The sequence below is a fragment of the Capricornis sumatraensis genome, chromosome 17, assembly GCF_032405125.1.
Source record: "Capricornis sumatraensis isolate serow.1 chromosome 17, serow.2, whole genome shotgun sequence".
Classification (NCBI taxonomy): Eukaryota; Metazoa; Chordata; class Mammalia; order Artiodactyla; family Bovidae; genus Capricornis; species Capricornis sumatraensis.
This window is the reverse complement of record NC_091085.1, coordinates 78,097,356-78,624,113: the sequence shown is the minus strand read 5'-3', so window position 1 is coordinate 78,624,113 and position 526,758 is coordinate 78,097,356. Positions and strand designations below refer to the sequence as shown.

Sequence of the window (526,758 nt, the reverse complement as noted above, 5' to 3'; positions counted from 1 at the left end):
CCGGCGCCGGCCAATGGGCGCGGCGCTATGCTAAGGAGCCGGGGGCCGGGCCGCCGCCTGTCAGCGGGTTAAAGATGGAGCCGGCGGCCGGAGGGCGCCACGAGGTGCGGGGTGGTCCTGGGGGGCGGCTCGGGCAGACGGCCGCCCGGACCTCTCGCCGCCACCTCTCGAGACCTGCCGTGGTCCGGGGGGAGGAAGGGGCGTCCGCCGCGTGAGTAGCCGGGTCCGAGGTGGGGGCGCGGGACAGGGAGGCCCACTCCCGCCGGAGGGGTTGGTGTGGAGGGGCGCAGCCCAACACCCAGGGCGCCCCCCCTCCGAGCAGGGGACCACAGAGAGCCGGGAAGCCCCCCTCGTCCCTCTTCTCTCTGCGCCGCCGAGCAGAGAGTCTCCCAGGACAGAATGAGGGGCCCAAGTTGGGGGCCAGGAGCCAGGGGCCGGGCCGGGGGCCTGAGTTGGCGGGGGCGCGCCGGACCGGAGTTGGGGGGCGGTCACCCTTCTTTTCTCCGAGGCGCGGGCCGGGCAAGGGCTCAGGGTCGTCAGGCTGTATCCACCCCAGCCTCAGGCGCCAGTGGGCTTCTGACCGCACTGGAGCGCGGGCCCCTCTCCTTTGTGTGTGCGCCCTATCCACGGTCCGCTCCCGCTCAGGTGCTGGAGCCGCCCCTCTGTCTGGGGTGGCATACCCACGGCTCTCCGGAGGGTGCCGGGGAAGGTCTGGCTCCCCTGGGGTTCTCCCCCAGGGACGGCAGCCCCCGCGGTGAGATCCCCTCCGGCCCTGCTGTCTAGGAATGGGCCCCTAGCCCCACCCACTTGTGCTTGCTTCCTGCCCTGCGTGTACCGGGGGCGGTGGGAGTCCCTCCTGCTGGCCGCAGGTGCTCTGACGAGGTTGCACTACTGTGCTTTGAGGAGCAGTGCAATGATATTGTCAAAGCATCCGGGACCAGCCTTGGAGACCCCTTCCCCCACACTGCCACTTCCCTTCCCCAGCGGCCCCGGACCTGCACGCCCTCCCCTCCCCCCTGCCCAGCGAGCTCCCTTCTCCATGGAAACTTGAGATCCTGGCCAGGCCTGGGCCTCTGGGGTCAGAGGGCACCCTTCCCCCAGGCGGAGGCCCCGCCCCAGTGGGCCTGCATTCCGGGTCTCAGATCCAGGCCGCCCCCCGGAGAGGCGCTGGCAGGCCTGCCTGACACTCTTTCCCTGTTGCACTACTGTGCGCCCCTGGCAAGCAGTGCAATGATGAAAGGGCATCGGTCGGGCCCCGCCCGCCACCCACCGCGCCTGGGCAAGGGAGTCTGGCCGCCTCACCCCACTGACCAGCAAGGAGACACAGGTGCGGAGCTGGGCTGGCGGCCCCTCCATCGGAGGATTGGAACCGCAGAGCGGGGAGGTTCTTTCCCAACTTCTCCATCTAGGTTGTGGCTGGACAGGGGCTGGGGCAGACTCAGAAAACCTATGGCTTGAAAAGGATCTTTGCAACCAACTCCCAGGTCGGACGGGGGGCTCGAGGTTTGATCAGGACCCTGTGGACAAAGAGGCCCACTGCTTTGCCTGGAGGGTCGGCCTGGGCCTGGTTCAAACCGAGCTTCCCCTGCCTTGACCTCCTGGGGGCGCCCTGCGCCGGGCCCTCCTGGCACACCTGGGAAGAACGTTCTGGGTCCTCTGCAGGAGCAGTGCTAGCTGGGGTGGACGGTGGGCTCAGGAGATGGAGCCCTCTGCCCGCCACCCACGCCCACTTGTTCTCTTACAGGGATGTGTGCTGCCCTGATCCTGCAGGAGGGATGGTGAAGTGTCCAGCATCCCACCACACAGCTGGAATCGGGGGGGACTGGAGCCGACCTGCCAAGGAGATCGGCCCCAGGCGTGCCTGCAGGGGCCCCTTAGCATCAGGACCAGACACAAAGGATTTTCATGTGCCCAGTGGCAGCCATCCAAGCCTGCCTCCTTGAGAGGGGGCCCATTCGTGTCTGAAGGGGCATTTGGGAGTACCCTTCATCAATAGCTGTGCCCAGAGGGACAGTGACTACACCCCCTGCCCTGGGGTAGACACCCTGGCACCCAGGGTAGGATGAGGGGCAATGACGCATGCTTGTCTACCTCCTAGGCCTGACCCCTTGCTCCTGTGCAGACTCTGTGCCCCATGGCCAAACATGCCATGCAGCTGTTTCCTGCCTTTGCTGGGAACTCAAGGCTCTGCTCGAATGTCCCCTCCTAAGGAAAGCCTTCCCTGGGCTCCAGGGCGCCCAGTGTTCCTCCACCAGGGCCTGTTAGATCACATTTTCCACCTGTGGCTGAAGCCCTCTTTAGGAGCCCCTGAAAGAAGCAAACACTTCATTTTTGGCCGTGCTTGACATGGCATGCTTTAAAAAACCCAAAGAAACATATAAAGCATTATAAGCATAAGCATGAAGAGGATGTTAATCAAGGGCCTGCCTGACCTCTCAGAGGATGCTTGTCCTGGTTTTAAAAAGCACATACTATGTATTTGAGAGTCAAGTCCGTAAGTCACAGGTGGCCGGCTAGGCAACAGGATGGAGATTTGGAGGCAGATGTATCTGAGTCTGCCTGCAGCCGTAGGCAAGATACACAGGCCAGACCTTCTCCTTCCTTGCAGGAGGGAGGCCTCAAAGTGGGAGGAAGTGAAGGCCACCTCCTGTGTTGGGGACAGCTGGGGCTGGTGGTTTGGTGGTAGGAGGTGAAAAAAAATCTCAAGATCTCAGGGCTGATAGAAGGGGGTAGGGGGAGGGGACAGGAACCAGCAGTCCAGGGAGCCCCCCCCCCCCCCCACGCCAAGAGGCTGGAACGGATGGCAGTGTTGGTCCCTGGCCATTAGGAGAGGGGGAGTGAGGAGCAGGTTTTGGAGAGGGTGGAAGGGGAAAGAAGCTGCCAGATTCTGCTCTGCTGAGTGTGAGACACCCAGGAAACATCCCCCCCGGGGACACGTACGTGTGGGTCTGGAACCCAGGGAACTTGGGGTTCAGGCAGTTCTGGGTTGGGACTAAGAAGCGGGTAAGATGTCCAAGAAGGAATGGGGAAGACCCTAACGTGGAGAGGACAGAGGCTGGAGAGTAAATCCAAAGCAAAGGTGGAAACTCCAGGCTATAGGATTTGTGGGCCGAGAGAAGTCTCCAGGGCATTGATGTCCCTCAGGTCCTACAGACCCTGAGGAGGGGAGCGGCCGGCATGTGGGGGGCCTGGAGGTAGCCTGGGGTCCGAGAGTTGGCCGGCCAGGAACGAGGGTGGGCCTGGTCTGGGTGCAGGGGTGCGCGCCCCGTCGAAGCCTGAGGGCGCATGCGCGAAGCGGCGGGCATTGTCACGTGCTGCCGTCCGGCCCGCGGTCTCCCGGGAGTGGCCCGAGCGGTCTGGGCGGCGGCGCGTGCGGGGGTGGGGTACAGCGGTGCGTCCCGGACCGAGCCCCGACGGGCACTCGAGCCCCTGCCCTCGGGGCGGGGTGGGGGGCTGGGCGCGCCCGGACCCCGGGGGTCCCGCCGGGATGGTGGCGGAGCTGCGACCCTCGGGGGGCTTCCCGGTCTCCCGGGGCGAGTGGGGTGGGCGCGCGCAGCCCCGGGGGACTCCGCCCCGAACGCCGCTCGGTCCCTAGGCAGCCGAGCCGCCGAAGCCCTCGAGGATGGAGATCCTGGACGAGTTCGACCGCGAGTTCCCCCAGACTGTGACCTTCTGCCAGCTCATCTCCGAGGACGACTTCGAGAGGCAGGCGGCGGCCTGCACGGAGCGCGCGCTGCGCCGCCTCTTCCGCAGTCTCGACCGCAACCCGGCGCTGGCCGAGCGCGTGGTGCGCAAGGGCAAGCAAGCCGAGTGCGAGCGGCGCGGGCTCCTCTCCTTCCTCTGGGTGCGGCCGGCCGGGCGAGATCGGGGGGCCCGGGGTGGGGGGCGGCCGGGGGCGCCGGCGTGGGGGCTTCCCGGAGGCGGCGGCTCAGGCGTCTGGCTTCCTCCGCGCCGCCTTGCCCGCGGCCCTCGCAGGCCAAGGCGTCGCGTGCGGTCCAGGGGGAGCTGAACTGCTGTAACAGCATGAGCGCCCTGGAGATGCACCAGCGCTTGGAACAGCTGAAGAGACGCATCCACCGCGTGCACCTCTACTCCCAGGGTGAGCCCACCGTGCGCTGCGCTGGCCCACCCGACTCAGACCTCCCCGCGGCGCCATAGCGGCCTTTCCTCGCCGGCTCTGTCAGTCAGGACCCCCGGAGGCCCGCACACTGGGTGGGAGGCGAATTTGTGTTCACATGGGGACAGGTGAGGGTAGAGCTGGAACGGGGCCGCGTTCACTGCCACACTGGGAAGGCAACCGGGGAAGAGGCCACGCTGTTGGAATCCCCTGTGAGGTGGCGTGATCTCGCTTCCCCCGCTGATGCCCTGGACTGAAGAACTGTGTTGTCCTCTGGGGAACCCACTCGATCTGTGTCCCTCGTCAGGGTCCCCTGGTACGTTTGCTTGCTCCCCTCTGCCTGTGTGTCTTGGACGGTTGCTCTGAAGTTGTGATGAGGTTTGGATTCGGCCCTAGGGTGTGTCCATGTTCAGGGTCATACGATGGCGGTGGACGCCTGGGCAGGGGTGGGGGCAGTCCCACAGCACCCTTTCATCCCGCAGCTGACCCCCACAGCGCGTGTAGCCCTCACCACAGCCTCCCGGGGCATTGGCCTGGCCTTATTTATTCCTGTTTTACAGAAGAGGAAACGGAGGCCCAGGGAGGTTGCCCAGCACACGTGGGCCATACATGGTGCTGAATGGGGGCTCAGGCTGGGGTTGCTCCAGGTGCAGGCCCTCAGCCTCTCATCAGCGCCCCCGGCAGTGGTCTTTTTCTCCAGAGGGCCTTGCTGACCCCTACTATGCTGATGGGCTCCAGATTTGAACAGTGGAAAGACCCAAATTCATGAGGACAGGGGCGCGGGGGGGGGAAGGCCCCGGCTGTCTCCCTGAGCTCACTTCTGCAGGACTCCCTCCCCGTGGGCTCTCTGCCCACCCCCAGGATGACCCAGGGCTGGGTGGCGTTGGTGGGCTCACTGGCAGACTCCACCGTGGGTGACTCCAGGGTGAGTGGCAGGCTAACCTAGGTGGTGACACTCTCGGTTCCCACGGAATTCTGTCTTGGCACACAGCCTGGCGGGGCTCTGGCCTGTGCCTTGGGTGGTTCGGACTTACCTGTGGGGCAGCCGAGGGGCCAGGGAGATGGCGCGTGTGGGTGGCCATCAACGGTGGCCTTCGGCGTGGTCGACTAGTGCCCTGTGTGGGCCTGGCTCCCCTGCCCGTGGGCAGGCCTTTGTCTGCCCTCCCACACCTGTCCAGGCCTGGGGCAGATGCTCACGGACGCCTCCTGTCCCAGATGCCAAGAAGAGGGGGAGGAAGCGGAAACCGAAGAAACCAGAACGTGTCGTCTGGCAGGACTGCTCGACCTCCCCGTGCCTGCCCCCAGCCCTGCTGCCGCCTGTACCACCGCTGCCGCCGACGGCCTCCACAGCGGCCCCGCCACCTGCTGTCTACACTATGCCCAGGGTCTTTGGCCCCTTCCCTCCGCTGCCCAGCACATCGGTCAGTGGCCTGTGGAGGGGCAGCCTCTGCGCCCTGCTCAGAAGCACTCCAGCGATTCCCTGGCCCCACGGTAGAGGCTCCCAGAATGTTCTCTGCAGGCAGCATGATAAGGGCCGCTCAGCTGGCAGTGTTGGGTGGGGAACACATGGGACCCCACTTGCCTGACCTCAGGGCACTCGGCCGGACCCCGCGGCTCCCAGGGGATGCCCGCTGCCCACCTCTCCTCACGGGGGCCATTGTCCAGGCTGCCCTCGGAGTGCCTCTGCAGCGCCCTTCCTCCTGGGCCGCCCCTCCCGACTCCCGCTTACCTGTCACCTGCCCCCAGGCAGCAGTGGGACCTCCTCCGCAAGCTCCCAGGCCCCGTCCCCCAACACCAAGCCCCGGCTGGCCCCCAGCACAACCTGACCTGTTTGCCAGTTGGCGAAAAGGCACAGCCTTCCCCTAGTTCTTGGAGAAGGTGCTTCTCTTCCCAAGCAGAACCCCATGCTTGTCCTGTTTCCTTTGTTTCCTGCAGCTGGAGAAAGTGGAAGTTTCGAGGTCTGAAGTGAAATTAAACTGGACTGGCTTGTCATCAAACCCAAAGAGGTGGGAGGATTTATTCGGGGCCCCAGGTAGACGGCAGCCAGAGGGCTTAGGGGAGCACGCTCTTTGGCCTGTCCGGAATCCCGGCCTCCCTCTCAGATGTCCCTCCTACATCCTGAGCGCTCCCTTCCCCTCCTCATCGGCTCGTGCCCGGCCTGTGCCCCCCCCACCCCCGCACCGAGGCTGAGCCCCCTGCCTCCCCTTGTCTTGCAGCCACATGGTCGACCTGACCCCCCTGGTCCTCAATCCTGGGGGCTTCCACTTCTCGTACCTGACCAGGAACAACGTGCACAAGCTCCACTTCCCCTGGTGAGTGTGCCCTGGAAGGATGTGCAGGGGGATGGTCCCTCCCACTTCCAGGAAGGACCCTCATGTCGTCGGGGACCCTAATGCTGGAGAGCGGCTGCCCCTTCCCACTGCTTGTAATGGTGGGAAAGCTTTTGGCCCCCGGGGGCCAACATAAAGGCGGCAACTCCAGCTGGGGCAGCTCTGGGATCTTCCATACGTGGTTCTGCAAATCAGGTGTTTACTGAATGTGTGGTTTTCTTTAAATTACCTTTTTTTGTCAAGCATTTCCCATGTCATTGAGTGTTGAGATTGCAGCTTCATTGCATTAGAGGACTTTTTTGTTTTTAAACAGCTTTATTGAGGTATTATTCACATGGCATGTAATTCACCCGTTGAAAATAATACCAGTGCTGGGAATTCCCTGGTGGTCCAGATGGGCCCAGGGTCAATGCCTGGTTCAGGGAACTAAGACCCCACAAGCTCCACAGTGTGGCAAAAAAAACCAAACCCAAGACCCCCAAAAGCCTAGAAACTCACCAGTAGTGAATGCGGAATACCCCCGCCTTGTGTGGCTGGAGCGTCATTGGCCCGCTGCCCTCGTGCGCTGGCAGAGCCCCTTGGTGGGGCCAGCTCTTGGCGTCCTGCTGCATGGGCTCTCTGAGCGAGCTGTGCTGCCTCTTGGTGCCGTCACCAAAAATGGGTTCTTTTTGTTTTTTAAGTTTACAGAAGCAGAACACATTCCATGGGAAAAAATTCACAATACGGAAATGAATACGTAAAACACGAGAGTGCCGATACATCCGTTGATTTCGTAAATCAAGGCAGGCTCACACTGCAGCTTGTTTCTCCCGCTCCCATACCACTGGCCGTCTTGCCTCTCTGGGCTGTAAAGACCAGCTTCCTGCCTTGAACAGCTGCTGAATAGTCCACTGCTGGGCCGTGCCCTGGTTCCTTTGGGCGTTCCCTGACGGGTATTTGGGTCGTCTCCACGTTTACACAGTCACAAGCATTGCTGCAGTGCACAGCTTTGAGCAGACATCCCACGCGAGGGGTTTCTGGCAGCAGGAAGGCAGCGAGACCGTCACACAGCCTGGGTTTCGTGGTGTGTTCCTGACGGCCCTGTGTGGTGTCTGCTCCTCCTGAATCCAAACCCATGTCTTCTGTGTCTCCTGCACAGGACCTCAGTCTGTAGCAGCCCCGCCACCCCCGAGGAGACACCGTCCTCGTCTGTGAAGGCTTCCATCTTCACCCCGCCTGTCCTGCTCAAGTTCCAGCCTGTGCCCAGACCCAAAGGTGACTCAGAGACTGACCCTGGCAGCGCAGAGTCCGCGCCCCACCAGAGGGACCGGTCGCCGCCTCTGTACCGACCACGGCCGGAGGGTGAATAAAGTCCCTGCTGCTGTCTCCTTAGTGCCGTGCTCTCCCCTGCGCCTGACCCAGGATCTCAGCCCTGGGCCCTCGCAAAGAGCAGCGCGCGAGGGGAGCTGCCTGTGCAGTACTGACTCTGCGACCCCTGTGGGCCTCACTGGATCCCACTGTTACAAGACTACCAGTTTTTGCCATGCCTGGCCCCCAGACACAAGCCTTAGAAACAGTGGTCTGTGCCCCCCATGGGATGACAATGAGCCAGTGAGTCGGTTTCCAACTTGGCGCCTCCCTAAAGAGTTTCAAAGACATGTGACTCTGATCGCCTTGTGTGCTGACCTTAAAATCAACCTGCATGTGAGATGTGAGTCCTCACAAAGTGTCCGATGATGCTGGCCGGTAGAGTAGATGTTGCTTGAGCCCTTAGGTATGCCGTGCACCTTGCTTGGGGCTTCCCAGGTGGCAAAGAACCTGCCTGTCCGTGCAGGAGACGCAAGGGACACCGGTTTCATCCCTGGATTGGGAAGATGCCCTAGATGAGGGCATGGCAACCCACTCCAGTATTCTTGCCTGGAGAACCCCACAGACAGAGAAGCCTGGCGGGCTACAGTCCAGAAGGTTGAAAAAGAGTCAGTCGCAACTGAAGGGACAGCATGCAGCTTGCACTCACCTTGCTTGTGACTGGAGATAGCAGACGAGCAGTTGGGGTCCTGGCTCTTGGGGAAGCCATGTCTCACCCTGAAGAGAGAGAGAGAGAGAGAGAGAGAGAGAGAGAGAGAGAGAGTGTGTGTGTGTGTGTGTGTGTGCGTGCGTGTGTGCGTGCGTGCGTGTGTGCGTGCGCGTGCGTGCATGTGTGTGGCTAGACAGTACACAGATGGATTAGTACAGGATTACAAGTGGTAACAAGCCCTTGTGGGAGTTGAGATGAAGCTGTATGGGGTGACTGGCTGGATAGTGGTACTCTGAGGAGAGTGGACCCTAGAGGGGGAGGAGGAGAATTCTGCTTTAGCAGACATATTGAATTCGAGTTCGCTGGGTTGCCCGAGTAGAGGGCAGGAGTCTTGAGTGCTGGCCATTTAGCGCTGGGAGTCAAGCGATACAGGCGTTTAAAGCCGCGAGCCCGGGCAAGATCACCCAGTGCTTGAGTGTAGGGGGAGGTCTGAGGCTTGGCCTGGGGCACCCCAACGTGGTGGTCCGGCCGAGGGAAGAGGCCGAAGGGATCACGAGGGCTTTGGACCTTTGGGCTTGATGGCCACCTGCCCCTGGGTCGCCCAGGAGAGGGGGCTGCAGGCAGTGCGGTCCGGGTGAGCGGTGAGAAGGCGGATAGCGAATGTGGGTGTCCATCTGGAGGTGTCGGCCTGGGGCAGAGATGGGGCCAAGGCCGGGGGGAACTTAGGGGCTCCAAGCGGAAGACCTGAGAAGCCAGGTCAGACCAGGGCGGGTTTGGGATGGGATGGCGTTGAGCTGCGGCCAGGCAGGCAGGCTAGGTAGGCGGTGCACAGAAAGCTGCAGAGACGGGGAGGCTTCGACGCCGAGACTGCTCAGCCTCAGAGCGCAGGAAGCCTCAGGGCGCAGGAAGCCTCCGCGCCCGGCGGGCGTGCACTCGGGGTGGGGGTGGGGGTGGGGGCGGGGGCGGGGGCGGGGCGGGGCGGGGCAGCCAGGGACCACAGTTCCCGGCGTGCTCAGCGCTTGCTTCCGGGGCGGTTCGGCGAGACCCGGAAGTAGTTACGGAGTTCGTCCGAGACGCCGCGGTCTGAGGTGTGCTTTTCCCCCGTTTTCTGCGCTCGCTGACCCTGCCGTCGCCATGGGGAAGCGACAGCACCAGAAGGACAAGATGTGAGTTGAGCCGCCACCGCCGGGAGCGGGCTTGTCCGCCCGGCGTCCCGCCCCCGAGCTCCCGAGACGCCGCTTCCCCGGAAGCCTCCGCCGCTCCCCCGCGGGTTTCCGGGGCCCCGCGCTCTCCGCCCCTTCGACGCCGCTTCGCCGGAAGCCTCCGCGGGCTCCCCCCTCCGGCGCGGGTCCCGGGGGTCCAGTCCCCTCGGCTCCTCAGGCTCGCCAGCTCTTCCCTGGGGGCGTCTCCTCGGGCGCGGTGGTCGTCCCTCGTCCCCCAGTCCGCTCCCGAGCTCCAGCATCTTCCAGTTAAACCCACTTGGGCCCCCGAGCTACCGTCGAATTTCTTTGATTTTCTTAACCGCCAGACGATATTCAGGACCGCTTTGCTTTAGGATGGACTGGTTGGATCTCCTTTCTGTCCAGGGGACTCTCAAGAGTCTTTTCCGATGGTTTTTCTAGTGGTCATGTATGGATGTAAAAGTTCGACTAAAAAGAAAGCTGAGTGCCGAAGAATCAATGCTTCTGAACTGTGGTGCTGGAGAAGACTCTTGAGAGTCCCCTGGACTGCAAGGAGATCAGCCCTGGGTGTTCATTGGAAGGATTGATGCTGAAGCTCCAATACTTTGGCCGCCTGATGCGAAGGGCTCACTCATTGGAAAAGACCCTGAAAGATTGAAGGCGGGAGGAGAAGGGGACGACAGAGGATGAGATGGCTGGAGGGCATGGGACCTCCCTCAGTGGACAGTTCAGTTCAGTCGCTCAGTCGTGTCCAACTCCTTGCGACCCCATGACTCGCAGCACGCCAGACCTCCCTGTCCATCACCATCTCCCGGAGTTCACTCAGACTCACGTCCATCGAGTCCGTGATGCCATCCAGCCATCTCATCCTTGGTCGTCCCCTTCTCCTCCTGCCCCGAATCCCTCCCAGCATCAGAGTCTTTTCCAATGAGTCAACTCTTCACATGAGGTGGCCAAAGTATTGGAGTTTCAGCTTCAGCATCAGTCCTTCCAATGAACACCCAGGACTGATCTCCTTTAGGATGGACTGGTTGGAAATCCTTGCAGTCCAAGGGACCCTCAAGAGTCTTCTCCAACACCACAGTTCAAAAGCATCAATTCTTCGGCGCTAAGCCTTCTTCACAGTCCAACTCTCACATCCATACATGACCACTGGAAAAACCACAGCCTTGACTAGACGGACCTCAGTCAGCAAAGTAATGTCTCTGCTTTTGAATATGCTGTCTAGGTTGGTCATAACTTTTCTTCCAAGGAGTAAGCCTCTTTTAATTTCATGCCTGCAGTCACCATCTGCAGTAATTTTGGAGCCCCAAAAAATAAAGTCTGACACTATTTTCCACTGTTTCCCCATCTATTTCCCGTGAAGTGATGGGACCGGATGCCATGATCTTCGTTTTCTGAATGTTGAGCTTAAAGCCAACTTTTTCACTCTCTTCTTTGACTTTCATCAAGAGGCTTTTGAGTTCCTCTTCACTTTCTGCCATAAGGGTGGTGTCATCTGCATATCTGAGGTTATTGATATCTCTCCCAGCAATCTTGATTCCAGCTTGTGTTTCTTCCAGTCCAGTGCTTCTCATGATGTACTCTGCATATAAGTTCAATAAGCAGGGTGACAATATACCGCCTTGACATACTCCTTTTCCTATTTGGAACCAGTCTGTTGTTCCATGTCCAGTTCTAACTGTTGCTTCTTGACCTGCATACAGATTTCTCAAGAGGCAGGTCAGGTGGTCTGGTATTCCCATCTCTTTCAGAATTTTCCACAGTTTATTGTGATCCACACAGTCAAAGGCTTTGGCATAGTCAGTCAAGCAGAAATAGATGTTTTTCTGGAACTCCTGCTTTTTCCATGATCCAGTGGATGTTGGCAATTTTATCTCTGGTTCCTCTGCCTTTTCTAAAACCAGCTTGAACATCAGGGAGTTCACGGTTCACGTATTGCTGAAGCCTGGCTTGGAGAATTTTGAGCATTACTTTACTAGCATGTGAGATGAGTGCAATTGTGCAGTAGTTTGAGCATTCTTTGGCATTGCCTTTCTTTGGGATTGGAATGAAAACTGACCTTTTCCAGTCCTGTGGCCACTGCTGAGTTTTCCAAATTTGCTGGCATATTGAGTGCAGCACTTTCTCAGCATCATCTTTCAGGATTTGAAACAGCTCAACTGGACTTCCATCACCTCCACTAGCTTTGTTCGTAATGATGCTTTCTAAGGCCCCCTTGACTTCACATCCAGGGTGTCTGGGAGTCGGTGATGGACAGGGAGGCCTGGCATGCTGCGATCCATGGGGTCGCAGGGTCAGACGCGGCTAAGCTGAGCTGTCTGAATGGCGAGATGAGGACTATCTCCTGTGGTTTTCTGCTTTCCCCTTGACCCCGCTTCAGTCAGCGTCTGCCCGCGTTGCTCCTGTCGGGATCCTTCAACTCCGGGGGGGGGGGGCTCCATCTGGGGGTCAGCTCTCTGTCCTCGCTTCCTGGGGCGTGCCGGACCACCGCTCTCCCTCTGAAGCCCTTCCTCGGTGTCTGGGACACCACTCTCTGTTTTCGGGTTTCTTCAGAGAGGGTGCTCTCTGGGTTCCCTCTCCTGGGTCCTCCCCTCCCCGGACCTCCTAGGTCTCCTCCCACCGTTTCCTCTATTTCACATCCTCCTCGGGTGATGGCCCCAGCCTGGCTTACAACACCGCCCCTGGAAGATCTGACGGGCTTGTGGAGTTCAGTGAGGGAGCCCCGCTGTGGAAGGGACTGTTTTTTGTACATTTTTATTGAATTTGTACCAGTATTGCTTCTGTTTGGTGTTTTGGTTTTTTGCAGCAAGGCCTGTAGGTATTAGCTCCTCCACCAGGCATGGAACCTGCACCCCCTGCATTGAAAAGCAAAGAGGAGCTCATTCCCTGTCAGCACTTGAGCCTGCTCTTCCCCTAGTTTCCCCTCTCAGTGGTCACACCCTGGCTCCTTTGCTGGGGTCAGAAGCCTGGGAGTTTCCCTCTGGCCCCTGTCCCTCAGTGAGCCATGCTGGCGCGTGCAGGAGCTGGCCGCGTCTTGCTGGTCCCCCTGGTGAGCTGGCCGTGTCTTGCTGGTCCCCCTGGTGAGCTGGCCGCGTCTTGCTGGCCCCCCGTCCTCTCCACCTTGGACCTTTGTAGTTGCTCTTCGATCGGTTTCTGCTGCCTCTTGCTCGGCCCTCTGCACACCGCAGCCAGAGTGGCGCGGTGAGGACTCAGGGCCCTGTCAGAATCCCCCCGGTGCCTTTCCGTCCCCGTTGAATCCAGTCCAGAGTTCTCCCATGGCCTGCGAGGACCCCCAAGTCTCTGTCCTCAGCAGCCCCCACTGCCGGGCGGGCGCGGTCCCTCTACCTGGAAAGCTCCCCCCCAGGTCTTCATGTGACCAGCCACTTCTCACCATTAATCGACTGTTTTGTTTTGTTTTTTTCTTTTTTTTTTTTTACACTTTATCTTACTTTACAATGCTGTATTGGTTTTGTCATACATTGACATGAATCTGTCACAGGTGTACATGAGTTCCCAATCATGAACCCCACTCCCACCTCCCACCCCTCATCTCCTGTTGAATTGAGTTCCTCTGTGCAGGAAGACTGTTTGGGTTTGCTCACGGGTTTGTGTATCGCCCATATCTGTGTTCTGTTGTGTTTATCACCGTGTGTCTGACACACAGTAGGTAAACACCTACGCATTTGCCAAATGAGCCAAGTGACTCTGCCGTCAGTTTCTTTCCGAGACTCTGTCTTCACGAAAGGGGAAGTAGTAAGGCTCTCTCTCTCTCTCCAGGTACATCACGTGTGCTGAATACACTCACTTCTATGGCGGCAAGAAACCGGGTAAGATGGGAAATCCTTCTGCTCCCTCTGGGCGTGTGGCGTAGAGGGTGGCGTCTTCGCTGTAGAGTGAGCCTGTGAATGTGAACAGTTAGCAAGAAGGTGGAAGCCGCGGTGGACAGACGGGCTGAGGACACAGCTCGCAGCAGGCGGCACACTCGGCGTGGAGAAGGCGTTTGACCTGGGGGTGGTGCTCCCTCTTGCGGGCTGTGACGGGGCTGTGCTGCTGCGAGTGGGGGCCGCTCTTCCTGTGGAGCTGGGCTCAGTGGTTGTGGCGCGTGTGTTTAGCAGCCCCGCGACGGGGCAGACCTTCCCAAACCTGGGACTGGACCTGTGTGTCCTGCGTCGGCACGTGGGTTCCTAACCACTGGACCACAGGGGAAGTGCCTTTTTTCTTTTAAATGTCGGTGATTTTTTTTTTTCTTTTAAACATAGGTTAAAATAATGTCTGGTCTATCCAGTCAGTAATACAAAGAGTGACAGTGCCCGAAGCCGCCGTGGCTGCGGTCAGGAGAGCAGCCTCCCACTCGCCACCGGCCCAGAACTGGCGCGCCCGCGGGGAAAGCGGAGCCGGGAGCGGCCCACGGCCGGGGCAGCTAGCGCTGTGCCCTGGGAGGAGCGCACCCGCGCCGAGCGCTTTTTCCGCCAGGCTCTTTCTTGGTGTATTTTGGTTCTGTTTTAGACCACAGCAATTTTCGCGCTACGTAGCTTAGATCAACGTTTTCTTTTCTTTCTTTCTCTTGTTTTTTAAGCAGGCTTTACTATTCTTATTAAAGTATAATGGAGCTACAATACTATATTTCTTCCAGGTGTACAACACAGTAATCTGATACTTCTCTGCTTTGCAAAGAAAAACCCAAAATAGGCCCAGTAGCCATCTGTCACCACGCAGTTACTAGGATGTTACTGACTGTAACCCCATGCCGTTACGTTTCGTTCTTATGACTTACACGCACTTTCAATTTTTGTTTCTGTATTTGTGTAAAATTTGCTTATTCATGTGGCTGTGCTGGGTCTTAGTTGTGGAACATGGGGTCTAGCTTCCTGGCCAGAGCGGGAACGTGGATCCCCCCGCATCGGGAGCACGGAGTCTTAGCAGCTGCGCCACTGTGGAAGCCCCGGCATGCGCTTTTCCTTAAAATGTACTCGACTTGTTGGAACACATTTGTGAAACTCTTTACGGAGTAATTATTCTTCCCGACCTTTGTTTTCATCTCACACAGATGTCCCACAAACAAACTTTCGCCGTCTGCCTTTCGACCACTGCAGGTGAGAGTTGGGAGAGCTTCCCCCCTTGCGCGAGTATTCTGGGGTGCTCCCCGCGAGTATTCTGGGGTGCTCCCCTGCGTCTGATCCCCAGAGATGCCGGGGTGGCTTCTGTCTGCGTCCGCTGCTCGGCTCTTCCCTGCGGCCAGAGGAAGGACCCGGCAGTGGAGAGAGCTGGGTGCCTTCTGACCAGGTCGTGTCATACCGGGTGCTCACGTCCCAGGGCGGTGTGCTCTGTCCTCAGGCCACCCACGCAGCCCAGAGAATCCGTGCTGGGCAGGCTGAGCTCCCCGGCCCAGGCGTCCCATCCAGGAAGGGGTTTGGCTCTGAGCTCTGGGCTGTCGTGCTTTCCTTTTGGTCCTGAGTCGGAGCAGCAGCAGCAGCAACATTCGTGCTGCTCGGGCCTCCCTGCCCCTTTCCTGGGAATGTAGGTCACGGGGGGGCAGGGAGGGACACTGCTAGAGCCGATCGCAGGCCTTCCCCCCATGAGGCTGGGGGAGCGGGCAGGGCTGCTGGTCCCCTTGGGCCCGAGTTTCCCCAAGTCTGAGCCGTGGTCAGCTCTGTCTGCACAGGTGTGTCTACACAGCATGCCACGCGCCCCCGCCCCCGGGTTCTGAATCAGTAGGTCAGGGTGAGCCTCGAGAGCTGGCCAACGTCTCCAGATGACCCCAGCACCGCAGGGAGGCTGGTCAGCCGTGGCACGGGGCAGGGAGGGCCCCCGTGGAGAGTGAGGGCTTCGCCTGTCTCGCTTGCTGAGGGAGCCGGGGAGGCCCCGGCGCGGGCGGCCGAGGTTCTGTCCGCTGCCAGCAGCCTTGTCATCTGCCTCCTGGGAGTGTGGTCTTGTGAATGGTTTTGTGGAGGTCTCTGGTTCCCAGAGCCTCCCAGAGGCTCGTGTCTTGCCCGTTCTGTAACTCCTGGGGTGCTGGGGGAGGTCGTGCCCTCGAGGCCCCACGGGGAGAGCGTGCGTGTTCACACTCTTGCTGTTGAGCTCGCCTCGTCGCCTCCTGCTCTGGTCAGTCCCAAGCGGTGCCCGGGGCTGGAGGAGAGCGGTGGGCCACAGGGGGCAGCTCCCCGGGATGGTGTCCGGGGAGGCAAGCCCGGTGCTGCCGGATTCTCCAGGTCGCAGGGCCTGACCCCCACTGCCCGACACGTGGGAAAGTGAGGCACAAACAAGCCAGGTCAGAAAAGCCCTCGAGGGCTCGCGATGGGAACCTCAGGCTAGAGAAAAGGCAGCCCCCCCAGGCACCAGGCGCCTCCACCTGTGGGCGCCGCTGCTCCTGAGCAGACTCTCCACAAGGCGGCAGGTGCCCTGAGACCCCACCTCCCTGCATTGGAGCTTCCCGGTCGTCAGACCTGGCCTGCGTCATGTGCCCGTCCCCTGGGAGTATGCAGGAGCGGGCCCACTGCGCAGCGAGGAGCGGGCCCACTGCGCAGCGAGGAGCGGGCCCACTGCGCAGCGAGGAGCGGGCGGGGCCCCCGACCTCGGCCGCCCGCCAGCGTCTCCGGGTCGGGAGAGGGGGGCGCTCAGGAGTGACTCTGCTGCCCCTCAGTCTCTCTCTGCAGCCCTTCGCCTACCCGGTGTGCACTCCTGAAGGTGTCGTCTTTGACTTGCTGTGAGTTTCCCCTTGACGTCTAAGCTGACGGATGTGGTGAGGTTGCTGGCACCCACCTGAGACAGGGCAGCGGGAGGGTGTGGCCTGCAGGCAGGGCCACGCTGCGGTCCCGCAGCCTCCAGAGCCCTGGGTGGGCCTCTTGGGGACGGGAGGGGCAGCACTGCTCTGACCTCTGCCTGGGGGCCCCCAGCGTTCTGATCCGCACCCCCTAGCTGTTGGAACATTGGAGAGTGTGTAGCTTTCACGTCACGAAGGCAGAGCCGTAGTCGAGGTGCCTGCCTTTCCGGTGCTGCCCTCGGAAGCCTCGTGCCCTGTCTGTGTTCCAAGGAAGCAGGCTTCTGTCGTTCCTCGTGACAGTCTCATTTCAGAAAACATGGAAAGCATTTCAGTGTGAAGGGAAGACGGGCGCTGTCAGGCTGGGCCCCTTTTGCCTGGGAGGTGTTTGTGGGAACCTTGTAGAGATCACACTGCGAGGGTGGTTCCAGACCCACTCTCCACAGTCACAGCGAGAGCGTTTCGCCCCCGTCGTCCAGAACTGTGCGGAGTGTGGTTCTGAGGCTGGCCCGGTACCCCCAGCAACACGTGTGGAGGTCTTGCCATTAGTGGTGTTTATCCACGCTTGTGCACAACGGCAGGAGAAACCCCAAGCGGCCAGTGATGCCTGCGCAGCCAGAAACACTCCTTCCCGTGATGAGGCGGAGAGTGAGGGCGGAGCGGCCCCCAGCCCCCGGGCAGCCGCTCCCCGTCCCAGCCCCCGGCTCTGGCCCGTCGCCGTCTGACACGCTTTGTCTCTTCCTCCAGGAACATCGTCCCTTGGCTTAAGAAGTACGGGACCAACCCCAGCAACGGAGAGGTAGGTGGCCTTGCGGGAGCTTCGGTGAGGCCGGCGAACGCTCTAGTGTCACACGCGCCCCTCCCTTCCCCACGCCTGTCCTCCGTGGAGCATGTCCCCCGCGTGCCCACATGTGGATCACACGGGCAGCCTCCTGCGGCAGCACCGCAGGCTTTGGCATCCCCTGCTGTTACCAACGCTGGCCAGGCGCACGTGCCTGCCCGCCCGGGGCTGCGTTTTCGGCCTGGTCACTCCTGGCACGTTGCCCTGGAGGAGTCGAAGCATTCTAGGGCCCTGCTGGTGGGTGTGAAGGGGATTCGGGTCCTAGACCCTCGGAGGCGCTGGGCTTCCCACCCCTCTGGGCGATGCTCCTTACGGGCTGTGTGGAAGCTAGCTTCCTGCTGCTGACGTGCTGGGTGTGCCGTGCTGGAGAGAACGCGGGATCGGTCCCTCCCGCCGCAGCCCTGCACACCTGCCACAGGCCTGGGCCCGGTTCCGCTGCACAGGCTGCTCTCCGTTCCCTCGTGGCGTGTCTGCAGTTCACTCTCGGGGGGGTGTTAGCGCTGCGGTGCGGGGCCGGCTCTGTAGCGGAGCAGGACCAGGGACCAGGGTGCTACCTCAGAGGAGGACGGGGGCCTGGGGGTGTCAGGGAGCAGCGCCAGTGCTGCGGAGACCCAGGGGCGGGCGAGGCGGGGCGGACGGGCTGGGTCACACCTGCCCCGAGGGGGCCTTGGCCCTGTTCTGGGCGGGAGTTAAGCCAGGGAGAGCTGCTGCCTGCCGCACCGGCCTGGTGGCCTCAGCACCTCCGCACGCTAGTTGCTTGCTTATTTTTATTAATTCCGTTTCTTCCAGAAGCTGGATGGGAGGTCCCTGATCAAGTTGAACTTCGCGAAGAACAGTGAAGGTGAGTAATCCTTTCCAGCCGGCTGGAGTTACCCGAGCCCCACCTCTCACCAGGTTCTTACCTTCTCAGCAGGCCAGACGCTTGCTTTCAATTTATCAAAAATGTGATACTGTCTTCCTAGAGGCACCGGTAGTTTAAAACTGGGAACAGGTAAACTCAGACGCCCGACAGCGGCCAGAGGGAAGCTGGGGCTGGAGGTGGGTGGCCCACAAACTCGGCTCTCTCGACCCTGCAATCATCAATTAAGACACAAGGCCAAGAGGGCGCTCTAGATCAAGGGTGGTAAAAAATTTAAAAAGGCACAGTTGAGGGGATGAGCCCTCACTGTGGGGCACTTGGGCCGTGTGGGCTGAACTGGGCCCCCGGGGGCACAGGCCCTGCCCGGCTGTGGTCCAGGTGTCACTGGACACGGAGCTGCTCAGGCTGAGGCCCAGGTGAGCGGCTGGGCGTGGGGCCTGGGGCTCTTGGGCTCTTTCCGCTCAGCTCAGCATTGGTTGTGCGCCCCGGCCCAGTCCCGGGGCCCCGCGCTGCACCCCCGTGTGCCCTCCACTGCTCTTGCTGGCCGGACGCCTGTGTGGAGGCAGCCTCCGCGAGCACTGGCCGGACGCCTGGCCTTGTTCTCAGTTTCTTATGGGCCTGGGTGTGTGCAGGTGCCCTGGGGGAGGGCTGGGTCAGGGTTTGCTGGCGGGTGCTTTCCGGGAATGCCTGGAGGCCGGCCAGCCCCCAGCAGGTGCAGACGGCAGTGAGGAGCCAGCCGGCCTTGGCGGCCCGGACAGTCTGGGCGCTGGGGAGCTCCTTGCTCCGAGAGCGGCTCCTTCACCAGCGTTCACTGAGTGCCTGCCTGCCGCGTGCAGATAGCACGGGCCAAGCCTCTCCTGAGATGGGGGGCGCTTTGGAAATGAGGTCACTGCGGTGGGTCAGACGCGGCCTGTCCTGGGGTCAGAGGTGAAGTGGGCCAAGGGAAAGGGGCCGGGGGCCGGCTGATGGAGTTCGAGGGGGGGCCGGCTGATGGAGTTCGAGGGCGGCTCTGCAGACAGATGGGGCGTGCCCTGTGGGGAGAGCGCTCCAGGCAGAGGCCCAGCCGTGACAGGCCCTGCGGCGTGGGGCCCACTCTTACTTGCCCGGTGTGAGTGGAGCAGGGGCACGGGCTGTGGTCCGGGGCACGCTGAGGCAGGGAGCCCAGCAGTGTCTCGGGCTCAGATTCGAGCAAGGAAGATGTGACCCAACTTGGTTTCTTTTAATTACTTACTTGGCTGTGCCGTGTCTTGGTTGGAGCATGTGGCGTCTAGCTCCCAGACCAGGGATTGAACTTGCATTGGGAGCACGGAGTCTTAGCCACTGGACCCCCAGGAACTCCCCCTCAACTGTGCCTTTTTACAATTTTTACCACCCTTCATCTAGAGAGCGCCCTCTTGTGTCTTAGCTGATATTTCAGGGTCGAGAGAGTCTAGTTTGCGTGCCGCCTGTCTCCAGCCCTAGCTTCCCTCCAGCCGCCGTTGGGCGTCTGAGTTTATCTGTGGCCCCTCCGCTGTGTTGGTGCCTTCGTGCCGGTTCACGCTTAGGTATTTGAGTGTGTCTCTAAAAGCTAAGGCCTTAAGAAACGAGACACTGTCATCGTACCTAGAAAGTTAGCATGATTCGTTAGTGTCGAATATCCAGCCGGTGGTCCAGCTTCCAGAATGCTCTTGTAATTATTTTTTGCAGTTTTGAGATCAGGGTGCTTAGAGTTCATACAACCCCAGGTCTCTCATCTCTACGTGTCCCCCTTGCTGCAGCGTCCCTGTGGGGACTGACTTGCACGGGCTCCCCGGCTGCCCTGGGGGGTGGGTGGGGTGCAGTGGGGCAGGGAGGGGCGCAGCTGTCGGGCCAGGGTGGGGTCTGAGAGAGGGGCTGCGGTGTGGTGTGCGGGGCTGACTCATCGGAGGGGCAGCAGGCTGGTGGGGAGACAGGCTGGTCCCCGAGGCAGAGGGTGGCAGCGTGGGCTGGGGCTGACTCTGGGGGCGGTCCTGCAGGGGGCGGAGTTCCTGCTCTCGGAGGCGGAGCCTGGACGGGCCCCTGGGTGGGGGGCGCCCAGGCCTGGTGCCACAGGGTTCCTGCTCCCTTTCTCTGACCCCACACCCCCAACCTGCCCACCCCTGCGCCCTCCCTGAACCAACCCCCCGCCACACCCCGCCCCTGCGCCCTCCCTGACCCCGCCCCACCCGCCCCTGCACCCTCCCTGACCCCCTGCCCCGCCCCACCCCTGCACCCTCTCTGAACCCCCCCCGCCACACCCCACCCCTTCGCCCTCTCTGACCCCGCCCCACCCGCCCCTGCACCCTCCCTGACCCCGCCCCACCCGCCCCTGCGCCCTCCCTGACCCCCTGCCCCGCCCCACCCCTGCACCCTCCCTGACCCCGCCCCACCCGCCCCTGCGCCCTCCCTGACCCCGCCCCACCCGCCCCTGCGCCCTCCCTGACCCCGCCCCACCCGCCCCTGCGCCCTCCCTGACCCCGCCCCACCCGCCCCTGCGCCCTCCCTGACCCCGCCCCACCCAGCCCCTGCACCCTCTCTGAACCCCCCCCCCGCCACACCCCACCCCTTCGCCCTCTCTGACCCCACCCCACCCCGCCCCTGCACCTCCCTGACGCCTCCCCACCCCGCCCCTGCACCCTCCCTACCCCGCCCCTGCACCCTCCCTGATCCCCTGCCCCGCCCCACCCCTGCACCCTCTCTGAACCTCCCCCCACCACACCCCACCCCTTCGCCCTCTCTGACCCCGCCCTGCCCCACCCCTGCACCCTCTCTGAACCCCCCCCGCCACACCCCACCCCTTCACCCTCTCTGACCCCACCCCACCCTGCCCCTGCACCCTCTCTGACCCTGCCCTGCCCCACCCCTGCACCCTCTGACCCCCCGCCACACCCCACCCCTTTGCCCTCCCTGACCCCTCCCCACCCCGCCCCTGCACCCTCCCTGACCCCCGCCCCACCCCACCCCTGCACCCTCTCTGAACCTCCCCCCACCACACCCCACCCCTTCGCCCTCTCTGACCCCGCCCCACCCCGCCCCTGCGCCCTCTCACCAGGGAAGTACCACTGCCCAGTGCTCTTCACCGTGTTCACCAACAGCAGCCACATCGTGGCCATCAAGACCACTGGCAACGTCTACGCCCACGAGGTGGGTGGTCATGAGTCCTGGTGGGGACACTGGGGGGGAGGGGTGGTGGGCCTGGGTCCCTGGAGGTCACAGGCTAAGAGCCACTGCTCTAGCCAAAGGATGGTGGCCTGCCTGTGGCCTCCAGGCCTGGACCAGGCAGCTCTACTTGCTGAGCGGGTCCTAGTTCCCGGGCCCCGCAGGCCCGCAAAGACCCTTGAGGGAGCCCAGCTCCAGGCCCTGCCCGGGGAGCGTAGGGCTGGGGTTCCTGCTCTGGGCCAGGCCGCCTGTGGCAGGCTGTGGGTTTTCACGCCCACCCCTGGAGCTTGGCCGCTTGGGCTCTGGGGTCATGGGTTGGGATTGGGTGGAGGTGGGCGGCAGGTTGGGAGCAAGATATCAGGGACCCGCCTGGGGCCTAGGATGGGTCCACCCCCTTGGGGGCGTACTCTGGTCCCCTCCTTTGCCCTTCCCCCCTCCCGGGTGGGCTCTGGGCTGTGGGCTGCAGGGAGGCACCGTGACTGTGGCCCTCCTCCTGGCTGTAGGCGGTGGAGCAGCTGAACATCAAGGCCAAGAACTTCCGAGACCTGCTGACGGACGAGCCCTTCTGCCGACAGGACATCATCACCCTGCAGGTGATCACCCTCCCGGCTCCCTGCCTGCGCAGCCTGGCAGGGCCCCTCCCAGCCATGGCTCACCCCGGGCCTCCGCACAGGCCGCCGCCGCAGTCGGGGGCTCCTGGCTCCCCGACTCGTCTCTGCCCCCAGAGCGCCTCCAAGTCGAGGCCACCCCGTTTCAAGCCTGAGGGCCGGGGCAGGTGCCCAGGACCCGGGGCGAGCCTAGAGCACGGCTGTAGTGTCCCGAGAGCCCTGAGCGGGCTCGTCTGAGTCACGGCCGCAGAAAGTCAGGGGCCCTGGTTCTCCTGTGGCTCGTCCCGCTACGATCTGAGGCCAGTGCATGGCCCTCCGCCAGGGTGGACTCTCTGACCCTAGGTGAACTGGGTCCGCCTGGCAGCTGACTGCAGGGGTTGGCGGTGGGAGGGGGTCGATCGGCATCGTGTTCTGTGCTGACAGCTGAGGGCGCTGTTGGCTGTGAGCGGGGAGGTGTGCAGCTGGGGATCGGGTTTGCAGCCCCGTCTCCACCCGCCCCGGCCGACCCCCGGGCTCTCCCCAAGCCCGGGCCCCTGCCCGTCGCCTGTCGCCTTCTGCCCAGCAGCTGCGTGGCCCAGGACGTGCCAGGCTCACTGCCACACGTGTTCTTTGTGCCGTAGGATCCCACCAACTTGGACAAATTCAACGTTTCCAATTTTTTTCATGTTAAGAATAACATGAAAATAATCGACCCAGGTACGTACAGCCCAGCTGCCCGGGGGCGAGGGGCTTGGGTAGCAGAGCCAGCGCCCCTGGGGGACGCTCCCTGCCCCTCGCCAGAGTCCGGGGGTCCCAGCCTGCTCTGCACAGGCCTTGCATGTCTTGAGCTGCCATGCCGTCTGGGGTGGTCAGCAGGACCCTGGGGCCTGGGCGTGTGGGGGCCAGCTGGGCCATCAGGACGTGGCCACAGGCCCCACAGGGCTGCTTTCTCTCCTGGGGCCCTGGGGCCTGGGTCGCCCTCTCTGCGCTCGTCAGAGATGGTCTGTTTCTCACCACAGGACTGGGCCAGGCTGGGTGTGATGGCCACCGGGGGGCAGGCGGGCCCCGGGCCGGGTGGGAGCGTGACCTGGGGCTGTGACCCTGGGGTCGGGCCGGGGCAGTGACCTCGTCCCTCCTCTCTCCACGGGCTGCCCCGGGGCTGTCATGACCCGGAGGCTGTGACGGACAGAGGCTCTGGTTGCCCTGGCCTCATGCCCGGCCAGGCTCTCCGTGGCTCTGGCCCTCACCTGGGACGGCACTCGGCCTCAGCCGCTCAGGACCACCGTACCGTCTCTAGACGAGGAGAAGGCCAAGCAGGACCCGTCTTATTATTTGAAAAACACAAACACGGAGACGCGAGAGACGCTGCAGGAGCTCTACCGGGAGTTCAGAGGGGACGAGGTGCTGGCGGCCACCATGAGGGCCCCCGCAAAGGCGAAGGCAGACAAGCTGAACGCCGTAAGTGGGGCCCGCTGCCCTGCCCTGGCGGCACTCCTGGAGCGCGGTGCTGGGTGGGGCGCTGCCAGCAGCCTCCGTGGTTCCTCGCCACAGAGCAGCCTGAGGTGTGCTCAGGCATGGCCCTGCGGAGCTGGCCACCCGGAGCCGGAGTGACTCGGGTGCCGAGCTGCCGGGGGAGGAGGGCAGGTGGTTCCGGGGTGCCTCTGCCTGGCCCTCACCTGCACGTCCCACCCCCGTCCTTGTGCTTGGCCCTGGGTCCCAGTCGGCCGTGAGGGCTCTGGGACTCGTGCCCTGGCTTGTCGGGCCCTCAGCTGCCCCTGCCCCTACCAGGCAGGGCCTGGGTGCCTGGGGCTGGGAGACCCCCTTTGAACAGTTGTGCAGGAAGGTAGGTGTGCTGAAGACAAAACTGTGGTGTTCACTGCTCTCCCTAACACAGCAGCTCTTAGCGTTTTGATGCATTTTCTTTTGATAGGAAGAAATCTCTTTTCTGTGTGTTTAGAAGGAAAAAGACATTTTATCGTGGATGATTTTTTCCTGTAGGACCTTGAAACCTTTAAAAGGGCCCTCAAGTGCCTGGTGCTCTGAACCTCAGAGGTGCCCACACTCTGCCTGGCACACTTTTCCAGGTTTCACTTAACACCAGGCTTGGCAGCCAGGCCTTTGGCGTGGTTGAAGCCGAGGGTCGCGGCTCTCGCTGGGCCCTGCAGGAGAGGCCAGCGTGGGCTGGGCATACTGTCTGCCCAGGAGGGCCCCCAGTGCCCAGGCGTGGTGGAGAAAGGTGAAGGGCAGGCCCGGGGCAGAGGGGCGGCCCCCGTGCTGAGCGCTGGTGCGGTTTCCCCGCAGGCCCATTACTCCACCGGGAGGGTCAGTGCCTCCTTCACGTCCACCGCCATGGTTCCCGAGACCACGCACGAAGCAGGTAGTATCTAGCCCCACTCCCTGTCTGCGGTGGCTGAGCACAGGCGTCCCCCCTGCCCGCCTCGGCTCTGTGGGCTTGCCGGCAGCTCACTAGTGGTCAGGCGGGGACGGGTCCTTTTGAAAGTGGGCTTGTGTCTGGGTGGGGGGCTGCCCCGCCCAGGCCCCAGCGCCCTTCTTTGCTGGTCTTGACTGGTCAGGGCCCACCGTCCCCCAGCCCCTTCCTCCTCTCCCCGTGTTGGCCCCCGGTGCCCGCCCTCCCCCTGGGTCCCCAGCCCCGGACAGGCAGGCAGCTCAGGCGTCTCCTCGTAGCGGCCATTGACGAGGACGAGCTGCGCTACCGGTTCGTGAAGAAGAAGGGCTACGTGCGGCTGCACACCAACCTGGGTGACCTCAACCTGGAGCTGCACTGCGATCTGGTGCGTGGGTGCCCCCCCCCCCCCCCACCGGGAGCCCAGTGCAGCCGCAGGGTGGCCAGGCTCACCAAGTCCACCGGCTGAGACCCCGCTCCGGGCCCTGGGAGCCCCTCCCACCGTCGAGGCCACCGTGTGGCTCACGGGAGCCTTTGGCCTGTTGCAGACCCCGAAAACCTGTGAGAACTTCATCAGGCTCTGCAAGAAACAGTACTACGACGGCACCGTCTTCCACCGGTCCATCCGCAACTTCGTGGTGAGCGCCGACGCCGGCTGCCCCCCGCCCGGGTGTGGAGTCCTCCCCGTGGGGGTGCTGAGCCCCTGGTCCCCAGGGGCCTTGGGCCCCAGCCCAGTTGTCCACATCGAGTTGGTGGGGGAGATCCCATTGTCCCCAGCAGAAGCTGGGGGCTCATGGCGGGGCTCCTCACTGGCGTGCTCTTCCCACAGATCCAGGGAGGCGACCCAACGGGCACTGGCACAGGTGGGTCCTGGCGCTGGGCCCCTGGGGTGCCAGCTGTGCCGCGGGCCCAGAGCCACAGCCTGCGGCCTCCAGCCCCGTTTCCTCGCTCGCCTCTGTGGCGAGGCCTCAGGCCCCCAGGGGCCCCCGTCTGGCTGCCGACCTAGGGTCCCAGCGGCGGGGTCGAGCTCTGCCCCGGGGGCTGCTTCTCCAAAGCTCCCCAGCCTGCCGGCCGCTTGGGACAGCCCACCCTCCCTCGTGTGGAGTTCACTCTGAGGGCCTGGGGCTGGGGCTCCTGGGCAGCTGGGGGTGGGGGCCCTGAGGCGGCGAGGTTTCTGGGCTGCCCGGGTCGCGGTCATCCTGCTGCCCCGGCCTCTCTTCCAGGCGGAGAGTCGTGCTGGGGGAAGCCCTTCAGAGATGAGTTCCGGCCCAACCTCTCGCACACGGGCCGCGGAGTGCTCAGCATGGCCAACTCGGGGCCCAACACTAACAAGTCTCAATTGTGAGTTGATGGGGGCAGGGGCCGGACTCCGCGGGCTCTCAGCCTTGCCCTCAAGGTCGTGCCCACCTGTGTCCGTCAAGCCAGGAGGCCGTCCGGCCCGGAGGCGTTGCCTGTCGAAGGCCGGCATTGTTAGCAGGAGGCAGGGGACGCCCAGGTCTGCTGCACTGCAGCCTCGCCGCTGCCTCCCCACGGCAGTCCTCGGGGAGGGGGAGTGTTCAAAACACTGAGCTGCTTAGCTATGTTTCAGATGCTTTCCCAGATGTTACAGTCCACGGGAAGGTGGGGGGTGTGTGCTTGGGCCTGCGCTGGAGTCCGTCTCTTGTGCGGGGTCCCAGCTGTGCCTTCGTGCGTGTCTGGGAGGCTGTGGGGGCACAGAGCGTGTCTCTGAGTGGTCTCGGTGCCTCTGGGAGCTGCCCCTCAATGGGTGGACAGGGCTTTGCTGCTGCCGGATGGTGAGGGTGCCCGTCGGCCTGGCGTGGCTTGTTGGCCCCTGGCTGTCTTAGGCACCAGTGGAGCAGGACGGGCCCCGTCCAGTGGCCTGGGGGGCTTGTTCCCAGTGGTTTTCTTTGTACCTCCTTCAGCGGGGCCCCTGGGGAGCGGCCCACAGAAGAGGGACCTCCCGCCGACCACGAGGAGGGGCTTCGGGCTGCCCTCCCGCGCCAGCGTCCCTGAGGGCGGTCCCTGCACTGTCTCCTATCTGCTTTGCTAAGTTGTTTATCCTCCGACGTGGACATGATTCCATTCGGAGCCGTGTGACGTGTATTTTAGAGGATCAGGCAGCGTGAGAGCCTCCATGTGGGGGTGTGCCTCGGCTTTCCAAGGACGTCTTCTATCTTTTCAATGTGACTTCACAGTTCCTGCTCACGGGTGCCCTGCCTTCCTGCAGACAGCTGCTCTTGGAGGGTTTTGTAGTTTGTGACAGCTCGAAGTGGCACTTCTCTTGGCTCATTCTGGAGGGGTGGTCGCTCCGTTGCTGAGGGGCGTGTATTCGGGCCCTCACCTGAGAGCCGAGGCTTTGTGGACGCTTGTGTTCTCAGCTCAAGGGGTGGTGGACTCAGGCCCCTCCAGGCCAGGCTGTGCAGGCCGGTGAGCAGCGCTGTCAGCTGGCCCGGCTCACGAGCCTGCCCCTCCAGGCGAGGTTTCGGGGTTCGCGTGCTCCTGGGGCATCTGCCACGGGTCATGTGTTTTCCTCCCGTAGGCTGTGGGTGCAGCCCCGGGGGCTCAGCCTCCTGGTCGTGTCCGTGTGTCTGTCCTGGCTGAGACTGTTGACAGTGCACCGTCCCATGTGGGAGCTTGGCCTGGGGGTGCTGAGGCAGGCGGGTAGGGAGGTGTGGGCTCTCCCTGACCACCCCGTCCTTCCCCAGCTTCATCACCTTCCGTTCCTGCGCCTACCTGGACAAGAAGCACACCATCTTCGGGCGGTAAGACGCTGGGCAGGGTCTGTGTTGGGGGTGGGTGGCCGCCTCCCCCAGGCCAGGCCTGTGCCCCCCTGTCCAGTCTGTGCACAAGTTGGAGGGGTGACCCTTAGACCCGAGACCTGCCCCCCGCAGGCTCTCCCTTCGCAGTCCCGAAGCTCAGAGCTGGGCCATGTCCTGTCTCTCCACCTTTTGTCCAGGACTTGGTGTTTACCCTTAGCACCAAGTTCTCTGCAGACGTGTGTGTGTGTGGACGGGTCCCGTCAGTCATTGCTGGCACCCGGCCCACCTGCTCACAGTCTGTGCCCCAGTCTGCAGGGGTGCCTGCGCCGGGCACATATATTCTCAGGTGCCCCATTGCTCTGCTGCAGGGTTGTTGGGGGCTTTGACACACTGACGGCCATGGAGAATGTGGAGAGTGACCCCAAAACTGACCGTCCTAAGGTACGGGCCCCAGAGTAGAGGGCCCTCTCCTTGGGCTCGGAGCTGGGTGGGCGGCAGGCAGCTGGGGGGCCTGCTCATGCCCACCTACCCTGCCAGGAGGAGATCCGCGTCGACTCCACCATTGTGTTTGTGGACCCCTATGAAGAGGCTGATGCTCAGGTGAGGAGGGGCCGGGGGGACGGCTGTGCCCGCGGCCGGCCCAGTTCTGTCCCCGGAGCCCTGCCTGGGCCAGCGCTTGAGCCCGCCTCCGCCCACCTCCCACAGATCGCTGAGGAGCGCAAGAAGACTCGGCTGGAGGCAGCGGCCCCCGAGAGCACGGCCAAGAGCAGCCAGCCCCCACAGGGGAGCCAGGGCCCCCAGACGTACCGCCAGGGGGTGGGCAAGTACATCAGCCCAGCAGTCACGTGAGTTTCCGCGGTGCCCACGCCCCGTGTCCCAGGATCAGAGCCTGTCAGTGGGGGTCAGACTCCGGGAGGCTCCGGGACTGTGCCGTCAACGGGGAGGGAGCTGGGGAGTCAGGGCCCATGCGGCCCTGTGACGTGTGGGGGCTCCTCGCTGGGGGCCCACGGGCACGTGGCAGCTCATGTCCGCTGTGCCCCCCAGGAAGCGGGTAGCAGAGGAGGAGCCGTCCACCAGCGCAGCTGTCCCCGTGGCCAAGAAGAAGCCCGGCCGCGGCTTCGAGGACTTCAGCTCGTGGTAGCAGCCGCTGCTGCGCCGGATCCAGTAGGGACTCGGGGCTGGGTGCACGGGGCCGACCGCCCGCCCTTCAATAAAGTTCTGGCTGCCGCCAGAGTCCTTTCCTGGCTCCCTCCCTGGGCGGGTGGCTTGGCCCGGCCCTGTCTTCACATCTCGGGCTTCCAGGGAGGAAGGGCTGTCTTCTGACCCCCACACCGCCCGCCGGTCACCTCAGGGTGGCCGATCCACTTGGCGTGGTCCTCCAGCCAGTGGTCACCTGGGACCTCAGACCAGACCTTCTGACTCGGGGGGCAGAGCTCAATGTTCCGTCCAAAAACCTTTTCTGCCTCTTGCTTGGGTTCACTGGCCGCTCCCTCTGCCATCAGGACAGGGAGCTCCCGCTGTCCTGTCCGGGGCTGAGCAGGGGCCCTTCCCTGGGGACCCACCCGGTCTTGTGCTCACACTGACGGGTGCCCTGCGCAGGGTGCCCTCTTCCCCCGAGGAGCCACAGAGCCCGTCCTTCCCACGTCACCCCTGCAGCCCTCCCCTTGGACACACCCCCTCGGCTTCCAGAAGCACCACAGACGCTCAGGACAGCCGCCTCCCAGGACCACCTCCGCTCTTGCTGGGAGGCCCACAGCCTCCCTGCTGCCCTCGCCCACTCTCAGCACTGAGCTCCTGGGTCAGCACGGCTGCCCCCCCCGCCAGGCTCCGTGCCCACTTCTGTCCAGTCTCTCTCCTCACCCGAAGCCTCACGGCAGCGAGTGCAGCCGGCTCTTGCTTCCAGAAGGTACTGTGGCTCTTCCCGTCTCTGCTGCTGGGCCCCGGGCCCACAGGTCCACACACACGGTGGTGCTTCCCCCGCTCGAGGCCCACTGGGACTCCTCTGGGGCCTGCGACTGTCTGCGGGACCTGGGCTCCACAGGGACTGTCCTGCCCCACGCCTGCGGCCAGGCCGCCCTCCCCCATGTCTTCAGGACCCGGCGCCAGCTCCTCCTTGGCTGGGAACCGCTGGGCGGCTCACTTAGTCCTTGGGAGCCGGGGTCACGGGTAGGTGGTGTGCGGGGCGCCCCGCCCGCAGCAGCTCTCGAGGAGGCCACCGTGGGCCCCTCGCTGCCCTGCCAGACCACCAGACTGTCAATGCTACTGACCAGGACGCAGTGAACATTGCAAGCTTTATTTTGGAAGCTCAGACAGCATGGAGGGCCAGACACGGGCGGTCCTGCTTGGGGAGCACGCCTTGGGGCTGGCCTGGGCTTCTGTCCATCCATCCGTCCATCCAGCGGCCGGGCCCACCTGCCCTGACGGAAGACCAGCCACCCCAGGCTGAAGACCCACAGCTCCACAGAGGGGACGCCCGCCCAGAGCCTCTGACGAGGGAGGGTTTATGTCTAAGCTGAAATTGTACTTCTCTAGATATTAAAAACATTCAGATTGTGTGAGTCCCTGCTGAGGGCATCAGGTAAAGTAAAGGACTTATGAAACAATTCCCATTTCTGATCCCTCCTAATAGCTGACGGATGCCATCAAGAGTAAGCATTAAGGTACAAAAATACTATATATATATACTTATATACATGTAGGTGCAAAACAGCCAGAGCTAAACCTCGTTTCTAAAGTAACCGTGCAGAGAGCACTGCATGGCGGGCTTAAGCGCATGTACAGTCCTCGCATCACCTCCCACTCTTCCAAGGGAAAAAATATCTTAAATAATTTAAATAAAAGGCGCGGGGTAATAGCCGTGTAGGAACTTAAAGGGGACGCCCAGCATTCTGCCCACACGTCTGGCTGTGGCCTCAGGAGCATTTGTCCTTGAAGCCACTCACGGTCAGTTCGTTTGGTTTCAAAAGGAGCTCGGGTTTTGCAGAAGACCCAAAAGGAAAGCGGCTGAGAGCCGTGGCGTCAGCTTCAGAGCCGTCCCACACCGCGGAGAAGAAGGCTGCCGCACCCCCAGAGATGGCCCAGACCTAAGTGCCCAGTACACATGGCCCACGTGTGAGTGCGGTGGACATGGGAACCACAGGAGGCTTCTTGGTGTCCAGAAGCATCTGCTGGAGAAGTGCCTGGCTGCCGGCTGAGGCTGGCTCTTGGGGGTTCAGACTCAGCCCTCAGGGCAGGCCCCCACTAAACCTTCAAGGGGTTCTGCCGGGAGGCGGCCTGCTGGGCACCCTCATGGATGACCCAGCACCCGGGGGCGGTCCCGGGTGTGGGTCAGAGAGTGCCCACGGGAAGCTCACCTGATCTGGAGCACCAGCTGGGGCTCTGGCTCAGGGGAAAGCCCCCCTGTCTCCAGTTTGTGGCCGTGGGATTGTGGAGCCAGGGTCCTGGGTGTCTCAGGGCCCAGCGAGCACACTGAAGGCCTCTGGATGCGTCGAGGGGCAGGCCGGGCTCACTGGCCAGAGGGCCTTTTGGCCTCCACTCTCTGCAGACTGGCCAGAAGCCACACGCAGCCCAGCCCTGCAGAGGCCCAGTGCGTGGGAACTCGAGCAGAAGCAGGGTGGGCTGGGGCCCCTGAGCGACCAGAGTTTACACCTGTCTTGCAGCTGGAACCTTCTGTGGAAAACGCGAAAACAGTGGCAGATCTTAATTTGGAAGTTTATCCTGTTCTGGCCTCTTCCAAATATAGTAAAAATAATTCTTTTTCTTCAAGTACATCAGAGTAGAAAAGGAAGTCCGCTTTCCCTCGGTCCAGTGTGATCAGCTCGAACTCTGCGGGCCAGCCGCCCAGGGCCTGCGCATAGGCCCGGGGCCATGTCTGCTGACCACTCGCTCACCTGCCTTCTAGATAAAGAAGCTACTGGCTTCAAATAGGGTGTTCCGTTAGACACGTTTCTCTCTCTCTCGCTCATCTATACCAGTGGCGCCTTCTGCTCTTGAACAAGGCTAGAAAGCACCCTGGTGCAGAGGTGCACAGCCTTCAGAGCACTGCCCTCAGCGGTCTGCGTGCAGAACCACCACAGTGTGGGTCCAAGAGTCGGGGCGAAGTGGTCCCCTCCCTTCACTCCAGACATGAGCAGGGCTGGCTCTCCAGAGAGGCCGCCCTGGGGTCCATGGCACTCAGTCTGGTTTTCCATCAAAACAGAACACAGCCAAACTCGGCCTTAAAAGCATTGGTGACAGAAGGCAGGGGCTAGATGGACACGTCATCAGTCAAGTCTTTCTCTGGATCTTGAGAAATTAGAAACAGGTCATCGAAACATTTCAGAAACAACCATGTGCGTGAAGAGGACATAGCTGGCAGGGGCTGCCTCACCCAGGGGCCGGCCAGGGGGGTCGCCCGCCCTCGGACACGCCCCAGCTCCTTGACGGTGACCGTCTCGGTCACGCTCAGGGGGAACGGGAAGCCCACTTTACTCCCAGCCATTGTCTTTGACCATGTGAGCGAGCTCGATGATGAACTTCCCTTCCTTATACTTCTGACTGCTTTCAAAGGCGTGCTCCTTGAAGAGAGAGAGAGGTTTCAGAATAGAACCTGTTTCGTTTTTCAACTTCTTTCTACACGTGGCAAAGGAAGGAAGGACAGGGTCACGTCTCCCTGACACAGCCTGCACGGGGCGGCCTGGGGCCGAGGAGGGGCCACTGTGCCGGGGATCAGGCGTTGGGGGCGGGAGCTACGGCGGCAGCCGTGCAGCCGAGCATGGGCTCAGCAGGGCAGTGCAGCAGGGACGGTGAGCAGGAGCCTCCTTCCTGAGGCTCGGGGTCACGAGTGGGGGAAAGGAGCTGGGGGCGGGGTGGGGCGCACTGGGGAAGGGAGCACGTCTTCCATGCACTTCCCCCACCCTCCCGCGACGGGCCCAGGAGGGTCCTGGGGTGCGGGCTGAGCACGCCAGATGAGTTGGCTGTGAGCATGACCGCACCCAGCCAGTGATCACCCGCACGGCGGGCACAGCCTCCCCGACCACTCAGCCTGCAGCCCCTCCTTGATGGTCGGCACCCGGCCTGTTTCCGGCCCACTGTCTCCACGTGATGCGGACCCCAGTGACTCACGTATTTCCACCCGAGCGTGGTCTTGCAATTCTCGCAGTAGATGTCGGCCACGGCGTGCAGGCCGGTGAGCAGGACTCGCTCCTCCGCAGGGCCGCAGCCCACGTTCACCCTGCGGGGAGGAGGTGCTGGCACCCTCGCAGGGTGCTTTTCCACCTGCCGGCTGCTCCCGGAACCCAGGGGTGTCCTCCCTGACTCCCCAGCTGTCCCCTGCCCCTTGGAAGAGAAGGGACAATTTCTGGCTTCCCCCACCAAGAACCCAGGACGCTGCAGGCAGCGAGGAGGCACCCAGAGTTTGCTGTCTCCACGGAAACCAAGATGGACCCCAGCTGGGGGCACCCCATGCCCCTGGCCTCTGAGGAGCTGGCGCTGCCCCAGCCCTGGTACTCACACTGAGTTGAAGAGGTAGGCTCGTCCCTGACTTCCCTGAAAGGACTGCAGAGAAGGAAAAGCCGTCAGAGGGCCAGCCGCGGTCAGGGCTGAGTGATGGGAGCCCTGCCCTGGGGGAGTGGAGGCGCCCCCGTAGACCCAGACGGGCGTGGAGGGGCCACCGGGCAGAGCGCCCGTGAGCCTGTGCCCGGGGCAACATGTGCCAGCGTCCAGCAGACGTGGGGAGCACGGGGCGGTTGCCGTGCCTTTCCACGGGAACTATGAGAAAGCCACGGCCCCAGGCAGCCCCTTTCAGGGAGGGAAGCTTGTAGCTCGCTCATTCCAGGACGACCGAGGCAGAAGAGGGCATCTGTGTGTCTCCAGCCTCCAGCCAGTCCCGACTGCACGGCCACAGGGCCTGCAGGGGACACTGGATGGGGACTTGCCACCCCAGGTGCCAGGCTCAAGGGACCAAGTGGCACGGACAGGCCTCAAAAATAACCAGAAATGCGAACGGATCAGAACCTTCTTTGGGTTCTTGCTTATCACCCAGGAACAAGCTCCTGGCCCTGGAAGCCAAGTGGCCCACAGCCCAGGCCTCGGTTTGCACAGGTAGACGGTGTGTGTGCAAACCCAGCCACCAGCCCCCGGGACCCACCACTGGGCAGTACCACAGCCAAGACCCCAGCACCGCCCATGAGGCTGCAGACACTCAAGGTCAGCGCACCTGGGAGGGTCCATACTCCTCTCCTCACAGGCCCCTGATTTCGCGAGCAGACACTTGCCTTAGAGATCAGCTCGTCGTGATTCGCCAGGTGGGCCCTGCAGTGGACACAGCTGTAGGTCCGGTGGCAGTCTGGCAGATACGCTTGGAAAGTTTTGGACTTGGTCGCCCTCACCATCGCGGGGCCCTCCTGGCTCAGCTCAGGGCCGGCGCGGGAGGAGCTGCAGCTCTGCTGGGCTCTCCAGCAGAAGAAACACCGGCACATGCACGCCGCAGCCGTTGTTGTTCGGAGGGCGCGTGGCTCCGTCCACACAGCTCGGGTGAGAGGAACGCCGTCACCTGTCAACACACACCGCCGAGGGTCACGGAGAGGAGGAGCCGCAAAGGACGCGCCTGGTTGAGGACGCCTGTTGTGAAGACGCGGGAACCTGCGGGCCTAGGCGTTCGAGACCTGCTCCTTCTCTAGTGACTGCACACGGAAGGAGGCCGCCCCACCGTGGCTCAGCCGCTCGCCATTTAGTTGGGAGTGGCCGGCGAACTACTCTCACACACACATAATTTGAGAAAACAGTAGCTCAAAAACGTCTTTTGTCCTCTGGCTTCAGGACATGTGGACGAGACAGCACCCAACAAACTTCCCACCTGAGAGACGCCAGGAGCGCTGGGCCCATGCTGCCCCGAGTAACGGGGCTCGGCAGTGGCCCCGAGCACCATGATGTCTATGCGTGCGTGGTGGCTCCAGTACTGGTCTCTAGGAAATTACCTATCAATCCAGAAATACACCCTCACGCACAGTCACCTGATTTTCAACAAGGGTGCCAAGACCACTCTACGTGGAAAGGGCAGAGCCCTTCCAACAAATGTGCCAGGAAAATAAAGAGACGGGCCTGTGAAAGAACGCCACGCAACGGCGCGCTCGGGAAGCAGGGCCCCGAACGCGGACCAGAGCCGTGCAACTCCCAGAAGAAAGCGCAGGGACGGTCTGCGCGACGCTGGACTTGGCAGGGACACCAGGAGCGCAGACGCGTCTGAGGACCCCGGAAGGAGACGCGAGAAGAGTTGCCAGCACTCAAGGACACAGTGCAGACTGATCGCCAGCAGACCCCAGGAGGGCAGAGGGAGGGACAGCCGCAGCGCATCACCCAGCAGCGAGGCTGCACGGCGCTGAAGAAAAGCGGGGACGTCTGAGAAGCCTCCCGAAGGGAAGGGGAGGCCACCTGTCAACAGAGCAGCTTCCCAGTCAGTCAGCAGAAGGCGGAGGCGGTGGGGAGGCACCCCTAAGGCCCTGAAGGGGAACCCCGTTCTCCCGGGACTCTGCAGCGGAATGTCACCACAGACCTCGGGACCCGTCATCTGCAGACGAGCAGCTTGACTTCAGGGAAGTATCAATGGAGGAGATTCAAGGATCGCTTCAGACAGAAATGAAAGAAAAAAACAAAGCCCACTCGGGTCTCAACTTCAGACCACAAGGGGGCAGGATGCGGAGTAAAGCAGAGGCTGAGGGTGCAGGCGGGCGGGCAGCCCACCTCCGGAGCGCTGGGACTTGCTCGGGATGGGTGAGCAAGAGAGCACGGCGGAGGCGCGGTCAGAGCAGCGTCCAAAAGCGGCTTCGCGTGCGGACTCGGGCCGCTCTGCTAAATGAAGGGTAAAGGCACTTCTGATGAGACATCTGTCCCAACGAAGAGTAGCTGTGCCACTTCCAAACGTGAAGGGAGGTGAGGAAGGGAGGGAGCGTGCCAGGGGAAGGGCAAGAAGGGTAGCGAAGGAAGACTGAAGCCCAGGCATTTCAGTGCGTAGGTGAAGCGTAAGCGGACTCACGTTAGAGCTGAAGGTTTCAGGCTAGACAGAAAACAGACTTTACCTCGATGCTGCTTCCAAGACACACCCCTTAAATTGAGGCACAGGAAGGACGAAAGGAGAAGCGAAGGCGGCAGCCAGACCTGTGGCCACAGTCACTCGCTGACGCGCGTGATTCCCACAGAGAAGTTAGTAGAGAAACGCAAGTCAGAGCCGCAGCGACAGCACCTCACACGGGCCGGAAGGGCCGTCACCCAAAGGCCACAGCTGACAAAGCCTGCAGAGGGTGCGGAGCCCGCGACGCTGCTGCTCGGAGCGCAAGCTGGTGCGGCCACTGTGGAGAAGCGTGGGGGCTTCCTAACAAAAAGCTGACAATAGTCACCATACAACCTGGCGACCCCACTCATCCGGAGAAAACATTCAGAAGGATACACGCAGCCCAGCCTTCACATCAGCACTGTTCACAACAGCCGAGAATGGAAGCAGCCGAGTGTCCACTGACGGGTGGATGAAGGTACCGCGGGGCGTCTGTGTACACGTTTCATAATAATGCCTTTGGCAGCGGCGTGGATTGACCTGGAGATGATCACGTTAAGCGAAGTTAGGCAAATAGCGTAAGGAGCCACTTACAGGGGGATCTGAAGACCCAAGCGAACTGATGCACAAAACAAACCAACGCAGGAGAAGCGCTGAGGGCTCCAAAGGGGAGAGGCAGGCAGGGCAGGGACAAGCTGGAGCTCGGGGCTCACACACACACGCTACTACATACGAAGCCGTCAACTAGGCCCTCGGCTGTGCAGCACAGAGAGCCCCCCAGGCGCTAAGAGCCTGCATGGGAAGAGAGGCAGGGGCAGCGCACGCACCGCAGGTCCCCGCCGTGCGCCGGGCGCGACACTCAGTCAGCCACACCTCAGGAGGATGAGCGAGCTAGAGCAGCAGGCGGAGAGAAGAGGGCGTTACAGGAATGAAGCACCGTTCATGCGTTTGCATTTCCCTTAAATAACATTTAATGGAAAAAGGTCCATTAGATGAAACAGCAGGGAGGTAAGTAGCAAGTGTAAAGCTTGTCACTTCCTAACAGTCTCAAACTACGTAAGTCAAAAGTTGGAAAACCCTGAGATAAACTGATAATCAGAATAGGACTGGTGGTTGGAGCATATAAATGTAGTATACGTGATAGCTTCTATATTTTAGCATACTACACGTAGTTACATAGTACATAAGTATACAATTTGTATTCCACTGGATTTTTCACCAACTGATAGAGCAAACACAGATGAGGGCAGATACACTTCATTTTGATGAAGAAACCGGAGCTAAAACACACACAGAAAACCGTCTGAGAACCAGAGGCTCCAGCGCATCACTGCGCGCAGACATCCAGTGAGCGCGGCCGCACAGCGCGCCCAGCACACCGAGGGCGGGACTCGCCGCGGGCGCTCAGACCGCAGCACCAACGAGGCGTCAGTGATGAAGCTAACTAGAGAAATGCTCATACGCTTCTTACTTAGGAAATATGCTGCTATATGGAAATCAGGACATGTTCTGAACAGTAACAGGGGCTCCCCTTGTGGCTCAGCTGGTAAAGAATCCGCCTGCAAGGCGAGAGACCTGAGTGTGATCCCTGGGTGGGGAAGATCCCCTGGAGAAGGGAAAGGCTACCCACTCCAGTATTCTGGCCTGGAGAATTCCATGGACTGTATAGTCCAAGAGGTCACAAAGAGTCAGGCACGGCTGAGCGACTTTCACTTCCAAACAAATAATTATCAGAACTTAAAGGGGACCGTAGGCTCTTACAGGATGGATATTAGAAGACAGGCGGGATTACTGAGCTAAACACCCATCTTTAAAAACGTTGAGAAGTCACAGGAAAACAACCCCAAGAAAATACAAGAAAAGGAAAAATAGGGGAGAACATAAGGAAAGAGAAAGCGGAGCATGGACCCTCTGGAGAGAATCAACAGGCAGAGGCGTGCCCGTCAGCTCAGCCAGCCTCGGAAACGCAAACGGGTGGCGTCTTCTGCGGGCAAGACTTGGGGAGAGGCGCTGCAGCCGGCTCAAGCCAACACAGTTGCAAGGCGTAAGCCGCACAGAATAATTCCTGGAAAATTAAAAATATGACTCAAGAAGAACTAGAAAAGCTGAATAATCCTGTCAACACAAATCAAGTCACTGGTAAAAATTCTCCAATACACACCCTGATAGCAAAGAACTTCCTGGAGAAGTTGACTGCACCTCCAGAGAGGACGCGTCCCAACCTGGTGAGAGCGCTTCCAGAGGAGAGAGAGAGGAAGCACCGTCCCACCGTTTCATGTGGCTTAACCTCACCTCAAACCCCTGTCTGGGGGTCAGCACTTTCACTGCTGGGGCTCAGGTTCAATCCGTGGTTGGGGAACAGACCTCGCAAGTCCTGCGGCAGAGCCAGAAAAGGAAAGCAAGAATGGAATTCATCAAGTTTCTTCAAAGAAACCACGATGCAAACATCTATGTAATATTGACCAGGCGGGGCCCAGCTCTGTGTTACAGGACTGTACAGTTGAGGCAGTTTTATCACAAGAATGCAAGATGATTTAACATTAGAAAAATTACCACCAGTTGTTCCATTTCTTGAATGGATGGAAAAAAGTTCGGAAAAATTTAACATGCATTCACAATTTAAAAAACATTCCATGCAAACTAAGATTGTAAAGAGAACTGTTTTGAGGCATGTACCAAAGAAACAAAGAAGAAACCACTCTTGGGAAACATCATACACAACGTTACAAGCTGGAAAGTTCCCTTTGAGATGGGCACTAAACCAGGATGCCTCTACAGCCTCATTCAGCGCTCCCAGGAGCCCCAGCCAGCTCCACAAGCAAGGCCACCTAACTGAAACCCAGCTGGCACACAGCACGGTCACGACAGAGCATCTGGGAACACCGGATCCAAGACCCGAAACCCCTTGGACACGACTCTGAGGGGTAAACACAGCTCTATATCCATAGGGCAGGCTGAGCGCCGAAGAACTGATGCTTTTGAACTGTGGTGTTGGAGAAGACTCTTGAGAGTCCCTTGGACTGCCAGGAGGTCAAATCAGTCCTGAATATTCATTGGAAGGACTGATGCTGAAGCTGAAACTGCAATACTTTGGCCACCTGATGCGAAGAGCTGACTCATTTGAAAAGACCCTGATGACTTCCTGGTGGCTCAGACGGTTAAGCATCTGTCTACAATGTGGGAGACAATGTGGGTTCAATCCCTGGGTCAGGAAGGTCCCCGGAGAAGGAAATGGCAATCCACTCCAGTACTATTGCCTGGAGAATCCCATGGACAGAGGAGCCTGGTAGGCTACAGTCCATGGGGTCGCAAAGAGTCGGACATGACCGAGCGCCCTCACTTTCTATCTTTGATGCTGGGAAAGACTGAGTGCGGGAGGAGAAGGGGACGACCGAGGATGAGATGGCTGGATGGCATCACCGACTCGATGGGCATGAGTCTGAGTGAGCTCCGGGAGTTGGTGATGGACAGAGAGGCCTGGCGTGCTGCAGCCCGTGGGGTCACAGTCAGACACGACTGCGCGGCTGAGCTGGGCATCCATGGGGAGCCACACCGTGACCAGGACTGGAGATACCGTGGGTATGAGTCTTCCCCAAAGTCACTGCGGAACACAGTTCCAGCCACAGCATAGGAGCCCTGCACACACGGCACAGCGCGAACGGGCAGGGAGCCAGCGGGGCAGAGGCTGGGCCCGGGAGGGTCTGCGGGGCACCGAGGCTCTCCTCGACCCTCTCAGCGTCCCTGGCGGGGTCTGCAAAGGAAGCAGTGACCGGAGTGGGAAGCATTTACACCTTTCAGACCAGGACTCGGTCGGTTTGAGAAGAACTAACAGGGCGGGAAGGGTTTGGGCTGGGGTGGTCCAGGAGGACGGCCCCCAGCGGCCCCCCGCTCGGGCTCGGGCTCTCCACACCTCCTGCTGTCTCTCAGACTCCTCCAGCTCGCGGTGCCCAGGAAGCCGCGGGCTGCAGCGGGCGGTGTGTCCTGGGGGCGGGGAGGCCGGCTGGTGGCGGGGCACACCAGCCTCAACCAGGAAGAACGTCCTCCCTGCCTGCAGGCTCTGAATCCGTCTGCGTGTCTTCACTTGAGTCTTCTCTCTAAGAGCCTTCAATGTGGTGCCTTCGCTTTTAGCCCTGGTGCCTCAACTTCAGAGCCCTGGGCCCCTTTCAAGGCAGAGGCACTGGTGACCTGTGGCGGCCCGCCTTTAACAGGTGACTGCACGGCAGCCCACCCGTCTCCTTGCCTGGAGAATCCCAAGGACAGAGGGGCCCGGCAGGCGGCAGTCCATGGGGTCGCAAAGAGTCGGACATGACTGAGTGATTTTCACTTTTCACTTAGAACGGGGACAGCCCTCATTTCCAACTCCAAGGGACCTCTAACGGGGCAGGGCCGTTTAAGTGGCATCCTGGGGATTTCCCGGGTGTCCCAGGGGTTAGGACTCGGCGCCTCCACTGCAGGGGCGGGGGCTCCGTCCCTGGAGGGGTAATGGAGCCGCTACACGCAGCACAGCCAAGCAGACAGGGCGAAGGCTCGCCCAGGCTTTTCTGTTTCTTTGAATTCCTCCGGGTGTAGATTGCCTCCCGCAAACTGCCAGCCACCTGGAGGCCCCCTCCCCTGGAGCGCCAGGCCCCGTCCATCCTCAGTGCCCACGGTCACCCTTCAAAGGCCGGTGAGCCTCCAGCCCGCGCGTTCTGCCCTCTGCCCTGCCCTCCCCCCTCGCTGACCCCTGGGGGGCCCAGCAGAGCAGGGGCCCTGCCTGGATCTTGGTCACAGAGAAGCGTGTTGTGATTTAACTGGGCTTTCGGGCTGTGCGTCCGCGAGGCCAACGTCTCCAGCCACCAGTACCGTGCGCTCTCCCAGGACCTGCTGACAGGTCAGGGCCCATCTTGGCACCCGAAGGGCAAGCGCACCTCACTGCTCTGGCCACCGTGTCCCTGGGTTTGGGGAGCAGCCACCATCCTCCCAAGATGCTAGTGTGGGTAAGTTTTTAGAGCAAAAGCAACATTCTGGATTCCAGAAGTTTTCCTCCTAAAACAAGCATGGATATTTATTTTGAGAACATGAATCAGGCCCATGTCCACATGGTGCTTCACCATTTGGAAGACAAACCTGAGAACCAGAGCCCCAAGCAAGCAGCTGACTCCCGGGAGGGCGTGGGCTCCGGCCCCTCCTGCCGCGGGTCTGTGAGTCCTCCCGGGTTCCTGAGTCCTCCCGGGTTCCTGAGTCCTCCCGGCCCTGTCCCGCCCACCTGCCTGCTGAGCAGTGCTCTGGCACTGAGCCTTTCTTTTCTAAGAGCCTCTGATACACTGTTTTAATTTCTCCCCCTAGTAGCTAAGAGTCCTTGGGTGCCTCCTAGCAGAAGTCGCCCGCCCACTTCCTGCTCAGAAGGGAAGAAGCAGGCAGGGCTGCCTCTCTTCAGTTCCAAGAGGAAGGAAAGACGCTGGGACCCTTGGCCATTTTAGGAACCTCATGCTCATTGAAACATCAAGCACCCCTGTTGCCGAGGAAGGGATGGGAAAAACCAGAGACGCGGAGAGGAGCCAGAACGGGGCTGGTGCTCAGCAGAGGGTGTGCAGCTGAGGTCTGGGGGTGGGGGGACTCGGACGGACCAAGACGGAACAAAGCCACGTGAGGGGAGGCTGGGGGCCTCAAGCCAAATTGCTACCTGACCTGTAAAATGGGCCCAGGCGCCCCGAGAATTGCTCTGGGCATCAGGCAGGCTGCACGGTGGCCAAGGGCTGTGTCCATGCCTAACAGCGCCCATGGGGAACCCTGGTCCCGAGGCCTCCTGGGTGTGGACACGGCCTGACTCCAGGGCCAGCGACAGGCCCTCAGAAGAGCCAGTGCTGCAGTCACCGCAGGGTGTCACCCAGCGCCCAACCGGACCAAACCCTCCCCACTGTCCCCCCTGGAGCCTCAGCCTCCAGGGACCCCGCGTCCAGAGCTTGCTCCGTCCCCCCTCTCTCCACGCTCTCCCCACTCCTGCAGGTTTGGCTGATCAGCCAATCCAACCCCTTTCTAAAAAGTTAAAACCAAACGATGCTGGAGTAAAGCGTCAGAGATGAGGAGGACTTCGCTGCTTCTTCACATTTGAATCTACCTCCCACTCATCACCTTTCCAGGGAGGAAGAGACACTCCCACTCGACTTGCCGGCATCCACCTCGCCTCCCCACCCGGAGGATCCAGGCGGGCCCTGACGAAGGCGGGGAGAGATCAAAGGCTCTCCACATAAAGAGCTTTATAAAGGCACGCACTTTTACCAGTTTGTAATTTTGGCAGGCACACCACGCCACACTGGGTGATGGTGTGGGCACACTGGGCAGAGTGCAGGTGGGACGGATGGGACCACCTTTCCAACTCTTGTGTAAACACATAGTTGTTCCAAAGTGAGCCGATTTCAACTCAAAAAGACCCAAACAGATGGGTAATCAAGATCACTCAGTGCCCAGTGCTAGGTTGTTACAGCCCTGCTAAGACGGGGCTACCCTGGGCCTGGCCAAGGCTCCCCCCACGGAGAAGACACCTGGCCCCTAAGATACAAGGGGGAGGCGGCGGGAGGGGCCCAAGCTGGCCTACGTCTGACTAGAGGCCGGGGCAGGGTCGCAAAGCTCAACACCGGGAATGAGCCAGCTGCTGCCCGGGGCGCGGCTCGGCCGGCGTGACCACCTCCGGGGAGCAGAGGCCGCGGGGGACCGGACAGCGGAGGAGCCGCCTGCTCGGGGCCGCACCTGAGAGCCATCCCCGGAGGGGGAAACAACATTCTCGGCGCAGAACCACAGGTTGAGGTGTGTGTACGCTTCCACAGAAAGAAGGCACGCAGCGGCTCAGAAAAAGCCGGGGCTGGGGCCGTGGTCCACCTACCACGGACCCGGGCCCAGTCCCACCCAAAACGGGCCAGACTTGGACTCGGCGCCGCCCGGGGATCGGGGGTCGGGGCTCGGGCAGTGAGCCCCGAAGCCCGGCGGGCGCCGCACGGGCGCGATTCCTTTCGGCCTCGACCTGCACAAGGGCCCTTCGCTGCAAACGCGGGGCCCTCTTTTGTCCCCACTGCCCCCCGCCCCAGCCGCGACCCTGCCTCGGGGGAAGAAGCCTGTTTACCCTCGGGCGGGCGGCTGCGCCCGCACCTTCTCCGCGGCGGGGCGGGGTCGGAGGCGGCGCGCCCGCCCCGAGTCCCGGGCCGCGCCGAGCCCGGCGGCCCCCGCCCGCGGCCGACGCCGCTGGTCCCCCGGGCCCGCCCTACTCACGGCCGCCCACCGCTCCGCGCCCCGGCCCGCAGCGCCCATCGGCCCGGCCTCGCTCAGCGCGGGCGCGGGTCTCCGGCGGCCCCGGCGCGGCCCGGGACGCGCTGCGGCCGTTGGCGCCCCAGCCGCGCGCGAGGCATCCCCGCCGCCGCCCTCGGGCCGCCTGCCCTTTGTTTTGGAGCCGCGGCCCCGCCGCGCCGCCGTTAACGGCCTCGGAGCGCGGCGCCCGCCAATCAGCGTGCGCCCCCGCCCCGGGCCCGCCCCTCGCCCCGCCCCGCGCGCCCCGCCCAGAGCACCGCCCGCTCCCCATCGGTCGGGCAGGGCGGGGCGCACGTGCCGCGGCGCGCGCCGCACGCCTATTGGCCGGCCCAGCCAGCTCGGTCTCGGAGCCAGCCAGTGAGGACCGAGGAGCGCGGGGCGGGGGCGGGGGCGGGGCGGGGCGGGGGCGGGGCGGGGCGGGGGCGGGGCGGGGCGGGGCGGGGCGGGGCGGGGCCGGGCCGGCTCCAGGAGGAGCGCGGCGCGCAGGCGCGGGTTCTTCGGGGCTGGGCGCTGGCCCCCGAAGGGTCTCTGCTCCGGCCGCTGGGCGTGCTGCGTCCTCCCTTTCTCCCCGGGATGCACGCGCAGGTCGGCCCAGGGCACATCGGCTCACAGGGCAGGGGGCCGGCGGACGGGGCGCGAGCCGGGCGACCTGCCCGGACCTCCTCGGAGACCTGGTCCCCCGGTGGGTCCTCAGCGTCGCCTTCCTGCCCCTCTCCAGGCATCCTGGGAACTGCTGACCTGAGCGCCTCTGATGCAGACGTGACCCGAAGGGGAGCCCCGCAGCCGCACTCCGTCCTCCAAGCTTGCCCAGAGGTGACTGTGTGGATCACAGGGCCCTTCTTCCAAGACTGGTGTTGAAATCCCATCAGCACCACCCTCATGGTTGAGCTCACAGCATAGAATCCCTTTCTATACAAAGTATTATGAAATCAACTGGGCCTTAAAAATCATCACTACGAACAAAGCTAGTGGAGGTGATGGAAGTCCAGTTGAGCTATTTTAAATCCTGAAAGATGATGCTGTGAAAGTGCTGCACTCAATATGCCAGCAAATTTGGAAAACTCAGCAGTGGCCACAGGACTGGAAAAGGTCAATTTTCATTCCAATCCCAAAGAAAGGCAAGGCCAAAGAACGCTGAAACTACCGCACAATTGCAATCATCTCACATGCTAGTAAAGTAATGCTCAAAATTCTCCAAGCCAGGCTTCAGCAGTAGATGAACCAAGAACTTCCAGATGTTTAAGCTGGACTTAGAAGAGGCAGAGGAACCAGAGATCAAATTGCCAACATCTGCTGGATCATCAAAAAAGTAAGGCAATTCCAGAAAAACATCTATTTCTGCTTTATTGACTATGCCAAAGCCTTTGACTGTGTGGATCACAATAAACTGTGGACAGTTCTTCAAGAAAAAGGAATACCAGACTACCTGACCTGTCTCCTCAGAAATCTGTATGCAGGTCAGGAAGCAACAGTTAGAACTGGACATGGAACAACAGACTGGTTCCAAATCAGGAATGGGGTAAGTCAAGGCTGTATATTGTCACCCTGCTTATTTAACTTATATGCAGAGTACATCATGTGAAATGCTAGGCTGGATAAAGCACAAGCTGGAATCAAGATTGCCGGGAGAAGTATCAATAACCTCAGACATCCAGATGACACCACCCTTATGGCAGAAAGTGAAGAGGAACTCAAAAGCCTGTTGATGAAAGTGAAAGAGGAGAGTGAAAAAGCTGACTTTAAACTCAACATAAAAAAAACCCCCAAGGATCCTGGCATCCGGTCCCATCACTTCATGGCAAATAGATGAGGAAACAGCAGAGACAGTGTCAGACTATTTTCTTGGGCTCCCAAATTGCTGCAGATGGTAGCTGCAGCCATGAAATCTAAAGATGCTTGCTTTTTGGAAGAAAAACTATGACAAATCTAAACAGCATATTAAAACACACAGATATTACTTTGCTGACAAAGGTTCATATAGTCAAAGCTCTGGTCTTTCCAGTAGTCGTGTACGGATGTGAGAGCTGGACCTTAAAGAAGGCTGAGTGCCGAAGAATTGATGCTTTCCAGTTGTGCTGGAGAAGGCTCTTGAGAGGCCTTTGGACAGCAAAGAGATCAAACCAGTCCATCCTAAAGGAAATCAACCCTGAATATCCATTGGAAGGACTGATGCTGAAGCTGAAGCTCCAGTACTTTGTGAAGAGGTTGATCAAAGGAATCTTGAAAATTCACAAGAAACCCCGTTGGAAATGGAAGGAGACCTGAAAAGCTTCAGTTCAGTTCAGTTCAGTTCAGTTCAGTCGCTCAGTCGTGTCCGACTCTTTGCGACCCCATGAATCGCAGCACGCCAGGCCTCCCTGTCCATCACCAACTCTCGGAGTTCACTCAGACTCACGTCCATCGAGTCCGTGATGCCATCCAGCCATCTCATCCTCAGTCGTCCCCTTCTCCTCCTGCCCCCAATCCCTCCCAGCATCAGAGTCTTTTCAAATGAGTCAGCTGTTCGTATGAGGTGGCCTAAGTACTGGAGTTTCAGCTTTAGCATCATTCCTTCCAAAGAAATCCCAGGGCTGATCTGCTTCAGAATGGACTGGTTGGATCTCCTTGCAGTCCAAGGGACTCTCAAGAGTCTTCTCCAAAACCAGTGTTCAAAAGCATCAATTCTTTGGCGCTCAGCCTTCTTCACAGTCCAACTCTCACATCCATACACGACTACTGGAAAAACCACAGCCTTGGCTAGACAGACCTAAGTCGGCAAAGTAATGTCTCTGCTTTTGAATATGCTGTCTAGGTTGGTCATAGGTTTCCTTCCAAGGAGTAAGCGTCTTTTAATTTCATGGCTGCAGTCACCATCTGCAGTGATTTTGGAGCCCCCAAAATAAAGTCTGACACTGTTTTCACTGTTTCCCCATCTATTTCCCATGAAGTGATGGGACCAGATGCCATGATCTTAGTTTTCTGAATGTTGAGCTTTAGGCCAACTTTTTCACTCTCCTCTTTCACTTTCATCAAGAGGCTTTTGTGTTCCTCTTCACTTTCTGCCATAAGGGTGGTGTCATCTGGATGTCTGAGGTTATTGATATTTCTCCCGGCAATCTTGATTCTAGCTTGTGCTTCCAGCCCAGCGTTTCTCATGATGTACTCTGCATAGAAGTTAAATAAGTAGGGTGACAATATACAGCCTTGACATACTCCTTTTCCTATTTGGAACCAGTCTGTTGTTCCATGTCCAGTTCTAACTGTTTCTTCCTGACCTGCATATAGGTTTCACAAGAGGCAGGTTAGGTGGTCTGGTATTCCCATCTCTTTCAGAATTTTCTGAAAGTTTGTGATCCACACAGTCAAAGGCTTTGGCATAGTCAATAAAGCAGAAATAGATGTTTATCTGGAACTCTCTTGCTTTTTCGATCATCCAGCGGATGTTGGCAATTTGATCTCTGGTTCCTCTGACTTTTCTAAAACCAGCTTGAACATCAGGGAGTTCACGGTTCACGTATTGCTGAAGCCTGGCTTGGAGAATTTTGAGCATTACTTTACTAGCGTGCGAGATGAGTGCAATTGTGCGGTAGTTTGAGCATTCTTTGGCATTGTCTTTCTTTGGGATTGGAATGACCTTTTCCAGTCCTGTGACCACTGCTGAGTTTTCCAAATTTGCTGGCATATTGAGTGCAGCACTTTCACAGCATCATCTTTCAGGATTTGAAATAGCTCCACTGGAATTCCATCACCTCCACTAGCTTTGTTCGTAGTGATTCTTTCTAAGGCCCCCTTGACTTCACATTCCAGGATGTCTGGGTCTAGGTGAGTGATCACATCATCATGATTATCTGGGTCGTGAAGATCTTTTTTGTACAGTTCTTCTGTGTATTCTTGCCACCTCTTCTTAATATCTTCTGCTTCTGTTAGGTCCATACCATTTCTGTCCTTTATCGAGCCCATCTTTGCATGAAATGTTCCCTTGGTGCCTCTAATTTTCTTGAAGAGATCTCTAGTCTTTCCCATTCTGTTGTTTTCCTCTATTTCTTTGCATTGATTGCTGAAGAAGGCTTTCTTATCTCTTCTTGCTCTTCTCTGGAACTCTGCATTCATATGCTTGTATCTTTCCTTTTCTCCTTTGCTTTTTGCTTCTCTTCTTCTCACAGCTATTTGTGAGGCCTCCCCAGACAGCCATTTTGCTTTTTTGTGTTTCTTTTCCATGGGGATGGTCTTGATCCCTGTCTCCTGTACAATATCACAAACCTCCGTCCATAGTTCATCAGGCACTCTATCTATCAATCAGATCTGGTCCCTTAAATCTATTTCTCACTTCCACTGTATAATCATAAGGGATTTAATGAAAAGCTTACTATCTCACAAAAAGATGCAAGAACTGTCTTCAGAACACTTCGCGCTGGGGTCTGTGAAAAGCCGGGGGCAGGGCTTCCTGATGAGAAGAGCCGACACGGTGGAAAAGACCCTGATGCGGGAAGGATTGGGGGCGGGAGGAGGAGGGGACGACAGGCAGAGGAGGTGGTGGCTGGATGCATCACCGACTCGAAGGACATGAGTGTGAGTGAACTCTGGGAGTTGGTGATGGACAGGGAGGCCTGGCGTGCTGCAGTCCCTGGGGTTGCAAAGAGTCGGCCACTGAGCAACTGAAGGGCAGCATAGCGCGCCTGGCTGTACAGCTGGGGGCGGCCTGGCTCTTGTTTCCTCGCTGAGATACAATGTGTCCACTGCCGTGCTCCGTGCTTCCACAGACCCCAGTGCAGAAGTGTCCTGAAGACAGTTCTCGCATCTTTTCGTGAGCTCTTAGATGTTTGAGGTTTCTTGTGAATTTTCAAGATTCTGTGTCTTCAGTATTAAGCTATGGGCGTTTTCACCATTGCCAGTCCTCTGTTGAAACAAAAAATCCTAATTTTGATCTGAGCCAAAGTTAATATAATTTCGTGTCCTTTTTATTTTAGGTCACTGCAGTTGTTTGTTTTTTCCCATTGCAGGTTTTTTTAAATAGGTATTTTCACTGGCTTCTCCATGTTAAGCTTCACAGACATGCAGCTGTGCGTGGGGGTTGGGCCCCTCGAGTTGCTCTGCTGTTTCTTCAGCCCTTTCCATCCCTTGGAAAATTTTGGCACCAGATCCGGTGTTGGTCTCTGCACTTTACTTCCTGGCTTCCTCCGTGAGACACACCTTTTCCTTAGAATGGAAGTGAGAGCTGCGTGCACCTGAATCACGGCAGGTCCACGGCGCCCTGGCCCTTCTCCTGCAAGGTCTTGCCCTCTGTGTAACCCGAGACACGGACCCCCTTGCGCCACGGACCCAGCGGCTTTCCCGTGCTTTTACCTAGGACCACAGGACAGTTCGCACTTTATGGCGCAGAGTTCTGCTCGGATGAAAGCCAAGGGGAGAGTGCACAGCCCAGAACCACAACACCGACGCGTCGTGAATGGCAGGTCCTGCCTCACCGTCGCTGCGATAGAGAAGCTGGCGAGACAGGGTCCGCCGCGGCCCAGCGCCCCCACCCCGGCGGCTCTCGGGGCGCAGTCTGCACTGCTGTGCAAGGCCCTGGTATTTTCCACCCGCATTTCCCGTAACCACAGCGCCCACGTGACCACGTGGGTTCCTGAGCCTGCCGTCTGCCACAGCCTGCGGACCGCACCCCTGCCGGGACGGTGGGCAGCCGCCCCCACCCCCGCCTTTTGTCCCCACCACGCCCGCTGCCACCGCCCCTGTGGTCCCCGCACCTACCCGCCCTCAGGCCCCTCCTCACGCCGCACCGTGGGTGGACGGGCCGCGGGGCCCCGGGGCAGTGGAGCCTCCTGGTGCCCTGGCCCTGCCGCGCCACCGCCTGTGCCCGTGCAGGCCCCCTTCCCGACGGCGCTCCTCCTCGCCCCTGTCCCGCCCTGCTCTCAGCCCACTCCCCGTCCGCCCCCACCGCCCGCCCACGTGCGCCTGCTGCGTCTTCGCCTCGTCGCTGGGTGGGCCCACGGTTATCCCCCTATTACTACCGGCACGCGTCCCCCCAACCCTGCAGAGCGAGCGGCCCCTCCCATTCCGAGGCTCCCATCGCCCCGCGCCCCTCACCACACCTGGCTCGGGGCTCAGCCTTGTCTGAATGGACGGTCACCTTCCTGGACACGTTCTCACTTGGTCCCAGGCTCCAGCCTCCCCATCTCTGGCCCCGTGTCCCGGCTCCCCTACCCTCCTGAGGCTGAGACGACTTCCGCCCCCCACAGCCTTGCGGTCCAGGCTCACGTCCAGCTGCTCCCCTGGCCACGTGTCCTGCCCCCGGGAAGTTCATGAGGCCTCCAGCTCCACAGCCCCTCCATCGAGCCTCTCCCCACCTCAACAGAAGGTGCCGTCTGTCCCAGCGCCGCCGCGGGCCCCTGAGCCCCACACCTCCTCGCTCCCTGCCACACGGGCCCAGGGCTCCCCTCTCGCCTGCATCACCGCCCCGACCCCCGTGGCCTCGGGCTCAGGCTCTGCCTCCTCAGTACTGTTCTCTGCAGACCGATGCTCTGAGACCCTCCCCCAGATCAGCCGCCTCTGGAAGCCGCCAGGAGCGTTCTGCCTCGCGCCGGCCGAAAGCCAGAGTCTCTGCAGTGGCTGACCCCTGGCTCCCCAAACTTCCTGCTTCCGCCCCCGAGAGCTCGGAACCAGCCGGGCCTCGGGTCAGGATTCCTGACGCTGACTGCAGGCTTGGGGTCTGCAGGACGGATGACCCTCAGGTTTGCCAGTCTCCTGGGAGTGGTCGCGGTGCGACCAGGGGCTCCATCAGGCAGGTGTTTACAGGCTGAGCTCTGTCCCAAATGTGGGTGCGTGGAGGGGGTTCTTTAGCAGAGAGTAGGTTAAAAGGGGACTTTAGTGGGTGGTTCTCACGCAGGCTGACCAGCGTCCTTCACAAGGACATGAAGACACAGAGGTGATCACAGGGACACGGAGGACGGTGGCCACCCACAAGCCAAGGAGAGGCCTCAGGAGCAACCGAACCAGCTGACACCTTGACTTTGCACTCCCAGCCTCCAGACTGAGGCTGGCCTCCGGGCCTCCACACAGGAACCTACTGCTGAAGCCGCCTGGTCTGCAGGGCTTTGTTTGGCGAGCGTGGCAAGCAAACAGCTTGGGCTTTAGGGACAGAGACCAAGAGCTGTCCTCCAAAAGGCCCCCCTGGTGCCTAAGACCCCTGGCTGGCCTGAGCCAGCAGCCTGCAGGGGTCTTGGAGGCTGGCTCTCTCGGCCAGGCGAGGGATGAAGGCCCACTGTGGTGCCTTGAGGCCTATCATCTGAGCGGCTGATGGCTTCCTGGGTGACAGTCAAGCCCGTTAGAAGTAGCTGCTGTTGGCACAGCAACCAGGAGCCATCTTGCGTGCTTTCCAGATTGAAAAAGCTCCCTGCTTCAGAACTGAGGGGAGAAAGAGGCAAAAGCAGAGATGAAATTGAGTTACCGACGGGAGCGGTTGCCATGGCGCCCCGCTGGCCTTGGAGCGTGCCAGCTGCTCCGGGGGTCCCTCCCTTCTCCGGGCAGATGAGGGTTTGAGAGGTGGTGAAGACCAGCCCGCCACAGTGCGGGAGGGAAAGAGAAGCCGTGCTTTAGCTAGAGAGGGGAGTGAGTAATGGGAATAACTGTACGGCCAATAGACAGAGCTGCTCAAAATCTAAACTCTCAGGCTGAGAACTTGTTTGAAATGTTTGCTGACATGCAGTGTGTCTGCGGTCCTGCACCTGAATGTTGGACTGTGGGGAAAGATGCCACCCCGCCTGCCATCTCATCCCGGAGACGCCGCGTTTGAACCGGCCCCGGGGGACGGCGGTGCGGCTGTTCCAGGGTCTGTATGCTGTGCCTCAGGCCTTATCAGAGCCTTTCTTTGTGCCAGAGTCTGAGAGGGGAGGCAGCTGGGCCTGAATGAGCAAGGCATGCCGCTGCAGTGCGGGAACATCCTGGCAAGGGGCCGAGAGAAGAGGCGGCGTGGCCCCAGGGCACTGGACAGGGCCTCCCGGAGTCCCAAGTGCAGCTGGGCGTCACCTGTCCCGGGGGTGGGGGCCTGGGGGCGGGCAGGGTGCTCAGAGCGTGGGGGAGGTGGGTGAGGGCATGCCACCACTTGCTGAGTTGCTGAGGTCATTCCCTACTGACCGTCTGTTCTTACAGATTGTGCCGACAGGGGACGCCCCTGGTGGTCCCGTGGTTAGCAGTCTGCGCTGCAATGGGGCGGGTTCGACCCCTGGTCAGGGGACTAAGATCCCATGTGCCGTGCACTACGTTCGCCCAGACATTAACAAAGGTAAACGAACCGACAAACCGTAACGCTGGGCAGATGCCTCTGTCCACGCGGCTCTTCTCCCAGAATTACTGTCCGGAGCGAGAAACCCAGTCATGGAATTCCGGAGTTAAAACCCAGCTTCTGACTGGCCCTGTCTCCCTGCCAGGGGTGTTCACCGACAGCCCACCAGCACGGCCTCACAGCTTCGCACATTTGGCGTTTATCACTGCTTTTGCTAAAACGAACCAAACCCAAACAACAAAAGCCCTAGGAAGTAGGGCTTGCGCACAGCAGCCCTCCATCTTCGCTTTAATTCGCGTCTCCCTAACGGCACGGGGTACTTCCCCTCGTTTAGCAAAGTTCTTGGACAGCCTGTTGGTCGAGAGGCAAGGCGTTTGTGTTTGTGAGGGTCTTTTGATGCGCTGGAAGTTTTCTTCTTGGGCCCTTATGGCAGTTGTGCCCCGAGCTCCTGTGAGGTCACCTGCACGGTGGTCCTTACGAGTCGGTGTTCACATCGGATGTGGAGATGTTTCTCTCTAACCTGCTACTCTATCCAAAGTACTGGACTGATTGGTTTTTTGCAGTCATTTTTCGAGTAGTCATGTACAGATGTGAGAGTTGGATCATAAAAATGGCTGAGCGCCAAAGAATTTTGACACTTTTGAACTGTGGTGTTGGAGGAGACTCTTTAGAGTCCCTTGGACTGCAAGGAGATCCAACCAGTCCATTCTAAAGGAGATCAGTCCGGGGTGTTCAGTGGATGCCGATACTTTGGCCACCTGATGCGAAGAGCTGACTAACTGGAAAAAACCCTGATGCTGGGAGGGACTGGGGGCAGAAGGGGACGACAGCGGGTGAAATGGCTGGATGGCATCACCGACGCAACGGATGTGTTTGAGTGAACGACACAGCAGGGGGGCGTGTGTGTCCCCAAGGGCCTGAGCGCCTCTGCCCCAGGGACAGGGGCTCAGACCTCATCTCTCTCCCCCACCTCACTGCCCGCAGACCCTGCTCGCTGGCTTCGGCCAGGCGGGCTCCCACCCTCCAGGAAGCAGTTCTTAAACCAGGCCGGGCTGGGGGTGGGCAGAACCCGTCCTGCATGGCAAGCCAGGGAAGGTGGGGAACCCACGCGCCACCACCTGCAGGCCACCCCGAGGGATGGGGCCCGTGACATCACCCAGCAGGTGTCTCCGCCCTATGGGGGTCTGCTCGACTCCCCCCAGGCTCAGGGACGTTTCAGGACCTCACCTTCCTTTGCAGCAGCTGTGCGGCCCCCAGCAGGCAGGGAGTCCTGGAAGGGGCCCGGCCCCATCTAGAGGGGCAGACGGGGGGGCCCTCACAGCATCAGCCGCCTTGTCCTCACCTCACCCCGTGCCGTGTGCGCTGCAGTCATCAGCTGCTTGTTGCAGGGAGTGAACCGGGACCCGTCCGGAGCCCTCTGCGCCTCCTGGCCAGGGCGGGCCAGCACCGATGGGTCACTTGCTCCCCTCAGACACCTGCCTGGCCCAGTGCATAACTGCAGACACACGTCCACGGATGAGGCAGCTGCCCCCGCAGGCCTTCACCAGCCGCGGACCCTCACCAGCCGGCGCCAAGGCTGGATGCTCCGTTCTCCTTCCTGATGAGCTCATCCCAGCCGCCTCCAGACCTCCCCGAGGTCTCGACGACATTCCTGGGACAGGAGGGTGACCGCAGTGAACCCACCCGGGGGCCATTTCTTCGCTCTTTCTGCGGCATCTGCTCTTCCCCTGGCCCCGAGGACCATCTCGGTTCCTCTGGGGAAGGAGCGGCAGGCTCTGCAGGAGGGAGACGGCTGGCATCCCGGGCTGCCCACCCACTCTCCTCTGCGGGCGAGCCGAGCTCAGTGCACCGGAGGAAGGGCGCTGGTGACAGACGCCTGAAAACCCCCGCAGCGTGGGCGCGTGCGTGCGTGTGCAGCGCAGGCTTTCACAAGAACCGAGCCCCCAGCTCTTCAGCGAAGGTCAACACGGCCTCCCCGGCCCGCGACCAGGAGTCCCCGTGGCGGGTGCCCCCTGTGGTTGTCACCTGAGTCCTCCTGCTCCCTGGGGACCCCTCGTGGCCCGGCCCCCAGCCAGCCAGCCCCCCATGCTCACGGTCCGGGAACACTCCAGCGGGGAGGTTAAGTGTTCTCTGCTTTGAGAAAGTAATGAACCTCGCTGAGGGTGGGCGGCCAGCTTGCGTGTGCCTGAGCAGCCGGTCAGCCGGTCTGCAGACTGCCCCCACCCCCAGCTCGGTCCACACAGACCCCCACCTGCCCCCAGCACCGGGGCCTGAAAGCTGTGCCCTGGGCCACGCCCCAGCCCAGCGTGTGCCCTCTGCGGTCCCCTAGCGTTTCCGCGGCTCACACATGGCTGGCCACCCTTGGGCTCAGTGGAAAGGGGGTGCTGGCTCTTTCCAAGCCAGCGGTCACAGCAGGGAAGGGCGGGAAGCCATCCTCAGATGCAGCCCAGCCCCAGCTGAGTTGGGACAAAGCCCCCGCTTCTGGCCGGTCGGTGGGAAAGCGCCTCAACGCTGGCCGTGAGAACAGTGCTATGTTCAGAGCTCCTCAAGCCTGCGCGTTAAAAGAAATCAGAAAACGAGGTGGAGAGGAGGAGAAAACAGAAATCACTCACCCAGAAGTCAGTGACTGAAGATGCTTTCATGTTTAAAAACTATTTGGCTACGCTGGGTTTTCGTTGCGGCACGCGGGATCCAGTTTCCTGACCTAGGCGCCTCCACTGGGAGCGCAGTCTTAGCCGCTGGACCACAGGGGTGCCCCCCGACGCCTTCACTCCCGCAGCGAGGGGCTCCTGCCTATTTCCTGCATCCACAGCACAGGGTGGCTCTCCCCATCCGTCGAGAGACAGAGACCTGCTCTCAGGGGAGACAATTTTCTCACCGGTCGGCTCTTACATCCACGAGTTTGTGGCCCCACGCAGACTCGGAAAGCACCACGGAGCTGCCGGACGCAGGTCCTCTTCGCTTTTTCCACCTGGAAGCCCCCTCCCTCTGTAGCCAGCAGGGTCTGGCTCTGACCAGGCCCTCGGCCTCTGCGAGCAGACGCGCCCATCAGCTTCAGGGCTGGGAGCTGGAGGGCCGCTGGCCCAGACTCTTCCAGGGCGGTCTGTGCTCAGGGGACGGGCCTCCCCGGCTACCGCGGGTGAGCCAGCCGGGCCCCAGACCGCACGTGCCTCCCCGCACCCCACACCCTGCTGGCTCGGCCGCGGTTGCACCTGGCTGCCTTGGGGGCCGTCAGCCGGCCATCCCTCCCGGCCCCGACCTGCCCGGGTCAGGGGCGCCCACTGATGGCCCGGCCCTGCAGGCCGGCTCCGGCACAGGCCCCCGGGACTGCCCCTCCTCAGCAGGCGGGCGCCTCAGTGGGACAGACATTGCGGAAGCCACCACCCCGTCCAGAAGATGACAGTGTCCTCAGCCGCCCCTGGTGCTGAGCTCCGCCCCCATGGCGCCGGTCTGGACACGGCCCCCATGACTGGCCCTGATTGCCCCTCCACCCGAGACCCTCCGTGGTCACGGTCAGCCCTGGACGCGCCAGTTCTGACTCAACAGAGGGGCCTGGGCCGGCCAAGCAGCCGCGCACACTGCTGGCCAGACGGGCCGTGATGCTGCTGACACGGGGGCTCGTTGGGACACTGGTGGGGAGGGGAGAGTGGTCAGGCTCCCGTGTCCACTCAGAGCAGGGCCACCTGACCGCCTTCTGAAGGACGAGGACGACAGCCAAGCGCGCCCACCTCTGCAGGCATGGTGGTGCCTCGCATGCCCGCCAGACACGCCCCACCGGGGCGGAGTCCGCTCGCTTCCTCAGGCCGTGGCTTCCTCCCAGACGGTCGAAAGGCAGGTCTGCTCAGCAGACACCACGGTGAGGTTCACAGCAGAACCGAGGCGCCGTCCTAGGCCCCCTGGCCCACCGCTGTCCACAGGCCGCTGCGCGACACCCTGCAGGGCCCAGAGCCGCACGGCCCACAGTCCCGCCCGGGCTCTGCTCTGGTCTGGAGAGAGGCAGCCGCTGACGCTGAAGCAGACGCGGGGAGAGGCGGGGCCGGGCGACGTCCCCCACGGCCAGAGGTCCGCAGGACGCTAAGCCCCGGGGCCTTCGGGGCTCCAGCCGGAGCTCCACCGCCGCCACCAGGAGCAGCCGGATGGGCAGGGGCCGGGCGGCGCCCCAGCTTCCCGTGGGGATTCCAGGAACCAAACGTGCGAGTGCTACTGCTGCTAACACGGACACGGTTTAATGATTCTGATTTGTTTGTTTTGTTTTTAAAGTCGGGTGCCACAGACATTCAAATAATCCATCTTTTAGAAAGTACGTTTACAGCATCAAAAGAATTAAGATGAAGTATAAACCTTTCTACTTACAATTTTTATACAGATTAACCAAATCACAAATACCACAAATAAAGGTTAAGTTGTAACAATATAATGAATAAACACTCAGATTCTTAATAAAATCTTCCTTTAACATTTGTTTTTAACTTACCATTATACTAAGTAATCTATGCAGAATTTTGGGGTACAATACCAAGAAGGCACCAACAGTACGAAGCAGGTAGGAAGCAGGCTTGGACCTTTCTTGACTGCTCTACGCGGAGAATGCGCTCCAGGGGGGCCGGTGCAGGCCCGGAGCAGCCCTGGTTTCCCGTCTCTGACCTGCGATGCCACGCGGCCGCCGTGCGGGAGGCCCTGGGTTCCCGCTGCTGGACACGCCTCTCGTCTGCGGTAAGAGGGTCACTTCAAACACCAGCACAGTTTTAAAGCACAAATGCTTTAAAACGTATAAGCAGAAGGACTGCTCAGATTTTCAAAACCACCACATCTACAAAAATATTTCCCTTAAAAACTTGGGATTGTCCAAAACATTGACTTACAAATATAAAAGTTATCATGGAAGGGCCTAAAGCATGTGTGCATCCGTACGTGTGTTAACATACCATCACGTACTGTAGGAAAGTTACCAATTTAAAACCATATTAACACGCAAGCAACCCAAGGTCAGTCTCCGCCGCACCGTCTGCACGTCACTGGCGCACACGCGTCGCAGGCCATGCCCCCGCCTGGCTCGGGGACAGACCGACCCCGGGGCCCCCACACGTGGTCGCAGTAGCAATCACGTGGACACGCCGCCCTCGCCCTCACCCACGCGGCCGTCTCGAGCCCTGGCAGGACCCCCGGCTGCCTCCTTCGGTGTTTTCTCTCGTGCTCACTGAAGGGACTGGAATGTTTCAACAGGAAGTTTTTGCTTACGTTTTAGACACCGAGAAAGCCATCGGCCCCAAGCTGATGTGCAGGGAGCAGTCATGGCGGCAGTTGGGGTCACCGGCGTGAATCCATGCGACCTGACGCGCACGCTTTGAGAGACGCAGGCAGACCCACAGGGGGAACCTCGCGCACCACAGCCAGCGCTCTTCGAGGGCGCCTTATGTAGAAAGCTGCCTGGCCCGCTGAGCCAAGCTTGCGTGAGTGAAAAGGCTACAGGGACTCCGGCACAGGGTTAGTCCTGCCCACCAGACCCGCAGACGGCAAGGGGCGGGGATGCCTCAAGCCCCCAGGGGTTAGTGACCAAGGCTGCGGCTTTCTGTCTGGTTAGCGAACTGCAGGTCCTCCTAACACTACTTTGGAATGTTAGTAGTAAGCACAGAGAAGTAAGCGCGATAACCCGCCAGCGCTCCTTTTAAAATGTACCCGGGACAGCAACGCTCCACCTCTCGCCACCCCGTAGGCCTCCACCGGACAGCTCTGTGCACGGCGGCGAAGCCACGACCCTCAGGGACGACACCCAGATGTGGTTCTGGTCTGAGGGGGGAGTCCAGCACCCGCTCTGGCCTGAGGGGGCGAGCCCTTCCTGGCGCTTGACTGGGACACAGGCCAACCTCTAGAAAGAACCAGAGAACCCAACTCGCGACTTCTGGGCGTCGTCGGGGTCTGAGAGGACTCCGCAGGCCTGTGGTCTGGGGAGAGGAGCATGTCGGAACTGATGCGCTGCTCTGTGGAGGGAAAACCCCTGCACAACGCTGCCTACATGGCCTTACACAAACCCAGGTGTTCGGGCAGCGCCCAGCAGGGAGGGGGCCCGCCGGGCTCCCTGGTCTAAGCACAGCCTGAACCTGACTGTTGGTTCGGACCCCATGATCCAGAGGAAATCAACACTGAATCTGAACGTGAGCACAGAGATAGAGGACGCCCGTTTATTTTCAGGACTGTTCGTGTCAGCAGGCAGTCTTTATATAACCCACTCTCCAGTGCTGTCAAAAACCAAACGAGAAGGAAAGGACCGCTGAGAAATGGGAAGCTGAGAACTGAGGGACTTCTCCTAAGTGATCTGTGGAGAGCATTTTCCGTGGAGCACAACTCAGAGGTAACAACAGAGTTTCGTTTCAACCACAGGCGCGTGGCACTTGGACTCATCTCCGCACAGAAGCTGTAACAGTCATGCGAGGGGACAGTGACGGCTGGACAGGCAGAGTGCTGTGCACAGAGCTCGGGGGCAGCCGGCGCGAGGGCCGGGGGCGCGGGCGGGCTTCTGCGGGCGCCCCACGCGTGAGCGGGCGCTGGCACAGGGCAGCGCTCGGCCAAGGTGCGCCAGGCTTTAGCACACACTGTCACACCGGAGGTGGAGGGCGGACTTGAGATGCTGGCATGCTGCAGGAGGGAAGGAAGTGCGCGGCAGCTGCTCCCGAGACGCGGTGTGCCCCGGCCCGGCCCTCGGGCGTCGGGCAGGCACCCCACGGCCTGTGCCCTTTACCTGATCCCGGGGAGCCGCCTCTGCTGGCGGGAGTCCCGCAAGCAGGCAGGGCCGCGTGTGACGCGTCCCCCAAGTGCTGTGCCCCCGACGGGGCAGGTGAGCTGCCCGACGCGGGCCTCCTCCTCCCATTTAGAGAAGAGGCGGTGCCCTACACGCCAGGCACGCAGCGCACACCTGGCGCCCGCGAAGGACCAGCGTGGCGTGAGGCGGCGGGAGTGCAAAGGGGGCTGTGGCCGCCGTGCCGCGCCCAGGAGGCGTGATCGGCAGGGCAGCGGGGCGGGACTCGGGAGGGGAGGGGCCGCTGCTTCTGTCGGAGCAGAAGGCGGCTAGTGACTGAAGCAAGGTGGGCGGGAGGGGCCCTGAGGGACGCACAGCCGCAGGTCGCCGGAGGCGGCGCACACGGGGCCAGGACACGCCCTGGCCGGGGGAGTTCTTTGAAAGCACAGAAGCCACAACTACCAGGAGCCGCCCCTCCGACGGCTCAGAGGAGTCAGGTGGACACGCAGACGGGCTGGGGACAGGCGGGTCAGGAGCTGCAGGAGAGCCGCGGGGTCTGCGTGCCGTCCTCGGGCCCATGTCCTGTGGGGAGACAGACAGACAGATCCTCCGTGAGCCACGGATGCGCTGCGGGGAAACGGCAGTGGCGGGAGGACTGAAAAGCGGGAAAGCAGAGAAACTGCTGCAGCGAAGGCCACCTTCCCAGAACCGCCCACGGGACAGGGCTCACCTCCAGCCCCGGGGCACTCGCCCTCAGCCGCCCCAGAGACCTGCCCAGGACCCCACCCCACGGCCGGGCCAGCACCACGCTCCCGGACGCCCTTCTTTGGCCACAACTGACAGTACGTGGTGGGATCTGCTTCGCAGCAGCGGTCAAAGCGGCGCCCCTGCCTCTGAGGTGTGGCCCACAGGGAAGCCTCCCAGAGGCCTCTCGCTTCTCCCTGTGGTCTCTGTCTGTTTCTGGCCGTGCCGGTCTCTGCTGTGCACACAGGCTTCTGCAGCTGCGGTGTGCCGTTTGCTAACCGGCGGTCCACCCTGGGACGCACGCGTCTTGTAAACGCCCGTTCAAGTGGACGCTGTTGCCCCTCCTCTCAGCACGCCCGCCCCCACTCTGGACGGGCAGGTGGGCCAGAATCACCACCCAGAATCATCACCTCCCAACCAGCGCTGCCTTAAATGCCCCAGTTTTCTCTGCCCAAGCGTGATCAGCACAGCCATGGGCTGGCCGGAAGGTGAGGCTGGCAGGCTGGACTGGGAAGGGCAGGAAGGGACCCCTGCCACCCCGAGCCCTGAGAGGCGGCCCTGAGAGCTCACCAGGCCTCTGGGAGGCCCCAGCACCCCTCTAACGTCCTGTCTCACTTGAGGAAATCACATTCCAGGTCAAACCCGCGATCCCTGCCGACAGACCCACAGTCTCACTGGGAGCAGAAGGGCCTGCGGTTCACCACCCTCCCCCAGGACCATCCTAGGGGAGGGGCATGAAGAAGCTGTGCCGAAGTCCCTGCCCGGCCCTCTGACGTCCAAGCTGGCCTGTCCCAGGCCTGTCCCAGGAGAGGCCTCAACCTAGTCCTAATCCTCCGCGACACATTCACTTCTAGAGTTCTGAGAGAAGCCGCATGCTCTCCCCTTCCACAGATTCTCTAAAATTGAGATCAGTTTCCTCTTTTGAGCGCTTTAAAAAACCCAACCATCACTGCTTACGGCTCCCCACACCTCGGGCTGCAAAGCTTCCATACGAAACCCCCCTTTAATGACATCTGATAACACCCTGTCTTCTTCGCCAGGACTTATTTATGGTTAAAGCTCCAGGTACCTGACAAATTTAAGATCGGTATCCCGGCTGGAATCTAGCAGTCTCTTCAAAAATGAGTTCTTTGAGCTTTTCCTTGGGCAAGTCATCCAATTCCATGTCAAACTTGAAGGGTGCTTCGGCGACGGGCTTGAAGATAAAGCGGAACTTTGAGATGAGGGTGCCCATGGCGGGGCCGCTGCCCAGGCTCTGGGCTCCCGCCCGCAGCACCAGCCCCCCAGGGTGGGAGGTGTGTCCCGCACGCCCAGGACCGACAGCAGGCAGCACCCCTGCACTGCGCTGTGTGGGGAGGGCTGCGGCTGGCTGCCCGATGCGTCCACAGCCAAAGTCCGGAAGCTCACACGCTAGCTCAGCACATCCCAGGGACGGGGGAGCCTGGTGGGCTGCCGTCTATGGGGTCGCACAGAGTCGGACACGACTGAAGTGACTTAGCTTAGCTCAGCACACGCCAGCGCCTGTCTGTGAAGAAGCCTCACAGTGAACAGAAGCCTCACGGCCAATGAAAACTGTGGCGAACGGCCATATTTACGTTAAACAGAACGAACCCTGCTTCTTCTAAATTTAGATACAAAAACCTAAGAATGAGATGGAAAATACTCCAAAATTTTAATAACAGTATCTGTGTAACCAGACTACAAAGTGATGTTTCTTGTATTTTCTGGTGTTTTTTAAGTATCCCCTCTCTATATAAATAACCAGAAAGTCAGCACTGTCTCTGTGCGTCAGAGATTCTCCTCACACGCTCAGTGCTATTGTTACCAGGCACCCCAGACCTCATCCCTGCCATCCTCACACCAGGTCTTAAGGGGTAGGAAAACACACACCCCAAACTCAGCTCTGGCCCCCGAAAAGGGGGAAAGGAGGAAACTCGTGGTTGCTCTCCCTGCGGGAGGGCTCGCCGTGTGGGGCCCTAGGCGCGCCGCCCTTCTGACGCCCTGGCGCCCCGCGCAGTGAGAGCCTGGGTCTCTCCTTCCCCGCGGCCGCCCTGTCACCACAGGGAGCCGGCCGCCACTGCGCCTGGGGCAGCTGCGGATCCGGGCGTGCTCCCCCTCCGCCCAGGCAGGCAGCCCCTGCCGGACTCTCACCTCGTCACTTGGATCGTAGTACTGCTCCAGGTACGGGTGGGCCAGAGCCTGCTCCACCTCGATCCTCCTGTGAGGGTTGAACGTCAGCATTTTGTCCAGCAGATCCAGAGCTACAGAGAGAAAGGTTTTGCAGAGATGAGAAGCCAAAGGGGCAGTCACCGCACCGACCAGGCACTTCCTGTTTAAGTCACGACCCATGAGACAGGGGCGCTGAGGGGGCCGGGCGCGCAGGGGGCCTGCTCCACCTGAGCGTCTGACGGCAGAGACCACAGTCAGGAAGGCGGTGCGCTCTGCAAAGGCTCCGCAGGGAGCCAGGATCCAGGCCCAAGGCTGCCCACGAAACCCGGCCTGGCCCGAAAGCACGGCCCTGCCCTGCAGGGTCGCGAGCAGAGGCTATGCGCATTACTGCGCTCAGGTCAGCTCCAAGGTCACTTTGGCTGTGGTCACTTCCTGCCCCGTGGCTTCAGCCCCCTCCTTCCAGTTCCGGCTGACAGGCCTGTGTGAAGCGCAGGCCGCTGGAAACACGTTCCCTGCTGGAGACAGCGGGTATGCAGTGTGCCCATGTGCGCTGGGCTCTGCCCCCATGAGTCGCCTCTGAGGCCTGCCACCCCTACCCACCTTCAATGAGGAGTCCATCCAAGTAGTAAACCGCGCTGGATGAGATGAGAAACTCCACACGACACAGGACGGTTTTCACGTCCATAAAGAAGTGTGAGAAACAGCAGGATCTTTTGAAAGTCCACATAATGAATTTCTACCTACAGCACATTTTCCAACTAGCGACAGGGAAACACGGGACGCCTGCTGGGCCCCAGCGGCCCCAGGGCCTGCCCCCCGCCCCTGCCCAGAGTGGCCGTCTGCCTCAGGACTCGCGACCCTTGTCTGCAGTGGTCAGAGCCATCAGCACTGCCTTTAACCCCCACCTCCTGCTGTTGCTAAGAGGGACGCACCCCAGGCGACGGGCATTCCTAAATCAGACCTTGCATTCCTTCAAGTTCAATCCTAGGCAACAACTTCAAAGGAAAAGAGCTCTTCTCTTTTCTGTGCTACTGGAGAAAGGCCTGGCCTCCAGCCTGCTCCACCTGAGCCACGCGCAGGGACAGGAGGCTGGGGGAGGCGAGCCGCGGGCAGGTGCAGGCCGGGCGCCACGCCGCAGCGAGTCATGCTGTCTGCGCACACGCGTCGCTGGGTGCAGAGGCCACCAGCCCTCAAAGGCCGGATGGCATCCCGCCGCGACCCTGCCTCTCCAGGATCCCACGCTGTCCCCTAACTCTGGGGAGCGCAGCTCTGTGGCTCCACCGTCTGCCCCATGGGTCACTCCCCTGCCAGGCCCCAGGGCAGCGTGCCCGGCTGGTGCTCACTCTGAGCCTCCTTACCCACCAGGCGGGACTCTGACTCAGAACAGGCCTGCCGCCTGTCCCGTCCACCTTCCACCCTCAGCTCCAAGTCCCGAGCGGGGCCAGAGGAGGAGGCCGCCTGTGCAGGCTGCGCCACCACAGCCGCGCTTCTCAGACTCTGGGCTCAGAGCCCTGCTGCCAAGGCCCCCAGGAGTCAGCTGCCACCAAGGGCTTCACCCCGCAGGCCCCGGGAAGGGTCGTGGGGCCTCAGGGCTGAGGAGCACACGGCTGAGACCTGCGGGGCCCCGGCCAGTCCTGCTCTGCCCCGAGCACGCCGCCTCCCGCTCACGAAGGCAGGTCAGGCCCTCCCCGCAGCTGGCACACATGCCTCAGCATATCCTACAGGGAAACCGGGTTCCCCAGGTGGCCTCCCTGGACATCCCTCCAGCGGGCCCACACGCATCCTTCTGGGAAAAGGGGACCCTCTTCCCTTCCAAGGCTGACCCTGCCTGCTGTGTCCTGGCCCCCACTCCCCGGGGTCCTTTCTGAATCCCTCAGCCCTCTGAGCGGCCACCGGGACCTGAACTGGAGGCCTCCTCTTCCACAGGCTCCAAGGCCCTGCCCCCCGTGCTGCCCAGGGAGGACTCCCATCCACCCCCCGAGAGTCCCCGTCTTCACCCCCTGGCCTCCTCCAGGACCTCAGCTGCCGTCTGCTGAACTCTCCTGACCCCAGAGTCAGCTCAGCACCCACCGCACAAGAGACAGGACGCTGCTTACGGCCCCACTGAGAATGTGCGTGCACGCGTGTTTACAGGGCAGCGAGGAAGTCTGCATGCTGTTTAAACAGCAGGCTATCCGACAAAAGGAGATAGATTCCTCACAAGAACTGCGATTTTTTAAAGTTCAAAAAACAGGGGACTTCGCTGCTGGTGAAGACTTTGAGCTTCCACTGCAGGAGCGTGTCTGACTCCCAGCTGGGGGACAAAGATCCCGTGGGCAACTCTTGCCCGGGGAAGCAGGGACAGAGGCTTGGCCGCAGCGGCCGCCAGGGGTGGGCGCTCTCAGGACACAGGCCAGTGTGAGCTTGGAGCTGCTGGAGGCCACCGTGTCACGATGAGAAACGAGGCTGGCCAACAGGAGGCGCGGGAGGAGAAGGCACTGCTCATCGCAAGGCCAGACTTGGTCACAGCGGCTGTGCCCGGAGTCCATGGCCTGCTGGTCCCCGGGCTGGTGAAGCCCTCTGGGCTGAGGCCGGTCAGGGGCTCCCGTGAAGGGCAAAGGAGGCCTCAGAGCCGGCCCTCCAGTCTGAGGACTCCCCGCACCCACAGGCCGTCCCACCGCTCGTCCCTGACACGTCTGTAGAACCTTCCTGTGCGTCTTCGTCCAAGCGGCTGAGGCCACGCTATGCGTGGCAAACGCTGTTACCTCCTCAGTGAGCGCCGCTCATTCATGTTTCCCCTTGCTACGAACACTCTGTAAAAATCACGCTTAGGGGCTGTATTCCCGACTCTCCCGTGAGGTGGGTGAAACGTGCCCCATTCTGAGTTAAGGAAAACGCGCAATGGTGAGGTCAGTGACTGCCCCAAGGCACAGGCCTGGGCGCCCAGCCTGCCCCCGGAGCCAGCCCCAGAGTGCAGGGCCGAGCAGGAGGGGGCAGCTGTCAGCCCAGAGCGCAGGGGCACTGGAAACGCCACTCGGCCTGGCGCAGTCTATACACCGGCCACGCCGGGCCCTCTACACTCTTCTGTGATCAAACCTGCCGGCCTTTCCTTTACTTTTGTCTTCTTGATGTGTTTGTTTTGGAAGCTCAGGAAGATATTTCTCCCCCACGTAGACACCAGGAAAGTACTGAGTACTCTAAATAACTTTTAGAAAAGTGCTTGATCATCAGTTGTTTTACAATTCACTCTGATGTGTGAACAGTGATTTAATCTGATTTTCTTTCAGACAGCTATTCGACCAGCCCCGTACCATCTGCTGAAGAATCATCTCTTCCCCTTCACCACAGCAGCTCTGGAGAGAATCCCAAGCTAGGTTCCTCTGACGGAAAATCTAACTACTACTGGTTCAAGGCACTCAGCAGCCAGAAATTGTTGACAAATGTGAAAAAAAATTCAACCTCACCCTTAATTAAAGAAAAACAAATTAAAATGCCATTTTCTTATTTGGTTGGCGAACCCACAAGTTCAATATCCAGAGCTGCTGGAACAAGTGTGACAAAGCTGCCGACCTGCCCCTCAGCCTCCCGGGCGTCCCCCGCGCCAGCCGTGCTGACTCCAGAGTGTCAGCTGTGTGGAGAGGATGACCCTCCCACGGCAGTGGCCACACAGGCATCACCAAATTGTGATGACCTTTCAAGGTCCACACCTCATATAAAAAATCACATCAAAGTCGGTTTCCTGTATTTAAGAGGCTTTACCTTCCCTTCTCTGTGAACCACTATTAACGAGACAAACCCAGACGACGAGCTCCCTGCGAGCAGGCTCTTGCTCTGTCTTACCGCTGCTGCACGCCCAGCGCCTTAGAACAGACGCCCGTCTGCTTCCTAAGCGGACACACTCATCTCCGCATGCCGCAGTGGGAGAGCAGACGCGAGCTGCCGGCAGGTCAACCGGCCCCCGACCCCTGCAGCTTCTCCGACTGCAGGGAGCAGGGCTGACCGGGAGCCGCGCTCTGACCAGCAGGCTGTGGCAGAGGCGCCCTGCTCTCAGCCCCTGCAGCCCCTGCTCTGGTGCTTTCGGGGCTCTGCTGCAGGTACGGAGCGCCCCGTCTGGCCCACTGCAGGACGAGGGCCAGCAGACCCGCCCGACCCGTGGGCTCAGCAGCCCCCGGCTGTCAGGCCTGGGCGGGGCGGCGGGGGTGGGGGCGGGGGGTGACTGGCCACGCACAGGCATGGTGCAGCTTTGGGGACGATGGAAACGCTCTGCACCCTGACTGGCGGTGAAGCTACAGGACTGCACACATTCGTTAAAAGTCAAAGGCTTGCACAACTGAAAAGGGGGAGTTTTATTCTATGTAAATAATTCTATGATAAACCTGACTTTAAAAATTATCCAATGACAAGATGGTTCTAAAGACATGAACTTAATCCAAGTTAAGAAGTACCAAAAAAACCAACACGTGGAAAGCTAGACATCACCTCCAGACCCCTCAGCCCACGGCCGCGCGGCTCCGTAAGAGGGGAGGGCAGTGGAGAGCGAGCACCCACCAGGGCCGTGTTAGAGCGCAGCAGCCGCAGCCCCCGGACCCAGAGCGCTCAGGACACAGGCGGAAGCCCACCTACCTTTGGAGTCAGCATTCGGGAACAGCCTGTTCCACGGCACCTTATTTTTGTGTGGAAGAGAGAGCAGATAGTTTCTAGCTTTTAAATTTATTATACAATTCAGGTCTTCCTGCGACGGGGATCCAAGAATACCTATTGGATAAAATAATCTGCTGTCAGTTATCAAGAGCAAGGAAACCCAACCACGTGGCCAGCAGTCAGGGAATGGGCCCTGGCGCTCACCGTCTTCTCACCACCTCCCAGCGCTGGACTTTCTTACCGAGTTTTCAATCAAGGACGAATAGGAACAGCTCATGCCTACGGCAGGTCCCAGAGCTGCAGGAACTCGTCTCCACCCCACCTCATGAAGGCCTCTGATGTGAACATGGGCCCCAGACACTGAGGACCTTACCCAGAATGTGGTTCAGCTGGTCGAGGTAATGCTTCCCGGGGAAGATGGGCCTGTTGGAGAGCATCTCTGCTAGGATGCAGCCCACGGACCAGATGTCGATGGACTTGGTGTAGCCCTGCAGTGGAGGAAGGGCAGAGTGACCCCTGCCGCCCCAGGACGGCGAGCGCGGCCCGCTCTGTAACTCAGAGGCGAGTGGCAGCAGCGGGCAGAGACAGACACAGCCGGCTTTCTTATAAGACACCAAAACCGAGACGGCTTGATTTCATTCCCCTCTTCAAAGCAGATTCACTTATTAAGTTAGAATTCCTATAGTAGACCTCATTTCTTTTATCAAACGATTTGTGAGAAAGAATTAGAATCCCTACAAGCTGAAGCCGGGAAAACGAGAAAGCAGTGAGCGGCCACTGACTACTCTCAGTGTGGGCCAATCACTCATTTTGGAAACTTGGCAGTCACTCAAAAGGGGGGTTGCTCCATTTCCAGAATATCTTTCTTCATTCTGAAAATCATTAAAACAAAACAGTAACCACCCATGATCTCAGGAAACAACCACCAGTGTGCTGGCCCCACCCCGCTTCTCGCCTTCTTTTCCTATTCATTTTTCAGGAATAGCTTTTCTTTTAAAGGAATCTGATGAAAAGACATGGGAAAATTACCATACAACAGTGACAAAAAGATGTTACTGTACTAAGCAGAGTTCTATGAAGAAGGCTTAAGTGTCGTGATAAGTAAAAGAAGAAATGTGCAAACAGATACAGGGAAAGAAGATTCAGTCAAATATTAAAGGCCACGGAAATATAGCCAAGTATTTTTTGAAAATCAAAGACTTAATGATCAGAGCTATACCTCTGATAAAGTGGGCTGAATTTCAAAATAAATCTTTCCAATAAGAACTGGAGGCTTAGGAGTATCTCCCTAGAATGTCCTAGTAGTTATTAACATGCTGCCTACCGATACTGCTACTCTAACTAACAGCACTATACCCACAATTAGGTGGAGACCAACTGCCCTCAGGCAGCGCCTGAACCGCTGCTAGGGACGTGCAGACTGAAGCAGTCAGTGGCGGCTCATCCTCCAGTGACTCACAGAGAAACTCGCACACCGAGAGAGAACGAGGAAGCAGAGGCCAAGGGCGCAAGCGGCGAGGGGGCGCCCACGGAGACGTGGGGGGCCCTGTGGGCTGCCCGCCTCTCACACGGCCGCGGCATCCTGTCCCCTTGCCACTCACTCTCGCATGCGCAGGAGGCTCTCCCGGCATGCCACACATGCAATGAGACAGGAGTGAGCCCTGCTCTCCCGATGTTGGGCGTTACAGACCTCACACGGCTGTGGGTGTCAGCAAGAGCCACCAGGCCGTGGTTTCATGTTGACGGGGCAGACCCCCGTCCCCCGCCGGGTTCCCAGCTTCAGGCCAAGACTCTTCTTCACTAACTCAAACCAAAACCGCAGAGTTGAGACTGAAGGCAGCGCCAGGTGAGGAGCCAGCATGCTCAAATTGAGCCAAATGCTGGAGAGGCTGGCAAAAACGAGGCCACCACTCTCCTCACTAAGATGCCTTTGTGGTGGTAGACAGCAGTTAAAAACGAGAAATACCTAATTCACGTTAACTTTTATTTTTAAATACGTTTAAAAATTCACACACTAAAAATTTCTCCGTTCTAACTTTCGTATAGTAAATACTGTCGGATAAAACCCACGTAAACAAAACCCACTTAGGCTGTTGGATAAACACTTAAAGACGCTGAAGGGGTCTGGGGCACAGGGCGTTTGAGAACCCTTGCCTTTCCCATCCCTGCCCTATTTCCGCGAGTTAAAAATGCTATCAGGTGAAATGTCACAAATACACAGAGCACTCGAGGTGGCCAACGCTGGGACGGTGAGTACTTAAAAAAAACGAGGAAGATAATGGACAGCAAACAAACAGCAACCCCACGGCCGTCACGAGTCCACAAAAATGTTTCAAAACGCAGATGGGGTCAGAGGAGGAGAAAGAGAAAAACCGACGATCGCTCCTTCACGGACGGATGCCAGCTCATCACTGTGATTTAGAGAACCGGGCGCTGCAACCCCAGCAGGACCGCTGACAGACACAGCGGTGTTCACGGGCACCCTGGGGAGAGGCTTCCGGGAAGAGGGGCCCCAGATCCCGCCTCTGAGGGGCCTGTGCAGCCGAGACTGACCCGGGGCCTTCAGGAGGAGCCCGCCCCGAGAAGCAGGGAGAGCTCGGGCGGGCGTGAGGCCACCTCTGCGGCCCACAACCGACCCGGGCCACGGAGGAGCGGGAGGCGGCCCTACACGGGCACAGCACAGAAGCCGCACACACCGCTGTGAAGACACGACGAGGCCGCCGTCCAGGCACGCGGAGGGCTCAGGATGCCTGCAGGGAGAGGGCTCCAGGAAGGCCGGGAGAGGCACAGCTCCTTAAGTCAGTCTGATAGGGGTCCCAGAGCTTGGCGCGGGGAAGTGAGAGCAGAGCGGGGAGCCCGCAGGCAGAAGACGCCACGCCGGTGAGGCCAGGAGTGCACAGGGCTTCCCCCGACCCAACCTCCCGTGGGTGCACTGGAGAAGAGGACGCCAGACACACTGCTGGGAGGGGCCTCTCGGGCTGGAGGAGCCACGACTAAGAGGGCCCAAACACAGTTTCTGCGACAATCAACTCGCGAGAGCGGAGGCCGCCCTCCTGGGGGGCCCCTGGAGACGGTGAGGGGCCCCGCCGAGCCTGCGGGCGCCCCGGCACGGAGCGACTCTCACGTGGCCATCCACAGGAGCCTGCCCTGTGGCGCCGTCTGCCGCCTGGAATTATCAGAGAATCAACACAGCGTTTTCTTCTGCGAGACATGCGTTATGCCGAATTCTTCTTTACGACGGAATTTACTCGAATGGAATTTTACTTCTACAGCTGACTAGACACACGTATGACACCAAGAGTATCTACCTGCTTTAAACAAATTCCATTTCCTCCCCAAAGCAACCGAAAGCGAGGCCCTAGCCCTTCATGTGTCAAGGCTGGAGGGAGAGAACCTGGCCCACGGGCCGTGCACTTCACTCACTGCCCCCGAGCCTCTCGGGACGACTTCTGGCTCCGACACCTGAACGTGGCCCAGCGACCACTCTCCAGCTGTCCTCACACACGTCACGTCACGGCAGACGGGACGGAGCTCTGGACTCGAGGCCTTGGGACGCGAGACTCAGGATGAGTGAGAGGTTTCAGGCGCGCCGGCCGCAGGCCAGACACCGTCTGCGCGGGCCGTGCTGAGACTCGAGAGGCCCCACGGCCGCCCCCGCTGCAGCCGCCGCGCGCACCCGGCCACTCTCGGCTCTGCCCCGCTCCACAGGCTCTCTGGTGGTTTCCTGCGAGCAAAGGCCCTGCTGGCAGTGCGCTTTCCACCTGGATGCAGGACCACCATGTCATTTTGAAAGAGTTACAGCAGCTCCTATTTTTTCCTCACCAATGTTTTCTTCCAATTTTATTGCAATTTTGCTGAAGAGGCTTCTTCATTACCAGGTAGGTCTGACTTTTACAGGAGAGCCCCGGTCCGCGTTCACAGACGACAGTGCGAGCACAGAGCCCAGCGGACAGGAGGAAGCTGCCCGGGTCGAGGAGGGCTGCCCGGGGGGCGGGACGCAGGCGGCTGATGGCGGGAGCACGCCCCGCAGCTCTGTAAGCCAGCACGAGCCCAGCCGAGGGCCGGGACGTCAGTGCTGAAGGGAGACGAGACGGTACCTTGGGGCTGGCCAGACAGGCCCAGCCTCAGCCCACGCTGACTGCCACTCACGCCCTAAGTCCTCTGGTCTCCTGGATTTCTTCTGATGCAAACCTGGCCCTTACCTTGGAGTTCAGCATGATCTCTGGAGCCCGGTACCAGCGCGTGGCCACGTACTCGGTCAGGAACCCTGTGTGGTCGTGGTCCGGATCTGCAACACGGGCCAGGCCAAAGTCACAGATCTAGGGGAAAGCAGACAGGACAGCTTCTGAGTCAGGGTCGCCAGCAGCAGAGCCGCAGACACTGGCGGGACACCAGCAGTGACGGCGGCAGCAAGTGCCACCATCCTCGGGCGGCAGAGCCGCGAGGCAACGGCACACACCCACCCTTACCTACTCCTCACAACAACGGGAAGGCAGCCACCTCGTGTCAGGAAGGAGCAGGCTGGAGGGTCTTGCCCAGAACACATTGTCAGCGGTATGCAGCCTCTACTTATCTGCTTACCCACAGCAATCCTGCTTAGGCCACTTGATAAACAGTTCTGCACGGAGAATAAGGTCACTCAAACCAGCCCCCAGTGAGCGCTGGAACGGTCACCGCTGGGACCAACTTCTCTGGCAGGGCCTCTCTCCACACGTGACCTCCCCCACCTGTTCTGCCCACCTCCTTCCCCTCCTGCAGTCAAACCCACTCCCAAAGCTGTACAAGACGTTCCACATACTGAAGATGGATCCTTACCAAAAAAAAAATCCAGCTTCTAATTTCTCCTGACTCACGCAAGCTGGCCTTGACCACGCAATGGTCGGGGCTACTCCAGATTACAACGTGCAAGGAGAGTAACTGGAACCTATTTGGTCCCCAACAACTGCAGGCCCTTTAATTCCTAGCTCCTGGGGAACTAATCCGAGAGACAGAGAGGAAGAAAGAGGGAGAGAGATGCTAACACAGACTGGAATCCAGCAGAAGGCAGCCTGGAAGACAGAGGTCACTTTGGAGGCTGACTGCTTTAATTCGGTTGAAAAGTGACAAGGGTCTGAGCTCAGTCCATAAAAACAGAGATACGGAGGCAGGGATATTCAGAAGACTTAATGGACACCAGCCTCTGCAGAGACCCCACAGCTGGAGGTCGCGACAACTTGAAATGACTCTGAAGGCTCCGCTCCCCTCCTCAGGGCTCGTGGCTGTGGAGCTGGCACCCGCCACGGCACCTCTGACCCCCGGCCCTGCCGCTTCCTCGATGCAGCCCTCCGAAGTTCTGCATCCATGCTGCCCAGTTCCGTCCTCTGAGCCCGTCAGCACGTCTTCAGGAGGAGCAAACGCCACGCCTGCTCCGCAGCTCTTCCAGGGCCGTGCTCTGGGCACTCCGGACAGGGCTGCACAGTCGCTGCGGCGTCTTGAGGCCCCCTTGGCCTCCAGCACCAGCCTCACCTCCACAGCCAGACGGCTTGCTGAGGCCACCACACCCTGGACAGCCGCAGGCTGACGGACTGTCTGAATGTCTGCAACGCGCCTGCGCCACACACCACCCCTTGGGCACCCGCGGCTCACGCGGTGTGGCCGGGTCCAGACATGAGTCACAGCTCTCTGTGGTCAGCAGAACCCCAGGTGAAAAGCCTGCATACAGGCCCCCAGATCAGCGGGCTCAGTCCTGGGGCTGACGTCTCCACCTTCTCCGGGAGCGGAACGGAAGCAGGAGCCGTACTCGGGAGGCGGACAGGACCTCCTGCCTCTACAGAGACGGCCCACGTGGTGAGAGCAAGCTAAAGACAGCCGCAGCAGAGGGCTCCGCAGAAGAAAGCCACGCCAACGTAACCCTGACCCCCATGCTGGCCACAGCTCTGGGGCCGAGCTTGTATCAAGAAGGCAGGATTTATCTTCCCTCCTCTGGAAGCTGGGCAAGCCTTTCTAACTGCCTGAACCAAGAGAACATACTGGAAGTGATGCCGTGTGACTTCTGAGGTGAGATCATAAAAAGCAACGTGGCTTCCACCTGGGGAACTGGGAGCCTCTGGCCGTGTCGTGGAGACACCAGGTCACGTGGGTGGCGTGTGGCCATGCCGTGGCACTAACCACCAGGCCTGTGGGCGATGGTCTGAGCCTCCAGGGCGTCTCTCAGCTGCGGTCCAGAGGCTGAGCCCAGAGCAGTCACCCCCCTTGACCCCCCCCCCCCGCTGCCTGACCAAACTTCTGACCTCAGAAACTACGCATTCAAACATGACTACTGCTGTTTCAGGCCATGACATCTTGGGGGGCTTGAGAGAGGCTCCAGCCTGGGTGGAGGGGGGAGGTAAACAGGCATCCACGTGGGGAGGCGGCAAGAGCCCCCAAGGGAGCAGGAGTCTTGAGTAGAGGGCCCAGGAACGCACTGCACCAACCAGCTACGTGGCTGGGAGCTGCGAAACGGTGGCTTCTCTTACTCCATCATCCCTTGTGCGTCTATCAGCTGGCATTTACTTTCACCGTCATTCATCACCGGGGCTTTGTGCCTACCTTGAAGTCCAGACCCTACTGGGAAGACAAGGGAAGTGCTTCCTCCTTCCCTGTGAGTTACCAGTTTTCACAAGAGTGAGCTGGCTTAAGGAGGACCATGTTTCTCTATTGGTATCCTGCACTCGTAGTTGATAAAAATTATTGGCTATAATTCAACGAATCAAGAGGTACGCGTAGGGAAACTCTGTTCACAATCATCCACAGGAACTCATGTGCCGCTCACTGCAACACTGAAAGCTAATACAGCATTGACCCAAAACCTGCCAAGGCTACAAAAAACTGACTACAGTTCTATACAGAGGAAGGCAGACAACCAGGATACGGTACGAGAAATAGAAAATGACTTGGTCAAATGTCCTACCCCTCCTACCTGGCGACCTTTGGGCTGAGTAAATTCAGATTCTCCTAGAACAAAAGCCCCAAAGATATTTCATTTCGTATCTTTTGAACCCTCCTTTCTAGGCCCACCCAGAAGCATACACGCTGCGACCCCAGCAGCCGGGGCTCCCCTGGGGCTGCTGGATGGAGGCTCAGCAAGCACATACCCGGGACAAACACTGCTGGAGACGACATACCCCTGGAAGTTTCACTAAAAACACGCTGCCAGCACAGTCTCCAGATAGGGTCCACAACCCTCGCTTTTCTGTGGCCCTGAGAAATAAACAGGGTGCCCGCAGGAAGAGGGCCCGGGAGGGCCGGGAGAGGCCAGTGTGTATTGGGTCTCAAGGCTGGGTACCAAGCACGAAGCATGTTATGGAAGCCAAAACCGGAAGCTGACTGCTGTTGGCCTTGACTGTACAGAGTCAAAAGCTAAAGGTCTAAGACACTTGAAAGAGCTGACACCCTGGGGGCTCAAAAGTGAAAAATACTAACATGGAAGTCAATGGAAACAGGGAGAAGTGACCTAATTACCTGCTTGAAAATTCAAAAAAAAAACCTAAATAACAAGACATCAGTAAGGCCACCGGTTACAAACTTTCTAGGCCTGGGGCTGTGGGATGGCATCAGGGCCATCCCAAGGTCTGAGGAGGGGACAGGCGTCGATGAGCTCAGAGCCCGCCCCACTCCCCAGGTCCCTGCCTTGCCTGTGGGACACGCTCCCATGGCAAGCCCGTGACTGGGTGACATGCACGCCACACTGCTAACTGGAGTGAGACTCTGCGTACACGTGCCCATGAGGATGGTGCATACCCCATACGGACATTTTCCAACAGGGATCGACTGCACTGCTCTAAGCGTCTGAAACATCCTACTGTGTTTCTGAGTCTGTGTTAAATTGGGCTTCGAAAACAAAGCCTGGACGGTGCAGATGGCCGATAACACAGATCAGCATGGGCGCACATCCCGGGGAGCAGGGAACGAAATTGCCTGAGGCAGAGACAAGCCCACCAGCAGGGACAAGAGCAGCGTGCTTCTGTGCTTCCTCTTCTCAAGGGTGGGCATTTTCAAGCAAAAGTCAACTGCTCCCAGAAATATTACATACTCAAAATATTAAGAATAGCCCTCCAAAACCAAACAAAAGCAATCTGCCGTAACAGGACTGCGGTGGTAAGAAAGAGAAAGAAAACAAAGAAAGCAGTAGGAGACGTCAGAACAATCACTGTAATTTCCAAGAAAACCACTGAGAGCTGGCCAGGTCTGCTGCTCCTGAGAGCACCCTCACCCTTCAGGCCACCCTGGCTCACGTGCCCAGACCCACGGACAGTGACCTGGTGGGAAGGGCGTGAGGTTGACTGAGAAGGGCGTTAAGAGGTGACAGAGTCCACCCCAGCCGTGTCTGATGCAGGAAGCTGTCCCCGCCACGTCTCACAGGCTGTCTGCTACACAGCTGTAAACACCCGAGACGGCAGATAAGCTACCCATCTGAAGACAAGGCCACTGGCAGTTCCAGAAGATCCTCCAGGCAGGGCAGGCCTCGGAGCTGGTGCACTGGCCCCTCACTCCTTCGTCTGCTGCCCCTCCTGTCTGCAGCCCCCTGTGCCCGGCACGGCCACTCACCCACTGCAGGGCTGGCATGCTGGGAGGGACGGCACGAGGCCACCTCCTTCCTGGCATGTTGTGGCCCCGGCCAGAGCTGGCGGCCTCCTCCTCTGGGCCTGGAAGAGCCCCTTTCAGAGCCTCCGCCACCGCGGATGGCGCCACAAACACCCACTCGACCTCTGTGGTGTGCGAGCAACCCGCCTCTCCTGCCAGGGCCACCCCGTCCCGGCAAGAACAGCTCGGCAGTGGGTCTGGAACCCGGGAAGAGTGAGGCCTCTAGAGCAGCTCCTTCTTAACACCGTTCTGGGTCTCCTGAATTCCTACACGCATTTCAGGATCAGCCTGTCTGTTTCTGCAAAAACAGGCGCCTGGGGCTTTGACAGGGACTGCATGGAGTCTGCGGATCACACTGGGAACACTGCCATCTTACGGACACGGAGTCTTCCGACCCGTGAACATGAGGTGTCCTCTCAGGCTCACGCGCGTTCCCACTGGACTCTGCGTTCCCGCCATCGTACCTGAGCCACCTGCGGACCTCCCTGTTTACTTCTGCCACATATTAAAAGCCTAGCCTCTTTACATGCATTTCTTTTTGCCATAAAAATGCTTCCAAGTATTTCTGGTGTTAATGCGAATAACAATAGATACAAACATGCCCCAGGAAAGCGAGTTTTTTCAACTGCTACACCCTAAGTGAGAGTAACCACGGGCTGACCTTGAGATCGCAGGTGGTGTTGAGCAGCAGGTTGGAAGGCTTGAGGTCCCGGTGCAGCACGTTGGCTGAATGGATATACTTTAACCCTCTGAGGATCTGGTAAAGAAAGTAGCAGATGTGGTCGTTGCTGAGGTGTTGCGTCTTCAAGAGCTTGTAGAGATCTGTTTCCATGAGGTCCTGTACTATGTATCTGTTTGGAAACGTTAAGGTAACTCCCAAATAGCTGCTTACACTCAGCAAAGCACTGGAAACAAAAGGAACGCAGACAGCCTACTATTCACCCCGAGGCCCAGGAGGGGCAGGAGAAGCTGATGGAGGGCCGGCGCCCTCAGTGGAGCAGGGCCTGGATCTGCGGCCTCCTCTTCAGCTCCTGTGAGACGGCAGGTCACACACCCGCCTGGTGCGCACACTGATGCCCCAGCGGAGACCTGGCCTCAGGGAGGCCGTGGGCATGAGTCTGCTCCGAGCGGCCCACCACCAACAGGAGCCTCTGGCGTCGCTGAGGGGCGGGCGGCATCGGGCACCTTCTCCTCTGGCCCGGCACCAACTCCTCCTTGCATCAGTCTCTGACCTGCCTTCCCGTGCCTCTCCTTCCCCACAACAAGCAACCGTGAAACTTCCGGAAGCACAGGCTGAGAACACACTCGCTCCTAAATTCAGCCCTCAGCCTACCTGTCTGGCTCTGCAGCTCAGGCTGAGACTGAATAAGTCAGACAGGTGAAGCTGCGCCCTCCGGCTGTCCGGACCACCCGCCGCCCTCAGTTCCCACGGAAAATAAACCATAAAAGCTGCCCGCGTCTAACCTCGCCACTGCGTGCTTTCATTAGTGTTTGCGGTTTTTTTAAACTCATGTCTCTGCACATATTACACACCTTCTACAGACTCACACCAGCGGGGACAGAGTTTGGGATGTAAAGGAAACGCGACTGGAAAACGTGTCATCTGAGAGAGACGTGATTTTTGAGGCAACAGGTAGAGCAGGACAGCAGGCAGCTGGGGGGCACTGCACTGAGAGGGTCAGCAGAGCAGCAGGCGGCGGCAGGGGCGGGGCGTAGGGCGGGGCGCCAGGAGGCAGGGGCGGGCCCCTCGGCACAGCCACGCCTCCAGTCCTGGGGCCTCGTCCAGAGTTCTAAACGCCAGCCACAGTCCCCACACAGCCTGAGCTCAGCTGGCCCTGAAGATCAGAAGGGCTAGCCGCTCAGTTTTAACGATGAGATAACTGGACCCAGATGTAAAATGCTGCTCAGATCAGGACAGTTTGGACCTGAGCAGTGCCGGGCCGGGCCCCCTCTTCCACAGTCCACGGCTCTTTCCTTTTCACCATCATAACCAACCATACCTTAAGCGGGAAAAACATGACTGGAAAAGGTGTTCACCAAAATTCTCCACAATTGCACTTACTGAAAGGAAATCTTTACTGAAAGTGACAGAGAAAAATTGGATTTGCCAAAGATACTGAGAGTAGCTACCGACCACTGGAAAACTGAAGTGGAGAAATGTCGACGATGCACGCGATAGAGTGACTGGCAAGCAGAGCACAGCTTCCCCTTCCACGAGCTGCACCCCCCTCCCTCCCCATCAGCAGGGCGCGGCTCCAGCAGGGGACGGAGCAGCTGCCTAGGAAGGATACACGTCTTTCATCTGCTCGATGGTCGGCGCCCGAATAATGTCGTTGATTCCAATGATGTTCTCGTGTCTGAAGCGCAGCAAGATCTTTATCTCTCTCAGTGTCCTCTGGCAGTACGTCTGGTGCTCAAAAGGGCTGATTTTCTTGATGGCGACTCGGACTTTGTTGACATTATCATAAGCAGAGCTAAGAAAAGAAAGAGGGGATGAGGGGAGACAGCATTAACAACAGGCCCCAGGACACTCTGGCAGAAAAAATGAGGTGGTAAAGGAGTAAAGCGCCCGTCACTCTGGGCAGAGGCCTGCTCCGCACACAGGAGGACAGCATGCTGTCCACAGAGAGGCCCTCACGGGGGCAAGTGCGCGCGAGGCCTCAGGACGAGCAGAGGGCCCGGCCTGCCAACTGTGCGGATGCCCGCCCATGTGACGGCCCAGGAGCACGGGCACGCCTGACCCCACCGTCCCTGACAGCAACTGCACCTGGGGAGAGCCATCACGGCTGCCTCCGAAACAGCTTCCCACAGTCGCACCAGACTCCACCGACTCAGCAGCAACGCTCCAATGACCCTCAACCACATCTTCATCCCAAGCAAAATGGACCCAAGAGGGCGACACGGATACACTGCAGGGCACGGGGACTGCAGTCACGCTCTTGCAGTAACTTGTGATGGAGCTTAATCTGAGCAAACGCCGAGTCACTCTCCTCTACACCCCAAACTACAGCTGTGCTCCAATGGGGGGCGGGGGGCAGGAGGGTGCAGTGACTGGGAGCAACAGCAGCATCTTACTTGCAAAACGACACTATTGCCTTCTCCCCACCCCCCAAGAAACTTGATCAAGACGCTTGGCTGTGCTGAGCTCAGTCGTGTCTGACTCTCTGCGACCCCACGGACTGTAGCCCACCAGGCTCCGCTGTCCATGGGATTCTCCAGGCAGGAAGACGAGTGGGTCGCCATGCCCTCCTCCAGGGGATCTTCCTGACCCAGGGGTCAAACCCAGGTCTCCCATGTCGCAGACAGATTCCATACCGTTTGGGTCATCTTATAACAAAACCTAAAAAGTATTGTTCAAAACATACTCTCACATACACAAAGAGGCAAAAAAAGAAAAAAAAAGAAAAAGAAAAACACCTCTCACAGTCTTAACACAGGGCCCAGTTCTTTCCAAGGTGTCCTGAATGACTCAGCAGAATTCCAAGCAGAAGCAGCAATGACCACACCTTCAAGCCCCTTGCTGCACGCCTTTCACATTGTTTTGACTGAAGAACCATGTGAAACTTTTAAAAATATATTTCAAAAATTATTCTTAAGTGGGAAAAAAAATCACAGGAGAAATCCTAGAAAACTGCTAGCATATCCTTTAAAGAAAAAAGCACAATTATTTTGGAATTCCTAACCAATACAAAAATATTTGAGAAATAAAGAGTACTTCTTAGAAAGAGGTGCAAAAATACCTTTAACCTCACGCCCACCTGAGAGAACAGCCCTAAAACTGGAACCAGGTATGCTACTTAAAACAGACACACGCTCCCCCGAATAACAGAGGACGCCTTTCTCCAGCATTCGTTACACTAACAGGGCATGCAGAGACCACAACCACTCCTGTGCCCTGAGGAGCTCAAGCCCCTGTGAGCACCCAGGCATCTTACACGAACGTGGCCTCAGGCCCCAGATGAATTCTCTCCTGAGATCCACAGTGGTGGGGAGGCGGAGGTCACAGCCAGAGGTGAGCACATTCAATTGCTAAAACGGTAGCTTCCTACTACTCAGCAGTAAAAAGGAAACCACTGGTAATAGAATGCAGAGGAAGCGCAAAATAATTATGATGAGTGAAGCCAGACCAAAAGAAAAGCGCCCCCCTCACATAAAATGCAAACTCATCAGAGGACAGAGAGCGGGGCTGCTGGAGGAGGAGGGATGACACGACGGGCATGGAAGCCAGGTAACTCTCGGAGGTCCTCAATATTCATGATCGAAATGTTCTGATAGCTTAAGGGGAGCACAGTATGTCAAAACTTAAAGTGTACACTTTAAAAGTACACACTGACACACTGATTACCAACGACTTCTTAAAGACACTAATTTAAAAAAAGAGCCAGGGGTCCCCGAATGCAGGACCAACCCCAGGGCCAGGGTGCAATTCCAGAGCTGTGTCTGGCAGTGAATGCGGAAGTAGAAGCCCACAGGACTCGAGAGGAGACTGTTCACCAGACGGGAGAAACGGGAACCAGCGTGAGTCAAGGACGAGCAAGGCACGCTGCAGCAACCTCATCTCCGGTTGTGACGGGGCCACAACCGCAACAGGAGGCGCCCCAGAGTGCGGTGGGGCCCAGCCACACTCGCCAAGCACTCCCCACTTCTGAGGCTCCAAGTCAGCACCGGGGCAGAGCCAAACAGTGGTCCTTCTCTTGAGACGGTGGCAGATCTGGGAGGGAAGAGACAGGGACAGACGGCACGCACACCTTCATCAATTCTCAAGCCCGAGAAGCCGCCGCGTAGATGACACCCAAACTGAGGGCGCCGAAGGGAGGGCAAAGACGAGGCCTGTAGCGACCATGCGCTGAAGGGTGAGCAGGCGTTCTAAGGGGAGCAAGGCCCAGAGAAGGCGAGGGACACTACATGGAGGGGAAGCATGCAGGCTGCCCGTGGGAAGGCCGGCCCTCACCCACCCGGCCCCTCAGCTGGCGGTGCGCACAAAGTGCAGGGAACACGCAGCCAGGAGCCCCCAGAACCCCCGGGGCCCCTGAAGCAGGGAGCGGACGCCCTCTGGGGCGTTTGCCACAAGGGCGGGCAGCAGCAGCAGCAGCTCACAGCAGGGGCTGGGCGCAGAGCTCTAGCCGGGAGAGAAGAGGGCTCCACGGGCCCGTTCTCAGGGGCTGCTGATGCCCAACTCGGAAAAGCCCGAGAGTCGGCAATTTGACTCTGGTCTAGGTCTTCATGAAGGCCTACCTGTCTCAGGAAGAAGGGACAGTGTGTTTCATGTTTCGTGCGTGCCAAGTCGCTTAAGTTGTGTCCAGCTCTGCGACCCTGTGGACCAGAGCCCGCCAGGTTCCTCCAGGCAAGAATACTGGAGTGGGCTGCCATGCTCTGTTTTCTTGACCCAGGCCTTGGAAAGAAAGCAAGAGGATGGGTGGGGGAGACAGTAGCCTTGTACTTTCTGACGTAAGGTCTGGGGAGGCCTGCAGGGGATTCGGATGGAGGAAAGAGAGGCTCTGCTCCCAGCAGCAGTGAGGAGGTGGAGGCTGGGAGTAAGATACGGGAGCGTTTAACAAGCCTCAGAGGGGAGCACTGCTGGAGAGAACTGAGGTCTGAGGACAAAGCTCAAGAGCAGACAGAGCACCAGGAACTGGCCAGAGCGTGAGGGAGCACCTGTGAGCACCAGCAGAGAGCGCCATGTCGGAAGCCCGGAGTCCCAAACAGAAGTGCGTGAGGAAGATGAGAACTGGAAGCCATCTGCCGACTCTGCGATCGGGGGACGGGTGGGCCCTGGGTGGCGGCTGGTGGGTGGGAGTGGGGACAGCATGCAAACATGCAGGTGACCATCTTTAAAGAAGGCGAGGAGGAGCAGAGTGGCCAGCAAATCAAGGCAACAGCCAGAAGGCTCGGGCGGTCAGGGAGCAGTGGAGGGTCAGAGGCTGGGGGGCCCGGCAAGGTGGAGAGGAGGCTCCCCAAACGAGGCAGGGCTGAGGAGGCAGCGTGCATTCAGGCAAAGCTGCAGGGCCCTCCCTGCAGGAACCTGGGGCTACAGAGTGGGGCGCGTGTGCGACTTCCACCGCAGGAAGTCACAGGGATTTTAAGGGAGGCAACACTGATGTCTGCTGTGAAGCTCCCTCAGGAGGCAGACTGCTGAAAGGCCAGATGCGCGGGCAGGGCAGCGGGCAGTAGCCCTCTCCGCCACCCTGAACCGTGATGAGGCCACCGCTCTGCAGAAAGCAGGGCCTATGCCACCAACCCCATGTCACCTAGCTTGGTGAAGCGTCAGTCGCACCTGACTCTGTGACCCCGTGGCTGCGGCCCGCCAGGCCCCTCTGTCCACGGGATTCTCCAGGGAGAACCGGGGTGGCCACTCCCTCCTCCAGCGGATCTTCCCGACCCAGGGATCTAACCGGGGGCTCCCCCACTCAGGTGGGGCTGTACTCCGAGTCCCTGGGAAGCCCTAGCTTGGTTCTGGTTCAAATGCTCTCCATTTAAGCAGACTCAACTCCTCAAGGGCAGAAGCACGCGTCCTAAATTGCTTACGCCGTCTTCCAAGGAGCTAGAACCAAATTCTAGAAACCAACAGTGGAGGAGCAGAGACGAAGCTCCCCAACACGAGAACCTGGAGCGTATGTCCACACCCTGTCCCCGCCCCCGCACCTGCGGGCGGGCAGGCTGCACCTAGTGACTCGCTCCAAAGCACAGATGGTGGCACGGGAGGGGCAGTCACCCTGCAGTGGAGCAGCCTGGCAGATCCCACCCCCACCGAGTGGGCAGTGACTCCACCAGTGACACCCCGTGGACGCCTCCGGTAGGATGAGAAAGGTGGCTCATCTCTGTGGTGCTCTTTCCCAAGCCTGTCACCCCAGTCTAACAGTGAGAAAAACGTCCGCAAACCCAACGTGAGGGCTAGTCCACAAAATGACTCGACAAGTTCTCCCAAGTCGTTAAAAAAAAAAAAAAAGTCACAGAGACAGGAGGCAGACATACAACCAAATCCATGTCGTATCCTGGATTGCATCTTGGAACAGAACAAGGAAATCAGTGGAAAAGCAAATTCCAAATAAAACCCGGAATTCCACTATACCAGCGTTGGCTTTGATAAGCACATTACAGTCACATACGACGCTGATATGAGCGGAAACTGAGCAGGGGCTTGCAGGAGCCCCCAGCACTATCTGCAACTTTTCTGTAAAGCTAAAATTATCCCCACATAAAAGTTTGTCTGAAAAAGGTCTTCCACTTAATAATACTTCCAAAATTGATGAAACAATTAGCATATAGAAAATAAGGACTTTATTTAATAAGTAGAAGGAAACAATCATTTCACAGTTAGCTACTTTAACCTCTCATAAAAATAAATGCCCAATGGAACAAAAATATTCCTAAAAAGGTAACTGAAAATTTTACCTAATTGAACTGTAAGTTATATTCTAACTTCAGTCACTGGACACACATTTACTAAATACCCCAAGTAGCCTAATTATTCATGCAGGTTGAAATAACAGAACATCATCCCTCCTGCCTTCCTCCTTTTTGCGCATCCTTAACAATAGGGATGATATCTGAAGACATTCACTGCAAAACTGCCGAAAAGAACAAACTGTATTGCCAAACATTAGGGTTAATACACTGTGGAATATTAATAGGTCCCTGTGCAGCCACTAAACTAAGTATGAAGACTGTACTAACTATAAGTGAGATTCAAAATAAAACCAGACTGCAGCTTAAAAATATTTATCTAGAAGAGCCGAATTGCAGAACAAGCTCGGATGGTGGCCCGTGAGTGACTTAAGACGTGACTTGAACTGTCTCTTGTCTTACTGCCTCTGTCTATTCTACGGGGAGGAGAAGAACAATCGCTGTGGTGTAGGTAACGTCAGATGAGGCAGCCTGACGGGAAAGCCGAGTTCATTCAGATGCGTCCCAACATTCCAGACACGGTCACAGGGCTTGCTTCTAGCCCCGATCAAAGAACAGAGGCTGACCTGCTCTCTTAACTAAAAGGGAGAAGAGACAGGGCTCATGGAACAACGGTCTGCAGACACCCAGCAGCAGGCGGCACAGGGCAGCGAGGCGGGCGCTGCGACGGCCCCACTTTACAGCCCGGAGCGTCCAGGCTGCAGCACAGAGAAGGGCCGTCTCCTCAAGAGGAAACGGGACTCGAGACCTGGAGCGCCCGCACTGGCCAGAATTTGTGAACCAGAGCACAGGGGAGGAGGACGTCAGAAGGCTGAGGAGGCTTCCCCCGACCGTCCAGCTCAGGACCAATCCGAGCTCACGCGCACTCCAATTCCAAGGCCAGGGAAGGAGCCACCAAAAGGGGCAGATGGGCTAAGCCACACGGAACGAGAGTGGGAACAGCTCCCGTCCTACCGCCGCGCAACAAGCCCAGTCCTCAGAGAGGTGGTGACTCAGTCCAGGGGCTAGATTAGCCTTTGACTGAGGGCTATTCTGGACCTGCCGTTAAAAACACTGAAAAGAGAGCTCTGAAAGGAACAAACTGTTCCAGGAACTTAACTGCATCCCAGGGAAAAAACTCCCAAATATTCAAAGGAATAAAAAAAAAACAGAAAAAAAATCTAGCACTCAGTATAAAACCCACAATGCCGTGCATCCAGCCAACACTACCAAGGACCAAAACGTGGGGCTTCCCTGGGTGTCTCGGGCTAGGATCCACCTTCCAAGGCAGGGCACATGTGTTCAAACCTGGTCCAGGAACTAAAATCCCACATGCCGTGGGGCAACTGAGTCCATCCACTTCAACAAAGACCCAGTACAACCTAAAACTCCCCCCAAACCCAAACAAACCGAAAAAGAAACCAGGAAATGTATTCAATATCTTGTGATAACCTATAATAGAAAAGAATCTGAAATACATATATTGAATCTACTGAATGACTTCACTGTCCATCTGAAATATTACAAATCAATTAAAACAACAACAAAAAGGCAAGGAAATACCATAATGAAGAGAAAAGAAAAGAAAAAAGACCCAGAAAACAGAGATGATAGAATCAGTAGACAATAATGTTAGCGGCTATCATAAACATACTCCACACACTCGTGAAGGTAGGACATGACATCAAGGAGAAACGTGCAAGATGCAAGAAATACTCGAGGGGAACTTCTAGAGATGCAGAGAGTACAGTGCCTGGAACCAGCGGCAGAGCACACACTCTGAAGGAAACCTGGTGGCTTGGAGGACGGAGTGGACGCCAGCCAGAACGCCACGCGACGGGGAAAGGTCTGGGCGCAGGGGCAGACCTTCAGGGAGCTGTGGGACAAGGCCAAGGGGCTTAGCATATACTTAACTGGAATCTAACAACTTCACAGGTACAGAATCCGAGGGAAAGTGAGTATTTCTAGAAATGCGCTAAATGCCAAGGAGAGATGCATACAGATGCTCTTGCTACACTGGTTTCAACTCAGCAATAGGCTCCACTTAGCTGAGACTGTCCTTAAACAGAGGGAAACCTTATTCTGATGCCCACGTACTAGCTGAGAGATGCTGCATAAGATACTTCTGGTATCAAACTGAGATTATAGAATTATTTCTGGATTCCCACTTAGACATATAAGGATAATCTGGTATATTCCAGATTCTGAGTCATTTCAGATCTGTGTTTGCCAGCTAGGCCTGACAGCAGCAGTCTTGCTTGGGGAAAAAGTATGTAAAGGAAAAAAACAGCCTGCTTCAAATTGCTCCAAGAAAACTGCACCCTCATTCTTCAAAAAAGCATTATTTCAAAATTTCAGTGTTTCTCTCTTGTGGTGGCGAAGAAGGCAATGGCACCCCACTCCAGTACTCTTGCCTAGAAAATCCCATGGACGGAGGAGCCTGGAAGGCTGCAGTCCACGGGGTCGCAAAGAGTCGGACATGACTGAGCGACTTCACTTTCACGCACTGGAGAAGGAAATGGCAACCCACTCCAGTGTTCTTGCCTGGAGAATCCCAGGGACGGGGAGCCTGGTGGGCTGCCGCCTGTGGGGTCGCACAGGGTCGGACGCGACTGAGGCGACGCAGCAGCAGCGGCTCCTGGGGTGGAGCTCCTCTCACTGCCAGTGTCCCTTTGATCGCATCCCATGACATTGATCTTGAACTTTCCTGCTGTTTTCCAGGTACATCTGGGTCTGTCTGGGGCCCTGAGGGCAGAGCGCTCAGCACAGTCACTGCTCTCCAGGGCTGGAAGTGCCCACAGCAGTTCCACTTTCAACGTGGATACTGCCTTCTCACACACACTCTGGGGCTGCAGACGTGAGGAGCCGCCCACGGGGCTGGCTTGCCAGCTCTCCACACTCCAGAGCCTCCTCCTCTCAAGGTCATGTTTACTACAGGGCAAAAGGGGCTCAGCGAACGCTCTTCCACCTTGAGGTAGTGGCCTTTAAAATAGACGCCCGAGGACAGGCTGGAAGCAGCCAGGGGAGGGGTAGCTGAGAAGGCAAGTGTGGTGCTGAGCAGGGATGGGGTAGACCGGTGAGTCAGCAGACCCCAAAGAACGCCACAGGGGGCTGGACCATACCACACCAAGAGCTGCACTATTCCAAACGGGCAGAAGGTAAGAACAGGTGCTCGGCGTGACAATACACACGTGGAAAAATGACGGATAAGCCATAAGGGAAATGCAGATCAAAGCCCCCCAGCACGCCCGCTAGAATGGCTGAAATGGAAAAGCGGCCATACCCAGTGCTGATGGTGATGTGGGAAAGCTGGGACTCTCACAGCCTGCAGGTGGAGCTACAAAACGGCACAACTGCCACGCTAAGGCTCAGTGGCTGCTGAAAAAGTCAAACGCACGTTTAGCACACAACCCAGAAGTTCCATTCCTCGTCATTTACTCAAGAGACATGAAATCAGATGCCTGTGACAATCGCCGAGATACAGACACAACCCAAGTGTCCACTGTGGGGGGGTGGGCAAGGGAGAGGCCGTCTGCAGCTCACGATGGAGCCCCAGTTGGCCACGAGGGAAAAAGAAGCCGTGTTCTCTGGCACAGAGCAGATGGGCCGCGAGGGGCTCTGCTAAGCGAGGCAGGCCAGACAAAGACAGACAGCACGGGACGCCACTTATACGTGGACTCTGAAACACAGAAACGAAACCACCCAGACTCACAGATACAGAGAACAGGCCGGTGGCTGGCGGAGGGCAGCGGGGAGGAACCAGGGACGGCGGCCACGAGGCGCACACGTAGAGGCTGACGTGAACCAGCCCCGGGCGCGACACACAGCACAGGGGAGATGGCCAGCGCCGCCGCCTGACCCCGCGTGGCGCCAGACACACACGCGCTCTGCTGGCCACGCTGCAGCAACGGTGCATGCCGAATGTACTTCAGTTACAAAAGAAAGGAAATATATGCCCGTGGAGACCTGCCTGCAGGAGCTCTGTTCATAACACTCACGACCTCGGAGGATGCCAGAGTTGCCAGCAAGGAAAGGGTAAACGACGTGTCACCACGCAACGGGGGAGCGCTGAGCAGCAAAAAGGGAAAGACAAGGACGGGCCGGGAAATCCACGCCAAGGGAGAAGCCAGGTAGCGAGCACCCACCCACAGCTCTAGGCAGGCTGAGGCTGGCACGCACGACAGACAGCTGGACCGCGGGTGCCTGAGCGCAACACTAACCGCACAGGGCACAGAGGCCTTTCACGGGGACACAGCGTGCCCTGCGTCCTCTGCGGCGGGGGTTACACAGTGCGGGCACTTGCCAGGGCTCACTCAACTGCACAAAGGAAAGGTGCATTGTGCTACGTGTAAATCATTCCCCCAAAGGTGATTTTTAAAAATTGAGCCATGCTACAAAATGGTGGGGCTAATTTTCTTTCACGGTTCATATTGAAGACAATTTCAAGACAAACGTTCAAGACAGGCTCTGAGCAACGGCAGCACCCTTAGAATAAACACCCAGGCTTCCAGTCATCCCCAAGGCTCTGGCGGACACACAACCTTTCTGGGCCACTCAGACCCTCCCCATCCTCCCTGGCCCCCTGCCATTTCAGTTGCTTCACAGCAGAGGGCCAGTTACCGCTTGTGGATAATAGAGTCTGTCTGATAAAGGAGGTAACTCGTCATGCATTAGGCTCTCCTACTGTACACGTTGTTAAGCGACTAAAATGCTACGTATCAGCTGTGAATGGGTTATTTTTAGAGAAAGCTATTAAGCTGTTCTCTAAGCTGCCCATTTTGGTGAACTTTAATTATTTGAACACAAAACTACAGCGCTTTGTTTCACAGATAAAAATTAACTTGTCTTCAGATGCTAAGTTAGACTGATCCAAATTAATATTCCAAAAATAAGTAGGTAGATAATACAAATGGCTGCTCTGAAAGAAAACGCATTACTTTAGCCTGACTCTCTCCTAATTTACTAACCAAGAATGCCAGTGCAAAGGTTTCTCTAGAGGGTGCGAACCATTAAGTGAGCAAATAAAAGCTAAAGTCATTTTAGGTGTAAAACCACCATAATGTTACACATGACTCAGTGCTCCGTAAACTACAGATGCGGCAGCTTAGAATCCGATGTCGTGAACACGTGTGCAGCCTCTCTAGGAAAGGTGCTCTGGACAACCCAGAGCTTGAGCACACCTGGCTGTCTACATACACATGTTTAAACCTCTCCAGCAACAGTCAGATGAGTCCCAAGTCTACCTTTCCCCTTACTAGCCCAGACGCCACTGAAGTACTCAACACCTCTGAACAACCATTTGCTTGACTCAAAAATGAAGACAGTCTCCCTGGAGACGGTAATGACACCCACTGAAGTGCTCTCGCCCGGAAAACCCCATGGACGGAGCAGCCAGCAGTTCATCGGATTGCAAAGAGAAAAGAAGAAAGTCTAAGGGCTACAAAGATCGCAAGAGCAGCAGATGAAAAGCCCTAAGATAGCTGACCCCTCCCCAAAGTGGAACAGGGAAGCCTGGCATGCTGCAGTCCATGGGGTCACACAGAGTCGGACACGACTGAGCGACTGAACTGAACTGATGCCCTGTACGTCTGCCCTGACAGTGTTGACCAAGTCACAAAAGATTTCATTAATCTGTGTTTAGGCTTCTTTCAAACATACCTACAAAATTTCTTTAAAAAAATTTTATATGTATACAAGAGAATGGGAAAAACTCCACACCCAGTTACGTGGCTGAATGGATTAGCGCACACGTACACACAGATATAACCAGAGAGGTGCAGAGCTGCAGTGACTTACACTTAGTGAAGGGTCCACGAATTTTGGTGAACTCAGCCAAGTACACAAATTACTGAAGAGAAAAGTATGAAAAACATTTCTCTCCACAGGAATAGCTAACCTGAGAAACCCCACCAGGATTTAGCACAATCGTCATCCTACAAGCCCACAGCCGTGAACTGGTACCTGGAGCACGCTTGCAGTCAGCAGTGCAGCCAGCACTCTCTGCACCGGATCTTCTGCGCACTCTGACCCGAGCAGTACTCTGGAGAAACGGCCTCTGGAGCTCACTGATGCTCTGAACTTGTCATGAGGCCTTAAGAAAGCAGAGGGGCTCCTCACGGGTGGAGCATCCCCTACACGCCCTTCCTCCTCAGCGCTCCCCTCCCACCTTCACTGGGCAAGAATCCAAGGACAGTCCAGGTGGGTCTGGCTCGCAATGAGCTCTGAACACCTTGAAGTGGTGAACCAAGGGCATCACGTCTACCCCAGATCTCCGCACTCTGGGTAGCCACCCGGGCAGACTGAACAGAACTGGGATTCAAACCAAGGGACCTCCAAAACCCATGTTCTCAGCCACGACACCACACGAGGGCAAGTAGCCCCCACTGGCCATGCCCTCTTGCTGGTGATGAACCAAGGTTTGGTTCTTAACTGGACCAGAGTCTCACAGGTCAACTGAAAAGAAGCTGAGGACAAACATTTAAACCATCATATTGACCATGATACAGAAAGCATTCTGCTTCCCAAAGTAGCCTGTGAGTTCTGAAGGTCTTGGCTATTCACATCATCTTCCTCAGGATGCGCAAAATCCTCCGAAACAAGCGGCAAACACGGACTGTAGATGAGCAGAGCTGAAGGCCGGAGACACACCAGCGAATCAAACACGAGAGGCGGGGCATGGACAAGAGGGGAGAAGTCCGCAGACAGACCCAGGCCCAGGCCGGCCAGGCCCGCAGACCAGAAACTCATGCAGGTGAGGGTCTTCAGCGGGGGCACAGGGGAGACAGGGCAGGAGGACCGGGAGCTGCACTCCAAAGAGAGGACGGTCCACTTCAAACGGCCACCCCTGCTCGCCATCTAACATGTGCCCCAGGGAGTCCGCAGGGACAAACAGAGGCTTGGAGGACCATCCCCAGCACAGCCAGTTTAGAGGAAAAACCCAAATTTCTCATGAACTGAACAATGTCAGAAATATTAACACCCACCCAGACACGAGAAGGACTAACAGAGAAAAATGTTGAAACTGGAAGCTCACAGCATTTTTATCTAAACTGAAAAGAGCTGCCTGCACAACGAAGCAGGTGGCGAGAGGTTACGTAACAGATGCTAAACTAGGTGAAGAAGAGAACTGTAACGTGTAATTATAACTCTGAAATGCCAGTAAGGAGCGCTCCAGTCAGAGCTGCAGAACTAATTTTACTTCTTTCCATTAAAAACTTTCTGCAGCTGAAGCTGGTGTTCTTTCTTTCCCCAACCCATCACGGCAGAAGCAGCAGGCAAGGAGAGGAAGGCCCTGAACGAAGTCTGCGATCGCTCACGCTTGCGTTACACAACAGGAGCCCATCGACTCTCATACACTCCTGGAGGGGAGGTAAGTTAGAGACCCTCCTGAACGGGCTGGTAGGACAATCCCTACCAAAATCATACATCTGCACCCAAAACGGAACACCAATGGTAACAAATGGACCTAGCTGTATCTCAAATGGCTGACTTAAGCACAGTGAAGGGCGTGAGGGACTAGAAACCAGCCTGAGTGGCGTCAGGAAACGGCATCTTTTCTTTTTTGGCCCATGGCATGCCCCCTGCAGTGAAAGGGTGGCCGAGCCTCAACCACGGGGCCAGGGCAGGCCCAGGGGACAGGGTCGTAACTGGGCGCTGAGAGGCTAAAGCAGCGAAGGGCTGGACACGAGCCCCGTGACCTAGTCAGTGACCCTGTCTCTCACGAGGATACGGGTGAGCAATTCTGAATCTGCTTCATGTGTGAATAGAGCGGGACTGGACAAATAAGCAAACGAACGGAAGAGAACAACAGCCAAGCCGGGCGGAAGAACCGCAGACCAGAGGGAAGGCTAAAACCGGCCACGGGGTGCTCGCTGCAGGAGAAGCTGAGACACCAGGAAGAGCTCACAGATGCGTGCGCGCGCAGTGGGCTGCTGCACACACATCCGATTCCCAGCTCTGTTCGCGGAGAAGACCTAGAAGCCACAACACCCCAGCAGCAAGGAGCACACTTTTAACAGCTAAGAATGTACTCAAACAAGGGTGGGGTTGTTGAAAGGGTCAATCTGAAGGAACACACACAGGTCAAAAGCGAAACAAAAGTGAAAAGCGAACGGGCTTCCCTGGTGGCTCAAGCGGTAAAGCATCTGCCTGCAATGTGGGAGACCTGGGTTTGATCCCTGGAGGAGGAAATGGCAACCCACCCCAGTACTCTTGCCTGGGAAATTCCATGGACGGAGGAGCCTGGTGGGCTACAGTCCATGGGGTCGCAAAGAGGCAGACATGACTGGGCGACTTCTCTTTCAATTTGAATTTTGAAATGACAATATTGGGTTATAATCCACAAAATAAGACCAACACCCATGAGCTGATACCGATACAAATAAATAAGTGGATGGGGAGAAGGAACGGCTCTTTCTCACAGAGGCAAACCTGTGTGGAGCGCCCAGAAGGAGCAGGAGAGGCAGGAAGACCATCTTTAGGGAAATACCACAATGATCTTCCAGACAGGCCCCGCGGATGGGCCTCAGCCCAGTGAGTAGGAGCCTGAGAAGAGACAGAGCACCTGGTTAGTCTCCAGGAACATCCGCAAGACACTGATTAGTTCCAAAGGGCTAAATAGACGGACATTATCTTAACCAGGTGATTAAAGTTAACGTCTCTAGGGATGAGCTATTCCGACAACAGAAGCCTGACCCTCTGTAGTGAGGAAGGCACATCGTCATTCCTGTTAGAACTGCACCATCTCATTGCACCACGAAAACACAAGCAGACACACGGAGGGGCAGTCTACAAGAGCAGTCCAGTACTCGCCACAAGTGGTATCACCCTGCAAGTCAGGAGAAAACAAGAAGTGTCACAGCTGGAAGAGACTGCGGAGACACCACAGCCTGGAGGGAAAGCAACGGTGGCGGGAAAGCAGGGGCCTGCACCACTTGTGACTTCCTGCTTTCGGAGGTATTACTACAGACGTACATGGTGTCAACACCGAGGGTTCCAGAGAACCCCCTGGATTCTCTGCGTAACTTTTCTCGAAAACTACCTCAAAACAAAAAGTTAAAAAGTAATATTCTTTTGTGAAACTTGTGTGCATATATGAATATTTGTGTGTGCATATGTGTAACATCTTTTTAAAGAGCAGAGAATGAGAAGAAACTTTTCTGAAAAGAGGGACACAGACTAAGCCTAAAAGAAACGGTTACTGGTGTGATAAAAGGTGAGGAAATACGGGGGAATCAATTAAATAAGGAACACATTGACACTCAGAAGGGTTGCTGACATCGATGTTCCATAAATGGTTTTAATTCATACACCAGAATGCTAAAAGAATGAACAAGGCCAACGGTTAAAGCCATGATGGTGCTGGGATCCTGGCTACTCCCGCCTGGCAGCTCTCCAGCATGGCCACACGAGGAACAACCCACAGAGCTTTAAAAGCCACCGTGTCTCACAGTCAGAAATCGGCTCAACTGGTCTAGGGTGCAGTCTGGGCAATGCTGGGGATTGTTTCTCAAAGAGCCCCAGGGAGTTCTAACGGGTAACTGAGACTGAGCCTCACTGCTGCAGGTCTCTCCTCTGTCCACCTTGGCCTGGACGGGCAGCCCTCTCCTCCTCCGTCCACCTTGGCCTGGACGGGGACCTCTCGGGGGCAGGTCTGCTGCGGACGAGGCCTCCCTGCAGAGTCAGATGGAAGGCGAGCGAGCCCTTCCCTTCAGGGTCCCCTGCTTTTCCTCTTTCACCTGGGGGAGCACCTAGGAGATCATACTGATGAGGAAAAACGGAAGCACATTTAAATGAGTAATACCAAACACTGGAATTACTCTGGAGACAGAAACTCTGGTCCCCAGTATCTTCAACTGTTTAAAATGAGATTTGGGGGCTTTCTGTTTTCTCTTTAGGCTACAGCATTTCTTTCAACTTGAAAGTTAAAAAAGAGAGAAAGATGACATCCTGCTCCCAACACTGTCTCACTCCACCCTCACCCCACAGGCATTTCATTAGTTTCTTCATTCTTCCATTATTTCCTTATGCAAACACATACTGACTTTATTTATATGTTTTGGAGCGGAATGATTTCCAAATCCAAGTAGGCATCAGAATCATCTGGGAGCCTTAAAGACTGCGGGCACGGGGCTTCCCTGGTGGCTCAGGGGCCAAGAGTCCGCCTGCCGACACAGGCCACACGGATTCCATCCCTGACCCAGGAAGGTGCCACACGCCGTGGAGGAGCGAGGGCTGCGGGCCACAGCTGCTGAGCCTGTGCTCGGCCACAGGAGAAGCACCGAAACGGGGAGCCCGAGCTCCCCAGCTAGAGCTGAGCCTCCGCTCACTGCACCTAGAGCAAAGCCTGGGCTGCAGTGAAGACTCAGCAGCCCCAATAAAGAAAAGAGTTTTAAAAACGTGTGGGTACTGTTCATCCCTACAAACCTCCAACGAGCAGAGTCTGAAACTCTTTTTACAAAGTCCCCTCAAGTGATTTCCTGTGACAGACAGCTCTGAATGCACCTCCACAGCGCTTATCCACAGATCTGCCCCTCCACCCTGCCTGGTGCCTCGGGAGCATGGCTCCTTCCTGGCCACGGCAGGCCAGGCAACACACGCATCCACAGGCTGAGCTGGGACAGCTAACTTCTCTCCTCAGAGCAGCTGGGGCTGCGACACAGAGACTTTAGGACACCCCAGGGCCAGGCTGGATCAGGAATGTCCGTCTGGAGGGCCGCGCACACCCAGACTCCATCCTGCAGGCCTGCTGCTCCAGGGGCGCCACTGCCCTGACCCCTGACCCTTCCCAATTCCTCCCCTCAGGCCCTAGTTCAAGTCCCCGCGCTTCAGTACCAGAGAGTGCACACGAAGGATCCCCGAGACTCCAGAGACCCACAAGAATTCCGTAGGATACTGGTCAGCACACCGAGAAATTTCTGCAGAATTACTCAAATGTTTCATTGCTCAAGTTACTGTGGAAATCTTTCTGAAACCAGTTTCTTTTCTTTTCTCCCCATATTATCTCTTCACTCACCTTCAAACAATAAGTACATCTGCCATCAACCACCAAAACCCAGACAGAAAGAAGCACAGCCAGAGGCAGGGGCTGCCCCCAGACACCTCCCAACACTGACCCTCCACACATTCCGAGGAGCAGCTGATCTGCAGGACAACTGCTGGAACTCAGGCCTTGACGCCAGAAAATCTGCCCAAGGGACAGACTGGTATGGATCTGAAGAAACGGCCTTAAACCCACTCAAGTTTTATTTTGGGTTAAGTTACAAAGCCCTAGTCTTGGAAGTCCTGAAGCTCCTGTGCCATCACAGTTCTGTGCTCGGAACCATGGGCAATTCTAAGCACGCTGAACCTCAGTATCTCCCCATAAAGTGGAAAGAGTACTTCCCTCTCACGTGCAGGGTCATTTGGAAGAATAAGCATCTGCGAAATCACGCCATACACTCAATACAAATGCAGACAGGACCAGCGCCACCGAAACAACAACAATTTTATCAGTTTCAGCCCAACAATCAGCCCCAAATTTTATATTATCTTTTTAAAAAATATTACTTAATAATTACATCAATTTCCAGCTGATCACTGTATATTATTTTAATTTTCCTTATATTACCGTCAGATATAAAAACTATGCTGATGTTTAAGAATACAACAGCTCTATAGAATTTCAAAAGCACCAAGTCCTACCATAGAGGCCAAGGTCTCAGTCAAAGCCGCCCAGTGGGAGGGCCAGGATTCACACTCGGAATTCTGTGTTCTTTCCATTATGCAAGAACGTGCCCAGAAAGTTTACACAACAGAACTTTGGGAAGGGAAGCATTAACTGAGAAATGGTACAGAATTCCTCCTCCTCTAAAACCCAACAAAATAAACATATTATAAACAAAGAACAAAGATAAGACTCAGCTGAAGCAACACAGCAAGCAAATTTTAAAGGGCAATGCAGGAGTTGGGAGTGGCCACTGAGTACAAACCATAAAGGCCCAGGAGACAAGGCGCAGGCCTGGGGGAGTCAGGCCTCTAGCGAGAGATGAATTAGGACAAGATGGGGCTTGTTAACAGCATTTAAAGGGTCACATAGGAGAACGCTGAACGAAGAGAGACTAGAATCTATTCTGCAGAACCGGACATAGTACCAAAGAATTTTAAACAAAAAAGAAGTCTCAATTAGCAGAAACAAGATCTGAGAAGAAAAGAATGTTAAGCAGCATGTAAATTTTAAGATAATAACTTATAAGACAGCAACAACAGAAATCGGTTAAACAGGGAAACTGCAGGTGAAACCGTCACAGCTGGGAAAGACTGAAAGAGAAACCAAGGGCTCTGCTGGCAGCCAGTGGCTGGGGCTCTGCACTCCACCACAGGGGCGCAGGCTCCACTCCTGGTCAGAGAACTAAGATCCTGCGAGTCTCACAGTGCAGCCAAAAAATGAAAATGAAGGAGTTAAGCTGCAGTAACCGAGGCCCACAAAGACTTAAGATTAACTGTTTAAATCAAACCCTACAATAAAACTTAAAAATAGAAATTAAATCAGAGAAAATAATCACGTAATGTTTTTTGAATTGAAAATAAAAAGGGTATCATTGGCAAGAAAAAATGGACACAGTGTGCCTACCAATCAGGGTTAAATCTAAGGGGAAGAGATTCAAAGAAGGAGCAGCAACAAAGCAGCAGGGAGGGAACCAGCTCCAAGAACGCGGAAACAGAGGAGAAAGCCACGCCGCCTGGCCGCCGGTGCACAGGAATGTGGATGAGGCCACTCAGGGTCCAGTGAGGAACACGAAACATTCGAGGCAACTATTCGCCAGATTGGTTTTACGGAATCAATGCCAAATAGTAACTAAAGCCTCCGAAAGGTAAATTCTGACAACACAACAGTGAAATAGTGAAATGCACATGAAGAGAAGCCAGAATGCAAAGGGCACCGCGCCCTCAGCTCCACACAGGCAGCAGGCTTCCACACAGGGGCTGGCAACTGCCGGGCACAGGAGGGACTCGCAGGCGGCGGCTTTTTTGGGGGGTGATAAAGACGTTCTGAGACTAAGTGTCCACCCCATCTCAGAAGCGCGGCCTCATTTTTCTTTTTCTAGGTCTCTTATCAGCTGTTGACACTTACAAGAGTCCAACTGGAGGGGGTCTGCTGGTGGTCCAGGGGTTCACTGCCAAGGGTGTGGGTTCATCCCTATTGCACAAGGCTCGTGGTTAAGAGTTCAACCTGAGAGGTATTCCTCACTCTGGAGAGCTACCAGAACCAAGGCCAGGCACGAGAGCCTGGAGCAGGAAGCCAGACGGCCTCCGAGTCCTGCGAGCGGGGACAAGGGGAGAGAAGCCATCCTGATGATACGCAAACTTCAGCCTGGCCAACCCACTCCACCCGAACAGGAAAACAGACAAGGATTCGAGGCAGGGCCCTATAGGAAGTTAGAAGCAAACATCTGGGCACAGCAAGAGTAAAAAGCCTTATGATACCAAGGTACAGGTAAAGACAGTAAAGCAGGTCAATGCAACAAGTAGAGCCCAGCAAGACTCAGGTGAGCACCTCTAAATTTAATATGAGGAGTCATGTGAAATTAGACCAAGTGGCAAGCAATAAAGACTGAGAAAACCTACACTATCAACATGGGATAAAATTTATAAAACAGACAAGCCTAGCATTCTTCTCCACAGTAATTTCCACGCAGTTTAAAAGACTACATTAAAGTGTTAGAGGGCTTTGTGTATTTCACCAACTCTAAAGCAATATGAGAACACACCAAAGAATTAGTTGATGAGTGTGACTACATAAGTATTTTTAAAGCTTTCAGAAAAAATTAAAAGGTTTTCAGAACATTAATACTCAGCTTCTAGTGTATAAATGGTCTTATAATTTGAATACAGTTTCCCTGATAGCTCAGTTGGTAAAGAATCTGCCTGCAATGCAGGAGACTGGTTCGATTCCTGGGTTGGGAAGATCCCCTGGAGAAGGGAAAGGCTACCCACTCCAGTATTCTGGCCTGGAGAATTCCATGGACTGTACAGGACACAGGGTCGCAAAGAGTTGGACACGACTGAGCGACTTTCACTTTTCAAACACCAGCTAAGTGAATAAAACTTAGAAAAAAGTTTGGCCTCACAAATATCCAAAAAACAAGGCACCTATAAGGTTCACCTCACTTCTATTCAATTACATGTAAATTAAAGAATAAGACCACGTTGTCACAGCAAGAGGGTACTGGGGCTGGGCTGGGGCACACAGAGCAAAGGGCTTTTAAAGATTAACAAGGACAGGTTGGGGAGGGGTATGGGTGGGGAAAAGACAGACAGAGACCAGCGAGAATCAAAGGCCGTTTCTGACCCGGTCATCCGTTTTTGAGAAGTAGGCTCTAAGAAAGTCACTCCGAGAGGGTAGGGTCCTGTTTGCGATAAAAATGTTTACAGCGGCATCAGTTAAAAATAGTGAAAACCTGAAGCAATTAAATGTCCAACAAATGAGGAACAGTTACATAAACTATCTGTTTTTAATAACATTAAATGCTGACAATCCATGTCAGAGTCACAGGTACATGAAAGGGCGGTGGGATTAGGGCCCCCAAGAGTGTTGCATAAGCGTTCGGCAGGTTAGATGACGGCAACCTTGCTGAGGGCAGGCCCAGCAGAGCAGAGGGAAGTGAGGCCCAGCGTGAGGGAGAGGGCAGAACCAGGGACAGGCCCCGGGGAGGGGAGAGAGAGGCCTGACAGCGCCCGCAAGGGACTGAGGGTTCCGCCCTCCTTCCTTCTGAGGAGGGAGAGTCACTGATACACAGGAATGCGGGTGAGGTCACCCAGACAGCGTGCACGCAAGAGCAGAGTCCACGGGCTAGGAACAAAGGCCAGAGGCTCGGAAACCTGGGTGTGCTTGAGCAAAGTGGGGGTAGCCTGTGAAAGAGGAGATGCTTTATAACATCACATTTCAGAAAGGCCAAAGTCTCTGGGGCACAATCACACGGCTGGGGCAGAACCTCAGGCTACAGTCCCGAAGGGCTGAGGCAGCAAGGCTGAGCAGCCGAGTCCCGCGTGACGCACACGAGCCCAGCGCGGGAGGGCGAGAGCAGCGGGGCGCCACAGCCCACTCAGGGAATCCCACCGGAAGGGCAGGGGCAAGTGGCTCTCCCCTTCAGATGCTGGGGACAGTGCGAGCGAGCTCTCCGCTGACAGACAAGAGCCCAGCGCGGGAGGGCGAGAGCAGCAGGGCGGCACAGCCCACTCAGGAGACCTCACCGGAAGGGCAGGGGCAAGCGGCTCCCCCGCTTCAGACGCTGCGGACACTGCGAGCGAGCTCAAGGCTGACCAACAGCGGAGCGGCGTTGGACACATTAGCAAAAGCTGATGTTTCCAGTTAAGAGACTGAAACCCAGCTTGTCGAGCTTTAAAAAATCTTTCGCCACAAGGACTTCTGGTGCTCCAGTGGACAAATCCGCCTTTCAGGACCGAGGAGGCAGGTCAGACCCTGGGTCCGGGCACGCCCCAGGGCAACCAAGCCTGCAGGCAGCAGCTGGAGCCCGTGAATGACCCAACTGAGACCTGATGTGGCCGGAAACATTGATCTTTTCCAAAAACTTAGGCAGTGTGTATACATAAAAAATATCTTTCACCATAGAACTGGCCAATACACCTTCAGAAAAATAAGAATGTGACTTTTAAATGATGATTATTATTTTAAATAAAAAAGAAACATTGTACAAAATCCCTATTCACTTAGCAGGCCTCTAATATCAGGAAGAAAACAAGAGCCTCTGGCTCACCCCTTCTCTTCAACACTGTATTTGAGGTTCCGGCTGGGGAAGGTAGGCAAGAAAATTAAATAAAAGGCACACAGCAGCAAAGAAGTAAAATTCTATCTGCAGATGACACAATATTCTATACAGAAAATCCTAAGGAATCCAATCTAAAAAACCACTAGAATTAATTAACAAGGTCAGAAAGTAGAAGAATACAAGCTTAACTTATAAAATATACAATAAAACCAATTGTATGTATTTCCAATGAACATTCCAAAAAAGAAATTAAGAAACCAACTCCAGGGCTTCCCTGGTGGTGCAGTGGTTAAAGACGCCACCCGCCAATGCAGGAGACAGGAGTTCGACCCCTGTTCCGGGAAGATCCCACACACCGCAGGACAACTAAGTCGCACCTACTGAGCCTGCGCTTTAGAACCCGGGATCCGCAAATACTGAAGCCCACGGGCCAGAAAGTCCGCGCCCGGCAACGAGAGGCCACCGCGGCGAGGAGCCTGCGCACCCCAGCTGGAGGGCAGCCTCCACTCGCCGCAGCTACAGGAAAGCCCTCGCAGCAAGGGAGACCCGGCACGGCCAGAAGAAAGAAAAAACCAAAACCAACACTTCCACTCACAGTACCGTCAACATAAAACACTTAGCAATAAACTTAACAAACGAGAGGCAAAACTTACACTCTAAAAAAACTTTGCTGAAAGTTTTTTTTTTTTTTTAATTCAAACAGACAGGAAAATATCACATGTTCGTGGATCAGGAGACAAGATACTGTTAAGATGGCAATACACTCAGAGTTGATGTAAAGATTCAACACCATCTCTGTCAGAAACCCAGACTTTTCTTTGTAGGAACTGACAAGCTGATCCTAAAATTCACATAGAAATGCAAGGGAATCAGGAACCAGGAAAATCTTGCAAAAGGAGGACAGAGTGACAGGAACCACGGTGCCCGTCTGAGACACTTAGCGCAGAGCAAGCGACCGAGTCGGTGCGGGGCGTGGCGCGGGCACAAAGAGGCGTGGGCCGATGAAGCAGAGCCGAGCGGAGTCGGGAAACACCCCCCCTTTCTACGCAAACTGGTACTCCACGAGAGGGGCAAGGCCACCAAGCGGGGAAAGGACAGCCTTCTCGAGGACGGCTGCTGGGACAGCCGGACAGCCACACGCAGCCGGATGGAGCTGGACCCTCACCTCACACCACAGGCAGAAACCAACGCTGAATGGAGCGGAGACCTAGATGCGAGAGGGAAAGCTAAAAAACCTTTCAAGAAAGCAGAGGGGCGGTCTTACACGTGGGCTGCTAGAACCAGCAAACACACTGCTTCACAGACTGGGCAGCTCACAGGCCTCAGACACCTGTTCCTCACAGCTCTGGAGGCTGCAAGTCTGAGACGAGGGCGCCAGCACGGTCGAGTGAGGACTCTGCTCTTGATCTGCAGAGGTCTCACCATACTCTCACACTGTATTAGGCTGACCAAGAAGTTCTCTGCGTTTTCAATATGATGTTAAGGAAAAACTCAAATGAGCCTTTTGGCCAACCCAACCGAAGGGGCCAGAAGCTCCGTGCAGTGTCCTTTACAAAGAGCACTGATCCCGCCCGTAAGTGGACTGTGGACCGTGGACCTGCACGTGTGCCACTGAGGGACGAGTTCCAACCCTGAGAACCAGTTCCAGTGGCCACGGCCCCTCCCTTCAGGCTCTGCTGAGTGAAGCGCTCAGGGCTTGTGGGCGTGAGGCGTGCAGACTGCTATCTGGAGATGAGACAGCGAAGACAGAAGGCGCAAAGGAAACCCATGCTGCAAAGGACAAAGCAGAGCCCTCCTGCCAGCGGGGGCGCGCAGGCCACCAGGCAGCCCTCTGAGCATCATCGTACTCACTCAGCCCACGAGTCCGCACTGCTGGTAGTTTACTTGAGTTGTGTCATTTTATAGCTCTGCTGAGCCTTGGAGATCTAGTCAGCAGGCATTAAAATGTGGTACACGTCACATAAAATGTACTATAGCTTTAAAGCTTAGCCATATAAATTCACACAAGGAAGAGTCAGAACCCTAAGAATCATCAGCACATTTTAAGGCAAGTGACGACGACGGAGGACGAGATGGGTGGACGGTGTCACCGACTCGATGCACACGGGGCCGGCAAGCTGTGGGAGCTGGTGATGGACAGGGAGGTCGGCACACCACAGTCCGTGGGGTCGCAAAGAGTCGGGCACAACGGAGTGGCTGCACTGAACTGAAGGCAAGTGACATTATGTCAAACAGACACTGCGACGAAATAGCTAGAGGAGACAGCAGCACTGAGCGTTACAGCTCCATCAGGTTAGTCCACAATGCCGGCGTTTATAAACAGACAGCAGATATAGTGAAAGTCGCTCAGTCGTGTTCAACTCTTTGTTCAACGATACAGTCCATGGAATTCTCTAGGCCAGGATACTGGAATGGGTAGCCTTTCCTTTCTCCAGGGGATCGTCCCAACCCAGGGATCGAAACCAGGTCTCCCACACTGCAGGCGGACTCTTTACCAGCTGAGCCACAGGGAAGCCCATGTGGTACCCACTCAAGGCAGCAGATGCTAAGTCTCCAGCATCTCACTGACACCTCTGTTCTGTTTTAGAGCTTAAAAAGTCAAAGACAGCGCTGTCAGCTACAGTTCCATTAGGTGAGTCCATGTAACAGACGACTTCCCTAGCCTCCAAGTGACTGGTTCTCCTCCCGGGGAATACAGTGACTTGCTTGCCAAGTGAAATAGGGTGGAAGCGGCGCTGAATGTCTTCCAAGGAGAGATCACAGAAAGGTGCTCTCTGGGGAGAGCTGACCAGCCATGATGCGGGGAGGACAGAGAGGCCTCCACAGGGGAACTGAGCCCGCGACCCTCAGCTCTCCCCACCATGCACAGCAGCACCAAGGTGTCAGCTGGGTGTGGCTGGAAGCAGATACCCCAGCCCAACTGAAATCCTGGCTGCAACCCTGGGAGGCCCTGAGCCAGAACTGCCCACCAGGCCCACTCCTCCATTCCGAACTCACAGGAAGTGTAAGATAAATATTTACTGATTTGCTGACAGAAAGCGAAGAGGAACTAAAGAGCCTCTTGATGAGAGTGAGAAAGCAGAGTGGAAAAACTGGCTTAAAATCCAGCATTCAAAAATGAAGACCATGGCATCCGGTCCCATCACTTCACGGCAAACAGATGGGGAAGCAGCGGAAACAGCGGCAGATTGTATCTTTATGGGCTCCAAAATCATTATGGATGGTGACTGCAGCCACGAAATTAAAAAACACTTGCTCCTTGAAAGGAGCGCTATGATGAACCCAGAGAGTGTTAAAAAGCAGAGACATCAATTGCTGACAAAGGTCCGTGTAGCCAAAGCTATGGTTTTTCTAACAGTCATGCACACATGTGACAGTTGGGCCATAAAGAAGGGTGAGGCCTTAAGAACTGATGCTTTCAAACTGTGGTGTTGGAGAAGACTCCTGAAGGTACCCTGGGACTGCAAGGAGATCAAACCAGTCCACCCTAAAGGATAAGGAGATCAATCCTGAGTGTTCACTGGAAGGACTGATGCTGAATATTTTGGCCACCTGATGTGAAGAGCCGACTCACTGGAAAAGACCCTGATGCTGGGAAAGATTGAGAGCAGGAGAAGAGGGCAGCCAAGGATGAGATGGATGGCACTGCCAACTGAATAAATATGAATTTAAGCAAACTCTAGGAGATAGCAAAGGACAGAGAAGCCTGGTGTGCTGCAGTCCATGGGGTCGCAGAGTCGGACATGACTTAGTGACTGAGTAACAGTTAGTGTTTTAAGTCACGAAGCTGTAGGGCATTTATTACACAGCAATAGATGAATACCACAGCAACGGAATGAAGAAACACATGGTAACAGAAAACTCTGTAGGGGTCATTTAGCAAAGGAATGAAGGGAATGCGAAGACCACCTAAGAACATCTTCCTTCCAGAACTGGAGCTTCCAGGGCACAGCCAAGCCACAGGGCAAGTCCTCCCCTGGGCTGTCAGTGGGACACTTTAACAATCAACTGTAAACCACAGACACACACAATATGATGCTCACAACCGTTAAGTAAAACAAACCGAAGTATAAAACCAGGCAAACATGTTACGTCAGGGAGGTGAAGGCTTAAGTAGGGGCTGAAAGGAAGAACGCAGCAGGCTTCTGGAGGGCCATCACTTCAGTTTCTTGATCTGGGCACTAATTACCCAGTTAGGGAAGACGCATTGGACTAAAAAGTTTTTATGTGCACCTGGCTAAATGTATATTTCAGTAAAACATTTTGAAAGATAAAATACTATTTATTATTGCTATTATGAATAATAACCCATAATTAGTGCTTTTCTTCAACTACAGGCCTCTCATTAAAAAAAAATCTGACCACCATAAAACAATTAGGCAGTTTCACTATATGCATTAAAACAATTTTTAAAAAGTCCAGGGCTTCCCAGGCGGCTCAGTGGTAAAGAACCGCCTGCCAACGCGGAGACACAGGTCCAACCCCTGGCCCAGGGATATCCCGCATGCTGCAGAGGCGCCCAGAGCCCGTGCTCCGCAAGGAGAGGCGCTGCCGCAGTGAGCAGTCAGTGCGCCGCCAGCAGGGAAAGCCTGAGCAGCAGCGGGGACCCCGCGCGGCCAGAAACAGCTACACAGGGAAAAGAGCCAGTTCCCGCTCACTCCAGAAGCACGCTTTCCAGAGACAATCCCAACACCCCTCGGGGGAGGAAATGTCCGTGTCCCCACCGCCACCCCTCACAGAGGAGGGCTGGCCGCTCCCGCCCTCTCGGCACACGCCTCCCTCTGGCGACTCACTCTGCCCCGCTGAGTGGCAGTGGGACCTGAGGGCAGTGCCCACCTCCTCCCTTCAGGAGGCCGTGAGCCTCACCTGCAAGGCCACCCCAGGGAAGTGCAACTGAGAGACAGAGGCTGGAGGCCCCGTTGTGGAGTTGAGGGGAGTGGAAAGCCTCCCAAAGCTGCCTGTTGCGTTACGAGGGTCAGAGTGCACACGCACGCTTGTCGCTGCTGGTTTAGCCGCTCAGTGGTGTCCGACTCTTCGTGGCCCCATGACTGTAGCCCACCAGGCTCCTCTGTCCATGGGATTTCCCAGGCAAGAATACTGGAGTGGGCTGCCATTCCCTTCTCCAGGAGATCGTTGCAACCAGGGATGGAACCCCCATCTCCTGCTCTGGCAAGTGGGTGCTTTACCACTGACCCACCAGGGAAGCCCAGCTTCTATACTGAGCCTTAAAAACAAAAAGAAATACGGAAGACACCAAACCACGTCTCCCAGTGCCACCCCACGTGGGCCACAGCCCGGCAGCGTATCGACCCCAGCCTGACTGACTGGGGAATGCATCGCGAAGACTTCTAGAATCCCACTGACAACCTGCAGAATAAAAACAGAACATTCCTGTGACGCTAACGCAACGCCGCAGATGAGCTGAACTTCAGCTGCGACAGTGAGCAAAGCGCTCTCTGACTGTCGGTGTCCGATGCCACTAACCAGCAACAGCGACACCAGACCACCACTGAGGCACTGTTACTGCTGTCTCTGCACAAAGGGAAAGTACACATACGTGCATACACACTGACTTCCAACTGTGAGCTCCCTACAGTGTTTATTACAGGTTCCTCTGAGGCAACGGTGTTGTTTCATTCATATTTCCATCCCAGCAACTGCTTAAGGCACTCTTTATTGAGTCGCATCCATTTCAGCCCCCGAGTATTTAGTGCTGACGGACAGCACACCAGACACCAGAGCACAAAACTCACGGATACAAGCTCCCCACTTCACGCACGTTAGAAGGGCAACTGTCAAAACCCAGAAAGTCAGCACCGAGAGGACGGGGAGAAACCGGACCGCCTGGGCACTGCTGGGAGGAAGGCGCAACAGCGCAGCCGCCTTAAGAAAACCGGCAGGACAACGCCCCTGTGCCTCAGTGGGTAAGACTCCTGCTCCCAGCGCGGGGGGCCCAGGTTCAGTCCTCGGCCAGGTCACTAGATCCCGCAGGCCACAGCCAAGAGTTCATGGGCCGCACCACTGAAGATTCTGCACAGCCAAACACACAAGCACTAAGGAAGAAGAAAAAAGGACCCACAGCCGGCCCCACAGCTGCGCATCCGAGAAACACCTCAGCCAATGTCTATCCTACTGGCTTTCCGATGATGGGACCTCCAAGAAATGAACGAGGAGAGAGACACAAAGGGGAGAAAGGGCATCTCAGCGTCGGGCAGGCGGGCAGGCGGAGCAGGCTGGGTGCCTGGGAGGCAGCTCTAGATGCCTGCTGCGGAGTCGGTTGCTTCTTACTCAGTAGGAGTGTCGATATAAGAGGAGGAATACGTTACAGATGGTTCCTTGGAAAATGCGACCTGGACGCTCTACATGAGAATCTTTTTATAAATACGTGAAAATTGAGAGCATACAAATTAAATTCACGGGAATGGCTTATCAGTTATAGCTAACCACCAGCAGCACATTGTCAGGGATATTCTTAATATCAAACTTTGCTGTTTTTGCACTGAAAACCGTTCAGAAACTGTGGCTTTTCTGTTGCTTATCTAAGCTGGTCTTCTCACACCTTTGAGCTTCAAAAAGCATGAAAGAGACACCGTCATGAGAAGTTAAACTGCAGCTGAGGAAAGCCAGGAGTCTGCACCCAGATGTGCTTCAGGTCTTGCTCTCTACAGCTGACACACACTCCCGCCGGCCCTGCCTCTCCAGCAGGCGGCACTGATACCAGCAAGTTCCAGGGAGGGCAGGAGGGAGCGCTCCTCCAAGCGCTCTTGGAGGCAGAGGCAACCAGTGCAGGTGTGTGGAGGAGATGCGCCTGAGAGGAAGGAGGCCTCGAACAGGGCCCAGGGCTTCTCGGGGAAACGCGGCCGGAGTCTCACCAGGATGCTCCTCCGGGGCAAGCCGTCCAGCACTCCTGCCTCCACCACATACACACCCAAGGTCAGCAACGCCCCCAGCCAACCCAACAGCCAGAACCAAAGCAAAGCCCACATGCAATTAAAGCGCTGTTGGAGAAAGGGTGAGAACCACAGGCACCGGATACCCTGGCCAGGCAGACAGGCGAGGAGAAAGCACAGCGGGCAGAGAAAGCATGAGGGACAAGGGGACCCAAATGTGACGGGGACTGGCAGGAAAGGGCATCCTCTAGTGACTTTCACCTGCAGAACCAAGTCTGAGCTCAGGAAGCAGCATCCTGCAGACTGTGTCTCAACTCCAAGCTTTCTCCCGATGGCGCCCAACCGACATGCCGCCTTCCGAGACAACTCCAGGCGTTCCTGACCTGAGGCACTGATCTCACACCTCCCTGTCTTTGGCGTGTGCGTCTACCTGGACTTAGAATGCACTCCTCAAAGCAGACTCCCAGCCAGCCATGAACACCCAGCCAGGCTTGTGAAGCCACACCAGGCCCCGCACCACTCGGGCCATCCTTCCTCCCCAGAGCGCTGCACGCACTCCTGCACGGCCCCGGCACGTTCTCTGCATCATGCCCAACTCCACCCACTACCTGAACGAAGAGCTACTACGGGGCTGGGATCACGTTAATCTGGGTACGTAACAGTGCTCAGGAGGAGTTTTCTAATGAATGACCTTGCAAGAAAGGGTTTTTTAAAGGCTAAAACATGACACAAGCAAAAAGCAGACAGCAGATATTCTGTTACTGTCAGAATGCTGTCTGATTCTGTCAACTCGAATCTCTGGTTGAGCATCACAGGAACAGACAGATGGGGAGGCCCTGTCACTTGCAAGCTGGGTGTCCATGGTCCTGTTCACTAGCCTCTGCCTCAAATTTCCACTGATTCACGGTAACCACCTCTGCACTGTGGTTGTGAGGATTTATTAGCGTGTGCTAAAAAAAAAGCAAAATGCACCAAAGTGTTGGCTAAACGGGAGATCTGCTAGTCTGCCTTCATCACAAAAGCCACAGGACAGGGCACCACACAGTCAGGAGTGTGGTCACAACGGGGTTTCGGTTGGAAGCGCCTGGGGGTTTTTGTTTGTTAAGGTCTCACATATTACTAAGCCAAAGGACTAGCGCAGAAAGACACAAAGAAAATCATTTTCCCAATAAAACAGGTCCAGCTGTTCAGATAGCAGTGATGTTCAGAGCGACATACTAGGAGGCAAGCGACCTTGGCACAGCATAAACAGGCGTGCCACCTGACACGCGAGGCTCCCTACAGACCCAGCTCGGCGGTTCTCCAGCGTCTTCTCTTGGAGTTGTGCCTGATTTTATCATCACTTTTCACTCGAATTCGTTGGGGAATGGGACAACTCTGCTTTTGTTTCTTGGCCTGGAATCACTTGATTCTGAAAGTCTTATGAGAAGACATAGCGGAGAGCAAACTCAACCACACACAGGATGGCGGGGAAGACGAGTGAGCCCATCTGTCAGGGCAGCTGAAAGCCAACAAATCCAACAGCTTCTCTTCCAGCTGCACAGCGTTCCCTATCGTATTCAAAGCAGTCCCTAGTGACCCCGACCTCCGCGGTCCCCTCTGACAGGGCACACTACGGTCGTCTGGTCTCTGACCACACTCCCTCTGTCCTTTTCTGAAACTTGCCCTCTAAAGACACCTAAAGTCAGGCATTTCTTCGGCTCAGCTCTCACTTTTTTCTCATCTTGTCCACTCTCGAGGCTTCAATTCGTATCTCTATGGAGATGATTCCATGATCTCTCAGTCACATTCAACAAGTGTTTCAAATTGAACTTACCCGAAACACTTATCTTACTCAGACGATTAAGCAAAGAGCTTCAATTTTCCTCTTTGATACCATTTTTTCCTGTTTCCCGATCCTTATGCCCCTCACCTCCTCAGCCTCCTCTTCTGCTCATCTCTTAAAAGGACTCGCTTGCTCCCTTGTCGGTCTTTCTATCTCACTGCTTCTTAACCTTCCTGGGACAATGGAGCTTTTGAGAATCTAGTCAATGTTCTGCGCTGTTTACTAAAAAGATAAAGATGCAGAACATATGCGTGCCCCCTGACCCCTCACCGTGACCTCCCATGAGAATCCGTCATTCACTTGGGACTGTCACTAACACACATCTTCACCTCCGGATTCTCCTTCCCTCTTATTTTCAAGACGCCTTCTGGATACAGCTTATATGGCCCAGTGCATCACAAACGTTAACAATTCCAAACCAGGAGTCACTGTTTCTCCTTAAGAAGCCTCCTCTGCTGATGGCACTCCTTCTCTCGTAAGGGCATCCCCATCCCCCCGGGCTCCCACGCCAGAAGACTTGAAATAGCAACTATGGCCATGCTGTATTACCAAGTCTGCTCTCAGAAACCACTCTCAACTCCAATCCCACCCCTCTCAGCCTCTCACCCTTCAAGACCTCGTAATCCTTTGCTTCATCCCACACCTGCCATGAGCAGAAGCCCACCACTCTTCTGACGAGAGCCCCATTACCGACTGTCTCTGTAAAGGCCCTCATCGCCATCTGCCACAGCCCTCGCCTGCTGTGTCACTTCACCTCCAGAAGGTCACAACAGCCTCGCTGATTCCCCACCCATTTTCCCCCGTAATTTCCGCCAGTGTTGACCTATCCCCCTCCACGCTCCGAAACTGACCATGCGCCTGCCTCTTTTTATTCATTTTTCTCGCCTGCCTCTTTTTAAAGACACTGATGCATCTTCAATGTGCAGATACAACCAACTCAGGTCCGCCTCTAGCTTCTTCCACAGTCTGCCGCCTGAACGCTTCGCCAGGACTGATTCCACGGCTCAGACTGTCAGTCTCAGCTGTTATCTTTCTTTCTTTCTTTTAAATACGGAGCACTTCACGAATCTGCGTGTCATCCTTGAGCAGGGGCCATGCTAATCTCTGCATCGTTCCAGTTTTAGCATATGTGCTGCCAAGGCGAGCACTCAGCTATTATCTATCAAAATCACACTCTCCCCTAAAGGCCCAATTCAAACTCCACTCTTCATCTTTGTATCTTCTACAGGAGGATTAGGAAAAGGACGCACAGAAAAGGCAAATTCCAAAGGAACTGATTCAGGAAATGAAAGGAAAAAAACTTTTCCCTGAAAATCCTTCAATCTTTCTGGAAGCTGGGTGGTTTTTTTAAAAATTACTATTCAAATACTAACATTTCAAACAAGAAACCCTCCTTAAACCCAGCATTGTTAACCAACATTAAAGGCTAATAATGTACAATGTAGCTTAAATTATTAAGTAAATATTAACCTCAAAATAAAAAAGTATAATCTAGACCCAGGATTCTAATTCCAGTAGTATCTGTACTTTGATCTTAAGAAAGGAACATCACAGTAAGAAGACTTAATGCTTCACCTGATAAGAAACTGAGGTCAAATAAGTCTACAGCAGTGACAGAAAGCTACCAGACCTAAATCAGCTTCAGATTAGTAAGAATTCTTATCAGATTAAAAAAAGAAACTTTCAACTGAAATGTCATAAAACTATTTTTAGTAGTTATATTAAAGGGCTGGAAGATGTCTGAACCTCTCACAGAAGAACGTGTTCACGAGCATACTTCCCAACAAGTGAAACAGCAATGAGATGTATCACAGAAGCAATGCTGCGGGCAGTATATTCTGCTACAATCTCGGATCTTATTTCCTTTAAGCCTGACCTAATTCAAATTTTCTCTTCACTCCTAAGCCTTTTGAGTTCGTGTTAATTTTCAGTTGGACACAGTGAAGCATTTTGCTTCCAAAAAGAATGAACATACTCAAGATTAATTAGAAGACTTTAATCGAAAATCTTTTTTGAAAACATGTTAACACTTGGCAAAAATTGCCCTCTATGGTATTTATAAAACTATGATCATTCAAATTTGAATACATTTTTGAAATAGAAATGTCTATAACAGCAGAACAAGCTAAAATCCTAAAATTAGTCATTACATTAAGGAAAGCAAGGGCTCAGACGGCCAAGAATCCACCTGCAATGCAGGAGACCCACGTTCGATCCCTGGGCCGGGCAGATCCCTGGAAAACGGAATGGCAACCCACTCCACTGTTCTTGCCTGGAGAATCTCAGGGACAGAGGAGCCTGGCGGGCTGCAGAGCCCATGGACTCGCAGAGTCGGACACGACTGAGCAACGCGCGCACACACACACACACAAGCACAGTGTAACGGAAAGCGCTGCAGCAACTGCAACAGGGCCTCAGTCTAGGGTCTCAGGTCTGACTCTGGTTGCACGGCTGCAGGAATTGGCTTCACCGGGAAATGTTTTCTCATTTGAAGGGTATCATCACCTTTCTCTCCCTCCAGATGGCTGTTCAAATAAAATGAGGTAATGGACCTGACACAGTACCTACCACGAAGCGCTCAACAAATACTAGCTTCCTTCGTTCAACAGAAAAGACACGCTCTCAAGAAGATTTAGGCGTGAGGGTGTCTACACTCGTACAAGTCTTCACCAGCACAAAACACGGCAGCTGGTTGGTTCTAATGAAAAGCCAGACCCCCATTTCACGAAACGTTTCTGAGGACACACTGGATGGGGACGAGAGCCTGCATGTGACTCTGGAGGACGCCGTTAGAGCAGGGCTGCACACACACACGAAGACCACTAAAATGCCCAGGAACTGGGGTTCAAACGTCTGCAGCCTTTAACGCTGGTAGGAGAGCTCACGCTGCGCGAAGAAAAAGCAAGTCAGATTGGGCCCAGCTCCGGATGACTACTCTAATGAACCAGGAGAGCGACGCGGGCTCATCCTCCTGAGGCGCTAGCAGCGCGGCACTAAAACCCGTTTCGAGCCTGAAAAGAATGCACCACGAACGCCCGCTCGCAAGCTTGCGCAGGAGAGCCCCCGGCGTCGCGGAGGGCACCTCACGGAGGCCGCAGGCGACGGGAGGAAAAGACCACGGGCTAAGGTCGGGGCTGTGCACACCCGCCGCGGCGAGCGTCCGAAGGAATTCGCGGCCGCGCTGCGCGCCCCAGGGCGGAGGGGGCGCCTCGGGGGCCTGGCCCCAGCCGCCCGCCCGCGCCCAGCGACGCCCAGGCCCCAGGCCTCCGCCCCCCGCCCGAGGCCCCCTCGGCGCGCAGACGGCAGCGCAGCCCGGGGGGCCGGGGCCGGCGTCCGGCCGCGGCGCGGGCGAGGCCGCGGCGGCTCCCCCGCCAGGCCCGGGCGGGCGCGGCGGGCTGCGGGTCGCGGGCACACTCACCACACCATGCCGTAGGCGCCCTCGCCGATGTACGAGAGATTGGTGTAGCGCGGCCCCACGTCGAACACCTGCCCGCGGACCATCTCCGGGCCCGCGCCCGCCGCCGCCGCCGCCGCCATGTTGGCTGCCGGGCCGCCGCCGCCGCCGCGCTGCGCTCGACGCTCCGCGGCCGCCGCTCGGCCCACGCCGCGCCTCCCGGGGGACCGGGCCGCCGCAGCTGCCGCCGCTGGCCGGAAAGGAGCGGGGACGCCGCCGCTCGGGAGAGGCGGGGAGGCACCCGCCGCTCGGACCGACTGCCTAACTGACTGACTGACTGACTGACGGGCGGGCCGGCGGGCGGGCGGAGGGAGGGGCGCGCGCCGAGGACGGCGTCGGGGCGGGCCCGGGCGGCGTGCGCGCGGATTGGCTCCCCGCGTGCAGGGGGCGGGGCACGCGGCCGGCGGACGAGGCGCGCTGGGGGCGGGGCATGGCGGCCGGCGCGGCGGGGCGCGGCCACAGGCGCTCGAGGAGTTGGGGGCGGGGCGCCCCCCACCCCGCCCCCGCCCCGCTCGCCGACAGCCGGGCGCTGGGGACCCGGGCGTCAGACCCGAAGGCCGCGCCGACCCCGCCGCATCCAGCCGTGCGCCCGGACCTGGCCTTTGCGCGTGCGCGGTCCACACGAACTGGAGGCCTCGACGCCCGGATAGAAACCGGAAGAGGGACGGAGACCGAGAAAGATATCTGCATCCTGAGACAGGGCGAAAACCCAGGGGTGGAGGCCGAGGGGAGAGTCCGGGACGGGCGGGGCCCCTGCTCGGACAGAGGCTCATTCAGCGGGTGTTCCTTACCGTGATCCTGCCGGTCCAGGCTCCCCGGAGTTACCTTCCAGCGGAGACAGACGTGGAAGAAGCGATGAGTCGCAAGGAAGACTGGGCGGGAGACGCCAGTCGCGATGGTGCTATGAAAAGATATGAAGCAGAGCAGGAGGTTCGGGCAACCTAGGCGGCATATTCAAAAGCAGAGACATCACTTTGTCAACAAAGGTCCGTCTAGTCAAAGCTACAGTTTTTCCAGTAGTCATGTATGGGTGTGACAGTTGGACTACAAAGAAAGCTGAGCGCCGAAGAATTGATGCTTTTGAACTGTGGTGTTGGAGAAGACTCTTGAGAGTCCCTGGGACTCCAAGGAGATCCAACCAGTCCATCCTAAAGGAGATCAGTCCTGGGTGTTCATTGGAAGGACTGATGCTGAAACTCCAGTACTTTGGCCACCTGATGCGAAGGACTGACTCGTTTGAAAAGACCCTGATGGTGGGAAGGATTGAGAGCAAGAGGAGAAGGGGATGGCGGAGGATGAGATGGTTAGATGGCCTCACGGACTCAATGGACATGAGTTTGAGTAGACTCTGGGAGTTGGTGATGGGCAGGGAGGCCTGGTGTGCTGCAGTCCGTGGGGTCGCAAAGAGTCGGACACGACTGAGTAACTGAACTGAACTGAAAGAGGTTCGGGAGTAGGGCGTTGAAACACTGATAAAGACATTAGATTCACAGACTTGAGACCCAGATCGGTAGACATGAAAAGAACCTCAGACATAGGACGTGCTGAAATAAAAACGCAAAGATAGAATCACTGAAAACCAGAGCAGCAAGATCTAGAGAGAAGGAGACAAACACACTGAGGCTCAGAAATAGTCACAGACACCACAAGCTCAAAAATAAGAGTTGGACTCTTGAAGCAAGTGAACGCCGAGAATAGCTGAGACGAAGAGGGAAAAGCCATCTCCCCGCTGCTTCTGGGCCCCCGCCCACGCCCTCTTTGGAGGGGAATCGGAGTGGGAGACCCTGCATCCTGATTGTCCGGCACTGTGGTCCTGAAAGCCGGGACTTCCAGGCATCATCAAAGATCAGCTAGACAATCTCCAAGCAAAAAGAATAAATGGGCCCTCTAGGAGAAGAACGTGTGGCACGTGAGAAAAGGGAGTGCTGGAACCAAAAGCACTCCTTTGCGGTAAATACATTTAGCCTGTGAAGCAGAACCCAGGTTTAGAAAGCACCTAATTCTTATTCTCGATTAAAAAGAGGACATTGGTTTTAAAGAACAGGCTGAGAAAATGGAGCGTATCCTGAAATTAAAACCACGATAGCCAAAGTAAAAGCGGTGGTCAGAGCAGTAAAAAGCATATGGAATGACGCAGAAGGGCCAATCAGCAACATAGAAGACAACTATGAGGAAAAGTAAGTGATGAAGCTCCTGGAGAAGAAAACGCACAGGAGAACGCCACAGGGAGTCGAGCTATAGGCACCCCCGAAGAAGACAGCAAATCCATTAGACGTGATCAAGTATACCGAAAGAAGTTTTGCCTTCGGTCTAAAAAGATCTGGGGTGGAGGGGGAGAATTGAGTGAGTTCTCTGAATCCAGAAAAATAAACAGAAACCAACTTCAAGAAATAATCTGGAGGGGCCTCCCTGGTGGCTCAGTAATAAAAAAAACAAAAAACAAAAAATGCCCAATGCAGAAGACACTCCCTCTGTCCCAGGTCCAGGAAGATCCCACACGCTGTGGAGCAGCTGAGCCTACATGCAGCAACTGCTGAAGCCCGTAGAGCCTGCTCTGCAACAAGAGAAGCCGCTGCAATGAGAAGCCTGCACATGGCAAGGAAGAGTAACCCCCACTCTCAGCACCTGGAGAAAACCCGCACAGCAGGAAGACCCAGCACAACCGAAAGTTAATGAATGAATTAAAAAAATAATAATCTGGAAGAGTCCTGAATTTTCAGAGATAGAAAAACACAGTATTTGATCATTTAAGAGAGAGAAAAAAAAGGACTATTTGAAAAGCTGAAAGCTGGGCCTTCCCTAGTGGTCCAGTGGTTAAGAATCCACCGTCTAATGCAGGGGACGCAGATTTGATCCCTGGCTGGGAAACTTAAGATCCTGTATGTTTCAAAGCACAGCCAAAAACTAAAAAGCTGAAAGCTGATTTTCTGCAGATGTCTCCTCTGTAATAATAAAATGCCAGATAAAAATGGGAACAAGTTGGCAGGAGTCTGAGAGGGTAGGTTATCCATTAGACAACCTACAAGGGCTTCAGCTCCACGTTTTCCAAACTGCCGACGGTTACCCGCAGGAGCCCTGCACTTAGACCGCAAGGTAGAGCTTGAACCTTGGCTTTCCTGCTTACTACCTGTACGACTTTGGCCTCAGTTTCCCCACTCTTAAAACAGAGATCACAACAGCACTTACCTCCCTATTGCACAGAATAAGACAACAGATGCAAAGCTCCTGGCACCTAATCAGTTCAGTACAGTTCAGTTCAGTCGCTCAGTCGTGTCCGACTCTGCGACCCCATGAATCGCAGCACGCCAGGCCTCCCTGTTCATCACCAACTCCCGGAGCTCACTCAGACTCACGTCCATCGAGTCCGTGATGCCATCCAGCCATCTCATCCTCTGTCGTCCCCTTCTCCTCCTGCCCCCAATCCCTCCCAGCATCAGAGTCTTTTCCAATGAGTCAAGTCTTCGCATGAGGTGGCCAAAGTACTGGAGTTTCAGCTTCAGCATCATTCCTTCCAAAGAAATCCCAGGGTTGATCTCCTTCAGAATGGACTGGCTGGATCTCCTTGCAGTCCAAGGGACTCTCAAGAGTCTTCTCCAACACCACAGTTCAAAAGCATCAATTCTTCGGCGCTCAGCTTTCTTCACAGTCCAGCTCTCACATCATCCATACATGACCACAGGAAAAACCATAGCCTTGACTAGACGGACCTTAGTCAGCAAAGTAATGTCTCTGCTTTTGAATATACTATCTAGGTTGGTCATAACTTTTCTTCCAAGGAGTAAGCATCTTTTAATTTCATGGCTGCAGTCACCATCGGCAGTGATTTTGGAGCCCCCCAAAATAAAGTCTGACACTGTTTCCACTGTTTCCCCACCTATTTCCCATGAAGTGATGGGACCGGATGCCATGATCTTCGTTTTCTGAATGTTGAGCTTGAAGCCAACTTTTCCACTCTCCTCTTTCACTTTCATCAAGAGGCTTTTGAGTTCCTCTTCACTTTCTGCCATAAGGGTGGTGTCATCTGCATATCTGAGGTTATTGATATTTCTCCCGGCAATCTTGATTCCAGCTTGTACTTCTTCCAGTCCAGCATTTCTCATGATGTACTCTGCATAGAAGTTCAATAAGCAGGGTGACAATATACAGCCTTGACATACTCCTTTTCCTATTTGGAACCAGTCTGTTGTTCCATGTCCAGTTCTAACTGTTGCTTCCTGACCTGCATACAGATTTCTCAAGAGGCAGGTTAGGTGGTCTGGTATTCCCATCTCTTTCAGAATTTCCCACAGTTTGTTGTGATCCACACAGTCAAAGGCTTTGGCATAGTCAATAAAGCAGAAATAGATGTTTTTCTGGAACTCTCTTGCTTTTTCGATCACCCAGCGGATGTTGGCAATTTGATCTCTGGTTCCTCTGCCTTTTCTAAAACCAGCTTGAACATCAGTGAGTTCATGGTTCACGTATTGCTGAAGACTGGCTAGGAGAATTTTGAGCATTACTTTACTAGCATGTGAGATGCGTGCAATTGTGCCATAGTTTGAGCATTCTTGGGCATTGCCTTTCTTTGGGATTGGAATGAAAACTGACCATTTCCAGTCCTGTGGCCACTGCTGAGTTTTCCAGATTTGCTGGCATATTGAGTGCAGCATTTTCACAGCATCATCTTTCAGGATCTGAAACAGCTCCACTGGAATTCCATCACCTCCACTAGCTTTGTTCTAGTGATGCTTTCCAAGGCCCACTCGACTACTCGGTAAATGTCATCTCTGATCACTATCGACCCCACCCAGACCTGTCTCTCTTCTCAGGCTTCTGGGTCCTATCACCACCCAGGTCCTCCAGCTGAGGTCTGGGGATGATCCTCGCAGTGCATTTCACCTTACTCCCAACCCCTCCCTGCATCTGACCCATTGCAAACTCCTACACATTCTATTTTTTCAGTATTTTGGAAATCACTGCTACTCAAAGTGTGGCCTCCAGACCAGCATCAGGTGGGGGTCTATTCGGAACACGGTATCCTGGGCCCCACCCCAGACCTACTGACTCAGGGCCTGCATTTTAGCAAGATCCCTAGTGGTTTCATATGCATCTGACACTTTGGGAAAGCGCTGTTTTATTTTCTTTTTAGTTGAGATATAAGTGATATATGACAGCGCCTGCCCTCCGCCCTGCTTTTGCCCGCTCCCCATGCTCCAGACAGACCAGACAGCTCTCAGCTCTTTTCTGCCCTCCAACCTCGCCACGTACCTGTCTCTCTGCGGGTAACGTGTCGTCTCCTCATTCTTCTAGCATCTGTGGGCGTTTTAAAGTCACTGACTTTCTCCGGAGAACTTCTCTTGCCTGGTTCTGTGGTCGCTAAGCAACCCTGTGAGGAGAGTCTGGCTTCCCTTGTGGTCTTCGACAGGGAAAGTGCACTGACCAGGAGCCAGCCCTGCTCAGGTCCTTTGGCAATTGCTGTTCCCTCCGAGATGGGGTTTAGATACACATCAGCCTCTGCTGAGTCAGGCTGGCGCGAGCCAGGCCCGGCGGGGAGAACCATCTAGCTAGACTGACAGCAACGAATTTCCAGAAGCAGGGAGCTGAGAACCTGAGAACACGGCTCTGGAGCGCCAGGAGACCACGGAAGCCGCTATCCAAGCCTAAGGGAAAGTTGCTCAGTCACGTCAGACTCTTTGCAACCCCATGGACTATACATACAGTCCATGGACTTCTCCAGGCCAGAATACTTGAGTGGATAGCTGTTCCCTTCTTCCGGAGATCTTCCCAACCCAGGGATCAAACGCAGGTCTCCCACATTGCAGGCGGATTCTTTACCAGCTGAGCCAGCAGGGAAGCCCAAGACCTAAGCCCCTGCTTAGAGGGCTTGCTGGATGTCTTCCTGAGTGTCCCTCTAGAGGCGACAGTGTGCAGATCCGTGGTCTTGGAAGACACGTGGACATCTGTTGTTCTCTGCCAACATTGACCCCTTCTCCTTCTGGTAGCAACAATCCAGTTTTCTTTCTGCGGGGGTGAACTCTCCCTTCTACACACTTAGAGCATTTGGCCCCACCCACCCCCCAAGTCAGGAATAAGCTTGTGACCCAGGGATCCCCAGTCAGAGTCACAGATGTTGGTTCAAAAGATGAGCGTGAGACCTGATCCAGGCCAATGGCACTCAGCCCAGCCTTCTGCAGAAGCAACTAGAAAGGGGCACTTCCCTTCCACCAAGGTTGCCAGAGCAGGGGGTATGGGACTGGGGCCAAACACGCCACAGCCTGAGAACCGCCCTCTAGGGTAAAGCTGGGACAGGGAAGCGGGGTCCAGGGACGGAGCCAATTTCCTGACGACACGGTCTGACGATTCAGCCGAGGCTGGACTTCACAAGTGCGTGAGACAATATATATTCTCCTTTTTAACTGAAGTCAGTTTGAGGTAGGGTTTTGTCACTCGCAACCACAAGAGTCTGTGACTAATACACGACCCAACTAACTCCCTTTTCTGCAAAAATTGCTCAGAATCATACAATAAATCACTGGGACATGAATCAGAAGCTCATGAATGATGAAATGAGAGAAAAGAACTGGCAGTGAGCCTTGAAACCAGCTAAAGATGGAGAGATAACTGAATAAAAACACCACTCAGTAGAGACTGAGGCTGATGAGCTGAAGTAATTTTTGTTGCTATGGTAACAAACAAACGGCAAAAGGGAAAAATTGAGAAAGAGGATTTTTTTTAAACCGGGGTTTTAACCTCAGATTAATGCAATGGAAACCAGAGAGGAAGAAAGAGGGAAAAGCAAGGTACTAAGCCTTCGTTTTGCATAAAACGGAGAAAAGAGTTCTTGTAAAAGATCGCGTAATTTCTTTTTTTCTCAGTGTAAAAAGTTTTACGTCTGCCTGACCAACTATTTGCCGTTTTTGTTGTGGTCCAGTCGCTGCGTCCTGACTCCTCCGTCCTCCACTATCTCCCGGAGTTTGCTCAAGCTCGTGCTTACTGAGTCAGTGATGCTATCTGACCATCTCATCTTCTGCCACCCCCTTCTCCTTTTGCCTTCAATCTTCCCCAGCATCTGGGTCTTTTTCAGTAAGGTAGCTCTTCGTGTCAAGTTACAAGAGATAAAGGGAAGAAGGTAATTCATACAACAAAAATCGAGACCCGTAACCAGAGGTGTAATAGACACTTTCCTCACATTGTAATCAGAAAAGAAATGGCAAGGAATCATTAAAAAAAAAATAAAGTCAAAATACTAGAAAATTAGATGACGGAAGGTTAAAGTAGGTCTAACAAATAAGGGAAATGTTAAAAAAAAAAAAAAACACATAAGTAGCTAAAATCCCTGCATAAAAATATGAAAATCTCAGCTCAAAGGACAAACTCTGAGTATTTACTGTTGTTAGCAAAGATGTGCCAAAAGAGCAGACAGACATTGTATATTAACACATGCATTTGGAATCTAGAAAGACTGATAAACGTGCTTGCAGGGCAGCGATGGTGACCCAGGACAGACTGTGGACACGGTGGGAGAAGGGGGCGACGAACAGAGACGGTAGCCTGGAAACATGTTCATTACCATGTGCAAACCAGGCAGCAGGTGGGCATTTGCCTTGCGACACCCTGGATGGGCGGGGTGGGGAGGGAGAAGGGGGGTGGCTCACGTGGGAGGGACATACGTCTACCTGTGGCTGACTCATGCTGAGCTATGGCAGAAACACAATATTGTAAAGTGCTTATCCCCCAATAAAAAAAGAAAAGACGCGCCAAAAAATACACACAGAATAAAAAGTCATTGCGAAACCAACTTCACCATATTACACAGCAGCAGAAAACAGGAGACGAATAATCTTTGGAAATACAACGAATAGAGAAGCCCAGCTAGAGTAAAGTTTATCACAGTGAAACCCATGACCCAGACGGGGGCACGTACAGCCAGGATAGAGATAAGGGGAACAGGACCACAATAAGGCTTAAAAGCACAGACAGAGTCCCACACCTACATATAATGCAGAAGATATCTTGCCACAAATAGGTCTTTTGTTCGATTGCTGACTTCTTTGGCCATGAGGCATGTGGGATCTCAGTTCCCAGATCAGGGACCTCACTGGTAGCCCTGCAGCAGAAGCCCGGAGTCTCAACCATGAGGGAAGTCCTGACTGGCAAAACGTTATGCTATGCATATCTCACCACCAAAAGATCAACTGGCTACATTTCTGATAGCTGATTTCTGGAGTCTCTCTAGTTCCATCGAACTGTGGGTCTACCCTTGTGGCAGTATCAGAGTATTAATTCAAAATTTGTCTTTTGGCTGTGCCATGCGGCATGTAGTTCCCCAATCAGGGGATCGAACTTGCTCCCCCTGCACAGGAAGCTCGGAGTGTCAGCCGCTGGACCACTGGGGAAGTCCCCGGACTATCTCAATCACTGCAGCAGTAGAGGAAGTCTTAACGTCAGATGCTGGGAGTCCTCTAACTTCATTCACGTTTTTCTAAACTGTTTGAAATACTATATTTCTTTCGACTCCCAATATCAATTTCGGTCATGGCTTTCCCTCCAAGGAGCAAGGGTCTTTTAATTTCACGGCTGCAGTCACCATCTGCAGTGATTCTGGAACTATGACCAACCTAGACAGCACATTAAAAAGCAGAGACATCGATTTGCCAACAAAGGTCCATCTTGCCAAAGCCATATGGTTTTCCCAGTGGTCATGTATGGATGTGAGAGTTGGACTGTAAAGAAAGCTGAGCGCCGAAGAATTGATGCTTTTGAACTGTGGTGTTGGAGAAGACTCTTGAGAGTCCCTTGGACTGCAAGGAGATCCAACCAGTCCATCCTAAAGGAGATCAGTCCGGGGTGTTCAGTGGAGGGACTGATGCCGAAGCTGAAACTCCAATACTTTGGCCACCGGATGCAAACAACTGACTCATTGGAAAAGACCCTAATGCTGGGAAAGATTGAAGGCGGGAGGAGAAGGGGACGACAGAGGATGAGATGGTTGGACGGCATCACCAACTCAATGAACATGAGTTTGAGTAAACTCTGGGAATTGATGATGGACAGGGGGGCTTGGCATGTTGCAGTCCATGGGGTCGCAAAGAGTGGGACATGACTGAGTGACTGAACTGAACTGGTCAATTTTGGACTGTGGCGCTGGAGAAGACTCTTGAGGGTCCCTCGGACTGCAAGGAGATCAAACCAGTCCATCCTAAAGGAAATCAGTCCTGAATATTCATTGGAGAGACTGGTGCCGAAGCTTCCAAACAGTTTCTTTCAATTTTTATTCTTTTTAGCCTTGCCATGTAGCCTGACCCCTGAGCAGAAGGGGTTATGATCAGATGGCAGAACTTCCAAATAGGAGGGGAGTGACCGCCCACATGGTCATTTAGGGCCAAGAACAGGAGTCCAACTCCGTCCCCTGTTTCTTCAGAAAAAGTCGCTCAGTGGTCCATACACAAATCATCTGCCCATTCTCTCTGGTAACCAAGGAGATGCGGTGAAAACTACTCGAGTTCAACCCCTGCGCTGGGAGGAGGGCATGGCAACCCACTCCAGCACTCCTGCCTGGAGGATCCCACGGACAGACGACCCGGGCGGGCTATACGTAGTCCACGGGGGTTGCTAAGAGTCGGACACGCCTGCAGTGCCTTAGCACGCACGCAACCAAGGAAACGCAGCAAAGCCACAAGCAGTGCTGTTGCACACGCCATGCTGGCTGCGCTCAGCCGCGTCCCACTCTCTGACCCATGGACTGTAGCCTGCCAGGGGCCCCTGTCCGTGGGATTCCCCAGGCAAGGAGGCTGGGGTGGGCAGACATCGCCCACACCCGGGGTTTATACCCCTTACATCGATGGAATTAGAGTCCGATGGAGGTGAGGATGGGGAGCGTGGACACGCCCTGTGTGCCAGGGGCCGCCGCACGGCACAGGCCCTTTGCATAGCCCTCGGCGGGGGTGAAGATGCGTCCTGCACCCAAGTGGTCGCCCAGCCCGCCCCCGGTACCGGGCTCAGCAACTGCCTTGTTGAAACTCCTGACAATTTATCCCAGGGCCCCATGTTTTGCTCTGTATCGGGCCCTGCAAATTCTGTGGCCAGTCCCAGCTGGAGGTTCCACTCCTCGGTACGTGGGCACCCGGACCCTGACCGAGGATGTTCACAGCAGCTGTTTCTGCAAGAAGCCAGAGCCCCCCCTGCCCCCAACACGGATGAATCCCAGAAGGACACCATGAATAACAAGGACAGGGAGCAGAACGCAGCCAGCAGGGGCCCGGTCAGAATAAGCAGGATGAACAGGCAGTGTCAGGAGACGCACAGGCGTGCAAGTCCACACAGAAACCCTTTACAGCACGAGGCAGAGGCTGGGCAAGTTTGCTCCCAGGTTGGCTGATGGGCCCATAGTTACGATCAGTTACGTCTCATCTGTGACTTTGCTTCTCATGCGTTTGTGTCAAACGCTTGATGGAAGAACCGGCCCAGGCTGGATGAGGGGGCCGTGACAGGCGGCCGTCCTTGGCAGGGACACGCAGGCTGGAAACAAGCGGCAGCTGCCTAGAACCAGCTTCCCCCCGAGGCCCCGGTCACACAGAAGGCCGAACTACACAACGGACCTCAAGAGGACCAAACTGCAGCCTGTTTCCATTAGGTGTGTCCACGCGGTCCCGACTCCAAAATCTGTACCTCGTACATGAAATCTGTTTTATTTCGGCAACTTTCTGTTGCTTGCCTTTCTGGGCAAAACGGTGAATTTCATTTTCAGAGGTGGGTTGTTTTTTTTTTGTTTCATTTCTAAACAGCTACCTTGGTTGTTCTGTTGCACACCCGAAGTCTTGCTTTCCTTCTCCTTTCCAAGTTCTGTCCTGTCATTTCACTTTCATAATTTAGCAATGGAGGGGGGAGGGGAGGGGGGAGGGGAGGGGAGGGGAGGGGAGGGGGAGGGGGGAGGGGGGAGGGGGGAGGGGAGGGGGGACGGGAGGGGGGAGGGGAGGGGAGGGGGGAGGGGAGGGGAGGGGGGGAGGGGAGGGGGGGAGGGGAGGGGAGGGGGGGAGGGGAGGGGGGAGGGGAGGAGGCAGGTGCCCGACGAGCTGTGAGGAGCGGTGGGAAGTGGTCTCAGGAGCGGCCTCCTGGGCCCCAGCCTGGCACCGGCCAGGACCCCCGCCGGGCCTGGGTTGGCCCTCAGGAGTCTGCACACACCCCTTGGCCCTGGGCACCCACGTATCCAGGCCCGAGTCCCCCAGAAGCAGAGCTGGGATGAAGTGCAGCTCTATGGGTGGGGCTGGCTGAGGGTCTGTCCTGACTGGTCCAGAACCAGGGCGGGCATGGGGCTCCTGCATCCTCTGCAGGGACTTGGGGGGGCAGCGCTCACCGGCTCTCCCCACAGGTTCCCTGCCTGTCTCCCCGCCTCTGGGGGCTGCCAGCAGCTCTCTCGGGCTGGAACCCTGACCTGGTGGGTACAAGACCCAGTGTCTGGTCCCTGCTGGCTCCCAGCTCTGTGTGTGTGTCTCTGCGTGCACGTGTGCACACGTCCCCCATCTGCCCGCAGCCCAGCTTCAGACACGTGAGGCCGCTCAAGAGGGAACCGTCAAGACAGCCTATGCTTAAGGAGGAGGCTGCCGGCACTTTCTGCTGGGAGCCAGGAGGCGGAGGGGGCGGGCAGGGCAAGACAGATGGCTGAGTGGGTGGGCTGCTTGGGAGCCCCAGCCTCCCTTGGTGGCGGGGGGTAGACAGATCAAGCTGCCTCTCTTGCTGGGGGGAGGGTTGGTTCAGAAGGTGGGAGACCACTGCCCCGGGCCATGGAGCCGGGGGCAGGCACGGGGAGCTCAGGGCTGATCCGGGAGTGCCTGGCAAGGCCCACGGTGACGGCTGGCAAAGGCATGGCATGGGGGCGGCCGGGCTCCCTGCAAAGCACCAGCACCACCTCCCACTCCATCTTGAGACACTTGGGCGGCACTGGCTCTGAGTGCCCCACACGTGATCGACTTGCATGCTCCCCACGTTCGAGAGCTGAGCTCAGCCGGAGCACAGAGGACCTCCCGTCTGAGTGCGAGGGCGGAGGGTCTCCAGCCTTGGCCTCCCCAGGGAACAGGCCCCCAGTGAACGGCTCTCCTGCTGCTGCGGCCCGTGGGCTGAGGGACGGGAAGCAGGCTGGCTGGTGTCTTGGGCGCTGTGGGCCGGCAGGGCTCTCCCAAATGGCCCGCTCACTGCAGGACTGCTGGATGGCCCCTCTCGAGTGTGTGCTCTTTGTGGCCCCGTGTGGTCTGCCAGGCTCCACCATCCACGGGATTCTCCAGGCAAGAATACTGGGGTGGGTTGCCATTTTCTCCTCCAGGGGATCTTCCCGACCCAGGGATGGAACCTGCGTCCATCAGCAGCTTCCAAAACCACATCCTGATGGCTGGGGGACAAGGAGGTAAGGAAGCTGAAGAAGGCAGGACTCCGGACTTGGTGGAGGGGTTCAGAGCTTGTGGTTTATTGACATGAGCATGGGGGCCCTGGGACTTGTCCCTCAGATGGGGAAACCGCCACCCCGTCTGGGAACCCTTCACATGGAACACCACTTCCAGGAAGCCCGCCGAGATGCCCACAAATAAACCCCTGGCAAGGCTGCAGGCACATGTGGAGCCTTGGAGAAGAGTGCAGGCCTCCGGGGATGCCCCCAAGGCTGCAGCCAAAAGCAAAGCCAACAGCTCATCCCACCCAGGCCTGCCTGATCCATTTGGCTTGGGGCCGGGAGCAGTAGAGCCGTCCACCCTCCCTGGGAATACTGCAGAAGTGGCCAGGACACCCGAGTCCACGGTGGAGCTCCAGCTGCGGGGCATGGGTGACGGGGAGGGAGGGCCTGAAAGCTGGCCTGGGGAGGGCAGGGGTCACCGGTAGTCGACTCAGGACCCCAGACTGACAATCTGCGCGTCTCCCTTGGGGCCTGGCCCCTGCCACTCTCCCAGGCCTGGACACTGAGGGTGGGCTGCGTCGAGGGGCCCCGCCTGCCCGCTCCTGCTGGCTGCAGAGTGGCCCCACTGGCAGAAGCAGGGCTCAAGGGCTCCAGCTGCCGTCTTCCACACAAGGAAGGCGCCGGCATCCATAGCTCGATTCTTCCCCAACCTACTTAATGTTAAGAATAGACACTAATAATACTTAATCACCCCTCCCTGCGGGCAGGGAGGGCTACTAGCCCTGGCACCATCGCCCCTGAAGCCCCGGGCAGCCCCATGCCCTACCGAGGGGGCTCGGAGGCCCAGGGCCGCATAGTGACCAAGGAACAGAGCGGGGATTGAGGGGGGACCGTGGACCCTAGACCGGCGCCCCTGCTGGGGGCCCTCTTAAGACCGTGGCCTCAAGGGGCAGTGGGCCAGGACTCGAGGAGCCGACGGCGCCCAGTCCAGGTTGCGGGGGAGGGGGACAGCCCTGCGACCAGGAGCTGCAGGAGGCCAGCCCCTCTCAGCCCTCGACGCCCCCCTCCCCAACCTGAGGGCCAGCTGACCCGTGCCAGGAGGGCCTGACGAGGGGCTTCTGGCTCCCGGAAGGTGAGACCTTCGGGTTAGATGGAGTGACACCTGCTCACTTGGCCACCAAAGCTCTGAGCTGCAATGACCAGCTTAAGAGGCTTCTAGAGCGAGCCCGGGACCCCGCTCAGCTGCTTCATTCCTGCTGCTGGGGCTGGGGGCTGGGGGCTGGGGGCGGCAACACTGAGCCTGGGAACCGGCCTCACGAGGGGCTCTCAGCGCCCTCCCTGGGTGAGGAGGGCCTGGGCTCCCTTAGTGCAGCCTGTCCTGGGCCCTGCTGCTGGGGGGACTCTGGCCGCCTCCTCCACGCACCCCGCAGCTTGGGGATCCCCACCCTAAGCCCCTCCCGCGGCCCAGTCCCCAGTGGCCTTCTCTGAAGCCTCACCTAAGTCACCCACCACACTTGCCCACCCACCATGAAGATCCTTCGTCCTCCGGCCAGAGGACCCCCCCAGCCCCACTTCCAGCTCCACGCCAACTCGGGGGGAGCACTTCCTGAAGCCTTGGAGCTGCAGGGGCCAGTGGGTGACGGGCAGAGGAGGGCAGCGAAGGCTGGGACCGGAGCACAGACTGCCCTCTGCTCTCCCGCTGCCTCCAAACGCGGCCAGGGCCCCTCGGGGGTGCGTCCTGATGAAACCAACTCAACCAGGCCCTCCGGAACATCCCAGACAGCAGCACAGACCTGCCATCAGGTGGAGCTCGGGCCCTTGGCCTGGGGTCCAGAGACTGGGGGACGGGACCAGGAGGGTGGGGAGGCAGCTGGGGCCATGGTCACCCCAACTCTGGAGCCCTGAGGTCTGGCCCAGGCCGTGCAAAGGCAGAAAGAACTCTGCTGGGGAGAATTCTGCTCAAAATCACGCCGCTCTGACAAAACAAATCCTGCTTTTGTTAAAAAAACAAAAAACTGAAGCGTGCTCCGGGCATCCATCCCAGCCCAGCGGCCCCAGCCTTGCCCATAGCTGTTTAAGGCACTTGAATGGCTTATTTACACCACCTGGAAAAGGATGTTTCTCAATCCTGATTGAGAGGAAAAAAAATTTCAGTAATACTGCAAAAGGAGCGTCTCACAAAAAAAGAAAATCAATACTTAAAAGTTTCCTAGGGAATAAAATAACGTGTAACTGCTGAAGTTGCATGACCCACGGAACCTCTCGGCACTGACAGGACGTGGACCCAGCCTGAAACACTGCTTCTGAAGGAAACGTTTCCCGGGGAGAAGACGAGCAGAGACGGGACAGGCGTCCTTGTCTGGGCGTCCCCTCCTTGGAGCGCGAGCTGCGTGTGGGCACCAGGGGGCCATGGGTGGGCACCCCGCCTTTTTCCCACGAGGCCCACCCTTCGCACTCAGGTGCCGGGAGCCCCGGGCACCCCCCAAATCCTCGGTCACGGGCAGTCGGGGGGAACAAGAAACCTCTGCGCGGCGCCCAGGGCACTGGACAACGCCCGCGGCCCCAGCGCCCGGCCACCCCGAGCACACGCCCGGTGTCTTTGGTGTGGCTGCGGCCGCCACCCGCAGCCTGGGCCCCGCCCCCGGCCCCTCCAGGGCCGCCTTCCTCCAGGAGGGTGCTCTCTCGAGGCGGTGGGGGGCATCGCCTGCCCGCCTCCTGCCGGGTCCTAAGGCATCTGTGGGGGAGGATCACGGGGTGGGGGGCGGGGGCCCGCGCCTCCTAGCTGCTCCGCGGAGTGTCAGGCTCTGGTTCCAGCAGGTCCTGGGGGGCCCGCAGGAAGACCACCACGACCGTGATGTTGTCGCGCGAGCCCCTCTCGCGGGCGGCGGCCACCAGCTCCTCAGCCACGCGCAGCCCGCTGCACCTCGGCCCCGCAAGGTGGCTGCGCACGAGGCCGGCCACCTCCTGGTGGGGGACCACGTCGAAGAAGCCGTCACAGGCCAGCAGCAGGTAGTCCTCGGAGCCCGTCAGCTCCCACGAGGCCGCGTCCGCCTCCCCAGACACGTAGGGCTTCTGGAAGACGTCCCCTGGGCCAGGGGAGGGTGGTGGGGAGGGTAGTGAGGGCCAGGCGCCCTGCTGCTGCCTTGGCCAGCCTGTGGCCACCCCACCTCCAAGGCACGGCGGCTCACGGGGCACACGGCTGCCGAAAGGTAGCTTCGTGCCGCACCAAGTGCTCCGGGCAGAAGACAGAGCAGGCTGGTGAGAGGAGGGGCTGGGAGGGGCTGGGAGGGGCTGGGCCCCTGGCGGGGGGGTAGAGAGCCAGGAGGCATTTCTTCAGCCCTGGGGAGAGACGGAAGCCCCACAGTCGCTGGAGGCCGAGGGGAGGAGAGGGAATGCTACTTTGTTTTTAAGCTAGAAAAGGTAAGGTGGCCAGCCTCCTTTACAGACCGCCCCAGGGTCACCTTCAGCCCTCACGGGCTCAGCCAAGGGCCTCCCCTGGGCCCTCCAGAGAGACTGTCTTAAGGTGACTGAAACTGCCGTTACGTAGCTGGGAGGCAAGCTGCTAAGGTGTCTGCATGTGTGCCCCGGGTTCACCCGAGCCCCTCCACAGGTGACCCTGCCGTGCCGGGCCCCCTCCCAGCCCCTGGCCTCCTTACCAATGGCTCTGGACACAGCCAGGGTCCCGTTGACCCTCCAGCAGTCCATGTGTGACACGAAGCCGCCCAGTGCCTCAATGCGGTCCTTCTCGTCCTGTGGAGACAGCCAGGGTGTGCCCACGCTGCCCGAGGGGAAGCCAGCTGGCATCCAGGGCAGCGCTGGGAACCGTGCAGCGGGGAGGCAAGCCAAACCACCTGAACTGCCCCGCTGACGCTGGCTGAAGGTGCCAGTGCCAAGGCGGATGCCCCGCTGACGCTGGCTGAAGGTGCCAGTGCCAAGGCGGATGCGTGCCCTGTCCCTGAGCAGCTTTTCAGGCTTGGGGAACATGCTTGCGGCAGTGGAGAGAGCCAGGGCCCAGGTCGCTGCGGGGCCCTCCGCTGTCGTCTCTCAGGGACGCTGTGCCTCCCCTGGGCAGGGCTGAGTGACGCTGAACAGGTCCTGGACGAGCCCTGGGCCCCTCTACCCGCCATACCCCCGTCTGGCTCCCTGGAGCTCCACCATGGGGCTCCAGGCCTGAGAGGACCGCACAGGCCCGGCCCAGCCTCGGGCCCTGAAACTGTCTCCAATCTCTGGAAGCTCCCCGAGCAGAGGCGTCTCCAACGCGGCTGCAGTCACCCCCATGCCTGCCCTGCAGCTCCCGTCTCTGCCCCTGCCCGGTCCAGGCGGGGTATCCTGGGGCACGGGCCCCCCACCAGCCCGGCCACCTTCTCACCCCAGCCTCCCCAAGGCCCAATCCAGAGCTGCTGGCTGGGGGTGGGTTCCCACGGCTCCGCTCATCCAGGGCCCTGGCCACTGCGTCCTCCCATGGACCCCACCCTCCCAGCCCGCTCACCTGTGCCCCCCACTTCTGAGGAGGCTCACCCATCGCCTGCCACCTCCCCCGTGCAGAGCCCGGAGCTCCACGACCCCAGCCCTGCTCAACTCACAGGTGGGCGTGTGTGTCCTGCAGCCCCTCCAGGCCCCACACCCCCAGGGAACATCCCACCAACAGCTCCAGGGCCTCAGGCCAAAGGCACGGCCGCCCTCCTGGGTGCCAAGGTCTCCCGGACTCTGCATCCCTGAAGCCCATACCCTTCCTGTTCGCCCCCCTCGCCTTCACGGGCAGGCCCTCCCCAGAGCTGCCCGACAGCCTCCCCGCGACCCGGCCCCCAGCTCGTCCTCTGCTGGCCCCGCTGTTCTGGGAGCTGCCAGGCTCCCTGCCAAGTGCGTCCTAGAGTCTCAGCGGCAGCTCCTGCTCACGCACCCTCCCCGGCCTCCGGCAGCCTGCTGGGCCGCACCTGCCGCGGGGTCTGCGTGTGTTCGCATCCCTAGCGCCTCCTCGCAGCCCGCTGCCCCAGGCTTGGCCCCGCCCAGCTCCGACCACGCGCCACCCCGACCTGAGGCCTCCCCACTGCCCGGTGCGCCCCGCCTGCGTGTCAACCCTGCCTCCTGGGCCACCTGCCAGCAGATGCCAAGCTCCGTCCTGCAGCTCTGGGCTCCGTGTCGCTGAGACAGGAAGGGCTCTGTGGGATTCCTGGCAGCCAGCGCGCCCAGCTTTAGGGGACCCGCTGGGGCGGGGTGGGGCGCCTCCCTCTGGAGGAGTGCCTGGAGCCCCCGGGAGGATGGGGTCCCTTACCTGCCGCTCGGGTCTGTGCGGCTCCATCAGCTTCACTGCCTGCCCCTGCTGCACCAGAAGAACCTGGGAGTCCCCGAGCCAGGCCACGTGCAGGGTGTTGCCCGCGATGAGCGCGCACACGCCCGTAGTGCCACTCTGCAGCCGCTGCAGGGAGAGGGCGCACGCGGGTGAGGGGAGCGAGGAGGCCGCAGGCATGTGCCCACCCCGGCCAGATGCCCCCCCCCCGGAACGGCGCTCAGTGGCAAACACGAATGGACCCACGCACGCAGGGACCCCACAGCGTGAAAGGGGCGTCTGCATCAAGTTGGCATGCACAGACGCTGCCATCTGCAACATCAGAAAGCAGACGGCTGGGGGGGGGTCCATGGAGCAGGGACCACAAAGGCTGGAAGGAACTTCGGGGGTGACGGGGATGTCTGTTACCGCAGTGAGGGGCACACGGGCACAGAAACACGTGCCAACATCCCCCCAGCCGGTACTCTGGACACATGGAGCTTGTCACGTGTCAATTACACCTCAGCAAAGGTGAGTCGGGATCGTCACAGCCTGAGCTAAGCACCTGCTGCAGGGAACTCTTTCTCACTCCTGGGTGCCTGGGCGCCTACCCCAGGGTCTCGGACCTGGAAGCTTTTCTGTTCAGATGCAAAGTCCAGCCTTGCTGAGGGTCTGTGCTCAGACTGTGTCCCCTTCCCCACACCCCCTCCGGAGACACCTGGCTGTTTCCAGGTCTCTAAAACCATCTTAGCATCCACCCTGCGGGGCTGGAGGACCCTGAGGTGCGAGGGGAGGCGAGGTGGGCAGTCAGGTCAGGAGCCAGATGCCCCCTTTCTTCTTTCAGAAACAAACGGTGGGTCCGCGTAGCTGCCAACACCGGCAGTCCGGGCGGGCCTGCCTAGGGCCCCGGGGGCGGTGGCTATAATGCTGGGACAGTAACACCTTGACTCTGTCTCAGCGATCTGCGGTCGGTCCCCTCACGTCTCCACGGCAGAAAGCGCACGCGCTGCAATGGAGGCTCCAACAACGGGGTTTTTAGCAACTAGCTGTTGTTTCAGGAGCCTGCTGCGTTCAGACATGACGCAGCCGCCTGCTTGCAGATGAGGGCAGAGCGCAAACCCAGCCTTTATCTGCACCGGGAACCTGACAAGTCACGAGACTTGCCTCCTCACTACGTGCACGTCGCGGAGGTGGTCCGGAACCAAACCCTTGAGGCCTCTGAGGTCTGCCTGCCCTGATCCTGTGCTTCGTTTTCTGCATTTTACGATGTGGAGACAAACCGAGGGCCTTCTGAACCCTGAAGCGGGCCCTCACTCCCAGAGCTAACTCCAAGAGAGCGCTAGTGTCTTCCCAGACGTGCTCTGTGACCTGCTTGAGCCGGCCGCTCTGGGCCCAGGTCCTCAGCACTTCCGTGGTTCCTGGCCCGGGCCATCTTCCCTGCCCTGATGGCTGGGGACCGCCCTGTGGGCCAGAGCCCCTAGGCCTAGTCAAACCATCCGATTCTCAGCTTGCCGCGGTGCCTGCCCACGGGAGCCAAGCCGTCCTTTGTCCCCTGGCCGACCCTGCAGGCTTCCCGCATGGCCCTGGCGTGGGGTGGCGTATCCTCTTGGGAACCACAAGGAAGAGCCCCGCACCTGTCATCCTGCCGCCCCTGATTACGAGACAGTCTCGCTGCCCGCCCCGTGAGGCCTGCACACCCTCTGCTGGAGAGAGCCCCACGCGGGTTCCAGCCACAGGCCCGTCGAGGCAGGAGCGAGGGGACGCGCTGGCCAGTGGGCTCCGGCGGGGGCCCTTCCGCCGCCTTCCTCGCTGAGGCCCGTCCCGGCACCCCCACTCCGCGCTCACCTCTCGCCGGGCCTTCCGGAGGAACATCTCGTCGGTGCAGCGGAAGGCCGCGCGGAGGGCCTCTGCGGGGTCCGTGGCCAGCTCTGGCCGGCGGGCGGCAACCGCGTGCACGTGCACGGACGCGTACCTCGCGGCGTCCGCTCCTCCGTGCCCGTCGAACACTGCGAAGTAGGCGCGCTCCACCGAGTCCTGGCGGGGAGTGCGGGGCGGGATCACGGCCTGGCCGACCCGGGCACTGGGGGACCGCACAGCCTTGCCACCAGACAGGCCGAGCTGGGGGTGGGGGGTCCTGGGGAGGACGACCCTCGGGAGCCTCAGCTTCTGCTCTGGCCTGGCTGCGGGGGCGCGTGGACAGGGGCAGAGGCCCCAGGCGGCTCTGGGGGGTGGGTGGGGTGCAGCTCAGCAAGCAGGGGGCTGAGTGGGCGGGTCCCGGGCCTCCCCAGCCCAGCTGGGCGGGGACGATGAGCCCGGCCACCCAGTCCCCGGCAGGTGCTTATGGCAGCGGTGGGCATCCCACTTGCTTGGGGCTCCAGCCGGCGGCCCCGCTGGGCACCAGGGTCCCCTCCCACCCCGGGCCCCACTCACCTCCAGGCCGAAGAGCAGGTTGAAGGCGGGGAGGCATACGTGCCGGTCCTCCATCCTGCGGCGGGCGTTGCGGATGGCGTGTGTGGAGACCAGCCACTGCCGCTGTGGAGCCCGGGCCGCCGGCGGCACCTGTTGCTGCCACTGGCCACACGCCTGCCAGAGGTGGTCGAAGAGGCTCCGCGCCAGGCCCGCCGCGTCCAGCACTGAGGGGCAGGACAGGGCCTGTTAAGGAGGCACCCCTGCGGACCCCGGGGCTCCCTGATCCCACCCCCCTGCTTCCCAAGACCCCTGGAGTCCATCAGCCTGACTGCCCGGGCCCCTGGGCACAGCAGCCTAAAGACCTCCGCTCACAGCCTGTGTCACCAGCTACGACATGCCTGGTTTGGAAACACACACGCACACAGGAGCCCCTGCCCGACTGCACGGCTGCACCCCCAAGGAAAGAGCCAGAGACGCAAAGGTAACTTAAGAACAAGTACAAGGCCGCCGCTGCTGCTGCTGAGTCGCCTCAGTGGAGTCCAACTACTAACTGTGCACCAATGAAAAACAATATACATCCAAAAACAGAGTAAATTACGGTCTGTTTTCCCAATGAAGAATTAAGAATTAAGCTGTTATTCTCGTACACAGCACCCCGGACAGCGGCCAGCGGAAGGGAGGAAGGAAGGCGCTCCTGACACACAGGGGCCTGGTGACTCTCCAGGGAGCCCCGCTCAGCGGAAAAAGCCATCGTGCATGACATCACCTATCTGCGTCCTCGAATGATAAGAACATAGGGATGGGGGCTGTCGGGGCTTAGGGCGGGGGCAGGCGGGTGTCAGGGTGGCCGTAGCGGTAAGGCGCCGTCTGTGTGGGATGAAACTACGTCAAGACCCTAGTCTTGCTATTTCACCGGTCTCCAAGACGTTACCACTGGGGACAAAGATGAGAGGGTCCTCACTGCCACTTCTCACAACTGAGGCCACAGCTACCCGAGTGTCAAGTTTAATTTTAAAAAGTTCAAGGATGGAACGGAAATCGACCTTGCAAGCATATGAAGTGCTTACGTCACAATCTTTTTGAAAAATCAACACTAAGGGAAAAAACCCGTCAAAATAAGAGAGAGGGGAAACTCCACATTTGATCATGAGAATGTGAACGCCTCTGACCCATGTGGGCCCAGAAGATTTCAGAGGCAGGACAGTCACAGACCCCACAGGGTCAGCAGAGGATGTCTGCAGGGCAGGGTCCCGGGCCAGGCTTTTCCTTAAGGATACTGTTTGGTGTTTTCCCCATCTCCCACTGCAACCAGAGGCTGGTTTTTGTTTTTGGGGCTGTGTGGGGTCTCAGTTACTGCACGTGGGATCCAGTTCCCTGACCAGGAAATCTACCCAGGTCCTCTGCATGGGGACCCTGGGGGTCTCAGCCACCACCGGGAATCCCAGGAGCTGGTTTTCAAACAGGTCCATAAACGCTGACACTTTTCCTTGCGGAGTGGGGCCCAGCTCTCTGGGACGGGGCGGGCAGAGGCTCCCCCTGCTCTGCCACACTGGGCCTCAGTCATACCTTTGCCCACAGCAGGGGTTCTTAGAACTCCTGAGCGATGCCAGTTTTGCAAGAATGGCGTCAAGGGACAGACTTGCCTGCGCTCCACTCCCATGACGGGGGTGAGCTGATGAGCGTCGCGGGCCCAGGCCTGCTTGGAGGGCAGGGCGGGGTGAGCTGGTCCCCCGGCCCTGGCGCTCAGAGCCCGCAGGCCTGGCTCTGGGCTGTGAGCCGCGCCTCCTTTGCGCCAGCAGGTGGTGCTGGCTTCCCGCCGAGGGGCCAGGGGCATTTGTGGGCTGGCGGGCAGGCCTGGCAGGGGACAAAGGCGGTCTATCATCGCCTGCCCGCCAGCCTTGGGGCAGGAATGCGTGGTGGGGCTGGGCTGGAATGCGGCTGGGCGGGGAGCAGGGAAAAGGCCATGTGTGTGTCCCTCTGACCTGCATGTGGCACTGATGCTGGGGGATAGTAATCATGTCAGGCGGTAGAGGTGCCAGGTAACCCCCTGTAACATATATGGAGCAAACCGATGCACTGTGCGCTCACGTTACACGGCAAACATCAGTTGTGTCTCAGTTAAAAATAAGGACAAAGCAGCCGTGGGTCAGGAAGGGGCATGAATGGAGAGACCTGAGGAGGCTCTGGCCGCCTCCTCCCCGGGGCTGGACCCTGGGACCCACCCTGTCTCCCGGCAGGCATCCCACCCGACCCCCGCACCCTCGCCAGCCCGGCAAGCATGCAGGAACCCAGGCCCTGCTGACGGCGGGCCCAACGGACGCATCCCACGGCCTGGCCCGAGGCTGCAGTCCCGGTGCAACCTGAGCTGACCTCCACCCTGGGGGAAAAGCCACCAGGAGAGCAACAGAAGGGCCTGCAGAGCAGGCCTGCCTGGCGGGAGGCTCACTCCCGGCCGGGTGCCTCCGGGCGCGGACTGCAGGCTCGGGAGCAGGGCACTGCTCTCAGGGACCCCCCAAGTCACCATCTGGCTGGCTTCCCAAACCTTCGCAGCTGAGACACGGCCTGGACTCTGAATTTTCCACCCCTGGACCCCACGGCCCTTGGACCCCGCGGCCCCTGAAGTCAGCTCCCAGGTCACCCCCCACGTGTCATGCAGAGGTGGGAGGGCAGGCCCACGAGGGCTGTAGGCACCCCGGGCTTCTCCGGACAAGGCTGTCCACCGCCCAGGCTGCGGGGCTGGTCCTGCACACTGGGGAGGCCTCTCCTGGGGCTCAGACTCTGCCACCGTCGTGAGCCTGGCACTGCCCACCAGCGAATGGGAAGGAAAGGGCCCCCCGCAGCTGGTCTCCCGCTAAGCCCCCGGGGCCCCGAGGGGGAACTCACGTGTCACAGGGCCCTTCTCCTCCGCTCTGTCCCCGTCCTCCTCCTGCTCCGGCAGCTTCCTGAACTCAGAGAGGTCTGACCGCAGCAGCTGGGAAACCGCCTCGTGGGCCAGGCAGGCGGCGAGTGATGGCGGTGCGCTCCTGGGGGTGGGGGCCTGGAGTGAGGGGCCCGTTCCTCGCCGGAGTTGGGACCCTGGGGTCTGCCCCACACTCCAGGGACAACCCCGGCCCCCTTCCCCTCAGGGCGGTCCTCCGGGAAGGAGTGGCGGCCACTCGCACACTGCCCGCGGCCAGGATGAGCAGGTGGACCTCAGGCCCTTGGGGAGCCGGATGGCCGTCCAGGCAACACCGCTTATGGGCTGGTGCCTCGCTGGGGCTGCTGGGAGGGGGGCCCACGGACGTGTGGGCTGAGTCTACTGGACAAACGGCCCAACGCCCAGCCTCAAGACAGCTCCTAGTCCCCAGTACCAGCTGGGGATCCCTGGGGGTCGGGGAGCCCTACGAATCGAGTCCTGTGTGTTACAGAGTCTAAGCCCAGTGCCTTGGCACGTGACCAGGTGTGGAAGCTGGGCTGTTGCAGAAACTACCAGTTATGACGAGATCACGCTGGCGTCCTTACTGAAGGGGGAAACAGGGGCAGAGACCAGGGAGACACCCTGTGAAGACTGCTGAGCGGATCTCCAGCTGAGGACAGCCAGCAACGGCCAGAGGGACCGGCCCCGCACACACGCGGCTCTGTGATCCCGACCTCCAGAATCTCGGGACAACACAGCTGTCGTTGAGGCTGCCCAGCCCGTGGCGCTTCGTCGCCATCACCCCAAGAATCCGGGGAGTGCCACACCCACGGGCTGTAAGCCCCCTTCACTCGGGGCCCCAAGGGAAGCAGGCCGTCCAGGCAGCTGGGGAAGGGGGCTCTGGGGAGGCGGCTGCCAGGGTGACAGGGTCATATCCTTGGTGTGGCCAGAGAAGGGATGTGACGCCATCTGACCAGGCTTTTTCAGGCCGGCCTGGCCTTGCCACGGAGGGTGGGCCTGGCAATGGACCGGAGGGGTCGGGGCTGGTGTGTTGGGCAGGGGACCGGGCGGATCTGCAGTGTGTCTCAGGCTCCCCAGAGGCCAAGCGGCCTGGGGCAGGTGGGCAAGTAGTCTGGGTGGGAGAATGGGGTGGGGCAGAGCAGCTGAAGAGGGCTGGGGAAGTAGGGTGACGCCAGGGGAGCCACCTGGGGTCGAATCTGGGAAGCGAGACCTGGCTGGCTGCTTCCCAGGGCAGGCAGGCTGCACAGAGCTGAGGGTCAGCGCAGGCCAGAGTGAGGAGCAGGAGGGGCCAGGAAGCCTCCCGGCAGAAGAGCGTCGCGTGGGGGCTCTGGGAGGCTTGGGGTGGAGAGAGCAAGGCCAACGGGAAGCAATATGGGAAGCTCTCACCACGGGCTCCGGGGTGTGCGGGCACAGCCCCCAGACTCGAGGACCGGATCCCACCATGGAAGGCCCCAGCTCTCTGGGCCCCAGAGCTGGCATCCTGGCCTGTCCCCAAGGCCGGGCACGCCCAAGGGCAGCTAGGCACTGTGCTGGGCAGAACCAGGCCCTCCCGACGGCTGGGCGGGTGTGTCTGCCTGGGCAATCCTTGGTGAGTCTGCAGAGGGCCTGAGGGAGCTGCTGGGATGAGTCTGTCGTCTTTTTATAAAAACGAGAAGCTGACTCAGGGGCACAGCCTCTGGAACCTGCTTTTGAAAAACAGCCAGCCGAGACCCAGGGAGGGCGCTCCTCAGCCCCGTGGGGATCTCCTGCCTGGAGCTGGGCCCCCTGCACGGTGGGGAGAACTGCTTCTGTTCCCGGGTCCCAGTGCGGGGCGAGGCTGCAGCGGCTTCCTGCGGCCGGAGCCCTGGTCGGGGGGGTCAGGGAGGTGGCTTCCGGCCTTGGGGACAGGACAATGCCTGGCCGTGGGCCCCACCCGGTGCCCTGAGGCCACCAAATACTCCAGCGAGCATGCCTCACGACAGGGACCAGGTACCCAAGAAACGAGAACCACTCTGGGCCACTGCCTGCTGGGTTCCCAGGGAGCCCGCAGGCCCGCGGCAGAGATGGAACTTCCTCTCAGTGACTACGGGGTCCAGCCCGCCCGGGGGCCTGGGACGGACCCCTGACGATGAGGAGGAGGAGGAGGCTCTCACGCAGGATCCATTCACAACCGGCACGCTCGGGCCTGGACGGCCAAGCGCCTGCACACGGGCTGCTGGGTGTGCGGGTGGGCGCTGACCACCAGACAGCAGACACACAGGAAAGAAAGGCTGGGAAGGACGAGAGCAACGGAGAGCAAGTCCATTCAAACGGCTGGAGGACCTTCCCTGCTGGGGGCCTGGGTGCCATCCCTGGTCGCGGACCTGAGATTCCACAGGCCGCGTGATGCAACCAAAAAGAAAAAAAAAAGCTGGAAAATAGGACTTTTAAAATGACGCGTTTGAAGACCCTTCGAAGGGCGTCCCTGGCTGCTCAGTGGTAAGGATCCACCTGCCCACGCGGGAGACGCGGTTCGGGCCCTGGCGTGCGACGCTCTCGCGCGCCGGGGTTGGGGGTGGGTAGCTGGGCCCCCGTCAGCACGACTGCTGGGCCTGTGCTCCGGAGCAGCTACTGAAGCCTACGCCCCTGGGAGCCCCTGAGCCACAGCAAGAGCAGCCCAAGGCCTGAGGCAAGAGCAGCCCCCGCTCGCTGCTCCCGGAGACAAGCCTGTGCAGCTCGAAGGCCCAGCACGGCCGGAAACACCGTTTAAACAGTCGGTCAAGGTTGAGAATTCCCTGGCGGTCTGGCGGTTAGGACTCTGCCGTCTCACTGCGGAGGGCGAAGGTTCAATCCCTGGTCCGGAACTGAGATACCGCCGGCTCTGGGGCTGTGACCCCCGACCTGTCACCCGTCACCAGCTGCAGGCCTGCACCGTCTGCCCGCGTGGACCCCTTGGGCCGACCCCCGTCTCCGGCTCAGGCCCCTTCCTGGGCAGGAGGGTCCTCTCGCCCTGTTCAGGCTCGGCAGGGACAGTGGCCCAAGGGGCTGCTGCGGGCTTGGGGCCCTTGAACATCCCTTCCGCCCCCCGAGTGCCACTGTGGTGCCCGGCCCCTCGTCTCGCCCCCCCGTCCAGCTCCCCAAGCCCCACTGTGGTCTCAGCTGGCCCCAGGCCCGCTCGACTCCCCTGGTATGCCTCTGAACTAGTTCCCCAAAGTAAGAGCAGCCAGCCTCACCCCTCTGCACACGCCACATGGACGGACAGGCCACCCACGCTTTCGGATCCACGGCCATCACGCCCCTGCGGCCGACTGGACAGGCCTCGGGCCCCTCCCAGCAGGCGCCGGGGGTGCAGGGCAGGAGCTGGCCTGCCTCCAAGGATGCTGAAGTGACGGGCGAGGCCCCCGGGAGGGACAAGGCTCGGAGGCCGCCTTGCCCCCCAGCCCCACCCACGACCCTCTCCCTTGGGCGGCCCGTGGCTCTCCGTCTCCCCAACTTCTGCTAAGCTGCTCACATCCCTCTGACCTCATCTTCGTGGCCTGGGCAGTGGGGACACATCTACCACCACTGGGGGCTGGGTGGCTGGGGGACAGCGTGGCCTCAGGCCAGCCTCTGAGCCTCTGCCGCCCCGTCTGTGAGAGGACAGAAAGGGGACGTCGCGCCAGTACCCACGAGGGGCTGGACTGAGTCTCCCGGGAAGGCTCGCTGAGGCCCCTGGTCAGAGAGGAGCCTGTCGGGGAGCAGGGCCCCGGCAGGTGGGGGACAGGCGCCCTCACAGGGAGGCAGACACAGACGGGCAGGGCCCCAGTGCGCTCACGGCCGGGCCAGGCCCGTGCCAACAGGCCAGGTGGCACACAGGGCCCGCCGCACCGCAGCCGAGACCAAGGTCGGGGCGGCCCTGACTGCTGGCCGCCTGAGTGCGCAGACGGGGCCCTCGCGTTGATCGAAGACCCCCACCCTGCAGGCTGCAGCCCCGGGAAACCGAGGCGGCTGGTGGTGGGGGGATTCCCATGCAGAACGTGACTGGCAGGAGTGGAAGGTGCGGGTGCAGCCGACAGGGTGGGGGTCACCGTCCCAGGCTCCCCGCCCCGCCCCTGGGTCCCTGTCGGGGTCACAGTCCTGTGGCCCCCCCGCCCCTGGGTCCCTGTCGGGGTCACGGTCCTGTGGCCCCCCCGCCCCCGCGTCCCTGTTGGGGTCACGGTCCCGGCTCCCCCGGCCCCTGGGCCCCGCTCCCTGCACGCTGGGTCCCTGTTGGAGTCACAGTCCCAGGCCCCCCTCCCTGCACGCTGGGTCTCTGTTGGGGTCACGGTCCCATGCCCCGCCCCGCCCCTAGGTCCCCGTCGGGGTCATGGTCCCGGGTCCCACTCCCTGCACGCTGGGTCTCTGCTGGGGTCACAGTCCCGGGCCCCCCTCCGTGCACGCTGGGTCTCTGTTGGGCTCCTGGTCCCGGGCCCCCCTCCCCGCCCCTGGGTCCCTGTTGGGCTTCTGGTCCCGGGCCCCCCTCCCCGCCCCTGGGTCCCTGTTGGGCTCCTGGTCCCGGGCCCCCCTCCCCGCCCCTGGGTCCCTGTTGGGCTCCTGGTCCCGGGCCCCCCTCCCCGCCCCTGGGTCCCTGTTGGGCTCCTGGTCCCGGGCCCCCCTCCCCGCCCCTGGGTCCCTGTTGGGCTCCTGGTCCCGGGCCCCGCCTCACCCCTGGGTCCCCATCCCGCACCCACACCGCTCACCGGCTGCTCAGGAAGCCCAGCGCCAGCTCGGCCAGCTCGCCCTCCACCTCCTCGAGGGTCAGCACCGGCCCCGGCACCTTCCATGGCAAGGGGCTCTCCGGGCTCAGCGGAGCTGGGAAGTCGTGGAGGAGCGCGTCCAGGAAGCCGGGGGTCTCCTCTGCTGTCTGGCCGCTCTGCTGTGGGGCCCCCGCGGCCATGCCCAGGGCATTGGAGGGGCAGGGGAGCTGCTGCCGGGGTCCTTGGTCTTTTCTCTGCGGGGAGACGCGAGGGTCAGCGCCTGGGGCTGGGGGTGCCCGTGCCCACGCCCTGCAGTGCTGAGTGCCCACTTTTCCCTGCTTCCTCTTGGAAGCCAGGGCCACACCAAGACCAGGGCTCCAGGCGGAAGCGCAGGGCCACCCTCCCTCGCACGCAGTTGGTTCTGAGGCCCATGTGGGAGGGACAAATCCTGATGGGGGACCTGGGGGCCCAGAGGGGTGGCTTCTGGAGACAGAGCCGGGGGGGTGGTGCAGAGGGATTCCGGCTAGAAGCAGAAGGCGTGCTCCTGGCAGAGATCAGCCCGAGCAGGCAGAGGCAGGCAGGAGGGGGGCCGGGGCCAGGTCCCGGAGGCAGGCGGACGCAGCCTGTGGCCTGTGCAGGGGGTCCATGTGCCCCGGGTGGCCGCCAGAGGCAGCCCCATGGTGCAGCAGAAGGCTCCCCTGGGACACTCGGGGCCTGGGGAAGGTGGTCAGGCCTTATGTCCTCCCAGGAGGAGTCCCAGGCCTCCTGAGGCTTAAAGGGCTTGACCAGGGGGTACGTGTCCTTACACATCCTGACTGTCCTGGGCTTTGAATGGCTGGAGGACGGGGGTCCAGGGACCCCCGACCCTCTGAGGATCAGAACTCCTAGCTCGGCATGAGTCTCTGGGAAGGACAGGTGGGTGCGGGCTTGGGGGAAGGGAAGCAAGATGGGTGATGAGCGGAGGGTCTGGGGGGCAAAGGGCAAAGAGAGGTAAGTTAAGAAACACGTGGAGCAGGAAATGGCAACCCACTCCAGAGGCCTTGCCTGGAGAATTCTATGGACAGAGGCTGTAGTCCATGGGGTCACAAAGCGCTGGACATGATGGAGCGACTGGCACACACACGCCCGTTCCGTGGTGCTGTTGCTGCCCTCGGGTAGAGACGTGTGTCTTTAGGAGAAACACGAAGGCGTAACTTACAATGCACTTTCGTATTTAAGGGGAGAAGGTTCTGGGGACAGGCTTCCACGCACGGTCAGCCCTCCCATCTGTTCACAAGTGAGGGAACACCGTGCAGCCCCCGGCCGCAGCGTGAGAACGACGCAGGGGACACCGGCCCGGCCCCCTGCAATTCCAAGCCCCGAAATTGCTCGTGAGATGTGTCATCAGGGTCAAACGGGCAGACCGCCGCTCGCAAACCTCCCAGGACTGGAGGGAGGCACACAGCGGAGATCCAGAACCTTCACCTTCCGCCTCGCTGCCAGCGTGGGGTTGGGGGTGTTTGGGGGCCAGGCCTGGGGACGCTGTTCCCCAGGCCTGGAGCCCGCTCCCCTCTGCAGCAGCTGAGCCTGGGCTCCGCTCTGTGCCCAGCGCCCCTTGCCCGAGCGTGACTGCCCCTGCAGGGTGCTGGCTGGCGACTCTCCTCAGAGGGGCAGGTGGGCATTACCAGCACCCCAGGCTTGCTTTCACACTAGCCGGCAGGACGAAGGGCCAGAAACGGGCAGGACGCGGCGCGGCCTCCCCAGGACGCCCGGGGAAAGGGATGGGGCGGTCTCCTTCGGGCACATGCTCTTCTTGACCGGCTCCGGGACCCAGGGCGCATCCCACGCCAATGGGAGCCCGGGCCGAGACGGCAGGGGGTAGGCAGCCCTGGAGGGCGGGCCGGGGCCCTGGGCTCTCCCGGGACCACCCGAGGAGCCAGTCGGTGAGGATGGAGCCTGGTCACCGGTCAGCAGGCTGGCAGGATGCAGCAGAGCTGGGCCGGGTGTGAGCACCGGTGGGAGGGGCTGGTGAGAGGCTGGGGCGGGACCCAGGCCTGAGGACCTGCGGGGGCGCGAGGGAGGGACCCTGGGCCGCCAGCCCCCGCTGCCATCTGCTCGACCGGTCTGGCCCAACATGGCCCGTGGCCAGGCCCTCCCACTCTTGGCATGAGGCCCCCCAGGCGCTGCTTGCAGTGGAAATAACAGTGCTGCCACCAAATACCCACAGGGGCCAGCGCGGTGCAGGCCACTAAGGGGCCTCTGGCCCCTCCTCTCACCCCCAGAAAGGGCCAAGCCAGCCACCCAGGGTCCCAGCCCATTCCTCAGGGGCTGCTGACCTCGGGCGGCTGGCCGCTCCCAGACCCCTCCCTCATTTCTGTGCCCAAGACCCCGAGACCCGCGCGCTCTGCCCCACCTCAGCCGAGAGCCCCACAGAGTCCTCAGGGCTCTGCAGCCCTTCCGCTCGCACCTGACCTGTCAAAGTCCCTTTTCTTTTTTCCATTTGAAACATCTGCTTTCCTCTAGTTTACCCATCTTGACTTAGAAGCTCAGCTCGCATGTCCGTAAACCTGGGTTTTTCTCCACCACATAGACAAGGCGGCTACTTGTGGAGTCCTGCCTGACTTCCCAACAGGAGGGAAAAGAGAGACAGAGAGCCTTAGGGAAGGAAAACCGCACCACTGTCACAAAGCACCGTCTTCACTGTTTGTGCAAGTGGAGGAGAGTCTTATTTCTTCATTCCTAAACAGCCAGTGGGAAGAGTACGGTGGAAACCTTTCCAGATCTTTTCCTATGTATGTGTTTTCTTCTTTTCAATACATTTAAGGTAAAGCAACGTGTATGCTCCGTCAAGTCTGGCTCTGGCCCCATGGACTGTAGCCCGCCAGGCTCTTCTGTCCATAGGACTTTCCAGGCAAGGATCCTGGAGTGGGTTGCCACTTCCTACTCCAGGGGATCCCCCTGATGCAGGAGTCAAAGCCGCGTCTCTTGCGTCTCCTGCATTGACACGTGGATTCTTTGCCATTAGTGCCGCCTGGGAAGCCCGATGCAAAGTAAACATAACACACAGCTTATCACCTCATTCATTTTCACTGTGAACTTCCCTGACGGCTCAGTGGTAAAGAACCCACCTGTCAATGCCAGGGATGAGGGTTCGATCCCTGTGTTGGGAAGATCCCTTGGAAAAGGAAATAGCAACCCACTGCAGTATTCTTGCCTGGGGAATCCCCGTGGACAGAAGAGCCTGGCGGGCTACAGTCCGTGGGGTCAGCAAGAGTCAGACACGACTGGGCGACTAGAGGGCAACATGTGACGTACAGCGCGTCCTTCTACTCATCTCAAGCGTACGGTTCTGCCGCGTCGGGCACACTCACGTTGTGCAAACACCGCTCTCACAGGGTTGACTTCTCATGAGATTGTAACCTGCCCCCCGCCCCGACCCGGTCTCCGGATGTAACAGCACCCTCTATGCGGGGCCCCTTTGAACACAGCTGCTGGCAACATGAGGGCAGAGAGGCGGGTATCAGCTTCCTCCCAACACCCTCTGCAGGTGCAGCCTGAGGCCTGGCCCTGGCCCCTTAAAAGAGGAAGCCAAGACACTCGGTGGAACGCGGTGGGCAGCAGACAGGTCCTACGGACAGTACTGGCTCCGGGCCACATTAGAAAGGAATTCTAGGAATGAACCTGCGGAGGTTGGCCTAGCGGTCTGCGTCTTGTTTACCTCTCACGACTGTGCTGACTACAAGCCTGGACTCAGCCACTCTGCAGTGAAGACACAGGCTCCAGGAGGGCCAGCAAACCCCCACAGAGGCTGCACAGGCAGGAAACGGCCAGGCCGGAATCAGGTGGGGTCATCCCGGCCTTTGTCATTTCCAGCTCAGGGCAGGGGAAAAAGACTTGATTGTGACCATCGGCCGGATATGGCAGGAAAGGCTGAAATGAGCCTCCAGTTCTACGGCCGGCGCCCCAGGGGGCACAACTCGCCCTCGGAGCCTGCCCCAGGGTATGTCAAGAGGACGTGTGTCACTCAGCACGTGTCCCCGCTGGGTGCCAGGCTGCGGGGCGGGGCCCAGCACTGTCGGGAGGGCCTGGTGCTGTTAGGCCTGGTACGAAGACCCCTATTACGGCCAGCTGCGACTCCCCTGCTGCACAGAGAGGCTGAGGGGCCCGCCTGAAGCCGCGCAGCTGCAGCGCGGGGCCTGCGCCTGAGGTTCCATCGCACACGCGTCTGGCTAACGCCGCTGCACGCAACCCGAGGGCTGGCTGGAAACGGAAACACTGGGATACACTCGGGGCCGGGCCGGGATCGGGGGCCGCCGGGGCGCAGCTGCGGCCCGGCAGAGGTGCGGGGGGCTTGCTGGCGTAGGGGTTTGGGCCAGGGTGCGGAGGGGAGCGCGGGACCCCGGGCAAGCGGGCGCGTTGCGCCTCGGCCCCTCACCGCGCGCCCCGGCTCGGCCCGGAGCTCGCCGCCGCACCCCCGGGCGCGCAGCCCCCAGGCCCGCCCCGGGGCCCCGATCTGCAGCCCCCAGCCCCTCGCGGCCCCCAGCCCCTGGCGACCCCCCAGCCTGCCCTTCTGCCCCCGCCGGCGCACCCCTGCCGTTAGCACCCTGCCCCGCGCCCCGCGCCCCACGACCCCTGCCGGCCTCACCCTCCGCCGCTCGGCCGCTCGGCGTCCGCCTGCCCGCCTGCCCGCCGCTCCGGCCGGCCCCGCCCACTTCCCGTCCGTCCGGCCCCGCCCACTCCGTCTCCGGCCGGCCCCGCCCACTTCCCGTGCGGCCGCGGCGCAGGCGCAGTCGGGCACGGGCCGGCGGGGCCAGCCTCTGCTGCCCCCTGGCGGCCGTCGCTGCAGGGCGCGCGTCTCCTCCGCCAGCGGCGACCCGGTAGGTGGACAAAGCAACCCCTTCCTTGGGGGCGCCCAGACAATCGGCAGCTTGCACAGTCGAGAGCGGGTCAGCGGCTGGTGGAGCGGGGGTGCCACCCGACACTGCCCGGGGCTCACGAGCCTTTCAGGGACCCTTAATTTCGTATTGCCACAAACTGAGACACACTTAGTATCTGCAGGCCTGGAGGTCGGAAGCCTGCAGGGTCTCAATGGCCTACGTTCAAGGGTCATCAGGGTGCCCTTCCTTTCTGGGGGCTCTAGAGGAGAGTCTGTTTTCCCTCCTTTTTCAGCTTCTAACTGCCCCGCCTCTTTTAGCTCATGGTCCCCTACCTTCAGAGCCAAGAAGACCCTTGTGATGACTTTGGGCCACCCAGATGAACCAGGGTTATCTGTTCTAAAGTCAGATGACCAGCCCTAATTCAGCCTGCAGCCCTGGCTCCTCTTCACCAGGTCATCTAAGAGCAGCGCAGTTCTAGGGCCCAGGACCCGGACATCTTTGGGGGGCCGCTTCTCTGCCACCCTAGAGGCCAAGGGAGAAAACTGGGGGTCACTCTACACAGCTTGTGGGATACTACTTCCCCAGCCGGGGATCCACCATGTCCTTGGCCATGGAAGTGGGGAGTCCTAAGCACCGGACCGCCATGGAATTCCCTGGAAGTATTTTAACACCGAAAGATAAAGAACGTTTAGGTCGAAGAAAATGTTTCAATATATAACATGATTGTGTTCATCTTTATATCAATGCAGTTGTGAAGCATAATACAAGCTTTTTTGGAAGAGCCCTCAGAAGCCCCACTGGAGCCCTGCCCACCTGACCTCCAGGTGGGCACATGGCCTGTGCCTGGCCCAGGAACTAAGATTCACTACCAGGAGTCTGGAGAACTAAGAGTGGGCCGGTTTGGAAGGACAGAGACTGGGTAGGGGTGGATCTAGAAGGCAGTGGGCATCTGGGCAGAGAAGGCAGGGTGGGGCCCCTTCTCCTCAGGCCTTCCTAGACCCTGTAACCCGACCCCAGCTGCAAGTCAGCATGGTGACCCCAGCAAGGCTGTGGTTAAGTGCTTATGACGTGTGACCTTTAACATGTTCCTTAGCTGTCCCATATCATTTCCGTATCAGGAAAAAGGGGCTCAACAGGTGCCAACCTACTCTCCTGGGCTGTTGTGAGACTCTGCCTCAGTGTTTCTCAAAGTGTACCCAGAAGAAGTGTGAAGTTTGAGGACCACTGTGTGGGTGAGGGGCTCCTGGGCAGCTGACATCCAACGGGGCCTCCCGGGCAGGCCCACACAAGACCCCTCAGAGCACTGATGCCAAGGCCAGCACCGGGAGGTGGTGGGGAAGCAAGGCATGCTGCCTGGCCAGCAGTGTGCCTCCTCTAGCGGGCACCGGGCCAACCCCACACCCAGGAGCTGACTGGCCCTGTGGCTGGTGTCAGCTCCTCCCACCCCATTCCTGCCCGCCTCAGCTCCAGCCCTGGCTCTACCACTGGGAAAGGAGCCTCCCATGTGGCCTGGCCCACCAGGCCTGAGTTCCAACCTCCCGGGCGAACCTACAACTCAGGCAGCAGTCGACGTATGGGCACCACAACTCCAACCTGCCCCGCGTGCAGGCTTGCGGAGGCGTTTCACAAGGGCCCCTCAGGCGGAGGCCTGGCAGGGGGCAAAGTCCCAAGGTGGGCATGTGGTGGGCTGAGGGAGGCGCCCTCAGGTGGAGTGGGCACGGGAAGTGGGCAGGTGACCTGAGTGCTGCAGGTGGTGTGGCCCCCGACCCTGCTGCCACCCACCTCTGCCTGAGGGGACACGTGTTTGAGAACTGGAAGGCGAACAGGTCTGGGGTGCCAGGGTCACATGCAGGCCCCCCACACGCACACCCACGCAGTGGGCAGTGGGTGGAGTGAGGGCCAACACGCAGGGAGGTGACCCCCCAGCCGAGGACAGCTGGGCGTGGGCGGCAGGAGCTTCTTGCCTCCCTGGCGGCCAGGCACCCTGACATGGGGACACTGCACCCCTTCTCACACACGCTGGAGCGTGGCAGGCGCCCTGGACTGGGTCTGCTCCTGGTTCAGTGTGCAGTTGCCCCCCTGCAGGACTCGGGCAGGGTGGGCACTCGGGGGGCATGTGCGGGAACGGGGAGAGACGAGGAGATGGGCACAGCCCTCCGACAGCAGGTGAGGCAGGGGAGCCGCTGGCTCTGCAGAAGACACCGCGTTTAATGACCCCCGTGGCCCGGAGGCCGCGGCACGGAGCCTGCCGGCCGTCACACGAAGTAGGCTGCCAGGGCTGACATCTTGTCCTTGGGCCGCCGGGGACCCGGCTTCCCCGCTGGCCTCCGGCCCCGGCCCCGGCCCCGGCCCTGCCTCCGCCCGGGCCCGCGGTGCATAGGGTGGCAGGAGGCCGCGTGCTTCAGCTCCACCAGCTCCTGGAAGATGGGGTCGCAAAAGACGCAGCCCGTGTGCTGCGTGCCGTTGCCCGGCAGCGGGGACTTGGCCTTGTTGAAGTCCACGTCCAGCAGGGCGGCCTCGCAGGCGGCGCACGTCTCGGCGGACACGCGCACGCGGTGGGCGTTCTCGAAGCAGTGGGCCACCACGCTGCACCTGTTGCAGGCCACGCGCCACTTGGGGCCGGACGTGGGGTCGAGCACCAGCACGCCGCTCTCGCACTCCACGCACTGGCCGACGCCCAGCATGCTGAGCGAGTGCTGGCAGCCGGGGTGCGTGCACTCGTTGCAGCCCGCGCCTGCGGGGGAGCCCGCGTGAGGCGCACGCGCCAGCCCCACCGCGCAGGGCCCCACCTCTCGCCCCGCGCACGCGCCCTGGGCTCTGCTTCTCCAGGGATTCCTCGACCCCCCCGTCTCCCCACCCCCGCTACCCCCCCCACCGCCGAGCTTTCCGGAAGGGCGTCCGGGCGGCCCTCAGTCGGGTCCACCCTCCTTTATCTCGCTGCCTGAAGCCCAGGTGGGGCCCCTGGCCGCCCTGGAAGCTGCTGGAGGCAGGGACGGGGCGCCCGCCAGAGCCCAGGGCGGCGCGGGCGGGCGGCGCTCACCCTTCTTCATGTCCCGGAAGGGCGGGTGGTTGGAGCAGTAGGGGCACAGCGGGTAGCTCTTGCCCCTGGAGCCCGACGACCACAGCACCAGCTCGAAGTCGTCCAGCGGGCACCGCAGCTCCTTGTAGAGCTTGATGGTGCCGTTCTGGGGCAGCGTGTAGGTCTCGTCGCAGTGTGAGCAGTGCAGGCGGCTCGGCTTGGCCTGGGCGGGGTCGGGGGGCAGGGGTCACGGGGTTGCCGGGGCCTCCTGCCGCCTGCCGCCCGCCACCTCCCCGGGACACTCGCGGGGGGTGGGCGGTGTGGAGTATCGCCAGGACCTCTCAGGGCCTCTGGTCACCGAGTCTCAGGGTGTTCGCTGCTTCACACACATACACAAAGGCGCTGCTAAGATCCCAGGGTGCGTCAGTTCCCCCGAGAGCGAAGAACGCGGGGTCAGGAGAGCGTGGACGGCACGTGGTTCAGGCGCCCCACGGCTCACGCGCTGCTGGGCCTGAGGGCAGCACTGGGTATCTGCTGGAGAAGCTGCCCGGGCCTCTCAGTCACTCCACGTGAAGGCCGCGGGAGCGAGGCCGCGGGGAGGCGAGGCCGCCCGTCGTGCACACGTGCCTCCTACCTGGATGTACTTCATGAACCGGTGGCACTTCCCGCAGCGGGAGAGGGGCTTGCCCGTGGCCGCCAGGGGCGAGAAGGACACCTCCATCAGTTCATCCATGCCTGCAAGCCGGCGGGGCGGGAGTCACAGCCCAGCCCCGGCCGCCGCCTCCCCAAAGCATATGGCCAAGGGTGCCCCTGACGGTGGGTGACGGCACGGCGAGGGCAGCCCCGTCTGCAAGACGAGCCGCGTGCACCGAGGGCTGTTACCACGCTCGCCTTGGGGTCCCGACAGCGCCCTGGAGCCAGGGCCTGGGAGCGGGTCTCCCTGAGGGGGATGACAGCCCTGAGCCGGGTCCCCCTGGTGAGGGGCAGGGAAGGGGCGCACTCACCCGCGATGGAGTCCACGAAGTAGTGGAACTTCCTCTTGAAGACGTCCAGGGTGTGGCCCAACACCTGGCGGAAGTCGGCTCTGCCTTGCGCAATCAGGTTCAGCTGCTTCTCCACCGCGCTGCGGATGGTGGGCAGCACCAGCTCGGCGTCTGCGGGCGGGCGGGGGTGCTGTGAGCCCTCGCGCCGCGCGCAGGGGTAGGGCTCCCACCTGCGATCTCCCCAGGAGTCCTGCGCGGGCGACCAGAGCACCCCGTCACAGGATGCTGTCAGCGGACAGGCTGCCCGGCTGAGCTCCCTGCTGTCTCCCACGGCCCCTGGGGACCTCTCAGGGCAGATACACCGTCCAGCAGCAAGGACCCCAGGGCCGGCCAGGAGCCAGTCTGCAGGAATCCAGGCCCCTGCTCTCAGACCCCAACACGTCCAGGAGACCATCAGCCCGGCTGGGGCGGGCACTGGGATGGAAGCTGCGGCCCGGGCGGGCCCTGCGGTGAGAGGCGTGGCCAGGGCGGGCCTTGCAGTGGGGCGTGGCCGGCAGTGGGAGGCATGATTGGGGGCGCGCGGGGGGGTGGTGGTGGGAGGCGTGGCCTGGGCGTGAGGCGTGGCCGGGGCTCACCGATCTTGTAGTACCCATGCACCAGGACGATGCCGAGGTTGGTGGGCTTGAGCCGGCGCCCGCTCTCCACGACCACGTAGTTGCGCTGGCAGATGTTGTTGATGTGCACGGGGATGCTGGCGTCCGTCCCTGCGCACAGCACGGACTCGGCTCTCCCTCCGCCCACGCTGTGAAGCCGGCTTCTCAGCCCCGACCCCCAGGGCTGCTCGCAGGCCTGCCCCGGACTGTCCCGCGGACTTGACGCGGAGGCTCCGGGTGGCTCAGAGGTGAAGAAGCTCAGCCGCCTGCCCCTAGCGTCTGGTGAATGTGACCTCCCAAGCCCCTCTCCGCCTCGCCCCATGGCACACGCACCATTCCAGAACCGGGGCCCAGACCCACGCACAGAGAGCTCCACTGCCAAGTGGCCCCCAGCACCTGGCACACCCGCCGGCTACGTGGCCTCGGGGCCCCTCCTATTCGGCCCCAGGGACACGTGCAGCTGCGGAGCAGCCCCCGTGTCAAGTCCACGGGACAGTCCTGCAAGCTGTCCCACGACCGTCCAGAGCCTATCAGCCTCTAGGGGCCTGGTTCACCAGAGCCAAACCTCAGGAAAAGGCAGGGCCCCTCCTGGGGTACGGGGCTGGCTCCAGGGGTGTGAGGACTCGAGTCACAGCCCCGGGCCTGGGGTCTCGGCAAGACCCCTCACCTGTGCAGCGGTGGCCACACAAGCTCCTGAAGACGCTGCCCCCACGTGGAGCTTCCGGCCCCAGGGAAAGTGCTGTGGGGCTTTGGCCTTCCTGTTGTCCGTGGACTTGACCTGAGCTTTACGCCCCCCCTGTGGGTGAGTCAGTGGCCCCCTTGGCCAACGCTCAGCCCTGGAGGTGGAGGTAGCACCAAGGACACATCTCTAGCCCCAAGACCAGGTCCGGAAATGGAGGCCTCAGCCAGGGTCCCCAGCTGCCCTGCCACGCTCGGTGGGCCACAGCGGGCCCTGGGCGGGGTGGGGGCCCCGGGCGGGACCCACCGATGCCGTGCTTCTCCATGAGGGTGATGAGCTCGGCCTCGGTCAGGTAGTCCGGCGGGCTCGTCTGCTTCTCCAGCAGCTTGACCTCGGCCACGGCCAGGGTGTCGCCCTTCTGGCAGGTGGGCAGGCTCTCCTCCAGGGGCACACTCTGCCAGGGCATGATCTCCGTGAAGCCTGCAGAGACACCAGCCCTCAGGACACTCGCCGTGTATCCACGGAGGGGGAGCCGCCCGCCGCCACCCCTACCTGGGGAGATGACGGTCTTGCCCGTGCAGGTGAAGCGCTCGGGCCCAATCCGGAAGGAGACACTGCTCTGCAGGTACCTGCAGTCGTGGCTCACGGTGGCGATGAAGTGCCGGGTGATGTACTCGTAGAGGCGCCAGGCCTCGCCCCCTGCCACGGGCGCGGCCACTCAGCGCCAGGCTCCAGCTCCCGGCAGCCCCACTCTCCTGCTACGGCACTGGGGCCCCTGCGCCCAGCCCCTGGGACTCCCCACCGCTGAGCCTGTCACCCTGCCCCGCCTGGCCTTCTGCCCCAGGGCCTCCCGAGGCAGCACCTGCCCCCCGTCACCACCTCACCCCTGTCCCGGCCCCGCGATGGAGCACAGCTTTCAGACGGCCCCACGCTGCCGTGGGGCCTGACCCTCCAGAGATCGGGTTACCAGCGCGCCTCACCCTGCTCTCTTGTGAAGCTTGATGCACGCGTGCGTGCGTGTGTGTGTGCCAGGGGGTGTGACCATCTGGGGGAGCCCCCATACCTAACTCGGCCTCCGTGGCAGACTTCATGGGGGTGATGGGGGGATGGTCACCAGCATCGTGACCTTTCCGTGGGCGGTTGAGACCTTCTGCTAAGAGCCGCTTCACCTGCGGGGGCAGCCAGGACAGAGCGGGGCGTGAGCCAGGCACAGCCCCCGGCCCTCGCAGGGAGCGCGGCTGCCGCCCTGGCCTGGCGCAGCTCACCGTGTCAGCCCAGTAGGGGTGGTTGGCCTGCTGCCGCAGGGGCCCCTTCAGGTCGAAGCTCTCAGGGTAGTGGGTGGTCTCGGTGCGCGGGTAGCTGATGTAGCCCTGCGTGTACAGCCGCTCGGCGGTCTGCATGGCGTGCTGCGGGCCCATGCCTGCCAGAGACGCGGGCTCAGCGCCGACACCGGGTGCCCCAGGCGAGATGCTCAGGCTCCTGGGAGGCCAGTGCCCTTGTCTGCTGGCCCAAGGCCAAACTCCCCCAGCAGGGCAGGCGCAGATGACCAGCGTGGCTCTCGAGACACGGCCGGCCCCTTGCCTGGCGGCAACATCCCTTCCTACAGCCAGGCAGCCTGTGCTTCCAAGTCACGAGGCCCTGAGAGAGGAACAGCGCCCGCACTTACCCAAGGCAGAGCTGGCCACGCGCAGCATCTCCACAGTGTTCAGGGCCAGGGGCCGCTGCTTGGCCTTCTCCTTCCTGCTTGTGGCCTCCACCTGGGGGCGGGAGGGGTCAGGGCAGGGCGGACAGGGCGGGCAGGTGCGAGGGGAGCCCCGAGGGTCTGACTCTCACTCGTCCTCCGGGCTGCTCCAGCTCCCTTTACAGCGGCCTCATGACGCGAATGAACGTTTGTTCAGGCCCAAGAAAGGAAAACGAAAGGGAATTCTAGAGACTTTTTTTCGGGAGAGAAAACCTGGAGGAGGGGAGGAGTCAGGAGAAGGGGCTGCACGTTGGGAGCCCGCCGGGAGCCAGCATCTCCATCTGCAGAGAAGGCGGGGGTCCTGGGGCGGGGCCCATCGCAGGGGCACCTGCTTGCTCCTCATGGTGCCCGCAAGTGTAGCTACACCTTCTGATTCGTCAGGAAAAGCGAGAAGTCGGAACTTTTTCTGTAAAATCTCCTAACTTCTAACTGTGGGTCACCAGAAGGAACTTCAGTGAAAAGCTCCCACTCGCAGAAAAGCGAGGTGAGCAACCAGCTCAGCCTCTGGGCTGAACGGCTGTTGAAGAGGTGACCGTCCTGCCTACGGCAGAAGCAATCCAGGCTTCTCAACTGCCATGCTCACCCCTGCCAACCCCACGTAAACCTGGCCAGGGCCACACCCTGAGCTCTGGACAGACGCAGCAGTGGAGCCTGGGATCACGACAGGGAGGCCCAGATGCGGTGGCCGTCACAGGCAGAAGCGTGGGGCAGCTTTAGAAGCAGCTCCAGTGCCTGAATCAACTGCACTGGGCAAGAGGGACCCATGAAGGCGTGACTGCAGGGCACAAGCCGCCACGGCCGTGGACCTGCCAGTCCCATGTGGCCAGCCCCCTGGCACGTGGCATCAATCTCTTCCTAGCAGCCACGCCTCCAATTCCTGAGACCCGAGTTGGAAGCGTGGCAGGTGAGCCAGGAGAGCCAACGGCCCGGAGTGGCCAAGCCGGCTGGGGGCCCTGGGCAGGCTCTCGATGGGCACAGGGGCCTCCGGCTGGATGTGCCACCGAGGGCGGACAGTGGGGCAGGAGCCCCCGAGCAAGGGGGTGCCCGCAGGGCATGTTCACCGGTCAGGGCAGGCAGCTGTGTGGCAGTCCCAGCCTGGGGGCGGGGCAGGACCGTGGCGGGGGCGTGTGTGGGAGCAACTAGTCTTCTCTCTAAAAGGTGCCTGTGTTCCAGAGAGACAGAGGGAGCCCTGCAGCCTGGTCAGCAGAGGCCTCCGCGGCCCCGAGCAGCCCACCTGGGCCTCCTCCTCGAGCCTGGTCATGTTCAGGAACATCTGCGCGACCTCCCGGTCGAACACGCGGACACGGTCCCAGTCCAGGAGGAGGGAGCGGTCCTTGTCGACGTCCACCTGCGGGAGGGCGCAGGAGCAGAGGCGGGGTGAGCCACCGCCCGTGAGGAGAGGTCAGGCAGCTGGAGCCTGGCCTGGCTGGAAGGGCTCACGGCCGAGGCTGTTCAGGGGCGCAGCCCAGCCCCTCCCCGAGCACAGGCTGCTCTGGCAGAGGCCTTCTGCTGAGATGAGGGAGGCAGTCTCAGGACAGGAGCCCAGCGCCAAGGCTGAGCTGTCCGCAGGGGCATTGCAGCGCCCCCGCAGGGGACCCCAGCCCCGTGTGGAGTGCAGCGGCCCCGTGTCATGCTCGGAGCCTTATGAGAACCTGCCTTTTATCTCACTTGGAAAATGTGTTCCGAGGCTTTTTAGGAGCTGGAAGGCCAGTGGCCCACGGCCCTCAGTGCAGTCCCTGGACCCGATCACCCCGGCCGCGGACCTTGGCCTGCGCTGGACGGCCCTCTCCCGCACCCACGGTGGGACGGCGGCCCACACCCGTGCCCTGGGCCTGGGGACGACGACAGTGGAGGTGCTCAGACGCTACACCCAAGCCCAGCAAGCCCCAGTGCGAGCGGGAAACGGCCGCGGACCTTGGCCTGCAGCACCCAGTAGGCCTCTGGTTTGAAGGACTGGATCTTGTCATGCCTTTCCACACAGAACCCCAGCGTGGGGGTCTGGCACGGCCCGAAGGAGATGAGCGAGCTGTCCAGGTTGCCGTATTTCCCTTGGAAGTATTTAGTCTGGAACCTGTGAAGGGGGTCAGGGAGACGAGGACGCTTTGGTCAGGCACCCTCTCGCGCTTCGGCGAGACAGCCGTCTCAGGGACCTAGAAGGCGGACAGCCTCCCGTCTCTGGTTGGGCCTGGAGGGGCAGGGGCACCTCGTGAAGGCGCAGCCTATGCGGAGGTCCAGCTCCTGCCGCGCGTCCACCGAGAGCGCCTCGTTGTGGTCGGGCTCGCCCAGGCGGGCCATGGCAGCGCAGATGTCCGTGTCCGTGATGGAGCTGAAGCGGGCCCGGAACACCGTCTGCTCGCCGCTGTGGGCCTGCTTCATGACGGGCAGCACCGCGTCCAGCACCTGGGGGGCACCTGGCAGTGACGCCCAGGGCTCGCCCGGGCGCCCACCGCACCCGCTTCCACCGGCCAGCCACCGCCCTGCCCTCTGCAGCCTTGGTGTCTGCGGGCCTCCAGCCACCACGCTCCCTTCCCCGTCCTGCTCACACCCCTCTTCTTACAGCGGCTTCCACTCTCAACCAGAAGGCAAGAGATCCCGGCTGCTAAGCCCACCTTCTCGAGGAGAGCATGGGGAGGGGGGCGGCATCTGGGAGACCCTCCAGCAACGGGAGGAAATATAGAGACGGGATCGAGAAGGCAAGGCAGCAGGCGGGTAGCAGCAGCAGCTCCAGGCCACAGCCTGGCGGGCCTGGGGTCCCGGAGCCCAGACTCGCCCAGAGTCTGCAGGCCACGTGGCTTCCTCACAGGGGACGACAGTGTCCACCCCACATGGAGGGCCCAGGGGAGGCGTAGGGGCAGGGGCGGGGCCGGGAGAGGTCTCCGAGTGACAGCGGGGTGTCACAGCCCGAGGGGCTCCTGCGGAGGCAGGCCTGGGAGCGGCACCTGCCCTGGGGTGGCAAAGGCGGGGCGGGCATTGTCGTGGAGCACAGAGCTGGTGGTGGGGAGAGGGGCGAAGGGGTGCGACAAGGCACCAGGCCGCAAGGCAGAGGTCCCGGCGCGGGCGCGGGCCCGCGCCCAACGCTCAGAACCCACACTCCCCTCCGGGCAGCCCTCCGCCGGGCAAATCCTGCCCCAGCACTTCCTCACAAGCTGCCCGCCCGGCGACGGGACGCTCCTGCCCCAGGCAGAGCCCCTGCACCGTCAGCGTCCACGGGATCTCCAGAGCCGCGGCCCCGGCCCCCAGCGTGGCAGCCCGCGGGGTTCAGGCCGGCCGGCCACGCGGGCCCCAGCCTCTCACCTCGAAGCAGATGTTCTCGCCCTCCTTGTCGCAGTCCAGCCACAGCACAATGCAGTCGCAGCCCCTGCCCTCTACCTGCGCAGAGACACGGAGTGTGCACTGCCCAGCCCGGCCACCGCTGCCTGGCGCAGAGAGCGTGGCCCCGAGCCCCCCAGACAGCCCTCGGAAGGCCTGGAGCCCAGGGCAGAAGTCACCAAGTGGGGTCACCGGCTGGCTTGGCCTCTCAGCAAAGAATGTAGTTCAGAACTGCTAGTTTTTAGACCAAAAAACATAATAAATGCCACGAGATCTTAATCTCCAAAATTGAATTAAAAAAAAGAATACTGAACTGAAACGCCTAAAGATTAGCGGCAGTTGTCTTAGACGGTGAGATCACAGATAAATTCCTTTCTTCCTCCTCACTTCTTTTCTAACCTACACCATGGGTTTGCGTTCTTTCCATTGTTCTTTATTTCTTAAAGTTTTCTCTTTTTATTTTTGCTCCTGGCTGCACCGGGGCCTCGCTGCTGTGCGTGGCTTTCTCTCGTCACGTGAGGGGGCCACTCTCTCGTCATGGCGCAGTATGAAGCCCCGGCTCTGGACCGCTGGCGCAGCACTCGGGGCGCTCAGGCTTAGTTATACCGCAGCACGTGGAGTCCTCCCGGACCAGGGATCGAACCTGCGTCCCCTGCACTGGCAGGGAGATTCTTAACCCCTGGACTCCCAGGGAAGTCCCTGTGTTTACGTTTGTTTTAGAATCCGCCACCACCAAACCATTTTAAAAGCAGGAGGCTGGTCTGGGGGCTGAGTGGCCGGGGTGCCCAGGCCGTGAGGGGAGGCGTGGGCCCCAGGGAGCCCCAGACGCACCTGCAGGAACTTCACCATATTCAGCTTGGGGTTGGCCTCCTTCTTCTCCGTCGGGGCCTGGCTGAACAGCTCGGCGGGGTCCACTTTGTCCCACTTGTTGTACTTTCCTGTGACACACACAGGGACGTCAGGATCATACGTCACACCTACAGGGCCCGCGACCCCAGGATAGAGAGGCTCGGAGCAGGGCCTCCCTTGCTCAGGAGTGGGCCAGCTCTGGGCAGGCCTGCGGCGGGGGCACCGCTCCTGGCAGGCTGACTGCGCAGGCAAGAGTCACACCGCTCACCCCGTCTCCTCCTCCAGCCACTGTCTGCACCCTCTCCCCGCCCAGCGCTTGGCCAGCCCGGACAAGCGTGCAGCGGATCCCAGGGGACCTCAGTGTCCTCAGGCCCCGTCCTATGCACTGCTCCCCGCTTCTCCACTTGAGGCTCGGGGTGCAGGGGACCTGGACGATCCTGGCAGGGGACGGCGCTGTCCTCAGACCCTCCACACATGAGAAGCAGACAAGGAGCAAGGCCCAGAGCCCCAGTCGGACCCACAGCAACCATGGGCCTGGAGCCAGCCCACGGGGTCACTGGCGCTCCGTCCATGCCTGCTGTTCCCGAACAGACTCGACTCCAGGGGCCTGGGGCTGCTTTGGAACAAGGCAGGCCTGACTGGCGGGGCAGGAAGGCCCACGCTCCCAGACCAAAGCCACTGGCGCTGGACTTCCGGTGCCAGCTGCCAAGAGCCCGCAGACAATGGGCACCCCGGCAGGCGGCAGCTCGCACCGCAACAGCTGCACGGGCCAGGCCCCCGCTCAGGTGCAGGCCACCACCTCCACGCTGCCCTCCACGAGGGCTACTGCTGGAGTGGGGACTGCAGGGCAGCCCCCTACAGCCTGCTGGCCTCGGACTCGCCGGTTCTGGACAAACCTGTCTGCCCCGAGCCCGCCCCGGGCTTCCTGCGGGCCGTGGGCAGCACGGGGCGGGGTTCCTTGGTGGAATGGGGGTGGGCGGCGCTCACCCAGGAAGTCCAGCGTCATCACGTGGCCGCAGACCGACGTCATCTTGAAGCGGGCCGGCTGGCCCTCGAAGGCCCCACTGTACTCATGCACCGAGCAGGCCCCGTTCAGCCCTTTGCGTGAGGACATGCTGCCTGCGGGGGGCACAGGCGGGCCGGGCCTGACGCAGCCTCCCGAGGCCGGGCCGCCCCGCAGTGCTCACAGACCGCTCGAGGGCTCTTCTCCACACTTCTATGTTCACTCCTGAATTTGATTCCTGCCTCTTTCAGACCCTCCCCAGAAATGCCCCAGACATTCCCTCACTGTCGACCCCAGGGTGACCTCCTGACACCCACGGAGGGTCCCTTTGCTGGTCTCTCTCGGCCTCTGGGGACCAGGCACGTCTGAGTCTCCCCTCCCCTCCCGACCACAACTTCTCAGCCTGCTGCTCTGGGGCCACCTCTTCCCTCAGCCACTGGACCAAGGGGAGGTCAAGGCAGACGCCTGCCATCTCTCCGTCCCCAGCACCCAAGTACCCAGGGCCAAGCTAGGACAAGGGCAGGTATTATCGCTTCCCGGTGCCCTGAGGCTACGGCTCAGCCTCGTGGCGCTCTCGAGTGGCATGAGGGGCGTGGGTGTGGCTGGGTGTCCGTGGGGCAGTGGCGCTGACGCCTGGGCATGGCCTTGGCAGACCAGGCTGGGGCCGGGGCCTTCCAGTGGACTTCCTGCACAAGTTAGCAGGGCTGGCTTCTGCCGTTCGAGAGCAGCCACGCTGCCTGCACATCACTCCCGCAGCAGCCTGCCTGCCACGGGCTCCTGGTCGTGCCTTGGGAGACCCAGCTCACGCTGAGTGTGGAGGAAACCGCACCCCACAGGGACCAAGTGACTCAGGGGCCGAGGGCTCCATCCATGCCTGCTGTTCCCGAACAGACTCGACTCCAGGGGCCTGGGGCTGCTTCGGAACAAGGCAGGCCTGACCGGCGGGGCAGGAAGGCCCACGCTCCCAGACCAAAGCCACCAGACGCCGGAGCTGCCCTCCTACCTCGAGAGAGGATCCTGGCGATGGACTGGGCCAAGGACGGCTTCTCGGCCACCATCAGCACGGTCCTCATCTCGCCTCGGGCTGCCAGCGCCCCTCCTCACTCCGCTCTCGGGAAACGGCTCAGACACCGCGCTGGAGCAGCGTCACGCCAACTCCTGAGACGAAAGACACACAACAGTGAGGCTTCTGGCACAACCTGCCACTCTGAGCGATCAAACACCCCCGAGGGGAGAAAGAGGAGCTTGGGGAGACCTGAAGGCATCTCAGACAGCCGCCCAGAGCAACTGAACCGGCCGCGGGCTAGGGTTTCCTGTCAGAGAGGTGAGGTAGCCCCACGACCCCAGGCTGATTTTGGCCCCAGATTTGCACTAGGAAGCCTGAGGGGCACAGAGGGGGGCTTTGGGCCTGACCCCCTCCAGTGGAGCTGTCTTTTGCCCCTGGGGCCAAGAGCGGCATCCCCACCTTGGCTGAACTTCACGGTGTCCTGAGCCAGGGGATCCAGCCCCCCGCAGAGCTCACCTGGCCCTTCCCAACAGGCTCTGACCGACCTCCCCTCCTGCCCTGCCCCACGTCTGCGGGCCGGGCGTGAGCCAGTTAACTAGAACGCTGTGGTCTAAAGCGGAACTACACGCCCCTAGGATTTCCCACCTTGATGACTGAATCAGACATCCAGGCAGTCAGGGAAAGGAGCCTTTCTCACCTCCTGCTTTGTAGCGGTGCTACGGCTGCAAACACCACTTTGTTGAATCTTTAATGAGCAATTCTACAAGGCCTGCTTCCCTGGTGGCTCAGCTGGTAAAGAATCCGCCCGCAATGCGGAGACCTGGGTTCGATCCCTGGGTTGGGAAGATCTCCTGGAGAAGGAAAAAGGCTACCCACTGCAGTATTTTGGCCTGGAGAATTCCACAGACTGTCTAGTCCAGGGGGTCTCAAAGAGTCGGAATGACAGAGACTTTCACTTTTCACTTTCACTATGAGGCCTTTGTTGAAACTCTTTAAACTATGAGTAGACTGAGGTTGCACTCATCACACACGCTAGTGAAGTAATGCTGAAAATTCTCCTAGCCAGGCTTCAGCAATACATGAACCGTGAACTTCCAGATGTTCAAGCTGGTTTTAGAAAAGGCAGAGGAACCAGAGATCAAATTGCCAACATCCCCTGGATGATCGAAAAAGCAAGAGAGTTCCAGAAAAACATCTACTGCTGCTTTATTGACTATGCCAAAGCCTCTGACTGTATGGATCACAATAAACTGTGGAAAATTCTGAAAGAGATAGGAATACCAGACTACCTGACCTGCCTCTTGAGAAACCTGTATGCAGGTCAGGAAGCAACAGTTAGAACTAGACATGGAACAACAGACTGATTCCAAATAGGAAAAGGAGTACGTCAAGGCTGTATATTGTCTCCCTGCTTATTTAACTTCTATGCAGAGTACATGAGGAGAAATGCTGGGCTGGAAGAAGCACAAGCTGAAATCAAGATTGCCTGAGGAAATATCAATAACCTCAGATATGCAGATAACATCACCTTTATGGAAGAAAGTGAAGAACTAAAGAGCCTCTTGAAGAAAGTTAAAGAGAGTGAAAAAGTTGGCTTAAAGCTCAACATTCAGAAAACGAAGATCATGGCATCCGGTCCCATCACTTCATGGCAAATAGATGGGGAAACAGTGGAAACACTGGCTGACTTTATTTTGGAGGGCTCTAAAATCACTGCAGATGGTGACTGCAGCCATGAAATTAAAAGACGCTTACTCCTTGGAAGGAAAGTTATGACTAACCTAGACAGCATAATAAGCAGAGACGTTACTTTGCCAACAAAGGTCCAACTCATCAAGGCTATGGTTTTTCCAGTAGTTATGTATGGATGTGAGAGTTGGACTGTGAAGAAAGCTAACCACCAAAGAACTGATGCTTTTGAACTGTGGTGTTGGAGAAGACTCTTGAGAGTCCCTTAGACTGCAAGGAGATCCAACCAGTACATCCTAGAGGGGATCAGTCCTGAGTGTTCATTGGGAGGACTGATGTTGAAGCTGAAACTCCAATACTTTGGCCACCTGATGCAAAGAGCTGACTCATTGGAAAAGACCCTGATGCTGGGAAAGATTGAAGGCAGGAGGAGAAGGGGACGACAGAGGAGGAGAGGGTTGGATGGCATCACTGACTCAACGGAGATGAGCTTGAGTGAACTCCGGCAGTTGGTGATGGACAGGGAGGCCTGGCGTGCTGTGGTTCATGGGGTCGCAAAGAGTCGGACACGACTAAGCGACTGAACTGAACTGATCTGAAGTGAGACAGGTTCAGAACAGCTGAAACTAGTGTCAGACCTTTGCCAAGGCTCTCAGGACCCCCGGCTCGCTGACCACCAAGCCCACGCTGGGCTGGCTCCTTACGTCCCCTTCTCGAGCGACAGCGAAGCCACACGAGGCCGCCGGGAGAAAGCAGCGCTCAAGAGTCCAGCGAATCTGCTCAGACAAGTGCTTTCGCCGCCCCCGCCCTCTCGCACACCCCGGGCGCCCTCCGGACCGGACCGGGCCGGGGGCGGAGCCTGGGCCCCAAGCCCGCCCGACGCCGCCTCGGTCCCCAGCCGCGACGCAGACCCCGCTCGGTGCAGAGGGCCCCGGACGCAGCGCCCGCGCCCTCCGGACGCCCCCCGAACCCGCCCGCCCGGGGGGAGGCGCCGAGACTGCCGAGCCGGCCTGGGCCCGGCGCCCAGCCGCGGGGCTGGACCCGCGCCCCAAACCGCCCAGCCCCTCGCCGCTCACCTGCTGCCCGCCTCCCGCTCCTGGAGGCTCGCCGCCATCTGCTTCCGGGTCCGTCCGCGGACAGCGTTCCCCACCCCCCTGCCCTCCGGCGCCTCACGCCCGCACTTGTGGGTTCCGAGGCTCGAGAGTTCCGGGGAGCATCCTCCAGTCGGCCCGAGCACGTGGGATCACAGGGGTTCCTGCGAAACCTTCCATCTCATTCTTCCCCCGCTGCGGGGAGGCAATAATGGCAATTATTAATAAACTAAAAACTACCAATGCGGGTATAGCAGGCTTCTTTGAATGCTATAAACATTGTGGAACGCGTCTTTGAGCTACTGTAAAACCTATCTGGAAAATGGATTGGAAAATAAAAATAACCTTCTGTGTTAGAGTAATGGGTTTATAGGAGACTTAAAATAATTTCCGTGGCTTTATTTTAACATCTTTCTTTAAGGAGAATGCTTAAAGTTTCTTTATTTCTGGTTGCGCTGTCTTCGCTGTGCAGGGGCCTTCTCTAGTTGCTGGGGGGGGGGGGGGGGGGTCGTGCCCCTCTTCACTGCCCTGCGCAGGCTGCTCGTTGCAGTGGCCTCCTGGGCAGAGCACGGGCTCCGGTTCCAGCGCAGCAGCTGTGGCGCGCGGCTGTAGTTGCCCTGAAGGAGGAAAGAGAACAGGCTCTGTCTTGAAAGCAGGACTCCATCTTGGGCTGAACTGTGGACCAGTATCTATGGAAATGACATACCGGCTGGAAAACCAGGCCCCTGAAGGAAGGGCTCTGCATGCATAAAGGAATACCCTAATTATCTGTGTAACCGAACAGAATCACACATTCTATTATGCTTATCGGGGCATGGCCCCAGGCCTGTCCATAACTGTCCACTGTTAACTACCTAGGTTTAAGGCACATGATCACCGGGTAACTTTGATTGTATCTTTCTTTTTCCTTTGTTCAGACTAGTTTCAGGGAACCTTTTACACTTAGGGTATATAAAGTTTTCACAAAGACTGGTGGGGGTCTTTGGCTAAGAGGAGACTCTGCCTTGGGCGCGCCGGTGTAATAAACTGCACTCCACTATCTGCCTTGTCCTTCTGAGTGAGTTCGTTTCCCGTGGCTACAACAGCCCCAGGGCGTGTGGAACCTTCACACACCAGGGACGGAACCCATGTCCCTTGATCGGCAGGCGAGTTCTTGACCACTCGACCACCAAAGCCCCGCAATGTGATTCTGACCCCAGCCACACGGAGTTCGGGACATTCGCACAAATTAAGGACATGACCCTGCTATGCCCAGTGTCCAAGGCCCCAAAACAGAGAATAAGACGTCCACAGCAATGCAAAAGCATAAAGGGGTTTATTGCTAGCTCGGCCTAGGGCTCGTCTGTAACAGCATAGCTGATTGGTTAAACCGTACGCGCGCGGGACTTTTAAACCTCGCATCCCTATCCAGATTGGCTCAGGTCTGGCGTGGGCAGGAGGCTACGGGGGTTTTTTTTCTGATTGGTCGAGCTACACTGTCTGCGGGACTTCCCAGTGCCTCAGCTTTCCTAGAGACTAAACCTCAGGCCTAGCCTGCCGCTTAGAGCCTGTCCTGGCTTCAGTTTGGTCCTAACATCCCCCCCTGTCTTCAGCCACATAGAGGAATCTTCCTCTTTATTTGGGGGCAGGGCCTGATCCTGTTGCCTCAGTACCATCAGTTGGACGGTATTGACGCGGTCTTTTACAAAGGCAACAAGCTTAGTTATTATGCATGGACCAAAAGTAAGTATTAATAGTAGCACTATTAGAGGGCCCACCAGGGTGGAAATTAGCGTTGTTAACCACAGGGACTGTTGGAACCAGGACTCAAATCAATTTTGAGACTTTTTTTTTTTTTTCTCTTCTGACTCAGCCCTTCTCTTATCTTGGCCAGGGACTCCCTGATTACCCCTGAGTGATTCACATAAAAACAACGTTCTTCCCCTAACAGAGCACATAGGCCCCCTGAGAGACTTCATACTCAAGATACTTTTTGGGAATTGGGGCGGAGGTCTCTTTCTTCTGTAATTTCTTCCTGCTGTGCCATGGGCGTAGGCCTGCCTGGCAGAGCAGAAGTCTCTCTACCTGATCTACGTTGGGGTTTTTCACATCTGAAACCAGCTTCTACCCTTGTAGTTGCAGCAATTTAGTTGGCCCCTCTCAGAGATGAAGTAGACAAGGGCCAAACAGGAGACCTAACAGGATGGTCATCTCTGGTCCTGGAAACAGAAGGCAGCATTTGGGGTGAGGGTTGCGGGCTTTGTGGCCCCTTCTGATGGGCTGGTGGTGAGGCAGCAGAGCTGTGCTCCAGGAATCTCGTGTTCAGTCTGAAGTTACCATCCTCCACCCGGGCGGGGGCTCAAAGACATTGCTATGCATGTTTCTTTCAATGGGAACCAGGACGCTGTCTGGAGGCTGTACCGGCCTTTGACTGTTTCTGTTTTTGTAGACCCTCCCTTCCCTGATTAGCAATTGTTTGAATCCAGGCTTTGGATTCAGGGAAGGCCAAGGAGGCTGAACAAAGTCTATATCTTACAGATAAGAAATGGGGAACACAGAGCAGATCTGTATCCAGAGCCCCACAGAGTCCCGCTCAGGTTTAATTTTAGGGAACTAGGCAACTATGACTATGATAACTTCCTGTCAAAATGGGGCACAGGACTGCCCCAGCTTGGAGCAATACAAGCGCTAATCTGAAAGTACACCCATAGCATCACCTAGTTATTTTCCAGGATATCTGAACCGTAGCTACTCTATTTTGACTTTTAATTGTAAACTATTTCTTAATAGCCAAAGCCGATTTCAAAGTTAATGACGTCAGTGTTTCTCTAGATATGAGAAGATGCAAGAATTGGGACTCATAAAATCTTCTCCTGAAAAGATCTAACTATCTGATGGCCTGTTCTGCCAGTTTTTCCCAGAGCAGAGTGCTTCATTCCTGATTTTCACCCTGAACTCTTTTCAGGGGCTTTGAAAGTCAGCAGTTGCAGTGGCCATGATTTAATCTTTGTGGATGCAGATAGCGAGTGTCAGTCTTCAGTTGGCAGAGCCCCATTTTGCTCATAACTTGACCATGATTATAGGGGGAGCACTTCATGACCATTTAATCCCATGGTGCTGAGAATGTCCATTCTCAGGTTTGGCAAAGATTCTGTTGACAGGTCACTCAATGTGCTGTTACTGGATTAGGCCATAAAACAGTATCCAAAATTCTCTGGACCACCTGTCTTATTAGCTTCTTGGTCCAGGAAAATATTCCCTCTTGCTGCTTCTTGCCATATCTAGGGTTACACTGTTACCATCATCGATCTCATATGGGACTATATATTATTCTATTAGAGGCCTCACACACATACAGTGTAAGAAACAGCAATTTTGTAAGACAGGGGAAATACAAATAACATAGCCAGCAGTATTAGTAAAGTCACAAGTAAGACTTATGTTAAGAACTTCCATTAGATGTAGCCCAGTATATCTTCAGGTCATCTGACTTAGTCTGTCCTGTAGAATCTTTATCTTCCAGGGAAATTATATATTGGTACCATCTATAAGGCACATAGCCCAGTTTTCTAGTGTTACTAGACTTTAGTGTGATTTACTTATTTATTTATTTTTTCTAACAGAGGAGACTTTAAACCTAACTTATTGTAGCCTGGTATTATCTATATAAATCCATCCCATAATTGTGGGAGATTTTTCCCTTCTTTGTGGAAACTTTTCTTGTTCTGATTGAGCTTGGGTAGTAGAAAAAAGCTCAAATTTATAGCCAGAGTCAGAGCAGGCATTATTAATTGGCCTGGTGAGGGGATCCTATCTAATAATACCATAGTGACCTGAATATGACTATAATTTTTAAGTAAATTTTCTCAGGGCCAACCAGTTAGAGTCTGGTAGTAGAGAAATTTACCAAGGTAACCAGAACTAGACACAGGTAATTGGCCACAAACCCAACAATTGGATTGATTTTTAAAAGTAGCATAGGATCAGGCCTGTGATAGAAAAGCATTTGACTTCTATGCAAAGGTCTAAGAAGTCAAGGAAACATAAGTGATGATAAGAATCAGGTCCCGCATCTCGGGGAAGCTGTCTCCCTCTGACGTCGTCGTCTTCTCATCCTGGTGTACTGTAGTTTCTCCTGATAAAAAAAGTCCTTCTATTCATGTTGGAGACAGTCCCTTAAATTATGTCTTTTTCCAGTCATGGTTGCAGGTCATGAGGCATCTGATCTTCATCCAAAGACAGATTACTGAGATAAGCTTCAGAAACAAACTTAGGGTGTTCTTCAAGAATTCAATTAAATTTTACATCAGTATCACATGACAGCAAAGAACTGTCTAAGAGATGAGTCTTACCAGATGCAGACCTCCATTAACAAACTGGGATTTAACGTTTTGAAATATCTTTTTCTCCTTATAGTTACCCTTATTTTTATTGAATATAACCAAATTAAGGCTAGTTTATTTGCAAAATAGGTCTGTTCTCACTGATTTTGGTCTGATGATTTTTATAACCATAATTGATTATAGGCTTTTTATTTTGCTGAAACATTTATAGAGTCTCAGACTGAACTTTTAAAATAAAACAGGGCTAGGAAACTCACACCAAAGGCTTATCACAGATTCTGCCTAACAAATCTAGGTCAATTCTTCCCTTTTTAAGGTCTCAAAAATTTCTTGAGATTTTTGTATCCGTGAGATAAGCTTCCTAACTCATTTGATGAACTTACTGGAAACCTAAGAACTTCCAATTTTTAGAGGAGTCAGAAAACATAATTGTTTTGTTTATAATGTTTAATCTTACCAAAGTATTGTCATAATTAGTTTGAGAGGAAGATTTTCCCTACTCCCTGAAAACATAAGATTCAAACCCATAATTTTTCAGATAGAAACCATAAAAGTTATAAGCATATTTACTGGTTCATTCAGTCCTCTTGCTAACTTTTGTGAAGTCATCAGGTTTTTCATTAAAATACCAGGACATATCAGAATGTTAAAAACTCCATATAATTTCTAGGATATCTGTATTAGTTAATTTACCATACATTATAACATGAGCGGATTTATTACTCATTTGATAGTCTTTTCCATGTAATTTAACCAACCAAACAAACACAGTTTAATATCTCTCCCTGGGATGCTTCAGGGGCCCTCTGAAGCACCCCAAAGTTAGCTAGAGATATAAAAGCTCATATCTCATTTACATTTTTAGAAGTTTCTTCACTTGGGGTAATTTCCTTGTTGACAAACTTGTAACAGATATAATATTTAACTTATATTAATCCTAGGTACAATGAAAATATTCTACTTAACGTTAATTATTTTAAGACATGTCTATATTAGATAGGTCAACAAACAAACATTAATATCAGGTATTTAACACTGAATATTTCCCAGTTCACATGAACCTGGAATTTATTGTTTAATTTAGAATTACTTGATTTGTAAGCGCTTACCCCCTTTTTTTTTTAAGCCAAACAAATAGAGCTCATATACATATTAACCACAAAAATATTACCCAGAGACAGAGACACACCAAGACATATTTAGACAGACACAGCGCAAGATGTAGCTTCAAGTCTTTTTTCCCTTTTTCCTCAGTGTCAGGAGTTAGAGATGGTCTAGATAAGTGTTCCTGAGAGCCCTGGTCTCAAGGCACAGGGAAAGAAAATCAAGTTCTAACAAAATGGCGGCAGTCTAAACCACATGGTGGCCAGACAAAGCAAGATTTCCTTCTCCAGGGGATCTTCTCGACCCAGGGATCGAACTCAGGTCTCCCATATTGTAGGCAGACGCTTTAACCTCGGCTCCACCACGGAAGCTCTTAAATACAAAAATACAGTCTCTCAGGAAACCTCCTATAGAGACACAGAACTTCAGATCTAAGCACTAACATCAAAGATTTCAAGGGAGGAAAGGAAGCCAGGTGGAAAGAAGAAGTGGGGGAGGCGGGGGGGGGGGCGAAAGGGGTGGCCTTACAGACGTCCCCTGCCACCTACAGACACCCAGGCCTCACGGGACTTTTCCCTGGGCCTCCAGAGAAGGGAGGACTGGAACTCGGCCCTACCAGAAATCAGAGCCAGAATTCGAGTTCTCTGCCAAGAGGAGGTGCTCAGTCTCCAATCCTCAGCTCAGGCTGAGGGCCCTGCGACCAGATTCCTGCGTCCAGGACCGGGGGACTAGAAAAACAGGGAAGGATAGGAAGGGTTAAGGAGAGGAGACAGAGAGGGAAGGGGAGAGAGGTCAATAAAGTCTCTTGTTCCTTACCGGTCGTCAGGAGGAGACCAGGGACAAAAGGGTCCCGGTTGTGGCCTCTGGGTCTGGTCCATTGGCAGGCAAGCTGGCCCCTGAGTACCCCGAGTGGTCGGGATGTCAGTCTCGGCTTTTTCACCAATAACGATAGATTTTGCGCCCTAGATCTGAAATCAGAGAAATGGTCAGTCATAAGGGACAAAGGAGTAGAAGTCGCTTGCCCCATGATTACAGAGAAGAACACAGGAGACAAAATGAACACACACAGAGCAGAGACAATGCCGGCACTCACACAGACACGACAAACATACACAGAGCAGAGACGATGCCGGCACTCACACAGACACGACAGACAGATACACAGAGCAGAGACGATGCCGGCACTCACACAGACACGACAAAGAGATAACAAACACACATCGGCCGAGAACACAGCACTAGGTCTTCCCGGGCCCCCCTGAAACTTTCTTTCCCTCAAGGTAATCTTATCAACAAGGCATCCACAGAGCCAGCCGCCTCCCAAGCACAATGCCGGGCCTCAGCCTCACGCTGGTCTTAACCAGAGAACAGAGCCAGCCGCCTCCCCAGCGCGATGCCGGGCCTCGGCCTCACGCTGGTCTTAACCAGAGAACAGAGCCAGCCGCCTCCCCAGCGCGATGCCGGGCCTCGGCCTCATGCTGGTCTTAACCAGAACTAACACAGGTGTTCAGATATCTCTCCTGCTAGTGAGGAAACCCCTTCTGCCGGGAGAATGTTATTCTTCCCAGTTAACGGGATCCCGGACGAGCCCCCAAATGTTGTGCCCAGTGTCCGAGTGCCCAAAACTGAGAGAATAAGACGTCCACAGCAGTGCAAAGGGATAAAGGGGTTTATTGCTAGCTCGACCTAGGGCTCAGGTCTCATCCAGCACAGTGGAGTCTTGACAAGAGCCCCGAGCTCTGAATCACATCTACTTTCATACAGACGGTTCTTTGTTCCTGTAATAGCATAGCTGATTGGTTAAACCGTACGCGCGCAGGACTTTTAAACCTCGCATCCCTATCTGGATTGGCTCAGGTCTGGCGCCGGCAGGAGGCTATGGGGATGTTTTTTCTGATTGGTCGAGCTACACTGCCTGCGGGACTTCCCAGTGCCTCAGCTTTCCTAGAGACTAAACCTCAGGCCTAGCCTGCCCCTTAGAGCCTGTCCTGGCTTCAGTTTGGTCCTAACAGACCCCATCCCAAAAAAACCCATCCCTCACTTCAGACACCAGCTGCAAACTCAGCTATCCGCAGGCCACCTATATTTCTGACCAAATGGCCACAAGTTTGGGGGGTGTTCCCCAAACCCCCTCAGGCTGAACGACTTGGTAGAGACCCTTGCAGAACTGAAGAAAGCTCCATCCTCACGACCCCAGTTTCGCTGTAAAGCCTGCAGGCCAGGAGCAGTGAACGGAGAGCTGCACCAGGGCGTGGGGGCCCCAGAGGTGGGCTGCTGTGTCTTCAGGCTCCCTCTCCACCCTGCATGTCCACCGCCCAGCAGCCTGCGAGGCTCCCCTGAACCTCAGTGTCCACTGGGGTTTCATGACTCAGGACAGTTGCGGGGACCACTGGTCTGTGATTGGACTCAGTCTCCAGCCCCCCTCCCCATCCTGGGAGCTCAGCTCAAAGTTCCCATCTTCCCATCGTTGGGTGGGACTTTCCTCATGGCCAGCATCCTTCGCAAATCACCCATTAGTGTAAACTCAGGGGCCGCCCGAATAACAAGCGCTGTATTTAGAGGCTGCCTCCCACGAACCAGGAACAGTTTCTTTACTATACACACCATGGTCCACGCACCACATCTCATTTATGGGCCTGAGGACCCAGGGGCAGGAGTGGACCCCCAGGACCACCAAGCTCACAGACGCCTCCTCCCCCGCTCCCTGGGGAGAGCCCCCTGAGGACGAGGGGCAGAGGCCTGGGGCAGGGCTGAAGGAGCTAAGGCCACCTCTGCCGCCTCCTGAAAGCCCGCCCAGATGCTTCCTTTCCAGGAGCTGCTAGTCACTCCGGGTTCACTCCAGGGGGACAGGGGCTGGGTCTGGAGGGGCAGGGCATGTTAGGGGCATGGGAGGGGACGGAGCGGACCCTCACCCAGGGCCCCTACACCTTCTGCAGCACCCAGCAGGTGTTTCCCACCGTGAGGACCTGTCCTCTCTTCCGGTTCACCACACACAGAAGTGTGCACAAGAACCTCACTCTGTGGGGCTCAGCTTCCTTTGGGGGATGCGGAGGTCACCCCCTTGGGGACTCCATCCTGGCCTCCTGGGCACTGGGCTGTGAGCCCCAGGCAGGTGCTTCCTCCCTCAACGCTTCCCCTGGGGTAAGGCAGGAGCCACAAAACCAGCAGGCGGCCGTTCCCCTCAACCGGCATTGCAAACCCAGGGAAGTTTGGGATGGCCATCGGGACCCGCGGGTGCCAAGACCCCACCCCTGGCAGGTGGGGAGGAGGGCGGAGGAGGGGGCTGGCCCTGCTCCGCGAGGACTCTGGCGGCAGAACTCTGCTTCACCGCACCATGTTCTGGGCCCCGGTCCTCCTGGGGCTCCTGCTCCACGGCACAGGTGAGAAGCCCCGGAGCTGGTGGCCCCCGGCCCTTTCCCGCGCCCTGCTCTGCCCCGGTGCCCACACTCCTCTGTGTCCCCAGGCTGCAGCCCTCAGCCCGTGCTGAGTCAGCCGCCTTCCGTGACCTCGTTTCTGGGAGCCACCATCCGTTTGGCCTGCACCCTGCGCGGTGACCACAACATCGGCCTTCACAACATCTACTGGTACCAGCAGAGGCCCGGCCACCCCCCGAGATTCCTGCTGAGATATTTCTCCCCCTCCAACAAGAGGCAGGGCCACCAGGTGCCCCCTCGCTTCTCCGGCTCCAAAGACCTGGCCAAGAACACGGGGTATTTGAGTATTGCTGAGCTCCAGGCCGAGGACGAGGCTGTCTATTTCTGTGCTGTGGGGGCCCAGGTCATGGGGCAGAGGCGGGAGACGCAGAGAGAAGAGGGGGAAGAAAAGGAGCTGGCCAGCCCGGGCTCCCCGGGCCCCTGGGACACGCTCCCCTTGCATTAAAGGCCGGAGGGCCACATCCCCGCGGGGTGGGGGTGTGGGCGAGGGGGTCGGGGCGGTGGGCTGCCCAGGGCCAGAAGACACCCCTGTGAGCCCCCTTGGAGGCTGGATTCGCGGATTAAAGCTGCTTGAGTCTTGGGAAGCTGTTCCGCCGAGTGGTCTGAATTGGTTCGGAGGAGGCCCAGGATGCTTTGTGAACCATCAGAATGAGTGGAATGCCAGGGTGAAGGTCCCAGGAGACTGGCTGGCCGTGGTCTGCTTGGCCGGAGCCCCTGGGCTTGTGGGTCTACCGGGGCGGGGGGGGCTGACATGGCCCCTCGGGGGTGCCCCTGCCAAGGACAGGACCCACTCTTGTCACCTGACTGTGGGCAAGGAGTAAGCAGCTTAGAAAGCACCTTTGCTGGCCCTCTGGGGAGGAGAGCGGTGCCCAGGGATGGGTGTGGGCTCGGTCCCCCACTGGGCCAGACTGTTCTGTGCCGTGGGGGGGGGCTGGCCTGACTCCAGGGGGTCCAGCAGCATCCCTGGCCTCCACCCCCCCCCCAATGGCCTTCCACCCATAGTTATGACGACCACAGACATCCCCAGACATCACCAAAGTTCCCCAAGGTGGCAAAATCGTCCCAGCCGAGACACCCTCAGCCAGGTGAGAGGAAGTGTTCTCTGTAAAAGGCACAGATAGTAACTAGTTTTGGCTTTCTGGGCCATACGATCTTTGTGGCAACTACTTCTGTCCTTAGAGCTCAGAAGCAGCCACAGACCCTCTCTGAATGCATGGGCACGACCGCTTCCTGTTAAACTTGGTTTACAGAAGCAAGACAGGGCCGGGCTGGCGGTGGCGTTTGGGCCGTGCTCTGCTGACCCTGCTCTGGAGAAACACCCTTTCCTGCCTCCAGGTTGCAGCCAGACCACACTCGGTGGGGTGAGCAAGGCCGCCCGAGGCCCCCTGTGCCTGTGGACTCCAGGGTACCAACCCCTCAGGACCCCAGAAGACCCCGCGGGCAGGGATGCGGCCTCATCAGTGGGCTTGTTGGGTGAAAGGGAAACCGTGGGTTCCTGCTACTCTGGCCCATATCTGCACCCCAAGCCCCGAGGTGCGGGGTCCACGTGTGCCCTGCAGAGAGGGACCCCGTACATCCACGTCCACACCACATGTGGACACGTCTCCCAGTCGGAGAGGCGCCAGGTGAACCATCTCCCCTGTGACTCCAAACTGGTCTGAGAATGTCCATTTCTCGACTGAAAAGACCCTCAGGGGCAGCCCTTCCCTGTGTGCGTGTGTGTGTATGTGTGTGTGTGTGTGTGTATCTCCTGTAAAACCATTTATCTCAGCTCTGGCCGCTTTCCAGCCCCTCTGGGCTTCAGCTGTCTGAAATGCACTGGGTTCTTCCCGCATTAGACCTTTGCCCCTGAGTGCTTTGCTTCCTGCATCAGACCTTTGAACTGTGGAGTTGGAGAAGACTTGTTAGAGTCCCTTAGACTGCAAGGAGATCCAACCAGTCCATCCTAAAGGAAATCAGCCCTGAATATTTATGGGAAGGACTGATGCTGAAGCTCCAATACTTTGGCTGGGAAAGATTGGAGGTGGGAGGAGAAGGGGACGACAGAGGATGAGATGGCTGGATGGCCTCGTTGACTGGATGGATATGAGTTTGAACAAGCTTCGGGAGTTGGTGAAGGACAGGGAAGCCTGGTGTGCTGCAGCCCACGCGGTCACAAGAGTTGGACGCGACTGAGCGACTGAACTGACTGGGCTTCCGCTCTCTGAAATGCACTGACTTCTTCCTGCCTCAGACCTTTGCCTCTGGTCACGGACCTCCAGGCCCCGGCTTCCAGAGGCCAGCTAGGTGGTCCTCAAAGAGTTCTGTCTCTTGCTTGTAACTAGCCCTCCTCTCGCTTCCATCCTCTGCGATTCTGGGATTCAGAGTCACAGAGAGAAACCCAGAGAGAAGGGAGTCCTGTCGGCCGCTCCATCATCCCACTCCCAAGTCTGACCCAGAATCGCAGAGCCCAGCTAGCTGGGACACGTCACCAGTGGCACTGAAGGCCAGGGCCCAGACATTCTGGCCCGAGTTAGACACTGAGGCCCGGGGAGGGGATCTGAGGAGGACCCAGGGATCTGGTGGGAAGGAGCCTACCTATCAGACGCCGTGAAGTGCAGGGGCTCTGCACGTACACCGAGGCCCACGTGGTTGTGACGGGGTGTAACTCAAAGAGGCCGGGGTGGGGCTGACATTCAGAGGCCCTTGAGTGCAGAGGGGCCTGGCTGGCGTCTCATTCCACATCGCATTTTTGTGATGTGCACACAGTTCAGGACAGGATGTGAAATGAGGACATTTTCATTCCAGCAGAACTAGGAGGGACACGTCGCCTCATCAATGATTGAGGCGCCCCAGGGACTTTCCTATAGTAAAGGCAGGATAAATGTCTGATCTTTCCCCCACCCCGCACCGTATTTACCAGTCATCGAAAATCACAAGTCAGTGTGCCAGCATCCTTCAACTTGTTAGCACCATCACGAGTTCATGGGTATAACATACTGAGGTGTTTAAATCCACTGAGACTGTGGGAAGTTTTCCTGTCTTCAGGCAGCACAAGGCCTTTCAAGTCGGTGCCTAACCAGAGACACGGTGGTGCGTCGTAAACAGCCCATTCAGTTTTGTCTTTAGAACATTTGGACCAAATCACCTTCACTTCAGCTGGTTCTCTAAAAGATGGTGTTTTGTTTTTTTTAAAAAAGTGTTGGTGTATGGATCTTCATTATTGTTGTTTTTCCTGTATTTTTAGCTTTGCCATTCATCTCTTTTATTATTAATTTAATATTTACTTTATTTTGGAGTGTAGTTGACTCACAATGTTGGGGCAGCTTCGGGTGTACAGCCGAAACCTTCAGTGACACACGTGTCCATTCTCCTCCGAGTTCCTGTCCCAGTTAGGTTCTTACAGGATAGTGAGCGGAGTTCTCTGTGCTCCGTATACAGAAGGTCCCCATCAATCATCTCCACCACCGTGTGCGTACGCCAGTACCCAACTCTCAGCCTCTCCCCCGTCAGATTTCCCCTTTGACAGCCTCTGCTCTGGAGTCTGCGAGTCTTTTTCTGTTACGTATACAAACCCCTCTGTATACTTTTTCTCGACTCCACATAGAAGTGATAGAGTATGATATTTGTCTTTGACTGACTTCAGCATGATGGCCCATCTCTGTTGCTGCAAATGGCATTAGCTGAGTCTTTTTTATGGTGGAGTAATATTCCATTATGTGTGTGTATATATATATATATATATATACGCTGCTGCTGCTGCGAAGTCGCTTCAGTGTCCGACTCTGTGCGACCCCATAGACAACAGCCCACCAGGCTCCCCCGTCCCTGGGATTCTCCATACGCATATATATATATACAGTGGCTCAGATGGTAAAGAATCTTCCTACAATGCAAGAGACCTGGGTTCAATCCCTAGGTTGATAAGATCCCCTGGAGAAGGAAATGGCAACCCGCTCCAGTATTCGTGCCTGGAGAATCCCAGGGACAGAGGGGCCTGTTAGGCTACAGTCCCTGGGGTCGCAGAGCCGGACACAACTGAGGACTAACACAGCGCATATGAGTGTCTTCCCTGAAAGCCTCATGACTTAGAGCTCCCTGAACGGAGGAAGAGGACGAGAACGAGAAACACTTGAAACCATCCATGTGATCCTGGTGATGGCTAAACCAGGCTCCCAAACACTTCACTGTCCCGAGAGAAGAAAAATTAAGGAGAGATTCAGGAAAACACAACCCACCTTACACCACTCACTCAAAGTTAAAAAAGAAAGAAAGCCATTAAAAAACAAAGTTAAAGCTCTGTTTGCCGTCCTCAAGGCACGGTGGCACCCGGGCTGGAAGTCGTGACAGGTTCTCCTCTGCTGGACGCTGCGTGGACCGCAGAGAGGGAAAGTGGGGCTGGGAGGGTGGTGGTCCTTACGGGCCGACCTTGACCCCTCCATTCCCAGTGACTGCCGTCCAACTGGGGGCGGTCTGGACTAGTCCCTCAAACGAGACACCTCCTGTCCTTCCCAGCATCTCATCAGCTCATCCTCGACCCAGAAGCCCAGAGACGCAGCAGCTTCAAGCTCAGTGTCAGCTCCGCAGACCTCAGAGCTGTCCTGGGGAACCACCACAACGGCATGGTGCAGGGCACCCACGGGCTGGCAGCGCCCAGCATCACCTGGGGGCTTGCGAAGAATGCCACGTGTCCAGGCCGCCGTAGACCTGCTGAGTCTGAACCCGCATCGTCACAGGCTCCCTGGCGGCTCCACGCACGAGGAAGAGCCCTTCTGGCGCCCTTGTCATCTGCTTCCGCCTCCCTTGTTAGGACACTTCCACTTAAGCTCCACGTGTGTCCAGCAGCTGATGCTCTGAAGAGGCTTCTCAGCCACCCACCCCTCCAGGGTCCCCGGGGTCCAGCCAGACGCGGACTTTGACCACGGCCACCACGGGCTGCGTGGTCTGCAGCAGCGGCCAGGCACACGGCACGGGGCGGGTGGGCTGTAGCTGGGGGTCCCTGGATTGAGGGACAGCCCCTTCTTGTTCCCAAGACCTAGGGCTGTCCCCAGGGGAACCACCGCCTCCCTGGGCAGTGGGGGAGTGTCACACCTGCCCGGGGGACTGGGAGGGACCAGCTTCCGCCTGGGACTCCAAGCAAGATCCAGCCCCCAAAGTGTGAGGAGCTTAGGTCCCAGGCTGGAGTGAGCCAGGCACCACAGTGGGGAGAAGCTGGACCAGGTCGGGGACCCCAGGGGCTCCCCCATACTCAGCTGCATAGCAGCTATCAGGGTGACCGCACCCCATTACTGTCCAGGGCCTGGCCCATCTACCCAAGAACTGTGAGGTCTCGTGATTCAGCACCAGGCCCTTGCAGATGCCCAGCGTGTGTGTAATACGGGGATCCAAGCTAAGTCACGTGGTCCCTGGAGCCTGACCTTACCTTCAGGAACTCCGGGTCACCTGGAGAAGTCAGTCTACCTGCCACGGCATCCCGTGACTGCACTGGGCAGGTGCCAACAGGATGTCTGGGGTGGCCTGACCACACGGGCATGTGGCTTTCATGAAATTCACTCTGGGGGCCTCTGGGGAGAGCGTCACAGCGATGGACAAACCACGGGGACCTGAAGCAGAATAGTTTCAAACACGAATCTGATGCGCAAGCGCGGGTGGGACGACAAGCTCCGTCTCCTACAGACACTGGACCAGAACCACATTCTCCAAAGGCTCTCCTATGAAAACCTCCTGTGAGAAATCCATTTCCCATCAACACCCAGAGTGTATAGATATTAGCGCATGTGTCTGTGTGTGTGTCTGTGTGTGTCTCTGTGTCTGTGTCTGTGTATGTGTCTCTGTGAGTGTGTATCTGTGTGTGTGCATCTGTGTGTGTGTGTGCATGTGTCTGTGTGTGTGTCTCTGTGTGTGTGTCTCTGTGTGTGTATCTCTGTGTCTTTGTCTGTGTGTGTGTGTCTGTGTGTGTCTCTGTGTGTGTGTGTCTCTGTGTGTCTCTGTGTGTGTGTGTATCTCTGTGTGTGTGTCTCTGTGTGTGTGTCTCTGTGTGTGTGTTGTGTCTGTGTGTGTGTCTCTGTGTCTGTGTCTGTGTGTGTGTGTATCTGTGTGTGTGTGTGCGCATGTGTCTGTGTGTGTGTCTCTGTGTGTGTGTTCTCTGTGTGTGTATCTCTGTGTCTTTGTGTGTGTGTCTCTGTGTGTGTCTCTGTGTGTGTGTGTCTGTGTGTGTGTGTATCTGTGTGTGTGTGTCTGTGTGTGTGTCTCTGTGTGTGTGTGTGTATCTCTGTGTGTGAGTGTCTGTGTGTGTGTCTGTGTGTGTGTGTCTCTGTGTGTGTGTGTCTCTGTGTGTGTGTCTCTGTATGTGTCTCTGTGTGTGTGTGTCTCTGTGTGTCTCTGTGTGTGTGTGTGTATCTCTGTGTGTGTGTCTCTGTGTGTGTGTCTCTGTGTGTGTGTGTATCTGTGTGTGTGTGTGTCTGTGTGTGTGTGTGTCTGTGTGTGTCTCTGTGTGTGTGTCTTTGTGTGTGTGTGTCTCTGTGTGTGTGTCTCTGTGTGTGTCTCTGTGTGTGTGTGTCTCTGTGTGTCTCTGTGTGTGTGTCTCTGTGTGTGTCTCTGTGTGTGTGTGTCTCTGTGTGTGTCTATGTGTCTGTGTGTGTATCTCTGTGTCTTTGTCTGTGTGTGTGTGTCTGTGTGTGTCTCTGTGTCTGTGTGTCTGTGTGTGTGTCTGTGTGTGTCTCTGTGTCTGTGTGTCTCTGTGTGTGTGTCTGTGTGTGTGTGTCTCTGTGCGTCTCTGTGTGTGTGTCTGTGTGTGTGTGTCTGTGTGTGTGTGTCTCTGTGTGTGTCTCTGTGTGTGTGTGTATCTCTGTGTGTGTGTGTGTGTCTGTGTGTGTATCTCTGTGTCTTTGTCTGTGTGTGTGTGTCTGTGTGTGTCTCTGTGTCTGTGTGTCTGTGTGTGTCTCTGTGTGTGTGTCTCTGTGTGTGTCTGTGTGTGTGTGTCTCTGTGTGTGTCTCTGTGTGTGTGTGTCTGTGTGTGTGTGTATCTGTGTGTGTGTCTGTGTGTGTGTCTCTGTGTGTGTGTGTGTATCTCTGTGTGTGAGTGTCTGTGTGTGTGTCTGTGTGTGTGTGTCTCTGTGTGTGTGTCTCTGTATGTGTCTCTGTGTGTGTATCTCTGTGTGTGTGTGTCTCTGTGTGTGTGTGTGTCTGTGTGTGTGTGTCTGTGTGTGTCTCTGTGTGTGTGTCTTTGTGTGTGTGTGTGTGTCTCTGTGTGTGTGTGTCTCTGTGTGTCTCTGTGTGTGTGTGTCTCTGTGTGTCTCTGTGTGTGTGTCTCTGTGTGTGTCTCTGTGTGTGTGTGTCTCTGTGTGTGTGTGTCTCTGTGTGTGTCTGTGTGTCTGTGTGTGTGTCTGTGTGTGTATCTCTGTGTCTTTGTCTGTGTGTGTGTGTCTGTGTGTGTCTCTGTGTCTGTGTGTCTGTGTGTGTGTCTGTGTGTGTCTCTGTGTCTGTGTGTCTCTGTGTGTGTCTCTGTGTGTGTCTCTGTGTGTGTGTGTCTCTGTGTGTCTCTGTGTGTGTGTCTGTGTGTGTGTGTGTCTGTGTGTGTGTGTCTCTGTGTGTGTCTCTGTGTGTGTGTGTGTGTCTGTGTGTGTATCTCTGTGTCTTTGTCTGTGTGTGTGTGTCTGTGTGTGTCTCTGTGTCTGTGTGTCTGTGTGTGTCTCTGTGTGTGTGTCTCTGTGTGTGTCTCTGTGTGTGTGTGTCTGTGTGTGTGTGTATCTCTGTGTGTGTGTGTCTGTGTGTGTGTATCTGTGTGTGTGTTTGTGTGTGTGTGTATGCGTGCACACATGTGCCCCGTCGTGTCCAATTCTTTGGGGCCCCTGGGTTGTAGCCCGCCAGGCTCCTCTGTGCACGGAATTTCCCAGGCAGGACTACCTGGTCCCTGCTGCTGCTGCTGCTGCTGCTGCTGAGTCGCTTCAGTCGTGTCCGACTCTGTGCGACCCCAGAGACGGCAGCCCACCAGGCTCCCCCGTCCCTGGGGTTCATCAGGCAAGAACACTGGAGTGGGTTGCCATTTCCTTCTCCAATGCATGAAAGTGAAAAGTGAAAGTGAAGTTGCTCAGTCGTGTCCTGTTCTTAGCGACCCCATGGATGGAGCAGCCTGGTAGGCTGCAGTCCATGGGATTTTCCAGGTAAGAGTAGGAGTCAAAATCATAGACCCTGAAAGCAGAAGAAGGGTGGTTCACGGAGCCTGGGCGGGGGGACAGGGAGCTTGTGTTTAAGGGAGATGGGGCGTCAGTGTGGGAAGAGGAGGACTTCTGGAGGGGGCTGGGGGTGACGGTTGCTCTTATGTTTACTATGAGGGTGTGTGTGTGAGAGAGATGCACGGATATGTGCGTGTGTGAGACACATGGATGTGTGTGCATGTGAGAGAGAGAGACCCATGGATGTGTGTGCGTGTGTGTGTGTGAGACACATGTGTGTATGTGTGACCCATGGCGGAGGGGGGTGTCATCCAGGGGGTGCTGAACACGGCGCCTTATGCCCAGTTTTGTGATGAAACCTTGGTTCCCCGCCCTGCAGCTGGCCTGTAACCTGGGCCGTCTCCTCACCCCCACCTCAGCCTCGGCCTCGCCCCCTCTCGACCCCGCCCCCCCCGAGGAGACGCCCAGGGCGCCCTTGGGAACAAGGGCGGGAGCAGGTGTGTCCCCCCGGGTCCCTGGGGCAGGTTGGCAGAGACTGCGCTGTGAGGCGGTTGAGCCCTGGATCCGGACCAAGCAGGGCAGCTGGCAGAGGCCCCTGCGAGAGGCCCCCCAGTACCAGCCCTGGGCCCTGGGGGAGGGGGCGGTGCTGGGGGCAGGGACAGAAGGCCCAGGCAGAGGACGGGCCCCGTGGGACGGGGCATGCCCGGACGGCCCCTGCCAGCAAGGGGAAGCGGGGGCACTTTCGACCCCCTCCAAGGAGGAGCCCACACCAGCGCGTCTGCCCGAGGTGCCCTTGGCTGTGGGAGCACATGAGGCCCAGGCCAGACCAGGGGGCCCGTGAGGCCCCCAGGGGTCAGCGCAGTGTCCCCAGGCAGCCCTGGCCTCTCATCCTGCTGGGCCTGGCAGTGGGTGCCCACGGCCTGCTGCCCCCGACGGCGGCGCCTCAGAGCACGGCCCCCCGCATGGAGGCCCCGGCAGGAAAGAGCCCGTGGAGCCTGTGGGGCAGGTAAGGGCCGGGGGGGTCGTGGGGGTGCACGGGGGTCCCTGCTCCCGACGCTGGGGGTGAGGACAGAGCCGCCGTGAGGGCAGATGGCAGGGGGGGCACCTCGGCCGGAGGGTGGGGCCTGGAGATGGAGGCTTAGTCTGAAGCATTGGCATGCTGTCTGGTGTGGACTATTTTGCATTAATTGTTTTTACTGGATTAAAACATCATTTTTCTGGATTGCTGAGCTTCTTGGCCTCACTTACCGTTTGCACCCAAGACTGGGGTCTCCCCCGCCTGGCGCTGGTCCTCCGAGTGGAGCAGCACAAGGAGGCGGGGGCAGGAGGTCTCGGGGGTGACTGCCCTCGTCCTGGGGTCCCCGGGGCGCCCCTAGGCTGCTGAACCACCTTCTTGCCCTTCCCCTCGCTGGGCAGGCGCTGGTCCCTGGAGCACCAGGGCGCAGGCTCTGCCGGGTGATGGGGAAACCTTTCCCGGTGCCCTGGGGCCCCCAGCCAAGGGCCACCTCCTGCAACTGGCCCCCAGGAGCCCGAGCCCACCAGGGTGCAGGCGCGTCCATGGGAAAGGCCCAGGCGAGGGCCTGGGGGTCCACGGTCTGCCCCCCTGGCCGTGTGGCTCCAGTCCTCCTCTCTGCCTGTGGTGGGGGTCCCTGGACAGTGCACTGACCACCAGGGACGGTCTGGGACCATCAGTGACCCCGCAGCACGACCGTCATGGGCACTGACCGTTTAGGGGCACAGCCTCCCTCTCAGCAGCCCCCCAAGCAGGCCCCACCTGTCACCCTCAATTTACAGACGAGGACGGGGGCCCAGAGAGGTGAGGCAGCTGCCCAAGGACGCACGCTGGTGCTGACTCCCAGAGCCCAAGCCTCCAGCGGCCCCTGTGCGCACCCCTCTCCCCGACGCTGGCTGGGCTGACAAGTCCACTCCTCTGGGCCTCAGTTTCCCCTCTGCAAAGTGAGGGGTGCGAGCTAGATAAGAGCCTCGGAGCCTGACACCTGCCCCAGAGAGGCGGGGGTGGCCGTGGCAGCAGGTGGGAGGGCTGCTGCCTGAGCTGGTCTCATGGGTCCGGGACATGGACCTGGGATGGGGTGCTCCAGGCAAAGGGAGTGGGCCCCCCCCACCCCGAGGTGGACAGCGGGGGGCGCAGGCCTGCAGGGAGCTTCCAGAGCCGGGCGGAGCAGGCTGCACACCACCCCGTCCGTCACCCTAGGACCCAGGGGGAGGGGCTGAGGGGTTCAAGGGCGGGGCTCTCAGAGTCAGGTTGTCGTTCTGGGAAAGAAGTTCTGGATCAAAAGCCAGTGTGAGGCCAGATGAGAGGCTGGAGAAGAGGCTGGAGAAGGGGCAGTGGAAAAGCGCCCGGAGGAGGGGCCGGTCCCCGGGGCCCTAAGGGATCGGCAGGTGGATCCACAGTGCCGTCGCCAGTGGGCTGGTGGGGAGCAACAGACACTGTCAGGGACTGTCAGTGGGAGACTGAGTTTCTGAAACGAACAGCGCCACGTGCCAAGAGTCATGCAGATGGGCATTCTGCTTGATCACGCAACCCCGCCTCTACACATGCATCTCGGGACTTCTCAGGGTAGTCCAGGGGTTAAGGCTGAACTTCCACTGCAGGGGGCCTGGGTGCCACCCCTGGTCAGGGAGCTAAGATCCCACACGGCATGTGGTACGGCCAAAAAATAAAAATAAAGGTAAAAGATGAAAGAAGTTTATCTTGATGATATAGCAGAACTTTGGCTGAATACTGTGTGTTCTCGGGGAAGAAGTAGAGACAGCCTAGAAGTAGACGTCCAGCGAGAAGGGAGGGTGAGATGTGAAAGAGAAAGTCGCTCGGGCGTGTCTGACTCTTTGCGACCCCATGAACCGCAGCACACCAGGCCTCCCTGTCCATCGCCAACTGCCGGAGTCCACCCAAACCCATGTCCGTCAAGCCGGTGATGCTATCTAACCATCTCATCCTCTGTCGTCCCCTTCTCCTCCTGCCCTCAGTCTTTCCCAGCATCAGGGTCTTTTCAGATGAGTCAGCTCTTCAAATCAGGTGGCCAAAGTATTGGAGTTTCAGCTTCAACATCAGTCCTTCCCATGAACACGTGCTAATGAAATCATAGAGTTGTGTAACCCCCACCCCAATCAAGATACAGAACATTCCTACCACCCTCCCCAGATTTCTCTGGGTTCTTGTGTAAAGTCCTCTTTCTATCCCAGCCGTGAAAAACCACTGGTTTCTTCCTTTGATCTGCCACGCGGAGTGGCAGGTGGTATCTATAGTTCCCCCACCGGGGACTGAACCTATGGCCCCTGCAGTGGAAGCTTGCAGACTTAGCCACTGGACAGCCAGGGAATCCCTATGGTTCTGACTCTATAGTTTTGCCTTTTCCAGATATCGGCGTCATCACGCTGTGTGTAACCTCTTTTTCAAGCAAACATTTTATTTGGGGATATTTGTAGATTCACATGCAGCTGTAAGACGTAATACAGGGGGTCCCACGTACCCTTCATCCAGCTTCCCGTAACAGTGATGTCTTGTAGTATAAAAAAACCACAGCCAGGGTACAACCGGGATGCAGGCAATTGCAGAATATTCCGAGCCCTTCCTGGCCACGCCCACTTCCTTCCCTCCCCAGCCGGGACAGACGAGCTGGCAGCTACTAACCTGTCTTCTTTTCTAATTTTGTCCCCTCAAGATGGTTCTATAAATGGAATTGTAGCGTTAGCCACCTTTTTGGGGCCAGTCTTCCTTTGAAAATGTTTTTTGTTGGAGTGTAGTCGAGTTGCTTATTTCTGCTGTACAGCCTGGAGAAGGCAATGGCAACCCACTCGGGTGTTCCTGCCTGGAGAATCCCAGGGGCGGGGGAGCCTGGTGGGCTGCCGTCTATGGGGTCACACAGTCGGACACGACTGAAGCGACTTAGCAGCAGCAGCGGCTGTACAGCAAAGTTAATCAGTCAGACGTAGACTTTTTTTTTTTTTTTTTGCAAATAGGGTACATTTATATCCTCCCAGGCTTGGCAGCCTGGGAGCAGACGCAGACATCTATCTACACTTTTTTAGATTCTTTCCCCACGTGAGCCATTCCATGCCATGTTCAGTCACGTCTGACTCTTTGCGACCCCAGGGACTGTAGCCCTCCAGGCTCCTCTGTTCGTGGGATTTTCCAGGCAAGAAGGCTGGAGTGGGTTGCCATTTCCTTCTCCAGGGCATCTTCCCGCCCCAGGGATCAAAGCTGTGTTCCGTAAGCCACGGCAGAGTGTCGGCTAGAGCTCCCTGCGCCGCACAGCGGGTCCTCATTAGCTGTCTGCTTCATATACAGTCGTGCGCACATGCCAGTCCCGATTTCCCAGCTGATCTCTTCCCTCTCCCACCCTTGGTAACCGTAACCAGAGGAGAAGGCGGCGGCGGAGGTTGAGCTGGTTAGACAGCATCACCCAGCGGTGCCCTGGCTGCGGGAGGGCTGGCTACCCACACCCACTCCCACAGGACACAGCCCGGTGTCCATCACGCCCAGCAGGTTCCCACTCCGGCCCAACCCCAGGGGGACAGGCCCCAGGTGCTGGCCTGGCGTCTGGTCTGAGGCTTCCTTACCGTGGTATGTCTTTGGCAGCGGGACCGAGGTCACCATCTCAGGTAAGTGGCTCTCACTCCTTCCCCAGCCTGTCCCACCCTCTGCTCTCTCGGGAAAGTCACTTTTCTCTGTCTCCCGAGGTCAGGGGCTCCAGCAGGGATGCTGGCCCGATGACCTTCCGTCTCCCTACCACCCGCAGGTCGGCCCAAGTCCGCACCCTCGGTCACCCTGTTCCCGCCCTCCATGGAGGAGCTCAGCATCAACACGGCCACCCTGGTGTGTCTCATCAGCGACTTCTACCCGGGCAACGTGACCGTGGCCTGGAAGGCAGACGGCACCCCCGTCACCCGGGGCGTGGTGACCAGCCAGGCCTCCAAACAGAGCGACAGCAAGTACGCGGCCAGCAGCTACCTGACCCTGACGGGCAGCGAGTGGAACCCAAAAAGCAGTTACAGCTGCGAGGTCACGCACGAGGGGAGCACCGTGACGAAGACAGTGAGGCCCTCCGAGTGTCCTTAGGGCCCTGGGCCCCCACCCTCCTGGAGCCCCGGGACCCCGGGAGGGTCTCCCCTCCCACGTGGTCCCCTACGTCCCTTCCTCCTGCGCCCAGTCTGCTTGCAACAAAACGGCCTCATCTGCATTCAGAAATCCTGCCCGCTGCTCGTTTTTTCCTTGTCTCGTATTTAATCGGCAACCTCTCCAGGATTCTGGAGATTCAGGAATCCCAGGCACCAAGGAGAAGACACCCCAAGGGGAGAGGCTCACAGTGATGGGGTGGGGGGATAGGCATTGCCCAGAGACTAGTCGGGAGCCCCCCCCCCCCCGACTCTCCTCCTCCAGCACAGGGCCGTACCCAGCCGTGCCCCCTGGCCAGACACAGCTGCCTGTGGCTGGTGTCGTCCAGAGGAGCGCTCCATCCCTGCCTGGTGGGGACCCCACACCTGCTGGCCCCCGGCTTGTCCTTTCTCTGCGGTATGACGGCTGTCACCATTACTGACCCGGGACCTTGGCCTGCATCCGTCTCTCCGTGTCCTGCTGGGTCTCCGGGCTGGGCCACTCCTAAGGGTCTCCCAGCCCCGGCTCCCCCTTCCTTTCTCCTGGCCCCCTGGGCTCACGGGGAGGGGGCTTGGACTTTAGGTTTGGCTCTGGGGCACAGCTTCCCTCTACCCTGAGTGCTCCAAGCCCGCCCGGACCCAGGTTCCTGGCCCCCAGGACCCACGGCCTCAGGGAGGGAGTTGTGGGGCCTTGAGTCAGAGGGACGGGCTTCCTCACGCCCCGGCCCCTCCTCTGGGTCAGGAATTAGGGCCCGGGCATTCAGGGAGGGCCCGGGAGAGGGTGGCCTCTTCCTGGAGACTCTGCCCCAGTCTCGGTTCCAGGCTGGGGGCAGGGGGCAGGGGTGCTCCCTGAGCCCTGCCATGGGAAGGGCCAACCTGGCACAGGGCCTGCCTGGCCCAGCGGCAGCCCCAGGACAGGTCCCTGTCCCTTCCCCAGACCCGCTTTCTGCTGCCTCTGGCCCCCAGCACCAGCTCCCCTAGCCCAGCGTCTTTGTCCCCCGAGGCCCCAGCTTCATGCTCCCCGCACTCCGGTCCTGCTGACCCCTCCGCTGGGCTGACAGACCTGGTCCCCACCCGCCAGGAGGACCTGCTGCCCCCCAGCACCCTGAGGTCCGCTCTCCTGACGTGACCCTCCCAGGGACCCTGAACCCCGGTGATCTGGGCTGACTGAGTGCATGGGGGCTGAGAGGAGCTGCTCCCTAGCATGCCCCCCACTCCTGATCCCAGGTTCCCGGGGCCGCTGGAGGCAGGTTCTCACACCTCCGGTCAGGATCGGGGACGAGGCCCGGGCCCCACCAGCTGCCGGCCACTGACCTGCTCAGCACAGCTGGGAACAGGTCTTTGGCAACGGGGACTCCAGGGGAGCTGGCTGCCCCCCTCCATGTCCCAGGGGCCCCGCTGGGCGCTGGGTGGGTGTCACGGAGCCCCCCGATGACAGCGACCAACTTAGTGCAGCACCGCCGCCTGCTCCGCCCGGCCGGGGGCTGGCTGTCCCGGGCTCAGCCGCGGGTGTCATCTCTCTGCTGTGAGGATGGGGCTGGCCAGTGCTGCCCCGTGGTCCTGCTCTCCCTCCTGGCCCCAGGCCACCCCGGGAGGAGGGTGCTCCCCTCATGGGTGCGGACACTGAGGTCCCCAGAGCCAAGGCAGCCTCCCGGGGCCTGCTCGGGACCACACACCCGCGGTGGGCCCCCAGGGCCTCTCCCGGGGTCACCTCCATCCCTAGGAGCCAGGAGCTGGGCCCACGACCCCGCAGCCCCTGGACGTCAGTGGCCTCCGGAGGCTCCTTGGGGTGGGGGGTCCCTCAACCTGTGCTGACTTGGCGCGGGGTAGGGGGGCAGGTTGGAGGGGGTCATGGACCCTCTGAGTCCATATAGCAAAGCAGGGCAGGTTCTGTGGGCCCATTTCACAGAGGAGAGAACTGCGGTTCAGACAGCAGGAGAGGGGTTGGGACCTGCGCTGGACACAGTGGGAGCTGCTGGCTGGCCAGCCGCACCCCTCACCTCACCCCCACCCCCCCACTCCTTCCACGGCCCCTCAGCCGTGACGAGTCACTCACTCACTCACTCACTCACTCATTCAGCAAGGCCTCAGTGAGCGCCGCTGAGGGCCGGTGCTGGGGGCAGAGGCTCAGGACCACCTGCTCTGGAACTACCTGTGCACTGGGGGGATGGCAAGGAGCCCACCACTGACGCCACCGCGTCCCCCAGCCCTAGGCCAGCTCCCTGCCCGCCCGGGGAGAATCGCCCCACACATATGGGGCCTCGAGGTGGCCAGGGGCCAGGATGGCCCTGATTCAGGATCCCCTCCCTGCAGCTGGGGTTGGAGATAATGGAACCTCACTCCCTGGAGGGCTGGGAGGGCCGGTCAGGTGGAAGATAAACGTTTGTGGCCTCTGGGGTTGACAGTTGCTGCTGCCGTTGGTAACCAGCTGCTCGGGGCCCAGCAGCCTCAGGCCAGCATCCCCGGGCACCCTCACCCCCACGCAGCTGGCTGCCCCTGGGAATCTCCAGGCGAAAGCTAAGTCTAACTTTGCCCTAAACAAAACTCTGGGAGACAGCAGGGAGCCGGAAGGGGAAGAGAAACCGAGCCAGCGATCGGCGGGGTGTGGGACGGGGGACAGACGTCCAGGCGTTGGCCGCACGGCGGGACAGGCCAGGAAGAGAAACTGAGCCAGCGATCGGCGGGGTGTGGGACTGGGGACAGGTGTGGCCCGCACGGCGGGACAGGCCAGGTTCAGGGCTGACGCCGGATGTTTCTGCAGCTCGTAGGTGGGGGTAGCGGAGCTGCCCCTGATCTGGGCCTGGCCCACCCCAGCATGTCCTCCCCATCCTGGGTCCTGGGGTCCTGGGGTCCTGGAAGGCCCGACCACAGGGATTCTCACCTCCCCCTTCAAGGACCCTCACTGACAAAGGAGAAGCTGCTGCTCCTGTAAAGGAGACCCAGCTGCACATGAGAAGACGCTCAAGTCAACCAGAGGGCAGAGGCGGAGCTTGGGTCCACCGCGCCGGCCGCGGTCCCCGCACCTTGTCCATCGCTTTCCGCAGGCTCCCCGCGCCCCGCGCCCCGCGCCACCTGCTGCTTGGTCTTCATCCGTGAGCCCCAGCCCCGTGCCCGCAGGGATGCAGATTCCAGAGCGGGCTCTGGTTGGTCTCCTTGCCTGGTTGCCTTGTGGATGAACCCGCTCTTTGCTGCTAACCTCAGCATCTCGGTGTTTGGGTCTGCTTCTTGAAGCGGGAAACACATCAAAACTGGTCCAGTAACAACAGTAAAACCGTTACACGTAGCACTCACCCCTCCATCCCCCACAGATCACTGACCACCTAAGTTTTTCTTCGAATCCCTTCAATAAAGAATCTTGGAGGAAGCTTCCGTCTAGCCCAGGCCTCCGTTTTCCAGATCCCTGGAGGGGCAGTGGGGAAAAGATTATAATATAAACAGAAGTCCCGGGTCCAGGTAGAACCCAATCACCATTCGCTACGGGGAGGGGTCCACGCCTCCACAGCAGATCAGGCTGGTCGTCTGGGGTGGCCTCTATCGAAGGTTTCATGGGAAACTGCCTTCCGGGGACACAGTGCAGTATTTTGCCTCTGGCCGCTCGAGACTCCGGGGCTCACCTCACCGCTCCACTCCTGGCCTCTGGGCTCTGCTGGCGCTTCTCCGGGCCAGCACCCCGCACCTGCAGACAGCCAGCGGCCCAGGGAACGGCAGGAGGCATGGACCCAGGCTGGCCCACCCTCACAGGGTTGGACCAGAGGGTAGGGGCCAGGCGTGAGGACGCAGGCAGCTGCTCTGGGAAGGCCTTAAGGGGAGGGGTAGCAAACTTGGGTGAGTCTCCAGCCTCAGCCCCACCCGAGTCCTGGAGGCTGGGTGAGTGTGCGGCCTTGGAGTGGGGGACACAGAAGGAGGCTGAAGTTCTTCCCTCCAGCCCGTGCCGTGCAGGGCGGGGTCTCCAGGATTACTGAGCTTCACCCCCAGGACAGTGTGGCCAGAGGGGCCCGTCCGGGGGTGTGTAAAGGAATTATGTGTTTTCCAGGGACCCAGAAGATGGGACAGGTGGGGACCACACGCACACGTCCTTGAAAACCCTGCAGGCACGTCAGCAAGCGGGGAGACCAGCTTTCCTTCCCCCTCACCTCTCCCAGAGGCCACCTCTGTGACAGGGAGCCAGGACACTCCGCTCTGTGTCCCCTGAACATTTCCCGCTTCCGGAGTGTCAGGAGGGCAGGAGGCCTGGTCCTCTTCCCACACCTCTTCCCACTGCTTCGAGGGCAGACGTGCTGGCTTCAGGAGTAGCCCTGAAGTTAAAAATTGTCACGTTTTTGAAAAATGACTATCCTCCGTTTAGGGCTTTTCATAGAGGAAACCTCACTGGAGGTTGAGAGGACAGTGGAGGTGACGTGATCAAGTCCAACCTTCCAGGACAAACTGCCCCCAAGGAGGCCACACTTGGCTTTTTCTAGATCCTTCATGTGTAAGATAAGGACGGTGGTCACAGAGCAGATAATTAAGCTCAGTGTGGCAGCGGTCCCAGCCCAGGAGGGCGGGTCACAGCTTTGGAGTGGACGCAGGACAACAGGCTTCTGAGCCGCTGGGTCACAGGCTCGGGTCATTTTGCCTCCAGCAGAGGGCCGGGGTGCTGGGACACCTTCGGTCAGATCAGCTGCGGTGGTTGTCCTCTGCTGGAAGGCAGTGGGTGAGGGTCCCTGGCTCTGATGCTCAGGGGGTGGGGACAGATGGGTCTGAGATGGTGGGAGCCCCCACAAGGAGGGGCCCAGATGCTTTATGCCCTTAAGGTCTGACTGTAAAGCAATGGTCCCCAGAGCAGCCCCTCTTCCCAGTCACGTCACTGCTGGCCCGCAAACCTGGGCGGCGACGGTGCTGAGATGCCTCAATACATCCTTTAGGGTCGCCCCTACATCTGCTGAGACTGCTGCACAAGTCCACAACCAGGAGGGCAACGCTGGACACTGACTTGGGAGGGACACGGGGCCAGAGGCCCGGGGAAGCCCATGTCTGGACAGCCCACAGCTGACCCGGCCCAGGGGGACGCGATGCCTGTGGGCGCGATGCAGGCTGATAGCTCGGCCCCTGAGCCAACATGCACCAAACGTGCCTCCAGGTAAAGGACCATCATCCTCACCTGGTCACTAATGAATACCACCAGTGTGCAAAACAGTCATCTCACACGGTAGTAAAGTAATGCTCAAAATTCTCCAAGCCAGTTCATGTGAACCGTGAACTCCCTGATGTTCAAGCTGGATTTAGAAAAGGAAGAGGAACCAGAGATCAAATTGCCAACATCCGCTGGATCATGGAAAAAGCAAGAGAGTTCCAGAAAAACATCTATGTCTGCTTTATTGACTATGCCAAAGCCTTTGACTGTGTGGATCACAACTGTGGAAAAATCTGAAAGAGATGGGAATATCAGACCACCTGACCTGCCTCCTGAGAAATCTGTATGCAGGTCAGGAAGCAACAGGTAGAACTGGACATGGAACAACAGACTGGTTCCAAATAGGAAAAGGAGTACGTCAAGGCTGTATATTGTCACCCTGCTTATTGAACTTATATGCAGAGTACATCATGCGAAATGCCAGGCTGGAAGAAGCACGAGCTGGAATCAAGATTGCCAAGAGAAATATCAATAACCTAAGATATGCAGATGACGCCACCCTTATGGCAGAAAGTGAAGAACTAAAGAGTCTCTTGATGAAAGTGAAAGAGGAGAGTGAAAAAGTTGGCCTAAAGCTCAACATTCAGAAAACGAAGATCATGGCATCCAGTCCCATCACTTCATGGCAAACAGATAGGGAAACGGTGGAAACAGTGGCTGACTTTACTTTTTTGGGCTCCAAAATCACTGCAGATGGTGACTGCAGCCATGAAATTAAAAGACGCTTGCTCCTTGGAAGAAAAGCTATGACCAACCTAGACGGCATATTAAAAAGCAGAGATACTACTTTGTCAACAAAGGTCCGTCTAGTCAAAGCTACGGTTTTCCAGTAGTCATGTATGGATGTGCGAGTTGGACTATAAAGAAAGCTGAGCGCCGAAGAATTGATGCTTTTGAACTGTGGGGTTGGAGAAGACTCTTGAGAGTCCCTTGGACTGCAAGGAGATCCAACCAGTCCATCCTAAAGGACATCAGTCCTGAATATTCATGGGAAGGACTGATGCTGAAGCTGAAACTCCAATACTTTGGCTACCTGGTGGGAAGAACTGACTCATTTGAAAAGACCCAGATGCTGCGAAAGATTGAAGGCAGGAGGAGAAGGGTCGACAGAGGATGAGATGGTTGGATGGCATCACTGAGTCAATGGACATGAGTTTGAGTAAACTCTGGGAGTTGGTAATGGACAAGGAGGCCTGGCGAGCTGTAGTCCATGGGATCACAAAGAGTCAGACACGACTGAGCGACTGAACTGAACTGAACGCAAAACACCTTTCAACGCTAAAGGGTGTGGGAGACCATGGAATTCCTTCCAGGCTTGGGGGCACCGCACAAAACCTGCCTGCAGGGGTGCGAGGCGCAGTGTGTGCTGGGCGCAGGCCGGCCCTTCCTGGTCCCCCTTGTGGGGTGATGGGCAGAGACAGGTCCAGCCCCAAGAGGACTGTCTGATGACCTCTCGATGTTATGGGTACTCTTCACCACAAAGGGTTCAAAAAATTACAATTCAGAGTGACCAGGGCTTTAATCTGTAAACTGCGTGACCTGCAAAAAAGAAATAATATAAATAAATTTTATTTATTTTTTAAAGGTGGATTAAAGAGTATGTCCTGTGCAATGTTTGGGACATACTTATACTAAAAACGGAGAAGGTGATGGCACCCCACTCCAGTACTCTTGCCTGGAAAATCCCATGGACAGAGGAGCCTGGTAGGCTGCAGTCCATGGGGTTGCAAAGAGTCGGACATGACTGAGCGACTTCACTTTCACTTTTTACTTTCATACATTGGAGAAGGAAACGGCAACCCACTCCAGTGTTCTTGCCTGAAGAATCCCAGGGACGGGGGAGTCTGGTGGGCTGCCGTCTATGGGGTCGCACAGAGTTGAACACGACTGAAGTGACTTAGCAGTATACTAAAAAATCATTCACTGGACATGGAAAAACTGTACAAAAAAGATCTTCACGACCCAGATAGTCATGATGATGTGATCACTAATCTAGAGCCAGACATCTTGGAATGTGAAGTCAAGTGGGCCTTAGGAAGCATCACTACGAACAAAGCTAGTGGAGGTGATGGAATTCCAATTGAGCTGTTTCGAATCCTGAAAGATGATGCTGTGAAAGTGCTGCACTCAATATGCCAGCAAATTTGGAAAACTCAGCAGTGGCCACAGGACTGGAAAAGGTCAGTTTTCATTCCAATCCCAAAGAAAGGCAATGCCAAAGAATGCTCAAACTACCACACAATTGCACTCATCTCACATGCTAGTAAAGTAATGCTCAAAATTCTCCAAGCCAGGCTTCAGCAATACATGAACTGTGAACTCCTTGACGTTCAAGCTGGTTTTAGAAAAGGCAGAGGAACCAGAGATCAAATTCCAACATCCGCTGGATCATGGAAAAGCAAGAGAGTTCCAGAAAAATATCCATTTCTGCTTTATTGACTATGCCAAAGCCTTTTACTGTGTGGATCACAATAAACTGTGGAAAATTCTGAAAGAGATGGGAATACCAGACCACCTGACCTGCCTCTTGAGAAATCTGTATGCAGGTCAGGAAGCAACAGTTAAAACTGGACATGGAACAACAGACTGGTTCCAAATAGGAAAAGGAGTACGTCAAGGCTGTATATTGTCACCCTGCTTATTTAACTTCTATGCAGAGTACATCATGAGAAACGCTGGACTGGAAGAAACACAAGCTGGAATCAAGATTGCCGGGAGAAATATCAATAACCTCAGATATGCAGATGACACCACCGTTATGGCAGAAAGTGAAGAAGAGCCTCTTCATGAAAATGAAAGAAGAGAGTGAAAAAGTTGGCTTAAAACTCAACATTCAGAAAACGAAGATCATGGCATCCAGTCCCATCACTTCATGGGAAATAGATGGGGAAACAGTGGAAACACTGGCTGACTTTATTTTGGGGGGCTCCAAAATCACTGCAGATGGTGACTGCAGCCATGAAATTAAAAGACGCTTACTCCTTGGAAGAAAAGTTATGACCAACCTAGATAGCATATTGAAAAGCAGAGACATTAGTTTGCTGACAAAGGTCCGTCTAGTCAAGGCTATGGTTTTTCCTGTGGTCATGTATGGATGTGAGAGTTGGACTGTGAAGAAGGCTGAGCGCTGAAGAATTGATGCTTTTGAACTGTGGTGTTGGAGAAGACTCTTGAGAGTCCCTTGGACTGCAAGGAGATCCAACCAGTCCATTCTGAAGGAGATCAGCCCTGGGATTTCTTTGGAAGGAATGATGCTAAAGCTGAAGCTCCAGTGCTTTGGTCACCTCATGAGAAGAGTTGACTCATTGGAAAAGACTCTGATGCTGGGAGGGATTGGGGGCAGGAGGAGAAGGGGACAACAGAGGATGAGATGGCTGGATGGCATCACTGACTCGATGGACGTGAGTCTGAGTGAACGCCGGGAGATGGTGATGAACAGGGAGGCCTGGCGTGCTGCGATTCATGGGGTCGCAAAGCGTCTGACACGACTGAGTGACTGAACTGAACTGGGCATCCTGTGTTTTATCTGCAGCCCTATTCATGAGCCGTGAAAAAGGGAGAACTGCGGAGACTGCGTCTTTTTTCTTTGCCCCTTTGCAGGTGTATTTGCATTTATTAACCACGTTCTCTTCTTCTCAGTATTATTTTATATAGAGTTGTTGAAGGCTAGCACACTTACTCCGTGGAACTGTGAGTGGACTTGAGGAGGAATTAACAGTTAATTGATTATGAGTATAAAGACCCTTGGAGGCAGGCGTCCTTCATTTTGGACGGAGAGTGCTATCTCGGGGTCAAGGATGGGGCACCCAAACGGACACCGAGGTTTCTGTGCGGCGGGTGTCATGCCAGGCTCTGCCAGCAGATGGTGATGGAGGAACGCGCAAGGCCACCGCGGCCAGAAAGCGCTTTTCCCGCTTTCCTTCCTTTTATTGAGCACAGGGGCCAGTGACGGTGTCAGGATGGACCCGGGTCCGCTCAGCAGCAGCGCTGACCAACTGTCTAGGACACGTGTGGCCCCGATCTCAGCACCGAGGCCCCCCCTTTGGCAGGATAGGTGGGGGTGAGGGCGGCCCCTGAGATGGTGACACTGAGGGTCGTGATCAGTCAAATCCATTCCGCCTGCCCGCTGTAATCAAGGGCGTTTTAAGACTTGAACGTCCTCCAGTCACGAAGCCAAAACAATAAAATACCTGCCCGGGTTGCTGTCTAGAAAGCCGGACTCAGCGGCGTCTAGCTGGAGCTGAGCTTAGGACTGGATGGACCGCTGACCCTCCCACGGGGCGTGGCCGCGTGTCCCTGGAAGCCCCGCCCCCAGCTCGCGCTGTGAGCGCAGAGGCGGAGCTTGGGTCCACCTCGCGGGCCGCGGTCCCCGCACCTTGTCCATCGCTTTCCCCAGGCTCCCCAGGCCTCGCGCCACCTGCTGCTTGGTCTTCATCCGTGAGCCCCAGCCCCGTGCCCGCAGGGAGGCAGATTCCAGAGCATGCTCTGGTCTCCTCGCCTGGTTGCCTTGTGGATGAACCCGCTCTTTGCTGCAAACCTCTGGTGTTTCAGTGTTTGGGACTGTTGCCCATGGGGAAAAAAAGATAAACCCAGGTTCCGTAACAAATGTAAAACCATTATTACATAGCACTCCATACTCCCAACCGCCCCACAGACTGCTGACCACCAAAGGTTTGTCTTTGACTGTCTGCAATAGGGAATCTTCTAGAAGGCCCTGGCCTCCGTTTTCCAGATTCTGGACGGGCAGTTGGGGGAAAGGTTATTAATCCACATGTAAATCCCCAGCTGCCGTTTCTGTCTTCCTGCTGCCGCTGCGTCCTCAGGCCACGTGTCCCCACCCCGGAGCCGCTCCTGCCTGCCGATCGCCCCCACACCCGCCGCAGCGGTGACACTTCCAGGGTCCAGGTCTGGCCCTGCCCAGTGGCCAGTGGCTTTGCCTCTGGAAAGGGGGCAGCCTCAGCCTGTGTGAGTCGCTTTCCTCACCGTCCAGCCTTCCTCTCCCTGGCAGGGCTGCGTAGAGCGCGGTAGGCCCCTCAGCGCCCTCCGTTACCCTTCCAGGCGTTATCTACCCGCGATCGGAACGTTTGGGTCTCACATTAATCGTGTGGTTTGTTTCCTGACGCGACCCTGATTGACACGACCCAGCATCAACAGTCGCCCTAGAAACAGGGGTCATCTCCAGACTGTTGCTGCCTCGGATCTAAAAACCAGAACTGGGACTTCTTGGTTGCCCAGTGGTTAAGACTCCAGCTTCTGTGACAGGGGGATGTGGATTCGAAATAAAAATTAAATGTATGTATATATTTGCCAAAACCAAACAGAGGACACCTTCCAGAGGGAAGTGGGAGATGGAAATGGGAGGTGGCATGAGGTTATGAGTGTTCTTCACCCACAAAGGGCTCAGAAAGTTAAACTTCACGGTAACAAGAGTGTTAGTCTATCAACTAATGTGTGACCAGCAAAAAAAAAAAATTTTTTTTAATTAGAAGAGAAGATAGGCTTGACTCACTAGGAATGTCTAACCTCAAGTCTCCCTGTTCCTCCCTTCCCGATAGTCCTCTAAGCATCCAGTTAGGTGTCCGCCTTTGGAATCTCAAAAGCCCATTTGGGAGGTGGACAGTTCCCATTCTGAAACAGCATGAAGTGAACCACAGACACACTCCCCAGAGAAAGTCGTGAAAATTATTTTTATATTTATTATGGTGTCTAAATATATTTATTTCTATATTTAGAATTACATATTTATATATACAAATAAATGTTTATAATACTACATAAATACATTTGTTTAGTTATATATTTACATAACATATGAATATAGGTTTATAGTTATGTATGTATAACATTATATATTTGTGTTTATTATTTATATATTTTAAATCTATACATACGAATTTTAAGAAATAATATGTTATTTCTATATGGAGAAGGAAATGGCAACCCACTCCAGTACTCTTGCCTGGAAAATCCCATGGATGGAGGAGCCTGGTGGGTTTCAGTCCATGGGGTCACGAAGAGTCGGACACGACTGAGTGACTTCCCTTTCACTTTTCACTTTCATGCGTTGGAGAAGGAAATGGCAACCCACTCCAGTACTCTTGCCTAGATAATCCCAGGGACAGGGAGCCTGGCAGGCTGCCATCTCTCGGGTCGCACAGAGTCGGACACGACTGAAGCAACTTAGCAGCAGCAGCAGCAGGTTATTTCTATATAAATATATATCCTATATAATACCAAATATATACCATATAGATATAATATACAAGTATATTTATTTGTGTTTATTATTCATACATTTTAAATCTATACATATACATTTTAAGAAATAATATATTATTTCTATATAAATATATACCATCTTTATATACATGTAAAGTCTCTATATATTTAATGTCTCTGGAAATCAGCCTAAAGGCATACAGAAAATGAAATATTTATTCAAGAAAGTCTACTAAAGCTTGGCAAAGGCAGCGAAAGTCCGGGGCATCACAGCCTCGACCTGCTTCCTTCTTCCCCCCACCAGTCCCACGTGATGACACCCCCACTCCCCCTGGGTGCAGGCAATTCAGGGCACCCTCCCCACCCAGCTCCAGACCAAAGTGACATCTTCCTGAGAGCAGCGGTCTTCAGTGGCTTCCATCCCACCCTGCCTCCGCTAGCCACCTACTGCAGAGGCTCCATTCCAGGTGAGTGAAGTTTGTGACACGGAGGTTCTGCACGCGTAAAACACCAGGACATCCATCAGCCTAGCCCGACTCGCTTGTACAGCGCTCATTGCATGCTGGAAGAAGCGAGTCACGCAGATCAAAGGTGCCCTGGTGACGGCCACCTCCTAAAACAGGATTGTCATCCCGAGAGAAGACACCACGGCCCCTGCCCCAGCCTCAGAGCGGTAGCTCAGAGGCTTTTTCCGGGGAGAGAGGAAAGAGCCCTGTTCTAAGCCCTTCCGTAAACGAGCTGACTTTATTTGCAGCAGAGTACGAGGAAATTCAAAACAACTGAGTTTGAGGTCAAGAGCGAATAAAAGGAGACTGTAGCGTCTTTAGGTGTAAGTTGAACCGCAGGCTGCTAATCTACCAGAGAAAGGGGACAACTCAAAAGAGGTCAGAACGAATCTCAGACACTGACCTCAGAAACGATCCTTGCAAACGAGCCCAGATTGGACTGGATCAGTCTGGGAATAACTCAAGCCCCAGGGTTTGGTCGAGATGCTAGAGCAATCAGCTGCAATCAATGAAGCTTATTTCCAACTCATATGTCCAACAAGGGACTTGTGTCCAGAGCATTCCCATTAGCTAGAAATGGTAACAAAGTGGGCAAATATAGAGACTTCTAAAATTATTTACATCTTGTTGAAGGATAAGAAGCTATGAAGAGAAATAGTACCATTTATAAATAAAAATGCAAAATGCATAACAATAGATGACAAAAACACTGCAAAGCCTAGGGGGGGAGAGATGGAAGTACACTGTTATAAAGCCCTTACTCTGTAGCCGACGTGGAGTAAGTATCACTTGAAGGTGAGCTTGCTTAGGGTGAAGATGTGTGTATAACAGAGGCCCTAAGGCAACCACTGAAAACACAACGAGGGGTTACAGCTAGTGAACTGGCAAAGGAAGTGAAATGGAAACACACACATACACACGCACACACACACACACACGCACACACATACGTCGATTAGTGAAAAAAAAAAAGACCGAAAACATGGGCCGAACAGAGAACCACACGATGTTGAAACCGCCACCAGCAGCCACAGCAAACGCAAGCGGCCTAAACGCGCTGATTAGAGTTTAGGTTTCTGGTTACATAAAAAGCAAGACCCAGTTGACACTTGCTGCAAGAAATCTGCTTTAAATAAAACAGTACAAATAGGTTGAAAATGAAATGATAGCAAAAGCTACACCATGCAACTCTATAAACAAAAGAAAGCTCAAGGGGGTTGTAGGAACGTTACTGGCTTCAGAGCAAAGAACATCACCAGGTACAAGAGGGGTCATTTCGTAACAGTAAGGAATCAGTTCATCCGAAGGACACCATGTTTCTGCGTCGAAGACCTGGGCTTCCCTGGTGCAGTAGTAAAGAATCTGCCTGCAGTGCGGGAGGCCTTGGTTTGATTCTGGGTGGGGAAGATCCCCTGGAGAAGGGAATGGCTCCCCACTGCAGCATTCTTGCCTAGAGAATCCCATGGACGGAGGAGCCTGGCGGGCTATAGTCCATGGGGTCGCGAAGAGCTGGACACAGCTGAGTAACTAACAAGCTCACTTTCACTCTTCATGGCAGACAGATTTATTGGGTGTGTGAAAAATAAAGGTGAGACAGTGAACACTAACATGGAATTTTAACAACTGCATAGTGGATTTGAATTTTTTAAATGTTTGCTCTGTGGCAAAAAAAATATATATATATATATGAAGTTAGTTGCCTGGAATCAGAAACAAACGTCCAAAACACATTGTGATGATTTTTGACAGAATTTGAGTTTGTAACTTTGGCCAGATTTAAAGTAGCTTGGAATTTTGCACCAACAAGAAAAACAATTTAGATGGACAGATGACAAAGGGAGTTGTTTCGGTTGTGGAAATGTGTTAGGAAACTATGAGGAAAATACTGTTCAAAAGATATTTTGCAGAAAGTGGGAGATTTTTCAATGAAAGCCTCAAAGCAATTGCCCTTGGAATACAAGGTCTTTCCAATAACAGCAAAAATGGGTTCAAACTTTGAAACGTTGCAAGTATTTCTCTGTAGTTTTCGTCGAGTCATGTGACAGGAGACCCTGCCCAGTGAATACTCTGAACACCTTTTGTCTCAGAGGACAGCCAGACCTAGGAGGAAATGTTGCCAATCGGTGACCGAGCAGATTGAACTTTGGGAATTCCCTGGTGGTCCAGTGGTTCGGTCTCCCTGCTTCCGCTGCCAGGGGACCCGGGGTTGATCCTTGTTGGGGGAACTAAGATCCCACAAGCTGCAGAGCGAAAAAAAAAAAAGATGGAATTTGTGGCTTGGATCTTTTAAACCTGTGACATTGTCAAAGAAGAATTTTAGCTAAATCTGAAGGGAAAATAGTTGCTGTATTGTTTGTTTTTTATCATGACAGACACTGTTCTACCAGCGTTCAGGTTAAAACTCCAGATTTAATGGGATTATAAAATACAAAAGGTAAACTGCTTTATTCAAATTTGTGATATATATTTAAAAATTTTGTGCTTAGTTTTTATAGCAGACTTTATGAAAAGCATCACAGACAGGTACAATTGTTAAAATCACTCACTATATATTTGCAACTAATACAAACCATCACTATTTTACAGAACTGTTGAGAGAAATAGAAGGCTATGGATTTGTCGATGTGATTTTGCCAATGCTCATTGGTCAAATCTTGGAAGTTTTACAAAGAATTACTGTAATGTCAATTTCAATTCAAGATTTTCTAGAAATGAAAGGAATGTTTGTTGAATATTCAATAATCGAAGGTCCAAAAATGGCAGTCTGTATTTATACATACTTATACTCGATGGCACCCACTCCAGTACTCTTGCCTGGAAAACCCCATGGACGGAGGAGCCTGGTGGGCTGCAGTCCATGGGGTCGTGAAGAGTCGGACACGACTGAGCAACTTCACTTTCACTTTTCACTCTCATGCATCGGAGAAGGAAATGGCAACCCACTCCAGTGTCCTTGCCTGGAGAATCCCAGGGACGGGGGAGCCTGGGGGGCTGCCGTCTCTGGGGTCGCACAGAGTTGGACACGACTGAAGCGACTTAGCAGCAGCAGCAGCATGAATGAGCGAAGTCTGAACAGCTGAGAACAGGAAACGCTTACTTGCTGTGCTGTGCTGTGTCGCTCAGTCATGTCCGACTCTTTGCGACCCTGTGGACTGTAGGTCACCAGGCTCCTCTGTCCATGGGATTCTCCAAGTAAGAATACTGGAGTGGGCTGCCATGCTCTCCTCTAGGGGGTCTTCCCAACCCAGGGATGAAACCCCGGGTCTCCTGCGCTGCAGGCGGATTCTTTACCATCTGAACCCCCAGGGAAGTCCATAAGCCAGCTACCCAAGTGTAAAAATTTATCCTTGAGTATATGAATTGTTACTTGAGTATATGAATTTATCCTTGAGTATATGAATTGTTACTTGAGTATATGAATTTTTACTTGAGTATATGAATTGTTACTTGGGAAGCTTCATAATACAAATCTATAATAATTATTTTACACATTCTTCTGACACATCAATATGTTAAAGATTTTAACTTTAACTGGCTGTGGTTATGTAATTGATAGCAAAAAAATCAAGGAAAATTTTGAAGGAAGAATGCTTTGTGATATTGATCAATTTAGAGACACTTTTCAAATTATATCATGCCTCTGAATTCAATGTTAATGATACTCAGTCAACAAGAGTTAGTGAATTACTTAATTTGGAAAAACATAATTTTGAACCTGGTGGGCATTTGCATCAAAGTCAAATCAATTCATCTAAAAAGATGAACTGTTTGTCATTAACAAGGGAAAATGAAATTTTGGTACTATATTCAGCTCCTGGAAAAGTTTCAAGTATATTTAGAGCAACGTAGTAAGTGAATCTCTCTTTTCCAACTGTGAATTTTGTTAAATCTAAAGACAGATCAAGCATTTCTGATGAAAAGGTAGCATGCAAGTTGAGGCGTGCTATAAGTGTAAAATATACACCAGGTTTCAAAGACTTAATGTGGAAATGTATAGGTATACAATAGTCCAACAATTTTTACATTGACTGTATATTGAAATGTTAATATTTGGGATTACTGGACATATTGGCTTAACTAAAATAAGTATTATTTAGATTATTTTCACCTGCTTACTTTTTTAAATGTAGCTACTAGAAATTTTTAATTTTTACAGCAAATAAACAATACACAAAGTGAAAAAGCAGCCTAAAGAATATGGGAGAGAATGCTCACAAGCAATGCATCCAGCAAGGGATCAATATCCAAAATGCATAAGGGACTCACACAATCTACAGAAAACAACAACAACCAGATTAAAATCTGGGCAAAGCTCCCAAATAGACATTTTTCTAAAGAAGACATAAAAATGGCCAACAGGTATATGAAAAGATGTTCAATATCACTAATCACCAAGAAAATATAAGTGAAAGTCACAGTGAGATATCACCTCTCGCCTGTTAGGATGGCTTCTAGCAAAAAAGTCAAAAGATAACAAGTATCGGCAAGTACTGGAAAAAGGGGAATACCAGTACACTGCTGATTGGAATGTAAACTGGTACAGCCACTATGTACAGCATGGAGTTGCCTCAAAATATTAAAAATGGAACTATCCTATGATCTAATAATCACACTTCTGGGTATATGTCCAAAGAAAATAAAATCACTATCTCAGAGTGATGTCTACACTCCTTTGTTCATTATAGCGTTATTTACAGCAACCAAGATACAGAAAGAACTAAGCGTTCATGAACAGATGAATGGATTAAGAAATGCGAAATCCTGCCGTTTGCAACGATGGAGAGGCACTTGGAGGACATCATGCTAAGTGAAATAAACCAGACAGAAAGACAAACATTGCATGATCTTACATGTGAAATCTTAAACAAAACAAACAAAACCTTCATAGTAACAGAGAATAGAAGGATGTTGACTAGGAGCAAAGGGGAGATAGGGATCAAAGGATACCAACCTTCAGTTATAAGAGGAGAAAATTCTAGAGACCCAAAGTACGCTAGGAGGCGGACACGACTGAGCGACTTCACTTTCACTTTTCACTTGCATGCATTGGAGAAGGAAATGGCAACCCACTCCAGTGTTCTTGCCTGGAGAATCCCAGGGACGGGGGAGCCTGGCGGGCTGCCGTCTCTGGGGTCGCACAGAGTCGGACACGACTGACGCGACTTAGCAGCAAAGTACAGCACAGTGACTCAGTTCATGTCAGTTCAGTCGCTCAGTCGTGTCCGACTCTTTGCGACCCCATGGAGTGCAGCACGCCAGGCCTCCCTGTCCATCACCAACTCCCGGAGTTCACTCAAACTTACGTCCATCGAGTCGATGATGCCATACAGCCATCTCATCCTCTGTCGTCCCCTTCTCCTCCTACCCCCAATCCCTCCCAGCATCAGGGTCTTTTCCAATGAGTCAAACTCTTCGCATGAGGTGGCCAAAGTACTGGAGTTTCAGCTTTAGCATCATTCCTTCCAAAGAACACCCAGGGCTGATCTCCTTTAGAATGGACTGGTTGGATCTCCTTGCAGTTCAAGGGACACTCAAGAGTCTTCTCCAACACCACAGTTCAAAACCATCAGTTCTTCAGTGCTCAGCTTTCTTCACAGTCCAACTCTCACATCCATACACGACCACAGGAAATACCATAGCCTTGACTAGACGGACCGTTGTTACTGTGCTGTTAATAACATATTGTGCACTTGAAACTTTCTAAGAGGGATCTCAAGCGTTTTTACTACACACAGGAAAAATGGCAGCTAAGGTGATTGATATTAGCTTGATTATAGTAATTATCTCACAATGTATACTTATACCAAACATTGCATCGTACATCTTAAATGTACTTTTATTTGCAAATCATACCTCAATCAAGCTGGAAAAAATGAAGATCCATGCTTCACATTATATATCTTTTGAATAGCGCTGATCTAAGCTAGGACACAGAGTTCTGCTCAAGAAGCTGAGGCCATAGACTTCTGACCAGCTGCAAACCTCATGCCCTGCAGTCCTAGCCATAGACTGACTGGTTTGGGGGAGAATCAAATGGGTTAATGGGCTTCCCAGGTGGCAGCTAGCGGTAAAGAACCCACCTGCCAATGTAAGAGACTTAAGAGACGCAGCTGCATCCCTGGGTGGGGAAGACCCCCGGGGTAGGACAGGGCACCCCACTCCAGTATTGTTGCCTGGAAAGTCCCACGGACAGAGGACCCTGGCCGGCTAGAGTCCATGGGCTCGCAAAGAGTCAGACAGGACTGAAGCGACTTAGCATGCATACAAACGGGTTAATACACATAAAGTGCACGGAAGTCAGTCTATGTGTTAGCTCTTATTATTGTTACTGTTATTTGTATTATTGACCAAGATTTCTAGAACTTCAACTCAGCAGAGAAGCACACCAAGGAGAGTAAGGCTTGGCCCAGCTGGAGAATTCGCATATCACCCATAAAAGGTCAGACTGCAGAGAGCTGAGGACCCTCTGTGATCAGCTGGTCCACTCAGGGCCATGATTTGGAGGAGGTCAGCAAGGCAGTTTCCTCGATGCAGAATTTAAGAGGGGGGGAACCAAGAAAACTCAGGACTCTGGATACATAATATTCAAATGCAATATTTTAAAAAATCCAAGTCAATGTCCCAAACCCACAAATGGTAAATAAAGACAGGAGGGGTGTTGCTGGTCTCCACCACCCCAGGCTCCATGCGGCTCGGTAGCCTTGAGCCAGCCCCACCCCATGACCAGCTCTCGGTCCAGGGCAGAGCGATCCTGGCTACCAGACGGACGGCGCTGTGCCTGGACCGGCAGTCAACCGGCTGCCCTCCAAGAGCGGCCTCCAGAAAGTAGGAATCGGGCCGCGCGGGGCCTGCCGGAACGCCCAGGCTGCCCCGCGGCTCTTCCCAGCGTGCCCCGCGGCCCTTCCCAGCGTGCCCCGCGGCCCTTCCCAGCGTGCCCCGCGGCCGAGTCGCCAGAGCCCCGTTGAGGCCGTTGCAACCTTCGGTCAGCGGGTGGTGCTCACTCGCCGGGAGGCACCACCATGGTATCCCCTTGGCAGGGCTTCGGCTGGACGGCTCAGCTCTTCACCTCCATCAGTACCCTGGACGTCCTGGTGATAGTGGTGTACTTCCTGTTGGTTCTGGGCATCGCGCTGTGGGTGAGTGGGGCCTGGAGTGGGGGGAGGGGAGGGGGGAACCCCAGGCCAGTTCCCGACCCTCCCCTGCCTGCCACCTGGTCCCCCCTCGCCCCCCTCTTGTCGTGCTCCTGCGCAGCCCTTCGCCGGGAACTCTCCAGCCTCCCTGTGCAGCCGATCTTCCAAGGAAGTCCAAGCCCATCTTCCCTACCCACCCGCCCAAATAAACAGGTCAGATGGACCAGTGTGCACGGCCTGGGACCCACGCTGCGTGTAATACGGAGTTGCTGTTGTGACGGTCGCAGTAGTGACCGCTCCCCAGTAGTGGCCACAGGCCCCTACAGGGTCGCTTTGGGTATTGAGGGGTTTAAACGTGGCACATCCGCATAACCAGGCTGTGGGTCACAGATGAGGAAAAACAGGTTTGAGGAGGCTGAGTAACCACAGGGAATGATGGTGTGCAGCTTTGAACCTAGAGCTGCCCCTTCCTGAGGCATGAGGGTAACCATGCAGAGGCCCTAGATGGCAAAACCTCGGAGGTCACGTGTATTTCAGGGCCCTGAGTATTCCACTGAATTTGAATTGAGCGCTTACATACTCGAGTGTAAAGTTCTCTTAATAGGTCGGTCCCGGGTCTGTGGTACTGCCCTCTGCCTGCTAACGTTTCACCTGTTCAGTCACTAAGTCGTGTCCGACTCTTCGTGACGCTGTGGATTACAGCACGCCAAGCTCCTCTCCCTCGGAATTTGCTCCAGTTCATGTCCATTTAGTCAGTGTTGCTGTCTAACCATCGCATCCTCTGCTGCCCCCGCTCCTTTTGCCTTCAGCCTTTCCCAGCATCAAAGTCTTTTCCGAGGCGTCGGCTCCTTGCTTAACTTGTAAGCACTCACAGAGATGTCCCGAAGATATACCCTCAGAGCCAGACAGCAAAAGGTCAGAGGGCAGGGCAGAAGGCTCTGGCTTTGGTCCTGGTATGGCTAAGCTGTTAGCCATCAGACGCCTCTCCCTGGCCTGCTTTATGAGCGGGAGTACCTGGTGGCAATGTCACTCTTTGCTGACTGGGGGTAGATTTCATTCTGGGCCTCTCCCTCCCAGCTGGAGCTTTCCTGCCCGTGTGACCTTTAAGCGGAGTGCTTCATGAGGTTATGAGCAGGATCTTAGTGTGCAGAATCTGACCCTTCCAAGCGGGATTTTTGGGCAGTCTCTTGAGGGCTCACCATGCTGTGTGAGTGGGCAGACAGTAATGGAAATATGGTCTTCATCTTCTTAAGAGAATGTTTTTTATCTCTTCCAAGTGGAAAGAAGTCTGAGATTTATCTAGATCATTCAAATGAATGATTTTTTTTTTTCTAAATTGGCTTCCATTATGAGAAACATTCCAGGTGGCACAGTGCTAAAGATTCTGCCCTGCCAGTGCAGGAGATGCGAGAGATGAGGGTTCGATCCCTGGGTCGGGAAGATCCCCTGGAGTAGGAAATGGCAATCCACTCCAGTATTCTTGCCTGGGAAACCCGCATGGACAGAGGAACCTGGTGGGCTACAGTCCGTGGGGTCACAAAGAGTCGGACATGACTGAGCACACTCGCACGTGAGAAGCACCCTCCTAGGCAGCCTCGGCTGGGCTCCAGGCAGTGGGCACTTGTTTGGGGCCCTTCTTCCAGCTGCCCTTAATTAGGAAGCCCCACCCAGTTTTCTTCTGGGCCCAGCTGGGGGAGGTCTGGCCAAGCTCAGAGGACCTGTGAACCATCTGGACGCTTCCAAAGGAAACCTGCTGTTCCTTTTGTTCCGCTAGGGGCCCAAAAGCATGCGCTGTGGTCCAGAATGCTTCCATCTTTTTCCTTCTCTGTATTGTTATTTTTCCTTTGGTCCTCTTAAAAATTCATATATTGTTTTTAATCACATGTTAATTGTAAGAAGTAAAAAGATTCATTAGCTGTCAGAAGCAGTTACTGCTCTTTCCCCATCCTTCCCCAGCCCCCGAGATCCCCAGGGGCCATGTGTTCCTCCTCCCCTTTCTCAGTGACACACCCCTGAAAGGGAAGTGGGAGCCCACTCTAGTATTGTCTGGAGAACCCATGGGCAGAGGAGCCTGGCAGCCACAGTCCATGGCGTCCCAAAGAGCTGGACATGACTTAGTGCCTAAACAGCACCACAGACACACAGGCAGTTTTTGCATTTTGGTTTTACAAACAGTGTGGTCATGTCATACACAGGACTCTGCAGCTTGCTTCTCCCCATTACCACACGACGTGAAGTGCTCCTGGGCTATAAGTAGAGATCTAGCTCGTGTCTGTATCAGTTGTACGATAGCCAGACAAATGTGTGTGATTCAGCTCTTCCCTACTCACCGACACTGAGGGTATTGCCAGGTTGTAGTTTTTAACGTGTTGTGCTTTTAATCTGTGTAGCATGGATTCCTGAAATCGGAATTGCTACGTAGCACATGGGCACACCCTTGCCCCAAGCTCTCGCTGAACTGGTGTGTTGCTTCTGCTTTGATTTTGGGAAGGAGGTGGGGGCAGGCTGATGAACGGTGATAACAGCTTTGCCTTGCACTTTCTAGACTCCGCCTCCCGTGAAGCTGACCATCTCCTCGCGAGCTTGTTGTCCACTGATTTTCTTCTTCTGTGAATAGCCAGATCATGTGCCCATTTTTGAATTGAGTTGTTCAACCTTGCATTTATCAGCTTGTCTGTCTTTTGAGTTGGCTAATCTGTTTTTCCCAAACTATCATTTTTTAGGCCAGCGGTTCTCAGCTTCAGGACTACTGACGTGTGGGACCAGATAACTCCTTGTTGTGGAGGTCTTTCTTGCGTACTATAGGATGCTTAGAAGCACCCCAAGCCCTACCCCTTCACAGCCAGAAATATCTCCAGACAATGCCAGGTGTCCCTTGGAGGGTGGGGTTGAGAACCCTTGGTCTAGACTGTTACTGGCATCTTTCTGACACTTCAATAAATCAAATACCTCTCCTTTCTTTTACATCTCGATTTCGTTCCTGCTTGCTCAGGAAAGTTTTCCCCACTCCAAGGATATACAAATATTATTCTAAATTTCTTCTAATATTTTATGGATTTTTACAAGTATTTAAATCTCTTGAACATCTGGAATTTGCTTTTGTATATAATGTGATGGAAGACCCGAGCTTTATTTTCTTCTGGTTATTAAGTAAACCACCCTTTTCTTTACTGATAGGAATTGGCCACATTTGCTCCTTTCTGAAATCATCCGTCAGCTTCTGTCCATGAAGCCCCGCAGGGAAAGCTTGTCTTTGTTGCTGGTGTCTTGGGTCCTTTAAGATGCTTAAGGGGGAAAAATTTACATATTTGTTTGTTTGTCTCTGTTATCAATCTCAGCCTGGGATCTTTGAGAAAGTGGTGAATGCACCTTCCACCCCAGCAGCCCTCCTGCCATGGTCAGTGGATCATTCTAGAAGGAGAGCAGGGAGGAAGGAAGGGGCCATGGTCGGTGGATCATTCTAGAAGGAGGGCGGGGAGGAAGGAAGGGGCCATGGTCGTGTGTAACCACGTTCCTCCCAGGACCTCCTCTCTTCCTGTCTGGTTCTTTCTCTAATGGAAAGAGAGAGTGATTTTATTCATCTTAGAACATTTGGTAAATTCCTTCTAAAAATTCTAAGGCACATGTCCCTGCACCCTGCTGAGGCCTGCCTTAGGAAAGGCCAGCTCTGGCATCACAGGCTCTTGATTAGCACTTAGTGGATGGACTAATGAGACTGGGTTCAAGTGCCTGACTTAGAGAGCTTTTCTTTGGTGATGTGAGGGGACTTGGCTATAATGCAGATACTCTGGATGGCTGTCATAAGGTCACTCTTTCCACGGAAATGCGTTTTTGTCAGCCAGCGGTCATCCTTGGGTCCTGCTGCTTTGGGCAGTCCAGGAAAGCCTGGGCTTGTCCCTTGACCATATTCGAGTCTGAGGATCAGAGCTGGGGATCGGAGAAGAGAGCCTCTGGGTACCTGGGGAGGACACCGTAATCTTAGCAGCGTGACTGCCCTCCTGGAAGAAGCTGGGCTGTGTTCGCCTTCTCCATTCCCAGTCGGTTACGGCATTTACACGCCACTCGTCTCCCAGACTCTGATGGGAACCACGGCACTGGTTAACCATTTGGGGCGGGGCGGAGGGGGGGAATGAAGCAATATGGTTTTCACAGGAGTGTAAAGAAATGGGAAAGCCCGTGCAGTCTCACAGCTGGGAGGGACCACGGGCCCTCCTCTAACTCAGTGGGCAGACTTCTGTTCCTAAACAAACAAACAACCCATGCAGTCTCACAGCTGGGAGGGACCACGGGCCCTCCTCTAACTCAGTGGGCAGACTTCTGTTCCTAAACGAACAGACAAAACCAAGAGGGGAATGGGATCTCTGCAGAGGACATTGACCTGTGAACGAAGGTCATCACTGGTTGCTTGGACTCCCCCCACCCCATTTTAAGGTTATCCTGTCGTGCAGCCGTGGGACGGTAGAGGACTTCTTCCTGGCTGGACGGAACCTGGTGTGGTGGCAGGTGAGCAGCCCCCGCGTGGCCCCTGCGGAGCTGCGCGTGCATCTGTTGATGGCTTCTCTGTAGATGCCTTTCACCCCGCATGATTTAAAGTCGCTCCATCAGGAAAGTCACCGCATTCGTAGTTCCCTTAGCTCCCAGGCAGTTTCTTGCATAAGGGCTCCCTTAGCTCTCTAGGTGCCTGGGAGGTGCGGAGCCTTGCTCTGGTCTGGGACCCAGAGCAGATGGAGCGCGTCCTGCTCTCCGAAGTGCACGGAGCAGAGTGGGCGTTGGATGGGACTCCTGTTTTCATTCTCAGAGTTACTGCCTAATGAGTAAACTGTGGCATGGCGCTATTCAAAGGCACTGCAATAAAGAATAGTCTTGCCCCTCCAGCTTTCTCTCTCTCATGCCTCTACTCGGGCAGTGAATGCCCCGTGGGTGTGCGTTGCTCTCATCGGGGCCTCCGTGCGGCTTATTCCTGGGTTGGTGCTCAGGCCTCCTCTTACCTGGCTCCGTGGTGGTGAGACTGACACTCAGGGCCCCCTCCTGCCCCGTGTTGCCTCTGGGCTTCCCACCTTTCCTGCTGCTTCACCAGCCACTCATTCGAGGCCCCCTGGCTGCTTCCTTCCCACCCCCCCTGGCTTCTTAACACTGCAGTTACACTCCACCTGGTGACTTGGCGTTCGAGACCACTTGCTGGAGTGCTGGCAAGCCCCAGCTCGCTGCCAAAACTCCAGTCTTGGGTCCCTCTGCCCATCTGGCCCCTCACTTGAAAGGCCTGCCAGCCACTGCACACGACACGTCCTCTGTGCAGTTGCCCTCCCGCCCCGCCCCGCCGTCTCTCGTCCCTGAAGGGCAGCGTCAGCCCTCTAGCTGCTCAGGCTGACACACGGGGAGTCGCGTCAGAGTCTCCATTCCCTCTCACCCCATCTTCTAGTCCATCAGGAAGTCCTGCGACTCCGTTTAGAAAACAGATTTGAAATCTGACCGCTTCTCATCATCCTTCATGCGGATTCATTGTTAACAGCTTCTCTCTGGACCCCCTCCTGCCACCTACGCTCCTCCACACCCAGCCTCAACAAGGCAGCCAAGGGGTAGGGCATGCCGCCTTACTGCTTCGGCCCTCTGGGGTTTCCTGTGGCCCCCAGAATGCAAGCCAGTCTGTCAGGCTGCAGATGGATGGCCCGCACCTCCTTACCTCCTTGGCCTTGAGAGGTTCGCCGAGCTCCTCCCTCAGGGACTCTGACTCTGCGGCTGCCCTCAGCCCCCCTCGGGAAGGCCAGCCCCGCCCGCCCCGCTGCTCAGCGCTTCCTGGCTGCCTTCCTGCCTTCTCCTTCTCTAGGAGCTCACTGCTTACCACTGGCCGCTGTGCTGCCAGCCATCCCCTGCTTTATTCTGCTTAGACTCTGGTTTAACAGACTGTCAGCTTCATGAGGGCAACGGTCTGTTTACTCACTAATGTCTGCTGCTTGCAATGCTGCCTGGCACATAGTTCGCAGTGGACATTATTTATACTTAATTAATAAATGATGACTTTTTAGCATACCTTTTCATTTAACTGGAGAAGGGAATGGCATCCCACTCCAGTATTCTTGCCTGGAGAATCCCATGGTCAAAGGAGCCTGGCAGGCGTCAGTCCATGGGGTCACAAAGAGTTGGACAGGACTCTGCGACCAACACTTTCATGTAATAATGTCCTGAGGCCTCCCTGAGTCTTTGTAAATGTTGGCAGGTAGATAGACTTTTATACGCAGTTGCACAGTGGTATGTCATATGGACAGTCCACGACTTATGTACCGTATTTTCGGGCAATTTACACTGTGTGTAGTTTTCCATTATTATGATAAAGGTAGCAAGTAACATAGCTACTTGGGTAATTAGGTGCCTCTCCTAAGGTTTCTTTGCCTTCTATTCGTTGCTGCTAAGATGTTTGGCACCTGTATGTTCTCAGTTGTGTATTAACTACACACAACTGTGCATTTTACATTTCGTGATTTTAAAAAACCAACAAACCCCTGTCATAGTTAACGCTCTTGGTATTGAACGCCACTTTATCTTAGGGTAATTTTGTCAGTGCTTTGTTTTTTTGTTTTTACCTAAAAGGCCTTGTTATTTTCAGCCTCTCTTAATTTGGTTTTCAGTGATCTTCTGTCAAACACAGCACAGTATTTGGGTTTGGATTTTTATGGATATCTCTACTCAACTAAAAAGCTATTATTGGTTTAGGAGGGATTTTGTTCATTTTAAATGCCTCTGGGATTTTTTATTTTGAAAGTAACAGATGCTGGCTGTTAAAAAAACACACACAAAGTCAAAATCCAATTATAGAACTTGAAATTTTCTCCCTATTCTATTCCTATAGCAGTGATTCCAGCCCCCAAAAGTAGTTTTTATGCAGGTGCGGCCAGAGTCACACCCGTCTGCATATAAACACGCATGTGCACAAGTGTCTGTGCACACAGTGCGTTTGGATAAGATTCCGTTATAAATGCTGCTTCCCTTGTTTGCGTCACTGGATAGAGCTCCTTTGGTCTTTCCGTAGGCTACCCTGTACTTCGTCATATTCACTGCCTTAGTATTTTAACCATTCCCTTATAGTCAGGTCAGTTGTTAAGTATTTCTAAATTAACCTCAGACAGTGATGAGACTGTACTCCTGCTAATATTTCTGCAGTTGCAAGTAAGAAGTCAGTGGGGTTAGGGCAACATAAGAAGGGCGGTGCGGCTTTTTTCACTTCATCCCTGTTTTTACTTGGCTTCTAATGTATGGTGAGGCTTTAGTATAGAAAAAATACAAATGGGAATTCTGCCCAAGGTGTAATCTCTTTTGAGGAACTGTGAAATTCAGTTTGAGGTCACATTTGTGAAAACTGGTTTTTGGAGTTGGGTAAGAGTTCTGACCTGTAACTGTCTTTTGATTTTCAGATAGGTGCTTTTCTTTTTGCCTCAAATATTGGCACTGGCCACTTTATGGGTCTGGCTGGAAAAGGGGTATCTTCAGGGATCGCTGTTGGGGCCTTCGAGTGGAACGTGAGTAGTGCCTTTGGTGGCAGCGAGCCTCCACTTCTGTCCAGATGAAATTCAGAGAGGCCTGAGTGAATGTGCAAGACTCCTTGGGAAGTCATGGAAGAGAGGAACCAAGCCTTTCATTTCTCAAAAAGATTGTGCTGGTTTTCATTCTCCTTAGTAAAGTAATAGAGAGACAGAGAGTGTTTTTATTCCAGGGACCGTGGGAATACAGCTGGGAGACTAGTCAGGTAGGATCATAGTAACAGACACATGCAAACACAAACATCCGTGTATATACACACAGATACGTGTGTATATGTGTGTGTGTGTATTTGCCTGTATATATACGTTTCCAGTATACAATTGACCCTTGAACAGCACACGTTTTCACTATGTTGGTCCACTTACACACAGTCTTTTCCTGTAAATACAGTACCTGTATTTTCATTTCACAGATCTTTAAATTGACTTAAGTGGGGACAGTTTGTGTTTGATTAGAGATCACCGTATGTGGAATCAAAAGAACTAGGGTTTGAGTCCTGATTCTGTCCAAACTCTTTCAGCTTCACCCTTGGGTGAGTCATTTTTCAGTTTGTTTTTGAGGCAGATTCAGCATTATGCAGATTTTTCCCTATATGGGAGTTGGTCAACTGTACGTTGAGAACAGGGTCAGCTGAGTTCTTTTTCAAGTGATTACTATAAAACTCCTAACTGATCTGTGAATACCAGTTTCAACTATAAAATTTATAAAATGGATTATTTATTTTTAATCTGTGGGATATGGATATATTTGTTGTAGGATGTAGAGTTTGTTCACCTAAATTATAAGTGAATTTATAAGTTTTGGGTTAATTAACATATCTATATAAATCACCTGACCTTTTTTATCAATCAGAAAGCTCCCTCTTTCTGGGTCTCATTCTTTCTCCTGGTAGATTAAAAAAAGAAATAACACTTCTAACAGAGTCAGGTCCAAACCTAAGAAGGAGCCCTGGTCTTTACCACAGTTTACCTCTCAGAATTTACTAGCATCTCCTTATATTCAGCTTACCTCTTCTTTGTAAAGAAAGCTGAAGCAAGTGTATTACTTAATTTCAATAACTTGTGTAAATTTTGATTTAAATTCTGATTTTTTTCAACCTGTCTTTCTTTGTTTAATGATCAATTATCTTTGATCCTATCTAGAGCTAAGGAAACATAAATTTTAATAAATACCTTGAAAATTGACTTAGTTAAACACAACCCCCCGACCCCAAAAAAATTAAGAATGCACCTTTATAGGCAAAGCTCAAGTGCCTGTAAGTTAATTTTGTTCTCCTGGAGGGTCTATTCTTGGGCTGTTGTTTGCAAGGTTCCCAGCAGTGATGCATTTATTGGACTCAAAACAGTCAGAAACCGAGTTTGCCGCCCCTTTAAGAGCCTGGTCGAGATGGGACGCTGACGTGATCGCTCTTCTCTCCTTGGTTTCAGGCTGCGTTCATCCTCTGTGCTCTTGGCTGGGTGTTTTCTCCTGTTTACATGAAGTCTGGGGTGAGTATCCGTGATCAGTTAGCCTGGGCTCTGCAGTATTTTTTCTGACAAATATTATAGTTGTACATAAAAACATTTTAGAGAACAAGTTAAACTTCTCAGTCTTTTGATTCTTGTACTGACATCCCTAAATCCTAAGAAATGCCTGAAATAATATCAGCTGACATGGATAAACAGGAGCCAGTAACTGCTAGTGTTTCATTCTGGACCTTATTCAAGGGTTCCCCTCTGAAGGCTTTTATAGAAAACATTTTAAAACTTTGTTAAAAAATGAGACGTAAATTAATGAAGAGAACAACTCTGTTAACAACTGGAAGACAGCAGCCTAACAATGTTGTTAGAACTAACAGTGTTCAGTTCAGTTCAGTCGCTCAGTCGTGTCCGACTCTTTGCAACCCCATGAATCGCAGCACGCCAGGCCTCCCTGTCCATCACCAACTCCCGGAGTTCACTCAGACTCAGGTCCATCGAGTCCGTGATGCCATCCAGCCATCTCATCCTCTGTCGTCCCCTTCTGCTCCTGCCCCCAATCCCTCCCAGCATCAGAGTCTTTTCCAGTGAGTCAACTCTTCCCATGAGGTGGCCAAAGTACTGGAGTTTCAGCTTTAGCATCATTCCTTCCAAAGAAATCCCAGGGCTGATCTCCTTAGTTCTCCCTAAGTCCAAAAGAGGATGTGTGAGGAACTGGACAGGCTGATTCTGGAGTGTACACGAGAGATAAGGGGACAAAGCTGTGTCAGCGCCTGCCTGAGAGGGGACAGGGAAGAGAGGTCCAGGGCCGACGTCCACAGGGGTGCCTGGAGCGATGCCACCAGCGTGGTAGGCAGAGCTTTCTGTCGGAGAATCCACTTTAGACGGTAACCACAGACGGGGGCCTTTGTGGAAGTACAGGAGTCATGCTTTTGGAAAAGAATATCCAAGGCTGGATGCACTGAAGAGGGTGAGACGGGCAGGTCCACTTGACCCATGTCACCAGCCCCGACCCCAAGGTGGCACAGCTCTGTGCCGAGAGAGAGCGGCTCAGCCTGAGACTTCTCCCATGAGGGGAGGGAGCGCGTGGATGTGCTCAGCTGCACTGGCCATGCGGCGCGCTGCCAGGAGGGCCTACTTGGCTCTCCCTCCCTCCAGAATGCGCAGTGTGCTGTGTGCCCAGGGCTCTCAGACGGCATCAGAGGAGCACAAAGCCCCCTCACGGACTCTTACCAGGAAGACTGCCAGCGAGCTGCTGGGGGCTCCTCACCTGCAGATCTCCCCAGCTGCCCACAGACACCCCTACCGTGCTGCGTGCATCACCCGCGTATGCCTCCACCCGTCAGCCAGCTCCCTCTGCTTATCCCCAGTGGCAGTGTGCTGAGCCCCGGCGGAAAGCTGGTGGCACGTGCAGAAAACCAGCCTGACCTGTGGAGCTGGGAAAGCCACAGAGGAGCGCTCAGCCCACCCTCGGGAAGGCTGTCAGCACACAGCCTGGCTTTGTAGGATCAAGGAGGGCGTGAGAAGCCAGTGCGTCCACAGACAAGGTCTGAGGAAGTCTCAGAAGCCCTAGCAGGACTGATGGGAGGTGTCTCTCTCCAGAAGCAGTCAGGGGAACGAGCTGCTGACCACTGCCTCAGTGCAGAGACAGCAGCAGAAGGCTACAGGGAACAGGAGCGATCAAGAGCACGTGACGGCACCCGAGGAGTCCGATAGCCTAACACTGACGGACCCCAAAGACCTGCCCCATAGAGAGCTCAAGATGGTCGTCTGAAGGCAACTCAGTGAGCCACAAGAAAGCACAGAAAGACAGTTCAGCAGGATCAAGAAAACAGCACATAAAGGAAATTCGCTCAACAGAGAGAAGAATCATAAAAATAACCAAATAGAAATTCTGGACTGAAGATTGCAGTGAATGAAGTGAAAACTGCAGTTGGAAGCATCTACAGCAGACTTAGCAAAGCAGAAGAAAGATTCTGTGCGCTCAGCGACCGGCCATTTGAAATTATCCGGTCAAGGGGAAGCAGCTTCCCAAGAGGCTCAGTGGCAAAGAATCTGCCTGCCAGTGCCAGAGACACAGGAGGTGTGGGTTCCATCCCTGGGTCAGGAAGATCCCCTGGAGGGGGAAATAGCAACCCACTTCAGTATTCTTGCCTGGGAAATCCCGTAGACAGAGGAGCCTGGCAAGACTGCAGTCCCTGGGGTCACAGAGTCAGACACGACTTGGCAACTGAGAACGCACACTCAGTCAGAGGAGAGCGAAGGGAAGGGAATGAAAACTGTGAAGAAAGCCCCTGTGAACGATGGGACGCCATCACAGAAACAGTCAGCATGCTCCTGGAGCCCCAGGAGAAGAGAGGCAGAAGCAGGCGGAAAGGCTGCTTACAGACTGAGAACTTCCCGAATCTAAGCAAAGACTTGACTCACCAAGATCATGACGGTCATAGGTGCCCCCTGCATTTTAACCCCAAACATCATTTGAAGAAATAATACCTGGAAATATCTCCTCTGGTGAAAATGTTAATTTACAGATTCAGCAGCTTAACCAACACCAGATAGAGTAAACAGAAAGGAAACTACACGTAGGGGCACGGCATAGTGAAGATGCTGAAGCAGAGACGAAGGGGACACTGAAACCGGCGAGGGAAAACCACAGCAGTGCCCGCAGGGGGGCAGCGACACGCTCGATAGACGCCTTCCGCTCAGAACAGCGGAGGCCGGAAAACAGCAGAGTGACGCAGTCAGGTGCCGAAAGGAAGAAAAAGCTGTCAACCCCAAATTCTGTGCCCAGCAGGTTCAGTGGTTAGGACTATATGCTTTCCTTGCCCAGGGGCCAGGTTCAGTCCCTGGTCTGGGAACTAAGATTCTGTAAGTTGTGTGGTCAAAATAAAAGTGAAGATGAAATATGTACAAATATTGAAACATTATGTTGCACACTTGAAACCCATATAAGGTTATATGTCATTTACACATCAATTTAAAAAAGAACCATTGCCTGTATATTTTTGAGATTAGTTGTTTGTCAGTTGCTTCATTTGCTATTATTTTCTCCCATTCAGAAGGCTGTCTTTTCACCTTGCTTATAGTTTCCTTTGTTGTGCAGAAGCTTTTAATTTTAATTAGATCCCATTTGTTTATTTTTGCTTTTATTTCCAGAATTCTGGGAGGTGGATCATAGAGGATCCTGCTGTGATTTATGTCGGAGAGTGTTTTGCCTATGTTCTCCTCTAGGAGTTTTATAGTTTCTGGTCTTACATTTAGATCTTTAATCCATTTTGAGTTTATTTTTGTGTGCGGTGTTAGAAAGTGATCTAGCTTCATTCTTTTACAAGTGGTTGACCAGTTTTCCCAGCACCACTTGTTAAAGAGATTGTCTTTACTCCATTGTATATTCTTGCCTCCTTTGTCAAAGATAAGGTGTCCATATGTGTGTGGATTTATCTCTGGGCTTTCTATTTTGTTCCATTGATCTATATGTCTGTCTTTGTGCCAGTACCATACTGTCTTGATGACTGTGGCTTTGTAGTAGAGCCTGAAGTCAGGCAAGTTGATTCCTCCAGTTCCATTCTTCTTTCTCAAGATTGCTTTGGCTATTTGAGGTTTTTTGTATTTCCATATAAATCTTGAAATTATTTGTTCTAGTTCTGTGAAAACTATCGCTGGTAGCTTGATAGAGATTGCATTGAATTTGTAAATTGCTTTGGGTAGTATACTCATTTTCTCTATATTGATTCTTCCAATCCATGAACATGGTATATTTCTCCATCTATTAGTGTCCTCTTTGATTTCTTTCATCAGTGTTTTATAGTTTTCTATATATAGGTCTTTAGTTTCTTTGGGTAGATATATTCCTAAGTATTTTATTCTTTTCGTTGCAATGGTGAATGGAATTATTTCCTTAATTTCTTTTTCTACTTTCTCATTATTAGTGTATAGGAATGCAAGGGATTTCTGTGTGTTGATTTTATATCCTGCAACTTTACTATATTCATTGATTAGCTCTAGTAATTTTCTGGTGGAGTCTTTTCCAGAAAAATAAACAACCCAATCAAAAAGTGGGCCAAAGAACTAAATAGACATTTCTCCAAAGAAGACATACGGATGGCTAACAAACACATGAAAAGATGCTCAACATCACTCATTATTAGAGAAATGCAAATCAAAACCACAATGAGGTACCACTTCACACCAGTCAGAATGGCTGCGATCCAAAAATCTGCAAGCAATAAATGCTGGAGAGGGTGTGGAGGAAAGGGAACCCTCCTACACTGTTGGTGGGAATGGAAACTAGTACAACCACTATGGAAAACAGTGTGGAGATTCCTTAAAAAAATTGCAAATAGAACTGCCATATGACCCAACAATCCCACTGCTGGGCAGACACACCGAGGAAACCAGAATTGAAAGAGACACATGTACCCCAATGTTCATCGCAGCACTGTTTATAATAGCCAGGACATGGAAACAACCTAGATGTCCATCAGCAGATGAATGGATAAGAAAGCTGTGGTACATATACACAGTAGAGTATTACTCAGCCATTAAAAAGAATACATTTGAATCAGTTCTGATAAGATGGATGAAACTGGAGCCGATTATACAGTGTGAAGTAAGCCAGAAAGAAAAACACCAATACAGTATACTAACACATATATATGGAATTTAGAAAGATGGCAGTGATGACCCTGTATGCAAGACAGCAAAAAAGACACAGATGTGTATAGCAGACTTTTGGACTCAGAGGGAGAGGGAGAGGGTGGGATGATTTGGGAGAATGGCATTGAAACATGTATACTATCATGTAAGAATCGAATTGCCAGTCTATGTCTGATGCAGGATACAGCATGCTTGGGGCTGGTGCATGGGGATGACCCAGAGGGATGTTGTGGGGAGGGAGGTGGGAGGGGGGTTCATGTTTGGGATCGCATGTACACCCGTGGTGGATTCATGTCAATGTATGGCAAAACCAATACAGTATTGTAAAGTAAAGTAAAAATTAAAAAAAAAAAAAGAATCATTGCAAGGAAAATAATGAAGGTTATTGGTTTCTTACACAAACCGTAAGGGGAGAAATTGATATATTGGACTTCAAAGAATAATTTTAAACTTTAACTCTTTGAAAGAGATTTTTAAGAAAATGAGAAGTCATGACTGTGGAGGAATATTTATAGAACATGTTCCTCGTGCGAAGAGCTGACTCACCGGAAAAGACCCTGAGGCTGCGAGGGATCGGGGGCGGGAGGAGAAGGGGACTACAGGGCGTGAGATGGCTGGAGGGCATCACCGACTCGATGGACATGGGTTTGGGTGGACTCCTGGAGTTGGTGATGGACAGGGAGGCCTGGCGTGCTGCGGTTCATGGGGTCGCAAAGAGTCGGACGCAACTGATCGACTGAACTGAACTGAGATGATTCATAATGAAACACATGTCCTGAATATACACATTTTTTAAAAAAACTCATAATTTATAACAAGACAGCATTTCACCATACATTTCGCCTTACAAATGACAGATAATGACATGGAAGGATGTTCACGCTCGCTGATTGTTAGGGAAATGCTACTTAGGATCCCACATAGACACAGTGAACCGCTGAGAGAAAGAGGGCTGATGTGTCGAGAGCAGAAGAGGCTGTGGAGCTTCGGGGACCCCCTGGCTTTCCAGAGAGAGCGCTAGGGTGGCAGTTTCTTGCCCAGTTACGCCTTAGGACCCAGCTGCTCTGTTCCTGAGTGTGGCACTTCCCCCCAACCCCAGAGACCTGGAGGTCAGGTCCACCCCCAGACTGTACGGGAAGTTCTGGTCTGATGGGCGAGCCTAGAAATACCCTGAACCGTGGGGGGACGGACAGACAGCCCGCAGCATGGTACTCGGTGGCCCTGAGGAGGCAGGTGCCAGCGCGCTGACCTACAGGGCGTGGCGGCAGGGGAAAGTAGCTGGACAGGATTTGCGCTCCAGGGAAGGTGAGCTGGATATCCAGGATCAGGGGTGCAGAGGGTCCCAGACACACACCCTTGGGGGCTTTGAGGGGCATTGGAAACGCCTTATATCTTGAGTGTCGTGGTGACCACACAACCGTGTACATTTACCCAAACTCCTCAGATTTTAAAATGGAATCAGTTTAACTGTGTGTAAACCATGCCTCATAAGACTTAAGCATTTGAAATACCTGTGGAGAGGGCATGAAAATCGTGAAAGGCTTGGTTTGCCTTGCAGTCTAACGCTTGAAATTAGATTGCGACTGGACTGTGACGTCTTTTGAGATGGGTCTTTAAAGCAGAAATTGAGTTAGCATGAGGTCGTGAGGGTGGGTCCTAATTCAGCATGACTTTATGAGAAGAGGACGTTGGACACAGATGCGTACAGAGGGGCGGCTGGGCAGACGCGGGGAGGCGCCTCCGCCAGCTGAGGGCAGGGGCCGGGCCTGTCCTTCCTCGTGGCCCAGGGGAACTGGCCCCTGACACCACGCTTCCGGCCCTGGGGCTGCACGGCAGTGTGTCTCTCTGGGAGCCGCTGCGCCATACCTGTGCTGGCGGCCCTGGGTGTGGGGCGGCTTGGGGCTGACTGGGAAAGTCAGCGGAGTGCGTCAGGCGTGATTGAGGACCAGGCGGAGGGGAAACGAGTAGAAGCTGCGGGTGTCACACCCCCAGCCAGGGCTGCAGGGAGCAGCCGGGACGCACACGTCTGAAGCAGAGGGGTGAGCGCATAGGAGGACACTCATTGCCGGGGGTGCCTTTACCTCCGTGAGCCGCTGTGCTTGGGGCCAGGCGTCTGCTGAGCGAGGGGGATGCTGCTGCCCCTGGGGACACGCAGCGTGAGGTGGTGGAGGCCGCAACGAGCAGGATGGTTCTGGACACTCGCACGCACACCAGCAGTGCGAGCACCGAGGGCCGGGAGAGCTGTGGAGTCCGGTCGTGTGTGTCTCTCAACAACGTGGTATATTTGTAGTATCTGATAAAACATTTGATTTTGCTGTGTGATTATTTCACGAAAGTCATTTGTCATCATAGACAACGTCATTACTTCCGCTTTCCAAAGACTTGACGGTAGCTAGATTCCAAGCTTCTCGAAGACAGCAGTATCGCCTCCTCCCTGATACCCCGCGCCTTAGCAGGCGTTCATGTAGAGCACCCGAGACTCCTGGGCTGTGTCTCCGTGCCCGCCAGCACTCTGTGAGCCCTCTGCCTCACACGGGCTTCCCTCACTGTTCTTCAGGTAGTGACGCTGCCCAGCTACTTGAGGAAGAGGTTTGGCGGCTGCCGGATCCAGCTCCTCCTCTCAGTTCTGCACTTGCTCATCTGTATCTTCAGTAAGATCTCGGTGAGTTGTGTGGAGGCGAGTCCACGGAAGGGAACAGAAAAATCGATAGGCAGGACCGGGTGTGCCCCAGGAGTTTACTCTGGGGCTGCCTAAGTTACATGTCAGCCTCCACTATCTAAATTAAAGCAGAGAGAAAATAGCTAATACACAAGGTAAATGGCAGAGCACCTCCTCTGCCTCCCGAGCCTGTGTCCCCAGAGAACCTTGGGCTTGTCACCCGGAGGCGCCCCTCCCCTCCTTCAACCAGTCCACGTCCGTCCACCCTCACAGAGACCGGAACCCCCAGCCGTGAGCTGTGAGGCCTTCCGGGCCAGACCCTGCCTCTGACGTGGTCCCCTTCCCGTACTGGTTTTCAGATCCTACGAGCTTATTTCCACTTGAAGCCTCTGACACCTGCTCTGCACCATGTCTGGAATGTTCTTCCCCCAGACCTTTCCAGCTTCACCTCCCTGGAGCGGCCTCCCTTGGGGGCCCCCGTCCGTTCTCCTGTTTCTGTTTCTTAATACATGCCACCACAGGAGAAGATTGGTCTGTTTCCTTCCTTCCCGTCTGTCTTCACTCCAGGATGAGCTTCTTGAGCCCCTAGGCCTTGCCTGGCTTGCTCCCTTTCTTCCCAGCCAGCTCTGGGGCCGGAAGCTTGCTGAGAACACGGTTGGCACAGAAACACTGAGAGAAGTGCTCTTTGAGTGGCTGAATGAGTGTCGCTCACCACACTGCGTGAAGACTGCCTATCTGGTGGTCTGCCCCCCTCCTTAGGAGGGAGTCCCCCTTGAGGCCTGGCTGAGTTCGGTAACCCTAGGGCCCTCTGAACCCTGCCAAGTGTCCACCGTGTGTGCACGGATATGTTGGGAAGGCCTCTGCTGATCGTGCCCCTGGGGGTGGTGACCAGAGGGGCAAGCAGCAGGTTACCCAGCAAGTGGAGTGCACACGCTGCGGGGTCAGCGAAAGCGCAGCCCACGCTCAGCAGAGCCACCCGCAGGCCGTCAGCCGAGGGGTCTACTGTGTACAGCACCTGAGCTAAAAATGGTCGTAAAAACCAGAAACAGCCTATGTCTCGCAAAGCCCACAGCGTTCAGCATCTTCCCTTTACAGAAAAAGCTTGCCAGTCCTAGGAAGCTGTCCACTCTGCCTGCCCCCCTGGTGGAACTGCGAAAGAAGCCCGCTCTCTGAGCACGCTCCCCGCTCTGGGGCTCCAATCAGGAAGAGGCTAAGTTGCATTAACTGGATTAGCCCAAGCCTTAAAAGTGCTGACCTTGGCTGAACTCACAGCCAGCAGCCACGCCGCCCAGCGGAACGTGGAGAGGCCCCCTCGTGTCCGCTGGGGAGGCAGTGGGCCTGATGGCTGGAGAAGGCCTCAGATCAGGGTCTTCCTGGGAAGCGGAGGTGCAGCCACTGCCTCTGGGCTCATTTCAGGTGGAGATCTGCACGGGCGCCGTGTTCATGAGGCTGGTGCTGGGGCTGGATGTTTACCTGGCCTCCGTGGTTCTGCTGTCAGTTACCGGCATATACTCCATCACAGGTGAGGTCATTCGAACCCCACAGGTGTTGGTATTGAACAAACCTCTGCTTAGTGGAGACCCAAAGGCAGTGAGATAGGTCCCGCTTCTGCACTTTCCCTGAGACTGCAAGTCATGTTCCTGAGGCCTGAGAGAGCTGAATACTGAAAAGCGAGGCAGGGCTGCCCTAGTGGTGCCCTGCTCCTGGAAATCTCATCAGGGTGGCAGGGGCTCTCCAGGGGCCTGGGCAGGGCTGGCAGTGGCTGTGTTTGGGGTGGGGCCGGCCTGATGCACCAGGCTTTGGGATGACGGGGCGGGGGTGCAGACGGGGAGAAGGGAGGTGCCCGCTTCAGGTCCTCCTGGTTGCCTGGTGACCTGGGCAGGCCATCGGATGAGACCTTGTAGGTGGACATTTCAATTCTTACTATTGATTCCATCTTGGGTTAACAACACGTGACGTGATACGGCCATGGTCCTGGGTGGCAGCCACTCCCCGTCAACCATAAGACCATGGTGGGGGGGGCGACCATCCTCTGCCCAGACAGTCTGCAGCATGGGCTTCAGTAAATTGCCCGAGATGACCAACATGTCATGATAAGCTAGGTGTGGCAATGATTCTGCCCAGCTGTAGGCTAGTGTGTATGTTCTGAGCTCATTCAAGGCAGGCAGGGCTAAGCTGTGATGTCCGGGGGGTGAGTTACAGAAAATGCATTTTCAGTCTAGTGATCCCTTGAGCTTAACAATGAGTTTCTCATGATGCAACCCCATCAAAGCGGGGAAGACCTGTACACTTTTTTGCTCAGGAAAACTACCAGGTTTCCATCCAGAAAACGGGAGTGAAAGGAAATTGGGACATAGCTGGCAGAGCAAGGCTGCAGCAGCAGATCACAGGCTGTTCAAGGGGGGAGCAGCGCTCGCCTGGCCTCAGCGTAGAGGGCAGCCAGGCCCGCTGAACCGAGGAAGGAGCTGGCTGTGGAGACGGGGACATGCGTGTGCGTGCGGCACGCGCAGTGACTGCCTCGCCCCTCTCTCGCCCATGCAGGTGGCTTTGCAGCTGTGGTTTACACTGACATCTTACACGCCAGCTTCATGGTTCTGGGCTCTGTCTTCTTAATGGTCTATGGTAAGTAAATCTAGAGGCTGCTGGGCACCGTGGTGGGGTTGGGGGGCTCTGGCCACTGCCTGGGGCCATTTCAGCGCCGTCCTCTCACAGACAGGGGTGAGCATTGTCTGAAGTCATGCTGACCACCTGGGGCGGAAACTTCTGCTCGTGGGGAAAGAGGGGTCGAGGAGCAGGGCGTGACCGCAGACCCCGGGCTCTGAGCAGCAGTTGGGAGCGGCCCAGCACGCTTGGCCCCGCTCTGAGCCATGCCCTTCCTCTCCATCAGAAGCCCCTCTCCTTCTGTCCATTGAGTTAAACCCGTCTGTCAGGGTCAGCGGAAAACCCGCCCCAAACCTGTGGCTCCATAATTGTCACACCTCTGCACTCTTGTTCTCTGGACTTGGATCACGAGCACGCGACATGACCCCTGCTTGCTTCCAACGTGACGTGCTTTGTTGGTGCTTACTTGATCGTTCATTGCATTACATAAATAGGTCATGCCCCCAGGTCTAGAGCTTCTGAGAACCAGAGCCATCATATCCTTCACACAGTGTGTAGTTTGATGCCCACAGTAGGTGCTTAGTACCACGAGTGAGGGTGAAAGCTGATACGAGCTGAGAACCAGGTGCCAGGCAGGGGTTTGTCTGTCCTGTCTCATTTAACCGTCACAGAACCAGGAGGCCTTGCTGTTTTTATTGTCCTTAGTTGCCTGATGAGGAAGGCGAGTTACTCAGTTTAATAACTTGCTGATGAAACACACCAAGAGTAGAACTCCGAGCCGCATCCCTCGAGCACGAAAGCCCCCGATACACAAACAGCCTCTTACGGTGCTGGTACCCACTGGCTGGGGGAGCCTTACTGAGCTTGGCGGTGGGTCGTAGCTTTGTCTTGCAGAAACTTAGAAGGAAAAGCTCTGGGCTCAGGTACTGGAAAATTACGGAAGTGATACTTGAGTTGAGTTGAAGGATTATGGTTCCATAGAGCAGATTACTGAGCCCACAGGAGAAGAACATGTAGGCCCGCAGAGTCACAAACCACAGTCTCACCATTCGGGAAGCGTTAGGGCTCCCTGAGGCATACTCAGCACCGTGCTCTGGGACACAGAACACGCTGCAGGCATGGTCCAGGGAGTCTGTAAAGGATCTGGGAAGGAATGACCAATTTGAGTGACAAAATTATAAACTATAAAATACTCTTTAAGTCACTGTGTTTCTTTGTGTGCTAGGATTAAATATAAACTTTATTAAAATCTGCCAGGACCATCCCAATACTTGAGAATGATATCCAGTTAAACTTTGGGGGCAGGTAGAATAATCCATTTAATGTTAGGAGTTATATCTCTAAATAATTATGTATCATTTACTGTTACAGTCTGAATTTTTCTATCCCCCCAAAATTCATAAGTTGAAATCCTAGCCTCCAATGTGATGGTATTGGGAGGTGGTTAGTTCTTGAGGGAAGAACCTGTATAAATGGCTTTAGTACTGTTGTGAAAGAGACCCCAGAGAGCTCCCTCGTCCTTTCTGCCGCCTGAGGACATGGACAGCACCTAGTCGGCCAGCACCTCGAGCTTGGAGTCCCAGCCTCCAGAACTGGGGGAAGTAAGCCACCCACTATCTGGTGCTTTGTTACATCAGCCCAAACAGACTGTGACATTTTCTGAGAAATTTAATTTTTTTTTTAAATTGGGGTATCCATGCTAGTTCTGATAAGTAAACTGTTGTGGGGCTTGTTTCCTTTTTAAAATACACAAAAGTTTGTAGTTACAAATGAATGTTGTCTTCAAACCAGTCGCTGTGGGAACTGCTGCACATACAGCTTTTTTTGCTTTTAATTAGTGCATACACAAGGCGGGCGGCCAGGTGGCACTAATGGCAAAGAATCTGCCTGCCCATGTAGGACGCATAAGAGGTGCAGGTTCAGTCCCTGGGTTGGAAAGATCCCCCGGAGCAGGGCCTGGCAACCTACTCCAGCATTCTTGCCTAGAGAATCCCACGGACAGAGGAGCCCTGCGGGTTAGCGTCCATAGGGTCGCAAAGAGTCGGACATGCCTGAAGCAGTTGAGCACGCATGTATGCATGCGTACACAAGGTAAACAAAACAGAAGGGCACCAGGTGAAATATTTATCGCTCTCATTTTCTCGGCGTGACTCCCCAGAGCCAACCAGCATCCTAAGTTTTGTGTATGTCCTTCCAGAGACAGCGTACAGGCAGACCTTGGAGAGAGTGTGGTTTGGCTCCAGATTAGAGCGATGAAGCGAATACCGCCGCAAAGCAAGTCACACGAGGTTCTTGGTTTCCCAGTACATAAGAGAGTTACGTTCACACCGGAGCGCAGTACTGTGTTAAGTGTACAGTAGTATTATATCTAAAACCAAGGTGCTTGCCTTAATTTAAAAACTGCTGTTAGAAAGACGGCACTGAGGGACTTGCTCCTTGCAGGGCAGCCCCAGACCTTCAGTTTGCAAAACACAAGCAAACAAGCAGCACATCTACAAAGTGCAGTGAAGCAAAACACAAAGTGAGGGGTGTGTGTGTGTGTGTGTGCGCGAATGTGTGCGTCTGGAGGTGCGCATCTCAGCAGGACGGGAACATCCGCATGTGTGTTCACCCCTGGAGCTCTATCTTAGGCGGATTTTCACATCAGTAGATAGAGACCTACTGTGTCTGCGCCGTGTTTGGTATTAACTTCTCGTTGAAAAGGGTACGAAGGAAAGTAGGTAGTGAGGGCAAGCATCACCAAGTGAACGCACTCTGCATCCGGCCCCCAGGAGGAGAGTTGACTTTTTGTTTCCTTCTTTTCCAAACTCTATACCGTCTGTGTCTTTTTCTTGCCTTGTTACACTGGCGAGGACATGCATAGCAGGGGAAGGCCCCAGCCTCCCTGCCTCTCTCCCAATTTAGCGGTAACGCTTTGGCTGTTCCTCCGTTAAATAGTTGCTGTCACTTTTTTGGTCATACTTTTGTCATACTAACAAAGTTAGTACTTTTTGTCATACTAACAAAGTTCCCTTCTGTTCCTAGCTTGCTAAGACTATAGTGAGCTGGTTTTGAACAGTGGAAAAACGTTTGTTTTTCCCACATCTGCTTAGGTGATCAGGTTATTTTTTCCCTTCTCTGTTAACGTAGCACATTACGCTAACTTGGTTTTGAGTGTTACCCTTGCATTCCTGGATTTGTCAAGAAACCCTTCAATTCCTCTCCTAAGTGGCCGTTTTAACTACAGTCTCAGAAATGTATGAGAATGTGTGTTTCCTAACCTCCCATCTAACACCTGATGTCTTCAGTCTTTTTGAAAATAGGCCCAGGGACTTCCCTGGCAGCCCAGGGGCCAACACTCTCCACCCTGAGTGCAGGGGCCTGGGCTCAGTCCCAGTCAGGGAACTAGACCCCACATGCAGCAACTAAAAAGACCACGCATGCTGCAACTAAGACCCAGTACAGCCAAAAAAATAAATAAAGTTTAAAAATAATAAAAATAGGCCTAATAGGTGAAAGAGCGTGAAAGTATCTCATTTTTGTTTTAATTTGAATTCTCCGGACACTAGTAAGGTTGAGCATCCTTTCACACACTTAACGGCCATCTGTACTTCCTGCTCTGTGAATTTCACATTCACGTTCACTGACGTATTTCTTTCCAACAGTTTTCCTTGGCCTTTGAGGTGTGAATCCTTCATATATGGTGCTGATTTCTTGTTTCAGTCTAACATTTTTTATTTGGTTTCCATCCTTTATATAAATTTGAAAATTTAGCATCACATTTATCAACCTCTCTTTTCTTTCTGTGCTTTGTGTAAGAATGTTCTACTCCCTCACCCAAGGTCATAAAAGATACTTTTCCTGTTTTCTTCTAATATCTAGGTGGCTTTGTAGCTCACCTCTTAAAAATCCACGTGGAAATTGTTTTTAGAAATGCCGTGAGGTGTCTTACTCACTTCATAGTCACTCAGTATCTTTCATTGACTAGTCTTGACTCCAAATGATTCGGGATCCATTTCAAAATTCAGAGGAACTTGGTTTATTATGCCAAAGCCCTGGGTTGGGAAGATCCCCTGGAGAAGGGAAAGGCTACCCACTCCAGTATTCTGGCCTGGAGAATCCCATGGACTCTAATCCCTGGGGTCGCAAAGAGCCAGACCCGACTAAGTGACTTTCACTCTCTCAAGGTGTTTTTCAGTTATGTAGGTGGGATTATGTGTGTTTTAGTGCCTTTTAAAGACATTTTTATTTAAGAATAAGGTTTTACACCAGTTAGGATATGGAGGAAGAAATGCTTTGAGCACTGAGGAGAATCCCAAACATGAAGTCTCACAAATATTTTGCTGGGATTGCAGGAAAATGAATCTTAATTTCTGATTTAGTTGAGATTCTTTGAGTAACTTGTGATAAAACTCTAGTTCAAAGCTAGTTGAAGCAAATTAAGAACTTCCTTGACTCACATGACTGGAAATTCCAGGGCATCTTACTTTTGAGCATGGCTTGACCCAGGCTTCTGCAGAAGCCAGGTGGACAAAAGGACCTCACACTCCCCTTCTTGCTTAGCACCCCAAAGCAAGGAAGCAGGCATTTTTGGTGCCTTAACCAGAAGGTTCCTGGGACAAGTCCTGTTTAAATTAGTTGGGCCTGGGTCTCAAGTCCATTCCTGACACGTCAGCTGCCCGGGGACAGGAGCACTGGCCAGGCCTCGGTCACGTGCCAGATCAGAATGCATGGTGGACGGTTTAACAAGGCCCCCCTGAGCCATGCAGGGTGGAGTGCAGCTGGAGAGAGGGCTCTGTCCCCAGCAGCAGGAGGACAGGGAGCCGGGCACACGGCCCCCAGCGCCCACTCTGCTCTGCTCCCGCTTTGGAGGAGATGGTCTCTTCTCTCAGCACGCAGCGTCGGCTATCTGCCATCCTGTCGAGTCTCACGTTGCTGTCTTGGCTCCTGTGCAGTTGAAGGTACTGACCGACTGTGTGGTGTTTTCAAGCCTTTAACGAGATAGGTGGATACCAGGAGCTAGAGAGCAGGTACCCGGAGGCCAAGCCAGCCCTCACCTGGGAAGGGAACTGGACTGCCCCAGTGGAGTGCTTCATGCCACGCGCGGACGCCTTCCATATCTTCCGAGACCCCATCACTGGAGACATCCCCTGGCCTGGGGTCATCTTTGGCCTCTCCACCATTTCCTTGTACTACTGGTGCACCGACCAGGTAACGAGACACGCAGCGCTGAGGGGTCTGCGCCGGGGGATAGGGGTCTCGAGGTCTCTGCAGCCACAGGCAGGCTTCCCTCCCAGCCTTGTGTGGTGCCCAGATGCCACAGCGCCACACGCTGTCTAAAAGAGGTCTCTAAAATTTGGAAAAGTGTAGTGTGGCATAAAATAAACAGGTGTGGCGGGGGAGTCCTGGTGGTCCGTTGACTGAGGCTCCGCCTGCCAGTGCGGGAGGCCTGGGTTCCATGCTTGGCTGGGGAACTAAGATCCCACATGCTGTGGCGTATGGCCAGAACACTTAAAAAAGCTTTAAAAAATGCAGCATGTTTAAAAAATAATAATAAAATTTTAAAAAAGGGGTCTCTGCCCCAGTCCCATCTGTAGCTCAGCACCTGCTTTCATTTCTTCTTCTTCCCTCTCATTGTCTGCAAAGCACCTGTTTTTGCTCATGAACAATGTCAGTTCTCCCAAACCGCGTCTAAAATCAAATGCTGCCAACCAGTACTTCAGTTTGATTTTTTTTTCAGGACTCAAAGCTTATTCTAAAGATGACGTGGTTCTATCAGCGGTCGACCACTACATTGTGGAATGTTCGTCCAGTGGAAAGGCGATAAACAGAAGGGAGTACCGCTGCACGGCACGACCTGAGGGAGCCTCTAGAGCGTGACGCCAAGTGAGAGGGGCCGAAGGCAGAAGGCCGGGGCTGCGCGACGGCGCCCGCAGAGCGGAGCACAGACGGTTGCCGCGTCATGTCTCAGTCCACACAGTCAAGTAGCCAAAGATTATACAGAAAACCAAGGAGGAAACAAGATGGTCATTAAAGCCGTCATTTCTGAAGCAAGGGGAAGAGTTGAGCTTAAAAAGAGGCACACGAAACAGCATTATCGACCATCGTTAAAAAGTGGAAATGACCTGGATATCCACCAAGGAATGAACGAACAAAGCGTGTGTCCATGTGTGGGAATATTATTCAGCCATGAAAAGAAATGAAATTCTGTTACATGCAGCCTGTTTGATGAATCTAAGAACGTTAAGCTCAGTGAAAGAAGCCAGGCTCAGCAGTTCACTTGTGTGATTGCTTTTATATGAAACATTCAGGACAGGCAAATCCATGGAGACAAAAGTCCAATCAGTGCCTCCCAGGGGAGGAGTGGAGGAGGAATGGAGAGTGACCACTTTTGTGGGCCTGGGTGTTGTTCTGGGTCATGAGAAGGTTTTGATGTTGAAAAGAGCTGGAGATCATGCAACCTCGGGGATGCACTAACCACTCCTGAATTGTTCACTTTAAAATGGTTAATTACAGAGACGTCCCTGACAGGCCAGTGGCTAAGACTCCTCATTTCCAACACAGGGGGCACTAGGTTGATCCCTGGTTGGGAAACTAAGATCCCACATGCTACACAGCATGGCCAAAAAGTAAAAGATAAACGGATAGTTATATGTTATGTGAATTTCACCTTGATATTTAAAAAAAGGGTCACGGAGAGAGGCTTCTGGGGTTCTGCAGAGTTGCACCTCTTGAATTGGCTGGTGGCTCCACGGTAATAGAACTACAGCGCTCCGTGATGTGCTATAGCATACCTCCGTGTGTTATATCACAATAAAAAGGGTTTAAGCCTTTTATGAAAGGAGATGTCATAGATAGCCAACCCGAGGTTGAAAATGAAGAACAAAGTGGGAGACCTTGCCCGACCAGATATTTAAGCATCGACAAAGTTACAGTAACGCAAGCAGTTTGAAATTCCCAGGAACAGACATACTGACCAACGGAGCAGAGTCAAGAGCTCAGAGACAGACTCACGCACTTGTAGGGATTTAATGCATGTTCTGGGGGCTCCACCAATCAACAGGGGAGACTTCCAGTGGATTAAAGACTTCACTGTGAAAAGGAAACCCGAACGCTAATAAGGGAAGGTAATGCTGGCAAATACTTTCTTAGTTGTGGGAAGTGTAAGTCATAGCGATTTGACCACATTGCACTGAGGGCGTTTTTAACAAAGGTGCCCTAGACAAAGTTGGCAGACGATGGGCTGGAGAAGACCATTGGGAATGTTTGCAATGAGCAGGGGACTGATAGCAAACCCACAGGAAAAAGGCACTCCAGCAGCCACGCAGCCACGGGGACTAAAGACAGGGCCAGGCAATTTAGAAGATGAAATTTGGCACAGCATTATCAGGGGAGCGCAATTTAAAACCACCATGAGACTGGCAGAAACCAGGACGCTTGATGATGCCAGGCTCCGGGGAGGACGTGGATGTATAGGGATCCTCGTGCGGTTCTGGTGAGAGTGCAGACCCGGCTAGCCTGCTCTGGAGGACTGCGTGTTGAATCGAGTCTAGTGTGCTGTGCTCTGTGACCAAGCAGTCATGTTCCCCAGAATGCACCCCCAAATCCTCACCCAGGTTCACAACGGACCACACGTGAGGCCTTGATGACAGCATTGATTGGACTGAGGTGGGCGGATGAGACCGGCTTGGGTGGCGGGGGTTGCTAACACTGAGGACTGCTTCGCAGCTGTCAGCCACGGGGCCGCCGTGCCCGGAACAGCACTGACGGAGCGCCAGCCTTTGTGGACCGGAGGGCCGGGCAGCCAGAGGAGGAGGGCTGGCAGCCGGAAGAGCGCCGGAGCCCCGCATGCTCTGTGGTGCGGCACGGCCTTGCTACCTGTATTCCTCCTCTTGTGCTCATCACGTGTCTCGTTATGCTGTCTTACCTCGAAGACAAGAAAAATCCTTCTGTAAAAAGTAGAAAACAGGCCGGAACCTAACCACCACAAGCAAGAAACCCCCGCACTTCACAGACCTGAGGTGTTAGATACCAAACACAAAATACGCATAAAAGGAAGTAAAAGTGGGCCTGAAAACATGAGCACACAATTCCATCAAAAATGACCAGGTAGGGTTAAAATCAAACTCCTGGAAATGCAAAACATCCTTGTTGAAATGTAAAATTCAGTAACTGTTAAAATAACAGATTAAACATAGCTGAAGGAAAGAGTGAGCAACCTAGACGAGAGAACTGAAGTGATTGCCCCAACAGCACAGAAAAGTGCGAACGAGAGACTAGGCGACGTGGATGACAGAATTGAAATACTTCCTTCAAATTCCAGGAGGAAAGAGGAGAAGCAATATTTGAAGAGAAAATAACTGAGAATTTTTACAGTCGTTGCAAGAGCAGGACTTTTCAGATTTAGGGTTCACAGTGACTCCCATGCAAATCTACACAGAGTCACCTCTTGCTGAAGTTTCAGAACATGAAAGATGAGACTTTGAAAGCCCCTGAGATAAAAGATCACTTGTGGAGGAAGACAGGTATCCCCACAGACTTAGCAGCAGCATGGCCCAGGGGAGAGGGGGAAACCTTTTGAAGGACTGAGGAAGATGCCCGCTTTCCATTAGGTGCCCAGCTAAGTATTACTCAGAAGTGAGGGCAAAATAAAGTCGTACTGGGACTATCCCGGTGGTCCAGTGGCTGAGACTCCACTGTCCCAATGCAGGGGGCCCAGATTCAATCCCTGGTCTGGGAACTGGATCCCACACGCTGCAACTAAGCCCCAGGACAGCCAAATAAATACATACATATTAATAAAAGTAATGACCTTCCCTAGATAGTGAACGAGGTGCGTAGGGTAAAAGGAGGTCCTGGAGGGCAGAAGGGATGGTTAGAGATGCTCGCCAGCACACGCACAGGTCTAAAGCGCTGCCTGAAAGTCATTGCAGTTATGCTCACCGGAAGTGAAACACAGAACAGAGCAAAATTCGGAGACCACAATTGGAGTTCAATCTGTCTGTGCACCTGAAATTGTTGAGGAGTGTGCGAATACTGGTTTTCTTTAGATCTGAAGTTGTTTCCATGTTAAAATGTTAAGGGTAATTATTAAGAGCATTAAAGTAGAATTTCTAACTTCCAAACTAGTAAAGAAAATGATTTAAGAAAAAATTTTATTTAAAAAAGAGGCGAATAAACAGACAGAAGGAAAACTGTTTTCCTTTGCCTACCGCTGTGGATGGTGACTGTAGCCAAGAAATCAGAGGACTCTTGCTTCTTGGAAGAAAGCTATGACAAACCTAGATAGTATATTAAAAAGCAGAGACATCACTTTGCCAGCAAAGATCTGTATAGTCAAGGGTATGGTCTTTCCAGTAAGCATGTACAGATAGGAGAGTTGAATGCTAAGGAAGGCAGAGCACCAAAGAATTGATGCTTTTGAACTGTGGTGCTGGAGAAGACTCGAGAGTCCTTTGGACAGGAAGGAGATCAAACCAGTCCATCCTAGAGAAAATCAACCCTGAACATTGATTGGAAGGACTGATGCTGAAGCTGAAGCTCCAGTACTTTGACCACCTGCTGTGAAGAACTGACTCATTGGAAAAGACCCTGATGCTGGGAAAGGTTGAGGGCAGGAGGAGAAGGGGATGGCAGAGGCTGAGATGGTTGAAGGGCATCATTGACTCAATGGCTGTGAGTTTGAGCAAACTCTAGGAGGTGGTGAAGGACAGGGAAGCCTGGTGTGCTGCGGGCCACGGGGTCACGAAGTCAGACACAACTTCCCGACTGAACAACAGTGCCCGCCGTTTTAAACAAGAACTCGTCCATCTCCCCACTTGGTGACACATGGCCACCTACGCAAGAGCTGAGGGCCCTCTGCATGCAGCGACTTCATGCCCCACGACCGTCCTGTCCTCAGAATGAGTCGGCTTCGGCCCCAGCCCTCCCCCCGCCCCTCGCTTAGAGCCCATATCCTCTGTGCACAGGGCTAAGCAGACAAGGGAAGTGCGGCCCAGCTGCCCACCTGCTCAGCAGAGGCCCCCAGGGCACCGGGTGCCGCCTGGTTCCCTGAGAAGCAGTGCTTGTTGCGTGAGGCAGGACCGCTCTGGGGTTCTTCCTTCTATTAATAAAGTAACGCATTTGGAAAAGCAAGAGAGCATTAGAGGAACACAGGAGACTCCTGCCCGTCAGGATTGGCCGCCGGCGCCCCGCCAGTTCACCCCTGCGGACTGTCTCTAGGCACAGAGTCGCGGCCTCAGCGCGACTGCTGCCCCCGTGCCGTCCCGCGCCGAGCGCGCTCCCCACGATTGCAGTATGCCTTGAGCGCGTCATTTCGCGCCTGCAGAATGCCGCCTCCTCTCCGTGCAGCAGAGCACGTCTGCATGCTCTTTCTCACACGCTTCTCCATCTGCCCGCACACGCTCCTGCTCGGGTGGCACACACACCGCCTCTTAGAGCCCGTGACACGGGCCGTGACGTGCCCCCAGGAGACTTGGCGTGCAGGGTCTACACTGGCAGGCTTCCGCTGGGACGAGTGAGGTTGGCCCTAGCTCTGAACGCCCATTTGTTGCGAGGGACACACCTCGCTGGGATTGATGTCACGGGCAGAGGCGCTCTGTGTCCTCTGGGAGGGAGTCTCGTCCTCGCCGGGGGGCAGCTGGTAAGCGCCGCACCGCTGTGCTGGGTGTGCGGCCTTAGCGATGAGGCCAAGGGCAGGCTGCCCCCATCCGCTCGGGCAGCTGTGCGTGGAGCAGGGCGTGCTGCTCTGTCCACGTGTCTCCTGAGGCCCTGCGTGCCCGGGGGCGCCGGATGAGCGGGGTGAGCGGCCGGCACCCCCTGCTGCTGCAGGTCCCAGCTTCCTGTCCTGTCTGTGCAGAGGCAGCCCAGGCTCACACACTCTGAGAAAGCCCACAGCCCCACCCCCACCTGCGTTTCCTCTGCAGACTTTCGTCCAGGGCTGCCTGGCAGGGAAGAACTTGTCCCACGTGAAAGGCGGCTGCGTCCTGTGTGGGTTCCTGAAGCTGCTGCCCATGTTCAGCATCGTCATGCCAGGAATGATCAGCCGCGTCCTGTACACAGGTAACTCCTGCTCTGCCGCGCTCACACTGAGCGCCTTCCTGGCTCTCCCGCCTCGGGAGGGCAGCCTGCTGGTGTCAGGGTGCCCCAGGGTGCTTTCTTGGGGGCCGATGGGTTTAGATGAGGGGCATGCCTGAGCAGAAGTCTGGCAGGGACCATGGAGGCAGGTGGAAAGAGAGGATGGCAGAGGGGCAAGTCGACAGAGGGAAGAGGCTGACCCTCCCTGCAGCTGCTGCTGGGTCTCTGTATGGGGCTGAGGCCCAGGCCTCAGGGAGGTCACCGCAGGCATCACTGTGCGAGCCCTCCTGGGTGCTGGGTGCCGGGTGCTGTCACCCTTCTCACAGCCCAGGGGCAGCATGTGTATGAAACCCCCAAAACAACCCACGGTCTTCCCATTCAGCACTACAAAGACGTCCCCGCTTCCCTGAGTGAGCCGTCATGATTTTGTGATGTCCCTCACCCCCATTTCAGCCCTGCTTTACTGGCTGCACTGCCTCTCGGTACTAGATTTGTTTACCCCTTACACCTTTATGGGGAGAAGGGCATGGCAGTCCACTGCAGTATCCTTGCCTGGAGAATCCCACGGACAGAGGAGCCTGGCAGGCTGCAGTCCGCAGGGTCTCATAGAGTCGGACATGACTGAGGACAGACAGCTCTACGCCTTTATGGCGCACGTGCTCTGATGGCGCGGCCACTGGGGCAGAGCGGGCCGCTCCCATGGCGTCTCCTGCCGCAGTGCCCGACAGGCCCGGCAGACGAAGGGGCACGTGCAGGAGGCGTGGCTCAGCGTAGTCCAGCCGCCAGTCTGCCCCGGAGACGTGCCGCTCTCACTGCTGACTCCTCGCAGTCCCAGCAGAGAGGCGTGCTCCGTCTCCGCATCCCAGGTCTGCTGTCTGGCTGTCAGGCAGCTCTTTCTGGAGCCTCATCGGTGGTGCCCCCTCAGAGGGTAGAAAACAGGCCCCATGGGACGTCCCTGGTGGCCCAGTGGCTAAGATGCTGCCCTCCAGCGTGGGTTCGGTCCCTGGTCAGGGAGCTGAGGTCCCCGGTGCCTCTCAGCCAGAAAACCAAACCATAAACAGAAGCGGTATTGTGACACGTTCAGTAAAGACTTAAAAAGTGACCCGCGTTGAAGGAAGTCTGTAAACTGTAAAAAAGAGGAAACAGTCCCCTCCCCTCTGCTCCCTAGGACCCCGGAGTCCCCTGGGCTTGGCAGCCCTGCCTCCGCAGCCCCCCTGCACAGCACAGACCACCCCACCTACTGAGGAGGAAGACTGGGCGAAATCCTGCGACTCCTGGACTCTAGGTGGCTGAGGGGGTGGTGGAGGGCGGTGGGACGCAGGAAGAGCCAACCTCCCGCGCCTGCCCCCCCCCAACTCTGCCTACCCACCAGGTGAAGAGAGTTGGTGGAGTGCCCTGGGGACTGCACTGGGGCCTGGGACCACTTGTTCTCAGTCCTAGAAAGAGCCAGACCCTGCGATGGTGTCCACAAGCCTGGGGTTTGAACAGAGCCAGAGAGGCGCTCAGCACAAAAGCTGGGCCTCCACCCGCTTCCTGGGCGAGCGTGGCTTTCCAGTAACGTGAAGGCCTCTGGCCTAGATTCTGGGTCTCATGCGGCCAGAGCCGGGGTTTGCACACCCCCAAGTGGTGGTTCGTCAGTCTGGTCTGCTGGGGCAGTCCCCGTGTTAGTTAGGGCTCTAGGTGGAAAATGATGTCATTTTAGCTCCTTCAGGCTGGTGTTCTCGCAGTCTCTCTGTTGTGAGTTGACCACCAATGGCGCCAGGCTTCCACCCTCCAGCCCAGAAAGCCCCGGAAAGAGTGCTTCCTTTCTGGGCATAAATGCCCGGGGAGTCTCAGCGAGCCCACCTGAGTGGCAGGGCCAGTCCCTGTGGGGGAAGGTGTGTCCAGAATGGCCTTTTCGGGGCACACGGAGGGGGACTGGGGGCCTGCTGGCCGGGGGGCCGGGCTGGGCAGAGGACAAGCAGCCCCTTGGTTTTCACGTGCTCCCCTGACCTCCCCTGTGAAACTGCTTGCTCTCCGAGTAAACCCAGGCCTGCCTGCCTCTTCCTAGTCCACGAGGATTCCTCGTTTCTGCTTTTCTCTGAGGTGGCAGCTTTTTCTCCCTCGTTTAAGCTCTCGTTGGCCTATCACTTTCCCTTATTTACTTGCCTTTGTCCACATGTCTCCCCAAGCCCTCTGAAACTGCAGCCCCTGCAAGGTGAAGGGAGTAAGGTCAACAGCGGCCCTCCAGTCAGTGTGAGGCCGAGTCACTGTTTGCTTCTCCAACACCGACTGGGTCACCGGGAGGCTTGCTGGGGCCACAGGACTGGCTGCGGGTTAAGCAGTGAACCGGCGGAAGCCCCGCCTCCCGCAGACCCCACCCCGAGCTCCCGGTGAGCCGGGGCCCATGCTGGCGCGCCTGTCTGTCTGCAGATGAGGTGGCATGTGTGGTCCCTTCAGAGTGCGAGAAGCACTGCGGCGTCCAGGCCAGCTGCGGCCCCATCGCCTACCCCCTGCTGATGGCGGAGCTGCTGCCCAGCGGTAAGCAGCGGAGCTGGGCCTGGGGCTGGCAGTTGACGGTCCCAGGGGAGGCGGAGGCTGTGGCGGAGGCCCTCCGCGTTGCTGGAGCCTCGGGGCCTCCTCTTGCTTCCTCACTTGGACTCTCGGGTCTCACCGGCATTTGCACCGAGTAGGGGGTGGCCCTCTGGGTGGGGGCCCTCCCCTGGGTGGGGGCCCTCCCCGCCGAGCCTGTATCTTCCCCACCCCCCCACCGCAGATGGTTCATGGAGACACAGAGGGGAGCAAGGCAGCATCCCGCTTGCAGGGAGCTCAGGCCAGTGGGACAACAGAGGGGTGGCTTTCCTCTCACCTCCTTCCCCACCTCCAGAGGAGCCGAGCCAAGAGTACAGGCTTCTTAAATTCCACATTAGCTTTGTGTACCAGCAGGCCAACAGCACGGAGACATCGATTCCCCTAAAATACGCTGTAGGCGGCTCCCCCGAAGGAAGCGCCAGCTGCCCCACAGCTCAGGAAGGAGGCTACCTGGCTTCGCCCGCCGAGCCTTTGTCCGTGCGCCGGGGCTGCGGCCCGGGCCGTGGGGCTCTGGGAGGGCTGCCTGGCCTGTCCCCGATGAATCGGGGCTGGGGGCGCTGTTGCACGGGCCCTGTTACCCGCCAGGCTCTCCTGTGGCACGAGGGACTCGCTCACCAAAGTCCCTGCCACTGAGCAGCCTTTCAGGTCAAAAGCTGAGCTTGTCGTGTTTATAGCTAGCGTTTGTTGAGTAGTTGCCCAATGTTGGGCATTGTCTTCACCTTAACAACAGCCCTGTGTGATAGTTTTAAACCCACCTTGCAGATGGGAACGGTGAGGCTCAGGAGCTGCATCACTTGCTTAATGCTCTGGTCCTCTGGGTCTCATCTGTCAAAGGGGGACACCAATGGTTTCCTTTGCACAGGGCTGCAGGGGGGCCCTCAGGCTGATGTCCAAAGTGACCACTCTGGTTATTACACAAGGACCCAGCAGGAGACTGCGAGGCTTGTCACAGAGCAAGGACAGCTTCATGCACTGACCCAGCTTGGCGGGACTGCCACCCTGAGCAAATTCAGTGCGTGAGAATGCTCCTCGGGAGGCCTCAGGCACCTCCTGGGGCGGCCGGGGTGCTGGAGGCCCAGGCAGTGTTCTCCTTCCGCAGGCATTCGTGGCTTGGTGGTGTCTGCCCTCTGGGCCTCTCTCATGTCCTCCCTGACTGCTGTTTTCAGTAGCGCCAGCACTGTGTTCACCATGGACATCTACCCCCAGATCCGGCCGACGGCCACGAGGAAGGAGCTCATGATAACAGGAAGGTGGAGTATTCCTCTAATCTCACGAGTGTCTGCTGTCAGTGAAATGATGCCGCCAATAAGTCATTACGTGATACATTTAGGCTCTCAGAACTGACTCAATAGAAAAGACCCTGATGCTGGGAAAGATCGACGGTTGGAGGAGAAGGGGACGACCGAGGATGAGATGGCTGGATGGCATCACTGACTCGATGGCCATGAGGCTGAGTGAACTTCGGGAGTTGGCGATGGACAGGGAGGCCTGGCGTGCTGGGGTGCCCGGGGTCGCAAAGAGTCGGACACGACTAAGCGACTGGACCGAAGTGTTGTCTATGGGGTTGGCATCTTTACGTGTGGTATGGTGGGGTCGCAGAGAGTCGGGCATGCCTGAGCGACTGGACCGAAGTGTTGTCTGTGGGGTTAGCATCTTTACGTGTGGTATGGTGCTGCTTGTTTTTTGTTGCAGTTTTGCAATGAAGATGTATTGCTTTTATAATCACAAAGGAAATTGTTTCCACTTGGGAGAAAATTAAGTGGCGAGTACAGCGATAATGAGCATAGTTTATTAACACCCCCCAAAGTAGTCCTTATGAACGAGTGTGTGCTCATTATTCCAGTGTCTCTTTCAGTCCTCAGGACAGCCTTTAAAGGTAAATTTTAGTTCTTGTTCTTACTATACAAATCGGGGGTAGTGGCTCAGAAAAGGGAGCTGGTCTGCCTGACCACATGGTAAGCAGAACTCACCCGTCTCAGGGCTACACCGTCAACCAGGAGGCCACAAATGCTGGGCATCAGACGGGGGTACGAACGTGTAGACCTGGGCCTTGACACCCTTCCATAGGGTGATCCACCTCGAACCACACACACTGAACTTGGCCTGCGTTGAACCTCAGATGCTCTCTTCGCTCCGCGCCTCTTGCTCACGGTCTTCCCTGTGTGGCCCCTGCAAGTTGAGTTTGCTGTGACATTTTGATTAGCAGTTCACTCTTTAAAAAGCACTTTTGTGAGAAACTTTAAGAAACAGATACAAGTTTTATGTAAACTGTTATAGCACATGGGGAGAAAGAGAAGACACATTCATTTTATAAAGGTCAAGATATTGATGCCAAAACCCAACATGTACAGCACAGGAGAAATTAACCTAAAGCCTCATCTCACTGTTAGACACCAGTGCAAAAACAGTGAATAAGACAGTGGACACAACTCCAACAAAATACTAGAAAGAACGGTAAAAGAATGACACTTCATTGCCAGCTGTGATTATTTTCCAGAAGTGCAAGAGTGGTTCAGTATTAGAAAATGTGGCAATACACCTTACCATATTAATAGGTCAACAGAGGGAATCATATATACCCAGGTGATGAAAAAGTATTTCGTAAAATAGGTACCTTTCAACCCAGTAAAATATATCTGTATCACCCTGAAAATCAAGTCATGTCTAATGGAGCGAGAGAGAAACAAGGAAAGAACGTTCCTCTCTACCACTGTATTTATCCTGCCATACGTGCACAATAAAATATATCATATATATAAAACTAGACCTACAGGTGAAGCTAGCAGACAGAGACTTTGAAATCCCCATGGTTTGTATGTACAAGGAAATAGATGGAAAGAATTTGGAATTTTTCCAAAGAGTTAGAGTTTGTAAAAATGAGAAGGTCTAGAATTGAAAAACAAGTATCTGAAATTAAGAACTCAGTGGCGGGGACTTCCCTGCTCGTCCGGTGGTTAAGACGCCCCCTCGCAGTGCAGGGGAGGCAGGTTTGACCCCTGGTCAGGGAACTGAGATCCCACATGCCCCAGGGTCACTGAGCCCACATGCTCTGAAAGGCCCTACATTACGCAGAGATCCTGTGCACTGCAGCTAAGACCTGGGGCAGCCAAACAGATGAATTAAAAAAAAACAACTCGGTGGGCTAACAAGTGATTGGCTGAAGCAGAGGACACAGTAAGTGGCTTGAAAACGGATCAGTCGACAATTTCCGAGATAAAGCGTGCAGGGAAAGAAAGACACACCTGGAACACAGGTGAATATAATATATTATGTCATTGGAATTATATATGTGTAACTGTAGGAGCAATTTTGAAACGATAACAACCAAGAATGTTCCAAATATCTGGACAGCTATCCAGAGATGCAGGAAATTCCACAAATCTCAGGCGGGATAAATCCAAAGGTGACCATACCCAGACTGCATGGCGGTGGAGCTGCTGGAGACGGAGCTGGACGACCTATGGAGCAGCCAGAAGGAAGGGACTCGCATCGCCTGCAAACGGCGACCAGGACACGGACAGCGGAGTTCTCAGCAGAACCCGCAGAAGCCAGGAGCCAGTGAGATGGCATCTCCAAGTGCTGGGAGCAAACTGCCCACCTGAGGTTCAGTGCCCGCCAGGATAGCCTCCGGAGTGAGAGTGAAACAGACGTTTCCTGATAAATGCAAGGTGAGAGGACGTATTCCACTGGAATTTCATGATAAGAAATGCCAAAGGGGAGTCTTAGGCTGCAGGAAAAATAACCTGGCTGGAAGAATTGACCTTCAGAGAAGGATGGAGAGTGCCATCAAGTGTGAGTATATGGGAAATGGAAGAGAGCGGCTGCTGACATCAGTAAGGAGAAACGCCTGTGGGAGCAGCAAGCCGGAGGAGCAGAGCACACGCCGGGAATCCCAGCGGGAGCGAGAGCGGCTACATGGAGCGGAGACGGTCCCAGGGTCTCTGGCATCACACCGAGGCGTGCCAAAGGTGCGTGTGTGGCCTCCAGACTGAACGACATAAGGACAGCTCTAGGATGCGTAACAAGTCAGTAAAACACGAACGAGCCAATAAAATATTTGATTAGCCCAAAAGAAGTCAGGAGAATAAAAATTAAGTGAAAGGTAGGTTGAACAGAAAACAAGTAATAGAGTGATTTCCCCGGTGGTCCAGTGGTTAAGACTCTGTGGTTCCAATGCAGGGGGCTCACATTGAGTCCCTGGTCAGGGAACTGAGATCTGACATGCCTTGAGGTGGGGGAAGGCCAACATTTAGGCTTTTCTCTGTCTTGGCTATTAAAAACAGGATAAGGTGTACAGCGATCTCTTCAAGATAGCGATCCATGTTTCCTTTCGATATATACCCAGAAGTGGAATTGCCAGGTCACGTGGTATTTCATGCAAAGATGGGCACAATAAAGGACAGAAATGGTATGGACTTAACAGAAGCAAAAGATATTAAGAAGAGGTGGCAAGAATGCTCAGAGGAACTATACAAAAAAGATCTTAATGACCCAGATAACTACAATTGTCTGATCACTCACCCAGAGCCAGACATCCTGGAATGTGAAGTCAAGTGGGCCTTGGGAAGCATCACTATGAACAGAGCTAGTGGAGGTGATGAAATTCGAGTTGAGCTATTTCAAATCCTAAAAGATGATGCTGTTAAAGTGCTGCACTCAATGTGCCATCAAATTTTGCAAAACTCAGCAATGGCTACATGACTGGAAAAGGTCAGTTTTCATTCCAATCCTAAAGAGGGGCAATGCCAAAGAATGCTCACACTACCACATGTTTACACTCGTCTCACACGCTAGCAAAGTCCCGCTCAAAATTCTCCAAGCCAGGCTTCAACAGTGTGTGAACCATGAACTTCCAGATGTTCAAGTGGGATTTAGACAAGGCAGAGGAACCAGAGATCAAATTGCCAACATCTGTTGGATCATCGAAAAAGGAAGAGAGTTCCAGAAAAATATCTATTTCTGCTTTATTGACTATGCCAAAGCCTTTGACTGTGTGGATCACAATCAACTGTGGAAAATTCTGAAAGAGATGGGAATACCAGACCACCTGACCTGCCTCTTGAGAAACCTGTATGCAGGTCAGGAAGCAACAGTTAGAACTGGACATGGAACAACAGACTGGTTCCAGATAGGAAAAGGAGTACGTCAAGGCGGTATATTGTCACCCTGCTTATTTAACTTCTATGCAGAGGACGTCATGAGAAATGCTGGACTGGAAGAAACACACGCTGGAATCAAGATTGCCGGGAGAAATATCAATAACCTCAGATATGCAGCTGACACCACCCTTCTGGCAGAAAGTGAAGAAGAGCCTCTTCATGAAAATGAAAGAAGAGAGTGGAAAAAGTTGGCTTAAAGCTCATCATTCAGAAAACTAAGATCATGGCATCTAGTCCCACCACTTCATGGCAAATAGATGAGAAACAGTGGAAACAGTGAAAGAGTTTATTTTTGGGGGGCTCCAAATCACTGCAGATGGTGACTTCAGCCCTGAAATTAAAAGACACTTGCTCCTTGGAAGAAAAGCTATGACCAACCTAGACAGCATATTAAAAAGAGACATTAGTTTGCTGACAAAGGTCCGTCTAGTCAAGGCTATGGTTTTTCTAGTAGTTGGGTATGGATGTGAGAGTTGGACTATAAAGAAAGCTGAGCGCTGAAGAATGGATGCTTTTGAACTGTGGTGTTGGAGAAGACTCTAGAATCCTTTGGACTGCAAGGAGATCAAACCGGTCAGTCCTAAAGGAAATTGTGAATGTTCATTGGAAGGACTGATGCTGAAGCTGAAACTCCAGTACTTTGGCCACCTGATGCGAAGAACTGACTCCTTGGAAAAGACCCTGACGCTGGGAAAGATTGAAGGCAGGAGGAGAAGGGGATGACAGAGGCTGAGATGGTTGGATGGCATCACCGACCCGAAGGACGTGAGCGTGAGTGCGCTCTGGGAGCTGGTGATGGACAGGAAGGCCTGGCGTGCTGCCGTCCATGGGGTCGCACAGAGTCAGACGCGCCTGAGCGAGTGAGTGAGCTGACCTGAGCTGTGGCTCTGTCTTCAGTCTCTCGAGGAACCTCCATCCTGGTTTCCATAGTGGCTGCAGCAGTATTCACTCCCAGCAGCAGCCCGCAGCGCCCCCTCTTCTCCACCTCCTCACCGCGCTTGCCATCTCTCGTCTTTTTGACGGCAGCTGTTCTAACGGGTATGAGATGGTATCTCGTTGCAGTTTTTTGCCTTTGCCTGGTTAGTGGTGGTGAGCGCCTTTTGGTGTGCCTGTTGGCCATTTGAACATCTTCGGGAGAGCGTCTGTCAGGCCCTCTGTCCGTCTTCAAGCCTGCTGTCACTGCTGCCGAGGCTGCCGAGCTCCTCCTCTCCGATTAGCGGTCGTCTGTAATTCCTAGCGCTGCTCTGTGTACGTAACGCGCCTTCTTTCCTGTGCGTTTACAACTTTCCCTGCATTTTTGGTTTTCGACAGTTTTGTTATGGGTGTGCTGGTTGGGTTTTGCTGAAATTCTTAATCTGTAAATTAATGTTTTTCACCAGGTCTGGGAAATCGTTGACCATTATCTCTCTGCATATCTGTCTGCTGCGTCCCTCTTCTGCTTACACACATATTAGCTGTTTGATATTGTCCCACAGCTCACTGAGGCACTATTTATTTTAAAATTTTTTTCCTCTGCGTTCTTCAGTTTCCATTTTTATCAGTCTCCCTTGAGGATATTGGCCCTTTCTTCTGCCATTTCCAATCTACTGTTAAGGCCAACCTGTGAGTTTTTCATTTCGTATTTTCAACTGGAATTCTAGTTCTGGAGTATCTGTTTGGTTTGTTTTAAAACTTTTTTCTAGTATTCCATTTTCTGTCTTGATTTCCCATCTGCCCGCTCGTAACTCTAATTTCCTCTGAACCCTTTCTGATAACTGTAGTAGTTGCTTTGAAGTCTTTGGTCATTTTAATACCTGAACCATCTTGGGGTTGATTTCTATTGACCTCTGTTTTCCTTGACTATAGGTTACATTTTCTTACTTCTCCCCATTCCTAGAAAAGCTTATTATATACTTAACATTGTAGATAATAGGAATTCTGGATCATGTTCCTCTGAAGAATATTGGCTTTTGTTCAAGTATGCAGGTAAATTCCTAGCTGATTCCCTTGAACTTAAGGAGGCCTGTTTTTTTTGATTAATTTATTTTTTATTGAAGGATAATTGCTTTACAGAATTTTGTTGTTTTCTGTCAAAGCTCAGCATGAATCAGGCAGAGGCGTGCACACCTCCCCTCCCTTGTGAGCGTCCCTCCCATCTCCGTCCCCGCCCCGCCCCTCCCGGCTGACGCAGAGGGCCTGGCGCTTATGCTTGGTTAGAGCGCCTCCGTGTCAGTTTTCTCTAGTCCTATCATGAATTCTTAGTCCCAGACACGCTCTCTGCTTCCAAGGCATGGCTCTTCAGGGGTTTCAGTGGAAAGCCCTAGGCGGTTCCCTCTGCAGGCAATGGAATCTGTGCTCAGCCTTTTCTGTCTTTCACCGGTTGCTCGGTTGCTCGTTGTGGACTGTTGGGCAGTTTTCCGGCGTGAGCAGCCGAGGGCTTAAGGGAGCCGACACCAATCTAAAGCCAGGCGCATCACTGCTCCATTTGAAATGTGTAGAAATGTGTTATCCCTCAAGAAAGTAACATTCTCCATGTATTGTATATTTTAAGCATGACCACCTCAAGACGCACCCTCCAAATGTGATGGAAATCTACCCACGATCCAGTCCAGAAGTTGAAGGGGTTTTAGGAACCCTCGGGCCCTGTCAGGGTGTAGGGGTGTGGCTGTCTCTGCCACACTTCAGGAACAGGCGTCCGAGTTTGACCTGAGGCGTAATCAGGACGAGCTCATAGCTTATGGTTTGCAGATATTTTATTGGCAGGTTAAAAAAAAAAAAACAAAAACTCATCAAGCTGTTGTTGACTTTCGGTTTCACTTCCAGGTTTTTCGTTATAGTCTTGCTCGCTGTCTCCATCGCCTGGGTCCCTGCTCTGCAAGTGGCCCACAGGGAGCAGCTGTTTGAGTATATGCACTCGGTGCTGAGCTGCCTGACGCCCCCCGTGGCTGCCGTGTTCCTGCTGGCCATATTTTGCAAGAGAGTCACTGAGCAGGTAGGTGGCTCACACAGCAGGGTGGGCTGGCGGGAGGCAGCCTCTGATCCGTCCTCCGCACTCCCACGGCCGTCCACCTCCAGCTGTGCCATGCGTGGTGCAGCGCGCATGGGGCCCTCCTGCACGCTTGTCTGGCCACAGGCGGGCCCTCTGCTGTTGGTCTCTGCAGGAGGATGCTTTCCTGCTCAGAGATGTTGGACGCTCGGGGGGATGGTCAGTCCCGGGCTCCTACCACCTTCCCTGCACGAAGACCGTCTCCCCCACCACACGTAGAACTAGATAGAGAAAGATCCCAGCTAACCATTTGACCATCTCACCCTTAAGACTGGAAGCACGGTGTGCCAGAGCGTTTTCACTGGTTAGTGGAGTCACAGCCTGACCTGTCTCTCCTGCCTTGCACACGTTCTGAGCTCAGCGCCCCTGAGACCTGGCTCCTGCCTGCCCACCGGCCCTGGCCTCTCCGCACGCAGCCCCTGGGCCCGGCCGCTGCTGGTCACGTGCGGTGCTGACTGCCTGTCCCCTGCCCTCTGCAGCCCCTCTCCTTCCCCACGGAGTCTTTGCTTTGCCGTGAGAGTCTTCGTCCACCTCCATCTGGCTGCTGGCTCCTGCAGGCTCAGGCCAGGCTCAGTCCTCCAGGCCAGCTGGCTACTGCTTCCTGCTCTGCTCAGCTCGTGGGCGCACGCTCAGTCACTCAGTCCTGTCTGATTCTTTGCGACCCCCTTGGACTGTAGCCCACCAGGCTCCTCTGTCCATGGGATTTTCCAGACAAAAATACTGCAGTAGGTTGCCATTTCCTACTCCAGGAGATCTTCCCAGCCTAGGGATCGAACCCACACGAGGCCTGAGTCTCGTGCGTTGGCGTGGATTCTTTACCACCAAGCCACGGCTCCGCTCACCAGGACTCAGTTTAGCACCGAGAATGGGGTGAGGGGGCATCTGGGCTCCGGAAATCCTCCTCCCTGTGCTTGCTTGGGAGCGGTGTGGGCAGGAGGAGCAGGCGGCCAGGACGACCTGCCTCCCACCTCTGAGTCACTCTCGGGGTGTTGGGGCCTGCTACCGAGGGAGGTTGGGGAGCTTGTCAGTGGCTGTCCGGCTGCCCTGGTCCAAGGTCACAGCATCTTGTGGGTCCCTTCCTTGGCCTAGAGGACGTCTCCAGGCGTCTCCCTCACCCTCATCTGCTGCTTGGTCTGCCCTTTCCTGCACGTCTCCTTCAGTAAATGGGGCCTGTGGACCGCTCACCCGGCCTTTGGCTCCAGCTCTTTCTCCAGGGCTCTCCCCACACACACTGCGTCCTCTCCTCCTCCGACATCCAGCCTCCCTGAGCCTGGCCCCAAGCCCAAGTCGAAGTCCTTACGCTGAGGAGTGCAGTGTCTCGGCGGAGGAGACAGATGATACCCAGCGAGCAGATAAGATTTCTGGGAGTGGAGTAGTGCTGCCTAAGAGTAAAGAAGGGGGGAAAGTAAACAGGTATCATGGAGGTGAGCAGGGCAGACGCTGGGGCAGGGCGTGGGGCACAAGGGCACCAGCCAGGGCAGCGGGAGATTTCTCCTAAGAAGGTGGCCTGCAGCCAGAGTCCTGAAGGGTGAGCCGGAACCACCAAGGTCTGGGGAGAGACCAGGGCAGAGAGAAGGGCACGTGCAGAGGCCGGGCAGACGGGGCGGGCATGCCTGGTGGCCAGAGGGGGCTGACGGGAGGGCGGAGCCAGGTGAGGTCAGCTGAGCCGCCGAGCCTTGCTGCTCAGGGCGGCCAGGAGGGCCACCAGGGCTTCCGCAGAGGCAGGGCGCTCCCTGACCCGCGCTTCAAAGAGCTCACGCGGGCTCCGCGGACTGCGGGCGAGCAGAGACCAGAAGGGCGTCCCCGTGTGAGAGACAGCAGATGATCGCGACGGAGGTGGTCTCCGTGGAAATGACAGCCTGACTTGCTGATGGATCGGTGCCAGGGCAGGGTGGACAGAGGAGGAGCCAGGGATGACTCCTGGGGTCTGCGCCTGAGTAGCCGGGGAGATGGAGGTGCCCCCACCGCAGCAGGCGAGACTGAGGTCTTCTCGGACACTGTTTGGGATGCGTCCTCATCATCTGACTTAGACGTGTCTCCAGTACTCCCTGAGTTCTCTGACGGATTTGGTAGAGTGTGCGCCCCGCTCGGGTCTTTGTTCTGCCCCGGGTGGTGTTGTCTCCCGGTGCCGAGACGGCTCTGTGAGGTGTGTGCAGCCCTTGCCGTGCCGGGTTCAGCTCCGGAACCGGGCGACTCGGCTCAGTGCCGCCTTGCTCCCGGTGACTCGGGCCCCTCCTCTGCCAGGGCGCCTTCTGGGGGCTGGCCAGCGGCCTTGTGATCGGCTCCGTTCGCATGCTGACCGAGTTTGCCTACGGGCCCTGGAGCTGCTCCGAGAACAGGAGGTGCCCCCGGGTCATCTGCGGCGTGCACTACCTCTGCTTTGCCGCGGTCCTCTTCACCGTCAGCCTCCTCACCGTCCTGGGCGTCTCCATGTTCACCGTGCCGATTCCAGACAAACACGTGAGTGCTGCGGCGGGCGTGCTCCGGGTCGGCCTGCGGCCCCTACGTCCTGGGAGCAGCCTGGGAGAAAAGCAGCTGAAGAGAAGCCGGAGGGCTGGGAGTCGGGGTGACATACGGGTCAGAAATAGGCAAGTGACCTCCGTGCCTTAAGCACAGAGCCGAACTAAAAGGCAGTCTTCCAATGAGGTATTCACCGAGAGTGAGATGTTTGAGTTTTAAAACACAAATTTTCTGTGAAGCGCTGAGGTCACTCACTCTGGTGTGAGTTAATGTAAGCAGGGTCATCCTGGCTGCTGGCCTGGCCAGTGGGGGTGCTGGTGGGGGTGGGGGGGGCGGTACTGCCCGCAGAGCTGTGGCCAGCGGCCCGCACGCCCCAGCCACTTGCCCTGCCCAGGAGGAGGTGTCTGCTACTCTAGTTGGAATATAAAATGCCTGGGCTCAGAGGAGTGTGGTCACTTGTCCCTGACTCCAAGACCAGCCAGCGGCCCTGCTGGGCCTGAGCAGACGCCGGCGTGTCACCCGCAAGGGCGTGGCCAGAGGGCCTAGCAGGGCTGCCCAGGGCTTGGCTGAGCTGGAGGCCAGCAGGGAGGGCCCTGGGTGTCCAGGGTGAGAAACAGGAGGAGGCGCTCCGGGGGAGGGGCCTCACAAGGCCCCTCCCCCTGGGTCTGGACGAGAGCTGGGCCGGCTTTCTGCACCTGCAGACACCTGCTGAGTGTGAGTGGCTGAGCCCTGCTGGGGCCAGGCCACTGGGTACCAAGATGAGGCAGGCCAAGCCTGCCCTGGGCTGTGCGTGAGCGCTTGTCTCTGACAGCCAGGAGGTTCTTCCGGCAGGAAATCAGCCCCTGGGTCCGCCCTGTGGGTGACCCAGGAGCAGCAGACCAGGGGTGAGGGGCCGCTTCTCCCAGCCTGGAGGGCACAGCTTCCTGGACCTCAGTTGCCTTCTGGTACTGAGGTGTGCCTCGTACCCACAGTGTCCAGCCCAGGACACTGAGCTCGCCCTTTGCGAGGCCAGAACTGAGACCTGGGGTTCCCGAGCACCACGCTTTCACCACCCCACCCCTCCCTTCCTCCCTTGTTGGAACCAGTGACCACACCTCTTTTCAGCCCCTGGAGACCCTGGGGCCCAGCTCTGACGCCGTAAGCCCGACGGCAGGGCCCTGGTGGTGACAGGCCCCTTGTCTCCCCTCAGCTCCACCGCCTCTGTTGGAGTTTGCGGAACAGCCAGGAAGAGAGGGTGGACCTGGACGAGGACACAGAGGTGAAGAGCCCCGAGCCCCAGGCAGAGCCAGGTGAGAGGGAAGCCGGAAGCCAGTGACCGGAGGGGCCTGCTCCCGCCCCCAAGCCCGCGGTCTGCGCCTCGAGGTGGAGGCCCCGTGGTGGGGCCCTCTGAGACCCCTCTCTGGGGTTCTGGCCCAGGAATATGGAGGTGGGAGGTGTCAGCACGTGCAGGGGGAGGAGGGGAGGGTCTGGCCCAAAGCTAAGGGCAGAGAACCAGAAGTGTCTGGCAACCTAGAAGTGTCTGCGGTGGGGCGGGAGGGATGCACGGATTACCGTGTGCCCCAGGACGGGGTCGGGGGAGGGACAGCGGGTCGCGGCACCTCTCACAGCGGTTCAAGCCAGAGGCTCCTGGGAGCAGGCAGGCATTGTCCTCAAGGAGCAGTGGGCAGCTGCCCCCGCGAGGGCGCCAGGGACGCCTCTATGGACACCTGAGTCTCAGTCCCAGCAGCGAGAGTGTCCAGGAGAGGCTTGGGTCGGGGTCTCCAGGAGGCCCGGGGGAAAGCGCTCAGCAGGGGGCCAGAGAGGCGTGTGGGGCCGTGGGGAGGGCGCCTGCACCTCCTGAAGCTCTGATGCAAGCGGGATGAAAGCCTAACAGGATTAGTCCTGAGTCTGCAGCAAGGGACGGGGGCGGGGGTGTGGAGGGGGCGCTGTGGCAGGCATGTCTTGGGGACATCGTCCTGGGGCCCCGCCTCCACTGCTGCCAGGGGCCCTCTCCTGACACCCACAGCCAGGCGGCCCCGGGTCTCTGGAGGGTGCCACGCTCTCGGGAGCACTCTCCCTGGGGGACGGGGGAAGCTGCCCGTCAGGGCCAGTGTGCAAGGCCTGTCCTTGGGGCCCCTGGAAGTCCTGTCCTCAGTCGTGGGTGGATGACCATGATGACGCTGTGCACACCTGCCGTGCACAGGGGATGTGCCAGCCGCTGGGTGTGACGGGGCCATTATCGTCCCAGTTCAGAGACGGGGAGACTGCGGCCCCACCCAGGAAGTGTCTGCCCCGGCTCTCACACGACCCAGCGGTGGTGGGGCCCCGGCTCGCACATGACCCAGCGGTGGTGGGGCTGGGGAGGTTGGGCACAGGCGGGCTGACTCTAGAGCACACGCTCTCGGCTACTGGCCTGTCCCACCTCCCTTCATACAGCCCTTGGGCTGTGGCCACGTGGTGGGTCAGCCCTCTGGGCCTGGCAGCTGACAGCGGCATCTGAGAGGCCAGGCCTCGTCTCTGGGGTCCCCGGCGGCGGCCCCTCCCCCGTGACACAGGCCCCAGCAGCAGCGGCTGGTGAGTTCCACAAGCCCAGGTGCTGCCTCAGCCTCGGGACCCATCGGGTGCGGCCGCTGCCCAAGGGGAGGAGACGCAGAGCGGGTCGCACGCACTGCTGGACACACTGCTTGTCATCAGGGAGGGCACTGTTCCCAGCCGCGTGCGCGTGGAGCTGGCCGTGGTGCTGGCCTGGGCGGGCCGTACTGCCAGACGCCGGAGGCAGGCCAAGCCCCAGAGGGAGGCGTTTCACTGATTTGGCCCAGAGATACGGGTGGAAATTTGCCTATAATTCCTGGGCTTCCCCCCGCTCCTGGAGAAAACCACCAGTTCCCCTTCCAAGGACCCAGAAGGTCCTCGGGTCGGGCCGTGAGGCTGGTGCTACCTGGAGAAGACACTCCCAGGGCTGCTAAGCAGAGAGAGCAGGGCAGCAGGGCTCTTCTGTCCTCCGAGGCGCAGCCTCTCACCCTGGACCTGCAGAGCTGGGCTCAGTGTGGGCCCGCAGGGGAGGCCTGCCCTGTGCCAGCCGGGCTCTGGACTGACCAAAGTCTCTGCTGATGCCAGGCGATCGTGGCCCCCGGCCCCTCTCCGTGCCCCCGAGGCTGGTGGGAGGCGCCCCTACCAGGGCAGCCAGGGCTGAGGCTTGCTGTCCGCACCGGGAGCCGGGCCACCGGCCTCCCTTCGGGGCTCCCCACGAGACGCCAGACCCTGGGAAGACCCCTCCTGTGTGCCGGCCTCCTGACCCTGCCCATCCCCTCGGTTCCAGACATGTTCGTAGAGGACAGGGGCTGCCTCTGGAAGGCCTGGGACGTGTTCTGTGGCCTGGAGTTGCTGCCCAGCCCCAAGCTGGCCCCGGAAGAGGTGGTCGTGCCTGAGACGGAGCAGGATGACGTGCTTGAAGGCACAGCGCACGGCGCCACGTCAGGAGGGACGGAGCAGCAGGAGGCGCTGGAGGAGCAGCTCCTCTGGAGCAAGGTGCTCGGCCTCTGCGGGCTCCTCCTGCTGCTGCTCACGGGCCTCTGCCACGTCTACTTCTACTAACCGCCGCGCGGGGGCGGGCACGTCCCGGGGCGGCCCACGGACGAGGCGCCGGGCCACTCCGCCGAGCGTGCGCCCCGAGCCCCAGGGCTGCGGCCCGCGGGCGGCGAGGGCACCGGTGAGCACGCCTGTCCTCTGCTCGCTGAGCCACTCCCTACAGACCGCCCCGCCGCACGGACACTGGCTTCCACGCTAACTCCGGCGCTTTATCTCTTGATATCCTTGGGAGCCTTGCCTGCGTCCGCTGCCACCATTTCCTTCCCGTGCCCACCTCCATTGGCAGTGTTCTCTCCTCTGGAAAGGTACAGCTGCTGGCAAAGATGCCCACCCACGGGCTGAGCCCACCGCCAAAGGTCACACAGGCCAGGGCTTCCATGGACAGAGGCATTGGCAGCCGCCTGGATGGTGGTGGGCTGAGCTGCTCCCTGCCTGAGGACCAGGCCTCCCTGCAGCCCGCTTCTGTCTGGCTGCGCCTCTCAGGGACAGACGGAGAGGAAGCGTCCCTCCTTGCCGAGCTCCGCCTAGCGCCTCCCAGTCTGCCTGCTACTGGGAGTCGAGCCCTGGGCTGGATCCCCTTAGCGGTCGGGTTGAGGCCATTCTTGGGCTGTGTCTTTGCAGGGGCGTCCTCAGCCACCCCGTCCTCTTTCTTCTTCTCAGACCAGAATAAATGATTCGAGTCTTTAGAAAAAGTCTCAGATACGTCAGAGGGATTTGGGGGAGGCCCACAAGCATTGCGAGCTCACCCTCTGAAGGTGCGGTCAGAACCAGCCCATCTCCGCCCGTCCAGTCCTTCAGCTGACGTGTCTGAGTGCCTGCTGTGCCCAGCACTGCTGGGAAACTGTCATGGGCAGAACTCGTGGTCTTGGGAAGCAGAGCGGAGCGCTGGTGGTGATGGGCAGCGCCGAGTGTGGGGCCCGCTGTGCCCTGCCCGGGGCCGTCACCACCTTCAAGCCGTGGAACCAGCCCAGGAGGAAGGACCAGATCAGCCACGCTTCACAGGGCAGCAGACTGAGCTCAGTCAGGAAACCCAGTAAAGGGGGCCCTCCGCACACATTCACAGCGGCAGGAGCGCCCCAGGGAAGAGGCCTCCCTCGACTAAAGCAGAGGTCAGCGAGCCAGCGGGGCGACAGTGGCAGGGTGTGGGAGGACGGGTGAGGCAAGGGTGCGAGCAGGCCCGGGCGCAGAGCTGGGAGGGCGGGGAGGGCGGGCGTGGGCAGGGGCCCAACCTGCAGGCCTCACATGCTTTGGGATGCTGAGTCGCTGGGAGCTTCAGCCATGAAGGAATAGGACCAGGTGTGCTGACTGCTGCTGGGGAGGTGAAAAGGAGGCGAGAACACCCACCAGGAGGCTGTTAGAGGAATCCAGGCAAGTCAGCAGCAGAAAAGACAGGGGAACCAGTCAGCACCAAGGGAAGCCAGCAAGCAGAAGTCACAGGACGCGGGTCACTGGGCTTCTGGAAGGAGGGCCCAGCAATGGCTCTCCAGCTTGAGCACATGCCGCAGCCCCAGCGCTGGAACACGCAGGACGGGAGCAGCCACGGGAGGAGGCGGGGCTCCGTGGGGGGCACGCGGACTCCGAGTGGCGTGAAGACGCCCTTTGCCATCTTGACTGCGTCCGGTCTTTCTGGTCCGTGAACGTGGGACGTCCTCCCGGCATTTAGGGCCCCTTCCATTTCTTTCAACAGCATGTGGTCTTCAGCACTCAAGTTTCACGTGTCCAAGTTGATTCCTGGGTATTTTATTCTTTTTGATGCTTCAGTGAATGAGGCTTTTTTTAAAGTTGAGATACAGTTGATACACAATACTAGGTAAGTTACGGGTGTGCAACGCAGTGAGTCATAATGTTTAAAGGTCGCACTCCGTCTATATTAAAGGGTTGGTTTTGCATTTCCTGTGTTGTACAGTACATCCTTGTAGCTTATTTATTTTATACACAATGGATTCTGCTTGTCCCCTGCCCTTCATTTTAATTGCATTTTCAGATGGGTCATTGCTCAGGTGCAGAAAAACAGAAATTGTATCTTGATCTTGGAACCTGTAACTTTGTGGAATTTGTTAATTCTTATATTTTTAAAGTGTATTCCTTGGAATTTTTTCACACATAAAATCATGTAATCTGCAAGTATGGACAACTTCTTTCCAACCCGGATGCCTTTTATTTCATTCTCTTGCCTAAACGGCCCCGGCTAGAACCTCCGGTACAGTGTCGAGTTTGGAGCGGTGACAGCGGACGTCCTTGTCTTGCTCCCGGTCTTGGAGGAAAAGCATCGAGCGTCTCACGGTCGAGTGTGATGTTAGCTCATGGTCGAGTGTGATGTTAGCAGTGAGTTCTTGCAGATGTGATCGTGAGGAAATTCCCTCTATCCCTATGTTGCTGTTTTCAAAGCTTTATTTCCATGTTTATTTTTGGCTGTGCCGGGCCCTTACTGCCGTGCCTGGGCTCTCTCTAGCTGCAGCGAGTGGGGGCCTCTCCCTGGGGTGGCTTCGCTTGCGCAGAGCCCAGGCCCTCGGACACGTGGGCTTCAGTGCTTGCAGTGGGGGGCTCAGTATTTCTGGCTTTGTAGCTGCCCTGGGGCGTGGAGGGTCTCCCCAGCCTGGGGCCCGGGCCCCTGTCCCCTGCCCTGGCAGGCGGGTTCTTGGCCCCTGGAGTACCAGGGACGTTTTTGCCGAGAGTTTTTTATTTTGTTTTAGTTTTAAGGTGGTGTTTTTTTTAATGAAATGGGTGTTGGATTCTGCCAAGTGCTTTTTCCTGCGCCTGTGACGGTGACCGTGGGATTTTTGCTCTTTATTCTCTTCGCTGTTCGTTGGTTCCTCGTCGCGCGTTGAACCCGTCTTGCATCACTGGGAGAAATGCCCGTTGGTTGTGGTATATGAGGCTCTTTCCACGCGGCTGGGTCTGGTTTGCTAGCATCTGGTTGAGCTCTTGTGTCTACTCATGTAGAGGACACTGGTCTATAGTTTTCTTTCCTCGTGAGGTCTTTGCCTGGTTTGGGGATGGGGGTGGTATTAGCCTCATGGAATGAGCTGGGAAGTGTCCCTGCCTATTCTCTTTTTTTCAAAGCAGTTGGTGAAGGGTTGGTATTAATTCTCACCCGGGAGACATTTAAGGGTCGGTATCAAGTTGCTTGCAGGGGTCCGGAACCCGGGAGAGAGAGGAGCTGGCGGTAGCGACTCAGATTGCAGGGAAAGAAGCCAGCGGGCGCCCTAGCTGAGAAGGGAAGCTGGTAGAGGAAGCCCGCCAGGCAGGCGAGACGGTGCGGGAGAGCGGGACAGAGCGGCCAGGTTAGGAAACGGGGATCTTTCTACAGAGCAGACCAGCGGGGCGCAACCGGGGCCCCGCGCGGAGGGCCAGGACGGCGGCCGCAGGGAGGGAGGGGCCCCGTGCTCGGGTCTCGGCGGCCAGGAGGTGGCGCGATGGAGGCAGCGCGCCGTGGCGGAGGCGACGGGGCAGGCCGACGGGCCCCTCAGAGCACAGCGCCGCTTTATGAGAGTTAACCTGAAAGCCCCCTGGGCCCGGCAGCCGGCCCCTCCCGGAGCAAGGGGCCCTGCCTGGGGCTCATCCCCGGGAGGCAGGCGTCCCTGTGTCCCTCCTAGGTAAGCGAAGCCCTCAGTCCCTGGGAGGACGCGGGGAAGGCTCTCAGTCCCCGGGGATGCTAGTTTTCTGGGAGGTTCTTTCCCACAGGAAGTGGGGCTGCTGTTTGCGGATGGAACGAGGGAAAAAAAGCTGGTGTGAGTCCTGGAGAGCAAGGCCCTGGTTCAGCCCAGGCAAAAGAGTCCATCCCTGAAAGGGAGCCAGACTGCCAGCCTCCTCGTCCCTTCACAAGCCCATCCCAGCAGCCTGCTTCTCCTTGCTACGTCACCTCCCATCCCTGCAGATGCAGACACAGACGCTCTAGCCTGCAGACAGCAGCGCGAGGGCCGGGGGAGGCCAGCCCAGGCTCACTTAGGGGACTTGGCTTTGGGGAGCTCAGCTGTTTGAGGGCGAGGCCTTAAGGGGCTACCCTGTGCGGAGCACTCATCCCTGCGGTGCGGGGTGGGGGGTGGGGTCCTGTTACAACTCACCCTCCTCCAGCAAGAGCCCAACAGGGGTGGCACCCATGACCTTCCTTCCTGCCATCCCATGTGGGAAGCTGGCTGATCCAGGGAGCACGGCCGCACCCCAAGGGCCCATTCACCCCAGTGTCCAGCCCCCTCCTCCACCTCATCCCTGCTCTCTGCCCTCCCAGGGGCCTCGACTGCAGCAGGGGGGTGCAGGGAGGCCTCCCACCCGTCCCCGGGACCCGAGGTCAGCCTGTGACCCAGTCCTCCCAAGCCGGGCGTTTCCCCTTTGGCAAGAGAGAGGAGACACATGACTCACTCCAGACCCATCGGGTGCCACCATTCGGACCGAGATAGAGAGACCCCGTGCGTTTATTCGGGCGTGGAGTCGCGGGGCCAGGGGTGCGGTAGGAGACTCAGGGCTTCCACTCGATGACTTTGATGGCGATCTGCGCTGCCCGCTGCACGGCCGGGCTGAGGTCCTCCTCGAGTGCCCGGAAGGTGGCCACGTGGGACTGCAGGAGCTTGCGGCCCTCGGGCGCCTCGGCCAGCATGGTGAGGGCCTTGATGGCGTTCAGGCGCGCCTTGCTCAGAGACGAGGGCAGCAGCTGCAGCAGCGGCTGGGTGGCCTCCACGTCGAGGGCCGCATACTTCCCTGCCGGCCACCGATGCCAAGTAGTCCTGGGGTGGGGGGAGCCCTGCCCACCTCCCAGGCCCCCTGGCCGTCCCTGCCCGCAGCCTGGGCCCCACCAGCGCCCGCACTGGCTTCTCCCCAGCCACCAGGTGCCTTGCCAGGCAGCACGAAGGATCTCTTGAAAGTTAAACTCGTCGCTGCCCCCGCCCCGCCCGCTGAAAGGCCATGCTTGCCCTCACCCTCCTGCATCAATCACTTCTCGCTGCTGTCAGCGTGGCCAGCCCCCTTGGACCAGGCGGCCCCCCTCATCCTGTGGGTCCCCCCCACACCCCCGCCCCCAGGACACCCCGCCCCTCTGCTCTGTCTCGCGCCCCCAGGCCCCCAAGCTGCAGACCTCAGAGGCCGAGGCATCCGTGTCTCTACTGGCCGCCCCACCACCACCGGGGCCTGGCCTGCCGTGGGAGCTCAGGGTCCCTCGGCAGGAATGCCAGCTCAGGGAAAGTGGCCTCATGTCCCCAAACTCCCGTGTCGCCAGGGTCCCCTGAGAGCCCCCAGCCCTCCAGGCGCCCACCCAGGACGCCCGGGGGGAACACTGAGCGTGGCCCAGAGCGAGTGGGGGTGGGGGGTGGCCGGGGGGCTGCGGGGGGCTCCTCAGGGCAAATGGGGAGCAGCGGGACTCCCAGCGCTGGGGGGTCTGCCACTGACTGAGGATCAGAGGCCCAGGCAGCCGGCAGGGGGGCACAGCAAGGAAGCTCGGTGGACCCGGCTGGTGCAGGCGGCGGAAGGTGCTGCACGGACCCCGCCTCCAGGCAGGGAACCAGTCCCGGCCCCTCCGACCACCCAGGGTGCTGACTTGAGTGTGGGAGTCAGGGTGGGGGGTAACCTCAGTTCCTCTTCGCCCCCCGCCCCCGCCCACTGAGGAGAGCACTGCTGGGCTCCACCGTCCGTCCGCCGGGACCTCAGGAGGACTGGCTCACGGGTGTGGCAAGCGAGTCAGTTGAGAATTTTGGTTCACAAAGGGCCGGGTCAGAGGCAGGAATTCCAAAACAGGGAACCAATAGGATGACAAGGAGGGGCCCGGAAGAAGAGGGCGGAGCCCAGGACCGTCCCGGAGGGGGCGGCGCCCGGCCAGTCGGGGGCGCGGAGACCCCGGGGCAGGCGGCAGACCCCCGCCCGGGCCGCCTCACCTTCGGTGGTCACCGCGGCGTTCATGAGCGCCCCCGCCGCGTTGGCCTGCACCTCCTCGTCCCTGTCCTTCAGCAGGTGCGCCAGGATGGGGATGACGTCGTGCTGCCACACCTGGACCTTGCCCTCCAGGGGGACACTGCGCCGGGCACAGGCTGTGAGCACGGCGACCCTGGCTCACGAGGGACTCAACGCCCTGGGCTCCCTGTCCCGACTGTGCAGATGGCGTCTCCTGGGCCTCCCTTCCTCACGGGAGGGGGCGGGACTGGGGGCCTCCTGGGGCACAGAACTATCGGGCCGCCTGGTGGAGGGGTCCTGCTCCCCCAGGGCACAAGCAGGCGGGGAGCGGGGGGCGGCCAGCCGGGGCCTCACCTGACAGCGATGAGCGTGCGGGCGGCTTTGCTGCGGATGCCGCTGTTGGCGCTCAGGAGCTTCTCCTTCAGGAAGGGCACCGCACGGCTGGCCAGCGCCTCGGTGGCGTCCTCCGTGAGGCAGGCGGCCAGCGTGTCCAGCAGGAGCGCCTGGATTTCCTCCTCTTCCCGCTGCAGCTTCCACACCAGTGAGGGGATCAGGCCGCTGTTGACGATGCCCAGGGCCCCTGCGGGACAGGAGCGGGTACGGAGCGTGGGCCAGTGGCCACCCACCACCTGTCACGTGTGTTGGAAGCCGGAGGACTGCAAGGGGGGCCTGCAGTATTCGACCAGATAAATTACAAATCCCATCCTCTCCTGCTGCCAAGCAGGGGCCTGAAACCACGGCTGATATGCTGGGGTGGGAACTGTGAGGTCACGGAGAGTCCCAAAAGGTCCAGCCCTTGGCCACCTGGGATTGGGGGGCACCCACCTGGAACAGTAGCCTGAGGGGCAGCAGCCGCCCCTGTGGGACCCAGGCACACGGGGGGTCCATGACCCTCCCCAACCACCATGAACCAGAGGGAAGCCTGGGGTGGAGGTGGGGGGCATCAGTCTCTCCTTCCACCCACACTGTGATGTGTCTGGGATACCCGGGCAGCCCCGGGGATGGCAGAGAAAGCTGGCCAGGTCAGGAGGAAGGTTTAGAGTGAACAGCACAGCGTCTCACGTAAAAAGGGCTGCGCCCCCAACCACAGTGGGCGGGTGGTCCACAGATTCCGGCCGAGGGGTCGGGAGGGGCCCTGCCTGGAGCCGCCTGCCCAACCCCCGTGAAAGCTCCTGACTTACTCCTCCCAGCCTGCCCACCTGGGGCGTCAGCATACAGCTGGCTGCCGAGAGGAGACCCCAGAGACGGCCAGGCAGCACCCCAGGGTGCTCCTGAGTGCTCAGAGCTGCTGGCAGAGCAGCCCCCACGGGGCAAGGAGTGGGCCCCCAAGGAGGGCGCCCGACAGCCCAGGCTGCCCACCGTGAAGCCGTCCTCAGTCCCCCGCCGGAGCTGCCACCGCTGTCTCCTGCCTCCCTGGCTCAACCCTCTAATTTACTCCAGAGAGACAAATAAACAGGTTAATTATCCTACAGGTCTCTGAGTGCCAATTAGCACCCAGGGACTTCCCCTTTGAAGACATCGCGCAGCCTTCCGCCCTCGGTCCTCGAGAGCTCGCGTGACAGGGGCCTGTGGAGAGGAAGGGCAGCGCGTGCAGGGCCCCCGGTGCCCCCGGCTGGCGTGCTGCTGGGGCGTCAGGTGGAGCCACCAGCGCCGCCCGTTTCTGCTCCGGGCACTCACAGCTCAGGAAAAGCGTTTTCCTGTTGCCTCGAGAGTACTGGCTTCTCTAAGTTGTGGGGTGTTTTAACATTTACTTTTGGCGTCCCTAGGTCTCCGTCGTGGCTCACGGGCTCAGCATCCGCCCTGCAGCAGGTGGGGCCTTAGTTCGCTGAGCGTGGCTCGAACCCATGTCCCCTGCACGGCAAAGCAGATGCTTAGCCACTGGACTGCCAGGGAAGTCCCGTGGTTTGACACACACAGATTAAAGGCAGAAGGCTAGCCACGGTGGACTCCTAACTATCCAGCCGTGTGATCTTAGACAGCCACCCACCCTCACGGAGCCTGGTGTCGTTACTGGCACAAGCCCACCTGGCAGGGGGCAGTGCGGTGTCAGAGCAGGAGGGGTAGGAGGGGGCTAGCGTCAGGGACTAGTATCCCCGTGTGCCCGGACACAGGCCTGGCACAGCAAGGGTCTCAGAGCCCACGGAGTTCCAGCTGCAGGCCGGGGCCTGTAGGTGCAGGTGAGGGGTGGGAGGGGGATCAAAGGCTGCATAGTTCCCACCCTGCAGGAACACCTCTCGGCGGTCCCTGCCCGCCCCTCGGGGGGTCTGAGCACCCTCTCCCCCTCAGCCCTGCTCTCCGGCCCGGCCACCACCAGATAAGCACACCCGGGCCTTCCGCTCGGGCCTCCCAGCCAGTCCCGCTCGGCCACAGCCGTCTGGACTGCCGCTCCCCAGCCCACAGTGCGGAGGTGACAGTCTGACCCTCCGAGAAGGACGGTGCTGGCCGACGGAGGGATGTGGTTCCTGCCTGGGGGCTGCACCACCCATCAGGGCTGAGTGGGGTCTCCGCACCCGAGCCAGCCCAGGGAAGGTGCTGTTGTGGACAGGTGAGCAGCGAGAGTCACGCGGGCGGGAGAGGCAAGGCCTTCAGCTGCCCAGGGCTTTCCTTCCCAGCATTGCTGGGCCTGGCTCATTTGGAAACGGGAGATTTAAAAATAAAACGCGTGCGGGGTGCGCCTCTCTGCTCGCTCACTTTGCTGCTTTTCAGCTAAAAGGAGAGTCGAAGGCCTGGCTATTTATAACTAACCCAGATCTGGCTTGTTCTAGTTGGGGGGGTGGGTGGCAGTGGTGGTGCACAGACCCCAAAGAAACCTGTCAGAAAAAGCCATCAGGACCCCCGGCAGCCCGAGACCCAGCGGCGGGGTTGGGGTGAGCAGGATGGACAGGTGGGGCTCGGAGAAGAGCTGGCCAGAAGGGGGCGCCCTAGGGCGGTGGGGAGGCCAGAGCGAAAGTCAGCAGAACGGTCGTCCACCTGGAGCTGACCCGCGTAGATGAGGCATTCCAGGTCCTAGGGGCCCCGGAGGCCCCGGGGGAGCTGGGCTTCGTGGGGCAACAGCGTGACCCCTGCCTGTGCCCAGGGAGACCCGGGTCCAGCGCAGATGCTGGGCCAGGAATGGCTGGGACCGAGGGTTGTGATCCCCAGGCGTAGAACTGCTGGGGTGGCGGTTCGGCCACTTCCTGAATGCTGAGTGGGCTCAATCAGCAGGGAGCCCCGTCCCCCTTTCTCCCACGGAGCCTGCGCTGTGCTCTCCGGTCCTGTGCTCTCGGGCAGTGTGGACCCGGCCCCAGGGCCTGGCATCCGCCCCAGTGCCCAGACCTCAGCAGGCCTGGCCTCCACCTGCCTGTCCGTCTTTTCAGCCTCCTGCGGCCCCCGTTCCACCCTCGCACCTGCCTTGGCTCATGGGGACCCTGCTCTGTCCTCAACTTCCTCGGCCCCTCAGGAGCGCCTGACACGGTGACCACATCTTCCTCCCAAGATGCCCCCACCCCGCGGCCCTGGGACGCCCCCTCCCAGCTTGCACCTCTCCAGCGGCTCCTCCGAGGGCTTCACAAGTGCCTCCCCTCGCTCTGGCATCCTGCCCCACTCCCCGCACTGGCTCCTCTTGGCCCCCAGCCTCCATCGGGCCATTCCCAGACATGCCAGGTCACCCGTCTTCTCCCGGCCTGGCCTGAGCCTCACAGACGGACTCTCTTTCTTCCTGTCCCTGGGGTGACTTGCTGACGTTTTCATACTTGATTCTACACTTGACTGCACACTGCGGGGCCAGGCCTACTGTAAATAAACGTGAAGACAGTAAAAAGAAATGGAGGTGAACCTTGCCATCCTCCTCCTTAAATTTTGAGACCCAAAACTCTCCCGCGGTTCTTAGGCCAAGCTGCACAGTCCCATCCAAGGGCCGCCAGCAGCTGCTACCGTCCCCTGACCTGCCCAGCCTGGGTGGCTGGCACCCTCGGGGCTCCAGCTGGGCTGGGCCTCTGGCTTCGTCCCGGCCGCACGTGGCTCACGCTCGGCAGTCTGCCCCAGCTTGCGGGCCCCCTCCATCCTGAGCACAGAGAGAGCGCTTTGCTGAAAGGAGGATGATGGTCGCTGCTCGAGGTGGGGGAAGCACTCACTTCCGCAGTCAGGGGGCTGGGGGGCTTGGGGGGGGGGGTGGGCAGCAGCCAGGCTTATCGGGCCCCTCATCTCATACCTGGCTGCCCTGCGGGGTCTCCCCATGCTCGCAGCTACACGTGCCTCTGCAAACAGCTGAATTTGGCCCCCTGGTCCCCCAGGTGCCCCCGCCCCTCTCTGAACACGTGTCAACGTGCATCTCCCGTCAGAATCACCCTGTCGGGACCGACCACCTGCTCGTGTCCCCTGTGACAGGAGCAGCGGCTGAGGCTCATCCGGGGGAAGCGTGTACAGGGGGTGGCGGCGGAGTCGGGGCTGCTTCCTCTGCACCACCCCGGAGCAGGGTCTGTCACTTCCCATTGGTCCTCAGGGGCCACCTGCAGCCAGCACACGTCAGACCCAGTCTAGCCCTCAGTGAGTCATCCACCTCAGGATGTCCACCACCGACATCTGTCCGGTCCCTGGGCTTGGCCCACCACCCCATCTCCTTCAGCCAACAAGTGGCCTGACCCTCGTACTGTGACCATTCCAGGAGGTGTAGGGGGGTAAAGAAGGGTTACCGAGGGGCATCTGCAGGAGCATTTGCATGTACCTGGGGCTCTGAGACGCACGGCGCGCACGGGAGGACGGGGGCGCACTGACATCTCGGTTCTGGCCTGAGTCTTTTTAAGCACAGGGACGAGGGGCTCCTGGCTCCGAGGCCCGCAGATGAGCTCCCCCTGAAACTGAAAGCAGAAGCTGGCAGACTGCCCTTCGCTGCATTTTGCTGAGCATCCGAGCAGTCTGTGAGCTTCCCGATGGCGCCCATGGACCCTGGCCTCAACAGAACTGGCTCCCTCCCGCCTCGCTGGTCTGGCGGCGCCGCTCCTGGGCCCCTCCCACTCTCTTACCCTCCCTTCCAAGGCAAACGTTCTGTGGCAGGATTGCCAGGAACCCTGATGAGCCCTAACCCTGCTGGCCCGAGCAGCAAAGACGACGAAGCCCCCTTCCATGGCGGCAAAACGTCGCTGGCGTAAACCTCCTGGGTCCGCACGGCCCTTTCCCACGTCCCAGGCGACCGTCGCGACAAGTCAGGGCAGCGGGTACCACTAGCCCCACTTTGCAAACAGGCCTCACAGAGGTCAACCGGGTGTCCAAGGTCGCGGAGCTCAGGCTAGGTTGGGATCTGGGCCGGGGACGGCGGACGCGGCCGGAGCCACGCACCGCTCGCGCACTCGGCCTCCCGGGGGCAGCGGCGGGGAGCGGGGCGGGCGCCCGGCCTCGACGCAGTGAGACCGCAGGGCCCCTCCGGGTGCCGGGCGGGCGGGCGGCGCGCGCGTGCGGGGCCGCGGAGCGCACGGAGCCCCGGCCCCGCCCCCTCGGCCCGCCGTCGCTGGGCCGCGGGCCTGTCCGTCAGCCGCTCCCGCCCAATGGGCGGCGGGCCGGCGGGCGCGGGGGCCTCCGCCCGCGGTTGGCCCGGCAACACTGCGCGCTGGCGGCTCCGCCTCCTGCCGGCGGCGCGGCGCGGCGCGGGGCGGGCGGGCTGACCCGCGGGCGGCGGCGGCGCGGGAGAGCGGGCGGAGGGAGCCCGGCCGGCGGAGCGTGTGCGCCGCCCGCGGCCCGGTCACGTCCCCGCGCGGGCGCCGCCGCCCCGCGCCGCCGGAGCAGCTCGGCCGCGGCCCTGAGGTGAGCGGGCGGCCCCCGGACCCCGCCCGGGCCTTTCGCGCGGAGGGGGGCCCCGCCTGGGCCGGGGTGGGGGGCGCCGGGATGCGGGGGCCGGGCCGGGGCGGCGCGCCGCGGGGGCCCGCGCGCCGGGCAGGGGCGCCGCGCGCCGGCAGGTGCGGGCAGGGGCGCCCGCGCCCGGGGGTGCGGCGGGCCGGGGCCCCCCGGGCGGCCGGCGGCGCGGGGCGCGGGCCGGCGAGCTGCGGGTGCGGCGGGGTCTCCCTCCCGGGGCGGCGGTGGTGATGGTGAGGGGCCGGCGCGTGGCCTGGGCTGAAGCGGAAGGCGTGGGCCCCAGAGGCCTGGGCCCCCGGGGGACGCACGGCTCTCGGTCGTCGCTCTCGCACCCCAGCAGGTTCCTCGCAGGCGTTTAGAGCGAGAGGCGAATATCGACCCGCTGCCGTTGCGATATGTTCCCGGCTCGATATTTCTGTTTCCCTTAAAAGGCGGTGGGGGCCCTGGGGTGCGGGGGGTGGGGGGAGGAGCGGGCCTTGGGCCGGGGCTCAGTGCCCTGCTGCCCGGGGCCCGAAGGGTTCTTCTGGCTTCAGGGTGGCAGCCGAGCCTCCCCGGGCGTCGGTGGCAGAAATCCGCCTAGGCCGAGAATCGGGGTTCTCTGTGAGCAGAGAAAGGGGATGGGAGGGCGGCACCCAGGCTGGGAGCCCTGTGTCTGTCTGGGGACGCAGGGGCCCACCTGCTAGGAGAGTTGCTGGTTTCTCCCTTTCCCCCCCACCCCCCCACCGGAGATCGTGTCCCTCTGCTCCCGTCTGGAGGAGGCTCCTTGGCCAAATTCAATTAAGCAAATGTTTACTGAGCCTTTGCTCCCCTAGGCCCCAGTGCTGGGGTGGGAGTGGACTGGCCCTGCCCTCCCGGGACTGACTCACCGCCCCAGGAGGGACAAGTGTCTGCTCCTCGGAGAACTCAGCCCTGAGGGTGGGTGTCGTCAGGGGGCCCCTGGGTGGGACCGGACTTAGCTGGGCCCTGTGGGCAAAATGACGTTTGAACTGGAGCTTGAAGGACACAGGCACGGCTGGGGTGGGCCTGGCAGGCAGAGGGCAGAGCGTGGACTGAGGCTCGGATGTTGGGGCCATTCAGGCAGTTGGGTCTGGCAGGGGCACCGGAGGTCAGGCGAGAAAGGGCGGAGGCTGCCCGAGGCTGGAACACGGGAGGAACAGCCGACCCCCTGCGCCCGTCAGCGGTGGCCGCTTCTGGGGAGACTTGCAGTGTCCTCACCCGAGTGAGGAGCAGCGGCGTGGGCCGCTGACCGGGGAAGAGCCTGGAAGACCCCGAGGTGCTGGCGGCCTCCGCCGGCCCTTCCAAGCAGGGCTGGGCTCCTGGTAACCGGCTCCCCCTTCCTGGCCCGCACGGAGGGTGATGGTGTTGAGCTGGTGGCCTTGTTCCTCCAGGGTGCACACCTTCCTGAGCCGTAACCGTGGAGACGTGGGGGTCTCCGGGGAGGGGCCGATGGCACGGGAGGCCCTGGGTTAGGCAGCACTGTGCCTTCAGCATGCCTCACGCTTCACGGACGAGACGCTGGCATCTGGGGTAGAGCGCGTGTGTTGTTCAGACACTGATTTTCTCAGACGGGAGGTGAAGAGTCAGTTCCGTGCCCCTCGGCAGGCCAGGGTGACCTTCCGCTCTGGATCTGTTTGCCTGCCTGCTGCCAAGGGTGTGTCTGCCCTCCCCCTGAAGGGGCTGTGTGTCTGTCTGTGTGGTGCGCCCCCCCAGACACACACCCGCTGTTGGCTGAGGCCCAGCTCGCTGCAGGGAGAGCGGGGCCGCCTGCCTGCCCTCGTGGGGTGCGGCCTGTGCTCAGGGGGCTGGAGCTGCTCGCCACGCAACTCCAGACGGCGGCACAGGGAATGAATTCTCTGCCCTGCCCTCCCCCCTGCTTCTCAGCCCTTCTGTCTCCTGGAGTCCTGGGAGGACAGGTTCCTGGTCTAACTGTCTGGAGCTTCTCCGGCGATCCCAGGAACTTCTGGGTAGCCAGGGGCACGTGGCCAGGCTGCCCAGGGCCCACGCAGGAGGCTGGGGAGGGGGGACACAGAGCCAAGTGGCGGGGAAGGCTGGCCTCAGACTCGGGGCATGGCCCCAGCAGCCTGGACCCCACTGCGAGGCTGCCCCGTGAGCACACACGATGACCGCACGCCTGCCCTCCTGCACAGCCCCCCTGACTGCCCCATGCCGCCCCTCGAAGAACCCAGACTCTGTGTGGCGTGCTCCTGGCTGCCAGCCGCGACTGGCCTGGCGGGAACCCTGGAGGAGGTGGGTTAGCCACCACGCACCCCCAGGAAGGAAGCCTAGGGTGGCCGAGCCCCAGGGCCGGTTCTGTGGGCTGGCAGGGAGGCGGCCCCGGGAAGCGGACACAGACGTCGGGGCAGACACTGAGGCTCAGCCCTGGTGGGGGCCCTGAGACACTTGTGCAGCCTCGGGGAGCGCGGCGAGCCCCAGGGCGGGCGGGCACAGACCCCCCGGCCCCCCAGCCTGTTTCCGTCCCCTCCGCAGGCAGATCCAGGAGAGCCCTGCCCGCCCCTGCGTGGTCCTCCCTGGCGTCCACATGGCCAGGGCGGGCACTCCCCGCAAGTGAGCTAACAGGGAGCAGCCTGCAGGGACCACCTGTCTCCCTGGGCGCCCCCCCTGGGGAAGCGGAACCTCGCCCGCTCGCCCGGCTCAGCCCTGGGTTCCTCCGGCTGATCTTTATGTGAGGGCTCGGGCCGTGCCCAGGGCAGGGGCAGGCACACTCAGGCCCCGAGGACTGACGGACACCCCGTGACCGGTGTCAGGCAGGACAGCTGCCGTGAAGGAAACCAGCGCCGTGGCTGGGAGGGGCGTCTCTGTGGCGCGGCTGTTGACACGGCGCCTTGGAGAGGCGACGGTCGAGCTGTATGCCCCCCAGGGAAGAGTGCCAGGGGGAGGGTGGCCGCTGCAAAGGCCCGGGGGTCAGGGAGCCGCTGTGGGGAGCCGGGCGGGTGGGATCGCCCTTTTTAAAGAGACCCACCCGGTGGACGGCGTGGGGCCCACCGCTGCGTTCCTGGTGAGGGGCTGCTGACCCAGGGCGGGGCCCGGCGCCGAGAAGGGGTCGGACGCAGGGGTCAACTGAAAGCGGGCCCGCCGACGGGGCAGAGGAAGGATGGGGCTGGCCTCGGCGAAGAGGAGGCCGCAGAAGCTGCATGGGACGCGGGGAGCCAGGAGGGACACGGGTGGACCCAGGCGCATGTGGTGGTCCGAGGGGAGAGCTCGCGGGCGCTGGAGCCCTGGGGTCCGTACACCAGGGCCGGCGAGGCTCCTCGGGGTCGAGGACGGGGTGGGCCCTGGAGGAGCATGTTGGCGGGAGGGGTGGCGTCCCCCGCGGGGACTCAGTGCCGAGAGCAGGGCCAGCTGCACTGTCAGCGGGGCCTGCGTTACAGGTCATTAAGCATCTGTGAGGCCCGTGGTGGCAGAGCATCAGGCCAGGGGGCCCTGTGTGTGTGCCCAGCAAGGCCTGTCGTGGGGTGGCGCCCCAGGCCAGCGCCCACCCCCGGCCCATGGGCGGCTGGGCCGGAGCTGGCCGCGGGGGCCGCCTGCCCTCCTGCCACGCTTCTCCTGCTCTGTTCACAGGCCCTGGCCCTCGGGCGGGAGGCACAGCCAGATGGCGGCGGCCTGGGCCGCCCGTTGGCAGGAGCGGGCACACGTGGTGCGCAGCCTCACAGACAATGGCTTGCCTGAGTTCGTCTCTTTTCCAAAGAAACCTGCTGCACGTCACAGAGTTTGGAGTTATTTGCTTCTAAATTGACAGTGGCACTCTCTTGCAGAGAAGTCCCTGGAGGATCCGTGAAAGTGCTAAGGAGGGAGCCTGTTAAAAACCCTCCGGGCTGGGGCGGGGGGTGGGGGTCACAGACTGTCGGGTCCCGCCTGCGGCCGGCAGCCGCTGACCACCCGCGCCCTCCCCAGCTCCTCCGGCCCCCGCCTCTCCTGGTTCTGTGGTGCCCTGACCTCCTGCTCAGCGCCCAGCTGACCCGAGGTGTGTGCGTGCCTCCGGCCTGCCCACCTGTCCCCCCTTGCTTCCTGGGGCCCCTCAGAGTGACCCCCAGGAGCCAGCCCACCCCCCCAGCCCTGGCCGGCACGTGTGGGTGTGGGGCTCTCCCCCGGCGTGGCCGCCCCCTCACCCTCTCCGTTACCTCCGACGCGCTGTGCAAACATATTTCTCCAGAAAACGCCGGGAAGAAAAAATAATTAGAGTGTTGCCTCCATTATCCAATTTCTGATTAATCAAACTCTCTTTGTCCTCGGCCAAAATCTGCTCCTCTCCCGGAAGCACTGGGCCGGTGCCAGGCATCGGTTGCCTCGGTGGTACCTCCACGCACGCGTGCCCATCCCTGGCCTCGCCCGGCGGGCGGCAGCCGGGAGGAGGGTCCAGGCCGGCCGCCCTGGTTTCCCCAGCATGGCCTGCCGCCTCCAGGAAGCCACCCCGTCCCGGGCTGGGCCCTGCCCTACCTGGCCCCGCGGCCCGCTCTCCAGGCGCGTTGGCCTGCTTTTCGGCCCTGCTGCGTAGACGCGGGGGTCTTTGTCCCCCGGGCAGGGGTGGAAGCACAGCCCCCGCTCTGGAAATGCGGAGGCATGCCAGTCCTGTTCCTGGCTGTCCTGGGCGCTTCTGGGGCAGGAGAGGGAGGAAGGGAAGGCCGTGCGCGGCATCTGGGTGCTGAGGATGGGGGTGGGGGTGTGTGTGGGGGGGCCTGCGAGGGGCCTCAGGGTGGGGCAAGTGGCGTGGGGCCTGCAGGCTTACCAGCCTGAGGGCCAGCCTGGGTCGGGGGCTCGCAGGCAGGCTGGGTCAGGGTGTGTCGGGGCACACACCTTGTCCATTGTGGCGAGGGTCGCCCTGGCCTTGCTGGAAGGCTTCCCAGAAGTCCCCGCGGGGCCACTCCCTGCCCCGAGTGGGCCCCTCCCTTGCTCAGTACAAAGGGCGGGGTGCGTTCATCTGGCAACTGCTTCCTGCCGGGTACCTGTGGGTCGAGGGACACCTTAGTGACAGGACCTGCCCACAGCCCCCGCCCCGCCCCGCCCCGCCCCGCGGAACCAGCGTCCCTCAAGCGTGAGGGCGCCGCCGCACATGCTGATCCAGCCACAGGTTAGGCGGCCACGGTGTCATGGGGGGTGTCATAAATAACGCTGGGGCGGCGGGTGCTGAGCTCAGAGCGGCTCTGCCTTGTGTCCCCGGGGAGCAGAGAGCCGGGGCCTGCTGGCTGGTCGGGGGCAGTCCAGAGCAGGGCCTGGGGCCTCGGCCTGCAAGAAGGAGGGGTGGGGGCCGGGCGAGGCTGAGGAAGGCCCTGTCCTGGGGGAGGTCCTGACCCGCTGCTGGGTGGGGGGTCCCCAGAACCTCGGTTCAGGGTCCCTTGGGAAAGGCGTCAGGTCTCAAAGGCGCTGCTACGGCTGGGCGCTCAGGGGCAGAGTCTCCCTGGCCTTGGCGGGGTGTGGGCAGGGTGCTGTGGGCAGTGAGGGGGCACGGGCAGGGTGCTATGGGCAGGGTGGGAGCATGGGCAGGGTGCTGTGGGCAGTGAGGGGGCACGGGCAGGGTGCTATGGGCAGGGTGGGAGCATGGGCAGGGTGCTATGGGCAGCGTGGGGGGACGGGCAGGGTTCTGTGGGCAGTGAGGGGGCGCGGGCAGGGTGCTATGGGCAGCGTGGGGGGACGGGCAGGGTGCTGTGGGTAGCAGGGGGCACGGGCAGGGTTCTGTGGGCAGCGGGGAGTATACTGAGGGAGGCCGGCTTTGCCCAGGGGGCAGGTGCTGGGAGGGCGGCCTGCCCCGTCCTGTCCAGTGCTCCTGGCGTCTGGGCACGTAGGGGTCATCTCAGAAGGTGCTGTTGTGTCCGGGAGCAGCAGAGAGTCTGGTTCTGCCGCAGTGATGTCGGCCAGGCCCCCGCCTCCCGCGCCAGCAGCGCCGCCTCTGGAGGATGGGCGTCTCTGGGTGGGAAGCGTGCACCTTCTGCCCTCTGGGCCCTGGGGGTCCCTGCCAGGGAGCCCACACTGAGCCACCCCCTGGGGAACTGTGGGAGGGACGCTGCTGGGGCGGGCTTGCCTGTAAGCAGGCCCAGCAGGTGCCTGCTGCCCCGCGAGCCCTCTCTCGGGCAGTGTCAGCCCAGCTGTCCCCAGCCTGGCCTCCCCCACCCCATGTGATGGTCTCTCTCCTCCAGCGTCAGCTCCCTGCACCTCCCACCACACTCCCTGGGGCAGCTCTCCAACACACACCCTACTCCCATCTCCATGGCGCTGCCCTTCCCCAGTTCCCCCACCAGAACGCAAGCCCCGGGTACATAGGCTCACCCCTGTGTCCCCGAGCCCAGAGTGGAGCCTGACACCCAGCTCAGGCCCCCGACGGCACCACAGTGGTCAGACGGGCCCGGGTGAGGATGGTCGCCCATCGGGAGGGCCTCAGGCTGTGGTCTGATGAAGTGGGCTGAGGGGGTCAGGGCGGAGCAGTTCTCTGAGACAGCGTCCATGCCAAGCGAGGCCAAGGGAACGGCACTGACCCCCGCCCCGGGGGTCCAGCAGGGAGGGTTCAGCCTGGGTGCGCCCTTCTGCATGCTGGGGGCTGGGTGGTCGCCAGGCCACAGAGAGAGCCTGAGACCCCAAGCTGCGAGAAGTACCCTTCACCCGGGTTGGCTGCCTTCCTCCCTCTGTCCCTTCCCTTAAGGGGAAAGCCCCCGTTTGGAGCCCGTGAGCTGCGTGCTCCCACCCCCCGGTCTTGCTGACCCCACTGTCCAGCAGGAGCGGGCCCATGGCCTGCCCCCGGCAGTCCCTGCACTGGCAGCTACGACCCCGCTGGTCTCGGTCCTTCTGTCAGAGCTGCGACGCGGGCTTTCCTGCGAAGCAGGAACGACGAGGGCAATTTTAAAGCAGAGATGTCTCAGTGAGAAGGCAATCAGCTTAGAGAAGACGGGGCCACATACGACAAGAACAGGTGACCGGTTGTGTTGGTGCCAGGGGTCCTGGGGGGTCGGAGGGCCCCCCACCCCACAGGCAGCCCCCGGGGCGCTGCCCATTCCCCAGACCTGAGTCCTACACCCGGGGCGCCATGCCCAGCTCCGGGCACCCCGTGAGGGTGAAGTGAAGGCTGTGCCCTATGGGTCCCAGACACCAAGGGTGCAGCCAGGCCCTCCCTCGGACCCCACTGCGCCAGCTTCCCGGGGACACAGCATCCCCAAGGCCCAGCCCACAGCTGCCCTGAGTTCGAGGACGCGAGCAGACCGCCCCACGTGTCTGCGGACCTGGGCCAGCCGGGCGGGGCCACGAGCCCTGAGGTCAAAGCCGCGTCCTGGGGCCACAGCTCGCGCTCAGTGGGTGCAGGCAGGTCAGAGGCGCGGGCGAAGGACACAGGCCTGCGGGGGCCACAGATGGGCCTAGGCCGAGCTCCGGCAGGCCCAGCAAGGGCACACGGGGCCCGGTGCTCGGACACAAGTATCCACCCGTCTCGGGACGTGGGAGTGCAGCTGAGCGGGCCTACATGGGGGGCAGAGACGCGTCCTTCCTGGGAGGCGGGGGTGGGGTCAGCAGGGACCGCGGTCCAGGAGGGCGGGGCCGGGGCCCCGAGTGAGAGACGATCCCGGCCCAGAGGCCCGTGGCAGAGGCGCGTGGCCAGGCCCCAGGCGCTGGGGCTCAGGCCGGCGGCCCCCAGGTCCCCATGGAGGCGTCAGTCCAGGCGCAGCTCTCTAGAGCGACGGCTTGCGGCCCGGTGCTGGGGTGGTCTTGCCTGGCCGCGCCAGCCCTGGGGTTCTCCCCTGACCCCCCCGCACGGCTGGCCAAGAGAGTGACCTCTGCTCGGACCCCACAGGCCCCCTCAAGCCCAGCCCTGCCTGGGAGCCCAGGGCTCAGTGTAGAGCAGGCTTTCCCGGGGGCGGGGCTCCCCTGTCTCATCTCTGCCTCCCTGGAGGAAGCCGGCCCTGGGACAAGCCCGCCCCGCCCGCCGGGTCCAGGGTTCCTCGGCCCCCTAAGCCGATAAGCCGTCTCCCGTCCCAGAGACCCTCTGGCTTAGGCCGGCTTGGGCACGACACCCTAGGTGACCTTGGCCCTGGCCTCCCTGCCTGCACCAGGGGTGGGGACCGCAGGGGGCTGCTGGGCACGCAGTAGGGGGCTGCCGTCCCACAGCCGTGCTCCAGCTCTTGACGCGGCCGCGGGGAGGGCGGCGGCAGGACCGGGCGTCACAGGGCTGGAGGGCCGGGCCAGGCCCCGGGGGGCGTCCAGGGTGCAGCTTTATCGGATGTGCAGGACCCCACCGAGCCCGCGACCCCGCCCTGGCCCCGGTGGCCCCGTGCCCTGTGACTTGAGGCCTGAGAGGGGCGTGTCCGGGGAGGGGGCCAGGGTGGGGGTCGAGGTCGGAACAGGGAGGCTCCAAGGGGAAGCATCTCTCTCAAGGCTGTGGGAGGGAGGGTAGCTTCCAGCCGCAGGGTCCTGAGTGGGCTCTGGGTTTGGGGTCCTGCCCAGGTGGCCCCCCGGATCCACAGGCAAACGGGTCGGCGAGGCCGCTGACGGGGCCAGGGTGGAGCTTCAGAGGACACGGTTGCCCTCGCAGCTGTCGGGGAGCCCGGGCTGGTCCACCTGTGAACACTGAGCCCGTTTCCCACCAGGGTGCCCCCTCCCAGCCTGGACCAGACCCCGGGGCCCCCGCCAGCCAGCTGCAGCCGTCCCCTCCGGCCCTGGGACAGCTACGTGCAGAGCCTTCTGCGTCCAGGGGTGCTGTTCACACCCAGGCGGAGCGCGGCACTCGGCCCACCCGACCTGGAGAGCAGGCCGCCCCCCGCTGTCGGGCCAGCCCCACGCGTCCTCTGCTTCCCCCAGGCCGGCCCCGCGCAGCCCAGCACCCCACCCCAGCCTGCACTCTAAAGCCAGGCCCCCATCACCGCTCACTTGCCGCCTCTGGTCCAATGCCCGCCCTCCTCGGTCGAGGGTCTCCAGCAGACCCCCACTGCCCGCCGGCCAGCCCAGTGAGTAACTGTGGGTGAGGGTCCTGAGTCCACGTGCAGCCCTCATCACACACCACGCACGGCGCACAGACCTGCATGCGTGTGGCCACAGCACGTCGGCACGCGCACCACGCGGTCCCCGGCGTGCACCGTGGGCTCTGGGCCGGCCTGCTTGCCCGCCCGCGTCTCTCCCCTCCGGTCGGGGTCCTGCCCTCTTTAAGTTCCCTGGTCAGTCCATCCCCTGCGCCCCCCGCCTGCCTCTCCCAGCCCCACACCTCAATGGAATCTAGGCGGACCCAGCGGCACCACAGCGGGGCTCCCAGGTGTCAGGTGCTGGGGGCCGGAGGGCAGCTCCTGGCCAGGGCGGAACGTGGCGTCGGCCCCGGGCCTGTGCCTCTGGGCTGACTGGAGGCGCCCTCAGGGGTCCCAGGAAGCCCAATCGGACCCAAGGTGCCAGCCCCACCGCGGAGACCCCCAAGGCTGTGGCTGAGCCCCGCAGAGCTGCAGGGAGGCTCTCGGGGGCCTTGGGCCTGGTTCTGACAATCCGCGCACGGCCCACCCATCGGGCACGGTTGCCCCCGGACACATTCCCCTGTGACCCCCGCGGTGCCCTGTGGCCACCCTGGTCAGGGGCCACGTGAGCAGCCCCACCTTTCTCACGGGGGCGTTAAAATAACGCGTAACGAGATTTACCCGCGTAACCATTCTTTAAACGTGTCTTCACTCGCCTCCGTTTGTCCGTGCTGGGTCCTCTGGCCGCGGGGAGCTCTTCTCTCGTGCGGGGAGCAGGGGCCCTTCCCAGGTTGGGGTGCGCAGGGGCCCCGCTGCGGAGGCTGCTGTCCTGGTGGGACGCGGGCTCTGGGCGTGGTAGTTGCTCCTCGGCACACGGACCCTCTCGGTTCAAACCCGTGGTCGAACCCACATCTGAACTGGCAGGTGGATACCTCGCCACGGGACCTCCAGGAAAGCCCCTTCAACCGTGTGTAAACGGGTGCAGTCCCCCAGCATCAAGCACGTTCACGTCGTGCAACCACGACCGGGATCGTCTCCAGAACCTGCCCGTCTCCCTAAAGCGAGACGCCTTCCCGCCCCCAGCCCCGCACCACCGTCACCTCCGGCCTCTACGCCTGTGACCCGGGTCGGGACCGCCGGGAATCACACAGCAGCGCTCGTCCTTGAGGCCAGGCCGGCCTCACTGAGCGTTGTGGCCCCAAGGTCCATCCGCTGTGGCCTGTGTCGCGAGCGTCGTCGTCTTCGAGGCTGAAGAACGTTCCCGTGTGTGTTTCCCTCCCAGTCTGTCTGCCCCTCGGGGTCGTCGGTGGACGCAGGGCTGCTTCCCCCTCTTGGCCGTTGATGGACAGCACTGTTGTGAACACGGGTGAACAGGCATCTTGCTGAGACCCGGCTGCCGGTGCTTTCGGGCCTGCACCCGGAAGTGGGCTCACCGGGTCGTGGAGTAGATGTGTGTTTCGTTTTCTGAGGGCCCTTCCTTCGGGCTCTTTGCCACGGCAGCCGCACCAGTGGGCTTTCCCAGCAGCAGTCTGCAGGGATTCCACCCTCTTCGTGGAGTAACTCTCCTTACAGCTTGTGAGGTGGGTCCTTAGTGTGGGTTTGATTTATGTTTCTCTGATAATCAGCGATTCTGAGCGTCTTCATGTGCTTTCGGCCATTCACGTGCCTTTAGATAAACGTCCACTCGAGTCCGTTTCCAGCGTTGACTCAGGTTGTGTGTTCTCGTGAATTTTAGGAGTTCTCCATGCTCTCGAAGCTGGTCGCTCAGTAGGTGCACGGTTTGCAGACGTTTTCTGCATTCTGCGGCTTGCCTCTCGGCCTGCTGACGCTGTCTTTGATGCACAAAACGTTTAACTTTTGATGAAATCCAGTTGGTGGTGGTGTGTGTGTGTTTGGTGTTGCGCCCCAGAAATGGACGCCAGGACCCAGGATCAGGCAGCCTTTGCTCTGCTTTTTCCTGTGAGTTCTATAGCTTTAGGTCTTTGCTCTTTTTTAGGTTAATTTTTGTGTATGTGGTGTTTGGTAAGGGTCTCAACCCGGTAGGAGAGGCCTGAGAAGGGGTGGGCGTGGTGGGGAGGGGGGAGCCCACTGGGGGGGTACGGGGGCCTGAGGAGGCCCATGAGGGAGCAGGTGGGTTGTGGGTGGGCCCCCCAGGCCCCCTGGGGAGGGGCTGTGCGCAGCACTGCGAGGACGGCCGTCGGTGCTGTCTGTCTGGACGCCACCCTGCATGCAGAGGGGCCGCTGGACCCCGGGCCGCGTCACCTCCCTGGGCTGGACTGTGTCCTGAGGGGTGTGGGGGTCACCTTGGGGGGCCTGTGTATCTCTGGTGGCCCTGGACAGCGGGAGGGACCTGCTCTCCTGGGTGACCTCTGTCCCTGTTGCCGACCAGCTGAGGGAGTTGGTCACTTGGGCCTGCACATGACCCCAAATTGAGAAAATCAGAACTGACGCCACCAGGCACCCCGGTAATGTGGCAGGCATTACCTTCAGGAGGCTGGGCCCCCGGGAGCCCTGGGCGGCTGCTGGGCCGGAACCAGACATGCAGAGCCGCTGGCCAAGGGCTGGGCGGAGTCAGCACCCGGACCAGGGAGCAGCCGTTGGGCCCGCCCGGCTCCCGGCGGGGACTCCTGTCTGCAGAGCTTTCTTAGGGCGCGAATGGGGGAGCCCCTGGAACTGTCACAGCCTAGAGCTCACTGCTGCTCGGGGCGACTTCACAGGCCCTTGCTCACGTGTGTGCACACATGCACACTGGGGGTTCACGCGTGTGGTTGCTGCCGACTTAGTGTTCACGTCGTCCTCAGCACTCGCTCTGTGCGGCCCCTGCATGCCCAGCGGGGATCGTCTGGGGGTCTCTGCTCTAAGCCAAACGGCCAGCCTTGCTGGGGCTGCGCCGACTGGCCCATCGTACAGTCACTGCCATCAGCAGAGGCGTCTCTGGGGCGTCTCCAGGGGCGCCCCTCGCCCTGGGCTGCGGGGTGAGCTCCACGGAAGGGAAGGGCTCTGATTCCTCATCCCCGCCCTGCTGGCCTGTGTGGGAGGAGGCTCACGCTGTTCTCTCGTTGGCAGGCGAAGGGCGGATGATCGGATGATCGAGGCCTCCGGGGCTGCAGGGAGAGCCCTGGACGTCAGCATCGATACCGGGGACCCGCCCTCCAGTCACGCACCTGGGAGCCGCACCCCAGCCACCAGCAGCCGAGCCGGCCTCCCGCCATCCGGAGGACAGGGAATGACGGAGGTGGCCCCGCGGGCCTGGGGGGCGGCGGAGTGTCCCTGAGGAGGGGCTGGGCCGCCTCCCGCGGCGGGAGCGCCATGCCAACTGGAGCGGGGGCGCCGGGGCAGGGGCTGCAGCAGGCCATGGCCTCGATCCCCGAGGCGCGCTGAGCGCCTCCGCCTTGCACCGGTTCCCACCGCCGGGGCACGCGTGCGTGCGCGCGTGCGCGCGTGCGTGCGTCGGGCCCGAGCCTCCCGTCTCGGCATCGTCTCAGCATCGTCGTCGTCGTCCGAGCTCCCCCCGCGGCTGGTGGGCCCCCGGTGCTGCCCGGCCGGACCATGGGATGCCGGCAAAGCTCAGAGGAGAAAGAGGCGGCCCGGCGGTCGCGGCGCATCGACCGCCACCTGCGCTCGGAGAGCCAGCGGCAGCGGCGCGAGATCAAGCTGCTGCTGCTGGGCACCAGCAACTCGGGCAAGAGCACCGTGGTGAAGCAGATGAAGATCCTTCACAGCGGAGGCTTCAACCTGGAGGCCTGCCGCGAGTACAAGCCGCTCATCGTCTACAACGCCATCGACTCGCTCACGCGCATCGTGCGCGCCCTGGCCGCGCTCAAGATCGACTTCCACAACCCCGACCGCGCCTACGACGCCGTGCAGCTGTTCGCGCTCACGGGCCCGGCCGAGAGCAAGGGCGAGATCACGCCCGAGCTGCTGGGCGTCATGCGGCGGCTGTGGGCCGACCCCGGCGCGCAGGCCTGCTTCGGCCGCTCCAGCGAGTACCACCTGGAGGACAACGCGGCGTACTACCTGAACGACCTGGAGCGCATCGCCGCGCCCGACTACGTGCCCACCGTGGAGGACATCCTGCGCTCCCGGGACATGACCACGGGCATCGTGGAGAACAAGTTCACCTTCAAGGAGCTCACCTTCAAGATGGTGGACGTGGGCGGGCAGCGGTCGGAGCGCAAGAAGTGGATCCACTGCTTCGAGGGCGTCACCGCCATCATCTTCTGCGTGGAGCTCAGCGGCTACGACCTGAAGCTCTACGAGGACAACCAGACGGTGAGTGCGCCGCCGCGTGCGCCGGCCCGGGAACTGGGGGGTGCCCCTGGGCCGCGGTGGGAGCCGCCGCCGCCAGTCAAGGGGAGCCGGCGGCCATCGGCCCGCGAGGCCGTCCGCCCAGAGCGCGGCTCGCGGTGGTCACTCCATTCCAGGACCCCCGGCCCACTCTGACCAAGTAACCACTATACCCGCAGCCCCGGGCAGGGAGACTGCCCTGGGCCATGGAGCCCTCAGGGTGCTCGCGGGGCCCGGTGCCCAGGGGGCCTGCACCTTGGTGCTGCGCGCAGGCCACACCCCGTGCCTGCTGTTCTCGGGCGCAGCGGGCCAGCTGGGCCCTGCCCCCCAGCCCTCAGAGCCCATGGACCTCCCAGGGCAGGGAGGAAAGGGGCTGGCACCCCGAGAGGCTTTGCTGCAGCTGAGGTCGGGGGCAGCAGGTGTGTAGGGAGGGGCCCAGGAGGCGGGACCGAGGCTGGCTGCTCGGCAGGACCAAGGGGGGCAGGCGGCCAGTCGTGGGCCCGGGCGGCGGTTCCCCCCAGCTGAGCACCAGGCTTGGTCCGGGGAACCTCGGCCCTAGGACCTGACCCAGTCCTGAGCGTCCGTCAGCCGCAGGGTGAAGGAACTCCTCTGAGGCTTCGTCCCTGGGGTCGAGGACGGACTGGGAATTCTTTCAGGCCCTCTGCCCAGGCTGAGGACTGCCCTATAGGCTCAGCCTTGAGCGTGTGGGCAAGTATAGGAGGTTGCCGAGGGACAGCTGGGCCTGGGGCTGAAGCCACTGGGGCTTGACGGGAGCTGCTGGGCAGGCTGGGAGGCAGGCCCCCCGCAAGGAGGCTGGGCAGTGCCCCGCAGGCCCAGCTGGGCAAGAGACCCCGGGCGCCAGGAGCCACAGTGCTGGGGGCCGCTCAGCTGTACAGGGGTGGGTGTGGCCAGGCCGCCCCCCCAGCAGAGGGTTTGAGACAGGCAGGACCCGGGGAGGGTCTGAGTCAGGCAGGAAGAGGTTTCCGATCCCGGCGTGGGGGGCCTGGCCAGCCCACAGCCCCAGGGGCCAGCCCATCTCACTCCCAGCACTGTGCCCGTGTCTGCCCACCCCCGCTTCTGTGTGGTGTGTGGTCCTGGGCAGCGGCGGGGCGAGGCCAGGCTCCTTGCTGAGCACGGCCGAGGGCGTGGGGCCGCCCGGATGGGTGTGCGCCCACCCGGGCTCCGCCCCCCGGCTCTCTGGCACTGGCTTGGTTCTGCTCCCCCGGGGCTGGCTGGTCATGGCCCTGGGCCCTGAGGCCTGGATCTCCGGGCCACCTCCTCTGTCATCTCCAGGACCGGAGGACAGGCGGGGTGAATTCCCTGGGCGCCGGGCGGGGTGCCCAGGCTGTCGGCTGGCGCATCCTGCCACAGAGCTTGCACCTGCAGGAGTGCTGGGTGAAGAGGGGCGTGGGGGGCCAGGCCCCGGGGCGCCCTGCGTTCCATGGCGGCATGCGGCCGCCCTGCCCCCTGCACCCCACCCTGCCCATCAGGTCTCAGCCCAGGCATCACGCCCGCCCGGCAGGCGCCCACACACTGCCACTCTGCACACCGGGGCCCCGTCGTGTGTGGGCAAGCAGCCGCCTGGCTGAGCCCAGCGCATGGCCAGGTGGACAGGCGGCTTCTCCGAGGCCCGTGGGTCGTCACGGTGTCTCCTGGAGCAATAAATAGGGCCCCAGCCTGCCCCCCGCCTGGGCTCGGCAGGCCTGGGGAGGTGACTGTTCACCAGAAAAGGAGATTCTCAATGAGAAAGTCAAGCAGGGCTGGAAATTCACTGGATTCCAAGTGGTTCTGACCTTTCATGCTCCACCAGCAGTATCTCGATGGAAACAAACACTGCCGGGCGGAGACAATGCCGCCCTGAGTCCACAAGGGGGGCTGGCTGCCAGGGAGGGGGGTGCAGGGCCGCCCCCTGCCCTGCCCCCGCCATTGCCTTTCCAAGAGCCCCGGTGGAGGCCGGGTGGCCCCGAGAAACCAGAGGGGCCCGCGACCCAGTGCCAGGCTCCGGACGCGGCCCGGCGGAGCTTCCCCTGCCCCCCGCTCGGCGTCTGCAGCCTTGTCTCCCCCCACCAGGGCCCCCTCCCGCCCCTGCTGGCTTCTGCGTCAGCGTGTTGCCAAGGGTGACGTCAAGACTGCTGGGCTCAAGGCGCGTGCAGGGCAGCCCCTGGGCAGGGGCAGATTCCGGGGTATCCGTGGACCATGGCAGCCCGCGGGTCGCCGAAGCCACGCCCAGCCTCGGGCGTGGTGCCGGGTCCTTGTCCCAGGAGGATTTCACGGGTCCTGAGTCGGCCCGGGCCCCGTCCCCCGTGCTGGGCTGCCGGCGCCATGGGGCAGCGCTGGTGCCCGGGTCCCTGTCTTGGCATGAGGACAGCTCGAAGGCCGAGCCCACCGGCCCAGCCAGGCCGCCCCACCCCACCCCCCCTCTGTGGAGTGCCCTCCCCCACCACCGCCTGGCTGCCGGCCTCCGTCAGGGTGGAAAAGATGAGGAGCTCAGCTGTGGCCCCCCCCGGGTGCCCACCCGCCCGGACCGCCCCCAGGTGCCCCCGTGAGTGCCCCGCAGATGGGGCCCCAGCACCCTGCTGTCAGCCTGCTCCAGCCTCGTGGGGCCCCCAGAAGGGACAGGCCAGGCGGCCGTGAGGTGTCAGTTCTCATGGGAGCACCTTCAGTGGCTTGCCATGCTGTGGGCTGTGGGCTGTCAGCAGGCTTGTTGTGCGCCTGCTGTGTACCTGCTGTGCGCCTGCTGTGCGCCTGCTGTGTGCCTGCTGTGTGCCTGCTGTACACCTGCTGTATACCTGCTGTGCGCCTGCTGTACACCTGCTGTATACCTGCTGTGAGCCTGCTGTATACCTGCTGTGTGCCTGCTGTGCGCCTGCTGTATACCTGCTGTGCGCCTGCCATATACCTGCTGTATACCTGTTGTGTGCCTGCTGTGTGCCTGCTGTGTACCTGCTGTGTACCTGCTGTGTGCCTGCTGTGCGCCTGCTGTACGCCTGCTGTATACCTGCTGTGTGCCTGCTGTGCGCCGTGTACCTGCTGTGCGCCTGCTGTGCGCCTGCTGTGTGCCTGCTGTATACCTGCTGTATAGCTGCTGTGTGCCTGCTGTATACCTGCTGTGTACCTGCTGTGCGCCTGCTGTGTACCTGCTGTGCGCCTGTGTGCCTGCTGTATACCTGCTGTATAGCTGCTGTGTGCCTGCTGTATACCTGCTGTGTGCCTGCTGTGTACCTGCTGTGCACCTGCTGTGCGCCTGCTGTATACCTGCTGTGTGCCTGCTGTGTGCCTGCTGTATACCTGCTGTGCGCCTGCTGTGTGCCTGCTGTATACCTGCTGTGTGCCTGCTGTGCGCCTGCTGTGTGCCTGCTGTGCGCCTGCTGTGTACCTGCTGTGCGCCTGCTGTACTCCTGCTGTATGCCTGCTGTATACCTGCTGTGTGCCTGCTGTGCGCCTGCTGTACGCCTGCTGTATACCTGCTGTGTGCCTGCTGTGCGCCTGCTGTGTACCTGCTGTGCGCCTGCTGTGCGCCTGCTGTGTGCCTGCTGTATACCTGCTGTATAGCTGCTGTGTGCCTGCTGTATACCTGCTGTGTGCCTGCTGTGTACCTGCTGTGCGCCTGCTGTGCGCCTGCTGTATACCTGCTGTGTGCCTGCTGTGTGCCTGCTGTATACCTGCTGTGCGCCTGCTGTATACCTGCTGTGTGCCTGCTGTGCGCCTGCTGTGTGCCTGCTGTGCGCCTGCTGTATACCTGCTGTGCGCCTGCTGTATACCTGCTGTGTGCCTGCTGTGCGCCTGCTATATACCTGCTGTGCGCCTGCTGTATACCTGCTGTGCGCCTGCTGTATACCTCCTGTGTGCCTGCTGTGCGCCTCCTGTATACCTGCTGTGTGCCTGCTGTGTGCCTGCTGTATGCCTGCTGTGCACCTCCTGTATACCTGCTGTGCGCCTGCTGTATACCTGCTGTGTGCCTGCTGTGCGCCTGCTGTGTACCTGCTGTGCGCCTGTTATATACCTGCTTGCACCTGCTGTATACCCACTGTGTGCCTGCTCTATACCTGCTGTGCGCCTGCTGTATACCTGCTGTGCGCCTGCTGTGCACCTGCTGTATACCTGCTGTGCGCCTGCTGTATACCTCCTGTGTGCCTGCTGTGCGCCTCCTGTATACCTGCTGTGTGCCTGCTGTATGCCTGCTGTGCGCCTCCTGTATACCTGCTGTGCGCCTGCTGTGCGCCTGCTGTGTACCTGCTGTGCGCCTGTTGTATACCTGCTGTGTGCCTGCTGTGCGCCTGCTGTGTACCTGCTGTGCGCCTGTTGTATACCTGCTTGCACCTGCTGTATACCCACTGTGTGCCTGCTCTATACCTGCTGTGCGCCTGCTGTTTGCTTCAGGCGTGTCTACTGTATGTCTGGTATATGCTTGCTTTGCACCTACTGTATACCTTCTATATTCCTGCTGTGCACCTGCTGTGCGCCTGCTGCACGCCTGCCACGTGCCTGCTGTGGGTATGAGGCCCAGGTGGGGCCAGATGCCATGGTGAGCCCGAGTGTCTGGGGTACAGGGTTTGAGATGGGGGCACTCACCCCGGCACAGCTGATTGTCATGTCTGCAGACCCTCTTGCTGCCTAGGGACTCTGCCCCTCCTCCGGGACCTGGCAGGCACATCTCCCAGGGGTGTTTTCACTTTCTCACAGGGCTCCTTGCAGGAGGCCTGGTGTCCCCACCACTACCCAGCAGTATCCGGTCAGCCATGTCATCTGGGTTGAGGATCTCAGGCAGGGGACACAGGGACATGCTTCTTAGGGGTCAGTGTGTGCCTTAGCGGTCCCTCCTGGTCCTGGGGAGCCTTTCCCTACCTGCAGATGGTTGGCGGGGGCTAGCACACAGTGGCGTGCCATAGACGTGGCCAGGATCGGGAAGAGCCAATGTCTGGGGCCCTGGCTTCTAGGGCACAGCTGAGAGGGGGCCCCTGCAGGTGCTGCTGAGGGGGGCCGCTCCAGGCTGTCCTGCAAGTCCTGTGACCCGCCACCCGCACACCGCGCATTGTCATTCAGCCCCCAAAGGGCGCACGTTTCACTGCCGTAAGAAGACCATCGTTGCAGAGCAGTGCTGCTGGGAGTGTGGCCCAGCAGCCAGCATCTGCTGGTGGCAGAGCAGGAGGCGTTTGTCTGACAGACGTGGCCAGAAGGGGGGGCCCAGCGTGGGCGACGCCCAGCTTAGCCTGGGAGGGGCTGGATGCAGCCTCCAGGGCCCTCACCCAGCCAGCTCCGCAGACGGGGAGCCCGAGGCTCAGGTCGCCATCGTGGGCCCAGGGCTGGGAGCCAGGGTGCGGACAGCGAGTGGGCCTGGGGGGCTTGAGCGGCTATTGGGGTTGGCGCTGCCCTAGCAGCACCGACCTCGGAAGCAGGACCCCCTGAGTCCCTGGCGGGGCCGTGATGGCGCCTCCCACCCCAGCTGCAGCAGGCACAGGGCTCAGCTGGCCACACTGTCCCTCCCCGCAGGTGTCCCTGGCGTGCTCGGCCCGGCCCTGTCTCTTTGTGGCCCGTCACCCCTCCCAAGGGAGCCCACAGGGCCGGTTGCACGCTTGCTGCCAGGAGCAGCTGCCAGGGCTCATGGGCCCTGGCCGCCTCCGCCCGGGCGCCTCCGGCCCTGGCATCGCCTGGGGCTCCTGCTCCCCCACCCAGCCCTCGTCTCGGCCCCCCTTGGTGGCGGGGGGCATCTGGTCCTCCCCTTGAAGGCTCTGGGCTTCACTTGGGGGTGGGCAGGGCGGGTGGAGAGGCAGCACCCGTGGCGGCCCCCCCCGGCAGGTCAGCAGCGCACCCCCCCCCGGCAGGTCAGCGGCCCTCCCCCGGCAGGTCAGCGGCCCTCCCCCGGCAGGTCAGCCTCCCCAGCGCCTGCAGGCAGCCGGTGGTGGGCACGTGCCCGCTGACATTTCAGCCCCAGTCGGGGCCCGCCCCGCCCCACAGGGTGCTCCCAGAGCCCCTGCCTCCTGCTCCCTTGGCGCTCAGTGTCTGCCAGAGTCCATCCTCCGCCAGCCGTCAGCTGGACGGAAGGATGCCTGCCGCTCAGAGGGCCTTCCTCCAGCCCCACTTCTCACTCTGGGTCCTTGTGGACTCGCCCCTCCATGGGCGTTGCCTCTTGCCGTGACCCTGGAGGCCCCCTGCCTGCCCCCGAGGCTGTCACTGGACACAGCAGGGCAGCTGGGATACACCCCCTTCCTCCACCCCCGGTCGCTCTGCCTTCGCCGCGTGACCTGGTGGATTCTGCCGGGGGGTGTCCACGTGTTCTCGGATCTGAGGCTGGGGCCCTCTGCCTCACAGGCGGGTTGGGGTCAGCTTCTTGCCAGGTCTTGGGCTCTGTAGGCAGGGCTGCCCCCCGCTACGCTGCACCCCCGTCCTCTGAGGCAGTGAACGTCACATTAGCAGCTTGAGATCAGCCAGGTGAGAGCAGTGATGCCGCGGACATCCGCAGGTGCTACGGCCACCCCCCCCACATAGGTGGATGTTAAACGGCCCCCGCCTCCTCCAGGCAGTGGTTCCCCCACGTCCCTGCCTAGCAGGCTCGGTCTTCAGTGAACAATGGTGCTCGCCACCGGCTCCTCGTAGAGCCGGCCCAGCCGCCCCCGACCCCTCAGCGCCGCCCTGCTCTGGGCCTGCGGCCACACACGTCATTTCTGCTCGCGTTTGCCCCGCTGGGGGACGGCCCTTTGCCAGAGCGGTTCACGCTCTCTGCAGGCAGGGAAATCGATGCTGTGTGCAGATGGGCCGCCCGGGAGCCGGGGGCGCTGCTGCGTCCGTCAGCGTGTTCGTGGCCAGCCCCGGGGTCCTCCCCCGCCCTGGCCCGAGGACAAGCCCCCATTCCTCCCCTGAGGTCACGCGGGGACTGCATGGCGCAGCCTCTGGAGACTGAGACTGGCTTCCGTGGGGCCTGGCAGGGAGGCAGCCCCAAGCAGCAGCCAGGGGGGTCTCCTGCCCCAGAGACCAGCGTGTGGGCAGAAGGGCCCGACATCAGGGGCAGGGCCTGGGGCGAAGCTGCGGGTGCTGGCCGGGGCTCCCCCTTGCCAAGCTCGCCGGGGGCAGCCCCTCGAGGCAGGACCAAGGGGTGGTCTCTGGGGTGGCAGTCACAACCAGGCCTCCGTAGCCCCTAGCTCTGTCCGCCCACGTCCCCCCACCGTGTCTGTGCTCAGCGGGACCTCGGGGCAGAGGACCCTCCCAGCTTGCAGCCGCCAGGCCAGTGGGGTAATTAACTTCCTGAGCGTGTTCCTCCTGCTTCATACACACACATACACACACTCACACACACACACACTCATCAGAGCGGTCCTGAGGCTTAAGACGCAGGTTATTATTCTTTCAAAGGATCTCTGTGACCCGAGAGCTGCAAGGCAGCTCCTCTGCTTACCAAGGACAGGCTGCAGGGAGCAGGCTGAGACCTCCGGGGGACCCCCTCGGTGGCCTTGGTGCTGACAGAACGTGGGGGGCGGCCCCCGAGGCCCCGCCGGCTCTGACAGCCCAGTGTTTGGGTTAAGGTCTGAATACGGTCAGCGACGCGGAGAGAGTCCCCCCACAGAGCAGGCGCCCCGCCCCGTTCCCCGCACCTGGCTCCCCACTGGACTCGGGTCCTCAGATCTGGAGCTGAGCTCAGCGGGCCCCGGGGGCCTGCCCTGAGGTTCCCTCTGAGGCTCGCCCAGGCCGCAGCCTTGCACACCTCTGCTGCCCTCCAGCGACCCTGCCAGCAGTCCTGACCGAGGAGGCCCAGGCCTCCTGTGGCCAGCCGGAGGAGACTGGCACGGCGACCGGGCGGGCCGTGCTTCCAGTGCAGCCGCCCCCTCCAGCTCACCTGCCGGAGGATGGGACCCCGGGAGGCAGGAGGGCAGGCCTCGGCCGTGAGGGTCCAGGCCCGCCTTCCCACCCGCAAAGCTGGGCGACAGGCCTGTGACTCGGGGACAGGACCCAGTTTTGACGTCTGCCGTTCCCGGCGCCCATCTCTGGCACCCGCGGGGCCTGGGGCTCTGGGGCTGGCGGTCAGATGGAGATCCCCGCCGGGCAGTGGAGTGTAGACCCCTCTCGCTGGCCTGGTGTGCTGGCTAGGAAGGCTATGGGGACCCCAGGCCGCCTCCTTTCCTCTCTCTCACACGAGAGAGCTGGCCGCACAGGTGGGCTGGGCCCCCACGCAGCACGACGCCATCAAGGTCAAGACCAGCCCATCACAGCATGACTGAGCTGAGCCTCGGAGCCCGCTGGTGGCCATTCTGCCGTTCCCCCGCCCCCCGCAGTCCGGCTCAGGCCTGCCAGGGTCAGGCTGCAAGTGCCCCCCGGTGCGGCATCGCCAAGGCCAGAGGCCACCCCGGGCAGGGGTGGAGGCGGTGCCAGGCCACGCTGTCACTGGGCGCTCCCCTGACGCCCATACCTAGCAGGCTGGCCAGGGGCCCCGGCACAGCGCCCGTTCCCCCCGGGGCCTCCGAGCCCTGCTGCGGTGGTGCGGGGCTCCAGGGAGGGCAGGGCACTCTGCTGGACAGCCGGGAGCCCATGGGGGCAGGAAAACGGACCGTCCCCGAGGGCTGTGGAGGGCCTGGGCGGGGTCCCCACATGTGATTCCAGCCCGGCCCCAGGCACTGCCACTGTGACCCCACGGCCCAGACGCTTCCTGCCACACTACTGTTTGCCGACTCGGCCCAGGAAGTGATCCAGGGAGTCCCAGCTGGAGAGGGCAGGTTTCAGGGACCCACCAGGGAGATGGTGACCTCTGAAGGGCACGTCTTGTCTGTCTCGGGGGAACTGTGGCTTGGAAACCAGACACGTGGCCCTGCCCGGCTTCCTCACCCCCTCACCTCCCCTGGGCAGGGGGCTGCGGGGCTTGGAGCACCTTGCAGGGCGGGGGCTGGGGTCAGCCACGGTGCCAGCATCCTGGGCAGAGCGCCGGCTGCCGCCCAGGCCTGGCCTGCCATGGCCCCAGGGTCCTCGGGAGGCCCTTGGCCACACGTGGGCGTCCTTCCCAGGAGAGGCTCTGTTTGGCCCTGGCCCAGCCCCACCCCGCACCCCCGCTGATGGAGAAGCCAGTGCTGGGCGGTCATGACCCAGGTGCCCGCTAAGGGCGAGCACTTCTGAAACCGTCTTGTCGGCCCGGGGCAGAGGTTCCCCACTGGGATGCCCCCCACCCGCTGTCTCCGCTCGGGGAGGGGCGGCCCAGGGCTTGCTGGGCCGCGTCAGGCAAGAGGGCTGGGCCCCTGGGGTCCCCCTTCCGGTCCCAGGCCGGCTGCTGGCCCCCCGCCGGCCCTCCCGCGGTGGTGGCAATGGTCTGCACGTGGGCCAGGCCCGCCCACACCTGCGTCCCGCCGCTGGCTAGTTTCTCATCAGTGACGGGCGCTCGGAGGGTGAGGGGCATGTGGATCAAGCCCGCAAAGTCTAAGAAAGACGAGCAGCAGGCAGGCCTCATTCCAGCCAAAGCCAGGAAGGACGGGGGCTTCGAAGGAGGCGTGCTCCCTGCAGGGCAAGGCTGAGGGCGTTGGGGGCGAGGGGAGATGATGTGACCGCAGGTGGGACCCAGAGCCTGGGCCTCCTCGAGGCTAGCGCCCGCCCTCTCTGGGCCTGACTCCAGGCGGGGCGGGGACAGCGTACGGGGGCTCCGTGCCCGTCAGGGCGAGTGCTCCACGCGTGGCCTTGGGACTCTGGGGGTCGACCCTAACTCGTTCCCCGCCCGCTGTCCCCGTGCCCCTGCCCGGGCCCTGCGGCCGCCCGTGGGCTCGGGAGCCGCCATCTCTGGCTCTGAGACCCTGTCGGCCCTTGAGGTTCCGTGAGAGCGGGTCCCTGATGCGTGCGTCTGGCCGCTCACACGACTCCTGCTGCACGGGTGGGCAGGGCCCCCCCGTCTGTCCTGAGAGCGGGCTGGCAGCCTGCCCGTGTGGCCGTGGGCTGTCCCCGCCTGGCCCCCGAGGACGCGGGGTGCCCCCAGGCCAACGTGGCTGTGGCTGTGAGGGTCGAGCACGCTTGTCCTGAGGCGCCCCGGTGGGACCCAGGCCGTGCTCCTTCCTGTCCGGGGGCCGGGCTCCCTGGGAGGCTGAGGGCGCCTTCGTGCAGACCTCTAAGGCCCCCTACGCAGATGGCTCATCCCAGCTTGCCGAGCCTCCCCGTGGGGGGGATCCGGGACCTGCTCCTGGGTGGGGGGGCGCTGGGCGGGGGGGCAGGGGCAGCCGGCGAGCTGCTCCATCAGGGCCTGAGCACAGCTTCCCCACAGCCTGTTATCTTGTTTAAACAGCCCTGCTGTTTGAAGGGGCTGGCCTGGCCACACGGTTACCACGAGCCTCACAATTGTTCCTGGAGGGCGGGCAAGGGACAGGCCTCCAGAACACAACACCCCCCCGCCCCCCGCGAAGCTGCATCTGTCGATGGCCCCAGGCCTGTGGGGCCCAGCGCCCCCGCCCCGCCCACCCCTGCCCGCCCAGGATGCAGGGAGCCACCCTCTGGGGTGGGGGCAGGCTGGGCCCTTTTCGGAGCCCCCTTCTGGTCCCTGGGGGTGGGGGTCCGAGGGCCGTGAGTGCCCGGTGGGCGAGCACACCCCCCACCCCCGACTGCTGATCCCAGTGCTGCTCGCTGACCCCCGCTCTGACCCCTGACCCAGACTGGGCTGCCTGTCTGCAGGGGGCGGCAGACGCTGGGGGAGGGTCAGGGTCCCGGCGGAGGGCACGCGGAGTCGTGGAGTCGGGTCCTGGGGCCATAGCACCGACCCCGGGCAGGACCGCGCTGTCTCGGCCCTGAGGGCCCAAGGGGTCGAGGGCCAGGGCAGCTCCGAGGGCTCGCGGATCCGGGCAGGAGGAGACGCGGCGGGCGGCCTGCTCGCCCCACTGCCCCTGCCCCGACCGTGGCTTGCAGCCGCCCCCACTGACCAGCCCCGGACACCACGGGGCTCCGGCGCCCATCAGCCTCGCTAACCCAGTCCTGGGTCCGGGGCAGCCAGCGCCTGGCCCTGCGGGAGGAACGTGGGCAGCGCTGACTCGATTGGCCTGGGCGCGACCCAGTTGTCTAGCTTTCTCCCCAGGCGCTGGGAGCAGGGTTTAGGGTGTGGGCCAGCAGGCACTGCAGGTGGCTCCGGCTGTCAGAGGCTCTCCCTGGCGCAGAGGGGCCCTCAGCCCAGCCCCCACGTGGTGTAAACGGGGGCCATGGAGAGGAGCGAGGCCCAGCCTGCGGGGCGGCCGTCGAGGCCAACACAGCTCAGGACTCCCTGCAGTAACTGCCCCGTCCCCCGCCCACCAGCAGCAGGTCCCCAGGAGGACTGCCCCCTTCCCTGCCCCGTGCCCCGGGGGGCCACGAGGGCTTCTGAACCCCCAGGTGCCCTCCCCTGCTGCCAGCAAGTAGACGGTGGTGGACAGTGTCGCCTGGCTGCCAGCCAGCCCGGGCCTCTGTGCCCCTCCAAGAGGGCCGCCTGGCCCAGCCCGAGGGTCTGGGTCTGCGACGCTGTGCAAAGCTGAGGGTGGAGGCTGCCTCCCCAGTTGCCGTGGAAACGGCAGGACTGCGCTTAGCCGCCCTGGTGGCACAGACTTGGCGGTGGGAAGGGCCCGAGGGGCCATGGGCGTTCCCAGGCCCCCTGTGGGCAGGCCAGCCGGGACCATGCCTGCCCCGCCCCCCGTCTGCACAGGGTGGTGGTGAGTGCACGCTGGCTGGGGTGAGCCAGGCACGTGGACTTGTCCACAGGGGGCACACGATCCCCGGGACGGGAAGTCTAAGTCGCAGCCCCAGGCCTCCAGCCTCTGCCTCTGGCCGGCTCCTCCCTGTCCCCAGGGGGCCCTCCTGCCTGCGCCCCTCAGCCTGAGGGCTGTAGCCACAAGCCGGGCCCTGCACCCCCGAGCACACCCCGCCCCTGACTCACGACAAGCTGGAGCCCAAAGGGAAACTCACAGCGGAGGCTGAGGACCTTTAGTGGATGCGGGGTTGGGGGGGATGGGTCGGGGGCAACCCAGGGCTTCAAACTGCCGCGCAGCCTGCGATCCGGGCCCGGTCCCTTTCCTGTGGAGCCCAGGGCCAGGGGGCTGGCAGCCTCTGCCTGCCCCCCCAACCCGCAGCCTCCCAACAGGGCCCCCAGCACCCCCAGGCTGTGCTAGACTTTTCTGCAGCTTTGCATGGAGACGACACAGCCCACTCTCAGCCATAGGCTGTAGCCCCCGACTTGGGTGACAAGCCTGTCTCTGCAGCTGCAGGTACAGCTGACACGGGTCCCGCCCCCCCGCCGGTGCCCCTGCCAGCACCTTGGGACAGAAGGGGTGTGAGGCCGGGGTCCACTCGCCCTGTCCTCAGCGGAGGAGACCCGTGCAGCAGGGCTCAGGGCGGGCCAGGGAGGTCCCGGGGGCTCCTCCCACCCAGGGCACAGGGCTGTCTGGGCCTCAGCTGCCTTGCAGGCTGTGGGGGAGGGGGCAGTCAGTGCCACGCTGAGCATGGGCCCCCCCGACGGGCCTGCGACCAGCAGCGCCCTCACACCCCGAGGACCGCCGGTCCCGCCTCGACGTCCAGCCCCGCGTGGACCCTCCCCGTTCGGCCCACTGAGCCAGGTGCCGCCAGGCGTCCCCGCTGGCAGCCCCCGCCCTCAGTGCCCTCAGTGCCTGGCACTGTGGTGAATGGAGCTTATTCACGCCTGCAGCCCAGCCTCCCCGCCTGAAAAGCTGGGTTCACGGCTCCCGAGAACAAACACCCCAGGCTGGTCCTGCAGCAGGCAGACCGGGGCCCTCCTGGGCCAGGACCTAGTGCTGGGCTCCAAGGAGCCGAGCAAGCGCCGGTCCGCACCCTGCCGCCCCTTCCTGGCCACCGGGCCCCCCCCCCCCCCGCCCCACCGCCGCCCCAGGACATCTGGCCTTGCGTCTCTAAGTCAGCACATGATGGCTGCTGCGGGCCCTGGTGCCCAGCACGGGGCCTCTCAGCTTCCCATGGGGGTCCCGTTCTGCCTCCAACCTCTGGAGGAGGGTGGCCAACAGAGCCCCCTTTGCCGGGGGGGCAGCGGGCCTGACACACAGCTGGAGGCTGGCCGAGCAGGGTGCTGGCTGCTCGGGGAGGCCGGGGAGGTGTGAGGGGAGCCAGCCTGAGTGGCAGAGGGTGCGGGGATGCTGACGGGCCGGGCTTTCCGGGGCCCCTGGAGGGGCTGTCGGGGTGGGAGGAGGTGCTGGGGGCCCCCACGGACAGGTGGCCAGTGGCCCACACGCCCTGACCCTCCATGTCCTCTCTGCCTCCCCCCCAGAGGCCAGAGACCCCGCGAGCTGGCCAGGGAGGTACCCTCCCTGTGGGGGTGGGCGGGCCCCCGTTCCCTCCTGCCCAGGGGCTGGTCAGACCGCACTCCTGCCAATGGGGTCCCACCCCCCACCACTGCAGGGTGGACCAGCAGAGCCCCAAGTGACCCCTCGGCAGGCAGGCTGGACACAGGAGCCGCCTGTCTCCCCCCACCCCGGTACCCAGCAGGGCCCAGATGCCTGGATATCCCAACAGCTGTTGCCCCCGCCCCGCACTGGCCCAGCCACCCTGGAGCTCCGCCACATGCAGGGCCCCCCGGCCACTCGGCCTCCGGTCTCGGCTCTGGCACCCACCCGCAACCAGAGACGTGCTCAGCAAGTGTGTGCTTGGTGATTGGTGAATACGTGCTCCTGGCCGCATCTGTTGTTTATTGTATGTGTGAGATCTGGGGTCGGGAGCACCCTGATTAAGACATCATTCCTGTGAAATGACAGACAGCTCCGCTGCTGGTCCTTTCCACGCGGCTTCCGGGAATCCATTAGCGTTCGTTGCCACCCAGTGGCAGGCGGTGTTCCTGGACCACCAGCTATGGCAAGGGTGACTCCATCCTGCTCTCAGACATGCTGGGGGCTGGCATCCTGCTTCTGTCTGGGGAAGGATCATCCCCCCAACACACACGATCACCCCCAACACAAACACACGATCACCCCCAACACACACGATCACCCCCAACACACACGATCACCCCCCAACACACACGATCACCCCCCCAACACATGATCACCCCGCAATACACACGATCACCCCCCAACACACGATCACCCCCCAACACACACGATCACCCCCCAACACACACGATCACCCCCCAACACACACGATCACCCCCCCAACACACACGATCACCCCCAACACACGATCACCCCCAACACACGATCACCCCCCAACACACACGATCACCCCCCAACACACGAACACCCCCCAACACACACGATCACCCCCAACACACACGATCACCCCCCAACACACACGATCACCCCCAACACACGATCACCCCCAACACACGATCACCTCCCAACACACACGATCACCCCCCAATACACACGATCACCCCCCAACACACACGATCACCCCCCAACACACACGATCACCCCCAACACACACGATCACCCCCCAACACACACGATCACCCCAACACACACACGATCACCCCCAACACACACGATCACCCCCCAACACACACGATCACCCCAACACACACACGATCACCCCCCAACACACACGATCACCCCCCAACACACACGATCACCCCCAACACACGATCACCCCCCAACACACACGATCACCCCAACACACACACGATCACCCCCAACACACACGATCACCCCCAACACACACGATCACCCCCAACACACGATCACCCCCCAACACACACGATCACCCCCAACACACACGATCACCCCCCAACACACACGATCACCCCCAACACACAATCACCCCCCAACACACACGATCACCCCAACATACACACGATCACCCCCAACACACACGATCACCCCCCAACACACATGATCACCCCCAACACACGATCACCTCCCAACACACACGATCACCCCCCAATACACACGATCACCCCCCAACACACGATCACCCCCCAACACACACGATCACCCCCCAACACACGATCACCCCCCAACACACGATCACCCCCCAACACACACGATCACCCCCCCAACACACACGATCACCCCCAACACACACGATCACCCCCCAACACACACGATCACCCCCAACACACGATCACCCCCCAACACACACGATCACCCCAACACACACACGATCACCCCCAACACACACAATCACCCCCCAACACACACGATCACCCCCAACACACGATCACCCCCAACACACACGATCACCCCAACACACACACGATCACCCCCAACACACACAATCACCCCCCAACACACACGATCACCCCCAACACACGATCACCCCCAACACACACGATCACCCCCCAACACACGAACACCCCCCAACACACACGATCACCCCCCAACACACGAACACCCCCCAACACACACGATCACCCCCCCAACACACACGATCACCCCCCAACACACAATCACCCCCCAACACACACCCTCCCCAAGACCTGAGACCAGGCTCTTTCTAACGAAAGCACAGGAAGGGTTTGGGAGACCAGCCTCCCAGGTAGAGCGCAGGGGCCTGGAGTCTATGTCTCCGTGGTGAGGGGGTGGCGGGGAGGGGTGCCTTGTCAGCCCTGATACCATCAGACCCTGTACGTCTGAGAGGGCCAGGCCTCTGGGAGATGAGGGCAGCCCCGGGCACCCCCACCCTGGGGCCAGCAGCTCTGCACATCTGCCGCAGAGGGTCAGCGAGCCCGGGGGCCTTGGAGAACATTTCTGGCCCCTCCTGGCCTCGGTTTCTTCATCTGCAGAATGGGGATGATAAGGTCGAGGGCGGTCAGCAGGGCGTCCCTGTTCATTGCGCATGCTCAGGACAGTCCTTCCCCTAACAGCTCAGCTCTAGACCGGCCCTGCCCTTGGGACACTCATCTTGCGCATCTTAAAACACAGGGCAGCTCGCCACCCGCAGGTGTCCCTTCAGGAGCAAGGAGATCAGTTGTGGGGGGCAGGGGGGAGCATGTGAAGGCCCTGGGCTCCTCCAGAGCCCGCAGGCTGCACGCATATCCTTGGTTCTCTCGGGGCGGTGGAAGGGGCCCCCGGGGCCACACTGCAGTCACGGGGGCTCCGGGGGGCCGTCCTCACCTCCTCGGGGGCGGCGGAGGGCTCCGGTGTGTGGGGCACCAGGTGCGCACTCAGCCACCAGGGGCTGGGCTGGCCCAGCTCCACCCTGGCACCTTTTAGGAACAGAGGCCTCCTGCACGTTGAGACTCTGTGAGGCCTGACGCCTGGCGGGGTGGAGGCTCCCTACCGGCCCACCCTCAGCAGGCGGGGCTGACCATGTGCTCGCTGCAGGGGGCTGTGGCGTGGATGGTCTTCCGTGGGAGGCAGGGGCTGGCCTGTGGCGGGGGTGGGGGGGGTCCCCGGCCGGCAGCCCTGAAGGTGCGTGGGGTCCGTGACCCCTGGGGGGGCTGTGCGGGGCCTGCTGGGGCCCGGCTGTGCTGACCGCCCCCGCCCCTCCCCCCAGAGCCGGATGGCCGAGAGCCTGCGCCTCTTCGACTCCATCTGCAACAACAACTGGTTTGTCAGCACGTCCCTCATCCTCTTCCTGAACAAGAAGGACCTGCTGGCGCAGAAGATCCGCCGCACCCCGCTGACCGTGTGCTTCCCCGAGTACAGCGGCCAGAACACCTACGAGGAGGCCGCCGTCTACATCCAGCGGCAGTTCGAGGACCTGAACCGCAACAAGGAGACGAAGGAGATCTACTCACACTTCACCTGCGCCACGGACACCAGCAACATCCAGTTCGTGTTCGACGCCGTGACCGACGTCATCATCCAGAACAACCTCAAGTACATCGGTCTCTGCTGAGGCCCCGGCGGGGCCCAGCCCGGGGGCGGAAGGCGGGGGCGGGGGCCGGAGTGTGTCCCCAGCCCGCCCCCTCGGCCCCCGCGGCTCTGCAAACACGACTATATACGGATAGGTTGCTAGGTAGGTAGACACACTTGCGCGCGTGCACACACACACGCACACACACACACTCTCTGCAGACGGGCAGGCTCCCCGCCCGGCCGAGGTCCATGAAGGCTTGAGGAGCTGTCGCCAAGTCCGCCCCCCAATCCCCAGACCCTCCTGCCACGTCACTCTGCCTTCCCGATGCGGCCCCGCTCCGCGCGGGGGGACCACAGGGCCGGGCGGCCGGCTCCCTGGGAGGAGACCCAGGGCCGGAGCCATGCCACCCCCACTGGCACACTCGGGCACCGGGCACCAGGCCGGCCACAGCACTGACTGGCCCTCCAGCCACTCACCGCCCTTTTAGACGTGCTTGGGGGACACGCAGCAAGCCGCACAGTGACCCACGTGGCGCGGCCCGCTGGGTTCCCGCTTTTCTCCTACGAGTCGGACGTTTTATAAAACCGAACCCTGGTTTTTCTCCTCTGATATCCTTTGTTTTTCGGAGTGGGGGGCAAATCTCGTGGTGTTTCGCAGAGATACAGAAAATTTCCAATGCAGTTGAGTATTCTTTTTTAAACGCAGAGTTTCAAAACCTATTTTTTCTTTCCCCCCCTCCGGGTGGCCCTTCTCGTGTCCTGGCTTGCTGAGTGTCAAAGTTGTCACTGGACGCATCTGTCCGTCTGCCCGGCGGTAGCCTTGGGGCCGCGTTGTACATAGGCCCGAGCAGCGTCCCCTCGTCCCTGGTGCGGCCTCCGCTTCGTTTTTCTTTCAGAAAATAAATGTGCCGTGTTCACAGAAGGCCCTTCACCGCGGGAGCGGATGAGCAGTAGCTCGGTGTCTCGGTGTTTAAAACGGGAAACGACCTGTGGCTTCTCCGCATGTGAAGGGATGGGAGGCCTGAGGGGCAGCCGGCCTCCTGTGAAGGCTGGGCCGCCTGAGGGGGGCCCTTCCTGCCCGCGGGGCCACCCCCCGCCACGTGGATGGCCCCGGCCGAGGGCTGCCCACAGAGCCCTCGCTGGGCGGACCCCCTCTGGTCCCTCATCCGGGACCCTGAGCCCAAGGTCGGTGCCCAGAGTCGCAGCCGAGGACTGTCGAGGGGGCGCGAGGAGCCGGGGGATGTCGCGAAAGTCCGAGATTGTCTCCTTTATGAAAATAAAATACCCTGAATGAGCCAGGCCTCGTCCCCGAGTGCTCTGTGTGCGGCGCGGGGTCGGGGAGGACGGTGGCCGTGCCCAGGTCCCTCTGCCCGCTTCCTGCACCCCTTTAGAAAAACCGTCTGGAGATGAACGTCAGGAACCAACAAGCCCAACAGAGACGGAGGCCCGCCCGCCTGCGTGTCCCGAGGGGCTCCAGCCCAAGCTGCTCAGTCACCTGGACTCCCTCTGCCCTGAAGACACCACGTCCAGGGTCAGAGTCATCCCTGCAGGGCGGGCTGGCGGTGTGGAGCAGGGTCCCAGCCCAGCACCGGCTGACTCGGCAGGGTGGGGAGCGGCATCGCCGAGGGTGGGAAACGCTCTTCAGGGAAGGTCATCCTCATTGCGTGGGGTCCTCTGGGGTGTCAGTGGCGACGCATTTGACAAGAGGACGGAAAGTGCCCAAGGTCGGGGGCGGGGGCGGCGGAGCCATCCTCTCCAGGAGGGGCAGAGAGGGGGCTGGGGGCCAGTGCCTCCCAAGGCCTGGGTCTTTGCTCAGCTCTGCCCCCAAACGGCTGCGGCAGGGGCCCGGGGATGGGGGTGCACAGAGCCACCGCAGGGCGCCGTCCCGAACCCAGGACCGGGCCGACGCCCCGAGGGAGGGACGCAGACAGTGTGTGCAGGCCTCCTGCTCATCCCCAAGCAGCGGAAACCCTGGGGGAGGCTTTTGTATGAGAAGAGCCTGCGAGTTAAGCTGTTCGTGCCAGCGGGGATAAGAGCCGTAGCCTCACTGTGAGCGTCTTTAACGAAAAGCGCACAACTGGAGGGAAACAGAAGGCGTCTGCCTCCTGCCCTGATGCATTCACGGAGGCGAGAAGATTCCCTGCGACAGCCTTTTGCTTGCTCAGTTCCTCCTCTGACCAGCTGATCCCTCTGCTGAGGGGGCCCAAGACCCGCCGCCGGGGCCCCCGGAGTCCCCTCTGCCGGGCAGGCAGGGCTGGGGCGTTGGCGGGGATGGAGCCGCCTCCTCCCGGGAAGGCACGAGCTGAGCCGCGGTGCCGAGAGGCCCAGGCTTAGCAGCGCGGGGGCTGGGACAGGCGGCCGGAGCTGAACCAGGGCGGCCGAGCGGGGAGAGGGTCCGGCTGGGGACGCCCGCGCACCCCACCCCGCGCTCGCCTGGACGCAGCCCCCCATCGCTGTCTGGCCCCACGGAGGGACTCCAGGAAGGCCCGGCCCGCGCTCGGGACCCCTGTCGGGAGAGCGCCCAAGGGGCGGGAGCGCTTCCGGGGCTGCGTGCGCGCGGGGAGGGCGGCCGGCCGGTCACTCGGGCCCGCGAAGCGGAGCCGCCGCGCGGCGGTGGCCGGTCCTGCGGCGCCCCCTGCCGGCCACCGCGGGGAGGGGTACCAGAATCAGCGGCCCTCGCCCACTCAGCCCCAGCGAGGGCACGGCCCGGGACACGGCCCCGCAGGCCGGCGCTCAGGGCCCCCAGAAGGTCCTCCCGGGGCGCCCGCCACGCGCCCTGTCCCTCCCCGCTCTCTCCGTCCAGGCTGCCCACCGCTTGCCGCCGACGCCTCCCCAGAGTGTCCCCGGCCTCCCTTGGGCGGGTCACAGAGGATGAGAGCGCCCAGGAAATCCTGAGATAAAGGGTGAAACTCTGGCCTCCCTGCTCCCTGGGTGAGCCTAGCCCCTGTGAATTTCAGAAACATCTGCAGGAGGCCATAGAGCGCCTCTGTATGGAAAGTGGGAAGACAGTGTTGGGCTGGTAAGGGCCTTTTGGCTTCAGAACACACAGAAATCCACCGTGGTCCCTTCTCGAGCTGAGTGTGAAAAGCAAAACTCTCAACTTTTAGAAGAAAATGTGACAGAATGCCTCCATGAGCTCTTAGCACCAAAGTCTTAAATGGCACCCCCCAGCAAAAGCCACAAAGGAGAAGATTGAGGGAAGCTCGCTACCATTCAGATGAAAAACTGCCCTTTTATTAAATACAAAGTAACTGTTTATTCAAAAGAACAAACAGTGGAAAGCTATCAGACCGCCTGGCACATGGTGTTTGCATTGTGTGTGACCAGCTAAGGGTGGAATCTGGGAGAAATGAAACACTCCCTTGAATCGGTGACGCGGAGCAAACAACTGGACAGAATGGACTCGGGCTCCCAAGAGGCTCTGGCTGGAGAGAAGACACCCCTCTGCCAGCCTGGGGACCTCTGCAGAGCCACAGTCAGCGACAGCTAAGGCGATGCAGCCAGCAGCGTGCAATGAGGGGGCACGCCTGGCCCTCCGGGACGGGAACACTGAGAAGCGATTGTATCTGCAGCCCCGTGACACCATCCCCAGGGGAAACCAGCACACGCAAGGTCAGCCAGGCTGGGGCGAGTTTACTGAAAATAACTGTAGGTTCCAACACGGGATGGGCAGGCGGAGGTTGCCATCAGGAAACAGAGCCCGTGACACACGTCGATACATCCCTAGTCGTGGCATTCGGTGTTTAAAGTACCAGGCAGACACGTACAACAAGATCCACCTATATACAGCTTTTAAAACAGGTGAGGCAAGATCTGTATATAATTCATGATACTGAAAGTCGCTCAGTTGTGTCCGACTCTTCGTGACCCATGTACGTTTCATGGAATTCTCCAGGCCAGAATGCTGGAGTGGGTAGCCGTTTCCTTCCCCAACCCAGGGATCGAACCCAGGTCTCCCACATTGCAGGTGGATTCTTTACCAGCTGAGCCACAGGGAAGTCCAAGAATACTGACGTCAGTAGCCTTTCCCTTCTACAGGGGATCTTCCGAATCCAGGGATCGAGCCCAGGTCTCCCGCACTGCAGGCAGATTCTTTACGAGCTGAGCCAGGAGGGAAGCTCAGTGTATATAATTACGCCTGTGGTAATATGCAGAGGCGTGTGTTGTGGGTGTAGCAACCCACTCTCGGCTCCAGGGAGGGCAGAAGGGAGTATGCTGGGTGGGGGGCGGTGTTGCCGTTCACAGGGGACTGTACCTTTTTCAGCAGAAATCTCAAGCAAATGTGAAGGGTGGTAGAATGTTGAGATTCAGCAAAGCTGGCAGTGGCTCCTGATTGCTATCATTGCCTCTCTGTTCCCCCAAATGCTCACAGAGGTCACACTAACTTTACGAGTCCCGGGTGAGAACGGCAAGTGCCCTGTCTCCACGGCCCGAGCAGGGGTGCCCCAACACGGTGAGCAAAGGTGAAGCTCAGCCCCAGAACTGGCTCCTCCTGGAGACGCCCCGATCTCCCAGAAGCCCTCGAGCATGGTCACCCAGGAGAAGCTAGGCAAGGGGTGTTTCAGGAAGACGTGGGCCGGGGTCGGGGGCGGGGGGTCTTTGATTTGTGTGTTTATTCCGCCGTGTTGGGTGGTAGTTGTGGCGTGCAGAATCTAGTCACACGCGTGAATGTTGCTGCTCCGCGGCACGTGGGATCTTAACTCCCCGACCAGGAATGGAAACAAAAGTCTCCGGCATTGCACAGCAGGTTCTTAACCACTGGACCCCCAGGGTCGTCCCAGAGCGGACTTTTTAAAAAGACCCCCTGGGGTTGTGCCCTCGCCGAGCTGCGGGAGGGCGTGGTCCCCGCCGCCGCCTGCTGGCCGCAGTCGCAGCCCGGGGGCTCTGCTCCGTTCAGCCGGCCCCTCTGTCCTGGCTGGTTCCCTTGGCCGTTTGTCTCTGGGCCCGGGTTCAGGGAGCGCCCCACTCGGTCCTCACTGCGGGCGTCCGCGGTGGGGACAGTCCCATCAGCCTCCCTTCCCGATGAGCAGACACCCTGTCCCGGGGTGCGCGGGGCTCCAGGGGAGAGCAGATGGACCCGGCCCGTCCGACTCCTTGTGCCTGACATCTTAAGGCCTGGGTCAGGCTTAAGGCCCTCCCTCCAAGGCCTGGCCTCCTGCCTCTCGGAACGAGCCCCTCATTTACAAACGCTCACTGCGTCACGCGACGGGACGAGTGTCACCCTGACGCAAATTCCCACCCTCTAGTCGCGGTCAGTCAGCGGGTGGTGGTGGGCCTGGACTCATCGGATTAGCAGAAGTGGTCAGCTGGAGGGATGGTGACCCAGGGGCTGGGGTCTTCCGTCCTTAAAAACGCGCTCCGGTGCTTCTCGGAAGAGGGTGTTTACAGGGCTCTCGTCACCAGGGAGGTACCAGTGCAAACCGGAATGAGACACGACCACCTGCCCACCAGCACTGCCGAAAGACCCCATGTGGCAGGGCACGGGCCGCCCGGGGCTCCCTCGCACGGCCGGTGGGGGCGCATATTGGCGACGCTCTTTTAGGAAATCATCCCTAGGACCTTCTAAAGCTGGACGTACAGTTGTCTGTGCTCAGCAGTTCTCTGCAAGGCGGATCCCAAAAGAAACGCATACGCGTGTCCGGCGAAAGACAGGTTGGACTGTTAGTGGCCGCTGTATTCTCGGCTGCCACACACCAGAAACAATTCACACATTCTCAACGAAAGCCCACACGGGCAACAGAAGGGATAAATAAACTGTAGCCCCCTCGTACAGCGTGTGTACCACACTGTGCCGCAAATTGGCAAGAGCCAGCCACACGCGACCACACAGCAGCGACAGAGAAGCCAGGGGCAAAATATTAAGACTGTGTCCACCGGCTCAGGCCAGAACACGGGCGTGGGTGGCCGTGCCCTCCTCCAGAGGGTCTTCCCGACCCAGGGGTCGAACCCGGGTCTCCTGCAAGCTGCAGGCAGACTCTTGCCTGTCCGAGCCACCAGGGAAGCCCCATGCAAAGTTTAAAGAAGCACAGATCAACCTATGGCCTAATAAACTAGAGTCAAACTGAACCGGCAACCTTTGGGTGAGGGGCGGCGACTTCCAGGGGGTAGACCCTTGGCACGTTTCTTGATCTGGGCAGCAGCGGTGCCCAGAAGTGGCAGGCTCACTTGGTACAAGTTAATCAAGCGTTCATGTACAACGTCGGCCTTTTTAACAGATATGAAGGTGAAAAGTGGAAGTGAAGTCCCTCAGTCACATCCGACTCTTTGCAACCCCCCCAGGCTCCTCCGTCCATGGGATTTTCCAGGCAAGCGTACTGGAGTCGGTTGCCATTGCCTTCTCCAGAGGATCTTCCCGACCCAGGGATCAAACCTGGGTCTCCCACACTGTAGGCAGACGCTTTACCATCTGAGCCACCAGGGAAGTCCCATTTAACAGGTATGTTGTATCTCAATAAAAGCATGACGTGCTGTAAGCTGTGATCGGCACAGCAGGTGCCCGTCGGGAGAAGGGCCCCTGGGCTGCCTGTGTGCCCATGGCGAGCTTACCTGCAGGCACCTGGGCCAGGTGCTTGAAAGCCGTGTAGAGGTTCTCCCGGCAGGCTGGCTGGGGGTCACTCAGCAGGAAGGACAAGGCTTGGATGACATTGTGCTCCAAAAAGCCCTCTCTGGGGAAGAAAAGTCAGATTTAGACATGGCCAAGGCATGAAATTAAAAGACGCTTGCTCCTTGGAAGGAAAGTTATGACCAACCTAGACAGCATATTAAAAAGCAGAGACATTACTTTTCCAACAAAGGTCCATCTAGTCAAGGCTGTGGGTTTTCAGGAGTCATGTATGGATGTGAGCTTTGGACTATAAAGAAAGCTGAGCACTGAAGAATTGATGCTTTTGAACTGTGGTGTTGGAGAAGACTCTTGAGAGTCCCATGGACTGCAAGGAGATCCAACCAGTCCATCCTAAAGAAGATCAGTCCTGGGTGTTCATTGGAAGGACTGATGCTGAGGCTGAAACTCCAATACTTTGGCCACCTCATGTGAAGAGCTGACTCATTGGAAAAGGCCCTGATGCTGGGCAAGGTTGAAGGCAGGAGGAGAAGGGGACGACAGAGGATGAGATGGTTGGATGGCATCACCGACTCAATGGACATGAGTTTGGGTAGACTCCGGGAGTTGGTGATGAACAGGGAGGCCTGGCGTGCTGCAGCCCACGGCGTCACAGAGTCGGACGTGACTTAGCGACTGAGCTGAACTGAGTTGAAGGCTGTGCCCGGAGAGGACCCAATAAGAACCTAGAGGCAGGGGGTCCGCACCCCCCTCAACCCGCTGGAGCCTGAGCCCGGGCCGGCTGGGACAGACTGCATCCCTGCAGCCTCTGGGGAGAAGGCAGAGGCTGCGGTGGTCCTGGAATCGAGCCCGCCTGAGTCGTGGTGGAGGACTCCGGGCGACGGAAGCCAGAGGCCGACCTCCCTGAGCACTGGGCTGGGCTGACCGCGCTCTCTCCACCTGCCGGACACACACCTGTGCTCCATCCAGGCCCGTCCCTCCAAAGCCACGTGAGCCTGTTGTGCTTGTCGTTATAATGACATACGTTCATTAACTGTCAGGTAAGCCCATTCGAGGGCTTCCCGGCGGCTCAGCGGCAAAGAACCCACATGCAGTGCAGCAGTCAGAGGAGGCTCGGGCTCGATCCCTGGGTGGGGAAGACGGGGAGGTTCCCCTGGAGGAGGGCATGGCACCCCACTCCAGGAGTCTTGCCTGGAGAATCTCCATGGACAGAGGAGCCTGTGGGCTACAGTCCATGGGGTCGCAAAGAGTCAGACACGGCGGAGGGGACTCAGCATGCTTGTGAGCTAATCCGATGAGAGAAGAGTTGTTAGTTTCTGGGTTTCTTTTTTTTTTTTTAAACTTCCTTGTCAAAACAAAGTTGAATGCTTTGGAAATACTTAAAAATGAGCGTCTGAAACAGTAGAGAGATGACTGTAAAGATTCTAGAAGGGTCTGGCCTGCAGATTACTTCATTAATGTCTGAGTTCTTGGTTACCTTTAAAAACGCGAAGCTACTGATTCATGATGGTACAGGCGTGGTTTAAGCAGAAAAGATGACGGGAAACGTGGTCTGCTGGGCACAGGGATTGGCGGCTGCCTAATCGTTCAGGGGTTTGGGCTTACGATGAACTGTGTGGGGAATTCCCTGATGGTTCAGTGGTCGGGACCCCGAGCTTTCACTGCTGAGGGCACAGGTTTGATCTGTGGTGGTCGGGCTTCCCAGGTGGCTCAGCAGTAAAGAACCCACCTGCCAGGAGACGCAGGAGACTCGGGTTCGATCCCTGGGTCAGGAGGACCCCTTGGGGAAATGGCAACCCACCCCAGTGTTCTTGCTGGGAAATCCCACGGGCAGAGGAGCCTGGTGGGCTGCCGTCCACGGGGTCACAGGAGTCAGACGCAGTGGAGTGTACACGTGGCGCTCCTGCTTCAGGGAACACAACTCACACGGCGGCAAACGCAGACCAAGTGTTGAAGGGGATATACGGTTTCTGTCCTGGCTTTTTTTTTTTTTTTTAATTTAAAATTTTAAAATTTTAAATTTTTTTAAATTTTTTTTCTAATTTAAAAACGTGGACCATTTTAAAAATCTTGGTTGGATTTGTTACAATATGACTTGTGCTTCATGTCTCCGTTTTTTGGACACCAGGCACGTGTGATCTTAGCCGCCCAACCAGGGACCAAACCCACGCCCAGTGCATTGGAAGGTGAAGGCTGAAACACTGGGCCACTGGAGAAGGCCCTCTTTCCCGGCTTTTCTCCCCCTTCTGGCTTTTTAACCATTCCATTTGATTAGCTGCCTCACTGCTGGGCCCGGTCATGCCTGGAGAGGGTCTCCAGGCTGCGGTCGGGCCTAAGAGAGAGCTCGGTGTGAGGCCTGGCCCGGGTCGGCACACAGGAAGTGCCCAGCTGTGCTCTGCCTGAGGTCAGCCTCGTTCTGGGAGGAGGAGGTCACGGGGGTCCCCCAGGTGGCCGGGCCCGTCCCTGTGCCCCGAGTGAGGTGTCCAGGCCTCTCCTCTCAGCGCCTGGGTGCCCACCCCGAGTCTCCCCGATGGTAAGTCAGCTCCATAAGCTGTAACTCCCCACAATGACGGGGGCCAGGCCCCCGCACCCATCCACTCCCCTCGTGAGGGCAGCAGCTTCAGCGTGGGCAGGGGCCCGGGCGCGAGGCTCACCTGCCCACGTTGTGGGTGGCCATGATGCACAGCACCTCGGTGGTCTTGATGCGCACCAGGTCGTTGGTGTCCTTCAGCAAGGCTTTCAGGCTCTCCAGGCAGCCTGCGGGGCAGAGGGACCGATGAGTGTCCTCCAGGCTCAGAAACGGCTGACCCGGAAGTCGACAGGTGTGCCGATGTTGGGGTCAAGAGCACCAGGGCTCCACTGCTTGCCGGCGTGGGGACGCCGTGTGGGCGACCGAGTGCTTCAGAGTCACTGTCAGGGCCTCTGGATACCAGAAAGGCTCACCCCAGGGACCCTGTCTCCACACCGCCCCCCGGTTTCTGTGCATGCCGCTCGCTGGTGCCAGCCCTCCTGGCCCTCCCCGGGGTTCAAAACACCCCTTTTATTTGGAGAGACCGGAAGTCAGATTCCAATCTTGTCATCAGCTGTTGCATATCCTTGAAAGGGTTACACCGTGGCACGCCAGATCGAGCGCCTAGAAATCCTGCCTTTTTGTGGGGCGGCCCCTGACCTCACAGTCCTTCTTGCTGAGACTCCGTTTCTTTTGTGTTGGGCTGAGGAGGCGCCTTCCCTCACCGGGCCAGTGCCACGAGGACTGAGATAAACACGGGCATGCACGCGCTCGTCGTGGTCCCGGCCCGGAGTCGGGCTCATTAAATCACACCCTTTACTGCCGAAGTTCCGCCCAGCCTCTGAGGCCAGGTTGGGACCCCTGCTGCCCGCTCTGGGATCAAACTGCTGCTGCTGCTGCTGAGTCGCTTCAGTCGTGTCCGACTCTGTGCGACCCCGTAGACGACAGCCCACCAGGCTCCCCCGTCCCTGGGATTCTCCAGGCAAGAACACTGGAGTGGGTTGCCATTTCCTTCTCCAGTGCACAAAAGTGAAAAGTGAATGTGAAGTCGCTCAGTCGTGTCCGACTCTTCGCGGCCCCATGGACTGCAGCCCGCCAGGCTCCTCCGCCCATGGGATTTCCCAGGCAAGAGCACGGAGTAGGTGCCATCGCCTTCTCCAGGGATCAAACCCACGTCTCCTGCACTGGCAGCCGCCAGGGAAGCCCCATGTATACGGAAGCTAGGAATGTGGGAGAAAATGCACAGAGGCCCCGCCTCTGTGTGGCTCCCGCAGGGCTCGCGGCCAGCTTCTGTGACAGCCTTGTGAGCGAGACAGATAAACAGGCCTCTTTGGAGAATGTGTGGCCACCGGGCTGAGTCCTGGCAAGAGGGGCTGACCACTGGTGGCATCCAGCTGAGGACCCACTGACTGGTTGGGAGGGCTGCTGTGAAGGGGCCAGGTCAGCTCCCCCCACCTACCCCCCCCACCCTCCAGCTGCTCTGCGTCTGTCCACCCATACCCCAGTCGTGGTCCCTTGGGCTGCGACACGCTCACCGATGCTAATGGCTGTGTAGACGTGCTCGGGGTCATGCATGAGGTCACACAGAGCCATGAGGGCTTTCTGCCTTGTCAGCAAGTCATCCGACTGCAGCTCCTCGTTCAGCTTGGGCAGCGCGCGGCAGCCGTAGGCAATGGCAGCCTGAGTGGGGTTGACGTTGGGGGGAAGGTACGTGGAGATCTTGGCGTCCGCCATCGTCCCGCGCCTGCTCGGGGAGACTCTGGAGCTGTCAGAGCAAAGCTCCAAGCAGACTGCTGGTTAAAAGAACCCAGACGTCATCGTCATTGCTACTGTGATCTGGCATTTTTTTACTTCCATTTTACAGATGAGCAAACGGAGACTAGGAGCAGTGAAGGAATTTGTTCAAGGTCACAGCAAAGGTAAGTGGCAGCCCAGACCACAAACTTCAGTGTTCTCCCGATAACTATATAAATTGGGCCTCAGGACAAAGGCATTGAAAAAAGGTAACTGGGTGGGTGGGGGGGGGGGCAGTGGATAAACTGGGAGATTGGCACTGACGCACATGCACCAGCATATATAAAGTAGCTAACTAATAAGGACGAGGTGGGTAGCCCAGGGAAGTGTACTCAATGCTCTGTAATGCCCTATATGAGAAAAGAATCTAAAAAAAGTGGATATGTGTGTAACCGGTTCACTTTGCTGTACAGCAGAAACGAACACAGCGTTGTAAATTGAGCATACTCCAATGAAAATGAATTTAAAAAAAGAAAAAGACACACTAAGTCAAACAAGCAAACACTGATCGAACAGCTCCATTTAGAGGTTATCTTGCGCCAGCAGTACCTAATATGCAGCTCAGCTACCCCAGGAGGAGGCGGGGAGTTCTATGACCCGGGAGGAAAGTGAGGTTTCAGGACAAGGAGCCTTGGAGGTCATGAGCTAGGCTAGGAGCCAATGTCCTAATCCAGGTCTGGGACACCCACCCATCAGGGACCCACAGTCGGATGCCTCCAGCACATCCACAGAGAAGGAATCTAGGGTAAAGTGTGACTTATTTTTTATCACACGCACACTTGGAGCAACTGTAAGCAGTGTGGCTGAGTAGTTAAAAATGGGCTCCAGACCCGAGCCGACGGATGGCCCTTAACAAGCAGCTTGAAAGGGAGAGGATAGTATTCCCCTCACCCCCCCACCCCCACCCCCACCCCCACCCCCACCCCCACCCAGAGTTGGCGTATTCGCTGAGAATGGAGCGTAGCTCACCAGGGCATAGATAGTTCGGCTGCCATTGTTATTACGCGGATGGTGGTTGTGACTGCGTTTCGTTGGCAGTGACAAGCCCCAGCCCTGTGCGAATCCACCCCACTAAGAGAGGTGGTGAACTGGACTCTGGATTCCTGGCAGCAGGTAATTAGGGAAGGAGGCGAGGAGGTGGGGATGGAAGAGGAGGTGGGACCCGGCCATTTGGGATCGGGGCTCCCCGGGCAGGAAACGCTGGGCGCCTGTCACCCTCCAAGGGGCACGGGCTCTGTTGATCGGGCCTGGGTGAGTCTGGGGGAGCCCCTGTCCCGGGGCCCCCGATCTGCGGCCGCCGGCTCACCTGCCTCAGCGCGTGAGTTTCTGTAGCACTCGCCCGTTGCCAGGCAACCCGGTTGCCAGGCGACCCTGGGAGGCGTCCGCTGGGCAGCTTTCCGCACACCGGGCCGCCCACCGCGCAGGCGCAAACGGCCCCAGGCCAGGGCTGGCTGTAAAGTGGGGTTGGTGCTATTTTCCGGGGTTACTGTGGGGGAACAAAGGCGGGCTCAGCTTTGTTCGTAATGCAGAAGGGAAGACAAGTGACTGTGTGCTCCTTTCTCTGTACTGGGCACTTGGCACGCCTTTAATTCTCAGCGTAAGCCTGGGAGGTGATGCATTCTCTTATTTTACGGACAAGCATCTCAAAGAGGTTCTGCAGCTTTCCCAGAATCACAGAGGCCTGATCCCGGGACTGCTTAGCCCTAGCCTCGGCTCCTTCCTCGGCAAGCTGACTGGCTCGTGAGGACGCAGGTCGGACCCTGCAGCAGGCTCCACGCAGTGCTGGCAGGAGCGGTAATTCTTGAAAGCGAGCCAGACTGAGCCGGCACCTGCGCCAAACCCTCCCCGGGGTCTCCGCTGGTCTCAGGACAGAGTCCAGACTCCTAGCCTGCCACTGGAGGCCCTGGGTGATGGCCTTCTCCACCCATGCTGGATTCTTACTCCCCCAGACGCTAACTCTTTGCTGCTGCTGGGCTGCTTGTGACACTCTGCTAGCCACCTCGTGGTCCTTCAGGACACAGCTTGGCTTACTCTTCCTCCAGGAAGCCCAGCGTCTCCCCAACCCCAAATTAGCAAGTGATCCTAGAGCTCAGTTTCCCCAGCGCGGGCTTCCCTCTTCTGATTCTCTGCTTACCTCTCTGTTTCCCCCGGCAGACGTCCCTGAGGCTGGAGCCCACATCGGGCCTGGTTCCATCCCCCTGCTCCACAGCACAACCCCCACCCCACCCCCAGCCCCGCCAGTTCCAGGGATATACCAGGAGGTTTCAGTAAGTGTAGAAGAAGTGCATGGTTCATGAGTTTGAGTCCAGTTTCATAATCAAAGTACTTCCACCATCTCATGTGATCCTCACAAAAACCCCTTGAAGTATATAGTCCATTTTACAGTGGGGTAAACTGAGACACAGGAGGAAGCTAAGCAACTCAGGGAATTTCACCCCAAGGCCTGGGCCCTTAGCAGTGAAACCCACTAATAAGGCACCAAGCATCAGCCTCCAGCACATTCAGCTCTGAGACGAAGGTAACTGGCCTCGATCTCTGTGCTGTGGACCCCGTATTAGGCCATGGAGGCCCACCCCTACCGCTGTCAAGGGACCAAGTCGTGAAGGTCTCTCTAACCCAGAGCATCTGAGCTTTTTTATGAAGGTGGTGTGGAGAGCCCTGGGCTGGGGGTTCCAGGTCTAGTTCCGACTCTCTAGGCAAATGCTTGGAACATGTGAGCCTTCGTTTCCCTGTGAAATCAGGGAGCTGAATCAAGTAGGTTCTCAAAGCTGGGAGCTCATCTCCCAGGCCTTGGTTACAGAGTCTTTTTGTAAAATCGTCCTTCCATTGTCTGATTTTCAATCTCCTTTTTCTTATCTTTGAAAACATACACACAGCATTCTGTGCAGCAGATATGTTCACCTGTGAGACCAAAAATATAATGAATGCCCGTGGATTCACCAGGAGAACATCGCAAGTGCCCTCATCCCCTCCTTTGTGCTTCTCTCCGAAGCTACCTTCTCGCTTCTGCGATTAGCATCTCACAAACGCCTCTGGAGGCCGTCGAGCCCCGCCTGCCTCTCTCTGCAAACAGAAACTAGCTCCCAGAAGCTCCGTGACTCAGGTCAGCCTTTACACAGCCATTAATTACGGAAATTAACTTTGTAGCATGAGCTCTAGAAGCCAGCCTGTGATATTCGGGCATCATTCGATTCAGAGCTGTGCAGATGAAGGTCAGGAAACGGGAGGCGTGTCCATCCCTTGTCCCTGCAGGGCACTCTGCTGCAGTGCTACAGCGAGAGTCCTGTCTTAGCCGCGACTGCAGCGAGGAGGAGGTGTCTGGGAAAGGCGGCTGACCCGAAGGGCCCAGATGGAGGCTGTTATTGTATTCTCTGAGTTCCAAATGTTTTTTTCATTTGAGTTATTTCCCAAATAGATGATATATGCACATAGAGTAAAATCCCAAGCGTATGAGAGTATGTCTCCTTCCCTCCTTGGTCCCCAGCCAACGGATTGTCCTCATCTGTACGACCCACTGGAGTCTTTCCAGGGATACACTACAGTGATACAAGTAAATACAATTTATTTGCCTTTTAATGTAATGCCGGCATACTTCAAACAGTGTTCTCCACTTCCTTTCTTAAGTGCAATATTCCTTCACTCATGTAACACTCACTCCATGCTGCTTATGTGCAGGCATTTTGCCGATGCAGTCAGTGGAGGGGCTGAACCCCTGCTCTCACTGCGCTCAGTGGAGGGAGACAGTCCACACGAACAGGAAGTTATATAATCTGTTAGAAACAGGAAGTGCCTGGGAGAAATAGAGCAGAAGGGGCTGGAAGGATGCAGCTTTTGTCAATAGGATGTCTCATCTAGAGGTGACATCTGAGCAACGTGGCTGTCTGGGGACAGGGCATTCCAGGCCTAGGAGACAGACAGAGCAAGCATCCCCGGTGCCTGGCGTGTTGAACAGCAAGGAGGCCAGTGTGGGGGGCGGGGGTGGGGAGGCGGGAAGCAGTAGGGGGCGAGCTAAGAGAAGAAATGGGGCAAATCACGAGGGGCCTCTTGGGCTCCTGGAAAGACTTATTATTCTGAGGACGATGAGGAGGCGCCGGAGGGTTTGCAACCGGACTGACATAATCTCATCTGTGTCTTTGCGAGGGGTCCCCGGGGACCGCGGAACTGGGAAGAGGGTAGGAGCGGGGATGGAAGGTGGGGAGGCCAGTTAAGCGGAGAGAAGACGATGATGCTTGGGACCATCGCGAGCTCAGTGAAAGTGCGATGGAGAGAGAAGATACTGGTCAATTTTTCAGGGTAAAACCTACAGGATTACTGATAGATCAGACACGGGATGTGATGGGAAGGAGTCAAGGGATCTCATACTAGATAGAAAGCAAAACACGAAATATTTAGATAACCAGAAAAAATTCATATTTGACATACTACGAAAATAAACACTTAATCCTCTCCCCTACCATGGTGACGTCAGGAAGTCAGGTGCGCAAGTCTCTCCACGGTCAGCCCCGCCCAGGCCCCACCTCTGGCCGCCCTGACCACGCCCATCAGCCCCCGCCCTCGTTGCCATGGTGATCGCCGCTCTGGGTCGGCGTCCCAGTCTCCGCGAGGCTCTGGTTGCTATGGTGATGGCGGCGCAGGGCGCTGGCGGGACTCTTTCGGCTGTGAGCCCCGCCCCCAGCGTCCAGGATTCGTCGGAAGCAGGCGGGGCCCGCGGGATGGTCGTTGCCATGGTGATCGCGGCCTCCCGACCCTCCGGGACTAGGCAGCGCCGGGAGCTGTGTCAGCGGCCGCAGGTCAGTCAGACTCCCCTTGGGTTGTCACCCTCGCCAGCCCGCGTGATACCCTCCCACCTCACGATCTGAACGCGGCCAGGGCCCCCGGGGCTTCTCATCTCCTGACCGCCCCCCCCCGGCCCCCAAGAGCTGGTCTGGAGAGGGAGGGTCAGTGGGGAGGACCACAGGCCTCGGTCGAGGCCACTCAGTGGGGAGGCCGCTGACCCGGAGGAGGAGACCCGGCCTGTGGATATCTGCGGGAGGGGCCCAGCGCCGGGTGGGGTGCTTCTGGGAAAGGTTGTGGGCTGAACCCTAAGGGCCCGGCGCACCCAGAGCCTTCATCCCTTGAGGCCAGGAGTGGGGACCCCCTCCCTACTCTTTCCTCTGCCAGGACTCTGGGTCCCTGCTGTGCCACAGTCACTCAGAGGCCAGCGCTGAGCTCAGGGAGGGGCCACTCCTGGCAGGGCAGCTCGCAGCAGACCCAGGTCTCCAGCCCTCCCAGGCCGGGCCGCAGGCCTGCACCCCCACGCCGTGCACACACTGCCTGCAGACTGGGAGATGGCCCCTGACATTCCCGACAGAGAGGGAGGCTTGGACTGTTTTCAAAGCTACAGCCGTGCTCAGCATCAACTCTGGGGAATCCCCGGGGACTCCCTAACCCTCTTTTTCCCCTGTTGGGGGCACAGGATTCCTGGAAGGATGAGGTCCTCCCTGACACCTTTGGGGCCCTCTGTGAGCCGGGACCGCGTCATCAGCAGCTTCCCTAAGGTAGGGAGGCCTGAGGCCAGCCCTTGATGTGTGCACTGCTCCAGGGACAGCATGCCGGCAACCCAGCTTTCCCCACCTCGCTCACCCCCGGGAGCAAGGCAGGTGAATCAGGAGGCCAGTCCCTCACCGACAGACCCCAGGGACTCAGCAGAGTTCTTGAGGAGCTTGGCATGGACTTGCCCAAGGTGGGCTGGCAGGTGAAAGGTGACACTAGAAGGCAGTGTGACGTGGAGGTTAAGAGCACAGACTTTGCAGTCAGACAGTGGTGTGAACCCTGCGTGTCATTAAGCTGTGTGACCCTGGACAAGTTACTCAACCTCTCAGAGCTGCTGGCCCACAAGGATAGCTCTGCTCACTTTGGACACCTGGTTCACGGTCAACGGGTCTCTTGCCCAGGTGGTGGTTGCTGCTTTTCTCATTATAATTATTACATTATCAGGGGTTCCCTGGTGGTCCAGTAGTTAGGAATCCACCTTCCAATGCAGGGGACGCGGGTTTGATCCCTGGCCCGGGAACTAAGATCCCATATGCCTTGGAGCAACTAGGCCCATTGTGAAGCCACAGTGATCCTGCCTGCAACTAAGATCCAACCCAGCCAAAAATCAATCAATATTTTAAAATTATCATTACATTATTGAACAGTACCTCCAGTTTCCTGGAACCAAATCAAAGGTTCTCACGCCTTACCCTTCTGCCCTCTGTCCCTACTGAAAACTCACAGCTATCTTAAAATCCATCCTTAATCACAGCAGGGGACACAAATCCATACAACCTGAAGTGGTTGGGAGGACCAGGGTCTCCCAGCCCTGCAGAGGCTCCACCTACCCTCTGCTCGCCGCCGCTCAGGGCCAGGTTCTGCAGCAATTTGTAACAAAGAAGGTCAGATGCAACACGATGTCCGCGAGAGGGGGCCACTTAGGACAGCAAATGCTGCTTCCTGACACAGGCGCAGGAGAGACGAGCACCTCTCGGGCTGATGCGTGATGATGAGGGCCAAAGTAAGTGCTTGAGCGCCAGACGTGAGAAAGGTGCAGAAGAGAAGAAGCGGTTCCACGTGCGTGTTTGCTTCCACACGCAGAGAGTCTGGAAGCACGCTTGCTGCTGCTGCTAAGTCGCTTCAGTCGTGTCCGACTCTGTGCGACCCCGTAGACGGCAGCCCACCAGCCTCCCCCATCCCTGGGATTCTCTAGGCAAGAATACTGGAGTGGGTTGCCATTTCCTTCTCCAATGCATGAAAGTGAAAAGTCAAAGTGAAGTCGCTCAGTCGTGTACGACTCTTCGCGACCCCATGGACTGCAGCCCACCAGGCTCCCCCGTCCGTGGGATTTTCCAGGCGAGAGCACTGGAGTGAGTGCCATTGCCTTCTCCAATGCATGAATGTGAAAAGTCAAAGTGAAGTCGCTCAGTCGTGTCCGACTCTTAGCAACCCCATGGACTGCAGCCCACCAGGCTCCCCCGTCCGTGGGATTTTCCAGGCGAGAGCGCTGGGGTGGCTGCCGTCGCCTTCTCCGGCGGAAGCCCGCTTGAGGCCCTGCTGTTTGTGGTCGCCGCCCTGTGTGCGGGAGAAAGCCTCCCTTCTGAGTCCTGAAATCTGTGCTCAGGCCAGTGGGGGAGGAGGGTAGACTGTGGGTGCTTGGGGTCCGCAGTGGTTCTTCCTCCCCATCTCTTGCCTCCTCTCTTCTGAGTTCTGTCTCCAGCTCGCACAAAGCCTCGGTGCCTCTGACTGGTGGATGGTCCCTGAAAGACTTTCCATCTCATCAGAGGCCCAGCAACTGCTTCCCTTGTCAGGGGTGGCCGGGGATGAAGGGGTGGAAGAGCTGAAGGAAGGGAGGGGTGACTGGCACAGGTCTCATGGGATGAAGGACCTCAGTTACAGAGCGTGACAGCAAGGCTCAGAGAGGTAGGGAGGGCTGCCTGCCAGGGGTCACACAGCTGTGCGTGGGGCAGCCCAGACTTGACCGGACCATGGCTGACTCCAAGCTCTGACCGTCCCCCGCCCTGGGAGGCAGCCTGGGGCACCTCTGCTCCCACAGAAGGTGAGATTCTCTGCCATCTGCTTGTGGCCAGGTTTACCCGCACCCCGGGGGACACAGCACTTCAGGCCTGAGCAGTCTGCGGTCGGGCGGGCCGGTCCTTCCTTCATCCCTCGTGTCTGACCTCCCTGTGTGCAGGGCCCACCAGCCTTCTTTAGCACACTTCTCTAATCTGTATCCCGACTGGTGCAGTGCATGATCAGTCGCTCAGTCATGTCTAACTTTATGCGGCCCCGTGGACTGTAGCCTGCCAGGCTCCTCCATCCACGTAATTTTCCAGGCAAGAACACTGGAGTGGGTTCCCATTCCCTATTCCAGGGGATCTTTCCGACCCAGGGATCAAACCTGCATCTCCTGCCTCGGCAGGTGTACTTTTTAGCACTGAGCCATCTAGGAAGCCCGTATTATGCATTAACCTGCAATATATCAACGTGATATAGAATTAATACTGCCTATCAGAAAGTTTTATCACTGTTTTAAAAAAAACACACCTGAAAGTTATTTTTAAGCTGTAAGTTTTCTTGAAAAGAAATTCCTAGCTTTTATTCAGGACAACAAAAACAGGACATTTGAAAAAGCTTTTCTCTTAGGAAGAATCTGGGATCCACCGCATCGCTTTATCTTGGTCTTTTCCCCTCTTCGTTCTGTCCCCAACATTTCTACATCTTCCTCCTCTTGGCGGGCACCAGGCTGCGTCCTTCCATTGGCTCATCACCATCACCAGCTGAACTGCATTTTTTGTGTCGGGTCTTGGCTGCCTTTCTTCCTGCCGCACTGCACGGCCAGATTCCTTATTGCTTTTGGACTAGTAGTGGGCCCCCTCTCCTGACAGCCGCGTCTCGGTCGCGCCGCATCCCTCACCCGCCGCATCACCTCCCGCGACTTGACGCCGACCGGGAGAGAAGCGGACAGAAAAGCAGCCAGCCTTCCCGAGAAGAAGGCCCACCCACCTCCGCGTGGCCGTGGCCGTGGCCCTGGGCTGAGCGCTTGCCTGAGCTGCCCGTCTGCCCCTGCAGCCCGCAGACCAAGAGGCGCTGTGAGAGTGCCCCCACCGCACAGCTGAGCACGTGCGCTCCATGAGGCCCCGCATTCGCCCTCTGCAAAGCTCCTTCCCTCTCCTCGCTGCCCTGGTGCAGTCACACGGGGCGAGGGGGCACGTGGGCCAGGGCAGCGAGCCGCCGGCCAGGGCGACGGAGGTGGCGGGGCCACAGCAGAGCGCAGCTGCGGAACGCAGCGAGGCTCCGCCCATGCTCCGGCCACGCCCCACGTAGCCTCGGCCAATCGGACTGCAAAGCACAGCTGCCGTCGGCAGCGAGGCTCCGCCCATGCCCCGGCCACTCCCTACAATGAGCCTCGGCCAATCTGACCGCAAAACCGTTTGTTTGGGCTTCCCTGGTGGCTCAGAGGGTAAACAATCTGCCTGCCCTGCGGGAGACCCGGCTTCGATCCCTGGGTCGGGAAGATCTCCTGGAGGAAGGAAATGGCTATTCTTGCCTGGAGAATTCCACGGACAGAAGAGCTTGGGTAACTACAGTCCTTGGGGTCGCAAAGGGTCGGAGACGACTGAGCGACTTTCACTTTGTTTATTTAATATGATTTTTTTTTCAGCCTGTAGAACAAACGTGCATTCCCCGAGTGTCGGGGCGTCTTTGCTGAGCACCCAGCATGCATGTGCCAGGCCAGCTCTGCGCTGGCGGCTTTACAAACACGACCTCATTCACGCTCCCCAGTCTTGCAAGGTTTCCAGATGCAAAAGCTGCAGTTCCCAGACGTGAGGCAGCTGGCCAGGGTCACACAGCACCTGAGCGTCCCTGCTCTCGGGCCACTATTCGGTCCTGCCTTCCGATAAATGTGGACGAAGCAAGTGCTTTCTAGGACATTTTCCATGCACGAATATGCGTATTTAAAAAGAAAGCAGCATCAGAAATTCGTAGTAGAAAGCGAAGGAGGGTCTTGGTGCTAAAAGGGTCCTTACAGCCCGCCCCTCCTCTCACCAGAGGGGAGAGAGGTGTGATGCACCCACAGCAAGGGCACAGCTCCCCTCCTCCAACAAGACCCAGCTCTCTGGGTCCCCGCCTGGGCTCCCTGGCACATTACAGCCTTGGAGCCTGGGAGGTTCTGACAAGGAGGGGCCTGACAGAGGCTTGGAAGGGGAGGGAGGGGACCTTGGGAAGTAAGCCACCAGCTCCTGCTCCGGAGCGCCGCAGGGGGACGTGGCCGCCTGTCTGTCTCTCTGCAGTGGTACACGCCCGCTGCCTGCCTGCAGCTCCGGGAGCACTTCCACGGGCAGGTCAGCGCTGCCTGCCAGCACGGGAACACGGGGACCGTAGGGTGAGCGCTGTCCCCGCGGGGGAGGGTGGGGAGAGGAGCACGTGGAGGCAGACGCGCTCCTCGGACAGCAGACCGCGTGAGTGCCAGCCCAGCCGGCCCAGGCACCGTTGGGCCGGTCATCCCGCCTCACCTGCCGCAGGAACCTCTCTGCCCTTGGGGAGGCCAGTGCCTGAGGTCTGAGCGCGGCTGTTCCCTCGGGCTTCAGCCTTAGTGTTGGGGCCCCGGGGCTGCCTCTGAGTCCCCACCACGCCTGCCCCTCCGCCCAGGACTCAGCCTCCCGTGGTGCACATTTCTGATTCTCACAACAGGGACGTGGGCCTGGTGGGGTCAGGGGTATGGAGGCCCTCTGCCCCTCCCCTGGGCCAGCGAGGGGGGCACACACCGCAGAGCGTCTCACGGGTGGCCTGTCCCCGTCATGAGTGGGGACCGCGGGGAAGGAGGGGCCCGTGTGCGTGAGGGTCCCCTCGTGACCACGCCTGCGAGACCACGCCACGCCCCTCTCAGGCTCAGACTCTCCAAGGTGGTGGTGGTCGGCGATCTCTACGTGGGCAAGACCAGCCTCATCCACAGGTGCGCGGCCGGCCACCCCTCCCTCCCAGCACCGCTGTCAGGCCTGCCTGGGAGGCCCAGTCCCAGGTCACAGCAGAGACCGTGTGGCCGCTGGGAGGGGGTGCAGGAAATCGGGGAGACAGCAGGCGTGCAGAGAGCGTGGCCTCCCGGGAGCCTGGTGATGGTCAGGCGGTCCCCCCGCCCCCCTGCCAGCGGGCGTGGGCCTCTCCCTATCCTGACCCCCACTTGTGGCCTCTGGCTGCGGCAGCCTTTGCCACGGAGCTCTTGCTGGCGGGTCCATCCGCCTGTGGCCCGTCCCTGTGGCCACCGCCACCTGGCCTCCCGGTGCGGGCGGGCTTCCCGTGGCCTGCAGCCCCCACACGTGGCCTCTGACAGCTTCCCGGGTCCCACAGGTTCTGCAAGAATGTCTTCGACCATGACTACAAGGCCACCATCGGGGTGGACTTCGAGATCGAGCGCTTTGAGGTCGCTGGAACCCCCTTCAGCCTTCAGATGTAAGTGGCTGGCGTCTGCCTGCGCGTCTCCCGACGGTCATCGGTGGGCTTTGTGGAAACCCCGGAGAAGGCCCCAGGAAGGGAGCAGGAGGCCTCGGCCAGCTGTGTGAGGCTGGGCTTCCCGCTTCTGCAGACCCAGGCCCCAGGCACACCCACACCCCCTACCCCATGCGCCTCATGTCCCTCTGATCCCATGCACCGGGCCTGGGCATGGCTTCCAGCAAGTCACTTCAGGCCTCTGAGCCGCTGTTCACGCCTGGGAAACGGGGCCAACACTGGTCCCTGCGTGCGAGGCTCTGGCGGAGGTCGCGTGGCCCCGGGCCTCCCTGGCGCTGGGCGCCCTCCTACCCCTGCCCTTGCTCGCCTCCCCGTGCCTCTCTCCGTCTGTCTTCTCCCTACCCCACGGGGGGCGCACCCTAGGAAGGGGTCGAGAGCAGGTGGGGGCTGGCAGCAGGCACTTCCCAATGTCCGTGCTGCTGGGAAGGGCTCTGGGTCTCCCGCTGGGCGGTCCCAGGAGCCTGCTGGCTGAGACCCCACGAGCATAGCTAAACCTGCCGCCTCTTGGTCTCCCTCTCTCGTTCGGCCACGGCACAGCTGGGACACAGCAGGGCAGGAGAAGTTCAAGTGCATCGCATCTGCCTACTACCGGGGTGCCCAGGGTGAGTGGCCAGCTGATGCCATCGGCGGGGCCTCAACCACGTGCAGCTGGGGGTCCCCCGTGAATTCCGCGCTGGGCTCACCCTGAGAAGCTGGGTCTTCTGAGAGCCACGGAGGAAGCATGGGGGGACCAGTCCTGGCCTTCCAGCCGGGCCTGGGCAGGCACCCGCCACACGCTCTAGGGGGCCCTGGGTGGCAACGTGCTCTGCCACTGAAGGTCTCAACCCCAGTTTCAGCTCAGAAAGATGCTCAGGGTGGGGAGTGTTTGGGCAGAGACCCCACAGAGAAGAGCGGGTTGGCTCAAGAGCAGGGGCCGGGGCTTGGCCGGAGGGGAGGAGAGGGGGTGCCCGCCACCCCAACACACACCGTGGAGACCAGCAGGGCTCCTTGACCACTGCCTCCATGCTGAGGGCACCCCAGCATTGGGCAGGCCTCCCGGGCAGCAGGCGGTGGCAGTATAGCCCCTACCGAGACCAGGAAGACGAGGGAGAGGGTTCCTGTGGGAGGCAGGGGCCCGGGGTCGCAGGCGTCCCGTCCAGACTCAGGCGACGAGGCACGGCAGCATCCACTCTGCTGCTGTCAGAAGTCACGTGTTCACAAAGGCTGGCGAAGAGCAAAGGCAGGAAGCTGTGGGCTGGAGTAACGGCTCTGCCATGCCCACTGTGGCCTCTTCTCGGGGTGGGGGGCTGGTGTGCGCCCCCACCCCCAGGAATAAGCCTGGCAGGCAGCCTCCCGGCCTCGGTTACCACCATCATCAGCGTGCTCCTTCGCGCTGGCCCCCAGGCTGGGCGGGGCAGGGGGCGGCCGGCGTGCGGCCACCCAGGGCAAATGCGAGCAGGCAGGGCAGTGACAGAGGAGTCGAGGGTGGGGGGCTGCACTGCCAGGCCCCCCCCCCTGCCCCGAGCCTGCCTCTCCGCCAAGGGCCCCGAAGCTGCTTGGCGCTTGTGGCCGCTCAGCCCCAGCCGCCAGCGTGGGAAGTTGGTCCCAGAGCTCTCCCACTCCTGCTCCAGCTTAATCCCCTTGGCCACCCTGAGGGCCCGAGGTGGCCATGGTCGGTCCCCGCCGGGTCACGGCCGGGGAGGCCGCTTGACCTCTCAGCGGTCCAGGCCTCCCCTGTGCGCCCCACAGCCGTCAGAGCCAGAGAAACTTTGAGGCAGGGGCCTCACCTTGCCTCCCTGGGCCCCACTGCGGCTGGGCTGCTGGGTGCGGATCAGAGGGGTGGGGGCTGAGTCCCCATGCCACGGGTCCAGGGCTGTGTGCCTGAGGGGCCCCCCAGGACAGTTGTGTGGGAGCCCCCTTGTCACACCCTCTGCCTACCTGCTGCTCACCGGCTCCCCCCCCACCCATGCGCACAGTGATCATCACGGCCTTTGACCTCACCGACGTGCAGACCCTGGAGCACAGCAGGCAAGTCCGGGCTCGGTGGCCCCCTCCCTGGGGAGGCTGCCTGGAGGGCTCCCCAACCCTGGGCCACGAGCTGGAGCCCAACGGCACGTGCAGCCCAATCCCACCGACCAGGCTGGCCGGTCAGCGCCAGCTGTCCACGGGGCGGCGGTGGCGCGGCTGCGGTTATGCTCGGCCAGTGCAGAGCGGCCCGAGTTGACTTCAGGGCTCAGCTTGAAAGCCTTGCCAGTTTTGGGGGAAGGGCCTGGCGTCCTCACCGCTCCTGGGCCCCAGGCGTGGGGATACCACTGGGCACCTGCTGTCTCGGGCCGAGATCTGGGTGAGAGCCGGGGGTCGTTGGTGGATGGGCCAGAGCCCCCCGCCCCTGCCTTTGGTTTGGGGCGTTCACAGCTGCGTCTGCAGCCCTGTGAGGGGAGCCGGGCTGGTCAGTCCCGTTGGCAGCGCGGGACGGACCCAGGGTGCGGGACGCCGCGGGGCTCCCTGAGTCCCTGATGCCCCTGCGCCCCCACCCACTGGAGACGCCCTCGGTCCACATTCCCTGGCGGCGCCCCCGGCCCTGGGGGGCCCCCGGGCTCCCTCGACTGCTCGGGGTGGGGTGGGTCCATCCCAGCCTGTCGCCCGCCTTGCAGGCAATGGCTGGAGGACGCGCTGAGGGAGAACGAGCCGGGCGCCTGCTTCCTTTTCCTTGTGGGGACCAAGAAGGACCTGCTGGTGAGCGGAGCCAGGCGGGCCAGGCGGCCTCGGGGGACGCGGGGCAGAGGGGGACCCCCAGGGCCTAGGCGGGAGCTCTCGGTCCCCGATCCCCGTCCAGTCAGGGAGAGACGCTGGAGCTCAGACCCGCCCGGGATCACCTCCAGGCGGGTGCCTAGGCTGGGCGTCCCCGCGCGGGGCCGGGGAGGGGGACGAGGGTGCTGGGTCAGCAGGGCCGCTTCCCCCAGTCAGGGGCCGCGTGCGAGCAGGCGGAGGCGGAGGCCGTGCGCCTGGCCAACGAGATGCAGGCTGAGTACTGGTCCGTGTCGGCCAAGACCGGTGAGTGGCTGTGGGGCTGCCGCCGCGGCCTGGCGATCGGGGGGGCCCGGCCCGTGGCGGGAGGAGCGGCACAGCCGCGCTCTCCGGGGAGACCCCTACTCCTGCGCGTAGGCAGGTCCCTGCGGTTCCCGCGGCGTCTCGGGCAGGCGGGGGCGGCCTCACCCGGAGCCGCAGCCTCGGCCCGCCCCCTGCCCGACGCGGGCGGGAGGCCCCGCCTGACGGCGTAGCGCGCACCGTGTCAACCAATCGCGGCCGAGCGCCCGCGGGCCGAGCTGCGCCCGCGGGACGGATGCGCGCCGGAAGGGCCGGCTGACGGCCCCTCCCTCCCCCGGCCGTCTCCAGAGAAGGCGCTGAGACGGCGGCCACGCCCCCGCCGGCTCTCACCCACGCCCCTCGCAGTCGGCCCGGCTTCCCTGGTTCCCCTGCGCCCGAGCTGACCACACGCGCGGGCGCCGCTCACCGCAGCCCCCAACATCTCTGAGCCTCAGCATCCTCACCCGGGAAGTGGGGCGATGCCATCACTCTTGTATTTTTAATGCTGCTGCTGCTAAGTCGCTTCAGTCGTGTGCGGCTCTGTGCGACCCCAGAGACGGCAGCCCACCAGGCTCCCCCGTCCCTGGGATTCTCCAGGCAAGAACACTGGAAAACACGCTTTTTATGATAGAAGACAGGATTCACTGAGGAAAAACGAGCGAACGCACAGAAGCAAAGAACAGACTTTGCCAACAGGTTGTTGGGATGGAATGAAACAACTCGAAGTGCCTGGCGCACGGCAGGCGCCAAGGCTGTGGGCACTCAGGAATTATACCTCGGAGTCCTTACCCCAGGGGAGGGGCCACCGTGGACGCCTGCCCGGGGTGCGGGTGGAAGCACCCCCTCCTCCGGTCCAGCACAAAGTGGTGGCCGTGCCCAGTCCCCTCTGCCCCTTCCTGAGGGCACCCCCAAGTCTGTGAGAACCCACTCTCTTATCGGAGTAACAGCCCATTCCCAGAGAGCTCCTTGTGGACCAAGCAGGACCGCCTTGCGCGGTTGTATAGGTTGTTAACTGCACAGATGCAGTGTGCGTGTCGAGGGAGGGCTTCACCTGGCTCTGTGCCCCGATGGGTGGCCTTGTCCTCCTGGAGGAGGAGGCACAAAAGGCTCCACGTGGGGGCCAGGGGCACTAATCCTCATGGCTGCCCGCTGGACAGATGCAGAAAGGTGACGAGAAAGCAGGCCCACTTGTGATCTCTGCACAGCCCAGCACCTGGCCTGCGGGCATTCAGCCGTGATTGATTGAAACAGTGCATGCTAAGTCGCTTCAGGCATGTCTGACTCTTTGTGACCCCATGGACTGCAGCTCGCCAGGCTCCTCTGTCCATGGGATTCTCCAGACAAGAATACTGGAGTATGTTGCCATGCCCCTCCTCCAGGGGATCTTCCCAACCCAGGGACTGAACCCATGACTCAAGTCTCTGCACTGGCAGGCAGGTTCTTTACCGCTAGCGCCACCTGGAAAGCCCGATTAAAAGACTAGATGCCTGGAAACCAAGGCTCAGAGGTTGTCAGGAGTGGCCAGGGCTAATCGCCGGGCCGGGAGCCTGTCCCCTGCCCAGGGAAGGGAGCGTCCTGCCTCCTGCCCCACCGGCTCCCCCCGCCCCCGACAGGGTGCTTGCAGGCAGGGGTCATGACTGTCCCGTGCCCACAGGGGAGAACGTGAAGGCGTTTTTCAGCCGCGTGGCAGCCCTGGCCTTCGAGCGCTCGGTACTGAAGGACTTGGAGCTGAGGAGCAGCGCCCCGCTGCAGGTCGGCGGCGGGGACCTCATCCGTACGTGCACGGCCCCCAGGCCGGGTAGGGGCTCACGCCCAACATCTGCATCCACCAACCTCTGCTGAGACTCGACCGTCCGCCCTGCTTGTCTGGGCCCCTCTCCCATCCCGCTGACCTCCGGCTGCAGGCCGTCCGCCTGCCAGCCAGCTCAGGTGCCCGGTCGACACCAGGTGACTTCTCCTCTTGCTGCAGGGATGGAGGGATGTCCACCCGAGACCCCGAACAACAGGAGGTCCTCCAGCCTGAGTTGCTGTTAGCCAGGCCTGCGGCAGAGACCTCCCCACCCTCCACGAGGCATGCTGGTGCTGCGTCCGGGACACAGAGGGGGACGCGGGGCGCCCACCGTGCTGAGCCCCAGGGCACCCCCCCCCCGTCTCCTCCTCTCCATAGCGGGGCGGGAGCCAGAGGAGGCCCCCACTGCCACCCAGGGGCCCATGCTGGAAGGCCAGTTGCACCTACAGAGTTGCCCGTCAGCCCCAGCCACAGAGGCTCAGGACTTCAGGCACAGCACCTGTCTCCCGGGTCCCAGACCCCAGGCACAGTTGGGGCTCCCCAGGCCCCTCCCCAGCCTTCCTGGGTTGGCCTCGGAGTCCCCCTCATCTCAGGGGCCGAGGCGAGTGGGACTCGCCGATGTCAGCGGAAGCCCAGGGAAAGCCGGGTTTCTCTCCCGGCCCCGACTATTCTGTGAGCAGGGTTGGGCCTCGCCGTCCACCGTCCCTTCGCCGTAGACTTGTGGGTCCCCTCTCTGGCCACTGAGGGGCCACCTCTGGCTCCACCATGACCCGTGACATCCTGCCCCCCGGGTCAGGGGCCGAGGATGGGCAGAACGGGCCACACACACCCCTGTCCACCCCCGGCCCCTCTCTCCCACTTGCCTGGGGACAAGGTGCCGCACGCAGGTCTCTGGGGACCCCCGTGATAGCCCCACATGTCTGCAGCACATCGGAGTTTCTCCAGCACCTGCAGGCAGGCGCCCCGTCTCCACAGCCCTCCTGACTCCCGGAACAGGCGGGCGCCCTGGCCTCCCCGCCCCAGCTCCCGCCCAGAGTGCCCGGCCCCCTCCAGGCTGCTGTGGGGCTCCTCCACGGGGCCTACTGAGCCCCCACCCCACGGCCACGGGGGGGCGCACGTCTGGCCTCTGTCCTCGGGGACCGCAAGTGTTTCTCGGGCAGCTGGTGGGTAGTGGCCGAGGGATACCGCGTCTTCTGTTCGCTCCGCCTTCCCCACGTCTTCAGCTCTCATTTTCGTAGATAGAGGGTACTCCTTTGCATAAAGCACTCCTGCAGGAACTGCAAATTCGCCATGTGAGATGGGGCAGCACAGGGCTCAGCCTCCAGGGAGGCGCCTCCCGTGGGCCCGACGTAAGCAGTGCAGGCCTCCTGCTCCTTGTTTGCTGTGAAACCAGTGTGACCTCTCCCTGGCCCACCGGCGGCCTTCTTCCTCCCAGGCTGGGCGAGCCTGTGTGTCCCTTCAGGGCTGTAGATTTGACTTCCTGCAGACGGGCCAGACTCCGTTCAGGCCGCCCAGCCCTGGGACAGCCAGCTTTTCGCTTCTTTTCACTGAGGTGACAGTCCTCACAGCGGCAGCTTCCCACGCTCGGGATTCCCCGCAGAGACCTAGCTGGGCCTCCCGTGGGCTGGCCCACCAGACCCAACCTTGGCTTCACCAGGCCCGGGTTTGGGGCACATGAGAGACAGCGTCAGGACAGGTGAGTCTGCTCAGGTGGGCTGGCATCCTCCTGGCTCCCTGCCCCCCCGCACCGGGGATTGTGTCCAGCTGTCACTGGCCCCTGAGCCAGGACCACCGTCTCGTGTGCACCCAGCCCTCTAAGCTGCCTGACGGGAAACTCTCCTCCTGTGGCCCCCTGCGTGTGTCCAGCTGTTACGGCGTCTCTTCTGAAGCGGCTGTGGGCCCACTGATCCCACAAGTCCACAGAGACAGTGACGTGTCTGGGTGCCGACGCAGGGCTGTGTGCAAGCACTTCCAAGGCGTCTGGAGGAAACGGGGGCCTCGGATGCGTCCAGAAACCCCCTTCAGCCTGGCGACAGGACACAGGCCTCTCCCAAGGGACCGTGGGCTCCTGAGGGCCTTGGGCACGTGAGGCGGACGCCTGAGGTCGCCAGAGATGGAGGTAAGGGGACGTGGCGATGGGCGGGGGGCCCGCTCCACTCACAGTCACGCAGATAGAAACCTGAGGGGGGGCGGTGGGGGGCGGGGACAGGCCTTCCTGGCCTGTGAGCTGTAGAAGGCGCTTGGGACCCAGGAGTCCCGGGGCAGAGACAAGAGCGGGTGTGGGGCACGGGAGCTTTCAGAAGCAGCTGCAGCTCAGAGAGGACCCTCGTCCTCTGAGCCTTCCGTGTTCCTGGAGACAGGGCAGGGGAGCTGGGGGCCCCAAGACGACACGACGCGTGCCCAGCAGCCCCGGGTTCCCGTGCCATCTGCCGCGGCCTCCCCACCACTCTCCGTGTGTCAGGCCGATGGGGAGTAGCGTGGGGTCCCACAGCCTCCTCCCAGGCCTCCAACCCTCATCCAGACATCCCCCTGGCATTCCGGGCCCCCGGCCACCTGTCTGAGCCTGCATCCCCAGGAGGGAGCAGGGTGGGGCCTTCCGTCCACAGGCCGCTCTTCACAGGCCCCTCCTGCCACCCCCTGGTCCCCAACGGAAGGGTGGCATCCCCCCACCCCGCCCAAGGGTGCCCTGGGTCTCTGACCACGGGAAGCCATGGCCCGGACCGTGTCGCTGGCCAGGCCTTCAGGAACTAGCCCATCTTGTCCAGGCCCCTGCACTCTCTGTGAGGCTGGAAACAGCCGCTGAGGGGCTCACCGGGATCTGCACCCCGACCCTCCACTGCAGGGCCTCATCAATAGTTGATTCGGCAGAAGGCGGGGGAGTTCCAGCCAAGAGGGGAGGAAAGGTCCACGGCTCACTCACTCGGAGCCCGGGGCCTGTGAAGCCCTGCAGAGACCCCGCTCCCCTGGGCCGGGGCTGGGGGCCTGCAGCAGGCGCCCCGCCAGGCACCCTCCAGCACAGCGGCATCGATCACCCCCGTGTCCCAGTCTTGCCTGCAGCTCCCTGGGGCTGAAGGATGATGGATGACAGCTGGGGGGTCGTGAGGCCACATCCCCGCCTGAAGGGAGCCCTCCTCTGGCCCCCAAAGCTGGTGGGGATGAGGGCACACACAGAGCAGAGAAGCAGCGAAACGCAGCCCCCCTTCCTGCTGTGTGAGCCCACCGGCAGTCCCTCCCCACGCCTCCCCTCCCCCGGCCCCCAGGCGACCACCAGCCTTTCTGTCTCCAGAGGCTTGGGCATTTCATGTAAACGGAGTCATACAATGTGCGGCCTGTTGTGCCTGGTTTCTTTCCCTTGGTGTAATGCTTTCAAGGTCCGTGGGTATTCAGCATGCACGGGCACTGCATTTTCCTTGATGGTCAAATAATATTCCAGCGTCATATTCCCTTGGCGAGTTTCCATCCCCCAGGTTCTGCGGCGTCGGAAGTTCTGAGTTCTGTCCAGCAGAGGGGGCTGTCGAGTCTCAGCGGCTCATTGCAGCAAAGGGACCAGGTAGCCTTTGGGGAGGGGCTTGCGCGCACCTGGTCTTGGGTTCAAGAACCCTGGGCTGCTGCTGAGGGTACCTGAGGGTGTGCGTGTGTGTGTGTGTGAGAGAGAGAGCTTTTGAGCTTTTGAAATGAATCATAGAGCTTTGTCCCGGAAAATGATGGGAGTGGAAGTGGGGGAATATCACCGACAATCCCACTTTCCTGTCCCGTTTCAGTTTTGGGATGGAAAAAAAAAAAATGCCGGGAGCGATGGAAATGTTTGTTGGCTGATGGCGATGATGGTTTTCGTGAGTGAAACCCCAGATCTGACCTCCCGCAGTCTACACCAGCCTGGCCCCTAACCTAGCCCTTTCTCAAACACACCCGGACCTCCGAACTCTCCCCATCTTTGCCTGTCCGTCCCCATCTCCAGGACCAGCTCAGACGTCGCCCCCCAGCCAGCCTTCCCCAGACCTCTGCGTCCTCTGGGATGCCCACTCACACAGCTCCTGTGCCTCTGCCGCGGCCTGGCTCTGCCCGCCTCACCCCTTCCTCCCTCCCCTGTGCTCACCACTGTCTCTTCCCCCGCGGGGCAGGACTGACTGAACACCTATTTTGTCGTAAGCACTGAGTGTTCACTGGGGAACAAGACAGACAGATCTCCGTCCCCGGAAGTTTACATCTAGCTGGGAACACACACTGAGAGGGGATCGCAGACTGTTAATGGATATGGATCCCACGTTCCTCCTCTGCCCTCCCTTTCTCTGGAGGGAGGGATGATAAGAAAGCTCACGGGGAAGGAGCAGAGACCTCGGGCGGGGGTGCTTCCGGGGGAGACTCTGGGGAGGAGAGGAATGTCCTTGGGGCCAGAAGAAACTGTCCCGCTATCTCGCAGTGTCCTTGTGCCCAGCAAGCCACTTGCTCTGCCAAGAGAACAGGGTGCGCAACCCCCACCTGCAGTGCCAGTTTCCAACACACACAGATTTAAGGCGGGGCCAAGTTGGGGGCCTGCAAACCAGAGAGGAACACTGCACTGATGGGTGCAGCAGCTCCCCCCGCCGCCGCCGCCGCCGCCGCCTCCGCCCCCGCCGCCAACGTATTTTTTTCTTCCCTGGTGCTTAATGGTATTATCCCAGATGAACCCACAAGTACCCCCTGGAAACTCAGGGACCCTGTTAGCAAGGGAAAAAAAGCCAGTTTATGCTTTTGGGATTCTCCCTGCTGACGGCCAGGGAATGGGGTTCCAGAGGCATTGGGTTCCGGTTCTGCCAGATCCACTGGCGGGGTTGCCGGAGGAAGGCCCTAATGGGATGGTGAGCTGCCGTGTGCCATGGGCTGGGAGGTCAGGGTTTGTTACTCCCGACTTGAAGAGGTGTTCAGGATGTGAACGATGCTGGGGTTCCTGCCTGGCTCTGCTGGCCGCCAAGTCAGGGCCTCAAGCTCTCCTTCCTCAGATAAAAAACAGGCTTTTTTTTTTTTTTTTTTTTACCCTCGGGGCCCTGTCCGCTGGGCAGAGGAGTGCGAGGGTGGACACGGCGGAGCGCGGAGCGCCTGCAGGGAGCCGTGCCTGGAAGCGCCTGCCAGTCCCCCTCCCCGCCCCCTACAGCCCCGGGGCTTTTCCTGCCAGGCTCCCAGGGCACCAACGTGAAAGGCGACCACGGGAGGAGCAGCACAGGCTTTACGGTTGCCCCACCGGGCAGCTTCCGCACGGTGCTCACAACACTGTTCCACGTGAGAAAAACCGGCTCAGAGAGGAGGGGAAGGGAACTGCCAAGGTCACACAAGCCGCCCGGGGAGAGACCTGAAGCCCAGCCAGGCCGCTCCGTTCCCTCTAGATGAGACGTCAGGGCATCCGCTTTGGGTGGCACCGGAGCTGGAGGGGTGGGCGGGCAAGAGAACCCTCATGAGGTGGGGGCGGGCGTGTGTGTGCTTTCTGGTTCTCCCGTTAACGCCCGGGGAAGCAGGCGCGAGCGGCCCAGAGGCGCCTGGCCTCTAGCCGGGGTCTCCGGCTGACACATCCCATTTCCTTTCGCGCCACCCAGCAGGCTGGTCGGGGTCTCCTCGGCCCTCAGGCCCCCCCACCCCCACCGCACCCCCGGGGTCCACTCCGCTGTGTGTCCGAGATCTCCGGGCTTCTCCGGCGGACCAAAAGCAGACTCCGTCTCACTGCCCGCCGGGCCGTGCTGTCCGCCTCCGTCCCCCACCCCTGTGCGCCCAGTGGAGGCCGGGGCCCCCCTGGGGGGCAGATGACAGATAAGTTCCGAGGCAGGGCTGCAGGAAGGGAGACGTGTACGCTGAGCGGCCCGGGGCGGGAGACATTCCTATGGACCCTCTCCATGATGCTTCAGCCGTCACGCCGCGACCCCAGCGCCCGGAGGCCCGCTGGCGACCGCCGGGCGACTTGTCCGCTGGGGAGCGCGCTCAGCCAGTGACGCGCGAGGGGCCACCCGGCTGGCTAGGATCCAGGGCACCTGTTCCCGGGGGTGCAGAAGTCGCCGTCTCGGCCTCAGTTTCCCCAGGCGCGGGGACCGCCGGCAGGGCCGCGGCGGGGGAGGGGGGGCGGCCCCTTTAAGAAGCCCCGCCCGGTTCCATCAGCCGCGCCGCGGCCCCGCCCTCCACCCCGCCCCTTCCTGCGGCGCTGAGCTCGGGCGGCGCGCAGGAGAGCGGCGGGAGCTCGAGGTACGAACGCCGCGCGGGGCGAGGCCTCTTTAAGAGGCCCCCCTACCGCTCCATCAGCCGCGCGAGGCCCCGCCCCCCGCCCCGCCCCGCCCCGCCCCTTCCTGCGGCGCCGAGCGCGGGCGGCGCGCGACAGAGCAGCGGGCGCGGGCGGGCTGAGCGCAGCGCGGGGAGCCGGACGGCGGCGCGGGACCCCTAGGACAGCGGCGCGCGGGTGGCGGCCATGGGCTAGCGGGCCGGCCGAGAGGAGGCAGCGGCCGCCCCGCCCCGCGCGCGCGCGCGCCGGGAGCCCCGCACACAATAGCGGGCGCGCGGCCCCGCGCCCTTCCCCCGCGCGCGCCCCGCCCCGCGCCCCGCGCCCCGCCCCGCGCGCCGGCCGCCTGGCCGCGGCCTCACCTGCCGCCCGGGAGGGGGCGGGCATTGTTTGCGCGCTGCCGCCCCGCCGTGGGCATGGGGGCCACCCGGCGTCCCGGGCCGGGCCTGGCGAGGCCGCCGCGCCGTCGCTGAAGCCGGCCCCGCTGGCGCGCGCAGCCAGGCGGCGCAGGTGAGGAGCCGCGGCCGCGCCATGGTGGACCCGGTGGGCTTCGCCGAGGCGTGGAAGGCGCAGTTCCCGGACTCGGAGCCGCCGCGCATGGAGCTGCGCTCTGTCGGCGACATCGAGCAGGAGCTGGAGCGCTGCAAGGCCTCCATCCGGCGCCTGGAGCAGGAGGTGAACCAGGAGCGCTTCCGCATGATTTACCTGCAGACTCTGCTGGCCAAGGAGAAGAAGAGCTACGACCGGCAGCGCTGGGGCTTCCGGCGCGCCGCACAGCCCCCCGACGGCGCGGCCGAGCCCCGCGCGCCGCGCGCGCAGCCCGCGCCCGCCGAGGGCGCCGACCTGCCGGCCGCCGACGAGCCCGAGGCCCGGCCCGACGGGGAGGGCTCCCCGGGCAAGGCCAGGCCCGCGGCCGCGCGCAGGCCCGGGCCCGCAGCCGCCGCCGAGCGAGACGACCGCGGGCCCCCCACCAGCGTGGCGGCGCTGCGCTCCAACTTCGAGAGGATCCGCAAGGGCCCCGGCCAGCCGGCGGCGGCGGCGGCGGCGGCGGCGGCGGACGCCGAGAAGCCGTTCTACGTGAACGTCGAGTTCCACCACGAGCGTGGCCTGGTGAAGGTCAACGACAAAGACGTGTCAGACCGCATCAGCTCCCTGGGCAGCCAGGCCATGCAGATGGAGCGCAAGAAGTCGCAGCAGCAGGGCGCCGGGCCGGGCCCCGCAGACACCCCCAGGCCCTCGTATCGCGGGCGCGCCTCCGAGGGCAGCGGCTGCGGTGGCCTCGACGGCGACTATGAGGACGTCGAGCTGAACCCGCGCTTCCTCAAGGACAACCTGATCAACGCCAACGGCAGCGGCAGGCCCCCCTGGCCGCCCCTGGAGTACCAGCCCTACCAGAGCATCTACGTCGGGGGCATGATGGTGGAAGGGGAAGCCAAGGGCTCGCTGCAGCGCAGCCAGAGCACCTCGGAGCAGGAGAAGCGCCTCACCTGGCCGCGGAGGTCCTATTCCCCGCGGAGCTTCGAGGATAGCGGGGGCGGCTACACGCCGGACTGCAGCTCCAACGAGAACCTCACGTCCAGCGAGGAGGACTTCTCCTCCGGCCAGTCCAGCCGCGTGTCCCCGAGCCCCACCACCTTCCGGTCTTTCCGGGACAAGAGCCGCTCGCCCTCGCAGAACTCCCAGCAGTCCTTCGACAGCAGCAGCCCCCCGACGCCCCAGTGCCAGAAGCGGCACCGCCAGGGGCCCGTCGTGGTGTCCGAGGCCACCATCGTGGGCGTCCGCAAGACGGGGCAGATCTGGCCTAGCGATGGGGACAGCTTGTCCAGCAAGCTGCCTCAGGATGGCGCCTTCCACGCAGACACAGGTAAGTGCCTCTGCCGGTCTGGTGGGCACACCTGAGAGGCCCGGGGTGTAAGGGCAGGTAGGTACTTTGTGGAGTGGTTCTCAAGCACCAGTGGTGGGCTGGAAGGATTCGCGCCCATTGCCCGAGCTGAACAAATTCCATCCTTTCCTCCTGAGTGCAGATTCCCAGCGTCTGGAGCGGGACTCAGGTGAGGGGAGGTGCGTCAGGATGGTGGGTGGCTCCTTCCTTTGGGTCTGGAGCCTGTGCTGCCTCGTGAGAGTGCTTCCTCGCCGTGGGCCGTGGGCCGAGACCGGGAGTGCCTTGGACGCCTTGGTCATCCCTGCCCTCCGGGTGGATACTTCACCAGGGACTGATCTACGTCTTGGGCAGTCCCCGCCACCTGCCCTGGAGAGTTCCACGACGCGTCCGGGGAACCCACGGGATGCCAGCTGCTCCCAGGCTGGAGGAGCGTCGGGTGCGCTCTCTGGCTGGCAGCCCCCGTGCAAGTCAGAGCAGGTGAAGAACGCAAACCAGGAGGAAGGGAGGCCACCGGAGAGCCGGGGCTGGAAAGCTCTATCCGGGGCTGCAGCAGGGCCACTCCCGTACTGGTCGGCCCAGTTTGGACAGCGGAGACCTCACTGCTGGGCGTCTCACCCCTGCTCTGTCGTCCCCCTCGCCCACCCATGCTTGTGTTCGGCTTCGAGTCACGGTCCGGCTCCTGGCCCTGAGATTGAACCCGCGGGGCTGTGGCTGTAACGTGTGCACATCTGTGTACACGTCTGTGTACAGGTGCCCGGTGGCGCCGGGCTAATGGGACTGTGTTTCGAGAGCTGGGCGCAGTTTGCGGTGGCAGCCAGGACAGGGATTTGGGGTGGCTGGGGGTGAGGCGGTTGGGAACCTCTCAGAGTCCCGGTCCCTGCTGAGTCGATGTGGTTTTCCGCTCCACTGACTTTTTCTTTTTCTGCGGATGGAGTGGTGTGTGCTTGGTGAGCTCTCTTGAAGCAAGTGAGGCTATTTTTGGCTCTGTGAAGGGGCCTCTTTGCCACCCGCGCTCCGTCCGGTTTGTTTTGGGCTCACCTCGCTGTTGATTCTGCCCGTGCTGTGTGGCGGGGACCTGTGGCGGGGCCCAGCGTCCATCCCTCAGGCCCCTCGTGTGTGGGGGAGCCGGTACTATGGAGAAGACCACTTTGTAGGCAGGTCAGCTCCTCTGGGCTCTGGAGCATTGCCCTGTGGTCGCCGGGCACCAGCCCCGTCTGGCCAGCTGTCGGCCAGGCGAGCCAGCTTGGATTGGCCCTGCGAAAAGGAGAGCTTTTCGCAGAGACCTGTCGTCTGAAACTGTTTTCTTGCTGGGGGAGGTGGGAGTTTCCAGCGAGTAGGGCCCCGTTGCGGGGGGGTGTGATTGGGGGGCTTCCCTGCAGGCCGTCTCCGGAGCTCGCAGGCCCTCGCCTGCCTTCAGCTTCTGCTCTGTGCGTGACGCAGGGTGACGTAGACTCCCAGCCGAGGAGGTCATCTGACAACTTGGACCATCCCCGCCCCTTTGGCGCTTGGTGAATCCTGCTCTGAAAGCACTCCAGGGTCCCACCTTGTGTCTCCTGCTGGGCTTTGAAGCTCCTGGCAGTTTCAGCTCTGGGAGCCCGCCCAGCCCGCTTCTCAGGGCTCTCTGAGGCATGTGGCTGGAGGCGAAGGCAGGACTGCTGGGGCCAGGCCATCTGTCTCCTTCCCAACAGTTTGCCCACGTTCCCTAGACGCCCCCGGCCAGGGCCCGCGCCTCTGACGTGGGACAGTGGGGAAGGTCCCAACATGGACGGAGGGGACCTCACCTCGTTCTCTGCTGCAGAAGCTTCTGTGTCCGAGGGGAGGGAGGGAAGCAGCTGGAATGGTGACCGTGCTCTGACATGCGTGTCCCCCGGGAGCTTGGCCTCACTCCCCACCCCGACCCCCACCTGCAGATAAGGATACCGCCAGGACGTGGCAGAGGCGCCTCTGGGCCCCTTGGGGACGCGGACCCCCGGTCCTTTCTGTTGCCCTTCACACCCCTGAGAAATGGGGCTGGGTAGGTCCCGGGGTCCTTCTGGCTGCAAGCCCCGCTGTGTGCAAGCCCGCCCCTCCCGCTGTGCAAGCTGAGTGGAAGGAGGGAGCATGGTCCTTGCCCCTGCTTGGGAGCTTAAAACGGCAGCGGGAGACAGGAACGCACCCGGCCCAGGGCAGGGTCGGGAGGGTGGAAAGGTGGCTGTGCCCACCCTCGTCCCTTAAATTCCTCTCTGGGAACCTGGCCACCCCTTCCTGAGAAGGGCCACTCTGCCGGGGCCTGTCCTCCCGAGGCGCCCCCGGCCCGCGCGTCCCCCATAAGCGGGTCTGTGTTTCTTCCTGGGCTCCGGCTGGCAGCGGCTCTGTTTCCTCCTGTCTCTACTAAGCGGTGAGTTTGCCCTTTGGGTCCTGGTGACATGTTATCGTCAGAGCGATCACGGCTTTGTTGTTCCCTTGGGTGGTTGAGTGGACTGATGACCTGCCTGAGTAACTGTTGGGCAGAAAAGGGTCTTGGGCCTGGCCCAGCCTCCACCAGCTTCACAGACCAGACAGAGCCTGTGGGCACCTCCAACTTGAGCCTGACTGCGGCCTCCTTCCCCGGGACGGAGGCAGAGTCCAAGACCATTTAAGTCATCGATCGACAGGCTGGAAGGGGAGTCTCGATGGACTTGTACAAGGATTCTCTGGCTCGGAAAGGATAGCTTTCTGGTTTGGGAACAGAAGGCAGCTTTCTGGACCTTTCCCCGAGGAAGGAGCTGAGGTGTAGATTTGTGTGGGTCCAGGGCTCAGCGCCCCTCATCCCTCCCTATTAGGCTTCAGTGTGCCCTCCCCTCCCTGGCCAGGAGTCCTGGGGCCCAGCCCACCCTCTGGTTTTAGAAGGTTCCAGGTTCACGGCGAATGGACAGGCCTCTTCTCAAGTTGTGGGACAATAGGCCTGAGTTTTGACTGAGTCTGCTTTTTAGACGAAGGCTCAGGAGGTGGTGGGGGACTTATAAACTAGGAGCCCTTTGAGGGTCTGGACCCCGACTGCAATCAGAGCTCCTGTGGTTCACGTTGGGTTTTTTTTTTTTTTTCCTTCTTTCTGGGAAAAAAAAGTAGTAACTTTAATTAAAATGAGGTTCTTCTGTGACATGGGACAGGTTTTTCTTTATCCTAGAAAACGTTGTTGTTGTCTAGTCTTTAAGTCGTGTCTGACTGTTTCGTGACCCCATAGACTGTAGCCCGCCAGGCTCCTCTGTCATGGGATTCTCCAGGCAAGAATACTGGAGTGGAGTGCCATTGCCTTCTCCAGGGGATCTTCCTGACCCAGGGATGGAACCCACATCTCCTGCCCTGCAGACAGATTCTTTGCCACTGAGCCAGCTGGGAAGCCCATCCTGGCAAAATATACGCAGCAGAGCCTGACGTGTTTTCTGTTTCTCAGCGCCCAGCTCGGCGGCGTTCAGGCTGTTGTGCAGCCACCACTCTCTCTAGAGCGCCTGTCTTTCCAGCCGGAAGCCGCTGCCTTGCGCGGTCACTCGCTGCCCCGCCAGCCCCTGGCCGCCACCGCGGTGCTCTCAGGCCGTGTTCTGTGGCTGCACCGAGCCCTGTGCCTCCTGTGAGTGGAATCGCGGGTGCTCGTCCTTCGGGGTCTCCCTGGTCTCCCTCAGTGGGGTCTTGATGTTGCCGCCAGTGCCCTGGCCCTTCCCGCACCAGCTCTGGCCCTGATTCATGGGCATGCCTCTTCAGGGGAACCCCTGGGAGTGACGGCCGCGTCTCCTTGACTTCCACCGCCCATGTGTGTTTGCGTCCTGGGGGCAAACTGCCAGGGACTGGGGTCCTTCAGCAGCAGAAATCTATTTCCCTTCGACCCTGCAGTCCGCAAGTCCAGGATGAAGGTGCCAGCGGGCGTGGTTTCCTCGGGGACCTCTCCTTGGCTGGCAGCTGGGCCCCCCTTGATGCCCTCCCACAGGGTGGCCCCTCTGTGCCCGTGGACCCCGATGGCTCTGTGTGCCTCTGAACCCTCTTCTGCTTATAAGGACCCACATTGGCTCAATTGGCTTAGGGCCCCACCCTGATGACCCTGAACTTAATCACCTCGTGAGAAGCCTGCCTCCCGCTCGCTGGGAGGCTAGGCCCTCAGTGTGTGAGTTTCGGGGGTGGAGGGACTCAGGTTGGGCCCACCACTCAGCAAGTCCCTGATCAGACAGCGGGGAGTTGGTGTGTGAGCAGCCTCGCCCCAGGGTTTTAGCAGGAATTCCTGGTGAGGCTGGCACTGTGGGCTGGCTGCGTCTCTTTCCTCATCTAGAAGTTAGGGGTTGGACCCTGGCATTGCTGAAAGAGCTTTTCTTTCCATTCTTTTATTTTCTTTTTCCTTTTTTTGGCCTTGTGGCTTGCAGGATCTTAGTTCCCCAACCAGGGATTGAACCTGGGTGTCCACGGCAGTTTAAAAAAAAAAAAAAAAAGCACCAAGTCTAACCACTGACCCACCGGAGAAGTCCCCTGAGAGTTTTCCTGTAAATTGATGAGCACAGCGTTGCAGGCCTTTCTTCTTATGCCCGTTTGCAGCTGTGTTTCCTTTTCCATAGCAGCCACCTCGCCCCGTTGGGACCCGCGGGGGGGTTTGCTGGGCGTCTGCCCAGTGCCCGGCCCGCCCCCCGGAAAGCCTCTCGTGTCTGCTTCCACGGGTTTGTGGGAAGGCTGCTCCCGCTGCGCCTCCTGTTTGAGAAGCGGGGCAGCCGGAACCTTGCTGATGTCCTTCCGCGGCCACGTGTCGTCCCTTAGCCGTGCGCTCGCCGCGCTTTCCTGTTAGTCCTGCGGCCGCGTGGCTTCCTCCTTCCGCGTGGCGCGTCCTGAAGACAGAGGCCTGCTGTGGCGTCTGTGCCTCGGGTGCCGCGGTGTCTGGGGGTCCCGGGTGGAGCACGACCCCACGCCCCCCGCCGTCTCTGAGCAACCTGCTTGCCAGGCCCTCCGTGTTCTGACCCCACCGGGCTCACCGCCCCCCGACCCCGCATCTGATAATTGGCACTGATTTGGGGGGCCCGACAGCACAGGTACCCCAGCAAGGGAGCTTGTTGGCTTTGAAGGTGACCTCCGAGGCCATTTCTGCTTCTTCGCTGATGCTGGGGCTCCTCTTGCTCAATCCTAAGAGCTTCCCGAATCCCTGGCGTGGATGGGGCGGTGGTTGGTGCCTGGGGTGCGGGCGGGGACCGCGAGGCCCAACCTGGGAAGTGAAAACTTGGCTTTGGAGGAGGCTGTTTCATGTGCCCTCGGAACATTCTTGTGCAGCAGCTGGAGTGCGATTATTATCGTAATTATACGCTGTCCGTCAGGCTGGCTCTGCGGGGGCGTGGGACCCGTACCTCCCCCCAAGATCACGTCGTTGGCTCAGGGGCCTGGCTCCGGGCACTCTTTTCTGGGCTGGCAAGTGTTGCCCAGCGCATGAGAGTGGGTCCCGAGTGAGGGACCCCTCTGCTAGGGTTAGGGGGACCCGATGAGTCACGACAGAAGCAAAGAAAAAACACCTGCTGCAAGATGCCCTGAACCTGGCCGTCCTCCTGGGGCCCCCGGCTCAGACTCCGCCGGCAGGCTGGGCAGCAGGCCCGAGAGGACAGGCGCGTTGGGAGGACGCTGCCCGCCCATCCGCCCCGACCGTCCAGCTGGGGAGGGGGCGTGACGCTGGCCAGCTCCAGACAGGGCCTGGCTGGGAGGCGGTGACCGAGGCACTCGGCCGTGTGCGCAAGCCGGGTCAGCACACGGCCCGGGGGGTGCCAGGAAGGCCCCGCCTGTGGCCGAGAGACCGTGGTGCGCGGACACTGCAGGGAGCGAGGCGCTCTGCCGTGTCCCTGCCGCTTCCATGGGGGCCGGGGGCGGGTAGCCCGGGGGTGCTCCCCACGGTGCCTCTGCTGGCGTCAGAAGGGCCTTTGAAGGTTCATGTTTACAGGCCTGACATGCTCCCTTGAAAGAATGCTGCCAGGTCAGCTGGTCTGCCGGGGGGTGGGAAGAGAGTTGCTCTGCAGGTGGCGTCTGTGACGCACCCTTGTGTGGAGCAAGGGCAGCCTTCTGGAGCGGACGTCCACCTGGTCCGCGGGAAGAACGCAGACCCTGAAGGCTGGCGACCGGACGTGCCCGAGGCCCGGCATGTGGCCTGTGGTGCAGGGACTGGGCTCTGTCGGCTGGCGAGGATGCCCCCCGTCTTGCAGCCTGGGGGGGTTCTGGGTGCCCAGGACAGTGGCCCCCTCTCTGGTCTCACAGAGCTGCCCCCTCAGCAGCTGGCGTCAGTCGATTGAACGCCCCGTGGTGAGCGACTTTAAGGGAGGTACAGGCCTTCTCACCCGTTGGGCGCAGCTCCGGGGCCCAGGAGCCTGCGGGCCCTCCGCTTCTCTTACTGTGTCCGTCTGGGCTCAGTGACTTTCCCAAATGTGAAAGGTACAGTCTGAGTGTATTTCTCTGCCCTGCGGCCTCAAAGGAAAGCCAACTGCTGTATTTGCTGGGCTGTTCCCTCCGCCCAGGGCACTCGGGGCCAGGCACCCGTGTCATCCGCCCCCCCATTGCCCCTGAGGGGGGGCTGGGGGGTACCCTCAGGCTCCTGGTGGAAGAGATGGGGTGACGTTCGCCCCCCGCCTCCCCAGTGTCACGGGGCAGCTGCAGCTGTGGGTGGGGACGCACTGCTGGTCCAGCCAGGCCCATGCCCCTGTCGCCCGTCCGCCCCGAGGCGCGGGGTCCCTGAGCCGGGCCTCAGAGCCCTGCCGCTGTCCTCTTGGCAGGAAGCCCCGGAGACCCGACCTGTGAACCGTCTTCGGTGGTGCTCAGCGCGGCGGCTCAGCCTCTGGGCCTAGCGTGTGCGAACAGCCAGATTCGTGTCTGCTCCGATCTCAGAACGGAAAGTGTGGCTCCTTCATGAATGTCCGCTGCAGAAAGCTTTGTGCTCTCTCCCCTAGGAACACGAAAGGGTGACTGTGTTTGCTTCGGGGCCCTGCCGCGTGGCGGGGGCGGTCAGGATCCAGGACCCGCATGCTTCTGGGCAGCCTCCAGGAGGGCCAGCACCTTGTCGAGGGGGCTGCCTGACGGCCCCCCCGGTCCCCTTCAGCTCTAAAGCAGCCGGGCTGTGATGATGCACGTTGGCGCGGGTCGCCCTCCTGCGGTCTTTGTCAGCAGCCACAAGGCGCGACTCCCCGCGGCAGAGCCGACTCTTCTGCGGAGGGGCCCGGGAGACCCCGGGGGGTGTTCCTGGGAGACCCCAGGGAGGGGCCGTGAGATCCCAGGGGGGCGCCCGTGAGACTCTGGGGAGGGGCCCATGAGACCCCAGGGGGGCGCCCATGAGACCCTGGGGGGGGGCTGGGAGACCCCATCCCGGTCCTGCCCGCCACCGCCCGGCTTTTCCCAGCCCGCGGGCCCCGTGCGGCCACTCGTCTCCGCCACGTGTGTGGTGTCGGGTGCAGGAACCCCAGCAGGGTAGCAGGGAGGTCAGCGGGCTGGGACTCGACCACTTGGGAAAGGCGGCCCGTCCCAGGTGCCGGGCTGGAGTGCGGCTCCCCCAGGCAGCGGGTGGGGGGCATCCCAGCGGGCTGGTGTGGGGCAGCAGGAAGGGCGTGGCTGCCAGAGCCCCAATGCCTCTCCAGTATCCCCGAGAGCGAGTGGGACCTCTGGGAGAAGAGCAGGCCGTGGCTGTTTCTCCACCCTCTTTTTCTCTGTCTCCCCCATCCCTCTCCCGCCTCCCTGGCCCCAGAGCCCTGGGCTCCCTGAGCCCATGAGTGGATCGGAGCCCGTGCTAAGGGAGGAGGGTCACTCTGTCCACTGAGTTCTAAGGCGAGCGTGACGGGGCATGACCGTAATAAGACCTGGGACATCACAGGGCCAGGCAGGGCTTTCCTGGGGCGCGCGCTTTGTCAGCGGGATACACTGACGCCGACGCTGTCCCCACGGGGCCCCGGGTGTGCAGACCAGGTGGGACCAGGGCGTCAGGACCCACGTATGGTCCCTCGGCGGTCCCCTTTGCCGGCTGCTTCCAGGGGGCCTTTCTGAAGGCCGGGCGGGGCTGGGCTTCAGGTGGGGAGGGTCTGCGGGTTCACCTGACTGGGGCCTCCTGTGGGTCAGCAGGGTGGCACGGGACATCTAGTTGTCCAAGTCCTGCCTGGCATCCGCAGGTGCATCCAGGCTATAGCTTTTATTCGGAGTGGTGCCACTGGGCCCGAGGACTCAGCCAGAACCGGGACTTCAGGCCTGGTGGAGACTGGAGGCTGCCTCTCTTGTCCCGGCTGCCACAGGGACCGCCTCTACCGTAGTTGGGAAAATCACACAGCCGCCCCTGCGTCATCACTCCCAGCGAGTCTGATTTCTGAGGTCCTTCTTGTTTGTAATCAGTATCAGTTTCCGTGGGTCAGCTGTCCAGGGGTGACTGAATCAGCTGGGTCTTCTGCTCAGGGTCTTCCAGAGGGTCGTCCCCTTCTGGGACTGCATGTTCAGCTTGTTGGCAGAATCAGCCCCTGGTGGTTTGTAGGGAAACACCCCTGCTTTCTTGCTGTCCGTCAGCAGCTCCCGGAGGCCCCCCCCGTCTTCATAAAGCACTTTCCGCACAGATGTCTGATCTCCTCCGAGCCAGCCTGGTGTTCTGGAGGTCTCCTTGAGACATCTCTTGTGCAGCCCGAGAACTGTCCACCTGTGGAATCCGCGAGCCGTGGCTGTGGGTCTTGAACGGTTGCTGTGTGGTAGGGGGAATGGGTTTCTTTAGGGTCATAGCTGGGAGGCTGATCTGTTATAAATTGTTGGAAGCTTCAGGGAAACAGGGCTTCCCTGGTGGCTTAGCTGGTAAAGAATCTGCCTGCAGTGTGGGAGCCCTGGGTTAGATCCCGGGGTTGGGAAGATCCTCTGGAGAAGGGAAAGGCTACCCACTCCAGTATTCTGGCCTGGAGAATCCCATGGGCCGTACGTATAGTCCACGGGGTTGCAAAGAGTCGGACTCGACTGGGCGACCTTCGCTGTCACTTTTCAGGGAAGCAAGTGTTAAGGGAAGTTTTCTTTTCTTCCCCACTTTACATGGCTCTGCTCAGGCAGCAGGATGCTGCTGGGGTTGTCGGGTCCAGTGCCTCTGAGGACTCAAGAGTGTGTGGAGGTTGTGTAGTTGTGTAGGCCGTGTGGTCCTGTAGGCCAGGTCGGAGGAGGTGTGTGCCCCAAGGCCACCTCTGGGAGTCGGGCAGCGAGGTGCGACAGGCTCGGGGCGGAAAGAGAGGGCGAGAGGCCCCCTTGCTGGCGGGCCGTCTCCCACTGCGGCGTGTCCAGGTCCTGGCCGCCGATGCCAAATAAGATGACGGTGCTGCGTGTGGGTGTCCCTCCTCCGTGCTCAGGAGCCCTTGTGGGCTTTCCTCACAGAACCCGTGAGGCAGGTAGGGTTGGTCCTCCTGTCCCTGGGAGGCCTGCACCCCCCAGAGTGTCGCAGGGGTGGGGAGTGGCCGCCAGCAGCTCCTGTCTCCCCGCATCTTCCTGCTTCTCTCCCCTGGAGCCAGGCTGCCTCTGGGTTCACAGCAGTTGAAGTGGGGCGACCGGAATGTGATTCTGTGCTGACAATGTCGTGTGTGCTTGAAATTTCTCCTAATAAAAAGTTAGGAAAATAGTCACTTATCAATCACAGTTATGAGAGAATCCCTTCAACTTGAGAGAGCAGGATGTTGGAATCCTGAATCTTTCTCAAGCTCCAAATATGTGTGAGTCAAGTCTTACTCATCTGTTCCTTGGTAGCAGAGGTTCTGGGAAAGCCGAGCTGCACTCGAGCCATGCCGTCCACCATCCACCCATCCATGCACCGTCTGTTCATCCCTCCATCCACCCTCCGTCCCTCCATCCCTTCGTGATTCAGCCACCTGGCTATCTGTGCATCTGAGGACTATGTAACGCTGCTGGAGTCCAAGCTCTGTGCTTAGGCCTCGACACAGTCCTTGACCCCAGGGAGCCCACAGGGGCACCAGGTTAGCTCAGGGAAGCTCGCATAGAGGACGACGGCCCCCCTGGCCGGGTCTTGAATGGACCCCACGGAGGAGGAGTGTGTCAGGCCACTGTGGAGGTTGAGGATGTTCCAGGTGGAGTGGGGCGGCCTGGCTCTCTGCAGTGGGGCTCGGGACAGCTGGAGCGGGGCTTTGGTGACAAGGCGGGGAGGTCTGGTGTGCCCCCCGCCTCCAGCCAGAGAAAGCCCCGTCGATGCCTGCATGGAGGATGGGCCACTGTGGGTTCTGGGGCCCCTTCCGCACAGAACTCCTCCCTGCTGGGTGGCTGCCGGCCTGGCTCGGCCTGAGCAGGTGGCCTCCTGGCGCTGACCTTTGCTCCGGCTTCTGGACTCAAGGACCCCTGTGGGCAAGCAGCTGTCTGGATGAGGTGGTGTCCTGCCTGTAGGACAGACACGCCGCACGTCGGCCTGGGTGGACGTCGGTACTTTCGTTGGTTCTTCCGGGCCCTGGTGGAGCGGCTGTCCACAGATCCGTGACAGAGACAGCAGAGACAGGGCAGAGACAGACAAGGGCAGAGACAGCAGCCGTTGCTCTCCAGGCCCCTTCCCTGCCGGGGCCAAGTCCGTGCGGCGTGTGTCCGCGTGGTGTGCGGGTCTGTGGCTGCGTGAAGCCCGGGCCGCGGTGTCAGCACCCCACCTGCCCCAGGGTGCGTGGCCGCTTAGGACCGTGGGAGAGGCGTGGGGCTTGTCTGTTTAGCTCTGGCGACATGCACGCTACCTGAAACTGGCCATCTTTAGATTTCTGAGCGTGCGACGCGGGGGCATCGGGCATTCCATGTTGAGCTGTCGACTCCGCCGTCCGCCTCCAGCACTTTGCATCTTCCCGCATGGAAGCTCAGGCCTCACTGAACACCAGCGCCTGCCGCCCCGTGACCCGGCCCGGCCCCTTCCAGGGCCTGCTTCTGACTCTTCCAGGGACCTCTTGTAGGTGGAACCCTTTGTTTATTCATCTTTGCTGGTGGCTCAGCTGCTAAGTCGTGTTCAGCTCTCAACGCCCCTGTGGACTGTGCCCCTCACTCGTTTCTATTGCAGCGTAATTTCCATTTAGGCCCTCCCCTGGTGGCTCAGCTGGTAAAGAATCCGCCTGCAATGCAGGAGACCTGGGTTCGATCCCTGGCTTGGGGCGATCCCCTGGAGAAGGGCACGGCTACCCACTCGCGTCTTCTTGCCTGGGGAATCCCCGTGGACAGAGGAGCCTGGCAAGGCTGCAGTCTGTGAGGCGGCAGGAGTCTGACGTGACTTGGTGACTAAACAGCAACGCGGCTGACATTTAACACTGTTCATTTTTAGCTGCGGTGTTAACGGTTTGGTAACAGGTATATATCGCGTAGAGGTCACTGCAGTCAAGTTCCATTAACGTTCTCTCCACGCATAGTTAGCATGTGTTTGTTTTCGCCTTTTTGGTTTCCGACCAGTTCGTCTCATCCCGTCCCGGGCAGGGGACGCGGTCGTCTCCCCTGCCCTTCTGCTCTGCCGCTCTCCCGAGACCCTTGCGTCCCGCCCGGTCCCCACGTTGCACTTCTGTGGCCTTTCTAGGTCCGCCGACTGAGGGGACTGGCGTCCAGTGTGCCCTCACCCCACAACCTCGTCCCCGCAGCCCCCAGTGACCCCCCGGCCCCGCCGCACCCTCAGCCCGGGCACAGCTCGTCTGCGTGCTCTCTCTGTGTGGACTGGCCTCTTCTGGACCGTTCGCACGAGTGAGGCCTGCGGTTCTGTGGCTCCGGGCGGACGCGGCCCCGCTTCCTGGCCGGGGGTGAAGGTGAGGAGCTGCCCCTTGTCGCGTGTCCCCAGCCCCTCCCCGAGCTGGGGCCCTGCTCCCTGGTTTGCGGGCCGCTCCCCGCCGGGGACCAGGCGGCAAGCCCCTTTCCTGGCCCCCGCCCTCCATGACGGGGCCCCCTGCTGGCCTGTCCCCCAAGGCGGCGGGGGGCAGGCGTGTGAGAGGCTGGACCCTGTGGCCTCCACAAGGGGCCCGGGCCCTGCAGTGGCCCCCGCCCCCCGTGAGTCCGGCCGCCGGGCCCCTTTGTCACTGGGGGTGCTGGAATAGCCAGCCCCAGGAGGAAAGTCCCCAGCGGAGCCTGGGCCGGGCTGGGGGCCGACCGTGGTCAGGCTTGGTAGACGCTCGGCCGGGCAGGCTGAAGACGGATCCCGCTGCCGCCCGTGGCCCTCGGCCTGGACGGCTGACCCGTGTGTCTGGGAGCCGCTGTGGCGTTTGTCGCTTGTCGGGACGCCCGCTGTCCAGGGTCCGGCTTCCAGAAGCCGGCTGGGGCTGTGGCCGTGGGTGTCCCAGGCTGCCGGGCTGGGGTGAGTCCCCTGAGGCCACTCTCTCCGGCGGGGCCTCTGTTCTTCCTCTGGGAGGGTAGGGGCTTCCAGGGCCAAGGTGGCAGTGTAGACGTGCGCACGTGCCCCGCCCCCCGCCAACCCCCACAGGCTCCGATTCTGACGGACGCGGGGGTGATTATGGCTCCGTGTCTTGGCTGATCCCCTCCTTTGAAGAGCAAAGTGGAGGCCCCTGCTCTCCGGCCGGAGCAGCTGCAGGCTGGCCGCCCTGCACCGAACTTTACCCAGACTGCGGGACGGATCCTTGGGTCCTAAATCAGTGTCGCGTCCGCAGAGGGACTCGGCGATGACGTGAGGGCAGAGGCTTCTCTCCGTTGCCGGGAGGCACGAGGAGGCAGGGTGCTCTCTTGCGGGGAGTGGCATCCTGGGCAGGATGGGGTCCCCCATGGGACCCTCTCACGCGTGGGCTCATCTGCCTGTTCCCCGGGTGGGGCCTGGGCGTCCCAGGGGCAGTGCACCAACCCATGTGGCCCCGGGCTGAGGGGTGTGGAGAGCCCCCCTCCTGGAGAGACGCAGAGCCGGGACGCCCGTCACCACTCACTGTGTTCACCCCGCACCCGCTCGGCGGTGGCGGCCACAGAGAGGGAGTGGCGGCCACAGAGAGGGAGTGACCGGGCGCGCCAGTTAGCGTCATCAAGTCAGGGAGGAACAAGAGATGCCCCCTGCAATCCTGTTTAAAGGGGCAGGAGACCTCTGCCTGCGAATCTGAGGAGGAGGGTCTCCCGTGTGTGAACTGGGAGGGTGAGCGGGCCCTGTGCTCGGGGGCTGGCGTGGAGCTCCGGGGAGGCGGCGCTGGGGAAGACGCGCTCGCGGCCTGCCTGCGGCACGTACGCCTGGCGCCTCGGAAGCCCGGCTCTTCTGGCGGGGCGCGTCGCGGTCGGGATGGATAGCGGGGAGGACATCGCCGCCTCGTTGGCCGGCTGGACGTGTGGGCCTGTTTGTTTTATGGGGGCCACGCGGAAGCTGAGAAGCCGCCCTCTCCCATCAGAGTCGGAAACGCCCAGAGTCCTGTTTCCAAGCAGTGGTTTTTTTTCTATCGGATAGTTCAGGGTTGGGGTGTGTGTTTTCAGGGAGACCATCTTTAAAGCCTTTCATTGAACTTGTTGCAGTATTGCTTGTTTCATGTTTTGGCATTTTGGCCGAGAGCGGTGTGGGATCCTACCTCTGGGACCAGGCATTGAGCCTGCACCGGCCCCTCCCGCCCCCCGGCGTGGGAAGGCGAAGTCCTAACCGCCAGACCACCGGGCAGGGCCGGCAGACGGCCTGCTTTGTTCTAGGAGCACAGCCCTTCTTTCCAAATGACATTTTACTTGACGCCTCCGTACACGAAACAGCTGAAGAGGGTCACAGGGCCTTGCCCCGCCCAGCCTCCCGCCCGCCCCAGTCCGGCCGCCTCCCACCAGCACCGAAGACCCAGGTGTGTGCTGTCCTGGGGATGGGCCGGGGGCGGCCATCCCCGGAGATCGGGCTCCTGCGTCTTCTCCAGGGAGAAGTCAGCCAGGCAGGGAGCCTGGTACAGCTTCCTCCTCGGGGCCGAGACACAGACCTGCCTCCTAGAACGCCCAGCTCTGTCAGCAGGCGCGGGGTGGGGTGAGGGGGCGCGCCGGCTCGGAACCTGGGTCTGCATGTGTAGGTCCGAACCTGCGTGCGTGAGGGGCTAAAGGCAAGGTTTCCGGTCGTCACGAAACTTTTTTTTTAATTAAAATTATGACGAGGAATTGGGTGGCAGCTTAGCAGTGTGTACATTCACATTGCCCTGACTCCGGAACGTCCCACCTGCCTCCTAAACTCTGTCCCTAAGCAATGCTGACAGCGCCGGCGCCCCCGCTCCCACTTTGTGTCTCTGGGTCTGAGCGCCCCAGGTGCCTCACAGACCCTGCCGTGTTTGTCCTTTCGTGTCCGGCTTCTTTCGCTCAACATCGTGGCTTCAGGGTTAGTCCACACCGTGGCAGGCGTCAGAACGTCCTTCCTTCTTAGGACTGAAGGACGTGTGGAGAGGCCGCGTTCTGCTTCCCCGTGCGTCCATCAGGGGCTTGTTTCCTGCTTTGGCTGCTGTGAGTGTGGCTGGAACGCGTTTCCGCTTGAGCCCTTGCGACCTGGGGGAGCCCTTGACCCGCAGGGGGAGTGCCCAGCACCACGCGGTGGCTGTGGATGAGAGATGGGGCTGGGCACAGCCCTCTGGGGGTGGAGCAGGGGGCTGATAAGAGGCAGGGGTCTTTGGAAACGCGTGTTTCTGGTGGCGCATCCCGTGGTTGTCGCCAGCCACCTTCTCTGCCTGCCAAGAAAACTTGAGCCAGGCGCTCCTGGACGTGGCGAACCTCCGGTCAGGTCTCCGGGAGGTGGTGGGGTGAGCCACCTGGGCAAGTCAGCGATGAAGCCAGCTCGCGGTGGGCTGGCACTCCCGCGCCTGTGTGTTTTTGACACTCTGCTTCCTGAGGGGAGCAGGGTGGGTCGGTGCCCTCCTGCCACCAGCGCCGGCAAGCGCTGAACCTGGCCCTGGAGTGGCCTGGGGTCCTGCCCCTCAGTCAGCAGGTTGGGAATCGGGGTGGGAGCCGGCCAACAGGGATGTGCGAGGGGACTGAGGGACCAGGAGTCTGGAAAGCAGGCAGAGACTGAGTCTCCAGGCGTCTGCCCTTTCCTGGAAACCTGGCTGCTTTTCTAGACTAACCAGAGTCCATTGAGTTTCGCCAGCTTCAGGAAGTCTGGCCGACCTGGCCTGGCTTCAGAACGCGGATGCCTGGTTTCTGCAGAGCCTAGTTGACTCCCAGCCCCTTTCTCTTAGGTTCTCAGCGTCCACATTGTTCAGGAGTCATTAGCAGTGTTTATAAACTCAGACCCAGGAATCCCACCCTAGATTTTCCTAAGGAAATAAGACTTTTTTTTTCCCTTTTCCTCTTGGTATTATTATATGAGCTGATTCATTGTACCCATAACAGTGGAAAGCTGGAGAGAAACTAACCTGGTCCCCTAGTAGGAAAGGGGTTACACGAGCTGGCTGGACTGCGATATAATCAGTTCGTGGCGACAGCGAAGATTCTGCAGACGTGGGGTCCAAGCTCCTAGGTAAGGAGGAGAGACGCGTAGAGCCGAACGTCTCAGGGTTTGTATCTGTCGTCTTTTGCTGTGTAACAAACCGTCCCCACGCTGAGCGGTTTCTCTCTTCTGAATCCGTGTTGGTGGGCAATTCTTCTGTCGGCTGTCACCTGGTGGGGACCTCTCGGTCGCTATGGTCAGCCCCTCGTTCCGCGGTCCAGCCTGGGTGCCCGCACACGGCAGGAGGCTGGGGTCCGCGGATACAGGCTGAGGCTGTGAGGCCTCCTGAGGTCCGAGCCGTGGAGCTCGCAGTGCGTCACCGCCGCCGCGTTGGCCGCAGGCCCCAGGGCGGCGGAGAACTAGAACTGGGTGCTTGTCTTTGGACGGGAGCAGCAGGCAGCTCACCGCTGGCAGGGGCTGTGGGCCCGGGCGGGTGTGACTCCTGGCGTCCCATTGGTACTGCCTTCTCTGGGGTTTTCGTGACATGGTCACAGGGGAGGAACTTCTGGGATCTTGGGGAAACGAACCTCAGCGATGGTCACCGAGGTGAGGACGTGGGCAAGTCGTCTGTAGAGTTTCGCTGCTGCCGTGTTTATGGCATAGGTTTAGAATACAAGTTCTTTTCACACCAACCGTGGGGCGCCTGGCTTGAGACTCACGGGGGTGGGGGCCTGACTCTTCGGTCTTTCCGATGAACAGGCGTGGCTGGTGCAGCACCCTGGGGCCTGGACTCTGGGAAGAAAGCACATGGCTGCCCTCCGGCTCCGTGGTGCTGTGTCAGCTGGGCAGAGGGTGGATGGACCGCACAGGGGCCTGGGCCGTGGGAGGCGTTGGCCGCCCACTCCCTGGAGGCAGGCGTGGGCCCCGAGCGTGCTTGCCTGGGGGGCGGGCGTCGCGGGCGCCTGGTGTCTGAGGACAGCGCCGTCTGGCTGGCTGTCCCCCGGGCTCCCTTTTCTAGGTCATTGCCGTGCTAAACACAGGGCTGTTTGTACTCTGCTCGCGGATTTTTTCCTGTGAGTTTGAAATTGTTTCAGAATTAAAAGTTAAGCAAATAACTACACGGGAAACCGCACTCCACCTCCACGTGGGATGCTTAGCTATAGAGAGGAAGGGCGTTCCCACGCAGCCCAGCCGGCTGCCAGCTGGGGCGGGTGCGGCCCGGACACCCGGAGCCTGCCGGACGGAGAGCCCGGCCCCGGCCCCTCTAAGCAGGGCGCTTCCTCCCAAGTTTCGTGGGGGCCTGCCCCGCTCCCTGCACTCTGGGCTCACTGCACTCTGCCCCCGGGCGCCCAGGCCTTCAGGACCCCACGGGCCACCCCCTGTCCCGCCCCTAGCTCCAGTCTGACCTTCAGGCCCTGCCAGTTCCCTGGCCCTCCCCTCCCCACCAGGCTCGGGGGTGGGGGAGTGCGCTGATACCTGGTATTTGACACCAGAATTTGAGGCATATTCCACCTGAGCAGAAGTCAGGGCTGAAGTCTTGTCTCTACTCGGGAAAGCGTTCTGTGCCCCCCGACTCCCGAGAGGCCCAGGAGCTTGCCCACCTGGACCTGCACATTCAGAGCAGGAAGCGCGATGCCCTGTTCCCAGCCCCCGACACCCCTGTCCCAGGGGGCTCCTCCAGTCATCCTTGCGGGAGAGAGACAGTAGACAAGGTGGGGTCCCCGCGGGCCGGCCAGCTGGCTTCCCGTCTCCCCATTCCCACCAGTGAAGTGGGGACAGCCCGCACGCACGCCCTGGGGGTGACTGGCAGGCTGCGGGGGCTCCCCTGCCGGAGCGGGAGGCGTCAAAAAGCGCAGGCATCGTTTCTCTTAATTATCAGATGCCTCCGCTGTTCACGTGGTCCAGCCCAGGAGGGCTTCTGGCTCCGTGTCCCCGAGATCCACACCATGCCCCCCCCACCCCCGCCCAGCTTGCCCAGGACCCTCGGTGCCGCTGTCCGCGTCCATGCCAGGCGGCAGGCTCTGCTCTGGGGGATGGTCCCCGTGTTGGGGGCTGGGGTCACATGGGCGCAGGCCTGTGGCACCCGTCAGGCCTCCGTGAGTCTGGGGGGGACCCTAGCCTGGCGATCCTGTCCCTCTGGTCCACCCTGAAAGCCAAATGCACACCCCCCACCTGCCCAACCCCGGTCTCAGAGCCTCCCACCAGGAAGGCGTGGCTCCCCCCCCCACACCGTCCCAGACCCGAGAGGGGCTTCCCCACCCCCTGGGGCTCAGGGTCTCAGAGGCAGCTGAGGAAGTAGGCGGGAAACACGCTGTGAGGATCTCGTCCGAAGGCCGCGGGAGGACTGGCCTCGGCTCTCAACCTGAAACTTGAAACTGTCAGCATGGGAATTGCCGCCTCTGGTGATAATCCCAGTTGTCATCGCGAGCGCCGGCCTGCCCTGGCCCTGCGGCTCAGTCCCCAGTCTAGCTGGGCGCTGGTCCTGCTTCTGCAACCCGCCTGGCCATGCCCACAACAGGCACAGCTGCCAGACCCCGACTCAGGCGGGGGGCCCACCTGCAGGCCGGTCTGGAGAGCAGGTCCCCACGGGGGTCTGGGGCATCAGTTCTGAACGCCTTTGGGGAAAGGCGAGTCCTCCAGAGAGACTCAGCCCTTGGACACGGGCAGCGTGGATCCCCACGCCACAGGAGGCCCCGGGCCCGCCAGGAGGAGGCCCTTCTCGCAGAAATCAGAAGGACACGGCAATTGGAGGTGCTCCCAGGGGTGCCAGACCCCAGCGCTGCGCCTAGGACGTCTTCCACAAATGCCCCGCGTGGTGGAGTCCCAGCCCGGCTCCCCCGGCTCACGCACGCCTCAGGCTCGCAGTTCCCGGGGTCCTGTTTCAAAGCCATGGGATCTGGGCTTGGACTTGCAGACAGGCCTGGAGAAGACAAGCCTGATTCCTGGGCCTCAGGTCGCCGACCCCGAGGTCTCTGTCCCTCCTGACTGGGCACTGCCAACCCCCGGCCAGGAGTGGGGATGGAGACCATCCGGGTCGCCCACCCATATAGCAGCCTGGTGCCCGCCGCAGGCCTCTGTGTATCAGGCCCTTCCCAGCCACTTCCTCCAGGAAGGAACCAGACCACGTCCCCCAGCGCCCTGCCAGCAAAAAGGCCCTTCTCACGCCACTGACTTTGTAAAGCGTCTCCAGAGTCAGCCCTAGCCGTCTCTGGGTCTCACATCACTCCAGCCCGAGAGGTACCTGCTCCTGGCTGGGACCAGGGCCCGTCCCCCAGGGCGGTCCGATGGGGGAGCGGCCCGATCTGAGCAGCTGGACTCAGGACAGCAGGCCCTCCCAGAGAGGCTGCATGCACAGTGCAGATGGCAGCCCCTAGCCTGCTCGCTGCCCAGCCACGGTGTGTCCTGGCGGGGAGCTGGCTGAGCCCTGAACCGCGTGGAGCCGGACAGTGGCTCGAGGCTCTCGTGTGATGGGACCAGCCTTTCTCGGTGGGGGCGGTTTAGAACCTGGCTGGCACCTGGGCTGGCCGGCGTCCAGCGAAGTGTCACGGGATGTCTCCAAGCCAGGTGGCGTGCCAGCCCCTTGCCACTGCCCCTTTCGGTCCTGGGGAGTCAGCTCCTGCAGGACTACCCCTCAGCCTTGATGGGGGAGGCACTTTTCAGGCATCTCCCTGAAAAATCCAACACCCCCTCCCCCAACCCGGCAGGAGGCCCTCCGCTGGATTTTCTCCCACCCTCCGCACCTAAGGGCCCCCTGGCCTTCCACCTGCTTCCCAACCTGCATCCAGACGCCAGAACCCACGTCTGAGTCCTGGCCCCCCTCCAGCCACCGACTGGTGGGACACACGGGCCTTATGGGCACCAACCCAGGGCTGGATCAGAAGAAACACACCACACCCACACGCGTGACCCCTGGCCCATGGGGGCGCCTGGACACACGAGGTGACGGGCTGGGTACCAGTGCCATCCGGGCACAGACCTCCCCACATCCCCGCAGCATGGCGGCTCTGTGTCCCCCTAGTCGGGCGTCTCCTCTCGAGGCCGAGACAGGCCGGGACCCATCAGGTGGGCCTGCTGACCAGCCAGAGGGTCCCAGAGATGACGGGCAGCCGCCAGCCAGGTCAGGCTCCATCTGCCCCAAGGCCCTGCTCCTCCGGCTGGCAGGATGGCACCTGAGTGGCACCTGAGCATCTGGCTTGGGGCAGAACTCAATGTGCCAGGCCCCGCCACTGCCCAGCTGGGTGACCTGGGCCGTTGGTCGTGTCTCACCGGGCCCCAGGCTTCTCATCACTAGAAACAGGACTCAGCCGGTCTGCTGGCCACAAGTCCCGAGGAGGAGGTGCAGGCCCCGTGCTTGGCAAAGCGGCATCCAGAAGGTGCCTGCCGCGGGCCTGCGGGATCCACAGATGCCGTCCTGGGCTGAGCTGTGTCCCCCGGCTCCCAGCTGCTGGGGAGCGACATGGAACTAGGGGGTCACGTCACGCTGAGGTCTGGGCCAGTGGGTGGTGAGCAGGTCCCCGGGAGGGGAGGCTGGAGGAGACAGGCAGGGCGGTGTGCCGGGGACGAACGGCCTTTGGACAGGCTGGGGGCGTCCTGGGGGATGGGGAAGACCCCAAAGACTTCCTTTCCTGGGACCTCCACCCCCCACCAGCCCCCTCCTCCCAACACTCTAGCCTGGTGTCCGCTCCCCTTCTGAAACGGGGCAGAAGCGCGGGAGCAGGTGTAGGCAGGGACGAAACTGGCGAGCCCGCACGCTCCACGGTGTCCAGGGAGGGACGCAGGGTGCTGGATTCCAGGCCCGCTCCCGTGGCCACGGGCGGGGTGGAGCAGGCACAGTCAGCTTAGCCCCCGGGACGGACCCACCACACACACACCCCTCCACACCTGGCTCCTGTCCAGGGTGCACAGCCCGGCCTTCTGCGGATGGGACGGAGAGGATCAAGTCAGATGCAAAGCCCCTCCTCTGTGAGGCACCTGCCACACGCCGGCTGTTATGGCCCTAACTGTGGGTCCCAGCCCAGCCCTACAGATTCCTCGAGTCACTCCCAGCTGACAGACGAGAGAACCCCGCAGAGGGGAACTGTCAGCGCCTGACGCCCTCCGCCGCCCCGTCCAATGGTCCCAGACCCTCTCTCCCTCCACCCACCCACCGCCCCCACTGTGGAGAGGCAGGAGCCCTGTACCATGAGGGGCACGTGCCACCGAGGACCGTCATGTGCCCGGCCAGATGGGGCAGGTGGCCCTGGTATCCAGGGAAGGGCGCAGGGGAGGTTCCTGCCGGATTCCTGCTGTGCGGGGTGGGTGACAGCTGGCCGTGGGGCTCTCCAGGCGACCAGGAAGGCGGGTCTGGCACGTGGGACAGCTTCTAGGATCCTCTGGCTCCAGGAATCTGCGTGTTGGCAAAGATGTCCACGCCTGGGGAGCCCAAAGCCTTCCCCCCCCCGCCCCCAGAAATGCGGGCAGGAATTTAACGTGCAGTTGCGGCCACCCCGCCGGGACGGCAGAATCCACAGAGGAGGCTGCAATGAGGCAGAGGCGAGGCTGAGCGGGGGCCATGGCCCAGGGTGGCATCGCGAGCCGGACACTGAGTTGTCGGGGCCCTGGGGCTACCCGAGGGCCGGCCCACAGCAGTCAGCTGGGCCAAGCTTGGGGGCTCCCGCAGGAGAAGCCTCTGGAGAGTTGGGGCGGCAGAGTCACCAGCACGCTCGGAAGGTGTGGGGTGGGTAGCAGGCAATACCGGGAGCACCTTCACACACGGGAGATTCCCGGGCGGGGGTGTGAACGCCCGCCGCCCTTCCCCACTCGCCACAGCGTGCTTTATGCACAGAGTGCGTGCAGGGGGCTCGTCCAGGGGTCCGGAAGGCAGACGGGCCCAGAGGGCGGGGTAGGGACCTCACGACCTGAGGGACGTCCCGGCAGTGACTTCTTTGGTGGGGGTGGGGAGTGTCTGTTTTTGCTTTTGTTTTTTAAACTTTCTCTTGGAATAGTTTCAGCTTCACTTTGAGAAGAAGGTCCGGAGGTTTCCCATATGCCCCCACACAGGCACAGCACCCCCCACCACATCAGCACCACCCCCACGTGGGTGGGATGTTTGTTACCATCGATGGACAGAGTCTGGTTTCCTCTCAGCGGGACCTGCTGGGACACCACCCCCCCCAACCCCACTCCCGGGGCTGACAAGGCCACCCAGGGGCTGACCTGACCTAGCAAGGGTCTCAGCACAGCGCTTGGACCCTGTGAGATGGTCCCGCCTCCTCAGGGAGCCTTCAGTTCAAGAACCGTCCCAGGGCCTCCTTGGTGCAGGGGTAAAGGGTCCACCTGCCGGTGCAGGAGACGGGCTTGATCCCTGATCCAGGACGATCCCGCAGGCCCGGAGCGGCTAAGCCCCGGAACCACAGCGCCGAGCGCACTTGCCGCCGCTGCTGAGGCCTGCGTGTGCCGAGCCCCTGCTCTGCGTCGGGAAGCTGCTGCAGTCAGAACCCCACGCCCCGCTTGCTGCAGCCAAGAGAGAGCCCGTGTGTGGCAGTGAAGGCCCAGTGCAGCCGAAAGTAAGAGTGTTTAAAATAAAGACCACCCCAGAGACCAAACCTGCAATAACTCAGGACCTCGGACGTTCTCAAGGGGCTCCGTGCTCCTGGGATTTGACCAGCCATCGATCTGGGGGCATGTCAGGAGAGAGCGAGACGCTGAATCACCAGGGGGAGAGGTTTTCTTCTGGGTTGGGGAGCCGATGAGGCAGCCGACAACCCGGCACTGAGGGTGCAGCTGAAAGCAGCTTCTTGGCAGAGCCTCCCTGGATGGGAACGTGTCCCGCTGCCCTGACAGCTCGTCCATGTCTCAGCAAGCTCGCGTCCAGATGTCCGTCCTTCTGGCCCCTGGGCAGCTCGCATGCTTGCCCACAGCCCGTCCTCTCTGCGAGGCTGGACCCCAGGGCGATGCGCCCCCGGCGGCTCCCTCCCTCCTCCGCCTGAAGACCGCCCCCGTTGCTCTGCTGGGCGGGCACCGGCAGCGAGAGGCACCTTCAGTGCCAGTCCGCACGCACGCTGTCCAAAGCTGCATCTCCGGTGCTTTCTGCCAGGCCCTGCTCTCCGCCCCTTCAGGCGTGTTCAGGCAGCTCCATGTCCGCGTGGCTTTTGGCCTCGAGGGGACTTTTCCAAGCTCAAGGGGAAGATGTGTACACAGCAGGCCGCTCCTCGCTCAGTGTCCTGTCGCTCAAGCATATACAAGGCCGCCTCCAGGCCACTACCCGCCGGCCCTGCGCCTGGTCTCCAGGCCGGGTCTAATGTCGCTTCTGCCCAGACCTGGGCCTCCAGACTCACTCTTTCTGGCCCCTTTCAGGTGGAAATGAGGGCGCTGGCATTTTCATGGTAAAGCTAACTCAAAAGATAAAACTGCCCATCCTGTATGTTGAGCCATTCTGTTGGGGCCTGTGCACCTCTGCGTTTTATCCTGAAGGCGGGGGGGGCGGGGGGGGTGGCAGACAGCTTGTTTCTGCAAAGAGCCAGCAGTTAAACCTTTTCAGCTCTGCAAGCCAGGTGGCGTCTGTTGCAGCTTCTCAGCCTCACCATTCCAGATTGAAAGCAGCTGTCCGTCTTGGAGAGAGAGCCGCGTTCCAGTAAAACTTTATTAACAAAAAAGCAACCCTTGGGCCAGATGGAGCTGTAGCTTGCTGACCTGGCCCCAGTAACAGGAGAGGCCACCACCCCCTTCCCCTCCTCAGTTTTATAACCTGGCTGTTCCTTGCCGTCACCATAGACCGAGGAGCTTGTCACACAGCTTGGGCACCGCTTCGTCTCTGCCAAGAACACATGGACAGGCGACGCCACAAGACAAAACGATGGTGTCGGCGGCCTTCATGTGCACACGCACGCTCGGTGGAAGAGCGACTTTGGGTCCTGTGGGAAGAACATTTTCTAAAGGGAAAATTCACGCCAGTCACGGCAGCAGAAAGCCCGACCCAGGGTCTTGATTCACACGTAAGAAGAGATTGTGCTGGAAAGCAGCACACAGGACGCTTGAAGGCAGTGAGTCATGGAGCCCGAGGAGGAGGTTTGCAGGGTTTCTGGGAGACGCCGCACCCTGCCCCGCCCGGGGAGGGGCCCCCACTGCAGCGGGGCCTCCGGGTCCCAGAGGAGGAGGGCAGGGTGTGGGCCGGGAGCCGGCCAGCCTGGGTGGAGGCTGTGTCTCTCGGTTTTGCTTGCCTGATTCCAGAGGGCTCTGAGGCAGCCGTCAGAACTGGCGCGGCATGAACCGAGACCACGGTGGGGAACCGTGAAGGCCCGAGGAGGGTCTGAGGCCCTTGGGGTGCACCAGCCGTACCGATGGGCCCCCAAGCTTCTGCTGGCAGAGCCTGGGAAAGTGGACGCGACCCGGATGCCCGCTGCTGTCGGCGGGGGGCAGCTGGGGTGCAGGACGACGGGGCGGCTGGCAGTCACACAGCCTGGACTCCGCGAGACCAGGGCTCTCCCCCCACCCTCCGATTGGCTGCAGCAGGAGACTGCAGAGGCTCAGCACGAGGGCCCTGGGCCGCCCTGGCCCCTCACAGACCCCTAGGGACGCCCCCTGAGTGACAGCCCCCATCAGCCCCCAGCATAGATGGGGAGGTGCTCAGACCACGCCCCCGAGTCCCTGGCAGGGGCCCTGGGAGCCGGGGCCCTGGAGTCTGACCTCTGACCCGGCGGGGGTCATGGCCAGCCGGCTGCCGGCCTGGTCAGAGAAGCGGGCTGAGGGTGTCCGCCGAGTGAGTGGGCCCCGGAGGTGCAGAGAAGCAGCTGCCAAGTAGCCCGCGTGCGTGGCTCTGGGCTCCCAGGGCACCTTGGGTCCAGGGCCTCTGCCGTCACGCGTCCCCCTGTGTGCGCGTGGAAGGAGGGTGCCCGAGACCCGCGGAAGGCACAGCCCCAAGCTGCTTTCCCTCACTGCTCCACACGCGGCTCAGGGGAGCTGACCTTGGGCCCGCTGGAGGCAGCCAGGGGCATGCCCTCCCCGTGGTGGCAGCGAGGCCGGCCGGCCCCCTGATGCCTGGTCTCCGAGGCTGTCCCCACACCCGGATGCCCAGAGGACCAGCGAGGGCTGGGCTCCAGCCCCCCGTCCTGGGCTCATCAGGGGCTGCTCTGGCAGGGGGCCCCTCCTGCCCCGAGGAGCGAACGGGTCATCCCCGGGTGGACCCAGCGCCACAGCAAGTGGGCAGGTGGGCCCCCCCCGCAGCCTCTGCCCACCCTGCCGCTCACACAGTGGCTCAGAGTCAGGGACGCCTGATCCTCCCGGAGCCAGAGGTGAAGCTGAGCCCGGGAAGAGCAGCGCCCACCCCGTGGGCTGCCAGCTGCCACCCGCAGAGTCTCCGTAGAGCCCTGCAGACAGGTAACCAGGTCAGCAGGACCGATGCCCACTGGGAGGCAGCCCTCCTGGTAGGAGCTTCCTGGGGACCCCGGAGGGGGGTGGTGCCCAGTGCCGGAGTGACTGTGCGAGGCGGCCGGTGCCCAGGGACCCGCACCCGCGCGTCTTCCTGTTGTGCAGTCCGTGCCTGAGCGGCCCGTGCAGGCCGCGGGCTTCCTCTGAACCACGTGGGCAGGAGAGAGAAACTGGCCTTCCAGGCCTGGCCCAGGGCGCCAGGGCCTCTGCCCCTGGGAAAGGCAGGGCCAGGCCCCACTCTGGGGCCGTGGAGGAAGAGGAGGCGAGCGCGGGGCGGCTGCTGCAGGCGAGGGTCTGGTGGGGCCTCACGGCAGGGCCGCGGCTCCTGGCCAGGCGCCCAGGCCACCAAGGGGGGCCCTGCCGATCGGTGGTGCCCCCTGTCCCCAGACCACGCCCTGTGGCCGGTTCCCCGTGGCCGGGCCCAAGATGCCGCCGGTGGGGATGTGCTGTCCTCTCGGCCGTTCCTCCCGTGTCCGAGCCGTCGGCCAGTTCCTGGCGTCTGTCCGCGTCGCTTCTCCCTGACGCCAGGCCCTGTACCCGCTCCCCCGGAGTGACCGTCACAAGCCTCTGCCGGCCGCAGTCCAGCTCCTCACCCAGACGGGCTGCCTGTGTCGCCTGCCCCCGGGCCCACCCTCACGACCTCCGCAGCCCCCTGCCGAGTTCCGGCACGTCACCCTCCCTGAGCGTGGGTCCCCTGAGGCTCCGACCCCTCCTTCCGTGGGGGCGTCCCTGCTGGTGCCTCTGTCCCACCCGGCCCTCACCCCTGGAAAGCCCTCCAGTCTCCTCGGCAGCCCTCTCCCTGCTGGCTCTGCGGCACCTCTTCCAGGCAAAGGCCATGTCTGCTCAGCCTCCTGTGGGCGCCCAGACAGAACAACCGCAGGCTGTGGCTCAGACGACAGGTGTGAATCGTCTCCAGTTCTGGAGCAGAGACGGGGCAGGGCCAGGCCCTCTGGAGGCGCCGAGAAAGCCCTTTCTCCACGTCCAGCTCCGGGTGGCCTCGCGCACTTCTTGGCTTGTGGCCTCACCCTCCTAGTCTCAGCCGTCTTCACTTGGCCCCCTCCTCCTCCTCTGTCCTTCCCAGGGGACCTGGCATCTGCCCCCTCACCCCGTGGCTACTTCCTGGGGGAGACCTCCTTCTCTGCTGCCCGCCTGAGGGGTCCGGCTGCCCTTCGTCGGTGGCCTCGTCACACGATTCCTGGGGTTCCGCGGCTCTCAGGGCCGGAGCTGGGTGCCCCTGCCATCCCGTGTCCGGCACTGTGCCGGCCCGAGGGACGGGCTGCTCAATAAATGTGAGTTTGATTGTCTGGAGCCCGACTGCGCCGTGTCACAGAATCAGGCGGTGCAGAGTCTGGGTCACGGCCCAGCCGAGGGCTGCGGCTGCTCCCAGCTGGTCCCGCGGCCTCTGTCCGGGCCCGAAGCATCAGTGGCTTTCCACCCCCCACCCCCCGCGGGATCTGGGAGCCAAAGGCGCGGGTGGGTGGGTCCTCGGAATCAGAGGAAAGTCCTCTGATGATGTCCTGGGTGCTGTTCCGGGCTGTTTGGTGCTGGAAGGCCAGCCAAGTTGACCTGATAATTTGGTCTCCACCCAGCTGGGTGGGACAGGCTGTTGTGGCTGTCGGGTGGGTCCTCGCCCCCAGGAGCTCAGCCTGGCTCAGGGCAGCTGGGGCTGCCTGGAGGGTGGGGTAAGCTCAGGCCCCTCTCGACTGAGTTTTCTGGCCTGGGGGCGGTCCTCAGCCAGCCTGGGGCCTTCTGTGCCCGGCAGGGACTTGCCAGGCTGGCCTAGGGGTATCTGTCTGGGTGGCTGCCTGAGGGCTGGCAGGCCTGGCTCCTGGGGTGCCCTCTCTGTCCCTCCCCCTCCCACAGAACCCCCGCCGAGCTCCGGGGGCCGACTGGACGGGGGGCCGTCTCTCTGGAAAAGGATGTTGACCCGCGTGGTGTGGTTGCAGGAAGGAACAGCTGCCAGCCTGCCAGTGGAAGAAGGCAAAACAGGAACCACCCAGCCGCGTCAGAACGTGCAGCCCCGGCTCTCTGCCCGCAGTGGCCTGGGGTCCTGGTGCCAGGCCGTCCTGACGTCTGTCCGGAACGATGCTCTAGCTCGTCAGGAAACAGCTGGATTATGTTCCCAAGTTCCCGGTTTAAGAGACAAAAACAGTTTTTCTGTTTTGTACGATGGAGCTGAGACCATATAACAGAAAAGGAAATGTTTTCACGTGAAGAGCTCAGGGGCACTTGGTTTCTTCACAGTGTTGGGCAGCCAGCCGCCTCCCCTGTCCGCTTCCCGGTTCCATCACCCCGAAAGGAAGCCCCACACTCCCAGGGCACCTGTTCGCTGCCTCTGCGGTCGGGCCTGTTGTGGACGTTTCATGTACATGGGGTCAGGCCGCTGCCTGGCGTTTGGGGGCTGCCCTCACTGGGGCTCAGCTGGTGAATGCCCCTGCAATGCGGGAGACCTGGGCTCAATCCCTGGGTTGGGAAGGTCCTCTGGGGAAGAGAAAGGCTACCCACTCCAGTATTCTGGCCCGGAGAATTCCATGGACTGTATGCGTAGTGCATGGGGTCACAAAGAGTCGGACACGACTGAGCAACTCTCAGTTCACTTCCTGCCATAACGTTTGAGAGGTTCATCCATGCTGTGGTCTTCCTAGGCCAGTAACCTTCCCCTCTACGGATAGACCACTTTGGCATGTCCATGTGTCTGTCAGCAAGTCAGGGTTTGTCTGTTTTGACTAGAGTATAATTGATTTAAAGTGAAGATGGCAGATGGTAAGGAATCTGCCTGTGATGTGGGTTTGATCCCTGGGTCGGGAAGATCTCCTGGAGAAGGAAATGGCAACCCAGTCCAGAATTCTCGCCTGGAGAATCGCATGGACGGAGGAGCTTGGCCAGTCCACGGGGTCGGAAAGAGTCGGACTCGACTGAGCGACTGACGCTTTCACGCCGTTGACTTACAAGGCTGTGTCAGTTCTGGGCGTACTGCAGAGTCACGTCAGTTGAGCACGTACGTGTTTGTTCTGCTTTATAATCCAATCCCTCCCTTGTTTTGGCGGTGCTGGGGCTTCATTGCCGAGCGTGAGCTTTTCTCTGATTGGGGCGAGCCGGGCTCCTCTGGCGCGCAGCCTTCTTGCGGCAGCTTCTCGTCGCAGGGCACGGCCCGCAGCGGCTGTGGCCCACAGGCCTAGCTGCTCCGAGGCCTGTGGGCTCTTCTGGATCCGGGCTGAAGCCCTCGTCTCCTGCATTGGCAGGTGCGTTCTTTCCCACTCGGGAAGTCCGTTTACTCTTGTTTAGGTTCTTTGCTCGTACAGTTCGTCACAGAGTATTGAGTCGAGTTCCTTGTGCTCCACAGTAGGTCTTACATGTGGTAGTGTGTGTGTGTGAGTGTGCATTTGGTAGTGTGTGTGTGCATTTGGTAGAGTGAGTGTGTGTTAGAGTGTGTGTGTGTGCGTTTCGTAGAGTGTGTGTGTGAGTGTGCATTTGGTAGTGTGTGTGTGTGCGTTTGGTAGAGTGAGTGTGTGTTAGAGTGTGTGTGTGCGTTTGGTAGTGTGTGTGAGTGTGCGTTTGGTAGTGTGTGTGTGCGTTTGGTAGAGTGAGTGTTAGAGTGTGTGCGTTTGGTAGAGTGTGTGTGTGAGTGCATTTGGTAGTGTGTGTGTGCGTTTGGTAGAGTGAGTGTGAGTGTGCATTTGGGTGAGTGAGTGCATTTGGGTGAGTGTGCATTTGGTAGAGTGAGGATGTGTGTGCATTTGGTAGTGAGTGTGTATGTGCATTTGGTAGTGTGTGTGTGTGCATTTGGGAGTGTGTGAGTGTGCATTTGGGAGTGTGAGTGTGAGTGTGCCTTTGGTAGTGTGTGAGTGTGTGTGTGTGCGCGCGTGAGTGCACGCATCCCAGGCTTCTGTTTTCCTGACCTGTTCATCAGTTGGATGCCTGTGTTGTTTTACCTTCCGATTGTTCTGGAACTGTTGCGAAAGAACATTTGAACATTCTGGTAATAAGTTTTGGTTTGAACGCCTGTTTTCACCTGAGTTACACATACCTAGGACGAGAATTTCTGAGTCACATGGTTACTAATTTGGCTTTTGAAAAATGCCTTTGCTTTGAAGTGTGTTTGTAACTTGACTGAATTGGGCAGCTCACACAGACAGACCCAGACGCAGTTCCTCTCTCTCGGGGACTCACTGTCCCTGTCTGAAAAGCAGGCGCCTGGAAGTTCCTGCCTCCTAAAGGGGATGGAGGTGGGGGGGTGCGGTTTCAAGGAGCTGATGTGAGTGGCCAGCCCTGTGCTTGGCCCAGAGGCAGTGTAGGGCAAAGGTCAGCGGGAATTTTGCAGAAATACCCACTTGTTACATCAAAGATGTGAGAGTTTTCCACTGTGTGGGAAACTTACTTTCCTGAGCAGCACAGGCATTCCCTGAGTGCTCCAGGCGCTGCCGCAAATACAGGAGCCATCCTGGGCCCCGGAATCTGCTCTCCGCGCGCTGGCGACGGGCTGTTGCTGCTGCTGAGCCGTGTCTGACTCTCTGCGACCCTGTGGACTGTGTGTTCCTGACCACTGAGCCCCCCCTCGGAGGGCTCAAAGCAGAGGATGAGTTGTGGGTCCAGGGCCAGCTCTGTCCCGTGGGGACTGTGGGCCCCTCAGTGAGACCTGACCCCCCCAGCCCCCGGCCTTCTGAGCCTCTCAGAGGAGCGAGCCTACCCTGCAGGGCCCCCGCCCCACCGCCAGCACTGGGTTCCCGCGGCGAGAGTCCCCAGCCCAGCACCGCCCGCACTAGGCCGGCCGCGCGCCAGGACCGCGGGGTGTGGGGCTGGGCGGTGGAGCGGTCCTCGGAGCTGAGCCGCCGGAAGGAAGCCGCTGTCTCACGTGCGTTTACCTTTGTAAACAAACTCGTCCCGGCGGCTCCCGCCGCCGCACCCGGCTCCCCGCACCCCCGCCCCTGTGTCTTCCCGACCCCGGGGGCCGTGTCCGATCAGCCGGGCCGCGCCCCGCACTCTCGGCCCTGGCGCCTTCTGGGCGGGCAAGGCCGCGAGCAGAACCGTGCTCTCCCAGCCTTGGGCCGCCCACCCGCGGACTCGCCCCGGGGGCGCCTTGGCCTGAGGGCGGGGCCTGGGCTGGGATCCGGCGGCAGCCAGGCGACCCAGGCTGGAGCTGCGGATGCTCCAGGCACTCGGCTCCAGGAGGCACCCCCCGCCCTGCTCGTCCCTCCCGGGACACGAGCGGCCACTGGGCCAAGCTCCGTTCTGCACGTGTCCCCGGGGAACCCTGCGGCGGGGTTCCCCAGGGGGCCGGGCAGAGGCTTCAGAGGTCTCGCTCAACGTGGAAATGGGGAGGGGCATGTCGGAGTTCCTGGGGCCCCTCTGGGGCTAAAAGGCTGTTGCTGGGGTGGCCGGTGCTTCCCGGGCAGCTGTGGCCGGGCTGTCTCGGGCCAGGGGCGTCTCAGGGCTGCAGGCACGTGCCTGGGCGGTTCCCGGGTGTGGTTTGCGATGGATCGGGTCCTCCCCGCGCCGCGGGGGCCTGGCTGGCAGGGATCGCACCCAGCCCAGGTGGGGGGTGTGTGGGTGGGCAGGGGAGATGCAAGCCCAGCGGAGACCGTGGGGCTGTGTGATGCTCCGATCTGCTCTACAGAGAAGGCCCAGCCTTCCCTTCATCGTCTTTATTGCTGAAGGAGCTCACAGGTTGGGGGCATCTTGGAGCCTCGATGCCCCTCACCCAGGCCTCTCCCCGCCGCTCAGGCAGCACCCCCTTGGCTGGTTCGATTCTGTGCTTATTTTCTGCTTCTTTTTAATTTTTATCGTCGCGTGGTTGCTTTACACGCTTAGGTTTCTGATATCCAGCGAAGCGAATCAGTTATACATAAAGGCCCACTTTTCTTTTAGATTCTGTCCCCATATAGGTCATTACAGACTCCTGGGTAGGGTTCTCTGTTGTCGAGTAGGGCCTTGCTGGTTTTGTGTCTTAGAGACCATGCCACCCCACCCCCCCCCCCGCCCCCCTTGGTAACGGTAGGTTTGTTCTGTAAACGTCTGTAACTCTATTTCTGCTTTGCCGATAACTTCGTCTGTGCCCTTTTTCTAGATTCCATCTATAAGCAGCGGTCTTTGGTACTTGTTTCTCTCTGACTGACTTCGCCCCCTGTTCCGTGCTTGTTGTGGCTGTGATTGCCGAGGGGCTGCTAGAGATGAGGCCCTCCTCGTCTGCGCCCCTGACGTCGCCCGTGGCGGCAGGGCCCTTAGGAATGTGTGTGTCTGTGTGTGCGCTCAGACGAGTCCGACTCTTTGCACCCCGTGGACTGTATGTATCCCGCAGGCTCCTCCGTCCATGGAATTTTCACAGCAAGAACACTGGAATGGGTTGCCATTTCCTCCTCCAGGGGATCTTCCCCACCCAGGGCTCGAACCTGGGCCTCTTGTGTCTCCTGCGTTGGCAGGAGGGACCCCCCGGCGTGTGTGCGTATGGGTAGGTGTGCCGATTCAGTCCCTGTGGCTGCCCAGCACGGAGGCACGAGGCACGTTCTCACTGCTGCGCAGCCGTCCCCGCTGTCTAGCTCCAGCAGTCCTCTTCTTCCTGAACCAGACTCTGCCCCATTAAACTGTATCGCTCCGTTCCCTGCTGCCTGCCGCCCTGGTAACCCCTGTTCCTTGTTCTGCGTGTACAAGCTTGACTGTTAGGGACCTCATATAGTGAGCACTGAAGAACTGATGCTTTTGAACTGTTGTGTTGGAGGAGACTCTTGAGAGTCCCTTGGACTGTGAGGAGATCCAACCAGTCCATCCTAAAGGAGATCAGTCCTGGGTGTTCATTGGAAGGACTGAAGCAGAAATTCCAATACTTCGGCCACCTGATGCAAAGAGCTGACTCATTGGAAAAGACCCTGATACTGGGGAAGATTGAAGGTGGGAGGAGAAGGGGATGACAGAGGATGAGATGGTTGGATGGCATCACCGACTCAATTGGACATGAGTTTGAGCAAGCTGTGGGAAGTGGCGAAGGACAGGGAGGCCTGGTATGCTGCCGTTCAGCCCGTCAGTTCAGTCGCTCAGTCGTGTCCGACTCTTTGTGATCCCGAGGACGGCAGCCATGAAATTAAAAGACGCTGCAGTTATGGGGTCGCAAAGATCGCGACTGAGCGACAAGAACAGCAACACGGTGCGGTCAGAGGGTACGCCTGCCTTTCCGGGCTGGCCGGGGTCGCTCAGCCACAGCGCTGCCGGCGTTGGGCAGCCTTCCTTTCTAAGGCCGAGCTGTATTCTGCTTTGAATCCTGTGTCTGTCATCCCTCAGCGGGCAGGCGCGTGCTTCTGCAGTTTGGCCCCTGTGAATGTGGGCGTGCAGATACCTGGGCGTGACCCTCCCTTGAATTCCTTCGAGTCGTACCGGAAGTGCGGTTGCTGGATCCTGCAGGTGTTCTGTGCTTGATGTTTTGAAGGACTCTTTTTTTTTTTTTTAAACCAGTGTTGCCCTTCAGGTGTAAGAGGGGACGTGAACTTGCACCCCCCGGACTTACTCCTTTGCCTCTTTTGTGGGGTGGGGAGGGCGGCTGCCTTTTCTCCAGGCGTCAGAGAATGGATTTTAGGTGTGCAGAGTGCTGGGCTGACTTGCCTGCAGAGGAGGTTTCAGGTTTCACTGTGTAAACGCTTTTCCACGCTTTTCGACACTCAGCCGGAGCTGTGACTCAGCCCCACGCCCTCCCACCTCCTCCCCTCCCCACTGTGAGCTGTTCAGCTAAGCCTCCTCTCTTGCCTGGTATGGTTCAGTGGTAAAGAATCCGCCTGTCAATGCAGGAGACACCGGTTCGTTTGGTTCGATCCCTGGGTCGGGAAGATCCCCCTGGAAGAGGGAATGACAACCCACCGCAGCTATTGTCCGGAAACCCATGAACAGAGGAGCCTGGCAGGCTACAGTCCACGGGATCACAAGAGTCGGACACAACTTAGCGACTCAATAACAGCATCTCCCAGAGACTCTAGGAGCTGTGGGGTCCCAGGCCCACCAAGGCCACGCACACTGCTTTCCTGGGTTTGGCCTCAGCCTCGGGTCGAGCTTTATAGGAAGTGCCCAGTCCTGCCTGAGGTGGCCAAGCCTGGAGAGGCTTTCCCCCTGGGTGTCGCTGGCAGAGGGTTGGAGGGCACGCCCCGCCTCTCGCTCTGCTGTGGGTCTGGGCAGCAGCAGCCTTTCTCATCCCGAATCGTGCCTGATGCTCAAGACGGGGACGTCGGGTGTGGAAGCCGCGGAGCAAGAGGAAGACAGGTCCCCGCGTGCTGCTTAGAAGCAGCAGGCGGGGGGTGGGGGCTCTCCTCCTGTGACACACTTGCATCGGAACAGCCTGGGAGGGGCTGGGGAGGGGCGGTCATCAGAATGAGGGGTGTCGAGTCCAGATGGGCCGGGCGGCAGATGGAGCCCTTGGGTGAGAACATGAGGGGTGGCCGGCTGGCCAGGACCAGGGCTTAATGGCACTGGTTCCTTCAACCGATGTCCCTTTGGGGAGATGTGTGCAGGGTGGGAAGATGGCTGGGTTTTTAGTTCCCAGGGCACCACCTTGTGACCCCTGGCGTCTGGCTGCAGACCTGGCCTCTCAGAGTGGCCTGGCCGGGTGAAGCTTCCACGGCAGCACCAACAGCCAGCCCCCCTTGACACGGGCCAGCGACCCCTCACCGAGGACTTGGGTTTACGCCGGGCTTTAGCCCGGATGCTGTTGTGGAACCAGCATGAGAGGGTCACACACGTGAGCACTTGCGGTTCCTGGGGGTGAGCCCTGGGGTCCCAAGCCTGACCCTGATATCCTGAGGTTCTCACTGGGGATTCGGTGTTGACTTGACTGGGACGTGAGCTCGGTGCACTCACGGGCCTGGAAATCAGGTGACGTGCTCAGGTCGTGTTCTTCCACGAAAAGAAGAATATGTTAACTTTCTGCAACATGGTTATTTTAAAAAAAAACAGCTGAAGGTTTCCTGGGACATGTGGGCGCTGGCCATTCTGTGCTAATGGGAAGCCGGGGCAGAGGGTGGAGCTGCCAAAGGCAGCGGGGAGAGCTGGGCGGCAGCAGCGTTTCGGCGCCAGGCAGGCTCTGTCCATGGTCTAGGTCCTGGGCCCAGTTTCAAGTCGGGGAACCTGAGACGCGATCGGCACCGTATCAGCTGTGTCGCCACCTGTGTGGAACCCGACCTCTCGAGTCTGCAACCTTCCTCGCCCCCTCCCCCCCCGCCCCTGCCCGGAGGACAGGTCCTTACTTTTAAAAAAAAATGTGATTCCAAAAAGAAGAGGAACCCGGGATCAGACTTGTTTGGGGGGTGGGGTGTGGACCGGAGTTCTGTGCCCCCCCGCCCCCACGTCCTCAGGAATGCTGAGTTGAGCCTTTGCGTCTTCTCAGGAGGCAGTGCTTGACTGTGGCCTTGGGCTGCCCCCTCAGGACGGTGCAGAACCCACAGTCCAGGGGCTTCCCTGGCGGGCCCATGGTTATGACTCCCATCTCCCAGTGCGGGAGGTGTGGGGTCCATCCCCGGTCGGCGAACTAAGACCCACACGCTGTGATGTGCGGCCAAAAAAATAAAAATTGAGACCCCGAAGCCCAAGGTCCCCGAGGGTGCCGGGCCCAGCGCAGTGATCTCGGTCTCTGAGGCCCCTCAGATGGTGCATTAAGAGGTATCAGGCTGCCTCCGTGCAGCACTCAGCGTCCTCTGCGGCTCTCACCCCAGAAGCGGCCCCGAGGACTGGGACCCTCCCGCGGGCCCACAGGCAGAGCCCCGCCTGGCCTTGGTGACTGGCCCCCGAGTGCAGACCCCAGGGCCCCAGGCGCAGCGGCGTGGCCAGCCCCTCAGCGCCGGGCCGGCGGGCGGTTGCCCTGGCTGGAGCCCCCTGGGGGTCCTTCACGGCCACCCGGGCCCGGGCCACCCCCCGACTCGGTCAGTACGTGCAGGGCCCGCCTGGGTTACGCTTTCTGAGCCCCCGGATGACGCTGGCGGGTAGCCAGGGCTGAGGGCGCCTGTTGGAGGACGGTGACCTTCCGGGAGCAGAGCTGGAGGGGTGGGGTGAGGCGGGGGCGGGGCAGGGAGCGGGGACTTCGGCCGGCGGGCGCCCGTGGAAGGCAGTGAGGCCCGTCCTCCGCTCTAGTAGCTTCCGGAAAGCCAGTGCCGGGCGCTGGGCCCACTTGGCCAGGGCGGTCCGGGTGCCGCCAGCACGCGGAGCGTTTGGTGCCCGAAGGTGTCGCCAACCTGGGACTGAACGCCCCGGAGGCCGCCTATGCTGGCACCTCGGGCTGCCTGCGGGTGCGTCACGGTGACGTGACCGAGCCCCATTGGGATGACCTCTGGGAAGGCCCGGGCGCCCTTTGGAAGGAGGAGTGGACGGGCGGCCGTGACGTGAGGCTGGAACGGGCCGGGCCCTCACGGGCTGATGGCCCAGCCAGGGAGTCCGCGCGGTAAGAACGGCTCTGGGAAGCGGGCTCTGGAGTCCGTGTGGCCTGTGATCCGTGGGGGCAGGGTGGGGGGAGCGCTGACTGCCTGGTGCCTGAAGGAACAGCGTGTCAGCTCTGTGGCCAATTACCGCCCCCCCCCAAATCAGGGAGAGCTTGCTGTAGGATAAGCCACGCTCTGCTCGTGGGGACCCTCAGCTGGGGGGCAGGGGGGCACAGCCTGTTTCCTGGCCTTGCACCTGGGTCGGGGGGTCAGGTTGGATCCCCCCAGGTGGGGCTTAAAGATGTCCCTGGACAGCAGGACTCGGGCGTTTGGGGTCCACCCTTCAGGCCCCACTACCCCCACAGGATCAAAGGCCCAGCCTCATGTTGTCTGGGGAGGAGGCGCCCCACCCCGCCCACCTGCAGAGTCAGTTGTGGAGGTGAGGTCAGGCTATAGGAGGCCTCTGTTCCAGGCCCACAGGGGACGGGTGGGGCGCCCCCAGCACCCCCAGGCTGACAGCCCGCAGCCCCTCCCCGCCTCTGACGCCGCCTGTTTCTCCACACTTGCAGATGCATTGTTCGGGACCCCGCCGGGGTTCGGTTGTGCCTCGGATCGGGCAGAGGAGCCGCGCCGGCCCCAGGACGGGCTGTCCTACATCGACGACTCGCCCGCCTCCTCGCCCCACCTTGGCAGCAAGGCCCGGGGCAGCCGGGACGCGGCGGAGCCCAGCAGAGCAGTGAGTCGGGGCGGGAGGGTGGGAGGGGGGGCCACCGAGGGTCCATTCTCCCTGAGGCCCTCGTCCCGGATCTGGGTGCACGGGGGCTGGGCATGGAGGGTGGGTGCGGGGGTCCTGGGGTCCTGGGGCCCTGTCTTGGCCAGCAGGGTGCACGGCGAGTCGGGGTCCAGGACCCCCCCCGGCATACTGGCCCCCCCTCTTGCCCAAGGAGCTGCTGAGATGGCTCACCTGCTCCCCGGGGTCTTCCTCCGGGGGCCTCGCCGTCTTTAATGACCCTCCTGCCGTCCCCTCCACTCTGCGATGGAACTGAGGCCCCGAGGTCCGTGGCGAGCGGAAGCTGGCACCACCCCAGGTGCCCTCCCTCACGGGCAGCAACCGTGGAACCCTGACTCCTGGTCCTCGTGGCCCCGCGCCTCAGGCTGGCGTCCCCAAGGCGGGTCAGGGCCCGGCTGGGCACCCCCTTGACCTCCCGGGCCCGCCCTGCTGGGCGGAGCGCACGTGTTGCCCCTGATGACAGACACCTCCCTCCCCCTCAGCCTGTGTCTTGGGCATCTCCACCCCGGGTTTAGCAATGAGAGCGAGGACTGTGGTTTCCCCTGTGCCTGGGATCGCATCTCCTCACCATGTGGCCCCCTGTGGGGCCGGCGCCTTCGCTCAGGACTGCCGTTTCCCTTGGGCGTCTGTGATTTCTGGCTTCCCTGCCGGCCCAGATGGTAAAAACATCTGCCTGCAGTACGGGAGACCCGGGCTCAGTCCCTGGGTCGGGAAGGTTCCTCTCGAGAAGGGAGACGGCCACGCGCTCCATGATTCTTGCCTGGAGAATCCCATGGACGGGGGAGTCTGGCGGGCTGCGGTCCGTGGGGCCTCAAAAGAGTCCGGACGTGGTTGAGCTGCTGGCCCTTTGGCTTTTACCACTGCCGGGCAGGCTTCTCCCCCTGAAACGGGGGCAGTGGGTAGGCGCCTGTGTGATCTCACGCCTGCCTGGCGCGGTTACCCACACGGCCAGCTCCAGCATTCCATAGACAAAGAGACGGAGGTTCAGAGAGCCGGAGTGACGGCGCTGAAGGCTTCCCCACCCCTCCGCTGAGCCGTTCAGCCCCTGCCCTGCCCTTCCTGAGGTCTCTCTCACCCTGCATTGCGGGTGTGACTTGGGGCAGACGAGCATCCTAACAGCCGATCCCTGGACTTGGGGCGGTCCTCCCTGTCTGTCCGTGGTCCCTGAGGGCTTTCTTCACCCGGCACGCGATCTCCCGGCCCTCCCCGGGCCCCTGCCCTCAGGCCTCCAGCACGCTGGCTTGGGGTTCTGCCCCCACCTTTTATCCCCAGTTGAGGGACCCACCCGCTGGATTCGTCTCACCTTACACACGGCAAGAAGGCTGCACCTGCTTGTCGGGCCTGCGGGCTCCAGCCCCAAGCGGGCACCTGGCCCAGGGGGCTTTCAGGAGGCACCTGGGGGAGACAGGGACGGGACCAGATGAGGCATTGGTGGTTTTGTTCCGGAAGCCTCGTGGTCCAGGGCTCGGGGCCCCGGAGACCGGCAGAGAGCGCTGGCTTTCTGGGCCCCGTCTGCCACGCAGGGACACTTCCCTCTTTCGTCTCTGATTGTGGGTCTGAGGACGATGCAGCTGGGGATTCCTGGCGCCCACAGGAAGCGCTGTGGTCTTGCGGTCGCAGCTGCCCGATCCCCCATCCACCAGGGCCGGGGTGCCTGCCCGTTCCCCTCAGTCCCACCCTTGGTGGGGCTTGGCCTCCACTGCTGAGCCTGGGCCCTTTCGGTGTGGGAGGGTGGGGTGGTCAGGAGGACGTTCCCGGGGACCCCATGGTGATGCGGGGGTTTGCTGGCCTCCTGGGGGTGCAGGCCAGTTCCAGGAACGCATGCCCGCAGGGTGAGTAGGGGGCCCGCAGGGTGAGTAGGGGGTCCGCAGGGAGTCGCCTGGGGCACTGGGGTAGGAGCCAGGTGGGCGGTAGGGTGGGTCCTGTGACCCTAGGAGGCTGTCCCAGCGCGGAGTGTCAGTGAGAGCCTCCCTCCCAGTGGTCATCCTCAGAGGGCCCGCTGGGCGTGTCTGTGTTTCCCTGGAACAATGACTGTGCAATGCCAGCTGGGGACCCGAGTCCCGGGCGAGGGCCAGCAGACACACATCCCTCGTCTCTGCGAGGAACAGTGAGGTTATGCATTCGTCAGCCCCTCGGAGACGCTGCAGAGAGGAGCGGGCTCCCGGGGGGCCCGGAGCAGGGCCGCCGGCCAGCGCGTCGGGGGTGCAGACGAGCGTCCAGGTGTCACCCCAGCTGCCGTCCTGGGAGGGCGTGGCCTTTGTTCTGCAGGCCGCGATTGCCCCAGGTGGGGGTGGGGCTGCAGCTCTGGGCCTGGCAGCTGGCTGGCGGGCTGCCCTGGTTCCCTCCCTCCCTCCCCGACCTTGCTGCCACACCAGGGGTTTCTTTTCTCTCTTAACCTCGGGGCTTGTGGTGTCTTCCCCGCTCGCTCCCAGGCAGTGGAGGCCTCTTCCCTTTTCCTCCAGCTTCCTCCCGCCCTCTCCGCATCCAGGCGCCTGCACACACCCGTCCCAGAGCCTGCGCGTGTGCAGGGCAGGTGTCAACACTGCGGTCCCGCCCTGCCCTTTGCCCTCTCTTCCTGTCCCCTCCGCCGTCTCGCCTCTGGGTTGGGTGGCCGGCGTCCAGGCCCCTGTCCGCTGCCCCTAGTCCTTCTGAGGCTCAGGAGAAGGTTCTAGTCGAGCCCTAGGCCCCACCCAGACATTCCTTTACCCGGCCAGGCCCTCGGGAGTGGAGAGCTGTACGGGGTGCCATCCTGTTCCACCCGGCTCTCTAGGCTGTGGGGCTGGAGAGCAGCTCCCCCTGGGCACACAAGCCTTCACTCTGGCCACGGTGGGAGGTGTGGGCAGGCCCCCTGGGAGCAGCTTTCCTGGGGTGCCTCCATTCAAGACGTGGCCTCCGTGGTCTGAGAGAAGAGGGAGCGGCTGGGCAGCCCCCCCGCACGTCTCTGCTGATGGTGCTGGGGGCCCCGGAGCCAGCTGCCCGGACAGTCCTGGACCCCGGGACCTGCTCGTCTCATGGACGAGGGTGCCCTGGAGGGACCCTTGCACCTTCAAGGTGTGGCCACGCCAGGACCCAGCCAGCAGCTCTGGGCCCTCTTTGCGGGTCAGTTTATTCTGTGGATCTTGGTGGAGAACCTGGGGTTCTGGGTGCCCTGGCCCAGAGGCTCTCGCTGCTCAGCGTGGCCTGGATGGGGCTGTGGTGTGGGACGTGGGTATCCTTTTGCCAGAGTGGCTGAAAGCTACTGTGATGGCTATCCCCCATACACATACACAGACACAGACAGGAACACGCATGAGCATACACATATGTGCACACATACACACGAACACATACATGCATGAACACGAGCTCAGACGTGTGTACATAGGCACGAGCACATGTGCATGAGCACACACATGCATGCGTATACACAGGAGTACACACGTGCACGTATACACACAAGTACATTGAGCACATGTGTACATACACAAGCACACACATACGTGTACACATACCCATGAGCACATGTGTATACACGAGACATGCACACATGTGCACGAGCACACAGATACGTGCATATACACAGGAGTACACAGTGCACGTATACACACAAGTACACGCGTGTATACACAAGCACACATACGTGTACACATACCCACAAGCACATGTGTATACACGAGATGCATACATGTGCACGAGCACACACATACGCGCATATACACAGGAGTACACACGTGTACGAGTGCACAGAAGCACACATGTGTGCGTGAGCACACACGTGTACATACACACGTGTACACATACCCATGAGCACACACGAGATATGCACACATGTGCACAAGCACACATACATGTGCATATACACAGGAGTGCACATGTATACACATACACACAAGCACACATACGTGTGCACATACCCACGAGCACACACATGTGTACACAGGAGACACACACACATGTGCACCTGGCTTATGCACACACAGCGACTCCCAGAGTAGAGTGGTGGTCCGGGCAGCCTTTCTGGGTGGTCCCAACGGGCAGCCAGGATGTGCTGTAAAAGTCCCAAGGATGGAGAAAGCAGATGCGGGGGAAGTGGAAACTGAGCTCCTTTTCTCCAGTTTGCACCTGGGCAGCCAAGGCTCCGGGCAGGAGGGCAGGAGCCTGAGACGCTGGGGCTCGCAGGGCGGGCCTGGCTGATGGCCGCACCCCCACCCCTTGACTCAGCCCCGGGTGCTTCCTGTCAGATCTGCCATTTCTCCACCCCAAAGTACCTCCCTCCCGCCAGGCCAGGCAGGTGGGGAGGGCCAGTAGGGTTGGGGGTACAGAGGGGCTGCCCTGGGAGGTCCTGTTCCAGGTATTCTGGAAACACACAGTGGCGCTCATCTCACAGGCTACCAGGATGATGCTCGAAACCCTTCAGGCTTTGACAGCAGGTGAACCGAGAACCCCCGGTGCACAAGGTGGATTTAGGAAGGCAGAGGAGCCAGAGGTCAAGCTGCCAGCATCCGCCGGGTCATGGGAAAAGCGAGGGAGTTCCAGAGGAACATCTACTCCTGCTTTATGGACTCCGCTGAAGCCTTTGCCTGTGTGGGTCACAGCACACTGGAAAATTCTGAAAGAGAGGGGAATACCAGACCACCCTGACCTACCTGGGAAATCTGTATGCAGGTCAGGAAGCAACAGTTAGAACTGGACATGGAACAACAGACTGGTTCCAAATAGGAAAAGGAGTGCGTCAAGGCTGTATATCGTCACCCTGCTTATTGAACTTCTATGCAGAGTACGTCATGAGAAACGCTGGGCTGGATGAAGCGCAAGCTGGAATCAAGACTATCGGGGAAAAAAGTCAATAACCTCAGATACGTAGATGACACCACCTCTGGCAGAAAGTGAAGAGGAACTAAAGAGCCTCTTGCTGAGGTGAAAGAGGAGCGTGAAAAAGCTGGCCTAAAACTCATCATTCAGAAAACTAAGATCATGGCATCTGGTCCCATGACTTCATGGGAAATCAGTGGGGAAACAGTGGAAATAGACAGTTTATTTTCTTGGGCTCCAAAATCACTGCAGATGGTGACTGCAGCCATGAAATTAGACGAGAAGCTGTGAGCTACCTAGACAGCATATTAAAAAGCAGAGACATTGCCAACAAAGGCCTGTATAGTCCAAGCTATGGTTTATCCAGTAGTCATGTACAGATGTGAGAGTTGGATCCTAAAGATGGCTGAGCATTGAAAAATTGCTGCTTTCAAATTGTGGTGCTGGAGAAGACTCTTGAGAGTCCCTTGGACAGCAGGAAGATCAAACCAGGCTTGCCTGGTGCTTCAGTGGTAAAGAGTCTGCGTGTCAATGCTGGGGACGCGGGTTTCATCCCTGATCCACGAAGATCCCTCATGCCTCGAAGCAGCTGAGCCTGGCACCGCAGGTGTGGAGCGTGTGCTCTGGAGCCCGGGGGCCAGAGCTGCTGGCTCACGGCTGCAGCCCCCGAAGCCTGTGCCGTGAGAGGCCCGAGCGCAGCCAGAGACGCGGAGCCCCGCTCACGGCAACTCGGGAAGACCCCGCACAGCAGCGAAGACCCAGCACGGCCAGGAACAGACGATCAGGTGGAGTCGTGACAGCAGCGGAAAAGCGAGATCCAACCAGCGCATCCGAGAGGAAGTCAGCCCTGAGGGTTCACAGGAAGGGCCGATGCCGCAGCGGAAGCTCCAATACTCTGGCCACCTGATGCGAAGAGCTGACTCATTGGAAAAGACCCTGATGCTGGGAAAGGTTGAAGGCAAGAGGAGAAGGGGACGAGAGAGGATGAGATGGTTGGATGGCATCACCGGCACGATGGACATGAGTCTGAGTAAGCTCCAGGAGTTGGGGACAGACAGGGAGGCCTGGCGTGCTGCAGTCCACAGGGTCACAAAGAGTCAGACACGACTGAACGACGGGAGTGCCCGGAGGCCTGCGCTGGCGTGGGATGGCGGGTGACGACATCCACAGACGTTTGCCCTGTCGCAGCCGGGGGTAGGGGTCTTGCTGGTGCAGTGAACAGAGGCCAGAAGTGCTGCTTGACACCCAGTGTGGCACAGGGTGTCCCCCCTGGCACCCAGCAGAGAATCCCACAGCCCCAGATGTCAGCGGTGCCAAGGCCGGGACCTGCCCCGTCCGTCACATCCCCCTGAGTGACCAACGGCCAGTGCTCCGGTTCCAGACCCAAGGACAGGGCTGTCTCCGCTCACCTACAGGCTGGGGAGCCAGTGGTGGAAAGGGCAGGGCTGTGTCCTCTTCTCTGGACACAGGGACACAGGGCCTCAGCTGCCTGGCACCACCTTCGGGCCGCAGTGGGGCCGGCCAGCATGGGCTGGGCGTAGGGAGGAAAACCCCAGCCAGGTGGTGCGCAGGCCGTGGACACAGCCGCCCTGACCCCAGACTGCCTCATTGCTGGTCAGGGAGCAGGCAGAGGACCTCAGCCCGGAAGTTGATGAAGAAGCAGTTTCGTTGCCTTTGGAATCATGCTCCATGTCAGTTTCCCAGGCGTCTGTAATAAAACACCACAGGCCGCGTGGCTTACGCAAGAGAGATTGATTTCTGCCAGTTCTGGAGGCGGGACGTCTGAGATGAAGGTGTCAGGGGGGCTGGTTTCTCCCGGCACCTCTCTCCTCGGCTCAGAGCTGCCCGTCTACCCCCTGCGTCTTTCCGGCCGGCTACGTCCATGCTGTGATGCCCTCCTCCCTTCTCCTCGTCTTCTCAAGGCATCGATTTATAACTCGGTGTTCATCGTAGGTGTACGAGACAGCGGTTGGACGTATGGTGAAACGATTGCTAGCTGTGACTCAGCATCCATCACTACGGCTGGTTATAAGTTTTTTGTATGCTAAGAACGCTCAAGATCTATTCTCTCAGCAGCTTTCATGTATACAATATGGTACTGACTGTGGCAACCCACTCCAGAGGGGGACGTCCACGGGCAGAGGAGCCTGGTGGGCTACAGTCCCTGGGGTCGCAAAGAGTCGGCCACAACCGAGCGGCTAACGCACAGTCACCGTGCTGTTCCGTACATCCCCAGGACCTGCTTGTCTTGTTCCTGGAAGTTTGTGCCTTTTGATCCCCTGATCTCTTCTTAGAAGGGTGTACCAGCCGTTTTGGACTAGGACCCAGCCCACTGACCTCGTGTTAATTATGATTTTAAAGACCCTTATCTCCAAGGACAGTCGTGTTCTGGGGCGCCGGGGACACACCCCTGGCATGACACCGTCACACCCAGCGCTACAGTGTGGTCTTGGCCTCCAGGACCCTACCCGCCCCCACCCCCGTCTGCGTCCAGGGGCCTGCCCGCTCTGTGTTCGAGGCAAAGACTGCAGAGTGGGGAGGAGGGGTCCTTGCTGTAGCCCACAGGTGTGTGGGTCCCATCGTCTAGAAAGCTGGCTCAGAACAGCAGGTTTAAGGGACAAAGGCCCTGGTCCCAGGAGACGGGGTTTCCCTTGGGCAGGTGGCGTCAGGCCCAGCCTCGCCCTGTGACTGGGGAGGAGGCGGGGCCGCTCAGCCCTGGCCAGTCCAGAGGTCCCGTGGCAGCAGTGCTGAGGCTGGCTGGGCAGGTGCCGGGCGAGGCGGGGTTGTGGAGGAGAGGCCGCGGTGGCCGTGCGCTGGGCCCGATGCCCCTCCTCCCCCCACCCTCCCCCCCGCCTTGCTCAACTTCTCTGGGACGGCCGCTCCTCCCTCCTCCGTCACGGGCTCAAGGTGCGAAGGAGGGCTTTGCCTGCCGCCCTGCCCAGCTCCCCACTGCCCGTTGCCCGGCGTCAAGGCCAAGGGTGGCCCCCGGCTTTGCTGGATGACTGGCCAGACTTTGCAAGGACCAGAAACCGGGGGCTGACCTGCCGGGGGACCCCCAGGCCTCGCGAGTTTCATCCCACCCAGAACCTTCTTGGGAAGCTGGTCGTCTGGGTTCCTCCACCTCGATGACTCTCCTCGCCACCCCCACCCGCCCCCCTAGGCCTGACGCTTGTCCTTTTGTCCTGCAGAGTGAGTTGGACTTGGAAAAGGGCTCAGAGATGAGAAAATGGGTCCTGTCTGGCATCCTGGCTAGCGAGGAGACTTACCTGAGCCACTTGGAGGCGCTGCTGCTGGTGAGGGGGGCCGGGGGGGCGGTGCCGGGTGGGCAGGGCAGGTCTGGGCAGCGCTGCCGTGGCGGCCTGGGAGCAGCCCCCACCTGCCCCCGGAATCCCTGCCAACACCCGCAGGAGGGCCGGACATGGCCCCGCTGCGGAGGTTGGCCCTCCCCAGGGGGGCAGTGGACGCACTCGTGAGACGTGGTGCCCAGCCAAGCCGGCTTCACGTTTTCCTGGCTACTGAAGTTTAAAAACCGAAGCACGTGTGCGTTCACATGACTGCGCACACCTGGCACGTGGCGAGCCCCGTCCCCTGCCACCCCCCCCACCCACCACCTGTGCCCTCCTCCAGCCCATGAAGCCTTTGAAGGCGGCCGCCACCACCTCTCAGCCGGTGCTGACGAGCCAGCAGGTCGAGACCATCTTCTTCAAGGTGCCTGAGCTCCACGAGATCCACAAGGGCTTCTACGACGGGCTCCTGCCCCGCGTGCAGCAGTGGGGCCCCCGGCAGCGCGTGGGCGACCTCTTCCAGAAGCTGGTGAGGAGCCCGGGGCCTCGCGGCAGTGGCGGGCGGGAGCGCGGGCGGCCAGGCCTCCCCCTGAGCCTGGCACCCACCCCCCGCCATCGGTGTGGTGGGGAGGGAGAGTCCAGGCGCGTCTCACCGCCCCGGATGCCCAGGGCGGGCCGCGGGAGCGGGTGCTGTGCAGCCCCCTGCTGGACCCCCACGCGAGGACGCCCAGCCAGGCTTTCTCCCCACGGTCCGCCCCGTGTACATCGCTGGTGCTTTCTGGCTCCGCCCAAGTTCTGCTCAGGCTCCAGACGGGGCTCTCTTTGGACCACAAAGAGGCGGCTGACCCGGCAGCAAGACTGAGCTTCCAGGCACGCGCACCGGGATGGGGAGCCGGGAGCCGCCCGCGCAGGTGGGGACAGCGGGGCTGCTCGGGCTTTGCTGCATGTTTGCAGTTCTCCTGAGTTAAAGGGTTAGTCAAGGATTTTTTAAAGAACGAGAGAAAGGCAGTTTGGGGAGGGAAGGTTGATCAGGGACGAGGATCCCTCGGGTCGCCAGGGCGGGTCCCTGACTGAGGACGTGGGGAGGACAGGCCTCCTGTGTGGCCCCAGCTCCCGTGGCCGCCGTTTTAGGACCTGGAGCCGAATTTATCGCTCGCGACGGTGATCGCGGTGCCCTGGAGGTGCGGCGCATCCCGTGGACGGGGGTGGAGGAGGCGGCAGGGCTGGTTTGTGTGCGGCTGGCCCAGCACTGCCGGTCGTACCCCAGCACTCCTCGAAGGCGGGTGCCAGGCCGGCCCGCGTGACCGGGGTTCCCCCTCCAGGGACCTGGAATCCCAGCTCCCGGGTTGCCCGGGCCTCCTGTGTGCGTGCTCTTTCCTTGAGAGGGAGCCCGGCCTTCCGGGCTGGGGTGGCCGAGGTCGCTGGGCCCCCTTCTCAGTACTGGGAGTACACGGAGACCGAGCGCCAGCCCCCAGCCCTCCTGGGCTGCCCAGACGCCCAGGTGGCCAGCCTCGGCTCATGCTGGACCCTGGCGTTGCGCTTGGGCATGGCTTTCCTGTGGGCCGTCCCCTCTGTCCACCGCCCGGGGCTCCAGGAAGGGGAGGAATGCCTCTGGTTCAGATTCCCCTGCCTGGGACCCCTTTCCCAGGGCGAGAGCTGGGAGACCCGTACTCCCCATCCTCAAAATCCCCATATTTGAAGACCCGTGTTGTGGACAGAAACTGCAACCACGCTTTTCCCCAAATAACACTCAAGTCACCCAGAAACTTAAAAAAATTAATAGTCTGACAAACACCGGGATTTGCATCGTTTGCTCTGGTCTCCCTGGTGTCCTGGATGTATGAGGTGCTGCACCAGGCAGGTGGGGGAGGCGCGGCCCTACGCAAGAGCAGCCGCCGTGGGAGGTGGTTGCTGGGGGGCTACGTGCCGCGTGTTCACCTGTGTGCTCCCGGGGCCGGGTGCTGGGCATCCCCACGGACAGGTGGACGGGTCCCCGTCCCCACCGCTTTCAGGTTAGCACAGTGGGGTCGGGCTCCCCGGCTGGGAGAGTCTCGGGACCCCCAGGACCCCACACTGCCCCAGCCCTGGTACCGCCGCTCCCCAGTAACTCGCGAGCCACGCCTCGCCGCTGGGAAGCCCCTCCCTGCCACTGCTTTGACTCCCTTCCTGTGGGTTAATCACCACCCAGTCGGGGCTTTGTTTCTGGCTGAATTTTCATTAGCTCAGACTTTTTGGTTACTAATCATTTCAAACTTCCTGAATTGTTGCAAGGATCGCACAAAGTAGTCTGTGTGCTGGCTGTGCCACTTGTAACATTTTGCTTTCTCTTTCTTTCTCTCTTTTTCTCTCTCCTTTGTACACACACGCGCGTGCACACACACACACACGCAGTGAATAGTTTGAGGGTAAAGTGCTGCTCCTGCCTTTTATCTCTAAGTGTGTCATCGTGTGTTTGCTAAGGACAGGCTCCTCCACGCCCCACAGGACAGTGCTCCATTGGAGGTGGTCCGTGTTCATGTGACAGTGCTAATCAATACGCGCTCCTTCTGCGGATCTCTTCCAGGTTAGGTGTCCTGCTCCTTACGGCCGTTCTCCTTCCGAGTCAGGATGTGGGCACCAGGTCTCTGTAGTTTAACATCTGTACCGTTTCCTTAACCTGTGCTGGTCTTCTGCAACCGTGACATTTTTCTTAAGGGTACAGGCCGGTTTGGGTCGGATGTTTTTTCAGGAAGAGGTTCAGGTTCTGTGTTTAACCGCTGCACTGATGCTGTGTCGTGTCGGTGCCTCACATGGTGTGGGGCGGGCACCTCGTCTCCATCTGTCTCGTTATCCGTGCAGCTCAGATTCTGATTGGTGCAGCTGGTCTCCATCTGTCCCGTTACCCATGCAGCTTGGATTCTGATTGGTGCACCTGGTCTCCATCTGTCCCGTTATCTGTGCAGCTCAGATTCTGATTGGTGCAGCTGGTCTCCATCTGTCCCGTTACCCATGCAGCTTGGATTCTGATTGGTGCACCTGTTCTCCATCTGTGCCGTTATCCGTGCAGCTCGGGTTCTGATTGGTGCACCTGATCTTCATCTGTCCTGGTATCCGTACAGCTCGGATTCTGATTGGTGCACCTGATCATCTGTCCCGTTATTCTTGCAGCTCAGATTCTGATTGGTGCAGCTGGTCTCCATCTGTCCCGTTATCCGTGCAGCTCGCGTTCTGATTGGTGCACCTGGTTACCCGGGCAGCTCGGGTCCTGATTGGTGCACCTGAGCTCCATCTGTCCCGTTACCCGTGCAGCTGGACTCGGATTGGTACAGGAGTTGCTGAAACCTCTCCAAAGCCACGTGGGAGATGTGAGCTCTTGAAAGAGCGGGCAGAAGTAACAAACAAGGGGTTCCGTGTTGCTGTATTTGCTACCGCCCAGGCGGCTCAAACAACAGAGGTCTATCTCCCCCCATTTCTGGAGGCTGGCAGTCTGAGATCCAGGCGCTGGCAGGGCTGGTTTCTCCCAAGGCCTCTCCTCCATGCGTCAGTGGCTGTTATTTCCCTGTGTCTTCACGTGGTCATCCGGCTGTTTCTGTGTCCTAATCTTTTCTTCGCCTTAAGACCCTTGTCAGATTGGATCAGGCCCATGCGAACAGCCTCATGTATTTTAAAACATTATTTTTGATGTGGACCAGTCTTACATTCTTTATTGAATTTGTTACACTATTGCTTTTGTTTTACGTTTTGGTTTTTTGGCCTCAAGGCACATAGGATCTCGGCTCCCTGATCAGAGGGTGAACCTCCTGCACTGGAAGGTGAAGTTTTAACCACTGGACCACCCGGGAAGTCCTGTAATGGCGTCATTTTCTCCCCATCACCTCTTTAGGCCCATCTCCAGCTACAGTCACATGCTCGGGGTCAGGGCTTCGACTTAGGGATTCCAAGGGACACACTTCAGTAGTAACATCCCCTCGAGACTAGGCTGAGCCATTGCCTCTTGGAAGGTCACCCCAGCCACAGTACCTACGGCAGCCCCGCTGTTCTCCCCTGCTCTGCCATCAGCCACCCGTCATATTATGCGTTTCTTACTTATGTACTGTGCGCTCTGCTCCCGGCCACACGCACTGTGTCTGAATGATTGGTGGTGACAGTGCCTGAAGCAGGGCCTTTGTTTGAGCGGGAGACTCTCACTGAGCGGGGAAGTTGGGGGAGAAGGGGCTCTGGGTCCCACCGTATGACAGGCGACCCGGGGTCTTGGACGCAACGAATTGTCCAGGTGAACGCTGTGGCCAGGGCCGGCCAGGGCCTCCTCCAGCTGCTGTTTTTTCTCAGGCGCCCCCAGACCCTCGGTGCAACCCCCACAGGGAGCGGGGCCAGAAGGCCAGACAGTGCGGAGGGCATCTGGCCTTGCCATCCGAAGAAACGTAAAATTTAATACAAATGCAAATGCACGCAGAAATAAAATTTAGGTTCGATGCAGAGCAAATGCCAGGATCAGCAGAAGTCTTGGGCCTCTGGCTCCCGGCGGGCTGCAGTGGAGGAGACCCAGCCAGCTGGTCACGGGGTCTGCCCTCACCTGCCCGGGCTGGGCTTTCCCTGCTGCCTCTGGAGGTGACCCAGGCCCTGGCGATGGTGGTGGCCGCAGACAAACCTGCCCCCGACCTTGGAAGTCTTGACGCAGCCGAGTGTCGGGGCAGGAGGACAGACGCCGCTTGCTTGGCAGCCGGCAGTGGAGGCCTCCGGCCTGCCAGGTGTGCCGAGTGACGCCTGAGCCCGGTCGCGGGTCTGGATGGAGCTCACATCTGGGCAGTGGGAGCCTGTCTTCTCTGTGGGCAGCTAAGCTGCGCATTTCTCACGTGTCTGAAGAGGTCGTAGAGTAGCAGAGCTGTGTAGCCCTTCCTTGCTGGCTGGATCTCCTGGCAGTCCAAGGGACTCTCAAGAGTCTTCTCCAGCACCACAGTTCGAAAGCATCAATTCTTCGGTGCTCAGCCTTCTTTGTGATCCAAGGAGATCAAACCAGTCAATCCTAAAGGAAATTAACCCTGAATATTCACTGGAAGGACTGATACTGAAGCTGAAGCTTGAATACTCTAGCCACCTGATGAGAAAAGCTGACTCATTGGAAAAGACCCTGATGCTGGGAAAGATTGAAGGCGGGAGGAGAGGGGACGACAGAGGATGAGATGGTTGGATGGCATCACCGACTCCATGGACATGAGTTTGGGCAAACTCCATGAGTTGGTGATGGACAGGGAGGCCTGGTGGGCTGCAGTCCAGGGTCACAAAGAGTCGGACACGACTGAGCGACTGGACAGCAGCAACAGCGGTGCAGCCCCCCAGGCCGGGGACGGGTCCCGCGAGGCGTCTGCAGCTGGGATGAGAAGGGGCCGCCCCTCCCGCCTGCCGGAGACCCTCATCTTTGTTCACTGACACCCTGGGACTGCAGCCGTTTGCTGGTGGCTCGGTTTAAACAGGCAGGGTGGGAGGAGGAGATTGCTGGGAAGAGAGCCTCTACCTGCCTGGGGCTGTGAGTCACCTCCCCACGTGTCGCGTTGGAAGCAGAAGTGCGCTCAGCGCGTGGGCAGGGGAAGCAGGTGGGCGGCGGTGAGTGCGCAGGGAGCTGAGGTTCCTGCAGCCCCGCACCAGCTGCTGCACCTGGGCCTAGGGGAGGTCGGAGACCACCTGCCCCGCTCCTGCCCGGCCCCTGTCCCACTCTTTCCCCCTTCCTCCCCGCAGGCCAGCCAGCTGGGTGTGTACCGGGCCTTTGTGGACAACTATGAAGTTGCCGTGGAAACAGCCGAGAAGTGCTGCCAGGCCAACGCTCAGTTTGCAGAAATCTCTGAGGTACGCGTGATGCTGCTCAGAGAGGTGTTTCCCTCCGCCTCCCTGGCTGGGGCCGGGGGGAGTGCTGTGGGCGATTATGGGCATGCCGTGACCCCTGAGAACACACACTGCACACCGAGGTCTGGTCGTGAACTTGTGTTTCCGGATGCCTGCAGGTGGGCCCTGTCAGCCCCAGCCGGGGTGGGGGGCACTGTCCCGAGCAGCCTCGGGCGCTCCCTGCCCTCCCAGCCGCGAGGGCCCGGCTCGGGAGTCCGTCTGGGCAGCCTGGACGGATGCTGTCTTGCGCTTGTCTACGAGATCCCCAGGAACAGAGGGGTCTCGACACCCGAGCCAGAGGCCGACGTTGCACCTTGCGGGCGGAGAGCAGGCGGGGGCCTCGTGCTCCGCTCCTCTGGGGCTTACAGCCAGCGTGGGGCGGGCTGCCCACCCATGACGGGGGCGCTGCAGGCTGCCAGCTGCACCAGCCCAGCAGCTCTGAAACCTCGAGCCCTGGAGTGTCAGTACAAGGAGGGGCCTTGGAAGAGCCCCTGGAGGCAGGAGATGGGCCTCCCCGCCCTGCCCATCCTGCTGCTCCCTGCAGTGGGGGGACACCTTCCTCTTCCCAGGGCTCATCTTCCTTAGAGCCCTGACCTGCCTGCCCCGCCAAGCAAGGATTCTGCATGGGAAGACCTCTGAGTGAGAACTCAGCTGCTTTTTTTCATTTCTTCCTGTTGCCTGCTTGTGGGATCTTAGTTCCCCGACCAGGGAACCCATGTTCCCTGCATTGGTGGCGCAGAGTCTTAACAGTGGGCCCCCAAGGGAGCCCCGAGAACTCAGCTTTAGGAAGAGAAACGGAAGCCAGAAACAGGGAGGCGGCTCTCTTGCGGGAGACTGACCGTATGTGTGCCGACAGCCGCATCCGGGCTTTGCTGCGGAGCGTTCGTGCTCTTGTAGCCTGTCGGGGGGTGGGCCCTGCGGGTCCCGGCGCTGACGTGCCCCCAGGGTGCTAACACGTGCCGCCCCGTCCCCCAGAGCCCACGGTGCCCTCCCCCCAGCCTGGTGCCACTGGTCACAGGCGGCACGCGCCCAGGGCCGCAGGCTGGCTCCACGCTGCCCTCCACAGCCGCCCTGGTTGGCCTGGAGCGTTGGTCTGTTCCTCTCATTCACTCACTAAACTAGCAGCCCTCACGCCCCCAACAGCTGGGGTGCGGGCGCCGAGTCCCCAGGTGACCCTGACAAATTAAGAGTCGTAACCTTTTAAGATCAGGCTGCACTTAAACGGGGCCACGTCCACATCCACCCAGACAGGTTCCTGCAGAAACGGGAGGAAGCGACGGTGGGACACCACCCGGGGCTCACGGGGTCCCACCGACCACGTGCAGGAGGGGATCCGAGCCCATTTCAGGGAACAGGAAACAGGACTGCGCTCGGGGGCAGCGAGCGGCCAGGCTGCCGTGAAGTTTTGTACTGTCGGGCGGTGTCCACTCGGGTTCTCCATCCCTGTTTCAAAAAAGACGCAGAGAGGGACTTCCCTGGGGGTCCAGTGGCTGAGACTCTGCTCCCAATGCAGGGTTCAGTCCCCGGCCGGGGAGCTAGACCCCACATGCAGCAGCGAAGATCCCGCATGCTGCAACTGAGCCAGATCACTAACAAACAGCAAAAAAACAGGCCCAGAGAAATCAGAACCACACGGAACGAGAAAAGGGCCACCAGGACACGGAGCAGGCCACAGGTGTAGGGGCTGCGTTCAGGGGTGGGGGTCAGAGTTCGGGGTGGGAACAGCGGCTCCACCTCCAAGGACGTGGAGCAGTGGCCCTTCATCTCTCCCGGGACCAGCCTGCGCAATCCGCGTTTGCCATCGTCCGGTCAGCCCAGAGTTGCGCGTGCCGGGTTGCATGAGCCCAAGCTCCCTGGACAGTAAACAGGTGGCGAGGGAAACAAAGTGAAAACGGTAGTCACTCAGTCCTGTGTGACTCTCTGTGACCCCCGTGGATTGATTGTGGTCTGCCAGGCTCCTCTGTCCATGAAGTTCCTCAGGCGAGTAGCCATTCCCTTTTCCAGGGGATCTTCCCGAGCCAGGGGTCAGACCCAGGGATGAAACCCGGGTCTCCTGGATTTCATTTACCAGCTGAGCCACCGGGGAAGCCCCTGACTAATAGGTAACGGGAATCAAGTGAGAAGGGCTTCTGGAGTCTGTAGTCGGCTTGGGAGCTGCGGGGTTAAACCAAACTTATAAGTTTCCTTAAGGCAGTCCCCCCCCTGCAGCCCCCAGATGATGAAGGGGCCCACGTGCATCGTGCCTTCCACAGGCACCAAGCGTGGGCTGCCGCCCCGGCTCACCGGAGCAGCACCTGAATTGTGCAGATTTGAGCTCTCACGCCCGCTCCCCACTCCCTCTCCCCTGCCCTCTGGGAGCTGCTGAGGCAGGCGATGGAGGAGCCCCTTCAGAGAACTAAACTCCCCGGAGGGGCACCAGGGCTTGTCGGGCAGCGGGTCCCGGAGGTTTCCTGCGGCCCGAGAGGTTAGGAATGCAGTCTCCAGCTGGGGTTTCTCTCGCTCCCAGTCCTCGCACTGGGTTTTCAGGGACGATTTCAGGCACACGGCCCTTTCGTTCCCTTTCTCTTGGTACCTCGGACCGAATCGGCAGCTCCTGTGAGTGCTGTTATGTTGAAAAATGACCCACCCGCTAAAAAAGCTCTGCTTGCTTCCCGGGCAAGGACTTTTGCAAAGTCCGGAGAGGGATGGAGGCAGCATGCCTGCTGGTGACTTCCCCGAGGCGGGGTGCTCTGAACCCCCCTTGCCCCTGGCCCCTTCGTCCAAGCATGCTGTTTAACTGAGGCAAGGAAGCCGGTCCACGCTCCCGGGAGGGGTGCTGCCTTTGGTCTGGGTTTGCACTATCCTCTGCGTCAGAGGTCTCGGCCAGGGCCGATTGTGTGCCCTGGGGATGCCTAGCAATGCCTGGGGACGTCCCAGCAGGAGGAGGGGCTGTTCAGCCTCCAGGGCATCTCACAGCAGAGACTTTCCGTTGCTGAAGTCGGCCCTGCCCCTCACGCTGTGACCCAGACACACCCCTGAGGTTTCTGCCCGAGGCTCCTGGGGGTGAGCTCGCTGCTGCTCTGTTTGCCTCGGGTGAAAACGCGCTCTTCTCTCTGCAGAACCTGCGAGCCAGGAGCAACAAGGAGGCCAAGGACCAGACGACCAAGAACTCTCTGGAAAGTGAGTTCTCGGTGCCGAGGCCCCTGCGTGCCCCCGGGGGAGTGGTGGGAGGTGGCCGCTGCGAGGGGACAGGGCGCCCAGCCGGGGTGCCCTCTGCTGCTGCAGACCTCCAGTGGTGAGGAGGGGAGCGGGGAGCGGGCAGTGGTGGGCACGGCGGGACGCAGGCAGGACCTCTGGCCGCCGCTAGGGATCACGTGGGATGCCCCCCAGGCCTCTCCAGTGCCACGGTGTCGTCCAGCGACCTTGCAGGGGGATCGCATCGTCCCTTCCAGATGACGTGACGGGTTTAGGATGGAAGGACCCGGGTAGAAGGCAGGTCCCGAGTGGCTGGGCAGAGCACGTGTGGTAGGAGCCGGGCCGGAGCTCCACCCCGCTTGGAGCCGGTCTCCCCCGTGTCTGTGAAATGGGGTGACCGCAGAGCTGGCAGTGCTCGAGGGGGCCACGGGCAGAGACGCCACCGACAGCGGCGGAAACACAGCGAGACCCGTGCCTGCAGTGGGCCGTGCGCCCGTGGAGCAGAGGGGACGGCCCGGTCGCTGGGGCTCCAAAAACGCCCGGAAGGCAGCTGGAGATGCTGCTCGCCGCAAAAAAGATCAGAGATCCTGCCTCAGCCAAAACCCGGCACAGCCTGCACACATAAGTAGTAAAAAGCACACGAGCTGACCCACCGGTTCACCCGGGGGCTGTGTCTCAGCGCCAGGCCTGGCTCCGCGTGGAGACCGGCGGGCTGTTCTGCCCACAGGGACCCGCGCCGGCCCATCCTCCCAGGGAGCCGCCTGGCTCCCTGACCCCTGCCTTTGAGTGCTTGCTGCAGAGGCAGCCTTGCAGGCTTGGGTCCTGGATCAGCCCCGGACCCGGCGCTGACGTCAGGGACCGAAAGCCCACAGCGACGTCCCCAGCCTTCCAAGGCGCCGGGTTCCCCCCCACCCCGGTCCCCAAGCAGAGGGGAGGTGGGGTGCCCTGGGATGTGGGGTGAGGGCCACCTCCTCCTCCACCCTTGCAGCAAGGGCGGGTGGTCGGCCTCCTCCACGTGCGACCTCTCAGCTCCTGCTTGTCTCCCCGCAGCCCTGCTGTACAAGCCTGTGGACCGGGTGACCCGGAGCACGCTGGTCCTGCACGTGAGTCTCTGGGGCCCAGGGCCTCTGCGCCCTGGGGCTCTTGGCTTCTGCTCTCCTGGGGCTGATGCCGCTGTTGGTCAGCTCTGCTCACCTGCCCTCTTTGCTGCCCGCTCCTGTACTGAGCATGCAGAAGTGAGGCACCTCTCCTTTCCCCGGCTCCTGGGGTGGGGGGTGGTCCAGGGCCCCCAGTGCCTCATCAGAGCGGGCACGGGTGGGGAGGGGCTCGAGAATGGGGGAGGGGGCAGGGCACGGATGCCAGGTGCCCGCCTGGGCTGCGGTCAGACCCCACCCTCCACCAGATGGGCAGCGCGTGAGGGGGCCCGCCCAGCGGGGCTGCTTCTGAGGACAGCGGGGAGTCACTCACGTGTTACTAGGTGGCCATCATTTGGTGTGCGTGCGTGCGTGCGTGCTCAGTCATGTCCAACTCTTGGCGACCCTCTGGACGGTAGCCTGCAAGGCTCCTCTGTCCATGGGGTTCTCCAGGCAAGGATACTGGAGCGGCTTGCCATGCCCTCCTCCAGGGGATCTTCTGACCCAGGGATCGAGCCCATGTCCCTTACGTCTCCTGTGTTGGCAGGCGGGCTCTTAACCACTCACCGCCTGGGCAGCATGGTCATCTTAATCCCGAGAAACAAGAGCAGAGGGAAGAAGGCCCCCTGCCCTACTGCCCGGCGACCCTATCCACAGGTCTTTAGAGCAAGTCTTACACGCGCGTTTTTTAAAAATGTACGACCAGCTCGCAGAAGCGCGTGGAGTGTGCATTTCCTTTCCTGCTCCCCGCCCACAGCAAACCCACCACCAGGAGGATCTTCAGCGCCAGCACACGCGATGTACTCTGATCACTCAGAGACGTGCTGGGCCGCCCGCTGCACGTGTGGCGTTTGCCCCTGTGTGCTGTGTCAGGGCGGTTGCCTGCGTGGCGTTTGCCCCTGTGTGCTGGGCCCACCATTGCGGCGTGGCCTCTGCCCCTGTGTGCTGGGCCCACCGTTGGGCGCGTGGCCTCTGCCCCTGTGTGCTGGGCCCACTGTTGGGTGCGTGGCCTCTGCCCCTGTGTGCTGGGCCCACCGTTGGGCGCGTGGCCTCTGCCCGTGTGCTGGGCCCACCGTTGCGCGCGTGGCCTCTGCCCCTGTGTGCTGGGCCCACCGTTGGGCGCGTGGCTTCTGCCCCTGTGTGCTGGGCCCACCGTTGGGCGCGTGGCCTCTGCCCGTGTGCTGGGCCCACCGTTGCGCGCGTGGCCTCTGCCCCTGTGTGCTGGGTCAGGGTGCTTGCGCCCAGGCAGCTCTGCCTCATTCTTCTCTGAGCTGCGTGGTTTTCCACGCAGTGCACGTTTAGTAATGTCTTACGTCACAGAGACTTCGTGGATGGAGAGAGATGAGCTGAGACGTGCGCTTTGCACACGTTCGCCAGGCTCTGGTGCTGGAGCCCTGGAGGCCCTCCATTTGGCCCCCGGGCAGCGATGAGCTCAGGCCTGATGGGGAGGCTGCTCTGGGACCCCCACACCGGGGTCTTCCCTGACTTGTCTCATCTTCCCAGGCTCTTCTTGCCGTAAGATTTGGGAGCCGAGAGGGTTCTGTGGCTCTGGACCAGGGAGCCGTTGACTTTGAGCTCAAATTACCGGCATCCCCCGTGGAGAGAAAGTCCCAGGCTCTGATCTAAGAGAGCAGGAGTCGGGAAGGTTGGGGGCTTTCTGCTGGCCTCGCACAGGCCAGCGCACCCGGGTGGTCTCGGTGGACACGAAACACGTCCAGAGGCGGTTTCACTTGATGCCACCACACACGAGGGGGCACCGCTGGCATCGAGTGGGCAGAGGCCAGCGCTGCAGCCAGCCTCCTTCAGGGCACGGGGCTGCCCCCACCAGAGTTTCCCGGCCCTTGCGGGAGAAACCTGCCCCAGAGCCGCAGCGTGGAGCCCCTCTCGGCAGCGTGCACACAGCATTGGCTTGTGGGCTCTGCTCGGGACCTCCCCCAGGCATGGAGCTCTGCCACGTGGCCTGGGCTGTCAGAGGGGCGGCCCCGGGTCCCCCCAGCGCATCTACGGCTCTCGCGTCTGCGGCTCGCGCGTCTGACGGGCCCAGAGGCTCTGACTCAACCCTTCCCCCGACGCAGGACTTGCTGAAACACACGCCCCCCGGCCACCCTGACCACCCGCTGCTGCAGGACGCCCTCCGCATCTCGCAGAACTTCCTGTCCAGCATCAACGAGGAGATCACGCCCCGCCGGCAGTCCATGACCGTGAAGAAGGGAGAGGTGAGTGCAGCGGCCACTGCCCCGGCGGGGGACTCCGGGCCCCACTGTGTCCCTGCAGCTCAGCCCAGCACAGAGACACCCGGCCCTGGGGGCCCTGGACCCAGGGGGGACCCTGGCCTGCGGCGGGGCGTCCGGGTGGGGTTGCAGGGATGTGGTAGCCTCACTGCGGGGGTTGTGTCCAGAGCCCCCCACACTTCTGCCAGATTGGGGTCCCAGAGATGGGCCAGAAGGCAGTCGGCATTTGTCTGCCCTGGGGACTGCTCCGTGACCCCCTGACTATTCTTTCACGATAAGACAGTTGACAGCGGGTTTCAGGACTTCCCGGGGAAGAAAGGGAGCGGGGCATGGTGTGTTCATAGCTGAGAACGGGGTTGACGTCCTCGGGGGGGTTCCCCTTCCCCTCCTCCCCCCCCGCACTGAGAGCCCCTCCTGCCCTCCGTTGTCCCTGGAGGAGAGGGTGTGGTGCAGAGGGGCCAGGTGCCACCCTGGCAGTCTTCGCCCTTCCCAGGAGGGGCCCGCCCATGCCAGGCAGCTTGCAGTGAGATGGCAGAGGTGTGCCAGTCCGGGGGGCTGGCTTCCAGCGTGAGCACACTGTGCTGGACGTGCACCGGGGCGGGTGCAGGCAGGGACAGGGCGTGTGGATCGCCACTCCCGGGAGCCACTTCCTCCTCTTCCTGCTTCTTCGAGTCCTCGGGGCTCAGCAGTGCCCAGTTTGACCCGCCGGGCACTCAGGGCAGCTGGCAAGCGGCTCTCGGCCCGAAGCTCCTAACCTCCGGGGGAAGTCATGCCTGAGTGCCCAGCCTCCCTGGTCACCAGTTCACGCAACCTCAGCGGACACGGGAGTTGCTTCCATCAGGACGGCCTTGCCATGGCTCTGTCCCCCCTCCCGGGAAGCAGCTTCAGGGCGTGTCGAGTCTGTGCCATGCCTCCCGCTGCAGCGGGCATCCCTGAGGAGACGAGCCTTCCTGCTCCTCCGATTGCTGGAATCAGCTCCCTTTGGTCAGGTGTCGCCTGCGGTCGGCAGCCAGGCCCTCGTTCCTGCGTCTCTCGTCACAGGCCTCCTTCCCCGGGGACCATGGCTGGGGTCCCGGGGCGCCTGAGCAGAATGGAGTACGGAGGGGCTGGGGCTCCGTGGGGGCCGGGCTTCTGCCTGCCCCCCAACCCCACCCCACCCCACCAGCGTCTGGTCCTGGTGGCCTGTGGCGTCTGCTCTTCGAGGGGAGTCATGTGGGTGCCTTGGCCGTGAAAAGCGAGGAGGAGGGCCAGTGACCCTGAAAGGCCGTGAGTCTGCCCCGCCGCGGCCCTCCGCTCAGGGCTGTCTGCTGGGAGCACGGTAAGGGACGTAGGTAGCAGCTAGGCCGGGACTCAGGCTTCCGTGGTGCCTTGGCAGCAAGGAGATCTCCCTGCCAAGGCAGGGGAAGCGGGGTCCATCCCTGGTTGGGAAGAGCCCCTGGAGAAGGAAATGGCCACCCAGTCCAGTATCCTTGTCTGGGAAATCCCGCGGACAGAGGAGCCTGGGGGCCTGCCATCCATGGGGTCACGAAGAGTCGGAAACGGCTGAGCGACTAAACCGTCACCAGCAGACCAGGATGAAGGCAGGTGCACGGACACCTGGCCGGTCCAGGGCAGACAGGACTAATCAGTCAGCGACTGATGGATCAGGGAGCCCCCTCCCAGGCCGCCCCAGTCCTTGCTGTCTCGAGGACGCCTGTCCTGGGTTTTTCAGTGACTCAGCGGAGCCCTCTCCTGGGCCGCGGGCCACCCCCACCGAGGTGCCAGAACGTGCCGAACACAGCCCCTGCTCAGAGCCAAGCCGGGCCCACCCCGGTCCTCGCCTCAAGCACCTCCTTCCCATCCTCTTGGCCCCACCTGGGGTCACTCTGTCCTCCTGGCGTCCCTGTCTAACGGTGGCTCCCTCGGGGGCGTGTCCTCATCGGCTGGGGCCGGGGCCAGGCTGTAACAAAACACCATCACCTGGAGGGGTGGAAGCTTCTCACCGCTCTGGAGGATGGAAGAAGCGGAGCTCACGTGCCGAGCGCTCGGGGGTCCGGTGGGGGCTGCCTCCTGCTCTCGCATGGCCGACGAGGGGTCGTGTTGTCCTGGTGGCAGCCGGAGGCAGCTGGCCGGCCTAGGGGAGACCCTTGGCAAAGAGGCGCTCCTCTGAGACACTTGATGTAACCCCTTTGTGGAAATGGGGGTGATGGTGTCTCCCCTGCAGAGGCGTTGTGAGGCTCAGCGGGGACTTAAGGACGGGGAGACTGTGGACCAGGGACCCGACCCCCGGAGGACTCGGCAGAGAGGGGCCGGTAGCCCACCGGGGAGGTCTTTTCGTCCCCAGCTCGAAGGACACTGAGGCTTGGGGAAACCAGGCGGCCGAGCCAGCGACCCCGCTGCAGAGAGAGGAGGGCGGTGCGGACTCAGGGCCGGGCCCGGCGGACGCGGTTACCCGAGGATGAGGCCGTGTCTCCTGCAGGGGGCGCCAGTCCGCAGCCTTGGCACCTTCCCTGCCAGCCCCGCACGCCCCGGGACGTGGGCACGTGGGGACACACGGGGCAGGGAGGACACGTGTGTGCACGCAGGCACGCCAAGGGGACACACACACAGCGGCACGCGCCTACTCAGGCACACACACACACACAGCCCGTCGCGGCCCCCAGGGTGAATGGGGAGGGGCCTGGCTGCCAGCCAAGTCTGCCCTTCGGAGTCTCCTCACCCCACCCCCCAGCCGGCGCCGGGAGGGGCGGGTGCGGGAACTGATGCTGGCGGCCCTGGAGGATGCATGTGGTGCCCGGGGCGGGGAGAGGGGGTGCTCACGGGGGTTCCGTCGGGCCGGGACCCCGGGCGATTCTGCCTTCGGGCCCTGCGGCCCGGGGGACCGTCCTCTGAGCTGGAGGTCGGGCGCCCTCTGCTGGCAACGGCCAGTAGCTCAGTCCGTTCAGCTCCCCCTCCAACTCACAGAAGGTCCCCCCTCCAACTCACAGAAGGTCCCCCCTCCAACTCACAGAAGGTCCCCCGGTCTTGCCTCCGGGCCTGGAGAACCTTCTGCCGAGTCCCTGCTGAGGGGACGTCGCCCCGTTTGTCTCTTGAGGACTTCAGCGTCCTGGGACCTGCCCCCACCCCAGCACATACCCGGCCATCAGGTGCCCACGCCCCCACACCCCCCGGCGCCGCAGGCTGGTGGAGGGCTGTGACCGCACGCCGTGGCCTTGGCACGCGGGCAGCCCTCCCACCCTCGCACGTACGGTGTGGTCGGCGTGGGCAGCGCCCACGTGAACCATCTGCGCTCTGTGCCAGGGCCTGGCGGGCTGCCATGAGCCCACCCGCACGTGATGGTGACGTGGGCGTGGGGGCCCCAGCCCAGGCTGCACTAGCTTTCGGGGGGATCTGGCTGAGCGTTGGCAGGGGGTTCAGAGAGGCACAGCCTCCCCAAGAAGAACGTAGGGTGCGGGTGCCCGGACCTGCCGGGGGCGGCCGCGGTGAGGCAGCGCTGGAGTTCTGCGCGATGAGCGGGCCTGACGCTCTGCACTGCCCCACACCCCCCCCAACCCCAGGCATCGCAGACTGGGGGGAACATTGCACTTTCTGAGGGGCCTTCCCTGAGGCTGGGTGGGCAGAGTCCCTCTCCCTCCGGGCACAGATCCCTGAGTGCCTGCTTGCTTTCTACACTGCTGGGGGTGGGTGGCGGAGCTCCCTGTCTGTAAAATGGGCACAAGGACCCACCCCCAGCCCCTCCACCTGTCCTCGGCAGGGCACAGCCTTGGTCCAGGTGACGAGGTCGTGGCTGCTGGTTGTTGGCTGGCGGCCGACCTACTGCCACACGCCCCGGACCTGTCCGAGCTGGGGAGACCCGCCCTTGTGCTTCAGGGAAGCCCCCAGGGCGGAGGCGCAGGGCTTGCCGGGGCGCTGGTGCCTCGAGTCTGCCCACTGTTAAAGGCCTCCTCGGGGCTCGGGGCCTGCCTCAGACACGTGACCCCTGTGTGGGCTTCTGTCCATCAGCGGGCTGTGACCTGAGCAGGACTGGAATGCGGGCTCCCAGCTGGGGGACCCCTGCCCGGCCTTCTGATGCCCGCAGATCCGGGCCTGGCCCTGAGCGTGACTGCCCCCCTCTCGGAGTCCTCTCTGCTTGGCCCCTCCCCATTCACCAGGCGGCTGTCCACCCTCAGCACCGGGCCCTTCTTGCTGGCGTGGTGGTGGTCCCCCACACGAGATTGTCCCCTCTTCTCCTGGCCAGCCTCCCGCCTGGGTCTCCAGGGCTGTCCTGGGGAGGGAGGCCCGGGCTGCTCTTGCTCAGACGGGCTCTCCATCCCCCGGGCTGCTCTCTTCGGCCTCCACGCATCCTCCCCCACAGGCCGTGTGCCCCAGGCGCTTGGGGACTTTAATGGACAGAGGGCAAGGGGTGTGAGGTGTTTGCAGGCAGAGGGGGCCCTGGGAGGTGGAGGTGGGGGGCAGAGGCCCCGACCCCTGCCCTGACCACCCCGTCTCGCCCTGCTCACAGCACCGGCAGCTGCTCAAGGACAGCTTCATGGTGGAGCTGGTGGAGGGGGCCCGCAAGCTGCGGCACGTCTTCCTCTTCACCGACCTGCTGCTCTGCACCAAGCTCAAGAAGCAGAGCGGGGGGTGAGTGGCCGTGTGGTGCCCCGGCCCGGCGCGGGGTCCGGGGCACCCGGGGCGGTTTCTACAGGAGGAGACTGGGTGTTCTTGCCAGTCAGCTTGCAGAGGTCACCTCCTGTGGGCCAGGCCACTCTCGTTAAGCTACAGTCTGTTTCCAGCTGGACGCAGTGCCAGGCTCACGGTCAGAGGTCATCATTAGCAGGTATCCTGGGTCAGCGTGAGTCACTGGGTTATTGACTCTTAACAGGAACAGGGGAGCCTGACTCTGACTTTGGGGGGCTGTCAGGTCGTGACTGAGAGAGGTCCGGGGGTGCAGGGTCTGCAGCAGGTGGGGCATGCATGGTGCCTGCCCCGCCCTGGCCCTTGGCAGACATCACCAGCTGATGGCCAAGAATGCGGTGGCTTCTGCGTGGCTCTCAGCCGTGGCCTGCAGACCCCACCCGGCCCCTCAGGGATCAGATCGCCCAGGGTGCAGGGGCAGCAACGAAGGAAGAGACCAGGCTCTTCAGCCACTCTGCCGTCCTGTGCTGAGTGGATTTAATCAGAAGAGCGCTTCAGCTTCCCGTCTGTCAAGAGCGGGGGGGTTACACTGGGTGGATTTGCAGCCCTGGGGGCGTCTGCAGTCCTGTCCTGTCCTTGGCGGCCTAGGTGGTCTGCCGTGTCAGGAAAGAGTGGATGAGGCATGTCAGACCCCTGGGGCCTGCGTCCCACGTGAGCAGTGTCCCTGCACAGGGGCCACCGGGGCTGGGTCGCCAGTGTCCCCCTGTGACCTCATCCTGGCCTGTCTCAGGGACCACAGGCAGGGTTTGAAGGTCAGGTAGACGTGGCCGTGACCTCAGGGCTCCCAGACTGGAAAACGGTGACTTAAGGGGAGGAAGGTGGGCAGCCTATTAACGTGCCCCCCACCCCCCCACCCAGCAAAACCCAGCAGTACGACTGCAAGTGGTATATCCCGCTCACGGACCTGAGCTTCCAGACGGTGGACGAGTCGGAGGCCGCGCCCAGCATCCCCCTGGTGCTGGACGAGGAGCTGGACGCCATGAAGATCAAGATCTCCCAGATTAAGAGTGACATCCAGAGAGAGAAGGTGCGCGGGCAGGGCCGGGGGGGCAGCCAGGCTGGCTCTGCAGCTCCGGGGGCAGCAGCACCTCCCAGCGGGCGAGTTCTGCTGGGCCTCTGACCCACTGTGGGTCTCTGGGACCTGCTGGGACCCCAAGAGCACTCAGAGCACCAGGCATCCCAGCAGACGTGTAGCTGCTGTCCAGGCTCGGGCGGAGGGGGCGGGGGGTTTGCCTTGCTGTCCCTGTTATAACTGCCCCAATGGGGAGCGAGTCCCAGGTGGGGGACACGGCCCCTCCGGAGGGTCTGACCTGCACCCGGCAGACCCCTGGTTGTTTCTGGAGAGGAGCGGTGTTCTGAGGGAACAGTGAAGGCAAGCCCCCAACCTGTAGGGTCAGTCTGTAGGTACTGTGTGGTGGCCAGACACGGGGTGGGTCCCCAGAAGGCTGACGTCCAGGGACCCCAGCTGCTGCAGTGGGTGCAGCGGGACAGGCGTCCTTTGCTGCCCGCCCCGCCCTCCCTGCTGCTCCAGAAACCCCGGGGGGTGGGGGAGGCCTGGAGCTCTGGGCCAGCACAAACTCTGGGTTGTCTGTCTGGCCGGGGCAGTGTCCCAAGGGCTGTCGAGCCCCATCCACTGCTGCACGTGTCCAGGCCGTGCCCCTGGGACGGAGGCTTCAGGAGGGCGGTGCACGGCAGGAAAAAAGAGGGTTTTCCCTACCAGGTCCTGGGGGTGCGTCTCGCCCTGCACAGGACCCTCACTCCCAGGTGACGCGATGCCAAACTCTGCAGACCCGGGAGCAGGGCGGGGCCCTGGGTCACGACGGGCCCCTGGAGGTTGTCCTAAGCCTGGGGAAAGTGAAGGGAGGTCAGTGAGAGGGAGCCTGACTCCCTCAGGGAGCGTGCGGTGAGCGCGTCTGGCAGCCTGGGCTGGCCTGGACGGTGTGGCCGCGGCTCTGTCCACGGGCTTCTGTCCTCTGCGGCCCGAGGGTCCAGGCCCGTGGGCAGGCTGAGCAGGAGCGCGCAGCGCTGGGTCGGGGCTGGACACGTGGCCGCACCCTCTCCCCGCAGAGAGCGAACAAGGGCAGCAAGGCCATCGAGAGGCTGAGGAAGAAGCTCTCGGAGCAGGAGTCGCTGCTGCTCCTCATGTCCCCGAATATGGCCTTCCGCGTGCACAGCCGCAACGGGAAGGTGAGTGACCGCCGGCCACGCCACGCAGGCCACGCCCCCGCCCGCCAGCCACACACACATACACACACACACACACACACACACACACGCGCGCGCGCGCGCACACACACACACCGGAGGCCACGCCCCCACCACAGACCACGCCCATATGCCTCCGGCGTGCGCCCCTCCCCCCTCGTCTACCTGTCACGCCAACAGGCCACGCCCACGTGACAGTCAGGTCATGCCCACATGCCGGCCCGCCCCCACTACCGGTCACGCCCACAGGCCACGCCCACAGGCCATGCCCCCACCCGCCGGTCACACTCTGCGGACTACCACCTCGCAGGCCACGCCCGCCAGTCACGGGCGTGGTCACACAGCTTGCTGATCACGCCCCGCGCCGGCCACAGCCCTACTTGCAGGTCACACCCTGTAGACCACGCCCCACTTACAGGCCACGCCCCACTCCCCGCCGGCCGCAGCCCCACCCGCCATTCACACCCTGTAGACCACGGCCGTGCTCCCACTGGCCACGCCCCCACCCCAGGCCACGCCCACCCCGCTGGCTGCCTGGGGTCCCTCTTCGGCCCTAGAGGTTTGTGCAGCTTGGCACATGGGCCCGAGGGCTCCCCTTAGGGGCTCTGGCCCGGACCCCCACAGCTGGGAGGTGGCAGGGACTCCAGGGGCATCTCCACAGGGTTGGGGGCTCACAGGCTCTCCTTGCAAGGATGCAGTCTGGGAGCCCGTGGGCCTGAGGGACCACTTCCCTTCCACCCTGAGGGCTCTTCTCTGGGCATCACGCGCCTGCTCACAGTCTCTGCGGGGGTCTCTCAGCCCAGTCTCTCCCAGGCTGGTGGGCATCAGCCCTCCCCCGGTACATCCGTCCTGGGGACCCGGTGGCCCCGTGCTGCGACGCATGACCCTGACCCAGGTGGGCAGGGGGTGCGGGAGCAGGGCTGCGAGTGCACCCCGCTACCCCCCGGCTCTGACGAGTGCAGCGCGGGGCTGTGGGCGCCCCGAGCGGGTTCGCTGCCGGCTCCACGTGATGGCCGGGACAGAGCCCGGTCCGCTGGGCGCCCGGTCAGCAGAGTGGCGATGACTGGGCCGTGCTCTCCCCCTGCCCCCAGAGTTACACCTTCCTGATCTCCTCCGACTACGAGCGGGCCGAGTGGAGAGAGAGCGTCCGGGAGCAGCAGAAGAAGTGTGAGTGGCCCCTGGGCCGGGGCGGGGGCTCCAGAAGCGGGCTCGGGCATTGGCTCTGCGGTCTCTGAGCTCGTTTTCCCCAGCGGGCTGGGCCGTGGAACTCATCCAAGTGAAGTGTGCCTTGGAGCCCTGACACACAAGATGCTTGAGGAGGGGCTGTCCTGAAAGGATCCCCTGCCCTCCGTAACTGCCCACCGCCAGCCTGCCCTCTGACCTCCCCCCATGAACCCCCCCTGCTCCCCTGGCCTTCCCTGAACTCCCCTACCCCTACCTGGCCTGGTGGGTCTCCTGCCCTGACCCCTGCCTGCCCCTGGCGCTCCCCCACCCCCTCCTCGCCTGCCCGCCACCCTGCCACACAGCCCAGCAGATGCTGGCGCCACGGGGCCCTTGGCTGAGCCCGGCCGGGCGGCCACACCTTGCTGGCCCTGCTCCCCTGTGCTTGACCGCTGTCGGGACAGGGCCGCACCCCGCTCCAGGACGGGGCCTTCTCTGGGCGCTTCCCTGTGTGTTAGCAGGTCTCTCCTCCTGCTCAGCTCACAGCTGTCCCATGCTGCCTCGCTGCCTTAGGGCTGGAGGGCAGAGCCTGCCTGGGGCCTGGGGCTGTGGCTGCCTGCTTCCCTCCTCTGCTCCCTGCCGCCCCCCCCACCCGGTGACTTGGGACTCCCAAGCCATTCTTGCTGAGAGGTTCCCGCGTGTGCCTCTTGCAGGGGCAGCCAGGCTGAACCCCGCATCCCGGGTGGGTGGGGGGCTCCACACGCCTCTGCCCTGTCCCCCCCAGGGCACCGTCTCTGGGGATGGGGTGCTCCTGGTGGCGCTGACGGCCGGTGCCTGGGACCCCGCCCATGTTCCCGTCACGGGTGTCCTGTTGTAACCAGGGGCCTAGACTACTTACAGTGGCTGTCCTCTGCTCAGAAGTGAGGCCTGTTCCCCCACCTGGGGGAGAGACGGGGGCGCAGCGGACAGAGCTGCGCTGGGTGTCGGGGGAGACCCCACAGGAAGCTGCCCCGGGTCACCCCTCACAACTGCCATGTGGCCAAGCCAAGGTGACAGGCAACCCTGTGTGAGCACCTTGCAAAGATTCCCTCCACACTCCCCGGGCCACGCCCCCCGTCCCTTAGCGGCTCCTCCCTGGGAGCACGTGGACGCTGTGGGCCTCCTCTCCGGGGTGTGCTGAGGGCCTGCTGCGAGGGTAGCTGGGAAAAACACTCCAGGGGGTCCCGGGGTTCCAAGGAGCCGGGTGGACTCACCGGCTGGCGCCCCTGTGCCCCCGTCTCAGGTTTCAAGAGCTTCTCGCTGACGTCTGTGGAGCTGCAGATGCTGACGAACTCGTGTGTCAAACTGCAGACCGTCCACAGCATCCCGCTGACCATCAACAAGGAAGGTGGGCTGCCCCCACCCCGCACCCTCCAGGCCGCTGATGCTTACTGCTGTCGGCGCTGTCCTGGGGCCGGGGACCTCCGTGCCCGGGCTCGTGTGTGCTCCTGTCGGCTTCTTCCTGGAGTGGACGGGACAAGTTGGGGTGACCCAGGGGACCAGAGAGTTGGTCCCGAGTCCCGAGCCGCTCCTCAGACCCTCTGTGCTCCGGTCTGGCCCTGCTTCCCGTCCCCCCACCCACCCCCACGTGTGGTCTTGCCGCACCTGCGTTCACTGTTACACTCGTGCACACGCGCTCGCACACAAGATCGTGCTTTGCACACTGCGCCTCATCCACGTGACGTGCTCCCCGCCCCTCTCCTGTCCTGAGAGCCTGTCATGTCTCGTCTCCGTCCCTGGTTTGCCCACGCTGTGAACTTAGCGCTCTGTCCTAAGGCCGAGTGGAGGCCACAGCGGATGTGTTTCTGCTCACGTTGTCTCCTGGTCCCCAGCTGAGCCAGTGACAGCCACGCAGTGCCCCCCACCCCCACCTGTGAGGGTCCTTGAAGCAGAGCCCTGCCTCCTGCCTGCCCCTCCCAGGAGGACGGGCGCTCACCTGTCTGGTCTCTTGCACAGATGACGAATCTCCTGGGCTCTACGGGTTCCTGAATGTCATCGTCCACTCTGCCACCGGCTTTAAGCAGAGTTCAAGTAGGTGGCTGGTGTGGGGAGTAAGGTGGCCGGACCCTGAGCCAGAGGGTGCGGGGATCAGGGAGGCGGCTGACCCCCAGAGGCGTGGTACTCGCTAACACCCGCTGGGTGTGGGGTTGCTTTCCGGGGTGGACCTTGCCCTCGCCTGCACCTGGAAGCAGACTCTGGGAGCTGGGAGCTGCCCCTTGCAGGCAGGTTGTGCAATGGTAGAGGTCAGGTTTTGCTACAGAGACAGAAATCAGTCCTGAATATTCATCGGAAGGACTGATGCTGAAGCTGAAACTACAATACTTCGGCTACCTGATGCGAAGAGTTGACTCATTGGAAAAGACCTTGATGCTGGGAAAGATTGAGGGCAGGAGGAGAAGGGGACGACAGAGAATGAGGTGGTTGGATGGCATCACTGACTCAGTGGACATGAGTTTGAGTTAGACTCCGGGAGTTGGTAATGGACAGGGAGGCCTAGTGTGCTGCAGTCCATGGGGTCGCAAAGTGTCAGACAGGACTGAGCGACTTGAACATCAACAAAATGCAGCCTAGGTCTCCAGGAGGCTGAGGGCTGGCACCTTGACCCTGGTGCCGGGGAGGTTCTGCTGCTCTGACATGCCGAAGGGATACCCTTTTAATCTTTCGCCTTGGAGCCATCTGTCCCAGCCACTCTGGAGTGGTGGGGGTTGGTCGCATTTCGGCGCAGGCTCAGCACGCACTCACCTGTCAGCCTGACCCCCAAGCTCTTAGGGCCCCTTGGAGGAGGACACGGGGCACGCACCCTTCTGACCATGCCACCGTCGCTACAAAACCGAACCAGACGTGCCTGATGAGCCCCAGAAGAGAAGCTGTTTCCAGGCTGGGTGGATATGATCAGAGCTTTGTATCCAGGATATATCGAGAAGGCTTACAGTGCCATGCCTGAGATAGCCCAGTCTTTTAAAAATGAGCAAAAGATTTGGATAGACAAAAAAAGCAGATTTATTATAGATTTGTGGTTGAGTGGGAAACATGGGCCAAAGAGCTCTTTTCAGGAGTGACGGAAATGCACTAAAATTGCGCGGTTGTGGTGCCTGCAGAACTCCGTAGACTCACCCGAAAGCACCCAACTGGACGCTCACAGTGGGTGAATGTGAGGGCACGGGCGTTCATACCTCAGCAGAGCCGCTTTTCAAAGGAAGCGACACAATTTCTGTTGGATAAGTCAAAACCATAACTAATTTGAATAAGCCTGAATACTTATTCAAATACACGTTTTCGCTGTACCCTATAGTAGCTTTATTAACAGGGCTTCTCTGGGGGCTCAGACAGTGAAGAATCTGCCTGCAATGCAGGAGACCCAGGTTCGATCCCTGGGTCGGGAAAGATCCGCTGGAGAAGGGAAAGGCTACCCACTCCAGTACTCTTGCCTGGAGAACTTCGTTAATAACGCCGATGGACCGAGCCCCTCTCCAGGGCCCTGCACCACTTCCCTCCCAGGGCAGAGCTACTGCCCATGAGCAGGGGAGCGATTGTCGTGACAGGTGCCAGCCTCTAGCTGCCCTTGTGAGACGTGAGGCTGTCCTGATGGCTCTGCTTTGGTGTCTTGTTTTAGGAAGAAAACCGAGAACTTTTCCGGGTGGTCCAGAGATCAGGATTTGGCTCTTACACTGCAGGGGATGGAGCGGGGCACCGGCTCCATCCTGGGTTGGGGTCCCAAGATCCCGCAGGCATCACAGCGCTACCAAAAAAAATACCCCAAGACACTTTTTTTTTCTTTATGATTTAGAAAATAACATCTGCTTTTATGAGAAATGTGGGTGACAAAGGGCCATGTGGTCAGTCCCGCTCTCCGTGTGGCCCCCGTAGGTCTGTACTGCACCCTGGAGGTGGATTCCTTCGGCTACTTTGTAAATAAAGCCAAGACGCGCGTCTACAGGGACACGGCCGAGCCCAACTGGAACGAGGTGAGGCCCCGCTTCCGGGCAAGCAAGAGGCGCTTGGTCCACAGGGTGTGACCTCCAAGGGCTTCCCTGCCGGCCTCCGTGCCAGCAGCCATTCCCGGAATCTCCCGGAGGAGCGAGTGGGCCAGGAGATTTTATCTCCGTGTTCCTGAGAATTCGCCTGCACACACACACCCCGCCCCGCCCCCTACCGCCAGTGACGGAGACACTTGTTTTGCTGGCAGAGCGTCTGGAAAAAGGGCTTCGAAGTGCTTCTTACCATTAAGGCCCTTGTTATTGCTGAGTGTTTATCTGGGAGGTTTCCATGGTGTTTTTGCTCCGAAATTGGAATGAGCCTTGGGCGCCGTAACACTCTTGAGGCCCGGAAGCCGGGGCTCTGCTCCTGGGGCAGTGGTTGCCTCGCTGGGCTGGAGAGGACCCTGGTCTCTGTTCTCAGCATCACTTTGGTGATCGTTAGACGTGCCACACGCCGCCCTTGGACCGGGGTCCTGGGGAGCCGGTGGACCTGCCTGGTCGTTAGAACTCCGGGCGCCCGGGCTGTCTGGGGCGGGGCGGGGGTATCGGAGCCAGGCGGGCCCATCCAGGAGGGCGTGACCCCGCAGAGGCAGCGCGTGCCGAGGGGGCTGCAGGGACCGGGCTTGGGCTGAGGGGCTTCAGGGCAGCCCACCACCCTGGCTGCACGTGTGGACCGTCTAGGTTCTCGCAGGTCCCCAGCACGCGCACCGTTCCTCGCCCCCCAAGTCAGGCTCAGAAATACCTGCTCTCCTGACCCCCTTACCCCCGACCCCGGTTTCCCCACCAAGAACCCATGCTGGCGAAACCCTGCTGGGAAACGCCAGAGTTCCCGAGGTGTCTTGGGGGTGACGGAGGAGGAAGCAGGCCCCGCGCACCCCGCGGCAGACACACTGAGAGCCTGGAGGAGAGCCTCTCCTCCCGGGTCCCTCTCTCGCCTCACCTGGGTTGCCTCCCTGGGTCGATGTTTATGTTTCCCTTCAAATAGACTGTCCTCGGAGCAGCTTGAGGGTTTGCAGCAGCAGGACAGAGCACGCCCATGCCCCCGACCCTGGCCCCCCAGTGTCGACCCACCTCGAGGGCGCTGGTCGTGATCAGCGGGCCCCCAGAGACACTCCCCCCAGAGCCCACAGTGGTTCTCGTTTGTAACCAGCCCCCTGCCCCGGGGCCTCTGCTGCAGGTGGTTCAGGGGCCACCCTTGTGCGAGATGTCCCGGAGCTTCCGGAAGCTCCCACACTAGCCAGCGGTGTGATCCTCATGGGGCAGCGGCTGCCGAGGGTCTGCATCGCGAGGTGACAGTGGGGAGGGTCTGGCCGTGGGGGCTCAGGAGCTGTCTGTGCCGGCAGCGCTGGCCGCCCCTCTGCAGGGCCCTTCCGGTAACCTGGGGCTTTCCTCCTCTCTCCGGGGCGCAGGAGTTTGAGATCGAGCTGGAGGGCTCACAGACCCTGAGGGTCCTGTGCTATGAGAAGTGTTACCACAAGACGAGGCTCACCAAGGAGGACGGCGGGGAGAACGCAGACCGGATCGTGGGCAAGGGCCAGGCGCAGGTGAGGCGGCCCCTCCGCTGCCCGTGGGCTCCGGGGGATCCCCCCACCTCGGACCCGTGCCCCCCGCCTCCAGGTGCCCCGTGCGCTTCCCCGCTTGACGCCCGGGGACACCGAGGCGGGGGTCGGGGGACACAGTGAGGCAGGCCCGGCTCTGAATCGTCGGCCGTGGGAGGCCTGGGCTGGCGCCGTCCTGGGTCCTTTCCCGCCCCAGCCTGTCTGCTACTTAGCGTCTTGTCCCCGAGGGAATTCCAGCTCTACCTGTTTTTCCAGGAGGCCTTGTGCCACCCTGGCCTCTGGAGAGCCCAACGTGGCGCCCTGCAGGGTTGCCCTTGGCAGTCAGGAGCCGCCCCTAATTGGAAAAACCAGAGACTCTTGAGTCTCCCCACCTGGCGCCCCCTCTCCAGCGTGTAAACCCCACTTCCAGGCCTGCAGCTGCCTCCCTCCGTGGGGCGGGCGCCGGTCCCCCCGCCTCCGGAGCTGGCAGAGGAGCCCCTGGTGGGTCAGGAGGAAGTCTCACAGAGGACCCGGGAGGGGTCCCCAGGTCCATGCCCTCCGGGCCCTCAGCCTTCCGAGGACAGGACGGGCCCCCCAGCTCTTGCAGAAGCACCCGCCTTGTCCTTCTCACAGCCTCACCTGCACGGCTCTGCACCCCAGGAGGAAGCGCCAGCACCTTCTTTCCTTACGGGGCAGCTGACCAGACCCAGCTAAGGGGGCTCCTGCCTGCCCTGCCCTGGAGGTGGGCCCTGACTGCTCCCCGAGTGCCCCAGGAACCCCCGCCCCCACCACGAGGCCTCCTGGGGGAAGTGGCTGGACATGCCAGGTAGCCATGGGAAGACAGGGCTCCCCAGGAACCCCTGCCTCCCTTCACCCCCCGCCCGGTGCAGGAAGTGAAAACCCTCCAGGCAGAGATGGTGACTCACACCCCGCAGAGTTCCTCCTCTCCGCTGCGACCCTGGGGAGTCCTCGCCACGGCTGGCTGGCTGGCTTCCCGGGAGGGGCATGATGCCTGAGAAGCTGCTTAGGGAACTGGCCGGCTTGGGGCCTCCAGGGACCCCTGTCCTTTGGGACTGGGTCTGAGAGCCAGGGTGTCCCTCTGATCACCCATCTCTGCCGCCCTCTGCCACCTGCCAGCTGGCACCATGGGGCAAGGGTGCCGGGGGGGCGTGGCGCAGGCAGTCCTGGCTGCCCAAGGACAGAAAGCTGACGGTGCCTGGGGCTGGGTGCTCCTCGGGCAGGAGGCTGTGACTGCATGGAATCCCAGGGATTCCAACCTCACTGCTCACCGTCCCAAGTTTTGTTTTTTTTAAAGTGGTTACTTAAAAAAGAAAATTTTATTTAATTTGTCCTTATTATACATGCGTACCGTTTGCCTCGCTGGGTCTTTGTCGCAGCGCGGGCCCCTCTGTAGCTGCAGTGAGCGGGGTCTACGCTGGTTGCAGGGCGCGGCCTCCCCACCGCTGCAGCTCCTCACTTCGGAGCGGCGCGGACTCTGGTGGGGGCTTCAGCGGTTGCGGCCCCCCCAGCACTAGAGCACACGCTCAGGAGTTGTGAGCAGCTAACATGGAACAGGTTTCTCCACAGCAAGTGGGGTCTTCTCGGACCAGGGATTGAACCGATGTCTCCCGCCCTGGCAGGAGGCTGCCTCGGTCTGTCCTTGATGTACGGCAGGGCGTTGCCCAGACGGGGCTGTTCCGTGGGCGTCCCGAGCCGGACGCCTCTGAGCGCAGTGGTGTTCAGGCAGCTGCCTGGCGCTGGTCATCACTCGGGGCCGTGGTCATCGCCTCTGCGCTCGAGGACGGCTGGCCTCCTTTGTACCCACCCCCCTATTCCCTCTTGCACCTGCCCCAGCATCCGTGCCCCACACCCAGGCTCTGCCCACACCTTGCCCAGCCCGTGGTGAGCTGGCAGGCTGGGTGCCCAGTTCCTTTTCTCGACTTTGGTTCCTCCAACCTCGGACTTGATGTCATCTGCGTCCTCCTGCAGGACTGGGGCCCTGGGGGTGGCGGGGTCTGAACCGGGGCCTCTGAGCACTGCTGCTGGGTAACTGGGGTCTCAGACAGGAAAGGGAACGCTCGTGTTCCTCCTTTATGGAGTGAGGCTCTCTCTCTGGAAAGAGAGATTGAACTGGGGTCTCCTGTGTGGCGGGCAGATTCTTCACCGTCTGAACCACCAGGGAGTGAGCGGTAGTAATCAGATAACAGCGGGACTGAGGGGGTTTCTGGCTGCGCTGCTCTAGTGGGACTTTTGCTGAAGACAGGCCCGGCTCATTCGGACGTCACCAGGGAAGGCGGGGACGAACAGCGTGGTCACATGTTGAGGATGGTTAAATATTGAGGGTGGGAGTTTTAAAAATTTTTTTCTTAAATATTTACCCTGTATTTTTTTGGCTGTGTCGGGCCTTAGTTGCAGTTGCGGCACAGAAGAGCTGTCATTCAGGGCTTGGACTTTGTGTTGTGGCCCTTGGGGACCCTAGTTCTCCAACCGGGGATTGAACCCACAACCCCCAGCACTGCAGGGCGGACCACCAGGGGCGTCCCTAGGGCAGGGGATTTTTGCTTAACTGACTTGGCAGTTCAGTTCAGTCGCTCAGTCGTGTCCGACTCTTTGTTTTAGCAGGGTTCTTGCTAAAACCCATCTCTTGGAGACAAGACCTGCAGGCATGCCTCAGAGGTGCTGCAGTGAAGCAGGTCACGTGACGTTTCTGGTTTCCCAGTGTGTGTAAAGGGTATGTTGACACTGTACTGAGGTCAGAGTGTGCAATAGCGTCATGCCTGAAAAAAAGCAGCGTACGTGCCTTAATGAAAAAAACAAAACTTCATTACTAAGAAGTGCCAACCAGCACCTGTCGACACAGGCTTGCTCCAAACCTTCAACTTGTGAAAGATGCAAATGGCGGGGCACGGGAAAATGAGGGCTTGTCTGCAGACTCGGGTCCCCAGCCCCGCTGCCCTCCTGGACCCTGGCGTGACTCAGAGCCGTCATCAGTCCTGGGGACGTCCCGGAGGGCCGGGAGGGGGTCTGTGACTCAGGCTGGGGGCAGCCGGGCTTGTTTATGAGTCTGGATCCTCAGCAGGAGGAAGGAAGGCAGTCGGGAGGCCGGTCGTGCTGACAGCCCGGGACCCCAGCCAGCTGCCCTCGTCCCCCGTGGACACGTATCTCTGTGGGGGCACCTCGGGGAGGCTGTCGGTGACTCCCGGGCCCAGCCTACCTAAATGGGGTCTTTCCCAGCAATTCTAGGTGGTCTCCTAGCTGGGCCACGTGCGAGGGGTGTGTGGCCCTGCTGTCCTGATGTGGGGGAGGGGTGGCTACACCCCCCCCAGCCCTCTCCCCCTCCCTCACACACACCTCAACTCAGAAGCTGAGTGCAGAGCCCTTCCCATGAGCAGAGGGTGGGCACAGCAGCCAGCAGTGTCCAAGCTTGGAGCCAGCCCGGGTCAGCAGGCCCCAAGGGGCCAGGGGCAGAGGCTGAACATGGTGTCAGGGCTGGAGGCGTCCCAGTCGTCCGGGGAGCCGGGTCCTCACCCCCCAGGTCAGGGTTCTGGATCCACCCGACCCTCCGGACGGTGCTGGGGAGTCCTGGGTTCAGGAACCACTGGCCTGGGAGCCGGAGGTGTCGCAGGGTCGGCAGAGCCCAGGGAAGGTGGAGCCTCGAGGCGTCGCGAGTCGCTTCCTTCCGTTTTCCTTCTCGCCGCTGTGTGCAGTGTCCGTCTCTTCTGCTCAGAGGGTGCCTTGACGTCGTCGTCGTTCAGCTCTCGGGGCACTTGCCTTCTGCCCCTAACCCCAGCCAGCCAGAGTGCGGGTGGGATCCCTGGAGGCAGACGGGCAGGGGCATCAGTCCGCAGGCCCACCCGCCATCAGGGCCGTCTCAGGGCTGGCCACGTCCTGTTCCCCGTGGGCATTCACGTGCCAGGGCCGCTTGGGTGCTGGGAAGTGGGGGGAGGTGCTGGGGGGTGGTCAGGGATGGACGAGGTGCGAACCTGTCTCAGGGCATCAACGGTGACAGCCCCTTGGAGTGGGCAGGTCCACGGGGTCTCTGGCCCCATGAGCGTGAAAGGGGTGCAGGTGGTGGTTAACTTTGAGGCCGGTTGGAGGCTGCAGAAGTGGTGTGCAGCCACAGAGCCCCTCAGGACTCAGCTTCCCGGGACTCGTCCCAGGGTCCCTGCCGCCGTGCGGGGCGGTACGCGGCAGCCCAGGCCCTCCTCGCTCTAGCGGGGGTCCCGCTTGGGCCCCTGCATCTCTTTTTTCATTGACTGACATCCACAGCATCCCTTTCAAGTAGAGAAGAAGCCAGTGAAAAGTGAAAGTGTTAGTCACTCAGTCGTCCGGCTCTTTGGGACCCCTTGGACTGTAGCCCGCCAGGCTTCCCGAGCCAGGGATCAAACCCAGGTCCTGTGTGTTGCTGACAGTTTCTTTACTGTCTGAGCCGTCAGGGAGATAAGTCAGTGATCTTAGTAATTTACAGTGTTTGACGACTGTTAACAACGATCACATTTGAGACTATTTCCATCCTCTCAAAGCGGTTTCCCTGTTCCCACCCCCAGGCCCAGGCTGATCTGCTTTTTGTGTACGGGATGTGCTCAGTCTAAAGAACCCATCTGCAAGGCAGGAGATGCAGGTTCTATCCCTGGGTGGGGAAGATCCCCTGGAGGAGGGCATGCAACCCACTGCAGCATTCTTGTCTGGAGAATCCCACGGACAGAGGAGCCTGGCGGGCTACAGTCCATGGGGTCGCAAAGAGTCGGACAGGACGTATTGACTCAGCAGTTGCTCACACTGCGTGTTTTGTGTAAACAGACTTGCGCTCTGTGACGCGGTTTCTGTGACTGGCTTCCCCCACTTAGCAAACGTTTCTGAGGGTCACCCGTGTCACGGTGCACTCACCACATTCCCTTTTTTGGCTGGGCCTGCCTCACCCGTGTGTCCACGAAGCACGTTTCGCTTCCCTGTCTGTTCTCTAGTTGGGGGGCCGCCCGGGTTGCTTCCAGCTCGTGGCCGTGACGGTGAGCGCGTGTGAACGTGATATCAGCACGATAACAGATGGTTTCCTCCTTCCTGTGTGGAGAGCCGGGGGCATCGCTGGGTCGGGCAGCCAGGGTTGGCGCCGTGAGCTGGTGGCCTGCTCTTCCCGAGGGTTTCCTCCTTCCTGTGTGGAGAGCCGGGGGCATCGCTGGGTCAGGCAGCCAGGGTTGGCGCCGTGAGCTGTTGGCCTGCTCTTCCCGAGGGTTTCCTCCTTCCTGTGTGGAGAGCCGGGGGCATCGCTGGGTCGGGCAGCCAGGGTTGGCGCCGTGAGCTGGTGGCCTGCTCTTCCCGAGCGCCTGCAGTGGTTCACGTCCCCGCGGAGGTGCCCAAGGGCTCCTCTTTCTCAGCGTCCTCGATAAGCCCCTGTTACTGTTTGCTTGTTTATTGGGGTGCATCGGGTCTTCGTTGTGGCACTCAGGGTCCCCGCCACGTCACGCAGGCTCTTTCATCACCGCGCGTGGACTCCCTAGGTGTGGCTTGAGGGCTTGAACCCACGTCCCCTTCCTTGCCTGGCAGATTCTCAACCATGGTACTGCCTGGGGACGTCCCCTGTCTTGTCTTTTTTTGATCAGAGCTGTCCTCTGGGTCTTGGGGTGAAGCTGGAGCCTGGTTGGGGCCGGGGGAAGGCAGGAAGGGGTTAACGACGCAGCGGTCTGAGCTCCAGGAATGCGCTAGAGAGACAGAGGCTGGAGGGCCGCGTCCCCCCCCCCCCCCCGACCACTCCTGGGAGCAGGTTACAGCGCGGGGCTTGGTCCGGAGGGCTGGGGAGGCCCTGCTGGCCCGTCCTGGGTGCTGACCACGTCCCGGAGGAAACCGCAGGCTCCAAGGAGGCGGGTGAGGATGGGGCCACGTGCCCTGTTTCGGCCCTGCTGCCTCCCGGGGCGGGTGGACGAGGGAAGCTCTGAGTGTGTCCGTCAGGCCGCCCATCCCTGACCACCAGGCCACCTCGGCCTTCCAGGCAGAGCTCAGGGCAGCCGTCCGCTAGGCCTGCCACCCACCCTTGTGCCCTGGGGATGCCCCGTGCCCAGCCCTGGGGGAGGCAAGTGCAGATGCAGACCTGTGTCCGGGGAGGAGGAGCCCCGCCCGCCCGTCCCCAGACCCCATGCGCCCGCCCGGCCCCGCGCACCCGTCCCCAGACCCCATGCGCCCGCCCGGCCCCACGCGCCCGTCCCCAGACCCCATGCGCCCGCCCGGCCCGCGCGCCCGTCCCCAGACCCCGCGCGCCCGGGGCTTTCCCGGAGGCGCTGGCTCTTTCCTGGTCCTCCCCAGTGTGCTCCGTTCCCAGCCCGGGTTCCCGCTTGTTCGCTTCCCTGTCTTGTAAATAGCGCGGGCGGGAGCCCGCCATGAGCACTGTTTGTGGACTGAGCCCGGCCCACGGGGGGCCATCCTCACGTGGCTTCCGCCCGCTGTTTGTTGGAGCCGGGCCAGCCTGTGGACCGTCTCCCCTGCACCCCCGGGGCCAGAGGGCAGGCAGGTGGAGGGGTGGACGGCGGCACTGAGCCCCTGGTCCCCAGGCCGAGCGGCCGGTTCCAGGGGTTGTGGGGCCTTCTCCCACCCGAGTCCGCCTCCGGCAGGGATGGATGTGGTTGCGGCTCTGGCTCTCGCAGAACCTAGAAGTGGGGGGGCAGGTCCAGCCGTGCGGTGGGCTGGCCGGGCAGGCACGGGTTACTCAGCGTCTCTAAACTGCCCAGCAGGAAACCAGCCCCTTGAGAAGGAAGCGTGGCTTTTCTGGGCTCTGGAGGGAAAGCGTGACGCATCGGGGTTCCCGTAACCAACAGGCTGCCCGTGGGGGTGATTTCCCACACAAGCAAAGCGAGCGGTGGGACTAGGCGAGCCTGCAGGGGCGGGGCTTCCTGAGAAGCGGGGTCAAAAGGCAGCGGAGCCGGAGCCCGGCACACTCCGGCCCGATGCTGCTGCCTGGCCGCTGTCCCGTCCACCACGCCGCTGCCTCCCCGCCAGCCCCTTGGGCAGCGGGGCCAAGCATGCTGGAGACACCGGGCGCGGCCGCGCTGGAGACGCTCCTGCGGCACCTCCACCCTGGCCTGGCGGGCCGCACCCGGGCTTGCAGCACCTCCCTGTGGACCCACATCCGAAGCCTCGGGCAGAAGGGCAAGGTGGGCCTGCGGGGGGCCGGGGATCCCTGGGGTGGGCGCCACCGGGCCCCCTCCCCAGCCCTGTCCCCTTGCTGGCTGTGCTGGTCTCAGTTCTGGAAGAGGAGGGGCGGGATGGGGAGAAGGGCCCAGGGATCCCCAGCCTCTGGAGGGAACCAGAAAGGGCGTCTTTCTGTTGCTGTGTCTCCCCTTTTAAAGCTGCCCGAAGGGATGCCCCGGCGGGTCCAGTGGTTCCGACGCCGCGCTTCACTGCAGAGGGCAAGGCTTCGATCCTCAGCAAGGAACTAAGATCCAAACGCTACACAGCAGCGTGGCTAGAGAAGCTCTTTGTTTTTAATTAAAATAATAGAACTGCCATCAGTGGACGGACCCTGTCCCTTTCCTTGGGAGCAGACTTGCTTCCTGGGAGGCCAGGACACGGGCGCCTCCCCCCCACACACCTGGCCTGGTCGGGACCCAGGAGCTCCTCTGGTCCTAGAGCCGCGAGGGCCCTGGGTGCCCCCTGCCCCCGCCCGCTGGTGCCCCCGAGGAGGTGGGACCGCGGCTGGGGGCCAGCAAGCCCCACGGGCCAGTGGTCTGTGCCGGCTCTCTGCTCACACACCCGGCCCTCAGGCCGGGGTCCCCACGGCCCCAGAGTGTGGCCCCAAGAACCTCCCAGGCCTGGACTGAAGACCCCGCCTGCACAGGCCCCCACGCCAGAGGGCCACGCTAAGGGGAAGACAGGGTCCCCAGCTCTTAGATAAAACATCACCCCACCCCCCAGCCCCCAGAAGAAGATGCTGTTGAAATCAGGCTTCCCAAAGTGCCGCCTACATGACTGGGCAGGCTTCTCCTAGCTGCATGAAGCCCTCTGTGATGCTAGGGGTTGGGGAGGAGGACAGCTCCCAGCCCCCCAGGCTGCCAGGGCGGGCGTGAGCACCCCTGGGAAGCAAGGGTTCCCGGGGGAGCAGGGTGCAGGGCCGGAGTGGTCGTTGACTCGTCCCCCAGCCGAGCCTGGGCTGCAGGCAGCGAGGGTCTGGGGGCGGAATAGCTCTGAGGCTCCAGGACTTTTCTAGCGGGTCCTCCATCGGGACCCCGCTTGGCCTCTGGAGAGAGGTGCTGGCTGAGGCCTCCCACTGATTCTGCTTGGACGTGGAGAAGTGGGCTTGGGCTTGCTGCCCGGCCAGGCCTCTGCTCAGATGCCCAGGGCTTCCGGTAACCACGACCCCTTGCTTTCAGCTGGACCCTCAGACCCTGCAGGACAGAGACTGGCAGCGGACCGTCATCGCCATGAACGGGGTACGTGCCCCCCGGCGCTGTGCTGGCTTCTGCTTCCTGCAGAGGGTTGGGGTGGTTCCAGTCCCTTCTGAGACCCTCGGGGCTGGAGGAGACAGAGAAGCCACAGCGTGCTTGCCCGAGTCCACGCAGGCCAGAGTCTTGTGGCCGGAGTGCGGGTCACCCGCCAGGCACTGGGCGTCCCTCCTCAAGTGGGGTTCAGGGGCATCACGGGGATGGAGGGGGCCTGGACCCTGGGGTCTGCCCATACAGACTGAGGCCCCTGATTAGACTCTAGTGCCCCATAAGAATTGAGACCTTAAGGAAAAGCACTGGCGCTCGCCAGAAAAGCTCTGGGCATGTAGGGCATCCTGGAGGAGGGCGTGGCAACCCCCTCCTGCACCCTTGCCTGGAGAACCCCATGCACAGAGGAGCCTGGCGGGCCACCGTCCCCGGGGCCGCACAGAGTGGGACACGACTGAAGCGAGTTAGCAGGTAGGACACAGTGCCACCAGTTGATAGGCGATTGGTGGTGTGTCGTTAGGTTATTTTCTATGCGTTTTCTTTAGTGTCTTTTTTTCAGCTGTTTGTTTTGTTTTGGGATGTAGCCAGGTGACAGCGTTGTGATAGTCTCAGGTGGACACAGGAGGGACTCCGCCCCACACACACGTATGTCCATCTCAGTCCAGTCGCTCCGTCGTGTCCGACTCTTTGCAACCCCATGGCCTGCAGCACGCCAGGCCTCCCTGTCCATCCGCAACTCCCAGAGCTTGCTCAGACTCAGGTCTATTGAGTCAGCGGATACATACATGGATACGTGGATCCATTCTCCGCCAAACTCCCCTCCCATCCAGGCTGCCATGCAACATGGAGTCTCATGGTTCTTTCTAATCAGGATTGAATGAGAAGCAGAAGCCACAGGGTCGTGGGGGGAGGTTGTGCAGGAGCGGGTCCTCAGACTGCCCTGGCTGTTCCTGGCCCACCCCCGACCCGGACCCTAGCCTGCCATCGCGGGGCTCTGGGAGCAGGCTCTGAGGACCAGGAGGCTGAGAGGGTCGTGCCCCCCGCCTCCCCTGCAGATTGAAGTGAAGCTGTCAATCAAGTTCACCAGCAGGGAGTTCAGCTTGAAGAGGATGCCTTCCCGAAAACAGACGGGTGTCTTTGGAGTCAAGATCGCCGTGGTCACCAAGTGAGTGGCCGGGGCTCCTGCGTCTCGTCTCCGAGGGCGGAGGGCGCTCCCGCCCCGGGTGTCTCTGCAGGACGGAGACGGTGTGGGCCTCTCTCTCTGTGCGCGGTCGCTGTGCGGGGACCCCTCGCGGGCCCGTGGAGCACTCTGTGCGTGGCTGCCTCTCGTGCTGACCACGGACCAGTCCCCAGCAGCTCGGGGCTGTCCGGCCCCCTGCCCGTGCCGCCCCTGGAGCCGGGCTCGCCAGGGTTCCCTTCCCTGCCTTGGAATTTGTCAGGATCCGAGCTCCTGTCCTGCCCCCGGCGCATCACGGGTCAGCCATCAGGAGACACTTGGGTGCACGTTCAGGGCGGGCCTTGGGGACACAGCCGCTTCCTCCAGAATCCACCTTCCCCGGTTTGGAGCCTGGCCTGGCCCTGACCTTACTGGTGGTCAAGCCGGACACCTGGCTACACCCAGCCGTCCCCCCAGCTCCTCCGGGAGGTTCTGGGCAGGAGCAGGGACCCCGAACGAGCACACTCGTGAGAGGGTCAGGAGACGTACTCTGCTGGGTCGTGGATCCAGTCGCTAAATTAGACTGAACCAGCCCTCCAGCCTTCAGAGTTCTTACTGTGAAGAGTCTTAGAGCTCTTACTCTGGTGTCCTGCCTGCAGGGGCTAGAATTGTCCTGTTAGGATGCGGAAGTGAGAAGGGCAGCGTCGCAGGATTCCAAGCTGAGCACAGGGCCAAGGCGGTCCCGTGGACTCTGTCCTCTGGCCCGGCTGCCTGCTGGGAGCAGGGCTCCCCTCTACCTGAGGCCTGGAGGGGTCCCCCCACCCCCGCCTGACTCAGAGACCAGCCCGCTTCCCAGGACCCTTGCAGTCAGTCGGCCGTTAACCCAGGGCCCCGGGGGCTCCGGACTGACCTCCAGTAGCCGAGCTCAATCAGAAAGGCCTCCCGATTGCGCCCCCAGGGCGGGTGTGCTCGGAGGGTGTCCAGCCCCCCAGAACTGTTGGAAAGACCCTGATGAGATGGAGGCTGTGACGATCGTGAGACGCAGAACCCAGGGGGGACACATGGCAGGCTCTGGTGCCCAGGGGCGAGGGGGCGGGGCTGCCGGACGCTGAGGCACCGCCCCCTTCCCCCCACCCACCCGCAGGAGGGAGCGGTCCAAGGTGCCGTACATCGTGCGCCAGTGCGTCGAGGAGATCGAGCGCCGGGGCATGGAGGAGGTGGGCATCTACCGCGTGTCCGGAGTGGCCACGGACATCCAGGCCCTGAAGGCGGCCTTTGACGTCAGTGAGTGTCTCAGCGGTGGGCGCGGTGCGTGCGCCACTGGGGAGGGCGGTTTGGCAGAAGCCGGTTCCTAACCCGTCCTGACCACCCGCGTGGCTCTGGCCAAGTAAGACCAGGGGCTTCCGTGGGGCGGCCCCCTGCTCTCCCCCCGGGGGCTCAGCTGCCCCACGCCCCCGCCCCGTGTGTGAGTGTGACCAAAGCCCCGGGGTCAGCGAGTCTGGTGCCAAGAAGCTGGTGGGACCGCCCCGATTGCCAGATACGGCGGGAGACCCCAGGGTTGTCCTCGGTGGATTTCTCCCGCGGCAGGGGGCCTGCAGCCCTGGATGGTGTGGCGCCGGGTGGGGGTCACCGCCACTGTAGTTACAGCTGCCAGGTGACCCGCACGGGCCGGCTGGGGCTCAGAGGGTGCAGCCGACTCCGGGTCCACAGCGGGCTCCTCTCCACCTCCACGCTGTTCCCCAGACAACAAGGACGTGTCGGTGATGATGAGCGAGATGGACGTGAACGCCATTGCCGGGACGCTGAAGCTCTACTTCCGCGAGCTGCCCGAGCCCCTCTTCACCGACGAGTTCTACCCCAACTTCGCCGAGGGCATTGGTGAGCACAGGCGTCCCCCATCCCCCTTCCTGTCCGCCTTTGGTGGGGGGGAAACCCGAGTTTCAGCACAAACTCTGCGAGTGGTGGGGGACCGGGAACCCAGCCTGGGAGGCCTCCACGGGCTGACCTCTGCGCTTGTCCCTTGAGGTCGAGGAGAGGGGGGCTGCCGCTGTGGACTCGCCAGTGTGGGGTCCGGAGGCCGCTGTCCTCACTGGCTTCAGACCCTGGCTCGTCAGGGCTTTCGAGTACCCCCTGACCCCGGGCCCACCTGGAGGGTGGGGGGCACTGGCATTCTGGGTGGCTGCAGCTTCTGCACCTGCCCCAGGGCTGCTCAGCAGAGGACCTGCCCTCACCCACCCCCACCCAGGTGCAAAGGCTCATGTGATGGGGGGTCTGTGGCCCCCGTGTCCCCTGAGCAGGACGTGGGAAGAGCCTAGGGGCCAGGAGGGCAGCTGTGCCCAGCACCCCTGACGCTGGTCCCTGTGGTGCCCTCCACCACTCTTGAGGTTCAGAAGAGGCGTCCAGGGTGGCCAGGCTCCCACCCAGGGCCCTCACCGGGGGCCAGCATGGGAGGCAGGATGGTGACTGGCCCAGGCCCTGGGGGCGCCTTCCCGCCCCGGGTTGACTGTGAGTAACCCCCGCCCCCGCAGCCCTCTCAGACCCCGTGGCGAAGGAGAGCTGCATGCTCAGCCTGCTGCTGTCGCTCCCGGAGGCCAACCTGCTCACCTTCCTCTTCCTCCTGGACCACCTGAAAAGGTAGCCCCCCTCCTCGGGTGCTCAGGGCTCCGGTGGGTCCCCTGCGCCCACCAGACTCCCTGGCACCCGGGGCCTTCCCGCTGTAGTGCTCCCGCCCATCTGGGGGTGCCCCTCCGGGTACCGGCACCACCGTCACCCGCGTCCCCCTGCGCCGTGGCCGGCCGCAGGCTCGGGGGTCCCCTCCCCACCCCGCCCTCCCCGTGTGGGCCTCCAGCCCTCTGTGTCCCGGTGGGGGTGGGTCAGCTGGGGAGGAGCCCTTCCACCCTCCCGGCTGGGGTGGCCTGGGTCCCCGCCCACCTCCATGCCCCCATCCCCGAGGCGGCGTAACAGCAGTTTCCCCCCCGCAACCCCCCACAGGGTGGCGGAAAAGGAGACAGTGAATAAGATGTCCCTGCACAACCTCGCCACGGTGTTCGGCCCCACGCTGCTCCGGCCCTCGGAGAAGGAGAGCAAGCCGCCCGCCAACCCCAGCCAGGCCATCTCCATGACTGACAGCTGGTCCCTGGAGGTCATGTCCCAGGTACGGTGGCCTCGCCTACCGGGCCTGGGCCTGTGGCCTCTGCGTGCCCGCCCCCGCCCCCGCCAGTGGCTCCCACCAAGCCGCGCAGGGGCGGTGGCCGAGGTCAGGGGACAGGGCCTCGAGGCAGACGGGGGTGGGGAGGGTGGGCCACGGCTACCGCCTCTGCTCTTAGCTGGGGCTCCCAGGACCCGCCCCGCGTGGCGGTCCTCCTGCCGTGAGCGGCCCTGGGTCCTGCGGGGGCGCCTCCCGCTCTGAGCCGCCGGCCCCTCCCGCTCGGCCCCGCAGGTCCAGGTGCTGCTGTACTTCCTGCAGCTGGAGGCCATCCCCTCCCCGGACAGCAGGAGGCAGAGCGTCCTCTTCTCCACCGAAGTCTAGAGGCCCCCGGCCCGCCCCGAGAGAGCAGGGACACGGGCCCTGCAGCCGCAGAGCGGGAGCTGAGCCTCCTGGAGGAGCCACCGGGCCCCCCCACCGCGGCCCGCGCTGCTGCGAGAGACAGCGACCCCTGGCGGAAGCGGCCGGGGCCCGCGCCGCCGCCAGAGGGCGCCCCGAGCCAGCGCGCCGCCCGTCGTGGGCCTGGGCGGGGCCGGGCGCGGGGAGTGGTTTCCGCGACGCGGCCACCCGCGCGTCTCGGGGGCGGAGGGAGCAGGCAGGAGCGGACTCGCGGACTCGCGGACTCGCGGGTCCTCCTGAATAAACGCCGCCGCCGCTTCACGCCCGCGGCCAGGCCCCTCCGGTGCGGGTGGGGGCGTGTCGGTTTCTCCGATCAGAACGCCCGACTCCTGTTTTGTAACCGGGTTGGAGGAGCCGTCTGCACCGTGCAGCGCCTGACCCCGTTCGCCTCCCGGCTTCTCTTTCTCTGCAGAAGGCTCTGCGGCAGACGCGGGTCTCCCTCCTGCTCTGTCCTCCGTTGCTTTGTCTCTGCCCATCTCGCGGGCAGCCCCCCACCGACCCGTGTCATGTGCAGGGGCCCGGACACCAGGGGAGGGGAGCCCCGGGGCTGCGCACTCGGCCGCTGCTCGTCGGGGGAGGGCGGACCCGCCCACCGTCCAGAAGGTCGCCGGCCTCCTCCGACCGGTGGCGCGTCTGCCCCCTGCCCCCCCCAGTCCCCTGATCACACCCCGCCCCCCCAAACCCCTGACACCCAGATTGGCTGCGCCCCCTCGCCGCACGCTCCCCACAGACTCTTGTAAAGGTTTTCCTCTCTCGGTGGCAGCGGCAGCTTGCCGACAGCTTGTTTTAAACTTTGATTCGGATAGCCTTTTGATACTTGAATATTTTTAAGTTTTATACAGTTTCTAATTTTTTTTTTCCTAAAAAGATTCAGATACCCACTAAGATGTTAGAATGTACTCTGTGGACACGCGGTGTCGACAGCGGCATCTCGTCTTCCTCCACACGCCAGCCCTCTTTCCATCGGGAGCTGCTCCGGAAGTCTCCTGGGCACCCGGACCTGGGGGGGGGGAGGTTGGGAACAGGCTGAGGGTGGGGGCGCCTGCCCCAGAGCAGGCAGAGGGACCGACCCCGCCCCGCGCACACCCTCCACGCCCCTGTGCTGAAGCCAGCACGTGGCTGGTTACCCTCCCGACCGTCTGACTTAGAAGACAGAACTGGGGACACCTCTGGGTAGTTTGAAGACGTGCGTCTGTGAAGAATTGCATCGCTTCTTTCTAAGAAGGGTGGGGGCAAGGAGAAAAGAAACAGGCCAAGTTTCCAGGCTGGACTTGCGCTGGAAGAGAGGGTGCCCTGAACCGGGGGGAAGGCAGAGGCACCGACTCAGGAAAAGGCGCTGGTTTGCAGCACGGTTAGACCAGTCACGCGGGGCACTGCCCGGGCCCCGTCCCGTGTCCCCGGTGGGGCGGGAGGCTCTACCCCCGTCGTGTTGACGGGCAGAAGCTCCAGGCGTGTGGGGGCCACGTGCCCCTCCTGTCTGCTCGCGGACTTGTTGACACGGGGGACAGAAAAGCCACTGGAGTGTCTTACGTCCTCGTCCTGTATTAGTCGTACTTTGGACTCGTGGGGAGAGCTGTGGTCCCCCTGGGGGGTGAGGGTGTAGCAGAGGTCAGGGGGCGTGTCCTCTGTCCCCGAATGTTCTCTGGACTCTGTGGGTCTCCTGGCCTCCGGCCCCCAACCTAGCCTGGCTTCCTGTCCCGTCCAGCCCTGCCGAGGGAACGCACTCTGCCTGGAAAGCCCTGGCCTGGTCTCTGTTTCCCTGGAGCCTTCATGATCTGCACCCATCACGTTGAAACTGGAAAGCCGTCTCTCAGCATCTGCCAATTCTGGTTCCCTGCCGCACCTCCTTCCCCTATTTCAGCTTTTTCTTTACTTAGGATGCGCGCTGTCGCGTGGTGGGATGACTTCTTTCTTCCACGGCTGTCGAGGCGTTCCTTCACTGGCCCACCATGGCGGCGGTCGCTCTGAGTCCCCAGGCATCTCTGAAGCCGGTGGGCGGGTGACCGCCTGGGGGCCGGACGTGACCTTCCACGAGGCTCAGTGGCTGGACTCCACCTCGCTGCCCAGAGCCCTGCGTCTGGAGCCCGGCCGCACGCTGGGGCCTGTGGTGGGTCTCTAGGCGGCTGTGTGTCTTGAGTTCCAGCTCGCTGTCTCTCCCACCACAGACGGTGGGGAGGGAAAGACTGCTGACGCTTTCATTAAAGTTCCTTGAGGCGACTTGCATCCGTGGTGGTGGCTGCCGTAGAAACGCCGGGACCAGGGGCTCCAGGGGCACCCCCAATGGGGCCGATGGGTCAGGGCTGGGGGTGGTGTTGGGGCTGGAAGCGGCAGTAGGTGGAGTGGGCAGGCAGGCAGGCATCCAGGAGGCCGCCCCGAAGAAGTGGGCACCGCTGCAGATGGGCCCGGCCCGGGGCGTCCGCTTGCCCACACGCCGCCTCCCTGCCAGGCGTGGGCCCGTTGGGTTTGGGGTGAACAGCTGCAGGGACACGGGCATTGCCCAGTGCCGGGGGCGGGGGTCCAGCCACGCCCAGCCCAGCCCTGCCCAAGCCCCTCAGCCTCGGTGGTTTCCACCGGTGCTCCCGGGCCCAGCCTTTGGGTTGTCGGCCGCAGGGCATGGGTCCCCTTATCTGCCACCAGCCTTGCCTTCAGAAAAAACCACCCAGTGTCCAGGGAAGCCGTGCCCCCCATGGAGATGGGCATGCCAGGTGGGGACCTGCATTGCTGTCCTTGACACCTGCCGACACCTGGAGGCTCCTCCGGGGTCCCTTCCTTGAGGCGTGAGGGTTGGCGTTCGCAGAGCTCCATGGACGCTGTGCTGCGGCCCTCCTGATGCCTGCTGACAAGGAGAGGGCTGCTGCGGGCCCCTACCTCGAATCTGACCCCTGGAAGGCAGTTCTGTGTGTGTGTGCACGCTCCGTTGTGTCTCTGAGACCCCCTGGCCTGTAGCCCGCCAGGCCCAGCCCCTCTGTCCGTGAGACTCTCCACACAAGAACACTGGAGTGGTTTGCCATTCCCTCCTCCAGGGGAATCTTCCTGAAAGTCTAGTTACACCTCTCTATCCCTGCCTTCCGGGTCCTATTCGAAAACCGTTAATAAAAAGAAAAGCCCCAATGCGTCTCTCTCATGAGGAATCGATTTGGGGACAAGCTGACGGATCCCCATTGTTCCTGAGAGCAGGGGCTTTGCCCAGCCGCCCAGGCCAGTGGCACAGCCAGGGAGTGGGGCCGTTGGCTGCTGTGGGGTCTGAGGCCTTAGACCTCAAAGACCCTCAGAGCCAAGCCCTTTGCTTAGTAGGTGGGTAAACGGAGGTTGCACGGAGGCCCCCCCACCCCCACCCCCGCCGTCTCGGCTGTTTGAAGAGCAGAGACAGGCTGGGGACCCAGTGTCTCCTCGCTCCCCACAGGCCAGCTCCCTCTCCTCTGGGCTAGACGTGGCCAACTGTGCTGGCCTCAAGCCGAGGCCTGGCATCACACATGGACGCCGGGTGGATGAAGATGGGTAGGATTTTGTGTAGAGACCTCAGAAGAGCCTGTACACGCCCCCCCCCCCAAGAAAAGAAGGCCCCAGTGGCCTTAAAAGGAATTATTTCCATGATGGGGCGAATGATGGGCTGTTCCCAACAGCTCTGAAAAGATAAACAGAGAAGGCGAGGGGTGACAGACACACTGGCTGTTGGGGAGGCCCTGATGGCCTCCTGGAGCGAATGCCCTGGGTCAGCGGGCAGGATGGGGGCCGCCCGTCACCCAGCTCTCCCGGGGCGGCAGGGAGACCACAGCGGGCACAGCGCGACCGGCATGCGGCCACGGTCACGGTCCCGGGGCCCTGCTGCATCTGAGATGCCCCCAGGCTGGGAAGGAAGACTGCTTGGCAGGTGGGGGGGCGGGGCACGGCTGCTCCTCCGGGTGTCCTCATACCACAGGCCACGTATCTCGGGACAGACCCTCTGGGAGCCTCTCTGGCCCATTCAGCCAGATCACTGAGGGCCCAGTGTGCACACCAGTTCCCTTCCATTCCCCTCCTGTGGTGGGCCTGAACAGAAACTCTCCCTTGGGATTTTCAAGTCCCTTGGCGGAGGGGAGCTGGGCTGCTGGGATAAGAGCTTTGTGTACGTGCTAAGTTCCTTCAGGAGTGTCTGACTCTGCGACCCCCTGGACTTGGAGCCCGCCAGGCTCCTCCGTCCACAGGGATTCTCCAGGCAAGGCTGCTGGAGTGGGTTGCCACGTCCTCCTCCAAGGGTTCTTCCCAGCCCAGGGATCGAACTTGCGTCTCTTGCATCTCCTGCGTTGGCAGGCGGACTCTTTTACCAGGAGCGCCCGCTAAGAAGCGCAGCTGCTGGGGAAGGGTAGATTCAAATGGGATTCTGGCGGAGGAAGGGGCCTGAGGGGTGGGGTTTACAAGGGAGCAGCCCACCCCACCCCCAGGGGCAGGCGTTGCCTGGATGGTGGCTGGCCCAGACCTGCAGCCTCCCCCCCGGGACTCCGGGGTGTGAGGCTGTGACACCTGGCTTTTGTCTGTGTTCCCCCGTTAAGACGCTGCACCCCTGAGGGGCACTCCCCACGCAGGGTGCTTTACGGTGACAGCCAGGAAGAGACTCGGGCTCGTGGGCAGTGGGCGGTGGCCGCAGGCGCCTGTCCACCCAGCAGGCTAGCCTCTGGCCCATTTGAGTCTCAAGCCACATGGTGTAACCTCGCCCCTGACACCCGCCCCCAACCCCGCACCCCGGGAGTTCAAGACTCCACCGCTGCAGGTGGCTACAGATAGAGCTGGGCTCCCAGCTTCAAGTGCTGAAGCCCTAAGGCCCAGCAGAGGTTGAAGCCCTGATCCACAGGCTTGATGGCTTCCTAAGAAGACGAGAGAGGGCTGCCTGGCTGTCCAGTGGTTGGCTTTCAGTGCTGAGGGCCCAGGTTCGATCCCTGGTTGGGGAACTAAGACCCCCAAAAGCCATGAGGCATGGCTGGGGGGTAAGGGGGAGTGCGAGAGACCCGAGCTCTGCGCTGCTCACAGAGGAAAGGCTGTGTGAGGACACGGGGAGAGGCTGCAAGCCGGAAGAGACGCCCGGGAGGAACCAGCCCGGACTGCACTCTGACCTCGGGCTCCAGATCTGCGGGACACCCGTGCGGGCCGCGCGCGCCCCTGACCGCGGTTCTCACTCACGGCTGCCGGGGCCCACCGGACGGAGGCCTTTGGCTCTTCTGACCCCTGGCTGCAGACCCAAGCCTGGGACCCGTGTCCTCCCCGTGCCGCTCCGGGAGCACGGCCCTCTCGCCAGGCCCCGGGGTGGGCGAGTGACCGCGCGGGCTTGGGGAGTGCTCCCCCCACCCCCGGGCCGGGCCAGGCCAGCAAGCCTCATGGCCAAGCCCGCGGCTCCCGCCGCCCCTCGCTGCACGGCCCACGTCCCTCACCAGGCCCGGGCCAGCCTGGTTCTGGCCGGAACCCCGGGCCCCTCAGGGCCAAGCCGACCCACTCCCGGCCCCTCTTGCTGCCACAGGCGGGCCTGCTGACCCAGTGTTCAACGAGCCCCCCAGGACGCCTTATGTTTCCTCAACAGGCTGGCCCTTCCTCCGGGCCTTTCCAGAACTCCTCAGAACCGCCTTCAGGGCTTCCTGCAAACGCAGCGTGTTTACACAGAGCCCTGGTTTGGGTTCCACACGGGGTAAGGGACGTACTCTTAGGTCCACCCTCTTTACCCCTTTGCTTAAGGTCTCCCCAGAGTGAAAGCTACACTCACGGGGAGAATTTTTCAAAAAAAGGGGTGCAAGCCCCGAGATTGATTCTCAAAGAGACACGGGTGTGTTGGGAGCCTTGGGGTGTGTGCAGGCTTGTCGGGAAGCTAGTTTGCAAGGGTGGCCCTGGCGGCTGAGGGCGGGGCCCCAGGGCCCGCAGGCCATGGCGTGGGCCACTCACATAGGTCCTTGGGCCTCACTCTCCTCACCTGTAAAGCGGGTTTGTTTGGGGGTTTTTTTGGCTGCGTGGTGGCTTGTGGGATCTTAGTTCCCCAACCAGGAGTTAAACCCAGGCCCTTGGCAGTGAACGCGCCGAGTCCTAACACTGGACCGCCAGGGAGTTCCCTCCTCACCTGTTAAATCGGGATTTAATCAGACACTTTGGCACGGGAGAGGGCCACAGGCAGGCGGAGGGACATGAGTGGAGGCTCAGGCACCTTTCCATGGAATCCGTTGATCCGGCTCAATATCCCTCTGCCCTTTCTGTGTTGTTTCTCGGGGTCCTCGTGGAGGTGGAACCAGGAGGCTGGACCAGAGTGAGTGCTTTCTGTGGACGGGGACCCAAAGTTGAGAGACAGTTCAGTTCAATTGCTCAGTTGTGTCTGGCTCTTTGCGACCCCATGGACCGCAGCACACCAGGCCTCCCTGTCCATCACCAACTCCTGGAGTTCACTCAAACTCATGCATCGGTGATGCCATCCAACCATCTCGTCCTCTGTTGTCCCCTTCTCCTCCTGTCTTCAATCCTTCCCAGCATCAGGGTCTTTTCCGATGAGCCAGTTCTTCACATCAGGTGGCTAAAGGATTGGAGCTTCATAGCATCAGTCCTTACAATGAACACCCAGGACTGATGTCCTTTAGGATGGACTGGTTGGATCTCCTTGCAGTCCAAGGGACTCCCAAGAGTCTTCTCCAACACCACAGTTCAAAAGTATCAATTCTTTGGTGCTCAGCTTTCTTTATAGTCGAACTCTCACATCCATACATGACTACTGGAAAAACCATAGCCTTGACTAGATGGACCTTTGTTGGCAAAGTCATGTCTCTGCTTTTTAATATGCTGTCTAGGTTGGTCATAGCTTTTCTCCCAAGAAGCAAGCATGCGTCTTTTAATTTCATGGCTGCAGTCACCATCTGTATTGATTTTGGAGCCCCCCAAATGAAGTCTCTCACTGTTTCCTTTGTTTCCCCATATATTTGCCATGAATTGATGGGACCAGATGCCATGATCTTAGTTTTCTGAATGTTGAGCTTTAAGCCAACTTTTTCACTCTCCTTTTTCACTTTTATCAAGAGGCTCTTTAGTTCTTCTTCACTTTCTGCCATAAGGGTGGTGTCAACTGCATATCTGAGGGTATTGATATTTTTCCCGGCAATCTTGATTCCAGCTTGTGCTTCTTCCAGCCCGGCATTTCTCATGATGTACTCTGCATATAAGTTAAATAAGCAGGGTGACAATATACAGCCTTGACGTACTCCTTTTCCTATTTGGAACCAGTCTATTGTTCCATGTCCAGTTCTAACTCTTGCTTCTTAACCTGCATACAGATTTCTGAGGAGGCAGGTCAGGTGGTCTGGTATTCCCATCTCTTTAAGAATTTTCCACAGTTTGTTGTGATCCACACAGTCAAAGATTTTGGTGTAGTCAATAAAGCAGAAATAGATGTTTTTCTGGAACTTTCTTGCTTTTTTGAAGATCCAGCATATGTTGGCAATTTGATCTGTGGTTTGTCTGCCTTTTCTAAATCCAGCTTGAACATCTGGAAGTTCTTGGTTCATGTACTGTTGAAGCCTGACTTGGAGAATTTTGAGCATTACTTTGCTAGTGTGTGAGATGAGTGCAATTGTGCGGTAGTTTGAGCATTCTTTGGCATTGCTTTTCTCTGGGATTGGAATGAAAACTGACCTCTTCTAGCCCTGTGGCCACTGCTGAGGTTTCCATGTTAGCTGGCATAAAGGAAGCATTTCCGGAGCCCTGGCGTGTGCCAGGCTCTGCCCTTGGGACACTGTCCGTCTCCAGCCGCAGACGTTGCTGTTTCCTAGCCATTCGACTGTGTGTGCAGAGAAGCGCAGTGTGCGGGGTGCTCACTGAGGCGGGGACCTACTATTTAGTTCTCCAACGTCCCTGAGCGGTGTGGGAATGCTGGTGTTCTTCAGGAAAGAACTGGAGGTGCAGAGAGGTTGAGGGCCACGCTCGAGGTCACTGCCCCGCCCAGAGTTTGGGCTCAAGTTACATAGGCCCCCTTCTTGCTGGCATCAGTCTCCCTGACTGTGAAGCAAGGGGCCTCTTTCTTTATCTGGCTGAGCTGGGTCTCAGTGGGAACACATGGGATATCTTCGCTGCCACGTGGAGGACCTTCCATTGCGGCGTGGGGGATCTGGTTCCCTGAGCAAGGATCAAACTCAGGCCCCCTGCGCTGGGAGCATGGATTACCCTCTGGACCACCAGGGAAGTCCCTAAGAGGGTTGGTTTCATGCTCTCTGATCCTTGTGGGCCATGAGGAAGGGTGGCCAGCTTGTCCTGAGTTGGCGTCCCTCCTGTGTCTCCTCTGGACTGCCCCCCGCCCCCCCCGACCAGGCTTCAGAGCGTGGCCGCCGGGTACCTGAGTCCCTTCCAGGGCCACCGCTGCAGCTGCGGAGGCCAGGCAGCCCGTCTCGGTCTGCGGACACCTCTTCGCTCTCTGACAGCTGCACATTTCCTGGGACGCGGAGCACCCCTGGCTCCTGGAGGGGCATGAGCGGAACCCTGGGCTTGCGGTCCTGGCATGCTAGGAGCTGACGATTTGCTAACTGCTGGGGACACCTGTTTCCTGATGAAAACTTGGCCAGTGGGCCCTCCCTGTTTGGCCCCTCCAGCTGTGGAGCAGACGGAGCAGCTGGGCCCGAGTTGGGCCGGCGGGGTTGGGGTTGGGCGTCTGGGGGAGCCGAGTCGGTCAGCAGGGAAACTAGAGCACAGAGCTCAAGGGGGTTCCAGGCTGCAGAGCTCCACCCGTCTCAGCTGCAGCACCGGCAGGGCCTGACCAAGGGGGCAGTGTCTGCCCCTGAGGCTGGGCATCACAGCGTCCCAGATCCCGCCACTTGGTGGTCGGGGGTGGTGGAGGCTGGGCCTTGGGAGGGGCTCCCATGGCGACAGATGTTCTGGACAGCCTGTGCTGCTGGGCAACAGCTGCCCAAGTTGCCTGCTCTTTCTGCCCCCTCCACTCCTGACCAGCCGAGGAGGAGGAGGGGACAAGGTGCGGTGAGGCCCAGCCACAGGCTGGGGTGAAGTCTGGCCAGGTCTGTGCACCCTACCCGCAGACCTGTGACCTCTCCTCTGACCCCAGCGCCCCGCCAGGCCTCCCAGCCTCTCTAGGTCTCCAGGCTCTCAGGCCCTGCCTCCCCATCCTGCACATGCCACGAGGCCAGTCTTCCTGAAGACGATCTCACCGCATGTCACTTCCCAGTCCCAAAGCTGCAGTGACTGGCTTCTGTCCACAATACAGAAGCCAAGTTCAAGGCCTAGTGGGGGAAGCGCTCTCTGCCTCAGATTCTCCTCAGTTGCCATCTCCTCCTGGAATCCTGCTGAGGCCTCCAGGACACCTGAGCCCCATCTCACCTGATTCCGGACCAAGTTACACGGCTGCCTATCCAGAGAAGGCTGTTGGAGACTAGGGCCCTGGCCAAAGCTGTCTCTCACGCCCGCCCACCCCCTGCACAGGTGTGCAGACCTGGCTGCTACTCAGGAAATGTCAGCAGTCCCTTTTACTTTGGAATTTCAATGGCAGAAAATCTAACTTCGTGGTTTTGACTCATGAAAAGTAATTTGCTGTGTATCAGAAGGTTTATGGGAACTTGACTCCTAATGTTAAAGGGTAATTTTTTTTTAAAAGTAAAATTGTGACTCTTATACAAATATAAAATAAACATATATCAAAGAGTCTACTGAACTCATTCATTAAGTGAGGGAACCGGCAAGATGCTACCATCAGTTGAAAGGAGAGCTCCAAGGTCAGACACATTTACAGAATAGAAATGTTGAAATGAACTTGGAGGCAAAACTGGTTTTTCCACTGTGGGGGAGGGTTGTCCCAGGACAAGAATTATTTGTATTGCTATCAATCTTCTACTATATTGCAAAAGAGCTCAAAGACAATATAAGGCCCAGGAAGTGAAAAAGTGAGGGGATGTTAGTGGCTCAGTCCTGTCGGTCTGTTTGCAACCCCAAGGACTGTAGCCCTCGTGGCTCTTCTGTCCATGGAATTCTCCAGGCAAGAATACTGGATTTGTAGCCATTCCCATCTCCAGGGGATCTTCCGGACTCAGGGATCGAACCCAGGTCTCCCGCACTGCAGGCAGATTCTTTACCACCTGACCCACCAGGGAAGCCCATAAGGCCCAGAGCCCCCCAGAATTCAGAATCAGATAACAGAAGGGTGTGCGCCAAGAATGCACATAGCTTCCCATTGGCGACACCAGGAATGTTTTTTTCCCCGCTTAGCTCAGTTTTCATTCCACAAATAGCTCACAGCTGGAGACCGCTCAAATGTCCGGCAACAGAATAGCTGAAGCACGGTTCGGTAAATCCATGCGGCGCATTGATACTCGTTCCGCACGCCGTCCATGCGGCGCAGCGATGCTCCTTCCGCACGCCACAGATGCGCGCAACATGGTAGATCATCTTGGCGACTCGATGTTGAATGAAAGAGGGTGACACAGAGGGGTACTTGCTATAGGCTGAGTACTGTCCCCTGAAGACACCAGTGCTTCCCTGGGACCTGTAAATGTCAGCTTATTTGGAAGGGTCTTTGGAGATGTGATAGATTAAGGATCATGAGATGGGGGGGGGGGGGTTTATCCTGGACGATCGGCTGGGCCCTAAACACCATCTGAGTGTCCTTATGTAAGAATCAAAGGGAGGGTTCACACAAACACAGCGAAGACTATAGTCCAAGGCAGAGGTTGGAATGAAGCACCAACAAGCAAAGGAGCGTCGAGGAATGCAGACAGCTGGCAGAAGGCAGAAGAGACAAGGGCCTTCCGAGGAGACTCAGCGCTGCCGACTCCTAGGGGTCGGACTTGCCGCCTCCACAACTGTGAGATGACACGTTCCTGAAGTTGTGAGCCACCCAGGTTGTGGTAACTTGTTACTGCGGCCCTTGGAAATCAATACGATAGAATTCCACTTGTTTAAAGTGCAAAATCAGCCCATATTCATCCTGAGTTAGAGGTCAGAGTGAGGTGACCCTTGGGGAAGTCGCAGTGTTGGCAAGGGAGAGGGGAGACCCAGCAAACAGCTCAACCTCTTTCTCCTGGCCTTCAGATTCTTGTATTTCATTGAGTCGTATACTTATTTTGCGTACTTTTATATTACCGTGTCTGGTGTATCAGATTAGTCTTTTGTGTTAGAATGGTTCGTCCTCTGTGCAGTTCTTACAGGGCTGGCGTTAGGTCTAAATGATGTTGAGACCTGTTTGAACTGTAAAGGCCAAAACGGATGCAACGTGAATGCCCTTCACAGTCACCAGGCATTTGCTGGCTGCTGGGCATCATGCCAAGCTCCCTTCATGCATTATCCCACTTAATCCCCAAAACCCGTAACAGCTCCCATTTTGTAGATTAAGAAACTGAAATCCAAAGACAAATGGTTAGAAACTGAGGAAGCCAGGATTTAAACCCAGGCTTGTCTGGTGATGAGGACTGTGACTCAAGTCCTACACACACGTTGAATTATCTCCAGGCTATTAAACCATCATGGCTCTTCTGATTTTTTTAAAAAAAGGTACAGACCATGTATAGTAGGCCATCAGGGAAGCCCACAGCAGACTACCATTTGTGCTATACATAAAAAGAGAGTCGAAAGAACCAATCAGGTTATTTTGGATATTTGCTTATATTCATAAACTTTTTTTAGGAGGATATGAAGAAACTCAATGTATTTAGTTGCAACTGGGAAGAGGAACTACAGCAAGGGAGTTGGGGTGGAGAAGGCGCTTTCTGAACTTTTAAACATGTGAATGTATCAGAAATTTACTCAGAAGCAAAAAGGAACACAGATTTTATGAATGAAAACCACTAGAGCATTACGTGAACAACTTTACGCCAATGGCTTTGAAAACATGAACACTTTCCTGCAAAACTATAACGGTGTAAAAAATGATACGGGAAGACAAAGAAACTGTCTAGACTTAGAACGGTTAATGCTGTGCTTAACCGTGCACCCCATCTCTTCCAAGACCTCCGGGGAGTACCGGGAGGGCAGGGCTTCTGTTTTCCTCACTACTGTCCAGCTCAAGCCCAGCACTGTCCCTGGCACGCTGTAGATACGTGCTGGACCTCTGGGCTAAGCCGAGCCTCGGGACGGGATCGGGGGAGCGCTCAGGCACCACTCGGCCACGCTCCGAACAGCCTCCAGGAGCATCCACCACCCCGAGCGCCCGCGAGAAGCCTGACGCATGCGCACCGCTGCCCGAGGCCAGTCGGGTGGTACGGCGCCTGCGCGATTCCGGGCCGGGGGGAGGGGGGACGCGAAGCGGGCCGCGCGGGCGGCGCCTGCGCAGCGGCGCGCGTGGGCGGGGCCTGCGCCGCGCCTGCGCAGTCCTCGGCGGCCGTGGGGGGGGGGGGGGACGGCCCGGAGGCGGGCCCGGGGGCGGGGGCGCCGTGAGGGAGGCCGGGCCGGGCGGACGGCGCCGCGGGGTTGGCTGCCGCCCTGAGGCCGGACTCAACGGATTCGGGCCGCGCCACCGGGCGAGCTCGCCGCCCGGCCCCAGCCCGCGGAGCCAGCGAGCGAGCGAGCGAGGCGGCGGCGCGCGGTAAGAGCCCGCTCCTGCCCCCTCAGCGCGCGCGGCGGCCGGCGCGCCCCTTCTCGGCGCCGCCCGCGCGGCCCGGCCCCGGCGGCCCCGCGGCCCCCGGCGGCCCGCGCCTGCGCCGTCCCCTCCCGGGCCCCCGGCCCGGCGCGCGCCTGCGCCAGCCGCTCCCCGGCCCCCGAGCCGCCCGCGCGCCCGCCTCGCCCCCCGGCGCCGGGCCGGCTCCGCGCGCGCGCCCGCCGCCCTCCCCTCGCGCCCCGGGAGCGCCCGGGGCCACCGCTCCTCCGGCCCCGCGGCCCCCGGCTGGCTCCCGCGCCCCGGGCCGCCTGCGGGCGGCCGCGCGCCCCCCACCTGCGCCCCGCTCTCTGCTGGCGGGGTCGGCCCGGGGCGGGCGGAGGGGTCCTTGATTCTCCAAACCCGGTTCATTGCCTCCGGTTGAACGTGAATGCTCTTGTGGTGTTGCCGAGGACGTCTTTGCGTTTCCCGCAATCCGGTCATTGTATGGCTTCAGTGGTTAACGCTTAAGACATCAGAGTTGGTCTCTGGGCAGCTCCCCTGGAGATAGATGAGTTGGGAAAAAGAAACCAGTGTCCACATAGTTTCGGCCTGCTGAACAAAACCAAGGAAGAATCCCTGGGACCAATCAAACGCAAGAGAATCTGGGTTTGCTGATGCCCTTGGTAATTCGCCGGCAAGCACGCGAGGCCCCGAGGGACATGACCGTAAATTCGTCGTCCTGTATCGATTATGGGGGAAATGTCTTTTTTTTTTTTTTTTTAAGTCATCTCCAGACATTGATAATGTTTCGTAAATTGCAAGAGATGCAAGAAACTACAGATAACGTTTGCTATCACCCCGGGAGCTGCATCTTGAGATGAAATCAGAGCCTGGGGGCTTGGTAGATACAGCAATCAGTACCTATGGATAGTTTATCAAATAAAAACATCGATGAAGGGTGTACGCTGTGAGGAGAAGTGGGGTATTGGCCTGGGTAAGATTTTTTTTTTTTTCCCCTGTAAAGAGATAGCTGGTCCGCTCAGTTTTGTTTCCTCCCCTTTTCTCCTTTGATTGATTGCACTCCAAGCAGTCTTTAAAGACTCAGCTTGAGACAGCTGGAGGACGCTCTTTGCTCTTTAATTGCCTGTGCGCATTCTTGGTATGTAGCGATTTTCTTGACGTTCGTTTTTAGTAAGACTGAATGTTGGGCCCTGGTAAAGCGTTATCACTGCGCACCTTGGCAACAGTCCAGATACCGAGTGTCCAGTCCCGCATCATAGCGAGTGGAAAGTGATTACAGCGGCTGTGGTTAAGGTGAGGCGTGTATCAGAGTTTCTGTTTTAAACTCAACTTCGCGGGGTGTGTGTCTGCCTTGTGTCCTCCTGAGTCGGGATGTCTCTGAGGCGGAGGCTCCGTTTATAGGTGACTCGGCCCAGCGCATCTTGCGTTTCAGATGCGTGTGCACCTGCTCCGTCGTGTCTGCCTCTTCACGACCCCGTGGGCTGTAGCCTCCAGGCTCCTCTGTCCGTGGAATTTTCCGGGCGAGGATACTGGCATGGGTTGCCGTTTCCTCTTCCAGGGGATCTTCCCGACCCAGGGATCGAACCCCTGTCGCCTACATAGGCGAGAGGATTCGTTACCACTAGCGCCACCTAGGAAGCCCGGGTTTCAGATGACTCAGATGATAATACTGCTTCGGTTCAAAGCAGTTGTCCCGGTGGGGTTTCATAATGTGTAAGACCTGGTGTGCAACCACATACACACTTAAATCGCGCGGCTCACTTATGCACGGTTACTATGCAGTAGAGGAAAGTGGCAAGGTGTCAGTAGGCGAGGTGAACTCTCTCTGTGGCTTTGGGCAACTCAGTTTTCCTTTCAGGGCATCCTTTCTCCATGTGTGAAGGTGGGATTTGGAAGTGGAGATGGAAAGGCTCTGCTTGAGGTGTCAGTTTTAATGTTCAGGGGCTCCTTGCCTATTTAGTCCTCTTCAGCCAGAGGACTGGGCCTTCTCACCAGTTCCATGACATTGTGGTCCTTCCTTAAAGATTGGAGAGGTGCTGTCATAAAGCTGGTGTGAACAAACCTGAGGCTCTTGGTCAGGTTTCAGTGTATTAAAAGCAAGAACAATATAGAGAGTTTTTTGTAAAACTAAATTTATTCAATTAAAAGACTGTTCTTTCTAAACCTGTCATTTTCTTGATGTTAAAGCATCTTTTCTGGTACGATGGTGATAGTAAATGGTGGTGTATGGGATGGTAAATGGCAACTACAAGGTTTGCTTATCACAATAAGATATTTTCAGAAAAAAAGAGAACCTAGAATCTATTGTTTTGCTATTGCAGTAAGGGAGTTTAGGAAAAAGTTCCTGGGGCTTTTGGTGCTAAGAAGATTAAAATATAGATTACTGTTTAAGAGTAAAGAAGAGTTTACTTTGTGGGACTTCCTTTGTCACAATCCACAGGCTAGTAAGAAGGCTCTGTTATGTATTAAAGATACTTCTATTCTGATCACCCTTTCTACCAGATATAAAATGTCAGGATATTTGTGGGGGTGTGTGTGTAAGCCCAGGCAGGGGAATTCCTCCCGGTGGTTGGAATTGTTAGTATTGAATAGACTGGCTGCCGAGGTAAAGAACCCCTGTGGGGATTCGCTGTCCGCTGGGAAATCTTTCAGTATCGTGGCCCCAGTCTTTTGCTGTGAAACACCATGACCCTCAAGAAATTAAGCTGTGCTGCTGGGAGAAGTGGCTGGCTTCATCTGCTTTAAAGCGGATGTGTAGCAGATGGCCTTCGTGTCCATGAAATCTTAAAAATCTTTAAAGATTTAAAAACTCTTAACAGATTTAGAGTAATTGTAATTTTTTTTTTGTACTTACAAAACTGCAGTGTATAATGTGTATCAGACATGCATTTTTAAAGGTCTCAAAATATTATCTCTAATTCTTGAAATACTCGTTTTTGCCTTGGAGGACGGCTGCTCTCACTCAGCTCTCGAGTGCTCCAGTTTCGGAGGAGAACGCGGTAGCTCTGTAAAGGGCATTCGTCCGCAAGAAAAGCGGGCAGATGTGTTTTTCCTGACCTTTCCTCACATCCTCATTGTTGTCCTGTCTTTATTTTTCTGGTTAAACCCTGAGGTTTGCTCCTGCCTGCCTTTCTAAAATGTTAATCTGCTCAGAGTTACTGCCCCTCCCTGGCACAATTTGAAATCCTTCAATGCGCCCCCCCACCCCCCACCCCCCACCCCCGCCGGTACTCACAGTCAGATCTGTCTGTAGCTTGGTATCACTAACCATGCTCCCCCTCTGCCCCCGCCTCTCTTTAGCCTTGTTGAGCTCTTGGTCCCTGAGCTCTTGCCATCGCCTGCTGGAACGCTCTTCTTTCACCTCGTCCCGCAAAACTCAGCTCAGAGCCCCTGGCCCTGTCTCCTGAAGGTCGGTCCAGCCACCTCGCCTTAGGGTTTGGCCCCTGGTGTCCGACGCTGAGCAGGGTGCAGAGACCCTCAGGCCCGGCCCCTCCAGAGGTCCACTGGCCTTGCCAGCCCTGCGATACCTCCCAGCCACGAACACCAGCTTGCAGAGTCCGTTTAACTGCGTCTTAGCGTCTCCTTCAAATCCAGCTTCTTGATGGAGGAGACTCCGTGATGTCTGTTTCACCAGCAGAAGTGAGGCGGGCATCATCTTCACTTGCTGCCTGTGTCTCCTTTCCCCTCCTTGTGTGCCTTCTGCCTTGTGATTCTTTAAAATCTGATGTTACTGAATGGTAACATTTTAAGAAATGAAGATATCAGATTTCAAGTTTGTCTTTTGTGCATATAGTCCAGGGAAAACGGGAATGTTAAAGGGGAAAAAATACTTTATCTCTTAAAAAACAAACAAAACCAAACCCCATATTGCACTTTTCAAAAGAACTAAGTATACAAAAAAAAAAGAGAAATCCTGATTAAGTTTAGAAAACAGGCAAAGAAACTGGCAGCAGGGTTAAAATTTGTCAAGAGATACTTGTTAAAAATGAAAGTTGTCCCTTTCTTCCTCTCTCCCTTCTCGTGTACTTGGAGAAAGTCCCAACTCAGCCATTTTCCCGGGACACCTTGTCCCCCAGGAAGTCCTGAGGCAGTTTGTTAAAGCTGCTTTTTTTCCACAGCAGTCACAACTGGACTCCTTTCGCCCATGAGGGACCCCTTTCCTCCCACACAGGAGACGCCAGTGTCCCGAGTCCCACTCCTTTCTTTCCCTGGAAGCGTCTCCCGGTCACAGCTTGTTGTGCTCACCAGGCCCAAGAGTTCTTGAGCAGGAGATACTGAGTTTTCTCCTTGCACACTTTTTTTAAAAACAAAAAACAAACAAAACCTTGATGGGTTTGTCTCAGTCTTTCCCTGGCCTCACAGCTTGCCAGATCTTAGTTCCCCAACCACAGATTAAACCTCGGCCCCCAGCAGTAAAAGCACCAAGTCCCAGCCACTGGATGCCAGGCGGTCCCATGGTTCAGGTCAGTCTTCACTCTTCCGTCCCGGCCTCTCGCTCTTCTCTCTCTGAGTCTTCCGTCCCGGCCTCTCGCTCTTCTCTCTCTCTGAGTCTTCCGTCCCGGCCTCTCGCTCTTCTCTCTCTGAGTCTTCCGTCCCGGCCTCTCGCTCTTCTCTCTCTGGCGTCAGCACTTTCTGCAGACCCCATCAGGCCATGACGCTTACTCGGCTGCGCTTCATCTCTCGTGTTGCACATTCTCTGCTGGACTCTTCAGCCCTGGTTCCTTCATTTTCATTCTTTTTTTTTGGTCGCACTGCGAGGTTTGCAGGCTTAGTTCCCCAGCCGAGGGTGGAACCTGCCCCCCTGCATTGGAAGCTCAGAGTCGTAACCACTGGACCGCCGGGCGGTGCCTGGTTGATCCCGCTTTGGCTGTTACGGATAATGCTGCTGTGAACCTCCATGTACAGAGCTTTGCGTGGACAGCTGTATTCTCTTAGGAGTGGGATCGCTGGGTCATGGCGTAGCAACGTTGAGCCTTAACGCGTTATCACCAACTGTTCCCCGCAGCTGCTCCATTTCACAGCCCCTCCAGTCCCCTTTCTCGTTCTGAGTTCTCCACTTCCTAATCAGTGTGTGGGTGTTCAGGGCGTACTTTTAAAAACATGGGACATTTTTGGTCCTTCTGCTTTTTGTTTTTCTCACTCACTTGATACTTTTGGAAATTCTATTAAATTGTCTCGTATCATCCTGACGCATTGTGACGAATGGCTTCATAGTATTGGTAATATTCCGTAGAGTAAATATGCTGTGTATTCACTCAGCTCAGCAGATAGTAAGAGGCTGCTCTGTGTCAGGCACCGATTTAGGCTCGGAGGCGATGAAACACGATGCCCTGTGCTCTTAGAGTTCACTTTCTAGCAGGGCTGGGGGGAGACATCAAGAAATAAATGGGCAGCATAGCCCAGGGTTTTACCAGGGCAGGCTGAGTGTGGCAGCTTTCTGAGGAGCGCCTGCGAGCTACCAAGGCTAGACAGCCCTAGATGTTGTCGCAGGTTACTTTAAGGAGAAGGTAGAACATTTTCGTAAAATAAAAACTAGAAAATAAAAGACCCAACTGGTTAACGTGGCTGAAGAGTTCTGGGAGATCAACTGATCTGTGGCCAGTTGGCCAGTGTAGGGGTCCTTGGTGACCAAGTTAGCGCATTTATGAATTGCATCCAAGTCCTCGTACTCCAATACTTTGGCCACCTGATGTAAAGAGCTGACTCACTGGAAAAGACCCTGATGCGGGGAAGACTGAAGGCAGGAGAAGGGGACGATCGAGGATGAGATTGGCATCACCAACTCAGTGGCCTTGAGTTTGAGTAAGCTCCAGGAGTTGGTGATGGACAGGGAGGCCTGGCGGGCTGCGGTCCATGGGGTCGCGAAAAGTCGGACGTGACTGACCGACTGGACTGAGCCTCTTACCCTGGTGCTGAGTAACAGACGCCCCTCTGCAGCAGCCAGGTGAAGGGTGTGGGGCACTTTCGGAAGGGGCTGCAGAGAGGACTTGGGGGACGAGGCAGAACTTCACACCCCAGCCTTGTTTTCTTCCTGAACTTTCTGTATTTACTATGTGGCCCTTTGAATTGTTGAGGTTGTCCCTCCAGTAAAGCCTCCTCTAAATTACCCATGGTGAAGCCTAGGGAAACAGCTTGGACGTCTGAAATGGTTAGGCCTGGAGGGCGTCCCCTCCGGCGAGGGCAGCTTGGTGTCGACCTGCAGCCTAGCTGGGCCTGCACGCATCCTTCTCTGTTGGCTCTAGGGGTCACGCAGTTTGGCGTTTTGGTTCTGATTTTGTTCTTTTTATTTGACTTGAAGTTAGAAACGCACCTTTAGATGCAGAGCTACTCACCCTTCGCGTTGCCCATCCAGGTGACAGGCCGGCTCCATCACCGTGGGGCGCTGGTCATCTATGAGTAATCAGAATGTCACTCTAATGAGTAAAATACTATCCCGCGGAAGTTTCTGGGGGCAGTTCAGTTACTAATGTGCCTTGTATTTTGAAAAAGCAACAAAACAAAGCACGGGCTGCAGGCTTCTGTTGAAGCAGTGTTTCTGGGGGTCTGGTGTGACCTGAGCGCCGACCCGCGGCTGTCTGGCTGTGCAGGGGCCCTCCTCCCCACCCCAGCACACGTGTGCTTAGTGGGCTTGGGCTCCAGCACTGTTGACGAGCTCGATTCCTAAGATTTATGAGGTTTAGGTGGTTAGTACGCGGAATCTGGTGAGTCTCCATGGCAGCGTGGTTGAAAACCCATACATTCCACCTGCACCTTTCACTACATAGGGTCCTCTCACAACAGATTTCAGAGTAGTTAGCACTACTGTTATTTCCCTTATTTTATAAATGAGGAAACGAGGTTGAGAATACAGAGTTCACCAGGGGCCACGCTCGACTTTGAGCCCAGGGTTTCCCGTGTTCTTTTCACTGTAATCTGTTTCTCAGCTGGAATGCTCTGCCCTGCGGTTGAAGGAGCCGCAGTGCCCTCCGGCCTGGAGAACAGAGGGTGGGGCTGGGCATTGTTCCTCCTGTGCTTGGCCTGTTTGAAGAGCCTCTGCGTGGAAAGAGCGCTGGGTTGATTTTGTCTTGCTTTGGCAGGTCCCCTAGTAAACAGCAGCCACCGTCGCACTGGCGTCCGGCTCCACGTGTGAGAACCTGCCCGAGAACTGAAGGGGCGCCTGGTGGCGAAGGCCGCCGGGTGTGGTAGGACGGCGGGCGGGGGGCCTCACAGGCCCGGCCCGCTTCCTCTCCTCTCCCGAGCCTCGCGCCTCTTCTCCCTGCAGCCCCTCGGGGGCAGCCTGAAGTACGGGCCGGCCACTGACAGTGGTTAGTGGTGACTGGTTCATGTTTCTCGCGTTTGCCGCCTGTCTGCACCCCTTCCATGGCTTTAATCAAGGGACAGTCAGGTGTGAATTCGGAATTTGTCTTTTTTTCTCCAATGCTGCTTCTGTAGGGAATTTTTTTTTTAAGCTGGAAATACGCATGGAAGGCGGGGGATCTGTTGTAGGAGAGTCTGCTGAACGGCTGACGAAGGGTTTCCTTTCTCACCCAGGGTTTATCACTCTCAGAGCTAACCCCTCAAGGCCCCTGTGCCGTTCCACTCCTCGTCGCACGTGATTGCCCATCTCGTAGGCGCTGTGTTTGTCCGGCCAAGGCGTCCCGCAGGTGCGGAGAGGGTGGTCAGCCGCGGCCGCGTGTGTATCGAGGCCACAGAGGGGCTTCCGAGAAGGCTCCCCGTCCCTGAACCGCTTTGCAGGTGAAGCTTCAGAGCGTGGTGAGGTCGGGGGAAAGGCCTGTCGCCTCTCAAGCCGGCGATTACCTTCTGCACAGCACTTACCGCTTTGTCTTTTGTCTGCCTTGTCGTCGGGAGCCTGGAGCTTAGACGTGTTTGCCCTGCTTCGTCGTCAGAAGTAAACCGGGGACGTTTCAGGTGACTGAGGCTGGAAGGGGTGGACGGGTGACTGCCCTGGAAAGGAGATTCCCTCAGGAAACAGGCCAGTGAGAAAGAGCCCGGCGAACTCCCCTGGGAAGTTCCCTGCGATGCTCACGAAAGCCGGTGACGCTCCCCCACCGTTCCCTGGGGCCCCGAGAGCCGGAGCGCGGTGCCTGTCCGAGGGTCTCGCTCACCCAGCTTAGTGCGGGAAGCCCCCGTTCACCTGGTGTCTGCTGGTGACCTCCCGGCCCGGCCCCGCGCGAGTGGGAGCCTTTGCTGAGCGGAGGGCCTGGCCGTGCGGTTGCCATAGGGGCCTCGCTGATTATTAGCTGCCTGGGAATCTGTTGCTGGATAACTTTCACTCACTAGTGCTCTTCCTGCCTCCTGGACCTTTTGAAGTTTGAAAACGGCTGTTTAGAAAGAGGAAGTAAGAAGTCAGGATGAGAGAATTCGCCTCTGTGGGGCAGGGAGGAAGTCTGTGCAGCTCACCCTCTGCTGGGACTCGGGGCCTCCACCCAGAGGTGCGAGAACTGACTGCTGGACGTGAGCAGTGTGTCCAGAGTCGTGTCGCTAGTGCGTGGTGGAGCTGGCGCTCGGACCCAGGTTCCACCTGAATGACCCAGGCCCTCTCCCCTAGTGCACGCTCTCTCTTGCGTTGTGAAGTCCTTAGAAGGGATGAATGTTTTTAAAGCTGAAATAGTTAAATTACTCATTTACAGTAAATCAGGTTAGATAGGCAGAGATAAATCCAGAGATAGGATTTAGTCCTTTGGGGGAAATGTTTTGAATCTAAGAAATAGTTTTGGAGGAAGAGAATCCAAAGACCCTCCATTGACTTGAGTTTGGGGTGAGGTGCTGTGCCCTTTAATAGGGATGTCTCTTGTCCCTGGTGTCTGTCGCTAGTAGCCCAGAGTCTGGTAAATCAGGGAACATTGTCCTCAAGTTTTACTTGTTAAGAATTAGAATGAAGTATTAGGAAGAAAGGTTGATTTCACATGTTCCGTTTTCTTGAAACATGATTGGTTGTGTCATTCTGAATTTCCGAAACGTGACTGAGTTTGGTGTGTGGGCGTGTAGTCGTTTCTCGGCAGTAAAGACAAACAGCGTGATCCTCAGTTGGCCACGGCGGTCGGTGTGATTGAGGCCCATGGTGCGTCTCAGCGCCTCACAAGGGAGTAGCGCTGTGACAGTGGACCCAGAAGGAAGTGCTCGCCTCGCTCTCCTCTCCTTCCCTCCTGCATCCTCATCCTGCCGCTGGTAGCGCCCCAGCAGAGTCCTTCACGCGGCTGCAGGACGTGGTGAGGGCCCTCTGTCACGGGTCTGGAGAGCGCTTCCAGGATTTCCCGACACGCAGGTCCTTCCGGCGGCGGATCGGGCCGCTCAGGTCCTGGCTGCAATTCCGCCTCTCGGACATTCGGCCCCCCTCTCGCTGTGTGGCCCTGGCCCTGCCTCGCCTCGTGTGTGGGGCCGGGAGAAGCCTGCCCGTGCTGCCCTCGTGTTCCTGCCATCCGGGGCCTCTGAGCCGCGCCTGTCCTCGGAGACTGCTTCCGAGGTGGGGGGCTTCTCACCCGGCGGACCCTGGACTTGGGGGAATGACGGGCCAGCGGGGGCGCTGTGCGAAGCGGGCGCCGGGCGCAGCCCCGGCCGGCTTTCAAGGCTTGGAGGGGCCCCGGCGCGTGGCCTCGGACTCTGGGTCCGGAGCTCAGCGGAGGCCTGGCTGACGGCGCCTCGGCGAGCCTGTGTGCCCGGCTCCGGGGTGCCAGGTGAGCTCCAGGACACCGGCTGCACGTCCATCGCGGGTGAGAGCGAATGCTTCTAGTCCAGGAGCGTCGCAGAGGCTGCCGGACGGCGCACGGCGAGGCGTGCTGTGGCCGCAGTGCCGCAGGACGGGCCCGGGGCAGGGGCGCAGCGCGGCTGCCGGGCAGCGTGGCCGCGGCAGGAGTGGGCACGCCCTGCGCTGAGAGGCGGCTGGGGCGGGGACGGGGGCTCCAGGCTGTGCTGCCCTCCTGGCGTGGACGCTGGAAGAGGCTGCAGGAGGGGTGGGCACCGCCTGTCCTGGGGGCTGGAACCCGTCGCTCCTGGGGTTCGGCGTCTCGCTGCGCCCGAGACTGAGGAGGGCGGCCCGTCGTGGGGAGCCTGGGCGGCCGGCTGCGGGCGGCTCCCGTGAGAGTGGGGGTGACCTGCTGTGTGTGGAATCCCCGGCGCAGCGCCCCGCAGGCAGGGGGCCCTCAGGGCTCAGTCCCCCGCCTTCCCTCTCGCCGGTGAGCTGTCGGGGGCTGGACCTAGTGGCTTTGCACCGTCCGTCTGGGGCCGTGGGTCTGCCCGGCAGCGAGCGAGGAGACCACAGGAGGCGCCGTCAGCGCGAGCCCCTGCGGCTCCTCACACCTCCTTCTGGGAGATGAGGGAGAGCTGCCTCCGAGCGGCTGTCCTTTCCCAGGAAACGCGGTTGGAAATCAGGGGTGTAACTGGCCTGTGTCATAGCTGTTCCTGTTCTTCCAGCCTGCTCTGTTGGGTTGGCTTTCTCAGCTCAACAGGATGCCTGTGCAGATGAGACCCTATTTATGGTCTTCTGCACAGAGACGAGCATCTTCCTTCCCTCCTGGGTTAGAACCAGGCTTTTCGTGCCAAAGTTTTTCAGCCTTGACGCGGTTGATTTTTGGGGCGAGGAGTGTCCTTGAATTGTAGGATGTTTAGCAGCATCCCAGCTGTGACAACCAACAGTGTCTCCTGACAGTGCCGAGTGTCCCCTGAAAGGCGTGGTGACCACTGCCTTATCCTCCGTGGACAAAGAGAAAAGTGATTCTTTCGGGTTTCTACGAATTTTCGTTTTATCTAATCAGCGAAACACTCACTGAAAAAAGATCTCATTTTTATTAAACTGAACTCAAGTTCTAATCTACTTTAAGTTAATTTGGAAAGACTTTTTTTGTGCCATTGGCAAAACATTTCTCAAATCTAAAATTTTTAGCTTTTTTAAAAGGGATTTATTATATTGTTGCTGCTGCTGCTAAGTTGCTTTATTCGTGTCCGACTCTGTGCGACCCCGTAGACGGTAGCCCACCAGGCTCCCCTGTCCCTGGGATTCTCCAGGCAAGAACACCGGAGTGGGTTGCCATTTCCTTCTCCAGTGTGCGAAAGTGAAAAGTGAAAGTGAAGTCGCTCAGTCATGTCCGACTCTTTGCGACCCCATGGACTGCAGCCTACCAGGCTCCTCTGTCCATGGGATTTTCCAGGCAAGAGTACTATTGTTATATTTGAATAATTAGTGAATTACAAAAAATGTTTCTTTCTGTATTTCAGAGTTTAAAATGTTCAAATATATCGAATTGGTATTTTTAATTAAAAGTGTGGCCGACAGTTAATTTTATGAATACAGTATTGTGCAATTTTCTAACTGCCTGCCAAAAATCTGAGCATAAAGCCATGGTTTGAAAGGATCATGAATAAACATTTTCTTTTTGTAAATATTCAAAAACCTTGGCTGAGCAGGCAAAGGAGACCCAAAATTTCTTGCATTCCGGGAGTTTGAACTTTGGGAACTGATTTGTTTTGGACTGAATCTGGAGAAATCATCTGTGTACTATAGCCAGAAATTCTTTTAGGCTGTCTTTTTCCAGCCTTGTCACTTATCTGGAATGTTAAGTATTGGCAGTAGTTTAACGGTCTTTTAGCAGCTTATATTAAAAAAAGAGAAGGTCTCCAGAAATGGATCTGAAGAGGTCTTAGTATATGATTAGGGTTTGTTTCTGTTTTTGTTACTCTTTGCAAAGCAGTAAGAAGAAGACTTACAGTTCTAAGTTTGAAAAAATGCAGGGAGCTTCTAGTTGTTTCCAGATATTCCCTTGTGTTAAACCCTGCCGAATAACGGAAATCGTGAATTAGTATGAGTGACTTTTTCTGTGGCCAGAGCAAAGAGAGACAGACGTGCACGTTTGGACTTTTGTTGCTGGTAGTCGGCGCCTCTCCCTCGTGTCCTGTCAGCAGTTGGAGTTTAGTGACGGGCTCAGACTCAGGGCGACTGCTTCCCTACCTCTCTGGCCTCCGTCTCTTCTCTTCCAGGCACGCAGGGTGGCTTCTGATCACACGTGCTGGTCTGGGCAGCACAGCCCTGCCCCGGCAGCCCGCCCTGGGCTCTAAACAGCAACACCAGCAGAGCGTCTCCCCCGCCTCGTTGCTGTCTGACTCTCTGCCCTTCACAAAGCTGCATTTTTGAAATGTTCTTCATCCTTGTCTCCTACTCAGCCTTTTATTCCATTCCAGTGACATCTGACTTCTCTCTACCCTTCCCCGAGGAGCGGTGTGGGCCCTGCTCGCCGTTGCCCCTCCTGGTCGACTCCAGAGTCCACCCAGGCACGTGGCCCTGTGGATTTGCCCCCCAGACCCCTCCCCGCCAGCGTGGCCAGGCAGAGAGGAGGTGGCTCTGAGGGGCGGGGGTGGGAATGGGAGAGGGGCTGCTTTTTCGTTTCCCTTCCTCTGTGGCCAGGAGGGCGTTTGGAGGGGAGCGCACACTTGGTTAGCGGTGGAGGTGGAGGAGAGGCCCGTCGGAAGGCCGCCTCTCCGTGGGGCCCGAGTCTGCGTCTCTGGTTTCTGGGAGCAGGGAGAACGCCTGCTAAACGTGCACATTGGCCGATGGCCTCACCCTGATTGTAGGCGGGCAGTAAAATCTGTCTTAAAAATGAGAAAATTTCATTTTCTCTATCCTTCCCCTTCCCTCTCCCCACTGCCAATCATGGTTGGTTCTCTCTGTGAGCCTTTTAAATGTTTATTTTTATTATAACATGGAGTTGCAAAGAGTCGGACATGACTGAAGCGACCGAGCGGCAGCAACATAGACCTTTAAAAACCTTGGCTCGCGATACTGTACACCTGTAGTTTATGTAATGTTCGTGCTAAGTCGCTTCAGTCGTGTCCGACTCTTTGTGACCCCATGGACTACAGCCCGCCAGGCCCGTCTATCCGAGGGATTCCCGGGCAAGAACGCTGGAATGGGTTGCCATTTCCTCCTCCAGGGGACCTTCCCGACCCAGGGATCAGACCCGCACGTCTCCTGCTTTGACAGGCAGGTTCTTTACCACCAGCGCCACCTGGGAGGCCAAGCTTATGTAACAGTAAGTGGCAACTTTTGCTTCTATTAAAAATGGACTTGAAGGAACGTCCGTAGTGGCTCAGTGGACCAAAATCCACCCGGCAGTGCAGGGGACACGGGTTTGGTCCCTGGTCTGAGAAGACCCCACGCGCCGTGGAGCAGCCAAGCCTGCGCGACCTGCGTGCGCTCCAGCACTGCTGAGCCCGTGGCCTCGGCTGCCGAAGCCTGGAGTCGGACTCGCTGGACTGCGGGGACGTCCCTCCAAGCCTGCTTTTTTTTATGTACGTCTTTACATGTCCTTTCTGGTCGTGTGTGAGGATTCACAGAAAGATTGAAACACGGACCTGTTGAGGAATCCAGAATAGGAGGTCGTCTGCTGCATTGTGATGTGTTTAATTAAAACGTTTCTAGTTGAAGTTCTTTTCAGCATTTTGTTTGATTTTGTAGTACTCATGATTTTATCAATTGGCTATTTGTTTTGATATATTTAGCAACATTTGCTCACAGGCTTCAATTTAGTTTGCTAAATTTCCGTTTTCCCTTGACAGTGATTCCCTCTCAGTGTTTTAAGTCTCTTTTCTTAATTTAAAATTGTAATCTTACATTTTGAATGTGGAGTTTGTGAAGTAAGAGAGAGAGATATATTTAGATTGCTTGGATTGAAACCTTTTTTTGACTTTTAGTGGGGTGTTATCAATGTATAACATAAAAACACCATAGCTAATACCAAACACCATGATTTAAACACCAAAGCAGTTTCCTTTTTTTCTTCAGTGGTTCTGATTCCTGGTTCTGAGAGTGTGAATTATGAGACAGAAGGTGTGGCTCTCTGTTGCTCCTCATCCATCCTCCTGGCCTTACCAACAAGGTCCCCAGAGTCAGCGTGACTTTCTCAGGGCTGTGCAGGCGGGTCTGGGGCCTCAGTCCCGGTCTCCTGATTTCCCTTCCAGGGAACGCCGCCCCCCCCCGCCCACGTACTTTCAGTGTTTCCTGAAATGTAATTTTCAGTGGGAAAGAACCAGAAGCAAGTGTTGTTTGTTGACATCTATGTGCCACAGTGTATAATTTAATGAAGTAGTGAGTGAGAATAATCTTCAGTCATTTCTGATGAAGGGTTTCTGTGACAGAGAGTCCTTTGAGTTGCTGCTTTTGTTTTAATAAGGCATTAGTCATACTTGGGGCGTGCAGTGTGTTGTTATAAATTATGACAGCTCACAGTTGTGCCATCCTTGCTGTGGGCCACCCTGCTAAGTACTGGGGGTTCATTACTTCATTTAATCCTCCCCAAATTCTCATCAGGTGGGTAGCATTATTACCATCCCATTTTATAGATGAGACTGAGCTTTCAGAGAGGTGGACTTACCTGCCTCAGGATACAGATTTGATCAGACACCGCAGGCGGGGCGGCCTCCCAGTGGTGGCGGCGTGGTCACTAAGGCATGTCCGACTCCTGCGAGCCCAGGGACTGTAGCCCTCCAGGCAGGAATACTGGAGTGGGCTGCCATTTCCTTCTCCAAGGGGTCTTCCCGACCCAGGGATCGAACCCACATCTCCCGTGTCCTGTATTGCAGGCAGATTCTTTACCAACTGAACCATCAGGAAAACCTCCCAATACTGTTTTCTTTAAATAACACAGCGGATTTAAAAAATGATCTTTTTTAGGGACTCCCTGGTGGTTCAGCGGTCAGGACTCTGTTCTCCTACTGCTGGGAGCAGGGGCTCGATCCCTGGTCCGGGAACTAGGAAGCTGCGAGCCTGGAGCCTTGAAGTGTGTCCTAAATAAATAAATCAATACAAACTATCAATTAAGTAACAATTCCGTTTTTCTTTACCGAGCCAGGCGGCATGTGAGATCTTAGTTCCCCCAACCAAGCACCAACCAGGCCCCCCGCAGTGAAAGTGCAGAGTCTTAGGCACTGGCGCACAGGGAGGGCCCCACGGTCCCATTTAAATAGTTGCAGATGCCAGCACACCGAGTGTAACGGGGGTGGGGGTGGGTGGGGTGGGGGTGGCGCACCGAGTGTAACGGGGGAGAGTGGTTCTGTCTGGGTGGGGGTGGGGGGGACTGGGCGGTGCACAGAGCCCTTCAAAGGAAGGAGCGCGAGAGGTCAGGACCCTGCCGCGGCTCCCCGCGGGAGGCCGGCCGGCCCCTGTGGTCACCACGCGGGCTCCTGGTGGGCGCCGAGCCGGGCCTGGCAGTGCCGCTTGCCAGGGGTGGCCTCAGAGCGCCCTCGTGGTTCCCAGGACAGTCCTCTCAGGGAGGGGCCTTCCTGATGCAGGGCCGTGACAGTTAAGGTAATTCTTCTGGCCTTTAGGCATTATTTCTGAAACTTGGTTAGTGTGTTTTCTATGGGTGGGCGGTTGGGGAGGGTGGAGTTTCTGAATCACTGAGAAAAATTGCCATCCCCAATCCTGGGATCTTGCTACACTTTCCTGACCTTTGAGCCCTGGTGAGATAACTTCTAGAACAAGTATGGTGGGATTTTTGTTCTCTTCCTTGGTCTGCACGTGTTATTTTGTATAGTAACTCTGTAAATTGGGTTTTATCAACTCTTCTTTGTAGGAAAGGAAGCAGCCCGAGTGTGAGCCCCGCTGGAAGCCCAGTGCTGTGTGCTGTTTTGAGGCCCGAGCTTGGGGGTGTGGGGTCTGTGATTCATCCCCTGCCCTCACCACTGTTTTGCTCTCTGCCTGTGACATGGTCATCAGTTGCGAGAATTGCATTAAATTAGAAGGATTCTGGAGTCAGGAGGTAACCGTCGGGATTCCTTAAAGTTCAGCCTCCTTTTGCTTTAGGTGAGGATCCTGATTGGACAAATTACTTAGACTGGAAACAGCACTTTTTACAGGGAGAACTAATGGGTTTCAAGTCAAAGTCAGAATTTCAGAACATCTCCAAGGCTGGACCTTCAGCTGAGTGTGACCAGATGGTAGTTTTAACAGGGGCAAGTGTGGGTCTCTTTTGGAATGTGAGTGACACAGCTGCGGAAAGGAGGACGGTGGGGCGTTCACTGCTCACTTCCTTCAGTGTGTCTGTGTGTCTGGAAATATTCATGCTAAAATGTTATTGGGGAAAAAGGAAAGCAGCTTAGCAGGAGTGTGTTTGCAGGGCCTTGTAGTGTTGGTGGCCGTGAGCCGAGCCTGAGCCTCTGGTGGCTCCTGGCCACGTGCGGCTTTTTCTTACGTTAAGCGAGGCCCCGTCTGGAAGGGGAGGTGGGAGCAGGCCGGGCTCTGCTTGCAGGCCGGGCCCTCCAGCGTCTGGGAGGCAAGCGTGCAGCCCGTGAGGGGAGCGCATGCTGGCCTTCAGATCCAGGCGAGCCATGGGTCGGGGGCGCTTCTGAGCGTGGAGCTCACTCCGGGGGCAGCGAGGCCCTTCCAGCCCCTCTCCCCGAGCCCCTCCGTGCGCCCTCGACCTGCCCTGCACGGCCCCAGGTTTCCCTGTAGGAAGGACCCGTCAGGGCGGTGCCGCCTTCAGCCCTCAGCCCCCTTCTCTGTTCTGAGCAGACTCAGGTCTGCGGGGGACTGTGCGGTCGCCACCTCTGCCCTGCGCCTCCCCACCTGCTCCCGCCTCAGCCTGCACATGTACAGATGACGGGTTTCAGTAGGATTTGTAAAGGGTGGCCCCTGCTCACTTAGGCACCTCATTCTTCCCCCGGGCTGTGGGCCCCTGAAAAGTAGGTGCAGGTGGAGTCATGTCCGCCTCTTTGCGACCCCATGGGCTGTAGCCCGCCAGGCTCCTCGGTCCATGGGATTTCCCAGGCCACAGTACTGGAGTGGGCTGCCATTTCTTTCTCTAGGGATCTTCCCGGCCCAGGGCTTGAACCCGGGTCTCCCACATTGCAGGCAGACGCTTTACCGCCCGAGCCACCAGGGAAAGGTAGGTGTTTGTGTCTTAGTCGGCTTAGGGTGTCCCTGCGTTTATTTGTGCCTCGTTGCACTTGCTTCCTGCGGTGACCCAGCGCAAGAGTGGATGACCCAAGGAGGGTCTTGGAAGGAAGGAAGGGAAAGCCCAGACCCTACTGTCCTCCCCTCCCCCACGTTGTGACTGTCAGTGGAACAGCGTCCCCTGCCTCCCCTCCTCCCCTCAGGGAGACGGTGTCTGCCCTGCTCGTCCAGTCGTGAAATGACCCGCAGGACCCCGTCCCGCTGCCTGTACGCCGGGTATGAAAGTGGACTGAGGACCCGGCTCAGCGGCGGTTCTCCCTTGAGCTGGCCCGCTGTTCTAACAGCGTCTCCCTCTAGTAAACTCTATTTCCCTCTCATCGTGTCTTAGATCTGGAAAGTCTTTTCCAGCCCGCGCCTGGACCTCGACAGTTGGCAGAGAACTCGTGTGTGGCTCGTCTTGGCGCAAAATGCAAGCTCAGTGCCTGTTGAGGAGCAGTGCCTCGCCTCCTGACTCAGTGGTCAGCACGTCCGCGCTCGGGCGGGGCGGGCCTGTGGGGTTTCCGGTGCGTGGCCTCCAGGGAACTTTGCATTTGTAAGAGCCGTCCTTCGACTTGCCTGCAGTGTTTGATGTGCCACTTGTGGGAGGCGGGGTGGCCCTTTGTTTTCCTTCGGTGATTCCTGGTACCTGTAGAGGGCACGCCCACTTCCTGTGTGGCTGGGGATGTGTAATTAGCTTTAGGCCGAGCTCCTGGAGCGGTCAGTCCTGTCCGGGAACATCCTGGTGAGAGGTCTGGCCACCCAGGCTGAGCGCGGGCGCGTTTCTATAAATGGGAGCAGTTGTCTCTGTGCCCTTGCCTAGCAAAGAGTTCTTTTAAATGAAACAGTCACAGGTCTCTACAGATTCATAGGGTCGTGGCTCAGGTGTTTACCTTTACAGCTGTGACATAGCACACACTGGTTTGGACCAGGTGCTAAGTTTTCTAAAATCTCTCCGAAAGGTAGCTTTTATATTAAATAACGTGGTAATTAATCACGCCTTAAATGAAAAAGATGGGTCAAGAGTACCAGCACTGACCCCTAGGACGAGTAGACAGTCTGGAAGGGGCGGACCGAGGGTGTAGTTTCAGGATGTTGTGTCTTATTCCTCTCTTGCAAACTCTTTGCTAGGATAAAAGCCGCACGTTCCTGAGGAGGCACTGTGTGTGGCTGCCTCGGAGGCCGTCTGGGTGAGGGCTTGGACGGGGACTGCTGTCACTGAAGAGTGGCTGGCCGGGGAGCCGCCCCGTCCGCTCCGCCTGGGCCTCAGGGACTGTGCTGGGTGCGGTGTTGTGTGGGCAGTGCATATATTCTGATATTTTTATTTTTAAGAAATGTTTACTATTTTAAGAAACAGTACTTGAGAAAGGCAAGTGACACACCTTGTGGATGACTGCTATTTGAGCTTGTCCTGAGCACATGCAGAGGCCCAGCATCCATCCTGCTCTGTGAGGAGAGTTGCTTTTTATTCCCCCACGCTTGACTTCGCTGGGTTGGAGCTGGTGTCGCCCTCTTGGGGGAGGCGCCTTGTCTGTGCGCAGCTCTTGGGCCCTGGCGGGGTGCTGCGTGTGTCTATGTGGGTGCTGCGTGTGTGTGTGTGCCGCGTGTGTGCTGGGGTGCTGCATGTGTGTGTGGGTGCCATGTATGTCTGGGGGGTGCTGCGTGTGTGCGCGGGTGCTGCGTGTGTGTGGGTGCTGCGTGTGTGTGCGGGTGCTGCGTGTGTGTCTAGGGGTGCTGTGTGTGTGTCTAGGGGGTGCTGTGTGTGTGCGGGGGTGCTGCGTGTGTGTCTAGGCGGTGCTGTGTGTGCGCGGGGGTGCTGCGTGTGTGTCTGGGGGGGTGCTGCATGTGTGCGGGGGTCCTGCGTGTGTCTGGGGGGTGCTGCGTGTGTGTGGGGGTGCTGCGTGTGTGTCGCGGGGGTGCTGTGTGTGTGCGGGGGTGCTACGTGTGTGCGGGGTGCTGCGTGTGTGTCTGGGGGGTGCTGTGTGTGTGCGGGGGTGCTGTGTGTGCGGGGGTGCTGCGTGTGTGTCTGGGGGGTGCTGCATGTGTGCGGGGGTGCTGCGTGTGTCTAGGGGGTGCTGCGTGTGTCTAGGGGGGTGCTGTGTGTGTGCGGGGGTGCTGCGTGTGTGAGGGGGTGCTGCATGTGTGCGGGGGTGCTGCGTGTGTCTAGGGGGTGCTGCGTGTGTCTAGGGGGGTGCTGTGTGTGTGCGGGGGTGCTGTGTGTGTGCGGGGGTGCTGCGTGTGTGCGCGGGTGCTGCGTGTGTGTGCGGGTGCTGCGTGTGTGTCTAGGGGGTGCTGTGTGTGTGCGGGGGTGCTGCGTGTGTCTAGGGGGTGCTGCATGTGTCTGGGGGGTGCTGCGTGTGTGCGCGGGTGCTGCGTGTGTGTGGGCCTCGCAGCCGCTTCACTGCTCCCCTAGACCCCCCCAGACCCAGGCTTCCGGTGAGCAGTCCCTACCCCTCAGCCTGGTGCAGGCGGCCAGGGTCCCTGGTCACCCTGCTTTGGAGGACCCTTGCCCTTAATAGGGGTCATTTTAGAAAATTGTAGCTGGTTTTTTTTTCCTGGCCTGTCTCAGCAGTTGGTGGACACTGCTGCATTTCCCAGGTGGGGTCCCTGGATTCTAGGCGCAGCAAGGTGGCAGTTCTGCAGCATAAGAACTCCTCCTGAGACCTGAGAGGCTTGGGAGCACCTTGCTAAGTTGTTCATGTGGATAGAAACAAACAAACTTATGACTGAGTCTAGAACCTTGCTGCACCAAGAAAGCTTTTTTAAAGTATACTTTTTTGGTCCATGTGGAATTTTCCAAGATTGCAATTACTGTAGACACTGAGGGAAATTGTTCTGTTCTCAGCTTTCTGAAGTATGTTAAGGTTCTCCGGAGAGAGGTGGAGAAGGCAGTGGCAACCCACTGCAGCTTTCTTGCTTGGAGAATCCCATGGACTCCCTGTCGGGCTCCGCTGTGCATGCGGCCACAAGAGTTGGACATGACTTAGCAGCTAACCCACCACCACCAGAGAGAGAACCATCAGGACGGGAGCAGCCTTGCTCAAAGGGGCTGGCTTCCTCAGCGATGGGGGCTGAGCCGTCCCAAGGCCTGCAGTTGGCAGGCTGGGCCCCCCCGAGAGTTGGTGGCAGAAACCACCCGCTTCCCACCTCTCACCAGTGAGGGGGAGTTCCGCCAGACTCCAGCCTTTTTGTTCTGTTCAAGTCTTGACGTGGTTGGGTAAGGCCCACCGACGTTAAGGAGAACAGTAAGCTTCCCCCACCCAGTGAGTTCAGTTATCGGTCTCAATCAGAAATGCCCTTACACCCAGAATACTGTTCGACAAAATGTCCGGTGCCCCGCAGCTTAAGTTGACAGATTAGCCATGTCCCACAAGTGTGGTTCCCCTTCAGAAAATGACACTGCTGAGAGCATGCGTGGGGGGCAGCGTGCGCCTGAGGCGCAGGGCTCGGGCCCAAGTCAGGACTGTGGTGCCTGCCATAGCGATGCACCTCAGAGCTGTGGCTGTCTGACTGGTTAGTCCCTAGTATACTCTTGCTTGAACAGTTACCTGTCGAAATTCAGGTGTGTTTTACTATAAATCGTTTTCACATTGTTGGCACATTGTGTAGACGTTTTTAGAAAGAATGCGTGTAACGAGTAGGTTGTCTCTGGACTTCGTTTCAGCAGTAAAGGTGTGCTTACGTATCTGGTAGAGAGAGGGCCCCCGGGTCCGGCGGTGAGAACCGCGGGCCCGGCAGCGTGCCCAGACCCCACGTTGCCAGTGCCCCGGGCCGGTCTGTCCGCGTCTCAGCCCTGAGAGCTGCCGCTGTGCTGGCCTCCTCTCAGACGCCTGCGCAGCCCTCCTCTTTATCTCGGCAGGCACTGCGCGGCACCGGGGTCTGCTGTCCAGAGGTTCTGGTTTGATGCCATCAGTCTCCCTAAAGAGTAGCATTATTCAGAAGCAATTCACGTGCCACACAGCTCACCCACTAAAATGTAAAGTTTGGGAATTATCTGGTGATTCAGCATTTAGAGCTGCCTGCTTTCACTGCCGAGGGCCCGAGGTCAAGCCCTAAGCTGGGGAACTGAGATCCCGGAAGCCTCACAGTGCGGCCAAAAAAAGATAAAAATTCAGTGGTTTTTAGTATGTTCACAGGGTTACCACCGTCACAAGGCACGTGTAGAATGTTTCATCCTGAAGAGAAGCCTGTACCCGTGAGCAGTTAGTCCTGTCTCCTTCCCCTGGGCGCCTCTGCACAGCTTTCTGTCTCTGGGTTGGGTTTTTCGGGGGAATTTGTGTAGATGGGAGTCACAGAGTCCATGTTCACTGGGACCTGGCTTCTTTTATCTGGCACAGTGTTTTCAAGGCTCATCCATGTTGTACCAGTTATACCCAAGGAATAAATAGTTCATTGGATGGATAGACCACGTTTGTGAGTGTGTGTGTGTGTGTGTGTGTGTGTGTGTGTGTGTGTGTGTCTCAGTTGTGTGTGACTCTTTGTGGCCCCGTGGGCCTTGGCCCACCTGGCTCCTCTGTCCATGGGATTCCTCAGGCAAGAATCCTGGAGCGGGTTGCTGTTTCCTACTCCAGGGGATCTTCCCGACCCAGGGATCGAACCCACCTCTCCAGGTGGATTCTTTACCACTGAGCCACCTGGGAAGCCGTTACATTCTGTTTATCCATTGTCAATTAATGGACGTTTAAAATTGAAACAAAAAGTTATCTGGTATGCAGAAAGCATGTAAGCAGAGAACTGTATGATAATGTGTGTCCAGCAAGTAACAAACACATGTTAATAAGTAAAGAGTTATTTAAATGCTAGCAAAGAGTTCTGTCCTGGTTCAGCCGGCCTTTTTTGAGGTTGTCCGGGTGTTTTCCTGTTTTGGGCCTCCATGCATAGTATCCCCGCGGACGTGTGCACCTAAGGTTCCGTGTGGACAAACGCTTTCCTTTCTCTCGGGCGCGCGTCCAGAAGTAGAGCGGCCGGGCCTGCGCTCAGCCGTCGAGGAGCCGCCGGGCAGTGCGTCTCTGCCCGCAGCCTGCGAGGCTCCAGTCACGCCACAGCCTCGCCAGCGTGTCGGCGGCGCTCTCCTCGCTCGTGGCCACCCTCGTGAGTGGGGAGCGGCTGCTCCCTTGGCTGAACCTCTGGGCAGAGGCAGCGGCAGTCGCCCTAGGCGGGTTTCGGTGCCCAGGAGCCATCCGTGCGCAGCACAGGTGGGCACAGGACAGCTTCATCGTTGCAGTAAGTTCCCTTGGGTTGTGCAGACCGAGGAAAAATTTAGAGAGGGGGCGTGGGGCTGAGTGGTGTGGGAAGGAGGGCTGCCCTGGAGTTTGGAGCAGAGAAACCTCAGGGAACCGCTGACAAGAGACTTAGAAGAGAGAAGGTGATAAAAAGGGGAGTGAGAGGCTGAAGGAAAGGTGCTTAGGATCTTGATTTTTCTGCAAAACCCACTTAGTGATGGGTCCAGCCCAGTTCTTTGCTTGTACAGGGGGAAGAGCGGAGTCGCTGGCCGGCAGGGTCCGCATAGCCGTGTTGTGTGTGTCCCGGGAGGCGTCTGTCTGGGTCGCTTTCGGTGTCTTCTGGGAGCCTGGAGCCAGCAGCTGGTGGATCTGAACTTGAGGGAGCGTCGGCCTTGGGCTGAGTGCTCATGGGGTGCGGAAGAAGAAGGCTACCAGCTCGAGAGCAAGCAGGCGGTGATCTGATCCCCAAGTGCGGCATTTTCTGGAAGGAATAACCGAGAAGCTGGGGGACAGCTGGAGAGGAGCCAGAGATCTCGCCGTGCTTTGCTTGTGGTGTCTGGTGTTAGTCACAGCGTTCTGTTTGCTCTGAGGCCTTACCGGGGAGAGGTGGAGCGGGGCCCCTTCCTCCTGTCTCGCTGTTCCTGCCGCCAGGCCAGTGGGTGCAGTCTGTGTCAGGCCGGGCAGGGCGAATCTGGGGCGTCTGAGCGTAGTCTGGGTGAGGTGGTCGTTGAGGCTGTTGGAAGGAAGCTTTTCTCTTCCAAAAGGTTAGTCTGTAAGTGTCCCTTTATCTTTAATAGTGTGTAGAAACCTTTCTAAAACAGACCAGCCTCTCTTTCGTGCTCAGCGTCGCTGTGTGTAAAGGCCCTCACGCTCACGGCAGACTTCCACTTCTGTTCGTCCTGTCACTTTCTTTACCCAGACCCGGCCAACGTGTCTTTCCAGACGCGGTCTTACTGCAGAGGCTGCTTTCCGGCTCTGCTAACAGAGAGACGCCGGGCGGTTGTCTGGCCACGGTTCTGTGTGCTCTCTGTTACTCCAGGTCCCCTAAGCTGTGAAATCCAGTCTGTTCCAATTAGGTGGAAGGCTTCCTGTCACAGTTCTTACAGGTGTAGAGATGCCCTTACTTTCTGAATGGAACGTTGAGTCTTATGTTCTGATAAGGCATTTTGGAGCTTCCTCTTGATGAAAGAGATATGCTGGGAAATATATTTGGATCCTGATGTTGGAGTTTCTGGGCTGCTCTGCTGGTTTTCGTGGAATGCCACGGCCCATATTTGAACCTAGGACTGTGCTGGATGATTTGGAAAGCGCGATCACCGTGGAGACCTGTGACCCGGCTCATTCTCACTGCCAGGACGGTCGTGGCTTCTCTGCAGGTGCGCAGCGGTGGTGCTTCCGTTAGAGGTCTGGGGTCTTCTTTGTACTGAGAGAGCTGGAATGCACAGAGTAACTGCTGATCAGTAGGATTCAAGAAGGAAGTGCGTTCTGGTAGTGACGTCTAGCTTTCAGACGTTTTCATCTTATGGTAAGATCCTTCTAAAACAAATTTCTGAAGCACTCTCTTGCAGTCTTGTTCTCGGTGTAACGCCGTTTCTCTCCACAGATTTGCCTGTGAATGCATCACGAAGAGGCAGCCGAGAATGAAGAGAGCAAGCAGGAGCGTCGGCTCAGCACCTAAGGTGTCGGGGACAAGCAGAGCGCAGGCAGCAGACAAAGCCAGGCCCGAGAGCAGCTGCTCAGCCTCTGCGGGCAGCAGGCCCGTGAAGCCTGGGGCCGCAGCAGCGTTGCTGAAGGTATTTGTGTGACGTGTTTGCCCTCGGCGGGTGTAGGAGGAGCGTGTCTCCCTGCGAGGCCTGGCCTCCCCCACAAGCGCCGTGTCGGTTCGGCCTCTGCTGTGAACGGTGTGAAGGGGCTCACGGTGTGGCGGGCTTCACTGGTGTTGGGCCTGTCGTTAGCAGCGACGCCGGGCGGTAGCTCGCCTGTGAGCAGGGCGCTGTGCCTCGGGGCAGGGCCCCCTTCCGGGAGCCCATGAAGCGCGGCGTGGAGGCGAGTCATCTGCAGAAACAGCTCGAGTGCCGAGAAATGGTCGGCTGTCTGGGAGAGCTGGAGAGCGGAGCGCGCCCCTTCCAGGAGGGAGATGCTGCTTCTGCCTGAGGAGGCTTGATGGGGTGCGCACGCGTGCATGGTCTGGCCGGACGGCCAGTGCGACGTTCCCGAACCCCACACGGGTTCTCCCCGCCCCTCCCTTCATTACACCTCCGCGAAGACTGTGCTGATCAGGATTAATCCCATGTAGAACTGGGAGGTATTCGTGTAGTTAGAGCGTGACTGGTGTTCTCGTTACACCCCTTCCTTTGGAGGCTGGTTTGTTCCCTGTCAGTCGTGGGGAGTGAGGTGTTCGAGCCCAGCTTTGGGGGCAGGCCGGCCAGGCTGGCCTTGTGCGCCCTTGGGCTGTGGTCAGGGTGCAGCGGGGCGCGGGGCCTGGCTCAGGGCCGGGCCTCTGTGAGCGACGGCAGCAGGGCTTCTACGGCTCAGCCCGGGAAGCGTCCCCGGCCCATGGCTCGTCCCTGGCGGCGGCAGCCTCCGCGTGGTGCTCCCGGTGTCTCGGGAGGCTGGTCCGGCGCTCGGCTCAGTGGGCAGAGCCCCGTGGCCTCCTCCAGTCCTCCTCAGGCCGGAAGTCACCATGCCTGTCCTTCGCTTGCTTGTCTCGGGGTGCAGGCTGTGCCTCTGCAGGAAGCGTGGAGCGCGCTGCTGCTCGTCTGACGGGGAGGAACCAGTGGCGCCCGAGACTGTCCAGAAGCCTCTGTCCACTCGGCTTCACGGACTGCGACTTAACTGTTTCAAGAAGCGCCGCGCGGGGCCAGCTGACGAGGGGCTTCCTCGTATGTGTGGGAGATCTCACAGGAGGTGCTAGTTTTTCTGTCCCAAGGTTGTCGAACCTGAAGACAGACTCATCGCAGGGACTGGGAGGTGTCCCCAGGTCTCTCCTCGCTGCGGCCCTGCTGAGGGCTGGGTGTCACCCTGTGACCCTGGGGCGATACCCGGAGGCGACCTTTGCCCTGCTTCTCCAGTCTGAATCAGCACGCTGAGCCATTTCCTCTGCGGCAGAGCTGCCTCTCCTATAGGAGAGCCGGGGTTTTCTGCCGGCCACTCGGTTGCTGGGCTGTCCTTGCTTGAGTACTGTGTAGCTGGATGACCTTGACTTACGGGGCTGGAGGAGCAGGTTGAAGCGTTGGCACGGGACATGCACGCGGCCGGCCGGGCTGCCTCCTCCTCCCTGGCAGGCGGCGTCTCTGTGGTTCACTCTGGAGTGCGCCCTGAGCGTGTCAGGTCTCGAGAGGAGCGGGCCCCAGCGATAGCACCTGGTCTTGAGCAGTGAGTAGTGAGTGCTTCCCCATCGTCAGGTGGAGAGGGCCGTGTCCTCGCCATGCGCCTGTGTGCCAGGTGTCCTCGCTGTGCGCCTGTGTGCCAGTGTCTGTGGCCCGGGCTCCGCTCACCTGGCTGGCTCCTAAGTAGTCGTGTGTGTGTGTGCACACTGGGGAGGGGCGCGCGGGAGGCGCTACTGTTGGCGTGCGCTTTCTCTTTACTGCAGCAAGTGCTTTCACTCAAGAAGAAAAAAGGGTCATTGAATAGAAGTTGGAGTGAAAAAGTAAGAAGGAAAGGAGAAAGTAGTGAAAATGGAAAAATTGGAAAAAGCGAAAGGGCTTGGAGAGCCCACGGGCCTGAGTGGCGTTTATCTTTCCTCCGTGTTTCACTGTGCTCCTCCGTGTGTGGCCACTCCCCACAGCCCGCATCCATGCCTGTCACCGCTCAGCTTTGACGACTAACCCCAGGAAGGAGGTGTTCGCCTTTCAGTCACTCAAGTGCTGTGTGCCCATACCCGCTCCATGGACACCCGCTCCATGGACACCCGCACGGGATCTCTCGCTGCCCAGCACTCACGGAACATGTGGCCCTGTTCTTGCAGTTGTGGGGTGTGGAGATGTGCCTTGCTTCTTTTTTAAGAAACATGGTATTCCTTTTTTTGCTGCCCTGGGTCTTCACTGCTGTGTGCAAGCTTGCGCTAGCTGCAGCAAGTGAGGGCCCTCTCGAGTTGCGGTGCGCAGGCTTCTCTTGTGGATTGCGGGCTCTAGGCCCCCCGGCTGCAGCAGCTGCAGCGCGGCTTCCACAGGCACGGGCTGTGGGCTCCCGAGGGCACATCCGGCAGGAGTTTTGACATGAGGGCTCCAGCTCCTTCGTGGCCTGGGCTCTTCCCAGACCAGAGATGGAGTCCATGCCCAGGGAAGTCCTGTTTCTTTCTTTTGTTTTTTGGCTGCAAACAAGGATTGAGCCCAGCCCCAGCATGGGAAGTGCCAGTTCCTATCCACTGGACTGCCAGGAAGTCCCCAAGTTTTTGCATCTCGTTGCTTCTTATTTCAACTGTTGTTTGTGGTTAGATCTAGTAAGATGCAGGGAAGGACCAATTCACCTTAGTGGGCAAAACTTTTGGATCTTTGTTTATTCAGAGCGTGATTGGGTTTATTTCTGGCTGTGGTTCGGGCTCTCTGGTGGCGGTGCGTGAGCTCGCTGCGGTGGTGGCCCGTCTTGTTGCAGAGCACAGGCTCCGCACCGGCGTCAGCAGCTGCAGCGCGTGGGCTCAGCAGCGTGGCCCCCGGGCTCCAGAACACGGGCTTAGCTGCTCCAGGGTACGTGAGATCTTCCTAGATCAGGGATCAAACCCCCATCTCCTACACTGGCAGGTGGATTCTTTACCACTGAGCCACCAGGGAGTCCCTGGTTCTTTGATTTAAAAGCACATGTATTTGTTTTTGTTTTTTTTCCCCTCCTGTAGATCTTCAGCTCCTCCGTGTTCTCTCTCGTTTCTAAGAGAAGTACAATCAGGTTTCTTCACTTTCTCTTCTTAAGTAATAAATTTATGCCCAACCTGGTTATCTAGAGTACTTGTTTCCTTTTTAAAAAGCTCACGTTTTTCAGTCTTCAGAAAACATAAATAAATCAAATGGTCTTTCTCAAGTAGAATGGTCATTTAACCCTCACTGTGACCATAAAGTCTCTAGTGTTTTATTTGTATGTTATGTGGGCTTTTTAAAAAATCCCCTTCTTTCAATTTTGGCTTAGGCTACCAAAAAAAAAAAAGATAAACGTTAAAAAAATAACCTTCCGAGAAACTTCTGTTAGATGTTGGCTCCATCACTGTATCACTTCAGAGCAGGGGCCTCTTCCTCACCCTTGCTGCTGCCTCTCTAGAAACTGCCAGGTGGCGCGCTGACTCCGCTGCTCCTGCTTGGTGAGCCACAGCCGAGAGGAGGGGTGGCAAGTAGGGTGTCCTCGCTGCTTCTCACCCCTCACTGAATCTGGCACGTGGGGGCATACGGCGGGCTCCCGAGACATCTTTGAGTCCGTTGTGATTTTCATATTTTTAGAAAGGAGTTGCAGCTGTTTATGAGCCAGCGAGAAGGTTCCGCTTCTGCAGCCGCCCAGGCATGCGCTGCCTGGTGGCTGCCAGGAGGTCTTTGCAGAGGCCGTGGGCTCAGCCTGAAAGTCAAGGGCTTTGGTTAGGGTCAGAATGTTGTTTAATGTCGCTCTACCTAACCAGCTTGTTTTTAATCTTTCGTTGCTTCTAGACCAAGAGCAGTGATGACCTCTTAGCTGGGATGGCTGGAGGGGTGACTGTGACCAATGGCGGCAAAGGGAAGAAGAACGCCTGCTCCGCCGCCGCGCCGCCCGCGCCCGCGCCCGCGCCCGCCACGAGCGCTGCAGAGAACAGGCCCAGGACCAGCACAGGTGCGCGCTGGGCGGGGCCGCGCCGCGGCGGCCTGCAGGGACTGCCGCCCGGCCCGGGGAGCGTCTGGCCTGTGCACAGCTGCCCGGTGCTCCATCTCCACACGCCCGTCCCCCTGTCGCTTGAGGGCCGTGCTCAGCTCCTTGACGCCCACCTTCAGTTCCAGGTGTCATCCACACATATCTGATTATCTCTGAAGGATGAGTGCGCTTTTTAAAAATACATTCACAATGCCCTTATCAGGCCTTAAAATTACCATGTTTCAAACCGTTAGTTATTCAGTAAATATTTGAATCTCCGACTGTCTCATAAATGTTGCCTACATGCACGCACTTCTTTGTTTGGATTAGGGTTTACCAGGACTCGCTGAAGGTCCGCGTAGAGTGATTGTTGGTGTCTCTTAAGTCTTCATCTGTAAATGTGTGAGTCCACCCCGCCCCTTTTTTTCCTCGCAATGCAGTCTTTGTAGAAACCGGCTGTCCGACCTGTAGAGTTTCTAGACTTTATTTCCTGCTCTTTGGCCATGTTCATGTGGCTTGCAGGACCATCGTTCCCTCACCAGGGATGGAACCTAGGCCTGAGTAGTGAGAGCACCGAGTCCTCGGCACTGGACCTCCCGCAAATTCCCTCTGGCGGTCTGGATTTTGGAACCGCGCTCCTGTGATGCCCGTGGCCGTGTTTCTGAGTTCTCTCTGCTCGCTGTCAGTGCCCCTGGATTTAGAGCCTTGATGGGCAGATTTAGGCTCCTCCGCTCCTCTCGCCTGCTCCTTCATACAGGACCGTCGTCTGTCCATCTGCCCGTGGCGTGGCTGTCTCCCGCTGCCTGACGTTAGCAGCCTCTGATAGTCAGTGCCTAGATCCGTTCATTTCAGTCCTGCCGTTCTTTCTTCCTTCATTAGCAGCAGTTTTTCTTTTTTTAAGCTCTCATTCTGTAGTCCAGAGAGTAACGCTTTCCCGTGTTGCTTCTTACACTGAAAGAAACACTTGGAAACTCGCGGCATCTTAGGCCACTGTGTGTGGCGCGCGTGGGAAAGCAGATGCGCAGGAGCCAGAGCAGGCCCCTCCTCTCCCGTCCCCTCCTCTCCCGTCCCCCTCTCGTGTCCTGGACTTCCTCCTCGGCTGGGCGTGCCAGCTGCCCCCCGCCCTGACCCCGTGCGGCCTCTTCCTTCCACCCAGGCCCGGCCCACGCTGACCGCAGCGGCGCGGTCGCCAGGAGGGAACGTGGATGTCCTTACTTGGCTCTACAGGTGTGACTCCGTCTATTCCTCACCGTAGCCCCGGAGGGCGAGGCCATCCTCAGAGGTGTCCCTTAGAGGCTCTCAGCTCAGCATCGTGAGAGCCCCGCCCAGGCCATGTACCCGTTTGTTCGGCGAATGCTCCCTGGGCGCCCGTTCTGTGCCAAGCCTCAGAGCTGGGGATGGAGCACCGTGGGCCATAGGTCCCTACCCTGGGGCCCGGCGGCACCACATTTACCGCTCCGGCTTGTGTACCGAAAAGGAGGCCCAGTACTCTGACCCCTCGTGCCCCCTCCCTCCCTGGCCTCAGAGTCTCCCAGTGTGCAGACGCGCGCTTCCCTGCCAGCCCGCCTCCCGCCGCCGCGGGCGGCCTTCAGTGGCCACCCCGCAGGCCCTTTGCCCCGTCTCTCCCCGTCCCAGCCTCCCTTTGCAGTCGCTCCTCCTCTGCCTGTGAAAGGTAGCGCAGATTCCTTACCCCGTCTGCTCTTGCGGAGAGCCGGCTCTTCTCCGCGAGCGTGGCCTCCCTCCGCGTCGCTGCTCTGTCTGCCCACGCCTCTCCTGCTGCTCTCCCTCCTCCTGATGCTTCCCGAGGCGCCCTCTGCTTACTCTCCACCGTGCTCGTCTGAGCCTCTTCCCTGCTCAGGGAGATTCACTGAGCATTGCTGCTGCGACTCCCTGGACTCTCGCTGGGGCTCGGGGCCTGAGGAAACCTTCCTCTCCGCCCCACCTGCCACGTGGCCTTACTTTTCCTTCCTGCATGTGATACCGCTTCCACCACTTCGTCCCCATCTGCCGAGGCCACCAGCACCCCCTGCCTGCACTCCCCCGAGCTGCGGCAGAAGCAGGGGCTTCCCACAGCGTCCCCCGTCGGGCAGAGCTTCCGCCCTCCACTCCCTGGTTAGCCTGGTGCTGACATGTGAAGAACCAGTTGGCTCGTTAAGAATAGTTACTGGTTAGGTCAAAGAGTCTGATGGTCTCTGTAAGTATTTGTGGATGAACACGTTCTTTTTATGTTAGTTAAATACACGGCCCTGTCAGTTGTTTGCACAGGTTTAACTTTAGCAGTTGGTGACACTGTGGCTTGTTTGATGAAAGTGTCGCCAGGCCTTGGCGGCAACGCTGTGTCGCTTTCTAACACCGATAAAGGCCGAGCGGGACCTGGTAAGTTGCAGGTTCTGCCGCACGGCCTGCCTGCGTTTGAATCTTGGCTCGTCCATATATTACCTGTAGGACATTGGCAGATTATTTTATCATCTCTTTTTGGGTTTCTTCATCTGTAAAACAGGATGATGGTAATGAAGCCTGTGTAAATTACTGTGTATGTGTTATTAATACCTGTGTGTCGTGAGGATAAGTGCACGCTGCCTGTTTGAATAATTCTTGTTACTGGTGCTATTTGTGTGGCACTTCCCAAGTGGAAGAAAATCTGTCTGCCAGTGCCAGAAGTGCAGCTTCCATCCCTGGGTTGGGAAGACCCCCCGGAAGAAGGGGAAATGGCTGCCCCCTCCAGTATTCTTGCCTGGAAAGTTCCGCGAGCAGAGGGGCCGGGTGGCCGGCCACCCTCAGGGTCGCCAAGGACCGGCCGGGCCTGAGGGACCACGCCCGTGGCGTTCGTGATGCGAATGTTTCTTGCATTTTCTTCGGTCATAGTTCTTGTGTTTGCTGTGGGCGGCTTAGGTTTTTGCTTGTCCAGAGGCCGCCTCTCCCTCCTGGTCGCCCACAGTCTTCCTTCACTTCCTGCGTCTGCAGGGAGCTGGCTGTGCGACCGGCTGTCCCTCGAGGCACCTTCCATAGCCTCCCCCGGACACTGGGCTCCGGCCACCTGTTGAAATCCGTGGTTTAGGGTTCAGGGCCGTGTGTATTGAGATACGATCCGCATCCCATAAACTTGCCCCTTACGGCATGCAGCTCAGCGTGTGACGTCTTTTTCCACTGATAAATAAAGGGTGGTTGACCTTCCTGTTTGCAGGGAGCTGAACTTGACAGTAACCAGACTCTCAGGCAGGGCCAGTGTGACAGTCTCTGTGCAGGCCCTGAGACCATTGCTCGTCCCCTTGGGGCTTAACTGGGTGCCTGCCTCTCGCTGATGTTCTGCCTTAAACTCTTTGTCTTAATCTTGTAGGCACGAGTTCTTCAACCAAGCGCAGCACTTCCACAGGTAATAAAGAGTCCGGTTCTACTAGAGAAAGATTACGTGAACGTACCCGACTAAACCAGAGCAAAAAACTACCTTCTGCAGGTCAGGGGGCTAATGACGTGGCGTCGGCCAAACGCTCACGCAGCCGCACAGCTGCGGAATGCGACGTCCGCATGAGCAAGTCCAAGTCGGACAATCAGATCAGTGACAAAGCTGCTCTGGAGGCCAGAGTGAAGGATCTTCTCACCTTGGCCAAAACCAAGGATGTGGAGATTTTACATCTGCGGAGCGAGCTCCGGGACATGCGTGCTCAGCTGGGCATCAGCGAGGACCCCCTCACCGAGGGCGCCGAGAAGTCCGAGGAGAAGGAAGGCAGCGTCGCGAACCAGCCGACTGGCGTGGCGTCCACCTTGCTGCAGCTGCAGGAGCAGAACACGGCCATCCGCGAGGAGCTTAGCCAGCTGAAGAGCGAGAACCGGATGCTGAAGGACCGGCTGAACGCGCTGGGCTTCTCCCTGGAGCAGAGGCTGGACCACTCCGAGAAGCTGTTTGGCTATCAGTCCCTGAGCCCAGAGATCACCCCTGGTAACCAGAGCGACGGCGGGGGGACGCTGACCTCCTCGGTGGAGGGCTCGGCCCCTGGCTCGGTGGAGGATCTGCTGAGCCAGGATGAAAACACACTCATGGACCATCAGCACAGCAACTCCCTGGACAACCTGGACAGCGAGTGCAGTGAGGTGTACCAGCCCCTCACGTCCAGCGACGACGCCCTGGACGCGCCCTCGTCCTCGGAGTCAGAAGGCCTCCCGAGCGTCGCGCGCTCTCGGAAGGGGAGCAGCGGGAACGCCAGCGAAGTGTCCGTCGCGTGCCTGACGGAGCGGATCCAGCAGATGGAGGAGAGCCAGCACAGCACGCGCGAGGAGCTGCAGGCCACCCTGCAGGAGCTGGCCGACCTGCAGCAGATCACCCAGGAGCTGAACAGCGAGAACGAGCGGCTCGGCGAGGAGAAGGCGATCCTCGTGGAGTCCCTGTGCCAGCAGAGCGACAAGCTGGAGCTCTTCAGCCGGCAGATCGAGTACCTCCGCTCCCTCCTGGACGAGCACCACGTTTCCTACGGCATCGACGAGGACGTGAAAAGCGGTCGCTACATGGAGCTGGAGCAGCGCTACGTGGACCTCGCTGAGAACAGCCGTTTCGAACGGGAGCAGCTCCTTGGCGTCCAGCAGCACCTAAGCAACACCCTGAAGATGGCCGAGCAGGACAACAAGGAGGCTCAGGAGCTGATCGGGGCGCTCAAGGAGCGCAGCCACCACATGGAGCGAGCTGTCGAGTCCGAGCAGAAGGGCAAGGCGGCCTTGGCCGCCACGCTGGAGGAGCTCAAAGCCACCCTGGCCAGTGACCAGATCGAGATGAATCGCCTGAAGGCCCAGCTGGAGAATGAGAAGCAGAAAGTGGCGGAGCTGTACTCTATCCATAACTCTGGAGACAAGTCTGACATTCAGGACCTCCTGGAGAGTGTCAGGCTGGACAAGGAGAAAGCAGAGGCTCTGGCCAGTAGTCTGCAGGAAGACCTGGCCCGCAGCCGGAATGACGCCAGCCGGCTGCAGGACGCCATCGCAAAGGTACCGATTCAGTAGACAGAGGGCTCTGGGGCCGTGCAGAGCGGCCGTGGTGCGCGCACGCCGCCCGAGAGCCGGCAGCCCTGCTGGCATGCTGCTAGCTCCTCCTGAGGGGACCTGTTTCTAAGCTGCTGGTCTGGGGAGGGAGTGGAAAGCGTTCTTGTGACCACGTCACTTCCACTCTCGCTCTTTGCCTGTGGGAGGCCGAGGCTAGAGTCACGCCTGACAGCAGTTGCCCAGCTCTGGGTGTGCCCAGGGGAGCGCGTCAGGCCGGGCCACAGCGCCCTCGCGGCTGCAGGTGGACGCAAGAAAAGCGGAGAGCCAGCATTCCAGTCTGTGGGGCCAGCAGCGTCTGCCTCCTCTTCTTCTGTGGTGTGCTTTTTCAGGTAGAGGTCTAGGAGTTTGGGTTAAGCTGCTCTGCAGTCTGTTTGAGAGTCTGTTCTTAATAATGTACATCTTAATTTTTTAAGGATGACTTTCATAGATACAGTTTAGGAGATGTATTTGTTGGTGCGTATGTGTTGGGGCCCCCATGAACTGACAGCTGGACAGTATTTGAGAATTTCGGTTTCTGGTTTTAATTTGATATGGAAACCGTCAGAAAGCAGACATCATTTTTGTGGGAAAGCATGTTAATCGTTGATGAGATGCATGCCTTCAGTCCAAACTTTGGAGAAGGGAAAACTTCAGAAACCTCTTCGTAAGTACTGTAGCGAGGTTCAGTGTGATGTCAGTGCGAGTTCAGTGGTGTGGCAGCGCGCCGTGCTGACGCGTGCTGTGTGACGTCCGAGTCACTGGACGCCCACAGCGGTCACACGGCCCTCCTCACTCTCGCAGAGCGGTGCCCACAGGTGCGGCCTGTGCCTCTGTCCTGGGACTTAGCTCAGAACAGCACTCACTTTCCTGATCTGCACCATCGATTCCACACAGGTAGAAGACGAATACCGAGCCTTCCAAGAGGAAGCTAAGAAGCAGATAGAAGATCTGAACCTGACCTTAGAGAAACTACGGTCAGAGCTGGAAGAGAAAGAGACGGAGAGGAGTGACATGAAGGAAACGATCTTTGAACTGGAGGACGAAGTAGAGCAGCACCGGGCAGTGAAACTTCACGACAACCTCATCATCTCCGACTTAGAGAGTAAGTGAGGCCCCACCGGGGGGCAGTGCAGACCCGTCTCCAACTTAGAGAGTGAGTGAGGCCCCGCCGGGGGAGAGTGCAGGCCCGTCTCCGACTTAGAGAGTGAGTGAGGCCCCGCCGGGGGACAGTGCAGGCCCGTCTCCGACTTAGAGAGTGAGTGAGGCCCCGCCGGGGGACAGTGCAGGCCCGTCTCCGACTTAGAGAGTGAGGCCCCCACCCGGGGGACAGTGCAGGCCCGTCTCTAACTTAGAGAGTGAGGCCCCCACCCGGGGGACAGTGCAGGCCCGTCTCTAACTTAGAGAGTGAGGCCCCCACCCGGGGGAGAGTGCAGGCCTGTCTCCGACTTAGAGAGTAAGTGAGGCCCGCCCACCTGTGGGGACTGTGCATGCTCAGGACGGACAGGTGGGGGTCTCTGCCTGGGCAGGGCTCTGGGGCAGCAGTGCTGTGGCCGGGCAGACATGTGTGGGCTGGAGCCTCATGGCACCACCCGTCTCCCGGCTGCTGTTTTGCTCCTGAAGGACTTAAACAGAAGCATCTCTTTAAAACTGCTTAACTATGAGAAGTCATTTCAGTGAGATGTTAATGAGGCTATTAACTTTCTAGATCTTAGGAAAAGCCATTTATCATCAACGTCTAGTGGTTGCAAGTGTAATGAGACCAAAAACTTGATCTCTAGGCCTACAGCACAGGTTTTTGTTTATCTCCTTAATTTTCCTCCTTTCCATGAAGATGTCGTCAGGTAGATTTGGAATTCGGATTTTGAGTTGCTCTGCTTGCTTTTTTAAAAGATTTTTTTAAACTATTTTGTAATTATTTCAGACTTATAAAAACATTTGCAAAAACAGTGCAAGCATTTCTGTGTGGAAAATGTGGTGAAGAATGGAAATTTGACTGGTCTTGTCGCAGACTGTGTTCCGCTGCGAGTGAGGAAACAGATGTGCCTCGGAGCAGTTGGGCACCACTGACGGGCACGCGGATGCGGCCAGGCCACATTCTGGCTGAGACGCGGCGGCGTCTAGTCACAGAGAGACACTAAAGACAGAGATGAGCAGTGTTGTGCCGAAAGGCCTGAGTGGTGGTGTGTCCCCAAAGATGCCGGTGTCATGAAGGGCCGAGGCTGAGGGGGAGTCCCAGGCTGCAGGACTTGGGACGGGCCAGCCCCTGCTCCCTTGCCTGCTGGGCCCCGGGCTGCCCTCAGGCTGTGGGGACAGACGTCGGCATAAACACATGAGGTGGACAGCCCACGGGGTCTGAGTGCTGGTAGGGACCACACACTGCATTGTGCTGGGGTGAGGGACGCGGCGTGTGTCCTTAAGAAGGAAAGATGGACACAGGCAGACGGGCAGGGAGCGGAGACGGCAGAAGATGGAACACGGTACACCGTCAGGGAGGCAAGGCTGAGCAACAGGGACATGGGTGCTCGGGACCTGGGCCTTGGGTTACTTCTCGTATCTTTTTGTAACTTTCAAGTTATTTCCAAATGATAACGTCTTAAAAGTTCTTATGTACTCTTTACCTGGATTCTCTGAATATCAACAAATTTTAAGTTGTAAGCCTGCTAAGGATGGCCTGGTGGGGATGGGGAGGACGGAGATAGCCTTTCTGGATGCCGTGGAGGCTTTCCAGTCGCCCATTCGTGTCTGACTCTTTGTGACCCCATGGACTGCAGCATGCCAGGCTGCCTTGTCCTTCACCGTCTCCCAGAGTTTGCCAAAACTCATGTCCATTGAGTCAGTGATGCCATCCAACCATCTCATCCTCTGTCGCCCCCTTCTCCTCCTGCCCTCAAACTTTCCCAACATCAGGGTCGTTTCCAATAAGTTGGCTGTTCGCATCAGGTGGCCAAAATATTGGAGCTTCAGCTTCAGTCCTTCCAGTGACTATTCAGGGTTGATTTCCTTTAGAACTCACTGGTTTGATCTCCTTGCTGTCCAAGGAACTCTCAAGAGTCTTCTCCAGCACCACAGTTCAAAGCATTAATTCTTTCGTGTTCAGCCTTCTTTATGGTCCAACTCTCACATCCATACATGACTACTGGAAAAACCATAGCTTTGACTAGATGGACGTTTGTGGGCAAAGTGACATCTCTGGTTTTTAATACGCTGTCTAGCTTTTCACCCGAGGGGCAAGCATCTTTCAATTTCATGGCTGCAGTCACCGTCCGCAGCCGTCTGGGAGCCCAAGCAGATCAAGCCTGCCACGCGTCCGTCATGGCTTCACTTCTTTCTTCATCTGTTGCCGTGAAGTGATGGGACCAGATGCCACGATCTTAGTTTTTTTGAATGTTGCGTTCTAAGTCAGCTTTTTCACTTTCCTCTTTCACCTTCATCAGAAGGCTATTTATCTTTAGTTCTTTGCTTTCTGCCATAAGGGTGGTGTCATCTGCACGTCTGAGTTTATTGAAATTTCTCCTAGCAATCTTGATTCCAGCTTGTGCTTCATCCAGCCCGGCACTTCACATGATGTACTCTGCGTAGAACTTAAATAAGCAAGGTGACGCGTACACAGTCTTGATGACATAGTCCTTTCCCCATTTTGAACCAGTCCGGTCGTTGTTCCATGTCTGGTTCTAACTGTTGCTTCTTGACCTGCATACAGGTTTCTCAGGAGGCAGGTAAGGTGGTCTGGAATTCCCGTCTCTTTAAGAATTTTCCACAGTTTGTTGTGATCCGCAGTCAAGGCCTTAGTTTAGTCAGTGAAGCAGAAGTAGATTTTGTCTGTGATCCACCGGATTTAGCAGTTTGATCTCCGGTCCCTCTTGTATGTCTGTACATCTTGTAAATCCAGCTTGTACATCTGACAGTTCTCGGTTCAAGTGCTAATGAAGACTAGCTTGAAGGATTTTGAGCATTACCTCGCTAGCATGTGAAATGACCACAGCCATGTGGCAGTTTGAACGTTCTTTGGCCTTTCTTTGGGATTGGAATGAAAGCGGACCTTTTCCAGCCTTGGCTCGAGCTGTTGGAGTTTCGGGTCATGCTTCTTTGTGGACCGACAGGCAGATGCAGCGTGGAGCTGGAGCACCTGTGCCGTGAGGGCCGGGGTTGACCTCCTGCGTCAGCCCTCCAGGTGTCTGGTGGCGATTCTGAGCTCTGGCTGGTTGACCCAGCCTTTGTAGGATGACCTCAGGGCTATTTATTCCAAAGTGTGAGGATACTGAAGTGGCTTGTGGGAACGTATTTCTGAGAGACATAGTGATGCACTTTTTCATGTAAAGTTTTAGAAAACTTTTAGTTTAACATTTGTGTCCAGTTCGTATTTCATTGTCTGAACTGAGAGAGTTACTGCATTTTACTTCCTAAATACAGATGGTTCTAAAGTTTGAGATTAACTTGGGAGCTCAGTGTCTTCTTTTAGTACAGATAATAGCCTTTTTCCCTTGCAAACCTTTTGCTTTGAATGTGAAAAGAGTGACACCTTGTGGTAATTAGGGTGATAGCTAGAAAAATGTAAGAGGTTTCCAGGGACAAAATTTTCCATATCAATGCCAAAATAAAAATTACATAAACAGGGTACGAATTTTAGTTATAAAATGGCTGAAAATCCTTAATAAAATCTTCTTAGCCATGTAGTTTCTCTCCCCAATTTTTAAAAAATGTTTTATTTTGTATTTGGGTATTGCCAATTATGGAAACATTAACAGGCTTTATTTTCTTGGGCTCCAAAATCACTGCAGATGGTGATTGCAGCCATGAAATTAAAAGACCCTTTCTCCTTGGGAGGAAAGGTATGACCAACCTAGACAGCATATTAAAAAGCAGAGACATTGCTTTGCTGACAGAGGTCTGTCTGGTCAAGGCTGTGATCTTTCCAGTAGTCATGTATGAATGTGAGAGTTGGACCATAAAGAAAACTGAGTGCTGAAGAATTGATGCTTTTGAACTGCAGTGTTGGAGAAGACTCTTGAGAATCCCTTGGACTGCAAGGAGATCCAACCAGTGAATCCTAAAGGAAATCAACCCAATAGTCACTGGAAGGACTGATGCTGAAACTAAAGCTCCAATACTTTGGCCACCTGATTCGAAGAACTGACTCATTGGAAAACCCCCTGATGCTGGGAAGGATTGAAGGCAGAAGGAGAAGGGGACAACAGAGGATGAGATGGTTTGATGGCATCACTACTCAATGGACATGAGTTTGAGCAAGCTCCGGGAGTTAGTGATGGACAGGAAGCCTGGCGTGCTGCATTCCATGGGGTTGCAAAGAGTGGGACATGACTAAGCAACTGAACTGAACTGATAGCTGATTAATGGGCTTCCGTGATGGCACAGCGGGTAAAGAATCCGCCTTCAGTGCAGGAGACACATGTTCGATCCCTGGGTCAGGAAGATCCAGTGGAATAGGGAATGGCAACCTGCTTCGGTATTCTCGCCTGGGAAATCCCACGGACGAAGAGCCTGGTGGGCTGCAGTCCACGGCGTCGCAGGCAGGCGGACGCGACTGAGCTTGGGCACAGAGACGACGGCTGATCAGCAACGTTGTGAGGGTCCCAGGCGGACAGCAGGGGCTCAGCCACCCGCGCGCATGCGTCCCGTCCCAGCCGTGCGGACCCCCGTGCAGCACAGCGCAGAGCTCCCTGCGCCACACAGGAGGCCCTTGTTGGTTATCTATTGTAAATATAGCAGTGTGTACATGTCCAGTTTTTTGAAATAAAAAGCTGGAATGCGCAGAAGCGCCTGGGGAGTTGTGTGGCGGTTAGCACCTCTGCCTGGATGCGGCAGTCGGTAGCGTCGTGTAGCGTTTGCCTTCTGAGTGTGTTCAGCTGGACCAGTTGGCAGTAAGCTGTGGACACTGACCTCTGGAGTATTTCAGCACGTTCTCCTTGTAAGCACAATGCAGTATCACAGTTAGCAAAGCTAGGCATCAGTTCTTAGCATCGTCGAATACCCTGTGCGCAGGTTTCCCTAGCTGACCCTGGAGTGCCCTTTATAATTGTTTGATCGGATCCAGGATCCAGACACATTTCCTGTAATTTATTATTATAGCTACATAATCTGATAGGAGTTAGTTTTTTCTTCAAGAATTCTAGCATTTGGGATGTGTGCTAAGTCAGCACCTGATTTAGGGGAGTCCATGAAAGGGAATACTGCTAACTGGGAAAGGAGGGGTTTTCCTGTGGAATGAAAGCATCCCCATAGTCACTTTTAGAACCTTTTTAATCACCACCCCCTCCAAAGCAATCCGGCACCCATTAGTAGCCACTGATCATTTACCCCAGCGTGGTTCTGACTTTTTACTAGACAGGATTTCAAAACAGCTGTTGTGCACGTACTCGGGACCTGGAGGAAAGCGTGCTCGTCGTGATGAACGAATAGCAAATCTCCAGAGAAGTGAAAGCTGCTAAAATGGAGGCTAGCGGGTGTTCTGGAAACGAGACATTAGACAGCAACTACAGAAGGTTACGGAGTCATTGAAACTGCGAATCAGAGATGTGGAAGAGCCACTGACCTTGAACGTCAATCCGTAGACATTAGGGAGAAAGACGGCTGGAAACAACGAGCAGGGCATCCTTGGTGTCCGTGGGACACCGCGGTGTGTGTGTGGTCAGGGGTCCACACGGCCCCCCGGAGAGCTCAGCGCCGTGTAGACCTGGAGGGCGTGCCGGGCTGGCCTGGCCTGCGGTTTCCTCGCCGCACCGGGACGCCACATCTGAGCCGGGAAGGTCTGAGCAGCGGCTCTGCCTGTAAATGCTCTTGAAGACTTCCAGCTCAGGACGATGGCCTGAGGCCACATACGCCGCCTTTCCCTCCCACAGTCCCAGGGACACAGCGGGAGAGACGTGAGAATACTCTGAGCAGTAGAGCAGAGAGACATCGGGGAGGATCCCGTCCGCAGGCCAAGAGTTCTGAGCAGTCTCTGGAAGACTTTCTGTAAAGCCGATGGACTTGGCCGTGGGCATCAGAGGGAGTAGAGAGGGCTGCGGCCTAGAGAACTTTGCACTTCTCAGTAGTGACGTCCCCACCGTGCCCTGGGGCTGAGGGCAGCGGTCCTCCCTGTGGGCTCTGAGGCCGAGGCATAAGGCACTGGGGGTCCTTACACCCCCTCCTCTGTTGGGCGCCGGCTCTGCTGTTGGCCCGACGCTGCTCCTGGGCTCATCTCTGTCTAAGGAAGGTGGGAATATGGGCCCAGGCGCCCCCAGCACCACGCCCTTAGTACTCTGCCTGGGTAACTGCAGGCTGCCGTGTTGTCTTGAAAAGGAGACCACACAGGGCAAGGCAGCTGGGCCCTGCAGTGAAACGGGCGCGTGCACCCCTGCCGCCCCCGCAGAAACCGCCTTTTCCCTCTTGCTCATCCAGAGTGTGTCCCCCCACCCCCACCAGCGGCTCCTGTCATCAGCAGAGCCTGCCTTTAGCCGGTGTTCCGTCCAGAAGTGTGCAGGAGTCTCTGATGCGAACCATTCTTTGTAAGTAAGAAAGACCAGCCAGAACTCACTAGACGTTTTAAGACCTTCTTGTTTAGTCAACTCCGACTCTTTGCGACCCCGTAGACTGTAGTCCTCCAGGCTCCTCTGTCTGTGGGATTTCCCAGGCAAGAATGCTAGAGCAGGTTGCCATTTTCTTCTCCAGGGGATCTTCCTGATCCAGGGATCGAACCTCTGTTTCCTGCATTGGCAGGCAGATTCTTTACCGCTGAGCCACCAGGAAAGCACCTTTCAACATCTTAGAAGAGCTTAGAGGAGAATAGCAGAAAGAAACAGCTCAACAGAGCCTCCAAAATAAAGCTGCTGATGTGCCGAGCAAAACACAGCTGACTGGTATCAAGAGCAGTGGCGCCAGCAGGGCCTCAGGCCCAGCTTAGCCTCGACCTCCCCTCCCATTCGCTGTCTGCGTTGCCCTGTTCTGTGCACACTTGCAGCTGCGTTCTGCCCTCTGCAATTCCTGAGGTTCAGGCCAGCTAGGGCCTGGCATCCTGATACTTGGAAGTTGATGACCATGGTGAGCATGGGTGGCTCGAGACCAGAGAACAGGCAGGGGCAAGAGGAGGAAAGCTGTGTCTTGCTGTGATGAGACGGCCTGGAAGGCACGGTACTGGGGAGCCTTCGTGGAGGAGAGTCGTGTTGACTGTGTATGATTAAAACTTTCAGTTCAGTGAAGTCCCAGGATTATTAATAAACGGCATTGGGAGAGTATTTGAAACATATATCAAATATGTAGAGAGGTTCAGTAAGACTAGAGTAACCCGTTAACCAAATGATGCGTGTGAATAAGTCAGAGAAAGATACAGGAGGATGCTTGACTTCTGAAAAAAGCAGTGAGACTCAAGATGGGGGTGAGAAGAATTTAAGAGAGCTAACATGTAAGAGAGGAGAAAAGGGTCCTTTCTGGAGTAGTGGTCAGAATTTTTACAAGTGTAACAGTGCCATAGCAACCTGCTTGCAGAAATCTGCTCTTCAGAGACATCCTTAAGAGTTTGCAGCTATCCACACAGATGTGGATGCTCCCGAGTCACAGGTTACTAGAGACCAGGATTTTTCGGAGAAGGTGATGGCACCCCACGCCAGTACCCTTGCCTGGAAAATCTCATGGATGGAGGAGCCTGGTGGGCTGCAGTCCATGGGGTCGCGAAGAGTCGGACACGACTGACCGACTTCACTTTCACTTTTCACTTTCATGCATTGGAGAAGGAAATGGCAACCCACTCCCATGTTCTTGCCTGGAGAATGCCAGGGACGGGGGAGCCTGGTGGGCTGCTGTCTTTGGGGTCACACAGAGTCGGACACGACTGAAGCGACTTAGCAGCAGCAGCAGCAGCAAAGACCAGGAAACGACCTATATTTTCAACAGTTGAGTCCAGTTAGAAGCCCGTGGGCTTGGTGCGTCCCTGCCACGGCCACCCTTTCACCAGCCGGGGTGAACACGCCCTGTCGGCGTGCGCAGGCCAGAGAAACGTGTGCATGAAAGAAAGCACACGCCAGGGGATGAGCCGGGTGCGTTGCCTCTGTGATGAAGACCGTGGCAGTCTTGCTGGAGCATCACACTCAGACTGTGGCCAGTCGTAGTGCTGTTCCTGAAGAAACACTGATCTCAGTGTATTCCGTCCCGTAAAGGCTCTAACTTGGTGACTTCTCAGAAAGAATTCTGTATTCTGGAGCGCGTGGGTTGACGTGGGCCCTATTGATGGTTTCAGGCGGCCCTTCAGCGCCTCCTCCCCCTCTGCAGGTGTGTCCGCAAGTAACACCTAAAAAGCTGGAGGCGCTCACAGTGTTTCCGAGAAATGCTGGAGCCGCTCTGACTGGCTGCTGATGGGGCTGCTGAGACAAACCATGATGTTTCCAGTTGGTGGAGTGTGAGTGTGGCCATCAGAATGGTGCTGCGGGTCCGCATTCATTGATGAAAGTGTCCGGCATCTCCTGACTAGGGGGAGAGCTTGCAAAGCAGTAGAAACAGTATGATTTTTTCCCTGTAACCGTGTCTTACTTTTAGAATCGGGGGCAAAAGTTAGCCACATTTGGGGGGAGGGATAAAAACGAGTAAAATAAAAAGCAACAGGGACTTCCCTGGCAGTCCATTGGGTTAGCCCTGCACACTTCCGAGGCAGGGGACACGGGCCCGCCCCTGGGTGGGGGGCTAAGATCCTGCATGCTGTGCGGCAGGGCCAAAAGACAGACAGAAGTGGTAGATGGCTTACTTTAAACTCCCACGCAGCCTCTTACATCAGGGGCTCTGTCTTGGGGGTACAGCTGTGGCCTGGTGGCTGTCTGCCCGCTGCCCTGCCCCTGGCCCTGAGGGGTGCAGCTTTAGCTGACAGGTTCCCAGGTCCTTCCTGCCTCTGAAAACGGCACCTGACGGCCATTGGCAACACCAGCCAAGTGCAAAGCCGGCTCAGCACTGGGCATCTTCTGGCATCGGAGGGCAGGGGAGCTTGTGGGGACTTTGCTCCCTTCCCATCACAGGGGTCATAGGGGGTCCCGTGGCGAGGTCGCTGCTCACGGCGCCCGCAGGGGGGCAGGCCCGTGGCTGGAAGTGGCGCGGAGGCCCAGCTGACGGTTCGTCATCGATGTTGGGTCTTGCCGGTGGGAAGGTTGTGATTGGGTCTGTGCCGGTGCCCAGAGTTGTTCAGAGCAAGGTTGGTCCAGTGGCAGAGCGAACAGAGACGCGCCGATCTCTAGAGTCAAGGCGGCGCTGTAGAGCTAACCCTGAGGGAGGGAGGCCGGAGCAGCTCTGTTCTTCGACAGACGGTGATGCTGCGTGTGAGGTGGAGGCAGCAGGTGGCGGCGTCCCTCCCACTCAGGGCTCTGAGGCGGGAGCTGTGTGTAGAGGCCCCGGGGTGGCCGAGCCCCACGCTGCCCTGTGTGACGGGCACTGCCCAGCCTCCTCACAGCGAGGACTGGACCGCCGACGCCCGTGTTTCCAGGGAGGAAAAGCCTGTTGTCACTTCCGTGCTTCTGTAGAGCGTAAATAATAGAATTCCCTGGAGGCTCTTGAAGTGCTTTATCCAGCCTGAAGGGGTCCACTGGCCATCAGCGCCCTTCTGTTGACGTGGAGGCCCAGCAGCAGTGGGCACGCGGCGCTGAGGGTAAGGGTGTCCCCTGAGAGCTGCGGCCTGTGAGCCCTCGGCCGTGAACGCCGAGGCTGCTGCGGGAAGAGGGTGGGAGCCGAAGGAGGGAGCCTGAGACGGCCGTGTGGCTCACGTGCTGCCGGAGGGTCAGGCGCTGAGACCTGCGGTCACGCACCCCACGTGAGTCCCCTACACGACAGGCCGTCTGCCACCAGAAGGGAGCCTGAGATGGCCGTGTGGCTCACGTGCCGCCAGAGGGTTAGGGCGCTGAGACCTGCGGTCACACACCCCACGTGAGTCCCCTGCATGACAGGCCGTCTGCCACCAGAAGGGACCCTGAGACAGCCATGCGGCTCATGTATCGCCGGAGGGTCAGGGCGCTGAGACCTGCGGTCACGTGCCCCACGTGAGTCCCCTACACGACAGGCCCTCTGCCACCAGAAGGAGGGAAAGCAGTTTTCAGCAGAGGAGAGATACAGTTTTTTGTTTTGCTTGTTTTAACTGTAAAATATTTTTTGCACATAAGCGTAGCATAAAGGAAAGGTGTGTGACCCTTAGTGTTTTCCACGCTAGAAATGTTACAGCTTGTCCTTGTTCCTTGACTGTGTCTGCTGATATCACCAAGACCCTGATTTCATCCACATGTAGGTCAGACAGAGCCCAGTTCCCTCTGGTTCCAGAGTCATCCTCACCTAGGGGGTACTGCGCTTGGCTGCGCACCTGTGTTCCCACTTTGCCCTGAGCCAAACGGGATGGCCCGTTTGACCCCTAAGTTTCCAGGTGAAGTGAGGTCTGAAGCAGCTGTGTGGAGTCAGACTGTTAAAATTTAATCCTTTGCAATGAAAGCATCCTCTTTTCTGTCTCTGAAAGGGTAGGAACTGCACCTTTTTTTTCGTTTCCTTACATCTCAGGCACCTTGTGCAAAAATTTAACACAAAAGAAGGTACTTATTAGCAGTTTCTTGAATTACTGAGTAAAAGTAATTAACTTTTTATTTCGTAAAAAGCTGACTTTTTGGAATAGTGGAAAGTGATTTCCCTGTGCCTGCCTGGGTCCTGGGATGTGGCCTTGTCTGCACGCTCATCTTCACAGCCCTGGTCTGTCTAGAGCGGCCTTTGCACATTAGCGGTGCTCATCAGATGTTCACATTGCATGACGTGGTTTGGAGGAAATTCACATTATGCAAGAAATAACTTGAGGAGTATTGAATTACTTAATCCTTTGTGAAAAGACTTTTCTGTAGAATTAAACAGCAGCTCCCCAAGTTATTAAATAATTAAGTTTGTAAAAAGTTTAGCAAAGTCACGACCTTTCTGGAATCTATTCCAGTGTGCAAAGTTAAGTTATGCTTGTAAAAACAGGTTAATAACCCTTTGATTAAAAGCCCCCATTTTAATTGCAGTCAGTGTTGTTTTGCTTGGTTATGAGCCAACAGTGTGTGTGTGTGTCTAACAATTGATTTAACTTAGCTTTTTGTTTCAGAATTAGGACGCTGCGGAAGGAAGTCATCCAGAAGTCGCAATTTAAATTTGATATTTTCCTTACAGAGTCATACTGATTTATACTTAGATTGGAATTCCTTTTCAAGTTTTGTATTAAAAATAGAATGTCTTTGGGCAGGATGACTTTTTGAATAGCATATATAAGTACCCCCTCCCTCTCTATTTTTCCTTTTAAACGTGGTTTAAGAATAAATAGTTAAACTTTTGTGGTCTTTTCAGATACGGTTAAAAAACTCCAGGACCAAAAACATGACATGGAAAGAGAAATCAAGACCCTGCACAGGCGACTGCGGGTAGGAACGCGCGCGGCTCCCCGAAAGCTGCGCCCGCCGCCTGCCCCCCGAGCCGCAGACGCGGCCGTGGCCCAGAGCCACCGGGCTGCGGGTGGGCGAGGCTGTCCCCTCAGAGAGGGGCTGGCACCGTGTTTGACGAGATGCACTTAGGGAGCAGGGGTTATATCCTGGGAAGAAGCGTCATGAGTCCTAGGTGATGAAAGGCCCCAAGCTGCGCTGACTTCCATGGGCTTTCTGCCTTCTGTGGATTTGATCGGTCTGCCACGGCAGTGACGCTCTGACGCAGAGGGCGGGGGAAGCTGGTCTCGAGATTTGGGTTGACCCTGCAGTGCGGGAGACCCGGGTTCAGTTCCTGGGTGGGGAAGTTCCCTTGGAGAAGGGAATGGCAACCCACCCCGGTGCTCCTGTCTGGAGAATCCAACAGACAGGAGGCTGGCAGGCTGTGGCCCGTGGGGTCTCACGAGTCGGACATGACTTAGCGCCGTCTTCCTTCCTTCCTTCCTTCCTCTCCGTTGCCCAGGCTGTGAGGGGTACGGGGCGCTGCCCCTGGGGTTGGCGGCCGTGACTCCAGGAGGCGCCTGCGTCCTCATGGCCGTGGGAGGCCACACAGCGGACAGTCCTGGGCTCCTCCTCCTGTGTGTTTTGTCTGCTGAGATTAAATTTAGTGTTTTCCTTCTGGCTGCCTCTTCCTTTCTGATTTTTTTTTTCCGGTTCGTTTTTGATGTTAGGATATTTATAGTTTTTCACTGTAAAATCTTCCAGTGTAGCTCACACACCATATATCTACCTGCTTGAGCTCTTCACAGGCATATTTTGGAAGATAATGTTTATTTTCACAAGACTAACTTTGAAGCTTGCCACAGGGAAGGGAGGCCTGACCTGATCATCCTTACTGAGCAGTCCAAGTGCTTGCTGCCTCAGCAAGCAGGTCAGCTGGCAGCTTTTCCTCACCAGGAACACCGTTCACTAAAAGTAATTACGTAGTCTATTAGAAATAGGTAATAGCAGTTCTCTGGGATTTAAAAGTCATCAGTCATCACTTGAGACAGTGTATTACAGCAGTCTGATCATAAGCACATTTGTTTTAAAATACGTCTTCATGGCTCTTTTAGAAATAAAAACATAGTTTTTTAATGCAGGAGGAATCAGCGGAATGGCGGCAGTTCCAGGCTGATCTGCAGACTGCGGTGGTCATCGCAAATGACATTAAGTCTGAAGCCCAAGAGGAGATTGGTGACCTGAAGCGCCGCTTACATGAAGCTCAAGAGAAAAATGAGAAGCTCACGAAAGAATTGGAGGAAATAAAGTCACGCAAGTAAGTTTCGGGAAGCCAGCTGTGCCCTTCAGTCTCCGTAGGGAGCTCGTGAGTCCTGGTTCTGTGACGCAGCTTCACCGGGAGGCTGTGCGTCCTGACGCTGCTGTCACTGAGTTTGGGTCCAATGGAAGTGGCCCGAGTCCAGGCTTGTTCCACGGGCTCCCCCGAGCCTGCCGGTCCTCGAGTAGCCCCGTACAGTAGCACGGGCTCCGTGGCCTTTCCGAGCTGCTGTCAGCGGCCACAGTCCCCGACTCTGGAGGGGCTGGCTGGAGCGGCCGCCGCACGTGGCCCATTGCGGTTCCCGCCCCGGCCCATTGCGGTTCCCGCCCCGGCCCATTGCGGTTCCCGCCCCAGCCCCTTGCTCTTCCTGGGCTGTCGCCGTCAGGGAGGGTGCAGACCCTGGAGACAGACTCGGCCCCGTGCAGCTCTGCTGCTGCTGGTCTGGGGGCCGCTCGTCTCTGCGGTGGACACGGTGCTGCTTCCGTCACAGGGTTGTGGGGCTGCAGTGAGACCGCTGGGCGCTGCCCGCGGCCGCGGCCGGTGCCCGTCGGCAGGCGGCTCAGAGGCTCGAGTGGAGGGTGCAGGCCGACTTCCCTCTGCTGCTCGCGTGGAGAGTGTCTTGTGCTCCTGACCTGTGGGGCTTCTCCCGTTTAACACAGACGTCTTTGGAATCCTGTGAAGAGCCTTTGATGATGCACCCCCAGCTTCTAGGGAGACTGTCTGTGAGGGGAGAGACTGGTTTTTGAGGCTTTTTCCTTTTATTAAGTATAAGTGAAGTGAAAGTTGCTGAGTCGTGTCCGACTCTTTGCGACCCCATAAACTATACAGTCCTTGGAATTCTCCAAGCCAGAATGTTGGAGTGGGTAGCCTTTCCCTTTTCCAGGGGATCTTCCCAACCCAGGAGTCCAAGCCAGGTCTCCCGCATTGCAGGAGGATTCTTTATCACCTGAGCCACCAGGGAAGCCCCAAGTATCTCTAAGTATCAAAGCTGGAGGTTATTATTAAGAATTTGATTGTTCATTTTGTTGAACAGTTCTTAAATAGCCTTAGGGAAAAACTGAGAAAATATTTAACAGGCCAACTTGAAAAGGCTGCTGACTTTCATCGTTGCCCAGGTCTAGCGGATGGCCTGGTGGACAGTCTTGGTGAACTGTTTTTCTTTGACGTCTTTACTAAGCAGAACATGGAGTGAGTGGGCAGGTCATTGCTTCTTCACTCGTACACACCCTTCCTCCTCAAAGCTCGGACTTTTTACAGGAACGCTGACGCGCGGTTTGCCCTCCGCACTGTGCTGCCGTCAAGGAGAAGGCAGGCGTGAGGTGCCGGGGGACCCAGGCCTCGGCTCCCGGCTGTGTTGCCCGTCCCAGCCACTCGCGTTTTCACGGGGCAGTTTCCCTTCCAGTCCTCGGTGCAGCAGGGAGTTGCCCCGTCACTTGTCCCGGGCCTTGAGGTCCAGGTGGGAGTCACGTTGCCACAGTCATGCACTGGTGTGGAGGGGGCTGGAGGAGAGCCCTGCGTGTTTTCACACAGGGAAAATCCTTACTTGAGAATGACTGACTCCAGCTGTTGGTATTCAGATTCTGGTGTGTGGTGGATATTTCTTGAAAATGATTAAAGGAGCCTGTCACTTCAAGGAAACAACTGACAGTGTTTGGCACCAGTGATGAAACATGGGCTTTTAAGTAAATGTTAGGATTTTGGAAAACTTGCATCTGCCGTTGCAGGCTCAGCAGCTCCCCATGAAGGGTTTCCCGATGAGATCACCAGTGATGCTAACAAGAGACTTTAAAAATAACCTGTTTAACGACAGGCATCAGCGTTTGGGAAATGCGTGCAACTCTGTGAGCTCTTGTTTCTATATGGCCAGTGCAGTATCATTAAAATACTTTTCCCTTTTCCAACTACATACCCATGAGGCCGCTTTTTTTTTTTTTTCCTATCGCAGTAGATTGAATACAGAAGAGATGAGAACCTGGCCATCGTCTTAACCTAGACATTAAGGAGGTGTGCGGAAATGAGAACCTGGCCATCGTCTTAGCCTAGACTTTAAGGAGGTGTGCAGAAATGAGAACCTGGCCGTCTTCCTAACCTAGGCTTTAAAGTGGTGTGCGGAAATGAGAACCTGGCCGCCGCCGTAGCCTAGGCTTTAAGGAGGTGTGCAGAAACGCTGCCGGTGTTGTCTTGTTTGTTTTGTGGCTTACTGACTCAGTTGTGCCAAGTCTTCGTGATGCCATGGACTGTAGCCCACCAGGCTCCTCTGTGCTGGGATTTTCTAGGCACAAGTACTGGAGCGGTTGCCGTTTCCTCCTCCAAAGGGTCTTTCTGACCCAGGGTCTCTTGCATCTCCTGCATTGCAGGCAGGTCCTTACTCCTGAGCCACCCGGAAGCCCGATGGCACTGGATGGAGCCAGACTCGCCCTCCTGGGGCAGGACAGGCCTTCCCAGCAGCCCGGACGCTGACTCCCCTGTTCTGAGTCGGGGCCTTCAGCCAGACCACCTCCCCTCTCACTGCTAATTGATTACCAGTGTTCTCACCTACACTTAACACAGATGGAAATGGAACCCGATGGTTACTTAACCTAATTAGAATAACCTGATATAAAAATTTTAATATCGTTTCCTGGAATTCACGAATCTAATAAGATTATCAGACCAGGTGATTTACTGAGCTCACGTGATGCGATCGTTTTTAGCTGATGCTTTCTAAGGCTTCTCAGCTGGGAAAGGGAGCGTGTGTTCTCTAGGGCATGTCCAGAAGTGCCCTGACTCGTGTGTTGCTTTCAGGCAGGAGGAGGAGCGTGGCCGGGTGTACAACTACATGAACGCCGTGGAGCGGGACCTGGCAGCCCTGAGGCAGGGCATGGGGCTGAGCAGAAGGTCCTCCACGTCCTCGGAGCCGACACCCACGGTGAAGACCCTCATCAAGTCCTTCGACAGCGCGTCTCAAGGTAGCTCGTGTGCCGTGCTGGGCGGCGGCGCGCTCACGCACACGTGTGCTCTGGGCTGGCTGGCGCGCCTCAGCGTCCTGCTCTGAGTCTCATCGCACTCCAGGCTATGTCAGGGAGTCAGTCTTCTGCAAGCAGAGTCTTAACAGGAGGTTTGGGGTCTGTTCGGCCACAGAGATCCTGGTGTCAGACTCGGGCTGACCCCACGCAGGGGTCAGGTGTCTTCCCGGAGCCGGGCAGCCTCCAGGTGTGGCCTTCGGGCCCGCTCGTCGTCCAGGCCCCTCAGGCTTGTGCACTCAGGTGCTGCCTGACGCCGGCACCCGGCGTCTCCAGGTGTCATCCCTCGTCCAGAAGCAGACCTGGCCCCTCAGCTGCCGTCTCTCCCTGTGAAGGCAGCGCCATGCCGCCCGTTCCCAGGCCAGGAGTTTTGGAGCCTCCCTCCTGCTTGCCCAGCACCAGTCTGCCATCAAGCCCTCGTGCCCAGCCTCTCGCACACCTGCCCTGCTCTCTCATCTCTGGGAGCGCAGTTGGTGGCTAGCTCAGGCCACCATCCACTGCCATTCAGTGGCCCCTTTTTACTTCCTAATACAGATTTTTTCCTTTTTTTGGCCACGCAGCATGCTGGGTCTTAGTTCCCCAACTAGACACTGAGCCTGGGTCCCGGCAGTGAAAGCACAGAGCCCCAGCCACTGGCCCCCAGGGATTCCTGGAAGCCACCTTCTGAACAGTTCATTCCAGAGAGGGAGGTTGACACGTGAGCAGCTGTTATACACTGTGCGTCGAATGCAACACTGTGGAAAGCCACGTGAGGGGACATGCTGAGCCCCACCGGGGAGGCGAGGAAAGCTGCTCTGAGCCTAGCTCCCCTTCATGTAACATGCCAAGAGCGTCCACCACGTGCCCAACCTCTCACCCGACGTAGCCGCAGAAGCGCTCCTGAGGTCTTTGCACGTGGAGCCCTTGGCTTGTGGGGGTGCTAACCACGCAATTAGACAGCAGCAGCGAAGTGACCGGCACAGCCAGGCCTGGAAGTCAGCACCGCTTGTCTGGGGAGCACACTGTCCCCCTGGTGGCAGGGCTACTGGGGCTGAGGAGGTGGGGCGGCAGCTGTTCCCGGGAAGCCCCGAGTGCTGGCTGACCGGTGCTCCCTGGTGGGGGTGTTTGCGAAGCTTCCGCTGCACTCCATCACGGCCTCATTCACTGTGTGTTTGCTGTCTTCCCAGTGCCCAGCCCTGCCACGGCAGCAATCCCTCGAACGCCTCTGAGCCCAAGTCCCATGAAAACCCCCCCCGCGGCCGCCGTCTCCCCCATGCAGGTGCGTGCCTGTTGCTTTGTGTTTGCGTGTCCGTAGGAAGCGTCACACTCTCAGTTTGGAAGGAGGGCAGTGGAAACTCCATACTCTATCTATAGGGAGCTTTTTTCTTGCACTCTATTAATCGGATTTTTTAAAGGCATGAAAATATAAATGAAAGCAAATAAAGGCACTAAGGTATAATAAACTTCAAATAAGGTGAAGTTTCTCTAAATAGTGGTTGCCAGCTGAGGTTGAATGCTCATGATGTCAATTTGTAAACTTTTGTAAAGTTAAAAAATCTCATCTCTACCTTGGAAAACACACTAGTAATTATTAATAGAAGCCACAGTCAGCAGCATTTTAGGTCTTGTTTAGGTAGCACAGGCTTCTCAAACCTGATTGTGCACGAGAGTCGTGTGGAATTTTGAACACACAGACCCCCGGGCCTCCTCCCACTGAATAGGCATCCCTGGGAACGGGAGACAAGATGAGGAGAGGTGGCTCTTCAGGCCTCACTGAGGCCGTGAGGGGTCCGGGCTGGGTGCCTCTGCACCACGGGCAGCTGGGAGGCCGGACCAGAGGCTGGAGGCAGTTCCATTCAGACATCGTCGTGGGGCTGAGATCTGCGGTTGAGAAACGGGCTGAGCCCTGCTGCGGGCCAGGCTGCTCTCCGTGGCGAGCAGGGAGGCTGCCTCTGGGGCAGCCAGGAGGGAGCACAAGGGCTGGGGTGGGGGCGCTCGGGGCCGAGAGCCATGTGGACAGGCTGCAGCCCACAGGGCTCCCCCAGGCCCTGGCCAAGGGCGTCTACACGGGCAGCACAGGGTGGGCCCAGCCGGCCGGGTGGGGCCCGCTCTGCAGGGAAGAGCGGCTCCTGGGGCTTCTCAGGGTTTGCGTGGGGCAGGGTTTGTCTGCTTCTGCTACTCTCCCCACCGTGGGAAGTCCTCTCTGAATCCTTGGAGCGTTCATTAGGGGCCCTCAAGGGCCACACCGAGAAGTGGAGCTAAACAGCCCTGCCCTAAACGACCTTAGAAGCAACGGGCCAAGGAGATCGCTCAGCCACGGGGCAGCGGGCTCTGAACTGCCCCCGCAATCCTGGCCTCCTCTGCCACGCTCGCGTGTCATCTGCCACTCCCGGGGGGGCTGGGCTCGGTGACTCGCTTCTGATGAGCAGAGTGAGGCAGGGTGATAATGGTGGGAAGGACTCGGTCCTGTCTGGGCGGCTCCTCTCTCTGTCTCCTCCGCGGTCCTGTGGAAATGGATGGTTTCACGTGGTTTGTGTGGGAACTTGAGAGACCCTGAATATCCCAGGCCTCTGGGAGGGGGCCGGTGGGGGAGGAAGCAAGTGTGGAGGGCGTCCCCTCCGTGATGCCAGCACTTGAGTGACCACACAGTGCCCTCTGACGCCCTCTATCCTGTGGTTTCAGAGACATTCCATCAGTGGACCGATCTCCACGTCTAAACCCCTGACAGCCCTCTCAGATAAGAGACCAAACTACGGGGAGATCCCTGTTCAAGGTACGGCTCGTGCACCCCATCTCCTTTCTGTTGTTAATTTCCATCTGACTCTTTCCCTTTGTTCTTGACATTATTCCTGCCACCCTGGTATACGTCTGTGTCACAGCTTTACTAAGGACGTGTCCTGATTGCAGATCGGGAAGTAGTTACTGGCAGACGTGTTGGAATGCGATGCTGCTGGTGTCACCGTGGGCAACCGGAGTCTGCACATTGCCAGGCCCTGTTCTCACAGTGCTGTGTGGGGCGGGGCAGCTGTGGAGACACCTGGCGGGCCTCCGCCGGCCCTCCTGCCTCCTGGGCCCGCACAGGTGTGGGGGCGGGGGCGGTGGGGCCCAGGGCAGGCTGCTGCCACCTCCACTTCACCCGCCCAGGGGACCCGAGGTCTCCCCTCCGCCCGGAAGGGCCTCCTGCCCGGGGAAGGCGTGTGGCGGTTTAAAGGGTCCCCTCCTGGCCCCTGGGTGGGTCTGGGATTGTGTGTGTGCTCCCAGGCCCCGGGGCTGACCTCTTGACGTGGCTTCCTTGTGTGAGTCGGGGGTTACCTGGCCCAGGGCCTTCTCTTCCTCCCAGGCTCACAACCCCTGCGGTCAGCCTCGCCCCCTCCCCTGTCCCCTGAGCAGCCCTGGTCCACGGTGTCGGCGGCCGCGGGCTGCACCCGGTCGTGCTGAGCGCACGACCCCTCTCCTGTGTGTGGCCGCTCTGTAGCTGCGTCCGAAGGGCCTCTCCCCTTCAAGGCTGCCATACCGACTCATCTTGATGAGCTCACAGCAGCATGAAGTTATGGGGAAACCTTGCTAGCACCAGCACTGTTTATCAAATTTACCTGTTGGTGAGCTTTACCTGAATCACTCGATAAAATGTGGACCCCCGGGCCTTACCTTCCATGTGCTGGCGTGGACACTTCTTCCCACAAGCACCCCAAGTGGCTCTTAGGGACGGACGAGCCTGGGGAACTGGACAGAGATCGCTGTCGAGTCCCCCTGTGCCCTGGTTTTGTGGGTGGAAAGTGGGCGTATCAGCTCTGTGGGCCAGGGTTACTGAGGGCCAGGCTAGTGTGGTGAGTGTTTCGGGGCTTTTTCTGGCTCCCTTCTGTTTATCTCCTGTTAATGGTCAGGTGATGATGCCACCAGGCACAGGGGTCTGCGGTCCCCCTGCGAGAGCCGCCCTCACTCTCCACGTCTGTCTGCTCTGATGCCTTTACTGGGCTTGCTTGAAACTGGAAATACAGAGAGCAGGAAACACTTTTGGGTGACTTCTTACCCAAAATTTGATGATAGTGTAGCCTTTTATCTTAAATACTCACCAGGGAAAGAAACCACTTACAGAACTCAGAGCCAGCAGCTGGGTCTCGGTCCTCAGAAGCCACCGTGGCTCTCCAGGCCGCCTGAGAGGGGAGGCCCGAGCGCGGCTGCACCGTGACCGCTGTCCGGGCGTGACTCAGACGGCACAGTCTGCCCTTGGCAGGGTGAGAGCCCCAAAGCTTGGAAGCCCCAAAGCGCCGCCTCTGTCCACTGTGCTGAAACTGGGGGTTTCTCCCGTGAAGCGTGTTATAGAAGACGTAGCTGTTCTGTCCTCTCCTTCGTCATGCTTGTATGTCAGACACAGGAAGGTGTTTCAGACCAGAGATCTTGGCATAAGTAGACTTCTGTTGGTACGGTTGGCAGTTGAATTCGGTGGTCTGGGCCATAAGAGGCGGGCCTTTGTAGACTGCATGTGAGCTCGTGTTTCTAGGCTGAGCAGGTACGTGGATCCAGGTAGTTGGGAGGGTCTTTACTGCCCCCTTGTACAGTGATCTTTAAGGTCCACGGTCAGGCGGAGATGTTGGTTGGTCAAGCTGACGGTTGGGGAGCTGGGGTTGCCCAGGGTCGGCGTGGCCTGAGGGTCGTGTTGGTGCCATCAGCTCAGAGGTCCAAGAAAGCAGACCGGTGCAAGGAGAGTCACCTTCTGCAAGGAGAGTCTTGCTGTGACCATCCCAGTGAGGTGTGTTATTTGTGGACAGAGATGTAAATCTTTAAAAAAATTCAGTGTTTTGAAGAAACTGATTTATGGTGAGGGCATACGTAACAAATGTCACACGAAGTTCAAAGGTTTCGCTAGAAAGCCGAGTCTTTTCAGTTAGAAGGAGAAGAAAAGTTACTGAAAAGTTTCACAGCAGTTTCCCTTCTCCAGAGGGTGGACCCAAGCCCGATTCTGGCCTCGCCAGAGCGCGGAGCTTCGCAGGAGTCGTTGCGAGAGAAACGTGCCCTGCTGTTAGCAGCCTGTGTGCGTCTGTTCACTTCTGAAGGTGGTTCTTGCTGTCTGTCTTGATAAACCCTGTCTAGGCTCTCATATTTTCTCCAGCATATTATCATGAAACATTTCAAGCACGCAGAACAGTGGAAAGAAGTCACATAGTTCGCTTTTCTCACGGCCCCGCCCTGCGGCACGAAGGGTCTTAGTTCCTGGGTCAGGAGTCTGACGGGTGTCCTGGGGGCAGCGCAGAGTCCTACCCCTGGGCCTCCAGGGAAGCCCTCGGCTCCTGGTTTTAAACCCGCTGCGCTGCCGGTAAGTGGGGACAGCTGCCCTGCCAGCCTCAGGCGGGAGGACCGAGCAGCGGGCCGGTGCGCCTGCCTCGAGGGTGGGCGGGGGTCTCTGTGCGGCCCGCCCCGCGGCTCCCGCCGCCTCTTCACCTCGCACACCCACCGCTTCCCCGCTCCGCTCTCAGCACGCTCGCACCTCTGCCGTCCCCAGCGCCTGCGGCGGCTCCGACCCCGGCCACCGTGGCCTCCTGCCACCAGGTCGTCCCCCTCTCGTCCGCTGGGCGCTGACAGAGCTGGGTGTGTTCAGCGCTGTCCCCGGAACGCGCCGGCCGGCGGCCCTGGGCGTCTCCCGGCCTCGCAGTGCCGCGTGTGCCCCTCGCTTCCCTCCCACAGCCCTGCTCCTCGCGCATCTGCGCACAGGACCCTCCTCTCTCAGCTGCTTGTCCACGTGGTCAGCAGTCTGGGAGTCTGCCCCTGAGGAGCCTTGAGCCCGTGTATGTCTCCCCTGCCACCGCCCGCGTGCAGGCCTCCCGCTGTCTGCCCTGCAGTCCGCTCGTCACCCGCGTGCACCGCGCCCTGCGCCCTGCACCCCACCCCCGGGACGGAAGGCTGTCCGCCCGGGACTGTCCCCGACGCCCCGCCCCTCCGCCCCGCCCTCGCAGCCCTGCGGGTCCAGGCGTTTCCGGAAGCCCCTCTCCTGCGCCTGCGTAGAGGCCGCCGGTCGCTGCCCTGCTCACCGCGGCATTGCTCCCGGGGAGGCCTCTCCAGGCGCTGGGCAGCTCTCAGCCCGGCGCCGCTGCTCCCCTGTGCCCCTCGCACGCGGTTGTGTCTCACACGCCCTACTTCCGCCGTAGACTCAGCTCCACGAAGGCAGGCTCCTGCCCGCTGCCCTCCTTGCTGCAACCGCACGTCGTGCCCAGTGGTTTCATGTAGCGCACGGGTTACAGACGAGGTTGCCGAGAGCAGACCCGGTCACCGCAGCGTCTGCGGTCTCCTGCCTGCCTCCTCTGCCGTGGCGCGCTGGCAGTGCGCGTGTGCTCTGACCCACGCGGCAGGGCGGAGGGTGTGTGCGCGGGCACCGCCCTGGCCCGCGGGAAGGTGCCTCCTCAGAGTGTAAGTGCCAGCCTCTGCTGAGCTGAGACGACGTGTGTCCTTGGGCACGCATGCGCCGGCGGCAGCGGTGGGCGGGCTTCTGTGCGCTGCGCCCCCGTCGTGTGCCCGGGGGCCCTCGCCCTGCGCCCGTGTGCTTCTGATGCCTGGTCTCACCCTCGTCCCCTGGGAGATGAAGCCTCTGGGACAGGACCTGTCTTGTAGCTGTGAAGTGGGCGCTTGGGCTCCGTTTAAAATGCTGGCTCCTGTTTCCCGCGGCTTCCGCGCTCCCCCGGCTCTGCTGAGTCCATCTTTGTGCACGATGCGCGCTTCTGTGAGGGCGCGTGCCGCCGCTCGGGGCTCAGGGTGCGTCGGTTCAGGACGAGGAAGGGGTGGTGGCTCTGGGCTGGGTGGGCCTGTCTTCACCTGCTGCCCTGCCTCCCCTCCAGGGCTCCGTGTGGGCATGGCCTCACACGCGTGCCTTCCACACTCGGGAAGTGCAGGTCAGAGTGAGAGATGCTGTCCTGGAGAGACAGCTGACGCCCTGGTGGCTGAGAGGGAGAGTGTGAAGTGGGCGGTGCGCACGGGCTGTCTGTGTCGGTCGCTCTCTCGTTTCCCATCCAAGTGTGTTGCACTCAGAGGTGAGCAGTCTTCACTAGCCCCACCTGGCATGCGTCCGGGGGACACGCAGCACGTCCGGCCCTCCTGTGCCCGTCCTCCCAGCCTGACTGCAGTGGTGCCGGGCACGGAGGCGAGCTGGCCTGGGTCTGGGGCGCCCACTGTGGGAAGCAGGTGCCAGGGAGGGGGTGTTGGAGCTTGGCCCCAGGGTGGTGAGATGGCTGGGCCAGGGGCCAGGGGACCTGCTGCCCCAGGGCTGGGGGCTCCAGAGTCCCCCAACCCCGCCTGGTGTAGTGGGGGGGGGCAGGTGAGGGGGGGAGACTGCTTCTGTCCTCCCTGGGGTCCTTGCTGCCCCCAGACTGAAGTCCACACAGCGGCCAGGGAGGCTGTCGTCCTCCAGCCGCACCGCCCCCAGAGCCATCCCCCGCGGCCATCTCTGCTCTCCACCAGCGCCAGGCTCAGCGGCTGGGACTGCGGCCCCTGGCCTTTGCGGAGTGTCCTGGGCTCAGTGCTGCTCGGCAGCCCGACATCCAGCAGCATAGCCGGCCAGACAGGGTCTCGTCAGAACGCTGCTGAAGGCTTCCGGTCGCCCCAAGTCGTGGGGGGTGGCCTCTCCCTCTGGCTTGATGGCCCTGAATCGTCCTGTGCTCCCGTGCGCGTCCTGCCTCGCCTCTGGCTGTGGGCCTGTGTGCCCCGCCACACAGCCGCGCACTGCGGGCTCACGCAGGGTGTGGACCTAGTGCCTTTAGGCCCTGATGCAGCAGAGGGTCTTGGGCTTCTGTTGAATTGCATCAGACGGAAGTAGCTCTCAGTGGTTTGGAAGCGTTTGTCTGCACTGAATGTCTCATCCCTCGAAATACAAGTGAATGAAATGGCCCTTGTCGGCAGGCGGCGTTTGTGTCGGGGACTCTGGGAGCTGTCAAGGGGCCTGGACAAGAAGGAGGGACAAGCCTCTGGGGCGAGAGGAGAGCTTCCTGCTCCCTGTGCCCTTGAAGTTTGGGGTCAGGTCTCCTCACTGTGGCATTTTCCACCCCGTGCAGAGCATCTGCTGAGAACGTCTTCGACCAGCCGACCTGCTTCTCTGCCGAGAGTGCCCGCCATGGAGAGCACAAAGGCCATCTCAGGTACTGCCCTTTGTCTGAGACGGCCTTTAGAGGTGCATCTGGAAGGTCTGCTGATGGCGTTGAGCTCCTCCTCTTCAGGCTTGTTTAACCTTACCTGCCTCTTCAACTGACTGCTGTCCACTCTGAATTTCCCCATTGTATCTTACAGATTTCATAGAAATCATATTTCATGGCCCTGACTTCAAAAATAGAAAAAGCTAGATAGTTCCATTCACTTAACAAATGTGGGATCTGCCCAACCCAGTGATCAAACCCAGGTCTCCTGCATTGCAGGCAGGTTCTTTACCAGCTGAGCCACCAGCGAAGCCTGTAGTCGTGGAAGGTCGGGATACTCACCGCAGGCTCTGCTGTGACTGTTTTGGAGTTTGTTTCCAAGCACACCAGAGATCCTCTGAAGCCGGGCGTCTGCAGTGTGATTGGCCGTGTGGCGGTGCTGTGTCTGATGGGCACACGCTGGTTTCCTTGAGCTGACGTTTCATTTCTGTCAGCGTCCTTGTCATTTTCCTTTTGTGGCTTTTTTTTGACCCTCAATAGCTCGACTAGAAGTTGGGCCAGCAAAGGAGAGGCTTCTTAACCCTGCCTCCTGTGGGCACCATCCTACTTGGATGTGAATTTCAGTTGGTACAGTTTTTGGATACCTTAGCTGAGTGGGAAGTCCAACCAAAGTCTCTCCTGCAAAGCCAAGGTCCAGAGCCTTTTCCTGTAACAGGTTCTTCCCATTCTTTCTTAGTCTGTTTCTTGTGCTTCATATAAAATTATGAAGGTTTCTCATCCAGTTTCCTAGCACAGCGCTCGAAAGAAACTGCAGATTTATACGGAGATTTGACAGTGGAAGAAAAAGGCAGAATGGCTATGAAACTATGTCGGACGCTCAAGCGCATCCTTTTCCTAAGACCTTGTCATAGAAAGCACGTCTCCTCCAGGCCTTGGAGCCCGTCACTGAGCCAACGCAGAGGTGCAGGCCCTCCACCGCCAGGAGGTGCTAGCCGGCTATATGGGGGGGGCGGGGTGACGGGTGCTGGCAGGCCTGCGTCCCAGCCAGCCCGGGCTGGTGCCGCAGTGCTCCCACGCCAGCGCCTGCTGAGGAGGCCCGTCCAGGGTCAGGGCCTGGCCTCGTGTCTCACGGCTCACGTGCGCAACCTGGCGCTGTGAGCACCCGCTGGTCCCCTGCGCCTTGTGGACGGAAAGCCACCTCCCCTGGGGACCCGTTGTCAGGGGCTGCTTCTACCTCCAGTTCTCAGGGCTTTCTACGGTCAACGCGGCGCGTGCGACTCGGTCGGACTCTCCAAGTAGGACTTTCCTGACGCTCCTTACTTCTCGGTAGTTGACTGGACATGACATCTTCTGCTGTTTCGTCTCACTGATTCCTGTTTTTCTGAACTTTGGCTTGACCCCAAATCATGCGAGGCTCCTGTCTTTCCTTTCCGTCGCCTCAGTGCTTTTGGCCAAGTTCAGGAGGGTTTTGTTGCTTGTAGTTGAGAGCAAGTGTTGCTTTGGCTGGGTCGTGTTTGTGACTGAACCAGGTTTGGTGGGACTCACTGTGGGCCAGGTGTGTGCTAGGATGTGGGCTTCTCTGCACACTTCAACAGCTGTCCCTTTTCTACGGTTTTTTTGAAGTGAAAAAATAAAATCCTTTCACGTTATCAGTCAGATAAAGACAATGTTAGTTTTTCCCCCTGCGTGGCAGTTTCTGGCCTTCCCCTGTGGCTCAGAAGGTCAAGAGTCAGCCTGCAATGTGGGTAGGACCCGAGTCTGATCCCTGGATCAGGGAATGGCAGCCCGCTCCAGTATTCCTGCCTGGAGAACGCCAGGACCGAGGAGCCTGGTGGGCTGCAGTCCCTGGGGGCACAGGGTCAGACACGACGGAGCGAGTAACGTACACACGGCAGTTTCTGCTCTGTGGGGGACCTGCTGAATGAGAGCCTTGAGCTCAGTTTAAACTGCTTCTGCTCTGACCTGCAGTGTCCAGACGAAGCAGCGAGGAGATGAAGCGTGACGTATCCGCTCCTGAGGGTGCATCGCCCGCCGCGCTCATGGCCATGGGGGCCACCTCGCCGCAGCTGTCGCTCTCCTCCTCGCCCACAGCCTCCGTGACCCCCACCGCCCGGAGCCGCATCAGGTAGAGGGCGCGTCCTGCGGGGGCACTGCCCCCGGGCCGTCCCGGGCCTTTTGAGAGTGGACGATCGGGCTGTGAAATAGTGGGATTCGAGCCCTGGTGTGTGTTCTCTCTTTGTGGGTTGAGTGTTTTCTAATCCACTCTTCTATGCCCAGAGTGGAGAAAGATGACCAAAAGTGCAAAAATAAAACAAAGTTACAGAGAGAATTACTTCCCCCAAGCAGCTGGTGTTATTTTTGGTTTTATTTTTGTGGGTTTTTCTCTTTTTTTTTTCCAGTTTTGTTTTTTTAAAGTAGCGAACAGCTGAGTGCAAAAGTGAGCTCAGTGACGCTGGAACGCCGCCTGTGAGTGGAGAGCGAGGAGGCTGGAGGCGGGGGCCTCGGGCAGCAGAGGGCTGAGGGCGGGGAGGAGGGCGGGCGCTGGCAGGCCCCAAGGCTCAGTGCGTGTGCAGGCGGAACCCGAAGGGGGCGGCAGTGGTTTTGGACCTTTCCTGTTTATTGACCTACGGGTCTGAATAAAAGTGGACTATCTGGGCTCTCAGACTCAGATTATACACTGAGGTTTAGCGCCCTGCCTCTCGGGGACCGGCCTCTTAGGAGAGCGGCCCCAGGCGCAGCGAGCAGCGGCGGCACCCACCTCTCCGGCCGAGCGAGGCGAGCGCCGTCCACCTGGGCTGTGTCTAGCGCCCCAGGCGGGGGCACCGCCTGTTCCTGGCCCTCGTGCGAGAAGCCGTGCGCCTGCCCAGGACCACTCCTGGCCCTGGCTTCCTTGCCCGGCAGTAGTGACAGGAGACGAGCGTCCCCCTCGGAGGCCCCATTCTGCAGCCCCCAGGGCCCATGGGCTGCACTGGGCTTCGGTGCTGCTCTGGGCTGTCTCTCTAGCAGGACGTATGGGAGCTAGACTCAGCCTCTCACGGTGGTTGTCAGTTTTGTTTTCCTCTTGGCTTGCTCTTTGGTTTTGTTCGCATCTCACCTTTATCTTCATTCTCGTTTCCTGTGTTCGGTGCTGTTGTGACAAACCTCTGAGCGCTTTCAGCTAGGACAGGAGTATGGTGAGCCAGCGCATGCGTGAAAGTGCTCTTTGAGACAGGGGTCTGACTGCAGGTTGGAATACTTTTGTATTTTACTTTTGGTTCTAAAATAAGCAAAGATTGATGCTATGTCAACACACCTCTCACCTGGAAGAGCTTCGCTCTTCGGGCATGCTCTGATGGCCTGTCATCCTCTGTAGGGTGAATACGAGCAGAAGGGTCCCGCGCCGCCTGTGACATCTGGGACACGGGCTGGCCTGTCGGATGTGCGGTTGTGGGGCTGGAATCTGCTTTCCTTGCACAGTCATCGCTGGAAATCAGACCAGCTGTGCAGAGGGCTCTGCTGGCCAGGGACGGCTTGTTCTGCAGAGCCCCGCTCTCCGCAGGCTTCTGCGTTCATCCTGCCCCTGGAGTGGCCCCTGGAAGGAGGGGTTGGTGCTGGACTGGGTGGGTTCGGGTCTCCCTTGCTCCATTGCCACGCTGGCCACAGTCTCTTTAGATTCAGTGTCGGATCTGGGGCAGGATGTTATTCTGCCCCCAAGCAGGTGACAGTGCCCTGAAGTACCCCACATAGAATCTTCGGGGATGACCCCTGGGCAGTGGTTGAGCCCTCCCCCAGCTCCAGCGTGTGTCCGTCCCATACGGCGCGATGATGTTCCCTGAGGGGCGGGCCCGTGTCGCCCTCCGCCCAGCGCCTGCACATGGCCTGACATGGTCGGGCCTCGCAAGGGGGTGCCGAGTGAGTGAGTTCACAGGAGAACTCTATTTTTATGCAAGGGAAAATGCTGATTACTCGCAGTCAATAAAGAAGGTGCAGCTTAGCAGTCAGGACTTGGAGGCGCGCTGTGGGTGGTGTTCCTGCTTGCGGCTCTTTTGTCCTGTCCGCTTCCCCAGTTGTGTGCTCTCTGAAGGCAGGAGTGATCCTCCGCCTGGGTCAACCCTGTCCTTTGTGATTATAGTCAGTGCTTTAAAAAGAAGGTGAAGTGACCGAGGACATAGACGTTGCGTGAGATGAAACGTAACGGCAAGGAAGGCCGAGGCCCAAGGGGAAGGAGCCGTGCGGCCCTCGCTCGCTGCCAGTGTGGCCGCTGCGCTCCGAGCGTCCCAGGCCGCGTCGCGCCGGGCCTGCGCATGGCATCCCTGTGGGTGCCGGCAGGGCCTCCCTTCAGGCAGGTGAGCCCTGACAGTGGTGGGTCTGTGGGACCCGTAGAGGTTGGCAGGAGTCAGACGTGTGCAGATGCCTCTGGCCGCTGCCCGCCTCCCAGGAGCATTTGCTCTGTTGAGGTGCTCCGTTCTGTTCTGTTGGCTTTCTGGCTTGGAAGGGCGCTCTGGTAAGGAACGCGAGCTGAAACGTCTCTTCTCTCCACTTCCCAGGGAAGAAAGGAAGGACCCTCTGTCCGCCTTGGCAAGAGAATATGGGGGGTCCAAGAGGAACGCCTTGCTGAAGTGGTGTCAGAAGAAAACCGAGGGCTATCAGGTAACCATGTCCTTCCGTCCAGGGGAGCCGCTGCCGGCGCGGACTGCTGAGCAGCGCGAGCCCTCCCGTCCTAAGCGGTGAACCGCCACGCTGCCCCCATTCAGCTGCCGTAGCATTTCTTACCTAAGTCCTGGTTGAGTGCTCTGTGGAGGCCTCACGGGACTAAGAGTGAAAATATCTCTCTCTGTAAATGAAGCTGTTGCTTATCTCGCTTACGGTTTTCGCTGCGCTGAGCTGTGTCTCTGAGCGTTTCCCCTTCCCCGTGCGGGCTCTGCGCCCAGGTCAGCTCTCAGCTGGGCTCTTCTGCAGCCTGCCCCCCTGGCCCTCTGTCAGCCTCTCTCTGGTATTATTAGCCTGTCTGTAGAAGCTGAAGTATGACTGGTTTGTGATGCATTAGTTTCAGGCGGGCAGCAGAGTGACCCTGGGACTCGTGCGGCTCTTCTCCATCACAGGCCCCTACCCGGCGCTGCGCGTGGCTCCCCTCGCTGGGCAGCAGGGTGTTGCTGTCCCTCTGGCGTATACACAGTGGCTTGCGTCTGCTGACCCCACGCTCCTTTTATCCCCTCCACCACTGTCCTCTCTGCTGGCCATACGCTTGTTCTCTACGTCTGTTAGTCTGCTTCTGCTTCGTAAATAAGCTCATTTGCACCATTTTTTTAGACTCCACCCATAGTGACAGCACATATGTGTCTTTCGCTGGCTTTCTTCACTTAATACGACAATCTCTGCGTCCATCCACATTGCTACAAATGACATCATTTCTTCCTTTTCTGTGGCTGAGTAGTAGTCCGTCATGTGTTTATACCCTGCGTCTTCATGCACTCACCTGTCCATGGGCGTTGAGGTTTCTTCCGAGACATTGTGCTGAACTCAGGAGTACAAATCTTAGCTGATTCCCCTTATATGAAGTCCCTAAAACAGATTCATGGTGACTGAAAGTAGAGTGGTGGTTGCCAGGGGCCTGGTGTCACAGCAGTCATCGTTTAGAGAGCAGAGTTGCCGTCACGCGTGAAGAACGTTCTAGAAACAGAGGCTGGTGATGGTTGTACAACAGTGTGAATGAATGTACTCGACGGCACTGGACTGTCCGCTTATAAAACAGTCGTTCAGCAGAAGAAGCAGAGCGGTGAATGACTGGGGTACAGCCTGACAGGAAAGCCTAGCCACGGACACGGGACCCAGACCACATTCAGCACTCATAAACTGTGTGCTGATCAGGCTGTGAGCTGTCTCGCACAGACTGCCCATCAGCAGCAAAATGCACACTCTTCTCAGGGGCCCGTGTGCTGAGCAATAAAACAAATGTTGGTAAGTTTTAAAACGTTGAGATTATATAAAGCATCTTTTCTGATCACAGTTGAATGAAGTTAGAAATTAATAGCAGAAGAAATATTCATGACATGACGTAACAAAACTGTGGGAGATGCTGAAAAGGAGCTCCTAGGGAATTTCTAGCTGTGAACACCAACCTTTAGAAGAAAAATCTCAAATCAGGGATCTAACCTTCTACCTGAAGAAAGTAGAAAAGGAAGAAGAAACTCAGCCTAAAGCAGAGGGAGGGAATAAAAAGATCAGAGCAGAAGCAAAGCGGATCGGCAGAGGAGATCATCGACACCAGCAGCCGCTTCGTTGGCAAGATCAGCACGCATACAGGCCTTTGCCTAGACTGGCAAAGAAAAAGAGGAGGCTGAAATTGCTAGAATCTGGAATAAAAACAAGGGCTTTACTAAATGGCCTCATAGGAATGGAGAGGATCAAACGGAGTGCTGTGAGCAGCACACCAGCGAATTACCGAGCCTCGATGACTCCGATCCTTGCAATATACAAGCTGTAAAAAGCCGGCTCAAGAAGAAGGAAACCCCGAACAGACCTATCGCAACTGAAGAAACAGAATTAGTAATGAAACAGTTTCAACAAAGAAAAGCCCAGGGCCATAGGGCTTCCCTGGTGAATTTTACCAAACGTCTACAAAGAATTAACAGCTGACTTTGTCAGACTCTTCCAAAAATAGAATGGAGAACATGTTCTCGTTCATTCTGTGAGGCCAATATTACCGTGATTAACAAAGCCAGAAAAAGACATCACAAGTAATGAAAATTGGAGACCAGTATTTCTTATGCAGAAATCCTTAATGAAATACTGATGGAATCCAGCAGCAGATAGCAGGACTTGTGAGCCGTGACTGAGCTTGATTTATCCCAGGAGTGCAAAGCTGGCTCAACACAGGAAAAGTAAAAGGAAGACACCCTGTCATTGAATAAAAGGGAAAACCCATTCATGATGAACACACCAAGCCTGTTCTAGAAGGGTGCTGCCTCCAGCTGCCCAAGGGAGACACCGTTGAATACACACACTCGCCTGCTGGTGAGCCTGAGCAGGAAGGGTGCCTCCTCACCGTCTCAACTCGAGGTTCACTGCGGGGTGTGAGGAAGGGAGAAAAGGCATTGGAAAGGAAGAGGCAAACCTCTGTGTGTGTGCAAGGGACCTGAAGGCCACGTAGCAGACCGCTAGGGTTCACAGAAACGCTGGTGGAGCCAGGGAACAGATTCCGCAGACAGAGGGTACACTTCAGTCGCTCAGCCGTGTGTGACTCTGTGACCCCATGGACTGCAGCACACCAGGCCTCCCTGTCCATCACCAACTCCTGCAGTTCACTCAAACTCACGTCTATTGAGTCGGTGATGCCATGCAACCGTCTGATCCTCTGCCATCCCCTTCTCCTCCCGCCTTCAATCTTCCCCAGCGTCAGGGTCTTTTCAAATGAGTCGGTTCTTCACATTAGGTGGTCAGAGTATTGGAGTTTCAGCTTCAGCATCAGTCCTTCCAGTGAATGTTGAAGACTGATTTCCTTTAGGAATGACTGGTTTGACGACCTTGCACTCGTGCAAAAATTATCTGCGTTTCTCTGTACTAGCAGTGAAAACTGAAAATGAACTTCAGAATTTCCATTTATAGTAGCATAATGTTGCTGCTGCTGCTAAGTCGCTTCAGTCGTGTCCGACCCCAGAGATGGCAGCCCACCAGGCTCCCCTGTCCCTGGGATTCTCCAGGCAAGAACACTAGAGTGGGTTGCCATTTCCTTCTCCAATGCGTGAAAGTGAAAGTGAAGTTGCTCAGTCGTGTCCGACCCTCAGCAACCTTCCGGGCTCCTCCGTCCATGGGATTTTCCAGGCGAGAGCGCTGGCGTGGGGTGCCGCTGCCTTCTCCGAGAGCAGCATCATGAGGAGTAACATCCGGGGGAGCCCCGAGCAGTCCGGTGGCTGAGGCTCTGCACTCCCGCTGCACGGGACGCAGGTTTGGTCACTGGCCAGGGAACTAAGGTCCCACATGCCTCTGGAGAAGAACGTGGCTCAGAAGGCCACACGCCCCGGTGTGCACTGCAGCGCTGTGTACAGTTGCCGAGACACGGAGGCAGCCTAGACACCCGTCAGCAGACGAGTGGGTGAGGAAGAGGTAGTGTGTGTGCACAACGGCGTTACCCAGCCATTAAGCCAATGGAATGATGCCATTTGTGGCAACTTGGATGGACCTGGGGATTACCATACTTAGTAAGCCAGGAAAAGACAAATGTGGCATCGCTTATATGCGGAATCTCACACAGTGACACAGTGAGCTCACTACAAGACAGGGACGGACTCACAGACTCAGAGAAGGCGCTGCTGGCCACCAGGGGGGCGGGGGTCTGGGGCAGCACACACCAGCGTTCACAGCAGACGAGCAACAGAGCCCGCCTTCCTGTGCAGCAGACTCCGCGCAACACTGGCCATCCGGATGGAAAAGAATTTGGAAAAGAATGTATACACCTGTGTGTGTGTAATTGAATCACTTTGCTGTACACCTGAAGTTAACATATATAAAGTAAAACTCTTAAAAAACAGTATAATACTTACAAGGAAATTAACCAAGGGGGCACGAGGTTTGTTTGCTGGAAACGACAAAGCACTGGGAAGGAAACTGAAACCTAAGCAAATGGCGAGATCCTTTCTTCGATGGATTGCGAGATGTGCTCCGTGAAACAACACGGGTGAACCTGCACCCTGGCAGCGGGCCGGGCCGCGGGAATGCCAGCACCCCGGCTCCCAGTTGAATCTCGGACCAAGACCTTGCACATAAGTCCGCGTTGCCCAGCCTCTTAGGTTTTTTCCTTTATGTCGATTTTTATCGAGCTATACTTCCCGGGAGATGCGCTTCACCCACTTACAGTTGTGCCTTGTGTGTGCGCAGAGCCGTGCACCCATCACCGCAGTCGCTTTCACAGCATTTCCATCAGGCTGAACGGAGGTCTCGAGCCCGTCAGCAGCCACTCCCCGCTTGGCGTGGGCCCCAGCGGGTCTGCCGGCTGCCTCTGTCGGCGTGCCCCGGGTGGGTCGTGGCGCTGCAGCTGCCGCTCTCCTCGGGGCCACGCTTCCGCGGTTCGCCCGTGGCGTGTGAGCCTCCGTGGGCCACTCCTGCGGCCGCACTGTGTTGCGCCCCGTGGACCGCCTGCGGTCGTCGCATCCATCTCCTGCTGACGGCGTTTGGTGGTTGTGGGCGTTACATATGACGCTGAGGCTTTGCGTGGACATGAGTGATTTTCTCATCCTCCTGTCCAGCTTCTTCGCTGCCGAAACGGTTTGAAGTCCCCATCTGGGTCTTTCTCTTGTCAGCTGCTTCCCCTCTGCCATTTGGTTAAAGCCCCAAATCCTTGGTGTGGAGAGCAAGGCCTCTGGTGGTTGGCCTGGCCTCTGTGTAGCCTGGTCGGCTCCTCCGCTGCCTCACCTCAGCGCCTGACCCCCCACCCTCTCACTGCGCCCCCTCCATCTGGGGAGCATCCACCCCTGCCGCTTCAAAGGCAGCATCTGTGCGACCTTGCTTCTGCCCTGCCCCGCCCCACGAGGGGTCATCCCTGTGGGGGCCCACCCCCAGCACCCCTGGAGCTCATGCTTCCTTGTCTCGTTCATCCAGTCCAGGCTGGGCGCTTCTCTGCATTTCAGGGCATGTTTGGGGGGGGCTCTCTGTATCTATGGTTCGTTTTCCCCAGTTAACAGAACCCTGCCTGCCAAGTCCTGAGGGCACTGAAGTGCCAGTGTGTGTGGCTCCTTTTCCAGACTCTGAGCTCTTTAGAAGGGCCTGTCTGTGCCTCCCAGCGTCCAGCGGAAGGCCCTGCACACGGCAGAGCTCAGTGGCTGGCTGAACTACATCGAATGTCGTGGGAGACGTTGGAGGTTCATTTTTAGAATAGCAGTCCTCAAGCTTGCCTGTAAAATCCTGTGAAGACTATGGGGAAAGCGCAGATTCCTGAGAACCCACCCTCGACATCTGTAATTCGAGAGGCGCTTAGTGAGACTCTGGACTCTGCACTCCTATGGGCATTGCGCCTGATCCGTAGACCATGTCGTGATGGTCACACATAGACTAGTGATAAAGACCTTGGACTTGAGGGTCAGGTAAAGTTTGCCTGTCTCCTCTGCCTGTTACTGTGTGACCTTTTGCAAATTACTTAGCCTCTCTGGGCCGCCGTTTTCCTCCTAAACTCCATTCCTGTAAAATGGAGGCTTAAGTGAGGAAGTGTACACATTCTAGCATTTGCTACATGTTTAATAGATTTAAAGTATTATTTTCCTGTTACTTTGTGTCATCTTGTAACATGAGCTTTAAATTTTTCTAGACCATTACATAAGTGGACTAATTTGAAATAATTAGAAAGTACCTCCCCCTAGATTATGGAACTTTGCCATATATCAAGTTGTTTAAAATTTTAAGTAACCAAGTTGATTGAGATCATTCACGCGTTAAATCAGTGACTTAACTAATGGCTCTTGCTTCCTTCCCACTTAAATTCTCTGATTCTGTAATTTTAAGGTACATTGCCTTAGGTTAAAAAAAAAAGCAAATCACTTTGTGAAAATCCTCCATTAATAATTTTATTTTTTTTTTCATTTCCTGCGTACTTAAAATGCAAGAGGAAATACAATGCAAAGCAAAATGGTCCACTGTACATAAAGTGAAGCCCTTTTCTACGCTGGACAGTCTGTGCTGCAGACGTGTTTCCCCTCGCTTCCTGTGCAGACTTCGGCAATGGTGTCTACATACAGCTTTTCTCTTTGTCTGGCTTTCGTTTCCTGTGAAACTAATATCTGTTTTCTGTTTAAAAATAAGGTAGGATGCTGGTTGTTTTATTTTCAAGGTCTGTGAGTTAAAATTGGATATAATTTTGTATGCATAATCTTTTTAGGCTGAGAGATGTATCTGATAGAGCTCCTAATTTGTCGAGAGCCATGTCAGACGTGCCAGAGCCCTTTCTTTTTCTGACCGTAGGTACTGATGACCGTCCCCTCCCTGACGCCCGCCGCGTGAGACCCACCCTGCCGTGGCCGGGTCCCGCAGCCGGCAGCAGCGGGGCTGATACGTGACCGGCAGCATGCGCTCCCCCTCAGGTCCCGACTGGCCTGTGAGCGGACCTGCTGCCCGTCATGGGCGCTGGCCAGTTAGTTGGGGCAGCCTCCCCAGCCGACGCTTAGCTCGCCTTCCGCTCACCCTCCTGAGAGGCGTCCTGCAGTGACCATGCTCGTCGCTGTAATTTCATTAACTGTCCATTACACTGCAAGCCCTTGTGAGTTTGCCTTTTATCTAACACATTTTCCTCTGTTAAACTACACCTGCTACCAGCTGTTCACTGAAGTTTTTAAATGTGGGAATATCAGCATTGGGGGGGGCTTGCTGTCACGTTTGCAGACGCGGGCCTGAGCCCCCCCACCCCCACCCCCAGGGACTGGGATAAATGACTCCCTGAAGGTGCTTCTGAACCATTGCTCTACAGATTCTTTTTCTATTCTAGTCAGCACCTCAGCTTGTAGACAATTGTGTTTTAAAGCTAATTTAAGTCCACAGTTAATTCCTTAGTGCTCACAGAGAGAGGCGGTTACCCACCACCCTCCACCATCGCCCGGGCACTCGGCTGCTTGGAGTCGCCGGGCCCAGGGCTCTGTGTCTCTTTAGGGACTGGGTGTGAGCTGACCGCAGCAGAGGAGCCGGGCGCCGGGGACAGCGCGCCCTCTCAGTGTGCCCCGCTTTGGCCTAAAGTTCACGCTTAACAGCTTCTCTCACACCATTGTTGTCTCGCTCTTGGAACACCTAATTGAACAGAATGAAGGAGCGGCTAAAGGGTAATTTAAGAGAGCTCTACTTTGAAATCTCATTGTTTTCTGATAAAATGCCAGGACTGGAGATGGATTAGTTAGTCCAGAGGATAGTGACATCACTTAATCTACTACAGGATAGTTTTAATAAATGAGCAGAAGCTTTTAGTTCTGCCCGAGGTAATTTAATCTCAAACAGTAAGGATACACAGTTTTATTGAAGGATTTGCTCATTAGCACTTGGACCGAAGAAGGAAAGACGCTGCATTTCTGAGTGGAGGTTAGTGGAATCAGAATTGATGGACTTGAATGGTTTAACAGGAATGTGTGCTATGCTTTCCTTGCCTTCTAGCAGTATTTCCCAATATAAAATTCAGTTATCAGATACATACTAAGCCCTGTGCCAAGTCGTGTGCTGGGCATTGAAACAGGAATCAAGTAGAAAGGCAATCCCTGTCTCAGGAAGCTTGTGAGCTACAAGTCAGTAAAGTTCTGTGTGGACTTCTGTGTGTTACTGACAGATTCTCAGATCAGACTCTGCTAAGAACTTCTATTCTGTGCAAAAGGCAAATGTTATTTAAACATAAAATACAAATGAGTGCTAGTTCCCAAGCACTTAAGCGTTTTCCAGAGAGCTCTGTGTTATCGATTTCTAACTTAATTGCATCGTGGTCAGAGAACGCACTCTCTGTAACTTGAGTCGCTCTCAGATTTTTCGAGACTCATTTTGTGGCCCAGGATATGGTGTGTAGCTCTCAGATTTTTCGAGACTCATTTTGTGGCCCAGGATATGGTGTGTAGTTTTTAAAGCTGTTCTGCTGCTGTCGGAGGCCAGTTAGAGCCGGTGGTTGAGTGCCATCCGCGTCCTCTGGCTCTGTCAGCTGCTGAGTGAGGGGCGGCGAGTCTCCGCTCGAGCTTGCGGGCTTTCCGTGTCTCCATTCAGGGCTGAGGGTGTTTGCTCTGTGTGTGCTGAAACCGTTACTTGGTACATAGATGTCGAGGATGGAGGAACTCCCCTCTGTCATGAAGCGACCTTCATCCCTGCCGCCCCTCTCTGCCCTGAAGTCCTCTCTGGCCGACAGCCCCAGCCCGGCTCTCTTTGGACGGCAGTTAGTTTGGCGTATGTCTTTCTAGGGTGTTTCTGATAGGGAGCGCAGAACCAAGTGTTGCCATGTCACTATTTTAAGTTATTTTCCTAACAGTTGCTCTAGAGATTACAAAATATATCTTGCCACCGCTTACCTAAGGTTTTTCTGACTCAACTTGGTAAACTGTTGCAGGCTTGCTGCAGTGCGGCCCCGTCCCCTTTCTTTGTCCTCCGTTGTCCTGGGTGTTAGATTCGTGTTGTCCCCCCAGCAGTGTGGCGCTGCAGCGAACTCCTGTGCGCAGTGACGCTGTTTTAAAAAGCCTGAGAGAAGAAAGTGATGAAGGCGACTTCTGGTGGGGCGGCTGCCTGCTTTCTGTTCTTCCCTGACATTTAGTCCCTTTTCCTGAGTAATAGTCTTAATTTATTTCCTTAATTTATTTCCTGGAGATCAGTCAGCTCTCCAGAGCCCTGAAGTGGTTATTTTTGACCAGGTTGTTCAGCCCCATGTTGTTTTTCAGGAGAGGGTTTGTCGGCCCCTGCCTCACCACAGGGACGGTCTCCCAGCGTGCTTCCTTTCGGGTTCCTCTTTATTCCCAACTGGTTTTCACTAAGAAGTAGCAGATTCTCCCAGAATTGTATGTCCCTGTGGATTGAGGACAGTCAGCAGAGTGAGAGCGAATGGACAGACAAAAATAGCCAGGCCTTCCTGACTTCCTTTGAAGCAGTGTACAATCATTAGGCAAAGTAGGAAAAGGAAGTTCCTTCACGGCTGCGTGTGCTCACTTGGAGCAAGCTGGCGTCGGCCCGCACAGCCCCCAGGCCCTGTTTGTGCCCCCGCCCCCGGGCCCTGCATGGAGCTGCCCCCAGCCTCTGCTGGTGCCCCCCCGCCAGGCCCTGTTCGTGCCCCCCTGGTTCTGTACAGAGACACCCGCTCCAGGCTCTACTCCACAGCTGGGAGTTGCAAAGACAGCTCTCCTGCTCCAGGCTGGCCCCAGAGGCCCAGGTTCCCTGTGGTGTGTGTTGGTCACCCCATGCTGGGGGCCGATGGGGGAGGGGAGTGGGGGGGCCAGGGAGGGAGAGGCGCGCCCCTTTCCACGCCTGTCCTTGCTCTGTGGGAGGCCCTGGGTCCCTGGGAGACGCTGCGAGCGTCCCTGCGCCGTCCTCTCCCCTCCGCTCCCCTCCGTCCTAGCCTCATCTCCAGTGACTCAGGGCGGGAGGCTGGGAAGGCTGGGGCTTCTGTAGTCGAGAGGCTCCTGGGCCAGGCTCAGCGTTGGTTCAGTTTCCTCTGCTATATCTGGAGGCTTATGTCACAGGAATGGCTTCCCAGAGGTGAAAATCCGAAAGGTGCAGGCTGCAGATAAGGGTTTGATCTGAATCAAATTGAGGTTGGAAGTCTGAACTTTTTTTATTGTACATTGTCAGTTTGCATGGAAACTGGGTTCCCATACAGAAAGCTCTCATTGTTTGTAAATATCACCATGCCCCAGGGTTTAAAATGCTTGAACAAAGGGAAGCGAGTGGCCAGATTTGTGGTCCCACCCGTTCTTTATGTGGACTCACACATACTCACAAGCTCCCGCCAGTGAAGCGGTGGAAACTGCTGGTCTGACCGTCCTGACCTGGTGAATTGCCATCTTGGTCCGGAGTGGCGGCTGGGCCAGGGGCTCACGTGGCCCCAAGCAGGCTCTGCAGCCCGGGCTCGGCTCGGCGCGGCAGCCGCGGTGGGCGCGTGGGCTGCCCCTGTGTCCAGGGGCACTCTGCATGCCAAGCACAGCAGCTGGAGACCAGGTTTTCCCAGAACCGCCACGCACCTCCAGCGCTCTGTTGTTTAGCCGTGGTTTGACGGCAGCTGCTAACATGTGTTTCCGAAAAGGCCAGGGCTCTAATTTTTACATTGATTGTTTAGTTAGCATTTTGATAAATTAGCTGGATCATCGTTTTAGCGTGAGGTAGGTGACAGTGCTCAGCCAGATTCCTCATGACGCAGTTAGGGTTTCCCGCACCCTGCGCGGGCCAGGGGGCCCCTGCAGCCCCGTTGAGCCCCAGTTCCCGCTTTCCTAACCAGGCGTGTCCTCCAGGGCCTGCGCACTCAGGAAGGTGCTCAGGAGGAGTTACTGTCCCCCGGCCAGGCAGAGCCTCTCAGACGTGCCTGCTGAGGCTGCTCCGGCGGGAGGGGTCCGCGGGATCTTCGACTCCAGGACTCAGGGTCCCGCCCCTCGGCCTTCCTCCTCTCTTCCCATGGAACTCCACAAAGACAGAGCAGCCGCTGGGGCTGGCCGACGGCCTGGCCTCCAGCGCTCGGTCAGCTCGAAGTCTCAGGAGTGCGTGTGTCCATCGGAGCCCGCATTGCAAAGGCCACCCCTGAGACAGCCCTGGGAATCGTGATGATTCGGCGCCTGCGCTTGCCCTGGGGTCTCCCGACGCCCAGCCCTAGGCTCTTCCCGCCAGGCAGTGCCCTGGGCTCCAGGAGGTTTCCAGTAAGCAGGCCTTTTTATTCTATGAGGAATGCTGAGAAATAAGAGAGAAATCAGATAAGCAACGTTTTCAGGAGCTGCGTAATTTTTTTGCTAAAAGCAGAACCATTAAATTGTCTGGGTCACATAATCTTTATGTATCATCTCCAGCAGCTTGCACGGTCCTCACTCCCTTCCATCCTGAGAAGCCTTTTTCCTCTGTGCTTCAGTGACTTTGCACAGGAGGCCAGCATAACTGTGGAAGGCCACAGAGGAGTCAAGGTTTGACAGGTTAATTTCATCGCACGCGTGAGTTCAGCCTGAGGTCCGTCGGGAAGTCTGGGGTGAGCGCTCCACTGGTGGAAGCCGCTTATTTGTGGAGGTGCTTCACGGCCGTGGGAAGGGTGGTTAACCTCCAGGCGCCGTTGGGAGGGGAGCTGGGTTTCTTGCCAGTGGGCTCTTCAGTGCAGGGCAAAGCAGGCTGGCCGTCACCCAGCCAAGAGGGGGCGACGCAGGCTCGCCGGCATTGACGTGGCTCACGCGTGCCCGTCGGTAGCGCGCAAGGGGCACGGTTCTCTGCTCTGTTGGAAGCTCCCTCCCTCACACGTCTGGGTGGACCCTAACCGGGGCTGTCGGTGGACACCTCCCTGTGGCCAGGGCAGGCATCCTGAGAGGGGGACAGGTAACGGCGCCTTGCCTCTTGTGACCTGGCGCAGGGGAGGGACGTGGAGCCCACGCTGATGGGCAGCGAGGCTCTGAGGGGGATTCAGGGCAGAAATACCGCCAGGCCACTTCTCAGGAGTCTAGGCCGTCTCTTAAGGAAACGGAGACACTACTCGTGCGACGCAGACCCCAGGTGAGAGGGGCCTGGGCAGAGCCTGGGTCAGGGAAGAGGGGAGGGGCTCTTGCCACGCATGCAGGGTGCCTGCGGGCTCACTGGGCCCCCCCAGCAGCCAGTGCCCGTCAGCTTACAGCCCGGGGCTGGCCCTGCTGCAGTTTAACTAGGCTGTGTTCAGTCACAAAATGCAAGACCCTGGGGACGGGCTGCAAAGGTGGGAAGCTGTGAGCCCGTGTAGAGCCTGGATCTGACTGTGGGTATGGTCTGGGCTGCCCTCTCGCCCTTTAAGCAGATGTGCTGAGGTGGGGTTGACCACGGCACAGAGAAACGTCAGGTATGTGGCGTGATGGTCCGACTACGCACACACGGAGTGTGACCACAGGAGGCTGAGCGAGCCTCGTCTCTCATAGTGCGGAGCAGAAAGATGTTCCGTGATGAGAACTGTAAGGGCCTACTCTCAACTTTGATGTTCAGCATACGGTGGTGTTGGGTCCCTAGGACCTGTTTATCTCCAAACTGCAGGTCTCTGCCCTCCAGTTCCCGTCCCCCACCCCACCTCTGGTGACCGCAGATCTAATCTTTTTCTCCAAGTTTATTTGCTCGTTTTTGAAGTGCAGCAGCCCCACCGCAGCGCGAGGCAGGGCTCGGTGGCTCGGTGTCCTCGGCAGTAGTGACCGCCCCTGCTGCACGTGCTTGTCTTACAGCTTGCTGACCTTCCGTCCATGGACACGCCCCGGGGACTGTCCCCGCGCCAGACAGATGTCTCTCGCCTCAAGAACGTCCTGCCCCTGCCCTGCTGCCGCTGCAGCGCTGCGTTTCTCTTGGTTCTGTGTAAATGGAATCACCGTGTGCAGTTCGGGGCAGGGTCCGGCTCTTCTCATCGAGCGTAATTGTTCTGAGATTGGTTTGTATTCTTCTGTGTCAGTAATTCATCTCCTTTCCCGGAGACTTGTCGGCTTACGGCTGTGTCCCCGTTCGGCCGTTGGTGGGCACGGGGCTGTTTCCAGCCATCGCTTGTTGTGAGGAAAGGCCCCCTGGACCGTCTGTGTGGGCGTGTGTGGAGGCGTCTGAAAGTGGTGGTCTGAGAGGGTTGTGGACCCCGGCCCTCCCTGTCGTGGCCAGGGCGGGGCTCGGGCGGCCTCGGTCCTGTCCTGGCCGGGGTGGGGGGCTCGGGCGGCCTCGGTCCTGTCTTAGCCCGGGGCGGGGTGGGGGGCTCGGGCGGCCTCGGTCCGGTCCGGTCCGGGCCCGGCCCGGCCTGGCCTGTGCTGCCCTGTCCTGCGTGTGTGGTTTGGCTCCGGCTCTGCGGGGCCCTTGAGCCCGTGATGTTGGGTGTCTTTCCACGTACTCCCTCATGGCACGCCCAGGACCCTTCTCCCTGAAGTGTGCATTGCGAGGTCACTCACTGCAGGGAGATGTCATGCCGTCTGAAGCGTGAGCCCTGCTTCAGGAAACTTCCAACATTCGTTTTGAAACAGCATTTCCATGCCTCTTACAGCGGTGCCTTTTCCTGGGCAGTAGGCCGCCTTCGGAAGACAGACTTGTGGGCCTGGCGTTCAGACTCCTGCAGACCCCACCTCCTCCTCGTGGCCCTCAGCCTCTCTGGCTGTGTCCTGACCCCTGTTACACCAGAAACCAACCTGTGTGCAAACTGAAACCAGGATGGGGGGCGGGGAGCAGGAGCCCCGCGGGAGGGCGCAGGCGAGGCAGGATGCCCGGCCCCGCCCCGCCCCGCCGAGGGTCCCGGGAGCCACGCCCCTCTGGACGGGGCGCCCTTGGTCGATGTAGAAGAAAGAGCAGCGGTTGCTGCCGGAGGCTGTGAAGGGGGCTCCTGCCCAGGGGCGTGTGGTGAGCGGTTCTGTCCCCGTGTTGCCGCCTCCCGTGGGGCCCTGAGGGCGGCCTGGTCAGACAGGAGACCCCGGTGCTTGCAGGCCCTCTCCTCCTCGCGCGGCGTTCTGAGCGCGGCCTGGCCTCCCCACCGGGGCCAGGGCTGTGCTCGGAGCCTCTGCTCTTCTCTGGCGGCTGAGCCCTGGGCCACCGCCTTGCCTGGACTGTTTCTCAGATGTAAGGTGTTTGAATGAGCCCAGGTGTACGTTCTCTGTTCTCTGTCTTTGTAAAGTGGTGTCTTATTTTCAGCAGCCTTCATGTTCAGAAGATGAAACTTGTGTTGTAAAGCGCATTCTGTACTGAAGCCTCTGGATCCTCTGGCCTTTTCCCCTGGATTCTCCCTCCTTCCCTTCAGGGTGCTCCTAAGCCAGCCCTGGAGCAGCCTCTGCAGAGCCTGGCCGCCTGGGGTCAGGCATGCCATTTCCAAACGCGTGCAGCGCGTGCCCCTCCGTCCTGTGGGTGTGCCTGTCTCGCGCGTCTGTTCCGCTCGGCAGGCGATTGTGTCGCTTCCGCTTCCGGCTCTGGTGCTGCCGTGAACGCTGCCGTGGGGGCTTGTGTCCATGCTGTCTGGGCGTGGCCTTCCCGGGGCCTGTGGTGACGCTCTGTGTACGTGGCCAGGGGTCATCTCGCTGCCCCGCAGCAGCTAGGATGGGGCTCTGGCTCCTCCTCGCCATCCCCAGCTTCTGGGCGTCCAGCTCTCAGGGCGCTGTGCAGCCGTCCCCAGCTTCTGGGCGTCCAGCTCTCAGGGCGCTGTGCAGCCGTCCCCAGCTTCTGGGGGTCCAGCTCTCAGGGCACTGTGCAGCCGTCCCCAGCTTCTGGGGGTCCAGCTCTCAGGGCGCTGTGCAGCCATCCCCAGCTTCTGGGGGTCCAGCTCTCAGGGCGCTGTGCAGCCGTCCCCAGCTTCTGGGGGTCCAGCTCTCAGGGCGCTGTGCAGCCGTCCCCAGCTTCTGGGGGTCCAGCTCTCAGGGCGCTGTGCAGCCGTCCCCAGCTTCTGGGGGTCCAGCTCTCAGGGCGCTGTGCAGCCGTCCCCAGCTTCTGGGGGTCCAGCTCTCAGGGCGCTGTGCAGCCGTCCCCAGCTTCTGGGGGTCCAGCTCTCAGGGCGCTGTGCAGCCGTCCCCAGCTTCTGGGGGTCCAGCTCTCAGGGCGCTGTGCAGCCGTCCCCAGCTTCTGGGGGGTCCAGCTCTCAGGGCGCTGTGCAGCCGTCCCCAGCTTCTGGGGGTCCAGCTCTCAGGGCGCTGTGCAGCCGTCCCCAGCTTCTGGGCGTCCAGCTCTCAGGGCGCTGTGCAGCCGTCCCCAGCTTCTGGGCGTCCAGCTCTCAGGGCGCTGTGCAGCCCGGCAGGGGAGGCGGTGGTGCAGGACAGGTCTGGCCTGGGGCTCCCGGGTTACCAGTGGCGTCCAGCTGCGGCTCCGCTGCTGGTGGTCCGTCGGCCGTGGAGGCGCGCTGGCTCAGGGCCTCTGCCCCTTTCCGTGTTTGCGCCACTGGATTGTTTGCTGTTGAGTCGTATGTTTGTTTGTTTCTCATGGAAACTTTCAGATAATGACGCGCTAAAGCAGTGGCAACAGTAAAATGACCCTCGGGGACACGCCCAGGCCCAGGTGTCCTGGTTACTCCCCGCACCCCCAGGATTCCATGGAACATCGCCACTCGTTTCGACACCATCCCTGTGGCTCAGGTGGTAGAGAATCCGCCCACTATGTGGGAGGCCTGGGTTCCATCCCTGGTCGGGAAGATCCCCTGGAGAAGGGTATGGCAACCCACTCCAATATTTGTGCCTGGAGGGTCGCATACACAGAGGAGCCTGGTGGGCCACAAGAGCTGGACACGACCGAGCGGCTAAATGTGCACGCGCGCACACGCCTGGACAGAATTCAGAGTTCCCAGTTGAATCCTGGTCAGCTTTACAGTTGATTTGCTTGAATTAAGATCCAAATACGGTTCGCACATCGCCTTTTTTCCTTTCGTTGTCTGTCTGGAAGGAGCTGGACAGCGTGCCCAGTGGAGCATCTGTGTCTGGGCTTGGGGAGGCTAGCCCTGCAACGCTGTCCGGGGGTGAATTGGCTGGATCTGCCCCTGGCTCAGGTGTTGGGCAGAAGCCCCTGAGCTGTGGGGTTGAGTCCGTCTGTCCGTCCAGGCGGTGGGATGGGGCCGGCGCACAGCACGGTTGCCAGATGGAGCTGCTCCAGCTGCCTGGCCCGGGGAGCCCTCTTCCCAGACGGGCTCCTTGGTGGCCGCCTGTCCCGCTCTCGACCCTGGCCTGGCTCCCCAGCGGGCAGCGTCCCGAGTGGGGTCCAGCTGGCGACACCCCCATGCTGCGGTGTCCTGCCGCTCATGCTTCTAGCCGCTTCGGTCTTCGGGGCAGTGGGCCTGCCTCCAGGCCACACGCTGGGGCCCCCAGACCTTGGAGAGCTGTGCCCAACTGACGACTGGCTCCCTGGGGCCGGGCAGGCTGGGGGCACCTGCACAGGCCTGGCCGGCCGTGCTGAGGCTTGGGGAGGGGCCTGGGTCCTGGCTGCCCCGGCTCCGCTTCACACATGAGTCCCGACGTGGGCACTGTGACGAGCGGGCCTCCCTCCCTCCCCTGGCCCGGAGCAGAGCCTGGCCACGGGCCCGGGCAGACGTGCACGGGGCACCACGGGCCCGGGCAGACGTGCACGGGGCACCACGGGCCCGGGCAGACGTGCACGGGGCACCACGGGCTGCTTCTCCGGGGCCCGCGGGGCCTCTGCTGACTGTCACTCGGGGGTCACTGGGGAGCCACAGAAACCGCCTCCTGCCAGCTCACCCTCTTTGGGCCCTGCCTCCCCACCGTCCACACCGAGGCTCTAACATCCCCAAACGCTGCCCCCCGCCCGGGCTGAGGCCTGGAGGCCCCTGGGCAGGGGCTTGTCTGTGGCTCTGTCCTGCCTCCTGTCACCAGGCAGTGTGGTTGGCAGGAGACCCGCCGTGATGGCTGAGCTGGGGGAGGCTATGTGTTGCAGAGGCCAGCCACAGGCTCAGGCCCTCTGCCTTACTGCCTTAGACAGGAAAGTGTCAGTCGCTGAGGTGTGTCCAGCTCTTTGCAACCCCTGGACTGTACATAGCCCGCCAGGTCCTGGAGTGGGCTGCCATGCCCTTCTCTGGGGGACCTTCCCGACCCAGGGACCAAACCCGCGTCTCCTGCATTGCGAGTGGAGTGTGGCTGTCTGTGCCGCCACCGTGTGACGTTCTGGGGTGCGTTTGTGGCCCTTAATTAAAAGCTAGACAAGTGGCATCATGTTACGATGTCCTCTGACATAAAACTGTTCGTGTAGCTTCTTGATCCTCAGAACCGGAGGTGGGTCCCGCCCGCTGCAGGGGACAGGCTGCGTCTGAGGTCAGGAGGGCCGCGGGCGGGGCAGCACCACGGGTGAGTCTGCGGGAGCTGAGACGGCAGCGGGGGCCCAGCACAGGCAGACCAGCTGCCCGCGGGGCCCGGCGATGCTCCTGGGGTGGGCAGAGCACCCTGTGTGAGTTTGTGCTCAGGGCTTTGTGAGCTTTCACTGCGGCTCGTCCAGTGACCCCTCGTGTTTGCCCAGACTTAGACGCATCTCGCACAGCAGGAAAGCCCCGAAGAGACAGCCCCGCAGGGTCTGCAGCCGTTAATTACAGCTTGTGGTTACTGTGTGAGTGTGTCTTCGGGGAGCACCGTTCCTCCTCGGAGGGCGGAGTGGTGAGCAGGAGGAGCTGCTCTGTTCCCCTCAGAAGGCGCGGCCTGGGGGCTCGGGCGCTACAGTGTTTCTGGGGTGGGTCGACCTGCCAGGAGGAGGAGCCGGGCTGTGCAGGCGGGCCCTCCTCTGCCCTTGACAACCGTTTCCTAAGACGAGGAGTCCCCGTCAGACGGCTTGAGGAAGTCAGTGCAGGTCGCGAGGCCGTGCAGGTGGCGCCCCAGCCCTGCTGCGTCGAGGGCCCTTGTCTGCCGCACTCCCCCCACGCCCTCTCCCTTGGGCTCCTGGTTTGTCTGCCCGTGGGGCCCTTCCCCGTGTCCGCTCAGGGCAGGTCCCCGCGGCCCAAACGCCCAGGAGCTCTGAGTGCAGACGAGGGCCGGCGTGTCCCACCTTGTTTCTCAGCCCCAGGGGCAGCGTCATCTCCCTGCTGTCCGTGCTCTGGCTGTGTCGGTTCACGTAGTGTGACTTTTCCGCCCCAAACGTGAAGAGGCGGACGGTGAGACGCAGCACAGGTGTGGCCTCCCGCCCCGTCTCAGGGCCTGGCTGCCTCCCCAGGGTCTCTGGTCGGGCCTCTGGCTCGCAGGGGCCACAGTGGGGGTCTGGGCTTTGGTCATTTCGATACAGAAGTTGGTTGTCAGCGCCCTGGGACCCTTGTGTCCACGGGCTTTGAAGGCTCTGGCAGGCCTCGTACCCGGTGCTGCCTGACCGTGGGCCCAGCCGCTTCCTGCGGAGCTGGGGTCTGCTGCAGCCGCTGAGGCCAGGCACGTAGGCGGCTCTGCCAGCCCGGCCGGTCGCTGGGCAGGAAGTGGGGCGTGCTTCCTCCAGGCCTGCGTGAGTGGCCGGGGCGCGGGCTTGCCTGTGCGGAGCTGGACATGTCGTCAGGCACTCCGTCTCTGCTGCCCACAGGCCGCCCGTGTCCTGGCTCCTGGTCGGGGCGCTGCACCCCCAGGACTGGGTAGAGGGATCCCACAGGGGTCCTGTGACCCGGGCGTCCGTGGGGAGCACGCGTCAGTGTGTGGGAACGTGGAGACCCTGCCGTGGGGGCCCTGCCCCCTCAGTGGCCATGGACAGGTGGCCTCCTTCCCATCCTGGTTTCTCCCACTGGCTGCATCCTGAGATCCCTGGGAGGTCACGGGGGCAGGTTGGCCGTGGTGGTGACTGCGGCGTTGCAGAGCAGAGGCCGTGAGGGCGGCCAGCCCGCCGGAACTGTCGTGTGGTCCCGGTAGGGGCCGGTGCTACAGGGCTCCAGGGCCTCGGCGTGGGGGGCTGGTTCTGCCCTTCACTGGCCGTGGCAGGCCCACCGCACGCTACCCCACTTGCCCTGGAGCTCTCGGCAGGTCTGTGCCCCCTTGGCACCTCGACCTGGTCTCTTCCGTCAGCACAGTCTACGAACAGGCCTGCAGGCTGGCTCGTCACCCCCAGCGGGCAGGTCTCGGCGCCTGCAGTCAGCGCCCGACGGCTCCTTTTGGCGACAGCTTGTGTCCACCCCCCTGCGGCTTTGTCAGGAGCCCTGCCCTGGGCCCCGGGCCCCATGTGGGGTCAGGACCTAACCATCTGCACAGGGGTCGGTGGGCAGCCTTGGTGGAGCTCCCTGCAGACACAGGGCAAGCTCTGTGACTGCTGCTCAGGGCGTGGGGCGCAGTGCCCCGGGCATGCCCTAGGAGGGCGGCCCTGAGACAGCACCCAGGACGTTCCGGGCTGGGGGCACTCTCTCTTCAGTTCATGGCATTCTCATAAAGCGTGTGAATTTCCAAATGTAATCGTGAGTTTCTGCTTCAAAAGGATTCTTGCAAATAAGGGTAAAGGCTACTTTCTAGCTGACCTGCTCTGCCTTAAAGTAAGAGGCTCTGAGGGGCGCGGCGCGTCTATAGTCGGGACAGTGCAGCCTGGACGTGGACTTGGGTGCTTGTCGGAGCCCAGCTGACCCTTGGACACGCACCGCGGGGGCCTGCCGCCCGTGCATCGGCTCCGGGTGTCCCCACTACAGACTGGCGCCGCGCCCTCACTGTGAGGTGCGGCGTCCTGTGAGTCGTGGGGTGCGGGGCGGCTGGACACAGCTCTTCCGAACACAGAGGCGCTGCTCCTGGGGCCCCTGACACCAGCTGGCCCGGGCCCAGGCCCCCAGCCCGCCTGCCGGGACTCAAGGCCTCCGCGCCCCCCCCACCCCCCACCGTGACCTGAGGAGCCCTGGGACGGGGGGGTCACTCACGTGTTTTCTTTCCCTGCAGAACATTGACATCACCAACTTCAGCAGCAGCTGGAACGACGGGCTGGCCTTCTGCGCACTCCTGCACACCTACCTCCCCGCACACATCCCCTACCAGGAGCTCAGCAGCCAGGACAAGGTGCCAGCACGCGGCCGAGGCAGAGGGGCCCTTCCAGGGTGCGGGCGGCGGGCTCGGAGCTTGGCGAGGAGAGTGGTCTGGGCAGCACCACCCAGGCCAGGCCAGGCTCCTCCCCATCCGGCCGGGGCCAGCTCAGTGCAGCTCAGCTCGCTCACTCAGTCGTGTCCAACTCTGCGACCCCATGGACCGCAGCACGCCAGGCCTCCCTGTCCATCACCAACTTATGGAGCTTACTCAAACTCATGCCCATCGAGTCAACGATGCTATCCAGCCATCTCATCCTCTGTCCTCCCCTTCTCCTCCCGCCTTCAGTCTTTCCCAGCATCAGGGCCTTTTCCAGTGAGTCAGTTCTTCACATCAGTTGGCCAAAGTATTGGAGTTTCAGCTTCAGCATCATTCCTTCCAGTGAATATTCAGGACTGATTTTCTTTAGGATGGACTGGTTGGATCTCCTTGCAGTCCAAGGGACTCAAGAGTCTTCTCCAACACCACAGTTCAAAAGCATCAATTCTTCGTTGCTCAGCCTTCTTCACAGTCCAACTCTCACATCCCTACGTAACTACTGGAAAAACCATAGCCTTGAGTAGCAGACCTTAGTCGGCAAACTAATGTCTCTGCTTTTTAATATGCTGTCTAGGTTGGTCATAACTTTCCTTCTAAGGAGTAAGCGTCTTTTAATTTCATGGCTGCAGTCACCATCTGCAGTGATTTTGGAGCCCAGAAAAATAAATTCAGCCACTGTTTCCACTGTTTCCCAATCTGTTTGCCATGAAGTGATGGGACCAGATGCCATGATCTTCGTTTTCTGAATGTTGAGCTTTAAGCCAACTTTTTCACTCTCCTCTTTCACTTTCATCAAGAGGCTTTTTAGTTCCTCTTCACTTTCTGCCATAAGGGTGGCGTCATCTGCGTATCTGAGGTTATTGATATTTCTCCCAGCAATCTTGACTCCAACTTGTGTTTCATCCAGCCCAGCCTTTCTCATGATGTACTCTGCATAGAAGTTAAATAAGCAGGGTGACAATATACAGCCTTGACATAGTTCTTTTCCAGTTTGGAACCAGCCTGTGGTTCCATGTCCAGTTCGAACTGTTCCTGACCTGCATACAGGTTTCTCAAGAGGCAGGTCAGGTGGTCTGGTGTTCCCATCTCTTTCAGAATTTTCACAGTTTGTTGTGATCCACACAGTCAAAGGCTGTTGCATAGTCAGTAAAGCAGAAACAGATGTTTTTCTGGAACTCTCGTGCTTTTCCCATGATGCAGCGGATATGGTGGCTCAGAGGTTAAAGCGTCTGCCTCCAGTGTGGGAGACCCGGGTTCGATCCCTGGGTGGGGAAGATCCCCTGGAGAAGGAAATGGTAACCCACTCCAGTATTCTTGCCTGGAGAATCCCATGGACGGAGAAGCCTGGTGGGCTACAGTCCACGGGGTTGCAAAGAGTCGGACACGACTGAGCGGCTTCACTACTCACTACTGCTCACTAGCAGATATTGGCAATTTGATCTCTGGTTCTTCTGCCTTGTCTAAAACCAGCTTGAACACCTGGAAGTTCAGGTTTATGTACTGAAGCCTGGCTTGGAGAATTTTGAGCATGACTTTGCTAGTGTGTGAGATAAGTGAAATTGTGCAGTAGTTTGAAGGTTATTTGGGGTTGCCTTTCTTTGGGATTGGAATGGAAACCAACCTTTTCCAGTCTTGTGGAAAGGGATTCGATCTGATAGAGCACCTGAAGAACTATGGACGGAGGTTCGTGACATTGTACAGGAGGCAGGGATCAAGACCACCCCCCAGAAAAGGACAGGCTCAGTGCACCCGAAGCCTTCTGCCCCCAGCGCCCCGCCTCGGGGCCCCTCGTGCCCTTCAGATGACTTTGAAGACCCCCCCACAAGGGGAAAACTATTTCACAAGTGTTTCTTATTAGCTTTGGGGGTGTCCGGGCAGCTCAGGTCGACCTTGTTTGGGGGTCACTGCACAGCTGTGAGGGCAGGAGGGCCCAGGGCGGCGGTCAGTGCGGCAGGTGTGGGCGGGCTGGTGGCCCTGCCCGGCCCGCTCACACGCCCGTCCCGCGGCTTTTCTTCCAGCGGAGGAATTTCACGCTGGCCTTCCAGGCGGCCGAGAGCGTCGGCATCAAGTCCACACTGGTGAGCCCTCGCCCTGAGGGGGCGGCTGCCGGGCGGGGCCCGGGGCCCTGCGCCAGCTGCGGGGACTCCCTCGGGAGGGTGCGGACGGCCCCCTACTGTGCACCCCGTGCCTCACACTGAGCACCCAGGGTGGGCCCTGAGCTGGGGTGGGCAGGGTCACCGTTGGAGGCGCACCCCAACAGCCCGGCCTGTGCCACAGTGGAGGGCGGGGCCCGGGGCACAGGGCGCCCGGGGCCGCCCTGCTCAGGGCAGACTTTCCTGTGGGGGCTGCTGTCTCATCAGCAGGTCTGACTTCAAGGGAGAAAACGCTGCGTCCAAGTACAAAGCCTGCCCCCCGCACCAGAGACACACAGCTTAGCGTGTCCACAGAGTGAGGGACCCCACGAGGCCAGGTCAGGAGCCCCCAGGGCTCCCTCCCAGTCCGAGGGTACCTGCTGCCTGCCTTATAGCAACCAATGGCTTTGAACGAGTGTTCACAGTCGTCTTTACCCTGCAGAAGTGTTTGCGCAGAGTTGCATAAATACGTCTTGCAAGCTCGCAGAAGCATGTGGTTTTGAGTGGTTTCTGGTCGCTTGTAAATGTAGACAGAAGTCACAGTTAGGCAGTGGTTCCCTTGTCTGGGAGGTTCACGCCACGTGTAAAGTTCTGATGTCTAAGAAGCGGGCGGTCCCCACCCTGAAAGCTTCCCGTTGAGGCTCTTCCACTGACCACGCCGTGCTCCTTCTCCCCGTCCGGCTGCCCCGTACTCGTCTCTGCCCTGCATCCCCGGCTCTCTGGTGGGGGCCTCCCAGGCCCGGATCACAGCTCAGGCCCCCACCCGCTTCCCGGCAGCATCGCCCACACCTGCAGGCCCCGGGGTCACGGCTGGGGGCTGTGCAGTGGCCTGCAGGGCACACACGCGTGGGGGTGAGCCCTGTTGAGCCTTGGTCGGCCCTGGGCCCGGCGGGGGTGGAGCAGCGTCCTGCCCCCTGGCCTGTGTGACAGGTGGGGCGGGGCCCGGAGCCCACGGGCTACCCACGTTCTAACGGAGGCATCCTTCCCGTCAGGACATCAATGAGATGGTGCGGACCGAGCGGCCCGACTGGCAGAATGTGATGCTCTACGTGACCGCCGTCTACAAGTACTTCGAGACCTGAGCGCCCGCGGCCCATCACCAGGGCCCAGCGCCCACCGCTCCGTGCCCGGCAAGCTTCCTGCACTCCGGCCGCCCGCCCCGCGGGGACGTGGCCTGTGGCCCGACCCTCTCACCCGCCTGGGTCGGAGCCGTGGTGGGAGGCTCATCCTCCGCCAGCCGGGGCACGTGGCTTCCTGCGCCTGCAGCTCTGGGGAGCACCTCGGCCACCCACCCGAGACCCGGAGTCCAGGAGCCTGCCAGGACCTGCCCGCCTCCAGCCCCCAGGCTCCCGCTCGCAGACGTGTCAGCTGCCCTCCAGCTCCAGGGGCCTGGAAACCTGGTGCCAGCTTCAAGGTCCTGACAGACGCATCCTCCACAAGCAGTTCTTGAGTTAAAAAGTGTTTTTCTTAGCAATGCTGGGGGGAAGAGCTCCTGTTCACTCAGTACCAAAGTTAAATCGTTTTACTAAGCATAGCGACGAAACAGCATCCGGACGTGAGGCGGCGAGAGCCAGGACCAGCGCCGCGAGAAACAGGAGGAAAAGCTGAGCGCGCCGAGGCCCAGGCACTGCGACTTTAGCCCCTGCAGCGCTCGGACATGGCCTGCCTCCGGCAGGCGGACAAAGTGCCTTAGCTCTGCAGGCCAGGCCGCATCCTGGTGACCAACCTCAGCCCGTCCTGGGGCCCGGGAGCTGCTGGGGTGACCTGCGTCCAGAACCCAGACTGGCAGGTGGAAGGGTGGCCCGCATCCCGGGGGCTTGTGGTGAGGAGGCAGCCGGGTGGCGGGCGCTGCGGCTCCGTGAGGCGGGAGGTTCTGGACCAGGGCACAGACGGGCTGCCAGCCGGGCAGACGTGGCCGGGATGGACTGCTGGCCTCACTCGGCAGCTCCGTCTGGGGAGGCTCTGGGTGGAGCACCGTTGTCAGCCGTGAGCAGCGCCTGGCCGGAGCCCAGGGCCCCGGAGGACACCTGCCGGCCGCCCTGCCAGGCCTCGCGTCTGCTTTGCGGGCACCGCTGGTCCTGCCTGGTGGCCGTCGGGGAGAAGGGCCGCGCCGCACGTCTCTCCCCTCGGCTCCTCCCTCTCCCGCACTCGTGGCAGCCTGCGTGCCCAGCCTGTGGCTGCGACTGAGTCTATTTATTAAGTGGGGGCCGCTTTCCTATCCAGCGGAGACCTCCCAGGGTCTGCAGGCCGCTCGCTGTCCCTGGCGGCGCCTGCTGCAGGGCCTGGGGTGGGGGCCCCGGTATCCCCTAGGGGAGGGCCCGGCTTCGGCCCAGGGCTGGTGGGGCTGCTGCCTCCGAATACAGCCCTGTGGCCCGGCCCTCAGTCCGCACGGGGGTCCCATGAGACTGCAGGAGGCCCATCGGGACTGCCGGCTTTCAGGGGCAGTCTGGACGGCCTGGTCCCAGACGTGCCGCCAGGCCCAGCCTGCCTGCAGCCAGGGCGCCAGGGGCCACCTGCTTCTTCCCACCAAGCACAAGCTTCCTGCAAAAGGACCCGTGGGCTTTTTCTTGACAACAGAATTCTGCTGATGACACCCTGAATTTTGTTCTATTAAATACTCTTGAATGTATTAAAAGTGCTGTAAAACCTCGGCTTGGGCTCTTCTGGGTCTCTGTGAACAGGACGCTCGCTGCTTCCGGGGTCTGGCTGTGTCGGGAGCACAGCTGACTCGGGGCCCGTGGGCAAAGAGGTGTCCTGGGGCCCATGGTGGGGCTCGGCCATCTGCCTGCGTGGCGGGGGCCACGGCCCGAGCGACCCCCGGCCTGGGCAGGCACCGCACCCCCGCTATGGGCAGATGCTGCTCCGCTGGGGGAGGGCGCCTTGAGGCTTGGTGGGTGTTTTCAGAAGTGTATCTTCTTGAAAATAATCTTGAGAACATTTAAAATTATAAAGAAACAAGTGAAGCCAACTCTCCGTGGCGCCCAAGCAGTCAGCCTTTGTTCCTCGTGTGGAGGGGCTGACTGCACGGCCCAGCCGCAGCATGCCACCTGGCACACGGTGCGGTCCTGTTGGTGCGGGGCGACGTGGGCGTCCCTCCCTGGCCCGCAGCCCCCTCCCCAGGTCAGAGCCTTGTCTGGGGAGGCCCGCCCAGAGCCCCATCTGCTGCTGCCCCGCCGGGGGCCGTCCCGCAGCAACCAGAGACTGCACTGCCCGCAGACCCTGCTTGAGGCAGCAGGAGGAGAGGTGCCACCCTGGGCAGCGGGAGGCAGACACCCACCCGCTGCCGTGTCAGCCTCCTCCACGGGGCTGGGGGGCGTGGGGCACCCCGGGCTCAGGGAGGCCTGGCTGTCGCAGAGCTGGGGGGGTGTGGGGTGCCCTGGGCTCTGGGAGGCCTGGCTGTCCAAGGTGGCCCCTCAGTGGGGGCTCCAAGCCTGCAGGCCCTGGATTTTGTCAGGGGTGAGTGGGGTTCTCACTGGGGCCCAGGTCGCTAGGAAAGCGCTGACAGTGTCAGGATGGGGCTCCAGGCTTCCTGGTTCTGAGACCTGCCCCTTGGTTGGGAGCGCTTGGGGTGTGGAGGAAGGGCCAGGAACTGGGGGGCTGTGGGGGAGGTCTGGGGGCTCTTCCTGCGAGCTGTGCCAGGCCCGGGGCACTGGGGCCCCCAGAAGGCAGCATCTGCGTCCTTTGTGTGTCTGGGGTGGTCAGGGTTTCAAGGAGGGAGCCACCATGAGGTCTGTAGCCTCAGCTGGCTGACCAGGAGGCCTGGGGAGGGGCCTGCGGCCACAGGTCCCCAGCACCTGTCAGGCAGGACGCGGGGACACCCATTTGCCCCCAGGCCTGCCTCCATCTCCCGGGGGGACCGCCTCTGCAGCAGGGTGAGCCCGGGGAAGGCCCCCACGGACCCTGCCCCCCGTGAAGCGCAGTGGGGAGCTGGCTGCTGGGGGTGGGGCAGCTTTGATAGCCTGGCTGCTGCTGCGGGCAGTGCCCAGGCCACCATTGTTCAGGACAAGGCCCCGCTCCACCTGGCCTCAGGTTCCCCGCCCACAGGGACGCGCCCAGATCCGCCAGAGGCTCGGGGTTCCTGGAGCGCTCATCTCCTGGGCCTAGCCAGGCCAGGGACTGCAGTCACCTCCACAGTTTCAGAGCCTCCCCCTCGCAGAGGAAGGCCTGGTGGGCACTCACGACGGCCTGGCAGCTCTCAGGGACCCTGGCCCCGGCACCCTCCGGGTGCTTCACCCCACGTCTGGCCTTCTGCTGCTGGTGCAAGCCTGCCGGCCGGAGGCCGCGGAGGTGCATCCTGGATGGGGACACACAGCCCATGGGAGTGGGCTGGGGGGAGCCCAGCTGGCCCCCCGCCTGGCCTGAGCAGCTGGGCCTGGACGGAAGGAAGGGTGGGTATCTGCAGCTTCCACAGGCTGGCCTGGGGCTGGGCAGGAACACCATGGCCCACGAGGGGCCTGCCGGGCACCCCGCCCCCGTCACCTCGGTGCAGCTGCTGGCTCGCAGGGCTCCCCCTGGCCCGGCCCAGCCCCGGAGGAGCGCGCTCAAGAACCCCAGGCGGCGGGCAGCAGAGGATCGCCACGGGGACGCGAGACCTGCTGAAGGGCCCCTCTGTGCTTGCCTCCTGTCGTCCACTCCGGGCAGAGGCTCGTGGCAAATGACACAGGCCCACTGTAGCAGAGGCCCACCCCCACTTCTGCCGGAAGCCTGGGGACCCTGCTGTTCCCAGGGCAGGGGGGTCCAGTGCCTCGGGAGCTGGCTCTAGGGCTGGAGTCCCGCCTGGCCCAGCCGACCACCCCCGTCTCGAGGACACAGCTACTCCAGGCCTGGGGCACCCACACAGAGGAGGGGCTTCCCACTGGGCCCTGCGGGTGAAATCCGAGGGCTTTGCCCCTCTGGCCCACGCTGGCTTCAGCCCCTGGGCACTGGCTGGGGCCAGGCCACACCTGCGGAGGTCTGGGTAGGCAGGCCATTGGGACTCGGAAGGGAACTGGGGACCCACGCTGGGGGGCTCGGGGGTGAGCATGACCTGGGGTCGGCTGAGTGTTGGTCCCCGCCTTATGAACCCCCGCCAACCCCAGGTGACTCTCAAGCAACTCCCGGGATGTTTGCTGAGTGAGGACTTGAGTGAATCTGGGCCGATTGGTGTGGGCGGAAGGGTTTTGTCCCCGCTGTAGGAGTTTGTCCCACCGGAGGGCCTAGAAGCCAGGGAGGGAAGCCGAGCACCTGGAGGGTGGTCCTTCATGGTCTGAGTGGCACAGCTCCGGGGGCGGCAGGGCAGAAAGACGACAGCCCTACTCTACAGGTGAGGCAAGGGGCCCCCCAAAGCCGGCGGGAAAGCCACAGCACCAGCGTCCCGACTCCCCAGCCGCCAACGGTGAGTGCGGGGGAGGGGAGACAGGGCCAGCTGGGCCGGACCAGAGCCCCGGCTGGGGGGTGGGGCGAGGGGGCTGAGCCCAGGGGTCATGGGCACGTGCCCCCATGCCTCTCCCTGAGGCCTCAGGGTCCCATCCTGGTTCCCCCAGCCCTCCTCCAGTGCCTCCCTGTGCCTGGGGAGGGGCCCCTGGACATCAGCGGAGACAGGGAGCGGGGGTCTCTCTGGCTGAATGGGGCGGGGGACGAGCTGGGGAGGTTGCACCCCCAGAAAGAGGAGCCCCTGCTCCCCCCTGTGCTTCCCCCGAACCTGTGGGCTTGCTGCCAGGGACAGCTGTCCCCCTCAGCCCAGCCTCCACCCCCGGGGCCAGCAAACAGCACCCCTACCCCGGGGTTCCTGCGAACCCTTGGCAGTGACACCCTGGCCTCAGAGCGGCTTGTCCTGCTGTGCTCAGAACTGGGGTGGCCCCGTGTCTGTCCAGAGTCAGGGTGGAAGGGGGGTCCCCTTGAGTGGCTGAGCTGGAGACGGATGGACGTGGAGCGTTCCCATTCTGAATCGATACAACCTTGGATCTGTGAGGTGGGATTCCAGGGGGTCGAGGAGGCCGAAGGTGACTCCTCCTCCTTTCGCTCAGAGAAGTTGGGGAGGGCTCAGAGGGGTGACTGGAATGGGGGCGGCTTCTTAGAGGCCAGTCTTGGACCAGTGCAGGGCTGGTGGGACTCAGGGAGGGCGGGCAAGGCTGGGGACCAGCCCCCAGGACCCTGGTTTGAGGCTGAGCTTTCTCCTTCCGGAACGGGCGCCGCGGAAAGGACCGAGGGGCGCCAGGCACAGGGCACTTCCCGTTGGCGACACGGTGACACGGGGGCTGGCGCGCCTGGGACTTCGCAGAGGAGGGGAGCCAGTGCGGGCCTGCGCCCCGGGCCGAGAGAATCGTCGGAGGGGACGGGGCAGGTGGCCTGAGCGGACGCGGGAGCCGGGAGAGCGGAGGGCGCGCGGGGGGCGGGAGCCGCGGCGCGAGGCACCCCGGGCTCCGCGCGCGGCGGGGCGGGCGCGCGGCGGGGCGGGGCGCGGGCCGCGCGGGGCTGGGAGCCGCCGGCGGGGGGCGCCCGCGGGCGGAGCCGGAGCCCCAGCGACGCCGAGACCGCGGGTGCCGGCGCTCGAGCAGCAGGTCCGTGGGGGCCCCGGGTCTGGGGTCGCAGGCGGGCGGCCAGGGTCGTGGGGCCGGGAGCGCGGGCGGCGCGGACGCCCTCCAGGCGCTCCGCCGCTGCGTCTCTTCCCGCCGCTCCGACAGCCGCTTCGAGGGCTGGGGTCCGCGCCCGGCCGGGCGCGCCGCCGGCTCCCCAGCCCGGTCGGGGGGCGCTGCGCGGACCCCTCCGGGCCGCCCCGGCCTGGACCGCAAGGCGCGCGGGGCGGGCGGTGAGAGGAAGGGGCGAGAGCGCGCGGCCCCGGCGGCAGGGGCGGGGGCGGCGCCGGTGCGCCCGGAGCCCCGGGCCCTCGCCGAGCCCTCGGCGGCCGCAGAGGCCGGAGCGGAGCGGGCGGCCCCCGTGGGCCGGGACTTCCACCGGCGGAGCGCCCGAGCGTCCCGGCGTCCCGGGAGTCTGGGTGAGCGGACGGCATCCGAGCGCCTAGGGCGCGGCGAGGGACGGAGCTGAGCGCCGGCCGAGCGCGGGCGCGTCCGGCGGGCGCTGGTGGCGGGAACCGGCCTGGGGGCCCGCCCCGGGGGAGGCCGGGGTGGGGACAGTCCTGGCGGCCCGCCGGGGCCGCCCTGAGCCGAGGCGGGACTGGCGGGAACGGTGGCGGCCCTCGAGGGGCTTGGCTCCAGGTGCCCAGGGGATGGGAGGGCCCCGGGCCAGCGAGGGGAGATGTCTGCGCTGGGGCGCGGCCACTGCGATGTAGACTTCAATTTCCCCGACTGTACAATGGGAGGAAGGCGGGGGCCGAGGGCTCCGCGGGGGAGAGAAGCTGGGAGTGGAGGGCGTGTCCCCACCCCTTTTTCTCCGGACCGCAGCTGACCCCCGGGGGACGCCTCCTTTTCCCCATTTCAGGCGGCCCCCGAGCCTGCTTCCACCCGCGGGACCCGTGCCCCTTTTCCGTGGGGATCCCAGGCTGCTCCCGCAGCCCGCACCGCTGTTAGATCCTCCATGTCACTGCCAAGCCCAGCAGGGCTGCCCCAGGTGTCCGGCCCAGGGCCCACAATGGACAGTTCCTGGGCGCACAGCGGGCCGGGCAGGTGGGGTGCTGTCGGGGGCTCCTCCTCCTAGGGTGGGCTGGAGAGGCTCTGCCCCTGGGGCCGGCCCCATCCCGGGCTGTCTGCTCCTCCTCGCTCCGCCCGGGCCCTCTGGAGGTCCCCGGGCTCTCCCAGGTCTCTTGGGCCACTGGCCCGTCCCCTTAGAGCAGACCATGTTCTGGGCTGACCCGGCCTCCCTCTCCAGTGCTTCGGGAAGGCCGGCGGGAGACGAGACTTTGGCCAGGTGAGTCTGTGGGCTCGCGCATTTCCTTTCTCCCGGGGGCCTGGGACGTGCAGGCCCCCAGCCACCCCCCTCCCACCCCCGTCTGCTCCTTAGGAGCCCACCGCTCTTGAGGGCCGTGGGCGGCTTCAGGAGCAGCCGGGATTGAGAGGCCCGGACATCCAGACGTTCTGGTCTGGATCCACTCGCTGGGCTTCCTGCCCCGGCCAATCTGCCTTCTCATCCTGTGAAACACGCGGGATGGTGCGCGCAGGGCTTCATGTTCGGGGCTGCGTGTGTTGGGTGTGGGGGGTGGGCAGCCTGGGGCCAGTGCTTGAGCTGGGAACCCCCGGAGAGAAGCTGTTAGGCTTGTAGGGCTGGGGGGCCATCACAAGAGACCACTGTCAGCAGAGGGCCAAGTGACCAGTGCTAGGTGGGGAGCAGGCGCTTGGCTCCAAGGCGTCGTACCCTGCAGACTGTGGGGCCCCGCAGCGGCCTTGGGCAGCGTCCACCATGCAGGGCCGTGGCCCCGGGGGGCTCGCAGCACTGATGTGAAAGCTGCCAGCAGCTCTCGTTCCATCTAACCTGCCTGACTCCCGAGCCCCCTGCCTCTGTGAGCTGGGACTGGTCTTGTGGGCTCTGCCTATCTGCTGAAATCTGTGCACCCATGAGAGTTCAGGGCGGCAGGGCCAGAGGGCAGGCAAGGGCTTGAAGGCTGGCTTGAAAAGACGTTCTGGGCGGTGTGTGGGTCCGGCGGCCCCGAGGAAGCCGCGGGCCTCAGGTGCTGACCTTCAGAAGGATGAGCTCCAGCCCCCCGGCCTGGGGAATGTGGGCGGCCACAGGAGGGTTTGCCCTGGAAGCGGGAGGGAGGGCAGGAGCTTGGAGCTGCGATGCGGGGAGAAGCCCTCCCGGGAGACCGCTCGCCTCCTGGGCGGGGCTGGGAGGGGGCCGGGGTCCCCCCATCGCCTCCCACAGTCGTGGGAGGGCCCCCCTGGGCGTGGAAGCCATGCGATCCTGACAGGGGCGGGAGGGGCTGGGTGGAGGGGGGCTGCCCTGGCTCCAGGGGCAGAGGGGGTGGGGGTCGGGGAGGCAGGGTGCTGCAGTTGTCCAGCCTCCCCCCAGCCTTCCCTGACACGCCTCTGAGCCTCACCCGTCCCTGGAGCACTCTGCTAGACGGTTCCAGCTGGCACCGCTCTTGCAGGACAGGCCTGAGTGAGAAGCTGCTGGGCAGGGTCCTTCTGCGGCTCTGACCTCGGTTGCCACCCCCGTTGGTCCAGCTGTCTGTCCCCTGGAAGAGAGACGGCTTTGGGGTGTGCCAGGTGGAGGCAGGCAGGGGCCACCCGGGTGCCTCCCCTGCTGGCAGGGCGGTGGTTTCTGCCCATCTTCACAGGAGTGTTCGCCTCTGGCCCCTCAGTAGCCTTTGCAAACTGCAGGCGGGGACGGGGGCCACTGAGGGGTCAGGGAGCCAGCCGCTCTGGCCCACCCACCGCCATCCACCCCCAGAGCTGTGTCAGCACCTCTCCATGCCTTCGGGGCCCAGAGGCGGGCCTGCCTCCCCCATCCCCTGTGTGGACGCCTCCGCAAGCCCCGGGCACCGCCCCTTGAGCACGCCAGCCCCCATGCCGGGCCCCCTATGGTCTGTCCCCATTTGGAAAGCACCCCCCACCTTGCCCTCTTCAAGCACAGGAGCCGGTCCTGCCAGTTGAAGATTCGCCTGGGAGGGCTCTGGGAGCCAAGACCCCCCCCAGGAATGTGCAGAGCCTGGGGGACACCCCTCACTCAGGGTCTCGGAGCGTGAGCTGGAGGAATGGGCACCCAGGGCCCTGTGTGAGGAGTGGCCCCTTGGAGGGGGTGTTGGGGAGGTGACCCATCTGAGGCTAGCGGGCCGGGCCTGCAGCCTGTCCAGCATCTGGCCTGGACCCAAGGGGACGGAGAGGTGGCCGAGGTCCCCAGCAGGGAGAAGGGCCCTGTGTGTGGCCCCAGGGCCTGCTGGGCGGAGGCCCCGTGGGGCGGGCCCAGTTCAGGGAGGCCCTCAGCCCTGCCCCACCCACATCCTGCCCTCAGGCGCCGAGAGCGGTGGCTGCAACCCCGGGGCCTTAGGGGAGGGATTGCAGAAGGTGCCCGCCGAGGGGTTGCCCTTGCCGAGTTCCTCAGGCTGGCAGCCGTGCAGGGCTGGAGGGAGGAGGCCCCTGGCTCCTCCAGGCAGTGCTGGAGTCACTGCTCTGCCCCTGCTGATGCTTCTGGAGAGGGGCCGGGTGGGTCCCAAGGCCCTGGGGGTTTGGGGGAGGCACGTGCCCAGACTCAGGGCCCCCCAACGGCCAGCGAGCGGCCTGCGGTTGGAGAGGAGCGCAGCTGCCCACCAAGCCCCACCGTGAGACGGAGGTCGGCGTTGCCCAGGCCACCTCAGGCTCCGGCCTCCTGCTCTGCGAGGCCTGCGTGACGGTTCTCGGCGTGCCCTCCCGCCCTGATGCTCCCGGCTCGTGTGCGCGTCCGTCCCTCCGTGGTTCCCTTCCCGGGCTCTCATTTCTGGTTCATGTCTGCCTGGCCTTTTTGGCGTTGCCGGGAATTCTCATTCTTTACGGACGCCTTTCTTTTCTCTCTCTGAAGACCCTAAGTACCTTTGACTGTTGTTTTCGGTTACTGGACTGCCTTCGTCTCTTCTGGAACGAGTCTGTATTTTATCCACTGGTTGCTTATCTGTCTACCCTTAGTTTTCGTCCTGTGCTTTAAAGCTGTGCTTCTCAGGCTCTCGGAGTGGAGCTGAGGTCTTGGAGGTAGGGCGTGACCCGCACACCAGGCTGGGTGGCAGCGGTTGGGTCGGCCTCCCGAGGCGACAGTGCCTTAAGACCCCGGCCATGGGCTCGGGCCAGGCAGCGGTTGGCAGCGGGGTGCTGCTGGGCACAGGGTCAAGTTCTCAGAAACACTTGCTGAGAAGCTAGAGCAGGGGTCTCAGGCTGGGGCTCTGGAGCCTGGGAAGAGACCCAGCGTGGCTGCGACAGGCCCAGGCAGTACCCCACCCTTCGCAGTACTCAGGGGCAGGTGTGCAGGGAGCTGCATGCTAGCTGCCAGGCTCCTCCGTCCAGCAGACCCCGGGGGCCCACCCGCCGCCTGTACATGAGCACAGAAAGCCTCGCCGCTGGGACAGACAAGGAGCCAGGAAGCGTGTGCGTTTTGATCACACAAAGGCCAGGCTGGTGAGGGTGAGGAGGAAGTTGGGACGGAGCCTGTCTGCTGGGGAATCCTGTGGGGCTGCCCTCCCCAGGCTTAGCATGCTGCTCGCCAGCACGTGATTCTGGCCTGCCATGGGGTGGCTTCTGCCCTCTGCCCTGTCCCCGGCCAGCGACAATCACGAGGAAATACTGCGTCATTAATACTTAATTGCCCCCCTTGGCTAGCGACAGATGACTTAAGGATTAACGAGGGCCAACAGAGAGGGATAGGAAATTACCAGATCCGGGCCCCAGCCCCAGCCCCAGCCCTGGTCCCTGGGCCTCCGACCTTCCTGTGGCTTCGGGACGCCTCCGAAGGCGGGGCGGCGGGGAGGCGCCCAGAGGCCCCAGGAAGCCTCCTTGCTGCCGTTTTCCATGGGCATTTCCCCAGCAAGCTTCATGGGGGCTCTCAGGCCCCTGCACCCTCCTTTCCTGAGCTCCTCAGCAGGCCGCCTGAGCCTGGGCTCTGGGGTGGAGTCCGGGGGGCCCCGGGGACAGCTCAGGTCTGGGTGGTCAGCGGCGGGCTGGAGCCTGGTTCTCACCAGCTGTGCGCGTTGATTCCTGGTTCCTGTCAGTGACACATGACTGGCTTGAAACAGGCCGTCACGGGAGCATTGATACCCAGCAAAGTCCAGCAAAGTGCCCAGGCTGACTTGGGTCTGACGGCCGGAACGCTCTGGCCGCCTCCAGCCCGCCTGCCCCGGGCGGCCCTCGGGCACTCCACTCGACGCTGGAGAGCCGGGTCTGGCCGACACCTGGGTGGTCTGTGTGGCCGGGGCCGTGCTCGCAGCTGAGGGAGGCAGACGGTGCCCGGGGCACAGGGGCACGCTGGCTCCTCGAGGGCCGACCTGGGTGGGAGGGCACCCCCGGCTCCTGGTGGCAGGCAGGAGGGTGGCTCCAGTTTAGAGGCCTTGGCGCCCCGGGTGCAGAAGGTGATAGGGAGGCTCTGCGGATTAGAGGTCCTGGGAGGCACTCACCGGAGGGCTTGGCCTAGGGGCCCCAAGGCCCTTCCGTGCCAAGCACCCTGGCTCTTGAGGGGTCAGCCAACATCCGGGGCAGATGCTGGCTGTGTTCCCCCATCACTGGGGCTCCGGGCGGGGCCCAGACAGTCCAGCTTCAGCTCCCCAGAAACATGGTACCAATCTGGGTCAGCTGGCCCCGGGGCCCTCAGTCGGGGAGATGGGCCGGGCCTGAGTCAGACTCCCAGCGTGGGCCATGTGCCGCCAACGCAGCTTCCCCAGGAGAGGCCAAGGCAGGGCAAGAAGGATGGCAAGGGGTCAGCAGGAGGCCGGCGGCTCACTGATGGGGGGGACACAGGTCCCGGGGCCCGGCGCTGGCCCCGGAAGGCCCCCCAGAGGGGAGCCTGCCCCTTCGCTCCAGTGGGAGGATGGCGAGACCTGGACACGGCGCTTCTGCAGTCAGGCGCCCCAGGGGATTGCTGCTCCTGGCTGCCGGCCGGAGGCACCAAGGGACACCGCGTGGCCAGAGGTGGCACTGGGAGGCTCGGTCCGCCCCGCCTCTGCCACCAGCCGGCTCTGTGCACAACAGGGCCTCAGTGGGACTTGTTTGTGGCGGCTGCAGGCCTGGGAGAGCCCGCAGGCTGCAGGGGCCCCTCGGTTTGTCAGGGGCTCCGCCTCCTCTCTGCTGCTCCCTGCTGCTGCGTCACGGGGTGCCCACCACTGGCTGCAACTGCCAGAGGCAGGGGCGGAGCTGTCAGAAGGGAGCTGGGGGGTCCTCTGTTGCAGCGCCACAGCACCTCCTGGACGGGGTGAGAGGACCCAGCACTCTGAATGCAGCTAGGGGCCATGAGCAGCCTTCTCCCAAGGTGGCCTGTCCATCCGATGCCTCGCTTCCTGGAAGACAGACGGGCCAGGCAGCCCCCAGCCCACATGCGGGCACCTTCGGGCTTCCTGTCCCCGCGGCTGGCGGCCACCACTGCCCACATGCACCTGGGCCCCCGGCAGGGGGAGCTTGGGGCGGGAGGAGGGTGGACTTGGCACAGGGGACCCTGCCGGGCAGCACGGTGGAGTGTGGCGGAGAAGCCTAGGCGGTGGGGAGAGGCCTGAGTGGCGGAGGAGCGAGGACCGTTCCACCAACTCAGGGGCTCCCTGGGAGCCGGGCAGCACGAGGGAGTGTGGCGGGGAAGCCAGGGCGGTGGGGAGAGGCCTGAGTGGCGGGGCAGCTCAGGGGCCCCTGGGAGGCGGGCTGCTTCTGCAGAGCTGTCTCGGATTCTTGACACCAGGGCATTTTGACTCAGGTGAAGGAGGGGAGCTGTTTCACGCGTGCTCATTTCCTGCGCGTAGAACCACGGGTGAGAGCGTAAATGGCCCCCAGAGGCGACTGGGGTCCAGCCTTCCCACTGTGTCAGTGGGGAAACCGAGGCCGCCCCGCTGAGTCCTGCCTGAGCACCCCCGCGGGCGCAGGATCGGCCGGCAGCGGGCGTGGGAGGAGGCAGCGGGCGGGGCTGGGGAGCACCCCGCCCAGACGCGCCTCTGCGGGCGGGGGCTCTGGGGGCGGGCCCCCTCCGAGCGCTCCAGCACCCCGCTGCCCTCCCAGTGGGGCGCCCCGCAGGGCAGCTCCCGGCTCTCAGGGACGCAGCCGCCCGCTGAGCAAGGAGGGTGGTCCCGGCAGACCCAGGGGTTTCCAGGAGGAGGGTGGCGGGGCTGCCACAGAAGGCTCGAGAAGCTAGCTGAGCCCTGGGGGCTACAGAAGCGACTCACCTCTGCGAGGTCTTGGCTCCTCTGGGAGAAGAGCACTTGGGCTGACCGGAGGGCCGGGGCACGGTGGGTCGTCCTCCGGCAGGTGCCTGCCTGTGGGGGGGCGCTTTGGGCGGCGGGGGCCGGGGGCTGCCCGGGTATCTCCGGCCGTGCCCGGAGGTCCAGCTCCTCACGAGGCTTCTCCCCTGGCAGGTGTCTCAGGACCTGAGCGGAGCTGAGAGATGCCGCCGGAGCGCCTGCAGGGGGGCTGCGTTCTGGAGACGCGCCGTGGGCGGTGAAGAGCGCTGGGGGAGCCCCTCGACCGACGGCAGGGTCGCCCCGGCTCCCGCGAAGAAGGGGCTCGGGGCCTGGGCAGGGCCGGCCGTGCCGCAGCTATGGACCGAGCGCTGGCGCGGCCCGCGTCCTCGCTGAGCCCGCCCGCCGGCCGCCGCGCGCGCCATGGACGGCTTCTCGGCGTACATCGCGGTGGAGCTGGCCATCGCCGTGCTGGCCATCCTGGGCAACGTGCTGGTGTGCTGGGCCGTGTGGCTCAACAGCAACCTGCAGAGCGTCACCAACTACTTCGTGGCGTCGCTGGCGGCGGCCGACATCGCCGTGGGGGTGCTCGCCATCCCCTTCGCCGTGACCCTGAGCACCGGCTTCTGCGCGGCCTGCCACAGCTGCCTCTTCTTCGCCTGCTTCGTCCTGGTGCTCACGCAGAGCTCCATCTTCAGCCTGCTGGCCATCGCCATTGACCGCTACGTCGCCATCCGGATCCCGCTCCGGTGAGCCCCGCTCCCGGGTGCCTCGTGCCGGGGGCTGCACCCCTGAGGGGCTGCGCCGGGGGTCAGGGTGAACCCGGGGTCAGGGTGAGCTGGGGGTCAGGGTGAAGCCCCGGGGTCAGGGCGAGCCGGGGGTCAGGGTGAACCCGGGGTCAGGGTGAACCCGGGGTCAGGGTGAAGCCGGGGTCAGGGTGAACCTGGGGTCAGGGCGAGCCGGGGGTCAGGGTGAGCCGGGGGTCAGGGTGAACCCGGGGTCAGGGTGAACCCCTGGGGTCAGGGTTTGGTCTGGTGTCAGTGTGTGGGGACGGGGCCGTGGGGCTGCCCAGGGCTTGGCACGGCCGGCAGTTGTGCCGTGCTGGCTGATCGCCGTGGGCGTGGGCCAGGCTGGTCCTCCCCAGGGCTACCCGGGAGAGGCTGCTGTGCTGCAGCTCTTGGTGACCCTGTGTCCAGGCCTGGGGGTGGCTGCCTCTGGGCCTCCCGTCACAAAGTGTGATGCTGGGGTGGGGTGGGCCCCACAGGAAACCACGGGCCTCAGCTAGAAGCTGCCTTCTTCCAGCCCCTCCGGGCCAGCCTGCACTTTGCAGGTTAGGAAAATGACCCTGAGGGGAAGTGACTTGGCCAGATGCCTCCGTGAGTCACTTGGACCTCTATGCAAATTGTGCTTCTCGGCCACTGGAGGCTTCGGGCTGGTGGGGTTTTCCTGGTGGAACTTGTGAAATGACTTCAGGCAAGTGTTGTGGAAACAAAGACTCTCCCCGCGGCTGAGTTCACTTAAACGCAGCCTCCACCTACACAGCCACCAGCCCAGCCGGGCTAGGAAGCCGCCCCTCCCCACCCCACCCCCAGAGGGGCTGGGGGGCTTCGGCCCTGCCTCCCTGCCCCTCCGTTCTGGGGCTGAGCCCCACCACCTCGAGGGCGGCAGGCCCGAGGGGGGTGGTGAACACTGACAGGTGGGGCCTGCTTACGGAGCAGCCCCACGCTGGGTTGAGGCGCCCTGGCCTGTCTGGGGAAGAGGCTCGATGAGCAAGTGGAAACGTCGAGTGTGGGACCCGAGGGCACGCTTAGGGGTCGTTTCCTCCATCATCTGGGTGGGAAAAGGAGACTGAGAAGCGGCAGCCCCTGGGGCCGCGCAGCAAGCTGGCAGCACAGGCGGGACGTGTCTGGGAGGAGCGCGCCTGCCGCCCGGTGACTGCGGTCCTTTGCGGGGTTGCTCACAGGGCCGCCCCAGGCGCCCAGCTCAGGCGGCCGTTACTGCCCCCGGGCTCTCGGGGGACAGCACACGCCCATGTCCTGCTGCTCAAACAACGGAAGACGGGCCCTGCGTGGCGCGCCAGGGCTGCCGTGTCCCGGGAGAGCCTAGGGCCCTGGCCAGAAGGAAAGGCGACCCCGGCCCCAGCCGAGGGCCAGCCTGAATGGCGGGCTGGAGTCCAGGCTGGTCCAGGACACAGAGGTCGGGCTGACTGATGTCCCTTCCCAGGCCAGGGCCAGTGTGGGCCTGATTCAAGCAAGGGGCGGCGGATCTGGGGGCGATCAGGGTTAGCCACTGATCCAAGAGAGAGGCCTGTGGCTTCCTGTCTGCTCTCTGAGAGTCACACAGCCCAGCCTCTCTCCCTGGTGCAGGCGGGTGGCCCGTGCTGTGTGACTGGGGAGTCTGCTGCCCCTTTCTGGCCCCTTTTTCATCTGTCCCAGGGGCCGAGTGTTTTGAGGGCCCAACGAGTGGACTGGAGTGGTGGGGCCCTGCGCAGGATGGCGGGAGGGTGGATGGGGATTCAGGCCTTTCTGAAGCTGCCGGAGGCTCAGAGCCATGGGCCTGGCCACCCCTCCCCAGCCCCGCCTGCCTCCCGGGCCCCACGACCTTCAGGAGCAGGGCCTAGTCCCACCCTGACCTCGGCCATCTGAGCTCCTCGAGGCAGGGCTCTGGAGGGGCCGGCCTGGCTCCCGGGTCAGGCGGCCGCGGACTGACGGTGGAGGTGATGTTCGTCCCTCCGGGGCCGGGCGCCACCGCCAGCAGGATGTGAGCTCACGTCTCCGCTGATCCCTGGCCGCCGGCGGCTGTGACCCTCCTGTTACTCAGGAGGATGCCAGCGGCTGCTCCGAAGGAAAAGTGTCTCCTGACCCTGGGACTCAAGGGCCCTGGGACACGAGGGCCGGGAGACAAGGCATGGGACGGTGTCTGCTGGGGCACCCGAGAACAGGCCAGGTGTGAGGGGGATGAGACAGAGGCAGGCGGGAGCCTGGAGCTCCTGGAAGCTCCGGGCCACCGCCTGGCTCGGGACAGCTGTCCTTGCCCCTCCCGCGGAACACCAGCCCGGCCCACGTGCCATCTCCTGCCCCACTCGGGAGGCCCTCTGGCTGCTCTGAAGTCCAGCCGCTGGTGACGCTCTAAGGAGCCTGTCCCCAGGCCTGCACCATTCACCGTTACTTTCTCTTTAAAAACGAAGACTGCAGCTTCAGAAAGGTCTCTGTGCGCCTCCCGTGTGCCCGGGCCCTGCTGAGCAAAGGCAGGGCCTGCCCAAGGGTGGGGACGGGCGCTATCCGTGTCCCCAGCAGACAGACTCCCAGGGGATCTCCAGGGCCGCCTCCCTCCTCTCTCGTTAGCCCCCGGCGACTGCTCTCTGCAGACCCTGGGGAGCAGCCTCCTCGTGGGGCAGCAGAGTCCCGGGCCCGGGTGCTGGATTGCCCCAGAGGTCAGATCCGAGCGCCCTGGCTTCTGAGTGGGCGCTGGAGAGGGCGCTCCCTGCAGGGCGTGACGCCAAGCCTGTCGGGGCGCACCGGTGTTGGGGGGCAGGTGTCACGGGGGGGCCCACCTGGACGGACACCCCAGGGAAGGAAGGAGCCTGCGGGTGGGCCCTGGGCAGGGAGACGGGACAGGTGACCCACGGGGCTTGTGCAGCGGCTCAGGCCTGCCTGCGCCTGGGAGGGAGGGTGGATTCTAGCCGCGGGTGCCTTTGGACTACTGGGGAAGGCTCTGCTTTCTCCTGGCCAAAGGGCAGGTGCGCAGCGAGTCTCACCGAGAACTGGGGGGGCATGACTGGATCAGAGGGCAGTCCCCAGTGGGAGAGACAGGGCGCCCCAGAAGGCTCAGCAGCACAAAGTGTGGGGTGCCAGCTCCCTGCGACGCCTCCAGGCCCCCAGGGCCACGCAGCGCTGGCTGGCCTGGGCACACCCCAGCCCGGCAGGCAGGCAGGCTGTCTGAGGCCCCGCGGGGCAGGCTGAGACTACCTCAGTCACACACACAGCCCCAGGGCTGCCACTGGGCCAGGCTGGGGCGCGGCCGTGGCTTCCCATTTGAGCCCAAACGTTGAGCCGGTCCCCTGGGAGCCTGGGTCCAGGGCTCTCGGCCTAAGAGGCTTTCTTTGGAGTTAACAAGATTAATCTGTCTGGGCGCTCCTTAAATAAAGAACTGCACGTATTAAAACATCAAAAGGAAGAGAAGCAAGCACGGTGAGGAGCTGGGCCCCCGCCGCCTTCCGGGAAGGCAGGGCCGGGGCTCCTCCAGACATCCTCTGCCCACGGACGAGTGGCATCAGTCCGCTCCTGCCCCCAGGAGGGGCTTCCTTTACAGCACGCAGCAGCAGACTTCCTCTCCTGGGCCTCCTCGTCTGCACGGAGATAGCTGGACAGCGTGGGCTTTTTAAACCGTGTCCCCAGCAGCCTTCACGCTGGGCCCCAGCTTCCCCCCACACCCCCCAGGTTCATTTACTCAGGGAATATCAGTCAGCCTCCTCTTCCTCAGCAGCTACACTCGGGGACTGCAGGTGAGAAGGTTTGCTTCTGCTTGGTTGCCTCCAGTGATAGGAGGGTCACCCCTGCCCAAGGCAGCCCATGTCTCCTATGAACCACGACCCACCTGCCTGCAGCATCCACCCACTGACCCTCTGTTCTGCCCTCATGAGAGTGCTCCAGGCCCCGCATTCTTAGCCCCATTTTACAGACAAGGAGACTGAGGCTCAGAGTGACAGAACGTGGCTAAGCAAGAACGCAACAGGGCTAGAACCCAGAGAGGGGCATGCTTTTCTTCAGAAAAATGTCAACATTAAAGCAGCCCCCTATTCAACGAGATTATATAAATTAGCTTGCGGAGTACTAGAAACAGCGCCTAGCACACAGCAAGTGCTATGTACGAATTAAAATGGGGAAGAAAAAATTACCTCTGACCTTACATTGGAAGCTCCAGAACCGAAATAGGGCAGTGTAGGCTTTCTGTGGCTTGGGCGAACTGGGAAAGCCCGTGACCCTCTTCCTGCTGGAGGCACCCAAGCCCGCGCGGACTGGGGCCGCAGAGCTCGGGAGAGTAGGGTCCTGCTCGGGCTCAGAACTGACAAACTCACCTTGGCCGGAGTAGCCTCCGGGCTCCTGGCATGCCCACGGCAAGGCCACGCCTCTCCTGGGGTCTCAGGAGAGGAGAATGAGGGCTTAGATGGGAGGTCAGAGGCTCCCAGGTTTTCTTTTCTCCTTAATGGGAATCAGCTGACAAAATTTAACCCGTGGGCAATTTTACCCGGAACAGCCGGCTCCCGGCCCCCGAGATCCTGCAGCGCCGGGCAGGCATGTGTGGCGGTGGGGGCGCAGGGGTGGCTGAGGGGCGTCTGGAGCCTCCTGCACACTCAGTGACGTGCAGCAGCCCCCTGGCCTCGCACCTGTGTGGCCTGCAGGCCCCCGGGTCTGCTCCGCCTTGATCGAGTGTCTGCAGATACTTCCAATCCTGGAATTAAGGGAAGCGAACGCCTCGTTGACACCTGTTACAGCCTGTCTCAGTGATGCTGATGCAGAGGACGCAGGCTGGGGGCCCAGCTTGGGTGGGATTCGTTGCGCTTGATACCCCTCTGGGAAGACAGCTGACCTGAACTTTAAAGGGATGGGTCGGGTTTACTGGTAGAGGTGTTGGGGAACCAAAACCCTGAAGCGCAGCTCATCCCTCGGAACACTGAGGCCGCCCTCCTCAGTCTGGGAGATGAGTTTTTTTGACTGCCTGTTCTTCAAAATCTCTGCCGTCTTTTTTTCAAACTGATTTATTTGGCTGCTCCGGGTCTCTGTGGCACATGGGATCTAGTCCCCTGACCGGGGATAGAACCCAGGTCCCCTGTTTTGGGAGCTTGGTGTCTTACCCACGGGGCCACTAGGGGAGTCCCTGCCATCTCTTTTCGTTGGCATCAGCTTCTGGGCCCTCGGGTCCAGCCTCTCCCCGAGTGTGGAGCCCTCCAGAGTATGGAGCGATTTGGGCCAGATTACTTCTCTCTGGACCTTAGGATCTCGAGGAGCTGCGTCCTCTTGAATGTGAAAGTGAAGTCTCAGTCGTGTCCGACTCTTTGCGACCCCATGGACTGTAGCCCATCAGGCTCGTCCGTCCATGGGATTTTCCAGGCAAGAGTGCTGGAGTGGGTTGCCATTGCCTCCTCCAGGGGATCTTCCCGACCCAGGAATCGAACCCTGGTCTCCCGCAGTGCAGGCAGACGCTTCACCGTGTGTGATGGCTGTTGTAAAAGCATTAAGACATCCTGGCCTCTCTCCAGAGGGCTGCGGGCAGACTTGGAAGGGAGGTGAACATCTCATCCTGGGGCCTGCACCCTTCGCCTCCCCGCCTGCGCTGCCTCTCCCTGGGGGGGCTTCTGGGGTCAAGCAGGAAAGAAGCAGCGGGGGCACAGGGGATGTGGCCTGCCGACCGGCTGGATCTGGCTGGCGCTGTCCCCAGCCAGCGGCCACCCTCCGGGGCATTCCCACGCCACAGGGAAACGCATTCTTGCGGCGCCTGAGATCGGCATGGAGGTCATAACTCCTCCCCTCCCCCTTCCCAAGTCACATCAGTCCCTTCAAAACAAGTCAAGGACTGCGGCCGTCAGAGGACACACTGAGGCCGGGCGGCAGGAAGCGCCTGGTCCAAGACCTCGGAGCCCGTGGACGGGTCGGGCGGCGGGTGCCCAGGCTCCTGTCTGACGCGGGTCCCCTCTCGCAGGTACAACGGCTTGGTGACCGGCTCGCGGGCCAAGGGCATCATCGCCGTCTGCTGGGTGCTGTCCTTCGCCATCGGCCTGACCCCCATGCTGGGCTGGAACAACTGCAGCCAGCAGGCGGGCCGGAACAGCTCGCGGGCCTGCGGGCAGGGCCGGGTGGCCTGCCTCTTCGAGGACGTGGTGCCCATGGGCTACATGGTGTACTACAACTTCTTCGCTTGCGTGCAGCTGCCGCTGCTGCTCATGCTCGGCGTCTACCTGCGCATCTTCCTGGCGGCGCGGCGGCAGCTGAAGCAGACGGAGAGCCAGCCGGCGCCGCCGGGCGAGCGCGCGCGCTCCACGCTGCAGAAGGAGGTGCACGCCGCCAAGTCGCTGGCCATCATCGTGGGGCTGTTCGCCCTGTGCTGGCTGCCGCTGCACGTCGTCAACTGCTTCACCTTCTTCTGCCCCTCGTGCGGCCACGCCCCGCCCTGGCTCATGTACCTGACCATCGTCCTCTCGCACGGCAACTCGGTGGTGAACCCGTTCATCTACGCCTACCGCATCCGCGAGTTCCGCCACACCTTCCGCAGGATCCTGCGCAGCCACGTGCTGCGGCGGCGGCGGCGGCGCGAGCCCTCCAAGGCGGGGGGCCCCGGCGCCCGCGCCCTGGCGGCTCACGACACGGAGCGCGTGGGCCTCCGCCTCAACGGCCACCCGCCCGGGGGCGCCTGGGCCAACGGCGGCGCCGCCCGGCCCGACGGCCCCGCCCTGGCGCTGCCCCGCGCCCTCCCGGACGCGCAGCTCCAGGGCCGGCGCCCAGAGTCCCCGGGCCCCGGCGGCCCCCGGGCCGGGGCAGGAGTGTCCTGAGGACCCGCCGAGTCCACCCCCTCTGAAGGGAAGGGACTCCTTCTCCTCCCGCTTGGGGGGACCGGTCGCGCTGGGAGCAGAGTGCATGTGCGGAGACCCCCCCTTTCTCGCGGTCGGTTCCCACTTTGGGCCGAGGAGGGCGCCCCCACCGGCTGGAGCGGCGTGAGGCCCAGCAGGAAGGGTCTGGAGCCCACGGAGGGGCCCCTGCACCAGGCCAGGGCCGGTCCCCAGCCGCTGAAGCGCCGCCCAGTGCCGCCGTGGCTCCGCAGAGCAGGCTGGCCGGCCTGAGGCTGGGGACGGCCCCACAGGCCCCCCCACCCCCCGCCACACTCACCCCGCCCCCAGGCTTCCAAGGGCTCAGAGCTGCTGTGCGTGGTGGCGGTGCTGGACTGGTTTTGTTTTTCCAGGAGAAAACGATAGCCCGAGGAAACCCTTTTCATTTTACCTTCCCTCCCTGGCTGCTGGCTCCACTTCAGTCCTGCTGCTAACCCGGCTGCAGGCGTCCCCCACGGCCCTGAGCGGCCGTGCATCCCCTTTGAGAACAAGGGTTGTAGCTGAGGGGGCCAGGGTGTGGGTGCAGGGCGGCGGTCAGGGCCGGCCAGCAGGGGTGAGTCTAGGTGGCTCGGAGCTGCCGGGGCAGAGGCCCTCTCTAACTGCCTTGCCTTCTGAAGGGAATATTATTTTGTTGTTTTTTCTGAGATAAAATAAAAATGAGCCCCATTGTGTTTTAAGCTTGTCCCGTGAGAACAGCGTCTGAGTTCCTTTCCCTGCCCACAGTCAGGCCTACCACGCACCTAGGGGTCTCTGTTGCGGGTGTGAGGTAGACAGCCTGCCTGGGGCCACGGTGGGTGAGTGGGCTCCGGGGCACCCCTCTTCCTCCGGAGCGGGCTGTCTGCTCGCAGCAAAATCTGCAGGTCCATGTGCACCCCCAAAGGAAGGAGGCGCCCCCCCGGGCCCCTCAGCGTGGGGAGCAGGCGCCCACCTCCCCAGTGCCTCTGCAGCCCTCTTCGTCCCCCTCCCCAAGGCCACAGAGGAATCTGGAATCGATGGGGGATGCGGGTAGAGGCCACACACCCTCCCCCTGCTCCCACCAGGGGGGTTTCTTGCTCCGACGCTGTGTCTGGGCCCTGCCCCCTCCACCAAGGAGCAGGTGCCCCCCTTCTGTTCTGGAGAAGCCTGAAGCGGGGGGTGCCCCAGAGAGAGCCAGGCCTGGTCTCGAGTCGCAGAGGCACACTCGGGGCAGAGATGAAACAGGAGAAGCCGCAGGCGGTGCTCACGCAGCCCCGGGAGCCCCCTGTGCAGGAGGCTGAGCAGCAGAGGGAGGCTCAGCACCCGTCCCCGTCCCCAGCTTGCAAACGGCAGAAGGGAGCTAAAACCCAGGTTTATCTGACCGAAAGTCCAAGATCTCGAACTGTCTCAACTGTGCAGTCATGCCATGCTCCCCCCACGCTGCTGAGGACATGAGAGGCAGCCGCCCGCTCCTCGTGTTTCACCCTGCTCCCCGGGTCTCACGGCGTTGCCCTGCACATCCTCCTACTCCTACCAAACAGATGTGTGTGTGAGGACCCCAAGCCAAGCTGGGCTTGCGTCAGCATTACCTTATGGCCCCATCCATCAGAGATCCTCCGGGCCGGCTACACAGAGGAGACGCAGGACGACCCCTGAGCCCCTGCCTCAGAGATGCAGGTGGACGCGGGCAGCGGGGCTTCCCAGGGGCTCTCACAGACAGCCAGGACCGGAGCCGCAGAGACCAACGCACAGCCCACCCTACCCACGCGGGCCCCTCCACCCCGCACGCGCTGGCATGTGCTGGCTGCGGGCAGAGGGCGGAACGGTGGCCCGCTTGGGGCCTGAAGTGGCCAAGAGCGCAAAGGCTCTGAGTCCTCCTGACCAGCTGGTGGGGAGAGGCCACCGAGAGACCCACAAAGGCCGGGAAGGAGAAAGCCTGTCTCTCCAGCCTTTGCTGAGGTCTTGGGGGAACAGAGGTTTGGGCTGGGGAGGAACAGAGCTGAGCCTCAGGAGACGTTTCGGGTACCACTGAGCCCGGGCCCTCACAGGGGCAGTCCCGGGGCGATGGGACCACACTCCCCCGGGCCCCCAGAGGGCCCCGTGCCCTTTCACCACACTCACCTGTGCAGGCTCGTGGGAGCCAGGCTTGTGCGTGCGTGTACACAGACACAGACAGACGCGTGTGTCATGCCCTGGCTGTACAAGAACGTACACACGTGTGTGCACACGAGTGCACATCTGGGCAAAGTCGCCCCAACAGCAGCACCAGCAAGGCACGAGGCCGCCCAGCCCTGGGGCTGCAGAGGTGTGCCGGCCCCGCACCGGGCGGCTGGGGGTGGCTTCGGGGCTGCTCGGAGCCCTGAGGCTCTGGCCCGGGGCCCCTCGGGCCTCTTCTGGCCTTTCCTGGGGGCCGAGGGTGGGCAGCAGCCTTCTCCCAGCCTGTCCGAGGCACGGGGTTCTATCAGAGACCAGCCCTCTCTGTGGAGTCACCGAGATTCCCAGGGAAGCCTGTGAGCAGAGGCCCGGCTCAGGCTGGGTCCTGGCTCATCACTTGCTCCGAGAGGTGGGCCTACTTTCGCCTTGGAAACCCACCTCCGCGATGCTCCCCGTTTGTATTAAGGCCCCTTTCTCTTGCCTAAAACAGCTGGGTTCTCAGGAGCCTGCTGTGGGGGGGTCAAGCGGGGCAGCCCCAGTTCTGCACATAACACTGGGGGGCAAGCTCCAGAGACAGACCCCGGCAGCTCAGGGATGAGGGCAGCCTGGGAAGTGAGAGGAAATGAGAGGCCACCCCGTGATCTACTGGGCTGGGCCAGGGGACCCCAGAGCTGGAAGCGGACCTTCTTCTCAACTGTGATGGAGAAACAGTGGCTTGAGGGGCTCGTGGAAGCCAGCGGCTTGGGCAGGAAGAGCAGTCCGTTGCAGCCTACCTCGACGCCGGTCCCTACGGGAAGGCGCTCTGGGCCGAGAACACGCTCCTGGCCCGTCTCGCACGCACGCCCCCAGCGTGGCTGGTCCTGTGGGCTGTCAACACAGTGAGTGCTCTCCCCAAGCCCCCTGCCGGACCCACACACTGCCTGAGCTCTGGGACAACCTGTGCCCATGGCAGAGGCTGCGTTAGGGGAGCAGGAACTTGGGGAGGCCTGAGGTCTGCGGTGAGGCAGGTTGCACCCTCAGGGCCCCATCTCCTCTGGAAAGTGGAAAGCGTGGTACTGGAAGTCGGATTCCCACGGCCCCCTCCTCCCTTCACCCACCCCACCCCCGTCCTAAGGCGCCCCTCACTGCACCGAAACTCATCATGAGCAGCAGCTGTCACGCTGGGACAGCCCCCGTTGGGCTGCAGGGCTGGGAGGGGTGGGAGAACGTTGGATGACTTAGACTCTGAGGAGAGGGCTGGACACGCAGAGCATGGAGCCTGGGTGTGCAGGCACCTTCTGAGGGGCTCTGGATACACCCCGTCTTTTGCCAGAGGGGAAAGGGCAAGTTGGCAGAGCTCCCCAACAAGCTCGCTGCCCTCCCGTGAGTCGGGCTTGGAGAGAGGCTCCGGGGTTGGGGGGACAGGTGACGGGTATGAGGATTCCGTCTCCTCTGAGGGAAGGGTTTTTTTTCCCCGCCGGTAGGAAAGGCTGGATGCAGAACCATCCATGCGTCTCTGCCTTGCCCGGGGAAGTGTGCCCGTGTGTTACAAGCCACGCAGAGACTCGCCGTCTGGACCGGCGTCTAATGGCCAGGAAGCGTGCAGAGCGGGCTGGGGTGGGAAGGAGCCCACTTCTGACTCTTCCTCTCAAGCACTTCCTGGGCACCTGCTGGTGATGCTGGGCAGGGGCAGTCGGGGGTGGGCAGGCAGAGGTGCTGTCAACCAGGGCAGCGGAAGGTGAGGCCGCCATCCAGACACAGGCCCCGGGAGTGTGCTGGGCACACTGGGCGTCAGGCCGGCCGATGTGGGTTCATCTTTCCAAGACCCACGGTCGCGTCCAGGGATGTGCCTTCCAGGTGTTTGTCAAGAGCTGCGGAGGAGGCTGAGCAGACACACGCCTGACTTGCATCTGCCCACATGGGATTACGCCTCCCATTTGCAGGCAATTTTCAAGTTAAAATGTTGTCAGAGGCTTGTCACAGTTTTGATCTTTCTTTTCTGCTCCTTCTCAATCCACCCACACTCTCTAGCTGGGTTAGAAAGGAGAATGAGGGTGATAGAACCTGGTTTAGATTCAGAGATTTTTTTTTTGAAATATCAGATAAAAATTATGAACTTTTATAAAATTATAAAAATTATGTAGTTTTCTCTTG

General features: G+C 59.3%; 12 protein-coding genes, 1 non-coding gene, 1 pseudogene and 1 gene segment (V, D, J or C); 8 read left to right on the top strand and 7 right to left on the bottom strand.

Annotated features, from left to right (window-relative positions):
- Positions 1 to 9,496: 9,496 nt before the first annotated feature.
- Positions 9,497 to 29,564, top strand: PPIL2 (peptidylprolyl isomerase like 2). Of its 2 annotated transcripts, XM_068990333.1 has the most exons (20): positions 9,497 to 9,609; positions 13,405 to 13,454; positions 14,675 to 14,720; positions 16,268 to 16,330; positions 17,132 to 17,183; positions 18,015 to 18,066; positions 21,134 to 21,225; positions 21,744 to 21,833; positions 22,469 to 22,544; positions 23,125 to 23,285; positions 24,129 to 24,204; positions 24,513 to 24,619; positions 24,780 to 24,869; positions 25,061 to 25,094; positions 25,455 to 25,572; positions 26,937 to 26,993; positions 27,359 to 27,431; positions 27,528 to 27,590; positions 27,696 to 27,835; positions 28,035 to 29,564. In XM_068990333.1, exons 1-20 carry the CDS (start codon positions 9,578 to 9,580, stop codon positions 28,129 to 28,131), a joined length of 1,569 nt encoding a protein of 522 aa, XP_068846434.1. In that variant the 5' UTR covers positions 9,497 to 9,577; the 3' UTR covers positions 28,132 to 29,564. The 2 variants fall into 2 exon arrangements, with proteins under 2 accessions (XP_068846434.1, XP_068846435.1); XM_068990334.1 differs by lacking the exon at positions 27,359 to 27,431 and having other exon boundaries at positions 28,035 to 28,158.
- Positions 29,565 to 31,113: 1,549 nt separating this feature from the next.
- On the bottom strand, positions 31,114 to 33,404 carry YPEL1 (yippee like 1). Its single transcript, XM_068990097.1, has 4 exons — positions 33,245 to 33,404; positions 32,482 to 32,525; positions 32,094 to 32,202; positions 31,114 to 31,546 (listed from the first exon to the last, which is right to left on the bottom strand). Exons 1-4 carry the CDS (start codon positions 33,359 to 33,361, stop codon positions 31,457 to 31,459), a joined length of 360 nt encoding a protein of 119 aa, XP_068846198.1. The 5' UTR covers positions 33,362 to 33,404; the 3' UTR covers positions 31,114 to 31,456.
- Positions 33,405 to 57,060: 23,656 nt separating this feature from the next.
- Positions 57,061 to 108,820, bottom strand: MAPK1 (mitogen-activated protein kinase 1). Its single transcript, XM_068989510.1, has 9 exons — positions 108,702 to 108,820; positions 75,710 to 75,892; positions 74,080 to 74,269; positions 69,020 to 69,136; positions 65,191 to 65,305; positions 64,800 to 64,931; positions 60,180 to 60,289; positions 59,098 to 59,223; positions 57,061 to 57,866 (listed from the first exon to the last, which is right to left on the bottom strand). The coding sequence occupies exons 1-8, from the start codon at positions 108,818 to 108,820 to the stop codon at positions 59,107 to 59,109; spliced, it is 1,083 nt and encodes a 360-aa protein (XP_068845611.1). The 3' UTR covers positions 57,061 to 57,866; positions 59,098 to 59,106.
- LOC138094132 (large ribosomal subunit protein eL39-like) lies at positions 104,737 to 104,892 on the bottom strand (annotated as a pseudogene).
- LOC138094209 (U6 spliceosomal RNA) lies at positions 106,328 to 106,431 on the bottom strand. The gene has a single exon (XR_011146238.1). It is a non-coding gene; the product is annotated as a U6 spliceosomal RNA (small nuclear RNA).
- A 13,696-nt stretch (positions 108,821 to 122,516) lies between the features above and the next one.
- Positions 122,517 to 141,020, bottom strand: PPM1F (protein phosphatase, Mg2+/Mn2+ dependent 1F). Of its 2 annotated transcripts, none has more exons than XM_068989751.1 (8): positions 140,985 to 141,020; positions 136,364 to 136,614; positions 131,654 to 131,793; positions 128,792 to 128,994; positions 128,207 to 128,395; positions 126,368 to 126,511; positions 124,752 to 124,845; positions 122,517 to 124,181 (listed from the first exon to the last, which is right to left on the bottom strand). In XM_068989751.1, the coding sequence occupies exons 2-8, from the start codon at positions 136,558 to 136,560 to the stop codon at positions 123,874 to 123,876; spliced, it is 1,275 nt and encodes a 424-aa protein (XP_068845852.1). In that variant the 5' UTR covers positions 136,561 to 136,614; positions 140,985 to 141,020; the 3' UTR covers positions 122,517 to 123,873. The 2 variants fall into 2 exon arrangements, with proteins under 2 accessions (XP_068845852.1, XP_068845851.1); XM_068989750.1 differs by lacking the exon at positions 140,985 to 141,020 and adding an exon at positions 137,405 to 137,519.
- A 2,451-nt stretch (positions 141,021 to 143,471) lies between these two features.
- TOP3B (DNA topoisomerase III beta) lies at positions 143,472 to 157,246 on the bottom strand. The gene is made up of 18 exons (XM_068989670.1): positions 157,224 to 157,246; positions 154,456 to 154,610; positions 153,437 to 153,568; positions 152,432 to 152,538; positions 151,586 to 151,660; positions 150,495 to 150,691; positions 150,206 to 150,362; positions 149,526 to 149,639; positions 148,217 to 148,307; positions 147,816 to 147,970; positions 147,614 to 147,719; positions 147,103 to 147,249; positions 146,857 to 147,030; positions 145,854 to 145,982; positions 145,240 to 145,389; positions 144,870 to 144,970; positions 144,257 to 144,458; positions 143,472 to 143,950 (listed from the first exon to the last, which is right to left on the bottom strand). The coding sequence occupies exons 2-18, from the start codon at positions 154,523 to 154,525 to the stop codon at positions 143,472 to 143,474; spliced, it is 2,586 nt and encodes an 861-aa protein (XP_068845771.1). The 5' UTR covers positions 154,526 to 154,610; positions 157,224 to 157,246.
- A 17,814-nt stretch (positions 157,247 to 175,060) lies between these two features.
- LOC138093765 (immunoglobulin lambda constant 3-like) lies at positions 175,061 to 179,331 on the top strand. The segment is given in 3 exon segments: positions 175,061 to 175,257; positions 178,759 to 178,874; positions 179,012 to 179,331. Coding segments are annotated over 3 exon segments (633 nt in total).
- An 18,952-nt stretch (positions 179,332 to 198,283) lies between these two features.
- Positions 198,284 to 245,143, top strand: LOC138093592 (sodium/glucose cotransporter 1-like). Its single transcript, XM_068989639.1, has 15 exons — positions 198,284 to 198,400; positions 202,826 to 202,897; positions 205,801 to 205,905; positions 207,355 to 207,414; positions 214,598 to 214,702; positions 216,116 to 216,221; positions 217,241 to 217,321; positions 222,270 to 222,490; positions 228,205 to 228,340; positions 230,768 to 230,875; positions 232,026 to 232,176; positions 238,888 to 239,056; positions 241,355 to 241,570; positions 242,760 to 242,859; positions 244,869 to 245,143. Exons 1-15 carry the CDS (start codon positions 198,284 to 198,286, stop codon positions 245,141 to 245,143), a joined length of 2,022 nt encoding a protein of 673 aa, XP_068845740.1.
- Positions 245,144 to 249,540: 4,397 nt separating this feature from the next.
- RSPH14 (radial spoke head 14 homolog) lies at positions 249,541 to 297,529 on the bottom strand. Of its 4 annotated transcripts, XM_068989467.1 has the most exons (6): positions 297,331 to 297,529; positions 295,941 to 296,043; positions 293,271 to 293,389; positions 251,369 to 251,594; positions 250,999 to 251,135; positions 249,541 to 249,832 (listed from the first exon to the last, which is right to left on the bottom strand). In XM_068989467.1, the coding sequence occupies exons 1-6, from the start codon at positions 297,527 to 297,529 to the stop codon at positions 249,594 to 249,596; spliced, it is 1,023 nt and encodes a 340-aa protein (XP_068845568.1). In that variant the 3' UTR covers positions 249,541 to 249,593. The 4 variants fall into 4 exon arrangements, with proteins under 4 accessions (XP_068845568.1, XP_068845569.1, XP_068845570.1 ...); XM_068989468.1 differs by lacking the exons at positions 293,271 to 293,389; positions 295,941 to 296,043; positions 297,331 to 297,529 and adding exons at positions 255,717 to 255,849; positions 256,015 to 256,301 and having other exon boundaries at positions 250,999 to 251,151; XM_068989469.1 differs by lacking the exons at positions 293,271 to 293,389; positions 295,941 to 296,043; positions 297,331 to 297,529 and adding exons at positions 255,717 to 255,849; positions 256,075 to 256,301 and having other exon boundaries at positions 250,999 to 251,151.
- Positions 269,314 to 288,006, top strand: GNAZ (G protein subunit alpha z). The gene is made up of 2 exons (XM_068989465.1): positions 269,314 to 270,036; positions 286,420 to 288,006. The coding sequence occupies exons 1-2, from the start codon at positions 269,314 to 269,316 to the stop codon at positions 286,762 to 286,764; spliced, it is 1,068 nt and encodes a 355-aa protein (XP_068845566.1). The 3' UTR covers positions 286,765 to 288,006.
- Positions 297,530 to 302,259: 4,730 nt separating the features above from the next.
- Positions 302,260 to 313,711, top strand: RAB36 (RAB36, member RAS oncogene family). Its single transcript, XM_068990205.1, has 11 exons — positions 302,260 to 302,379; positions 303,045 to 303,126; positions 307,399 to 307,490; positions 307,995 to 308,060; positions 308,453 to 308,554; positions 309,149 to 309,213; positions 310,567 to 310,618; positions 311,245 to 311,326; positions 311,554 to 311,644; positions 313,332 to 313,451; positions 313,647 to 313,711. Exons 2-11 carry the CDS (start codon positions 303,058 to 303,060, stop codon positions 313,709 to 313,711), a joined length of 804 nt encoding a protein of 267 aa, XP_068846306.1. The 5' UTR covers positions 302,260 to 302,379; positions 303,045 to 303,057.
- A 6,518-nt stretch (positions 313,712 to 320,229) lies between these two features.
- BCR (BCR activator of RhoGEF and GTPase) lies at positions 320,230 to 404,710 on the top strand. Of its 4 annotated transcripts, XM_068989535.1 has the most exons (24): positions 320,233 to 321,521; positions 329,600 to 329,616; positions 357,211 to 357,377; positions 365,411 to 365,515; positions 365,850 to 366,035; positions 371,219 to 371,326; positions 374,461 to 374,521; positions 375,587 to 375,639; positions 377,745 to 377,885; positions 382,381 to 382,502; positions 383,415 to 383,583; positions 384,624 to 384,743; positions 385,853 to 385,928; positions 387,205 to 387,309; positions 387,918 to 387,992; positions 389,829 to 389,926; positions 391,348 to 391,482; positions 399,831 to 399,890; positions 400,946 to 401,055; positions 402,191 to 402,330; positions 402,790 to 402,924; positions 403,575 to 403,680; positions 404,038 to 404,200; positions 404,486 to 404,710. In XM_068989535.1, the coding sequence occupies exons 1-24, from the start codon at positions 320,233 to 320,235 to the stop codon at positions 404,573 to 404,575; spliced, it is 3,831 nt and encodes a 1,276-aa protein (XP_068845636.1). In that variant the 3' UTR covers positions 404,576 to 404,710. The 4 variants fall into 4 exon arrangements, with proteins under 4 accessions (XP_068845638.1, XP_068845636.1, XP_068845637.1 ...); XM_068989537.1 differs by lacking the exon at positions 329,600 to 329,616 and having other exon boundaries at positions 320,230 to 321,565; XM_068989538.1 differs by lacking the exons at positions 320,233 to 321,521; positions 329,600 to 329,616 and adding an exon at positions 356,601 to 356,664.
- Positions 404,711 to 440,935: 36,225 nt separating this feature from the next.
- On the top strand, positions 440,936 to 503,792 carry SPECC1L (sperm antigen with calponin homology and coiled-coil domains 1 like). Of its 2 annotated transcripts, XM_068989474.1 has the most exons (15): positions 440,936 to 441,103; positions 444,935 to 445,094; positions 448,450 to 450,086; positions 451,014 to 451,221; positions 462,441 to 462,514; positions 463,654 to 463,829; positions 466,614 to 466,777; positions 467,998 to 468,089; positions 469,493 to 469,583; positions 474,847 to 474,930; positions 476,893 to 477,049; positions 479,451 to 479,553; positions 498,846 to 498,962; positions 501,044 to 501,103; positions 502,150 to 503,792. In XM_068989474.1, the coding sequence occupies exons 1-15, from the start codon at positions 440,951 to 440,953 to the stop codon at positions 502,237 to 502,239; spliced, it is 3,366 nt and encodes a 1,121-aa protein (XP_068845575.1). In that variant the 5' UTR covers positions 440,936 to 440,950; the 3' UTR covers positions 502,240 to 503,792. The 2 variants fall into 2 exon arrangements, with proteins under 2 accessions (XP_068845575.1, XP_068845574.1); XM_068989473.1 differs by lacking the exon at positions 498,846 to 498,962 and having other exon boundaries at positions 440,951 to 441,103.
- A 4,837-nt stretch (positions 503,793 to 508,629) lies between these two features.
- ADORA2A (adenosine A2a receptor) lies at positions 508,630 to 523,162 on the top strand. The gene is made up of 3 exons (XM_068989979.1): positions 508,630 to 508,999; positions 515,094 to 515,665; positions 521,616 to 523,162. Exons 2-3 carry the CDS (start codon positions 515,340 to 515,342, stop codon positions 522,460 to 522,462), a joined length of 1,173 nt encoding a protein of 390 aa, XP_068846080.1. The 5' UTR covers positions 508,630 to 508,999; positions 515,094 to 515,339; the 3' UTR covers positions 522,463 to 523,162.
- The last annotated feature ends 3,596 nt before the right edge of the window (positions 523,163 to 526,758 follow it).

Bases quoted from the DNA above. Each gene is read 5' to 3' on its own strand.
- BCR (XM_068989537.1), top strand. From the start codon at position 320,233: ATGGTGGACCCGGTGGGCTTCGCCGAGGCGTGGAAGGCGCAGTTCCCG. The intron at 357,378-365,410 runs GTGAGTCGGGGC...TTTGTCCTGCAG, and splicing joins CGGCGGAGCCCAGCAGAGCA to AGTGAGTTGGACTTGGAAAA. The intron at 374,522-375,586 runs GTGAGTTCTCGG...GTCTCCCCGCAG, and splicing joins GACCAAGAACTCTCTGGAAA to CCCTGCTGTACAAGCCTGTG.
- RSPH14 (XM_068989466.1), bottom strand. From the start codon at position 256,116: ATGGAAGGGGGCTTCGTCGTCTTTGCTGCTCGGGCCAGCAGGGTTAGG. The intron at 251,595-255,716 runs GTACATGCAAAT...CCTGTCCCGCAG, and splicing joins CGTGCGTCTCAGAGCCCCAG to GGGCCCTGGGCATCGTCAAC. The intron at 251,152-251,368 runs GTGAGGCCCCGG...CCGTGCTCACAG, and splicing joins CGCACGCTCATCGCTGTCAG to CCTGTGCCCGGCGCAGTGTC.
- PPIL2 (XM_068990333.1), top strand. From the start codon at position 9,578: ATGGGGAAGCGACAGCACCAGAAGGACAAGAT. The intron at 26,994-27,358 runs GTAAGACGCTGG...GCTCTGCTGCAG, and splicing joins AAGCACACCATCTTCGGGCG to GGTTGTTGGGGGCTTTGACA. The intron at 27,836-28,034 runs GTGAGTTTCCGC...TGTGCCCCCCAG, and splicing joins TACATCAGCCCAGCAGTCAC to GAAGCGGGTAGCAGAGGAGG.
- GNAZ (XM_068989465.1), top strand. From the start codon at position 269,314: ATGGGATGCCGGCAAAGCTCAGAGGAGAAAGAGGCGGCCCGGCGGTCG. The intron at 270,037-286,419 runs GTGAGTGCGCCG...CCCTCCCCCCAG, and splicing joins TCTACGAGGACAACCAGACG to AGCCGGATGGCCGAGAGCCT.
- SPECC1L (XM_068989474.1), top strand. From the start codon at position 440,951: ATGAAGAGAGCAAGCAGGAGCGTCGGCTCAGCACCTAAGGTGTCGGGG. The intron at 445,095-448,449 runs GTGCGCGCTGGG...TTAATCTTGTAG, and splicing joins CAGGCCCAGGACCAGCACAG to GCACGAGTTCTTCAACCAAG. The intron at 498,963-501,043 runs GTGCCAGCACGC...CTTTTCTTCCAG, and splicing joins AGCTCAGCAGCCAGGACAAG to CGGAGGAATTTCACGCTGGC.
- LOC138093592 (XM_068989639.1), top strand. From the start codon at position 198,284: ATGGTATCCCCTTGGCAGGGCTTCGGCTGGACGGCTCAGCTCTTCACC. The intron at 241,571-242,759 runs GTGAGTGCTGCG...GTCTCCCCTCAG, and splicing joins TGCCGATTCCAGACAAACAC to CTCCACCGCCTCTGTTGGAG. The intron at 242,860-244,868 runs GTGAGAGGGAAG...CCTCGGTTCCAG, and splicing joins CGAGCCCCAGGCAGAGCCAG to ACATGTTCGTAGAGGACAGG.
- ADORA2A (XM_068989979.1), top strand. From the start codon at position 515,340: ATGGACGGCTTCTCGGCGTACATCGCGGTGGAGCTGGCCATCGCCGTG. The intron at 515,666-521,615 runs GTGAGCCCCGCT...CCCCTCTCGCAG, and splicing joins GCCATCCGGATCCCGCTCCG to GTACAACGGCTTGGTGACCG.
- RAB36 (XM_068990205.1), top strand. From the start codon at position 303,058: ATGAGGTCCTCCCTGACACCTTTGGGGCCCTCTGTGAGCCGGGACCGC. The intron at 307,491-307,994 runs GTGAGCGCTGTC...CGCCCCTCTCAG, and splicing joins GGGAACACGGGGACCGTAGG to GCTCAGACTCTCCAAGGTGG. The intron at 308,061-308,452 runs GTGCGCGGCCGG...CGGGTCCCACAG, and splicing joins AAGACCAGCCTCATCCACAG to GTTCTGCAAGAATGTCTTCG.
- PPM1F (XM_068989751.1), bottom strand. From the start codon at position 136,560: ATGGCCGCGGGGGCCCCACAGCAGAGCGGCCAGACAGCAGAGGAGACC. The intron at 131,794-136,363 runs GTGAGCGGTGTG...CCCCACCCCCAG, and splicing joins CTGGGCTTCCTGAGCAGCCG to GAGCGCACCGCCATCACTCG. The intron at 124,182-124,751 runs GTAAGGAGGCCA...CCCCTGGCCCAG, and splicing joins GGCTGTGTCCAGAGCCATTG to GGGACGTCTTCCAGAAGCCC.
- YPEL1 (XM_068990097.1), bottom strand. From the start codon at position 33,361: ATGGTGAGGGCGACCAAGTCCAAAACTTTCCAAGCGTATCTGCCAGAC. The intron at 32,526-33,244 runs GCAAGTGTCTGC...CCTTCTCTGCAG, and splicing joins ACGACGAGCTGATCTCTAAG to TCCTTTCAGGGAAGTCAGGG. The intron at 32,203-32,481 runs GTGAGTACCAGG...TCCTCCCCGCAG, and splicing joins GCCTACCTCTTCAACTCAGT to GGTGAACGTGGGCTGCGGCC.
- TOP3B (XM_068989670.1), bottom strand. From the start codon at position 154,525: ATGAGGACCGTGCTGATGGTGGCCGAGAAGCCGTCCTTGGCCCAGTCC. The intron at 148,308-149,525 runs GTGGGCTGCTCG...TCCCGCCCCCAG, and splicing joins GGCTCGAGGAGGAGGCCCAG to GTGGAGGCCACAAGCAGGAA. The intron at 145,983-146,856 runs GTGGGTCCCGCC...TGCTGTGCGCAG, and splicing joins CATGGAGAAGCACGGCATCG to GGACGGACGCCAGCATCCCC.
- MAPK1 (XM_068989510.1), bottom strand. From the start codon at position 108,820: ATGGCGGCGGCGGCGGCGGCGGGCGCGGGCCCGGAGATGGTCCGCGGG. The intron at 75,893-108,701 runs GTGAGTGTGCCC...TTCTTTTCTTAG, and splicing joins GGCGCCTACGGCATGGTGTG to CTCTGCTTATGATAATGTCA. The intron at 64,932-65,190 runs GTAAGGTCCTCA...TTTATCCAATAG, and splicing joins CCAGCTGAACCACATTCTGG to GTATTCTTGGATCCCCGTCG.